This window comes from Anomaloglossus baeobatrachus, chromosome 5 (assembly GCF_048569485.1).
Source record: "Anomaloglossus baeobatrachus isolate aAnoBae1 chromosome 5, aAnoBae1.hap1, whole genome shotgun sequence".
Taxonomy (NCBI): domain Eukaryota; kingdom Metazoa; phylum Chordata; class Amphibia; order Anura; family Aromobatidae; genus Anomaloglossus; species Anomaloglossus baeobatrachus.
This window is the reverse complement of record NC_134357.1, coordinates 149140318-149717033: the sequence shown is the minus strand read 5'-3', so window position 1 is coordinate 149717033 and position 576716 is coordinate 149140318. Positions and strand designations below refer to the sequence as shown.

General features: G+C 44.3%; 2 protein-coding genes across 3 annotated transcripts; both read left to right on the top strand.

Moving 5' to 3' along the window:
- The first annotated feature begins 105205 nt into the window (after positions 1–105205).
- On the top strand, positions 105206–389276 carry UNC5B (unc-5 netrin receptor B). Of its 2 annotated transcripts, XM_075348973.1 has the most exons (17): positions 105206–105609; positions 316843–317064; positions 318333–318476; positions 318741–318844; positions 320941–321121; positions 327715–327882; positions 328012–328176; positions 329285–329317; positions 344645–344839; positions 358623–358994; positions 360639–360726; positions 363741–363909; positions 365418–365651; positions 371870–372019; positions 376148–376312; positions 385342–385520; positions 387346–389276. In XM_075348973.1, the coding sequence occupies exons 1-17, from the start codon at positions 105528–105530 to the stop codon at positions 387509–387511; spliced, it is 2817 nt and encodes a 938-aa protein (XP_075205088.1). In that variant the 5' UTR covers positions 105206–105527; the 3' UTR covers positions 387512–389276. The 2 variants fall into 2 exon arrangements, with proteins under 2 accessions (XP_075205088.1, XP_075205089.1); XM_075348974.1 differs by lacking the exon at positions 329285–329317.
- Positions 389277–512119: 122843 nt separating this feature from the next.
- On the top strand, positions 512120–576025 carry SLC29A3 (solute carrier family 29 member 3). The gene is made up of 6 exons (XM_075348972.1): positions 512120–512403; positions 513377–513660; positions 535771–535853; positions 538972–539198; positions 554167–554329; positions 570514–576025. Coding segments are annotated over exons 1-6 (1392 nt in total). The 5' UTR covers positions 512120–512402; the 3' UTR covers positions 571148–576025.
- Positions 576026–576716: the final 691 nt, after the last annotated feature.

The following is a 576716-nucleotide window of genomic DNA, read 5'->3' as shown; positions in this document are numbered from 1 at the left end:
TGTAGGCACTGTATATAGAAAAAATCCAAAATCTTGCAAATATCACACTAGCCACAAACCCTAAAACTAGATTACCAATCCACAGAACAATGATGTGTTTACCAAAAGAGTAAATCATAAATTCTACAAAGCAGAAAACCACACTTCAATGAAAAAAATAAAATATAGTATACATTAAATAATTTAAGACACATACTTCATCATATGTGATAAAGAAATTATATACCCAAGTTCCAAGGCAATAATATGCAGATAAGATGGTATATAGGGGGAAGAGTATACTAATAATTAAGATCACATCTGAAAAAGAGTATGTTCACATTGGCCATTAAACTAACAAAACCTAAGATATAAATAAAATTAGCATATACCAGGCTATAAATAATTAAGTAAAAACCAAAAAGACATGTAAATGAACATAGAGTACTAATAAATAGGGTAGAGTACTGTAAACGTCCGGATCCTCGCGGTTTCAAAGATTTCCGGGTGCATGGTCCGGATCCGACACTGACGAAAATAATTGAAAAATAATGAAAAACAGATAAACCAGCGTTTCATACTTACCGAGACTTGGTGTCATGGCAGCACACTGCTTCCGGGTCGTGCATTTGTGGCACCCCTGAGGCTTCAGTCGCCACAGGGTACATCACCTGATTTTAGCTGCTGTGCCCATCCCGGATTCCTGGGTGATCAGTGCCGGTTCCACACCAAACACCTGCAGATACCTAATTATTAGCTCACACAGTAGATAAGGGCTGGGGCAGGTCCCTTTAATGCATTGCGACCAGTAATCTGGTTATGGTACTTAATCCCCATGCACTGTATCTGGAACCATCTAGGGGGAGGATCTTAGTGGGTGAGCAGTCTGAGGTAAAATGGGTGGAGCTAAATTTGAAAGTTGACAGTTGACCGTTGACAGAGTCAGTCAGAGGGGGACTTCGGTCCAGGGAGGAGCTCATCTAGTGACTTCGGTGAGACAAAAGGAGTATGGTCGCTGGGAGAGTACGGTGTCAGTACTCACGGGACCGAGCACAGGCAGGGTGCAGAGACCTAATACAGGAAGACGCTTTAGGCTCACCTGTTAAATCTGCCAGGTGAGGGAATCATCAAAGTTCCTCACCGACTTCAGAGTCCGAGGCACAGCAGCAAAGAGGGAACCTGGGAACTGGGACAGAGGTCCAATCCATTGAGAGGTTCAAGCTGAATGCCATACGGGCCAGGACTGTAAGACCAGGAGGGGACCCCAAAACGCTTCAGGCCATAGGGACCCACCAATTAAAGAAGACTGCATGGAGTAAAAGCCCATCAAGTTACAACTGGCACTGGGATCCGAGAAGTTCGGGATCGCCTGGAGCCCATCTTGGTGGAGAACGGCACCCTGCGGGCATAAAAGACAATCTGTGAGTAAACATCTTGGACCGCAGCCCTTGTGTCGTCTAGTTCTACCCGTGCCCTGTCAGCCCTGGAGGATACTGCAAGTAGGACTACAACTCCCAGCCATCTTGCTCCTGCCGCTGAAATCCACTCGGTCCCTACGACAGACTTTCCTAACGGTTTCCCCGGGGTTACCCGCTCCACCTGTGGGGAGCAGAAACACCTCAGCTGCCACAACACCAGCCCAGGGGCCGGGAGTCCCATCCAGCAGACTTGTTTTTTTTTATTTTTGGGCCAAGGGATGTAAATTTGGTGATTATTACATTTTTACACCAGATTCCGGCACCCAATCTACACCTCCTGGTAAAAAAGAAATTGGTGCTGAAGTTGGGTGCAGATGATTTCAGCACCAAATATGAACCTCCTGGCACAAAACCACAGCAAAATTCGCGGCAAAGACAGCGGTAAAAAAATGCGTAAAAAAACCCGCAGATTTTTGCCAGGAGGTGTAGATTGGATGCAGGAATATGGTGTAAACATTTCAGCATCAAATTTGCATCCCTTGGCCCAAAAATGTAAAAAAAATATTTTGTTTTTGCCAGGAGTTGGAAATTTGGTGCTCTAATTTGGTGCAGACGATTTCAGCACCAAATGTGCACCTCCTGGCAAAAAAACCACGGCAAATATCATGGCAAAAACAGCGGCAAAAAGAACGCGGCAAAAAAATGTGTCAAAAAACGTGTTTTTTTGCCATGAGGTGTAGATTGGATGCAAGAATGTGGTGCAAAAAGTTCAGCATCAACTTTGCATCCCTTGGCCTAAAAATGAAAAAAAAATATTTTATTTTTGCCAGGGGGTGGAAATTTGGTGCTGAAATTTGGTGCAGATGATTTCAGCATCAAATGTGCACCTTCTGGCAAAAAAAAAAGCGTCAAAAAACCGTGGTGTTTTTGCCAGGAAGTGTAGATTGAGTGCAGGAATATGGTGTGAAAATTTCAGCACCAAATCTGCATCTCTTGGCCAAAAATCTGTGATTTTCTGCTAGGAGATGCAGGTCTGTGAACTTAGTGTCCTCCACCTGAGGTCAGGTTGCCTGTGAACACAGGTGAAGGACCGTGAGAACCTCCAGCTGTGACCGCAAATGACCTGAGCGATGTCACCGCTCATTGCGCAGCTCATTCATTTTCTGTATGTGTTTCTAGGTACATGCACACTCATGCTCAGAGAGCGCAGGCTGTGACGGCTGATGTCATGTCAGACTTGTACAAGTCTGACAGCTCATCACCGGCACAGCCACACACTTCTGACAGGAATGTGCATGTGTTTCTGAAAAACATGCACGTTCACCATACTGACCCGCAGACACTTGCACTGCTTTTCCCGCCCACCGGCCATCCTGCCGCCTGTGATTGGTTGCAGTCAGCTGACATGCTGACACTCAGGGTGGGGGCACGTCTAGCTGCAACCAATTACACGCGCCGGTGGGTGGCCAAGACAATGAATATTGAATTGTCGGCTCTGGAAGGGAAAAGCGTGACCCGGAAGAGTTAGCTGTCATGGCACAGCCTTGGGTGAGTACACAGCATGCGCTCCTACCCCCCTATCCCTTCAAAAAACGTTTTTAATCTCTGGATTCTGGTCCACATTGACTTTTATAGGCACCAGAACCCGGAGAGGATCCGGATTTTTGTTCTAAATCCGGCAGGGATCCACCGATCCCGGATTTTAGTGGATCCGATCAGCCGAACTAGTAAACACTATTTTTGAACAAAAAAGAGTAAAGCCATCCTACCGCGACAAGTTGTATCCCAATGCAGATGGTCCTGCATTCTCTAATACTAAAACCTCACCATGTGTCAGAACAGATCTAAATGTGAGTAAGGGCAAAGAGTGATCTGGTTACGACTATGGACATCCAACCATGAGAAGCTATATAAATGAAATGCCCAGCTCACAGAAAGGGGGCCATCTGTTATTTGTATTGAGTACAAGCCACTACTGCAAATCTAAAAAATGAGCCAGAGTATAAGCTGGTATACATGCAAAGCATAAGAGCATGTTCACACTGGCAATTAAACAAAAAAAAATAAGCTAAAGATAAAATGAACATATACCCAGCTGTAAATAAATAAGTAAAAAGCAATAGTACATTTAAATAAAGATAGGGCATATATAAACACTGTTTTTGATCAAAAAAATGTAAACCATCCCACTGTGACAAGGTGTATCTGTCATCTGGGGTCTATAGCATGTTAAGTTAATACCATGATAAATAATTACCCAAAATCAATATAACATCACTGCACCCCAATGCATGTTTCACATACTGTTTCCTCAAGGAACACACAGGAAGCAGTTTGCGAAACGTGCATCGGGGCATCGGTGTCAGGTTGTTTTCATGTAGTTATCATGGTATTCATTTGATATGCTATGGATCATGGTTTTAAATCTTCTAAAATCATCTTTAGATATATTATGCATATGCACTTTAACCCTTTCACCCTCAGGGGATTTTCTGTTTTTCGCTTTCGTTTTCTCCTCCCCTTCTTCCAAGAGCTATAACTTTTTTATATTTCAGGCAATTTAGCCATATGAGAGCTTGTTTTTGCAGGATGAATTGTACTCTTTAACAACACCATTTATTCTGCCCCATATTGTACTGGAAAATGGGGGGAAAATCTAAGTGCGGTGAAATTGCAAAACAGTGCAATTGCACAATTGGTTTTTATTGTTTTTTATTTACCATGTTCCCTATTTGGTAAATACCAAGCATGTATAGTTTTACCTTTATCTAAATGATGAAAAAAATTTAGAAGTTTCCAAAAAAAAATATCGCTTTTGTCATACTTTTCTGAGATCCATAACGTTCTAATTTTTCAGGATCTGGGGCTCAGTGATAGCTTGTTTTTGGCATCTTGAGCTGTTGTTTTTAATTATATCATTTTTGAGTAGATGCAATGTTTTGATCGCTTGTTATTGCATTTTCATCCAAAAAAAGCAAAATTTTGGCGTTTGGAATCTTTTTCTCGCTACGCTGTGTACCAATCAGATTAATTGATGTTATATTTGGTAGATCTGGCATTTCTGAATGTGGTGATGCGAAATATGTGTATACAGTATATTTTTTTTAATCATTGTTTTATTTTTAAGGGGGCAAAAAAGGGTAATTTGAACTTTTACTTTTTTAATTTTTTTTTAGATTTTTTTAAAACTCTTTTTTTTACTTTATTTTATTTGTTTTACTCTTTACTTTATGGCTACTTTGTCTGATCACTTCTGCTAATTAGGGCGATGCTTCAGCATTGCTCTGATCAGCAGAAATGCTGTGTTCTTATGAGTGCCGATTGCTTTGTCAGCATTCACAGGAAGTGAGTAGAAGCCTAATATTATTGTTTTTGGCCAGTGTAAAAATTGCAAGTTTTCTTATTTTTTTTCATATTTGAAACATGAAAACTTAATTAAACAATAGTCATTTTTCAAATTTTCAAACATTCAATTCAAAGATAATCGGTCAGTAGGATAAATCCTCTAAATTCTCTTAATATGGGCATGTAGATCATTGGAAGCTCAATAAAGTGATACCTTGATATCTGAGATCTGATGTCTTATTCCAGAGAAATCCATGCGTTTCTTATATGTAAATCAGCTGTTCCAAGCTATGAGCCAGACGCTAATCTCCATGAGATAGTGCCTCCTGAGCGGATTTTTAATAGAAGTGAGTGTTACCCCATAAGCCTTGTAACTAACACAGAACAGTAGAAATTAACTTTGTTTTCTTACAAACACATTTGCTGCTGCTCCCACAGCTCTGCTGCATTGCAACAATATTGCAACACTGTCTGCCTGTGAGATGGAGGCTGAAGCTAATAGGAACCTGCTATGGATGGTGTTTCTGTTGGTTTGGCCATTGTCGGTTATGTAGAGGTTAAGATTATTTCTCATGATGTTTCTGGGCTCCCTCTAGTGGGCAGTGCTGGAAGTGAGTCAGGTTCTGAACTTGTCAGTGAGACAGGTGCGGGGCCTGACTCTAATCCCAGTGGGCTAATCATGTCTAGCTGTCAGAGTTCCGGGATTTCCAGTTTTCTTCTGAAGGATCTTGCCCTTTGTTAACATGGAGTTTTCTGTTCTGTTGCCCTACTTCCTGTTCATCTGTTTAAAAGCCCGCCCCTAAGCTTAGTCTAGTTGCCTGAGTATACTGCTTCCTGTGTACTCCTGCCCTGCTGCTCTCATCTCCTGATTGCTGTTTGGATCCGGTTGAAACACCTGACACCAGCTCTGGACTTCACCTCTCATCCAACTGTGCTCGGACTCTGTCTGCCGTCTCTGGTCGGCACTTCTGCCCGGTCCCTTCCGTTCATATCCACCCTAGGACTCACATCACGTACGGACAGTTTTTGGACTATATCTGTTGCCCTTTTTGTGTCCCGGCTGCTGTACATTTGGGCCTTCTGGGGTGATTGCCGGACAGCCCCTGTATAGGGGTTCGCTTCTGGCGGTCTCCCTGGGGGAGTCCAGTGCGCGGCCCCGGGAATTCCCCTTTGCTCTGAACCCGGCAGGTATTTACTGTGTTTATGTTCCAATGTGTATATTCTGTTCTGTGTACATATTGCGGTTACATATTACTGTGTATATTTTGTTCTGTTTACATATTGCGGTTACATATTATTGTGTATATTCTGTTTTGTGCACATATTGCGGTTACATATTATAAAACGTCTTTTGCACCAAGAACTCGTCTCTGGTTGTCATTGCCCTAACGCAATCGAAATCCTCAGTACATACAATAGTATTACATTATACTCAGGCCAATAAGAGGATTTTGCTGGGGCAATGACTGAGACACGAGTAGATCAGCTTTTCTCCATGATTAACTCCTTGCAGCAGGAGATGGAGGCGGTGCAAACTAAGCTTAGAGAAGTGGAGGTACAGCTGGGCCATGATCACCAGGTACTGGGTCCGGCTATTCAGGATTTGGAAACCAGAGTGGAGGCTCAGGAAGCCGCCCCCACTACGTCCGTATCAGCTGCCGGTATGCCTAGGTTACCCCCATTTCGTTTCAGTGGTGATCGAAGTCAGTTCCGTGGGTTTGTTAACCAGTGTATACTTGATGTACATGCTGATTATTACTGGTCTGACCAGTCAAAAGTGTTATGTATAATCATGTTGTTAACCTCACGAGCACTGGCTTGGGCTAATCCTATGATAGAGAATCGTGATATCCGTTTAAATAACTTGGATGACTTTTTAACAGCAATGGCGCAAATGTTTGATGATCCTAATCGCCGTGCTACCGCTGAATCAGCTCTGCTTTCCTTACGTCAGGGAAAGCGGTCTGTCGTTGAATACGCCACTGAGTTCAAAAGGTTAGTGGTAGACACCGACTGGGGAAATAATGCGCTATTATCAGTGTTCAGAAAGGGTTTGTCCAGTACCATCAAGGACGGGTTAGCTCGTGCCGAATCTCCACGGGATTTTGAACTGTTTCTCCAACACTGTGTGCGTATCGATACCCACTTGACGGAACGCCGACAGGAAAAATGGACAGCTGTAAACCGGGTAACCAACTTTCCGTTTCCTTATAGAGAGCCCGCTCACAAGACGCCACGGGAGGCCGAGGACGTTCCTATGCAAGTGGACTCTCTACAAAAGTGAGAGACAAACGAACGTCGTGAACACCGGCTCCGTGAGCGTTTGTGTTTCTATTGTGGTAAATCGGACCATTTTCTGATTGACTGCCCAAAACGTCCAAATCGCCCGAGTAAGGTACTGGCAGCAATAGCAGAGTGTGACAACACGGACGCAGAGTCCGATATCTCTGAGGCAAGTTTACACCTGGATGCGGTATTTCCCTCGACATTGATGTCAACTTCACCTAAGGACCCAGAAGGGAAATACACCCATTGCTTGCTTCCCATTCAGATACGGTGGGACAGTTAATTCCTACATCTGCTATGATAGACTCTGGGGCAGGGGGAAATTTCATGGACTCTTCTTTTGCCAGGAAACACGGTATCCAGACTCAACAAAGATCCTCACCAGTTACCATGGAGATGGTAGACGGTTCTCCATTAGTTTCCGGACCAGTTGATCGGGAGACCGTACCCCTTGAATGTGTGATGAAACCAGGTCAGCAGGAGACCCTTGTTTTCATGTTGATTTCTTCTCCCCATTTTCCGATAATTTTAGGAATTCCTTGGCTGCGGTCTACAAATCCAGTCATCGATTGGGAGACTAAAGAAATATCCTTCCCACCCCAGAGTGGTGCGACCATTAGTCCAACTGTACCGGTTCCAGTAACACCGAATGCGGAGGGCACTGTACAGGTACCTGTTCTACCCCCGGTTTATAATGACTTCGCTGATATATGCGACAAAAGAAAAGCAGATCGGCTTCCCCCGCATAGACCGTATGATTGTCCCATAGACTTACTCCCAGGGCCAGAGATCCCGTTTGGTCATGTCTACCCGTTGGCGGCACCTGAGTTACAAGCACTAAAAGATTACATCGATGAAAACCTAGCCAAGGGATTTATTCGACCTTCTACCTCACCAGCAGGGGCACCCATCTTTTTCGTGAAAAAGAAAGAGGGGACTCTGAGACCTTGTATCGACTACCGGGAACTAAATAAGATAACCATCCGGAACCGGTATCCGTTACCGTTGATTCCCGAACTATTGGAGAGAGTACAACAGGCCAAAATATTTACTAAATTGGATCTCTGTGGGGCATATAATCTACTCCGCATACGTCCCGGGGGCGAGTGGAAAACAGCGTTCAGATGTCGGTATGGACATTATGAGTATCTAGTGATGCCTTTTGGACTTTGTAACGCCCCAGCGGCTTTCCAACACCTAGTCAACGATATTTTTAGGGATATAATGGACCAGTTCATGGTGATTTACCTGGATGATATCTTGATCTTTTCTGATTCCCTACAGGAACACCAGGAGCACGTCAAGACAGTACTTACCCGTCTGAGGGATAACCACCTGTATATTAAACTGGAGAAGTGCGAATTCCATTGCTCAAAGATACAATTTTTAGGATATGTCATCTCTCATCAGGGACTGAACATGCAGTCTGGCAAGATACGGGCAATTCTAGACTGGCCAGAACCGGGAAACATCAAGGAGGTACAAAGCTTTGTCGGTTTTGCTAACTTTTACAGACGCTTTATCCGTAACTTTTCAGAGATCGTCCGTCCTATCACTCTGTTAACCAAAAAAGGGCAGAAGTTTGTGTGGTCCGCCCAGGCCCAGGAAGCTTTCAATCGTCTCAAGGTTTGTTTTACCTCAGCACCAATACTAATACACCCGAATCCCGCACTCCCTTTTATTGTGGAAGTCGATGCTTCCGATTATGCATTAGGGGCTATCCTTTCACAAAGGACTGGGGACAAGAGTCTCTTGCACCCGTGTGCTTTCTTTTCTCGCTGGTTGTCCCCTGCAGAAAAGAACTATGACATTGCGGACAAGGAATTGTTGGCGATTATTTCTGCTTTTAAGGAATGGAGACACCACTTACAGGGAGCAGCTCAACAAGTGATAGTTCTCACAGACCATCGTAACCTAGAATTCCTTAAATCTGCCAGGTGCCTGTCTCCACGGCAAGCCCGTTGGAGCCTATTCCTTAACCAGTTTAATTTTATCGTTACATACCGTCCAGGGTCACGTAATGGGAAAGCCGATGCCTTGTCCCGATTGCACGCCATGGACTCCGTGCCTGGAACCCCGTCTCAGACCGTTTTATCAGATGCCAATTTTGTTGGAGTAATCCGGGACCAGGACTTGTGGAAGGACATCAAGCTGGCCTATGATGGTGACGTATTTCTTGCTGTCCCCCCGAATGATGTAACTCTTGTTCTTCGGAATGGTGTGTGGTTGAGAGAGCGACGTATTTATGTCCCGGAGGCTGTAAGACTTCGGGTTCTCAAGTTGGTCCATGACTCCGTGTTGGCAGGTCATAGGGGGGTACAGAAGATGCAGGAATTTCTGAGTCGTTTTTCTGGTGGCCTACCTGTTTAAAGGATGTGAAAGACTATGTCCACTCATGTGTGGTTTGTGCCCAGTGCAAGGTCCCTCGTGTGGCTCTTACGGGACTCCTTCAACCATTACCCGTACCATCTCGCCCTTGGGGATCCATCTCAATGGATTTTATTGTGGAGTTGCCCATCTCAGGCGGTAACAATACCATTTTGATGGTGGTGGATCGGTTGACAAAGGCTGCTCACTTTATTCCATGTACCGGTCTTCCCTCAGCCGCAGAGACAGTGGATTTGGTTATCCAGAATATATTTCGATTGCATGGGGTACCGGATGAGATCGTCTCTGACCGGGGCGTGCAGTTCACGTCTAAGTTCTGGAAAGGGTTTTGTTCGGCACTCCATATTGATGTCTGTTTGTCTTCTGCATACCATCCCCAGACAAATGGGCAAACCGAACGAACTAATCAAACCCTGGAGCAGTACCTACGATGTTATGTCAGCCATCTGCAGGACGATTGGTTGCAGCTGCTTCCTTTGGCGGAGTTCTCGTAAAACAACACTCAGAGCACCTCCACTAAGGTAACGCCCTTTTTCGCTAACTTGGGTTACCATCCGAATATTTTGCCTAGGTCACCGGTGGCGGTTTCTGTGCCAGTGGTGGAGGACAGATTGACGGAGCTATGACGGAATCTGGAGGTTTTAAAGGACTCTTTGGCTTCGGCTCAGGAGCGTTACAAGAAGTCGGCAGACACTCACCGGAAACAGGCACCCATGTATAAGGTAGGGGACTCGGTGTGGTTATCCACCAAAAATCTGAAATTAGGTGTTCCTTCGCAGAAGCTGGGGCAGAAATTCATTGGTCCGTTTAAGATCACCGGGATAGTGAGCTCTGTGACCTGTCGGCTGAGGTTGCCGCACAATTTAAAGGTACACCCGGTCTTTCACGTTTCTCTGCTAAAACCAGTTTCCCCTAATACGTTTCATGGTCGTATCGTGCCTCCTCCTCCTCCGGTGATGGTTGATGGCCAGGAGAAGTTCGTGGTTGAGGACATTATTGACTCCCGGCTCCATCGGCATCGGCTTCAGTATCTGGTACGTTGGCAGGGGTACTCCCCCGAGGACGATTCCTGGGAACCTGTGGGTAACATCCGAGCACCCCGGAAGGTTGCTCAGTTTCATCGGAGGTACCCGGACAAGCCTGGCCCTGATCCATCCTGAGGCCGTTTCTGGGGGGGGAGTACTGTCAGAGTGCCGGGATTTCCAGCTTTCTTTTGAAGGATCTTGCCCTTTGTTAACATGGAGTTTTCTGTTCTGTTGCCCTACTTCCTGTTCATCTGTTTAAAAGCCCTCCCCTAAGCTTTGTCTAGTTGCCTGAGTATACTGCTTCCTGTGTACTCCTGCCCTGCTGCTCTCATCTCCTGATTGCTGTTTGGATCCGGTTGAAACACCTGACACCAGCTCTGGACTTCACCTCTCATCCAACTGTGCTCGGACTCTGTCTGCCGTCTCTGGTCGGCACTTCTGCCCGGTCCCTTCCGTTCATATCCACCCTAGGACTCACATCACGTACGGACAGTTTTTGGACTATATCTGTTGCCCTTTTTGTGTCCCGGCTGCTGTACATTTGGGCCTTCTGGGGTGATTGCCGGACAGCCCCTGTATAGGGGTTCGCTTCTGGCGGTCTCCCTGGGGGAGTCCAGTGCGCGGCCCCGGGAATTCCCCTTTGCTCTGAACCCGGCAGGTATTTACTGTGTTTATGTTCCACTGTGTATATTCTGTTCTGTGTACATATTGCGGTTACATATTACTGTGTATATTTTGTTCTGTTTACATATTGCGGTTACATATTATTGTGTATATTCTGTTCTGTGCACATATTGCGGTTACATATTATAAAACGTCTTTTGCACCAAGAACTCGTCTCTGGTTGTCATTGCCCTAACGCAATCAAAATCCTCAGTACATACAATAGTATTACACTAGCCCTTGGTGTATAAAGGAAAAAATTCTGCCTCAAGCTGATGCCAGTTTCCTGTGTTAGTTTTTCTACAGTGAACATGGCTTGAACACCAGGTCATCCAGTTATTTTGACTGTATGTCTTCGACCCACCAGACACTTCTCCAGTGTGCTCCAGCTTGTCTTTTTTTCTTGGAGATCTCCAGTGTATTTGCTACAGTTTGTCTGCTTCTGTGGATTCAATTTTTGGCTTTTTTCCTAGTCATCCTGATCTCGCCTTTTTGAGCCTTAGATAAATATTTTGTTTTCTACCTGTGACTGAACAGTTTTCATGCATTTTTCTCTTATGTGCAATGTTTATTTTTATTCTGTCAATTTTTTTTTAAGTGCTATGAAGACTGTTCATTCACTTCACAGTGAAAAATGCATAGTGGAGATTTTTCTCTCTGTCTGAGCATGGTACTGCGTTTTTTGGTCATATATGGGTTTGTGCTCCATTGGGTTCCCACTGAAGAACTTTAACAAAAAGACCTTGCTGAGAATCCAGTGAAGACCTTTCTCCATCATTTTTGCATGTTAACTTTGTTGCACTTAGTATATAGTTTATTAGACCACATCAATGGACTGCTCACTATTAGTTATGTTGGGCATTTTATATGTTTCTGCCTACGGCAGTTGATACTTCGCCAATTTTTGAGACAACCTCTTTTGGATGCTAATCCTGCCCATTGCCCTGCACAAGAGTTCCCTGATGTGGAAGGAGGAGGATCATGTGGTTCTAAGGGAATTTTTGATCATCAGGAGTTGGCAGATATTAGGGTTTTTCTGGCTGCACCCAGGGATCTATCCTATCCTTTGTGTCTTAGATAGCAGGGCCTCTCTTTGCTCAAGTCTGTTCCTAACCAACTGTGTATTGTTTATTTTTTATATCATCATCAATATATGTTGGGGGCTTTAACTATCCCTTTGGGGCTGCTCTGAGGCAAATTAGGATTCCTTTCTTCATCTTTGAGGCTAGCTAGGTAGAGTAGGCACAACCCACCGCTATTTCTAGTTGTGTTTAAATAGTCAGGGAGTTGCTGCCACTTAGTTACCAACCACTCTTGTGCTGTTTTTTCTGGGTTTTCCATTTTTTTCCTCCTTGACTTTTTGGGGTAGGGGATCTTAGTCCTTGGGTTGCCACTATCTCTGGATAAGGGATGATGTTTCCCATTGAATGAGATATTTATGGGAATATTAGCAGTCTCCTGACCATACCAGGAACCTGCAGATGTGTCAGTTATAATCACACACAGTCATGCAATGAGATCAGGAGAGCAGAGAGCAGCCAGTTGCTGTCACCCTGGTAATTCCCCCTTCTATTTGATATAAGCCAAGGGGCAGATTCTCATGCAGATAAGTGTCCAGCCCAATACCTGGAACAGCTCATTTACATATAAGAAAAATGTGGATTTCTTTGGAATAAGACATCAAATTGCACATAACAAGGTATCCTTTTATTCAGCTTTCTATGAGCTGTGTGCCCATATAGATGGCTTAAATGGTTGAACCTACTGACAGATTCCCTTTAAGTATCAAAACAAGCTAGGCCCATCAAACACAGTGGTGTAGCATACAATGCAATTCTATATATTGGTGTTCTTCTTACTATTAGTCAAGAGGCAAATTAATTTTTTTCTGTTCACACATAAAGACAGCTCTATAGTAAAAGCGAGTCCATTAAAAATGGTGTTATATGCCTGATGTGGAAGGACTTGAATAGTGTTTGCATCAGGTTATGAATAGAGATGAGCGATCCTACCAAGGATCGGATCAGTTCCAGATCGTTTAATCCGCCTGAGTTCCCTGATTGGATCGGTGATCCTAGCCGATCCGATTTGTCGATCCTAGTCGAACCCATTAAATTCTTGAGATGGCTGTGATGGGAGGGAGAGGATAGTTTTTACAATCGAACCATTTACCGATCCTTGGCAAGATCGTTGACTTTTTTGGTAAATGTTCGGATGTCCAATCCGGACAAAAATCATACGATTTTAACATTTTCGGAGCTTTGCTGATCATGATTGCTCATCTCTAGTTATGAACCAACCCCATGAAACACCTTTGGGTAGCAAGGTAGACCGAGGAAGGAAGGAAGGGAGGAAGGTAAGGAAGGAAGGGAAGGAAGGGAAGGAAGGAAGGGAGGCTTCCCTCCCTTCCTTCCTTCCCTTCCTTCCCTTCCTTCCTTCCCTTCCTCCTTTCCTTCCTTGGTAGGAAAGGAAAGGAAGGAAGGGAAGGAAGGGAGGAAGGAAGGAAGGGAGGGAAGGAAGGAAAGGAAGGAAGGGAAGGAAGAGAGGGAAGGAAGGAAAGGAAGGAAGGGAAGGAAGGGAGGGAGGGAAGGAAGGAAAGGAAGGGAGGGAAGGAAGGAAAGGAAGGAAGGGAGGGAAGGAAGAGAGGGCAGGAGGAAGGAAAGGAAGGGAGGGAAGGAAGGGAAGGAAGGAAGGAATGGAAGGAGGGAGGGACGGAGGGAGGGAGGGAGGGAGGGAGGGAAGGAAGGAAGGGAGGGAGGGAGGGAAGGAAGGAAGGTCATACTAACCACCTAGACACTAGCCTATCTTGGCTAATATGAGATTACTTTCTTTCCTTCTTGGGATCAGCTAATTTACATACTGAACAAGTAATTCTTCGCTATATAATTTTGACTAAAATACACAAAGTTCTTCAAAAATGAGAACAGTAAAAAGTATTGTAGGGCAACTTAAAATTAAAAAATAAATATTGTGAATAAAATTAATAACACAAAAATTGTTCGCCAAACTCTCTCACTCTACACCCCCAGAAGCTCTGGCTCTTATTAGGCTCCACTCCAGCATATTTCATGCTTCATCTGGATGAACGTGATCACTTTAGTTTAACAATGGCTGTAAAAGTGACAAACATATCATTACTAAAGTCATTGATTGGCTGCAGAGGTTATATGTGCTTACAGATAAAGCAGGAGACACAGAGACTGGTGGGGGACCCAGGAAGCATCGGAATATGTGCACTAAGGAAAAATAGAGTAATAATAATAATAATAATAATAATAAATAAAATAAGTAATACAAATAAAAATATTGAACATTTTTCTAAATACCTTTTAGATAGCAAAAAGGTATGACTTATCTACTTCACTATGTCCGGATTTTAAGATGGCAACTATCATCAATTACAACCTGTCCTAGATTTCAGAGGATATGTAGTAGGACAGGTTGCATGAAGCTTGAAGCAGGGGTCACATCACAGCAGTGTATGGTCAGGCACATTCCACTATTCAGTAAACTTAACAGGACACTGTACGGTGTGGTCTAAAGGAGAAGATAAACACTTTTTTTTAGCTGACAGAGAATGAACATCCATCTCAGTCAGCCTGACAGTTTTAGTGCGTCTGTCTTGTGCTTCACGTAGTCTGCCCTATGGTATATCCTGACAGTTGCCATGTTTAAGATCCTGACAGAGTGCAGTAAATAAAGAATATCGTTTTGCTAAATAAAGGTGCATCTTATTTATTTTTTATTTTATCACATTTCTTTGAGAACCTCTTTATGCATGATTCACCTCAACTCCATTTATTGTCTATGCAATCTATTTCCATTCAAGATAGGGTTCTGCAATTTTGGGAATATCAGTGATCTACTTAGTCCCAGTTCTTTGACCTCCAGAGATCAAAAACGTATCCCCTATTCTACAGAAAGGTTATAGCTTTCAATTCCTGAAATACTCTTTTAAATATACAGTATGTACATATTACATAAAAAAGTCGCTAAACTTTAAGTTGAAAAAATTATTTTCTTTAAAAAAATATTTTGCAACAGTTAATGGGGGTTTTTTTGTTTGTTTTTTTTTTTTCAAAAAATTCCATGAAAATGCAGCAGCTTTAATACTGTAAAAAAATGTATCCATTTAAAATTTGACTTGTTCACTGGAGAATGAAATTTGTATCAGCTCCAATGTTTTTGCTAATAAAATTGCTTTTGTATTGCACAAATTATCGATATTGTTTAGTTCTATTGTCTTGGATATTTGAATATAAAATGTTAGGAAACAAAGGCATAAAGTCACATTGGTTTCAGCTACAATATTTTTTCTCTTCTATGTGCATTTTACACATAAGCTCGCCTTGTACAGGCAGAATTGGGATATTATGTTTAAACCTGATCTTTATTTCATGCTGCATTTTGATTTTCGCTTTGCTAAACACATATTTCCAATTGTAATGTTTCTAGTTGTAATTTTTCATGCAACACTTGAGATTGAGTTTAAAAAAATAAATTTTCAGTTTTTGAACTCTGAGATCATAATTTTGTCTGCAGTCTGGTGACAAGAAAAAAAACAAGGGGAGAATGGAGGATACAAGTTTTGTGGTCAATGGGTGTCCCAGGAGTGCGACTCACACAGATCTGACCGTTATCACCTCTCCATGGGATTGAAGATTATTTCTGTAGATTCAAGAACATCTTCATCACAGAATAAACTGAAAAGGTATAACGTGGTTTTCCAACCTCAGAAAACCCCTGTCCCGTGGCGGAGTGTATTTAAAAGAAAAATCTGTAATTTACTCACCCTCTCTGTGTCCAAGCATTGAGTTGTCACCACTTCTCCCAGTATTTGTTATTGTCTGCAGCACTAATGTTAAAGGTGACTTTACACACTGCAACATCGCAAACTACATCGCTGTAACGTCACCGGTTTTGTGACGTAATAGCGACCTCCCCAGTGACATTGCAGTGTGTGAAACACATCAGCGACCTGGTCCCTGCTGTGAAGTTGCTGATCGCTACAAATCATTCAGGACCATTCTTTGGTCCTTTGTTTCCCGCTGTGCAGCATGATCGCTAGAAAGTTTCAGTGTGTAAAGGGGACTTTACAGTGACTTTGCTAGCGACTTCCCATTCAAAAAGCTGCTTTACAACGTCCCCAATGACTAGCTAGGTCGTTCTGCAGGTCCGGATCGCTGTTGCGTCGTTGGCCAGGTTTGCCTGTTTGACAGCTCACCAGCAACTCACCAGAGACTTTGTAGCGATCCCGGCCAGGTTGGGATCGCTGGTGGGATCGCTGAAAGTCTCAGTGTGTAAAGGGGCCTTATGTCAACAGCGCTGCAACCAATTAGCTTCAGTGATGTTGCTGTGATGTTAGTATTCTCAGAAGTCCATGATCATCATCAACATGGAGAACAAGACATAAACAGTATTCAGCAGTGGCCACTACACTATATACAGAGCTGCACTACTTTACTCCATATATTGCTTACATCTGTCTGCAGTCAGAGCAGCTGATTAATGGTGGTGTCATGAATTGAACTCCTACTGATCTCAAACTGAAGATGATGTTCCGCCCCTGGTAGACCTCTGATGTCACGGTGGTAGGGTGGGTCCGAGCGGCGATGTGGCCATACTGGGCACGAGTGACAGGCTTTTGTAATGGGGGGGGGTAAAAATAATATTAAAAAGGGGGAAGAGAAAATAAAATAAATAAATAAATAAAGACCTTTTGATGCCAGTATGGAAGTTTTGCTTTGTTATGGCTGGGCACTGCTGGAGGTCCCCAGGAGTTACGTGGTGATGCGCAGTGCCAGAGGGTTGTCCTCTCGCCCCTCCAGCTAGGGCTGGTTCCTGGGGTTGTTGAGGTAGGGAATGAGCAGCAGAGAATAATTCAGCCAGAGACAGGACAGGGAGCTTTTTCCTTTTTACTGGAGCCCTGCAGAACTTTTCTCACAGCATACAATGATGGTGGTTCTTCCTGCCCTGATGAGAGTTGACTTCTCTGCTGTGTGGTGATAGTGTACTCTTCCTCTAATACAATTTCTCTACCTGGGAATAGGTATCTTGGTATCCTGGGATTTTCAAGACAAGACCAATCTGGATTTTTAATCCCTTCTGGCGAGCAGGTGACTGGAATCCTGAAGGACAACTCACTATCTGTAACGCCTGCCTGGATCCACAGACTTAGACGGTCTGTAATGGCCAGGCTAGAGGGAAGCTACTCCCCAAGCAAGACCCCCAGAACCCTGAAACCCTTGAACCCCTATACAGGGATTTGGAATTACACAGGGCCCTGGAGATCACTACCTGTGGAAGGCTGCAGTCCGAGAAAATAGTCGTCAGGCAGGGTCAAACCAGTAATTGGTTGGCAGGCAAGGACGTAATCAGAAAACAAGCAGTGGTCAAATCCGGATCGGGCAGCGAGGTACATAAACAGCAGGCAGGAGAGGTAGTCAGGAAACAAGCAGAGATCAGCACACAGGAATCACTATACCAATAACATCGAAACCAGGAATAGAACTATCTCTGGCAGTGGTCAGATGACAGGAGGGGGAATAAGAATGGTGTAGTGTCTTCCCATTGGCTGCAGGTGAATGATAGCAACTTCAGCTGGAAGACACATGCCACCTATAGTCAGCCAGTGGTACTGCAGGTTCAAGGGAAACCCAGCCTAGTAGATGAGCGTAGCCTGCGCTCAGCAGAGCCACAGGCACTGACTCCTCTCCCATCACCAGCACTATCTATGGCGGGAACACAGCATCACCTGGTGATCGGAGCAGAAGTCACAGGAGCGGACTCCAGTGGGGAAATGACACTATCTCTTCTAGAAGTTTCAAGACTCAAATGTGCCACTGAGTTCCCAGGAAATTCACTGCTCTTGATAAGAAGGCTAATAGAAGTCTCTCAGTTTGCCACTGACCTTGAAAGTCCTGGTAGCCTAGGGACTGATGCCCTGCCAATGTGTAGCTGGCCCTTCAAGAGGTTTTATCAGTTACCTCAGGCAAGGACCTTCTCCATATTACACTCCTCACTTTACCCTAGCTGCTAGTGACTGAATTTACCTCAGAACTAAGCTTGTCCCCTATCTCCTTCTAGGGCTCACATTCAAGAGTTGGTTTTATCTCAAGTTAACAGCCCCAGTAAGGGAGTGTGGGCAAATGTGTATTTTGTAGTGAACAGCAGAGAAAGCCACATCTCATTAAAGGTGACAATGCATGCCATACAGATTGAAACACAAATGTAGACACTATTTGTTGCAACTAGGCACAGGGTGCCACAGTGGCATATCCTATAGATGTCATTAAATTGAAATCCCAGACAACCCCAATGAAAAAAGAATATGTTTTTTTTATATATGGGAGGATTTTGTGCCCAAAATGAGTGTCGGTCAACTATACAGCCTGTTTAGTTCCATTTACATGGAGCAATCATTACTACTGTCCAAGAAACAACCATTAATGGGATCATTCATTCACATACAATTTCATCACTGTCAGCAATACACTGTTGTTTAGATGTTTCATGGGCTACCAAGAAAATAGGGAAAACTATTTCAGAATCACTGGAAAATGTAGAAGCATTCCAGAGTTATTATTATCACATAAAGTGATATACTGCATGTCAGATTTGGAAAATAGACCTATGTCATTAAGACCAAAAGTGGGTCAGTTTTTAAGGGGTTAAGTTGAAATTACACATGGAGGTAAAATCAGACAATACCTAGCAGAGTCAGTGTCACAGATATGACGTGGCAACTAGTGACGGGCGAACCCAAACTGTAAAGTTCGGGGTCCGTACCAAACACAGGGTGTTTGTGCACACGATCCTGTGCACGAGCTTTCCTGGGAAGCTCCTGTTACAGTTTGGGTACAGTTCGGCTCAAGGGGCTGTAAAAACAAGCACATTATTCAAAAACATTATGATTATACTTACCGGTCCCATGACACATCCTGCAGACCCGCTCAACTGCTGTCTCCCGGTCACTTCTGCTTCCGGGTCCGATCATTAACTTCCGGGGGTATTCACTGCCCTGCTGTCACTCGGCAGTCTTCGACTGTTTTCGGCTGTGTTCGCGGTGACATCAGGGCTTACCTAAATCCATGGCTCATGGACTTGATTGAACTTGACTGGCACTGTGCGAGTCTCGCATTGGTATCACCCGACATGGTGGACATTCTCCTAACAGGAGGGGGTTGGCTGCATGTATTTCCATGAAGCTGAGGCACTCCTGTCAGGAGAGTGTGTGCTGTGCAGGGGTGATGCAATGCAAGACTTTCATGAGTCATACCCCAGTGGAATTATACCCTCAGTGTCAGCCTGCTTCTCGCTCTGTAGAGACACTTGTCTGTACAGAGTAATGAAGCAGAGCTGACATTGCTCTCCCTGCTTCTCGCTCTGTAGAGACACTTTTCTGTACAGTGCGATGAAGCAGAGCTGACATTGCTCTACCTGTGGACTACATTGGACTAAGGATTTTTTTTATAATAAAGATAGAGTCACTAAATGTTGTTTTTGTTTTATTTCTAATAAAAAAACAATTCTATGTGTTGTGGTTTTTTTTTTACTGTTTACTAGAAATTCATGGTGGCCATGTCTAATTTGGCATGAGACTATGAATTTCGAGCTTAGTACCAGCTGAGAATACAAAGCTGGTATTAACCCCTTTATTACCCGGCATGCGACCACCATCAAGGCCGCTGGACTAGCCAGGAAAAGCACCTGGAAATGGCATTAAGAAATAATGTGTCACTTCCAGGGGCGATTGCGGGCTGCGGCTTTTAGCGTGTGGGGCCCAGAACGCTTGGGCCTTACCACGCTGAGAATCCCAGCCACCAGCTGCCTGGTTTTACCTGACTGGCGATCAAAATATTGCAGGAGATCACGCATTTTTTTAAATTATTTTTATAAATAATTTAAAAAAAAAAAATGAATGGGCTTCCTGTATTTTGATTGCCAGCTGAAGTAAAGCCAGGCAGATGGGAGTGGCAACCCATAGCCATGAGCTTTATCTGCGCTGAGAATCAAAAATACTGCGGAGCGCTACGTCATTTTTTTAAATTATTTATTTATTTTTACAGTTATTTTAACAGTAAAATAAAACAACAACACAGAGAAAATATATTTTATTAGAAAAAAAACAGAAGCCATTTAGGACTCCATCTTTATTACTCAAAAAAAAAAACTCCGACATAGTCCAAAGGCAGGCGAGCATCTTTAGCTCTGCTACATTTGTGCGAGAAGACAAACACAGGTGTGCTCACACAGACTCACCTAAGAGCTGTCAGAGACTTCATCAGAGAGCATAGCTGAGGCCAGTCAGCTGTGCTCCCGGGTAACCACCAGTGACTACAGGACCTTCCATAGCCATGTGACCAGTCTGTAACCCACGAGGTAATACAGCATTCACACCAGACTGGTAACATGCCTATGACGTCATGGAAGGTCATGTAGTCAGTGGTTGTTGCCCGAGGGCACAGCAATGATCGGACCCAGAAGCAGAAGCGGCCAGGAGACAGAGTCTGCAGGACGCATTGCGGGACTTTTACGAATAACGACAATGTTTATTATTAACTATATTCCTTATTTTACAGCCCCCCCCGCCACATCACATAACTGTAAAGTCCAAGTTCGGGGTTCGGACGCAAGTTTGCCTTATCTCCGACCCTGCACACGAACTTTACAAAATGTTTGGGGGAGTGTTATGGGGGAACCTCCTGATATAGCAATAGGTGAAGATAAACTAATGCCAGTGGTCATGGTCCACAGATGGCAGAACTGCAGCTAGTGGCACAAGGCCCTACTGAAATCTAACAGTAACCCGATAATTAAGGTACTCTATGTTACAGGTCACACAGAGGTACCAAAAGATGTAAAGACTCTGTTCCATCACAGAGTACCTGTGCATGCAGTAACCATGTTCTAATTGCAGTAGGTATACTGAACTCTATTAACTGACAGTCAGATAAGAAAATAATACTATATTAAATGAACAAATCTCTGTTAACTCACAGAGTCTATATGGTGCTTACACTTCTGTTCCTTCACAGAAGGTAATATATATGTAGCATACACAGTATGTATAGGGGCGGACAAGCAGAACACTAGCCATATCCTGCTAGCAGAGGCTCAGGGTACATGCAGTGGTGAGTGTACAGGGTACTGCTCCTATATCGGCTTGCTATATGGTGCAGACGATTAGCCATCGGTCACAAAGCCGCCCAAGCCCGATATCGCTGGAGCCTAGCTTCGCCTGCTACTGACCCTAACTATGGCAACTCCTTACCCTAACCTGCTTCCTGTCCCTCAATCAGTCCGGTAGGACTTCGCCACATGTAGCCAGCCCCTTTGGCCAATGAGAGCCCTACACGTCATTGATTATGTCATGGCGGCCAATAAGAATGTGCCACATCACTGATAATGTCACTGACCAATAGAAATGTGCCACATCACCGAGGATGTTGTCGCGGGCGGGGAGGAGGGTGTCAGCACACTACGCTCACCCCTTCTGCTCGGGTCCGGCGGTCGCTGCTCAGTGGTGGCTCGAGCTGTGGGCCGGATCCCGGGGGTTCTCGAGCGGCACTCCTCGCCCGTGAGTGAAAGGGGGGTGATGGGTATGGGGATAGTTTATTGTCCGTGACGCCACCCACGGTTGTGGTGATTTCACCACCGCTGCTCTATAGGCCCGGGGACGATGGTGTGTAGCAGCGAGATGTTGCGTTGCCCCTCCGTGGGTAGGGGTTGGTGATCCCGGGGCCCGGTGATGGTGAGGGAGGTGCAGGGCCTGGTGGGCGCAGGGACGCGGGGGCAGCGCTGTGCCTTGCGGCACTGTGGTACTCACTCAGCCTGAGACGTTGACACAGTTTTACGGTAAACCACACGGCTGGAAAGACGGTTCCCACGGACGGCTGCACTTGCTCTCCCAGTAGGTGACGGTGATGTCTCTCTGACCTGCACCTGATGTTTCTAAGTTGGTAGCGATGGGTCCCCACCGGTAACCCGCTCCCCGGCTTCAAGCTGGACCGGAGGAGCTCTACTTTGCCCGCAGACGCTGGCCCTGAGGAACTGGTGCCTTGGTGGTGGCGGTGTTCCTCTTTAATGGTTGGACTATTGCCTTCAATCGGGACTTGGTTGTTGGGGGATCTACGTCCCCTTCACTGACGGATTCAGCAAATTATGGCGACTCCTAGCCTTGCCGGGGTCCGAGAGGCCCCTGCCCTGGTGCTGACTGTCCTTTGCACACTGCTCCAGACCGCCGGGTCACTACCCGTCCGCGGTCCTTCCAGGAACTCCCGAACAGTCACCCCTCTGGACAGTCACCGTCGTTGCTGACCTTGCTGACCCGGTCCTACATACAGCTGGACCAACTTCAGGCTTCTCACTCTTTTTTTTTCCTGTCACCACTCTTGCTTTCCTCCTTTACCACTTCACTTCCTTCTACTTTCACTTCCTTAACTCAACTCATGTTTACTCCTTCACTTCCCTAACTGATCTTCACTCAAGCCCTGCCTGGGCTAAACTCTTCCACTCCTTCCACTTCCTCCTCCAAACTCTATCTGCCTGGTACTTCCTGCCTCCAGAGCTGTGAACTCCTCGGTGGGCGGAACCAACCGCCTGGCCCACCCCCTGGTGTGAACATCAGTCTCTGGAGGAAGGCAACAAGGATTTCTGGTTAGCTTTGGTGTTCCTAACTGGGATGTAGGGTGTGGTGGTGTGATGACCTGTGACCCCTGGCTTGCCCAGGGCGTCACAATGTCACGGTGGCCAATGTGAACATACCAGATCACCGATGATGTCACCATGGCCAATAGGAACGTGCCATATCACTGACATGCTCAGATAGTGGCAAAAGATCCATAGGTATCCTGCACATGCTCAGTAGGCTCTTTTTGACACTTATTGTCAGAATGCCAAAAAGCCCTGGTCAGCATCCGTAGCTCAGAAGACCGGACTGAGCGACTTTGGGTACGGGGAGAAACTAAACCAGAAGACAAACGAGGAGTCCCCGGTTTGCGAGAGCGAGGATCTTGATCCCAAAGATCGGGGGGTTCGCCAATCACTAGTGGTAACTAGGAGTAAGGGCACCTAGACTGGCCCTCAGACTAGGGGCTCTAAACTGTCTCTTATTCTAGAGGTATTCTTGATGGTAGCCAGGTCTGGGCCACCAAGCTAGCCATAGCTCCTGAGCAGCCTTGGTCTAACACCCCCGGGGAGGGTTGGCTGAGAAGTAAAGAAGCCCACAAATACCGACAGACAGGGAAAAACAAAAGGCAAAGAGGAAAACTCACTGCAAGCACACAAGGGGAAAAGACAATACATGTTCAGGGAGACATAAAGTACAGGGAGGAAATTAACAAACAACAAGAATATTTCCAAAGTTCACCACTAGTATACAACAGTACACCAACAACTGATTCACCATGCACAAAGACCAGTAACGTTAGAGCAAAACTAGAGCTATCTTCAGCATGTGAGGCTAGGTTCCACCATTTTTTATATGGCAGAGGTGGCTGTGATAGGATGTCATCAGCAACCTGTGACCCCAGCAGCATTTCATCAGCCAGCAAGAATTAACTTCTGATAAACCGAAAACCAGAGAGCACTGAACAGTTGACGTCTGACTCTGGCTAAGCAACTAAGAAGCATCAGGTTGCCTGCCAGACTCTGCAATGTGAACAGAGTCTGGAGTCGCTATGACAGTCAGGCAAGCTGGATCAAAAATAGAAAATTCACAGTAGAGCAAATATAAAAAAATTCACAGGAATTCACCACCGGGTTAATAACTAAGCAATGAAAGTAAAAGATTGGTTCCTCTTCAAGATCACTGAAAGCTGATGGGACTTGCCATGACTAGGTCTCTTTTTTGCAGATCTTGGGATCTAACCAGCAGTGACACATGGTATCCTGGTGCTCTGTTGAAAAATCCTCAAGCAACTATTTCAACCAAAAAATAAAGAAATGACATGTAAAGAGGTAAGATTGGAAAAAAGTTAAGCCACAGTTGTCCTGCCTTGCATGAAGGACACTTCTCTACTGTAATTGTCATGGAATAATGAATGATATGCGCATTGTGTGTGTGCAAAAAAATATAGATTCCATACAAAAGTCTGACCCTGAAACGCTGGACAGTCCTCCAAAATTTAGGATAGTTGGCAGATATCCTTTAATAAACCGCTTTTCTAGTTGATTACTAATTCCAATATCTTTGCAAAACAAATTTTCTGGCTCATTTCAATAATCATGTCCCAGGCTAAACAAATGCGATCTTGAGTGAAACCAAAACCAGCATTAACAGTTAAGTCTTTTAAATCTGGATTAATGTCTCTAAACTTGGCTTTCATATTCTGATATTTTACCTCAATTCATAATTACCCAAGCTAAATTGTCCTCCTGGTTATAATATATATATATATATATATATATATATATATATATATATATATATATATATATATATATATATATATATATATATATAAAAATATATATATATATATATATATGTATATATGTATATGCATATATATATATATATATATATTTTTTTTTATATATATATACTGTATATGTGTATGTAGATATACAGTATATACACAAGCATAACCTACAGCTCTGGGCCATTAGGTATAGTATGTTTGTATGCACCCATTGTCAGCTAAGAGCCATTTATAACACTGGTGTCGCAGCCATTTCTGAAAACACCGCTGCTCTGGTCTGCTGCACTAATACCTCAATTTCTGGTAGGTGCCAGCAGATTGTGGAAGTTTAGCTTCAAGATTTCTGAGACTAGTCATCTCTTTCAATACCAACTTGTATTTTGACAATCCTAATGCCTTCTGATTTTTTCCCTGATGCCACTTCTCGGTATTGACCCAGCATAACAACTCCTCTTGCCTCTGGTTTGCTCCTGTTGAAGCCAGACTGGCAGGCAGTACTGGCCGTACTATCAGGGCTTAAGAGGCCGCAGCGCGGCCGGCGTTTAACCCCATTCCTGCCAGTCTGAGCTCTAATGAAAAGGGGGCATTTGTGTCTTTGATTCAGCACGACACACTCTTTCTGACACAGGAATTGACACACCAGGGAGTTCTTCTTTGCAACTTCAACTTTACTGTTATCAGTGTACTTCACCCTCCATCCAACACCAATATAACTTTCTTCACTATCAACAGACTGGTTAACCAGGGTTCCGGATTTGGTCCCACAGGAGTTCTCTACAACTTTCATGTTGTCCATTACAGATACCACAGTTTTGACAAACAGGGCACCAACATTGGTCCCACAGGGGTTCTTCACAGTTACAGCATTCTCGGTTACACAGTCTAATTCGGTGGCCGGCCACTTCCCTGGCACCTGTGTACCTTTGAGCACCACTAGGCCCCTCATCCCCATGACAGACATCACTCTAGCACTGACCAAGTCATTGCAGCTCCTAAGCCCTAGCATCCCACCAACATGGACTTGCATGATGCCTGGAAGGGAATTACAGCGTACTCTTCATTGGCTTTGCTCTGGCCGGGACCAGACGTACCCTTCTCTAGAGGGCACAACCAACCATTAGTCACCAGGGGGGTTCTTTGTGTTTCCGCAGCAGTGGAACGGTCGCCTTCCTTACCGGCCAGACGAAACCCACAGCGGGGGTCGAGGTTCAGACAATCCTACAGCAACAGGATCCCTTATTCTGCCTTTAGGGCCCGCTAATTCTCTGAGGTCAGAGCCTCCACTACACACCAACCAGAGATGTGTCTATGTGTCTATGTTCTCTTCTCGGTGACTCTCCTCTCATTTCCTGTCAGCCTAGGCTTTTTACTAACTAAGTACCTCCCCGCCATTAGATCTCCCCAGCCTGAGAGCACTAAAGGAAGTAGCTTAACCCATGTGACCATCTAGTGGCCTCACACAGAATATACCATAAACCACATCTACAGTAGACACAATACATCGACGTTAAACAGTACATTTACAGACAAGGGTTTTGCAGGTCTGGGGTGGCCGAGTCTTACACCCGCTTATACTCCTCCAGCCAGGCACCTTCTATGGAAGCAATCCAGTGGATCTCATTGTAAAACCAGGGATTAAAGAGTGAAGGCCAGGGTTCCTCTGGAATCTGAAAGATGGAGTGGCGTGTGCCATGTCTTTCTGAGGAAGCCTTTTGACCCTAATTATCAAGCCAATTTTGACCATAATGACCAGGCCAAATTATGGAAATCTGACCAGTGTCAATTTGTGTAGTAACAACTCTGAAACGCTTCAGCAAATCCCCATGATTTGAACTTATTTTTTGTAACATATTGTACTTAATGTTAGTGGTAAAATTAGATTTTTTTTTACATTTATTTCTGAATATATCGGAAGTTTGGTAAAAATTTAGAAAATGTAGCAATTTTGAAACTTTTAGTTTTTATATCCTTAGACAAGTTAGTCACGCTGTACAAATGTACAAAATAATTAATAAATGAAGCTTCCGATACGTGTAATTTACATCTGCATCATTTTTCACACGTCATTATATTTTGTTACGAGGTTAGAAGCACTAAAGTGAACCTGTCAGGTTCTGACGCTGTACATTTAATAGCATGTTGGCATGCTCACAAGGGCATGCTTCCATGCTAAGTGTGCCAACTAGCCATGGGAACTAACGCCCCTGCGACTAGTCGCAGGCCTCATTAGCATATCATACCGGATCTTTGGAACTACTTTTTTTAAAGATCCCTTTATGTATGCTACTATAGGCTGGGACTGTTAGGCAGGAATCACTAATATACACCCAGAACTGCCCATGGTTCTGGGTGCATATTGCACCTGACAGGTTCCCTTTAAAGGTTTAGGAGCAATTTCTAATTTTTTAAAGACATTTACAAAACCTGTTTCTTTAGGGACTTAAATAGATATAAATGGACTTTAAGGGGCCTATATATTGGAAACTGCCCAAAAGTGATAAAATTTTAAAAACCCCACCTTTTATATACTTCAAAACTACTGTCAAGATATTTTTTTAACCTTTGAGGTGCTACACTAAATTTTATGCAAGGTGGAATGAAAAAAAAAATCCCCTAAAATGTTGTTTTAGCACCAATATATTTGCTTTAACAAGGGATAGCATGAGAAATTGGAGCTCACAGTTCATCACCCAGTTTCTTCTGAGTGCGCTGATACCCCACATCCGGTCAGAAACTTTTATTTGGAGAACTGCCAGGGTTTGGAACAGATGGAGCACTATTTGAATTATGGAACAAGAAATTGGGTGGAATACACCATGTTCCAAATTATTATGCAAATGAAATTTTTCACTGATTTTCCTAAATGGTCCGTGCAAATGACAGTCATCTAATAAAAGTCATCACCTGTTAGAGTATACATCGAATTTTATTGAAGAAACCTCCCAATAATAACAGTATAATCTTCAAAATTAAAAAAACCCTCAAAATGCACTGTTCCAAATTATTAGGCACAGTAGAGTTTCTAAATATTTTATATGTTTTAAAGAACTGAAAATGCTCATTTGTGGAATTTGCAGCATTAGGAGGTCACATTCACTGAAATAAAAAGTTATTTAAATCCAAAACAACCTAACAGGCCAAGTTACATGTTAACATAAGCACCCTTCTTTGATATCACCTTCACAACTCTTGCATCCATTGAATTTGTGTGTTTTTGGAGAGTTTCTGCTTTAATTTCTTTGCATGATGTCAGAATAGCCTCCCAGAGCTGTTGTTTTGATGTGAACTGCCTCCCACCCTCATAGATCTTTTGCTTCATGATACACCACCAAAGGTTCTCTATAGGGTTGAGGTCAGGGAAGATGGTGGCAACACCATGAGTTTATCTCCTTTTATGCCCATAACAGCCAATGACAAAGAGGTATTCTTTGCAGCATGAGATTGTACATTGTCATGCATGAAGATGATTTTGCTTCTGAAGGCATGTTTCTGCTTTTTGTACCATGGAAGAACGTTGTCAGAAACTCTATATACTTTGCAGAGGTCATGTACACACCTTCAGGAACCCTAAAGGTGCCTACCAGATGTATCCCCATGATTCTGGCCCAAAACATGACTCCTCCACCTTCTTGCTGACATTGCAGCCTTGTTGGGACATGGTGGCCATCCACCAACCATCCAATATTCCATCCATTTGGACCATTCAGGGTTGCTCGACACTCAGCAGTAAACAAGACTGTTTGAAATTTAGTTTTCATGTATGTCTGGGCCCACTGCAACCTTTTCTGCTTGTGATCACTGGTTAGGGGTGGCTGAATAGTAGGTTTATGCACCACAGCAAGCCTTTGAAGGATCCTACACCTTGAGGTTCGAGGGACTCCATAGGCACCAGCAGCTTCAAATATCTATTTGCTCTTTTGTAATGTTTTTTTTGCAGCTGCTCTCTTAATCCGATGAACTTGCCTAGCAGAAACCTTCCTCATTCTGCCTTTATCAGCACAAACATATTTGTGCTCAGAATCAGCCACAAATCTTTTCATAGTACGATGATCACGCTTACATTTTCGTGAAATATTTAATGTTTTCATCCCTTGTCCAATGCATTGCACTATTTGATGCTTTTCGGCAGCAGATTCTTTTTCTTTCCCATGTTACTTGAAAACTGTGGCCTGCTTAATATTGTGAACATCCAGTTTTCCTTTTATTTGGCTCACCTGGCAAACTAATTATCACAGGTATCTGAGATTGATTTCAGTGAGCCAAAGAACCCTGAGACACAATGCCATCAATGAGTTTCATTGAAAAAAAATAAATAAATAATAATCGCTATGACACTTAACACTAGAACTACTGGACTTGTGACACCTATATAGAAATACATGGTGAAAAGTAGTCAAAATGACTACCTCAGTAGTTCTAGTGTTAAATCCAATTTGCATAATAATTTGGAACATGGTGTAGATTGTGGGCACAATGTTGCATTTGAAGGGTTCCTAACAAGTAGAAACCCCCCAAACGTGAAACCATTTTGGAAACTACTCCTAGCAATTATTTTATCTGGGGGTACAAAGAGCATTTTGAAGGAGAGGCACAACACCGAATTTGATAACATTAGGCAATCATATTGAAAATTTTCTTTTTTTTCTTGCTTTAGCCCCAAATTTTTTACTTTTGCAAGCGGAAGCATGAAAACGTTGACCCTACAGTTTATTACCCATTTCCTTATGAGCATGGCGATACTCCACAAGAAGACAAAAAAATTCTGTTTGGACAAATGGCAGGGATCGGAAGGGAAAAAGTAGCATTTGGTATTTGCAATGTATGTTTTTATGGCATAGATTGCAGGCACTATTTCACATTTGCAGAGCCTCTGACCTACTAAAGCAGCAGAAACCCCCACAAATGACCCCATTTTGGATACTAGACCCATCAAGGAATTTATCTATAGGGGTGTTGAGCATGTTGAATCCGTAGATGCTTCACAGAACTTTTTTAAATGTGGATGTGAAAATGAAAATTACGTTTTTTTCTGCTAAGATATTATTTTAGCCCAAAATTTGTAATTTTCACAAATAGATAGTAGGAGAAAGTAGAAGGCTCCATTAGCTGAGCCCGTGAGATGCCAGATCAGCAGAAATCCCCACAAGTGATCCCATATTGAAAACATCACTGCTTAAGGAATTCATCTAGGTGAATAATGAGTATTTTGAACCCACAGGTGCCTCACAGAGTTTTTCAAAATTGGGAAATATAAGTTTAGTCCTAAAAATGTAATTTTTTCATAGCTGCAAGTTTGTCAGTTACAAAACGGTTAAAAAGTGAAACTGGATCACAAAATGTATTGCACAATTTATGCCGAATGCGGTAATGCCCTATATATTTTCAAAAACAACTGTTTTTTTCCACGCGGCAGGGCTGAGAAAAGGAGCACTATTTAACTATTGTAGCACAGATTTTGCTATAATAGTTTGCGAGCAACATTTGCAGAGGCCCTAAGGTGAAGAAACAGCAGAAAAAAACAAAAGTGACCCCCATTGTTGAAACTGGAATTTTCAATAAATGTATCTACAGATGCAATGACTTTTTTGTAACATTCACACTGTAATTTTTTTATGGCAAATTGCAAATACACCAGCCTTGTGCTCATACATTGTGCCCCCATATACTGTAGCAACAGTTTTTTTCTTGCATTCAGTGTGAGGCTGGGATCACAGTCTTGTGTTCACAAAGTAAAAACAGTAAAAATGCTATTTTAGGATAAATGTTGTTTTGTTGTCACATTCTGAGAGCTGTAAGTTTTATTTTTTTACAGAAAAAAGCTGTATGAGGGCATATTTTTTGCGTGACAAGTTGCAGTTTTTTTTGTTACCATTTTGGGGTATATAAGATTTTTTGTTCAAATCAAAGTTTATTGAAGTTATTAAAGACAAGGTATCAAGGGACAATTATCCAAGAATTAATCATTACAACCATACCATAAGGAAAAAAAAATTACATATAATATTTTTTTATCGCTTTTGCTGTAAAAGTGAGCAATAAAAGTGATTTGACTGATTTATTCTTCGGAGTCAGTATGATAATAGTGATAACAGATTTATACATTTTTTTTATGCTTTGCTATTTTTACACACTAAAAACTACATTTTCCCAAAATGAATATGTTTTTGTATTGCAATATTTTGGGAGTTGTAACCTTTTAATTTTTTTTTTAATGAGCCATATAAGGGTTTGTTTTTTGCAGGACAGTTTGGCTTTTTTATTCATACCATTTTTTTACATATGACTTTTTCAATGACTGCCATTTTAGTGCATATTGTCGGTAGTTAAGGGGGTTAAGCCTGTGGCGTCTGACAAATGTAACAATCGGCATCTTCTTATGATATAATTTTCATCCCTTAAACTGTGACTGGTTTGGGTTTCCCTTATACTGATGACCCTGAGCTATTGAGTACCAATTTAATACTGGTGTCTTCTATGGTGTTTGGGTCCTGTCACTCAGTAGGACACATCTGTGACTGCCATCTTTGTAACCTATATACTAATACCGTCCCCCCCTTCTCGGTTAGAGTACTGGTGTCTTCTTAGTTTGACTTTGGATCACCCCAACTACCAGGACTCAGATGTGATTGCTCTAGTACTCCTATATCCCATATACCTATTGACTCAAACTACCAAGTTCAAATCTTAAAGGGAACTTATCACCTAGAAAAATGTGCTCTACCTGCTAGATATAGGGTTAATATGCAGGTAAATAGTGTTACAATGCTAGTAATTTCATCTGGGAGCCACTGGTTTTCATTTATGGCGGCATGGAGTAGATACAATCACTATACTGTGAGCGGTGGCTGTAAGCACTCCCCAGAACATTGACTGACAGCTGGCTTTGCAGCATGTAAGTCCAGAGTGAGATGTCAATAAAAGTGTTGAGGCGTGCCTATAGGTTCTACTCACAGTATAGAGAATGGTGCTATGAGTGGAGCCAATCTGTGCAACCCTCCGTGACTGAGAGCCAATGGCTCCCAGGAGGAAACCCCAGGTGACAGGTTCTCTTAATACATATGACATATTTATGTTGCATATGGGTCACCTCAGACACTAGAACCAATGTGTATCTGCTACCTTTGTGTTTTCTAAACCCATTTCCTCAGCTACTAGGTCCCAATTATATAATCCGTCTTCTTATGGTGTCTTTGGGCCACTAAGTCACCATAACACAAGTATGACTGCTACCTCTGCCCACCCACCCCCACATACCTATGTCTGTGTATAGAAATGTACCGCCCCGCACTCGGCCGCAGCCGAGCCGCTCGGATCCGGGCTCGTTGGTGGGTGGCTTGAGCGCCTCCGGACCCGGGGTCACTTCGCACTGAAAGGGGATGCTGGCGCTTTCGGTGGGGGGTTAGGTAGGTGCACAGCCGGAGCCGTGCTTGAGTTCGTGACGCCACCCATGGGTAGACACCACCGCTGCAGTTACGGGGCACCTGGGGGAGATGGCAGTGCAGCCAGATGTTAACCCCTCCGTGGGCAGGGATGATGGCCCCCGGGACCCGTTGGGGATAGCTGGGCGGTGCAGGGTGATGTGCGCGGCCGGAGGGCACTGTTGTACTCACTGTTATGTCTCTGGTAAACCAAGTTGATGGTGGTCAGTGCCCGCAGCCGGCTGCGGTTGGGTCCCCCACCCGGATGGTGGTCTCTGCCTTTCTCCTGCACCGTGTTGTGTAGATGTAGACGGCCTGCGCTTCAGCGACGGGAGTCCGCTCCCCGGCTTTGTGTATGTCGAGAGAGCCCATTTGCCTGCAGACGCTGGCCCATGGGATCTCTCTGCCTGTGCGGTGGCTTTCTATCCCCCTCGGTGGGCTGTTGTCTTCAGTCGGAACTTGGGTGGGAAAGGACCTGTATCCAGACCGTAGTCAGCTAATTAACTCAGCCCAGTGGATTCTGGACCTCGTTTCATGGTCTGGGTACCCCCCTGTGTGCTCAGGTTTCCGAGTCGGTTCCCCGGGTCGGTACCGGCGGGCCACTACCCTTTCCCGGTCCACTACGGTTCCACCGAGCCGGATACCCGGCTCCTGCAGGCTGAGGCCACCGCTTGCCTCCTAGCCAAGGTGTTTGGGCTATGACCCTCACACCTGTCAGACTGTCACCGGCCTGTCTCACAGGCCTCACCTCCTCCACTCCTCAACTCTACAACTCAACTCCACTCAACTCAACTCTACAACTGAACTACTGTGTTTCCTGCCTCAAGCTCACAGAACTCCTCAGTGGGCGTGGCCAACTGCCTGGCTCTACCCCCTGGTGTGTTCATCAAGCACTATGGGAGGTGACTAGGGTTTTTGTGGTTGGCTGATGACTCCTTTTTAGGGGACCGGTGTTGTGTAGGGCACTAACTGTTACTACCTGGCTAGTCCAAGGCGTCACAGAAATATCTTCATATAATCATAGACACCTGACATTTTTATACATCCATTAGCCATAACATTTAAACCAGCTCCCTTATATTGTTGAAGTGCCCCTTGTTGGTACGAAATTACCGCTGATCCTGGAACTCTACAAGACATCTAAGGGTATGTGCGCACCTTAGCATTTTTTGTGGCATCAAAAATGCTGCGTTTCTGGCCGCTAAAAACACACAAAAACGCATAGTGGTACTGGACCTACTACCCTACAGGTATGGGGTTAATTTGCAGGTTAAAAGCATTGTGATGCCATGTGGCTGCCGCACTGCATGCCCCATTGCAAAGAGGAAATTGACTTTATTTCTCCTTGCCGCCTCAAGCTGTCAGTCATAGAAGCCGGTTTTAATCACTGCTCTTTGTATAGTGAGTGGCCGCTGTAACCGCATTCCAGCACTGACTGACAGACAGGTTTGCACTGGTGCAATGCTGTGCCAGCTGCCAGTCAGTGCCAGCGGTGCGGTTACTGCTGCCAGTCACTATGCACAGAGAGGTGACTGAAACCATGGCCGCCATGCCTCTGTGACTGAAAGCCCAGGCTGACAGGAGTTATAAAGTTAACAACTTCCTGACAGCGGGGCTTTCAGTGTGGTGGCTGCACAGCGTCAGAACCCTATTAACCTGCAAATTAACCCCTGCAGATTAATGTAATAGTTTATACATGACAGGTTCCCTTTACGTTTCAGAGCAGACTGTATACTTACTGCCCAGTATATCCCACTCCTGTTATTCAGCTTATCATTCAGGGTTGATCAGTGTGTATAATGATAGATAGAGCGAGAGATAGATAAACACATATTTTATTTGTTAGAGTAGCACATGTCATATTAATACTTTTTGTTCCTGACGCATGCAGTGGATGCTTAAGCTGCACTAAGCGAAGGATCAGCACAAAAAACTCTTATAAGACAACACAGCAACAGATGTGACAATGGCTCATACAGTGGTGAACCAAGCAGATTAAGTGGGTGATTTGTATAACATTACAAGCCTGGTGAGATATTACAAGAACATATCTATTTTTCATGATCGTGGCCAAAAAAACTGGAGCTGTTCTCTGGGTGATATGTGATCGGAAATTGATGAAACATTAATGCACATAATGAATATTTCAGGAGAGGTCACATGAAAAATCCCGTACCCTCATTTATTCTGGGCTAATGCTGAGTTGCCTTTCAGGATGGATACAAAGCTTTAGAAATATTGTGTCCAATATATGACCCCTAGGATTATCACACAGCGGAGAGCTCCCATTTCCCTCTAAAAATATGTTTACTGTGATCTGCAATAACAAGTAAGCCTTGCTCTCCGAGGGAAAAAAACAGCAAGACTTACAAAACATGCATTACATTATGTGGCTGATGGTTAGACCCTTGTCCTGCCAAACAGGATTTACAGCAAGCAATATAGTATAAAAAAATAACTGTGTGTACAATGGCGTGAAGTGCAGCTGTGAGACAGAATGCGTCCCAGCTCCCATACTGTACTGTTGTCACCATTTTTAGGCAAAATGTCATTTTATAATACACATCAGTGACTATGTAACAGCATTTAAAGGGGTTGTCCAGAATTAGAAAAACATGGTAGATTTCTTACAAAAACAGTGCCCCAGTTGTACACAGGTTGTATGCGGTACTGCACCTCAGTTACCATGTCACACACTATGTAAATTCATAGTGCCTTTATTTAAAGAACAAACCTAAATCATCTGCATAAATAACGTGACTGCACTTTCCATAACTGATTCAAATGACGTCAATTGCATTAAAGGGAACTTGTCACATGATCATGCTGCCCAAATGACAGGCAGCATTAATCCGAGCCTGGCCGCATGACTGAAGGCAGTCTCAGAAACACACTGACATTTCATAGAAAATATAGTTTGAAGATTCTTCAGAGACAAGACTAGTGGAGCGCCGCTCCTGGCTGGATTCGCCCAGCACCACTCTAAATGATTGACTGTTTTTTCCTGTGTTTGAAGCAATGGCCAGGGTCCACTGCAGCGCAGAGTAAGTTATGGCACAAGAAGAAACTACAGGTAAACAGGGTTTATTTACAGGCAGGGACATGCAACTGCAGCAAGGCAGCGGACAGGGGGTATGAGGAATTATACTGGTCACAAACAAGTAAACTGCTTAGCAAAACAAAGTGAGAACAGTGCAAAACATCAAAAGTACACTTAGCTATACTATACTATAGTCTGACTGGCCACAACTACTGGACCCATGCGGCTACCGCGCTCTAATGGCTGTGGCCTACACTACACCCTACCCAAGCTGCACGAATGTGCAGACTCATGGTACCATCATGAGAAACCGTCCCTCTCCAGGGACAGCAATGTTCATTGGCATGCATGTCTCCAGGCAAAGCAATGGGAACTTCTCTTCTGGCATGGGGCGGCGGGGCTCCTCTGGGCAATGTCTTCTCTTTTTATGTGTCCTGGCCTGGCTAAAGTCTGAGTTCTCTTATGGTCTGACTCGTGGAAGTCTTGCAGCTGGTACCATATATCTTCCCACTCCATGCTTATCAGATTCTCCTCAGGCACAGTCCCACAAGAACTAACCATGTCCAAGGCACAGCCACTCCTAAACCCCTTCAGTCCGGTGTCTCTCCTCACAGACTCTTTGCCACACTTTCTCTGCTGGGTTAAACCACACACAGTCCTGAGGAGGTGAGGCGTCAGCAACTCCAACACACACCGGGAACAGGGGGCACTGTTCCCTTAGTTACCAAAAGTATCCAATTCTGTACTTGCCAGCACCTGCATATTACTCTTCCTGCCACTAACAAACCCTCTATCTATTCCTATGTATGTAACTGTAATACATTTATAACACACCATAGCTTACACTTTGAAGTAGTCTAAAACACTCAATATGCGATACATTTTAATACAACACCTAGTTGGAGTGGTGGTATCCTGACCACCTCCTATACATGCACATATGATGTGGACAGACCTGTCAATCAGTTGTTTTGGTGCTGGGAAAAGATAACCAAGGGAGGTGCCGTCTCTGTTTATGGTCTCATCTTTGGCTAATGTCCCTGGTCGGATCTTTAAACCAGGGGCATAACTGTACCGCCCCGCGGCCTTGGCTGCAACCGCCGAGCCGCTCGGATCCGTGCTCGCACTGCGGGCGGTGGCTCGAGCCTCTCACGGACCCGGGGGTCATGTCGCTCTGCAAGGGGGTTTGGCGCTACGCGCGGGGGAATGCGGGTGTTTGGTTTTGGGATGATTGTTCGTGATGCCACCCATGGGTTGTGGTGATGGTGGACACCACCGCTGCGGTGACGGTACGGGGACATCCAGGAGCGTTGTAGTGGTGCAGCTAGGTGTTGACCCCTCCGTGGGTAGGGGATGTTGGTCCCAGGGCCCAGTAGCGCGAGGGTCGGGGTGCAGGGTGCAGGGTTGCAGTGTGGCGCGGTGCCGGATGGCATTGGTGTACTCACGATTAAACCACACAGAGTCACCGGTAAAGCAAACGGAGGGATGGACGGGGCCCGCAGCTGGCTGCAGCTTCCTAGTCGGGTTGGCAATGTCCGCCTTTCTCCTGCACCTGTGTTTGTAGTGTGACCACTGTGCCTGGGCACTGGCAGTCCGCTCCCCGGCATGTATGTGTCGTAGGAGCCCCTTTTGCCCGCAGGCGCTCTGGCCCCTGGCGGTGGCTACTATCCGGATGGGTTGGGCTGTTGCCTTCAATCGGGACTTTGGTGGGAATGAACCCCTGAGGTCCAGACCGCAAGCAGTTAATTCGACTATGGTGGTGGCATATAGCCTAGTTCGGGGTCTGAGTACCCTGCCTAGTGCTCCGGTATCCTGTTGGTTCCCCGGTTCGGTTCCGGCGGGCCACTACCCTGTCCCGATCCCTTACGGTTCCACCGGTCGTATTCCCGGTCTCCTGCAGGCAGCCACTGCCGTCTGCCTGCCTGACAGATCTGGGGTCCTAGGCTCCAGCCCAGGCCCCAAGCAGAACTGTACTCCACTACTCTCCACTCCACTGTACTGAACTGAATTGTTTTCTGTGTTCCTGCCTCAGGCCAGCAGACTCCTCGGGGGGCATGTCTTTCTGCCTGACTCCGCCCACCTGGTGTGCCTGTCTGACTCTGAGGGAGGCAATCAGGTCTTTGTGGTTGACTGGTAGTACCTTTCTAGTGTGGGGGTGTAGGTGGTGAGTGTTATGACCTGTGACCCCTGAGTTCCAGGGCATCACATAACTACCGCGGTCGCAGCATAAAGCTCCTTTCTGTGAGAGGAGCTGTGCTGTTCTGCCGCAGACCATGCGGCGCGGCTGCTGCTATATGACCCGGTCGCCGCCGCTGACACCGGGCCCCCTGCCCGTATATGTGAATGGCCCTGTCGGGCGCATGCGTCCAGATCACGCTTTGCAGAGTGGGGGAGGGGCGGTCCGGACGGATGCCCCGACGGGACCTGTGGACGTAGAGAAAAACGCAATGTGAAAGGAGCCTTATACATTTGACCATTTAAAACCTTTTCGGAAAATCCATTCCGCTTATGCAAATTCTTCTCAGAGTAATATGTGATACAACTGCTGTCATTATCCCAGCATTTTGTTAAATTGCGTTTTCTCTTTTGTTGACATCAGATACAAAGGATGACGGCAAGCAATTAGAGCTTTATCTTGATCTATATGTTTTCTATGGAGAGGAGATAAATCAGAACATGTGGCAGTTTGGAGAATATTTACATCAAACATCCTAATTGTAGGCATAAGTCAGCATTCATAATAAATTCAGATAAAATACAGATAAAACTGAATCATTATATATTTTCTATAGCATTTAGTGCCATATAAAAAGGATGAGAATTCACTGCTAGACATAAGATCAATAGGTTAAAAGCATTTTAATGCTAAAATGCAAATACGTCACTTATGAGCATAATATAGATAAATACATATCTAGAACTCGACTGCATCTGGCCAGTGTAAAGTGAAGGACACATCTTGTACCTTCACCTGCCTTAGTCTCTCTTTTACCTAAAATCATAGGTTTGACTAAACCGATCTTTTCTCTGTGCTTTCAAATATTAAACTAAGCCACCCACAGGATGAACTTTCACAGCCGTCTCTGTGTTACTAGAGTCTTGTGACAGGATCTGGGACAGAGACTCTCTTTGCCATCTGAGGCTCCACACATTAAATGTATTCCCTTTGCATTGGTGCTGAAAGGGTTAATGTCAGTTTTGCTTTCCAGCACCTTCTGACTTCTGGCCTCAGGTGCTTCCAGGTGGTGACCACTCTCTTCCCCTATATATGGTTACATCTCCAAGTAGAGGGTGCCGGTTACTCTGAATCCATTCTGTAGCTAGGAATGGAGGTGGAAGGAGCTGCTGAAGCCCTTGCTGCTGTGAAGCGGTGTAGGCTTCAGTCCTGGTGATTGACTGCAGCCGTGAAGTTGGGCTTTATTCTTTTGTTTTTTCCCCTGTCTGTCATACTATCCCTTCATGTTGTATTAGTGCAGCGGTGGAACTAGTGATTTTTACCTGCCAGCTCACTAGCCAGGGATATTACAGGATCTCTCAGGGTTTCAGGTATCCTGCTCAGCAACAGGTGCGGAGTTAGAGACTGGCTAGGAGTTAAAGGTGCAGCTGCAGGTGAGTGCAGGAGGTGTCCCATCATCCCTCTCCCTAGCACCAGGGCTCACTGTTAAGTGTCCCCGGTGTATCCCTTGATTGTTGGGGTAAATCCCTTGTTTGTCGTGTGTCTTGCCCCACGCCGGACCTTCCCCAAGTCCGTGCGTGACATGAACATTTTACTCCTTTTAACCACTTCATTGTTTCCGAACCCTGAAGTAGTTTAAAGTAACAAAAGACTGAATATGTGCACAGCAATGTCATTGTTTCATTACTGAGTTTCATGTTACGTCAAAAGCTCCCAAAGCAAGTCTGAGAGCCAGAATGAGGTTCTCATAGACTTTCATTGAAGAGTGTCCTCTAGCTTGCTTTGATGGAACAATACGGCAGGTCACAATAAACGCGATAGAAGGATGTTGACAGTTGTATGTGAATAAAAGATGAGACCCAGGGAACTCAGATTAGAAGCAACACTCCAGAGGTAAAATTTAAAAAATGCTAGAGTGGTGCTTTAAGCTGCTTTATGCACTTCTGATCACTGCTATAAGCCAGAGTTAAGAACGTCAAAAGCATCTCCTGCTTTGGAGGGCATATATTGACAAGGACATTGTAGTATAGTGTAGTGTAGTATTTGGTGATCCCCTGACCAAAAATAGTGGGGGGGTTTATGCTAAATGGATCTCCTTTAAATATGATCAAAGCCCTGCCCACCCACTGACAAAACTCACCCACTTGCAATGGGACAATTAAAATGTAGAGTGGGATGAGTTTTGCTCAGGTGGGTGGGGTTTCATCCCCAGAACACCAGAATTTTATGCCCAGTGAGAGATATTGAGAGAATTTAGTGGCTCTCACTGGGGTGTCGGCACACATACAGCAGGGAGCTGGCTCTTTGTGTCCCATTTCTTTTAAGTTGTTGCTTTTGATGATACTTCTACATACAATTCCAGTATTTCACTTTTTTGGTCAAACTTTTTAAAGCTAGGCCACCAGCCACATAATGACTTGACATTACTTCTGAATAATGATGAATGGATGTAAATGATGATAAGTATGCAGTACACAGTATTTATAGTTGTACTGTATACTTGTTGTGATTCACATGTATTCCTGACATGTACACTAACTTGCTTTTATCACTTTATCATTTTATGGCCACAAGATACCATCTTTTTATACATTTTTTTATTTAAATTTTCACTCTCCACACACATACACTTTCAAAAACATTTATTTTGTTGCTTTCATCACACTTTGATTATTTTTAAAATTATCTTTATTTTTTCCATTATTACACTGTATACACTACAGATTGTCATGGATATTTATACATATACAGTATATATATATATGTATAGTGGGTACGGAAAGTATTCAGACCCTCTTTAAATTTTTCACTCTTTGTTTCATTGCAGCCATTTGGTAAATTCAAAAAAAGTTCATTTTTTTATCATTGATGTACACTCTGCACCTCATCTTGACAGAAAAAAACAGCAATGTAGAAATTTTTGCAAATTTATTAAGAAAAACTGAAATATCACATGGTCATTAGTATTCAGACCCGTTGCTCAGTATTGAGTAGAAGCACCCTTTTGAGCTAGTACAGCCATGAATCTTCTTGGGAATGATGCAACAAGTTTTTCACACCTGGATTTGGGGATCCTCTGCCATTGTTCCTTGTAGATCCTCTCCAGTTTTGTTAGGTTGGATGGTGAACGTTGGTGGACAGCCATTTTCAGGTCTCTCTAGAGATGCTCAATTGGGTATAGGTCAGTGCTGTGGCTGGGCCAGTCAAGAATGGTCACTGAGGTGTTCTGAAGCCACGCCTTTGTTATTTTAGCTGAGTGCTTAGGGTCATTGTTTTGTTGGAAGGTGAAACTTCGGCCAAGTCTGAGGTTCACAGCACTCTGGAAGAGGTTTTCTATCAGGATATTTCTGTACTTGGCCGCATTCATCTTTCCTTCAATTGCAACTAGTTGTCCTGTCCCTGCAGCTGAAAAACACCCCCATAGCATGATGCTGCCATCGCCATGTTTCACTGTTGGGATTGTATTGAGCAGGTGATGAGCAGTGCCTGCTTTTTTCCACACATACCGCTTAGAATTATCACCAAAAAATTCTATCTTCGTATCATCAGACCAGAGAATCTTATTTCTCATAGTCTGGAAGTTTTCATGTGTTTTTTTGCAAACTCTATGTGGGCTTTCATATGTCTAGCACTGAAGAGAGGCTTCCATAAAGGCCCGTTTAGTGGAGCGCTGCAGTGAAAGTTGATTTTGTGGAACTTTTTCCCATCTCCCTACTGCATCTCTGGAGCTCAGCCACAGTGATCTTGGGGTTCTTCTTTACCTCTCTCACTAAGGCTCTTCTCTCACAATGGCTCAATTTGGCTGGATGGCCAGGTCTAGGAAGAGTTCTGGTGGTCCCAAACTTCTTTCATTTAAGGATTATGGAGGCTACTGTGCTCTTAGGAATATTGAATACCGCACACATTCTTTTGTAACCTTGGCCAGATCTGTGCTTAACCACAATTGTCTCTGAGCTCCTTTGTCCTCATGATTCTCATTTGGTCTGACATGCACTGTGAGATGTGAAGTCTTATATAGACAGGTGTGTGCCTTTCCAAATCAAATCTTATCAGTTTAATTAAATACAGCTGGACTCTAATGAAAGAGTAGAACCATCTCAAGGAGGATCACAAGGAAATGGACAGCATGTGATTTACATATGAGTGTCTGAGCAAAGGGTCTGAATACTTATGACGATGTGATATTTCAGTTTTTCTTGTTTAATAAAGTTGCAAAAATTTCTACATTTCTGGGTTTTTTTCTGTTAAGATGGGGTGCAGAGTGTACATTAATGAGAAAAAAATGAACTTTTTTGAATTTACCAAATGGCTGCAATGAACTAAAGAGGGAAAAACTTAAAGGGGTCTGAATACTTTCTGTACCCTGTGTATGTATATATATATATATATAGATATATAGATATATACATATATATATATACATACAAATACACACATGTTGTCTTCACACTTATCATGTTTATTGGTTTTATTTTTTTTCATAGCTGTCATGTTGGTCTTATGTATCTTGTTGCTCTTTTGTGTCATCGCTCACCTTTTTCAGTGGAGGACAACCTGCGTTTTACTTTTTTGTGGAGTGCACCAATGTGTCACTCTCGTATCAATTGCATCTATATGTTCCTTCTGTATACTGCCCAGCTCTCATCTCCTCTGCTGTGTAGCACATTTGCATTCCAAGAGGCTATTCTGGGCCGCCATGTCATGCAGGGTGCACTCTGTCCTATGTTCTTGTTTGTGGAGTGCAATTGCTTTCCACTGCGGTATTCAAATATGTGGATGTGTGTGGATTTTATATAGGTCACTTCCATTTTTTTGTGGGTGGAACACAAATGCGTTTCACCGTTCCTTATGATGTCTGACATGCATTTCCAATTTTTCACATTTGGCGTGGTTCTACTCCTTCCAACACTTGAATGCACATGTCATTGTATTTATAGGCTGGTTGTCTGTCCATCATGCTTTGCATCCTTTGAACTAACCAATCATCTGAACTAACCAATCATCTGTTCTTTATGGTTAAATTACATTTAGCCTAATTAATTGTTATGCAAATAATTAGCTTCCTGTCTCCTATACTATTTAAACTCCTGCTCATATTGCTATTTCTATCGCCCTTGGAGGAAGCCACAGCAATACACACGCCAGGCACAGCAAGGCATACACTACAGTTCAAATCTTTAAGGTCACTTAGATATTTCCTTATTTTTGAAAAAAAAGCACTTTTTTTCAATGAAGCTAATATTAAATTAAAATGAAATACACTCCATACATTGTTAATTTGGTAAATGAATATTCTAGCTGCAAACGTCTGGTTTTTAATGCAATATGTACCGTATTTTTTGCTTTATAAGACGCACTTTTGTTCCCCCAAAATTTGGAAGAAAGTAGGGGGTGCGTCTTATAATCCGAATATACGGGGGGGGTGTATATATATATACATATACACACAGACACTACAGAGTCCAGGGGAGGTGGTGGCAGCTCTTGAGTGGTGCTGGGGGCAGGTGACAGCTGTGAGCGGCAGCGTTTGATCTCCTGCTCCCGCTCATATAATATGCACAGCCGCTGTCCATCACCATGGTGCTGAAAGCGCACTACGGCTATATCTGACTGCGCCCTCCTTTGATCGCACATGCCCCCCCTGTGTTAGCTATGGCCCCCATACTGCTGCCCATAGTAAAATAAAACACTTTACTCACCTCCTCCAGCGCTGATCTCCGGTCTCCTGCTGCTGTGATCATGCAAGCAGAGATGATATCACTCTGCCGTGCCGATCCCATGACCGGCAGCAAGAACCAGGAAATGCAGGCAGGAGGCCGGAGCTCAACCCCGAGGAGGGAGTCACGAGACAGGACAGTGCTGGAGAAGGTAAGGAAAGAGTTTATTTTACTAAAAGCAGCAGCATGTGTGCAGTCACAGGGGGGGCCGTGTGTGCAGCCACGGGGGGGGCCATGTGTGCAGCCACAGGGGGGGCCATGTGTGCAGCCACGGGGGGGCATGTGTGCAGCAGCACAGGGGGGGCCGTGTGTGCAGCCACAGGGGGGGGGCCATGTGTGCAGCCACAGGGGGGGCCGTGTGTGCAGCTACAGGGGGCCGTGTGTGCAGCCACAGGGGGGGCCGTGTGTGCAGCCACAGGGGGGGGGCCGTGTGTGCAGCCACAGGGGGGGGCGTGTGTGCAGCCACAGGGGGGGCCGAGTGTGCAGCCACAGGGGGGGGGCCGTGTGTGCAGCCACAGGGGGGGCCGTGTGTGCAGCCACAGGGGGGGGGCTGTGTGTGCAGCCACAGGGGGGCAATGTGTGCAGCCACAGGGGGGCCATGTGTGCAGCCACAGGGGGGGCCATGTGTGCAGCCACAGGGGGGGGCCATGTGTGCAGCCACAGGGGGGGGCCGTGTGTGCAGCCACAGGGGGGCCATGTGTGCAGCAACAGGGGGGCCGTGTGTGCAGCCACAGGGGGGGGCCGTGTGTGCAGCCACAGGGGGGCCAATTGTGCAGCCACAGGGGGGGCCATGTGTGCAGCCACGGGGCGGGGCCGTGTGTGCAGCCACAGGGGGGCCGTGTGTGCAGCCACAGGGGGGCCGTGTGTGCAGCCACAGGGGGAGCCATGTGTGCAGCCACAGGGGGGGCCGTGTGTGCAGCCACAGGGGGGGGGCGTGTGTGCAGCCACAGGGGGGCCATGTGTGCAGCCACAGGGGGGGCCATGTGTGCAGCCACAGGGGGGGCCATGTGTGCAGCCACAGGGGGGGGCCATGTGTGCAGCCACAGGGGGGGCCGTGTGTGCAGCCACAGGGGGGGGCCGTGTGTGCAGCCACAAGGGGGGGCATGTGTGCAGCCACAGGGGGGAGCCGTGTGTGCAGCCACAGGGGGAGCCGTGTGTGCAGCCACAGGGGGGGGCCGTGTGTGCAGCCACAGGGGGGGGGCGTGTGTGCAGCCACAGAGGGGACCATGTGTGCAGCCACAGTGGGCCGTGTGCCAGTCATAGGGGCATAGGGGACATGTGACACCACTGGGGGACGTGTGCCAGCACAAGGGGGCTATGTTCAATATAAGGTGGCCATATCCAGATTAAGGGGGTTAATTTTAGGAAGGGGGGCTATGAGGGACATATACCCTATATGATTTGTTAGACGGACACTGGCATTATAAGACGGACCCAATTTATTAAAAAATTCTCTATTCCTTCACCAAATTTGGGGGTGCGTCTTATAATCAGGTGCGTCTTATAAAGCGAAAAATACGGTACATAGGTGTATAGAGGCCCATTTCCAACAACCACCACTCCAGTGCTCTAATGGTACATTGTGTTTGCTGTGTTAAAAGGCTAATGGATGTTTAGAAATCCCTTGAAAACCCTTGTGCAAGTATGTTAGCACAGCTGAAAACAGTTTTGCTGATTAGATGAGCTATAAAACTGACCTTCTTTTGAGCTAGTTGAGAATCTGGAGCATTACATTTGTTGGTTCCATTAAACTCTCAAAATGGCCTGAAAAAGAGAACTTTCATGTGAAACTCGACAGTCTATTCTTGTCCTTAGAAATTAAGGAAATGCCATGCGAGAAATTGCCAAGAAACGGAAGATTTCCTAAAACGGTGTGTACTACTCCCTTCAGAAGAGAGAACAAACTGGCTCTAACCAGAGTAGAAAGAGAAGTGGGAGGCCACGCTGCACAACTGAGCAACAAGACAAGTACATTAGAGTCTCTAGTTTGAGAAATCAACACCTCACAGGTCCTCAACTGGCCGCTTCATTAAATAGTACCTGCTAAACGTCAGTGTCAATGTCTACAGTGAAGAGGCGACTTCAGGATGTTGGCCTTCAGGGCAGATTGGCAAGAAAAAGCCATATTAGAGACTAGCTAATGAAAGGAAAAGATTAAAATGCAGAAAAGAACACAGACATTTGACAGAGGAAGATTGGAAAAAAGTGTTATGGACAGAGAAATCGAAGTTTGAGGTGTTTGGATCACACAGAAGAACATTTGTGAGATGCAGAACAACTGAAAAGATGCTGGAAGAGTGCCTGACGCCATCTGTCAAGCATGGTGGAGGTAATGTGATGGTCTGGGTTTGCTTTGGTGCTGGTAAAGGGGGAGATTTGTACAATGTAAAAAGGATTTTGAATAAGGAAGGCTATCACTCCAATTTGCAATGCCATGCCATACCCTATGGACAGCACTTGATTGGAGCCAATTTCACCCTACAACAGAACAATGACCCAAAGCACACCTCCAAATTATGCATGAACTATAGAGGGAAGAAGCAGGCAGCTGGTATTCTATCTGTAATAGAGTGGCCAGCCCAGTCACCAGATCTCAACTCTATTGAGCTGTTGTGGGAGCAGCTTGACCGTATGGTACGCAAAAAGTGCCCATCAAGCCAATCCAACTTGTGTTAGGGGCTTCTGGAAGCAAAGGGTGAAATATCTCCAGATGACCTCATCAAATTAACAGCTAGAATTCCAAAGGTCTGCAAAGCTAAAATTGCTGCAAAGGAGCATTCTGTGAATAAAGCAAAGTTTGAAGGAGAAAATTATTAATTCAAGTAAAAATCATTATTTCTAACCTAGTCAATGTCTGGACTATATTTTCTATTCGTTATGCAATTAATTTGATAAAAAAAATAGGATTTTTCATGGAAAAGACAAAATTGTCTGGGTGACCCCAAACGCTTGAACGGTAGTGTATATGAAGCCACACATTATTAGATGTTATATGTCATGGTAGCATAATTTGTATTTATATTTTTTCATTCTATTTACAGATTCCGTATTGATGTCTGAAATTTTAGGTTACATATGTGGAAACATGGGGGTCAGTGGCTGCTCTCGTCCGCTGATCCGGCCGCCTTTAGAAAGACAGCATGGCCCAGGGCTCATCCCAACTGAATGCCCAACCTCTTTAATCGTGGAAGGAACACTACCAGACAACACAGGATGAGGGAATCACAATATTAAGATTTTATTGGATCCCCAAACAATTAATGGCATATGGGACATAACCAGCAAAACCACAGAATGTAACCGGCAACAGTTTCTCACCCTTCCGCTGGCTCACCAGGGATTAGAATGTCCGTGCCTCAGAGCTTCCAGGGCTACTTACTCCAAACCAGCAGCACCCCGCTTTCGGCGGGCACCCACTGAGAATGGAATAATGTCAGATTTAGGAAGCTGGCTGAGGGCCGCAAAGCCTGTAGTCAGGTGACGGGATTGTCCCAAGCTGGATTCCTTCCTTAGGTCGTCCTTGATATCTCAGCCGAATCCTTGCGTTTATTCATATGGGACATAACCAGCAAAACCACAGAATGTAACCGGCAACAGTGTCTCACCCTTCCGCTGGCTCACCAGGGATTAGAATGTCCGTGCCTCAGAGCTTCCAGGGCTACTTACTCCAAACCAGCAGCACCCCGCTTTTGGCGGGCACCCACTGAGAATGGAATAATGTCAGATTTAGGAAGCTGGCTGAGGGCCGCAAAGCCTGTAGTCAGGTGACGGGATTGTCCCAAGCTGGATTCCTTCCTTAGGTCGTCCTTGATATCTCAGCCGAATCCTTGCGTTCGATGCTGAAGTCTGCTGTAGTATTATAATCCAGGTTCGGTTATGGCTTGCAAATCGGATCAGCAGATCCTAGATTGGTATGATGTAGCAAGAGTCTAGCCGGGCAATAGACAGTCCTCCTTCTTATACTCCTGAGCTCTCCATTCAGACCATTGGGGTCTTCACGATTGGTCGATAAGACTGGGCTCTTATTGGCTAGATTTCAAGCCATATACAAAATATCCCTAGTAGTAAGGGTCTCTAGCAGAGACGAGTAATACAATGAGAGGTTTGCATAATTGATTTGTCTGGGAATCTGACCTTTACTGGCCAATGCAATTACATGAGTCGACAAGAACTTTAACACTAGACTCCTAAGAGACTTGTAGAAACAATAAGGGGCTTAAACCCCATTTATAAACATCTATCTATATATCATCGTGTCTGGCTGAATTTTAAGAAACTTAACCCATGACTGACTGACAGAGTCCATGTGGCCACAACATAAATAACTGGTTTTGACTTATAAAAAAATCACCAAAATACTCAATGTGTGCATGTAGCTTTAAAGTCAGCATAAAATCATGTTTGGACTTCTCTTCCAGTTCCAGAATTCGCCTGCTCTGAGATTTCTCTAACTGTGCAGAAACATACAGTCCTTGAAAAAGTAGTCATGTCCTGTGAACTAGTCTACATTATACTCACAAACTTAAATATTTTTTATTGATAATTTATATGTCTACACTAAGTAGAAAGTATTTATGAAGTATAAAGGAAATGATACATGGCTTTTTAAGTATATTAAAACTATAAATCTCGAAATTGTTATGTGTATATGTATTCAGCTCCTCTGATTCAGTACATTGCAGGAAAACATTTGCTGCAATTACTGCTGCAAGTTTTTTGTGGTATGCCTCTACCAGCTTTCCATAGCTAGACGCTGACATTTTTGTCCATTATTCTTTGCAAAATAGCTCTAGTTTTGCCACAGATTCTCAATAGGATTTAGGTCTGCACTTTGCTTGGGCCATTCACATACATGAATATGCAATTCATTGTATCTCTGGCAGTATGTGAATGGTCTTAGTCCTGCTGGAAGCTGTAGCTAAGGCCCGTTTCACACGTCAGTGAAAAACAGTGACGTTTTTCACTGGCGTGTAAAACACGCACATGTCCCTGCGTGTGCCGTGATTCACGGGTTGTCAACATGTAAATGTTGTTGATGTAAATGTTGTTGATGTAAACATCCCGCCCACCTTCTCCCTTCCGCATATCCTACGGGAGTCGCTGTGACGCCGGTAGGAGATGTTCCTCGCTCCTGCGGCTTCACACACAGCGATGTGTGCTGCTGCTGGAGCGAGGAACAACATCGGACCATCGCGTCAGCATAATTATGGATTAGGCCGACGCTACACCGATGATATGATTACGACGCTTTTGCGCTCGTTAATCATATCATCTAAGCTTTACACACTACGATGTCGCCTGCGATGTCGGATGTGCGTCACTTTCAATTTGACCCCACCGACATCGCACCTGCAATGTCGTAGTGTGCAAAGTACCCCTTAGTTTGCACCATTTACTAGTTTATGTACTGTGTGCCAGAAGTTTCCACCTAAATTAATAAATTTTAACCTCTTTTCGAACATTTAGATAACTATTGCTTGGTAATGAGATATGGCCTTGTGTGGAGAGTATGGTTTAGTGTGAAAGGGGTATGACTTAAAATGTGACACTGCTATAAAATTGTTTAAAATTTAGTGTTGATCTTTGGAGTAAGTAAAACACCTAATAGGTGCAGTAAATTTATACTAGACAGTTTAAGGCCTATTTCACACGTCCGTGAAAAACACAGACGTTTTTCACTGACGAGTTAAAAATGCATATGTCCCTCCGTGTGCCATGATTCCCGTCACACGTGGGTTGTCCATGTACAATCCGTAATCCGTGATTGCACATGGAGATAAACTCACCTGTCCACCCTCTTGCTGTCCGTAGTGCTGAACTCTTCGGCTCTGCTGTGTTTCCGTCCCCGCTGCAGCTACCTCCGAGTCAGCTGTGCCTGCATACATGAATATGCATGACAGAAATTACCCAGGCAGGAAGCAGCAGCCAGCAGAGGCCGGAGACAAGCAGCGCTGGAGAAGCTGAGTTAAAAATGCTTTTTATTTTCAATGTCCATGTTTTTCTGGTACGTATTTCACGGATCACACCATAGTGTGGTCTGTGGGACATCAGTGAGGGCAGAAAAAAATGAACATGTCTCCGTGTGGAGCACACAGACACGCATGTACGCCGCACGGAGACACAGTCAGTGAAAAATCACTGATGTATGCGCAGACTCATTGATTTTAACGGGTCTGCGTATGTCAGTGATTCTGGTACTTATAAACACTAGTACATACGTACCAGAATCACTGACATGTGAAAGGGGCCTAAGGGTGTGTTCACATGTGGCGTTTTTGCTGCATAGTTTAAGCAGTTAATTTGGTATGGAAAATAAGCATTTTATAGTTCCAGCACAATCAATGAGATTTCTGAAATCTCATGAACCCACTTGTTTTTTATTCTGCATTTATTTTAAGTCCTGCTGAGTTTTTTGGGGTGTTTTTGCACCTTTTCATTCATTAAGATATTTTTACACTAGCTAGTTAAAGTTTACACTGTAAAATGAGACAGAATTAATAAATCTATCTCCCTGATTTTAATATGAAAAAGGCTTTGCTAGCTCCTGTCTGAGCCACTTAGCCACATGCATGCTGAGCAATGTAGTTTGATAATGACGTAAAGAGAGGAAATCGTCAAAACTTTAACTTCTCCTTTCACAGATGTTAATACAGCATGCAGCTGAGTGCATAAAATCCTGAGTATATTAATGTTAACGTAATCAGTAGTGATGAGTGAGCTCTACCATGCTCGGGTGCTCGGTCTTCATAATGAGAAGTCAGAACCTCGGACGAGCTCAACACTTGTACTGAGTACAATGGAAGTCAATGGGGAACACGGGTATTTTTTCAAGAAATCTTTAGGATAAAATGCTTGCGTTGCTCATTGGCTTCCATTATACTCGGTAGACAAGTTGAGCCTGTACAAGCATCCGACAGCTTGTTACAAGCACCCGAGCATGGGAGGGTGCGTTCATCACTAGTTACGAGTACCGAGCAATCGAGCATGGTAGTGCTCACACATCACTAATTATGAGCACTGAGCACTTGAGCATTGGAGTGCTTCGTCTTCAATGGCTACTGTACCGCCCCGGGGCTCGGCCGGCTGCCGAGCCGCTCGGATCCGTGCTCGTCGGTGGGTGGCTCGAGCTTCTCTGAAAAGGGGGGTCACCACCTGGCGCTATGCGCGGAGGTGGGGTGGTTTCTGGATTTAAGAGTTCATGACGCCACTCACAGGGCTGTGGTGAATGGATGGATACCACCGCTGTCATTGACTAGGCTCCCGGGGATGGTGTTATGCAGCTTGGTGTTAACCCCTCCGTGGGTAGGGGGTGAGGGTTGGTGGTTTCCGCCTTTCTCATGCACCTTTTTGTGTAGATTTAACTGCCTATGCTTCAGCGACGGCAGTCTGCTCCCCAGCTTGATGTGTGCTGAGGAACCCCTTTTGCCTGCAGACGCTGGCCCTTTGGATCTCTATGCCTTGGCAGTGGCTCACTATCCCTCTGAGAGGGCTGTTGTCTTCAGTCAGCCCTTGGATGGGAAGGGACCTCAAGTCCAGACCCCAATCAGCTAATTCGACTCGGTCCAGTGGCTTCTGGGCCTCGTATTGGGTCTGAGTACCCCTCCTAGTGCTCCGGTTTCCAATCGGTTCCCCAGTTCAGTACCGGCAGGCCACCACCCGTCCCCGGTCCTTACGGTTCCACCAGCTGTAATACCAGCACCGTCTGCCTCCTGGCCACAGGGTGTCCGGGCAATGACCATGACCCCTGACAGACGTTTTCTCCTCTTCTGTTACTCTCCCTACTCCTCTCCTTCCTCTCCCTGTCACTGTCCTGTTTCATCTCTCCGTGTTTTCCCGCCTCAGGCCATCCAAACTCCTCGGTGGGCGTGGCCAACCACCTGGCTCCGCCCACCTGGTGTGTACATCAGAACCTGAGAGTGGTGACTCAGGGTTTTAAGTTGGCTGCTTACTCATAGTGCATAGTTACATAGTTACATAGTTACATAGTGCATAGTTCCTGGTAGTGCTCACTCATCACTAGTTACGAGAAACGAGCACCTGAGCATGGTATAGCTCCCTCATCACCATCTACAAGTACTGAGCACTCGAGCATGGTAGTGCTCGCTCATCACTCGTTATTAGTACCAAGCACCTCAGCATGGTAGTGCTCACTCATCACTAGTTACGAGAAACGAGCATCTGAGCATGGTAGAGCTCTCTCATCACTAGTACTGAACACCTGAGAATGGGAGTGCTCGCACATTACTAGTTACGAGTACCAAGCACCTGAGCATGGTAGTGCTTGCTCATCATTAGTTACGAGTAACAAGCACCCGCGCATGGTAGTACTTGTTCATTACCAGTTATGAGTACTGAGCACCTGAGCATAACAGTGCACACTCATCACTAGTTATGAGTATGAGCACCCGAGTATGTTTGTGCTCGCTCATCACTAGTAATGAGTATGAGCACCCAAGCATAGTAGTGCTCTCTCATCACTAGTTACAAGTATGAGCACCTGAGCATGGTAGTGCTCGCTCATCACTAGTTATGAGTATGAGCATCCAAACATGGTAGAGCTCACTCATAACTAGTTACAAGTAATGAGCACCCAAGCAGGGTAGTGCTCGTTTATCACTAGTTACAAGTATGAGCACCCGAGCATGATAGTGCAAGCTCATCACTAGTTATGAGTAGCGAGCACCTGAGCATGGTAGTGCTCATTCATCACTTTTAACAAGAACTGAGTACCTGAGCATGGGAGTACTCGCTCATTACTAGTTACGAGTACCCAGCAACCAAGTATAATAGTACTCGCTAATCATTAGTTACAAGTACTAAGCACCTGAGTATGGTAGTGCTCGCTCAGAACAAGTTACAAGTACCGAGCACCTGAGCATGGTAGTGCTCGCTCATCACTAGTTACAAGTACCGAGCACCCAAGCATGGTAGTGCTCGCTCATCACTATTTATGGATACCGAGCACCTGAGCATGGTAGTGCAAGCTCATCGATAGTTATGAATAGCAAGCACCTGAGCATGGTAGTGTTCACTCATCACTTTTAACAAGAACTGAGTACCTGAGCATGGGAGTACTCGCTCATTACTAGTTACAAGCAATGACCACCCAAGTATGGTAGTGCTCACTCATCACTAGTTACGAGTACCCAGCACCTGAGTATGGTAGTGCTCGCTCATCACTAGTTACAAGTACCAAGCACCTGATTATGATAGTACTCACTCATCACTAGTTACAAGTACCGAGCATTCAAGTATGGTAGTACTCACTCATCACTAGTTACAAGTACAGCGCACCCAAGCATAGTAGTGCTCGCTCATCACTAGTTACGGGTACTGAGCACCTGAGCTTGGTATTGTTGGCTCATCACTAGTCTCTATGATGAGTTTATGTAGAAACCTATGACACATACACTAAAGTTTTAGTTGTCCAGACAACTGGATATGTGAAGTAATCAGGAATATTAGTAATGGAAATAATGACTGCACAACCTGCATTACATGTGAACAATTGAAGCCTCTATACTAGGATTACGTAGCTCAAGACACATGTCCATACTAAATCATGTCCTAGTCTTAGTTTCTGTGTATACCTAAAAGCACATTTCCCATAACTCTGCATAGCTCATCTCCTACACACATCTTTGTATCGGAAACCTTGAACAATACTCCTGTAATAAAACTTGAGGTTCAAAGAAGCGCTCACAAGCTGCAACAGCATTTGTCAAGTCCAATTCTGTAGTGAGCGTTTAAAGCCTTTGAAGTGGCTCCACCTTGCCATTCCCAGCATTATGAGACTAAATGAATGAAACTGCCTATGTTCTTCTCTATCATCATCTCCCGGCAGCAGTCATAGATGAAACAGACTGGGATATAAACAGCGTATTGTTCTAACATTAAACTATTACACTGGGTGTATATTTGCTTGTGTCTTAGGATCCATCCAGGTTCTTACTTAGTTTAATGGCTAGACAGAAGGTCAACTTAAAACCAATAATAATTTCATGAGACATTGGCTTCATTTGTATTTACCTTCGTGGTAATATGGGGCTGCTGTGTACTCAACGTATAGGGCTGAAGACCTTTATCATAAAGGGTGTTTGTGTAGCATAAATACAGTTTAGGTTTCATTCTAAAAAATCAGATACCGCCTATGAAAATATTTCCTGCATTAAAACAAACTGTCAGTTTAAAAGTGTATATATAACAGATTATTGTCCATGAATTATTGATTCTTATTGTACTCTGTGGGTCATAAATTATTGAGGAAATGTATCAAGTGAAACACGAGAGATCTAAGATTTCTTTTGCCTTTTCTATATGTAGAGATGGATTTTTTTCCCCCCTATTACAGACATACTACAAATATAAGCTGCCAAAAAGAAGAGTCTCATTCACACATCCAATTTTATGCTGTATGTGAAAAAACAGGACCAGATAGGATGAGATTTTCATCAGCGTTTGGTCAGAGTTTAGTTTAAATTTTTCAAAGTTTTACAGGTATTTTTATTTGCTAAAAAAAAACACATGAAGGGTTTGTTTTTTATCTCCTAGCAAACCGTCTGTGAAAAACAAGACAGCACTAGGAGGTATCTCAGTCTCCATCAGTGCGTTGCGTAAACGCATAAACTTGAATGTTAGATTTCAATTCAGATCAAAATAGATATGTCTCAGTTTTGGGTGTTTTTTTGTAGACACTCAGATTTGAGAAAACCCCTATGTGAAAAACTTGGATGTCGGAATGAGCTCTAAGGAGTTTGCCTAATAACTTTCTTTTAATTGATAAGAATTCACACTTTATAGGTACCGATGTTTAGTATTCTGATAGGATTAATACTTATATATTACCATCAGATGGAAATAATGAGGATTGAGGACTAGTGACACCACTGATATAAAAAATGGTCTGCAAGAGGAGGGATACTGTAAAGCAGCCGTCCCCAACCTGTGGGTCGTGGGCCCATGATGTGTGGCTCACGGCTGTCTTCTAGTTTGGGGCATTAGCACCAGGTCTAGCAAACAGCTATGAAGAGCACGTCTCCCGATGTGGACTTTTGTGAGTACCCACATATAGAAGAGCATATCACAAAGGGGAGCATGGTAGGAACCCCTGGATCTTGGTATACTGCCTTGATGTGAGTTCTGTGGGAAAGCTTTGGCTGTCATATACCAGTAATGGGGGCTCTGCGTGTCACTACTGTGAGAGGGGCGGGAGCTGGATGTGGCTGGATGTGGCTCACAACCCCCTCTCAGAACTGACTGTGGCTCCTGACCATCTTTCAGATCTAAATGTGGTTCTCAAAGTCAGAAAGGTTGGTGACCCCTGCTTTAAAGTATATCTCTAACTTTTATCATGATGACATTTTTAGGGCCAAAATATTGTCCTAAATGATATCAGAGTAAGCCTCACTAGCAGTCACAATTTGGTTTTCAAATCTACTGTATAGCCCCTGCATAGATATACATAGCCAAATATTGGGGAAAAAAAACAAACATGGCTGTCTTCAGCCACCACTAGATGGAGCCTTCACTGCCTTGTGTAGTGTGTATATACTGTACATAGAATATACTATCAGGGTCTCATTGCAATAATCAGGACTAGAGCAAGTACTGATGCCCCTCCATTTAAACCCTTAGATGCAGATTATTTCAATGGCAAACCAAACAGTTTATTAGGCCCTCCATTTGGATTCTATCATTTATTTTGCAACTAAAATCTTACAAAAGGTAATATATAATAATACGTTTAAATGATAATGCATGGTCAAACCTGCTGGCAGATTCCCTTTAAATGTACTTTAAAGTTATTTTTCATAATAAGCTGGTAAGCTGTTGTGTGTATACATGAGTGATAGCACTATTCCCGGCCATCATATGACTTATAGCTTGCATTTTCTCCTGTATTGCCTTCTGCAGACTTTATCTCATTATTTGCCATTTACACTAAGGCGGGCTTTACAAGTTGCGACATTGGTAATGATTTATCGTCGGGGTCACGTCGTTAGGGACGTACATCCGGTGCCGTTACCGACATTGCAGCGTGTAAACCCTAGGAGCGACGATCACCGATCGCAAAAACGTCAAAAATCGTTGATCGGTGACACTTCGCTCCTTTTCAGAATATCATTGCTGCTGCCGGTACGATGTTGTTCCTCGTTCCTGCAGCAACATACATCGCTACATGTGACACCGCAGGAACGACGAACATCTCCTTACCTCCATCCCGCCAGCAATGCGGAAGGAAGAAGGTGGGCAGAATGCTATGTCCCGCTCATCTCCGCCCCACCGCTTCTATTGGCCCTATTCAACGCACCTCCCCCTTGAAGGAGGGATTGTTCGGTGGTCACAGCGATGTCGCCGACCAGGTATGTGCGTGCGAAGCTGCCGTAGCGATAATGTTCGCTACGGCAGCAAGCACCAGATATTGCATGTGTGACGGGGGCGGGTGCTATCGTGCTCGACATCGCTAGCAATTGCTAGCGATGTTGCAGCATGTAAAGCCTGCCTAAGTTAGTTGGAGCATACATTGTTTTTCTTTTTCATAATTAGAATTTATTAAAGTAAAATTAAAAACTTGAGACATTCTCTTTAACTGGCCAAGGCAACAAAGTATAAACAACAGGCAAAGGAACGGGAGGATTAGTAATTTTAAGAAGATGAGTTGTTAAAGCACTATTCCAGGGTTTTTGTTTTTTTTACAGTGCTGGAGTGTTTCTTTAAATGTAAACCCCTGTTCTACTTACATTCCGGTAGCTATACCTTTTAGTGCCACCGCTCCGTTCACACGGCATCATCTTGTGAAAGTAACTTCTGACTGTTCTCAGTGCAACTCTATGAGGACCAGTATAAGGCCAGAACAATGCTCTCACAGAGTTGTATTGAGTTGTGATTTCTGGTATGCTCCATGAAACACTGAAGCTAACAGCAGGTCCCAAATCGTCGGAGACCGAGCAGAGTGACGGTGATAGAAGATGAAGTCACCGGATGGTGACTATCAGACCGGGAGCAGGAGACTTACATTTAAAGCACCAAGAAAGCGGTGCAATAAAAAAAAGCAATGGAGTTGTGCTTTAATGAAAAAAAATATCTACAGCTATCTTAACCTCTTCACGACACATGACGCACTGGATACATCATGGATGATGTGAGGTTAAGCCGTGCCGCGATCCACGCACATGTCAGCTGATTTGAACAGTTGACATGTGTGCCTGCCAGGCGCGAGTGGAATTGCGCTCCACCCATGCCTATTAACCCCTTACATCTCGCTGTCAAAATCTGACAGTGAGATGTAACAGTGTGCTGCAGTAAACATTAAGTTACCCAGCCCCATCAGAAGTCACGTGACATGATCATGTGACTTCTGGTGGTTGCTATGGTAGCACAGGGTTATGTGATGACTCCTGTAGCTATCATGAGTCACTTTCTCTCATTTCTCTCGCCAGTAGAGCACCGGGTGTGAGATGAGAGCTGCTTTTCTCCAGATCTCAGCTGTGTAGCTGTGATCTGGAAAAATGGAAGAGCGATCAGACTGTTGATCCTTATAGCCCCCTAGGGGACCTAGTAAAATAAAAAAAAAGTTAAAACAAATAAAAAAGCCCTTAACCACCTAAACTCAGGAGCATCACCTTCACCACCTAACAATGATACTTGACATGGTGACTTCAAGCACGATTTGTTTGACGCAATGTCTGAAATTTTACGGTTATTCATTGGTATGTTTATATTGAAGGCAGGAAGCCTTGCTGTTGGGATGGGGGGTATAATGGGGTGTTGATGGGGAGGGTGAGAGGAACCTCTGCGTGTGTATCTCCAAAGGTGCCCTTTTGTGGGGGTCTCTACTCACTGACTGGGATGGGTGGAGCACCTCAATGAGACAAGATTAGGCTTTGAAAAAATTCCCAAGGCAGGTATTGGGTAATGGCTAACCAAACAAACTTAGGAGTGTCCATACTGCAGGAGCTGATATGGTGTTCTTGGAATGTGAACGGGCTCAATTCACCAGTTAAAAGGAGAAAAGTTCTTAACTATCTGAATCGCTCAAATTTTCACATCATATTTTTGCAGGAGACACATTGGCTAAAAGGTAACCACCCTTCTCTTCTGAGTAGGAAGTACATCATTTGTGCTGAGGCATCCTTTACTAAGAAACAGAGAGGGGTCGCCATTCTCATCAATAAGAACATCAATCATGAAGTATTAGATGTGATGGAGGACCCTTCTGGGAGAGTACTCTTGGTCAAAATTAACATTGAAGGTACGGTTTATGGATTAGCTAACATATATGCACCTAACACTCCTGACACAAGATTAGACTCCGAACTCCTAGAAAACATAGCAGGGTGGAGCACTTATAATCTGATAGTGGGAGGTGATTTTAACGAGGCTTATGACCCAGTCCTGGATAGATCGAACCCTCAAAAACCACATCTGGCCACACATAAGGGAGGTATAAAATTATTAATGGACCATCTGGGCTTGGTTGACGTCTGGCAGTTACAGCATCCAACTGATAAAGACTATTCACACTACTTTCATGTTCATAATTCTCATGCGAGATTAGATTATTGGCTGGTGGGTTCATCAGTGTTACCATCACTTATGTCCTCGAACATCCTAGACATTTATCTATCAGACCATGCACCAGTCACATTCAAATCCAGTTTGGGTGGGGCAGTAATTAGAGAGCGGAAATGGAGATTCCCATTGTATCTTTATCAGTCAGAGGACTTTAAGAAGTCTTTACAGACCTTCTGGGACACATACAAAATAGACAACCAGGAACATAACGAGGATGTTCATCTATTCTGGTCAGCCTCTAAAGCAGTGGTAAGGGGGCAAATACTTGGATATGTTAGCTACAGAAAGAAAAAGCTAATGAAGCGTACTCTAGAAGCCCAGAAACATTTAACCCAGACATACAAGGCATTTAAACTTTCTAATACACCCGCGGCAAAACAAAAATTCCTAGAAGCCAAAGAGGCTGCAGACACGTTGGCTCACGAAGCAGCACTGAACAATATTGATTACTTGAAACACAAATACTTTAAATGGGGCAACAAACCTGGAAGACTTTTGGCTTCCATGACAAAACCATTCAAACAGGCCACTAGAATCGAAAAGATTAAAAAAAGGGACAGGACAATCACATCCAGAGACGATGAGATAACAGAGGAGTTTAGGGCCTTTTTTGGGTCACTTTACTCAGCTGAGACTGGAAATACTACTGATGGGGCTGGTTTTCTTCGGCCTGAGGTAACTCCACCCCTGTCTGAGGAACAGAAAGCCATACTGGATGCACCCCTTGGTACGGCGGAGGTTATGCAAACTATTAACACACTCAAGGTCGCTAAAGCACCAGGACCTGACGGGTTTAGCAACAAGTATTATTAATTGTTAGGACCCTCTGTAGGACCGCATCTATGTGCAGTGTTCAATGAAACAGTGAGGGGTAAGAAGCTTCCAGACTGTTTCAATGAAGCGTGTATTATTGTCCTGCCCAAGCCGGGTAAAGATCCCTTACAAGTTGAAGGGTATAGGCCAATTTCTTTACTCAACTCAGACTTTAAAATCTTCACTAAAATATTAGCTAATAGATTACAACAAATTATCCCGGATTTGATATTGCCTTGCCAGACTGGGTTTATTCATGGAAAGTCGATTACCTATAATATTAGGACGGCAATAGGAGCTATCTCATACAGCAGACGGCACCGACACACCAAGAACATCATTGTAGGATTAGATGTGGACAAGGCCTTCAATAGGGTCTCCTGGGGCTATCTGTATGGCCTTCTTGATAGACGAAAATTTGAACCCTGGTTTGGCGAGGTAATCCAAATGATTTACAAGGACCCAAGATCTTATCTGTCCATAAACAATGCACCATCTAATCTTTTAATATACAGAGGGGAACGCATCTGGGATGCCCACTTTCACCGTTATTATTTAACCTGGCATTAGATCCACTTCTACGAACATTACAAAATTTGCCAGAGTTCCAGGGAGTGAAGGTTGGACATTCTATGATCAAAATGTTGGCCTTTGCAGATGATGTATTGGTATTTATAGCCAACCCTGCTCAACCAATCATGGCAATAATGAATACACTAAACAGATTTGGGGAAATCTCAGTCTTTAAAGTTAACTACAACAAATCTGAGGCATTGGCGATATTTAGATCTGGTAAAATTAGTGATGCCTCATTTCCATGTCCATGGTGTTCGGAGTCTATTAGGTACCTGGGCAGCCAACTTCCAGCCAACCCGTCACTGATGTATAAATTAAACTATAGGCCTTGTATAGCCTCCTTGCTTCAGCTCCTGCAGTCATGGGACAGATTTAAAATATCTTTCTCGGGCCGGTGTCATCTCCTAAAAATGATAGCGTTTCCTAAATTGATGTATCTCTTCCAATCTCTTCCATTGCTGCTAACCAACTCTGATATAAAGATGCTAAATACAAGATACAGGAAATTTATCTGGGGACATGTGGGGTGTTCCAGGATAAGCCTCTCTAAACTTACCCTTCCAAGACAGGATAGGGGAATTAATCGTCTAGATATTTGTAGATATAATCTTGCAGAAAACATCAGATACGTCTTGGATTGAGTGCGAGGCTCCTCCCATTTTGCCAATGTCTAACTGGAAGGACAGATATACCCAGACTTATCTTTGATGACCTTGTTACACCTGAGAGGAGATGAGCTTCCAGGCGACATCACAGAGCATCCCACACTTTGAGCTACAATAAAAACATGGAGGAGGGTAAGAAAGATTTGCGGTGCTAGCTGCTATGTAACACCATTTCAGACATTTAGGGGGAACCCACACTTTCTAGAAGGCAGGCCCACAGTGGAGTATGAGATTCTGGCCACGCAAAAATGTCAGATGGTGGTGGATATGCTGGATTCCGGCTTTTCTTTACTAACTTTTGAGGAATCGACACGCCGCTTTCCAGCATTCCTTCAAGCTCGTAGCTTGGCACTAAAAAATATTGCTCAAGGAGCAGGAGTAGGGCCAAGTAGAAAATTGAACACTTTTATCTGTAACGCTAGGACGCAGGCCACCTCCACTAGCCAGATATACTCGTTGCTACGTCCTCACTGGAATTGGGAGAGGGAGAAGGCAGGCCCGGCGAAATGGAAAACAGAGTTCCCGGAATATGAGATAGCAGATATACTGGGAGCTACCCTGTCTCTAGTAAAATTAGTGCCATATGCTAGTTACACAGACATGGCTTTACGGGTCTTTCATAGGGCGTACATATCACCTCTGGTTCGGTCCAGGATGTCATCTACAATATACGCTTGCGCTAAGTGTGGTCTGGCAAAAGCTACACTATACCATCAGTTTTGGGAATGCTCGCAAATTTTGGAACTGTGGAAACAAGTACATCTGAGAATTCAAAGCACATACAAGATTAAATTCCAGTTAACCCCTCAATGGGCCATATTTAATATCCTAGAGGAGACTCAGCAAAGTATCCCCAGGGGAACAAAGGAGGCACTTTCTATTTGGGCAGCGGCCACTATGAAAAGCATTTTACACCAATGGATAAACTGGAATCCCCCAACTATGGCATTGGTTGACACAAAAATCAAATTTCTGTTGAAAATGGAGAGATTGGAGATGCTGACAAACAAGGAAAAATTGACCAGGAAATTTTTTGAAATATGGAGTCCATACATTCAGACACTCCCCATAGACACTAAAAATAGTCTTAGATCACAATTTGAAAATACCTCATGGTACCTGCGGGAAGTCATTGGAGGGCACAACCCAATACCATAAAGATCTAGGTTTGGAGATAGGACACGCAGAGGTGGGGTGGGAGGAGGTCGGGAGGGGGGTTGGGATTCGAGGAGATGCATTATCTGTAATTTTGCAGTTTAACATAATCATAATGTATTGTATTATATGATTATTGATTATCTGTTTTTGTTATTAAAAACTAATAAAAAGAAGGTTAAAAAAAAAAAAAAGTTCAAATCACCCTTTGTTTGACCCATTGAAAATTAAAGGCTTAAAAAAATAAAAATATACATATATTTGGTATTGCTGCATTCAGAAACGCCCGATCTATCAAAATAGAAAATCAATTAATCTGATCAGTAAACAGTAAACAGTGTAGTGGCAAAAAAATTACAAATGTTGAAATTATGTTTTTTGGTCATCACAAATTTTGTGCAAAATGCAATAATAGGCGATCAAAACATAGAATCTGTGAAAAAATGGTACCATTAAAAACGTCAGCTCGAGACACCAAAAATAAGCTGTCAATGAGCCATAGCTCCAGAAAAATAAGAACGCTATGGGTTTCAAAAAATGGCGCAAAAAGTGCGACTTTGTTTGGGACAATCTTGTGAAGTTTTTTAACCCCTTAGATAAAAGTAAATCTATACATGTTTGGTGTCTACAAACTCGTACCGACCTGAGCCACCAGTTTTACCATATAGTGAGAACAGTGAATAAAATATCCCAAAATTATTGTGCGATCGGACTTTTTTTTGCAGTTTTTCTTCACTTGATTTTTTTGCTGTTTTCCAGTACACTGTATGGTAAAATTATGGTTTCATTTAAAAGTACAACTGGTTCCGCAAAAAAACAAGCCCTTATATGGCAAAATTGATGGAAAAATAAAAAAGTTACGGCTCTTGGAAGAAGGGGAGCAAAGAAAAACAAAAGATGGAAAAACGGAAAATTGCCCGGGGGTGAATGGGTTAAAGAAAACAGTGCGTCAGTCATTGAGATGGCTTATCATTTTATTACAATGCTACATTTGAGTCCTGCTCTACAAATCACTACATGACAATGTATCCAAGCAAATAATGAAGATGTATGTAAACAATCTGTTATATTTCATAGGCTCCACAAAAAGAAACCTGCATGTGTGGCATGTTTCGTTTTGCCATCCGTGTGTGCCCTCCGTGTGACATGTATCGTAAAAAAATGCATGACACTGAAATTAATTACTAACCCAGTAATATAAAAAAGACACACACACAACAAAAAATACTTTAATAAAATAAAGAATTCTCGAAACTTTCCTTTGTTCCCCACTTAATCAAAAAATAAAAAAAATAAAATCCACGCAGGTCCACCGTAGTCCAGGGAACCCACGGTAGTCTACCAAATCCGTCTTAGTCCATAAATGGAAACCTGGAAAAAAACCACAAACATACAAACACAGAGAAATAAAGCAAGATACTTAGGGGCACTTTGCACGCTGCGACATCGCAGGCCGATGCTGCGATGCCGAGCGCGATAGTCCCCGCCCCCGTCGCAGCTGCGATATCCTTGTGATAACTGCCGTAGCGAACATTATCGCTACGGCAGATTCACATGGCCTTACCTGTCCTGCGACCGTCGCTCTGGCCGGCGACCCGCCTCCTTATTAAGGGGGCGGGTCGTATGGCGTCACTGCGACGTCACACGGCAGGCGGCCAATAGGAGCGGAGGGGCGGAGATGAGCATAAACATCCCGCCCACCTCCTTTCTTCCGCATATCCTACGGAAGCCGCAGTGACGCCGGTAGGAGATGTTTCTTGCTCCTGCGGCTTCACACACAGCGATGTGTGCTGCCGCAGGAACGAGGAACAACATCGGACCGTCGCGTCAGCGTAATCATGGATTACGCCGATGCTGCACCGATGATACGATTACGACGCTTTTGCGCTCGTTAATCGTATCATCGAGCCCTTACACACTACGTTGTCGCATGCGATGCCGGAAGTACGTCATTTTGAATTTGACCCCACCGACATCGCACCTGCGATGTCGTAGTGTGCAAAGCCCGCCTTAAGGCCCTGTCACACACAGAGATAAATCTGCGGTAGATCTGTGGTTGCAGTGAAATTGTGGACAATCAGTGCCAGGTTTGTGGCTGTGTACAAATGGAACAATATGTCCATGATTTCACTGCAACCACAGATCTGCCAAAGATTTATCTCTGTGTGTGACGGGGCCTTTACTCTCATTCACCACCACTTTATTAAAAAAAAAAAAAACAAAGTCCATGAACAAAGGCTATGGAGCATCACTCTTACAATCCATATACTTTCTTTACAAGCACTTCTGGGTCAGGCTGTGCGAGACCTGGACAAATAACATCAGTAATGTTACCCTTCTTTACAGTCGCCGAGTCATGAACAGCGCAGCGTGATCCGGAATGTCTGAATAGTGATAACGTCATTGATGGCATCGCTCTTCAGAGGCATTGCATCTCAAGAAGTGCAGCATAACCCAGAAGGGCCTGTTAGCAAAGTCTATGGAGTCTCAGATTGATGTTCCATAGACTTTTTTTGTCGGAATTGCTTGACTACATTGGACCTGCATGGGAATTTCTTCTTTTTTTTTTTTTTGTAAATGGTGAATGAGGATAAGTGTTTTGTTTTATTTCTCTGTGTTTGTAGTTTTGTGGGCTTTTTTCAGGTTTTATTTTTGTAATAAAGTGGGGAACAAACTAAAATTTCAGGGAATGTTTATAGTAATAAAGGATTAGTGTGTGTATAGTTTTTTTTATTACTGGGTTAGTAATGGGGGTATCTGATAGACACCACTCCATTACTAACACCAGGGCTTGATGACAGCTGTATTTTGACACTACACAGATGACATCAACTCAAAAAACCTTAACCCAATTGCCAACACACCAGGGCATCAGGAAGAGCATAGGCAAATCATCAGAAATGGAGCATCTTGTGATGCTCCATTTCTGGAGTGGCTGCGAGCTGGCACTTTTAGGCTGGGAAGGGCCCAATAACCATGAACCTTCCAAACCTGATAATATCAGCTCCATCTGTCTGCTTTAACTTGACAGATTATTAAAAATGAGTCTTTTTTTCATTTATTTGGTTAATATCTGTACAATTTATCTTTTTATTAGCTATACATCTATCATCTATCTATGTACATATCTACCATCTCTGCACATCTTTAACACTTAAAAATCAGTAATTCTTTGAAAGCATTTAATTTTGGTCTGTACATGAATGTGACACAGATGGCATTTACGTGCTGTATGTGTTTGTCACGAACCCAATGAATTGCATGGGTACGTGTGATCTGTGCTAATGGGAAAAAACAGATATGTCTCTGTGTGGATCACAGAGAGACTCGTGTGCTTGACATGAACACATTGTCCACATGAATACATGGAGGTGTGGAGATTAATCTATATTTTAATGGCTGTACATGTGTATGTGTCACTGGACTCCACAAGTACCTGAAACACGTACGTGAGAAGAGGGCTTTTGGAAGCTTTATTTTCTCAGGAGTTAAATCATACCCATTTCCTCTTGATGGATCAATGAACTCTCATATAAATTGTGAGACTATTTAAAGGATAATGACTGTGTCCCTTCTGATTGATCAGCAAGACACCAAATCATTTGAAAGATAAACTGAAGCATTTTTTTTCTTTAATAAATATTGATCTACTATTACAATATGTAACATGTTGAACGTGGCAATATTTCTCCAGATCCTCTTATATCATGCTACTTTCTTCCTACATAACTTTTTTGTGGGGTGAAGTTTTATTTGAAGCCATAGAACAGATGTTTACTTGTAGATTTTGATTTCTCTGATTGCTTGTGCTCAAAATGCAAACGTGACAATATTAGAGTTAGGGCCGCTTTACACGCTACGACATCGCTAAAGTGATGTCGTTGGGGTCACAGAATTTGTGACGCACATCCAGCCGCGTTAGCGATGTCGTTGTGTGTGACACCTATGAGCGATTTTGAATCGTTGCAAAAACGTTCAAAATCGCTAATCGGTGACATGGGGGTCCATTCCCAATTATCGTTGCAGCTGCAGGTACGATGTTGTTCGTCGTTCCTGTGGCAGCACACATCGATATGTGTGACACCGCAGGAACGAGGAACCTCACCTTACCTGCGTCCTCGGGCAATGAGGAAGGAAGGAGGTGGGCGGGATGTTACGTCCCGCTCATCTCCGCCCCTCCGCTTCTATTGGCCGGATGCTTAATGACGTCACGGTGACGTTGCGGTGACACCGAACGCACCTCCCCCTTGAGGGAGGGATTGTTCAGCAGTCACAGCGACGTCGCTGAACAGATATGTGCGTGTGACGCTGCCGTAGCGATAATGTTCGCTACGGCAGCGATCATCACATATCGGCCGTACGACGGGGGCGGGTGCTATCGCGCTCGACATCGCCAGCAAAGACTAGCAATGTTGTAGCGTGTAAAGTGGCCCTTACTGTGATTGCACTATTTATGTGGCTTCTCAGCAGACATTATAACTGGGAGACTCATGGCACTTTTCATTAAGTCAATTTTCTGGCACTAGTAATGGTTCAACTATAAGATCATTATGATAGTACTATTAATATGGACACTTTCTGGTGTGTTTTTGGGAAATACAGCTCGCATTGTTCACTACTTCTGGATTGCCCATGGACTTTATTAGTCTAGGCAGTCCACACTGATGTAATGTAAGCAGTCAGCACAAGACTATTCAGCTGTTGTTAAAGTGAAGCTGGCATTTCTTTTTGTGGTAAAGGGTAACAGGCTGTCTGACACAGCCAGACTCCCCACAGAGATGATTAACATTGTTTATTACCATGTTTACCTTCTCAATCTCTGTATAAACTGCACTGAAACAACACTTGTGAGGAAGCACTGTCAGTGTTTCCTCCTCCAGACCCTGCAGTCATGAGATCATTGAATGTCGGCTCTGCTATGCAGGAAGCTAAAATCCCCAGGTAGCTGAAATTAATTTACCAGATACAACCAAAGAGCAAATAAGCAATAAAAAAAATATTACTTTTGTTATAATACCCCTCCAAAAGTATTTTAAAACCTTATAGCTAGGGGCACAGTGTTTAAAATAAATGAAGAAATAAATAAGTTAAATAGTAAGCATAAAATAGCAAAAGACATAAATAAGAAAAAAACACTGCCACTCTAAATTGCTGTTTCTAAAATGTATACACTGACAAGCAAAAGGGTAACTATGTTCTGAACTTTTGAAGTTCAGGTCCATCTTTCGTCATCCACTATAGTTGTGAGTGTGAGAATACGTTAATTTTACAGACAATCATCTGGACTATCTTATACATAAATTTGACTTGCAAATATTTAGCATATGATTACTTATAAAGATTCTTGTCATGTCACTGCATTGTTACTATTTTGCTCCTAAAAATCTAAGTTTTAATTTTTTTTATTTTGTTAGTATTTTGTAAATCCACCTTAGGTTTTTAACACTGCCTGAATACTTCTGGACATACTGAGGATCAGATTCAAGCATGTTTCAACCTAATTCCTGTCCCAGGTTTCTTCTACATGGTCCCAATGTTGGTGCATACTGGTCAACTCACAAGTATTCAATTGGGTTGAGGTTTGAGGACTGTGGAGGCCAATTGAGCACCTCTACTTCATTGTCATTGAATCATTTTGTGGCGCACCTGAGGCTTCAGTCGCCACAGAGTATTGTATCTGTTTTAATTTGTAATTCTCTCCCGGTGAGAAAAGGTTAATCACTCGTTTGTTTCACTTACACAAATCCTGAGTTCATAACTTACATAAACACTTAGATAGTGAGCCAGTCACCACACAGAGGAAACCAGGCTGTGACAGGAAACACTGCTGAGTTATTCCTGAGGTGGGGGCTGCTCTCAGTGAGTAGAAAGACAAACAGTTTCAGTTCTGAGTCAGTACAGCGCAGACAGAGAAAAGAGCAGACAGCCTTGAGAGAGCAGTGTTTAACAGGCTGGCCCTGGGACGGGAGATAAGTGCAGGTAGTCCCAGGGCCAGGGGCCACAACACCGCACTGGGTCTACAGGAATGAGACTGAAAGAGGCCAAGAGACAGAGGCAGCCGGTGGAGATGTTGGGATAAGAGGAGATGGTAGCTGAGGTCGAGCCTATCCGTTCCCACAATGCCAGCGCATACGGGGTGCAGGACCCTCGGTTGGGGACACCTTCACGGACTCCAACAAATCTGCAGGGGATGGGGATTTCATGTCTCATCATCCATTACCCACTTTCCCGAAGCACAGTGACATGTAGGATCCGGGGTCAGGGCTACGGTCGGACCCCATGGCGAGGACCAGCGTAATCTGCATATGGGATGGGACATTTAACACCGACAGCGGGGTCCCCAAATTGCTTCAGGCTACGGAGAACCATGTGTCAGCACAAGGAGGAAGATCTCACACATTTCCACAGACACCGGTGATTGCCTCTGATTTACCCCGGACCAGCTGGAGTCCATCCATGGCGGTGGAGAATGGCACCTCCGGGGCACCTTAAGAACTGTGCGTAAACGGAACTTTGAACTGCAGTCCCCTGTGTCCTCCTTCTCATTGCCGGTGCTGCCGCCCCGCGCTTCGGCACCATCACCGTCCCCATTGTCCTCATCTTCCGTGGGGCTCGCTCCACCTGTGGGGAGCTTTACTATCTGTGATGCGTTAATATCAGCCCCGGAGGAGAGCAAGATCTCGCAGTGACCGCTAATTACTGGCCGCACATCATGGGTGGTGCTGCAAAGCATTCCCTATTCCCATCCAACACCTCCCCTGGAAGAGAAAAAGTCGCAGGAAGGGTCAGCGGCGGAGGAGGCTGAGAACCCAGTCATCGCTGCAACCGGTGATACACTTCACAGGGACCCTTCGCACTCCTTCTATCCCCCTCAACATCTTGCACCGGTTTGTCATTTACATGTAGCCGACAGGGCCACGGAGCCGGGTCAGGCCAGTCAAAGCAACTCCACAAAACTGCTGGCCCAGTGATGAGTAACCCCTTAGGCCCCATGGGGCGCTACAATTTCATCATCAATTTTGACATATGCTTTGGGTTGTTGTCCTGCTGGAACATTATGTTGTCCTTTTCATATCCATAGTACTCAAGTGTACGAAGTAACTCATCTTGTAGTATACTCCATATAACTCAAGATTGAGACTGCCATTGGTCTTGCTCAACTAGCCAACGCCTTCGGCTGTGAAACAACCCCATATCATCAGGCTTCCTCCACTGAACGTGACAGTTCATTCAATTTTTTGATCCATTGGCCTCCTTTCCCTTTGTTGTTTCCAGATTCATTTGCACCCATCAGAGCCTAGTCTATTGAATGCTTTCTCATCGCTCCAAATCATCTGTTTCCAATCTTCTACTTTCCTTTTTTCATATTTCTTTGCAAACTTGAGATGATGCTTCTTATGATAATAATGAAGTTGTGTCTTCACTTTTGTTTTGGACTGTTCCAGACCTGTGCAACCATACTTGCATAGATGTCTGCGATCTCACTATTACGACGCGTACTAGCCATCGCCACTGCTGTGTTTGTTGAGCCAGAACTGTTAGACCTTGTGATGAGCCGACTTGTTGAAGTCCACCTCTTGTCTTTTGAATGCATAGAAGAACTCAGTTTAATACTGTTCCGACTGTCATGTCACTCATATGATGCAGTTTGGCAATTTTCTTGACTGAGAGACCACTATCGATGAGCTGGATGATGCTGTTTCTCTTTTCTTGGGAAATCTTCAGGGCTGCTCCTCAATTCGAACCAGTGACCTTTTGCTTGGTAATAAACCTAATAACACACTGAGATATTAGGAAATGTAATAATAGGTTTTAATTTGTAGTATACAGGAAGTTGGTTTTTTTACATTAATAGGAGCAAAAGAATAACAATGCAGTGACAAGACAAGAATCTGCATAACTTATACAGTATGTAATGATGGGCGAACCCGAACTATAAGATTAGGGATCCATGCCAGATACCTAGTATCTGTGCACTGACACCAGACACGGAGTTCTCAGTGAACACCGTGTAACTATCCAGATCCAACCATCTGGATTATTTAAAAAAAATAAAAGGAACAATAAAGAAAATAGGGAATAAAGCAGGAGCGTTATACTTACTGAGTATCCTGTGTTGCTTTAACACTACTTCCAGGGCCACTCATTACCTTCATACATATTCACTCCTTCCCCTGCCCACTGGCAGTTCCAGTGTCTGTGATTGGTTGCATTCAGACTGCGCCCTACCCTAACTGCTTGGAATCACACATGCTGTCTGCCTGTCTATAGTGGTGTAAAAATAAATAAATAAAATTGGTGTAGGGTCCCCCCATATTGTGATATGCACCACAGATAAAGCATACGGCTACAGGCTGCAGCCCCTAGTTGTGTGCTTATCTTGGCTTTGTATCAAAATAAGAGGGACCCCATGAGTAGTGATGGGCGCACTCAGACTGTAAGAGTCCGGATTTGCACAGTATCAAACTTACCTGAGTGCCGGACTCGGGCCCGGGATTCTGGGTGTTGATCCGGCACTCAGGAAATTAAAAACAAAGGAAAAATACAGAAAACAAGAATGAAGCAAGTGTTTCTTACTTACTGAGGCTCCGTTGTGGCCATACACTGCTCCCGTGGCCTCTCCTTCACTTCCTGGGCTGCTAATTAGGCTAATCCATATGCACTGCTTTCCCTGCCCACCGGCCGTCCTGGCATCTGTGATTGATTGCAGTCAAAAGAAAAAGGTTTTGGTACCGTGTTAGCCAGTTGAAAAATGATTGATTGCTCTCAGTGAGAGAAACAAAATTTAAATTTTGTAGTTGTGACACCTTTTAATGGCTAACTAAAATAAAATATGATCATGTTATAAAGTAAGCTTTCGAGACATCTCAGGTCTCTTCCTCAGGCATGGTATGACAAAATATCTGAAGAAACACAAATATATGCACAAACAGAGCAGAGCGATGCATAGTAAAAGGACATTTAAATAAGCAAACACTGAGCTTAGAAAGTGAAGCCTATAGCCGTATGCTTTATCTGTGCTGGGTATCATAATATGGGCGGATCCTATGCCAAATTTTGCATTGATTTATTTATTCTTACACCACAATAGAGGCGCACACAGCGTGTGTGATTCCAAGCAGTCAGACACACTGTCACACAGGGTGGGGGCACAGGCTGACTACAACCAATTACAGAAGCCGGGACTGCTGATGGGCTGAAGAAGCAGTGCATATGCATGAGGATAATGAGTGGCCCCAGAAGTAGAGTTACAGCCGTGCGGAGACTGGTAAGTATAACGCTCCTACTTTTTTCCTATTTCATTTCTGTTTCCTTTATTTTTTTTTTTCGATTACCCCGATACCCAGATACGGATAGTTACCAGGGGTTCCCTGAGAATTCCGGGCCCGAGGTCAGTGCACAAGTTCTCGGGATCCCGTGTGGATTTGAACTGTTACAGTCAGCTCGACCATCACTACCAATAATATATCAACCCCTGGTTTTTAAATGTGGATATTTCAGCCAAAAAAGTCAAATAGATCCATGTGAACATACCCTTAACAATTATCCCACATAATTGGAAATATTTAACTGGTTGACAGTATAAGTTAAAAAAACATATTGCGAATCACAGTGAAAAAAGAAAAAAATAATAATAAATACATTATATATATATATATATATATATATATATATATATATATATAATGTAGATTTTAGTAAACTGTGTTTTGTATTAGGGGTATCTCAATTTCCACAGTTTTTCTTGTCAGTGTAGAAAAAGGAATGTCTTTACTGTCAAGCATTTCTACAGTCACCAAACATGATAAAAATTATAGCCATTTCTTCAACAATACAGACACATGAAAGCCGGCTTACCAAGCGATGAGAGAAAATACTTAAAAAGAAAACATCTCACATTCACCTTGCCTGAACCTAGGGGAGATTCCCTGTCTGTCCTTCTCTATTGTGCTTTTGCTATGTATATGCCCATACTTCTATACAAATGTTTTTATTAAACACCCGGAGGTTACTACCCAATCTAACTGATCTGGAGAGATTGTCACATTGTATTATGTAACGAAACAACTATTAATGTAGCCCTAGAATATTTCTTCCCGAATGTATGATCTTTCTAAACAGGGGAGGTTATCCTTTACAGGTGCTGTATCTGTGCCACCAATTATTCTGAAGATATATTTAATCTAAACTGCAGCGAAGGTCAGTAATAAAAATGTTTAAACAAATATATATGCTTTCTGCACATTGTCATTTAACTCTTTGGGATGCATTATGTGCACATTGTAATATTGAATAGAGAGAAAGATGGTGCAATTGATTGCTAGTGTTTTTTCTCACTCCTCCAGAGCTGCACTCACAGTAAGGCTGGAAACACATCTATGCGAGTAATATCGGTCCGACTGGGCTGAAAAAAACTCGGCTGATTTTAGTTCACGTTAGGTCCGAGTGCAACGCAAGTGCGATGCTTTTTCTGAATAAATTAATGATTTTACTAGCGTGTGTAATGCGTATTTTTTACTATGTCATCTGCCATTCAGCTCTGCTACATGGCCGCTGACAGCAGACACAGACAGCCATGTAGCAGAGCTGAATGGCAGATGACAGCAGACACAGACAGAGCAGCACGATCAGAATGAAGTCGGGTTAACTTCACCCGACTTCATTGTCATGCCGCAACTCTGTCTGTGTCGCGTCCTGATTAGCGGTCACCTGTGAAGAACTCACCGGTGACCGCTAATCCCCTGAGTGACTGAAGTTAGCAGCCCTCTCTCGTCGCTTCCAGCTCTGCTACATGAAGGTGACCGGAGCTGCAGAAAGCAGGGAATACGAGATTGTTTAATGAGCGGCCGGCTTTTTCAAAATAGTAAAAGCCGCCGGAGCAGTGTGAACGCCGTGCAGCGCCGGGGATCGGGGATCGGGGATGGGTGAGTATGAGAGAGGGCTGCTAACTTCAGTCACTCAGGGGATTAGCGGTCACCGGTGAGCCCTTCACAGGTCACCGCTAATCAGGACGCGGCACAGACAGAGCCACAGCATGACAATGAAGTCGGGTGAAGTTCCACCCGAGTTCATTCTGATTGTGCGGCTCTGTCTGTGTCTGCTGTCATCTGCCATTCAGCTCTGTCTGTGTCTGCTGTCAGCGGCCATGTAGCAGAGCTGAATGGCAGATGACTTGGTAAAAAATACGCATTACACACACATTACACACGTACTACACACGCTAGTAAAATCATTAATTTATTCAGAAAAAGCATCGCACTTGCGTTGCACTCGGACCTAACGTGAACTAAAATTAGCCGAGTTTTTTTCAGCCCAGTCGGACCGATTTTACTCGCATAGATGTGTTTCCAGCCTTACACTGCTCATGCTGCTTCTGAAGCGTAGTGTATGGTCACAAACATGCACAAATGCATTGTATCACTATGGGAAACATTATTACAGCTGGTCTCTATCCACTAGCTCAGAAACAACTGATAATCAGAGAAGAAAACTAGTGAAAATGCAGGATACAAGTCATATAATAGCCTGAATAGTGTTCTTTCTTATGTATACACAGAAGAAAAGTCTCCTGAAATAAGTTATGCTTTAAAGGGTAGCAGCAGGGTATGCTATGTTCACACATCGTGTTTTATCAATGTTTTTCTGCACGAAAACCTGCTGTCTTGGCAGAAAAAAAGTTGCTTCCAAAAAGCAGGTTTTGATGTGTTTTTGCTACCTTGTTTTTGCTTTTTTTTTTCTTTTGGCTGCGTTTTTGGTTTGTCACTTGTCTACAGTGCATGGTTAATACATTTATTTTTGTTCACCACAAAAGCAGCAAAAATGCAGTGGTTGTATTTTTGCATTTTTATTTTTTACTTTCTCATTCCTTTCAATGGTAACAAAAAAAACATTGCAAATACACCGAAATAGTTGACAGGCTGCTTCTTTCAAAAATGCAGTTTTCCATTTCAGACAGGAAAAAAAAGCAATTACGTGCATGAGATTTCTGAATCTCATCGGTTTTGCTAGTACTGTAAAAAGCAGCTTTTTATTTGCATAAAACTCATGAAAAAAATGCAGCAGAAACGCAACATGTGAACATAGCATAAGGCTTTTGTTATTGCACCGCTGGAGTGGAGCTTTATGGGCGCTTTTCCACTCTCAAGTTCCAGGTGCGAGTGCGATCCGATAAAAATCGGATTGCACTCGCACCAGTGTTAATCAATGAGACAGTTTCCTCTGTCCTGTTTTTTTCTCCACACGAATCGGGCTCTCGGTACAATCACAGCATGCTGCGTTTTGCACCGAGTCTCGGCTCACGTGTGTGTAAAATCACACTACACTCACATGTTATGTGACTGCAGTATGGTGCACGCAGAGACAGACAACAGAGGAGATGGGAGAAAGTGCTCCCTCCATCCTCTCCGCTCCTGTGATGCGATCCCAAGATCACATCACAGTCACATGACCCTCGGCTGATACCGCAGCAGAGGGTCATTAGCATATCGCTTCCGATGCTCCTGCATCGGAAGCGATATGCAAGTGGAAAAGTGCCCTAATTATAAGTCTCCTGCCTTCAATCTCATACTCACTTTCCGGTGTCATCTATTATCAGCACTGCTCCAATCAGTCTCCGGGGAGTTATGACCTGCCAGCAGCTCTAGTGTATGATGGACCACTCCGGAGATCAAAACTCAATATAAGTCTATGAGAGCCTCATTCTGGGGCTCACAGACTTGTATTGGGAGCATGTGACATAACTTCTAACTTCTAGTCAGAAGGTACAGTCACAATATCGCACAGCAGGACTGGAGTGGAGTAGATAAAAGGTGATGCTAGAAGTTGAGTGTATGACAGGGGGCAGGAGACTTACTTTTAAAATGCCACTAGAGTGCTGAAAAAATAAAAACACTGGAGTGGTGTTTTCAGTTAACTATTTAATGCACACTATTTTACAGTACCTTATTCCACAGTGCTTGTTTGTTATAGTAATCTAGAATAACAACTAAATGGGAGATTGTGTAGCTCAAAGTCAGGTGCTCAGTTGTCAGAGAAAGCCGTACATCCCCAAAAAACGTATTTTACATCGTCTGCCTTTTCAATGACAGCACATACATTGCCCAAATGGCTAGCACAAATGTTATAGAAGTTTTCTATTGCAATGGCTTCTTATTACTATGTTTAAAGCCTACAAACAGGGCCACCAACAGGACATTACAACCATGACAAGTGTATGGGGCCTGGTGAAGAGGGGGGCCCGGCCGGGCCTGGGGTTATTACCTAGCTTTATTAAGTCTCAGGCCAGGCCCCCCTCTTCACCAGGCCCCAGTCACAGCCACAGCAGAGTTGCGGCGGTGTCGCTTCAGCCACTACACTGGCTAATTTGCATCACATGCAAATTAGCCATGTGCTGCTGGCAAGGTTAGTGGGGCAGAGCAGGGCGCCAACACATGCAGCAGCATGATGAGGTCATCACTCTGCAACCTCATCACACTGCTGCAGGTAACAGAGACATGGAGGTGGCAAGGACGTGGCAGCCAGCGGGGACAGGTAAGTGCTTTGGTTAGCTGAAGACAGGAGTAGGATGATTGACATCGAAGGGCACACATCCAGCTGAAATGCATCATGGCTCAGAGAGGACACGATGTGGGAGCTGGGGAGTATGAGTAAAAAGTTCTTTTTTCTATTTGTGGTGTACAAATATACCAGGAAGAGCCCAGGAAGGGGACATATATACCAGGAGGATGACATACAGTATATACAAGGAAGGAGACAGAAATAAGGATGGGGACATATATACCAGAATGTGCAAAGGAGGGGGATATACATACCAGGAAGGACCCAGGATGAGACATATATACCAGGATGGGGACATATCAGGATGAGGGACATATATACCATGAGAGGCCCAGGATGGGGACATATATACCAGGAGCAGGACATACATGCTAGGAAGAGGACAAATAAACCAGGATGGGGACATATATACCAGGATGGGCCCAGGAGGGGGACATATATACAAGGAGGGAGACATATATACCAGGAGGATTTTATATAGAGAGGCAGTGTGTGTGTTCATGAGGGATAGTATACAGAGTGGCAGTGTGTGTGAGGTGATATACAGAGGAGCAATGTATGTGGGGCGATATGCAGAGGGGCAGTGTATGTGGGAGGATATATATAAAGAGGAGCAGCTTGTGTGGGGTGATAGTATACAGAGGGGCAGCATATGTGAGGGATATTATATGGAAGGGCAGAGTGTGTGTGTGTGTGTGTGGGGGGGGGATGTTATACAGAGGAACACTGTATGTGGGGGGATATACAGAGGAGCAGTGTGTGGGATGAATATTATACAGAGGAGCAGTGTGTGTGGGGGATATTATACAGAGGAGCAGTGTGTGTGGGGGGATATTATACAAAGGAGCAGTGGGTGGGGGGGAATATACAGAGGAGCAGCGTGTGTGGCGTGAATATTAAACAGAGGAGCAGTGTGTGTGGGGGATATTATACAGAGGAGCAATGTGTGTGTGGGAGGTATTATACAGAGGAGCACTGTATAGGAGGATATTATAGGGAGGAGCACTGTGTGGGGTGGATATTATACAGAGGAGCACTGTGTGTGGCGTGGACATTATACAAAGAAGCAGTGTGTGGGATGAATATTATACAGAGGAGCAGTGTGTATGGGGGATATTATACAGAGGAGCAGTGTGTGTGTGGGGATATTATACAAAGGAGCACTGGGTGGGGGAGTATACAGAGGAGCAGCATGTGTGGCGTGGAAATTATCCAGAGAAGCAGTGTGTGGGAGATATTATACAGAGGAGAAGTGTGTGGGGGGATATTATACAGAGGAGCACAGTATAGGAGGATATTATAGAGAGGAGCACTGTGTGGGGTGGATATTATACAGAGGAGCACTGTGTGTGGTGTGGACATTATACAGAGAAGCAGTGTGTGGGAGATATTATACAGAGGAGCAGTGTGTGGGGATATTATACAGAGGAGCAGTGTGTGGGGATATTATACAGAGGAGCACTGTGTGGGGTGGATATTATACAGAGGAGCACTGTGTGTGGCGTGGGTATTATACAGAAGAGCAGTGTGGGGGGATATTTTACAGAGGAGCAGTGTGTGTTGGGATAATATACAGAGTAGCAGAGTGTGTGGGGGATATTATACAGAGGAGTACTGTGTGTGTCAGGATATTATACAGAGTGGCAGTGTGTGGGGTTATAATATACAGAAGAGCACTGTGTGGGGGGATATTATACAGAGGAGCACTATATGGGAGGATATTATAGAGAGCATCACTGTGTGGGGTGGATATTATACAGAGGAGCACTGTGTGTGGGGTGGATATTATACAGAGGAGCACTGTGTGTGTGGGGATATTATAATATTATACAGAGTAGCAGGATGGGGGGATATACAGAGAAGCAGTGTGTGTAGGGGCGATATACAGAGGAGCAGTGTGTGTAGGGAGGATATTATACGGCTGCATGCTGTCATTGACTGCAGCGGTCAGGTGACTGTGAGACACACATCATCAATAATATCAGATGACGGACTGCTCAAGTCACCTGGCAAGAGTCACAGGCCTGAGCTGTCCAGCAGATGGTGGAACAGTAAGATCATTGCTTCCTGTGTGAACCATGGAGCAATCTGCACAAAGAAAGAGCCGGTAGGTGGATTTCCATGGGTGTACACAGACAGAACTGTTTGTAGGCCCTCTGCACTCAAATAGATAATTATAATTAACCCCTTTATATGTGTGTGACAGATGCTTGCTGCTTTGGAGGTGGATATAGGTCCCCTTACCACCTGGGCCTCTGTGCGACTGCTAAGGTTGCACCAATGGTATGTCAGTCCCTCAATATTTTCATATCTAGTCACCTAGGCAAAGTCTTATATTTCCTGGACAACTTCCTCAACGAACGTAAGACAACCTTAACCTCATCACGACACATGACGTACTGGGTATGTCATGGATCGTGTGAGGTTAATCCTCAACGCCTGCCGCAGGCAGCCAGCAGCGATCACTGCACATGTCAGCTGATTTGAACAGCTGACATGTGCGGCTATCAGGCACAAGTGGATTCGCTACCCACTCGTGCCTTTTAACCCCTTACAGCTTGCTGTAAAAATGTCACAGCGCAATGTAACAGCACGCCGCGGTAACCATTCACTTACTTAGCTCCATCGGAAGTCACGTGATGTGATCACATTAATCTGATGGTTGCCATAGTAGCTCAGGGTCATGTGATTACTCCTGTAGCTACCATGAGTCACTTCCTCTTACAGCCAGAAGTGGGTCATGTGTGAGAGGAGAGCTGCTTTTGTGCAGATCAGAGCGATGCTGCTCTGATCTACACAAAGGAATAAGCGAACAGACTGCTGATCCTTATAGTCCTCTATGGGGCCTAATAAAATAAATAAAAAAGTTAGAAAAAGTCTTAAAAAATTTAAAAAAAAAATAAAAGTAAAAGTTCAAATCACCCCCCATTCGCCCAATTAAAAATTAAAGGGTTAAAAAAATAAAAAATAAACACATATTTGGTATCGCCGTGTTCACAAATGCCCGATCTATCAAAACATAAAATCAATTAATCTGATTGGTAAGCGACGTAGCGGCTAAAAAATTCCAAACGCCAAAATTACGTTTTTTGGTTGCCGTAAATTTTGTGCAAAATGCGATAACAGGCGATCAAAATGGCGCTTCTGCGCAAAAACGGTACCATTAAAAACGTCAGCTCAAGACACAAAAAATAAGCTGTCGCTGAGCCATAGATCCTGAAAAATGAAAACGCTACAGATCACGGAAAATGGCGCAAAAGCTGACACATTTCAGATATTTTTTAACCCCTTAGATAATAGTAACCTGTACATGTTTGGTATCTACAAACTTGTACGGACCTGAGGCATCATACTGACACATCAGTTTTACCATATAGGGAACACTGTGAATAAAATATCTCGAAAACAATCATGCAACCGAACTTTTTTTGCAATTTTTTTACACTTGGAATTTTTTACCGTTTTCCAGTACACGATACAGTAGAACTTATGGTTTCATTTAAAAGTAGAACGTGTCCTGCAAAAAATAAGCCTTCATATGGCAAAATTGAGGGAAAAATAAAAAAGTTACGGTTCTTGGAAGAAGGGGAGCGAAAAAAAACACTGAAAAAAAACGGAAAATCACCCGGGGGTGAAGGAGTTAAGGAGTGGACCCAGACACCATAATCATATGCCAGATATCATGAACTGTGCGACATTTTGGGGTCAGTAGTGACAGAAGTCCTATGCCCGGGGGATGCATCTGCAGTGTAAATGTAAAAATTTCAAGAAACGTGTAACACAGGACACAGCAGGTTAAAGCACACTGTGCAGGCGTTGGTGAGCATCTTCCTGGCAGCAGGGGGTTAACCAGGCAGGACCCGAGCACTGGGCACTGGGGCAGCGGCAGGCTCTGTGCTTGGCCGGAGATTGCAGAATACTGCTCAGCAGCGCCCTCTAGTGTACAGCCAGGGAGCACAGCGGCGCTGACAGACAGGGATGTACCGTGCAATCACCGAGGCTGCGCTGCTAACCGCAGTGTAAATGCTGAGGCTGGAGCTGCATTGTGTGGAGAGCGGCAGTGTGCTCCCCTGTGAGCTCAGGCTGGGTGCTCAGCTCTGCACCCCCTGCTCCCTCCCAGGCGCCAGTCCTATCACTGTGTCTTGTAGTAAAACAATAAAAGGGACAGGACTGCGATGTCTGATAAGCTGCACCTAATGTTTACAGCCCCAGCCATAACCCAGAGAAGGCAGCAGACTGGCCAGACTGGGAGCACAAAGAGGACCCTGATGGCTGCCACTGGCCCTTTCTTCCCATCCTTCTCTCTTTACCTTTCATGTTCCCACTGGCAGACAAAAAAGGGAAAAAGAACACTTTTCTTGTGAATAATCCCACTTATCTGACTGCCGGCTTCTGTTACACCCATCAGACATGTCACAACTTTATAGTCAGCGCTGAACTGCTGGATATGTGCAGCCTGGCGGGTCACTGAGGTGTCCTGGGGCTCCAAAAAGGGACATTGCGGAGTATTTACACCTAGAAACTCCGAAAAGGGGCATTACAGAGTGTTTACACCTAGAGACTCCGAAAAGGGACATTACGGAGTATTTAGAGGCTCCGAAAAGGGGCATTAAGGAGTATTTACACCTAGAGACTCTGAAAAGGGGCATTACAGAGTATTTACACCGAGAGACTCCGAAAGGGACATTACGGAGTATTTAGAGGCTCCGAAAAGGGGCATTAAGGAGTATTTACACCTACAGACTCCGAAAAGGGGCATTACGGAGTATTTACACCTAGAGACTCCAAAAAGGGGCATTACGGAGTATTTACACCGAGAGACTCCGAAAGGGACATTACGGAGTATTTAGAGGCTCCAAAAGGGGGCATTAAGGAGTATTTGCACCGAGAGACTCTGAAAAGGGGCATTACGGAGTATTTACACCGAGAGACTCCGAAAGGGACATTACGGAGTATTTACACCGAGAGACTCCGAAAGGGACATTACGGAGTATTTAGAGGCTCCGAAAAGGGGCATTAAGGAGTATTTACACCTAGAGACTCCGAAAAGGGGCATTGCGGAGTATTGACATCTAGAGACTCCAGAAAGGGACATTAAGGAGTATTTACACCTAGAGACTCCAAAAAAGGGACATTAAGGAGTATTTCCACCTAGGGGCTCTGAAAAGGGGCATTAAGGAGTATTTACACCTAGAGACTCCTAAAGAGGCATTAAGGAGTATTTACACCTAGAGACTCTGAAAATAGACATTAAGGACTATGTACACCTAGAGGCTCCGAAAACAGACATTAAGGAGTATTTACACCTAGAGGCTTCGACAGGGGCATTAAGGAGTATTTACACCTAGAGGCTCCAAAAAAGGGACATTAAGGAGTATTTACACCTAGAGGCTCCAAAAAAGGGACATTAAGGAGTATTTACACCTAGAGACTCCAAAAATGGGACATTAAGGAGTATTTCCACCTAGAGACTCCAAAGAAGGGACATTAAGGAGTATTTCCACCTAGAGACTCCAAAGAAGGGACATTAAGGAGTATTTACACCTAGAGACTCCGAAAAGGGACATTAAGGAGTATTTACAGCTAGAGGCTCCGAAAGGGAAATTAAGGAGTATTTACACCTAGGGGCTCCGAAAAGGGACATTAAGGACTATTTACACCTAGAGACTCTGAAAAGAGGCATTAAGGAGTATTTACACCTAAAGGCTCCAAAAGGGTCATTAAGGAGCATTTATACCTAGAGACTTCAAAATAGGGACATTAAGGAGTATTTACACCTAGAGACTCCGAAAAAGGGACATTAAGGAGTATTTACACATAGAGGCTCTAAATGGGGCATTAAGGAGAATATACACCTAGATACTCTGAAAAGGGGCATTAAGGAGTATTTACACCTAGAGACTCCAAAAAGAGACATTAAGGAGTATTTACACCTAGAGGCTCTAAAAGGGGCATTAAGGAGAATATACACCTAGAGACTCTGAAAAAGGGCATTAAGGAGTATTTACACCTAGAGGCTTCAAAAGGGGCATTAAGGAGTATTTACAGCTAGAGGCTCCGAAAGGCACGTTAAGGAGAATTTACACCTAGGGGCTCAGAAAAGGAGCATTAAGGATTATTTACACCTAGAGCAGTGGCGTACCGTCAATAGAGGCAGACCACGCCCCTTCTTACGGGGCCCTTGAGCTGGAGAGGGGCCCATGACGGCTGTCCGCGGTGTGTGCATTTTCACTTTCATGTATCATGCCCCTGGGGCCGTCACCAAGCAGCTGATTAATGCCGCCGAGTGCCGACACTATTTGTATAGCTGCAGGCTGGCCAACGCAGAGATGCAGACTCACCCACACTGCACGTAGTGCGGGGCCTGTGCTGAAGAGGAGGGATTGGCCAAGCAGCTTCTTCCAGTCAGAGAGCAGTGAGAGATGCCAGGAGGAGAAGAGCCAAACAATAGAGGGGGCAGAGCTTGTTCAGTACAGCCGCGGGATAATGAAATGATGAAGAGGAAAGCAGTGATGGAATGGAGGAGAAGTAGAGAGCACAGAAAAGAGAGAAAAGCGAACAGAGAGCAGAAAAAACAGTGAGCAGCGGAGAACAGAAGGAATAGAAAGAAAAAACAGAGGACAGGATCTGAACTCAGCCAGGAGGACTGACAGGAAGTGCAGCAGAGAGGCCAGAGCCACTATCATCACCTCTCACATCACAGGAGCAGGTGAGTATTATAATGTACAAATGTCTGCCTGTAACACTACAGAGAGAAACTGCCATGTGCTGTGCCATCACTGTGTGTGTGTGTGTGCGTGTGTGTGTGTGTGTGTGTGTGTGTGTGTGTTGCCCCTGTGCTGTGTCATCACTGTGTGTGTGTGTGTGTGCATGTGTGTGTGTGTGCATGTGTGTGTGTGTGTGTGTGTGCGCGTGTGTGTGTTGCCCCTGTGCTGTGTCATCACTGTGTGTGTGTGTGTGCGTGTGTGTGTATGTGTGTGTGTGCGTGTGTGTTGCCCCTGTGCTGTGCCATCACTGTGTCTGTTTGTTTTGCCCATGTGCAGTGCCATCACTGTGTGTGTGTTGCGCTTGTGCTAAGCCATCACTATGTGTGTATTATCCCTGTACTTTGCAGAGTTTTACTATAGATCCTAAAGGCTACTTTACACACTGCGATATCGGTCCCGATATCGCTAGTGAGGGTACCCGCCCCCATCTGTTGCGCGACACGGGCAAATCGCTGCCCGTGCCGCACAACAGCCGTCACACATACATACCTGTCCGGCGACGTCGCTGTGACGGGCGAACCGCCTCCTTTCTAAGGGGGCGGTCCGTGCGGCGTCACAGCGACGTCACTGAACCGCCGCCCAATAGCAGCGGAGGGGCGGAGCTGAGCGGGACGTAACATCCCGCCCACCTCCTTCCTTCCTCATAGCGGCCGGTAGGCAGGTAAGGGGAGCTTCCTCGTTCCTGCTGTGTCACACGGAGCGATGTGTGCTGCCGCAGGAACGAGGAACAACCTCGTTACTGCTGCAGTAACGAGATTTGAGAATGGACCCCCATGTCGCCGATTAGCGATTTTGCACGTTTTTGCAACGATGCAAAATCGCTTATCGGTGTCACACGCAACGGCATCGCTAATGCGGCCGGATGTGCGTCACGAATTCCGTGACCCCAACGACTCCGCATTAGCGATGTCGTAGCGTGTAAAGCCCGCTTAAGGCTATGAAGAGGGTCATAATCATTACCATTAAATGGGGGAGACAGATGTGAAAATTTATATTGAGTGTAGTGAGGGGCATGAAGAAGAACATCCTTACTTTAGGCCAAATTCACATATTGCAGATTTTTTGGGGATTTGCGGTGTGAACCCACTGGTCTTGGTGCAGTGGACTTTGCTCAGTAACAGGACAGTGGTTATAGTTAGACTCTATGTGGTGATATTTGGTCATGGTGTGGCGGCATTATTTTGCACTGTATTATTGGCCTTGGTATGGTGGGTGTTGTTTAGTAACACTTTATAGTAGTATGTATTATTTCTGACTATAAGCCGCCCCCAGTAACGTGTATGTCACCCTCAGTAACATGTGCCGGCCCCCATTAACATGTATGATGATTATTATGTTTAATGTTTTATTGTAATTTTTTTTTTTTTTAATCGGGGGGGGGGGGGGGGGGGGCCCATTCAGACTTTTGCTATGGGGCCCCTTGATTTCTATGTACGCCCCCGACCTAGAGGCTCCAAGAGAAGCATTAAGGAGTATTTACACCTAGAGGCTCCGAAAAGACGCATTAAGGAGTATTTGCACCTAGAGACTCCGAAAAGGGACTATTTACACCTAAGCTTACAGCTGTTAAAGAAAGCCTTATGTCATTGTTCTTTTTCCATTTTACCAGTACACCGTTGTAAGGATACGTTCACTTATTGAATTTTTGCATTTTTTTTTACTTGCGTTTTTCATCCATTTATTTTAATAAGTGAAAAGTACTAAAAAAAAATGCCGTCTCTTGGCAAAAACGTAGACGTATAATACAGAAATACAGGGTGTGCGTATTTCAGAAATCTCATCAGTTATGCTGGAACTATGAAATGCTACATATTTTAGACACCAAATATGCAGCAAAAACGCCAGGTGTGAACACACCCTAAGGCCCGTTTCACACGTCAGTGAAAAACACAGACGTTTTTCACTGGCGTGTAAAACACGCACATGTCCCTGCGTGTGCTGAAAATCTCGGCACACGTGGGTTGTCTAAGTGCAATCCGGGCTCCGTTGTCCGTGGCCCGTGATTGCACTTAGAAATCAACTCACCTGTGCCCGCTCCCGCTGTCCATGGTGCTGATCGCTCCCGCGGTGCAGCATCCGGCTGGTGCTCACCCCCGCAGCAGCTGCTTCCGGGTCGGCTGTGTCGTGCATCATTAATATGTGCGACAGTAATCAGCCGGCTTAGAAGTAGCAGGGAGGACGGGCTGCAGAGGACATCGCTGGACGCCGGGTGAGTAAAAATGTTTATTATTTTAAATGCACGTTTTTTTCTGGCACGTGTTTCACGGACCACACCACTGCGTGGTCCGTGGAACATCAGTGATGCCAGAAAAAAATGGACATGTCTCCGTGCGGCAATCACGGACACGCGGGTACGCCGCACAGAGACACGTGCAGTGAAAAATCACTGACGTGTGAGCAGACCCATTCATTATAATGGGTCTGCGTATGTCAGTGATTCTGGTACGTTTAAAAAAAAAGCATAAACGTACCAGAATCACTGACGTGTGAAAGGGGCCTAAGGCTTTGTGCGCACGTTGAGTAATTTCATGCATTTACGTGGGTCTAGCACTGCAGCGTAATCGCATGCGTCCTGTGTCTCCAGCACAATCTATGAAGATTTGTGCATAATCCGTGAGCACAATGCTTTTTTGAACGCAGCATTTTGAGAGTCAAAAATTTGACAAAATCACTGCGCTCAAAAATGCAGTATGTCACTTATTCCATGTGTGACGCCCTGGCAAAACCAGGTTGTCACAGAGACTGCACAAATCTTCCAGGTGCAGGACTCCATCCTCCTTGGCATTCCAACACATCCCACACACAGGTACAACACCAGCCACAAAGCCTAGTCACACCCCCCAGTACAATAGGGACACACCAGTGGACGGGGTCAGGCAGATGGTGACGCCCACCTAGGGGTTCTGAGTTATCAGGGGAGGGAACAACTGAGAACAGTGCTGACAGAGGAAGTGAGAGGAGTGAAGTGGTAGTCGGGGGTTGTAGCTCCCGGACTACCGGACTACCTGAGCTGACTAGGTGGCAGACGGCAGAGCAGGGCCACAGGCGACGGAGATCCAGTTGCAGGAGACCTTAAGTGGACCGGGGCAGGGTTGTAGGCCGCTGGTGCCGACAGCGGGAATCCGTTCCGGAGGCCGTGCTCAGTCGGGGTGCCTGGACCCTAGGGCGAGGACAGCTTCAAGCCCCTTGTCAATTAGCCAGCAGGGGACAAGATTCCACGTCTTGTCCCACCAGAGAGCCCAGATAGAGCGAGACGGAAGCCCAATGCGGGGGATAGGGCATCTGCAAGTGCCTGCAAAAATCCCAAGGGTCAGTTCTCGCGGGCCACAGCTCCCACAGCAAAGACACCGGGAGCGGACTTTTCCCGTTTTATGCGGACTAGTCAACACACAAGACAAAACACTGAAGTGCAGGAGGAAGGGCCCCTGTACTGTCAGCCGGTTTGTGGGACCCAAGCACACCCCTCCGGAGGCTACCGGTATCCGGCACTTGGTTTACTACATGGACTTTGTGTGGTTTATTCAACAACAGGGAGTACACCGCTGTCATCTGGTCCAGCTTGCAGATGGCGCCCCAGCAATGCACAGCACCTACACCTGGGTCCCGGGACAACACCTCCCCTACCCGTGGAGGGGATACCATCCTGCTGCCCTGCTCCATCAGCCCCGGGTGCCCTCATACCAAGTCAGCGGCGGTGTCATCAACCCTCACCGCAACCCATGGGTGGCGTCACTGACAAACTCTTCCCCTATAAATACCCCCTTTATATTGTTGTGGGTGAGGGCTCCTGTGCGAGCCCCAGATCTGGCTGCCACTCGAGCCACAGCCACGATCCCGTATCTGAGTGCCTCGAAGAGCTCCCAACTGGCCGTGGCCTGCGCCCCCACCTGCGACACGTGCGCTTTGCATGCTGCTCCCACTCTGTTTATGGGAGAGGCATAATCCATAGCGCATGTAATCGGCATCTATTCTGCAGACATACTGCATCCATTACGCAGTGTTTCTGCAGCGATTTGAAGTGCACATATACTGCCAAATCGCTGCACAATTTGCAGCATGGACACGACGCAACGTGCGCACATAGCCTAAAGGTTTCATCAGGTTTCTTCAAGTCAGAAAAAAAAAATCACAATAAATGTGTGTGCAGGACGTCTAGCCTTCTTGGATTTTACTTTATTGGGCCAGTAAAGACGAGCCTAGTTTTCTTCTGAGTGTTGCCCTGCACATTAGGCTACATATTCTGCAATTAGTAGCCCTACCATGTAATTTTTAAAGCCAGTGATGTTTTTTTTTTCCAAAAACGCTGCAAGTTCTGGTTATTAGTGTATTAGCGAGTATGCTTGTCACTACTCGGTACTCGCACGAGTATCACTGTACTCGGGCTACTCGGCGGGGACCGAGTAATCTCGCGATACTCGTGCTGTACTCGTGGTCTTCATCCCTGCATGTTGGCGCTCTTTTGAGAGCCAGCTCTCATGCAGGGATTGGCTGGCAGACCACTGCAATGCCACAGCCCTGTTACTTGTGGAATTGCAGTGATTGGCCGGCCCGCACAGCGTGACCGAGCCTTTATACCGGCGGGCGTGCTGTGCTCTGCACACAGCCATCCAGACAGTCAGTGCAGGGAGAGTGTTGCTGCTTCAGGGAAAGGTTTGCAGCCCTTTATAGTTATTTCCGTAGCAGGGCTGCAAACAGTGTGACCAGAAGTCCTTCTCAGGACTATTCTAGTTGTATACAGGCAGGCAGGGTATAGCCAGGTCGGAGTACAGGAGCAGAGTTCTTCTCAGGACTATTGTTGCTGTATACAGGCAGGGCAGGCAGGGTATAGCCAGGTCGGAATACAGGCTAGTGACCAGAAGAGTCCTTCTCAGGACTATTATAGCTGTATACAGGCAGGCAGGCAGGGTATATAGCCATTCCTAGTGGTGACTGTATACCAGCCTTCATCATATCTGGGGCTGGTGTACACAGTCTAAAACAGTCCTGATAGTGTCAGACTTCTCAGTAATTGTCGCTCCTAAAACGCTGTTAGGTTCTTAGTGCGTCCGTGCGTGCATTTAAAACCCGCACGTGTGTGCCTGTCGGTGGCAGCGTACAGGTGCACTTGTGTGCGTTTTGCACAAACTAGTATATAACGCACAAGTCTAGTGAATAATACACGTCAGTCAGCAGTGGCTGATAGTGTCAAACTTCTCAGTAATTGTTGCTCCTAAAAACCTGTTAGGTTCTTATTGCGTCCGTGCTTGCATTTAAAAACCGCACGTGTGTGCCTGTCGGTGGCAGCGTACAGGTGCACTTGTGTGCGTTTTTCACAAACTAGTATATAACGCACAAGTCTAGTGAATAATACACGTCAGTCAGCAGTGTCTGATAGTGTCAGACTTCTCAGTAATTGTCGCTCCTAAAAACCTGTTAGGTTCTTATTGCGTCCGTGCTTGCATTTAAAAACCGCACGTGTGTGCCTGTCGGTGGCAGCGTACAGGTGCACGTTTTGCACAAACTATTATATAACGCACAAGTCTAGTGAATAATACATGTCAGCAGTGTCTGATAGTGTCAAACTTCTCAGTAATTGTCGCTCCTAAAAACCAATTAGGTTCTTATTGCGTCCGTGCTTGCATTTAAAAACCGCACGTGTGTGCCTGTCGGTGGCAGCGTACAGGTGCACGTTTTGCACAAACTAGTAGATCACACACAAGTCTAGTGAATAATACATGTCAGTCAGCAGTGTCTGATAGTGTCAAACTTCTCAGTAATTGTCGCTCCTAAAACCTGTTAGGTTCTTATTGCGTCCGTGCTTGCATTTAAAAACCGCACGTGTGTGCCTGTCGGTGGCAGCGTACAGGTGCACTTGTGTGCGTTTTTCACAAACTAGTATATAACGCACAAGTCTAGTGAATAATACACGTCAGCAGTGTCTGATAGTGTCAAACTTCTCAGTAATTGTCGCTCCTAAAAACCTGTTAGGTTCTTATTGCGTCCGTGCTTGCATTTAAAAACCGCACGTGTGTGGCTGTCGGTGGCAGTGTACAGGTGCACTTGTGTACGTTTTTCACAAACTAGTATATAACGCACAAGTCTAGTGAATAATACACATCAGCAGTGTCTGATAGTGTGAAACTTCTCAGTAATTGTCGCTCCTAAAAACCTGTTAGGTTCTTATTGCGTCCGTGCTTGCATTTAAAAACCGCACGTGTGTGCCTGTCGGTGGCAGCGTCAGGCTCCACATTGTCCCTGGATAGAGACGTGCATGAGGGCCTGTAAACCTGAAGTGCCCATTGTAAGGAAGTGGGTCTATTGTAGTATAGCCCTTTGGCAGGGCAGCCAAAAATTTGGAGGCTCCACATTGTCCCTGGATAGAGATGTGCATGAGGGCCTGTAAACCTGAAGTGCCCATTGTAAGGAAGTGGGTCTATTGTAGTATAGCCCTTTGGCAGGGCAGCCAAAAATTGGGAGGCTCCACATTGTCCCTGGATAGAGATGTGCATGAGGGCCTCAAAAAATTGTTCCCATTGCAAAGGAACGGGTCTCCTGTCGTTGTAATGCCCATTCTAAAAGAATGGGCGAAAAAATTTACCACTGTGGGTATACCTGAAACAACGGCCTAACTATTGTAACGGTCATCATGGTGGCGCATGAGGAGAAGGAGGAGCAGTCCAGCGATTAGCCAAAGTCCAGAAGTGTGTACCCATGGGTGAGTGGAGGTACATGGCAAATTCCCGTTACAAACTTTAAATTCCGCTCTCATTTGCTGGTGGTGTGGTGAAGTCTGGCCCAATCCAACCCTTGTTCATCTTGATCAGAGTCAGCCTGTCAGCATTTTCAGTTGACAGGCGGGTGCATTTATCTGTAATGATTCCACCTGCGGCACTAAAAACACGCTCTGACAAAACGCTAGCGGTAGGGCAGGCCAGGACTTCCAAGGCGTAGAAAGCCAATTCATGCCACTTGTCCAGCTTGGATACCCAATAATTGTAAGGCACAGAGGAATGTCGGAGTACAGTTGTTCGATCTGCAAGGTACTCCTTGAGCATCTGGGCAAACTTAGGATTTCTTGTGGCACTACCCCGCACCTCAGGGGCTGTGGTATGTGAGGGGCTGAGAAAACTGTCCCACATCTTAAAGACTGTTCCCCTACCTCTGGCAGATTGGACTTGTGCCCCTCTCGGCTGTACGCCTTGGTTGTCCACTGATTCCTGACCTATGCCGCTAGCGTTTTGTGAGGGGAATGCTTTGTCTACTTCCGTGACTATGTCCTTCTGGAACTGCTGCATTTTGCCTGACCTCTCCGCCTCGGGAATAAGAGACATAAAGTTCTGCTTTTAGCGTCGGTCTAACAGTGTTACCAACCAGTAATGATTGTCGGCCAAGATGTTCTTAACGCGAGGGTCACGAGACAGGCAGCTTACCATAAAGTCAGCCATGTGCGCCACACTCTTAACAGTGATCACTTCAGTATCCTGACCAACACGATGACTGAACATGCTGTCCTCCTCCTCCTCCTCCTCCTCATCATCTACCCTGTCCTCTGGCCAGCCACGCTGAACCGAGGATATGACTGCATGTCATATCCTCAATTTGGCCGGAGAGTTGCTCCATGTCTTCATCCTCCTCCTCATCATAGTCATCCACTGCACGTTGTGATGAGACGAGGCTGGGCTGTGTGTTATCACCCACACCCACTACTGTTTCTTGCTCCAACTCATCGCGCTCCGCCTGCAACGCATCATGTTTGTTTTTGAGCAGAGACCATTTTAGAAGGCAGAGAAGCGGTATGGTGACGCTAATAATGTCGTCATCGCCGCTCACCATCTTGGTGGAGTCCTCAAAGTTTTGGCGGATGGTACATAGGTCGGACATCCATCTCCACTCCTCAGGTGTTATGTGTGGAGTTTAACCCATTTCCCGACGGCTTAGGTGATGCAGGTACTCAACAACTGCCCTCTTCTGCTCACATATCCTGACCAACATGTGCAGAGTTGAATTCCAATGTGTGGGGACATCACACACCAGTCTGTGAGTCGGAAGATGCAAATGGCGCTGAAAGCCGGCAAGGCCGGCTGAAGCAGTAGGGGACTTTCGAAAATGTGCAGACAGGTGGCGAACTGTTACTAGCAGATCAGACAGCTCTGGGTATGACTTTAGAAACCGCTGAACCACAAGGTTGAGCACATGGGCCACGCATGGAACATGTGTCAGCTGGCCTCGCCTCAAAGCCGCCACCAGGTTCCGGCCATTGTCACACACGACCTTTCCTGGCTTTAGGTTCAGAGGTGTGAGCCAGTGATCTGCCTGCTGTTTCAGAGCTGTCGACACCTCTTCTGCATTGTGGGGTTTGTCACCTATGTAGATTAGCTTCAGCACAGCCTGTTGCCGCTTCGCCGAGGCAGTGCTGCAGTGCTTCCAGCTTGGGACTGGTGTGGAGGGTAAAGTGGATGAGGATGCGCAGGAGGAGGAGGAGGAGGCTGAGGAGCATGACATTCCGGAGCTGTAGAGTGTGGGTGAAACCCTGACTGAGGTAGGGCCTGCAAACCTTGGTGTGGGAAGGACGTGTTCTGTCCCTCGCTCAGACTGGGTCCCAGCTTCCACAATATTAACCCAGTGTGCCGTCAACGAGATGTAGCAGCCTTGCCCACAAGCACTTGTTTACGTGTCTGTGGTTAGGTGGACTTTGGCTGAAACAGCGTTGTTCAGGGCACGTGTGATGTTTTGTGACACGTGGTTATGCAATGCGGGGACGGCACACCGGGAGAAATAGTGGCGGCTGGGGACCGAGTAACGTGGGACAGCTGCTGCCATCAGGTCGTGGAATGCTTCTGTCTCCACCAGCCTAAAAGGCAACATTTCCAGCGCAAGCAGTCGCGAAATGTTAGCATTTAGAAGTGTGGCATGTGGGGCGTTGGCAGTGTATTTGCGCCTGCGTTCAAAGGTTTGCTGAATGGATAACTGAACGCTGCACTGGGACAAGGACGTGCTTGATGATGGTGTTATTTCTGCGTGGGAAACTGCAGGTGCAGGGCCGGAGGAGGCTTGTTCACGGGCAGCATGGACAGGGGATTGGCTCGCATGCACAACAAGCGAAGACGTAGCAGTGACATCAGCAAGCACTGCTTCTCGACTCTGTTGTACATCCCACAAAGTCGGGTGCTTGGCTGACATGTGCCTGATCATTTTGCAATGCTGTGCTGATGTGTATTCACTAGACTTGTGTGTTATATCCAAGTTTGTGCAAAACGCACACAAGTGCACCTGAACGCTGCCACCAACAGGCACACACGTGCGGTTTTTAAATGCAAGCACGGACGCACACATCGGAGTGCCACACAATGTTTTCACGTAAAATCTTTCATGTAATCTCCAAAAGTAACATACACCAGCTCAATCTCACTATTGGGTATGTGCCCTTAACATTTCCGCCATGAAAATTCATTTTGGTGTCATTTTTGAAGGTTTTCTGGTGAGTCCGTAAAAATGGCGTAAAACGCAGACAAAATTGTTCACAGCTGTGACTTTTGAGTGATAAATGCTTCAAGGGGTCTTCCCCATGCTGTTGCCATGTCATTTGAGCACTCTTCTGAGACTTTTGTGACATTTTTAGGGTTTCTCCATGCTGCCGGGGGGTCATTTCATAAAAATACTCGGGTCTCCCATAGGATAACATTGGGCTCGGTGCTCGGGCCGAGTACACGAGTATCTTGGGATGCTCGGCCCGAGCCTCGAGCACCCGAGCTTTTTAGTACTCGCTCATCACTACTGGTTATGGATTTTTTTTCTGTTTATCCCATTTTCTATGGTTGACATTGGTAAATGGGATTTTCAATTTTCTTTTTTATTCAATAAGCCTGCCCACTGTAAAAAGAAAAATAATAATAATAATGGAAAGGGACTTAATCGTTTGCACAAACTGACCGTCAGCACTAAGCGACTGTCAATCTTTTTTTTTTGTGATCGGTAGTCTTTTAATGGCCAGTTTACAGAGACAGACCTCTTATACCAATCATAACACAAGTAGTCAGACATTGTTCTTGGCAGCACTAGTCCTATTTATGCCCTAATCCAAGAATAATGATGAACTTTTGTGTAAGACAAAGTAATTTTGCCTGATGGACAAGTGTTTTTCTCGCTCAGTGGGTGATCCACAGCCACTGTAGACTGAAAGATTATCAGGAAATCAGCCACAACCATGATAAACTACAATGCAGTGTGAATGGTGCCTTACCCACCCACCACATTTCCAGTGCTGCTTCTCCTTTGCAGCCGTAAAGGGCCATTTACACGCTGCGACATCGCTAATGATATATCGTCGGGGTCACGGTGTTAGTTACGCACATCCGGCGTCGTTAGCGATATCTCAGCGTGTGACAAGCTGGAGTGACCTTAATCGATCGCAAAAGAGACAAAAAACGTTGGTAAATGAGAGGTCGTTCATTTACCAAAAATCGTTGTCTGGAAGTAGCGATGTTGTTGGTCGTTCCTGCGGCAGCACACATTTCTGTGTGTGACACCGCAGGAGCAACGAACATCTCCTTACCTGCGTCCACCGGCAATGAGGAAGGAAGGAGGTGGGCGGCATGTTCCGGCTGCTCATCTCTGACCCCTCCTCTGCTATTGGACGCCTGCCGTGTGACGTTGCTGTGACGCCGCACAAACCACCCCCTTAGAAAGGAGGCGGTTCACCGGCAACAGCGACATCGCAGGGAAGGTAAGTCCGTGTGACGGGGGTTAGCAATGTTTGCAGTAAATCCTCACATTACGCCTAGCATGTGCTATCAGAATCGTCTCGTGGCGGCATCGGGATCGAGCGGTCTTGAGACCACAAGTATGCATTTGTATATTCCTGGCTACAATCCGACTAGATGTACGTGTAGTTGGAATTATTATTATTATTTATTATAGCGCCATCAATTCCATGGCACTTTACATGTGAAAGGGGTATACATAATAGGGACAAGTACAATAACCATAAACAATACAAGGCACAGACTGGTACAGGAGGATAGAGGTCCCTGCCCGTGAAGGCTCACAGTCTACAAGGGATAGGTGAGGATACAGTAGGTGAGGGTAGAGCTGATTGTGCGGCGCTGTATCAGACTGAGGGTTACGGCAGGTTGTAGGCTTGTCGAAAAGGTGGGTTTTCAGGTTCCTTTTGAAGCTTGTCAAGGTAGGCGAGAGTCTGATGTGTTGTGGCAGTGCATTCCAGAGTATGAGGGAGGCACGGGAAAAATCTTGGATGCGATGGTAGGAAGAAGAGATGAGAGGGGAGTAGAGAAGGAGATCTTGGGAGGATCGAAGATTAAGTGCAGGTAAGTACCGGGAGACTAGGTCAGAGATGTAGGGAGGAGACAGGTTGTGGATGGCTTTGTAGGTCATGGTTAGGGTTTTGAACTGGAGTCGTTGGGCAATGGGAAGCTAGTGAAGGGATTGGCAGAGAGGAGAGGTCAGGAAGTAGAAGGGGGACAGGTAGATTAGCCGGGCAGCATAGTTTAGAATAGATTGTAGGGGTGCAAGACTGTTAGAAGGGAGGCCACAGAGCAGGAGGTTGCAATGTGGCCAATACTATAAATAATGCAGACATGCAGTCACATGACCCCCCAGTCTCACTGCTGGTACCCGAGAATACTGACACTGCGCACTGTGAGGAATCACCAATCTACAGTCAAATAGAGTGACTGCAGACTTTCACGCCAAACCTGGAAAACCTCTTCGAGAATCCTTTAGAAAAGTGTGTCCATATGTCCATATTTAGAGCCCAGTGCCCCTAAAGCCAACACTGGGTTTATATATGAAGCTGAACATATTCTTCCTTGCCAGTTGAGTAGTTCACCTTTGGGGTGGACAGTAGTGTTGCGAGTGGGCGCTTTATACATATTGTAATCAATACATCAAGGATTGGCCATAGTGGAGACTTATAACCACGCCTGCTTATTCACAGAAACATAGAGTAATCTCCAGTCCTTCCTATTCCTTCAAAAATCAAAAGTATACATGGTTTGGAGAAGACAACCATGTGTTTGGACAGCCATTGTTCAGACAAACACCAGAGGAAAAGTAATAGCAGTAGGACAACATGTCACGTTGTCGCGGGCGGAGGAGGGGACGCCGTGCTCTCCCCACTGCTCGGGTCCGGCTGCCGCTGCGGCTGCTGCGGACTGCTGCTGCTCGGTGGCTCGAGCGGTGGGCCGGATCCCGGGGACTCTAGCGGCACTCCTCGCCCGTGAGTGAAAGGGGATTGGGTTTTGGGATAGTTTATTGTCCGTGACGCCACCCACGGTTGTGGTGATTAAGTGGACACCACCGCTGCTCTGTTTGGGGAGCCCGGGAGTGATGGTACGGAGCAGCCAGTTATTAATTTGCCCCTCCCTGTTAGGGGTCTTGGTGCTCCCGGGGCCCAGTGATGGGGTTGGTATGGTGGACAGGCGGGTATGGGGCCTGTGGAGGTGCAGGGGCGCAGGGGCAGCGCTGTGCCGCACGGCACGGAGGTACTCACTCAGCCAGTAAACACGACACAGTTCTCGGTAAACAAACGGCTGGTTGGACGGGTCCCTCGGACGGTTACGGTGCTGCGGTTCCCTGCAGTTAGCGGTGACGGACTCTTCCCTGCACCAATGTAAAGTCTCTTGGTAGCGATGGGTCCCCACCGGTTACCCACTCTTCGGCTTCAATCTGGGCCGAAGGAGCCCTACTTTGCCCGCAGGCGCTGGCACTGGGAAACTGGTGCCCTGGCGGTGTCTCCCCTTCACGGTCGGGCTGTTGCCTTCAATCGGGACTTGGTTGTTAGGAGACAGAGGTCCCCTTCACTGATGGATTTGGCAAATTATGGCGACTCCTAGCCTTGCCGGGATCCGAAAGGCCCCTGCCCTGGTGCTGACTGTTCTTCGTATACTGCTCCAGTACCGCCGGGTCACCACCCGTCCGCGGTCCTTCCAGCAACCTCCAAACAGTCCCCCTGCAGACTATCACCGCCGTCTGCTGACCTTGCTGTCTCAGTCCGGGGCACACACCCGGACCAACTTCAGGCTTTCTTAACTCTTTCTTTTCTGTCGCCACTCTTACTGTCCTCCTTTACCACTTCACTGTTTACTCCTTCACTTCCCTAGCTTGACTCCACTCTAGCCCTCAGCTAGACTTCAACTCCTCTCACTTCCTCCTCCAAACTCTATCTGTCTGGTTCTTCCCGCCTCCAGGGCTGTGAACTCCTTGGTGGGCGGAGCCAACCGCTTGGCCCACCCCCCTGGTGTGGACATCAGCCCCTGGAGGAAGGCAACAAGGATTTTGGGTTAGCTTGGTGTACCTGCAGGGAATGTGGGGTGCATGTGATGTTGTGACCTGTGACCCCTGGGTTGTCCAGGGCGTCACAACTTCATACTGGAATCTCTTCATATGAAACCCCCGTGTCAGTGGTGTAAAGAGAGGATAAACTGACGAGTGTGGTGAATTGAAATTGGCTACCAACAGCCAATGGACAGCCATTCGGACCGGATTCAATACACCATGATCAGTGGGGCGTGGTTCAAGGTGTGGCAATTATCAGTCACACGAGGCTCACCAACAGCCGCCTGAGGATCCAAAAATTGCTATTAGTTGCATTGATATGAATACGCGGATAGTGGGGCCAAAAGTCATTGATGAAAATGTCAACACAGCACTTTATTTTTCCATTATCCTGCACAATTCACATGAGGGAATCAGGTTTTTCATGTGTGTGCGACATATTACCGGCGAAACCTGAGGTGAGGAGGCCATTATCATCTCCAAAGCAAGAGGAATTGTGCATTATGATGAACTCTTGGGCTACAAAGGGATCACATATTGGGACCCTTTCCTTCTGTGGCCGCCAGTGATATAAATATATATATATATATATATATATATATATATATATATATCCACTTGTACATGATCAGTTGGACTTCTTTTCTAGGTCAAGCATTGAGGAATCTGGATGGGACTTTTAGTTAATCTACTTCAGACATTGCGTTATCTGTAGATCTCCAGTAAATTTGTGGCAGACACAGGTCCAGGCAAACAGAGCCAGCAGTCACTTCCCCGCCACAAGCATGCAGCCCCCTGCAGCCCCCTGCTACTTCACTAGACATCCATTTACTTTCCTTAAAATACACAGCTTGTAAAGAGGAGATTGCCTAGAAGAAAGCACTCCGCTCCCTTTCAAGCTAAACGCCACCAGTAATGTGCAGAAGTGGATGGATCAGTCACTTATAGCAGAGTCCCAGAAGCTGTAATGTATATAGATACAGCTCAGTCAATTAGAAGCTGTTAGGGACATGGTGACATAAAAACTACTAAGTACAAAGGCTGGAGAGGCATCAGGTTGAACGCCAACATAAAGCAGGTATTGATTCCTGGCATTAGTCTGTATGGCGGTGGCAGTTATGAGTATAATTTACAAATCAATACCAGTCATGCACTTAGCAGTATATATGTTTTTTTCTTCTCGGTGACAATGTGACACATGTCATTAAAGGGACAGTAAATCATCTGCCTTTAGGGGATGAAGATTTTGGGCGGTTGGTAATTGAGGGGCGATATTAATAGTTTGATCAAAAGTATGAGTTTTTATTTAAAGCGTAAATTCATGCATCGGGTGACATAGAACAGCGGGTGATATTACTACATCATGTCTTAAGAAATTCAAAAATATTAATATAACAAGTGCATCAAGGAATGACAACTGAGATTTCCATGGTGTGAACCATTCAAGCAGAAAACTGTGTCTATCAAGTAGCAAAAAGGCATTTTTGTATAAAAGCCATCTACTTAGCTTCTATGACAGTGCAAGACTGAAAAGGAATCTATCACCAGATTTTTACAGTACCATCTGAGAGCATCGTGATGTAGGGGCAGAGACCCTGATTCCAGTGTTGTGTCACTTACTAGGCTGCTTGCTGTAGATTTGATAAAATCATTGACTTATTGATGTAGCTCTAGCAGTTCTTTGAATGCTGAGCTCTGTATAACCCAGCCCACACCACTGACTGGCAGCTTCCTGTGTACACTGTGCATAGACTGAAAGTAGCCAATTAGTAGTGGGGGAGGGATTATGCAGAGCTCCTGATTATGGAGGACTACATGACAACAGGTGCACTAGTCTTAATGATAAGCTACTACTGATAAAATAGGGATTTTATCAAAACTGCAACAAGCATCCCAGTTAGTGACACATCGCTGGAATCAGGATCTTTACCGCTATATTATGCTGCTCTCAGATCAGCTGGCAAAAACAATAGAACAGAATCAGCTGAATGTCTAATTTGCAGAGGTGAGGAAAAGGGGTCGTCCATGTTGCATTTGGATTTCTTTTTTGTCCCCATTGCAAACACATGCACTCTCAGCAGAGCGTATATTTGTGTATGGGAAAGAACAGCTGTCAGCTAAATTAGCATATTGAATGTGCATGGACACCTTATGGCTGGGGCTACACTGCGACTTTGGCCACAGCACAGGTTACGCGGCCAAACATCACTATGTGTAGCAGCTACATTGCAGCGTAATACAAGTCAAAGGGGTCACATTTGATCCCTGGGATAATGCAATAATCTAACTGCAGCATTTTTTGCTGATTTACTTGTTGTTGTACCCTAAGGGGCACTTTGCACACTACGACATCGCAAGCCGATGCTGCAATGCTGAGCGCGATAGTCCCCGCCCCCGTCGCAGCTGCGATATCATGGTGATTGCTGCCGTAGCGAACATTATCGCTACGGCAGCTTCACATGCACTCACCTGCCCTGCGAAGTCGCTCTGGCCGGCGACCCGCCTCCTCATTAAGGGGGCGGGTCGTGCGGCGTCATAGCGACGTCACACTGCAGGCGACCAATAGAAGCGGAGGGGTGGAGATGAGCGGGACGTAAACATCCCGCCCACCTCCTTCCTTCCGCATAGCCGGCGTGAGCCGCAGGATGCAGGTAGGAGATGTTCCTCGCTCCTGCGGCTTTTGCGCCCGTTAATCGTAACATCATGTCAACCCCATTCACTTGTTCAGCTGCAATGTGACAGCTACACATAGTGATCTTTGGCAACATAACCTGTGCTGCGACCAAAGTCACCATGTAGTGCAGGTCTTAAGCCTGCTTTACACGGTACGATCTATCGTGCAATTTCACGATCGATCGTACCTGCCCCTGTCGTTTGTGCGTCACGGGCAATTAGTTGCCCGTGGTGCACAAAGTTGTTAACACCCGTCACACGCACATACCTGCTGTGCGACGTCGCTATGGGCGGTGAACATCCTATTCCTGAAGGGGGAGGGACGTTCGGCGTCACAAGGACGTCACCCAGCGGCTGGCGAATAGAAGCGGAGGGGCGGAGATGAGCGGGACGTAAACATCCCGCCCACTTCCTTCCTTCCGCATAGCCGGCGGGTGCCGCGGGACGGAGGTAAGCTGCTGTTCATCGTTCCTGGGGTGTCACACGGAGCGGCGTGTGCTATCCCGGGAATGATGAGCAACCGGCGCCATTTTAATTAAACGAGATTATGAAACCGAGCGACGAGTACACAACTAACGATTTGTGAGCGATACTGCGTCGCTCGAAGGTGTCACACAGCCCGACATCGCAAGCGATGCCGCATGTGCGTCACAAAAACCGTGACCCCGACAATCTATCGCACGATAGAACGTCTCGTGTAAAGCACCCTTTAGGCCTAGCACACACGACGAGTAATACGGAGCGAGTGGAATGCGATAAAAAAATTGCATTCACTCAGACCAATATTTCTATTTGGGGCAGCTCCCATGAGCGATTATTTTCTCAGCCCTAATCTGACCAAGAAAACAGAGAGAGCAGTGCGAGTCTCGCATCAGCCAGCAACGGAGGAGATAGGGAGATAAATCCCTCCCTCCCCTCCGCAGCGCTGGCCCTCCCCTCCACAACTGTGGACTGATTGCACGATCGAACCACAGTCACATGACACTTGGCTCCCGCTGTGCTGCGAGCGTGAGCCAAGTGTGATGTGAGGACTCACACAAATCTCCATGTGGCCTCAGCCTTAGGGGGGCTTTACAAGTTGCGACATCACTACCGATATATCGTCGTTAGTGACGCACATCCGGCGCCGGTAGCGACATCGCAATGTGTAAATCCTAGGTGCGACGATGAATGAGCAGGAGCGTACAATATAGCTGATCTGTATAGCGTCGGTCATTTTTTACATAATGTCGGTTCGACCGCAGGTACGATGTTGTTTGTCGTTCCTGCAGCTCCACACATCGCTGTGTGTAAACCCGCAGGAGCGACAAACATCTCCTTACCTGCGTCCTGACGGCAATGCGGAAGGGAGAAGGTGGGCGGGATGTTATGTCCCGCTCATCTTCGCCCCTCCTCTTCTATTGACTGGCCGATTAGTGACATCGCGGTGACGTCGCTGTGACGCCAAACGCACCTCCCCCTTGAAGGAGGGATTGTTCGGCAGTCACAGCGACATCGCCAAGCAGGTATGTGCGTGTGAAGCTGCCGTAGCGATAATGTTTGCTACGGCAGCAATCACCACATATCGCATGTGCAACGGGGGGTGGGTGCTATCGCGCTTGACATCGCTAGCAATTGCTAGCGATGTTGCAACGTGTAAAGCCTGCCTAAGTCTGACCATAGAAGTACAAATGATGATACCATGCGGCCAATCATGCCATGGCACTTAGTAACAGCTATGATATTTCGTAGGTGAAATACCGTGGGAATATTACTGAATGAGTGAGCACTACCGTACTTGGGTGCTCGGTACCCGTAATGAGCAGTCGGATGCTCGGACGGGCTCGGCTTGTGTACCAAGAATAATGGTAGTTAATGGGGAGCTTGAACATTTTTCCAGGAACTCTTCTTGAAAACAGCTTGCGTTCCACATTGACATCATTATACTCGGGTTCTTAAGTCGCGCCCATCCGTTATGAGCACCGAGCTCCCGAGCATGGTGGTATTCGCTCATCACTAGTAGCTAGGTTTGCACCTCTCCCTGAGACATCAGCAGACAAGCAGACCGCCTCCTAAGCTTGCCATGTGTATACTGTATACTTGCCTGAATAGATAAGCTGTGGAAATCCCTTAGTGGGTGTCTGTAATACGTGAGGACAGAGAAAACACAGAGAGCGATCAGTGCGGCTGTGACTGACGCTTGCATAGTAGTTGCAGTGAACTCTCCCTACAGACTGCTGTCCTCTGAGAGCCTCACTGAGCGCAGCACTGTGTGATCAGCAATTAACCCTGTACACACTGTGTTTGCAGGAAAACATTGGAGACAGGATCACATAATGCAGTGTAAACCTGTTTGTCTCCTGAGTTTTCTACAAATACTTTGAGGATGTCTACTGATAGCATAAAAAGATGTTTTCCTATGGGTGAAAAAAGTTACCCCATCTAATATGACAACTATATATCACAGCTCTTGGATATTAAAGGGGCTGTCCATTGTTTGGCTGAAGCCGTCACGTGGCACAACAATGTCACATGACCCATTGAGAATAGTGCACCGGCATAGCTGCGGCAGGGAATTATGGGTTGTTTTTATTATCTATGGGGCACTGATATGTGGTTAAGCAGGTGTTTCCCATTGGTGGATAACCTCTTCAATCTTCCGAAAAAATGTTCAAGTTCCCCATTGACTTCCATTATACTTTATAATCGAGAACCCGAGCGTCGAGCAGCTCGCTCATCCCTACTCTCAGTACATGTAGTGGGGAATCGGCTGTAAAGGATGAATTACACGATAACTTCAGGCATCTTTACCTAAGGGAACGTGTACACATTTCCCATTAATGACGCCCAACTGGTTATATGTAAGCCTATCGGCAGTCATTTCACTGGCGATTTAGACAAGTGAGTGCCTTCTGTGCCCACAAAACAATTGTTAACACAAACCTTCTGTGTGCATGGAACATGACTGATCTTGGCGGCACTTGTCCTGTGTCCTCCGCAGGAGGTGCTGCCAAGGATGATGGTTTTGAAGCTTGCTTAAAATATATTCATCAGGTGATTTGTAGTTGTTCCCTTCTGAAGAACTCTCATTCCACATGATCAGCCATTGTAGATTTACCCTTAAGGCCTCCTTCACACATTCGTGGCTCCGGTACGTGTGAAATTCGTTTTCACACGTACTGGATACACGAACAAACATAAACCCATTAAAATCAATGGGTTTTCACAAGGCCCGTGTTTTCACAAGGCCCATGTGTCCACAAGGCCCATGTGTCCACAAGGCCCATGTGTCTACAAGGCCCATGTGTCTACAAGGCCCTTGTGTCCACGTGGAACACAAGCATGTCTGTGTGCTCCACACAGCAACATGTCTGTTTTTCTCCCGCAGCCCAGATGTCACACAGACCGCACACTGATGTGATCCATGTGACACGTACCAGAGAAAACACATCACTTAAAAATAAAGAACTATTATACTTACCATCTCCTGTGCTGCTGTCTCTGCCTCTGTTGCTCATTATGCTCATGCATATTCACTGCACTCAGCACGGACCCAGAAGTTACAGCAGTACCACAGACAGCAGCGGTGTAGACAGGTAAGTAAACCAGCTTATGCTGTCTGTGTGCTATCCAGATGTTACACGGATAGCACAGGGACATCACATGTAGAATACACGCACACACATACATAACTTCATCCCAGACTGAGCAAAACGTTCATGTTTTGTATGGATGTGTGAAGGAGGCCTAAGGTTCATTTAGACAGCATTTTTTTGTATGAGTGCTACTCACGTTTTTCAAGGACAGCACTCATACCTACAATACTCTATGGGGTAGTTTGAGTTTTTTACTCAAACAAAGATGTCTTACCAAAAGCACTGACACTTGCCTTACGCCGGAGTCACACTTGTGATTGACTTGTGCGTGACTCACATCGCATCACCTGGCACAGCCTGATGATCTCCGGATAGGAGCGTCTCAACTGTGTAAAAATACATGCATCCGTCCCGCACCTGTCAGATGAGTGTGCGGCCGTGCCGGGTGATGCGATGTGAGATTCGCGCAAGTCATACGCAAGTGTGACTCTGGCCTACTATTGATCCGAGTCTTGACAATCTCGCCTATGCGGGTCTATGGATCAGGCAAGACTTGGAGGCCATGCATCTGCTGTCCGGTTTTCACGGATGGTTTGATAGGAGAAAGTTGAGAATCCTACATCCATTTTTTTTTTTCATTTGAGAAAAACTGATAAAACCCCAATGAAATTCTGATAGTAAGAACTGATCCACTGACCAAACTCTGATGACACTATGAGAAACTCTAAAGAAACTCAGGCCTGAATGAAGAATAGCAAGCTAGAACTTCTGTATAGACCGACACAGGCTGAGCAGTAGGAGAAAATGGAAGGATGAATCTAGGTAACAGTTCAGATGTACATTATTTACCACTCAGGATCATACTGCTTGATGTAATATTAAAAAAAGATCTGCAGTAAGATGCTCCTTCCTAACCATAAATTCTGACCGTCACCCCTGCTTGTCACTTCATTTAAAACAATATCTTAAAGAATTCTTAATTTTATCAATTTCTGGGAAAGCTGGGTGACAACTAATATGGCTGCAGGACCACCCAGCTTTTCTGCAAGACTGAATGACAAATGTCATGTTTTTCACGGCTGGATCAATAAATAAATAAATTCTGAAGCTTCTCCTATACAATACTTTGCAATGTTCAATATGCCATCTGTGACCTGTGTTTTTCACAGACCCATAGACTTGTATCGTTCGTTTTCATCCGTTATACTGGAAAACATTGGACAGGTCTGCATGTGTTTTGCGCAGACACACGGTCCAAGAAAAAACACGTACATTTGAATAGCACCAAGGATTATAATGGGTACACGTGGTATCCGTGAAAAAAAATGGATATCACATGGAAGCATGGACGTCTGAGGCCTACATGGATGACAGAGGAAGAAGACTTGTTCACCCGGGGAGACATTGCATTTTAGATCTGGGTTCTGACCTTCTTCATCCAGAAAAAAAAGGAGGATTTTTCATCCCTATCATCACCTGAATGTCTGTTTTTACATTCCTATCACATCTGCTTTCTTGGATGAAAATCAGACTTTTTTTCTCATGCTCGTCTGAACCCAGCTTTACATACAGATGAGATTAATACAAGATGTAATAATGACCACGTGAGGGGCCACCCCACTGACTTACATGGGTCCATGTGTAATAATGACCACACGCAGGACCACCCCACTGACTTACATGGGTCCATGTGTAATAATGACCACACGCAGGACCACCCCACTGACTTACATGGGTCCATGTGTAATAATGACCACGCACAGGACCACCCCACTGACTTACATGGGTCCATGTGTAATAATGACCACACGCAGGACCACCCCACTGACTTACATGGGTCCATGTGTAATAATGACCATGTGAGGGGCCACCCTGGTCATTTAACTGCATGAGAGGGCACACACAAGCTAGGGACCCCAACGTAGAGAAATACTTTGGCGTAGTGTTGGGGCTCTTCTGCATTGATCAATTCAGTAGCTAAATTTCTCTTTATTCATATATTCATGGCAGTAATGCAGATTCCATTTTTCACATTTCATTCGTACATATAGCTATTGAATTTTTCATGTCAGTATTCACACAGCAGTTTCTGCTATTCCATGTATTCCCCTTACATAGTCACTGGTGTGCATACCTTATCTCCCCATAGTGATGTTTTTTAGGTTTTTGCACCCAGTTCAGACATAGAATGGAGTTCCAAACGTTATTTCTTATTCATTATTACACATGGACCTATGTAACTCTGTGGGGTGGCACCTCACGTGGTCATTATTACACATGGACCTATTTAAGTCAGTGGGGTGGCCCCTTACATTGTCAATATTACACATGGGCCCATGTATATCAGTGGGGTGGCCCTCACGTGGTCATTATTACACATGGACCTATGTAACTCAGAGGGGTCCTCCCTCACATGGTTCTCAATTACACATTGACCTATGTAAGACAGTTGGGTGGCCCCGCACGTGGTCATTATTACACAAGGACCTATGTAAGTTAGTCAGATGGTCCATCACATTGTCATTATTACACATGGACTTATGTAAGTCAGTGGTGTGGTCCCTCATGTGGTCATTATTACACATTGACCTATGTAAGACAGTTGGGTGGCCCCGCACGTGGTCATTATTACACAAGGACCTATGTAAGTTAGTCAGATGGTCCCTCACATTGTCATTATTACACAAGGACTTATGTAAGTCAGTGGGGTGGTCCCTCATGTGGTCATTATTACACATGGACCTATGTAAGTCAGTGGGATGGTCCCTCACATTGTCATTATTACACATGGACCTATGTAAGTCAGTGGGATGGTCCCTCATGTGGTCATTATTACACATGGACCTATGTAAGTCAGTGGGATGGTCCCTCATGTAGTCATTATTACACATGGGCCCATATAAGTCAGTGGGATGGTCCCTCACATTGTCATTATTACACATGGACCTATGTAAGTCAGTGGGATGGTCCCTCACATGGTCACTATTACACATGGGCCCATATAAGTCAGTGGGATGGTCCCTACATTGTCATTATTACACATGGACCTATGTAAGTCAGTGGGATGGTCCCTCACATTGTCATTATTACACATGGACCTATGTAAGTCAGTGGGGTGGTCCTGGTTTCGGCACATGAATCACTTTACAGATGCCTTATTAAATGCATTTTCATGTAATCACATCCATTTTACTTGAGTTGCTATTCTCAGTGAATTTTCCACATAAACAAACACAGTGGAAAAAAGGACATCTTTTATGTTACTTGGAAACAATGACCTTAGGGTACAATAAGGGTTGGTGGGTCAATATAGTGACTAAGGGCACAGCTCACCTCCAGTAGGTACTTCGCTGGGCACTTTAGGAATGGCTAGAACAGGGCGACACTAAAAGTGGTGGGCACCAGAAGTGTATACAACAGTGAAAAGTTCCAACCCTGAGCACTGGCAGCAAATGAGAGCAGACAGGTGTGTGTGAGGGTTGTCTCCGGAGAGGTGTGTTAGGTAGTGCATCCTTAGACATCCATCCCTCCACCGTCCATCCATCCTCCACCATCCATCCCTCCACCATCCATCCCTCCACCATCCATCCATCCTCCACCATCCATCCATCCTCCACCATCCATCCATCCTCCACCATCCATCCCTCCATCATCCATCCCTCAGTCCTCAAGCATCTATCTCTCCAACATCTATCCCTTCACTATCCATCCCTTCACCAAGCATCTCTCCACCATCTATCCCTCCATCATCCATCCCTCCATTCCTCCCTCCATCTTCCACCATCCATCCCTACATTGTCCACCATCCAACCCTCCCTCCATCTTCCACCATGCATGCCTCCATCCAGCCCTTCACTATCCATTCTTCCATTGTCCACCATCCATCTCTCCAACATCTATCCCTTCACAATCCATCTCTCCACCATCTATCCATCCACCATCGATCTGACATAATCCATCCCTCCATCACCATCCATCCCTCCACCATCCATCCCTCCATATTCCACTATCCATCCCTCCATCATCCATCCCTCCCTCCATCTTCCACCATCCATCCCTTCATCCTCCACCATCCATCCCACAATCTTCCACCCATCCATCATCCATTCCTCAATCCTTCTATCTTCCACCATCCAACCCTCCATCCTTGACCATTCATCTCTCCAACATCTATCACTTCACTATCCTCCTCTCCACCATGAATCTCTCCACCAACCATTTCTCCACCAGCGATCTGTCCATCATCAATCCCTCCATCCTCCACCATCTATCCCTCCATCCTCTACCATCCATCCCTCCACCATCCATCCCTCCATCATCTATCCCTCCATCCCTCTTTCATCAATCCTCCTAAATCCATCCATTCCTTCATCCATCCCACACTCCATCCTCCTGCCTCATTTCCCTGTCCATCCCTCCACCATCCATCCCTCCACCATCCATCCTTCTATCATCCACCCTCCGCGATCCATCCTCCACCATCCATCCCACCCTCCACCATCCATCCCACCCTCCATCCTCCTGCCTCATTCCCCCGGTCCATCCTCCTGCCTCACTCCTCCTGTCATTCCTCCATCCTCACTCCCCCTGTCCTGCCTCCATCCTCCTTCTCTCCTGCCTCCTTCCCTCCTGCCTCACTCCCCCTGTGGTGGCCCCACCTCCGCTCCGAGCTGCCGTCTGTCAGTCGCCGCCTCGGCCGTCGCTCTCCCCCCCTGCAGGGTCCCTGGTGCTAGTGCTGTGCTCGCAGGACACCTTGGCATTGTGGCAGTAGCAGGGGAGATGCGCACATGCCGTGCTAGCTGCACCTCTGCCGGACACTGACCGGCACCGGGGAACTTTCTCGTCACATGCCCGGTTCCTCTCCGCACTTTCCCGGCCGCTTGGAAACTACTTGGCAGTGGATTTGTACGTAAAGTAGCGGACTGTGCCTGCACCCATTGCCCGCACCCCTGCCAGCCGGGGAGGGGGCAGAGCACTGGTCCTGTGTGCGGGGAGACTCCCTGGAGTGTGGCCGAGGAGCAATGCCTTCAGCCCGGATCTCCAGCGCTCCCGTCCTGGCGCTGGCTCTGCTTCTCAGCGGCAACTTTGGCTCATCGTTGGCAGGTAAGGAGGGGTGTATTCTGGGCAGCGGGCACGGCGGGCACCCCCATAGTCCGGGGCACTCCTGTACCCGGGATAACCCTGTCCTCTGTGCAGCTGATGCCCGGATTCTCAGCTCTTTGCAGTTTGACAAACACTTGGCTCCACGTGTAGTGAGGATCAATACGGGGCTGATTATTCCTGGACGGATTCATGGGGTTAATGGCATCGGACTGACGTGCCCTTTATCCTCATCACCTTCACTGCCCCAAGACAAATAGATAAGGTGGCCAAAGCTTCGTGCATTACAAACGCCTCAGAGATAACTGTGTCCTTGGTTTTACCTGGGGCTGCTGATAACTTTTATCCTCTACTCTCCCTCTGGTCATATACATGAGATCATTATCTGCAGATCCAGGTAAGATCGGGCGATCTGCTGACAATCTGATGGCTGTGGTGGTCATAAACATAGGATGTTTGCAAAATAATGGCAAGTTCCCAATCAGCATCAATATGAGGAGGACAAGCCATTGTGTCCTGACGAGTGCAGTATATATTGGGGATATCAGGTATATAGATGTGTGCTTGTCTTCTAATAATGCGACCCAACATCATGGTCTGCCGCCCAACCTCATCATCTGCCGCCCAACCTCATTATCTGCCGCCCCACATCATCGTCTGCCGCCCAACATCATCGTCTGCTGCCCCACATCATCATCTGCCACCCAACATCATCGTCTGCCGCCCCACATCATCGTCTGCCGCCCCACATCATCGTCTGCTGCCCCACATCATCGTCTGCTGCCCCACATCATCGTCTGCTGCCCCACATCATCGTCTGCTGCCCCACATCATCGTCTGCCGCCCCACATCATCGTCTGCCACCCAACATCATCGTCTGCTGCCACACATCATCGTCTGCCACCCAACATCATCGTCTGCCGCCCCACATCATTGTCTGCCACCCAACATCATCGTCTGCCGCCCCACATCATTGTCTGCCACCCAACATCATCGTCTGCCGCCCCACATCATCGTCTGCTGCCCCACATCATCGTCTGCTGCCCCACATCATCGTCTGCTGCCCCACATCATCGTCTGCTGCCACACATCATCGTCTGCTGCCCCACATCATCGTCTGCCGCCCCACATCATCGTCTGCCACCCAACATCATCGTCTGCCGCCCCATATCATCGTCTGCCACCCAACATCATCGTCTGCCGCCCCACATCATCATCTGCCACCCAACATCATCGTCTGCCGCCCCATATCATCGTCTGCCACCCAACATCATCGTCTGCCGCCCCACATCATCGTCTGCCGCCCCACATCATCGTCTGCCACCCATCATCATCGTCTGCCACCCAACATTTAGCAAGTCTTCTCTATTGTGTCTAATTACTATGTAGACACCAGACCCTAATGTTATGTCCTAATGGGCCAAGGGAGGAAAAAAGTTCAGGAGTGCGGATTTATTTCGTTTATTTACTTGGAGATTAGCAGTCAGTAGCAGAGATGTTGCCTGATAAGCTTCATTGGGACACCCAACAGAAATGTGGGAAAACAAGGGTTAAATGTCACCATTATTCCTATACACTGGTGGATATAGACAGGAAGGGGCCTCTGTGCAAGAACAGTATACGGAGCTTCATTCTAGTTCAATAGCTCATCATACTGCAAATTCCACCTGTTTCGGAGGTAGGAATGGCCCCCCTTACCTGCCAAGGCCACTGTGCACCAATGATATGTCCGTCCCTGATCATATAGCACCAGCATATACTGCAGCTCTGTGTAGACTCGTCTCTAGAGTGTCTTGTGCAGGACATGAGACTATAGGAACCGTTCCATAAGTCACGCTGAAGGTGCTCATTTCTAGTATATCTGTTTTTTTAGATGCGAACCAGTTTTCATAGATTTACAAACTCTTCTCTGCAGAGGCTCTAATTAGACTTCATTTAGTATGTCTGGATGGATAAAGTTGCTATGTGGTGGGAAAACAGTAATTGAACTAATTATGCCATTTGCCCTTTCCATTGCTGGTTCCTGCAGTGCTATGTACTGCCTAGTCATGTGGAAAGAAGAGATGATGGAGGTCCCACTGTGGAGCTGCTGGGGACATCAGATCGGGCAGGGGGACATTAGGCTATGCTGAGGGATGTCAGGCCGAGCTAAGGGATGTCGGGCCGTACTGGGGAACGTCGGGCAGTGGTGGGGGTTTGTTGGGCTGAGCTGGGGGACGTCGTACAGGTTGGGGGATGTCAGGTTGAGCTGAGGGATGTCGGGACGGGCTGGGGGACGTTAGGCCAACCTGAGGGATGTCGGGCTGGGTTGTGGAACGTCGGTCAGTGCTGGGGGTTTGTTGGGCTGAGCTGTTGGACGTCATACTGGTTGGGGGATGTCAGGTTGAGCTGAGGGATGTCGAGACGCAGGGCTGTGGAGTCGGAGTCGTGGAGTCGGAGTCGGAGCTCATTTTGGTGGAGTCGGAGTCGGAGTCGGTATAAAATGCACCGACTCCGACTCCTAAAATATATAATAAATTGGGGACAGGAGTGCAATGCAGAATGTGCTGAATATTTTACTAAATAATAACATTTAGTATAATGCTTATATTTAAGTGAAAAATGTATTGTAGTACAATGTGAACATCAGACATTTAATTGTTTTTATGATACAATAATCAAGATATTTGGATAGAACATAAAATATATTTATTGGAATACAACTTTAGAACACAAAAAACTGTAATAAATTGTAAATATGTAATACACTATGTAATATACAGTAGATTACATATATATCTTGTGTGTGTATATACACTGTATATACATATACATATATATATATATATATATATATATATATATATATATATACAGTGTATATACACACACAAGATATATATGTAATCTACTGTATATTACATAGTGTATTACATATTTACAATTTATTACAGTTTTTTGTGTTCTAAAGTTGTATTCCAATAAATATATTTTATGTTCTATCCAAATATCTTGATTATTGTATCATAAAAATTATTAAATGTCTGATGTTCACATACACATATTCATGTACTACAATAAATTTTTCACCTAACTATAAGCAATATATGTAGGAGTCGGAGTCGGAGCCGGAGTCGGAGTCGGAGCCGGAGTCGGAGTCGGTGCAAGAGAATTTGAGGAGTCGGAGTCGGAGTCGAAGGTTTGGCTTACCGACTCCACAGCCCTGTCGAGACGGGCTGGGGGACGTTAGGCCAACCTGAGGGATGTCGGGCTGGGCTGTGGAAAGTCGGGCCGTGCTAAGGGATGTTGGGGTGTGCTGGGGGACATCATGCTGGGGTGGGGTTCTTTGCAACAAGCTGAGGTACTTCGGGATAGGCTGGGGGACGTCGGGACAGGCTGGGGGACGTCAGGCCGAGCTGAGGGATGTCGGGCAGAGCTGGGGAACGTCAGGCCATGTTGGGGGATGTTGGGCTGGGCTGGGGACCTGCGAGCTGAGCTGGGGGACTTCAGGACGGGCTGTGGAATATCAGGACGGGCTGGGGGACAGGCTGAGGGACGTCGAACTGGGCTGGAGATGTCAGACCGAGCTGGGAAACATCCGACCGGGCTGGGGGACTTCAGGACGGGCTGGGGGACTTCAGGACGGGCTGGGGGACATCGGGACGGGGTGGGGAACATCGGGCTGGGGGCTGTGAGACCGGGCTGGGGGACATTGGGACGGGCTGGGGGACATCTGGCCAGGTTCTCCACTGGGCTCCACACATGTCCCTTTCCTGTGGGGTATCGTCATGACATAGCTACACTTGCACTCTATGTGAGCTTGGCTCCCTATTACAAGTGCTTACTCTGCTGTTGTCCCTTTACAGCTTTTTATCCAACATATTCTATAGGCGGAACACACGTTCAGTCGTCTGTGAAATGATGTAGCAGAGCTGAGCCTGTCATTAACTCATTAGGGCTGCCTGCTTTAGGACATTGTGATGACGCTTATGATAATGCAGGAGGCTTACCTCGAGACCTAAGGGAGATGTCTAACACATCATGAAAACAATTTTATCTCTGCTGCACCTTACAATTAACCTCACTACATCTGATCCTGTAGGTACGCTATAATTAGGGTAGCCATACAAATAGTGCTGCACGTTGATTCAATAGTGACTTCAGCACTTTAGCATAAACCATATTTTTAGTTTCTGCCACCCTTATAAAAAATGGCCAAAGTTGTGGGCACTGTAGTTTGCCCCCACAACGCTTTATGTTGCTAGATTGGGTGAGGCCTTATCTAGACCTAAGGAATAGTGTCCAAGGATCAGGTGTGGAGGCTTGGCAGTACTCCTCTCACTTTCCATGGAACAGGGACCGAGGACTCTATCCCTAACCAGGGTCCATGGAAAGTGCTAAGGATGAGAATATCCTTTACTAACCTAGTCTTTTGCATGCCAATGTATTTGAAGGCCAGTTTATACAATCTCTGCTTCGGAAGAAAACAGAACAAAGCCTACTTTGTGCATGCAAATTTAGCCGTTTGCATAAAATGCAAATAAGAAAAGGTCCCACGTGAAGTTATTGTCCGCATATAGTTACTGTTGAGTGTGGAACGCGTTGGGCTTCTGCTCCGGTAATCCTGCAGCATTTTCATAAGCTTATGGAAATGTCTGCAAGTCTCAACAATGTAAATCTCTGAAAAGACTTGAAAAGCGTCTCATTTCTAAGTTTTATAGCAGTCTGGGGAGTTCTGGCCCTGCGTGATTCCCTCAATAATAATAGATAATGGTTCTAAGTACTAAGTGCTTCTGTGTTGTTTTCTTACTTTGCCCTTTGAGCTGCAAAATGGTGTAAAGATTCCTAATAGAAAAATGATTACACCGAGGTTTTAATGGTAAAGAATAATGTAATTTAAAGGTCATGTAGTGTGGCATGGCTGTCAGTTACAGCTCCGTGTATTAGGGTTCATTAATGAAAGCAGCGTGATCATACAGAGCCGGGTCCGGTGCCCGTCACATTTCACTGGGAACTGTCATCTCTCTCTGTCTGTAGTTACTGTTGTTTATTATTTATTAATAATTTATATAATATTTACATTGCAACTTCAGGGATGTGGATACATAGTTGGATATATACATGGAGTTTATTTCAGGGCATAGTGGGGCGGCCCGTGCCCCATTAGGGCCAGTTTGACCCTCCTCTTCTTCATAAAGGGTCACACTCTCTACGGGGCCACACATGTTATAGCGCCATGGCGGAAAAGGGATGTACATAGTAAAAACAAGGACAATAATCATGGACAATGCAAGGCACAGACTGGTACAGGAGGAGAGAGGACCCTGCCCGCGAGGGCTCACAGTCTACAGGCATCTTTATTGCTCCAGCTTAGCTCCAACACTGCTTTCCAAGGATCCTGAATGGCAAAGCTGTCTAAGGTCAAATTCACATGTCCTTGTTTGTAGCAGACAGCACACGGATGTAACACGGATGTCATCTCAGTGCTTTGTACAATAATAGACCCATTCGTAGAGATGGTCTGTGAATTGGGCTAATATTGGGCAGGTTTTCTCTTCTTTTTTTTTTTTTTTAATCTCCAATAACTCCGCAAAAGAAAAGGACAAATGGAAACCTATATAGAACAAGAAAAGGACATGAAAAGCTATATAGGACTAGAAAAGGACACATGATAAGCTATATAGGACAAGAAAAGGACATGAAAAGCTATATAAGAGACAAAAAGAGAAACTTTCAGCTCACCCATTCCATGTGCTCGGATATCCTTCTGCTGCTCGGGCTGCAGGTGCTGTTACCTGTGTATAATGAAGAGGGAAGAGTTCTGCCCAGCGCAAGAAGGAGAGATACGTCAGTAAATTTCCAGGTGCTTTATTCTGCTTGGTTTCCAATAAAAACGGTCATATAAACATATGAGCAGTCAAGACATAGTCCTCCATGGATAATGACACAACAGCGACGCGTTTCGGCTACAGGAGTGTAGCCTTTGTCAAGACACTTGACAAAGGCTACACTCCTGTAGCCGAAACGCGTCGCTGTTGTGTCATTATCCATGGAGGACTATGTCTTGACTGCTCATATGTTTATATGACCGTTTTTATTGGAAACCAAGCAGAATAAAGCACCTGGAAATTTACTGACGTATCTCTCCTTCTTGCGCTGGGCAGAACTCTTCCCTCTTCATGAAAAGCTATATAGGACAAGAAAAGGACACATGAAAAGCTATATAGGACAAGAAAAGGACACATGAAAAGCTATATAGCTATAAGCTATAATGTGTTCATTGTAATGATAAAAGCGCAATTATAAGAAACCTAGAGGTGTGAATTAGGCCTGATATTCTCCTACAACACAGGGCCAGGAGGCATCATACTGAAAATTAGGCAGGCTTGTCATTCCAGAGTCTGGGAGACGTGTGATAGTAGATAAAAATATTTTTTATTTGTATAGCGCCAACATATTCCGCAGCACTTTACAATTCAGAGGGGATATATACAGACAATGTCAGACATTACAGAGTGACACAATTGGACAGGTACCAAGAGGAGTGAGGGCCCTGCTCGGAAGCTTACAATCTATGACCGCGTCAGAGCCCAGTGAACCTTCTCCTACCTGCCGAGGTCCATGGCTCCAATTCTGATTAGTGGACCTCAAAGTCATGTAAGCGTTGTGCCGTAACTGCGACGTCACTAGGCCTACAAATCACAAAAGGCAATGGTAATTCAGGCCAATAGAAGGCAGTTTGCTAGGCTACCGATGCAGAAGCCGGACTAGGGTCTCGTTAATGTGTTTGATCATCTCCTTGAAAGAGTTGTAATGTAAGAACAGCTCACAGATACACCTAAGGACATACTGTTGTGAATTCCCAGCATAGGAAACGACCAAACGCAAAGATGGTTTATATTATAGTGATTTTATTTCCATATTTTACTGGAATGGGTATTTATCAGAAGGAAGGTCCAGCACTGATCTGCTTGGCTGTGGTTGGAAATTTTCATCTACCCACACATATAATACGCTGAACTGGAAGGGTTTGGGATAAAGACTCGTGACAAACGTAGGTGTCAGTAATCGCGTAGAATAGTCGCATGGTATTAATAAATGAATGACTAGTGGCAGATCTCTTGCTGTAACTGCCCGGTAATGTACTGAGTCAATGTCGGTAAGTTTGAGCAGAAATGACGAGGGACAGGTACTGTGTTGTGTACCGGAGATTAGCAGTGACAAATGGATGTGGCAGTGATTGAAATCTCCCAAATGCAGGGGACTGTTTACTTTAGTTGGTAATCTCTACAGGCAGAGATGGCTGTCACACCCTGAACATGACAAGCCCGATAATAAGGTTGTTTCCTTCGCCTCCTCAGTCTGAGTAATAATGGCAACACAGCTTGGACCTAGTGTGGGCTGACTGGGGCTTTACACTGGGCGGATCCAGTTATATACGGAGAAGCCTAGTTTTACAGCTTAATACTATGATAACAACTTGTTTGTGAATTGGGCTTACATATTGGTTGTAGTGGTGTTCACGTAACAATATGTATGGTCCTCAACTTGCTCTCTATTGATGTATTTTTTTGGGGGGGGATTCTTTCAGTTTCTGCCACTGAAACTCCCCAAATTCTAGACATCTCTTTTAAATTGTATCTAAACTCTTAAAAGCTAGGGGTATGGACCAGGTCTACTATAGGTTTTGGTACCTCTGATTTGTAGTCTAAAGTTTTCTTATGTTATATGCCTGCCCGTTCACGTACATGCCTTCTTTACTGTATTCTTCTTGCCTCCAATTTCATAGACATAAAAGGTTTTTCTGTCAGATACCATATGAATCAGAAAAATAAAATAGCTTGCCATATGTGATTAGCTCTGCACGTATGACACTCGTCGGACCCCCTACAGAAACACTCACAGGCCATATGGCTCAGTGCTAGGGAACTGTGGAGCCTCTATACACAGCCATAAAAGATGCCCCAGGCCAGTTTCACACGAGCCTATCCTGGCTCAGGTTTAGAGCCAAAGATGAGATCAGAAAAGCATTTGCCAAAACATATAGAAAATAATGTGTGAGACACAAGTAGTATATGTTCACATGACACCAGTTTTATTCCAATAGATAAAAGTGTGACAACTCTTCTGGGAAAAGGTGCCATTGTTAGTAGATTGACGTGAACTGAAATTCAGCAGTTGTAACTGCTCTGGGTTGTGTTCATGTATATATATATATATATATATATATATATATATATATATATATATATATATATATATAAAAAATGTGCTAGGGCTTATTTTGGGGGTAGGTCTTATTTTTGAGGACAACCACAGCTAAGTTAAACCCCAAAAGAAGACAGACATTCCTCAGGAGAATTGCACTTGCCAAACCCCAAGTATCTGCGTCACTGTCAGGATCTCAATCGTTCCGCAGAGGTCGCTCCCCCTGCTGGCTGGAAACAGTATCACTCACCCAGAGTTAGTGAGAGCAGTGATACTGCAACAGGATGAGTGTGTGTGTGCCGCCCCCGTGCCAGCAGCCGGGCTGCTCGGATCCGGGTTTTCAGTGGCTCATGGGTCTCCGGACCCGGGTGTCATGCGGCCACTCAAATGAAGGAGGTTATTTACAAGGGATATTATAAACTTAGTGACGCCACCCGTGGTATGTGGTAATTAGGAGTACCATCACTGCAGTTGGGAGTACCCGGGGATGATGGAATGGGGCAGCTAGGTGTTGTGACCCTCCACGGGTAGGCTCGGTGATGGTAGGGGAGTGCCGTTGGATGCAAGGGGGTCACTGCGGTTTTCACTCAGTCCATTAAGCTGACACCGACAACTGGTCAAACAAGTCTTTGGACACCGCTGCCGCTGAGGGGAGCTTAGTTCGAGTCCCGTCCCCAATGGTGCTGCCTGGTGATCCGTGACCTGCCTCCCAGCAATAAGTTTACTTCTTTGGTGGTCCCGGTAGTGTGAAACTTGCCGTGTCCCGCACCCCACTATGCGAAGTGTGGGAGCTTGCTCTCAGGGCTCACGCTTGGGATTTTCTGGACTGTTTTGGTTGGAAAGTTCTATCCTCCTCATTGTGCTAATGCCCCAATTTTGGAGCGGGTGGAGAGCGAAACTTGAACGCTCTGTTCTCCTCAGGTAAATTATTGGGTTGCCTGAAGCCACTCCCCGACCTAGGGTCTACGTACCCCGTCGTGCCTTGGTCCCAGCCTGATGATGGTGCAAGGCCACCGGCTGTCCTCCTTGAAAAATCCATGCCCCTTGCCACGATCCCCTGCGACCGGGGGTCCAGATCCTCTAGGCCCAGACCACCATCTGCCACCTAGATTGCTTCCCAGGAGCCCTGCTCCTGACCTCCTCTCTTTCACTTCTCAGGCTCAGCTCTCTCCTCTTGACATGCCTGACCTCTCCTTTTCAACCCCCCCCCCCCCAGGTGGGCGACTCTATTCCACTCAAGCCATCCATTGGTGTGTTTGGTGGGTGGGGAGCAGGGTGTATCTAGGATTTGATTAGCTGATGTAGGCAACACCATATAGTTAGGGACCCTAAACCAAAAAGGAGGTGGATACTGCACGGGAGGGCAGATTGTGCAATACCCTGTAACGACCCGATAGTCCAGGGGCATCACATGTGCGTGTGTGAGAGAGAGCCGAATAATACTGCGATCGGATGTATGTGTGTATGAGAGCGGAATTTTACTGAAATCGGATGTGTGTGTGTGTGTGTGAGCTGAGTGATACTGCGTTTAGATATGTGTGTGTATGTGTGTGAGAGTGGAGGGATACTGGGACCCGATGTGTGTGTGAGAGAGAGTTCGGATATGTGTGTGTGAGAGAGTGGAGGGTTACTGTGTTCGGATATGTGTGTGTATGTGTGAGAGTGGAGGGATATTGTGTTCTGATGTGTGTGTGTGTGTGTGAGTGGAGGGATACTGGGACCCAATGTGTGTTTGTGTGTGAGAGCAAAGGGATACTGGACTCGATCTGTGTGTGTGTGTGTGTGTGTGTGAAAGAGAGAGAGAGGAGGGGTATTGGGACCCAATATGTGTATGTGTGTGTGTAAGCAAGGGGATACTGGACTCGATCTGTGTGTGTGTGTGTGTGTGTGAGAAAGAGAGAGTGGAGGGATATTGAAACCCAATGTGTGTGTGAAAGCAGAGGGATACTGGACTCGATCTGTGTGTGTGTGTGTGTGTGTGGTGTGTGTGAGGAAAAGAGAGTGGAGGGATATTGGGACCCAATATGTGTATGTGTGTGAAAGTAGAGGGATACTGGACCCAATCTGTGTGAGAGAGAGAGAGTGTTGGGATACTGGACCCAATGTATGTGTGAGCGGAACAGCGAGGGACCTGACAGCAACGCAGATCACTATGGGAGAGCCCATCCACATTCTGGATTTGCCAGTTCTTCAGGGTCTGGTGGGTGTGATTTTTATGACGGGGGGCTGTCTGCTTCCTTTTGGGGCTGTCTTCTCTCTCTTGGGGCTGTCTTCTTTCTTTTGGGGGTGTCTGATGTGTTTAATGAAGCATCCTCCTGTATTTTTTAACTTTTTTAGCTTCCCGGACACTTCAATATTGAACCGCAACTTGGGCTTAGTTTTGGAGTATTCCAAAGTGGCTGAAAATTCCTGTCATGGCTTATTTTCGGAGTAGATCTTATTCTTGGTGGAAACACGAGCTATATAGACACATACTGTATATTGCTAGCTAAGCCTGCAATTTGGGGCTGCGGTACCACACACAGGACGAGGAGTTGCACTGTTTCTGAAAGAATGTGTTTCTGATCTTATTATACATGTTCTAACACAAAACATTTACCACTAAGCCATTGTTCAGGAAATATATTGTTCCTGCAAGCATCTGCCTTACTTGTTTAGTATAAGCAGACATCATCATACATACAGACATACATATATGGGTGACTGTTCCAATTTGGATTGATAGTTTTCTTACCACTCATTACCATTCACATTCAGTCACTGCCCTATATCAAACTAGAGACGTCTTAAATGACCCCCAACTGTTTTTTCTTCTTTTGCGGAAAACAGACAATCCTTGTCCTGTTTAACAGTGCGCCTAAATCTCCCTTATGTGGCTGCACCCCTGTGAGATACTTTGGTTACACTAAGAATCAAATCAAGTTTTATGGAGAAATCTGGCTGCAAGAGATGAAGATTACTCATACTGAGAACAAAGATACATTCATGAGAATATAATAAGGTTGGAGCCCAATAAAAAAATATATAGCAGCAGCATAGGCTGGCCTGTGGAACTGTTGAATGGGGTGAAGCTTTCTTGCATTGTTATTTAGGAGCTATATTTTCTTTTATTATGGCTTGCTTGTATTTTTTGCCTGGGAGAATATTTATTTTTCCCTTTCCTGTACAATTGGTTGCTTTGTTTTCTTGTATATAGGTTTTATATTAAAACACCAAATACAATTTTGTTTTCTACCTACAGTTAGGTCTGGAAATATTTGGACAGTGACTGAATCTTTGATTTGGAATCTGCATGTCGCTATTTTTTATTTAAAATGAAACACTGAGCTGCCATTGACGTGCAGACTTTCAGGTTTAATTAAAGGGGTTGAACAAAAATATACTGTGAAACGTTTAGGAATTACAACCACTTTCTACAAATCCTCCTCGTTTCAGGGGCTCAAAAGTTATTCGACAAATTAGCCTTATCTAATATATAAAGCTGAATGTGTTTGTGCATGTGTGTGTGTGTGTGTGTGTGTGTGTGTGTATGTCCGGGATTGGCATCTGCACTGTCGCAGCTACAGCCACAAATTTTTGCACACTCACACTTCTGGACCCCGAGAGTGTCATAGGCTATGTTTTGAGGGGAAATTTTAACCCCACGCTTTACAGTTATTCACCAAAAAACCTGCCTCCATTAAAGCGAATGGAGCTGGGAGCCACAGTGCAGCCAGAACTTCAGAAGAATGCGCAGCCACGCCCTTAAATGGAATGTTGGAGTGTCATAACACAGCCAGGGAAAAAGACAGACACAGACAGGGAAAAAGGCAGACACAGACAGGGTAAGAAACAGGCACAGACAGGGTAAGAGACAGACACAGAGAGACAGACTGACAGGGAAAGAGAGGGAAAGAGAGAGACAGGTTAAGAGACAGACACAGACAGGTAAAGAGACAGACACAGACAAAGAGACATACAGAGGGAAACAGACAGACAGGGAAAGCGAGGGAAAGAGACAGACAGGGTAAGAGACAGACAAAGACAGGTAAAGAGACAGACACGGAAAAAGACAGAGGGAAAGAGGGAAAGAGACAGACAGGGAAAGAGAGGGAAAGAGACAGACAGGGAATGAGGGAATGAGAGGGAAAGAGACAGACAGGGAAAGAGACAGACAGGGAAAGTGACAGCGATAGATAGACAGGGAAATAGATAGACAGACAGGGAAAGAGATTGAGACAGACGGAGAAAGACAGAGACAGTCAGAGACAGACAGGGAAAGAGACAGACAGACAAAGAGATAGAGAGAGAGACAGAGAGATCTATACAGAGGGGGAGACAGACATTATAATTACATTTATATATATTTGTTTTGTGGTTTTTGTGTGCAGAATATATTTTTGTTAATACATTCTATTTTTTTAACAGCAGTTATTAACCCGGACGAAGCTGGGAAGTACAGCTAGGCATAAATAAAATGTTCATTTTTAATTCTTCATAGAGAATCCTTTGCAGACAATGACTGACTGAAGTTTGGAAGCCATGGATGTCACCAAACGCTGGGTTTCCTCCTTTGTCATGCTTTGCTGGCCTTTACTGCAGTGAATTGAGTTCTTGCTTGGGTGTGTTCTTTTCTGCCTTAAGTTTCTTACCTTAAAGCAGCTTGATGGAGTTGAGATCTGGTGATTGACTCCGCCTTTACAGAATAATCCAATTCTTTGCCTCGAAAAACTTCTGTGTTGCTTTTGCAGTATGTTTTGGGTCATTGTCCATCTGTACTCTGAAGCGCCGTCCAATCAACGTTTCTGCATTTGGTGAAATCTGAGCGGAAAGTAAATCCCTGACCCAGTGCCATTGGAAGCCATTCATGCCCGGCCATCACACTGTCTCCACCATGTTTTACAGAGGATGTGGTGTGCTTTGGATCATGAGCTGTTCCAAGCCTTCTCCATACTTTTTTCTTCTCATCATTCTCGTAGAGGTTAATCTTAGTTTCATCTGTCCATAGAATGCTTTTCCAGAACTAAGCAGCTTCTTTATATGTTATTTTTTGGCAAAGTCTAATCTGGCTTTTCTATTTTTAAGGCTGATTAATGGTTTGCACCTTGTGGTGAACCCTCTGTATTTGCTCTAATGAAGTCTTCTCTTTATCATAGTCTTAGATACTGAAACACCTACTTTCTGGAGTATGGTCTTCTTTTGGGTAGATGTTGTGAAGGAGTTTTCTTCACTATGAAAAGATTTCTGTGTTCATACACTACTGTTGTATTCCATGAACGCCCTGGACTTTTTGTGTTCCGAAGCTCACCAGATTTTTTTTTGTTTTTTTGGGAGGCAGAATACGAGGGGCTGCTGTTAAGTCTTTGGCTTTACCCAGAAAGAAACGAGATATGATGATGAAACTTTACATTTATTCCACATACTCTGCACTGATGTCAACACATTTCTTACATCGGTATTCCAAGTTTTAGAAGCCTAGCAAAAAGGATTTCAGTTGTGCCTCAAACCAGGCATCCGTAGCAGCCATGTCAACAGAAATGGTGTGAAATTTGGTAACCTTGAGGTGTTTCTTCAGGTTTGGAAATAGATGATAGTCGGAGGGAGCTAGATATGGTGAATAAGGTGGGTGATCAACCAGCTGGAAGCCTAGTTCTGCCAGTTTTGCGGTGGTTGCTTGTTCAGTGTGAGCGGAGGCATTGTTTTGCAGGAACAAGATTCCTTTGGACAGCTTGTCGCACCTTTTGGCCTTCAGAGCTGCCTTCAATTGGTCCAAAAGTTCAATGTAATATCTTGCATTGATGGTGGAACCCATTTGAAGGTAGTTGACTAGCAACACACCCTCCTTATCCCAGAAAACAGACGCCATCACCTTAGTGGCTGATTTTTGCACCCTGAACTTCTTTGGACAAGGAGAACCACTGTGCCTCCACTATTTTGACTGCTCTTTGTTTTCAGGGTCATACAAATAAATCCAGTTCTCATCCAGAGTGACCAGTCGATCCAGGAAGTTCTTATCTGGAAACCCTGACAAATGGACCAGGAAGTTTTCATTTGCGTGCTTCTCTGATCTGTTGTCAAACATTTGGGGACCCTCTTTGCAGATAGCTTCCTCATGTCCAAATGTTCATAGATAATGACACAAACACAATCACGGGAAATCCCCATGATGCCTGCTATTGCTTTAGCTGAAATTTGTCGATTTTCCAGTATGAGGTGTTACACAGCATCAATGATCTCCGGAACAACAACCACTCTCGGTCGTCTAGGACGTTTCTCATCATTGCTGCTAAAGTGGCCCGTTTTATATTTGGCAACCCAGTTCTTAACTGTGGAATATGAAGGGCATTAATCCCCCAATGTCTGCAACATAGCACCGCGAAACAATTATTCCTGGCTCACCGCGTTATATATCAGGTGCTCAGAAAAAATAGTAAGCCTAATAGAAAATAATTCTGGCACACTTGGAGAATATATGAAGAAAAAAGAATCTTGGAATGCTTAAATGGTTTTATTTTGTGCATAAGTCAAAAAATGATGATAATTCATCCATCCAACATTTCGACCGTTAGAAAGTCTTTATCAAGGACAAATTTATCTATTATAACAAAAACATACGCACCATTAGTGCATGAAAATATATAAATCAACATAGCATGATCATGGCATTGGTTACAACAACAATCTCTGATAACATGATGATAGCACATAATAAAACAAAGACATACATATGCTTATATAATCCATGTGTTGAAAAAATAAAAATAAAAAAGCCTAACAAAAGAAACCAGGCTCATGAAAAGTACACTTATCATTTGGTAAATGAGGGCAGTAGTGACCCACCTATATGAACAACTGTGTGGTGTATGTTCAATAATATGAAGACATCACAATGCAGTCAAAAAATGGACAAAGGTGTAATCCTATGTAGGAGACAAAAATCAAATGAATATCGTATACATAACATACACACATACAAATCAGAAGAGTTTCATTCTTCTGCAATACCTATCTACAGGTGTGTCTTTCTCCACTTATACCTTATGCATTGACGTAAGTTGATGATCAATAGTAGTGACCTTTTTCCAGAGGGAAATGGGATATAGACAATTCTAAATGCAAGTAGATATAAACATGCACATCAGAACAATACATGGATTATTCTAACTTCATGATTAGAGTGAAATAATGTGTCCTGAAGGAGAATAGTCTACCTGAAAAACTGTTTCGCTGTCACAGGTAGATACCTGGGAGCATGAGAAAAAGTTTCGTATTTCCTTCACTGATGGTTTCTCAGTTGCCTCAGAAGAAAAGGAATGTTCTGAGCAAAAGAGTCACACATACTTGCATTAACGCATAAAGCAGGGAAAAAAGACATATATAGTGACTTCTGTGTATTATATAACAGATGGTAAGAAGGCAAAAAACTACCTGAAAAATGCAGGAATGGTATACTGTTACTCACACTGAGGAATTCACAATGGCCTCAGGGTAACATAAGTGCTATGGACAAAATATATGAACATCAGATATTACAGGCGGGATAGGAAAACCAGTATAAGGTACATGTGGTAGGATAAATAATGTATCAGTGTTACCTTGATATTATTCCAAAAAGGTAAACATGTATGGGATCACACAATGAAAAGGACTCCTTGTGAGGTTCTCAAAGAGACCCTATGGAAAATGTATGATTTTAATGTTAAGTAGTATGTGTGACACAAATGGTGGACTGATATAGACACATACCTGAGGTATTAAAGGTATTGGATACAAGGAAGGGCTAGTGAGCCATATATGATATCACGTATCTAAATGGAAATATAGACAGAAATGAGTAAACTGTTCCATCATGTTAGTGGCTCAAGGGGATAAGTACACATACCTTGCGTTGGTGATACAGGGTGTGGGCCCCAGGGAGAAGTGCACAGTGCGGTGGTGGCGTGTCCTTATGTAGTGGGAGCAATGCAGCGTCCACCATCCTGCTTCCTGGATGGTGGAACGCAGTGTGGGCCGGTGGAGCGCACGCCGCGCATGCGCAGTGCGGCGCGCCGCACCGCGCATGCGCCCGGAGCGCAGCATCAGCCCAATGGGAGGAGGTGCATCAGAGGAGGTGTGTGGGTGCCTGGAGGTCAGGGATTGGCCCGTGAATCGCACAGTGAGCGCGCACAGCGCCACCAAGTGGCCCAGCACGCGCGCCCAGCACGGAACACGGGCCAAAGTGAATGATAGAGAGGTGAACCGGCCAATGATCTGCGCCCAGCACATACACAGCGCCCGTTCATTGGAACTGCGCGCAAGCAGGGCACAGGACACAAGAGGAATAACATGCAAGGTGTAACACTTAAGAATAAGATTATATGTGATCCTAATATGAAGGATCGCAGTGAGAAGGCATGTGGATTGCACATGGCAAGCGCGCAGTGTCGCGCCATTTGCACTAACGCACGAGCCAGGTGCAGAGCACATGCCAGCAAAAACGTACCAATGACTACAATATACAGAGTGCACTACAACAGAGAATACTGGTGATGGTCCCTTAAAGATGAGCGTGGCTGTGATGTTGACATACATTGGTGCAAGAACGGTGAAGGGATCAAGTAGGAGGTGGAGCCTGGAACAAAGAAAAAACAATTTAGGAAGAATTCCATGTCACTATGTGTACTATAATGATAATATCACTTATCCTTATCACTGCGCGCTTGCCATGTGCAATCCACATGCCTTCTCACTGCGATCCTTCATATTAGGATCACATATAATCTTATTCTTAAGTGTTACACCTTGCATGTTATTCCTCTTGTGTCCTGTGCCCTGCTTGCGCGCAGTTCCAATGAACAGGCGCTGTGTATGTGCTGGGCGCAGATCATTGGCCGGTTCACCTCTCTATCATTCACTTTGGCCCGTGTTCCGTGCTGGGCGCGCGTGCTGGGCCACTTGGTGGCGCTGTGCGCGCTCACTGTGCGATTCACGGGCCAATCCCTGACCTCCAGGCACCCACACACCTCCTCTGATGCACCTCCTCCCATTGGGCTGATGCTGCGCTCCGGGCGCATGCGCGGTGCGGCGCGCCGCACTGCGCATGCGCGGCGCGCGCTCCACCGGCCCACACTGCGTTCCACCATCCAGGAAGCAGGATGGTGGACGCTGCATTGCTCCCACTACATAAGGACACGCCACCACCGCACTGTGCACTTCTCCCTGGGGCCCACACCCTGTATCACCAACGCAAGGTATGTGTACTTATCCCCTTGAGCCACTAACATGATGGAACAGTTTACTCATTTCTGTCTATATTTCCATTTAGATACGTGATATCATATATGGCTCACTAGCCCTTCCTTGTATCCAATACCTTTAATACCTCAGGTATGTGTCTATATCAGTCCACCATTTGTGTCACACATACTACTTAACATTAAAATCATACATTTTCCATAGGGTCTCTTTGAGAACCTCACAAGGAGTCCTTTTCATTGTATGATCCCATACATGTTTACCTTTTTGGAATAATATCAAGGTAACACTGATACATTATTTATCCTACCACATGTACCTTATACTGGTTTTCCTATCCCGCCTGTAATATCTGATGTTCATATATTTTGTCCATAGCACTTATGTTACCCTGAGGCCAGTGTGAATTCCTCAGTGTGAGTAACAGTATACCATTCCTGCATTTTTCAGGTAGTTTTTTGCCTTCTTACCATCTGTTATATAATACACAGAAGTCACTATATATGTCTTTTTTCCCTGCTTTATGCGTTAATGCAAGTATGTGTGACTCTTTTGCTCAGAACATTCCTTTTCTTCTGAGGCAACTGAGAAACCATCAGTGAAGGAAATACGAAACTTTTTCTCATGCTCCCAGGTATCTACCTGTGACAGCGAAACAGTTTTTCAGGTAGACTATTCTCCTTCAGGACACATTATTTCACTCTAATCATGAAGTTAGAATAATCCATGTATTGTATTGATCGCTACCGAAATCGCTGCTACAGCACGCTTTTTGTGACGCAGCAGTGACCTCATTAGCGATCTCGCTGTGTGTGACACTGAGCAGCGATCTGGCCCCTGCTGCGAGATCGTTGCTCGTTACACACAGCCCTGGTTCGTTTTCTTCAAAGGCGCTCTCCCGCTGTGACACACAGATCGCTGTGTGTGACAGCGAGAGAGCGACGAAATGAAGCGAGCAGGGAGCAGGAGCCGGCATCTGGCAGCTGTGGTAAGCTGTAACCAGGGTAAACATCGGTGGTTACCCGATATTTACCTTAGTTACCAGCCTCCGCAGCTCTCACGCTGCCTGTGCTGCCGGCTCTGGCTCTCTGCACATGTAGCTGCAGTACACATCGGGTTAATTAACCCGATGTGTACTGTAGCTAGGAGAGCAAGGACCAGCGCTAAGCAGTGTGCGCGGCTCCCTGCTCTCGCGGTTATGATCGCTGCTTCGGCTGCTGTGTTTGACAGCTAAGCAGCGATCATAACAGCGACTTACAAGGTCGCTGTTACGTCACAGAAAATGGTGACGTAACAGCGACCTCGTTGTCGCTGTCGCTTAGTGTGAACCAGCCCTTACCCAGATAATACCCTGGCAGATCTGCTTATTCTTGGTTTTCCTATAATTTGATAAATGTATTATTCAATCTCACTGTTTCCATTGCTCCATTAATTCTGTCCTCACTTTGATTGTTCAGCACATCAGTAAATGATTGAAATAAGTTTACTGCACTTAGTGACACATAGATAATGCAAGAACACATTCGTTAATGCAGAATCTTCTGCATAATTTAAATATAATTCTCCAACAAATTTCATTTTTAGTAATAGTACATTGATTTCACACCTCCGGTGTCTCAAGCTGTTAAAGGATTGTTTTCGATGGCCTTTGGTGACAGCAGCATTTGGAGGCTCTGGAAGACTAATTTATGTAGTGGATTGTTCTAATGTAATAATAGATTATAGAACAGAATAAATCAGTGTGGCCGGTGTATACTTTCCTTCTACACAATTACTGGCACTTTGAAGAACTGATGGTATTTATATATTGTACATTTTTATTTGTCCGTGCAAAAATGGTGATTATATCCTACTTATGTAAATACTTTGAAAACTAAAAACTGTGAGAAGGAAGATATGGTGTAATACCACAAAGTGAACACTGCCATTTCTGCCTGTTCTTAGGGCATAGAATTCAAGGTTGCTAATGAAGTGCTAATATATGCGCAAACATTTTTTGACAAAGTGACGCGTAAAAACGGATACAGCCCGTCTGCTAAAAATTGTCCTCACTGTTAAGATGTAGCTCACAGCAGAAACTAATGTATGTGATAGATGAAGAATGATAATTTAAAAAGAAACCATATAGGAGATGTATCATTTTATATATATATATATATATATATATATATATATATATATATACACACAATATAGGAGATTTATCCATTTTATATATATATATATCTATATATATATATATATATATATGTATACAATATAGGAGATGTATCCATTTAAGATATCCACTGTATACATATATATGTGTGGTGTGTGTATATATACGTATGTATATATATATATATATACACGTGTATGTATATATATATATATATATTATTTATTGATAGAGCACCATTAATTCCATGGTGCTGTACATGAGAAGGGGGTTACATACAGAATACATACACAAGTTACAGTAGACAGACTAGTACAGAGGGAAGGGGGCCCTACCCTTGCGGGCTTACATTCTATAGGATTTTGGGGAGGAGACAGTAGGTGGGGTGTAGATTGGTCGGGCAGCAGCTCCTCTCGGTGGTCGGGCGGCAGCTCCACTCGGTGGTCGGGCGGCGGCTCCGCTCGGTGGTCGGGCGGCGGCTCCGCTCGGTGGTCGGGCGGCGGCTCCGCTCGGTGGTCGGGCGGCGGCTCCGCTCGGTGGTCGGGCGGCGGCTCCGCACGATAGTGAAGCAGTGAGGTCATTGTAGATTATAGGCTTTTCTGAACAGATGGGTTTTCAGGTTCCGTTTGCAGCTTTCAAGGGTAGCAAATAGCCTGACGTGTTGAGGCAGCGAGTTCCAGAAGACTGGGGATGCTCGGGAGAAATCTTGGAGTCGGTTGCGTGAGGAGCGAATGAGAGAGGAGGAGAGAAGGAGATCTTGGGAGGACCGGAGGGGACGTGTTGGAGTGTAGTGGGAGATTAGTTCGGAGATATACGTAGGAGACAGATTATGCACAGCTTTGTAGGTCAGTGTTAGTAGTTTGAATTGGATGCAGTGGAAGATTGGGAGCCAGTGAAGGGACTTACAGAGAGGAGAAGCGGGGTGGTATTGAGGAGAGAGGTGGATCAGACGGGCAGCAGAATTAAGGATGGACTGGAGAGGGGTGAGCATGGGAGGCCACAGGGAGGATGTTACAGTAATCGAGGCGGGAGATTATGAGGGCATGCACTAGCATTTTTGTGGATTGCGAGTTAAGGAAAGGACGGATTCTGGAAATATTTTTGAGTTGAAGACGGCAGGAGGTGGTGAGGTATTGGATGTGTGGTATGAAGGATAAGGCAGAGTCAAAAGTCACTCCGAGGCGGCGAACTTTGGGTACTGGCGAGAGCCTGGTGTTATTTATTGTAATAGATAGATCAGGTGGGGAGTGTAGGTGAGATGGAGGAAAGATGATCAGTTCAGTTTTGGCCACACTGAGCTTTAGGAAGCGAGAGGAGAAAAAGGAGGCTATAGCAGATAGACACTTAGGGATTCTGGACAGCAGAGATGTGACATCTGGGCCAGAGAGGTAGATCTGAGTATCATCGGCATATAGGTGGTACTGGAAGCCATGGGACTTTGAGTTGTCCCAGGCCAAATGTGTAGATAGAAAAAAGTAAGGGGTCACATGACAGAGCCTTGAGGGATGCGAACAGAGAGATGGCGGGATGAAGAGGTTTTGTGGGAGTGGGAGACACTAAAAGTGCCGTTGGAAAGGTATGAAGAGATCCAAGAGAGGGCGAGATCTCTAACACCAAGGGAAGAGAGGATCTGTAATAGGAGGGAGTGGTCGACAGTATCGAAGGCTGAGGACAGGTCTAGAAGTAGGATTATGGAGAAGTGCTTGTTAGCTTTGGCAGTAAGTAAGTCATTTGTGATTTTAGTTAGGGCAGTTTTGGTAGAATGATGAGGACGGAAGCCGGGCTGTAGGTTGTCAAAGAGAGAGTTAGATGAGAGGTGGGAGGAAAGTTCAGCATGGACGTGCTGTTCCAGGAGTTTTGAGGTGAATGGGAGTAGTGATATGAGGCGGTAGTTGTTAGTAGAGATTGGGTCGAGGGAAGGTTTCTTTAGGATAGGTGTGACTGTTGCATGTTTAAAGGCAGAGGAGAAGGTACCAGTCGTTAAAGATAGGTTGAAAAGATGGGTTAAGGCTGGAATAAGGATAGTGGCGAGGTTGAGGAGGAGGTGGGATGGGATGGGGTCAAGTGCGCAGGTGGTGAGGTGCACTTTTGAGAGAAGACGTGCAAGCTCTTCTTCAGTGATGGTGGGGAGGAAGTTTATGGGGGAGGGGCAGTGGTCTGTTATGTGAAGGGGTTGTAGTGACTGAGCAGAGAAGACTTGCCTTACAGATGTTGGCTACTGCTTGAAAATTCATTTCTGCAACAAATCGGCCACATATGAATATACCATTATTATCTAATATTAGACATCCCCTTTAAATAGCCTTTAAATAGTGTTAAAGTCAGTGTGTGCTAATTTCTTAATTGGTTTCTGTTTCAGGCTAAGTTTTCCCATCAGGGCCATCAGGATCTACCACTGATCAGGTTTGCTGAGTCTGTGGCTAGATTTAGTAATCAAGTAATATTCCACATGCCCTTATAATAAGATGATAACCACATTCTCACAACACACTCATATCCGAGTATATACGAGACTGGGGATTTTATAATTCTCATGTCTGATGTAGATGAATAATAGCCATACAATAATTCTGTAGCACACCAGTCGCAGGTTAAATTGATGATTTGCTAATGTTACATTAGGGAAAATTAATGCCGGTTTATGCAGAACTCATCTTGGCAATGTTGCTTTGCAAGCCATGGATGACATACCTGCTTTCTAGAAACTTCTATGTAGCCTCATGTGGGCTGTAAAAATGGTTCTGTCTTTCTGATATAACCTACTTTTCTACTCTATACATTATGTTGTTTCAGTTAGATCAGAAATTAACCTAGGTGATATATTTAGCTGCAATAAATAAAAAGATATTTCAAAGTGATTAAAATTATTCTTCAAAGGGAATCTGTCATTTCAATCAATCCCATTCTTTTTTATAATTGCTATCTGTTGCTGCATTCTACAGTAATTAGTATTTTCTTTCATATGCAAATGAGGCATTGAGTGCTCTGGGTGTGACAGGGCACTTAAAGAGGTCGCCCACTACTTTTACATTGATGGTCTATCTTTAGGATACGTCATCAATCTCCATCGACTGGGGTCCGACACCCAACACCAATGATGATCAGCTGTTCTTGGTGTTGGTGGTAGCAGGCGTCTGGAAATGCTCATTTCCGGAGCTGCCCCATCTTCTAATAGCGGCGGCAGCCAGGTACTGAACATCCAACCACCTATAGATTTGAATAGGAGGTGGATAGATGTCCACTACCCGGCCTCAGCCAATATCAGTTGACATAGCAGTTACAGAACTGAGCATTTCCAGCCTCCCACTGCTGCCACCTCTGCCCTTGCCCCTCTGCCTACCTCTGGTGTCTGTATGTGCCTTTTTTTTCAAGTTCACTCCGGTGGCAACGCAGGCAGAGGTTGTGCAGTTTCATCCCCCGGCAGCCTTCAGTAAGCTGGCGCCGCTGGTGACGCATGCACAGATTCCTCCTCCAATGCTATTTTACTGAAGACTGCTAGGGGATGAATCTGCTCAAGCATCACTCATGGTGGGATGGTGCAGCAACAACTTTAAAAAAGAGGCACATACAGAAACTAGTGTTAGGCGAAGGGTCAGGTCAGAACCGAAGATCTTTGCCACAATCCTGCCCCAATGCTCTGAAAATGTATTGCACCCAAAATTCATATCTGGATTAAAAAACAACCAGGATGTGTATTTGTTCACTAAAGGTATTTATTGAATCTGTGTAACAGTGCCAATATGGCCGTGCAATTACTTTAACATACTAAACCATGATGACCGGTTCTCTTTAACAAATTTCTGTCACCCAAAATGTCCCCACCCATCACCAGCCTCTTTAGCTTGATTGATAGCTCACTGTCTGATTTCCTTGCCTAGCGCCTGATGTCACACAGGCAGTGAGTTTACAATCAAGTTAAAGAGACTGGTGCTGATTGGGGCGGTAGAAACTTGTTAGGTGCCCTGTCACACCCAGAGCACTTAACACATCATTTATATTACAATTTTAATGCTACAACAGATTAAAGATATAAAGTGTTGATGTCTCACAGCTCCCTCTCCAACATTTACCTCTGCTACTCTGTGATTTTTTATTTCATCCTCTACACACTAAAAATGTTTAAAAATGTCTGCTCAGCCAATCACTGGCTGAGGTGGGTCATCACTGCAACCATTGATTGGCTGAGAAGAATGTCCAGAAGAGACCAGCGATGACCAAGGGAGCATTGTAATTTGATTTTTCTTTATGGATCACTGAGAGCAAGTACCATTTCTTTTATAACTTTTTACTCCTCTACTAGTCTACCTTCTTACCATAGGAGAATCAATAAAATTGTTTCCATGTCTGAGGAACCCTACTCTCAATTCTAAAATGCTGTAAAGAAGCTTATTTTAGTAGTGAGTTAGGTAGTCTGTGTCCTCACCAATATTTGTTCATTGCCTACTCATATGCCGAGCATCTGCGAGATGGATATATATTGGCTGAACATACCATGAAGCATTGTAGCAGCTCTTGACTAGATTACCTAAATTTGAGGGTAGCCTTATTTCAGTAGACACAAATCATATTATTCAGCTACAAATACACAACTACAAGTATGATCTCGGCACAACTAGACCCTCTCGTTACTGAGATCAGAAGTACTCTGTTCTGTAAGGGAGATTCAAGTTATTAAAACTACAGGAAGACATCTTACAGTGTACTCTACATTTACAGGATGTCCGAATCTCCTAGAACTGTCAACTTCTGACCTGGAGAAACAAATATTAAAGGGAGGTCAGGCAGGAAAATCGATAAAATCTTAATACAATTTCCTAAGAATTTGGTAGCATTTATATAAAGATGTGAAAAAGTTGAATGACATTAGGGTTACCTTTTAGAAGACTCGCGTATTATCTGGAGACACGGCAAATTTCTTTGTCACTTTGTTGCAAAATAACATTCAGAATCTACTAATGATTTCAGCCTTGGTCAAGAGGAAGAGGTAAAGAAAGAAAATTGCAGCATGCTGCAAGTGGATGCGTAAATCGAACAAAACTCACTTATTCAAGTGTATGGGTGCGAGAAAAAAAAAAAATGCTCCACGGATAATGCTGGTAGCATCTGTTTTGTATGGATACATTACCCTTCTGTAGCATAGAACACTGTAAATGGTCCTGTAAGTGATTGTAGACCGTGGGAACACTGGAGATGAGCAGTTCAATTTGCACTCCCCTGGTCTGGCATCCATACCAGTCCTCTGTGGGTGCTGGAATTCACTTCTGCACTCTGCATCCTAGGTGCCTATGGTGCTTACTAGACCTACTGATGGCATTACGCCGGTGACTTTGCATTGCAGATATGTGAATCCTCACATAGCCTTGCTTGATACAAGTGTATTCCATGAGCCTCGAATGACTAGTCTGAATGTTTCCAGAAGCATGCATGTCGCATTCTTGAGACTGGCATCGGAAAATCCTCACTATGCACGCTGTGCGCAATGTGAGGATTCACAAATCACTATGTGACTGCAGACTTGTGAATTCTCACATCGTCTCTCTTGATACAAGTGTATTCCACGAGCCCCTCACGACTAGTCAGTATGTGGCCAGGGTCATACATATCACATTCTTGCCACTGGCACAGGAGAATCCTCACTTTGCACACTGCATGCAGTGTAAGGATTCACAAGTCACTATGCAACTTTAGACTTGTGAATCCTCACATCGTCTCGCTTCATACAAGAGTATTCCATGAGAATGTGTCCAGGAGCATGCATATCGCATTCTTACCACTGGCACCGGAAAATCCCCACTGCGTACGCTGCGTGTAATGTGAGGATTCACAAGTCACTTTGTAACTGCAGACTTGTGAATCCACACATCATTTTGCTTGATATTGGTACAAGTGGACGACTAGTCGGAATGTGTCCAGGAGCAAGGATATTGCATTCTTGCCACTGGCACAGGAGAATCCTTGCTGTGCATGCGGCGCGAAGTGTGAGGATTCACAAGTCTGTATGTGACTGCAGACTTTTGTGATAACCCTGGGCAGCCCCTTTAAAACATTTTTTTTTTTTTACATGACTTTCTGCTTGAATTCTACATGAAAATCCATGTGTAAGCCATCCCCAAAAAATCACATCCCGTTCTTTTAAGTTATAAATTTGCATTGCTGTTATACGGTCATTTTTAATCATTGCTTCAGTAAGTGACTTATCTATGTGGACAGGACACCGAGGCCGGTTACTGTGGCAGTTCATAGAGCTATTCCGCATCAGAAATCCAAGGGTCAGCCTTGTATTCCTGCTGCTAGTATACAGCAGCTTTTCTTTTCAACAGAAAAAAACCATATCCTTACAGTTGCTTGGGTTAGTTCGGTCATAATGAAAAAAAATGGGGTTCTTGATGATTGCAGCATCAATTCTTTTTCTTGTAGAGAATTACTTTGGAAAAGTCATTCTTTGTTACTTCTCCACGCGGAGTGTTCTCCTTTATGTTCTGCAGCCAGGCCATAATAGTTTCCAGACTGTAAAGCTCGTTCTTGTACTAGTAAGTAGAGATTTATAATCCATCAAAGACATGAATTTAGTGGTGTCAGTGAGCCAGTAAGCTTCCTTTACTACATCATCACATTTCCACAGCTAAGGTTGGCATGCCATGCTCTGTACAGCTCAGCAATAACTATAAAATGTGCATCTTTTGCCAGACTGCAGGCATCGCCCAGTCAAACCAAGTACACGTGTCCTCATCATCCAGACCTTGGTTCCTGGTTCCCAATGCCTTACTGTTCTGGTTGTAGAGAACACATATGGTCAGTTCCATACTTTGCATTTTTTTTTACTTCTTCTGAATATCTTCTATATGTTTATTTGTGGCCCAAACTGTGCCCTATAAAAGCAAGGTTGTGTATGCATCATTGTTCCAGGAATTTTGCACAAAAACAGAAATGGTTACAACAGACTGTGTCATTAAAATGGGCTCCTCTGAGACACAAGGTTTTCTCTGTGCCTTTTATAACGTAATGATATGGTAATGCAGTAAGTATATGGATCGTGCTTCCAGCGGTTCTGAGGGTGTACCTGGGGGGCTAGCAATACTGGGCATGATCCAGCATCTTACTCAACTCAATCATTTCTGCTCACACCAAGCTAAATCATGTATGAATTCATTGTTTTAATGATGTCTTAAAATTAACCCTGGTGGTAACAGAATGTTTGTTTTAGTAGATAAAATAACCCATGTTGAAGCACAACTGAGCCTATATTTTATCCAGCGAGCTTCTATTTTAGGACCTCATCTGGAATACTTTCTCCAGTTCAGATCACCACATTTCAAAAAAGACGTCAACAAACTGCAGCAAGTTCAGGGAACAGCAACAAGAATGATGACCGGTCTGCAAACCATATCCTATGAGGAACGGTTGCAGGATTTGGGAATGTTTAGCTTGCAAATAAGAAGACTTAAGAGGAGACTTAATAACTGTCTGCAAATATCCCAAGGGCTGTCACACTGTTGATGGATCAGCACTGTTCTCATTTGCACAAGGAAAGGCTAGAAGCAATGCGATGAAACTTAATGGGAGGAGACACAGATTAGTTATTAGAAAAAAACTTTTCGACAATGACGGTGATCAACGAGTGGAGCAAGCTCACATAAGAGGTAGTGAGTTTCCCTTCAATGAAAGGGACTTGGCAGATATCTGTCTGAGGTGATTTAGTGACTCCTGCTTCGAGCAGGAGGTTGGACCAGATGACCCAGGTGGTCCCTTCCAACTCTTACCATTCTATGAGTCTAAGAAAACCACCTATGGTCACAACCCTCCAATACAGTAAGAATTGACAACTGCAATTCCCTGAGAAACATGTTGGATTTTATTTTTGGATAGTGGGTTTATTACAGTCATATCTGTTGACACAGATTAGTTCTTAGAAAAACCTTTCGACAGTGACGGTGATCAACCAGTGGAGCAAACTCTCACATGAGGTAGTGAGTTTCCCTTCAATGGAAGTCTTCAAAAAGAGACTGGACAGATATCTATCTGGGATGATTTAATAACTTCTGCTTTGAGCAGGGGGTTGGACCAGATGACCCAAGAGGTCCCTGTTAACTCTTACCATTCTATGATTCTAAGAAAACCACCCATGGCCATAACCCCCCATTACAATAAGAATTGACAACTGCAATTTCCTGAGAAATGTGTTGGATGTTCTGTTTGGATGGTGGACTTACTGCAGTTGTATCTGTTGAGATCAAGTATAATGTAGAAAACCATTACTCATTTATACAAATCTGCTGATCAGTTTCAAAAATGATGAAGTACACCAAGAGTATAACTTGGATCAATGGTTAGCGTCTTATTTTTTACCAGCGCTAAATTCCTGGGTTTAATTACACCAAGGACAACACCTGTACAAAGTTTATATGTTCTTCCGAAGTTAACGTGGATTTCCTCCAGGCACTCCGACATCCCCCAGAACTTCAAAGATATGGCAAAAGTTTATTTGTATTCCTAGAAAATAGATTTGAGTTTATGTCTAATATGGGGCAATCAGTTTGTAGGTTGCAAATAAGACCAATTTGAATAGTGGAAAGCTCCATGTAGCGCTGCCGAACCTGTTGGCGCTACATAAGTAACAGTGACATAAACATCAGGAAATTAAAGCAAGTTTATTTCTCTTATTTTTTTGTATGAGGAATGTACTTTATTAGGTGTTTTTGCATGTCTTTTATAACATACCAGTCGCTAAAGCGCTTTGTCATCGATCTGGTAACATACTGAGTATTATTCCATATAGCCGTCTTCGCTGTATCCTCCAGAAACAGATGTAGTGTGACTCTCAGAAGTATACGTTGACTCCCTTTAAACTGCTGCAAACCACCCTGTTTTGCTGCTTTGAGGTTGTGCGCAGCATTGCTAAGCAACGGGTGGCAGGGTGCAGCGTGATGAAGTGTTTTATGAGGTGGCAGAACACTGCACCATGATTAGATCTATCGTTAGTCCCGGTGACCTAACCTGATGTAATCCCATTTTATTCCTCTCCCCGCAGGAGAGACCCACTAGAGATTTTTTTTTCTTAAAAACACAACAGGTTTCACACATATGACATTAAATGCCTTAGATGGAGTACTTGCCGTAGTATATATATTGCTCAGAGGCGGCTAAATCCGATCATAGTTCTGCAGGGACACAAGGTTGTCCTTTATTTTGACATCACATTGCCTGTGTCGATGTGGTGATAGATGCTTTATGGCAGGATCCATGTTGATAACTGTCCCTTATGGCGTAAATTTCCTTTATTTTTTTCTCTCTGACTTTGTACGTGCTGACATGACTTTGAGACTTAGTCACCTTGAGTATATGGATTTATCGTAGGGACTATTTTTACTGCTGACTCAATTGCAGTACCTTGGAAAAAATCAGAGACATGACACAAAAATGTAACCAGACTTCTTATTGAATTGCAGACAGAAACCTGGAGTCGTACGTCAGACTGATATAGCTATACCAGAAGAATACCAAGTTTCAGAAGGACCATTGACATTCACTGTCCATAGAAATACACGCTGGGGCTCAGCAAGACTGGAAATCTCAGTTTTAGATTTATACATGTTTTCTAGAATTGTGAAATTGTAGAAATTAAATCCATGAATTAAAGTTATCCTCCATGTCTGTAATTCATGGCATAGTACATATGGACTTATTTTGTTAAAACCCCCCCCCAGCTTTGTCCACTCTAGTCTCCGTGTTAAAAAGATACTCAAGCCTAGTTTCCTAGTTGGAAAGCTGCGCCTTGCTTTTATGTGTAGTCATACCAGTCTTGCAAAAGTTAGAATTTTTTAAAGGGGTTTCCTTGTTCACAATATGGCTGTATCTGATTGATGGCGTCCAATACTCATCCGTGTCTACTCTGACCAGCTGTTTGAAGTACTTAGCCAAGTGATGTTGCTGTTTCATTATTTACGTTGGTCCGTCTACAATAGGGGTCCCGCATTAGTGCCAGGTCTTGCAAACAGCTATGAACGGCAGGTCTCCAGATGGTGATATTTGTGAGTAACCCCACACAGAAGAGCAGATCTGAATGGAGGTAGGACCCCCGGATATTGGTATACTGTCTTGGTGTGGTAATTTCAGTGCAAAAAGTTTGACTGTCATTATACTGGTAATGGGGGCTCTGGGTGTCACTACTGTGAGTGGCATGAGCTAAATGTAGCTGGCGACCCTCTCTCAGAGCTGAATGTGCCTCTCAACATCAGAAAGGTCGAGGACCACTGGTCTTCAGTGTCTCTTCTGAGTATTGTCCCATTCATTTGATGGAGCCATATAAATAACTTCTTTGCATTAATAGGTGAGGATTGGACCAACAATGACACTAAGAATAGACCATCAGCCGTATGATCCCTGGAAAACTCCATAGGGGGGAGCAGTCATCAGAGTATGACCTACTGTTTAAAGGGAACCTGTCACGTACAATATGCGTTCTGACCTATCAGCAGACACATGTGTGCCCTAATTACACCTCGCTACCCATCCCTGTGTTGTAAAATTATGTAATATGAAAGTAATAAAAAACATTTTATTACTTACATGTTTCCTATGTAAATAGCAGAGCTCATTGCCCTGTGGGCGTCACATCACCCTGTGGGCGTTTGCATACTTTCCATGGTATCATACCCCTGTGGGCGTGATACCATGGATTTACATGAGCGACCTCCCCTGTTGCTCCTTCAGATCCCGCGTGTGCGCACTTACCATTCTCGCAGCCTTTTCCAGGTGCTTGTTGTCATTTTCAGACGCGTTCAGAGTGCATGATCAGAAGAGTCTGATCAAGCGCAGAGCGCGTCTGAAAACGACGAGTGAACACCCGGGAAAGGTTGCGGGAATGGTAAGTGCAAACACACGCCGGATCTGAAGGAGCGATGGGGGAGGTCGCTCATGTGAATCCATGGTATCACGCCCACAGGGGCGTGATACCATGGAAAGTATTCAAACGCCCACAGGGTGATGCGACGCCCATGGGGCGACGAGCTCTGCTATTTACATAGGATATATGTAAGTAATAAAACGTTTTTATTGCTTTCATATTTTACAATTTTACAACACAGGGATGGGTAGGGAGGTGTAATTAGGGCACACATGCGTTTGCTGATCGTCAGAACGAATATTGTACGTGACAGGTTCCCTTTAAATTATTTTTTTTTGTGTTCTATGTATCTTTACAAAAAAAAAATGGGTGATGTATTTTTTTCAGATATTGAATCTGTATTGAAAAAAAAAAAATCAAATTAATAATCTTACAGTTTTCACTCTTGCCACTGGGGCTATTTTAGACTCTTTCAGAAAGAGTTTTCAACAGACTTGTGACTTCATCAGAGTCAGGATTCTTTTCTATCTTTTAACAGCCTTCAGCTTGATCTTGAGCAATGGCAATTATACTGTATAGGTGAACACTCTATAGGAAGATCGATCTTGTGCAGCCTAGATAGGTCCACCAGGGTCTTCTTCGGCGTTATTTTGATAGTATCAAGCCATTGGGTTGCTGATTTCCTTCTTCACCTTGTTCCTTCTATTCTTCCAATCTTGATGTCCTTCTCCAGTGATTACGCTCTTCATATGATGTGTTCAAAATAGGTAAGTCGTAGTTTGGTGATCCTGGCTTGGAGTGACATATCTGGCTTGTTTTGTCAGGATTACAATAACAGAATCACATTAGGTGATGTCACTGCTCCCCGTCCTTTCACAACGACCTTTGCACACGTTATTTGCTTCAATACAAGAGATTGTGCCTTAATCTATTGCTGCTAATGTACATGTAGATTTCCTGATACAACCGGAAGTTTCAGTCTTGAATAACCGCAGTGGTCAGTGTGAAAATTGCAAGATTTTCTAAATTTCTTTAGTTTGTATACAGATTGTGATATAAGAAAAAACATTGCCAAAAAAGCACAAAATTTGATTTAACCCCTTAACGACCCTTGACGTACTGGTGACGTCACGTCATGGTGACATGGTGCTAAACGACCTATGACGTACCCAGTACGTCATGGCGAAATCTTGGCCCCGGAGCCCCCGTGAGTGCGATTGGTGTAATCAAATAGTAGATTCGGGAAGGAGGGGACCTCTGCCTGACCTTAGGAGGGGTGGTGCCTCCTCCCCGAACCTTCAGAGGCTGTGATTGGCTGATTAACGCCGCTCAGCCAATTACAGTCACTGTAATGTTCCAGCCATTGAAAATGGCTGGAACATTGAAATCCAGCCCTGATCAGAGCAGCTGTAGCTCTGATCATTGGCTGGAGCTGGGTGATCGGTGCTTCACCCGCCCCCAGCTCTGATTGGAGAGACCGGTCTTGTGACCGATCTCTCCAATCACAGTGGATTTGGTGCCGGTGACCTGTGTCCGTCCCTGAAAGCTGAGGAGAGCGGTCGCCCATTGATAAGTTATAGCCCCTTGATCCACCACTGTCCCCGCCCCGCCACTGTCCTCAATCGCCCCGCTGCTGCCCCCGATCACCCCGCCGCTGTCCCCGATCGCCACCGCCAGCCACGCCGCTCTACCCGATCACCCCGTCGCTGTCCCCGATCGCCACCGCCAGCCACGCCGCTGTCCCCACTACTGTCACCGCCGCTGTCCCCGCCACCGCCAACCACGTCGCTGTACCCGATCACCCCGCCGCTGTCCCCGCCACCGCCAGCCACGCCGCTGTCCCCGCCATGCCCGCCACTGTCCACGCCGCCACCGCCAGCCACGCCGCTGTCCCCGCCACACCCACCACTGTCCACACCGCCGCTGTCCCCGCCGCCGTCGCACCCACCTTTTTCAGCCGCCGCTGCCCCCGAATCGGCCGCCACTGTTCCCGATCGGTCGCCGCCTCCTCCATCGGCTGCCCCTTCTCCATCCGCCACTACACCTCCCCCCTCCTCCATGTGCTTCCCCCCCCCTCCTCCATGTGCTGCCTCCCACCCTCCTCCATGTGCTGCCTCCCCACCTCCTCCATGTGCTGCCTCCCCCCTCCATGTGCTGCAAGCTGCCCCCCTCCCTGTGCTGCCTCCCCCCCCTCCTCCATGTGCTGCCCCCCCTCCCCTCCTCCATGTGCTGCCTCCCCCCCTCCATGTGCTGCCTCCCCCCCTCCTCCATGTGCTGCCTCCCCCCCTCCTCCATGTGCTGCCTCCCCGCCCTCCTCTATGTGCTGCCTCCCCCCCCTCCTCCATGTGCTGCTCCCCCCCCCTCCATGTGCTGCCTCCCCTGCTGCCTCCTCCCCTCATGTGCCATCGCTCTCTCCCATCAGTCTCTGCCCCTTCCCCGATCTGCTGCCTGCTCTCTCCCATCCTCTTCATCTACTGCCCCCTCTCACCCTCCTCAATCTGTTGCCTCCTTCATCTGCTGCCTCTTCTGTCTGCTGTGATCCTGCTGCTTAGATCCATCCTGTAAGGTAGCTATTCCCAATCTCACCCCCCCATCCTCCGTCGCTCCTCCATCCGCCGGCGCCATTTCCCATCCTCCATCCGCTGCGCCATTTCCCATCCTCTGCCGCTCCTCCATTCGCTGCGCCCTTTCCCATCCTCTGCCGCTCCTTCATTCGCTGCGCCCTTTCCCATCCTCTGCCGCTCCTCCATCCGCTGCGCCCTTTCCCATCCTCTGCCGCTCCTTCATCCGCTGCGCCCTTTCCCATCCTCTGCTGCTCCTCCATCCACTGCGCCATTTTCCATCCTCCATCCACCGCTCCTCTATTCGCTGTGCCCTTTCCCATCCTCTGCCGCTCCTCCATCCGCTGCGCCCTTTGCCATCCTCTGACGCTCCTCCATCCACTGCGCCCTTTCCCATCTTCCATCCGCTGCGCCCTTTCTCATCTGCCGCCCCTCCATCCACCGCGCCCTCTCGCATCGCATTATCCAGCGCAGTTGCTCGCTTCCAGACTGGAGCGGATGATGCGATGCGAGACTCGTGCATTGCTCTCACGTTTGGCACTGGTCTTAGTGGCAGGCGCTCATATTTTTGTTATTCATTTTTTTTTTTTTTTTTTTTACTGACGTCCGTATTTTTTATTTCGCCAAACTAATTTTTTTGTATAATGGGGGGGGTCTAGTTTCCAAAATGGGGTCACATGTGGGGGAGCTCCATTGTTTAGGCACCTCAGGGGGGTCTCCAAATGCAACATGGTGTCCGCTCATAATTCCAACCAATTTTGCTGTGAAATGGCGCTCCTTCTCTTCTGAGCCCCGCCGTGCGCCCAAACAATTGATTTCCACCACATGTGAGTTATCTGTGTACTCAGGAGAAATTGCACAATACGTTTTATGATGCATTTTTTCCTGATACCCTTGTGTAAAAAAAGCTACCTGGTTGAAAAAACAATTTTGTGGTAAAAAAAAATATATATATATATTTTCACGGCTGAACATTACAAACGTTTGTGAAGCCTCCAGGGGTTCAAAGTGCTCACTAAACTGCTAGATAAATTCCATGAGGGCTCTAGTTTCCAAAATGGGGTCACTTGTGGTGGAGCTCCATTGTTTAGGCACCTCATTAATAATTCCAACCAATTTTGCTGTGAAATGGCGCTCCTTCTCTTCTGAGCCCTGCCGTGCGCCCAAACAATTGATTTCCACCACATATGAGGTATCGTCGTACTCAGGAGAAATTGCACAATACGTTTTACATTATACATTTTTATATTATACATTTTTTCCTGATACCCTTGTGAAAAAAAAGATACCTGTTTTGAAAAAACAATTTTGTGGTAAAAAAAAAAATATATATATTTTCACGGCTGAACATTACAAACTTTTGTGAAGCCTCCAGGGGTTCAAAGTGCTCACTAATCAGCTAGATAAATTCCATGAGAGCTCTAGTTCTAGTTTCTAGTTTTTTTTTTGTTCTTTTCACGGCTCAACGTTATAAACGTCTGTGAAGCCCCCAGGGGTTCAAAGTGCACATCAAACATCTAGAAAAATTATTTGAGGGTTCTAGTTTCCAAAATGGGGTCACTTATGGGGGAGCTCCATTGTTTAGGCACCTCAGGGGCTCTTCAAACCCGATATGGCGTCCGCTAATGAGAGCAGCTAATTTTGCACTCAAAAATTCAAATGGCGCTCCTTGCCTTCCGAGTCCTGCCGTGTGCCCAAACATTTGATTTCCACCACATATGAGGTATCTGCGTACTCAGGAGAAAATGGACAATACATTTTATGGTGCATTTTTGCCTGATACCCTTGTGATAAAAAAAGCTACCTGGTTGAAGCAACAGTTTTGTGGTAAAAATTTTTTTTGCTCTTTTTACGGCTCAACATTATAAACGTCTGCGAAGCCCCCAGGGGTTCAACGTGCACATCAAACATCTAGAAAAATTATTTGAGGGCTCTAGTTTCCAAAATAGGGTCACTTATGGGGGACCTCCATTGTTTAGGCACCTCAGGGGGTCTTCAAACCCGACATGGCGTCCGCTAATGAGTGCAGCTAATTTTGCACTCAAAAATTGAAATGGCGCTCCTTGCCTTCCGAGCCCTGCCGTGTGCCCAAACATTTGATTTTTACCACATATGAGGTATCTGCGTACTCAGGAGAAAATGGACAATACATTTTATGGTGCATTTTTTCCTGATACCCTTGTGATATAAAAAGCTACCTGGTTGAAGCAACAGTTTTGTGGTAAAAAAAATTTTTTTTCTTTTCACGGCTCAACGTTATAAACGTCTGTGAAGCCCCCAGGGGTTCAAAGTGCACATCAAACATCTAGAAAAATTATTTGAGGGCTCTAGTTTCCAACATGGGGTCACTTATGGGGGAGCTCCATTGTTTAGGCACCTCAGGGAGCTTCAAACCCGACATGGTGTCCGCTAATGAGTGCAGCTAATTTTGCACTCAAAAATTCAAATGGCGCTCCTTGCCTTCCGAGCCCTGTCATGTGCTCAAACATTTGATTTCCACCACATATGAGGTATCTGCGTACTCAGGAGAAAATGCACGATACATTTTATGATGCATTTTTCCTGATACCCTTGTGAAAATGCTAAATTTTATGGCTAAAGTAATATTTTTGTGTAAAAAAAAAAAAGTAAAATTTTAATTTTTCCTTCTACATTGCTTTGGTTGCTGTGAAGCTCCTAAAGGGTTAATAAACTTCTTGGATGTGGTTTTGAGCAGTGAGGGGTGCAGATTTTAGAATGGGGACAGTTTTGGGTATTCTCTGTCGCCTAGGTTTCTTAAATCACTCCAAATGTGATGTGGTACCTAAAAAATTTTTTTTTGTAAATTTTGTTGGAAAAATGAGAAATTGCTGATGAACTTTGAACCCTTGTAACTTCCTAACGGAATTTTTTTTTTTTTTTTCAAAAATTGCGCTGGTGTAAAGTAGACATGTGGGAAATGTTATTTAGTAACTATTTTGTGTGACATATCTCTCAGATTTATGGGCATAAAATTTTGAAAATTGCAAAATTTTCAAATTTTTTGCCAAATTTCCGAAATTTTCACAAATAAACGCTAAACATATCGGCCTAAATTTACCACTGACATGAAGTACAATATGTCACGAAAAAACAAGGTCAGAATCGCCAGGATCCGTTGAAGCGTTCCAGAGTTATAACCTGTCAAAGTGACACTGGTCAGAATTGCAAAAAATGGCCGGGTCTTTAAGGTGAAAACAGGCTGGGGGCCGAAGGGGTTAAACAATAGGTAATTTTATGATGACACATTCTATTTAAAATTGCATTGCCTGTCACTGTAAGGGTATGTGCGCACTAGGCGTTTTTTTCACGCTGCGTTTTTATGTGCGTTTTTGTCTAAAAAAACGCACCCGCGGCTAAAAAACGCGGCAAAAACGCATGCGTTTTTGCCGCGATTTGGTGCGTTTTTTGCTGCGTTTTTGCTCACTGCGTTTTTAATCAGTGCACAATGCCATTAAAGATTGTTGATGAAAAAAAAAAAAAAGGTCTGATGTCATTTCCTTCTTCAAAATGTTCATTGTATGCAGGAGAGCAGACAGCTGCAGAACTAGTGTATGCAGGAGAGCAGACAGCAGCTGCAGAACTACAAGTCTCAGCATCCTCCATTCACTAGTGTATGCAGGAGAGCAGACAGCAGCTGCAGAACTACAAGTCTCAGCATCCTCCATTCACTAGTGTATGCAGGAGAGCAGACAGCAGCTGCAGAACTACAAGTCTCAGCATCCTCCATTCACTAGTGTATGCAGGAGAGCAGACAGCAGGTGCAGGACTACAAGGCTCAGCATCCTCCATCCAGGACTGTATGCAGTTTTTTACCCAAAAAGAAAAAAAAAATGACATGGGCTTCGCCATATTTTTGTATGCTAGCCGGGTACAGCAGGCAGGTACGGGCTGCCCCCAACCCCCAGCTGCCTATTTGTACCCGGCTGGGAACCAAAAATATAGAGAAGCCCTTTTTTTTTAATTATTTCATGAAATAATTAAAAAAAAAAAATGACGTGGGCTTCGCCTAATTTTTGAGTCCAGCCGGGTACAACTAGGCAGCTGGGGATTGGAATCCACAGTGCAGGGTACCCATGCTTTCTGGGCACCCCCACTGCGAATTGCAGTCCGCAGCCACCCCAGAAAATGGCGCTTTCATAGAAGCGCCATCTTCTGGCGCTGTATCCAACTCTTCTAGCTGCCCTGGTGACGGGTGGCTAGCTAGGTAATAATGGAGTTAGGGCTAGCTGTATATTATCAGCTAGCCCTAAGCCCTAAATTCATGGTGTCACGCCAATATTAGACATGGCCACCATGAATTTCTAGTAATGATAAAAAAAAACACAACACACAGAAAAATATTTTTATTAGAAATAAAACACAACACAATTAGTGACTCCATCTTTATTGAAATAAACCCCCCTCCGCAGTAATCCTGGGTTAGGGTCCCACGCCGTCCAATCCGGATCCAATATCATCTGATCGGTTTGCTGGAAGGCAAAGCGATCAGATGATGTGTCAGGATCAAGTGCCTGAATCCCATCACACATCAGCTGATTGTATAAAAGCCGATTATACAATCAGCTGATGCATCAGTAGAAAAAAAAAAAAAAAAAATACATACTCACTTATGTGCTGTGGTGATTACCGGCAGCTCCTGGAGCGATCGATTGGACAGGAGTCTGATCCTATACGATCGCTGCCGGAGCTGCCGGTAATCAGCTGATGAAGTCCCCTGACGGCAGGATCAGCTGATAGCCGGCCGGGCGCGAAAAAGCCGGCAAGACTACGATCAGCTGATGCGTCAGGTGACTGCATCAGGTGATCCACCGCCAGGTCCTGCAAGCAAGGTCCTGCCCCGGGGAGACTGCACACAGCCAGAGCGGCGGGACCGGGAGGAGCTGGGAGCGGGCATGGCACCGGGACCCTGCGGACAGGTGAGTATATGACATTTTTTTTTTTCTACTGTTCACTTTGTTTTTCGCCGCTGCCTCCACCTCCCGCCCAGACATGGCGCCGCACGGAGCTGACATGCACAGGACGGGAGGTGGACGCAGCGGTGACGGTACCGGGAGGATTCATGCTTCTGTGTTTACCAACAGAAGGAATCCTCTTCCTGTACACGTCACTGTGGTGCCCACCCCTTGCGTTTATAGCTGCGTTTTTAGTCATAGAAACGCGGCTATATGCGTTATTCATTGCGTTTTTAACATCTCATTGAATTCAATGAGTGAAAAACGCAGTGGAAAACGCAGAAATAATTGACATGCTGCGTTTTTGTGGTCACCACAAAAACGCAGCTAAAAAAAAAACGCTGTGTGAGGACAGCACTTCTGAAAACCCATTGACATTGCTGGGGAAGCAATGTCACTGCGTTTTCAGCACAAAAACGCGGTAAAAAACGCCGCTAAAAACGCGGCAAAAACGCCTAGTGCGCACAAGGCCTAATAAGTACAGTGGTGTCTATGCTTACGATAATCTCTCTAAGGCCTTGTGCGCACTAGGCGTTTTTGCCGCGTTTTTAGCGGCGTTTTTTACCGCGTTTTTGTGCTGAAAACGCAGTGACATTGCTTCCCCAGCAATGTCAATGGGTTTTCAGAAGTGCTGTCCTCACACAGCGTTTTTTTTTAGCTGCGTTTTTGTGGTGACCACAAAAACGCAGCATGTCAATTATTTCTGCGTTTTCCACTGCGTTTTTCACTCATTGAATTCAATGAGATGTTAAAAACGCAATGAATAACGCATATAGCCGCGTTTCTATGACTAAAAACGCAGCTATAAACGCAAGGGGTGGGCACTACAGTGACGTGTACAGGAAGAGGATTCCTTCTGTTGGTAAACACAGAAGCATGAATCCTCCCGGTACCGTCACCGCCGCGTCCACCTCCCGTCCTGTGCATGTCAGCTCCGTGCGGCGCCATGTCTGGGCGGGAGGTGGAGGCAGCGGCGAAAAACAGAGTGAACAGTAGAAAAAAAAAAATGTCATATACTCACCTGTCCGCAGGGTCCCGGTGCCATGCCCGCTCCCAGCTCCTCCCGGTCCCGCCGCTCTGGCTGTGTGCAGTCTCCCCGGGGCAGGACCTTGCTTGCAGGACCTGGCGGTGGATCACCTGATGCAGTCACCTGACGCATCAGCTGATCGTAGTCTCGCCGGCTTTTTCGCGCCCGGCCGGCTATCAGCTGATCCTGCCGTCAGGGGACTTCATCAGCTGATTACCGGCAGCTCCGGCAGCGATCGTATAGGATCAGACTCCTGTCCAATCGATCGCTCCAGGAGCTGCCGGTAATCAGCACAGCACATAAGTGAGTATTTTTTTTTTTTTTTTCTACTGATGCATCAGCTGATTGTATAATCGGCTTTTATACAATCAGCTGATGTGTGATGGGATTCAGGCACTTGATCCTGACACATCATCTGATCGCTTTGGCTTGCAGCAAACCGATCAGATGATATTGCATCCGGATTGGACGGCGCAGGACCCTGACCCAGGATTACTGCGGAGGGGGGTTTATTTCAATAAAGATGGAGTCACTAATTGTGTTGTGTTTTATTTCTAATAAAAATATTTTTCTCTGTGTTGTGTTTTTTTTTATCATTACTAGAAATTCATGGTGGCCATGTCTAATATTGGCGTGACACCATGAATTTCGGGCTTAGGGCTAGCTGATAATATACAGCTAGCCCTAACTCCATTATTACCTAGCTAGCCACCCGTCACCAGGGCAGCTAGAAGAGTTGGATACAGCGCCAGAAGATGGCGCTTCTATGAAAGCGCCATTTTCTGGGGTGGCTGCGGACTGCAATTCGCAGTGGGGGTGCCCAGAAAGCATGGGTACCCTGCACTGTGGATTCCAATCCCCAGCTGCCTAGTTGTACCCGGCTGGACTCAAAAGAAGGGAATTTTGTTACTTACCGTAAATTCCTTTTCTTCTAGCTCTTATTGGGAGACCCAGACGATTGGGGTATAGCTACTGCCTCCGGAGGCCACACAAAGCACTACACTAAAAAGTGCAAGGCCCCTCCCCTTCTGGCTATACCCCCCCGTGGTATCACGGGTTCTCCAGTTTTAGTGCCAAAGCAAGAAGGAGGAAAGCCAATAACTGGTTTAAACAAATTAACTCCGAGTAACATCGGAGAACTGAAAAACCGTTCAACATGAACAACATGTGTACCCGCAAACAACAAAAAACATCCCGAAGGACAACAGGGCGGGTGCTGGGTCTCCCAATAAGAGCTAGAAGAAAAGGAATTTACGGTAAGTAACAAAATTCCCTTCTTCTTCAGCGCTCTATTGGGAGACCCAGACGATTGGGACGTCCAAAAGCTGTCCCTGGGTGGGGAAAGAAATACCTCATGTTAGGGCTGCAAAACAGCCCTCCCCTACGGGGGTGTCACTGCCGCCTGCAGGACTCTTCTACCTAAGCTGGCATCCGCCGAAGCATAGGTATGCACCTGATAATGCTTGGTGAAAGTGTGCAGACTGGACCAGGTAGCTGCCTGGTACACTTGTTGAGCCGAAGCCTGGTGTCGTAATGCCCAGGACGCACCCACGGCTCTGGTTGAGTGGGCTTTTAGCCCTGAAGGAACCGGAAGCCCCGCAGAACGGTAGGCCTCTAGAATTGGTTCTTTGATCCATCGAGCCAGGGTGGCTTTAGAAGCCTGCAACCCCTTGCGCGGACCAGCGACAAGGACAAAAAGTGCATCGGAACGGCGCATGGGCGCCGTGCGGGAAATGTAGAGTCTGAGTGCTCTCACCAGATCTAACAAACGTAAGTCCTTTTCATACCGGTGAACCGGATGAGGACAAAAGGAAGGCAAGGATATATCCTGATTAAGATGAAATGAGGATACGACCTTAGGGAGAAACTCCGGAATGGGGCGCAGCACTACCTTGTCCTGGTGGAACACCAGGAAGGGAGCCTTGGATGACAGAGCTGCCAGCTCAGACACTCGCCGAAGCGATGTGATCGCAACGAGAAACGCCACCTTCTGTGACAGGCGAGAAAGGAAACTTCCTTCAGAGGCTCGAAAGGCGGCTTCTGGAGAGCAACTAATACCCTGTTGAGATCCCATGGATCTAACGGCCGCTTGTACGGGGGTACGATATGACAGACCCCCTGTAGGAACGTGCGCACCTTAGAAAGACGTGCTAGACGCTTCTGAAAAAACACGGATAGTGCCGAGACTTCCCCCTCAAGGAAGCCGAGCGACAAGCCCTTTTCTAACCCCGATTGCAGGAAGGAAAGAAAAGTAGGCAATGCAAATGGCCAGGGAGACACTCCCTGAGCCGAGCACCAAGTTAAGAAAATCTTCCACGTTCTGTGGTAGATCTTAGCAGAGGTGGACTTCCTAGCCTGTTTCATGGTGGCAACGACCCCTTGGGATAATCCTGAAGACGCTAGGATCCAGGACTCAATGGCCACACAGTCAGGTTCAGGGCCGCAGAATTCCGATGGAAAAACGGCCCTTGGGACAGTAAGTCTGGCCAGCCTGGTAGTGACCACGGTCGGCCGACCGTGAGATGCCACAGATCCGGGTACCACGATCTCCTCGGCCAGTCTGGGGCGACGAGTATGACGCGGCTGCAATCGGATCTGATTTTTTGCGCAGTACTCTGGGCAAGAGTTCCAGAGGTGGAAACACATATGTGAGCCGGAACTGCGACCAATCTTGCACTAAGGCGTCTGCCGCCAGAGCTCTGTGATCACGCGATCGTGCCATAAATGCCGGGACCTTGTTGTTGTGCCGAGACGCCATTAGGTCGACGTCCGGCACCCCCCAGCGGCGACAGATTTCCTGAAACACGTCCGGGTGAAGGGACCATTCCCCTGCGTCCATACCCTGGCGACTGAGGAAGTCTGCTTCCCAGTTTTCTACGCCCGGGATGTGAACTGCGGATATGGTGGATGCTGTGTCCTCCACCCACATGAGGATTCGCCGGACTTCCTGGAAGGCTTGCCGACTGCGCGTCCCTCCTTGGTGGTTGATGTATGCCACCGCTGTGGAGTTGTCCGACTGGATTCGGATCTGCTCTCTTTCTAGCCACTGCTGGAAAGCTAGTAGGGTAAGATACCCTGCCCCGATTTCCAGAACATTGATCTGAAGGGTGGACTCCTGCTGAGTCCACGTCCCCTGAGCCCTGTGGCGGAGACAAACTGCTCCCCACCCTGACAGACTCGTATCTGTCGTGACCACTGCCCAGGATGGGGGTAGGAAGGATCTTCACTGTGACAATGAGGTGGGAATAAGCCACCATTGCAGAGAGTCCTTGGCCGTCTGGGAAAGGGAGACTTTCCTGTCCAGGGAGGTTGACTGCCCGTCCCATTGGCGGAGAATGTCCCCTTGCAGTTGGCGCAGATGAAACTGCGCAAAGGGAACTGCCTCCATGGCTGCCACCATCTTCCCTAGGAAGTGCATGAGGCGCCTTAAGGGGTGCGACTGGCCTTGAAGGAGAGACTGCACCTCTGTTTGCAGTGAACGCTGCTTGTTCAGCGGAAGCTTCACTATCGCTGATAGAGTGTGAACTCCATGCCGAGATACGTTAGTGATTGAGTCGGTGACCGATTTGACCTTGCCAAATTGATGATCCACCCGAAAGTCTGGAGAGTCTCCAGCGTAACATTCAGGCTGCGTTGTCATGCCTCGAGGGAGGGTGCTTTGACGAGTAGATCGTCCAAGTAAGGGATCACCGGGTGTCCCTGAGAGTGCAAGACTGCTACCACTGCTGCCATGACCTTGGTGAACACCCGTGGGGCTGTCGCCAGACCGAATGGCAGAGCTACGAACTGAAGATGGTCGTCTCCTATCACAAAACGTAGAAAACGTTGGTGCTCCGTAGCAATTGGCACGTGGAGATAGGCATCTTTGATGTCTGTTGAGGCAAGGAAGTCTCCTCGAGACATTGAGGTAATGACGGATCGGAGGGATTCCATCCGGAACCGCCTGGCGTTCGCATGCTTATTGAGCAGTTTTAGGTCCAGAACAGGACGGAAGGAGCCGTCCTTTTTTGGAGCCACAAAGAGATTGGAGTACAAACCCTCGCCCTCGTTCCTGAGGGGGGACAGGGATCACCACTCCTTCTGCTCTTAGAGCGTCCACCGCCTGCAGCAGGGCATCTGCTCGGTGGGGAGGTGGGGCCGTTCTGAAGAATGGAGTCGGAGGACGAGAACAGAACACTGTCCTGTGCACGTGAGCACAATGTCCGTCACCCACCGGTCTGTGACCTGTGGCAGCTAAATGTCGCCAAAGGCGGGGGAGTCTGCCATCAACCGCGGATGCGGAGAGAGAGAGAGAGCTGAGAGTCATGAGGAGACCGCCTTGGTAGCGGTTCCTCCGGCTGCCTTCCTTGGGCGTGATTGAGCCCGGCCGGAATCTGAGCCCGTCTGAGGTTTTGTAGCCCTTTTGCACGAGGACAATTGGGACCTGCCCGAGCTTGGGAAGGACCGAAACCTCGACTGTACTTTTAGGACAGCATTAATAGGGTAAGTCGCAGTGCAGACATTGCGGAGTTACGGACGCCTCTGCGGTACAGATGTACATGTGCTCAAGGCCAGCTGCGCAAGAACAGCTGAAAAGGTTAGGTTGCCTATACGGCTGTGAATGCCGGAGCAACCGACACGCCGATAGCCTCCTAGACAGATTTCAACCAGAGTCCATCTGTCTGTGAATGGCATCTTTAAGTGAAGCCCCATCTCCAGTGCAACTATGGCTCTAGACGCAAGCCTGGAGATTGGAGAATCCACCTTTGGACCCTGGGTCCAGCGCTTGACCACGTCAGGGGAAAAGGGATAACGTGTATCTTAAAAAACGTTTGGAGAAGACGCTTATCTGGTAAGCGTGGTGTTTCTGGACTGCTTCTCTGAAGTCAGCGTGGCCAGAAAAATACTCAATATCCGTTTGAGATACTGAAAAGGGACTTCTCCTGCTGTGAAGCTGACTCCTCCACTGGGGGAGCTGAGGGAGAAAGATCCAACCTTCCATTGATGGACGCTATAGGATCATTCCGTATGGCGTTACCATCCGGTGTATCCGGATTGATAGCGATGTCAGGATCAAAGTCCTGGAGAGCCGCCTTATCATACAGAGAGTCCTCCTGGGACCCCCCCGTTCCAAATGAGGTTGGTCAGGAAGATTGCCCATGGCCTGTCTGGACTGCAAGTCTCTATCTTATGACAATATATCTGTCGAAACTGCAACTCCGTCCCTGTCCTTGGACAGGGATGACAGGTGGTTTCTTTGGCCACGACTAGTAGAGACCCCGGCAGACGAAGTGCTAGAGACCCCGGCAGACGAAGTGCTACAGGGGAGCATGCACACAATGGGACGGTGTCATGAACAGCATCCCATGTAGTAAAAACAGCACTGAAAATCTGTGTTGCTTTTTTGCCGCTGCCGACTAGCCATCTAGACGTATATAGCCAAGATTGGTGACCGTACAGTGCAATGTATAGCATACAAGCATAAAGTACAAATGAACACTGCAGCACAAGCAATACAAGCAGCATAGAAGCCTGTGCCCTGGCACCTCTGCTCTTCTGCTGCTGTAGACTAGTCATCTAGGGGAATATAGCCCAGAAGAGTGACCATACAGTGCAATGTATAGCATACAAGCACAAGTACAAATGCACACTGCAGCCCATGCAATACAAGCAGCATAGAAAAAAACCTGTGCCCCAGCACCCTTGGTTTTCTGCTGCTGTAGTCTAGCCATTCCAGGAGAATATAGCTAAGACTAGCGACTGTACAGTGCAGTGTATAGCATACAAGCATAAACACAAATGAACACTTCAGTACGTGCAATACAAGCAGCCTAGAAAGCCTGTGCCTTAGCACACCTGCTTTCCTGCTGCTGATGTGTCGCTCTCCAAGCGGGCATATAGCGACCTATGCAGTTAAAATACACATGTACACACTGCAGTATATCTTGGGGTCAGCACTATGTGTGCCGCTTACCGCCCGCCTATAAGCGGGTGTATGGTCGCCACCGTCCTGCCTGGTTGCCGAAAGTCCGAGCTCGGACTGCAGTAATGGCTGCCGGCGTCTTCCCCAGCTCGTGTGAGGAGGGGCGGGCCGTGGGCGTGCCCCAAGCCAGAGCGGGAATCCGGCGTCCGACAGTGTGCAGTGAGAGGGCTGGAGCATGTAAAAAGGCTCCAGCCCTCGGCGCTGCTGATTGCTCAGCGCCTGTCCCCTTCCCTGAGTGACAGGGAGGGGGCGGGAACGAAGCGGCACTAGGCCGCAGAAGCCGGGGACTGGATTTATAAGCGCCGTCGCCGTAAAAGCGCGGTCGGCGCCCAGTCCCCGGCGAACTACAAGTCCCAGCCGCGCCGCCGCTCCCGGAGCGTCCGGCGTGGTAGTTCCCAATACACAAAGTCACTCAGCAAAGCTGCAGTGACTGTAACCCTTTACTGTCCCCGGCGCACTAGCACACCCAGCAAGTCTGGAGTGTGCTGTGCCTGTGTGTACGGGGACACAGAGTACCTGTAATGGTGCAGGGCCATGTCCCTGAACGGTACTCCAGCTCCGTATCCAGCAGGTTCAAATGGGTCTGTGGATGGAGCCCGGCGTCAGAGCTTTGAGGCCGGCAGGATCCCACTTCCTCAGAGCCCCTCAGGGGGATGTGGAAGGAAAGCAGCATGTGGGCTCCAGCCTCCGTACCAGCAATAGGTACCTCAACCTTACAACACCATCAACGGGTGAGAAGGGAGCATGCTGGGGGCCCTATATGGGCCCTCTTTTCTTCCATCCGAAATAGTCAGCAGCTACTGCTGACTAAAATCTGTGGAGCTATGCATGGATGTCTGACCTCCTTCGCACAAAGCTTGAAAACTGGAGAACCCGTGATACCACGGGGGGGTATAGCCAGAAGGGGAGGGGCCTTGCACTTTTTAGTGTAGTGCTTTGTGTGGCCTCCGGAGGCAGTAGCTATACCCCAATCGTCTGGGTCTCCCAATAGAGCGCTGAAGAAATTAGGCGAAGCCCACGTCATTTTTTTTTTTTAATTATTTCATGAAATAATTAAAAAAAAAGGGCTTCTCTATATTTTTGGTTCCCAGCCGGGTACAAATAGGCAGCTGGGGGTTGGGGGCAGCCCGTACCTGCCTGCTGTACCCGGCTAGCATACAAAAATATGGCGAAGCCCATGTCATTTTTTTTTTCTTTTTGGGCAAAAAACTGCATACAGTCCTGGATGGAGGATGCTGAGCCTTGTAGTTCTGCAGCTGCTGTCTGCTCTCCTGCATACACTAGTGAATGGAGGATGCTGAGACTTGTAGTTCTGCAGCTGCTGTCTGCTCTCCTCCATACACTAGTGAATGGAGGATGCTGAGACTTGTAGTTCTGCAGCTGCTGTCTGCTCTCCTCCATACACTAGTGAATGGAGGATGCTGAGACTTGTAGTTCTGCAGCTGCTGTCTGCTCTCCTGCTTACACTAGTGAATGGAGGATGCTGAGACTTGTAGTTCTGCAGCTGCTGTCTGCTCTCCTGCATACACTAGTGAATGGAGGATGCTGAGACTTGTAGTTCTGCAGCTGCTGTCTGCTCTCCTGCATACACTAGTTCTGCAGCTGTCTGCTCTCCTGCATACAATGAACATTTTGAAGAAGGAAATGACATCAGACCTTTTTTTTTTTTTTTTTCATCAACAATCTTTAATGGCATTGTGCACTGATTAAAAACGCAGTGAGCAAAAACGTAGCAAAAAACGCACCAAATCGCGTTTTTTAGCCGCGGGTGCGTTTTTTAGACAAAAACGCACATAAAAACGCAGCGTTAAAAAAAACGCCTAGTGCGCACATAAGGCAGAGCGTTGATAAATCTGATAAGAAAGTTTGTTCCAACATCCCAAATTCATCCTGAATTTAGTAATCTAGTGCTCCGGTCATTTCTGCTTCCTTCTAATTTACATTCCCAATTCACAAGAGGCCTGGGCTGTTCTGTATAACATGAACTACTGGGCATAAAACATGTACAACCCTCAGGAGAGTAGCTCCACATGCCTTGAAGACCACTTTGAAGAAAAGTATCACTTTATGGTTGGCCTTTTTATAGGGAGTATCTGCGATTTGCGTGAAGCAACAGCTTCTAAGACTTGTTACAATGCAGAATACAACCATGATGAGTTGATTACAGCATATGTTAAAGCTGTAAAGTCATGGGACCCCGCTGTTCTTCATCCCGCACATCCTCCCTCTTACTGCGGTGGTAAAAGTGAGTGAAAACATTTGTTGTAAATCACAATGGCCTCCTTCTCCACTATCTTATGTGGTCTTGGGCCCCTTGCCTCCTCTTTCTAGACTTGTCCTTTGTTCTCTACTCCTTCCACTTCATTTTATTAACCCTGGGGTCTGTAGAAGCTCATACACGATGCAGCTAACAAGGGAGACCCTATTACCATCTCTTTAGCTATGTGGATGTAATGCACTTATGCCATTGAAAAGAAAGTTGCTGGTGTTCTTGCCCTTTGTCTTTCGCACAGCAGGCCTCCTTTATTCTTTGGGACTTTGTTTTTGTTTGTTGCTATGTTTCATTTGTTTCTCATTTTTTAGATTTTTAGGCTGATCATTTTTTTTGCATTATTATCTATTTAATTTATTTTTAGAAAAAGTAAATTAATGACTCAATATACCATCTAAAGTAATTATATAGCTGTATTGTGTTATTTACATTATTTTAGGAAGCTTTGTACAATAATTAGTGTAAGAACTATTTTGGGGATTTCATAGCTATAGATACCAACGTCTGATACCTGTCAGTAAGCGGAGCACATACTATATGTCAGCTATTTGGTTGATGTTACCATTCATCCCTTGTCTTTGTAAGTATTATCTTTCATTCCTTCAATATCTGCCTACATGTTTAAGGTGGAACAGTTTGCAGAGGCCATTGTGAACTGCCCCCTGATGTGTTAAATCAAACAAAAGCCTGGGACTAGAGACTGGTCAAAGGGGAGACCTCCTGCCCCGCTGTGCTGACCCTGCACTGGTGTGGAAGAAAAGAGCAAATGATTCAGAGAACAAACTGCCACTCCTGCTTGTAATTATTTTAAGGGAGTGTCTTCGCAAGTGACTAGAAGATAGTAGAAGACTGCTACAAGAAATTATTAACAATATCTTTGTATAGATATTTGCAATTAAAGGGCTTCTCCAGTGAAATTAAAGAGAACTTGCCAGTAGGATTTAGCACTATAAAGTAAATCCATGGCCACAAAGGCGCTGCGATGCTGAGTAAATGGATACCTGCCATGAAGAAATCCGATCTTTGATTGCTGAATAATCGTCACCTAAAGTTTCATGATGACATCATCCATGCATGGCTTGTGCTTTGGGGCGGAACTTATGGGTAGGGTCTTCTTCTCCGCACCTCCGCCTGCATCCTCGGTTTCATTTATAGGTCCATTGATTATTCAGTGATCTGTCTCCTTTTTGAGATTCTGCGTCGCCGACATGTTTGCGGTGGGCAGTGCATGTGCACTGTTATTCTGCCAATGTTCTGCAGGCGTTCAATAAAAAGGCACCGATGCAGTGCATACACAGACCCAGATTTCAGCTCAGTGACCTCTTAAGCTGAATACGCGATCTGTACTTGCACTGCCACTGCACCATTTTATTGAAGACCGTGTGATTCTACAGACTAAAATGGTGCCGGAGCATGTTTAGACCCAGATTTCGGCTTAGTGGAGAGGTCATTGAGCTAAAATCTCAGTCTCCACGTGCTCCACATCCGACACCATTTTATTGAAGACCCGCATATTCCCCTCAGAATTACACTGCGCATGCGCTTCCCACCGCCATCATAACATGGGGGACGTCCCTGAGTAATCAGTGACCTTTAGAAGAAACAGAAGAGGCAGCCGGAGAAAAATATTCTACTCCCCATGTCCCGCACGGATGACGATATGAAAACTTTAGAGGAAGCTGATTCAGCAATCAAAGATAAGATTTCTTCACTACAGGCTATTTCATCACAGCTCCATTATGGCCATGTATTTACTTTATAGTGCTAAATCTTGCTGACAGGTTCTCTTTAATTTTTTACCTATGCACAGGATTGGTGGGAGTTTAACCCCTGGGACCTGTAGTAATTGGTAGATTGGGAGACTTTTATCTCCTTATTTATTATTAGACTTGAGTAGCAGTGCTCATTCCCGACCGTTGCGCCATTCATTGCCTATGGAGTTTCCGAGCGCTGCTCTCGACTTTTTCAGCAATCCTTTAGAGAATGAATGAAGTGGTGGTCGGGCATACACACTGCTGCTCCAATCTAACACAGATAAGTGCCCTGTCTGGGATAAAAATTCCCCCTGCAGTCGGACCTCCACCAACCAATAAGTTATCACCGATATCCTGTTCTCACTGGAGAACCCTGACCCTTACAAAAATGACAGCAAAGTTGGACAAAACTGGAGAGTTTAATAATAATGACTAACCATTTAATATGTATGGGGCTTCCTACCTCCAACAGCTGATGTCTGTAAAGAATGATCAGACGTGTTGAATTGTACATGTCCAATCCTTTTCATTTCTTTGGATATTGAAGGTATATGAGAACTTTCAATTATGATATGGCTATAAACATAATTGGCATCAAGGGCTCTCTATGTGGCACTAACAAGTAAATGACACAATATGCCATTTACTGACATAATTAAGCAATATTTGCTGCAATTCATAATACGGAACACGGATAACAAATCAGAGGAACAAGTTGTCCCCAATGTAGCGAAAGTATCTGGCATTCTTAATTTTCTCTGTAATATCTTCCATAAAATGGAAAGTCGAATGTGCACAGAATGATTCATTTTAGGTGTAGGCAGGAAAAGTGCTTTTATAATTTAAGCCCTACTTCTGGAGAAAACTATTATTTCTTCTTCTAGGAAAAAAAAACATGTTAAATGTTTAAAAGCTCTTACCTTCTCATCACACTGGATTATTATTCTTTTGCATGGACTAGTAGCTTAGCGTAGTTAGTTCACATCGATGAGCAATAAGATTTGCAGGAACCTGCTACAGCAGCCAGGTTAGTAGTCCATGGCCAACGGACCAGAGCCCTGTGAACTTCCACCGATCTACCGGCATCCCCAGCGCCTCTGATTAGTAGGTCCCGACGCGATGTAGCTGCTGGGACGGGGTCCTGTGAATGTTTATGTCTGGCGCGATGTGGCTGCTGGGACGGGGTCCTGTGAATGTTTATGCCTGGCGTGATGTGGCTTCTTGGACGGGGTCCTGTGTATCTTTATGCCTGGCGCGATGTGGCTGCTGGGACGGGGTCCTGTGTATCTTTATGCCTGGTGCGATGTGGCTGCTGGGACAGGGTCCTGTGTATCTTTATGCCTGGCGCTATGTGGCTGCTGGGACGGGGTCCTGTGTATCTTTATGCCTGCCGTGATGTGGCTGCTGGGACAGGGTCCTGTGTATCTTTATGCCTGGCGCTATGTGGCTGCTGGGACGGGGTCCTGTGAATGTTTATGTCTGGCGCGATGTGGCTGCTGGGACGGGGTCCTGTGTATCTTTATGCCTGGTGCGATGTGGCTGCTGGGACGGGGTCCTGTGTATCTTTATGCCTGGTGCGATGTGGCTGCTGGGACGGGGTCCTGTGAATCTTTATGCCTGACGCTATGTGGCTGCTGGGACTGGGTCCTGTGAATGTTTATGCCTGGCGCTATGTGACTGCTGGGATGGGGTCCTGTGAATGTTTATGTCTGGCGCGATGTGGCTGCTGGGACTGGGTCCTGTGAATGTTTATGCCTGGCGCTATGTGACTGCTGGGACGGGGTCCTGTGTATCTTTATGCCTGGCGCGATGTGGCTGCTGGGACGGGGTCCTGTGTATCTTAATGCCTGGTGACATGTGGCTGCTGAAGCGTGGTCCTGTGTATCTTTATGCCTGGCGCCATGTGGCTGCTGGGACGGGGTCCTGTGAATCTTTATGCCTGGCGCAATGTGGCTGCTGGGACTGGGTCCTGTGAATGTTTATGCCTGGCGCGATGTGGCTGCTGGGACGGGGTCCTGTGAATCTTTATGCCTAGCGTGATGTGGCTGCTGGGACGGGGTCCTGTGAACGTTTATGCCTGGCGTGATGTGGCTGCTGGGACGGGGTCCTGTGTATCTTTATGCCTGGCGCAATGTGACTGCTGGGATGGGGTCCTGTGAATCTTTATGCCTGGCGTGATGTGGCTGCTGGGACGGGGTCCTGTGTATCTTTATGCCTGGCGCAATGTGGCTGCTGGGACGGGGTCCTGTGTATCTTTATGCCTGGTGCGATGTGGCTGCTGGGACGGGGTCCTGTGTATCCTTATGCCTGGCGCGATGTGGCTGCTGGGACGGGGTCCTGTGTATCTTTATGCCTGGCGCGATGTGGCTGCTGGGACGGGGTCCTGTGTATCCTTATGCCTGGCGCGATGTGGCTGCTGGGACGGGGTCCTGTGTATCTTTATGCCTGGCGCGATGTGGCTGCTGGGACGGGGTCCTGTGTATCTTTATGCCTGGCGTGATGTGGCTGCTGGGACGGGGTCCTGTGTATCTTTATGCCTGGCGCGATGTGGCTGCTGGGACGGGGTCCTGTGTATCTTTATGCCTGGCGCGATGTGGCTGCTGGGACGGGGTCCTGTGTATCCTTATGCCTGGCGCGATGTGGCTGCTGGGACGGGGTCCTGTGTATCTTTATGCCTGGCGCGATGTGGCTGCTGGGACGGGGTCCTGTGTATCTTTATGCCTGGCGTGATGTGGCTGCTGGGATGGGGTCCTGTGTATCTTTATGCCTGGCATGATGTGGCTGCTGGGATGGGGTTCTGTGTATCTTTATTCCTGGCGCAATGTGGCTACGGGGACGGGGTCCTCTGAATCTTTATGCCTGGCGCGATGGGGCTGCTGGGACGGGGTCCTGTGAATCTTTATGCCTGGCGTGATGTGACTGCTGGGACGGGGTCCTGCAAATTTTCATGCTCCTCTATTACTTTTTGGAGCGTTGTGTATCTTTTTAGTAAAAGGACATTATTTTAAAGCAGAGCGAAGGGTTATGTTTTGGCTTTTGCTTTACCGTGGTTTTTTGTTGTCTTCTAAAGATTGTGTTTATTTCATAATCCTTAGTAGTTTACGCCTTCAGTAAATAGAGATCGGAGTGTCAAAGTTATGTTCTCAGCAGTTCTAACAGTTGTTGATAGCATGTAAATGTGTTGGTTTTCCTCTTGAGTACTATGCAGTAAAGGGTACTTTACACGCTGCGACATCGCTAGCGATCTCATTAGCGATGTGAAATTCTAGATCGCAAGTGCGATCTTTTGAGATCGCACATGCGTAAAATGATCTATGTGCGATCTCGAAAGATCGCACTTGCTATCTAGAATTTCACATCGCTAATGAGATCGCTAGTGATGTCGCAGCGTGTAAAGTACCCTTTAGTATTGTGGCAGCATTTTTCATCAACATTTAAAGGGAGTGTTCACAAGGATTGTTCACTGGGGTATGCTCATTATATCAGTATACAAATATTAAAATGTTGCAAATCATATAAAAAATTACAAAAAATCTCATGCTCCTTAATGATGCAAAACCGTTTGATAAACTTCTCAAGTCAAATATTTCAAAGCTTTTCCACAATTCAGACAACCTCTTCTTAAGTGCTGTAGTCCCCAGTGTAGATGTCGCTGTTGGGTGTGGTGGCCGATGGGCAGCTTTGCTCACACTTCCATAGGATGTTCGTTTTTCGTCTCAGAGAAGTGTGAATGCTACAGCCCATTAGCTGCCACTGACTGGATGTTGCGCCCACATGGCCTAACAATGTCACATGAGCAGTGAGCGATCTGTAGCCGACATTGCTGAAATGGCCCTGATGCTTGAGGTTATTGTAAGTTTTGTATTTTTTTCTGTTTTGCACAGTGACCTACAGTATGTAAGTTTAGTCTGTCACCAGGATTTCAGCTCCCAAAGTATTTACCATATTTTTCGTTTTATAAGACACACCCCAAAGTTAGAAATAACAAAGGTTAAAAAAAAAAGGGGGTCCTTTTTATAATCTGGTAGTGTACTACCAGAGGGGGGGCAGCAGCGGTGATGGAGCAGGGTCACAGGAGGCTGGGGCGGTGCTGGAGTAGGGTGATTCTGCAAGCGCTGCTGTTGGCGCTGTGCTGGCAGTCTGGCGGGTGTCACAGATGCTCTGTCGGCAGTACTAGCTTGAAAGAAATGGCGACCGTAGTCAGTGCATGCGCAGATTGAGCTCTCAAAGCAATGACAAGCTGAGATCTCATCTGTGCACGTGCCACCTCTGGGCGCCATTTGCCTTAAGTCCGCTGCTGGGAGATCAATGGCCGGAGGCGGCGCGTGCGCAAATAAGATCTTGAGCCGAGAGCTCCATTTGTGCATGTGTCGACTCTGGGCGCCATTATTTGAAGCCCTCATCGCCATCAGAGCATCTCACCCGCCACACCACCCTGCTTCACACATCCCCCCACCGCAGCCAGCACATCCCCCCACCTCAGCCAGCACAGCACCCACTGCAGCCAGCACATCCCCCCACTGCAGCCAGCACATCCCCCCACCGCAGCCAGCACATCCCCCCCACCGCAGCCAGCACAGCACCCACTGCAGCCAGCACAGCCCCTGCCCTGCAGCCAGCACAGCGCCTATTCTCCACCTCTTATTAAACTTCATTCGCATTCGCATTATAAGACACACCCCTCATGTTTCTCCCACATTTTTGGGAGGAAGAGTGCGTCTTATAAACCAAAAAATATGGTATATGCTCATGTAGCTTTTTCAAAGACAAGAGCAACAATACCATTATATGGATAGTCCGTTCCTCCATGTTTATGAAATCAGTGTTTGTAGTGATATGCAAAAGAGGCAGAAGGACTAATTATGGATCTGAAACCTCTGTCACTCCAGCTCTATTCCACACCCTGCGCTGCCTCCTTCTGATTAACTGACTATGTTTTGTGACTTTAGGAAAAGGAGCCGTCAGCCAGCTGCAGCACTCATACTTCCCTTGGTTGCAACCAGGACAGTAGATATACAGTATGTGAGCAAAGCAGCCCATTAGCAACTAATAGAGATGAGCGGAACCGTGGAAGTTCGAGTTCTGCGGGTTCAGCTGGACTATAGATAAAGGTCTGTTCTGGATCCGGACTTGAACCGAACAGCATTGGAAGTCACTGATTGGGCAGTTCTGGTCTCCGCACACATACAGCCAGCCATAAACAAAGCACTTCTGGGGGAGGAAGGGTGGGGTTTTCACATTTTTTCTGTGCACACTACATCCAATAACGCTGTCGTTACCCCCAATGCGAGCCATTCAAACACTGCAAGTGGCTTGTACTGGGCTGAGCTCGGAGTGTACCCAAGCACACCTCTGCTTGCTTGTTAGCATACGTAAAGCACCCAAACTCCAAACTCGAACACTGATTTTTTTGTAAAGTCCGTGTTTGGTATGAACCCCAAAATTTACAGTTCGGGTCTACTCATCTCTAGCAACTAGCCCCAGCACGTATATGGCTGCACAATGGTGCTGGTGCAGGAGGTGAGCTTTTTTTTTTTAACTTTGAAGTTTGTCAGACTGTTTACAATTATTAAGGAACATAAGATTTTCTGTCATTTTTGGTGTGAACGGCAACATTTTAGTATTTGTCTGTCAGTACAATGACTAACGCAGTAAAAATGACATGAAAAGCAGAAATTACTTGACATTCAGGACCATCCCTATAAGATGCTAATGCCTAAAGCATAACTTTGGTGTACCCTTTGATCCAAACATTTTATACTGCACTCCCTTCAAAAATTCATATTAAAAGTAGTTTACTTGTACTTTTGGTCTTTTTTTGAGAAAGCATCTGTAATTTTAGTACATTAAAACTAATAGTTATATTTTGATGTGTTTGAGCCCATCAATCAGTCTTGTCATGTTAATAAACTTAAGGAAATATTTTGCCTCAAGCTGTGTTCCTACTTTGTGACATAAAGCTATTAACATCAAAGGCATTTCTCTGGTCTCTTCCCTGCTAAGCATATGATGAACACCCCGGTAGCGTGCAGGAGATGATCAGCGGGATTTAGGCCGTAGCTTACTGTGAGATGGTGACCACGGTAGTTTTTAAAAAGCTCTTCTAGCCCCCACCCAGGCTTTCTTTGTTACTTGGAGTACACATGCAGAGCTAGTAAGTTGAGAAGAGGACAGATGAATTGTTAGACCGAGAGAACCATGAAGAATCACATTTTTGGAAGTTTAATGGGTTTTAGACCCATCTGCCTTCAGGGATAATGCTCCCTGTAAAGACCACCAAATGAGACATTTCTGAGTCTGTAGCCATGTAAATAATCTAAGTTTTAAAAGAAAACAATAAGAAAATGTGAACAATATGAAACCGAGACTGGAAATACAGAATATGCATTCAGCGGACTTATGTAATGCTGTCAGAAATGAGCTGAATTGCCAATTTATTTATTTTTTTATGCCTAATGTGAACATTCAGGAAAGCCTCAGGGTATTTGGGCTGCTGTCAGCGCAGTACACACGCTATGCAGTCTGTAGAGGAGCCGTGGTATAAGATGACTCCGGTCTATTTATATTTTGTTTTCACTTTGTTCAATGTATGCATAAGGCAAGCATCCATAGGACCCTGTGAGCTGTGTCCTTTTGGCATACGCTGGGTTAACCATCGGCAAACTTCTTTTTAACTGTCTAGAAAAGTGTAGTTTGCATTGCTTTCCTATACAGAGAGCAAAATGGTGAGAAAATAAGTTATACTTGTGACGTACAGATATCTTCTACAGGAGTCAATGACCAACAAATGCCCTTGTTTGCCAACATGGCCTACGTAGGAAGTAGAGTTGGTGAGATTCGCATGACCTAGTCCATTGGCCATGTTAGTCATCTTTGGCAACCGGGCGAGAGAGATCTGGCTCCTCCTAGATTATCCGACATTGCAGTGTGATGCTGACATGTCGTTGCTCCAGGCAAAAGAAAGGGCTGCAGATACCATCATGTATGGTGCAATTCTCAGGTCTCCCATCCAGTAGCCACACAGATTACTTATGACGGCTGATGGTCCTGTGAATTGATTCAAACCAACTCTAGTAGGAACCTTCTATCCAAGGTACGGTATATGTCATCGGGGAATTTGAAAAGATCATAACTTCATATTTGCTCCAATTTTTTTAAGGAGTTTTGGAAAGAAAGATCCTTTGAATGTATCTGTTTAGTGTTTAGGATGATGTCTGCCCCTATAAAACAAAACATATGGCTTCCAAAGCCTGGGGGTGCTTATCTTTATGATTAGGCTTGGATTCCTGCTCACCTAATGCGCTGATAAAGACATGATACCACTTCTTGACACAGACTTCATATTACTCCTTTTTTTTTAGCTTACTAGTTGTCATCATTTCATAAAAATTTTAAAGAAAATTTAAACTTCTGGCATTTTTTTAATTCCCTACAGATTGCTGTGGGTCTGGGTCCTGAGACTCCTCCGATTGCACAAAATACCACTGAGAATCATACAGCTCAAAAGGCAGAAGCGTGCCGCTTGTATTCGGGTGCGTGCACAGTTCGGGGTACAGATTCTATACAACGTCTATGACTTTCTAATTAATCCATACTCTGTGCACAAAAAGATGCCGCCAACCCTTGGTAACTGTTCTACAGCAGTTCTTTGGGCTGTCTAAAATGTCCAGTTTTTGACCACCTTTAAAAAGTTTTCTCTAACTGATTACTAGATATCATTGAGTTATTGCATTCATGTTATTCTATTAAAGGGGTTGTCCCCTTTTAGAAAAGTTTTCCTAATATGTACAAACCATATTTTTTAAGATCACTGTTGAAGCCTTTTAGATTTGTGTGATACCATCTGACGTATGTAGCCTGCATAGCAATATTGGTCATACTATGGGTTATAGCACCTCTTTATGGTGTGTCTACAGCCACTAGGGTGTTGTTCTTTGCTTAATAGTGTAAATGGAAATGTTCTGCACGTTGAGGCTGGATGAGTGGAACTGCACATTTAGCCTGTTAGTTTAGCTCAAATACTACTGTGAGCCCTGCACTCTTCTGCCAGAACCCTTTACAAGGCGACTATGAGGCTAATGGCCTTAGAACAAAGCGGCCATCTGTTGTTCTCGCTAGAAGTTATATAATCCCATTCAGAGCACAAACAAAACAATGTTCTAATAGTGTTATGGCTGAGGAATAAACCCACGTGAGCAGTGCTGTGGTACAGGAGACGGCTTCATCTCTACACATCTGGATATGAATTATTTATGCAGATAAACTCTGCTGTGTAATATCTCCGTCTGAGCTTTGCAGGGAGGAAATTAGAAAAACCCTATAGTGCGTTACTCAAAGTGGCAGGCAGTCTTCACATTAGCGATGCAGGAGTCAGAACTTTTTTTATTTCTGCTTTAGGTTCTCGACAGCGAGCCTTTTAATAGAGCACAGACACTGTTTGGCTACTACGTAAGGTGCTTACTATAATTCCAGCTTAGCAGAGGGTCAGCACGAGCACTTTGCTCAAAAGAGCAAGCCGCAAATAATAAGTTGCTCGGGTTAAGAGACTGAACAGCAGCAGCAGCATCCACCTTATATATGGTAGGTTTTTTCTACTATGTTTTAGGCTCCACTAATGGGGGCGTAAAGAAAGTGGGATGATTGGGTCCAACCCAAACGATGCTTAATTTCTCTGGTGACACTACCAGATCACAATGATTGTCATTCCCACTGAGAACATCTGCAGGGAGTTTGTATGTTCTCCCGGTGTTTTTGTGAGTTTCTTCCAGGTTCTCCGGTTCCTCACACACTCCAAAGACATACTGATTGAGACCTTAGACTGTGGGGACAGTAATGATAATGTCTGGGAAGTACTGTAGAATTAATGTCACTATATAAGCGAGTAAAATAAGTACATAGGACATTACTATGATGTATATTGGCGCTATGTAAGCAATGAGAATGAATAAGTAAAAATGTCAGCTTTAGATTGACATGTGACTCTACCACTGTAGAGTCCGGGTTTGTTCAGGTCTGTAAGGGACACCATAGACAGGTAGATCAGTAGACATCATGGTTACAAATAAATGAGAAAAGACAGTAAGGGGGATTAGAGACATCAATTTCCATCTCCACCTTTCACAGCCCCGTTCTATTATTTGGGGGTTGTCGTATAAAATTGTTAGTTCTTGATGCCGATGAAGCCGTGCTCGGATGAATCCTGTTACTAGCATATGATTATAGGGACTCTGTCATCAGTTATACCAGAAATCAGACGGGTGTAGATATAAAAAAAACACACCTCTAAAATAGTGCAGTAAAATGTTATGGGGGCTGTCCCGATCTTCTCAGGAGTCAAGTATAGATGAAAAGAGTAAAAAAAAGGACAATAGGTGCCCGAACATTAAGAAATAAAAAAGTGAAACAAATATAGAAATGTCCCCAATGATAAAAACAATAACTCTTTATTGTAACCTATTTTCTTCACCAGACCTTACAAAACATTCTGATATCCATTGATTTAAATACCATAAATGTCATGGTGCAAATTCCATCCCTGGTACGCATCCCCTCATAGTACTGCCCTCCGTTACTAACATGTATAGATTAAAAAATCCCCCAAACTATAAATATACAATTCTCAATAGATTACATTACCATAAAATATTGTCTGAAACTGTATGTGTTTAGCAGCTCAAATATACACGTCTGATTAAACCCATTTGTAAAGACATAAGTAAGATAGAAACAACTCTTTACCTATTATCGTCTCATATTAGTTATATAAGGGTAAATCTTCTTTTTACCATTGATCAAATTGGGTTGGGTACGATCAGCTCATATTAAAAGTTCTACAGATGACATGAGGAAGCAAAAAGGTTGAATGCAAGCTCTCACAGTGGGATGCCTAGCATCTAAATGGCAAAATGGCCCCACCGTGTATGCATGGTGCATTAAAGGATTATTCTCCAAAAATCATTATCCCCATCCATCAAATAGGGGATAAATTGTTAATTTGCTGGATGTCCGACTACTGGGCCCCCTAGTGATCCCAGAAATGTGGTATTAGAAGCCAAAGAAAATGGGTTTGCAGCCCCATCCTGAATGGATAAAGGGTATGCCTGTGTGCCCTCCATTCACTGTCTGTGGAAGTAGCCGGGGTGTGCCCTCTGTTCATGGTCTGTGGGAGTAGCCGGGTTGTGCCCTCCATTCATGGTTTGTGGGAGTAGCCGGGGTATGACCTCCAATCATTGTCTGTGAGAGTAGCCAGGGTGTGCTCTCTGTTCATGGTCTGTGGAAGTAGCCGGGGTGTTCCCTCCTTTCATGGTCTGTGGAAGTAGTCGGGGTGTGCCCCCCATTCATGGTCTGTGGAAGTAGCCGGGGTGTTCCCTCCGTTCATGGTCTGTGGGAGTAGCCTGGGTGTGCCCTCCGTTCATGGTCTGTGGGAGTAGCCGGGGTGTTCCCTCCTTTCATGGTCTGTGGGAGTAGCCAGGGTGTGACCTCCATTCATGGTCTATGGGAGTAGCCGGGGTATGACCTCCAATCGTTGTCTGTGGGAATAGCCGGGGTGTGCCCTCTGTTCATGGTCTGTGGAAGTAGCCGGGGTGTTCTCTCCTTCCATGGTATGTGGAAGTAGCTAGGGTGTTACCTCCATTCATGGTCTGTGGGACTAGCCACGGTGTGCCCTCCATTCATGGTCTGTGGGAGTAGCTGGGTGAACTTGGCAGCCCCATAGAAGCAGTCCGTTCAGGACGTGGATAGAGGATAATTTTTGTTACCTTCTAGCCTCACCCTATTTAATCAGTCCAAGGGGCCTTCATGAAGGAATATTGAAGTGTCCCAGGAGTTGTTTTTCAACATGACAATGCCAGGCCACAAGTTGTTCATGGTAATGTGAGAAGTCTGCTACCATGGCCTACAGCCTCTCCAGACTTGTCTCCCATCGAGTACATCTGGCACGTTATTGGTCGGTTATTACACAGAGAGCTGCCAGCAGTAGATCTTGGATGATTTGCAGCTGATCTTGATGATTAATGTCCCCTAGTGCATGCAGCATGGCAGAACATTCTTCAGACAATCATGAATAACCTCAGTTATAACATACCAAGGCATATAAATGTGAGGATTTCTGTATATAGAGCTTATACTCAATACTGAATAAATTGAGATTTTTAAAAAATGTAGTTTCCATTTTACCATCATTTGCCTTTTAATATGTCTATACATCCTGTGATTTCCGTAAGTCCACCTCTTTTCCTTCTTAGTGTAGTAATTTCACTGTTGAGCGTGTTTTATGAAGTTTTTTCCCCCTAAAAATTAAGACAAAATCTTATACTAATTGCAGATTATCCACATTGCCTTAGAGATGTAAATTATTTTATATCTACCCTTAATTGTAATAGATCATGTTGTAGATGGTTCATAATGAGTTTCTTCTGCCCATTTATTCTCTAGTGGCTGGTGAATCTCAATCTTATTTGATAATGTAAATCATTCTAATGCATATATGATATGATAATTTTTGCTGGCTAATTATATTAATAGTTTTTAATAAAGTAGTGACACATCATGCTTGAATGTTGCTGGTGGCATTGTTCATACTTAAGCTTAGTTAATAAGCCTTGTCATCCAGTCTTGTCATCTGGTCTCTGTCACTCCCTTTACTCAACAAACCCCAAACACAAGCCTATTTTTTCAGGCTGCACAATTTTACTTGGGTACTTAAAAAAAACCTTTTAGTTTGTCTGAGTAGACATCTAAGGTGTTCTTCTGGATTTAAGTTGTGCATAGCCTTTGCAAGTTTTCCAGACATTGTACTTGGAAAATATAACCATCACCATCACTGTCGCTTTAGTTGACTATGCTGGTTTGTATTTTTTTTTGTATGTTGTATATACTGTAAAACTTTAAGACTTTCTAGTAACACCGGAGGCCAGAGTGGCTGTACGCACCTTTGGGCCACAAGCAGCACACGAATCCGCTGGAATAGGGTCACAGAGGATCAGGGAGCCAAATAGGCAGAAGTCCCTATAGAGGTCTGCGACCCCTGGCTCAGGGCACTGTGTGTGGAGGCGCAGGAACGGCGGGAGAGAGTCAGCACAGACGAGATGACCAGGAAAGGTAAACGAAGGCGAACTGGTACTGGTCTCAGTTTTACTCGGTATCGGCGAATGCCCATCACTGGGGATCCCAGCATACCGTGGGTGGACTAAGCTGGCTGTCAACCTGGAACCGGTACAGTGAGTAAAAGAATGTTATTGCAAAGCCACAATGTCGTCTCCATTCCTCCTGCATCACAACCTGCCCTCATAGACTTTTCATATTTCCAACGGTTGCCCCGGGGTCCCGCTCCACCTGTGGGGAGCAAGAACACCTCAGCTGCGCCTTCATCACCTGCCCCAGGAAACACACAGTGCAGTGGCGGCACACAGAGAAGCATAACCGCAGGTGGCGTCACAAACTTTATTTCATTGTAAATACAACTCCCATCATCTTTCCCTTTATTATTTAAAATACTCCACCAGGGTCATGGAGCCAGACCCCGCCACCGCTGACATCCCCGGACTAGTCCGGCCCAGCCCTGGAGTGGGCGTGTCACATATGTATGTATGTATTTGTGTGTATTCATATCCGTTAAAGGAATCCGCACTGTCACATTTACAAATTACAAACACACATTTTTGCACATCAACCTCATTTGACTCAGGGAATGTCACAGACTATGTTTTGAGGGGAAATTTTAACCCGCGCTTTACAGTTATTCGCAAAACAAAACCGCTTACTTACTGTTTGGATGTATTAGGTAATATATTGGCTGTTTTGATAGCCTAGATATTCATCAGGTGGCCTAAAGCAACCAATCACAACTTTGATTCTATTTTTCTGTAGGTCATTATTAGGAGCTCTGTTTGGTTGCTATGGGCAATGAAGGACATTGTTAATATAAGACAGCTCATGTGTCAGTTTATAGGATTTCGGTAGTGAGAGGGTGAGAGAGAGGGAGTGGGAGAGGGTGAGAGAGAGGGAGTGGGAGAGGGTGAGAGAGAGGGAGTGGGAGAGGGTGAGGGAGAGAGTGAGAGAGAGGGAGTGGGAGAGGGTGAGAGAGAGAGAATGGGAGAGGGTGAGAGAGAGGGAGTGGGAGAGGGTGAGAGAGAGGGAGTGGGAGAGGGTGAGAGAGAGGGAGTGGGAGAGGGTGAGAGAGAGGGAGTGGGAGAGGGTGAGGGAGAGAGTGAGAGAGAGGGAGTGGGAGAGGGTGAGAGAGAGGGAATGGGAGAGGGTGAGAGAGAGGGAGTGGGAGAGGGTGAGAGAGAGGGAGTGGGAGAGGGTGAGAGAGAGGGAGTGGGAGAGGGTGAGAGAGAGGGAGTGGGAGAGGGTGAGAGAGGGGGAGTGGGAGAGGGTGAGAGAGAGGGAGTGGGAGAGGGTGAGAGAGAGGGAGTGGGAGAGGGTGAGGGAGAGAGTGGGACAGAGGGAGAGTGGGAGAGAGACATAGAAAGAGACTTAGTTACTATCCCAGGCAACGCCAGGTACTACAGATAGGTATTTATATAGCACCAACCTCAGCGTTAACATAGAACACTAGATCACTAATAATATTTTGTGTGTATTAATTGTTTTGTGGTATCAATACTGGATAGATAAATGTCATTTTTTTAGCACATATGATCATTTGTTTTAGTGTCTACTGTTAAATGTGAGAAAAAAAACTTATGTTACTCTAAGCTTCCATAGGAGTTTCAGAACTCATTGGGGCTTCTTTACACACATTTTTTATTCTCAGCTTTTTTTTTTTTTTTAAAGAAATTTTTCATTTTTTTTGTTGTGTATTTTATTTGGATACACTACAATTTTTAAATTTCGCTTTTAGGAAAAATCTCGCAACATACCCAGTGTAAACCATTTTTCTATTGTCCACAGCACATTTTATACTGCACACAACACAAAAACAGCTTCAAAAATGCCATGAGAATCATGGCTACGTCACAGAAACCCGGTGTGGTTGGTCGTCTGCTTAGTCCTGTGCAGAGCTTTAGCCAAAAGGAACACTTATGCTTCACCAAGTTCAGCTCTTAAGTAAAATTTCTCCTAGGTAACTTGAGCTAAGTGTTAATTACTGATACAATGAAAGCTTTGCCTGCTGCTCGCTCCTGAGAACAGAACTTGTGGAGCCCAAGGCTATACGTCAATTTACGCTTTCTTCTACATTTTTTTCCAACTAAATCTTTCCTTTTTTTCCAGTGTATACTGGTACACTTCCAAACCACAGACTGAATTAGTTTAAAGATCACTTTAAGAATTGTATTTTCATGACCGTTTGATTCTCTAAGTTGATCTCCATTGATCCCAAATGAGTTTGAGACCTTCAATACTGGTATATGGTTCCAGGTTTTCAATACTAAGTTTTCTGGGGGGTTTTTCATCTCTTGAATTACTCATATAATTTTTGTATGGAATTCACCAAATTCTAAATGTAAAAATGTACTTTATAGAGGAAACATTTTATGCCTTTTAGACTCAAAATATGTTTGTTTTTTTATCTATGTTTTTAAATAAGTAAATTCAAAGAAATTGACCCTAAAATATATTGTCCACTACTTTTACATTAATGGCCTATCTTTAAGATAGGTCATTAATGTCTGATCAGCTTAGGTCCGATACCCAGTATCCCCGCCAATCAGCTGTTTTTGATGCCGGTAGCCGGTGGCCGTAAATGCTCAGTTCTGTAGCTGTCTCATTATTATTATTATTATTATTATTTATTATTATAGCGCCATTTATTCCATGGCGCTTTAGAAGTGAAAGAGGGTATACGTACAACAATCATTAACAGTACAAGACAGACTGGTATAGGAGGAGAGAGGACCCTGCCCGCGAGGGCTCACAGTCTACATCTGCTTATAGTGGCTGTGGCCGGGAAATGGTCGTCCACCCCCTATTAATATCAATGTGAGGCGGATGTGCAGTATCCGGCCACAGCCACTATCAGCAGATGGGGCAGCTCCGGAACTGAGCATTTCCAGATGCATGCTGCCGCTGGCACTGAGAACAACTGATCGGCGGGGGTGCCGCGTGTCGTACCCCAGTCAATCAAACATTGATGATCTATACTAAAGATAGGCCATCAGAGTACAAGTATAACCTCTTCAAAGTCAACTTTGTCCATTTACCCCATGTCCATAACAAAAAGAAGTCAGTCCCTTCCTCTGTGACCTGAAAAGAAGAAAAAAAGTCCCTTCCTCTGTGATCTGAAAAGAAGAGTCACCATGCCCAACTGTTTCATCTATATGGCTGGAACACAATAATATATTTTCCCAGTTTGGCAACTTGAACTTACTCTCAGACAAAATCATCTCCCTTTTAAAGGGGAATGCTTCTGTTGAGAGAACACATTGTACATTAAAGACCAAATTAATATCTTATTCTAAACAGCAGATTAAGTGTTTGGGGCTCCAGGCTTTACTGTTCTTGAGCCCGTTATTAAAGGTGTTGGTCAGGTTTGGTATGAAAGTATGTCGTCACTCTATGTGATTGCAGATGTCTAAATCCTCACATTGCATGCTGTCAGGATTCCCTGGTACTGCATGACTGCAATAATACAATTTGCAGGTCATGTGCAGAATAGAATAGACATATGCTCAGCCCCATTCAACTTACTTGTATTCATGTCTAGTCTGAATGTGGCCGTAAGTGCGCAAATTATGTGAGTGCCTGCTCTCGCCTCTGGCACCAAAGAATCCTGACAGTGTGCAGCGCTTGTGGTAGGAATATTCAGAAGTCTGCATTCATTTACCTAGGATGAGTGCAGTCTTTCATCCTAAACCTGGACAACCCTTGTAACCACTGAAGCCATGATATGTTAATAAATGGCAATTGTGGAGTTCCTAACACTTTTATTTATGTGCTAGTGACTCTGAACCACTATAGCTATGGCGTTCTTGAAATAGCTGTCATGCATAAATGGTCAGTCCTACCCTGTTATACTTGATGGTGAGATGTTATCATTCAATTAATCTAAACTTATCTGTAGTTGGTTGAACTGTAGACCATGACAAGGACCATATTGTAACCTAAACCTCTTAATAAAACTAAAAATTTCAGTGAGATACCCACCTCTTGTGACCTTGGAATTAAATAGTTTTTTGAGAAATGGGCACATTTTTAAGTCCCTTAAGATTCTTTTTCCGTTCGATAAAGCCGTCCCTCAGGTATTCTTTTAGAATTTGTGAAAGTACAAGGATGCTCTTTTTCTCTCTCGCGAAGGCCTTGGTTAGGGCAGCCTTGAATGTGATTACGCTGATGGCATAGGACTGCAAAGACTGATAACACTTCCTGCGGGATATTGTAGAGAAATTGAATAACCACATGACTATGCCTTATACGCAGAATGATAGACATCCTACACACATTTTTTTCTTAACTTATTTATGTACTCTTAGTCAATGAGCTCATCCATGCAAACCTCATTTAATCAGCTTCTTCCACTTGAAAAGTTTTACTGTGTTTTCCCTGCCTGCAGAATCTCAAAATGCAGCTGTTCCAGAGGACTGCCGCTAGTCTTAGCCATACAGGTTGGATGGGGAAAGCACTCAGCAATTTAACTGTGCCTGTGGTATTTTAATACTTCTCCTGATCTCAGCCTTAGTTTATGTATTTCTACATTACAGGTCAAAAGACTGGCAGCAAAAAAGCACATTAGCAAATGTTTGAGTGGTTTTTCTGTTTATTTTGCTGATTACTTGTGGATGTCATATTATACCTCTCTAATGGAGCCTGAGTCAAACAGTTGCTTGCTGTGAGATAATCATGCAGCCCTTTAAGGGAGGTCAAAAAATAAACACAAAAATATGTTGAGTGGTATATAAAGAGTGGAGCTTTTTGTTTAAAGAAAGGCAAGGTAATTGGATTGGTGGCGGACAAGGGGCTGCTCAATGTCATGAAGTCGTTTGTAAGCTAGACTTTCATACTGCATAAACATTAGACATGATGACTGTCAACATGCAGGGAAATGGGCCACAAAAAGGACTATAAGTTGTTGTAAGAGGATTGTGCTGTTGAGCTACCATTAGATATCAGGCAACAGTACTATTAACTTGTACGTTAAAGATAAAAGCAAGAAACTGCTTGGTTTTAAGACTTGTAGACCTGTCACCTCTTGAGACATGTTTATTTTAGTAAGTACTAATATGCCACATAAAATAATAATTTTTATAGAATTCTACATTTTCCTAGAACTTTCATAGTCCCACTGAGAATATAGAAAATAATTGATGTTTGGATGTTACCATTTGGAGTTGTCCCCCTAGCCTAGACAGTCTGGTTCTCAGTCCAAGAAATTATTTTTATTATAGTAAAGGGCCACATACATCTTAGATGAAAGTAGTCAAGCCTCCCGATTTTGTCAAGACTGGATGACCATTTGTTGGCTCCTGACTCTCCCCCAACAATAATTTCAGGGGCGAGAAGGATCAGGCAATTGAAATTTCAATACCCGATCCTTTTGTTTTCTGGGGAGATAAGCCACTTCTAGATGTATCTGACAACGACTTTCTTTAAGGCTGCTTTCACACATCCGTTTTTTCCTGTGCGGCACAATCCGGTGCTTTGCAGAAAAACCGCAACCGTTTTTTTTGCCGCCGGTTGCGGGTTTTTGCACAGACTTACATTAGTGCAGTATTGTGCCGCATGGGCTTCCGTTCCGTCCAGTTTTTGCCGCATGCGGTAGATTTGGCCGATGCGGCGGCCGGAGGGAACGTTGCCTGGCACGTTTTTTTGTCCGGCAAAAACCGCATTGCGCCGCGTCTGGCCGATGCAACGCGATTTGCAATGCATGCCTATGGACGCCGCATGCGGCAAACACCGCATCCGGCTGCCGCATGCGTTTTTTTCCACTGCGCATGCTCAGTAGCCTGCCGCAAGCGGCAAAAAAACGGACGGGCCGCATGTTAAAAACTTATGCAAAGGATGCGGTTTTGTTGCCGCATCCGTTGCATAGGTTTTAGAGCCGGATTGGCCGGCTCTGCTAAAACCGAATGTGTGAAAGCAGCCTAACCTTCCCATGGAGGAGGATGTATGAATGCTTGCCCGTGCTGTGTACTCTTGTGTATGAAGGAATCAGAAGACAGATTGTTGCCTGAGGAAAGAACGTCTGACCAACAGCTATGTTATATATAGCTAGCTTTAGAGCAAGATAGTTGTAATTACAGATCTTTCAACCATCACTGAGACAAAGCTTCTATTTAGACAACTGTGGTACATATAACATGTACACATGCACAGTCTAAAGTAAATCATAATGAATAATTCTAATCAAGGCACTCAATCAATGACAGATTGTCATCTTCTGGAAAGAAGCCAACCAAATTTTGAAGCTAGAGTTGGCTAGTCTATGATTATGTGAACAATTTTTCTGAGAAAGAAAGTTTCAAGAAAGATTATTCGTCCTTTTCATCATTGAGCATGTATGGCCAGATTAAGGTAGTTTTACATTCAGCATACACTCTATGTGTATAACTGCAGGCCTAACAATCATTCACCAAACATCATTTATTCAACCATCATCATACTTCTATCTAATGTGTATGGCCAATATTAGTAAGGGAAGGCCTGGAGTGTTGCTCTAAAAATATACATGTATTAATATAGTGTAACCTGGATGAATTATATACTGATCCTTAGCTAAACCACCCGGTATAGGCTCTCCAAGTGTTTGCTAATGAAACTGTTTTGTAATAGGGTGCGTTATCAAGCTGTTTTGTTTTTTTTTTTATAAATTACACATTGTTTTTTTACACACTTTCTGCTCCGTGACAAGGGAACTTAATCTTGCTAAAAAGTGGTGGGTGAATGTGAGCCACTTTGTTGCAAAGAATGTGCCAAAGTTTGGTGCAAAATTTTGGCACAAAATAGACCAATTGATAGTTTAAAGATGAACAACATTTATCAAACAGCAGAAACCACTATGATAATTTATAATTTTCTAGTCTAAACCCCCTTATACACATTACATGACTATAGCCTGAAGGACTTTTCAGCTGATCGTTTGGTGGATAGCCACCTTGGCCACCTCTGCTATACATAGGGGTGCTTCTTTGGCCAGCTGCTCTTGTGTATGCTATGGGTAAACTGCCCACCGACATCTCTGCTGGAAAACAAAGTGATCAGAAATCCGAAATCAGACATGCCTGATCAACACCTCTCCTGACAATCACTATACACTTTGGAATGTTGGCCAAACCCGTCTTTCGGTGGATGACAATGGCCCACATTGGTCTACTGGGTATGGAAGGCTTTAGTTTTCATGATGAATGACATATAGACATAATATTTTTTCATCAATGACTGTCCATTTTGCTGTTGAGCAGTGTCCTTGTGATGTATTAGGTGCCAGTAGGCCGGTTTTCACTTTTTAGAGGTCTGAGAGTTACAATATAATAATGGTACAGCTAAATAACTGTCCTGCAGAGCTAGCAGTACGAATGTCTGTGTTTAAAGCTAACGCCACCCTGTCATCCAAATTTCCAATTTTAGAAGCAACTTTTATTTTCTCAGTTCAGAATGATTTTAACCTTGTGTTCCAGAAGAAAGCATGTACTTGTGGCTCCTGCCTCTCCTCCCCCGTCGTGCCTTTCCATTTCTCTTTGTTTATTGTGAGTTCTTTCTCTCAAAATGTTGTGCTTCTTGCTTTGATTCAACATTCCTCCTGACAGGCAGATAAGAATCCACGTCTGGCGCCTGGGACTCAGAGCTGCTACCTGATTATCAGCAGACACCCTGTTATGAGCGCCTCAGGCTATTCTAGGAGGAAGGTACTGTGCACGCTGATGGCCAGCTCCCATACTGAAATCATCTCCTTGATCTGACCAGTCTGGCTCTGCTCTGCCTCAAAAACGTATATCTTACAATGTATCCCGGAAAGTGCTGCACTGAAAACTTAAACCATAATTCTACTTTTACAAGTAGCTGATCTTTGCAATTTCTTAAACTTTTTGGATAGTTCTAGAAACTTCACCTGAGATGTATTAATCCCTTTAAAAATAAAGTTGTAAAGCAGCTATTACACTGTACGGAGAGGCTGCGTATATAAAGCACGATAGAATCACATACGTAAAAAAATATCACTATACAATCCTTTTTTAAATTATTTTTGCTTTCCTTTTTCAATCCATATGATTTATTATTATTATTATTATTATTATTATTATGCCATTTATTCCATGGAGCGTTACATGTGAATTTACTTAAGTTTCATATTTCTGTTCGGAAAATATATTACTGGGCGCACTACTTGGAATTGAGATACCAGTAAACTAAAATTGTAAAAACATTTACTTTTCTAACTTTACAGAAGATTTCTAGTAGATGAAGATGTTTTTTTACTAAGCTCGGGGAAACCCTTTTCATAAAACAATGTTTCTTTGGTGTGAATTGGCTGGTAGATGTCTATCATTAGCTCAGCTATATGGAAAAATAGAGTTCAGTACACTTTTCAGTATAACTAAAAAAAAAAAAAAACCAGGAGTTGGCATGCAACTGTCTAGGTATGCGGTAACATACGTCAGGAGCATATGTTCATAGTTTGCACAGTGTAATCCACAAATGTGGTGTGAAACTAGCCAAATTCATTCAGGTAATTTTACCTCTTACGCTTAAAATGCATTAACAAGGCAGCTTTCATAGCTAATCAAGAAAGTTAAGCTGGCCATACGTATTACACACTATCGTTACTGACCGCTATGTCTCCTCACTCCACCATACACAGGAACACTCAGACCACACTCTCAAACATCATGAATGCCAACAGCTCGATCCTCGGGATGCCCCCAATCACTTTACATATTTAGCTAATCCTGCCAAAATTGGGAGGTGGACTCATCCTATGTTTATGTGGCCTTTAGAGTCCAGTCCTAAGAAGAATTACATCTCTTCATTATTATAAATAATGTATTAGGGCTGAAAGAGCTTATTACAAGATTCCCGAAGATTTTATTGTTTTGTTGTGCCGTCTTTCTGTTTGCACAGCTGAGTGCATTGTGAAAAACAGCTCTGTAAAGGTGGTAATCAGGGTTGCCACCTTGACTTTATATTTTTTTATAGACTGTTTATCAAAAAAATCACAGACAATATTTTTTTTACGAAAACTAAAACCAAGTTAGCTCACCAGTCCAGTGACCAGTCAGAAGACGTAAAGGGAATCTGTCAGCAGATTTTTGGTATGTAACCTGAAACCAGCATGCTGCAAGGGTTAACACAGAAAATTCAAGGCTGCCTATCTTCTCTCAGTCCGATCTGTTGTTATGTTTTTTTAAGCAGCAGAACACTTATAGCAGGACTGAAAAGTCATGCACACGAGTCCGGCATGCCCCATCCTCTGACACCTCACTGTCAATATCCAAGCTCTATTGATAGCCTGGTGTGGGTGACAAAGCTTTCTCAGCTCTGCTGTGTTGCTAAACCTAAAAATTGTGATTGTGTACCCAGTAATCTAAGTGATACATCATTAGATACAGGATCTCTTTGCCTACGGTATGCTACTCTCAGGTGAGGTAGAAAAACCTGCTGACTGATTCCTCTTAAAGGTAGAACAGCATATATTCCTTAGGAAACCAGGACTTTTCATATCCATAAAAAATCAGATTTATTAATCCATCTTAAAATCCAAATAGAAAAATGAATAAATATGCTCAGTGGTACAGAGCAAGGCATAGAGGGAACTACAAAAGCTACATGTTTCTGACCTCCGAGGTCCTTAGGCACTGCTTGAAGGCCTGTTGAGGTTAGAAACATAAAACAAAGGAGAGTGAACTCTCAATTCCAGCTCACCAGTTAGATGGAAGTCCGGTCAGATAGTGCACGGAAAAAAATCTTGGCCATGACACTAGGAAAAATGAAAAAAGTCCAGCACGACGTCCAAAATATAAAACTTGTTCTTCTTTATTAATACATGTTAAAAAGCTTAAAAACCTGGATGAGGGAGGCGTTTCGGAGTATGCTTCCTCATTCACAGTCTGTGGATAAGAAAGCATATTCTGAAACGCGTCCCTCGTCCAGGACTGAATATGGAAGCATATTCCAAAACGTGTCCCTCTTCCAGGACTGTGAATAAGGAAGCATATTCCGAAACGCATCCCTCTTCCAGGACTGTGAATAAGGAAGCATATTCCAAAACACGTCCTTCTTCCAGGATTTTAACCTTTTTAACATGTATTAATAAAGAAGAACAAGTTTTCTATTTTGGATGTCGTGCTGAGGTTAGAAACATGTAGCTTTTCTAGTTCCCTCAATCCCTTGCTGTTTACCAGTATGCATATTCATATGTTTCTATTTGGATTTTAACATGGATTAATAGACCTAGTTTTTTATGGATATGACAAGTACTGGTGTCCTTTGGAATATATGCAGTTCAATAGCTTTTTATGGACACCCCATAATAAATCATTATGATAATAAGTGAGACATGGCTACAGCCCATAATTCTGATATGAAGACATTAGCGGCATTCACAGTCAATTATAAAATGATGAAAATTACAGTCAAAATAATCTGAATAAGTTTCTTCAGATTGAAAAAAATCACGGATGTCTTCATTTTTGTTAAGGACAGGGTAAAAAAAGTGTCCTATTTTCATGGACTGTCCTGGAATTTCTGGATGGTTGTCAACCCTGGGGGTAACCCTTTTGGTCAGAATTATAATTGTACAGGTCTGTGACAAGGGGGTTAATGTGAGGTTGAGCAAGACCATGGATAGTTACAGGACCCATCTGGTCCCTCTGGCCTGTATTATAAGTGATACATCATAATTGAGGATCTGGTTACAGGTTATGTACTGGGGCTGTGGAGCTTCAAATTACATCTGTGCTGTTCGACTATAACATGTCAAAATCTACTACTAATAGGAATGAAGATGATGATAGCACAAACTAGAGTCCTTTTTTACAAGGCCAGTTCTGCTATTTGGAGCAGAAGTTCTTGAGGCTAGCTCAGCGTTTATTTGTGATGAGTAAGGGACACCGCTCTTTGGATGCCTCCATAAGACCAAGTAGCCATGAAGCAATCAGCTTTCTTTATGCTACCCTCCTTAAAGTTTTTCATTGGGGATGAAAATCTGATAAATATTTAATGTATTCCTTGGGTATGCATTAAAATAAAAACGAAATAGGATTGCTTTTTATGTCTTCCTGATGCTCTTGTATCCAAGCTGAAGCTGAAGTGGAAGGTGCAAGAAAACATGGGCCCAGCTCCATGGCTGTCTGCCTCCATCTCTTCCCTTTCAGATCGTAAATATAAAGCCATTAGCTTCAAAATGCAAAGGGCATAAATCCGTCGGAATGCTTCCAGGATAGGTCGTAAAAAACAATGTCTATTAGCGGACATTTCAACTCTCTGCCTAACCGCCGGGGTGCTGGGATTTGGATACTAAGATTCTTGTAATTGAAAGAAAATGCACATTAACTGAGCAATGCAACAGAGTCTATCAGCAAAAGCTGATGGCTGATGTGAGAAAAAATAACTTGGATCTGTGAGCAAAACACCTCACAATGGTATTTATTTTTTACATATAGGCTTTTGTCCCGTATTAATTTATGTTGGAGATTCATCTACCTTTCTTAAACAGATTGTCGAGGATTTTTTTCTTTTTTTCTTACTACGGGCATAAAACCTGACAGGCAGGTAATTACTAACTACCTGCCTGTTCTAGGCAGCGCCGGCTCGGAGCCATCACCGACTGCTCCTTCCTGCGATTCAACTGCTCCATCTCAACAGAGCAGCTCGTCTTCTTCAAGGCTGCTCTGTCAAAGGGGCATGAATTTTAACATCATGTTTAATATCAACTGGCGGTAGTGGGGAGCCAGCTGTCAGTCAGCATAACAATAGCCGTCAAATCCGTCAACAAAGAAGCTCTTCTTCTGGGCTGTTGTTGAAGGGGCATGACTTCCAACATCATGCTGAATGTCAGCCAGCTTCCTGCAGTTAGGTAACGGGGAGACAGCTGTCAATCAGCATGACGATGGCCGTCACACCCGTCAACAGAGAAGCTCTTCTTTTTAGGGGCTGTTTTGTTGAAGGAGCATGACTTCCAAAAATATACTGAATGTCAGCTGGCTTCCCACAGTTAGGTAGCCAGCTGTCAATCAGAATGACAATGGCCGTCAAAGCCGTCAACAGAGAAGCTCTTCTTCGGGGCTGTTTTGTCGAAGGGGCATGACTTCCAACATAATGCTGAATGTGAGCCAGCTTCCTGCAGTTAGGTAGTGGGAGCAACCTGTCAATCAGCATTACGATAGCAATCACACCCATCAACAGAGCAGAGCAGAAGAGAAGATGCTGCCCTTTCAATGTTATGTCAACGGAAGCTGATTGTTATTTTGGGACCTAATATTCAGGCTGATTTGTATGTACACACAATGTTCATTATTATGATTGCTCTCTGCATGTTATCAGCAGCACATCACCTGTTTACACCATTTGCTGCCCAAAAGTTTAAACAGGCTTAAAAATTATCACACCTGATGACCCCCATATCGGTGTTTACTGGCCTATGTAGATTTAGTCAGCAACAAGCACTGATACAAACACTTCTTCCTCTGTTTTTGGCTTGTCTAAATGGGCCTTTACTGATGACACGCTGATGTCACATGTATTTTTATATCAATAAATTTAGCAATTGTCAGATTTCTTTTGTTAGCTCTTTTTTTTCTTTTACAAAAACTGTATGTTACTTACCTACGCTTCCTGCTATTGTCTTGTTTTATTAGTGATGTACTTGTTTTGTTTAGGAAAATTTTGGATATTTAGGAAAATCACATACGTAGTTAAATAGTCAAAAAACAGCCCATATACACAAAACAATTACATTGAAAGTCCTGATACAGTTTTTAGACTCATATTATTGTCAGTTACCCCTTGCTTGAAATACAATGAATTAAAAATAAAACATACAGCGTCAGCATGGGGTGCGCTATAAAAAGATATATCTCAAATATTGAAGCGGTAGATGACTTTTAGCATTATCACATTTGGATGTATATTTGCAGAGACGTAATAAGTGCTAACAATAAAGTGCATGTAAATTATAAAGTGAATTACTTTATGGAGAACATGATCATTTCCTGAATCTGGCGGGAGTTGACTCTGGGAAGAAGGAGAGACTATTCCTTTAATGTAAAGTAATTGTTCCGACATTCAGTGAAGGTGAATGAATTCAAACGGCTTTGGTGGTTAGGCACAAGGGAGCCCTTACAGTTAGGAAGAAAATATAAAAGTCAGTCTCCAAGTTTTGTATTAGATTCTGAGAACGGCCAAAGTAAATGAGTCCACTGAACCATGGTTTTGCCGTCTCTGTAGCAAAACTGATCACGATTGCAAGGAAAATCTTCCTAGTATACGAGAACTGTCGAAGAATCTAGATCATTCCATAGAAAATGCTATGATCTCAACATTAGGGAGCGGTATAATTTTGCTATGTTTATGTGCATATATGTATTTTTAATTACACAGCTGTCCATTTGCTAATTGAATGTATCCTGGCCATAAGGAAGTCTCCAACATTTGAGTAGTGTGCCCTATAATCGTTTGTTAGAATAACCTTTGTGAGGTAGGACATGGGCAGGAAATTCCTAAATTAGATTAGCTATGTTCTAATTGATGTTGGAAAGTTATATGAGCTCTTCTGACAGAGTTATGGCCAAGCCGGGAGGATCTCGCTGTTAATGGGATCCTGATTTTGGTGGTAGATGAGGGTGATGTTTATAGTTCTTCTAGGTAATTAGACACAGTGGTCATTTTCCATTTGATACGGCAAGGAAAAAACATCAAGGACAAGGCAGCCAGCTCCTCGTCACCTCATTAAGTTAACTACAAATAGCCTTATGTCTTGAAACCTCTCAGGCAGAAGAGCAGGAAAGGCAAATCTGAATCAGGTACAGGTGTGGTTCCTAGCCAATTTCACTGAAACAGAAAAATGTGGTTTATGGTGGGTAACAGGTCGCAGATCCAAGGCCAAGCATAAATCAGTTTAAAGAAGTGTAGAGGCTTGAAAACGTTATGGATGAAAGGTCTTTTTTGTAGAAGCAGGGGCTTATTTTTTTTTTTTTAACATCAGTTAGTTCATGTTAGATATCCATTGTGTCCCCAGAAAACAAATGATAGAGCATGTTGAAATTTAGTATGCCTGATCCTTCTGTGCTCCAACATCTGACATCGGGGACTGTTAGGCTGCAGTTGTAGATGTTAGATCCCTGGTAGTTAATATAATGTGCGTGAGTACCTTTTTAATAATCACTGTATATCCAAATGTTTTGTATTTTTGTGATTTACTTTATTATTGGCCTATTGATTAGCAATGTTGCTTTGCAGAGGTCCTGCGTTCAAATCCCGCAAAGGACAACATCTGCAAGCAGTTTAGATTGTGAGACTTAATGGTCTTGCATCAAGCAAATGATTTTCCATTGCTGAAGCCTTGATGTCACATATGGGCAGGCTGAGAAGCTCTCAGTGCATGTACACTGTTTGAATCAAACATTGGGTGAGAGCAACTTTCCATCAGAATCTTGAGCTTAAGATCAGTGTGATAAATTACAAAAATAGGTTCTCAAAAAAAACCAATACTTCGGGATTACCACTTTCAGATACTTTTTTTTTTAGAAACAAATATTAAAAGGGTCAATATTCTGCCCCAGGTGCAGACTGTTAAAATATATTAAACCGTGCTGTTCTCACCTTCGCAGGATCCATTGACGAGTCTCCACTTACGGTGTAGTGCATTGGCTGTGATGCTGGCTCCACGGCAGTCAAACAGTGAGCTCAATGGCTCTGACCATATAGATGGAACGCCTCCTTCAGAGCCACTGAGCTCATTGATTGGCTGTCAAGTGACACCAGCACTGGACACAGGTAGGTTGAGTAGAGCGCGGTTTGTTATGTTTTAATATACTGCATCTGGGTCACAACATTGTGGGATGTATTTATTTACTTTTACTCACTTATAATCATAATTCTTAACACTTTCGAGACAATATCATCTCTATTTAGGATCACAATCTATATTTCCTAGTAGTAGATGCTGGAGAGACAAAAAGGCACAATATAGGGTCTTATTCCAGTGGAAAGGGATAGAAAGTAAAGGGCATTGCTCACCTGCAATAGTTGTACATGTCACAACTACTATGAAAGGTATATAGCTGTGTGATGACTGCTGCAGACCCCTTGTAAACACAAAATGGATAAAGCAGGAAAAGAAAGGGGTTAAATCTGCACTGACATATATAATAACGAAGGATCCAGGAACGATCAGTATCATGATTTTATTGTTCTACGCATTTCGGAGTCTTGCTTCTTCTTTAGGACAAAATAGATGTACATTAGTGATTTTCGTCCTGGAGAAGGAGCAAGACTCTGAAACGCGTAGAACAATAACATCACGATACTGATCGTTCCTGGATCCTTCTTTATTATACATGGCAGCGTGGATTTAACCCCTTTAGTCTCCTGCTTTATTAATTTTGAATATATATTTCCTATCAGTATGTCTTTGGACTGTAGAAAGAAACCAGACACCCTGGAGGAAACCCATGTACACAGGTGGAGAACATACAAACTCCTTGCAGATGTTCTCCTTGGTGGGATTTGAACCCAGGACCCCAGCGCTGCAAAAGAGTGCTAAGCATTGAGTCACCGTGCTGCCCCTACTGGTGACATTCTGTAATCACAACATCATGAAATGCTTATCTTCTTTGTTTTATTGTTCAGCTGTATGCTGGCTTGTTATTCCATTTCTATAGTTCAGGAGAATTCCTCAACATCGTAATGGTTTACAGAAGATCTCTCCACATATGACATTAGATATTACAGGCTTGAGCTTTTATTCGCATCAGTGTAAGATTTACAGCGTAACATCAGGAGTTGGATTAATAAATGTGAACAGTGATTTGCTGGTTTCATCACCGCAGTCACAGGTGCAGCTTGTCCTATGGAGGCCACTTTATTGCGCACGGTTTTATGTTAGTAGCTCGCTCCTCTTGCTTCATGGAAATAAAAGAGCATTAACTGCAGGAGATGTCAGAGCCGGAGCTTTCTTCTCTGAAGCTTAAGCTGTGCCCTGCTGGAGCTGCTGTCTCAACAAAACTCTTTTACAGCTGTGCTGATCCTCTGCTGTTCTTTTTTTAGGGTGCTTTATTGTCCCGGTATGCTAAACTCTTGATCTAAAGTATGAGAACATATCTTTTTATTCCTAATTGCTACCATTTATCTTACACTTTATACAACTATTACAGTATGTGTTTCTAACTTGTGGAGAGGCAATGGTTGTAAGAAGGCTCTGTTATCTCTAGGATGTTTGCGTCTTTCAAAAATATTTAAAGGGGTTCTCTATTAAAAGGTATTTGCCACCAGATTTATGCTGTCTAATCTGAGAGCAGCATAATGTAGAGGCAGAGACGCTGATTCCAGCAATGTGTCACTTACTGGGCTGCTTGTAGTTTTGATAAAAACACTGTTTTATCAGAAGGATATTATCACTAGAGGACTAGAACTCCTGCTACTAAATAGTCCACCTAAGGCCTAAGACACACGGCATGAAAATCGGAGCAAGTGGAATGCGATCAAACATCGCATTCCACTCGGACCAATATTAGCCTATGTGCAAGCACCCATGAGCAGCATGCTGTGGGTGTAATGCAATCCTTGTTTTTCTCACACCCATTCAATTCTATGGGGCGAGAGAAAAATCGCACTGCACTCGCGGTACGCCAGTGCAGAGCGAGAATGGCAATAGCCGGCAAAGGAGGAGATAGGGAGTTAAATCCCTTCTCTGCAGCACTGGCCCTCCCCTCCTCAGTGCCGGCACGACCCTCCTCAGTACCGACCCGACCCTCCTCAGTACCGGCCCGCCCCCGCAGCTGTGGTCCGATCGCACGATCGGACCTCTGTCGCAGTGACACTCGCATGATGTGCTGCCAGCGTGAGCCGAGTGTCATGCGAGTATCACAGTAGTCCCCCGTGTGGCCTCGGCCTAATTCATGTGCTCTGTATAACCCCCCCCTCCACTAATTTTAAGCTTTCGACTTATGCACAGTACTGTATATATCGGAAGCTGTCAATCCATTGTAAGGGCAGAGTTATACACAGCTCAACATTCAGAAAACTAGTAGATTTGCAGCAGATAAAAATGTGGTTTTATCAAAACTATAAGCAGTCCAGTAAGTGACACATCGCTGGAATCAGGATCTCTGCCTCTACATTATGCTGCTATCAGATGGAGTAGAAAAATCCTAGTGACAGATTCCCCTTAATATTACAATTCATCATAATACATATAAAATCGTCAGCACATCTATATCATTGATATTGTAGATGTGATAGAGAAAAAATATAAAATCCATAAAGATATTTTCATGTCCACATTGAACTTATGGGATTATTTATAACTGAGGAACAAAGAAACTAATTAAAATGGGAAGTAGAGAGATTACACTTCTATCTTCATTGAAGTAGGGCCTCCTGATGTGGACAGGTAATTAAAACTAGTATATCTGCTGTAAACAGGCAAAAATCCTGGGGTCTGTATCTGCAGAGCTGGCAAAGCATCAAACTTGTCATCTCTGAAGTTAAATCTGCTGAGCTTCAAAAGATTGTCCCAGACTTTTTGAGGCCAGTGGTCAGTCATGAATATTGGGGTTTGTATCGATTCAATATTTATGGGAGACACTTTTTTTTGCATTGTTATTCCAAGAGGAAAAACATGCATCTTTTTTATAATTGTGAGGCTTGCCTATTAGCTTCAAATTAAGATTGGTTATATATTGGTTATATGAAATCCATGCTGTTTCACCTCTAGAAAGGTAAAATCGGGACAAGAATTATTACCATGATATCTTTCGCCTGGGATCTTCATGGGTGAAGGTATCTTGGAAGTTGTGGATCTCATAAAATTCTCAAGGGCCGAGCACATCCCACAAACAGCCCCCACATAAGGTGACCATTGGAAGATATGTGGGAGTGATGATTTTTTAATAACTACAGATGTCTAAATTGGCTCCTAGTTCAATGCCAGGAAGATACATTGCTGTGTAGGATTGTTCCATGTTTCATTGGAGTTCTTCCCTCCATAAATCTGAGCCATTTTCTTGACACAGGTTTAGTAATTTTCTTTTGTTATTTCTTTTTTATATTATGTAATTGTATATACTGTATTGTTTTGTTCCCTTTGTAACATCTTTCGTATATTTTGATAAACTGCCTAATTTTCGGGTGTCCAATCGTCCTGCATAAGCGATTGGTGGTGGCAGCTTGTAGTTTTTCTTGGCTTATTGTGGAGCTTGACGGTGACAATACTGAGGTATATGTTTGATGCCATGGAATAGGTTCTATATACAGTACATTCACTGTGAATTCCCCAGTATATGGCCTTTATATGGAAACAGCCGCAGCCTCGTCCATTAACTGTCGGCAAATTGTGTAATTGTCCTGACAATTGGGGGCGGCAGAGTGTTGTTTTGTGACAAATTAGACATGTCACAGTTGTGACTAACAATTGGCTTTCCTGGCTATGTGACTAGTGTGACATGACAACACGCTTTCCAAAATAACAAAATCAGGGTTATGGGGACTGACGCACTGCAGCACAGGAGTTATTGGAAGAGTAAGAATATTCTGATAGAAAGAAATTCTTTTTTTATCCTTTTGGATATGTGTCCATTATTGAGGCCTTTGCAATCTATCATGAAACAATGAGCATTTTACACAGTAGAAGCCAAAAATTACTATATCAGACATTTTAACTTTTAGCTGCAAAAGCCGAATATTATGTTCAATAAGATTTATAGAATGACTTGCTTTGTTTCGGCCCAATTTATTTGCCAAGGTACAGAGGACCAGCACAAAAAGTGTGCCATGAGAAATAGAGTACTGGGATCTCGTATTGGACTATTCTTGGCCTTCTGTGTTTTTTGACCAAACTGACAGATAAGGCCTGTAATGATCTTTTGATAAAGCATGGGTCACCAAGATTGGTCATCTATGTCCTGTTCAGCCACCAGTCCCCTACGGAAATGTTTTTGTGCTGAGATTGCTTTGCTCGCTAATCATTGTGTGTATTGGTTTAATAATTCTGGGTGTCCTGAAAACATTGTCCCACTTATAATTGGTTTCTTGTGTAGTGTTTGATTGAACGCGCATTCCGCAAAGAGCTAGTGGATTTGTAGGCCACTGAGATAATGTCACCTCCTATATTTCAGCTGCCCCCTGGGCGGTGAGGGAATGGCATAGTGTATGAATGCTGCATTCTGCCTTCTTCCACAGCTTTCTTTTGTTCTAGAAAAGAATGTTCAATTTAGTTTTTTGTCTGTGTAGTTAGCGAGAAGTTGAAGTCGGTGTTCTCTGAAGCCTGAATATCCCCATGGGGGGCACTTGGAGATTAATCTACTTCCTTTAGAATTAACAGACAATTCAAATCACCTGTCAACCCAGAAATCTGCTCCTGTGAATTAAGGTTTCAGAAGTAGGGTAAGGAAGCCTGCTTGGACGCGGGGAAGCTGATGAATCGTCTTGCGAGCCATGCTGTCAGGGACTCCACAGTGACAACCTGTGCAATTTGACTGTACTGCATTATTGCTGGGAGTCTGCACTGCAATGTTCCCCTATAGAGCCATTTATAATTAGTTTATATTCTCTATGCTTCAAAAACTGTATTACGCTAAGCACACCTAAGGGTAACATTTCATCGCTGAAGTATGAGCTAATATCATGTGAAAAGCAAAACAGTGAGAAGATATAGAAAATTGCAAAGGGAAAAAAGATTTTCCATTTTTAAAAACCTGAAATGCAATAGTCAGTGGGATAGTTCTACTGCCCATCAGATCTGAAAACAATGAGGGACAATGCACCACAATTGCTTCTTAACACATGATTTAATGATTGAGGGTCATCTTGTGACTTTGCCTTAATTAAGTCATGTATACACTTTTTCTGGCCTACTTATATAGAAGCTGCAATCAGAAAATAACGCATTGTTTAAATCAGGTTTTTGTGTTGCATATATGTTTATTTATTTTTTATTAATTTTGCTATTTTATTTTTTCAAATAAAATTAGTAATGTTGCAATTTTCACATTTTCCACTGGGACTTTCATAGACTCTTAAGTTCTTATTAGTTGAGAAAATCCACACATATACTACAAAAAGTTAGGGATATTTGGCTTTCGGGTGAAATTTCAGGATGATCCCAAAATGCTCCCTAACCTTTTCAGGTGAACATAATGATACCTTCTCTAAACGTTTGAATGCATATGTCCAATTGTTCAATGTTTCATTACTTTTTGCACACCTTGCTGTTCTCTAACAAGGAACTTAATGGTAAAATTCACAACATGTTCAATCGCTGAATCACCCAATAAACTTCGGAGTTCAATTAGAATTGGTATTTAAACATTCCTCCTCATCATGCTGTTCACATTTTGACATCATTAGACCAAGAAGACAACTAACAATTGTTCGACAGTACCTCACCATTGCAAGGCTTCAAGCAGGATGTTCTCAGACAGAAATGTCCACTGAGCTTAGAGTGTCATCAGCAGGTTGCAACAGTAATACAGAGAGACTGAAAGAGTCTCAAGTATAAAAGTGGACGTCCTTTGGCCACATCCCACACTGATGACCAATTTATTATGAACCTTTCGAACTGGATGATGAATACCACTGTCAGAATGACCCATTAATAACTATTTTAGGTCATTAATATCCCCATATAAATTTCTTCAAATAGTATCGATCACCCTGAAGAAGGAGGCATGGGAGACGGGCAGCAGCTTGCTAATCTGGCAAGGAACATGTAGCTATCTTAAAGGGTGTCATATAGAAATCCTTTATTAAATTGCAATTGAAAACCTCTGTTCTATTTGGCCAGCTATATATTTCTGACCAGTAGTTTATGTAGGGAAAATGGAGTATTGATGTAGTATTAAATAAAATAAAGCCATGAAAATAACCATAACTGTGTAATACTGGGATGGGCTTTGGCAGCCCAATTCAGAGACAATTTATGCGGAGTATTTAATTAGAACATTAATTAGGGAATTGATGTCGGAGGTGATTGGAACCAAATAATCTTTTTAATAATTTTTGTGATACAAACATAATACATTTCTTGTAATAGTATGAAAGTAAATTGTGTAATGCTGTCCGTATTCACAGTTTCCGGGAATAGAAAATGTTTATTCTTCTATGGAGCAATAGAGATGGTCGGCTCTGCTGTTTTGCCTTCAGGGAGGACACCCTATGAAACCTTTCTAGATAATGAAAGGTCGTCATATAAAGGCAGCTCCCGTTGTCGCTTTTATTTTTCCTCTGACAGCGTTGTAAATTTTTGTGGATTTTTATTGGGTATTAAAGCCATCATGAAGTTCCATTTTTCATAGCTACTCATTAAGACTGCAGGTCAAAGGAGAACAAGACATAAAGCTGAACCTGGCCATTACTGTTGCCTTTTGAAGTTCTTCCTTCTTCATCGGTGAATCTCTTGTCTTTACTTAGACTGCTTTCAAGAGGATCACTTTTCCTCCTCAAGAGGCTTCCTTGTAATATACACCCGACTTTCAGCAGCAAGATGTTTTGTCTATTAAGTGCTCCCTCCTCGCACAGGAGCTGATATCCTGCTCTAACATTTACCTCCATATGTGTGGAATTAGCAACCGAACGGCCCAGATCCAGATGTTTGATGGTCTGAGAATAGGTTTATTAATGTGGCTGGGGATGCATTGAGATCTAGGTGATTGTTAATAATGGCGATCAGATGTTTACGGTTAAACCCTGGTGTCTTCAGAAAACATAAAAGCAGGAGGTATTATGAAGGTAAAATGAAGTGTTAGGCTTCACTGGTTTAAAATATGTTGGCATCTTGAGCTAGAGATGTTATAATATGTTGCCTCTTTATCATAGCTGCAAAGAATTGTAAAGTAGTGTATAAAATGTGAAGTATAAATATGTTGGTCATCCTACTCCCAATTTATAACATTTTGCTTAGAGCCGTAAATAATTATTTTTAGAGGGTTATTCGCACGATGATAAATGGTTAAAATCTATCACCAGTGACTTTACTTCAAGGCAAGGAGTACAAGTTGTTTGCTGTAGCGCTTGTAAGTGCTGCTCCGAAGCTGGATTGCCAGACCCTGCCAGCTTCAATGCCCTGCGCTCCTCTGATGCTGCAGAGACAGACCCTACATACAGCACAGGAGAGTACCCAGTTTAGGCCATGTCACCGGTCCGGACTGGCCATCAGTCAGGAACTCTTGAGGTTCAGTGATGAGAATAACCCTTTAAAGCGGTATTCCAGCTATAAATGTTTTAACTCCCATCAGGATGCTGAAGTTAAAAATGATCAAAGTGGCTACACTTACTCTCTTCTGCTCCAGTTACAATTCGCGATTATACAGATGTGATTCGTATTGAATTGATGATGCCATACAACTTTGTAATTCACTTTTTTCTCTATCTCGTTCCGTGTTCAAGATAAAAATGCTAACTCCGTTGTTTTCCACCAGGTGGCGCTATAGGTGGTTTCATTGCGTAGTGCATGGCTACTTTACTATACCTAGACAACACTTCTATGCCTATAGCTGCCGCCGTTCTCAAGTTAATGGCAGTGGACAGGATATGGGTGGACACACTGTATACAGGCAGCAGCAATGGCGTCTCAACTTGACCTCCACAGCCAATCAATGGACTTATCAGTAGGGCCAATGTAGACAGCACAAGACAGTAATCACTGATTGGCTGCAGTGGTCATTTGTACTGTAGTTGTGACATTCTTGGAATCAATCACTAGGAGCAGCTGCAGAGAGCTAAACCAGCTGATTATATTATTTTTAACTACACAAAACTGATGGCAGTTATTTCACTTATATATCACCATTCCATTCCGTAGCACTTTCCATCTTCCCTCATCACAGCTCACAATCTAAATTCCTTATCAGGAAGAGGAGAAAACGAGCAATACCATATGGTAAAATATAAAAAAAGTCTTACTTAATTGAAATTCCATTAAAGGAGTCAAAGGATCCAAAGTTTAATGACAACTGACTCGTTTCTGACTATAGCAGGACTATCAGTATGTCTTTGGAGTGTGGGAGGAAACCTGACAAGCCGGAGGAAACCCACCCAAACGTGGGAAGAACATACAAACCCCTGCAAATGTTGTGTTTGGTAGGATTTGGACCCAGGACCCCAGTGCTACAAGACTGCAGTGCTAACCACTGAGCCACCATGTGGAAAACCCATTTCATTAAAGAGTAATTCAACAAAAAAAGTTAGAAAATGTATGTAACTGCTCGTGTTTTTAGAATATTTGTATTTTTTTTATAAAGTGAAACTTTTCTAAAGATTGCTTTTTTTTTAGAAGACTTGTATATATCTCTTTGTGACATTGTTGGTGCATAGTCTTCATCACTAATTCGTATGCTTGAGGCAGTAGAGTTTCTATCCATTTGGAGTTTGTCTAAAGATCTGTCTTTATGTGGTCTAGCTAAATTTAATAAGGTGTCATTTTTGGATTATGTGTTTATTGATCGCACAGCTCATAAGGGATTACATGGCTGCTACTCATACAGCACCTCCTCAGTAGGTTAATCCCTTCCTTGCAAATGCCCCCGTCAATGAGTGGAGAGCAAGACAAGATTCTTTTCCTCTAATGGAATCCAGACTAAACCTATAAGAGAGTGATGGGTGCATCTAAGCTGGAATGTCGTATTAGTGGTATTAGTCGGAGATAACAGACCTGTAGAGTTTGGTCAGTGTGTAACACGATGGAAATACTGATTCTCCGTAAGGAGGCCAGCTTAGTATGGAGACTTACAGGCAGTGCTCGGACAGGGCTGCCGTAATTTGCATGGTCAGTGTGTATATAGTGTACAGATCCACACCAGTGACATTGTGATGGCACCTTTAGGCTGCAGTTAAATTGATGAAAAGCTGAAGCGAGCCCATGTTGCGTGATGATAACGTTTACTTTCCATTAGACGCACCATTTAAAGGGAATATAAATGTTCCTTTGCTCAAGTAAATACACTGTTATTTTTTTTCTGTAGTAAATATGATTTCCAATCTCCTGCCTGCTGCCCACGGTAAGAAAGCACCGAGATACCGGCTCTCTAGTTTATTCACAACGGCAAACATCAATGCATTCTAATGCGGCCTGAGCCATCAGATAGATTATGACATAATAAGCCCTGCGCCGTTTAGGTGGAAGGAACCCATGAATGTTAAGTGTTTTCCTCTCGAGATAAGTGAATCCTTGTGTCAGCACATATATAATCGCTGGCTGGTTGAGGTATTTAAAGTTGTAATTAGTTAGAAAAACTCTGGCGTGTAGGCAGGATAATCTGGTGCTTGGGACAGGACCACCGCTTGGCAATACATTCTCTTATTTTCTCCTATCACCATTAATTTAAAGTTGCCTTGGCTTCTTTTGTGGGGCCAATAAGACATTACCAGTATACAGTGTGTCCACCCATATCCTGTCACCGCCATTAACTTGAGAACGGCGGTAGCTATAGGCATAGAAGTGGTGTATAGGTATAGTAAAGTATCCATGTGCTACGCAATGAATCCACCTACAGCACCACCTGGTGGAAAACAACGGAGTTAGCATTTTTATCTCGAAAACAGAATGAGATAGAGAAAAAAAGTGAATTATAAAGTTGTAGGGCATCATCAATTCAATACGAATCGACACCTTGCATACAGAAATGCTATGATTAGAACGTGTAAAACTCACAAGGCTGCGGACATGAAGCAATACCTCATGGAGACCTTCCTACAAGTCATTGGGAATGGTGGCTGCATGGAGTGGCCTCCACGCTCACCTGACCTGATCCCATTGGACTTCTTTCTGTGAGGTCACATCAAACAGCAGGTGTATGCAACCCCTCCACCAACATTGCAGGACCTATGACAACGTATCACAGATGCTTGTGCAAACGTGTCACCTACCATATTGGACAATGTGCAGCAAGATACAGTATGCTGTCCAGAGTCCAGATGTGCATTGCTGCTGACGGTGGCCACTTTGAGCATCAAAGTTAAATGAGCGCCATATGCGTGACCAACATTCAATGTTTTGGGGGGGGGGTCATGGGTTTCATATCATAGCATTTCTGTATACAAGGTGTCGATTCATATTGAATTGATGATACCCTACAATTTGTTAATTCACTTTTTTTCTCTACCTCATTCCGTTTTCGAGATAAAAATGCTAACTCTGTTGTTTTTCACCAAGTGGCGCTATAGGTGGTTTCATTGCGTAGCGCATGGCTACTTTACTATACCTAGACACCACTTCTATTCCTATAGCTGCTGCCGTTCTCAAGTTAATGGCGGTGGACAGAATATGGGTGGACATACTGTATGTTCCTTACATTACCGCAAACAACAATCTCGGTCATAACCATTATACACTGTAATGGTAGTTGAGAAACTGCTTGCTGTTAATTCGGCTAATAAGGCGGTTCACATAAAATGCCTTATTGGATGGGGATCGTCTGGTAAATTATAAATGGAGGATTTCAACGTGTTGTAACACAAGTTTAATGTCATAAGCTGAATATTTTATTATTAGGTGCATAATTTTACTATTAGCCATGTACCAATGGGTATTACCTGAATATTTCAGAAGCAGTTTGAAGGCTCTTCTATCTGGGTCGACCCGCAGCTCTTATGGCTTACAGGTGAACTGTTAGATTTTAATGTGCAGTGTTATTATTTCGACTCAATCAAATGCATAACCTTTATTACTAGAGTTCATTACCTGCATAAGGTGATGCGGGTGTATATACAGCATAACCTTGGTAGTTATTGCTAATAACAACAATAATATAATTATCCATATTTTCACCGACCCATTGTCTACAAAAAAAAGTAGCTTGACATGTACAACTTAAATCTGTGCTGCAGATCAAATTTACCAATGAAAGTAATGCTGTGAAAAAAAAAATGTCATCCTAGTTCTGTCCATATTTTACTATTTTATTTTTGTTGTTTTGTTCTTCTTTTGGGGTAAGATTTCTCCTTGTGAAGCGTGACATGCCAAGTCTATCATGCCAGTATTAGGAGACTAAAACACCTTGCATCCTCTTCTGGGACATGTAATATGCAAAATGTCGAGAAGACCTGAACTCCAGTGCCATTTATTGGAAGTAGCAATCCTAAAAGTCAATACAAACCCTTTAACGAGCCTTGGCATATAGCTTGGAATATATACCGTAAGCCAAACCAGAATATTAATTTCAGCCACTGTGTTTCGGGGTATTGTTCCTCATCAGTGCAAGTTATGAGATCTGATTTGGCTAGGTGAGAGGCTAAAGGCCGCTTTACACGCAGCGACATCGTTACCGATATCACTAGCGCGCGTTCCCGCCCCCATCGGTTGTGTGTCACGGGCAAATCGCTGCCCGTGGCACACAACATCGCCTGGACCCGTCACACTACTTACCTGCCTAGCGACGTCGCTGTGACCGGCGAACCGCCTCCTTTCTAAGGGGGTGGTTCGTTCAGCGTCACAGCGACGTCAGTAAGCGGCTGCCCAATAGAAGAGGAGGGGCGGAGATGAGCGGCTGTAACATCCCGCCCACCTCCTTCCTTCCTCATTGCCGGCGGCCGCAGGTAAGGTAAGGTTCCTCGTTTCTGCAGTGTCACACATAGCAATGTGTGCTGCCGCAGGAACGACAAACAACATCGTACCTGCAGCAGCAATGATAATTGGGAATGGGTTTTTTGAACGTTTTTGCACCGATTCAAAATCGCTCATAGGTGTCACACGCAACGACATCAGTAACGCGGCCGGATGTGCATCACAAGTTCCGTGACCCCAGCGTGTAAAGCGGCCTTAAGACTGGGATCTAAGAGGCAAGGCTCTTTAAAGGGTCGATATTGACTTTTAGGATTGCTACTTACTTCAAGTAAGTGGCAATAAAGTTCAAATCCTTTTCCTCTCTGATGAGGCAATTTGCATATTCAATTTCCCAGAGGAGCATGCAAGGTGCTTAAGTCTCCTCATACTGGCATGCCAGACCTGGCGTGTCACTCTTCACAAGAAAAAAATTTACCCCTTAGATCCAAGTCTTAAGCGGGCTTTACACGCTACGATATCGTTAATGAATTATCGTCGGGGTCACAGTGTTTGTGACGCACATCCGGCTTCATTAACGATATCGCAGTGTGTGACACTTATGAGCGACCTTAAACGATCGCAAAAGCGGTCAAAATTGTTTGCCGCATAGAGGTCGTCCTGAATCAAAAAATCGTTTTCTGCTTATTAGGGATGTTGTTCGTCGTTCCTGCGGCAGCACACATCGCTATTTGTGACACCGCAGGAGCAACGAACATCTCCTTACCTGCATCCACCGGCAATACGGAAGGAAGGAAGTGGGTGGGATGTTACGTCCCGCTCATCTCCGCCACTCCGCTTCTATTGGACGCCTGCCGTGTGACGCCGCAGGAACCGCCCCCTTAGAAAGGAGGCGGTTCGCCGGCCAGAGCGACGTCTCAGGGCAGGTAAGTCCGTGTGATGGGGTTAAGCGAGGTTGTGCGGCACGGGCATCGATTTGCCCATGTCGCACAACCGACGGGGGCAGGTACGATCGCTTGCGATCTCGCTAGCGAGATCGCAGCGTGTAAAGCCTGCTTTAGTCTCTCACCCCAATCAGATCACATACTTTACATTGGTGAGGGCAATATCCCAAAACACGGCGTCCACAAATTGAGATTCTTTTTTGGCTTATATATCCTAAGTCATAAGACAAGTCTCGTTAAACGGTCAATATTGATTTTTAGAATTGCTACTTCCAATAGGTGGTGCTCGAGTTCAAGTCTTCTTCCTCTCTGAAGAGGCAATTTACATATTTTTATTCTTCATACATGGAAAACATGCGACAAGGATTGTAAAAGCTGACAGAAACACTAAAAGTGAATCCAGCACACTGCGAAAAAATATAAAGAATAGGTTGTTTTCCACATATGAGAAAAAAAAATGTGGAACTGACCTAAGTCACAAATATTCCTTCCTAACTGGGGAACCCGCCCTGTCATTCATCCAGAGGCGCTCGCATAGGAACAGCAGAAGCAGTAATCGTTCTGCTCTTTAGCTCTGCATTATTTTAATATTTGGGAGAAGAGCGCCTTACTTTGGTAATTAAACTAGTAAATTTCCTAGGCAACTGGTGCGAGATTACTCAGCTCCTTATTAATAGAGCGAACGATATAATATTTTGATTTATGACTTGCAACTAAACAATGGAAGATTATATTATTCCAAAGGGATCAGTAATAGAGGAGTAATAAATTTCAAAGAAAACTCCCCGCTCCCACCCCACGCATATTCTGTGTAAAATATCTAAAATTACAATGATTGGCAAACGTAAAATGTGTTATGGTTTCCTACCATACATACTGTACAATTATCATTAATTTTATTCTATGTATTCTCGATGGGGAAGTGAGGGGTTAATAAACAATAGACATTAACATATGTACGCAAGCTCCTTTTTTAAAAGTTTAAAATTCACATGAAAAAGGTGTATAGTTTGAACTGCATGATCAGAGGTTTAACTTGAGACTCTTGGGGTCTTGGGTGGGTCACGTTTCCTTTTGGAGAGCATCATGTGGCTTAAGGAGCCATGTAATGCTCCTCTGGGAATTTCAATATGCAGATATGCTCTTCACAGAGGAAGAGGACTCAAACTTTGGAGCCATCTATTGGGGGAAACCATCATAAAAGTCATTATCAACCATTTAAAGGGAATCTGTCAGCAGGTTTTTGCTGCCTCATCTGAGAGCGGCATTATATAGGTATAGAGATCCTGAATCCAACAATACATTACATAGATTACTGGGTGCAGCCGGTCTGAGATCATCATAATTTTTAGATTTAACATGTAGCAGAGCTCAGAGAGCTGTCCTCGCCCACACCAGGCTCTGAATAGAGATTGTACATTGACAGTGAAGGGTCAATCAGAGGAGGGGGCATGCCGAACTGTGTGCATGTGACATTGTAGTCAGAGCAATGATAAGCAGCAGGACTTAAACAAGTATAGCAAATAAACAACAGATGGAACCTTGAAAAGACAGGCATCCCTGAATTCTCTGTGTTAACCCTTGCCGCATGCTGTCTTCAGCTTACATAGCAAAAACCTGCTGACAGATTGCCGTTAATGAGCTTTGCCACGTGACTTAGGATAAAAAGTCAAAACAAAAACTCAGTTTGCAGAGGTGTTTCTGGGTATTTGTTCTCATTAGTGCAAAGCTAGAGGTCTGATTTGCTTAGATGAGAGTCTTCTTATATAGGATCTAGGTAATATGGCAAGGCTCTTTAAAGGGTCAATAATGACTTCTAGGATTGCTTCCTCCCAATAGGTGACACTAGAATACCAGTTCTCTTGCTCTCATAATAATTAACATATTTATATTTCCAGAGAAGTGTTGCCTGGATTATAAGTCTCCTTATTTCGGCTTGGCACTCTCCACAAAGAGAAACATTCCCCTTTAGAACCCGTCAGAAGTTTCTCACCAAGCCAATCAGACTTTGTGTTTTGCATTGATGAGGTGTAAACAGCCAAAATATGTGTCTGCAAATTGAGTTTCTGGATTGGTTTCTTATCGTAAGCAATGAGGCAGGCTCGTCATAGGGTTGATATTGACTTTTAGGATTATCAGCCCCAATAGGTGACACCAGAGTCATCTTCGAAAAGGATGGCAACTGTTACCTCTGTACTTGTTAAAGCAAGGATAGCAACTGTTACCTCTGTACTTGTTAAAGCAAGGATAGCAGCTGTTACCTCTGTACTTGTTAAAGCAAGGATAGCAGCTGTTACCTCTGTACTTGTTAAAGCAAGGATAGCTGCTGTTACCTTTGTACTTGTTAAAGCAAGGATAGCAACTGTTACCTCTGTACTTGTTAAAGCAAGGATAGCAACTGTTACCTCTGTACTTGTTAAAGCAAGGATAGCAACTGTTACCTCTGTACTTGTTAAAGCAAGGATAGCAGCTGTTACCTCTGTACTTGTTAAAGCAAGGATAGCAGCTTTTACCTCTGTACTTGTTAAAGCAAGGATAGCAACTGTTACCTCTGTACTTGTTAAAGCAAGGATAGCTGCTGTTACCTTTGTACTTGTTAAAGCAAGGATAGCAACTGTTACCTCTGTACTTGTTAAAGCAAGGATAGCAACTGTTACCTCTGTACTTGTTAAAGCAAGGATAGCAGCTGTTACCTCTGTACTTGTTAAAGCAAGGATAGCAGCTTTTACCTCTGTACTTGTTAAAGCAAGGATAGCAGCTGTTACCTCTGTACTTGTTAAAGCAAGGATAGCAGCTGTTACCTCTGTACATGTTAAAGCAAGGATAGCAGCTGTTACCTCTGTACTTGTTAAAGCAAGGATAGCAACTGTTACCTCTGTACTTGTTAAAGCAAGGATAGCAGCTTTTACCTCTGTACTTGTTAAAGCAAGGATAGCAGCTGTTACCTCTGTACTTGTTAAAGCAAGGATAGCAGCTGTTACCTCTCTACATGTTAAAGCAAGGATAGCAGCTGTTACCTCTGTACTTGTTAAAGCAAGGATAGCAACTGTTACCTCTGTACTTGTTAAAGCAAGCATAGAAACTGTTACCTCTGTACTTGTTAAAGCAAGGATAGCAACTGTTACCTCTGTACTTGTTAAAGCAAGGATAGCAGCTGTTACCTCTGTACTTGTTAAAGCAAGGATAGCAGCTGTTACCTCTGTACTTGTTAAAGCAAGGATAGCAGCTGTTACCTCTGTACTTGTTAAAGCAAGGATAGCAGCTGTTACCTCTGTACTTGTTAAAGCAAGGATAGCAACTGTTACCTCTGTACTTGTTAAAGCAAGGATAGCAACTGTTACCTCTGTACTTGTTAAAGCTTATTACTTGGAGGTAATACTAAAGCCTGTATGCACATTTGAGCCTAAAGCTAGGCTTACACAGTGTCATGTGTCGCAGCAACACATTACAACATAGGATGTAATGATTTCCTATGGTGTCATGTTGTGACTTGTAACACACTGAGTCTGTGATACAGAGTTGCAAATGTTTCCAAATGCATTGGATTTCTGTCTCTAGTCACAAGATGCACGGGACACAAAGGCTTCAATACAAGTCGCATGGGAGATGCAATTTGTGTGCGACTTATCTGTAGCTTGGCTTTTATTTATCAGAGCCCAGAGTTGCTGCCATGCAATACATGTCACTTTGTAGACCTAGCCTTACTCTACCTATACCTGGCAATTCAGACTTGACTGTTGTTCAACTTCAGTCTAGTCAGGAAGGTCCTAAAAGTGGAGATCCACTTTGCCCTTCAGCTGTTTCTTCACAGTGGAGAGCATCTTTATCTGCTGTTGTGGTTGCTGAACATGTATGAAAACTTGTGAACGATCATGAGATCACTATCTCTTTAGTTCTATTTTTGACCCTATCACTTTTTGTTTGGTTTCTAAAAGATGAAAGAGGTTTTCTCAAGAACTGAAGAAGTTCTAATTGTTTAGTGTAGAACTTATTGACTAGATTTCCGGCCGACTTGTTGCCTCTGCCTGGAAAGTTATCTAGCAAGGAAAGTGGGGCACTAGCAGGCTCTATTCTTTACAGCGTGCTCACACTGCTCTAAACCCGGAAGGATCACTGTATCTGACCAGGGAAGCGAACTATGATGCTGGCCAAACTGTCTCCCCTCATGAGCACACCTCTCCTGGCAAAACAGGAAGCTGCGGGCTGGAAGTGGTGCGTCCCTGACTATGGTAATTTGAAAAAACTCCTCTAATGCACTTCATCATAACATATTATTAAATTGAATATGCAGATTTGTAAATGATCCTTGTAGGGGTTTGCCATTGTTGGAAAAATAATTATAGACAACCCTTTTAAATGGTCTCGGTGGTTTGAAGAAGGGTTAAAAATTTAAAAGAACTCCAATAAATAGGGATTTTATGTAATTTATCAAGTGTGGGAGGGACTTCTATTAAAGGGAACCTGTCACCAGTTTTTTGCCCTATAAGCTACGGCCACCAGCACTGGGCTTTTATATACAGCACTCTAACACGCTGTGTATAAGAGCCCAGACCACTGGGTATAACATAAAAAACACTTTATAATACTCACCTAGAAGGTCGCTCCAGTGCAGACTGGTTGGATGGGTGGTGCCGTTCTCCGGGACTGGCGCCTCCTCTTTTAGCCATCTTGGTCTTCCATATTCTGAAGCCGCTAGGCATGACGCGTCTACGTCATACACACACGCCGGCATTGAGGTCCTGCATAGGCACACTACAATACTTTGATCTGCCTTGAGCAGGGCAGATCAAAGTGTGCCTGTGCAGGACCTCAATGCCAGCTCGTGTGTATGACGTAGACGCGTCATGCCCCGCGGCTTCAGAGTAGATGGTGGTGGCCACAGCTTATAGGGCAAAAAACTGGTGACAGGTTCCCTTTAAGAATGAATGTATGTAGATAGAGTGGTTACAGACCATGGAGGAGGTTTGGTCTCCATTCTCTATCTGGTCCTTTCATTGTAACTTTGCTCATTACTGTAAGGCTTTTTCTGTGAATCAATAATTGTTACTTTTTACCATTTATGTTCCATCTCAACAAAGTTTCCACATACCATGGAAAAAGTAGACAACTTGTACACTGTCGAGCCAGTCATGGTGCTCTTACAGAAGCCCTCATGTTCAGATGACCCATCCATAACATTGTAAATTCAGTTCTGCTCTGGTCATTCACTCTTTTGCATTGCGACCATCTCTTCATAATTGCTTCTTTAATAATTGAAGAATCTAGGGCCAAAGGACGTTGTGTATCCATTAATTTACATTAGAAATTTATACAGCTGGCTAAATGGACATGCAATTATATTAACAGCCCCCTTTGGAATTGAGACATCCACATAACCATGACATGTTCCTGGAATATTCTAATTTTCCTTTATATTTTACAATCTAAATGTTCCAGACTGAACTGTATACTTCCAACTTCTTTGTAGATTAAACCTACATTATCGCCAGTCCAGTGGAAAATCCATTTATTAGTGCAGCATGGTATGGCAGCATGGCGTGTGTGTGAAGTAGCAGTTCATGTAGACGCCATTGGATAGATTGGTGTCTAACTCCCACTAAGGCATTCCCTTATTGTACTGCCTTCAGTAATGTCATGGTCAGACCCAAATATTTAACCCTTTCACAAGTTGGTAGCAAGTGTATGGCAAGGGCTCATGGGATGAGCCCACCCGATACTCAGCGGATATTGGCTGTGGGTTAGATCCAGGACCTTCCCCTATCAATCGTGGGTGGAGCAGATCCCTGCCAATGATTGTCAACCTATTAAATTAGGTTGACAAACTCTGACAGCGGGATTTAACATGCACCGACATGGGGCCGCTACATTTTAAGTTCCCGCTACATTTTAAGTTCCCATCAGTGCACCCGTGATCATGGGTCACCAATAGGTTGTTATGACAGCAGGGGGTCTCCTGAAGACCTCCGTACTTGTCATAGCAGCAGACCTTAGAAACCTTCCTGTAGCCGGGCTTCAAAGGAGACTGTAATTTTGACTATATGCAGCAATGCTATATCATTATAGCACAAGTGATTAGACGATCGCAGCTTCAAGTACCCTAAAGGGACTATTAAAAATAGTGAAAAGTAAAAAAAAAATATTTAAAAATGATTAAACAAATTTAAAAAAAACAAAAGTTCAAATCACCCCCCTTTTGCCTTATTACAAATAATGATAATAAAAACACACACGTGGTATCACCATGTTCAGAGAGGTCCCATTTATCAAAATATATAATTAATCATTTTAATCATTAAACATTGTAAACAAAAAATATTTTGTTTGGACACTGCATTACCATAGTCCTCCATGTATTATAATTAGTGCTTTTTTTGTAAATATAATCAGTGCTTTTTTTGTAAAAAAATATTTGCTGGTAGCTGGAGGGGGTCAGGCGCCACCAGCCGACATTGAGGAGCAAGGGGGGGGAGGGGGAATGGTGCCGGTGCCAGTGGAGAGAGTGGACGAGCATGTGAGCACAAGTATGGGATTTGTACACTTCTGGCCACATTCTGGTTTGATGTGTCCAGCCTCAGTCAATTCATTTTCATTGAGCATGTCTGTTCAGCACGTGACCACATGTATGTAAATCGCATACTTGCAGCTTCATAACCTCCCACTCTCACCGCCGGCACCAGAGAATCCTGACAGCGTGCAGAGTGCGCACTGTGAGAATTCAGAAGGCTGCAGTCACAGAGTGACACACAGAGTGACTGCAGACTCATCAAAAATTTGGACAACCCCTTTAATGCTGCTAACAACATAAATAAAAACATAGTAACCCTTAACCCCTTAGTGACGGAGCTAATTTTCACCTTAATGACCAGACCAAATTTTGCAATTCTGACCAGTGTCACTTCATGAGGATATAACTCTGGAACGCTTCAACGGATCCCGGTGATTCTGAGATTGTTTTTTCGTCACATATTGGACTTCATGTTAGTACCAAATTTAGGACAATATTTTTTGCGTTTATTTCTGAAAAAATTGAATATTGGCAAAAATTTTGAAAATTTAGCAATTTTCAACATTTGAATTTTTATACCGTTAAACCAGAGATTTCTGTGACACAAAATAGTTAATAAATAACATTTCCCACATGTCTACTTTACATCAGCACAATTTTGGAAACAAAATTTTTTTTTGTTAGGAAGTTAGAGGGGTTCAAAGTTTATCAGCGATTTCTCATTTTTACATCAAAATTTACAAAACCATTTTTTTAGGGACCACATCACATTTGAAGTGACTTCAATAGGCCTAGATGACAGAAAATACCCAAAAGTGATGCCATTCTAAAAACTGCACCCTCCAAAGTACTCAAAACCACATTCAAGAAGTTTATTAACCCTTCAAGTGCTTCACATGAACAAAAGCAATGTAGAATGAAAAAAAGCAAAAATTAAATTTTACCTAAAAATGTTGCTCTAACCCAAATTTATTCACTTTTAGAAGAAATAACACAACAAAATGGACCCCAAAACTTGTTCCCCACTTTCTTATGAGCGCGCTGATACCCCACATGTGGTCAGAAACCTCTGTTTGGACAAATGGGAGGGCTCGGAACAGAAGGAGCAATATTTGAATTTTGGAAAGCAAATTTGGCTGAAATAGATGCGGGCACCATGTTGCATTTACAGGTCCGCTAAGGTACCTAAACAGAAGAAACCCCTCACAAGTGACACCATTTTGGAAACTAGACCCCTCAAGGCTTCTATCTAGGGGTATAGTGAGCATTTTAGATCCACAGGTACTTCACAGATTTTGTTAACGTTACGTTGTCATATTGAAAATTTTAATAATTTTCTCAAAAATGTTGCTTTAGCATCAATTTTCTCACATTTTCAAGAGGTAATTCCAAAAATTTGACCTCAAGGTTTGTTAACCACTTTTTTATGAGCGCGGTGATACCTCACATGTGGTCTGAAACCTTTGTTTGGACAAATGGGAGGGCTTGGAACGAAAGGAGCAATATTTGAATTTTGGAAAGGAAATTTGGCTGAAAAAGATTGCAGGCACCATGTCACATTTGGAGGACCCCTAAGGTACCTAAACAGCAGAAACCCCGCACAAGTGACCCCATTTTGGAAACTAGGCCCCTCAAGGAATTTATCTAGATGTTTGGTGAGTACCCTGAACCCCCAGGTGCTTCACAGAATTTTATAACGTTGAGCCATGAAAAAAAAAAATAAAATTTTACCACAAAATTGTTATTTCAACCAGGTAGCTTTTTTTTTTTACAAGAGTAAAAGGAAAGAATTCAGCATAACATTTATTGTGCAATTTCTCCTGAGTTTGGCGATACCTTATATGTGGTGGAAATCAACTGTTTGGGCGCATGGCAGGGCTCGGAAGGGAAGGAGTGCCATTTGACTGCAAAATTGGCTGGAATCAATAGCGGACGCCAGGTTGCATTTGGAGAGCCCCTGAGGTGCCTAAACAGTGGCGGTCCCCCACAAGTGACTCCATTCTGGAAACAAGACATCTCAAGGCTTTTTATAGGTGTATAGTGAGCAGTTTGAATCCACGAGTACTTCACAGAATTTGATAAGCTTAGGTTGCCATATTGAAAATTTTCATTTTTTTCACAAAAATGTTGCTTCAGCATCAAATTTCTTACTTTTTCAAGAGAGAACAACAAACCGTGGACCCAACAGGTTGTTATCCAATGTCTTATGAGCACAGGGATACCCCACATGTGGCCAAAAACCTCTGTTTGGATAAATGGGAGGGCTTGGAATGGAAGGAGCACCATTTGAATTCTGGAGAAGTTGAAATAAATTGCGGGCACCATGTCACATTTGCAGGGCCCCTTGGGTACCTATACAGCAGAAACCCCCCACAAGTGACCCCATTTTGGAAACTGGATTTTATTCAGGAGTATAGTAAGCTTTTTGAATCCACAGGTTCTTCACAAAAATGTTGCTTTAGCAACAAATGTCTCACTTTTAGGCTATGTGGCCATGATCCAGCGACACGGCGTCTAGTACACAGTGTCAGCCTCCTGCAGAGATGTGAGTGTTGTCCACGGGAGAACGCAGCTGCCCATGCCCACAATTTGGGTTCAGGCCGCTGTGGAGCTCTATGCTACCTGCAGAGAACACTCTTGTCTCTGCAGCATAAATTGACATGCTGAGGCTCGGGAAGCTGCACCACAGGTCAGTGTATGCTGCGGAGAAAAGAAGCACATTGGGCAAGCACATTGGGCATGGGATTTCTAAAAATCCTTCCACTGTGCTTCTACTGCACAATGCAGCGTTATGGACACAGGGAAAACACTCTGCGCCCAAAACGCTGCAAATCCCGATTGTGGGTGCACAGCCTAAAATGCTACAATGGATGAATGGATAGATGTCAAACATATATAACGTCCCACCCCCTGCATATTCTAAGCTGGCGCCCTTTAGTGCCTTTCATGTGGCACTAAAGGGTGCCTAGCCTTGTATTTAGCCCCCCAAAAAATTAATAATTAAAATAAACGACGTGGGGTCCCCCCTATTTTTGATAGCCAGCTAGGGTAAAGCAGACAGCTGTAGCCTGCAAACCACAGCTGACAGCTTCACCTTGTCTGGTGATCAATTTGGAGGGCTCCCCAGGCGTTTTTTTAAAAAAACAAACAAAAACGTGGGGTCCCCCCAAATTAGATCACCAGCCAAGGTGAAGCGGACAGCTGGGGTCTGGTATTCTCAGGGTGGGAAGAGCCATGGTTATTGGACTCTTCCCAGCCTAAAAATAGCAGGCCGCAGCCGCCCCAGAAGTGGCGCATCCATTAGATGCGCCAATCCTGGCGCTTCGCCCGAGCTCATCCCGCGCCCTGGTGCGGTGGCAGACGGGGTAATATATGGGGTTGATACCAGCTGTAATGTCACCTGGCATCAAGCCCTGGGGTTAGTGATGTCACGGCATCTGAACAGATACCCGACATTACTAACCCAGTCAGTAATAGAAAAAAATAAAGACAAAAAAAAATTTATTTGAAAAAACACTCCCCAATTTATTGAAAATAAAGAAATTCCGGTCGCTGTAATCCATTTTGGAGGTCCCACGCCGACTCTGGATCTTCTAGAATATGGGGGGCACGTTCAGGGAACGTATACCCCATTTTCTGGAAGAGCAAGCTCTCCATGAGCAGTGTGGGTGCAGTAATCTGAGAATACTGTACTCACACTGCCCCGGTCCAACTTAGGGCAGAGTAACCTGCAGTAACCTCATTCCAGAATATGAGGGGCACGCTCACAGAACGTACCCCCCATTTTCTGGAACAGCAGCCTCTCCATGTGAGGAGTGTGGCTGCAGATTACTGCACTCACTCTCCCCCGATCCACAGTGGAGCAGCCTGTGCAGCAGCGACGTCAGCGTCCCTGCTTGCAGGGATCCAGCTGACAGCCGCTGTCTGCGCATGCGCCGCCAGCATTCAAGAAGAAGGCGGCGTGATCGCAGGACGGATCACCAGACAGGTAACGTAAGACCGGGGGCTGGGGGGGGGGGGGCTGACGGGAGGTGACCTAGCGGGACCTGGGGACACCTTTCTGTCGCATGTGACGTGTCACATGCGGCAGAAAGAGAAGAATGAATGCGGCCGCGCGCTGCGCGCCGCCATCTTCCACGCTCCGGAGGGGAGAGGGGGGGTGGTTCTGGAGAACCGGAGGGGGCTCCGGTGACCAGAGGGCTCCGGTGGACCGGAGGAGGGCTCAGGGGGAGGACATTTCCCTTCGATCTGAAATGTTTGATCATTTCAGATCGGAGGGAAATGAATGCAGAGCCGGCGCCGGCGGCAGTTTTCTGTGCGCTTTGGCGCCATTTTGACTGCTCCGGAGGGGGGGTAGGTGTGGGGGGGGGCTCTCCGGTACCGTGGGCTTTGGGGGCACTAGGGGTTTAGATTTCTTTCTCATCTGACATGTTTGATCATGTCAGATGAAAAAGAAATCAGTTTTACCGGCCATTTCTTTTTTTTTTATGTGACCGTCGGTATACGGTGTATACCGGCGATCACATTATCGGGTTCCAAAAAAAACACCCCGATTCATAATCTGGGGGGTCTCAGCTACCCCTGGTAGCTGAAACCCCCGAGATTTTCGGTCGCTGGGGGGCGCTACAGGGTTTCTTCGGGCCGCCGCTTTAAAGCGGCGGAACAGAATAAGTACCCTGTTTTGCCGCCACTTTAAGTCGTACGGCCGTCGTTATGAGGTTAACTCGTCAGACGGCACAAGACTTTATTAAACAGATTGTCCACTACTTTAACATTAATAACCTTTCCTTTGGATAGGTCACCAATGTCTGACTGGTCGGGGTCCGGCACCTGGCAACCGCGCCAATTCCCTACTCTAGGAGTCGGTGGTGGCAGGTGGCCGGAAGTGCTCAGTTCTGGATCTGCTCAGTCTTCTGATAGTGGCAGCAGTCTCCTATTAAAATCAGTGAGATGGATGTGCAGTACCTGGCTGCGGACACCATCAGAGGACGGAGCAGATCCAGAAATAAGCATTTCCGGCCACCTGCACCATAGTCAGCTGATCAGTGGGGGTCCCATTGCGCTCACATCAGAAGCAATGCGCAAGTGGGACCAAGGCCTAATGATAAGACATAGTCAGTATCACACATAAATATTTACATTCAGGTACCTTATAGATGATTTTGTCTCTAGTCACTTCTTTCTATTCTTCACCTTGTCCTGACGCCATGATGACTTTTCACATTCACATCTCATCTCTGGAGATTTCCATCTTCTCCGGTCTTCTGTAACACATACCGACACGATGCCCCTAAAAGTAGCAGAATGATTAAAATACTTCTGCTTAAAAATATCTGCCCTACGCAGTGCCCCAGAATAAATAATGGCCCCTCACAGTATTCTCTGCACAAAATATGACCCACATTGTCCCTCTTATGGTACATGGCCTACATATTTCCTCTTTCCAAACTGAGTCTACTGTTTACAGTGTCCTTTACATTGTGTCCCCTTATACTGCCCAATCTTTATACTGTGCCCTCATCACACTCCCCCTCCTTGCTATAACCTCACACTGTCCTCTCATTCTGCCCCCTCTCCATACCACCCCCTCCACTACCCAGTCTTTATTCTGTGCCCCTCACATTCTTCTCATCCCTTACTGTCTCCTCACTACCTCCTGTGTGTCCATATACTTTTCCCCTCACTCCCCATCCTGCCTACTTGCTCCTCATACCATGTCACTCTTTATTCTGTGTCCTCAAAATTTCTTTCCAGTTCGCTCCACATCCTCTCTGTCCCCATGCATGAAACCTCATCCTCTCTGTCCTTATGTATCACCCCTCATCCTCTCTATCCCCATGCATCACCACTCAACCTCTCTGTCCCCATGCATCACCCCTCATCCTCTCTGTCCCCATGCATCACCTCTCAACCTCTCTGTCCCCATGCATCACCCCATATCCTCTCTGTCCCCATGCATCACCCCTCATCCTCTCTGTCCCCATGCATCACCCCTCATACTCTCCCCATGTATGAAACCTCATCCTCTCTCTCCCCATGCATGAAACCTCATCCTCTCTCTCCCCATACTGTGTTCAAAGCTACTTCCCCCTCCCCATCCTCTCTTCCCACCATACTCTGTCCACAGATAGTTCCCTCCCCCACCCATACTGTGTATATACATATTGCCCCCTCTCCACCCTCTGTTCCCTCCCCCACCCTCTCTCCCCAATACTGTTTAATAAATACTCCCCTCTTACCCCATAATGTTCCTCTTCCATGCCTTCAGCTCCACAGTGGAGCACTTATCAGCGTTTCTCTGCCACCTCCCCCCTGCGGCCCTGACTTCCAGGTCAGCAGTGTGATCAGCTGACCTGATCACATGAAAGCCGTCGCTCTGACCCGAAAGTCAGCGCCAGGGATGACCGCTTCTATTGTCCTCGCGTCTGACAGATACAAGGACAATTGAGCAGAGAATAACCGTCTCCCACCCTGGCAGACTTCCACACCGCCGCATTGGGCAGCCCGACAGCGCCCTGCCAGCTCCCTCTAGAGACGCCTCTGGCTCGTGCCTCAGCTCCACATGGCTAATTTGTATAGTTTACAAATTAGCCATGTGGACAGAGCCAGAGGCGCTCTTCAGATTTTCCGGTACGCCGTACCAGCGCGTACCGCCGCAGAAAAAGCACTGATTATAATTCACCCCACAGTCCTCCATATATTATACTGCACCCCATAGTCCTCAATGCATTCTAATTCACCCCACAGTTCCCCATATATTATAATTCAGCCCCTATAGTCCTCCATATATTATAATGCAATAATGCAGCCTGCATAATGCACTCCATAGTTCTTCATATTGTATTGTGCAACCCACATACCATTTAATGCACTCCATAAGCTTCCATGTATTATAATGCAGCCCCATAGTCCTGAATGCATTATAATGCAGCCCCATAGTATTCCATGTTTTAAAATGCAGCCCCATAGTCCTTCATATTATATATTATGCAGCCCCCATATCATTTAGTGCACCCCATAGGCCTTCATGTTTTATAATGCACTCCTAAAGTATGTATAAGGTGTCTTTCATATTGTATTATGCAGCCCCAATACCGTTTATTGCACCCCCATAGGTCTCTGGCCACTGTGTACACTCTGATTATAAAAAATAAACAAATCCACCGGGGCAGACAGTGAGAGCAAAGGGCCCCTGTGGAAGAATTGACCATGCACCTTCCTCCCGAACCCCTCCCACCCCCCGCCTCCTTTTTCCATTTTAAGTTTTATTATGCTCATCATCTTGCACTGGGAAAAAATAATAAAATCAGAGTTACTCTCTGCTACTGGTCCATCTATATTTACAGGCTGCGTTAATAATGTCACATTTGACCACTAGCTAATCACAGGGCTCCGCAGCTGATGCCATCTACGTTGGCGTGATATCTGAGCTCAGTAATTGGCTCCAGCAGTCACGTGTTTTAGTCATGACATCACGGCTGCAAACATAGACCAGAGCAGTAGCAAAGAGAAATTGCTGGTCCTGAGGATGAGTGACCCTGAATTTATTGTCTTTCCCTGGCAAAAGACTAAGGGCATTAAAAAAATTACAACAGTAATATATATAACAATATATATACTGTATACTGCTCAAAAAAATAAAGGGAACACTTAAACAACAAAATGGTATTTTAGTGCTCCCTTTATTTTTTTGAGCAGTATATACAGTACAGACTAAAAGTTTGGACACACCTTCTCATTCAAATAGTTTTCTTTATTTTCATGACTCTGAAAATTGTAGATTCACATTGATGACATCAAAGCTATGAATGAAAAAATGTGGAATGAAATACTTTAAAAAAGTGTGAAACAACTGAAAATATGTCTTATATTCTAGGTTCTTCAAAGTAGCCACCTTTTATGTTGATTACTGCTTTGCACACTCTTGGCATTCTCTTGATGAGCTTCAAGAGGTAGTCACCGGAAATGGTTTTCCAACAGTCTTGAAGGAGTTCCCAGAGATGCTTAGCACTTGTTGGCCCTTTTGCCTTCACTCTGCGGTCCAGCTCACCCCAAACCATCTCGATTGGGTTCAGGTCTGGTGACTTTGGAGGCCAGGTCATCTGGCATAGCACCCCATCACTCTCCTTCTTAGTCAAATAGCCCTTACACAGCCTGGAGGTGTGTTTGGGGTCATTATCCTGTTGAAAAATAAATGATGGTCCAACTAAACGCAAACAAGATGAAATAGCACGCCGCTGGAAGATGCTGTGGTAGGCATGCTGGTTCTGTATGCCTTCAATTTTTAATAAATTCCCAACAGTGTCACCAGCAAAGCACCCCCACACTATCACACCTCCTCCATGCTTCACGGTGGGAACCAGGCATGTATCCGTTCACCTTTTCTACAAAGATACGGTGGTTGGATCCAAAGATCTCAAATTTGGACTCATCAGACCAAAGCACAGATTTCCACTGGTCTAATGTCCATGCCTTGTGTTCTTTAGCCCAAACAAGTCTCTTCTACTTGTTGCCTGTCCTTAGCAGTGGTTTCCTAGCAGCTGTTTTACCATGAAGGCCTGCGGCACAAAGTCTCCTCTTAATAGTTGTCCTAGAGATGAGATATATATATATATATATATATATATATATATATATATATAAAACACACACACAGTCACATACATACATACTATTTATGCACAGAAGTACATATACTATATTCACACACACATACTGCCTACTGCCGTATATACAGTGCCTACAAGTAGTATTCAACCCCCTGCAGATTTAGCAGGTTTGATAAGATGCAAATAAGTTAGAGCCTGCAAACTTCAAACAAGAGCAGGGTTTATTAACAGATGCATAAATCTTACAAACCAACAAGTTATGTTGCTCAGTTAAATTTTAATACATTTTCAACATAAAAGTGTGGGCCAATTATTATTCAACCCCTAGGTTTACTATTTTGTGGAATAACCCTTGTTTGCAATTACAGCTAATAATCATCTTTTATAAGACCTGATCAGGCCGGCACAGGTCTCTGGAGTTATCTTGGCCCACTCCTCCATGCAGATCTTCTCCAAGTTATCTAGGTTCAAGGTCAGGAGACTGACTAGGCCACTGCAACACCTTGATTTTTTCCCTCTTGAAACAGGCCTTGGTTTTCTTGGCTGTGTGCTTTGGGTCGTTGTCTTGTTGGAAGATGAAATTTACGACCCATCTTAAGATCCTTGATGGAGGAGCGGAGGTTCTTGGCCAAAATGTCCAGGTAGGCCGTGCTATCCATCTTCCCATGGATGCGGACCAGATGGTTAGGCCCCTTGGCTGAGAAACAGCCCCACAGCATGATGCTGTCACCACCATGCTTGACTGTAGGGATGGTATTCTTGGAGTCGTATGCAGTGCCATCCAGTCTCCAAACGTCACGTGTGTGGTTGGCACCAAAGATCTCGATCTTGGTCTCATCAGACCAGAGAACCTTGAACCAGTCTGTCTCAGAGTCCTCCAAGTGATCATGAGCAAACTGTAGACGAGCCTTGACATGACGCTTTGAAAGTAAAGGTACCTTACGGGCTCGTCTGGAATGGAGACCATTGCGGTGGAGTACGTTACTTATGGTATTGACTGAAACCAATGTCCCCACTGCCATGAGATCTTCCCGGAGCTCCTTCCTTGTTGTCCTTGGGTTAGCCTTGATTCTTCGGACAAGCCTGGCCTAGGCACGGGTGGAAACTTTCAAAGGCTGTCCAGGCCGTGGAAGGCTAACAGTAGTTCCAAAAGCCTTCCACTTCCGGATGATGCTCCCAACAGTGGAGACAGGTAGGCCCAACTCCTTGGAAAGGGTTTTGTACTCCTTGCCAGCCTTGTGACCCTCCACGATCTTGTCTCTGATGGCCTTGGAATGCTCCTTTGTCTTTCCCATGTTGACCAAGTATGAGTGCTGTTCACAAGTTTGGGGAGGGTCTTAATTAGTCAGAAAAGGCTGGAAAAAGAGATAATTAATCCAAACATGTGAAGCTCATTGTTCTTTGTGCCTGAAATACTTCTTAATACTTTAGGGGAACCAAACAGAATTCTTGTGGTTTGAGGGGTTGAATAATAAATGACCCTCTGAATAAACTTTTCACAATTTAAAAAAAAAAAAAAAATAACATTCTTTTTTGCTGCAGTGCATTTCACACTTCCAGGCTGATCTACAGTCCAAATGTCACAATGCCAAGTTAATTCCGAATGTGTAAACCTGCTAAATCTGCAGGGGGTTGAATACTACTTGTAGGCACTGTATACCCACAGGCACATATACCCACAAGCACATATACTAATACACAGGCAGATATACACATACTATTAATGCCCTGAGATACGTACTATATATACACCCAGGAACATATACCGTACACACAAGCACATATACTATGTATACACATAGGTACATACATACTATTTATACACAGAGATACATATACTATATGCACACATTCACATACACACATTATATATACATTTGCATACACATATACTATATATACACAAACACATGTGCAGTTATATACAGTACAAGCAACATAGGTATGCATGTAAAAACAGACAGATCCAATAAGTATATCCTCACCTTTCAGTTTCTTCACCAGTTGCTGACAAGCAGTGGAGTTAGGCCTGCTCTTCCTCTCCCACTGTGGATGTGGAGCTGTGCGGCCTCGATCTTCCTGCTGCCCCTCAGCTCTGCTCTCTACTCCTGCAGAAATCAGCTATACACACCAGTTTAAGAATCAGCTGGGCCCTGTTACAGTCGCAATCTCTGAGACCGCGGTTGTTACTCCCCTGGTTTTGTTTCCACCCCGACCCAGGAGCTGTGTATGATCAAACCATGTCCGTGTATGGTCAGGCCCGGCCATTACACAGTACATAGCAGGGACACATAAATGCGATTATCTCAGCACAGGAACATTTGTTTTTAACACATCCAGTTGTGAAACTTCTTCTTATTCCAAGATTTATTGATTAAAATGAACTTTATTTGTGGAAAACCCCTTTAAAGGTCAGTACCACTGTGGTGTTCTGTAGACTATAATGCAGCCATCATGTGCATGAACCCATACTTGTGGTATCACATGAAGACGCATAAGGTATTATTGCAGTCATCAACCTAGAAACTATTTAGTTGCTAATGTGTTACAACTATGCTACAAAATCAGCGCAGCTTACCCTATATTACTGATATTAAATGACACGAAATTTCGCTTCATCTACTTTTTATTAGTACGGCACTTTGGCCAGTAGCCATAATGCGAGCTTGCACCAGTACGCCCATTAATACGTGCCCTGGCTCACCTGTGGGAAGTTGATAGCTGATAATAGAGCCAGCAAAATTGATTTTTAGAGTCTCTTTACTGCGTTTTCTGTCTTCCAGTACAGAAGCTCTTTTATAATTCTCAGCGCAGTATCTATTCATTTATCAACAGTATCAATGAACTGTATGAATTCTATTCACAGATCTGTCTTAATCTGTCAAAATATCTATTTATAGTGGTAGAAGTCTGCCGAGAGACTGCAGATTCTGTCTTCATGCAGCCTATTTGCAGATGGGAAAGTATATAAGTAATGGGATGTGTGTGTGTTCAATGTCTACGGTATATAATCTAGAAATAAATATACTATATAATCTGTATATCAAAACATGAAATATCCCATATATTCAAAATATATGTGTATGTATATACATAGCTGTGAAAGGGATGCTATACAACACATATGTCAAACTCTGGTCCATGGGCCAAATCTGGCCCACCGACTGATTTTATTTGGCCCACTTTGCCAGGCGCCCATTATTCTTTATGGAGGACTATGTTGGGGCCATTATTCTGTATAGAGGGCTATATGGGGCCCATTATTCTGTATAGAGGGGGATATGGGGCCCATTGTTCTGTCTAGAGGGCTATGTGGGGCCCATTATTCTGTATGGAGGGCTATGTGGGGCCCATTATTCTGTATGGAGGGCTATGTGGGGCCCATTATTCTGTATGGAGGGCTATGTGGGGCCCATTATTCTGTATGGAGCCCATTATTCTTTATGGAGGACTATGTTGGGGCCATTATTCTGTATGGAGGGCTATATGGGGCCCATTATTCTGTATAGAGGGGTATATGGGGCCCATTGTTCTGTATAGAGGGCTATGTAGAGCCCATTATTCTGTATGGAGGGCTATGTGGGGCCCATTATTCTGTATAGAGGGCAATATGGGGACCATTGTTTTGCATAGAGGACTATATGGAGCCCATTATTCTATATGGTGGGCTCTGTGGGGCCCATTATTCAGCATGAAGGGCTATGTGGGGCTAATTATTCTCTGTGGAGGACCATATGAGACACATTATTCCATAACGAGGACTATGTGAGGCCCATTATTTGGTATGAAGGGCTATGTGGGGCCCACTATTATGTATGTAGGACTATGTTGGGTCCATTATTCTGTATGTAGGACCATGTATGGCCCATGATTAGGTTGGCCCGTGACTTTGTCCAAGTTTTTAACTTTGGCCCTCTGTGCATTTGAGTTGATATCCCTGCTTTACAAGAAGTATGTTTTTTGTTGTTTTATTTAGATTTTTCTGTATTTTACGTAACTGTCACTATAATTAAGATTTTGAATTATAATATTTTTAAATATTTAAGATCAGACTGATTTAAGTTACTGATATCAGGAGGGAAATGCGGAGAAATAAATATGTACAATGTCTGATGCCTTCAATGGCCTGAAGCACACAATAACATAATTGGGTTCTGTTTATACAAGTTCTGTAGTTAATTAAGTTTTTGGATGTGTTTTATGATAACAAAAAAGGAGATAAAATAATCCAGTACAAGATCCATTCATTTGAGTAGGAACGGAAATGTAATAAAGAGTCTTCTTTTGAATGCAATCCTTTTTTATAAGCCAGATCAAAAATGTAGTTTGTACAGTACAACTTTTTCCCCCCAAAATGGATAGCAACTGGTTCCGTTTATTTTTTTTAATTCAAAGTCTACTGGAAATAGTCTGGTATTTGAATTTTTTGACAAATCATTTTTTTTTGTGCTGGGCATGCCAAGAACACCAGTTGTGTTTAGAGGTGTCGGCTACTAAAAATGAATCTGTGATAATCGAAACAGAGACGAATACAACGACATGTGAAAGAGTGTTACCTGTGGCGTATAATCCTACATAGGCTGCTAATATTGTGGCAGTGCCTGTTTTTTCGGCTATGCCTTTTGTTACGTTGAGTAGGATCTGAGCTGCAGTTCTCAGCACAACTAATACACAATGAATGGAGATATTTTGTGATCACTTTTTTCACCCAACTGTTGCCAGAAATGGAAACAGCTGATTGGTCTTGATGCTGGACCCTACCGATCGGATATTCATCACCTGTCCTGAGGATAGTTCATCAATGTCTTGAGGCTGAAGAAATCCTTTTAACATTGACTCTGTGAAGAATGGACAAATTTGCTTTTGTAGTCAGAACTAGATAAATCAGGACGGACAAGCAATCTAAAAAGTGATTGAATGATAAAAAAACCCCATACTGTTACATTTCTAATGTTAACAACTTGAAATGTTGTTGATCAATGCTTATTTTTCCAAATTTAGCTTCACAGGATCCTTAGATATGAATATAGAATTTTCACAATCTCATTTGTCACCTAGTCACAGAATAGATGATACGTTTTATTTATAGAACATTGGTTCTCAAGTCTAAACGTTCCTCCTTGTCAGTTATATTGTGGAGCCATATTAAGATAGTCCTAAAGTTGGCTGTAAAGTCATCATTTTTTATGAGGACAATCAGGTTGTTAAGGATTAAGGCCCAGTCACACACGACTTACCAGTGATCCCGAAAACGATGCGACCTGATAGGGATCGCAGGTAAGTCGCTGAGAGGTCGCTGGTGAGATGTCACACAGTCAGATCTTACCAGCGATGCAGGAAGAATACAGGTTGCAGTAGCGACCTGTATAACGATCTCCGCAGTCACTGGGACCCTGTCACACAGTGTCAAACACAGCGATGGGTCCTGCCCAGCAGGACATCGCCTTTGAAGAACATGGCCTGGACCATTCTGCAACGACTAGCGATCTCACAGCAGGGGCCTGATCGCTGGTAGATGTCACACATAACGAGATCGCTAACGGGATCGCTACTGCGTCACAGAAACCGTGACTCAGCTGCGATCTCGCTAGCGATCTCGTTATGTGTGACGGTACCTTTAAGGGCCATGTCTGTGGAAAAGACTTTCATATACATAACACTAAAGTCAGCCGAACACCCTGATATCAGGTGGATCAGTGGAATATCAGTGGAATATCTTATACTTAAGAGGTTGTGCCCTCTACCCCTAATGGTGGGAGGTCTGTAAAATTTCAGTGTACTTATTCTTTTGTCTTAGAGGAGACTAGCTGCTGTCTGAGATGTCACAACTGTCTCATGAATGCTCATCTGAGCTGGGTGTTTGGGGAGAAACATCTTTCCAGGGGCAGGAAACATGGCACCCATTATTAGAATATATCTCCATGTCTTTTACTATACAAGGCCTTCATAATTCAAAAACGAAAAGTGTAATCCCTAATTTCTCAGCAAGCATAAGGCTATCTCCTTATAGGAATTATGACTGAGTCACCGGTTTGTTAATGCCCAGAAGATCAGAATATGAATCATTTCTATCGGTAATCTGGATTATTTTTACAGGGAAATTCTATGTTTTTAAGCAATTTACAGGAACCCTGTCTGATTTTGTATTGGTTGTGGTTTGTGTGAAGCGACTTGCGATCATAAGGAGCTAACACTGGGATATCAGCCAGGCTACCCTCTCTGCAAAGTCAGGGCTGTCACTTCACAAAGTCTCTTCATGATTTAATAGCGCTTTAATAGCTTTCCCATTAAGCACTGGATGATATTTTTCCTCATAAATAAGTACATTTAAAAGTGTTTTCCGTATTTGCAAACTCCACAAAGAACAGTGAGGTAAGTGACTTGATGGATTTTCATAATTAAAGCTAGACTTCCATTGGAGAGATGTTTTCGCTATGATCACAACTGAGTTAGTGAATTTGACAGCACTGACATAAGTCATCTAGCCTGTCACGTACGCGACCTGAGGAAGAGAACCCCAAGCTTACTGACCAAAGTTGTCAACTTTGGCAAATCCTTTACAGGGTTAAAGGGAACCTGTCACCACTTTTTTGGTTATAAGCTGCGGCCACCACCACCGGGCTCTTATATACAGCATTCTAACATGCTGTATGTAAGAGCCCAGGCCACTGTGACAACATAAAAACACTTTATAATACTTACCTAACGGTTACACGGTTGGCCATATGGGCGTCTCCGTTCTCCGGTGCCGATGCCGCCTCTTTGGGTCATCTTTGTTCTCCTTCTCTAGCCGCGGTGCATGATGCGTCCAACGTCAATCACACTCGTCGGCATTCAGGTCCTGTGCAGGTACACTTTGATCTGCTCTGAGCAGGGCAGATCAAAGTATTGTAGTGCGCCTGCGCAGAACCGGCGAGTGTGTATGATGTTGATGCGTCATGCACACAGGCTTCAGAAGGAGGACGAAGATGGTTGAAAGAGGCGGCGCCGGCATCGGAGAATGGAGCCGCCCATATGGCTAACCGCGTGACCGCTAGGTAAGTATTATAAAGAGTTTTTTATGTTCTCACAGTGGCCTGGGCTCTTATATGCAGCATATTAGAATGCTGTATATAAGAGCCCGGTGGTAGTGGCCGCAGCTTATACGCCAAAAAAGTGGTGACAGGTTCCCTTTAAACATTAGCCAAGAGTCGGGTAAAAATGGGAAGCTTTTTTCAATGTAATGGCTTATTTATTAAGGCATGACTAGAAATTAAGGAACAAATTGATTCTCAGGACTTTGGTTCAGTGGCCACATCAGTCACGTGGCCGTTCAACTGGAGGCATGTGAACCACCTCCTATATTAGAATCCACGGCTCCTATGTCTTGTAGGATCAATGCTGCATCATCGTTGTGGCATGACATGCGCATGATATCATGCCAGGACTACTAATTGGAATAGTCATTGTGGATTCTGGCAGGTAAGAGGTGATTTGCAGGGTTTTGGTCCAGTGGCCACACTACTAGTTCATGGCTCTAGACCAGATTCCTCCAAATGGATTCCCCCATTTCTAGTAAATATAGTCATACACCTTATTATCAGACTCTATATTAGATCCTGATATTAACAGCTTCCCAACAAAGGACATACGGTACATGAACACCATCTATTTTAGGCATGTGTAAGGCGCGGGCTCAGGACCTGAACCCTCAGCTTAAACAGTGTTTGTCAGCTGTGTTATTTAGCCAGGCCCCTGCTTTTAACAGCAGTAACCAGAGCTAGCTATGATTGCTGCTCTTTAGGGCTTGCGCACACATTTGGCCACATTTTTGGTCCAACTGAATGCAGTTCGATTTTCATGCACTGACAGAATGTAGAAGATTGAGACATTTTTTTTCTCTATCTTCTCCTTATCCTAGAGAATCAGATCACACTATGCTCACACTTTAATAAGAGTTTGATCAGTGTGACTTGCATAATCAACCCGATTCTCTCAGAGTAGAGAATACATTTGACGTCTGCACCTAGCTTCAACCATCAGCATTTAAGTAATTGTGATTCATCAGTTGCCAAAGTTAAAATTCAAAAATGTTTTCTAAGGATATAAAAATTAAAAATTTGAATAGCCACCTTTAAAAAACAAAACATTTTTGGTATTACTTCTTTCATATGTCTGATACATGAAAATATGAGATAAACACATATAATAAATTGCGTGAAAAGTACTGAAATGTAAAAAAAAATTTGTTCAATGAACCTCTCCCTAAAATGCAATAAAAAAAATCACACAAAGATTGTATACATGCCAAAGTGGTGTAAATTAAAATTAATATTTACTATTAAAAATAATCTTTCTTATAGGTCCAAAAGCGAAGAAAAGAAAGTTACAGAAAATTTCAGAAAATAGCGACACAAATCAAATTATTTTGACAAAGTTTACAATTTTTTATAGCCACTATAAAATGTAAGAAAAAAAAAATTGCAACTTTGGTATTGTCATAATTGTGCTCCCTTGAAGAAGCATGTTGCCAGGTCGTTTTTACTGCACAATGAACGCACTAAAGAAGGAAATTCCTAAAAAACAATGACAGAATTGCATTATTTTCACCATTCCACCCAATTTGAAATTTTGTTTCCATTTTTGAGTTTATTACATGGTATAATGAATGTCATTCAAAACTATAACTCGTTCCACAGAAAACTCCAAGCTCTTGTATAAAGATATCGGAAAGTAAAAACAAGTGCTAAAGTAGAGGGGTCAATACAAAACCCCAGTCCACTAATATATTCAGCCCTTCTATCAGGTATAGACCCCTTAATTATGACTTCAGTGTACAAACCATAACTGACCAGTGTAAAGGCAGCCTATAATGTGATGTAACGTTATTAATCTACAGATAATCTGCAGGGTAATAGCGTTCTTAACCTAACTGGCACCTACAATTAGAGCTCTGCTGCTGGGAGGAAATTCATTTTTATTCCTCCCAGCAGCATTCGGCCTCCAGTAATAGGGGTTGCACCAGTGTGGCAATCATTGCTGAGTGTATGCTGAGTGGCGACTGTAACCGTGCCCCCAACACTGACTGACAACCGGCTCAACATTAGAGCCGGCTCAACATTAGAGCTGGCTGTCATTCTTGTTCAGGCGCGTGGTTACAGCCACCACTCACTATACACTGAGCAATGACTAAACCCATGTCGGTCCATCCCCTACGACTGAAAGCTAAATGCTGCTGGGAGGAATAAAAGTTAATTTCCTTCTGACAGCGGGACCCTAAGTGCGGGCGCCAGGCAGGTTCAGCATGCTATTACCCTGCAGATAAACTCCAAACCCTGGAGGTTAATAGTATTTTTTCACATCACGGGTTGCCTTTAAGGTTTAAGGAGTGAAAAGGTGACTCCGAGTAAAACTAGATGTGTTAAAAGGTATGTTCACTAGAGCGCACATTTGACATGTTTGTAACAGTTTAGTCTATAAATGTCAAATTAATGAGTGAATAATCTAATTTGACATAGCACGCTATCCAGTTGCGGAGACTGGATCCCCCGTACCAGGCTTCATCTGATCTGTATGTATGTAGGTATTCTGTAGAAGCAAAGCTCCAAAAATAAGAAATCTGATTGAGAACATGGTTTATATTTTTCTTTCTGAATGGCATGAAATGCCTGAATATGTAACTGGTAAAATATGGGGTTAAGTACAGGTTCATGTATCTTTATTATGAAGCTATAATAGACTATTGTCCATAGAGACTGTAGAGGGGCACACAAGCCCCTATTCCGCCATAGAAAGCCATAGGCACATCCGGTATTGTATGTGACGCTTTAACACTTCCTGATAAAGTCAATCGCCATGTTCCGGCCAGGTAGATGACTGCAGTGTGCCGGGACAGTGTTCTGGCTCATGTGAGGTGTTCCAAGTCATGGACCTCCTACTATGATATCCATATGACCCAATAACAATTGAGCATGAGTTCTCTTCATGAGGCCTTTATAAAGTTGTACTGACAAGGTGAACAAATTGTTCTGTGATAATGTGTACATGCTATATAATAAGCAATTAATAAGAAAAAAGTGGAGCAGTGTTCTTGATGATGATAATTGCATCAGGTTGCAGGTCCCATATGCGAATGGACTTTTCTAATATATTTCTCTTATAATTGGATTTTTAGACTCTGTTGCTGATCTAGATCTCCAGATGCTTTTGTGATTTGCTTGGGGTTTTCCAAGTCTCAGCTGCTGGAGTTTTCACTATTTGTTTGTGTCTGTGCCGATGTTATGAGCAGATTAGAGAAGTAATCTCAATATTCAAATCTTTATCATCAAAGGCAAGCAAACGCCAAATAGATAACCTGGATTTGTGCTGAGGATTTGTTGCTGGATGTGGCCTTACACTAATAGATTTCTAAGTAGAGTTGTGAATGCGCATGAAGGCTTTATTTTCCTGTGTAGTTTACCATTTTGGGGAGGATTTTCCACTTTGCTACAAATTTGATTCTATATTCACGCTCTATCATTGTTCTAGTCTTAAATGGTTACTGACGTTTCAACAAACTTTGCATTAATTAACAATACAGGTGAATATAAGATCCTTTGTATTATATCTTGGCAGAGAAATTGTCGTCTTTCCCTACTTATGAGCCATTTGTTCTTCTGCCCCTTCCTCCTAAACTCACCAGAGGGGAGAGTGGAGGAGGACTGAGGAACACTCAGCAGAGTGAAAGGCCCGGCAGATATAGACAGATCATGCTACAGGATGTAGTAAAATGATTTTAGTTCATTGCTGGATTCACAGCTACACAGCTCAGTACTGCAGTATAAGGACTAAGACACACGGCATGAAAATCGGTTGAGTGGAGTGTGATAAAACATCGCATTCCACTCGGACCAAATTAGCCTGTGTGTCAGCATATATGAGTGATTATTTTCCCAGCCCTAATCGGACCGAGAAAACAATCACAGCTGCGATTGTAATGCGAGACTCTTTCTCTTGCACCCATTCAAGTGTATGGGGCGAGAGAAAAATCGCACTGCACTCGCGGTACACCGGTGTACTGCGAGTACAGTGCGAGAAAGGCAATTGCCAGCTACGGAGGATCGAAGGAGATAAATCCCTCCCTCCCCTCCTCAGTGCCGGCCCGCCCCCCGCAGCTGACGTCCGCCCGCACGGTCGGACCTCAGTCGCAGGGACACTCGCATGACACTCGTCTCTGCTGTAATGCCAGCGTGAGCCGAGTGTCATGCGAGGGGATCGCAGTAATACCCGTGTGGCCCCAGCCTAATGTCTAATATATAATGTCTGATCCTTTCTGTCTGTGTGCCATAGAGAAAGAAGAGGACAAACATCTCTGTGTGTGCTGTGTATAGGAGACATCATAGAAACCAGTCTCCACCCACCAGCTTAGAGAGAGTTGAAAATTAGAAATAGAGCCTGGAAAGTGAAAAACATTTACAAGTCATATAACGATAAGTAGTAGCAATATTCCACATGTACATAAAGTTTCCTCAAACAACAATTTCACAATACATATGATATATAGTTATATAACTGCTTCTTTATATGCATGTCACAAAAAGTAACTAAATTAATGTTTCAGACATTGGATTTTTTTCTTGTCACAATGCCATACGCAAGGATATATCTTATGTAGATCAACCATGGTGTGCTTTTATAGTGTTTACTCCAAATGTCGCAGTGCCAGAGATGTAACACAAGTAGTGATGAGTGAGCACTACCATACTCCAGTGCTCGGTACTTGTTAAAAAAAGTCAACTGCTCGAATGGTCAGGACTCAAGCACCGAGTATAATAGAAGTCATTGAGGAACTCAAGCATTTTTCCAGACGATTTCCTGGAAAAACGTTCGAGTCCCCCATTGACTTCCATTATACTCGGATGCTCGAGTCACGCCTATCCGAGCATCCAACTGCTCTTAAGTACCGAGCACTCGAGCATGGTAGTGCTCACTCATCACTAATGACGAGCACACACGCAAACATGTGAGGCCGGAGTTACACTTGCGTGTAACTCACTCGAGAATCTAGACACATGAATTGGCATGGCCTGCCGCTCTCCTTACTGTATGGAAATACCTAAAGTTGCACATTCCTGTCCGGAGAGTGGCAGCCCGTGCAGGGTGATGCGACTAGGTTCTCGCGCGTGACTCTGGCCTTAATGGAGGGATTTTATGAGTTCCGCTAGTAAATTCAGCCTCCGCCCACCCATTCTGACTGACAGGTGCAATTTGTACTGAGCTGTGTGACATCTCAGCAGGAAGGATGCCAGTCAGGTTAAATTGTTATAAAGAATTTTACAACCATTCTGCCTTAAGGTACCGTCACACTAAGCAACATCGCTAGCAACATCGCTGCTGAGGCACGATTTTTGTGACGTAACAGCGATGTTGCTAGCGATGTTGTTGTTTGTGACATCCAGCAACAACCTGGCCCCTGCTGTGAGGTCGCCGGTTGTTGCTGAATGTCCTGGACCATTTTTTAGTTGTTGCTCTCCCGCTGTGAAGCGCACATCGCTGTGTGTGTCAGCGAGAGAGCAACAACTGAATGTGCAGTGAGCAGGGAGCCGGCTTCTGCGGACGCTGCTAACCAATGTAAATATCAGGTAACCAAGGAGCCTTTCCTTGGTTAGCCGATATTTACCTTCGTTACCAGCGTCTACCGTTCTCACGCGGCGAGTGCCAGCTCCCTGCTCCCTGCACACATAGCCAGACTACACATCGGGTAATTAACCCGATGTGTACTCTGGCTAGGAGTGCATGGAGCCAGCGCTAAGCGGTGTGCGCTGGTAACCAAGGTAAATATCGGGTTGGTTACCCGATATTTACCTTAGTTACCAAGCGCAGCATCGCTTCCACGCGTTGCTGCTGGCTGGGGGGCTGATCACTGGTTGCTGGTGAGATCTGCCTGTTTGACAGCTCACCAGCAACCCGTGTAGCGACGCTCCAGCGATCCCTGCCAGGTCAGGTTGCTGGTGGGATCGCTGGAGCGTCGCTTAGTGTGACGGTACCTTTAGTTTCCCAAGTAAATACTCCATTCTTATCATGTCTAAAATGGAAATTTAGTAATGTATGCAGTTTGTACTTTATGTACAACTTTATATAGTTACATATTTACATAGTAGTTACATAGTTACTTAGGTTGAAAAAAGACCTAGGTCCATCTAGTTCAACCTTCCTCCACCAGTTCTACATTTGGTCACTAAGTCATTTGATATAATGTAATTACCGGTATTTATATGTATTGTTTTTGAAGCTCTAAATTAGGATTGTATTTCATTTTCTATTGTTTGTAATGTTTTAGATCTATTTCACTAAAAGAAAAATCTACAAAATAGTATTTAGTGATGGAAATGTACTTTAATCAGCCATGTCAAACATTTGCATGGTAAATTTGAATCCAGAACTTGAGCTTTCCAGATGAATGTGTCTGTAAGCTTCCAATCTACATAACACAAGGCTGATTTGTATACGGCCTGTGTATAAAACAAGAAGGTATCATGTTACCTGACGTTCCCAGTAAAGGTGTTCACGTCTCCTGAATTATTACGGCAAATAACTTGTTTAATTGGAATTGTTAGCCTAGTCATAGAACATGGTTTCTTCAAGAACCATATATTTAGCAGGGATGGACGGCCATGAACAAGGTTTCCAGTGGCTGGTTCCTCATCCAAAGCGACCTGGAGTGTGCACAAAAAAATATTTAAATGAGACTGATGAAGTAATCAGCAACGAGTCTCAAATTATTCCCTAATCATCAGATGCAAAATATTTAATGCTGCCTGATGACTCCAGGAACATGTTTATGGCGCAGAATGACAGAATGACCTCTAGTCATGTCCTCTCCATGCTCCAGGAAAGCGAGTCTATGTACTGGGGATAGAGAGAGCTCCTGGAAGTGGACAGGAATGTCATTTTCAATACTCGGTGATATTGAGTTGTAACACGTGTTGCCTGATATAGATTTACTATCACTTAATATCATTTTGACCTTCTATTTTTTGTCTTTCTTGCAGGTAAGTGACCTTTCTCATTAATTCCTTATGGTTGATTTATTGAGAATCGGACAGTTGGAAAGAATTGGAGCTTTTCATGTGTGAAATGTACCCTCCTAAAGGCACACAAAGGTAGAAATCATGATTTTGTCATGGATCAGCAGTCCAGTTCTGTTTTTATTCCCTAGCTGTTCTCTGTGGGTAAGCATTCTCTTCTTCTTCTTCTTCTTCTGTGAGTATATATCTACAATGCATGTTGTGTCTGTATTCTATTATATTGCATTGTTTTAGTATATAACAGCGGAGCTGCCGCCCCACCACCGTGCGGAGCTGCCGCCCCACCACCGTGCGGAGCTGCCGCCCCACCACCGTGCGGAGCTGCCGCCCCACCACCGTGCGGAGCTGCCGCCCCACCACCGTGCGGAGCTGCCGCCCCACCTACACCCCACCTACTGTCTCCTCCCCAAAATCCTTTAGGATGTAAGCCCGCAAGGGCAGGGCCCTCTTCCCTCTGTACCAGTCTGTCTATTGTAACTTGTATATGTATTCTGTATGTAACCCCCTCTTGTACAGCACCATGGAATCAATGGTGCTCTATAAATAAACAATAATAATAATAATAATAATAATATGTATATATATATATAGTACATTTTGTATACTCGTCATTGGCTACATTAGGCTGAAAGTTGAGACCATGTGTCAACATAGATATTTGATCATTTTATCTGAATCCCTGTTATTGTGGAAGGACTCGGGGACAATAAGACCTCCATTGAACAGAATTTATCAAGACACCTTTAACCCCCAACCTTTTCTATAAGGGTACCTTCACACTTTAGCAATGCAGCAGCGATCCGACCAGCGATCTGACCTGGTCAGGATCGCTGCTGCATCGCTACATGGTCGCTGGTGAGCTGTCAAACAGGCAGATCTCACCAGCGACCAGTGACCAGCCCCCAGCCAGCAGCGACGTGCAAGCGACACTGCGCTTGCACGGAGCCGGCGTCTGGAAGCTGCAGACACTGGTAACTAAGGTAAACATCGGGTATGGTTACCCGATGTTTACCTTAGTTACCAGGTCACACCGCTTAACTTAGCGTGTGCAGGGAGCAGTAGCCGGCACTGGCAGCGTGAGAGCTGCGGAGGCTGGTAACGAAGGTAAATATCGGGTAACCACCTTGGTTACCCGATGTTTACCTTAGTTACAGCTTACCGCAGGCTGTCAGACGCCGGCTCCTGCTCCCTGCACATTCAGGATTGTTGCTCTCTCGCTGTCACACACAGCGATGTGTGCTTATCAGCGGGAGAGCAACAATAAAAAACGAACCAGGGCTGTGTGTAACGAGCAGCGATCTCACAGCAGGGGCCAGATCGCTGCTCAGTGTCACACACAGCGAGATCGCTAATGAGGTCACAAAAAACGTGAGTCAGCAGCGATCTCAGTAGCGATCTCGCTGTGTGTGAAGTACCCCTAAGGCCTTGCAGACTCCCAAAGTGAAGATCCTGTTCAACCAAATTTTTTTTATCAGGAGATAAGTGGCACTAGAGAGACCTAGCAAACCGACTGGTGGCATCAAATGATTACAATCGCTGGTCATTTAACCTCTAATTAGTTTCATAGGTCCATTGGAACCTAAGTGAGTATGTTTTCATCATATTTCCACAAGTTTGGAAGGTAGGTAACCGTCCATTTTGGTAGCTTTCTAGCTTGGGCCCCCTTCCCTCCTCAGTACATCATGAGACACTGTATCGACTACACGTGCCATAGTAACCCGATACCACAAATGTAGGTATTTTGTCAGAACTAACTGAAGGTTAATGAGCCTGTTTACACATATAGACCGCTCTTCAGATGCACACTCAAAGGGAAACTATCAGCAGGTCTTACTTCCACAAACCAAACATCATTGTATTAGGTCGCTGTAATCCTGCATCAGTCCATTGCTTAGTTTGTGTACTTCTTTGTGTTCCAAAGTAATCCTGTATTCAATTTTTATGTTAATGAGCCGCAAGTACAGCGTACTTGCTTTTGTACTTACAGTTTTCCGTCCTCTTTCCAATTTTCAACACCTGTCGTGTCCTTTCCCCTTGATTGACAGGTCACTCTTATCATGACACGTCACTCTTATCATGACCTGCCTCTCTGCTGAAGTCTTGTGCAGGCACCACCGCTCCCTCTGCCTTTCAACTTCTCAGGAGGACCAGCACATGCAGAAATTTATAGTACTGATCTACTCCAGGAGTGACGGCGCCAGCGCAAGATATCCTGCAGCAAGGCATGCCACTCAGACAAGAGTGACCAGTCAATCAGGAAGAAAATGGTGTCAGTGGGCAGGGAAAATAGAAAGAGAATGGAGTGTGTTAAGGGTATGAACAAGCGCCCTGCACTTGTATCTCAGTATGAAAATTGAATAGAGGATTTCTTTCAAACACAAAGAAATATTACTAAAATGGGTGTATGGATTGACTCAGGATTACAGCGACAACTAATATAGTTGTGTTTGCTTTGTGGTAGTAAAGCCTGCTGACAGGTTCTGTTTAATGATCAGTAAGAGATTGCTCAGTGCACATCAGCTGCTATTGTTTTGTCACAATGAATTTGGGATAGTGTGGAAGCGGGGCCTTTAAGCTGTCCCTCAAGCTAGCGGACCCTATGCTATCCCTAATCTCAGGGATACTCCTAATGGTGGCGATGCCTGTGTCTCCTCCTTGGCCCTGCTCCTGACCAGTCCTGATCTGATTCCCCCTTCCCCCAGAGGGGAGGACGGGACAGGAGTGTGTAGAAACTGACAGATAAAGACAGATAAACTTTGTCACACAACACGCACACACAAAGGTAAAGATAAAAAGAGATTCATGAGAAAAAACAAGAGCAGGAAGGAAGTATAAAACAACAGAGGTAAACTCCCCAACAACCCCAAGCAATAAGCACAACTTAAGCACAACTTTCACCAGAGAGTCTGGGACACCACACCTCACAGACCAACATAGAATCAGTTATAGTTGGCATGGGTAGAAAAATTCCACCAGGATAAATAGGAGGGGAGCAGATGTGATAGGTCTCCTCATAAAATGTGATTAAAAAAGCAAGGAAAATAGCAGAGATTAACTGTTGCTAGCCTGCCTAGGAATCAGCACACAGCAGTTGACGTCCAAGTCTGCCTGTGTTGAACCCAGATACCAAAGTAACAATCGGACGGAGTGTCAGAATCTGCAGTCTGAACAGAGACCAATGCTACCATGATAGTCGACAACTTTGTGCAAAACTCCGTGTGACATGTTTTCACAGGATGATATGCTGCCGAGAATGATGATCTTTTGTGCAGGACAAAAGATCATTTCACACAGCTATCATGCAATCGGTAGTTTGTTTAGACTGCAAGATCATCGTGAAATAAGTGCACCCATGAATGCTCATTAACCATGATCTTTCAGGGTAAATGGACCCTTATTCTTTTCCAGTTATTAATATTGAGGAAAGAGGATTCATCACTGGTACTCTAGCTAAGCAATTGTTTGACTACCACATACCCTATTCTATCTTTAGTTAATAGTAGTCTGTTTTATAAACTTTTACAGTCCACAGATTGGACAATGAGCTATAAAGCAAAACAAGTGCAAATAGTAAACTCCACTCTCCTATATCTGTATATGTATGCTTATATACACTTTAGCGCACTCAGAGTGCGGTTGTATTTGTATGCATGTACTCCTCAACCTGTACGCGGATTTCATTTTGCTAGGAGGTGCTTGTCAGTTTAGGTTTTTTTGCCTTCACCTAAATTCTCCTTGTTGCCATATATTTCATGTGTTTTACATTGGCTGGTAGTTGCACTTTAATAAAAGTTGCTTCTGGAGCCCTAGCACCATGGAGACTGCTCCCAGTAATTCACGGGCTTTTGCTTTGCTCTCTTCATCAAATACTGTAAGCTGTAGCGACATGAGATTTATGGGCCAGCCATATTATTATCATTACTGATGCTGATTATAAGTCATCGAGGCGGGAGCTGCTGTGTGCATTTCTCATTCTGCCTCGCTCTCAGGAGTGCGATCTTGTACAAATATACACGTAGATCTGCCTATGCCCTAGAGGCACATATGGTGCGCAAAAGTGTTTTTCCTTGCTGATGAAGAGGCAGCCTGGAAGGAGAATGGTCCCTGGTGCTTTGTCGTTCCATTCCAGTAAGGAACTCCACACGATCCACATTGCAGCCTGCTAGACTGTGCTTTTTAACACTCCCCGCAATGCTTTACGACAGACTAATGGCTGAGCCCCTCCTAAGAGCTGTGTGAGCTGCTGGCAGTGATTTGTTAACTATTTTAGTCTCTAAGGCACAGGCAATATATAGCGAAAGCCGAGTTACAGGTGTCTGTAAGGTGTCGCGCTGACAACCAGTGAATAGCTGCTATTCTGTGTTCCCTCATATTTAGTGTTTAGAAAACACACACGTCGTAAGCGTTATCCTACAATTTAAGAATAAATTGCTTATTGACAACCTGCAAATTGCTGTTACCGGCATACCAGGTTACCTTGCTAATTTTTTATTGTTCGAAATGCATTAAAGGGCTAGATTTCAGAAATTCACAGAATTACCTTTCCACTGAACAACGCCAATAATGAGTTAAATTTACCACAACGCATAAAGTCATCAGTGGGGTCCGACCTCTGGAACCTGCATCAATCGGTAAAATGGGGAATCTTTATCCCGGACAGGGCATTTTTATCCCCATGACGATGGAGCGGCAATTTTCAGGTCTCAACACCAATTATTATCTTTGGGGATGCTGAAAAATACAAGGGCAGCACTCAGTAGTACCATAGGGATTTAATGGAGCGGCAGTCAGTAATGCACACGGCTGCTCCCTTCTAACAGGGATAAAATGCCTAATTCTGATGGGTACAAGTCCTAGCAGTTGAACCCCACCAAACTATGCTCTGTGCATAGGTGATTACTTCTTTTTACTGACCATCCCCTTTAATAGCAAAACAGGGTCTTCGATTATTCTGAGACCAAGAACTAAAGGAGAATTTTCACTGTACGATAATCGTTAAGGCGCATTATTGACAATGCTTGTTGCACAATTATTTTGCCGTGTTAAGAGGCTGCTAATTTACCATTTTGTTTGTTCATTGGGTAAAATTATCTTTTGTGCAGCACAAAAGATCATCACTCTCAGCGGTGTAAACAGGACTCCCGCTGACGAGAACCATGGCAGTCAATGTGCACTGAACAATGTAGTATAGATCCCTCAGTTTACACCCTTTGCTTTAGTCTGCCTGTGTAAACATAGTTCAAACGACCGCCAATTGGGAAAAGTTACCGATTTGCAGTCCACTTGGCCTGTGTAAACAGATCCAAACTTGGAGGTTAAAGTGATGGTCTAGATCAGAGGTCCCCAACCTTTCTGACCTTGTGAGACAAATTTAGATTTTAAAGAAGGTCGGTATCCACATTCATCTCTTGGAGAAGGTCGCAAGCCACATCCAGCTCCTGCCCCTTCATAGTAGTGACATCCAGAGCCCCATTATCAGTATAATAACAGCCAAAGCTTTTACAGAGAAGTCACCCCGAGACAGTATACCAAGTTCCTGGGGTTCCTACCATACCCCCTTTCCGATCTCTCTATGTGGGGCTACTCACAGATGTCTCCATATGGAGACCTGCTCTTTGCTAATGCACCAAATTGGAAGACAGACGAGAGCCACACATCATGGGCCCACAAACCACATGTGACTCCTGAGCTACAGGTTGGGGACTCCTGGTCTTATTTACTGGTGATCTGCAAATTATAGTTTTTTTTATGTACACTAATTACTAAAATGAGGTGTAAAACTGAACTGATCGAAAAATACATAACTATAGTGTGAGCAGGATTACTTTTATTGCTCGGTTACATCCACAATGTAAGAATAACTGAAATAAAATAGCCATTTTCTTGTATATCACTCTTCATATCACCGCTGAACACCTGCTATTGCCCTCGAGAAATAATATCCCTTATGTATTAAGTTAAAAATCTCAAGCTTGTTTTCCTAAGAAATTCAATTCCCTTCAGGTACAATATTTTTCACTTTTCATCCACTTAACAATTCCAAGCACTTAAACGCATTTTAAACTATTATTTCTCGCTTGTGCGGGGCTGTTACTTCTGTGTGCTGCAGGAGCGGCTGTTGGATATGGAGGCACCGAGACACCAAGGCCAAACATGGGCCTGAAATGACTGCAGATCAAGGTGATTAGCAGCCGTTTAAGGGCCCTTTCAGTCACCAGGACAAATGGGCATTTTGCTTGTTCCTGGAGTGATTTTTGGACTTTTTAAACAGGCCGATATTTGAGAAAGGAGCACTCCCAAGAACGCTTGATTCCAAATTAATATTTCTGCTCTAATGCATCTGATGTTAAAGGGAACCTGTCATCAGTTTTTTCACTATTAAACTAAAAGTATCACCTTCTGCAGCTCCTGGGCTGCATTCTATGAATGTACACCTTTTTCCTGACTAAACTTGTAGACCCCTGAAATGACTTTATAAGATCTGACTGCCAGGTATGCTAATTACCTTATCTAGTCAGATGGGCATGATAATTTTCTCCTACATTTCCTCCCTCTGGCCACTTTTGCTGTCCTCCTTTCCTGATTGACAAGGATGGCATCGCCGGTGTCATCGATGCTGCTCGGCCAAATCTCGCGCAGGCGCAGTTAGCTCTGCCACATCGCGGGCCGAGCAGGAAACATAGTTGTCCTCTCGTGCGCCGGTGAGGTATTTGTGCAGGCGCGAGATTATGGTCAGGTACAGTGATGAGGCTGGTGAGCTCATGCACAGCGCTGACCATAATCTCGCTCCTGTGCAAATACCTTACCGGCGTGCGCGAGGACTACTATGTTTTCTGCTTGGCCCGCGATGTGGCAGAGCTAACTGTGCCTCCGTGAGATTTGGCCGAGCAGCATGGATGACGACGGTGGCGCCATCCTTGTCAATCAGGAAAGGAGGACGGCGGACGTGGCCAGAGGGAGGAAAAGTAGCAGAAAATTATCACGCCCATCTGACTAGATAAGGTAATTAGCATACCTGGCGGTCAGATTTTATAAAGTTATTTCAGGGGTCTACAAGTTTAGTCAGGAACAAGGTGTACATTCATAGAATGCAGCCCAGGAGCTGCAGAAGGTGATACTTTTAGTTTAATAGTGAAAAAAACTGATGACAGGTTCCCTTTAACCCTTGTCTGGTATCATGGAGTCAATGTGACCCCACGCAGATTGGTACAACTAGTGATATTTTTTTTCTTGGTACCAGACAAGGGTTAAATAATAAAAACGTCAAATTATTTTTCTTTTTTTTTTTATATTGTGAAGGTGACATCGAATTTTTATCACTTGCTAATGGCCTAGCTGTCTGAGGTTCGTACTATTGTCTGAAACTATCAATAGCAGGAAGTAGCAGTATTGTAAATGTAATTGTGTGAATAAAGTCTTTTTGTGTTTGGAGCTGATATTGATCAAGATTTATTTTTCATTACATTTATTCAAATTGTTATCCATACAATGGTATTCTAATGTATTTATATCAAAGTATATTAATGATGGTTTGATTAAGGGAACTAAAGAAAAGAAAAATAAAATCGAGAATAACTCCACTTAATCTAGCTCTGTATTTTACATTCCAAATAATAATTCAAAAAGTGCAGTGCTGTGGAAATATTTTAGGCAGGTAAGCTTTAAAAAAAGTGTTAACAGTTTATTTTTATCAATTAACAATATAGAAAATGAATAAACAAAAAGATAAATCTAAGTGACCTGAATATTTGGTGTAACCAGCCTTTGCCTTTACAACATTAAACCATCAGGTCTTCTACTTACACTTTATTTACAGTTTTTGAAGGAACTTGAAAGGGAGGTTATTCTAAACATCTTGGAGTACTAACCACAGATCTTCTGTGGATGTAGGCTTCTACAAATCCTTTTGTCTCTTCATGTAATCCCGCAAAGACTTGTTGAGATCAGGGATCTGTGCAGCCATATCATCACTTCTAGGACTCCTGGTTCTTCTTTATGCTGAAGACAGTTCCTAAAGTCATTGGCCCCAATCCATCAAGACTGGTGTTGTACACACTGGTCTTGAAGAGGATGTGTGCTGGAATCAGATACTGTTCATGAATCAGGAGCATGGGATGAGTGCCCTATGCCTCTGTTTGTGCCTTACCACATATCCTACTCCAATCCTCTGGAATAAGATTTGTGGCACAGCCAACGCCGATGCACATCAATATTAATAGTGACCTCATTTCTTAGAAATACAAGCAGATACTTATCCATCATACAATGCATCAGGGAGGTGTTTGATTGGCTCCAAATTTATTTTCCAGCAGAACAATGAACCCAAACATACAACCAATAAACATTAAGGGGATCCTGTCAAGTGTAAAAATGCCATTAAACCTGCAGATATGGGGTTAATCTTTAGGGTAATAGCATTCTAACCAGTCCAATGCCTGCATATTAAACCCCGTTGCTTGAGGGAAAAGAACATTAATCCTCCTGGCAACTTTTCAGTTTGAGTCCTGGGGCGCACTGGCACGGGTTCAGTCACCTCTCTGTGTATTTAGTGCGGTGGCTGTAACGACGCCCCCCGAACTGACTGACAGCTGGTTTTAATGCATTTCGGCTGTCAGTCAGTGCAGGGGCGTGGTTACAGACGCTATTCTCTATACACAGAGCGGTAACAGAACCAGCCATGACTGAAACCAGAACGCTGCTGGGAGGATTAAAATTGTTTTCCCCCTGGCAGCGTGGTTCAGTGGGCAGGTTCAGAATGCTATTAACCTGCAGATTAGCCCCATATCTGCAGATTAATAACATTTTTCCCTGGGGCAGTTTCCCTTTAAGAATTACCTTCAACATAGAGACTGGCAAATGCCTTAAACCTTTCTATATGTAATGATCCTTGGAATCAAATCATCATTTTGCAGTTTATAGATGGATATGATGGACACGATTCTAATACAATAATGCTTTCTTGCTTAGTGATTGCAAAGAGCTTTTTTGGTTTGCATTTCTATACAAGAAACTTTTTTTTATTTATTTTTTACTTTTATTGTCAAAATACTCCTTCATGTAACGTATTGCAACAATACTCCAAGCTTTAAGTTTCACATTAGCAGATTTAGATAATGATTTTTTTTAAAAAAAATAGTCGGTAAAATCAGCAGAAAGAATAATTTTTACAGGGAACCCGTCAGGTCAATATGCACCCAAAACCACGAGCAGTTATGGCTGCATATTAGTTATTCCTGCCTAACCGTCCCTCTATACACTAGCATAGTTAAGGAGATCTTTAGAAAAAATATTTCTAAAGATTCTTTATAAGATGCTAATGAGCGAGGGGACTAGTTGTATGGGCGTTAGTTTCCTTGGCTAGTTGGGCCCCTTAGCATGTTAGCACCCCCCTGTGGACGTACTAACAGGATAATGAATGCGCAGCGTCACTGGCATGGTCTCTCTCCCCTTTCTGCCCCACTGCTGGTTTTCAGCTAAGTGCGCACAATTAGAATGTCCCCGGACTTCCGGCCATGCACACTACACCACTTTGAAACTGGGACGTGTACACCTGGCTTTGTAGTGTGCAAGACTGGAAGTCCGGGACTTCTGATCATGTGCATTGACCCAAAATCCAGCACTAAGAGCGGTGAGATCGATCATGCCTCTGACAGTGCACATTCATTAGCATGTTAGTATAACCACAGGGGCGTGCTTGCATGCTAAGTGGGCCGACTAGCCAAGAGAAGTAACACTATTGCGAATAGTCCCTGGCCTCATTTGCATATTATAAAGGAACTTTAGAAATACTTTTCTTAAAGATCTCTTTATCTATGCTACTAGATAAAAGGATGGTTAGGCAGGGATTAGCAATATGCACCCAGAACTGCTCGTGGTCCTGAGTGCATATTACACCTGACAGGTTCCCTTTAAGCATCTGTGCAGATTTAATGTCTTAATATCTTAACATAAGCAATGGTAAATGTTTATTCATAGTGTCCCACTATCACCGTCATTATGACATTTACTGTGGGACCCGCCGGTGACTGTAAAGAATTATTGTGGGTTATGTTGTTTCTCTACTTCCTTTCCCATGAGCCTAAAATAACTTCCCATTGCCTGATATAATGGTCACAATAGTCCAGATCACTTCCAATTTCTGGAGGACAGTGTAATGGCCTGTATGTATGGAAAGCATCTGGCCACCCTATACCTTACACTACACGGACGTCTTGCTCTAATTGTACAGTATATACTTTCTACAGAATTAATAATCTAAGTGCCCTAAAGACAAAAAGCTGTCCGTTTACAACTCTGCCACCCCCTCCATAAACAATTCATGGAAACTCCCAGAGGAAGCAGACAATCGCTTAGCGCAGTCTGTTGAGAAAATAGAGGGGCGAGTTAATAACTAATAAAAATAAGGGGGAGGATACGAGTCTGGAGCCTGGATACAATTAATGGAAAAGCAGTGAAAGGTTTTTATTTTGTAAACTCTTCTCGGAGTCTGATTGTTCTCTTTCCGCCAGTTATCTACCGATCCTCTGATTTCCCATAGACTAACATTACGTGTAGACTGAGGGCTTTCAGCAGGTGTAGGGACCGAGGGTTACAGTACAGTACGGCTGCCGTCAGGATGTGACTAAATTTCCTAACAAAATAATTAAATTGTATTTACACTTCTGTTTCCTGATACATTTCATTGCGGTAATGTAGACAATGTATCACACTGCCATTGTCTATAGCTACTTGTTTTGTTTTTGTTTTTTTGCTTTGCTATGAGTTTCTCTTCTGCTATTTCACAATGTTTTATTGTATACAATTTACCGGAAGAAGCCCTCAGTTCTATTCTCTCAGCAATTCTGATTTAGGGCTTGTTCACACCTTGTATTTTTGCCGCTTTTTTCCCTGCTAATTTTTTGGCCCAAAAAAACACAGTGGTTTACTCTACCAGCAAAGAAAATGAGTGACCTGAAATCTCATGCGTTTGCTGCTTATTTTTTCCTGGAAGATGTTAAGCAGTTTTCAGATCTGCAGAGTATAAATTCTTTGAGCATTTTTGCAGCTTTTTTCACACACACACACACACACACACACACACACACACACACACACACACACACACACATACTCCTACACACACACACACACACACACATGCTCCTACACACACACACACACACACACACACATACTCCTACACACACACACACACACATACTCCTACACACACACACACACACACATACTCCTACACACACACACACACACACACATACACACACATACACACACATACACACACACACACACACACATACACACACATACACACACATACACACACACATACACGTACACACACACATACTCTCACATACACACAGACATACTCACACACACACACACACTCACACACACACAATATGTACACACACACACACACACACACATACTCTCACACACACACACTCATACACACACACACACACATACACACACACACACACACTCACACACACACAATATATACACACACACACACACACACACACACACACACACAGACACACACACATACTCTCACACACACACACTCACATAAAAGGGGGAAAAAATGCATAAAAAGTATGCATTTTACGCAGCATTTTCCTGCATGTATTTGGTGCAGAAATGTCTTAATACCCTTATTGTGGAAAAATATAACTGTCAGGAAAAAATGTACTCTGCACATAAACCAAACTGAAGGGCTATATACAAATTAAAAGTGATATTTCTACCATATACCGGATAATAATAGTATAGTGCCACCACCAAAGCTCATGTATGCAGTGTTTGGCCCATTTACGGTACTTTAGAGGGAAGATATTTAGTAATGGTTTCTTTCACAAAGCAATACCTGTAGCAGCTGATAAAGGACCAAGAGTTTGAGGAGACCACTCAGCACCAAGACCATTGTATCTTTTTCTTGTATAAGGGTTTGCTCACCTTTGCATATAAAAAAATCACTCCAATTTTCAGTCGCAAAAGTGTGACAAGTGAAATCCATTTGGTATTCCGTATGTAATGTGAATGCTATGATATAATCTTACAGCACGGGATCACAAATGTCTCTTTCTTTGAGGGAGAACTTTTTTCAAAAAACAGGCAAGGAAATTTTTACCTCACAAAAAGAGTCGGTTGTGATCCCGTGCTCTGCTATGTTTACTCTCTTTTGTGTCCTCCCTCTCTCAGGAAATGTGGTATGATCAGACCATGTCCCTGTGTCTCTTTACGGTCAGACACGGCCATTACACAGTACATAGCAGGGTCACATATATAAGATTATCTCAGCACAGGAACGTTTTTTTGAAACACATCCTATTATGGTAATTATTATTATTCCAAGATCTGTTCATTAAAATGTACTTTAAAATGAACTTTGTTCATGGGAAGACCCTTTTAAGGCCGTGTGCGCACACTGCGTTTTTTGCTGCGGATTTGTCGCTGTTTTTGCTGCAGAAAAGGTGCGGTTTTTGTTCATAAACTTTCTGCAGTCCTTCCCCAGAAAAATCTATGGGAAAAACAAAATGCTGTGCGCACACTCCTTTATTTTTTCCTATAGAGTTTCCTGCAGAATTTCTGCAGCTTTAATGCAGCAAAAAAAAATAGCATGTCAATTCTTTGCTGCACGTACCTGCATTTTTTGCCATAGATAATGGTAAAAAAAACGCAGGGACCATCCTGCCGAAAAACCGCGGTAAAATTGCAGGTGTGTTTTTTACCACGTGTTTTTCGGCGGGTGCAGGAATTCTGCATGAGGGTGCGGATTTTTCTTAAGAGAATCAAATTTCCCAGTGTGCCTAGACCCTAAGTGCTTGAAGTAAATATATAGAGACTGGTAGTCCAAAAGACAGATTCGGAAAGTCAGCCTCTACATATGTACTGTACACCATGATTGGGAACTGTGAGTCTCTTGAACGATCATTTGAGGGATTATTTTCATTCTCATGGCTACATGGAGTGTGGATGGAAACAGTTTTAGTTTCAAACACTGATTTTTTTTATTTATTCATTTTTTCTTTTTAAATATGTAAGATAAACTCCTACATCCGTTTTTAAAGTAACATGCATGTCTTAAAGATAAGCTAGTTTACTGTCTGCTTTAAAGCATTCCAGGATCAGAACAGAAACCGCTATTGTAAACATGACGGTTTTACTTCGAGATAATATCTCCAAAGTTCACTGTCAGTTCTAATAGAAGAAAACTCTGGGGATGGGGCACAAAGGCCTCTTGAAAGCAGAATGTTTCATAACAGGATCTACTTCCAGGGCAGCTGTAGGAGACTGGACAAAGCTCCAATGTTCCATGAATAAAGATCATTCAGATGTATCGTAATTTACATTGTGGGCTATTTCAACAACGTAAAGAAGAAAGCACTAAAGAAATTACCTCTTGTAAACCTTAAGAAGTCACCGTGTACGAGATCAATGTACTATATGTAGTTGACATAGATGTGGAGTGCCTACTGCCCTATACACTGCTGTATGGTGCCCCAATAAACATGAAATGCTAGAGCCCACCATCTACCCCGACTCTAGGCTGTCGATCCAATCAGTTGGTTATTCCTAGGGCAAGACCGGGCTGGCAGAGCATTCTGTTGAAAGGAGCAATAGATCTGTTATGCTTTGTACTATTACATCAAAACATGGTATCTAATGATGAGCGAGCACTACGACGCTCAGGTGTTCAGTACTCATAACGAGCAGTTGATGCTCAGATGGGCGTGACTTGAGTACCGAGTATAATGGAAATCAATGGGGTGGAAGATTTCCCAGAAAAATGCTCGAGATCCCCCATTGACTTCTAATATACTCGGGACTTCCGTTTTTGCGCCCATCCGAGCGTCCGACTGCTCTTAACGAGTACTGAGCACCCGAGCATGGTAGTGCTCACTCATCACTAATTGTCTCCCATTTTTGCCCATACACAGAAAAGTAGTCTAAAATTAAAGATTTTTGACCATTTTGGTTAACTGTCATGAAGGCCAATGATAGACTTGTTTGCCAAAAATGTGATGTTATTGTATTGGAGTTTTTTCTCTGCCATTATCTGCCACAGCTACAGGTGCACGGCCAAACATGACCAATCATTTTCCACTTTGTGCAGGTGTTCTCACTTTGTTTTGTTCTTTTTTTCTATAGCATGAGCCGAGTGTCATGCCACTGTGATCCGATCCTGAAATGGGATCACAGCTGCAGAGGAGAGGGAGGGATTAATCTCCCTATCTCCTCCATAACCAGCTGATGCGATTATTGCACTGCACTCTGGTGTCATGCAGTGCTATGTTTCTATCGCACCCATAGACTTGTGTGGTTGCGAGTGAATACAAATCGTATTCCACCCACAGCATGCTGCGACTGTTTTCTCGATCTGATTAGGGCTGAGAAAATAATCGCAGATGGGAATGGCCCTGTAGAGTAACATGGGTTTGAGTAGAATGTGATTTTTTTATCGCATTCCACTCTGGCCGTTTTACTTGCTGTGTGTGCTAGACCTTAGGCGGGCTTTGCACACTACGACATCGCAGGTGCGATGTCGGTGGGGTCAAATTGAAAGTGACGCACATCCGGCATCGCATGCGACATCGTAGTGTGTAAAGCCTAGATGATACGATTAACGAGCGCAAAATCGTCGTAATCGTATCATCGGTGCAGCGTCGGCATAATCCATAATTATGCTGACGCAACGGTACGATGTTGCTCCTCGCTCCTGCGGCAGCACACATCGCTGTGTGTGAAGTCGCAGGAGCGATGAACATCTCCTACCGGCGTCACCGCGGCTTCCGTAGGATATGCGGAAGGAAGGAGGTGGGCAGGATGTTTACATCCTGCTCATCTCCGCCCCTCCGCCGCTATTGGCCGCCTGCCGTGTGACGTCGCTATGACGCCGCACGACCCGCCCCCTTAGGAAGGAGGCGGGTCGCTGGCCAGAGCGACGGTCGCAGGGCAGGTGAGTGCATTTGAAGCTGGCGTAGCGATAATTTTCGCTACGCCAGCTATCACAAGATATCGTACCTGCGACGGGGGCGGGGACTATCACGTGCGACATCGCTGCATCGGCTTGCGATGTCGCAACATGCAAAGCCCGCCTAAGTCTTTCATGCTGGTCTTTGGATCTATCATACAGAAGATTGACTGACCTCATTCTGTCCTGTCATGATCCTAAATGGTTGGCTTTATACTTTTTAAGTTTTTTGAATGATTTTGATAGTGCTGAGGTTGTATTATATTTGAGATTGCACTTTTATTGCTGTATCAGATAAAGAACTGCATGAAAGCAATGTCTATGAAAACTAGAATTTGCAATGAATGTTATGTTTATTTTTTTAATTTCATTTTCATTATTGAATTATCTGTGTGAGATTGCAGCAGTGCTTTGTTAACTTGTTAAGACACCCATCTTTCTTTACAGATATTCTGCCATATTGCAGAAATGTTTAAATGCCTAAGCTCTGAGAGTCGTTTTTAAGTCTCCAGTCATTCTTGCTATCGAATCTTCCTTCTTTGCTGATTGATTAAACCAGGGTAAATTATGTACAAATGAACAGTAAACCTTTTCCAGACTTGATTTGTAGGACGCTACTGATAGCTGCAGAATGAGTGGTGACCTAGCATAGTTTGTGACAGAGACAGCCGTTCCCTGTGAACATTGTATTGTGGCCAATGCAATAATGGGTAATGACTTAGGAATCTAAAGCGAAGATGGAAATCAAAGGGCTACTACTCCGCAGACTTAATCAATACAAGTAGTAATACTTGATATATCACATGTAAGGCGACAGTCAGTCCAACAGTGAGGTTGTGCGTTGTCAACTTGATCATAGATGTATACTGAATTGTTTTGTATCTAAGGTAATAACTAGGGATGATCGAATACCTCAAATATTCGGCTTCGCAAATATCCGATGAATAGGTCGCTGCTATGCGAATATTTGATGCGCAATGTAAGTCTATGGGAAGCCCAAATAGTTCCGAATAGTTGTTATTCGGGTTTCCCATAGACTTAAATTTCGCGTTGAATATTCGCGAATAGTCGAATAGCGGCGACCTATTCGTTCAATATTCGCGAAGTTGAATATTTGAGGTATTCGATCATCCCTAGTAATAACCCATGTCCGATCTATAGACTGCAATGAAAAGTCAACCATGTACTTGGGACTGAGACTCCCCCTTTATGGCCAGGTAAAAGGGAACCTGCAGCCGTGCAGGAAAAAGTAGGATCAGGGCGGAGATGGACTACTCTAGTCTCTGAGTATGGTCCCCAGCCGGATCTTAAGTGTAGCTTTTCAGAGAGAAATATACCGGGCAGCTATTTTGCAGGAAGGCTCTGATTCATGCTACCGAAAACAGCTTTGCCTCCATCAAGACATAAGCTGCAGATGACTTCTTGGATATCCATTGGTATCTTGTCCACCATTGAAAGCCCCTACAATCGGCACATAACTAGGAGGCCATGAAGCAATGGAAGAAGGTGACCTGGTGTCAAAAATCACATTTTCTTTTACATCAGGTGGATTCCTTGGCACATGTGCATCATTTACTTGGGGAAGAGATGCCAACTTAATTCACTTGATAAGAAGGCAAGTTGAGGCAGTGTGTGATACTTTAGGATCTTCTGTGAAACTTTGGGGGCTTGCATTTATGCCAGTGTAACCTATGTAAACATTGTTGGAGACCAAGTATACCACTTCATGGCACTAGTATTTACTAACTTCAGTGGCCTCTTTAAGTAGGAAGCTGCTAAACTACTGTAAAGAACTAATTTTACCCGTTAGCGCAAATAGACGTACCTGTAGATCTGCGCTGGGGTCCACAGTTGTGGAGGGTGCTAAGACGCTTATATCACGAAGCACGTGGACAATACCATGAAGAGGTCTTCATGATGGATTGTTCAACCAGACCTTTACCCGTAATTATGCTTTGGGGTGGCATGTACTGTAGCCAGACTCCTCTAGTCTTCATTGAAGGTACACTTACAGGTACACTTAACAGCTTGGCATTGCATTGATTGGGTGGAGGAACTACTGGTACGGCAATTTCTCCCAAGTGTCCCCGGAGCCATTTTTCAAAATGACAATGCCAAGCCACATTTTGTTCATGCTACTGTGAGCAGCCTGTGTGGCCTAAAGGAGCTACCATGGCTTGCAGCATTACTGGACATCTCCCATCCAGCATTTGTGGGACATCATTGACCAGCAGCGGATCTTCATGATTTGCTCAAGTGCATTCACTGTGGCAGAACATAACTCAGACAACCATTAATAACGTCATTGAAAGCAGCCAAGGCTGTAAGTTCGAGGATTTCTGCATCTGGCGCTCAAACCCAATACTAAAAAAAAGAGATGTTTTGAAAATTTTGTTCCCCTATTTCCTCATTTGCATATCAGTAACATCTCTATCCATCCTATGATTTCCATAATTATACGACTTTTCCTTCTTGGTGTTGCAATTTCCTAGTTGCAGAGTGCACTGTATATTCATATCCTCATTGTATTGATAAAGAACATTACCACATAATTCTATCAGTCATTTTTCATTTCCAAGCTATCGAGAATGAAATATGAATGTTAATATGACATAGAAAAGTATTTGCCTTGGCCTAAAAGGTAGAGAAAACTGAGCTGAGTTACAGTTAATAGCAGAACTGCCACAAAAAGGTTAAGATGTTACTTTGCCATTAAATCTGTCCTTTTGCTCTAATTTGCATGTTACTGTGATCCAATGATGTTTCTGTCACTTAAGTCTCTGTGGGGAGACTGACTCTGACATTTAACTTTAACAATGTATTTAATTAAAAAAGTAATTAATATAAAAAGTTTAAGCCTCATCTCCATAGATTGGCACACATTTACTTTGTATAGTGATGCCACTTTATTTTTGCACCTGTTTGTGAAACCTTCAAAGAGTATTACAATTAAAGAGTTTTTTGTTTTCAGAGGATCTGTCATCATCTTTCTGCATTTAGTGGAATCCTAAATTTTAGGATAATTATTGTCACCATTAGATATAAGTGGATTGATCCACTGAGGATAAAGTTGAGTCACCTGAAATTCGTGGTTCCATGCAAATTTGTGATTCCATGCAAATTCTGCAGTGAGCTAATAATTTTGGGTTGCTGCGCGGGATTCCCCATAATGGCCTGCAGTAATGACAGTGGTAGTCAGTACCTGGGCCATTTTAGATCAGCGGTTCCTGGGGCGTACTGTGTACAGCAGTCGTTACGCTATTTCTAGAGTCACTGGGTAAGTCTCTCCTATAGAGCAAAAGTTCTTATGATAAGCTGGGTTCCTTCCTTCCTTCTTTCCTTCCTTCCTCTCTTCCTCTCTTTTTTTCTTTCTTTCTCCAGGTTCCTCTCTCTCGCTCTCTGTCTCCAGGTTCCTCTCTCTCGCTCTCTGTCTCCAGGTTCCTCTCTCTCGCTCTCTGCCTCCAGGTTCCTCTCTCTCGCTCTCTGCCTCCATGTTCCTCTCTCTCGCTCTCTGCCTCCAGGTTCCTCTCTCTTGCTCTCTGCCTCCAGGTTCCTCTCTCTCGCTCTTCCTCCAGGCTCCTCTATCTCGCTCTCTGCCTCCATGTTCCTCCCTCTCGCTCTCTGCCTCCAGGTTCCTCTCTCTCGCTCTCTGCCTCCAGGTTCCTCTCTCTCGCTCTGCCTCCAGGTTTCTCTTTCTCGCTCTCTGCCTCCAGGTTTCCTCTCTCTCATTCTCTTCTTCCAGGTTCCTCTCTATCGCTCTATGCCTCCAGGTTCCTCTCTCTTTATCTCTTGTAGAGTGTAAGCTCATTATGCGCTCTCTGTCTCCAGGCTCCACTCTCTGTCTCTATCTCCAGGGTCCTCTCTCACTCTCTGTCTCAGTTTCTAGGTTCCCCTCTCTCAGTCTCCTATAGAGTGTAAGTTATCAGGTAGAGTGTAAGCCCTTATGATCAGTAGTTTACCATCTCTAGTCACTGGGTAAGTCTTTCTTTCTTTCTTTCTTTCTTTCTCTTTCTTTCATTCTATCGCTCTCTGTCTCCAGGGCCCTCGCTCTCTGTCTCTGCCTCCAGGTTCCTCTCTTTATCTCATGTAGCGTTTAAGCCCATATGATCAGTGGGATTCTCTCTTGCGTGCTGTCTGTCTCCAGGCTCCACTCTCTGTCTCTTTCTCCAGGATCCTCTCTCTCTCTCTCTCTATATCTCTGACTCTAGGTTCCTCTCTCTGTGTCTCCTATAGAATGTAAGTTCTCAGGTAGAGTGTAAGCCCTTATTAGTGCAATTCTCTCTCGTGCTCTTTCTGTCTCTAGAGTCCTCTCTCTTCTGTGCTCTTCATGATCTTTTTTCTCTCTTTTTTTCTCACTTGTGTAGTGTGTAAGCTCTCTTATAGAGTGTAAGCTCTAATGGTCAATGGGGTTTTCTCTTTCTCTCCTATAAAGTGTTAAGATTTTTTTGACCAACAGGGTCCTCTCTCTCCTATAGAGTGTAAGCTCTTTTGGTCAGTGGAGTTCTCTCTTTCTCTCTCCTCTCTTCCCCACATCTATTTTCCCAGTAATCACAAGCCTTCTAGTATTGAGATTCATACTAATTTATTCGGCACTGACCAATTATTTGGAGAAAATATGGCAAACCCGGCAAATTTAAATTTCAGAAGATCCGCTCACCTCTAGTTACCAAGGGAAGTCAAAATTCAACTGGATAGCTTATTTCTGACCAATTCATATATTTGATTTTGGATAAGACGTTCCAGAATTGTGTGATTTCTCACTGTTTGAAGAATCATTACTAAATGTTAATAAGGGAAAAGACTGGGATTTCTGTTCTGTGTATCCCAACCTTATGGCACCACATGAAAATTAGAGAAGTTATGTAATCATATATTGCCTTACAGTAGTAATTAGCGGCATTGTACCCATACGATCAGACTTGGCTCCAGCAAACACTATTGAATTTGCCAATTTCCTAGTAATAACTATACAGTTTCAGTAATTTTATATATGTATATATATATATATATATATATATATATATATATATATATATGCATTTTAGTTGGTTGTTGCTTGTGTTTGTTATAAGGTCGCACACAAACAAATATTAGTTTCTCAGGCCTTCATTGTAATCACAGGATGGTTACATTTCTGCACACAAGCACGGACGCAGGACGCAGTATGGCAAATCCAATGTCGGCCTGTCACTCCGGCTACTGACAGCTTCTACTTTTAATATACAATTTCTCAAATGTTTCAGAAAACATATTTTCGGTTATTTTGTTTTTTCCATCCTGCTTTTCTAAGCCATTGTAACACGTACATTTTGAAGAGCTTTATCCCCCCCATGTAAAGAGAAGAAGAACCTTGACGTAAAGAGAAAAAGAACCTTGACGTAAAGAGAAGAAGAACCTTGACGTAAAGAGAAAAAGAACCTTGACGTAAAGAGAAAAAGAACCTTGACGTAAAGAGAAAAAGAACCTTGACGTAAAGAGAAGAAGAACCTTGACGTAAAGAGAAAAAGAACCTTGACGGAAAGAGAAGAAGAACCTTGACGTTGAAGTCCCGAAATGAAATTTATTAGCTGCTTGGTTTCTAGAGCCCAATAAAGACCCCTGTGGAAGCTTAGTATAACATGAGTAAAGGGTTAAAGTTAGAAATGCTTCATACTTGGAAGGGCCTATACAGATAGTGGGTACGGTGCCAGCATCCTGCACAGTCTGTGTATTGTTTGTATATCCTTTTTTTTGGGTTACACGTGGGAGGTCTATTTTGAGAATTACTGTAAACCTGAGAAAATAACAGGCCCCTTATCTGCGGCGACCCCTCCTACCACTGTCTGTATTGGTAATGTGTACTTTAGGTCTTTTCCTCTGTCTGGATCTCTCTTTAATAAGGTGTACAGTAGAAGAGGCCGACATACAGCAGCCCTTTAATTTTGCTTCGAGAAGGCGCCTGCTTGTTTTAAAGTTTGTAATTACTTTTTGGCTTGCAGCACCCTCTCATTACCAGTGACTGGAAAGAATGCTGCGTCTTCCAAAAGTGTAATTACAGAGGGCGGGTATTTGTGGTGAGGTGAGATGGGACGGATAGCTGTATGTTTTGTAGGCTGGCGTGTGTTTTATGCAGTCAGAAATGTGGTTTGCGGGCTTCATGTTCTCATGCAATCATACAATATACCCTTTACTGTTGGAAAAGGAGCGTTCACAAGTAACCAACGGCCGTAAATCAAATAACTGAGGGTAACGAATGTATGGGAATCTGTGCTTGAAACGGCTCCGTCGTTTTAGCTGCATTGGCAGGGAACGGGTTAAAAAGAACATATTCTGCATTATGTGTTCTCAAGCATGCCACGAATCTTTAGATGTCATTGTTGGATGAAATGCTCATTGTGGAGGTATTTGTCATTTTTGCACGCATGCTTGTCCATCTTTAAGTCTCATTTTAAGCTTGAGAACCAGTTCTTCGGCACAGATTGACTGACACATGTGAAGTAGCAGCCGGGCCTCTGGCTTTACACACTGCAGAGCCTAATGAATCCCATTACAGGTGACGACAGAGAGAAACATTTAAAATGATGGAGCATGTCGAATTTGTGTTGTGACATGGCTCTTTGCTAAACCGTCAGCGTAATTCTCCCTGGGGCGAGAAGTATGTCTGGTTACAAAAGTGCACTATAAATATTAGATGTTTATAGTCAGACCTGATATAATGTGCTGGAGAGAATTTCGGGAACACAACCTACTTGGACAGAATGGATGTTGTACTATATGGGGTTGGCAAGGCTTTGCTGACCGTCTCAGCTACTGCAGACTGTTACGGCAGCATCATAAGCACGAACCTGGTGGTTTGGGGATCAGGTCACCTATATCCACAAAATGCAATTGAAGATGAAACTGGCTGTTACAAGTCACAAAACTGTCTTTAGTATCTTTTCATACATGTGAATTATGACTCAATGGCCCCTTTGATGTGTGTAGATGAGAGTCTCATCATTTCTAGGTCTTACATGCAGATCGGTCCCCAATTAAAGGGGGATATCTGTGACTTTCATATTTTTTTTATGGGGCTAAGAATTCACAGGCTAGTAGTTGCTAATTATTATTAGTTGCCTGGTATACCCGCCAATGATATCTGCTGGCTCAAATGATCACGGACCTCACCTACCAGCGATTCGGCAGCTTCTGTTGATGTTACGTTGACAGAGCAGCTTCTTCTCTTCCTCTCTGCTCAGTTGACGGGGAGTCTCTGCCGATAATATGCTGATTGACAACCGGCTTCCCGTTGCCTAAAGGTACCGTCACAGATAACGAGATAAGCTGAGCAGCAGCACTCAATGTCAAGCAGCAGCTGCAAAAGCAAACAAGATTCTAGGGTGTATAAAAAGAGAGATTAGATCCCGTGATCCCAATGTATTGTTACCCCTCTATAAATCACTTGTAAGGCCACATCTGGAATATGGGAACCAGTTTTGGGCTCCACATTTTAAAAAGGACATTCAGAAGTTAGAGTCAGTTCAAAGGCAGGCAACTAGACTACTACAAGGAATGGAGGCCTCCCATATGATGACAGGTTGAAAAAGTTAGATATGTTTAGCTTAGAAAAAAGACGTCTCAGAGGAGATCTCATTTATATGTATAAATACATGTGTGGTCAATATAAAGGACTGGCACATGACTTATTTCTTCCGAAGACAATACTAAGGACCAGGGGGCATTCACTGCAAGTGGAAGAAAAGCGATTCCGACAGCTAAATAGGAAAGGGTTCTTTACAGTTAGAGCAGTCAGACTGTGGAATGCCGACCACAAGAGGTAGTAATGGCAGATACTATAACAGCTTTCAAAAAAGGGCTGGATGATTTCCTCAGTACACACAACATTGTTGGTTATAAATGACTTTGTGACCAAATGTAGAACTGGTGGAGGAAGGTTGAACTGGATGGACCTAGGTCTTTTTTCAACCTTAGTAACTATGTAACTATGTAACTATTGCTAGCGAGATCGTTGCTGAGTCACGGTTTTTGTGACACAGTAGCGATCCCGTTAGCGATCTCGTTATGTGTGACACCTACCAGCGATCAGACCCCTGCTGTGAGATCACTAGTCGTTGCAGAATGGTCCAGGCCATTTTCTTCAAAGGCGATGTCCTGCTGGGCAAGACACATCGCTGTGTTTGACACTGTGTGACAGGGTCACAGTGACTGCTGAGATCGTTATGCAGGTCGCTACTGCGACCTGTATCGTTCCTGCATCGTTGGTAAGGTCTGACTGTGTGACATCTCACCAGCGACCTCCCAGCGACTTACCAGCGATCCGTATCAGGTCGCATTGTTTTTAGGATCGCTGGTAAGTCATTGTGTGTGACTGGGCCTTAACTGTAGGGAGCTGGGACTGACACCCTGTCTACAGCAGACCAGAAAAAGGAAAGCTGCTCTGTTGACCTGAGGTCAAACAAAGCAAGAAATTCGTTGGCTGAAGTAGTCGGAGGCCGATCTGAGCCGGCAGAGATCCATGGAAGTTCTTTGCCCGATAAGAAAAAAAATAAAGTCCCAGTTAACTGCTTTAAACACCAGCTTTAGTAAGCAGACGGTGTAACATGGTATTCACTGGTTTGTATCTCTACATTTCCATATTTTCTTCTAGCGCATTAGTTTATTATCTTATTTGCATTGATTACATTCTATCTTTTACACTGGACTATAGCATTTATTGATCACTGGCATTCATATAGGATTGAGGTCAGCTTGCTATCATGGGTGTAGACAGTCACATTAACACACGCCTCTGTATTTTATCTCTGTAGGTTAAATATCCTACATACCATCACCCAGCCATCCCCGGATGAAGCTTCTTAAGCAAAACGCACATTGGGTGCTGTATTTGCTGCCCCCCTGCTCTTCTACCGCAGTCACCTTACTGTGTAACTGTGATAACACTTGTTTATGTGCTTCTATAAGGGATGCTACAATCTTTTTGCTAGTGTTATCAGCTTTCTTGGAAGATTAGTGTGGGAACCCACATTGGAGGAGTTGGTCAGTGACTTATATACTTTGGATTTGTGGGGGGGTGGCGTTGCACTTGTGGTTGTATAAAGCCATCTTGTGGTTGTCATTGAAATTGCAGAAAGTTCATTTCTATCCAGGTGTTTTCCCATTTCATTTATCTAATAATAATAATAATTTTTATCTCTATACCGCTAACATATTCCGCAGCACTTTACAATTCAGAGGAGAGATATGCAGACAATGTCACACATTACAGGGTAACACAATTCATCAGATACCAAGAGGAGTGAAGGCCTGATCACAAGCTTACAATCTATCCATTTGTCGGTATTCTTGTAATCTTGTGTTGTTATACTTACATCGTCTGTTTATTTTGTTTCTAGATGTGTTACTAAAATTGTGGTTGCACTCCTTTCTTTTTTTTTTATTTTTTTTTATTTTTGCTTTTACGCCAAACATATCATTTGGCATTGTGCCCAAAAAGTTCGATTTTTAGTTTCATCTGACCAGAGCACCTTCTTCCACATGTTTGGTGTGTCTCCCAGGTGGCATGTGGCAAACTTTAAACTACACTTTTTATGGATATCTTTGAGAAATGGCTTTCTCCTTGCCACTCTTCCATAAAGGTCAGATTTGTGCAGTGTACGACTGATTGTTATCCTATGGGTAGACTCTCCTACCTCAGCTGTAGATCTCTGCAGTTCATCCAGAGTGATCATGGGCCTCTTGGCTGCATCTCTGATCAGTCTTCTCCTTGTTTGAGATGAAAGTTTGGATGGATGGCTGGGTCTTGGTAGATTTGCAGTGGTATGATACTCCTTCCATTTCAATATGATCGCTTGCACAGTTCTTCTTGGGATGTTTAAAGTTTTGGAAATCTTTTTGCAACCAAATCCGGCTTTAAACGTCTCCACAACAGTATCACGGACCTGCCTGTTGTGTTCCTTGGTGATGATGCTATCTGTGCTTTACACAGGACACTGAGACTATCACAGAGCAGGTGTATTTATACGGAGACTAGATTACACACAGGTGGATTATATTTATCATTATCAGTCATTTAGGACAACATTGGATCATTTAGAGATCCTCAATGAACTTCTGGAGTGAGTTTGCTGCACTGAAAGTAACGAATAATATTGCACGCCCCACTTTTCAGGTATTTATTTTTTACAAAAATTTAAAATTAGCAATAAATTTCGTTCAACCTCACAATTGTGTCCCACTTATTGTCGATTGTTCACCATAACATTAAAATTTGAAGCCTGAAATGAGGGAAAAGGTTGAAAAATTCAACGGGGCCAAATACTTTCGTAAGGCACTGTATATATATATCCCATGAACTTTTTACATTTTTTTTCACATTATACCCAGAAGCTTAAATGTATTTTGTTGTAATTTTATGTGATATTCCAACAATAAGTAGCAAGAGCTTGTAAGGCCACATCTGGAATATGGGATCCAGTTTTGGGCTCCACATTTTAAAAAGGACAGTCAGAAGTTAGAGTCAGTTCAAAGGCGGGCAACTAGACTACTACAAGGAATGGAGGCCTCCCATACGATGACAGGTTGAAAAAGTTAGATACGTTTAGCTTAGAAAAAAGACATCTCAGAGGAGATCTCATTTATATGTATAAATACATGTGTGGTCAATATAAAGGACTGGCACATGACTTATTTCTTCCAAATACAATACTAAGGACCAGGGGGCACTCACTGCGAGTGGAAGAAAAGCGATTCCGACAGCTAAATAGGAAAGGGTTCTTTACAGTTAGAGCAGTCAGACTGTGGAATGCCGACCACAAGAGGTAGTAATGGCAGATACTATAACAGCTTTCAAAAAAAGGGCTGGATGATTTCCTCAGTACACAAAACATTGTTGGTTAGAAATGACTTAGTGACTAAATGTAGAACTGGTGGAGGAAGGTTGAACTAGATGGACCTAGGTCTTTTTTTCAACCTAAGTAACTATGTAACTAAGAATTTATAAAATGTAAAAAAAAATGATACTTAGTTTTCTAAATATTTTAAAAAACGTAAATATGAAAATTGTCACTTGCATTTGTATTCAGCCCCCTGTAGTCTGATACCCCTAAATAAAATCCAATTGCCTCCAGAAGTCATCTAATTAGTAAATTGATCCTACTTGTGTGTAATTTAGAAAACCCAAGATAAGAATAATTTGAACGTATACCCTGCTATAACCAAATAAAAGCATAGTGCATATAAATAAATATAGGGTACTTAGTACACACTATTTTTGATCAAAAAAGCGTAAAGCCATTACACCGCGACAAGGTGTACCCAAATCAGGACAGTACCTACACTCTTTAATATTAAAACCTCACCATGTGTCAACAGACATCAATCTGAATAAGGGCAGAAAATGGCTGGGTCCCGACAGTAGCCACACAGCCATGGTATGCAATGGATGTATTGCTCAGCCCATTTGAATAGGGGGCCACACCCTATTTGTACTGAGTACAAATTTTGTTTTTTTTTCTGTGTGTAATTTAGTCTCAGTATAACTAGAGCTGTTCTGTGAAGGCCTCAGAAATTTGTTCATGAAAATGAAGGAACACACCAGACAGGGCAGGGTTAAAGTTGGGAAATATAAAACAGGGTTAGGTTACAAAAACAATTAGCCCAAGCTCGGTTCAGCTCATGGATCTGGTCAATCCAGAATCCAAAAAGGGAAGAAGTATGGCACAACGGTAATCCTACCGAGCCATGGCCGTCCAACTAAACTAACATCACAAGCAAGGAAACCACAATTTAGAGAAGCATCCAGGAGGCCCATGGACATTCTGCAGAGATCCACAGCTTAGGTGAAAGAGCCTGTCCACAGGAGAACTATAAGTTGTATGCTCCACAAATCTGAACATCAACTTCGGAACTGGAGGAAAACAGGTTTAGCGCCGCGCTTGAAGACCACGGACATCAGTGTTGAACACACAATTCTTTTATTTCATTTCATTCCTACGCGTTTCGGAGACCACAACTGCCTCCTTCTTCAGGGAAAAGAAGCTTCTAAACTCAATAATGAGTGATTGGCAAATGATCAGTTATTGAGGATAACTCATTTATATCTCACATACTGAAGAACGCTCAGAAAACACCAAGAATAATATATTGAGAACTTTCACCTCTGACCGTAGAGTTCACTACATTGCTTGATCATGCGCCTATTGGCATTGCTTGGTAAAGAAGAAAAACAGAAGTTAGGAATTGGAAATTGTTCAAGTTTCCTTCTATTCATCTCTTAATGTAAATGGTTTCAGACAAAACACAGAGACAGTGATTAAATACAGTGCGAGCAGACTACCAGACAGATTGACATTGCATTTAGCTGCGTGATCTATGGCATACATCACATGGCCTTCCACACAATGCGTTCACCTTCCAACCTTTTCAGAAGGATGGTGTTCACAAACTCACGGCAGTCTCCTTTATTATTCCATTGTGTGCTTTGTTGTACACTTTGGTTGTGAAATGCATATGGGAAACTCAATCCTTCCTGTATCCACACGGCACCGCTCCAGTCATATTGTGGTAAGACCGTGGAAGTGAGAAGGAGCTCATTTTACTTGCTAATACATTCTGTAGTCATACTGAGCATGCCAGCTGGCTGGATGAATAGTGCTGGAACTTGTCACATCTGCTAGAGGCCATGATGTCATGAATGTGACTACAGTACTACCTTTTTTTAAACAGGAACCTTTGTTCACAGGAGGAAGTTTTTGTAAAGGTGTGCACGTAATTTTTGGCCTTTTCTGTACATTAATTTTGTATCATTTACATTGAACAGCAGCCTAATCCCCAAGGGGTAAACATATGGTTTCATGCTAAGTCTGACAGGTTGTCCATTGAAGTGGAATGTATCCTTCCGAGAACACATATTGCATCTGTGATAGTAAGAGATACTTTAATTTTATATATATATATATATATATATATATATATATATATATATATATATATATTATTTTTTTTTTTTTTAAAAAAATAAGCTTGGCACTCCTGTGTTATACTTGGTATTTGAAGTTCAAAAAATATACTGTATACACTAGTCACAAAAGTTTGGGATATTTGGCTTTCAGGTGAAATTTATGGAGAAAGTAAAAAGTTCACGCTACAGTGATATTTTATCCAGAAAGTAGGGCATTAAAGTAGAAACATGCAATGGTGATGTCCACATGTCAAACAATTTATTGAAATAAACGCCAACAACAGTGATGGATATGCACTCCCCAAAATATCAATGACTCAATAACTTGTCATATGGCTTTGAGCATCAATTATAGCTCATGCTGTTGACAAGTCCAGTTATTGTCTGCTGAGGCATGGCATCCCACTTTTCTTGAAGGGCGGCCCTCAGGTCATTGAGGTTCTGGGGTATAGAGTTACAAACCTCTAAACATCAACTCAGCTGATCCCATAGGTTTTGTAGAGGAGTCAGGTCTGGAGAACGTGCAGGACACTCCATTTAAGATACCCCAGTGTCCATCTGCTGCGCTCTAATGATGAGACCTCGATGAGCTGGAACGTTATTGTCCATGACGATTAAATTAGGCCTGTGTTATTTATTCAGAGGCACAATGACAGGATTAATGATTGTTTTCAAGTAGTAGGGGCTTGTCACTGTACCATTCACAAAGTGTAGGGCAGTTCTATATTGACTAGATACACCTGCCCACACTGTAACATGATCACCACAAAAGGCTCGTCTGGTGACAACAGTAGCTGATGCATAGCGCTCAAATTGGTGGCTATCAGGTACCCTTTCAGGTCATCCAGCATGCAAACAATGTTGAAACGGTTTCAAATGGTCTGACGTAACACTTGGGTGCTTCTCACCTCCCATAAATGTGCCTAGAGTTGTGTGGCATTTATCATCTGGTTCCAAAGGGCATTGTTCACAATGAAGTGGTTATTGGTGTGGGCTTTGGCCAAAGGACGTCCACTTCTATGCCTTTCTGTGACTCTTTCAGTCTCTTTGTATCTCTGTTGCAACCTGCTAATGACAAATTGTGCCCCTCTAAGTTCAGTGGCCACTTCTGTCTTAGAATATCCTACTTGAAGCCTTGTAGTGTCAAGGTACTGTTCATTAAATAGGTGTCGTCTTGGCATCATAATGTCAAAATGTGAACAGCTTGATAAGGAGGACTGTTAAATTACTAATTTTAATTGACCCCTGAAATTTATTGGGCAATTCATAGATTAATCACCTATTGTGAATTTTGCCACTAAGCTCCTTGTTAGAGAACAGAAAGTAGTGTAAAAAGTACAAAAACATTGAACAGTTTGACACGTGCATCCAAAAGTTTAGATACGGTCACATTAAGTTCACCTGAAAAGGTTAGAGTAGATCTTAGGTACATCCTGAAATTTCACCTGACAGCCAAAAAATCGCTAATTTTTTGTGAGTAGTGTATATTAGGTTTATTTGATCTGGAAAGGGTAACCTATTTCGGGAAAAAACAAAGAACCTCTTTCCCACCTTGTGTATTTCTTTAAAATGGAAAAAAAACGTATGTTTTGTCATGGTTCGCCTCCCCGTCCACAATGCTAGGGGGCGGAGCCTACTCCCGGGCCTCACTTCCGGAGCCTGGATGCCTTAAAAGCTGACATTTCCAGTGAACCAGCACTGGCTATAAGCTTAGCACTGCTTTGCCTGTGATTGCTGGTCCTGTAAGTGTTATCCTGATTCGTCTGTGCCTGTGCCCCCGTGCCCTGTCTGTGTTCTGTCCCCTGGTCGTCCCTCCTGTACTTTGTCTCCGCTCCTACTTCCCCACTCGGTTGCTTCCTCCGGTACTGACCTTGGCCTGACTTTGACTCCGCTTCTGCTCTTTCCTCTTGTCCTCCTTCTGCCCGTACTGTGTTTGACCCAGCCTGCCTGACTATTCCTCGCACGCCCCGCAGATCTGCTTCTAAGCTGTGCTGTGAGGCAGTGTACGAGAACACTGTGTATCTACTTCCTGGTTCTCGTTGCTCTGTGTAGTGTCTTCTGCTGCAGAGCTCCGGCTCCCCCTGGTGGTAGCTTAACATGTTTGAAGCAAAGGCAAATGACAACAAATTATTAGTTAGACATTGCAGCACAACAAAAATGACTGTATTTGCTTATACTGGGCTTGTGTGGTAGCTGTTTGCACAGAGTTACGTGAATGGGCCCGTTTACGCTGACCAATAATTGTGAGTTAGCATTCCTAGTCATCCGCCAAAAGAGCAGAGAGCTCATTCACTGGGTGAAACGATTTTTAGACAAGCCTAAATCGTTGTTCTTAGCAGCACATCGTCGTGTCCTCAGGGCATGTGCTGCCAAGTCCGTGATGTCCTTTGCGATCATTATCAGTGCTCGTCCATTGTGCAAGGAAGGACAATCAGCCTCTCTGAATAGGACACAAAATTACTGCAGATTGCCTTGTATGGTGCCAATCAGACGTCGTTTAAAGGGGTATTTCCATCTCTAAGATCCTATGCCAATGCATAGTAGGTGTAATATTAGCAAATACCTCCAATTAGAAAGGTAGTATAGTTCTCCTGATATAGCCATGTCTCTTACCTCATGTGCAGGGCATTGCAGCTTAGGTATCCATGGGTATAGCCACTTATATAGTGATCGTTAGTTGCTCATGGTTGTAACCATGAATACTTAAGCGGCAATGCCCTGCACATGAGGTAAAAGACATGAGTACATCAGAAGAACTATACTATATGTCTAATTTTAGGTAATTGCTAATATTATTATACCGACTACATATTGGGAGAGGATCTTGGAGATGGGAATAACCCTTTAACGGCAGCAGTAAGCCCATGTACACAGAGCACAAGTCTTCTGCTTTTTTAAAACATAGAGGACTTGTCTTTTGTCAAGGAAAATAGAATCAGACATGTCTGATCCTTCTTTGTTACTTGCAAGATAAATGTCCCCTTGGATGACACTTATCCTGTAATTGGCCATCTTAAATCCTATTGGCCTATTTCTGGCCGTAAACATTAGATATCTCTCAGCAGATCCTGATGCTCTATGGGGACCATGTCTTATCCTAATGTTTCCTTCCAGGTGAGTGGTGTAGGTGTGTCTGCAGGGGGAATCAGATTTTTCTGTGATTCTACTGAACTATAATGATCTCAAGACTATAGCCAATTTGCCGACTAATAAGCGTTGTGACAGTGATCAATAGTTAAATAGTAAGTACACTTTTATTTTTTCATAAATCAATCTTTGTAACATATTGTATTAGTTTAAAAAATATCCTCTTTCCCCCATTTACCAGTCACATTTTTAGTTTTCTGCACAGATCATTCACTCTCAAAACTGCTGAGATCTGTCTACAAATCTGTCTGCAGTCAGGGATCAAATTACACCTTCTACTATAAAAGTCTACTGAGATGGGAGGGGTGAGAAGATGGTGGAAACAAAAGCAGAGTGGCACCAGGAGAAGCTGCTGAGGCTTCTAGTGTAGGGGAATACTGCTAAAACATACATGATACAATTCATATAGTGGCCAGAAATAGTGTTATTTCTCATGTTCACGTTCATGATGGCTTATTGTGTAAAGTCACTGGAAAGTGCAGCTACTACGTATTGTGACTTTTGTGATATTTACAAGCCAAATTACATTTACTTGGAAGATCAGTAAACCTGTAAAAGCTTATCGAAAATTTTTGGTGGTTCTCTTTCTGTTATATTATAAACGTGCAGTTTTTATGGATTGTATATTTTCAGACTTAGGTGAGAGATCTACTTGTAGTTGTAGAGTCACCGCCTAAATTGTAGCATTGTGACTACTAATTTGCCCTCTCAACAGGGTTGCCAACTGTCCAGAAAGCTCTGGATAGCCCGCAAAGATAGGACACTTTTTTTCCCTTGTCCGCAATTTTTTTATGTATTCATGATTTTTTTTAAAGCTGGGGAGACTTTTACCGTATTTTTCGGACCATAAGACGCACTTTTTTTCCCCCAAATGTTGGGGGAAAGTTGGGGGTGCGTCTTATGGTCTGACTATAGGGCTGCGGCTGGGAATGAGGGTGCTGCAGGTCATCGGGGGCACGAGCAGGCAGCAGCAGCGCCTGCTCGTGACCACGTGTGCCCGCTCATTACATATGCACGCCCATCCTCCCGCCCATCTCTCAGCGCTGAAGCCGGCGCTGACAGGTGGGCGGGAGGACGAGCGGGGACGAGCGGATAGTAAAGAGCCGGCCGCATGATCACCCCTGGCAATTACAGCCTGGAGTGATCATGTGCGGCTGTATTCACTGCCCCCCGCGCGTCATTACCAGCGCGGGGTGCAGTGAATCAGTGCACTCACCCGTCCCCGTGTGTGGAGCCGGCCCCCTGCAGCATCGCGTCTTCCTGTCTGTGCCGGTCACCTGATCTGTGCTAAGCCGGTCAGCTGATCGGCACAGACAGGAAGATATCGCGATGCAGCAGGGGAACGGCTCCACACACACAGATCAGCGTGCAGAGAGGAAGATGTGATCGGTGCTGCAGGGAGTGAGGAAAAGGTGAGTATAAACGTTTATTTTTTTCTCTGTGCTATAGGATACAGGCCATATACCAGGATGGTATATGAGCACGATGGGGGCATATAGCAGGATGGGAGTACCGTATATGAGCAGGAGGGATGGGGGGGGGGTATGTGAACAGGCTGGATGGGGGTTTATAGCAGGATCATATACAAGGCAGGAGGATCATTACCAGGATGGGGTACCTTAGTAGAGAATTTGGGGACATTACCCCCATAACAGTGTCAGCAGCAGATCCTCGCCCCATAACAGTGTGTCATGACCACATTTTTTGCTTAAAGTTTTATTTTCCCATTTTCCTCCTCTAAAACCAGGGTGCGTCTTATAGTCCGGTGCGTCTTATAGTCCGAAAAATACGGTACATATTTTTAATGGCTGTATTTATTACACAGTTCACAGTGAATGCAGCTTACTGCAGATATAGATCTAATATATAAAGCTGAGTGTATGTATGTATGTAAGTCTGTCCGCTAAAGGAATCCGCACCGTCACATTTACAATTACTAAATTTTGCACAGCTGTGTCATTTGACTCAGGGAACATCATAGACTATGTATTGGGGGGAAATTTTAACCCCACACACACACAGACAGACCCACACACAAAAAGAGATACCTGCATACACATAGAAAGAGACACCTACACAGAAAGAAAGAGACACACAGAAAAAGATACACAGAAACAGACACACACAAAAAGAGACACACACACACACTGAGAAAGACATGCACAAAAAGAGACACACACACACACACACTGAGAGAGACACACAAAAAGAGACAGACAGACAAAAAGAGACACACACAAACACAGAAAGAGACACACCGAAAGAAACACACAAAAAGAGACATACATAAAAAGAGACATGCACAGAAGAGACACACAGACAGAAAGATGTAAAGACAGAAAGATACATACATACAGAAAGAGACACACAGAAAGACACACAGAGAAACACACAGAGACACACACAAAGAGACACACACACACCCACACACCGAAAGAGACACACACATCAAAAGAGACGCACACAAAGAGACACACACAGAGACAGTAAGAGACACACACAGAAACTGTTTGGATGTTTGAGGTAATATGTTAGCTGTTTTCACAGTTACCCTGGATATTTATGAGGTGGCCTATAACAATCAATCACAGCTTTGCTTCTATTTTGCTACAGGTCATTAATAGGAGCTCTGATTGGTTGCTTTAGGCAACCAAGAACATTCTTAGTATAATGTGTGTTATATTATGTGTTATATTATATGATATTATATATATGTTATATTATGTGTTAATATGAGTTCAGTGGAGAGAGGGACAGAGAGAGACGGACAGACAAAGGGAGAGCCAGACAGAGAGAGGGAGACAGAGAGAGGGAGACAGAGAGAGAGACAGACGCACAGATACAGACAGAGAGATAGAGATAGACAGAAAGAGAGAGAGACAGACAGAGAGGGAATGAGATAGATAGAGAGAGGAAGAGATACAGAGAGACGCTTAGTTACTATCCCAACCAACGTCGGGTCCTACAACTAATCACTTATAATATTAACAATTTATTATCGTCATCTAATGTGTCCCAAAAAAAGCTGTCTGTGATTTTCTGACAAGGTGTTGTAAAAAAAAACTTCTAGTTGCCAACCCTGCGTGTGAAGACCTGCCTACTTCTGTATATTCACTTATGAGCCTCGAATGAATGTAGTGTTGGATAACTGCACAGTACCGCAGTAAGCTGATTGACAACTCCTATAGGATCTGTAATGGAAGTTGCTTGTGGATGACTAACAGTATGGCCAAGACACAGCTTTAGGCCCCCTTCACACGTACGTGCCTCCGGTACGTGTTTGGCAGTTTTCTTATGTACCGGAGACACGTACACACGTTAACCTAGGTATTCCTATGGTATTGGACATCCGTAAGTATTTGCGCACGGAACATGTGTCTGTTCCGTACTTACGTGTGTCCATGTGTTTCTCACGCCAACATGTCCGTTTTCTCTCCGGCATCACGGGTGTCACATGGAACGCAAACGTGTCACACATAACACACACGGACTACACGGATGTGTTCCGTGTGACACGCACCGGAGAGAAGACGTGTCTGTGAGAAAAAAAAAACAAAACATTACTCACCTTCTCCAGCCCTCCTGTCTCTGCCGCTGCTGTCACTTGCTGCCGACCGCCGCTGATTATGCTCAGTGAATATTTACTTCACTGCGGCCGGAAGCAGCAGCGGGGAGTCTACAGGACCGGAGACCGAAGATCAGCACTACGGACAGCAATGCCAGGGACAGGTGAGTAGAGAGTTTCCGTTCTCCATGTGTTATCACGGATAACACACGGAGAACACACGTGAGCTATAAACACGGCTCACGGAGGGCAAAACGCACCTTTGACACGTCCGTGAAACACGTGCGTGGTTTTTAATGGATGTGTGAAAGAGGCCTTACAGATGCTATTAGTTTATGATGACTGAAGTATTTATATACAGTGGATTTTTTTTTAAGGTGGAAATATGACATTTCCTCTAATGCAGAGAAAGTAATATTCTACTTTTCACAGATAACCCATAGGGGGAATTGCTTATCTTCTGCCTTAATGCCTTATGCTGCATGGTATATATTGCAAAAGTGAATACATCCAGTTATTTAATGAGGATTCTACGTTACATCAGCAGCCTGCACACCGTCCGCTGAAGGAAGCGATCACTCTCAAGGGAAGCCGGTGACTAGAAGAGCTAGCTCCCATAATCTCTATTGCTGTATTTCACTGGCTCTTTGCAGCTTGCATCAGCTTTTTTTTTCTTTTGCACCCTCATGTCATCAGCGCACTGAAGATTTCCTTTTTCTAACACTTAACTTTTTGGAGTAAAGAAATCCTGTTCATATAATTTCATCAGTATGTCAGAGAAAGAAATGTGTGCACGTCTTCAGATAGGTTGTGTGTGACTCATGGATGAACTGTTTTGGCCCTTATCAATCATGGTAGCCATGAAGGTTGGCATGGGTTAATACAAGTTATTCCATCAGGTCCTGCACCTAAACTAACTTAAATGAGTTCTATATGAGCTGTCACTCTGTCAAAGTGGTCAATGTGCCATGTGTGTATACGGAGATATATATTTCTACAGTAAACACAATTCTAAAAATATTTTTTCCTTTGAGACTAGACGGGAAATCCAGAACACTCTAACCTTTGGCCTTACGTCCTGTGCAGAATCTTAACAGTGCCTTGGCTGTTTACTTTGACACTGGAATGAGCATAACTTCTATGCGTTATAGGTGCTTTTACACAATCCGTCTTAACGACCACTGATCAGTGGCGATTGTTTAGTAATTTTTTTAAAGGGGTTGTCCAACTGTTGTTCGAGGATCATGTGAAATTGTGAAGTCACAGGAGCATCTTGTCCAATTTGCATCGGCTCTCTTCTCCCCACCTTTGGACCAAATGAGCAATCAACAGGACGTGAGTTAGGGCTGCAATGTCACTTTCCTGTTGATTAACTAATTTGACTTAAAGACGGGGAAATAGAAGCTGACAGTGATTGTATGTAAGGCTCTCATGACTTCACAACTCTACATAAGCCCCTGGCACCGCGAGCCTGGACACCGCTAGAATGGGAAGTGAATACATTGTCATTTATTTTAACTGGGGGAAACCAAGTGGAATCAGAAAGGGTTGTCCTAGTAGTGGACAACCCCTTTAAGCAAGCTGACCCTGCTTCAGATGCACAGTGAGAAATCTGTAATAGATGATTCTGTGCACTTAAGGGGGCTTTACACGCTGCGACATCGCTAATGCGAACTCGTTGGGGTCACGGAATTGGTGACGCACATCCGGCCGGATTAGCGATGCCGTTGCGTGTGACACCTATGAGCGATTTTGCATCGTTGCAAAAACGTGCAAAATCGTTCATCGGTGACATGGGGGTCCAGTCTCAATTATCGTTACTGCAGCAGTAACGAAGTTGTTCCTCGTTCGTGCGGCAGCACACATCGCTCCGTATGACGCCGCAGGAACGAGGAAGCTCTCCTTACCTGCCTCCCGGCTGCAAAGCGAAGGAAGGAGGTGGGTGGGATGTTATGTCCCGCTCATCTCCGCCTCTCCGCTTCTATTGGGCGGAGGTTCAGTGACGCTGCTGTGACGTCGCTGTGACGCTAAACGAACCGCCCCCTTAGAAAGGAGGCGGTTCGCCGGTCACAGTGACGTCGCCGGGCAGGTAAGTACGTGTGACGGGTCTGGGCGATGTTGTGCGGCACGGGCAGCGATTTGCCCATGTCGCACAACAGATGGGGGCGGGTACCGACGCTAGCGATATCGGTACCGATATCGCAGCGTGTAAAGCGGCCTTAAGCCTGCCATTGCCACTGGGAAGTACGGGTTTACACAGGACAATGTGCTATTGAGAACTATGATCTTTTGTGCCAGAGAAAGATCATTGCACCCAACAACCGAGCACGTTATTCATTCTTCAGGTGATTGGCAGTCTGTTTAGATTGCAACATTATTGTGAAATGTTAATGCCTAGGAATATTCCTTCACGATAATCTTGCAACTAGAAATGAGTGGATCGATTCGTGGGACTGCAGCCCAGCGTCCAGTTGAGTGGTATTTGACGGCTAGATGGGAGACCCGCGAATTTCTTACCTTCTGGCATCCCTGGGGCAGAATTTGATTTGTCAGGGCTGGCGTAACGTCATCTGTGCAATGTGATGCACAGAAGACTTCGTGCTAGGCTTGGCTAATCAAACGTTGTTTCAGGAATGCCGGAAGGTAAGAGATTCGTAGGTCTCCTATCTAGCTCCTATCTAGCTGTCAGGTGCCTGGACCACAATCTCGCAAATCGATCCGCTTATGTCTACTTTCAGTATAAATATGTCCATGTCCATTGAAACTCCACGGAATGTATTATTTTTGGTTGTCCTCGTACAAAGCAAAATAGGGTTTCCAATGATATCCTGATGCTGTATTGGGAAATAGTTTCTTATGTTCTCCACTATACGTAATGAATATTTTACCTATTGGGAACCTTTCATTTAGCTGCGCTGACTGTGCATTGCTGGAGTCTTACTCTTATGTCAGGAATATCAGATGTTCACCATGTTGAAGAACGCCAGAAGATGACACCCTGCCTTGTGCTTGTGACAGATCTTTCTGAAGGCATTCTGCTGCTTGAAAGGTCTACTCTCTCTGAATACCCTAAGGGCCTGTTTTGTATCTTAACATTTTCCTTTACATCTCTCCTTTTGTCGACGGGTGACAGGCAGCATCTGTTGTCACATCAATGTCTTCAGTACTATCCAGTGACAGAGGGATCAGCAGCAGTGGCAGAGGAACTTTACACCCAATATATAATTCAGGAGGAGTAAAGAGGCCAGCACCTGGTTGCTAATAGCAGAATGGCCATGGGCTTAGGCCGGAAGCAATACTACAGTGCGAAGGAGAGAGCATCACCTTATAAATCTACAACAGTCTTATGTGTTACACTTCGTTTAGCGGCTACTTGTTCATATTAATGGCTTTTATATATATTTTATCTTTAATATGTGGCATTTATCCCCGAAGGCTTTAAAAAAAAAATACTTCAATATCCATGAAAAGCTGAGACAGCAATCCCGGCCTCACCGAAAAGCAGCTGACATTGGCACAAGTGTTCCAAGTAAGATCCTTGTAGTCAATGAAAATACAACCAAGACTTTATTAATTCCCAAATGCGGCCATGTGTTTCATTACAGTTACTGTCACATTATTCGGCTATAGCCATTTTTTAAATAAGGATTGAGATTTAAATTCTGTGGTTGCACCGTTGGCTGCCTAATCATTACTGCTCTAACACATTTTAGGGCATAAGTGCGGATATTCTGCTGTGTATAATTCCAGTAAAGAGGTTGTTGACAACTGTGAATATTAAGGAATTGCTTTTTTGATCTGCATAATAATTGCTCCTAACCCTAAAGGAACATTCAGAGAAGTAGACACCCTTGTGCATATTTATTAATACAGACGAAGCATTTGTGAAACACATGTTGAGTGTGTTTGCGGGGCGAGCCGTTCCAGCATTGCTGCTACTAATGCCGGTACGCTTTCTGACCTCCTTCCAGGAGATTATCATTTCTGTGGCATTCCAACTCAAATCAATTTATTCTATGCATACCTAATTTTATACATATTGGTTTTTGTCTATATTCATCCCTTATTTCTCTTTTAATTACTGTGATTAGTGCCATTTTTACTATGGGACTTTCTCTGTTGGGTCGCCCTCCAATGCGTCTTTGTGTTTGATGTGTTGGATATCATTCTGCTTTTTAACTTATTCTTAAAATAAGCTATATCTAACTTATTTAAAATTCTTTTTTGATTCTTGCACGTTTTGTATTTTTTTTTTCTGTACACCACTCTTCCAATAAGTTATGCAGCTGTTAATAAACCAGGAGCGCCCGATTCCCGCACAATGCCAGTCTTGAGAAATCCCGGCGTTAGACAAGATTTGTTATTGTGGTTCATCTTGTTTAAAAAGTTTACATATACATGATGTATTAATTGGCTTACTTTGTGCCACCAATATGTGAAAATTTGGGAACATTTTTTGGCTTACAATGTCACACTACATTTTATTACATGACACCCCATTCCAACCATGTCTAGCAAAAAGAAGGATTTCGATTGTGCCTCAAACCAGGCATCCGTAGCAGCCATGGCATCAGAAATGGTGTGAAATTTGGTACCCCTGAGGTGTTTCTTCAGGTTTGGAAACAGATGACAGTCGGAGGGAGCTAGATCTAGTGAATAAGGTGGGTGGTCAACTAGCTGGAAGCCCAGCTCTGCCAGTTTTGCCATGGTTGCTTGTGAAGTGTCAGCGGAGGCGTTGTCTTGCAGGAACAAGATTGCTTTGGACAGCTTGCCGCACCTTTTGGCCTTCAGAGCTTCTTTCAATTGGTCCAAACGTTCAATGTAATATCTTGCATTGATGGTGGAACTCTTTTGTAATACACTAGCAGCACACCCTCCTTATCCCAGAACACCTTAGTGGCTGATTTTTGCATCCTGAACTTCCTTGGATGAGAGGAATCACTGTGCCTCCACTCTTTTGATTGCTGCTTATTTTTAGGATCATACAAATAAATCCAGGTCTCATCCATAGAGATCAGGCGATCCAGGAAGTCTGGAAATGCTGACAAATGGACCAGGAAGTTTTCACTCGCATGCTTCTCTGGTCTGTTATCAGACATTTGGGGACCCACTTTGCAGATCTCTTCCTCATGTCCAAATGTTCATGGATAATGACACAAACATGTTCACAGGAAATCCGAAATTCGTTGATTCTCCAGTATGAGGTTGTGCAAAGCAGCGACGATCTCCGGAACAACAACCACTCTTGGTCGTCCAGGACGTTCCTCATCATTGGTTCTGAAATGGCCCATTTTAAATTTGGCAGGACAGTTCTTAACTGTGGAATATGAAGGGCATTGATCCCCCAATGTCTGCGACATATCACCATGAACATCCTTTGCGGACAAGAATTTTATCACTCTTCTCCTCTTAGTTGTTTTGAATGTCGCATTAGACTGCCATTTTATTTTCTTGCGTGCGTAGAACACTGTTGCCATAAGTCACAAACACAAAATTTTCAAAACATATATTAGACATATAAGGCTTTCATGTGACGTAACATCCGTTACCATAGAAACAAAAAAATATCACAAAGCCATAGACTTATCAGCAGCCCCATGTAAAGCTTTCCCATGGGGTTATGTCTACAACAGCACTTGTAGAGCACACCATGAAGAGATATCACACTCCACAACCTCATGCTCTGTACTAAGTATGTCACAGTGTATCACTTCTTTGGCTGTTGATCCATGTAAAAATATCTTTTACACGACTTGATCGCATCTTTACATAGAAATGAAATTTGTCTGTTGGTAGCACGTTGCCTATTCTAAACAGAGATATGCTGCCATTAATAAAGGAACTGTATGCCAACAAATAATCACACTAATAGTTGATCACATATACAGTGCCAATGAATATGGAGTTAAACTCAGATCAGCTTGGTACATTGTTGAATAACGTTCATTTCTGCCAGAAAATTTGCCTATGTAAAATGAACCTTTATTATCCCTACTATTGAGGTTTTTGTTACATTTTTATTTGTTTTTTTTAATTCAAGCACAAATTTGAGTAACATATAAGAATATGGTCATATGCTGTGCACCAGCTTAATTTTGAACACTTGTCATGATATTGCTAAAGGGTTATTCCCATCTTCGTAGATGGATCTTGTCAGATAGAACTTGTAAAAGCAAGCACTTTTGCAATTTAAAGGGAACCTGTCACCAGAATTTTCGCTATTAAACTAAAAGAATCCCCTTCTGCAGCTCATGTTCTGCATTCTAGAAAGGTTCATCTTGCTACTGGCCTCCCTTTCAGACCTAAATAACAACGTTATAAAATATTACCTTTTGCTATGGTAATGAGGTTTGCTGGCCCGGTGGGCGGGCTGTATTTCGTCCGTTATCCCCCCTCCTGCCGCTGTTCGCTGTCTTCCAGTGTTCATTTACATAGATGAGGCCACCGCCCTCATGTTCCGCAGTGCTCCTGAAGTCTCGTGCATGCGCAGTGGCACTATCGCGGGACTGAGCATTGTTTTCAAATCGCGAGCGCCGGTGATGTTATTGCGCAGGCGCGAGATTATGGGCGGGTACTTGGATGACGATGGTCATGAATGTGAATGTCATCACCAGCGTCATCCAAATAACACTGGGGGACAGCGAACAGCGGCAGGAGGGGGGATAACGGATGAAATACAGCCCGCCCACCGGGCCAGCAAACCTCATTACCATAGCAATGGGTAATATTTTATAAAGTTGTTATTTAGGTCTGAAAGGGGGCCCAGTAGCAAGATGAACCTTTCTAGAATGCAGAACATGAGATGCAGAAGGGGATTCTTTTAGTTTAATAGCGAAAATTCTGGTGACAGGTTCCCTTTAAGATTTGCAGTTGTTCTACTTGCCTAGGAGACCAACTGTTGCTGCTGTCTTGCTTGAAAGTGCTGCACTGAAGCTTCAAAACAGTGCTTACAAGCTTGATAGAAAAACGCTTGTAAGCACTGTGCATGTTCTGCAGTCTAGAAAAGGGTTATTATTTTATGAAAAAAATAATCTCTTTAATAGTAAGCTGTAAAATTGTTTGCATTTACAAGTATAATCTGACAATATCTACATAAGAAGATGGAAATAACTCTTTAAAGGGAATCTGTCAGCAGGTTTTTACTACCTTACCTGAGAGCAGCATGAAGTAGGCAAGGAGATTCTGAATCCAACGATCTATCACTTAGATTACTGGATGCAGCCATTCAGACACAATAGCATTTTTAGCTTTAGTCATGTAGTAGACGCCACAGATATGTCCCCACCCACACCAGGCTCTCTATAGAGATTGTACATTGACTGAAAGGTGTCAATCAGAGGAGGGGACATGACGGACAACATGGCATGAACCAGCTAGCCACAGGAATAATAAGGGTCCAGCTGCTAAAACAAACAGCACAGGAAACATAGCAAAGAAACAAAAGATCTGGATTGTGACAGCACAGGCATGCTGAACGTTTTGTGTTACCCCTTACAGCATGCTGGCTTCAGCTTACATAGCAAAAACCTGGTGACAATTTCCCTTTAAGATGATTATAAGAAGCCTGAAATATGTTAATAAACATTGTTCACTCAGACACCTAAGAGTTAAAAATGTATAAAATGCTAATAGTAAATAGCGGACACGAGCCTTAGATAGGCTAACTAATAAAAACAACATGAAGTATAATTAAAAAATAGAAAAAGCTTAGAATATTGAAAAGACCAGTACAATGTAGGCACTCAGTTGATTGTAATCTTCCTCTGGCTAAATTCGCCAAGCTATGTTGATCCCCAGGTAAGCAAAAACCTGCATGAGAGTCAATAAACTCCAGAGCTGAAACCATATTTAATTACCTGGAAATGTTTACAAAGTTAAAAAAAAGAAAAACTTCGCAGCACTGCTGATAAGTACGGGAACTTGCCAGAGCTGTTCTGCCTCTAAGGAACGGCTCAGAAATGAGTTACAAAGTTTTAATGAAACTATTCTGGCAACGGAACAAAGCCATAAATGTGATGATCTGTAACCTCGCTTTCCAATAATGTGCGCTCTTGTTTTTCATAGATAACAGTTATTCCCAGTAGCCAGCCCCAAACTAAGCAGCTGCTTCAGTGTAACAATATTACAGGGATGGACACATACAGTACAGACCAAAAGTTTGGACACACCTTCTCATTCAAAGAGTTTTCTTTATTTTCATGACTCTGAAAATTGTAGATTCACATTGAAGGCATCAAAACTGTGAATTAACACACGAGAAATGAAATACTTAACAAAAAAGTGTGAAACAACTGAAAATATGTCTTATATTCTATCTAGGTTCTTCAAAGTAGCCACCTTTTACTTTGATTACTGCTTTGCACACTCTTGGCATTCTCTTGATGAGTTTCAAGAGGTAGTCACCGGAAATGGTTTTCCAACAGTCTTGTAGGAGTTCCCAGAGATGCTTAGCACTTGTTGGCCCTTTTGCCTTCACTCTGCGGTCCAGCTCACCCCAAACCATCTTGATTGGGTTCAGGTCTGATGACTGTGGAGGCCAGGTCATCTGGCGTAGCACCCCATCACTCTCCTTCTTAGTCAAATAGTCCTTGCACAGCCTGGAGGTGTGTTTGGGGTCATTGTCCTGTTGAAAAATAAATGATGATCCAACTAAACGCAAACTGGATGGAATGGCATGCCGCTGCAAGATGCTGTGGTAGCCATGCTGGTTCAGTATGCATTCAATTTTGAATAAATTCCCAAAAGTGTCACCAGCAAACCACCCCCACACCATCACACCTCCTCCTCCATGCTTCACCAGGCATGTAGAGTCCATCCGTTCACCTTTTCTGCGTCGCACAAAGACACGGTTGTTGGATCCAAAGATCTCAAATTTGGACTCATTAGACCAAAGCACAGATTTCCAGTGGTCTAATGTCCATTCCTTGTGTTTTTTATCCCAAACAAGTCTCTTCTGCTTGTTGCCTGGCCTTAGCAGTGGTTTCCTAGCAGCTATTTTACCATGAAGGCCTGCTGCACAAAGTCTCCTCTTAACAGTTGCTCTAGAGATGTGTCTGCTCCTAGACTCTGTGTGGCATTGACCTGGTCTCTAATCTGAGCTGCTGCTAACCTGCGATTTCTGAGGCTGGTGACTCGGATAAACTTATCCTCCGCAGTAGAGGTTACTCTTGGTCTTCCTTTCCTTTCCTTTGGGGCAGTCCTCATGTGAGCCAGTTTCTTTGTAGCATTTGATGGCTTTTACCACTGCACTTGGGGACACTTTCAAAGTTTTCCCAATTTTTCGGACTGACTGACCTTCATTTCTTAAAGTAATTATGGCTACTCGTTTTTCTTTACTTAGCTGCTTTTTTCTTGCCATAATACAAATTCTAACAGTCTATTCAGTAGGACTATCAGCTGTGTATCCACCAGTCTTCTGCACAACACAACTGATGGTCTCAACCTCATTTATAAGACAAGAAATCCCACTTATTAAACCTGACAGGGCACACCTGTGAAGTGAAAACCATTTCCGGTGACTACCTCTTGAAGCTCATCAAGAGAATGCCAAGAGTGTGCAAAGCAGTAATCAAAGCAAAAGGTGGCTACTTTGAAGTACCTAGAATATAAGACATATTTTCAGTTGTTTCACACTTTTTTTGTTAAGTATTTCATTCCACATGTGTTAATTCATAGTTTTGATGCCTTCAATGTGAATCTACAATTTTCAGAGTCATGAAAATAAAGAAAACTCTTTGAATGAGAAGGTGTGTCCAAACGTTTGGTCTGTACTGTATGTTAAAGGGGTATTGTGGTTATAGCAAGTGATCGGCTATCCTGGAATAGCTGTTATAAAAAAAGCCCTTGGTTAGAAAATATCACATGATGATCAATCTGAATGATAGAGCCTGATCGTTTGTATCTCTCCGATATTTCAGAAATGTAGCATTCAGAAAACCTGCAAAAATAGTACATTTCCAAATATTGAATAAATAATCATTTATTGGTACACGGTACAAAAAAGTTAAAATCGAAGGAAACTCCATAACCAGCAGGAGGAATTGGGAAATAGACAATGATAATATGGTGAATATTAAATTTAGAATTGTAATTAATAGTTAGTGATTCCAAAAATGATGGAAATATATAGTATGATTATAATACTGCATTATTAAAGGGAATGTGTCACTGGGTTTTCACTGCCTCATCTGAGAACAACATAATGGAGGAAAAGTGACCCTGATTCCAGCGATGTGTCACTTAGTTGACTGGGTGCAGCAGTTGTGACACAATCAGAGTTCTTAGATGTAGCATAAAGCAGAGCTGATAAAGCTGCTCCCGCCCACACCAGGCTCTCCGTATACATTGTCTATTAACAGCGAGTTGCTTTATAAGACGGGGCATGGTCGAACGACTTGGCACGATGCAGTTATTCCTAGCAATGATAATGTCCTAGTGATAAAACCTTCACTGTATGGAAACACACAGCCTAATAAGTGACACATCCCTGAATTCAGTGTTTTAACCATCATGCTATCCTCATATTACATAGCAAAATCCTGCTGACAGATTTCCTTTAACTATTAATTACTATTCACCATATTTTGTATGTTCTCTGTCTTTTTGGGTACTTTTAACCCATCATGTTATCACTTCTGGTGCATTATTTGTTTTCTTAATTAGGTTGTTACAACTTATTTTATATGCCTATATATTTATTTCTAGCACCAAATATGTGAGCTGTATCTCTTGTACATTCCTGCTTGCAGTAGAATCCATCAGCTAATTTCTGCTGGGACTTATAGTTCTTGCCTAGTAAAGCAGCTGCATTTCACTACCATTAGTAACTAGTCGTCCTTTCTGATTTTCTCATCCCTCTGCTGCTTTCACAGGTTTCATCACATATGGGTTGTAGACACGTACATGAAAATGATACAGGGCAGCGTTCCAGCAAATGCCACAGGCAAACAAGACAGCAGCAACTAATGGTTGTCACATGATGCCGCTTCCCTAATGTTTCATTCCGGCTTTGACACAAACAGGAAGTTGCTAATGACAGAATGGTTTTGTTTACATTGTGCATCTGAAAACCCAAAGGATGAGTCAAAGGAAGTTCATCGTCTATGTCCATGCCTTTCTGTGATCCTCTTTTATATACTGTGCACATTGATTGGCGTTTGTCCCGTGTCTGTAATTCCTCAGCAGCGTGTTGCACTGTTCCTACACCCACTTTGAGATCCTGTATCTTAGAGCATCTTCAGAGCTCTGCTGCTGCTCCGGTCCCTGGAGATGTCCTCAGAAGGGTGGAGACCATATAATCCAGAGAGCCGAGAAGGAGGCATCTATAGCTCCGGAGCTAAATCCTGCAGGAGTTCCCCGGAGTAATAATAATAATAATGTCCTTAAAGCTGCCGCACACAATAACACGCTGACGCTGAGAACTTGGCCTGCTTTACCTCTGAAACCATCGAATGTTTACCTAATATAAATAGTTTCGTAATGTATCCATACTAGAACAATGCTTCTTTATTCATTTCCATAGGAGGATTCCTACACAATTATAGGCTAGGATAATAAAAAAAATCTATTATTGTAGGCGGAGGCAGAAGCTCATTCCACCCTGAGCTTGCTAGTTTGTGAATTTACCAACCACTAAACTGCCTGTGCTAAAACAGCCAGGGGTATGAGGCAGCACCACAAATGGGGCATGGAAATCTGCATTTATAGTGCTATTGAGGAGACGTCCCCATGCACTAATGGCTGCTACTATTGCCTGTCACATGGGGTGACCAAAACTAAATCATAAAATATAACTCTTTTTTTCAATTATCTAAACACCATTAGTAACACCACCAGCTTACCCAATAGATAGCCCTGGACACAAATCTAAGGCTAGGTTCACACTTCCGTTGTTTTGCATCAATCACAAGCGTTGCTTGACGCTTATGACTGATGCGTTGTACAACGGATGACAATAATTGTAGTTAGAAAGCGGATTCCGTTGAGAGCGACAGAACGATCAGCTGATCGTTCACAATAGCCGGCCGCCGGCTTTTGAGAGCGATCAGGTGATCTCCCGGCGGCCGGCTATTGTGAACAATCAGCTGATTATTCTAATTAGCCGGCCGCCGGGAGATCAGCTGATCGCTCTCAAAAGCCGGCCGCCGGGAGATCAGCTGATCACTCTTAAATGCCAGCGGCTGGGAGATCAACTGATCGCTCACAGCAGCCAGCCGCCTGGTGATCAGCTGATCGCTCACAGAAGCCGGCCGCCGGGGGATCACCTGATCGCTCATAGCAGCCAGCCGCCGGGGTGATCAGTTAATCGCTAACAGAAGGCAGCTGACGGGCGATCAGCTGATCGTTCGGCCGCCGAAAGAGAGCATGCGCAGCGAAATCCTAAGGATTCCGCTGCTCAAAAAACATTACACTGCGTTCCTGTCGCCCGACGGTCAGTCGTTCCACGACTGATCAATCGGGCGGAGGATGCAATGCAAGTGCATTCGCCACAATCCGCCGCTCATATAAGTCTATGGGAAACAACGGAATCCGCCAAACGGATTGCGTTGTTTATCAGAGCGGCGGATTGTGACTGATGCAAAATAACGGAAATGTGAACCTAGCCTAAGCCATGTTCCAAAGAGGATCAATAGAAACTCAAATGGGATTGCAAAGGTTGGATGTGCAAAATTATAGAAAAAATTCCTAAAAATACAATTTTTTATTTATATTCAGTATTAAAAGGGAAAATTCCCAACATTTATATCAATATTAAAAAAATAGAAATCAGATATCCAAGGGTACAAGGGAGGGGCCTGGCCCTTATAGCGCCCTAAGCTCGCCCCTTCCTTGTCCTGGAGGTTGGCACCCTACAACATGCGCAGTAGGCGCCCCCCGCTCAACGTAGACTGTCCCTATAGGCCCTAATCAGACCCTAACAGATAGAAGGTGACAGTCTACAGGATAATTACAGAGCTGAACCAACAAATGCAATATAAATAATACCAATATATTATTCCCAATATAATTCAATTGGGAAATAATAGGGTACAATAACCCAAGAAAAACCACCTAGTTGGATATAAGCAGCTCCTATCAGAAACTGTAGGTAAAGATAAGCAAACCTGAACAGTAAAGTTCAGTGTTCATAGTGAACATGGTCGTTAAAAAAAAATCTGTTTTCGAGTTTGGAGTTTGGTTACTTTACGTATGCAAACCATTGGATTGCGGATTGGGGTGTTTGGGTACGCTCGGTGCTCGGCCAAGTGCAAGCTGCTTGCAGTCTCTGAGTGGCTCTCACTGGTGGTAACAACAGTTTTATCGGATGTAGAGTATACAAAATAAAAAAAAAAAAACAAACAAACCCTGCCCTCCTTCCTCCGGAAATGCTCTGACTATGGCTGGCTGCATGTGGGCGGAGACCTGAACTGCCCAATCAGTGACTTCCATTGGGATTCGCTCCTCCCTAATTGTCTAATTGTGGGCTGTGTGGTCTAGCTTCTCTTCCTGATTCTCTGAATGTCCCAATGCTAAGTGGAGAAAACCTGGAACAGGAGTTAGTCAGCAGGCGATTACAAATAAGCAAATCCCATATGAATGATCACAGGATAACCACTGAAAGCGGTGGAATCCTAACAGTAAGTATATTACACACTGCTAGGATTCAGCATGATACAGTTACAGTCATATGAAAAAGTTTGGGCACCCCTATTAATGTTAACCTTTTTTTTTATAACAATTTGGGTTTTTGCAACGGCTATTTCAGTTTGATATATCTAATAAATGATGGACTCAGTAATATTTCTGAATTGAAATGAGGTTTATTGTACTAACAGAAAATGTGCAATCTCCATTTAAACTAAATTTGACAAGTGCACAAGTATGGGCACCCTTATCAATTTCTTGATTTGAACACTCCTAACTACTTTTTACTGACTTACTGAAGCATTAAATTGGTTTTGTAACCTCATTGAGCTTTGAACTTCATAAGCAGGTCTATCCAATCATGAGAAAAGGTATTTAAGGTGGCCACTTGCAAGTTGTTCTCCTATTTGAATCTTCTATGAAGAGTGGCATCATGGGCTCCTCAAAACAACTCCCAAATGATCTGAAAACAAATATTATTCAACATAGTTGTTCAGGGGAAGGATACAAAAGGTTGTCTCAGAGATTTAAGGAAATGGAAGAACACAGGTACAAGCTCAGAAGTGGCAGGCCAAGAAAAGCACTTGCTACCCACAGTAAAATTTGGTGGAGGTTCCATCATGCTTTGGGGCTGTGTGGCAAATGTTGGCACCGGGAATCTTGTTAATGTTGAGGGTCGCATGGATTAAACTCAGTATCAGCATATTCTTGACAATAATGTGCAAGAATCAGTAACGAAGTTGAAGTTACGCAGGGGATGGATATTTCAGCAAGACGATCCAAAACACCGCTCCAAATCTACTCAGGCATTCATGCAGAGGAACAATTACAATGTTCTGGAGTGGCCATCCCAGTCCCCAGACCTGAATATCATTGAAAATCTGTGGGATGATTTGAAGCGTGCTGTCCATGCTCGGCGACCATCAAACTTAACTGAACTGGAATTGTTTTGTAAACAGGAATGGTCAAAAATACCTTCATCCAGGATCCAGGAACTCATTAAAAGCTACAGAAAGCGACTAGAGGCTGTGATTTTTTCAAAAGGAGGATCTACAAAATATTAACGTCACTTTTATGTTGAGGTGCCCATACTTATGCACCTGTCAAATTTAGTTTAAATGCAGATTGCACATTTTCTGTTAGTACAATAAACCTCATTTCAATCCAGAAGTATTATTCAGTCCATCAGTTATTAGACATATGAAACTGAAATAGCTGTTGCAAAAACCCAAATTGTTATAAAGAAAAAAGGTTAACATTAATAGGGGTGCCCAAACGTTTTCATATGACTGTAGATACAGCCACTGCCTAAATTTCTATCTGCCCTAAACACCACTTTAAAGGGAACCAACCAGCAGGATTTTCATGTATAAAGTAAAGCCAGTGCTATACTGGAGCTAGGATGCTGAATGTAAGCATACCTTCTGTTCTGAGATTGGATGTTTTATTTCACAAATATTTGCAAGTAAAGTTCCAGCAATGCACTGCTGTTTGACAAGTGCAACAGGAAGGATATACTGTATGTGGGTCAAGTCTTGCTATCTATTCCCGCCCCTGTCTGTGTGCCTGCGCCGGAATTAAAAGGGTTCGGTAAGCAGAGAGCAGATGGGCTGTGACAGCGGTGAAACACTGCTCACAGATCAGTGATTCTGGAAGAATGCAGCCGGCTGCACGGATGTGACGTGTGCGGCACTTGACGGTGACATCACAGGCACTATTGCCAACACAAGGTATTTGAGAGAAATATTGTTTCTCAATATAATATCGAACTAGACAATAAAAAATATGGGTGAACCACCCCTTTAACATTTATGACGGTGACAGGGAAAGGAAGGCCAGGCAGACAGACAGAGGCGGGAATATATAGCCAGACGTGACCCATATCTGCAGGTTAATAGCAGTTTTCCACTTGACGGGTTCCCTTTAAGGAGGTCCAGTTGGAAGAGAGTCTTTCTGTCAAAACCTCCAGGAGAAATGTTTCAACTCTCTCTGTACTGTCACCTATTGGTGACTATCCTGTAGGGGCTGCCGGAGTATTGGATCCATATGCGATGCTGCCTTATTCATATATAATATATAGTAATTAGGATGGGCCTACAAACACTTATCATACGTCTAAAGCCCTGTATGTTTACAGATTCATGTTCAACAATATTCTAAGACTTCCTCATACAAGTGAATACATATGTACACAGATGTTGTGACACCTGTGCTTCGTAGACAGCGCTTCTCATCTTTACCAATATTATGCAATATCGACATTCAAGAATGTGCAAATACACAGTAGTGTCTGACGACACCTGTTTTCTATCCAATCTTCATTTTTGGGATATTGATGAAAGAAGGTTGTTTGTAGAATGATAGGAAAATAACTATGGAACCATGGACCGAGAGTAGCACAGTTTTACTTGTGTAAAACATGTATTTTGTGCCAAAGCAATGTTTTCACTATGAGGCATTGGTGAATGGGTGTTAGGATTGATGATGCTGGGTAGAGTCTTTATTTGTTTAGGGTGTGTAAGAACTTGGTGAAACAATAATGCACATTATATACGATTTCATCCCAATCTGTGTACTTTAGAAACACCCATCCCAGGATCCACTATCAAAGCAATGAAAATCCAGGCAGCTTTGTACGTTCCCATGTTCTGAGGTTGGAATGGGAAGCTGTGTTCGCTCTAAGAAAATCATTTGTCAGGATATGTAAAATACATAGTTGGACGTCTTGTACCTGTCTGATGCTCCTCTCACGGGATTAGGGGGATGAGATTAAACCGGTTCAATGTTATGCTGCCAAATTCTTTATGACCCCTCTATGATGACCATACAGTACACACTAGATAGCTGTTGGCCAATCATTTAGACAACAACTATTTCTCCTGACTTCCCCCTATATACCTGACTTGACCAAGCATACCTGTGTTCTCTATGAGAGATCTGCGGCATGAATCTTGCAATCACTTATCTCTGTGCCAAAGATTGGGTATTGAAATTCACCAGGCCGAATACTTTTCTTCCCTGACATCATCTGACTGAAAATAGTTGAGAGACCCCCGTACACATTAAGATATGGAATATAGTGGTCTCAACCTACTTTTATCTAAGGTCTATAGGGGCATAACGGCCTCAAGCACATTACCATATTAATGATCCATAATCTGAGAGTCCATGATTGAGACCACATTCTCTGATAGCTGATTCAGTGAGAAAAAACTATGACATGCTCTATGACATGCTCTATCACTATTCTTTGAATATGTCAACAATATAAGATCAGTGGTGGTCCAACACCAAGCACCCCTTCCCCCATCAATTAGATATTTTGACTTTAATTCATAATCTTAATTCTAGTTCACTGTTTAGGATGAACTAGACAAGAACTTTCAATAGTTCAGTTGGGGTCCGGCACTCACTGATCAGCTATTACTAGCTCCAGCGGTGAACAGCTATAGACATTGAATGGAACCAAGCAGTACAGCTCCATTTAATGTGTGGTAACCACTGCTGGGTATTGCTGAACAGCTTATTCTAATTAATAGCAGCTGATCTCCATTTAGTAGCAACAGCAGCAACAAAATGAATAGAGCTGACCTGTTCTGCTCCATTTGATGGCTCCATCCAGCCAATCCTAGCAATTGCTGAAGGGTAGGGTTCTGTCATGCCTTGGATTTGAGCCAGATTTCTCTTGTGTTGCCCATTTTCCTCTCCACTGAGCCATAGTCAGGTTCAGTTGCTATCATGATTCTGAACACTTTGTCTCTGTGTGGACACTTTGTGTATTCATTGCCTTTTTGCCAACAAGTGTTTCCTATGCTCTAAGTTAGCCTTCCCTATCACCCAGCGGGTGTAACTATTTAAAGCTTCCCCGAGTGTTGGTTTCTTAAGGAGGTACATGGAACCATTGATGTCCACTTAGGAAGCAAAGTTCTGAGTGGTCATGTGAGTCATCCAGTTAGAGTTGTTTCAGCCTGCGCCAGGGCCTTTTCGAGACTACGTAGCTTAGTCCTCTAGACTGTACAAGAATCGGGCGGGTCATGTTTAGTAGTTTTAAGTAAGACCTTTTACATTATCTACCACGTGGGCACTTTAGTGAGCATAACAGGTTCCTGGTGTTGAACCTTACTGATTTGATATTGATGACATATCTCAGGAATAGATTATCAATATTTTATGCCCAGACAACCTCTTTAAACTTGTGGACAAAGTGAGTCTTCATAGAGATAGTAAAAGATTGTTATTTTCCTTCTTATACTGAGTACAATATCCAATTAGCCCATATGGATTGCATATATGTCATATAAACATTCTGAAGCATATAATCCAATGTCGATGGTTTCAGCCTAACTGTCCCTCACATTTGTTGATAGGGATAAAACAACACAAAACACAACGAAATGTCTGTGACTGGCTGATAATTGTTTCTCATCATTCCTCAACACATTCTCCCTTACAAACAACATATTGGAGCTGTCTCGAGGATTTTACTCTCGCTGCTCTTCTGCAGTTCTACAGTCTTAAAATCCTAAGCTTAGATTAAAGCGGCAGATAGATTTTGCAGGTCACGTCCTTTTGAGTCCAACAATTGTTAGAAATGTAATGAATTGTTTTAGAACCTAGAAAGATGACATTTACAAGATGAATTCCAGGAAATTAATGAGAAGTTATGATGTATCTTTACGGCTTCATTTGAGTAATGCATTCTATTTGTTAGGGCCCAGTAAGCAGCAGAGACCTTATGTAACCCAGACAAGTATTTTCAATAAATCTGTGCTTTTAGGCAGATTTTTGCAGTGTTTCAGAAGGACTTTTAAAATATAGACATAACATGTGGGGGGATTATTACTATCCATTTAAAAAAATAATAAGACTACATAGAGCATCTATTCTGGAAGCTCAGATGTGGCTTGTGTCCCATTGTAATGGTAGCGAGGACACCTCAAAGGAAATTTTGCAAGTTATTAATCCCTATCTGCAATTGATGACATGCTTTATTTTCTAGAAGCATCTTTTATGGTTATGAACGGGGAGGATTGTGTGTGTTATTTTTGTTAACATAGTTTATACCACCTACATCATTCCATTTAGTAGAATGATTTTACTTTAAGCAACAGCTCTAGATATTTCTGACATATGGTTAATGTTGAACGGGGATCTCGCTCATGGGCTATTTTTCTCCATCACTTTCAACCACTTTACACGTAATTATCACTGAAAGAATCATTAAGCAGTCATTATTCTGAGGTTGTCTACCTTGATGTGTTTCGTTGGCAGTAAACATCTGCAGAAAGGCCACTGGAGAGCAGATGTTTCCCGTAATCCGGGATTCAGACAAGAGCAGATTATAGTGTTCAATTTTTATACATTGCCAGGGTTTCTGCTTTTCCAGCGACAACCAAAGTATTTATCTGCACCTTTTAACATCAAGGCAGATTAATACTTTCCGTGACCCTAATGCATTATGGAGTGTCACATATAGTTATGTTTCAAAAGCTACATGTGTATATATAGAATAGCTTTGTGGACCTAAATCATGCATGGATTTTAGTCTACATGTATAAAGTAAACACATTATTCAACTAAAGTCAACGGTTGAGAGTTGCTGATCGTTCTTCGGCCCAAATTAGTGGACACGAGTACTTTTTGGAAACGTGCATGGTCTGGCAGATCCATAAAAAAAGATCTTTGTGTGGAAGATCTTATAAAGTGTTATTAAAGTCCATTGCCATGTCTTCAACTTTAAACATATATTAGGACAGATGTATGGAAGCTGTGGTCTTCAAAAATTGGAAAGCAAAGACCACCACCAGCAAATATAATGGAAAATGTTCAGTTCCACTTTAGTTAATCCAAAACACAGCAGACATTCGGCCTCCCTAAGGTCAGGACTAATAATGTTTCAATGGCTAAAAGCATATGACTGAAGGAAGTGTAAACTGGTAAACCACATGCCTCACAAACCTCACCATACACTGCGTTCTTGGCTCGTTCATAGGAAGAGGATTGTTGTATGCCGCTGACCGACACTGCTTATCTCCCCAGAGAACCAAAGGATCAAGTATTAAACTTCACATGCCCAACATGATCCTCTACACTTGGGGCAGTACAGTCTAGTCTGATTGTCTCAATCACTCAAATGTCTTAGATTTTTGCTTTTGCAAAGTACATTTATCTCTTTGCATGCATTTCATCAATTCTCTGTCTCTGAAAAAATACATTTCAATAGTTGGCATACCAAGGGTACTGAGTAGTTCAGGACTGTACACTAAAAGTGCTGGTCCATCTTATGGAATATGTGAGGCAATATTCACACTAACATGTTTAGTTTCCCTAAGGGTTCAGTATTTTTTTATATTTGAGCTGGCACATTATTCTTGTCATTGAATATACAGGAACCCTGATGGAGACTTGGAGCATCCTATTATTTGCCATAGGTGTCTATTTGACAACATGTTTTACTCCTCTAATAGTGATGTATAACCATGGATTTCTCAAATATCTTTGTTTTTTCCTTGTGCAAAGTGGATTTATATCTTTCAATTTTATCAATTCTCTGTCTCTGATATAATAAATTTGGACAGTTAGCATAACATGAGTACTGAGCAGTTCAGGACTGTACAGCAAAAGTGCTGGTCCATTTTATGGAATATGTCAGGCAATATTCACACTACCAGGTTTAGTTTCCCTTTAAAGGTTCTAGCATTTATTTTTTTTATGAGGTGCCACTTTACCACTTTATTCTTAACATTGAAAATGCAGAGACCCTGATGGAGACTTGGGGCACCCTATTGTTTGCCATAGGTGTCTATTTCACAACTTGTTTTATTCCTCGAAAAGTGATGTATAACCATTGATTCCTCAATGGTCAGTGTTTTTTTCCTTTAGCAAAGTCCATTTGTCTCTTTGCATGCATTTCATCAATTCTTTCGCTCTGAAATAATACATTTGGACAGTTGGCATACCAAGGGTACTGAGCAGTTCAGGACTGTACACCAAAAATGCCGGTCCATTTCATGGAATATTTAAGGCAATATTCATATCAACAGGTTTAGTTTTCCTTTAAGGGTTCCAGTATTTTTTTGTTTGAGCTACCACTTTATTCTTGACATTGAAAATACAGAGACCCTGATGGAGACTTGGAGCACCCTATTGTTTGCAATAGGTGTCTATTTCACAACTTGTTTTATTCCTCGAAAAGTGATGTATAACCATTGATTCCTCAATGGTCAGTGTTTTTTTCCTTTAGCAAAGTCCATTTGTCTCTTTGCATGCATTTCATCAATTCTTTCGCTCTGAAATAATACATTTGGACAGTTGGCATACCAAGGGTACTGAGCAGTTCAGGACTGTACACCAAAAATGCTGGTCCATTTCATGGAATATTTAAGGCAATATTCATACTAACAGGCTTAGTTTTCCTTTAAAGGTTCTAGCATTTTTTTTATTTATGAGGTACCACTTTATTCTTGACATCGAAAATACAGAGACCCTGATAGAGACTTGGAGCACCCTATTGTTTGCCTTAGGTGTCTATTTCCCAACATATTTTATCCCTTGAATAGGGATATATAACCATGAGCATTTCTATTCTTTTAATCTATAGCGTAATGTAGTCTTGGATAATCCAACTGACTCTGCATCTAGATCGGTCATCATAATAGCTGCATGCCAGTTTCAAGTATAAAAATAAAAGTTTAGACTTCCGGCTCCTGCGCTGATCATGTAGGACACAGGACGCCTGAGCTCTGTCATTCCCTGCAGCTCTGACATATATACCGGACATCCCACCAGCCTCCCCCGCTCCATACCACCGGTGAGTGAAGTTGCTGAATGCAGGGATGTTCATGGGGAGCCGTGGAGATAATCACTTGAAACAGCGCGGTGAACTTCGCTCTCCCCCTCCCTCTCAAGATCTGGCAGCGTGATAAAGATGGCGCCGGAGTCTGCCCTGCACTAACATCAGATCTGTACACAGAGAGCAGGACACAGCTTACCTTGCACTCACTCCCCCAGCACTAAACAGTTAACCGGCAGCAGAATAATAAATCTCCTGGAGTCCTGATAAGATATCAGCTGCAAACAACGCTACTGACAAGTTCTGCAAAGAGCAGAGTTAAAACGCCGGGAATCCCTGGGCCCTTCCCCCATCTTGTCCAGACCTGTGCTTAACAAGCAGGTGCTGAATCTCTAGGCATACAGAATCAGTGCAAAGCTCTGGAGAAAGTGAAAGAAGCTGAAGGAGGGAAGTTTAAACATACATCCCTGCAAAGTTTCAGGACAGTGAGAATTCATATAACTCTGGCAGGGGGGAGAAAGGGGTGAAAGTAAGAATAAACAAAAGGGGGAGCAGAATCAAGATTTGTCTGACAACCCACACTAAATCAGTGTCAAAACTTGCGTCCCTTCATTCACTATTTGATGGAAAGATACCTGCTGCGCAGCAGCTCCAAAACACAAAATCCTCATACATCCAGCGTACAGTGTGAAAAAAAGATTGTGACTGCCCATACAGAATTAAGTGTCCCTCGGTCACCTGAGAATACTCATCAGATGGAGATGGAGGATTCCACGGGGACCCCGGATGTATTCAAAACAGTGGAGGGTATGGATTATAAGCGTCTGGCTGATGAAGTCGCCAATCGTTTGCTACCTGACATCTCCGCTACAATTAAAGCATCAATAGCAAAAGCTCTCAGTGCCATACAGAACCAACTTGATGAGACGGTGGAACAGGTTGCGGCTATGGAAACCAAAATGTCGACGTTAGAGGAGGACTTCAGCTCTGACCACACTACAGTCATGCGTCTGGCCAAGGAGAATCTGATCCTGAGGGACCGTGTGGACGATCTGGAGAACCGCTCCAGAAGAAGCAATTTGCGCATTGTCGGCCTGCCTGAAACATACCCGGTTGGTGAGCTACGTACATTGTGTGAATCCACTATTCCTACAACCCTGGGAGTAGCAGGAAGGAGAAAAGTGGAAAGGGTGCACCGCATTGGTCCGCCAAGGAGAGGTGATGAGAGTGAACATAACAGACGCCCAAGACAAGTCATAATGAAATACTTGGACTTCTCCGATAAACAGGAAATATTACAGGCATACAAGAAATTGAAACATCCCTTGGAGGTGAAAGGCTCGCGCATCTTGCTCTTCGAGGATTTTTCTGCGGAGGTCACACGGCAGCGGAGGGCATTCTCATACATATGCTCTGCCTTATTTAAGAGAAATATACGCTTCCAGTTAAAGTACCCGGCAACGTTGATTATCAGACATCAGGATGGATCCTACAATTCTTTCTCAAGTCCAAAGGAGGCAGAGGCCTTTATTGAGCGGATCAACAGTCCTCGTGACCTCAGGAATTCTCCAGGACAAGGGCGCAACGACTCACCGAACCAGAGAGTGACCAAAGGGAGCTCTGTGAAGCTCGCTACAGCTTCCCCGAAGGACCGGAGACAACAAAACAAGGAACTTAAGGGAACCTGAGACAAATAGACAAATGTCGGATGTATGAAGTTCAAGGTGGGACACCTGTTTTTGATTTAGGCTGGAGAAGCCGCAGTGGAAAAAGTTCAAGAAATCTGAGGCGGAGGAAAGGAAAGAGAACCTTTTTTTTTTTTTTTTTTTTTTTTTTTTTCTTCCTTCTCTCTTTCTTTGTAGGTGGGACACTCCTTTATATTGGTGAAATGCTATACAAGTATAAGGTTGACTGAGCTTGGAAGATGATCAGAAAAAAGTGAAGTCTGAGTATTATGGTATAGTTGGGGGGGGGAGGGGAGGGAGCTGTTTGAAATGTTTGGTGATTTTGGATTCAAGTGAAGTAGCAGAGATTTTACACAGAGTTATTATTATTACTACTACTCTCGTTATTGCAAGTGAGCACTATGTTCAATTGTCTAATTGGTTGAATTTTTTTTTGGCAAAGGAGGGCAGCAAAAACATGGTAAACGAAAGGCAGGATTTCCATTTATTACATGCACTTTATGAGAATAGTCACCTGGAATGTTAAGGGGTTACGTTCCCCCCAAAAAAGAATTAAGATATTACGCCACCTTAATCGCCTCAAACCGGACATTGCGCTCCTTCAGGAAACTCATCTGGAAGGTTCAGACATGCAGAGGATGGGGAAATTGTGGGTTGGAGGAGTCTATGGGTCATCTTCAGTTAAAAGGAAAGCAGGGGTTATTACATTAGTAAGTAGGAGATTACAACATCAAGTCCTGGAAACATATGCGGACACGGAAGGTAGGGTTCAGATGGTCTCAGTGGAGATACCTGGAGGAATTTATAAAATCTTTAATATTTATGCCCCGAACGAAAACAACAAATCATTCTTTCAACGACTTGAGGCCAAAATTTTAGAACATGCCCATTTTAATCTAATAATTGGGGGGGATTTCAACTCGGTGGTATCTGTGCTAGAGGACAGGAAAAATGCTAAAGGCCCCCCAAATGTACCGCGCGGCCATGATAAAGTTATGCGTCCTCTGTTAAATGCCACGGCCTTATGGGATGCGTGGAGACTACTGCACCCTCAGGATAGGGAATTTACGCACTATTCACATGCTAATAGCTCCTGGTCTCGCATTGACTACTTCCTTATTTCAGGGAACCTGGTGCGTGCGCTCCACTCAGCTACTATCCAGGATTTGGTGATTTCTGACCATGCCCCGGTGGTGCTAGACCTAGCAAATATCTATCCCAGAGGAACGGACTATCTGTGGCGATATCCTTCCTTCCTTAAAGATAACGAAGATTTTTCCTTGAAATTAAAGGGATGGTGGACGGAATTTATGGTACATAATGATCAACATAAAGACACACCTATGTTATTATGGGATACGGCGAAGGCAGTATTACGGGGCAGAACGATAGCACATGTTTCCTATTTGAAGAAAAAGGCTCATCTTAAATTTACTGAAACCTCCCATAAATTGAGGGAAGCATATACTTCTTTTCAAAAGCATCCTGATAGGGACCATAGAGATAGATGGGTAATAGCCCAAAGAGCTTTTAATGAGTGGGCGGAAAAACGGGAACAAATGGCTAGGTCAATGCAAGAAGCTACATTACATCGCTTTGGAAATAAAGCAGGGAAAATACTGGCCAACTTAGCGAAAAATAGGACTATAACTCAGGGACCCATGCAAATAAAAAAATCAAAAGGGGGAGATACACAAAAACCCTAAGACAATAATTGAGACTTTAGGCACGTATTATAGAAACCTTTATTCGTCGGAAAAGGGAGACAAATTTCCTGATAATAATCTTTTATCTAAAGTGACACTACCTCGACTCACAGAAGAGCATCGCACTTTTCTGAATGCTAAAATTACGGGGGAAGAAGTATTGGGGACAATCAACTCCATGCATAATTATAAAGCCCCTGGCCCTGACGGATTTACGGGAGAATTCTATAAAACAGTAAAGGAAGAGATCTTACCTACATTACTAGAGCTGTATAATAGCATACTAGACGGTAATGCGTCTTTCCAAAATAATAACCGGGCATATATAAAATTGATCCCTAAACAGGGGAAGGACCCGAAGGATCCGGGTTCGTATAGGCCCATATCACTTATCAACCTAGATATGAAGATAATGTCAAAGATTATGGCGAATCGTCTAGCTATAATTCTTCCCCAACTGATTTCCCCAGCACAGGCCGGTTTCATTCAGAAAAGATCAGGGACACTAAATATTAGAAAAGTTCTTCTTGTCCTGGATAGGGTTAACCTTCGGCCTCTGAAAGGAGAATCTCCCGCTTTGCTTACAATAGATGCCGAGAAAGCCTTTGACAATATTGAGTGGTCATGGCTTTATAGAGTTCTAGATGAAATGCGTTTTTCGGGGTCATTTTATACCTACATTAGAGAAATTTACACAAATCCGAAGGCTCAAGTTTACATTCCAGGATATCTGTCAGCCCCTTTTCCGTTACTGAAAGGAACCAGACAGGGTTGCCCCCTTTCCCCATTACTTTTTAATCTGGCTCTGGAACCATTGGTACGATTGTTATCTACACATAGCACCTTCCAGGGTATTTCTGTAAATAATAGACAAATTCAGTCAGCTTTTTTTGCAGATGACATTTTGCTTTTCCTTTCGAATCCAGCTCAGCAGGTCCCCGAGATTTTACAAATTTTGCGAGAGTTTGGAGCGTATTCAGGCTTCAAGATTAATGCGTCAAAGTGCGAGCTCCTATACCTGGGAGGGACAAATGTTCAAACACGGGAGCAGAACCCTTTTGAAGGAATTACAGTGGCTAAGTCATATATCACATACCTGGGAGTTAAAATAGGTAAGGTTCCGGCAACCCTTTATAGTCTAAACTATCCACCCCTTCTGAGCCAAATAGAGCAAGATCTTAAAAGATGGCACGACCTTCCATTGAACATAATTGGTAGAGTCCACCTAATTAAGATGATGTCGATATCAAAATTAATGTATCATCTTCAAACACTTCCCCTGCTTCTCAAGCATAAAGATATTGTCCAGCTAAATAGAGCTTTTTCACACTTCATTTGGAGGGGGAAACGCCCTCGTATAGGGCTTAAGAAGTTGATGGCATCTAAGGTTCATGGAGGTCTGAGTTTGCCGAACATTCGGGGTTACAATATAGCCTTTTTGACTAGATATATACTGGATTGGATTAAAGGCTCTAGGCATTATTCAGCGTTGGAGCTTGAGAGAGACTATGCACAACCTTGGGATCTGGTGGCATTGCTTCATACTAGGCAGGCTAATCTCCCAGTGAAAATCAAGCACTCTTCCTTATTTAAAGACACGATTGCAGCGTGGAAGGCGTTGAGGAAAAACTACAAACTTCCCCATAAAATATCCAAATACTTGCCTATATGGGGGAATCCAGAGTTTGTGCAGGGGACAAGCAATAAGCTGTTTGAAGAGTGGAAGGTGAGGGGTATAAGGACTGTTGCTCATCTCTTGCACACCTCAGAACCTAGATGGTTGAGTAGAGATGAAATTATAGCGCAGTATGGCCTGGGGCCTAACCAAGTAATCCAATATGACCAAGTGAGATATAGTATTATGACTCAGTTGCATGATGTGACCCAGGAGGTAGTATTTAACTCTTTTGATTGTCTGGTAAAGAACTCAATAACTTCATCATCTATCTCTTTTCTTTATGGAGCCATGCGTGATCTATTAATAGGACAGCACCCGGAAGGTTTATTTAAATCTTGGGAGAAACAATTTGAGGACCCGTCTATGGGGGTAAAAATTAGGGGAGGGTGGAATGCTCTTCGTAAATCAATTTTAAATGAGAATTGGCGAGAAACCCAATTTAGAATTATGCACAAGGCAATTTATGGTTTTAATCTCCCTCCATCAGCAACAAAGCCAGACAGGATTACGTATTGCCCTAAGTGTAAGAGTAGTGGAACTGATCTCCTTCACGGGTTGTGGTCCTGCCCCCATTTGAGTCCATTATGGTCACAGATCAAAAGTTGTATACAAAAGGTGTGGGGTCTTGAAGTTCGGCTCTCACCTGGGTTCGCTATTTTTCACCATTGGGAGGAGGGGAACGATACCAAAGGGAAGATGACTAACCCACCCAGACTTATACATGTGATACTTCTGGCAGCCAAGAGAGCGATACTAAAAAATTGGTTGGAGTCTAGGGTCCCCGCGATTGAAGAGATCTTGGGTCAGCTCATGCATCTTCTTGAAATAGAAGGATTGGATGCAGAAAGGAGGGCGGATAGAATACGACAGCACTTTAACAAATGGAAGAAATTCATACTGGCCTATTGTACTTGGGAGGAGATAGTCAGGATTATGTCACCTTTCAAAGACACAGTCTGGTATCATACTGAAAAATTGAAGGATACATTGGATGGCTTGGAGGTGGGGGAGGAAAGGCTGAAAGCTGACTAAAAGGAGAGGGGGAAATAACCGATTTGAGTGGGACTTCTTTATTATATGTCATTACCATGTTCACAAGGGTTCAATGGGGGGAATGATAAGAATGATGGGTTAAGGGGTCGCTGCTTTCCTTTGCTTTATCTTGCCATGTTACGGTTATTGATTTTAAAAATTGGTATGGAATTTGGGATGATCAAATATGACAATGTAATGTTGAATTTACAATGCTGAATTCGCTTATGCCAGTGTTATGTTATTGAAAAATTTGAATAAAAATATGGTTAAAAAAAAAAAAAAAATAAAAGTTTAGAAAATTTAATAAAGAAAAAAAGTTGAGAATTGCTTAAGCACTGCATTTTTACTATCAGTGAAATTAAATCTGTAAATGTGGATGGTTTTGCACAGCCCCAAGTCACACGGCTTCCAGAGCTCCAATTTGTTTGAAGAGCTCACTTCAGCTCCATTGTCTGATCTCAGACAGAAGAATTGTTTTGTTGCCCCTACAGCAAAAAAAGGTTTAAAAAGGAGTTCCTCCTAGTTTAGCTTGTGCATAACTTTCACAGTTAATGATCAGGACCTGCCCTATCTCTACCTTTCTACTACCTTATTTCCCAGCGGCACTAATCTGATTGTTATAAAACACACACACACAGAACGCTGCTTTTAATGGGATTGTTCCTTATAATGATGGATTATGTTTAAATCTGCAATAAGAAACTGCAACTCAGAGAGGATTGTTTTCATATTAATGTTCTCATTTAAGTGTATGCTGTGCAGGGAATACAAGTTGCTGCTTTATAGAAAACCAGCATAATAATGAACTGCTTGGTTAGAAGTATGGGTTCAGTAATATAAGTAATGGTCTTATAATTGAACAGACTTTCAACCTGGTTTCCAAGACGTGAAGCCTAGGGAGACGTAAGATCTTATAAGAATGCACCTCTTTCTTTTACTGCCTACAGAAATGCGTATGAATGAGATATGTACAGTAGTAGATTCAATATTAGTGCATCTCCTGTACACCGCAACGCGCAAAAGAGAGGTCCTCAGCTGAATTGCTTCATTGTCTTCCCGTCAAGTCTACAGAACTTCCATGAACCCCCTTATTGTGCCAATTGGACTCACATAACTCCCAACTTTGAAGGGCAAGAAATAGGAATAGATATTCCGATACATATACTGCAGCAAATTTCTTACAGCTAAGCCATACCCCTAACCCTGCCCAGTCCTTTAGGACAATAGAAAAGTACGATCTTGCACCATCGGGGAATACCTTGTCAGGTGCTGCAGAGAAAGGAATATGGTCGAATACTATATGTAGAGCTGGCAAAGGGTGCACGCTAGTAATCAGAAGAAAGTCCGATAATAAATACAGGAGTAGAGGAAGAAAGAGGCACTAACCAACACTTTGCATTAAAATCCACTTTATTGAGAATGGTGTGCTAAGAACATGCGGGAGAGAAGCCGGGTTTAGGCACTCCAGGGGACGATGGCCATTTTACTACATCTGTAGAAGCGCATATAGCCTGAAATGGCCGTCGTCCCCTGGAGTGCCTGCACCCGGGTTCTCTCATGCATGTTCTTAGCGTACTGCTCTCAAAAAAGTGGACTTTTATGCAAAGTGTTGGTTAGTGCCGCTTTTTTCCTCGACTCCTGGGTTAATTACCAGCCCAGTCCTTTGTGTGTGCTACTCAGATATATTGCCGCTAATGAAGCCCCTTAGTTCACCAACACAGTTTAATTCGCAGTATGACTTCTTTCCACACCATTTGATGCCCTGCATACATTGCTGCCCCCACATTACCACTACCACACCGTAAGATGTCCCAAAGTGCCTTTTCTACACAGTCCCAGCAGTGTATCCCCCATAAAATTATGCTCCTACAGTAACTTCCACAAAGTATATTAACCAGTTTTCCCCCCACAGTATGATGCCCCATAGTGCTCCCTTTCTCCCACAGTATGCTTCCACTTAACTCTACCTTAATGGCAAATAAAGAAACAATCACATTGCCCTGTTCCCACAATGATAGGAACAGATCTCCGCTCTGTGATGTGTATGGTTGTCTAACCAGGCACAATGTAGTGATGTCATTGAACCTCCCGTGCAGAGCCTTAGAGAGCTAATGCTCCTCCCCTTCATCATTATGTTCAGCTACGTCATCCCCTGAAAACGCAAACACAGCTGATTGCATGACATGCCACTGCCCTATGAGGACAGCTCCGCAAATCCGGCGATGTTTGGCAGGCATGGATTCAGCATCATTGCTTATATCACAAGCAGAAGCAAGCCATGGTGGCAGTATACACAGATGCTACATTTGATACATGATAAATTAATTACTTGGACTGGATTTTGTGAACATTGGGGGAGATAATCTAACATTTTCTAATGTGTAGACAGTGTACACTTAGACTATGTACAATGTCTGAAGTTATCAGTTGGCTTACATTGTGCCAGAAATTTGTGGCAAAAGTTTGGTGAAATTTTGGTGCATAGTGTTGCATGTCCCATGGAGCAAGGCACCGTTGTCAGAAAAACCTCAGAAAGTGTCTAAAACACATAATTGTTTGACAAAATTTTTTTTGTAAATTGCAAAAGATCTTTGGTGCACTTAATAAGTTTTCCCCTTTTCTCCCATATTTTAGACACGCGAGCCGATATACACTTTCTCCAGACATAAGTATAACATATGGAAAGCATGGATAAGATTTGTTTGTCTACTATACTGTAACCACACTAGATTATGTTTCATCTTCTTTGTGTTCCAGTTTTATATCTTCATGCTCCATAAAACATGCCACTTAACCAGAAGTCTGTGTAACTTTTGTCATTTCTTCCTGTGAATTCTATAACCTGGCATTATTTAAAACCAGCGCCATCAATCCTGCTGTTCACAATGAACTTCTGCATAAAAGAAGAGGTCTTCCTATAAATTGCTTTTCCCTTTCTCCCCACTGGGAATATCAGCTGAGTGGAGACAATACGAGTTAGTTCCCATGCAGTGGGTGGGCCTGTCTGGCATGGATTTGGAAAGTGTTGGGACCGGTATGAAAGGATGTTTTGATTGCTTATGATAAATGTGCCCAGCGTGGTTGCCTTCCCCTGCTAGTTTTGAGCCATTGCCTCTGCTTACCCAGCAGCCTCCACTTCTTATCCCTTGGCACAACATACATTGTACCAGTCACTTGGAACAGTAGAAAAAGCTGCATGAATCTTCTATTCTGTTTACTTGTTCGTATTTGTATTTTATTTGTTCACCCCATGATCCCTCCTTATTCATCCTCTCTATGGATGAGACTACAGCCAAGAAACGACTAGTAGCAAAGAAGCCCTTCACTTCTAATCTGTCCATTAATGGACTATTCAGCTTCCTTAATAAAGAGGTCATTCAATGTGTTTGGTCATTCAATATGTTCATCTTCAGTAATTTACTCCTTTTTAATTGAAGACTTGTCCACTCTCCCGACATTTCCATATTACCCAGTACTTGTGTTCTCCATAAAATAATAGTTCTAGAGCTTCTTAACCTAGAACTCTGCATAGTGACATTTCTATGTTATTATGCTAGAATATTAATAAATATTAGGAGTGTAAAGCTGAAGAGGAGACAGACTGGTGTGGGTCTTAGGGGTACTTTGCACACTACGACATCGCAGGTGCGATGTCGGTTGGGTCATGTCGAAAGTGACGCACTTCCTGCGTCGCTCTCGACATCGTAGTGTGTAAATTCTAGATGATACGTTTAACGAGCGCAAATGCGTCGTAATCGTATCATCGGTGTAGCGTCGGCGAATTCCATAATTACGCTGACGCGACGGTCCGATGTTGTTCCTCGCTCCTGCGGCAGCACACATCGCTGTGTGTGAAGTCGCAGGAGCGAGGAACATCTCCTACCTGCGTCACCGCAGCTCCCGTCGGCTATGCGGAAGGAAGGAGGTGGGCGGGCTGTTTACATCCTATTGGCCGCCTGCTGCGTGACGTCGCAGTGACGCCGCACGACCCGCCCCTTAATAAGGAGGCGGGTCGCCGGCCAGAGCGACGTCGCACAGCAGGTTAGTGCATGTGAAGCAGCCGTAGCGATATTATTCACTACGGCAGCTATCACAATGATATCGCAGCTGCGACGGGGGCGGGGACTATCGCTTGGCATCGCAGCATCGGCTTGCGATAACGTAGTGTGCAAAGTACCCCTTAGTGTTTATGTATATATAGATACATAGCTAGAGATACACACATATACGTTCATGTGTTACACACAGGGTTTGGAGAGTTATGTTGATGTTCCAGAATGCAATATGATTATATTTGAATAAATGTTGATTTTTTTTTTGTTCAAGATTAAATGTGGATTGTTGTTCATAGGAAAAAAAATAAGACAGTCCCTGAAAATAAGCCCTAGCCCGTCTTTCGAAACAAAAATAATATAAAACTCTCTCTTATTTTTGGGGAAACACGTTACTTGTTGAGCCGCTGTAACTGGCAATTCCGGCAGATATCAGCGTATCTCCCCACCAAGTATCATATTGGGCTGAGTGAAGGACTACCCAACCCCTATAGTTGTTGCTGCAAACAGTAGATCCCTAAACCTGTATCTAAGAGGTATTAATGAGACATAAGTTCTCTATAACAAAAGTGACTAACATGGGAGCTCTCGGTTGTAGTACAGTAGACCATGAGTTTAGGTTTAGGTCCTTTACATTTTATTCAAGCATTCCTCTAGTGCTCCTTTAAGGAGATGTAGTTAACTCCTTCCTTTAGATTAGGAAATATTTTCATTAGGCTCTAATATATAGGGCCATGTTATTACAATAGCATAAATGCTTGTGTACCGCCCCGTGCTCGGCCACAGCCGAGCCGCTCAGATCCGGACTCCTTTCTGGTGGGTGGCTCGAGCTCCTCTCAGACCCAGGGGGGTCACGTCGCTCTGAAAGGGGTTTGGCGCTACGCGAGGGGTGGTGTTCGGTGGAGAGGTCCACGGCCGGGGCCGCGGCTGTGTGGGGATTAAGTTCGTGACGCCACCCACGGGTTGTGGTGAATGGATGGACACCACCGCTGCCGTTGACTAGGCTCCCGGGGACGGTGTTGCGCAGCTTGGTGTGACCTCTCCGTGGGTAGGGGGATGATTGTCCCGGGGGCCCGAGGGAGGTGCTGAGGCGGGGGAATGGATGTGCGCTTGCGTGTCCGTACAGTGCGGCGCGGTGCGCGGTCCGAAGGCACTGCTGTACTCACTATTACAAACATGCTGGAGTCTCTGGTAAACCAAACAATATGGTGGACGGTGCCCGCAGCCGGCTGCGCTTTTCCCATCTTCAGGTTGGTGGTTTCCGCCTTTCTCCTGCACCTCACTTTTGGTAGAAATGATGACTCCTATGCCTGAGCAATGGTAGTCCGCTGCCCAGCCTTGTGTGTGTGCTGGTAGAGCCCGTTTGCTCGCAGACGCTGGCCCGTGAGTTCTCAATGCCTGGGCGGTGGCTTTCTATCCCTATGGTTGGGCTGTTGTCTTCAGTGGGGTCTTAGGTGGGAAAGGACCTAAAGTCCAGTCCTCAATCAGTGGATTCGACTCGGTCCAGTGGTTTCTGGGCCTCGTACTGGGTTCTGAGTACCCCTCCTGGTGCTACGGTTTCCAATCGGTTCCCCGGTTCGGTACCGGCGGGCCACTACCCGGTCCTGGTCCCTTACGGTTCCACCGGCTGTAATCCCAGCTCCTGCAGGCGGCCACCACAGTCTGCCTCCTTGCCAGAGGTGACTGGGCTCTGACCCAGACACCTGGTTTTAGACTGTGGCAGACCTGGACACAGGTCTGCACTTGAACTCCACTTCACTGTCAAGACCAATCTAAGTCTGCTCCCCACGGGGAACTGCTCTGTATTTTCTGCCTCAGGGCCTGTGAACTCCTCGGTGGGCATGGCCAACTGCCTGGCTCCACCCACTGGTGTGAACATCAAACCCTGAGGGAGGTGACAAGGTTTTGTAGGTTGGCTGCTGTCACCTTATTAAGGGGGGAGGTGTTTGTGAAAGGCCCTACCTGTGACTACCTGGCTAGTCCTGGGCATCACATTCCCCCTTGGTTTAATGCAGACCGTCCGCGGGCTGCCCGTCCACCATCGGTTTATTTTTGTTGCTTTTAACTGAAAGAAATAAAACACATTTACAAGCATAATAAACTTTGTACAATTCAAGCATATTTTTAAATCTTCCCTTACGGGAGGCACATTCTTCAACCATTGCAAACATAAAACATTTTTATTAATAACGGGAACGGGACCGGGTCCTTCTTTTTGCCCACCCAAACAAACCTAGCCTTGATGCTGCCCCTAAGAAACGGGCAGCACCTCTTTTCCCCAGTCCAGGAACGGGCCCAGGTTGTGTTTTACGGGACGGGTACAGAGTTCCACACTCGGCTGTCTTTCAGGGGCCCCACGTCCAGGGGACCCCCGGATCTGGAGGATCGCGACCGGTTGCATTGGTGATGGGGCCTCGGCCATCACTTTCCCGCAGGCCCATCCTCCAATCCACCTCTCCGGAGGTTGTGAAACGGGCTAGGCCGGTCCAGGAATTATTTACAAGCCCAAAAGTTTTTGGGTGGCCTGCAAGTTCTGAGCCGTCTCCTTTTTTTTTTTTTTTTTTTTAAATGGGGCAAATTAACATACGGGCAGTATGGTCCCAATGGGGACTTTTCAACTTGGTAGCCGGGATCCGCTACCTTTACTCATCATATTCATATTCTTCTTCCACCATGACTTCAGAGCTGTACGGTGGGGGAGGGGACTGGGGTCGCCTGGGAACCCTGCGGCTCTCCCTCCTCTTCACATCAAGGGCGAACCAGCCCTTCTCCCCGCAATGCCAGGTGTACGTGATCAGCTCACCGGGTACTAGGTCATGGTCCGGGTGACCCACTGGAAGGTGGGGGCAGACATCTCTCCTGGAGACAAAGATCTCGGGCTCCAGGCCGGGCTCTAAAATGAACCCCCATCCACGGCGGAGGTCAAACTGACGTACTTGGCCTTCGTACTTCGGGCCCCGCACCCGATAGGTGTCGCTGCGGAGGCTCTCCTTAATGGTCCGGGCCAGCACCTCCGCCTTCTGCCTCTCATGGGCCGCAATCTCCCGGCCCAGCGGGTTTTGCTGCCGCTCCCAGTACGGAGCGTCTTCTTGCTCCCTCTGCGCAGGGGTTGGGCCCAGCCGGAGTTCCCCTGTGTCGGCTACGAGCGGCACCTTCTGTGCTGGGGAATCCCTCTGTGTCGTGGCCTGCTGTGCTGCCTTGCAGCGACAACCCCGCGACGCCTCAGCCGAGGCCTGGGATCTGGGAACAGCCAGCTCTACGCGCCGGGCCTCCTTCTGGCAGGGATTCACCTCCATCTTGGTCAGGCGGACTGCCGGGGCCTTGGGCAGCTGGGGCGCGGTCACTTCCGGGACCGGCGGGACCACATCGAGCGGGCATCTTTCGGGAACTAAGCTCCCTGGGAAGCGGGATTGGTGCAGACCGAACAAGCAGCCGTCCGCATGCTGCCTCCACAGGCGGATCCTCATAGGCTTCTGGGACGGGATCCGACACTGGCGACGAGGGTGGGGACCTGGGCGGAGAGGCAGCGGCAACCGCTACGGGTGGTGAGGGAGGCAGTATGGAGGGCAGGAGCAGACCGGGTTCCTCAGACGCAGTGGCCGGTCCCTTCAGGACACAGGGGCGTGGGTCGCATACCCTTTCTTCCAAAACTGCCACTACTTCACGCGCCCGCACGGCGGCGGCTATCCTCTCCATTTCGGCCATCCCTTGCTCCATGAGGAAGCGCACCTGTGCTTGGAGATGGCAGCACATCAGGGTCGTCCGGGCTTCCACCCACGCCGCTGTTCCAGGCAGGGCTCCGGGAATTCTGGCTTGCCTGACGGGGCGGACATGGTGCACTGTCGGGATCCAGGAACCAGATGGGTGGCAGAGTCCTGGAGTCCCTGCCCTTTATTCCTTCGGTCACATGGGTCAGGGTCTTCACCCGCCCCCCCTGGTCTTTTCAGGGCACTCTGCTTTCTTTCTGCACCGCTCTGTTCTCAGGGGGCGGGACTTCACTTTAGCGCCCTTTTCCATGGAGAAGACGGCTTGGGCGGGAAACCTCGCGCCACAGGACAGTGACAAGATGGCAGATTCTGAAATATTTCAACGGGACACCGCTGACGATAACTTCAAGGCGCACTTCCACCGGTAAGTGGATGGGTTCAATCCTGTTCGTGACGCCAGAAGAAGCGGATGTGTACCGCCCCGCACTCGGCCACAGCCGAGCCGCTCGGATCCGGGCTCGTTTCTGGTGGGTGGCTCGAGCTCCTCCCGGACCCAGGGGTGTCACATCGCTCTGAAAGGGGTTTGGCGCTACGCGAGAGGTGGTGTTCGGTGGAGAGGTCCACGGCCGGGGCCGCGGCTGTTTAGGGATTAAGTTCGTGAATGGATGGACACCACCGCTGCCGTGTACTAGGCTCCCGGGGATGGTGTTGCGCAGCTTGGTGTTGACCCCTCCGTGGGTAGGAGGATGATGGTCCTGGGGGCCCGAGGGAGGTGCTGAGGCGGGGGAATGGATGCGGGCTGTCATTTCGGTACGATGCGGCGCGGTGCGCGGCCCGAAGGCACTGCTGTACTCACTATTACAGACATGCTGGAGTCTCTGGTAAACCAAGCAAGATGGTGGACGGTGCCCACAGGAGGCTGCGCTTTTCCCATCTTCAGGTTGGTGGTTTCCGCCTTTCTCCTGCACCTCACTTCTGGTAGAAATCATGACTCCTATGCCTGAGCACTGGTAGTCCGCTCCCCAGCCTTGTGTGTGTGCCAGTAGAGCCCGTTTGCCCGCAGACGCTGGCCCGTGGGATCTCGATGCCTGGGCGGTGGTTTTTTATCCCTATGGTTGGGCTGTTGTCTTCAGTTGGGTCTTAGGTGGGAAAGGACCTAAAGTCCAGTCCTCAATCAGTAGATTCGACTTGGTCCAGTGGTTTTTTGGCCTCATACTGGGTTCTGAGTACCCCTCCTGGTGCTCCGTTTTCCAATCGGTTCCCTGGTTCGGTACCGACGGGTCACTACCCGGTCCCGGTCCCTTACGGTTCCACCGGCTGTAATCCCAGCTCTTGCAAGCGGCCACCACCGTCTGCCTCCTTGCCAAAGGTGACTGGGCTCCGACCCAGACACCTGGTGTTAGACTGTGGCAGACCTGGACACAGGTCTGCACTTGAACTCCACTCCACTTCACTGTCAAGACCAATCTAACTCTGCTCCCCACATGGAACTGCTCTGTTTTTCCTACCTCAGGGCCTGTGAACTCCTTGGTCGGCATGGCCAACCGCCTGGCTCCGCCCCCTGGTGTGAACATCAAATTCTGAGGGAGGTGACAAGGTTTTGTAGGTTGGCTGCTGACACCTCATTAGGGGGGGGGGGGTGTTTGTGTAAGGGCCTACCTGTGACTACCTGGCTCTTGTACATGACGCTGGCACATTGACCATTCCTGCCGGTGATGCAACTACTCGACCTCAACAAACCAGCTCTGAAATACATGAAAAAAAGTTGACTGCACCAAAAATTCACTAAATAATGTAAAAATGCGTCTAAACACAGCAAAAATTCAATAATCAGAACAGCGTATTTTGGTGCAGACACCTGCAGAAAAATAAAGGGAACATGGCCTTAGGGGTACTTTACACGCTGCGACATCGCTACCGATATATCATCGGGGTCACGTCGTTAGTGACGCACATCCGGCGCCGGTAGCGACATCGCAGCGTGTAACACTAATGAGCGACGATCAACTATCGCAAAATCTTTCCAAAACTGTGATCGTTGACACGTCGTTCATTTCCTTAATATTGCTGCTGCCACCGGTAAGATGTTGTTCGCCGTTCCTGCGGCATCACAGATCGCTATGTGTGACACCGCGGGAGCGACGAACATCTCATTACCTGTGTCCACAGGCAATGCCGAAGGAAGGAGGTGAGTGGGATGTTACGGTCCGCTCATCTCCGCCCCTCCGCTTCTATTGGCCAGCCGCTTAGTGACGTCGCAGTGACGTCGCTATGACACCAAGCGCACCTCCCCCTTGAGGGAGGGATTGTTCGACGGTCACAGCGACGTCGCTGACCACGTATGCACCAAATGTCGCACGAGCGACGGGGGTGGGAACTATCGTGCTTGACATCGCTAGCTATAGCTAGTGATTTCGTAGCGTGTAAAGCACCCTTTTTGCTTTGCAGAATTGCACCGACCCGCCGCTTTCCCAAAGTATCGGGAGTTAAAATAGGTTTAATTTTGGTCATATTTTGGTGTCCTGGTAGGAGAATTACTCTTTAGAGAATACCAGTGAACATTTTGCCTTACACATTTCTATAATTTCCCACGGGATCAATAAAGTGTATCGTATCGTACATATTGTGATCAGGGGTAGCAAAGAAACAACCGTTTGGTTTTTATGCTATATGCACTATTCTGCAATCATACCATGCCAGTGATGAATTTGGGTCCTAAAAAGGAACGATTCTTTTAGCAGAAATTGCAAGCTGGCATAAGGAGATTTATAGACTATGCAATGCTCCTCTGAGAATTTAAATATGCGAACAGCTTCTTCAGAAAGAAGAGGACTTGATCTCTGCCCCATCTATTGGATGTAGCAATCCTCTAAGTCAATATTAACCCTTTAACAAGCCTTTGCATACGACTTAAGATAAGAAGCAAAACCAGAAATTCCATTACGCCGGCTTGGCCCTCTCCACAAAATGTAGTTTTTCATCCTCAGTCATGTAGCAAGGCTTGTTGCAAGGTCGATATTAACTTTTACTTTAGCTACATCCAATCGGTGGTGACACATTGATCACAATTGATCACGCATCTATTAATGGTGCATTTGATATCAGGTTGTCCTGGCTTTATAGGCTCCCATTGCTTGGTTTGTGGTCATATTGGGTTACTGTGCCTGTACAAGGGGCACTCTTCCAGGCATGGATTATATTTTTGTGTTACTATAGTTTAGCGGTCGTGAACCTAAACTAACAGAAAGTAATCTGACTTTTCTTGTCTTAGAGGTATGTCATTTATTTATACTATAATGAGACATAAGGGATAGAGAAGCCTTGTGTCTGCCATGGGCCAGGATAGAGGCTGATTAGATTTACGGCAGTGAACGTCGGAGAGCATAGGTTAATGGCACTCATTTACTCCTTCACCAGCCAGAGGGACATACAAGGCTTGTGAGCTAGCTGTTGGTGACGCTAACAAAGATTGCTAGCAGTTATTTCTTATATCTTTTGTCCCTCTTCTTTAAACATAAATGAAAAATAATAAAGGCTTTCTTGTTTTCTTGGTAGGAGAATAATACTCAAGCAGATCAACTGCTCAAGTGTAGATACCAGATAATATAACAGTGAAACAGAATATGGCTTCTTATGACCCTTTGCATGACCTAACATGATTGTGCGTTCAAGAAGCAATGTGCTAAAAGGGATGGCCACTCTCTAAATGAATGTCATATACCTTAGGATTCAATGATACATAATTTATCATTACACATTGTACATCCCCTTCCTGATATGTAATTTCACCTGTGAGATGGGGGGACCATGTACACAATGGAAATATAGTGATGGACTTTATGGTCACAGTAACTGTTGTGTCTTTAGCATCCTTTGCCGGGGCTGGCATATATGAGAAATCAATTACTTGTATATAGTAATTAATGCTGGTCTTCAATCTTTTGTGACATTGAACACATACATATGTTGAGCTCATGTTCATTCATCTACATGTCATATATAAATATTGTTGTGTCCTAACATCAAGGACAAATCGGTGCGAACACAGTTCGCAACACAAGGACTGGTCGCAGTTCTCCCAACTTGAATGTGACAGCTTCATATATGTCTATGAGGCTGTGGTGCTTAATTGGGAGAGCCATGGCCAGTCCATTCATTGCGGTCATCAGCCATTTTGCACAGATGTTTGAAACCGTCCTAAAACCTGCCCCTTGTTCGTGCCACCAAAACACAAGTAAACCATTGAAGTATGGACTTCACAAGACCTCTAAAAGTGAAGAGTCCTAAGATTTTATAATTTACATACATGCTGCACCATCACCGCTTCATTTATTGTCTATAGGACTGTCAGAGATATGTGGATAGGTTTCCTCTTCTAATATATCTCTTCTCCACGTAAACCTGGCTGCCAACTTTATGTAAAAGAAATTGTGTTTTCTAAGACCTGGCCATCTTCCATCATGCAGTTCTGATCATTATATACCCATTGTAGGCACTTTCAGAAGTAGACAAGGTCCACGGTAACTTTGATTGATTTTCAGCTCTACAACCCCATATGCAGTTATTTGTGATGCCTGGGTCTTCTGATACTTTTTTTCTATAGACCGTAAGTTTTTCAGCAGTTGTCATTACAGCAACTTTTTTGTGTAATCATACTAGTTGGCCTACCTTCATTTCCCACATTAGTAAGCCATGTCACCAGTTTACAATTTTGCGTCCTTTTGACTGGAGCACCCCACAAGTGTAGCCTTTCTTGGAGATGCTCTGATGCGGTTGTCTAGCAATCTAAAGTTAGACCTTGGTAAAGTCCATCATGTTCTTATAAGTGGCTCATTTTTCCCATTTGCAACATATCAATTTTAATAACTGACTGTTCCCTTGCGGCCCTAATATACTTCATGCCATGACAGGTGCCAGTATAACGATCTAATGACGTTACACACACTGGTTCTGGTGTGTCTGCTTGTTTTGCTGGCTATGTACTATGGCATATAGGAAGGCTTTATGGGTTTTCTATGAGTAATTTGTTGTCAATGGGAACATGAGTAATTTTGCGTGAAGGGTCATATCTACACTCAGTGGCAACAAATTGCAGTGCCTTCCGGCTGAAAAAGAGATTACAAAATAATTATTGTTAAAAATAAGATTTTGCAGGAGAAAGAAGTTTAATAATTTACCCGGGGCGGATGTCACAACAAGGTTCAACATAGTGATATATCTGTGTCTATCTATATAAGCAGCTGTAATCGGCTGAGATTGCTGTCAGCTCTAGCCTAAACAGCACTGACATTAAGCTGGAAAATGCAGGACGGAGCGAGAGATACAGAGCCAGGTGTGACTGAACAATGAGGAGAATCACTCTCACCGGGCTGTCTGGTGTCACAGGTCACACAATCTCATTAATGGGACATTGGGTCACAAAGGATCCTGGGAAATATGTCTACTTTTCATTTTTAGATTAAAATAGAGCACCTCAGCTAATGAAGGTGGAAGAGAAGCCTTTCACAAACTTAATGTCCCCTACACTAAATGAGAGTTAATATTGGATAATTCGACCTAAATTTTTCTTAGTAGAGGTCTCGCTGTGGGAATGTTGTCGATGTTTGTAAACATAAATGCTTTTTTATTAGTGGTTTTACGTCCTAGTTTTATAACCTTGGACATATCTTAGGTCTGCAAAGTCTCCATTTAGTGTCTACTGAAGAAAATGATAGATTTCGTACCTGAAAGAACACGTGTGAACAAAGCTTAAATCTTTGGGCGCTAGCCATCAGCTGCCCCAAATAAACAACTTGTCTCTTTTTTCCTCTGGTCTGCCCTAAAGGAAAGTATGGCTATTACCCAGTCTTAAGGTACCGTCTCACTAAACGACGTACCAGCGATTCCGGCCACGATATGTCCTGGTCAGGATCGCTAATGCGTCGCTACATGGTCGCTGGTGAGCTGTCAATCAGGCAGATCTCACCAGCGACCAGTGACCAGCCTGCAGTGACTCGTGGAAATGATGCTGCGCTTGGTAAGCAAGGTAAATATTGGGTAACTAAGCAAAGTGCTTTGCTTGGTTACCCGATATTTACCCTGGTTAACAGCGCACACCGCTTAGTGCTGGCTCCCTGCACTCGTAGCCAGGGTACACATCGGGTTACTAAGCAAAGCGCTTTGTTTAGTTACCCGTTGTGTACTCTGGCTACGTGTGCAGGGAGCAGGGAGCCAGCACTGGCAGCCTGAGAGCGGTGTACACTAGTAACCAAGATAAATATCGGGTAACCAAGCAAATCGCTTCGCTTGGTTACCCGATGTGTACCTTGGTTACCAGCGTCCGCAGCTTCCAGACGCCGGCTCCCTGCTCCCTGCACATTCAGATCGTTGCTCTCTCGCTGTCAAACACAGCGATGTGTGCTTCACAGCGGGAGAGCAATTTGCAAAAAATAAACCAGCACTGTGTGCAACGATTAGCGATTTCACAGCAGGGGCCAGGTCGCTGCTTAGTGTCACACACAGCGAGATCGCTGATGAGGTCACTGGTACGTCACAAAAACCGTGACTCAGCAGCGATCTCGCTAGCGATCTTGCTATGTGAGAAGTACCCCTTAGGGTTGGATTAGATTATGATCTGTTTGACGTTTCAAGTAGTAGGCTGTATTCAATATATGTAGACATGCAACAGCATTCTGTGGTGGAGAAATAGATAGACTGCATTTAGCCATAATATATAAATTCAGGCACTTTTTTTTATGAGTTTGACACTGTCTGATAACAACTCAAGGCCCGTCTCACATGACTAACACTCACTGGCTTAGCATTGACCAGGATGTCTGGATCAGCCATAGGTCTCCTCACACAAACGTAACAGCCTCATAAGCAAGCTGTTGAGTTTGTCTCAGGAAACTTGAGGTCTATACTTGGACCATGAATGTTGAACATGGGAAGCTAGCCTTACTAGAGTGTTTTGTGGCTATAGGTTATGGAAATGTGAATCTGGTCCTTCCTAAACCTAATATCGTATGTAGCCATTGAGATTAGAGTTGGTGAGAATTGATTTGCAGGACCCAGACCATTTCCCACGTCAATTATCTGTGGCTGCTGGGCAGGAGCTCTGAGAACCTTCTACTACTTCCCAGCATCCATGACTCTCCTTTTGATTAGTTGGCCTGGCGCGATGTCTCCATTGTGGCATCATGGACATGTCACATCTTGCCAGGTCAGCTAATCCAAGCAAAGATCTTTCAAGGAGTCAGTCACAGATACTAAAGTGGCTACTGGACTGGGTCCTGCAAATCAATTCGCACCAACCCTGTTGAGATTTGAATCCTGTAACCCAATAAATTGTAGTGGAACAAAGCAACATGAATTTTTGTAGTAGAAACAGTTAACCTGGTACAACGTGCTATGATACTTCTTTTACATTTGTGTTCCATTTTGGTTGATTCATATCAATCAATGCAGCAATGCCTAGCAAAGACCTCAAATGGTTGATACAAAGATCAATAAATGATGTTGGGAACACAAACTAGATCTAATACTCTATACCCTTACTGATTACTTTTTCTATATGTTCTGTTCAAGATCTTACCAATGCTGAGAATAAAATGCTATGGTCATCTGCATTATTTAGTTGATATATAAAAACAATGAGATTCTGTAACAAGGGAAGGGTACATTGGCATGTGTCCTCCTTGTGATGTCGTGTCCTTTAAGATAAGATATTGAGGTTGAGGTACGGAGTCACTTTTGGAAATAACATAGACACCTAAAAGGTCTGTCTATGGGCGCACAAAGGTTTGTGATGGTCTTTATCCTGTGTAATATAGTCTAGCCCTAATGTGCCATAGGACATTTTTCTTGTGAGATGGAGCCGAGTTGTCTTCAGCTAAATGTAGCTGCTGCAGCTACTTCACCTTGACACTAATTTAGTAGAACATTCGTCCTCGGCCATATGCCAAGGGAAAATAATTATGGGCCTTTTTCAAACTAAGCTAGTCTGTCACTTTATGTAGAAGAAAAATAAAAATCCATAGTGGGAAGAATCGTAAAGCTCACACACTTTTATCTAAACAGTTCTGTCTTGTCAAGCAAAGTTAGGTGTAATTCAAGGAGGTCGATTTTTTTCTTGTATTTATTTATGGAAAGAGCAAAGAAGATGAAAAATGACTTGTTCATTTGGAAAGCAGGTCTTATTTATCAATTGTGTTGATCGAATAGTTTTCTGCACCTTAACGGTTTATCAAGCAATGGGTTCTCTATTACACTTGGTGTTACGGGGGGCTGCCTGATAATAACCGAAAGGAGTATCAGACAGTCAGGGTCCACCGTGCAAAGACTTTGCTGCAGACTATGGCAGAGTGCAATACCTCTGTTAACTCACAGAAGGATATAATAAGTAAGTAAATATAATAAGTAAGTAAAGCAATTCCTCCCTTACTTGGAGGGTGTGTGGAATGATCTCTGTTAATAATCACAGAGACAAAGGCAATGTGTGCGAAATGGCACCTACCTAGGTCCGCTCTTCTAGTGGTGCAAAAGAGACGAACAGCAGCATAAGCCGCACAAAGCTCCTACCTGCGTTCGCTCCACTAGTGTGCGAGGACACGAACCACTAGATATGGCACCTGCCTAGGTCCGCTCTTCTAGTGGTGCAAAAGAGACGAACAGCAGCGTAAGCCGCACAAAGCTCCTACCTCTGTTCGCTCCCCTAGTGTGCGAGGATACGAACAACTGCCAGACGCAGTATAAGGAACGTTACCCTAGCGGCAACGTCCACCTACGAGTAGAATCACAAGGCCCAGCCAGACCATGTGCCTCAGGCACCTGCCTATGTCCGCTCCCCTAAGAGGTAAGGATACGGACAGCAGCCGAAGCTGTAAGGTATAAGAACGCTACCCTGCCGGTAGCGCTCACCTAGCATAGACAGAGGAATGCCTAGAGGAATGCGCACAGAGCGTCTACTCATATGCATGAACCAAGAGGACTGAGCACCATGCGGCGTGTGTCAGGGTCTTATATAGACTCTGTGCCTCATCCAAGATGGAGGACACCAGAGCCAATCCGCTGCCAGAATGACAGGAGTGACGTCATGCTGGCCTATCACCGAGCAAGACGTCACAAGCACATGACCAGCGACCAATCGGCATAGAAGGTGTCAGAGACATGTGACCTCGTGTCAGCGATGATGTCACCCGCACATGTGCAATGGCTCCAAGATTGGACTTAGTCTCCGGCGCTCGCACATGTGCAGTAGCAAGAAATCTGGACTTAGTCTCCAGCGCTCGCACATGTGCAGTAGCAAGAAATCTGGACATAGTCTCCAGCGCTCGCACATGTGCAGTAGCAAGAAATCTGGACTTAGTCTCCAGCGCTCGCACATGTGCAGTAGCAAGAAATCTGGACATAGTCTCCAGTGCTCGCAGCAACCGTAACACTTGGAGCTAATTATAGCACTATATCAAAATATTAGAACACCCTGTCCCTACTGCGGTGTTTAGACCAAACATGATATTATTTACTAGAACAAGACCTCATGCACACAAGGATATTTGCGATCCATTTCACGTGGGTATGCATTTTACCAGGGCTGTGCTTACTGCCATATTGTTCATCTGATGCCACATATACGCTTGTACAGTGCATCTGGGAGTTCCTGTCACACAGATTTTTACAAACTTCTTTGACTGTCATGGTGGCGTCAGGATCTGATCAGACTACGGGTTTTGACGCTCCACTCGATAGCTTCTCTAGTGTCTGTGATCAACGCAAGCAGACTCAGATGTCGATCTGCAGAGTGGTAGTTCATATTCAGGCGAGCAAGAGGTAATCTCTGCAAGTCTGCTTGTTTGTCTGCTTTGATCACATGTTGTGGGAGAGCCAAGTAACTCTGCTCCCCTCCTATATATGCTGGCTAGATACTTCTATCTATGCCAGGTATAGTTTATCTTAGCTGGTCTGAAAAAATGTTGTGATCTAAACTATCTGGTGATTGTGGTACCTGTTGGTGAATGTGGTTGTGAAGTTAACCCTTGTTGCCTTTTGTTGCTACCTTCTTGCTCTTGCTTTTCTCCTGAGTATTTCATTGTCTATTCCTGCGTGTGTGCAGTGTGTCGGTGTTTTGGTTTTCCCTCATCTGTCTTTTTCTGTGTTTCCATCTCACTCCTGCCCCTTCCTTCCCTGGTGAGAGGGGGAAACAGACTAGTTCTGGTCTGGAGAATAGCAAGGCATGGGACTAAGGCATCTTCACCATCAGTAGCAAGCCTGAGGTTAAATATAGCTTAGGGTCCCTTAGCGTGAGGAACAGCATAGGATCCCCTGTCCCTCACTATCCCACAGTCACTTCGTGACAGTTTCCTTTGCATACCTAAAATCTGGGATGATAAAACTAGAGTTCAAACAGGCTACCTTTGTGCTTTTTTGCAGTGCTCTCTGTCTTTTCAGATGGGCAAAGAAACATAAATTACATGTCTCTACCTGTCTAAAATGACGAACATCATCCATAAATAGATAACTTTATTATCTCATTTTTTTTGTCGTTGCTGTCTATGGCTCCATTGGTGTTTGAATTCTGTTTTTGGGGACACTGTGTGAATGCATGGTGATCAGGGCCTTAGACTGAGAGCCTTTACATAAATCTACCTCCAAGGTACAGCAGAACTGAATGACTTAGTTCTGTATTGTGCAGCAATGTGCAAGAATAATATGGAAAGATTGTTTTTCAACTTTTTTTTTTTACAAAAACATTTTTATGTTTTCCATAAAAATTAACATGTCATACACACACAACGATTTTCAGCAGAACTCTATATGTAATTTATGAGCCAATGGTTCACATTGTATAAAGGTGGCTCTCTTGTGTAGTTCAGCTGGTGTTCCTACAGAAACATAGATTAGTATAGAGTTTGTGGACCAGTTTTTCTATTTATAATCTTTCAGGTTTTCCTGAATACGGCACATTTGATTTAATAGAAAGGAAGAATAGATTATGTACGGCTCTGTCATCAGGAATTACATCTGAGGCTTTCTTACATAAAAAGTTCTCTTTTTATTTGTGTTATGTTTGATACATCGCGTTTCGGTCTTGTACTGAGTGTTTCTTCAATCAATCATGCACAATTTAATAACAAATAGCGGAAAAAGAGTACCCATGCTAAACTCTCCTGGGGTCAGAGTGCAAACGTTGCCGTAATTGAAAAAATAAAACAATAAAAGTGACTTATTGACGTTTCATAAGTCTTAAAATAATATGAAATTATATAGTAATATATATTGCTGTATTTAGGAGTACATTTAATCTCAATGTACGGTGATAGATGGAAGGAACGGGTTTTGAGACGTATAGCCCACTTGAGATCAAGGGTGGATAGATGGACAATAGTCAAAAAATAGCAATAGTATCATTAATTGGGAAAATGTATAAATGAAGTGGAGACAGAGGACCATAATACTATGGAGGATGTTCCATTGGGTAGACTGGTGGATGCTAAGAAAATAATGGGCATTGCTCTATTGGGTATCTTGTATTAGAAGCCACATATAGTATTAATTCTCTGTCGGTACGAATATTAGTTAGAGAAAACATCATCAAGGAGTTTTTTATATTAATGGTGATAAGTTATAAAAGTAAACCTGTGTCATATTAGTCCCGGCAGAAGAAAAAATCTGTCCGATTGTGAAAGGATGTCTACTGTAGGCGTTTCTTAGTTATCAAGAAAAAAAATGCTGTATATAGAAATCACAAAAGCATCTGTCGTTAGATCAGCACTTGGCTGAGCAGGTGCGTGCCCTACCGGACACCTTCATCTTGATGGGGCTTAGTGTCCACATATCCTCATGTCACTGAAGAAACGTTAAATACATTGATGGCAAGGGAACAAACGGCAATATTTAGCGAAAGAGTACACCTTAACTGTGCTTATAAGAGCACAAATCCTCCGGTAGTCTTATCATTATAATATTGAAATCCTGTTAGGCAAAGTGAATGGATGGATGAAACTCGAAACTCTTGAAGTTTAAAGTATATTAGAAGCATCAGCAGTTCGGGCAAAATTGCTAAAAAACCAATATAGTGAAGAAAGTGTGAAAGAAGCCGCCGAAACGCTCCAAGGCTTTCTACAAAGTTAAATGGAGTCTACAGCTAAATAATATCTTTTGTAAATGTTGGCCCATGTGGCGCTCATTGCTCTTTTGGGACAACCAAAATATATAAAAAACATACCAAATTAGGAAATGTACGAGGGTCTGTTCTGTTTTATGACATAAAATGTACTAAGGGAATTCTAAAAGTAGTGAACGCAGCCTTATGTGGTCAGTGTCAGACATTATAATGGAGACCGTGTAGGAGGTGGCCTAGTAGAGTCACCCAAGAATACAAGTCCAAAAAATATAACAAGAGCAGTTATTGTAAGGCTGGGGCCACACGGGCACTACTGCGATCCACTTGCATGAGACTCGGCTCGTGCTGGCAGTACAGCAGAGCCGAGTGTCATGCCTGTGTCCTTGCAACTGAGGTCCGTTCGTGCGAGCAGACCTCAGCTGCGGGGGGCGGGCCGGCACTCAGGAGGGGAGGGAGGGATTTCTCTCCCTCTCTACTGCGTAGCCGGCTATTGCCATTCTCGCACTGCACTGGCAGTACACCGGTGTACCGCGAGTGCAGTGCGATTTTTCTCTCGCCCCATTCACTTGAATGGGTGCGAGAGAAAGAGACTCAGCTTACAATCGCAGCATGGTGCGATTGTTTTCTCAGTCCGATTAGGGCTGAGAAAATAATCGCCCATGTGTGCTGACACACAGGCTAGAATTGGTCCGAGGGGAATGCGATGTTTTATTGCACTCCACTCGCACTGTTTTTCTCGCCGTGTGGCTTAGCCCTAAAGGTGACTGTAGACTCAAAAGTAATTCTCTCAGTATTGCCGATAAGTGATGGGAGAATTTGGAAGTCAAAGAGAGATAATGGCTTAAGTCAGATGTTTCATTTTTTTCTTAACCTTCAGATCCAACCACAAAATCTGGATGTGCATAGCCGGCATACCATGGTAAGCTTAGACAAACAATAATGAGTGTAAGCTAAGCGGTGAAGGACACAAATATTGCCAGTTTGGACTGAATTCAGAGGCCAGTTAAGCGCTGTTTTGTATCTTCTATAGCCTGTAAGCAGATTTATAGCTTGAGATCTTTTCAAGTGCAGATAAGCAGATTTTTAGTTTAGTATAGAGATGTTTTCATAAATTTGCTGTTTTGCAGCTTCCTCCTTCTACTAACAGATGGAATTAATTAAAGACAAATAGAACGGAAGTACAGATAAAACACGAAGTACACGGTGCATGCTGACCCCACTAGTGCTTTATTAAGGGGCTCCATGCTTATTTGTCAACCGGTCAGCTTTGTATCAAGTAATATAGAGTCATGCGTTAGTCAATAGGATTCTACTAAGTGTAACTAATAATGGATTTCAAATTGCTAAATGATTAACCCCTCCACCCCAGATGATTTTCTGTTTTTCGTTTCTTCTTCCAAGGGCCATAACTTTTTTATTTTTCCATCAATATAGCCATATGAGGGCTTGTTTTTTTGTGGAACGAGTTGTACTTTTGAAATCTCAATTCATTCTGCCACATGTACTGGAAAAAGGGAAAAAAATTCCAAGTGCAGTGAAATTAAAAAAAAAGTACATTTGCACAATTGTTTATTTTTTTTATTTATTATTTATTATGTTCACTATAAGGTAAAACTGACCTTGGATTATAATTCCCTAGGTCAGTACGAGTTCGTAGATACAAACATGAATATTCTTACTTTTATCTAGGTGGTGAAAACAAAAACAAGTTTGGAAAAAAATTAATTGCGCTTTTGTCACCATTTTCTGAGACCCATAATGTTCTCATTTTTTGGGATCTGGGGCTCAGTGATTGCTTATTTTGTGCATCTTGAGCTGGTGTTTTTACTTATATAATTTTTATATAGATGGGATGTTTTGATCCCTTGTTATTATATTTTAATGCAATGCTGCCACAACCCAAAAAAACGTAACTTTGACATTTGTAATTTTTTTTCTCACTATGCCATGTAGTGATCAGATTATTTGATTTTACATTTTGATCGAGCATTTCTGAACACTACAATACCAAATATGTGTATTTTTATTTTATTATTTTATTTTTAATGGGGCAAAAGGGGGGTGATCTGAACTTTTAGGTTTTTTTATTTTTTTCATATTTTTTAAAACTTCTTTTACATTTTTTTATTTATTTTACTAGTCCCCCTAGGGGACTTTATCACTTCACAGTACGATCACTTATTTCTGCCGGGATTCACAGGAAACATGTCATGGCAGCGACAGGGGTCATCATCTGAACCGTGTTGCTGTGGCAACCCATTAGTGCCCTGTCATCACATCATGGCCACCGATGTTGGTGGGTAAGAGCGCGATCCCGCCAGAGTGCATTAGATTGCACTGTTAGGGGCACTTTGCACACTACGACAGCGCAGGTGCGATGTCGGAGGGGTCAAGTCGAAAGTGACACACTTCTGGCGTCACACTCGACATCGTAGTGTGTAAATCCTAGCTGATACGATTAACGAGCGCAAAATCGTCGTAATCGTGTCATCGGTGTAGTGTCTGGGAATTCCATAATTACATGACTGCGACAGGTACGATGTTGTTCCTCGTTCCTGCGGCAGCACACATCGCTGTGTGTGAAGCCGCAGGAGCGAGAAACATCTCCTACCTGCGTCCTGCAGCTCACGCTGGCTATGCGGAATGACAGAGGTGGGCGGGATGTTTACGTCCCGCTCATCTCCGCCCCTCCGCTTTTATTGGCCGCCTGCTGTGTGACGTCGCTATGACGCCACACGACCCGCCCCCTTAATAAGGAGGCGGGTCGCCGGCCAGATCGACGTCGCAAGGCAGGTGAGTCCATGTGAAGCTGCCGTAGCGATAATGTTCGCTACAGCTGCTATCACAAGATATCGCTTGAGGCAGGAATTAGCAATATGCACCCAGAACTGCTTGTGGTTCTGGGTGCATATTGGACCTGACAGGTTCCCTTTAAAGAAGTGGTTCACTGCTCTACAATAGTGACCACATCTCTGTAAAACTGAAAGTGAACAAGGCTTTATCTAAATACCTTGTTTAGCCAATTCTTGCCTCTGACCAGTGCTATTATGGTTCGCTCATCACCATGAAGTGACCCCCGGGCTCCGTGACCTCTGAGATTCAGTGATGTCACGTCAACTTCCTATTGACCCAACATCACCGGGGCCGGCCACCGTCTTCCTGAGGGACTGGGCTGTGAGCGGAGTTTCGGCGTTCAGCAGGTGAACAAACACACACTTTGAGATAAGAGATGCAGGGCTGTAATCTGAATGTTAACCCTTACAGCATGCCGTCTTCAGATTATATGGCAAAAACCTGCTGACATATTACCATTTAACATGTAATAGGTTTCTACTGGTCACAGGTGGATGCCAGTCTTTGCAGGCCAGGTCTTGTCATTGTATTGTATAGATTCTGGTTGCTCTAAAATGTTTACTGAACATCAGAAATATTGAGCAACCAACCTTTGGCCCATGTGTAGAAAAAAAATTTGAAGAAATCTTTGATGCTAACAGATTAATATCATTGTCAGTTCAGTATAAAACTTTCAATACACTCTTTTTATTATTATTATTATTATTATTATTATTTTGCAGCTAAGTCATATAAATTGGCTAGTTAAACACTATTTATAGCAGGCACTCACATAATAGTCAAAATGAGATAAGAAATAACCTAGGTTAGGAAGGAATAATGATGGGTTAAATAGAACATTTTTGTAAAAGCCCTTCCATTAACCCCCCCCCTTAAACTTGTGTTTACTGTATGTGTATGTAGTGTATGTGGCAATATACTCACCTATCGCCACCATCTCCAGTATCCAGCACTGCTCTGCTCCTCTTCTCAGTGACATCATTGCTGTTCAGACTCTCTGACTCATCCTTGCTCTATGTGTGAGCCAGAAGTCTGTTTTACAATCTAAAGGCCCCACTACACGCAACGATGTATCTAACGATATATCGCCGGGGTCACAGATTCCGTGACGCATATCCGGCATCGTTAGCGACGTCGTTGCGTGTGACACCAACGAGCGTCCGTTAACGATGGAAAATACTCACCAAATTGTCCATCGTTGACACGTCGTTTATTTTCAAAAAATCGTTGATTGTTGAGGACGCAGGTTGTTCGTCGTTCCCGAGGCAGCACACATCGCTACGTGTGATACCTCAGGAACGATGAACTACAGCTTACCTGCGGCCGCCGGCAATGAGGAAGGAAGGAGGTGGGCGGGATGTTACGGACACTCATCTCCACCCCTCCGCTTCTATTGGGCGTCCACTTAGTGACGCCGCTGTCACGCCGCACGAACCGCCCCCTTAGAAAGGAGGCGCTTTGCCGGCCACAGCGACGTCGCTAGGAAGGTAAGTCTGTGTGACGGCTCCTAACGATATTGTGTGCCACGGGCAGCGATTTGCCTGTGACGCACAAACGACGGGGGCGGGTACGCTCGCTAGCGATATCGCTGCGTGTAAAGCCGCTTTAATTCTATGGAGCATTATTCTGATGGTCCAAATAATCTTCCATTGTAAAAGCCACTTCTGGATTCCCACAGCTCGCAGTGTTACAAGTGGAGTCTGAAGCCGGTGATATCACTGAGAAGAGGAGCAGAATGGCGCTGGACCTCGGAGAAGATGATGATAGGTGACTATAAACACACGACATCACTGAGAAGAGGAGCAGAACACCGCTGGACCTCGGAGAAGATGATGATAGATGACGATATAAACACACAACATCACTGAGAAGAGGAGCAGAACGGCGATGGACCTGGGAGAAGATGATAATAGGTGACTAAATAAACACACACACTACAGTACATACACATACACACAAATTTAAAGAAAAAAAAACTTCATGGGAGGCATCTTTAATGTTATTAACTAATTGTTGTATCTTTAGCACCAAATATAATTCACTGAGTTGTACAGAATAGATTTTTGCCCTTACTTTCAACGCAAACATACCCATTAATGTCAATTTTAGATGAAAATAATTAAGCTATCAGTACATTTTGGGGGCCTGGGAGGAAAGTGAGTACCTGTAGGGACGACATGCTGGTAAGAACATACCAACTTGTTGAACTTGTTGCAACTGTTGTCCTTGTTTGGATTCAGACTTTGCATGGGAAAAATCATAACTGAAGAATTGCCGTGCTTACTAATCAAACTGCACTATAAATATAAAAAGTCCCGTAGTTTGAGTAGAATTCTTTTTGTGATTAATGGTAAGAGAAGTAAAAATGACAATATAATGGTTTTGATTGTGTGTGTTTAGTGTTGTGACTTGAAAACCAATGTTTAAATAAACCCGACCGCGTCTCCAAGGCATGCAGCCCCTACTTAGGACCTTAAATAGATTTTCAGATGCATTGCTGCCATCTGTTTAGCAGTCCCTGTGTGTTCAAATCAGGGAAACAAATTATCTCTGTATGAGAGGAAAATGTACTTAAATGGCCATTGGATAACTAGCGCTTATTCATTGCGTAGCCCCCGGCTAAAGCACAAGTACAGGAAGCAGTAGAAAAAAAAATACAAAAAAATAAGTGTGTCTGCCAATTCTGCCATGTATTAAGCTGTGTACATGTACTAAATGTATAATACCGAATAGTCAATGAAATTATTTTTAATTTAATGGGTGGTCATTAGAGATGAGCAGACTCTTGGAAATTCGGTTTGACGGATTCGTCCAGACTTTAGATAAAGTTCGGTTTGGGACCTGAACTGAACCCCAATGGAAGTCACTGATTATGCAGTTCAGGTCTCCGACCACATGCAGCCAGCCATAAACAGATCACTTCCGGGGGCGAGTGGGCAGTGTTTTACCATTTCTTTTGGTGCACACTACATCTGATCATGCTCTTGTTGCCCCAGTGCGAGCCGATCAAACACTGCAATCTGCTCACACTGGGCTGAGCACCGAGTGTACCCGAGCATAGCAACGCGCATGTGTTCTCCGAACTCAAACCTTCTGTTTGTAAAATCTGTGTTTGGCCCGAACACCGAGCCTTGGATTCGCTCATCTCTAGTGGTCATCTTTCCTGCCATCCTCACCAGACTATAACTTGCACCCACAACGCGTATGATATGGCATGAGGTGGATAACCAGCCTCAATCTTTGCAAATATTATGGGCAACGTTTTCTACTTCTCTGCGAGAATGCATCTAGTAGCTCCTCAATACAAATGATGTTAGTGTTTCACCTATGTTTCAGTACATTAGATTCACTTTATAAATAATGTAACATTCATGGAATACATAATGGCCTCTGATTTATTTTCTGACAGCAATAAAATGTACAGTCTAATTTCACTGGCCTTAAAGAGGGGGAAAAACATTTTCCACAAACATTTACAGAGATGTGGTTCATAATTTGTTGCAATTTCTTGCCAACTTCCAACTTGGCACACTTGTCGGCAGATTTTTCTACTGGTTTTCCACAGTTTTTCCCGCTTATTGGTAACCCACATAGCTGAAAGTGCCCGGCCACGGGATGTCATTCATTTTCGACTTTGAATCAACTACCCTTAAGCCAAAGCAGCGGGATAGCGCTTTGTTTTCTAATTACCTTGGGACCCCGTACAATTGGGAGATTGCTGAGAAAATTATAGTCCTTGTAATGAAGTCAGGATGAGATTTCTGTGCCAGTCAATGGTACAAGATAGGGTGACATCAAGTGAAGGGAAGACACAGATAGATGAAGAAATTAGCCTGGAGTTTAATTCATCGTTTCCAAAAGAGCAGTTAATGGATTATGACAAATGTCCTGCCGCTTTCTCTTAGTGCCGTGTTAAAACTGGAAATGAAAAGTCAATTTTCCCTAAATGGATTTTAAACGAGGCAGCAAGCCTCCCTGCACTCATCCTTTTGCTATTTTGTGTTTATTACTTTGTTTTTTTTTATTAGAACCTCATACACAAGTATTACTTTTATTTTCGATTTTATGTTATTTGGATTTCTTTTATTGCTTTATTGTTTCTTTTATTGTTTTCCCAATTTTCTCATTCAAAGTATTGAAAATTAAGGTCTACTTTATGTATGGGCACCTTTTTCTAATAAATATGAGTAATATTATTTTATGTAAACATTAAAGATTAAAGTGACCCTAATTTAGGATCTAGAGGCCAAAAAAAATGTTTTTGTGTTAATTTTATGTTTTGTCTATTTTTGTTTTAATATCGCAGTCTGTATTAAAAATGACATTTTCCTGCAATTTTCACACTGGTTGATGGGACTTTTTGTATACCCTAACTTTGAGTTTCTTTAGGAAACAATACATGTACATAGCCACAATGAAGAGACTCTGACCCTATCTTTTGTATTCAAACATCTAATGAGTGTGTGCAAAGTGATGGATGCATCCTGTTTTATCAGCTGTGTATAGAGGTATTATCTGTCATTGTAATCCTCTTCTGATAATATGGCAAAAAGATCATACCTGTGGCTTAGGCTATGTGCGCACGTGTGCGCTCTGCACCGCACCGAAAATGTGCGCTTCAGAGCGCAGCTGAAAAGCTGCGTTCTGAAGCGCATAGTGTCGGCAGATTCGTGCGCTCTGCATGCTGCCTCTCCCTATAGACAGCATGCAGAACGCACGAAAGAAGTGACATGTCACTTCTTAGAACGCAGCGATTCGGCAAGCAGCCGAATCGCTGCGTTCTAACATGCCACGTGCGCACGGCTCCTGCACAATCTCCATAGATTGTGCAGGGGACGCAGGACGCATGCAGTTACGCTGCGGTGCAGAACGCAGCATAACTGCATGTAATACGCACACGTGCGCACATACCCTTATATTGTAATCACTCACATATGCAAATTCTCCTGATCTGGTCTAAAAGGGCGTTGACTTCACAGTCTCTACTCATGCCTCCAGGTCGTGATTGGCAGTGATTGTCATTCTCCAACCGGCAGTCAAGAAGATGATGTGGGCCATTTTAAGTATTCATGCAACCCCCTGGACAGACTCATTGAAGCTGCATTGACTCAAGATCATTTCTCCCTGGGAATGCCCATAAACCTGATCATTCAGCTCATCCAGTCTTACTGGGGCTGTCCATGGAAAAGTGAAGTCTCATGATGCATCTAGCTTTAGTGTGTCTGTCCAGGGGCAAGTGAAATCAAATATTTCTAACTTTGTCTTCTTAGGCGATTGCATGTGGGAGAATGTCAATCACAACCTGGGGGCATAATTAGAGCAAGACTAGACTGCAAAATCCACACCCTGTTGGATTAGTTAAGAAGAATATGCATATGTGAGTGATGACAATAGAAATAACAGCATGGTACATCAAGGGCATGATTGTATTGTTGGATAAATCATTATGGGGGCAGTTTATAGACCTGGAGGACCTGCCTTTAAGAGCTAGCATCACAGCCAGATCACCTCATGTGACTATGGTGCTGGAAACTAAAATTCTTTCCAAACATATTCCTCAGGAGAGCCAAAGAGAATCCCCAAAAGTAAAAATAGGCTTGGCCTCCTCAGAAAAGTTGTATCATTTGATTAGCTTAATATCACCCCACAACTAGAGATGAGCAGAATCGTTCGTTCAGCGGGTTCAACCAGATTTAGGTAAAGTTTGGTTTGGGACCTGAACTTGACCAGAGCCCCAATGGAAGTCACTAATTGGGCAGTTGGGATCTCTGCCCACATACAGCCAGCCATAAATAGATCACTCCTGGGGCAGGTGGGCGGCGTTTTTCCATTTTTTTTTTGTTTGGTGAACACTACATCTGATCAGATCACGCTGTTGTTTCCCCCAGTTCGAGCCGTTAAAAAGCTGTAAGTGGCTTGCACTGGGCTGAGCACCGAGAATACCCGAGAACATCAATGCTTGCTCAAGTGAAGTTCATATGTAAAGCACCCAAACCCGAGCTCAGCTTTTTCATAAAAGTCCTGACACCAAACCTCGGGTTCTCTCATCTCTACTTACAACACAAGATTTGTTTGAAAATTTTGAATAGTTTGAAAATTCTTTTGTATTGTTCATGCAATAAAGCTGTAACTGTAAACTTATAAGCCTTCCCCTACCAAGGCCTGCAGGGAGACGCTCCTCATTTATCACACTTGGCTGCTATTTTAATTGAAAGAGTTTTCCACTTGAAGTGACATATCCTTAGGATAGGACATCAGTGTTCGAAAGGTTGCCTTTGTAAGTGTACCATCCACCATGCCAATGCATCTCTTTATGCCACATGTCTTAAAGATTTTGGATCTAAAACTTATATGGCACAGAATGGTGTTTGACTAGAGAATCCATAGTGGCGTTTGATATTGGTTTTCTAGTTGTACGTAGTAACTAACTTGGACTATTTTTACTATTTATGAGTTCAAATAATTTTTCTGTACTTGTGCCTCAGTTGGTATCTATACATCATACATTTTCTGCAGTGTTTGAAAACAATTCATTTCTTGAATTTCTAAGCAATAAAGATTCAATTTAAAGTCAATTTTAAATGAGTTGCATCTGATATTACAACCCCCACTCCAAGTAGTGCTGATAGAAAGAAAGAAACTTTTTTTCTTTTTTTACTAATCTCCCATAACCTCTTCAGATGGGTTGTGCAGTCCTAGGGAAATTTCTGGAAAGCAATGCAGCTTGCTGAATCCTAACAATATACATAGGATTCGGCAGCTGCTGAGGTTGTCAAATTGACCAGAAGTATTCAACTTGCCGATTAGACTTGCAGTTACATGCTGATTACATTCTCATCTGTTTCTCTCAATGGAGTGTTGAAGTGGATGAGAATCTAGTAGGCTCCCCCGCCCCTCCCGTATGGTACGTTACATGACCGACCGGTGTTAAGCTCCGTACTGCAGCAGAGAGCAGGGGTCATGGTATGGTTATGGCCGCCGGCTCCATGTTCTTCCTACCTGCCAGCCCTCTGATACTTGCTTCTATCAAGTCTTAGTACAGGGGGCGTGGCAGGAACATGGCCACTGGCTCGATGCTCTTCCTACCTGCCAGCCCCGATACTTGCTTCTATCAAGTCTTAGAACAGGGGGTGCCAACTCCATGCTGTTCCTACCTGCCAGCTCCCTGATACTTCTATCAATGCTTAGAAAAGGGGGCATGGCGGAAATGTGGCCGTTGGCTCCATGCACTTCCTACCTGCCAGCCCCCTGATATTTGCTTCTATCACATCTTAGAACAGGAGGCGTGGCGGGAATGTGGCTGCTGGCTCCATGTTCTTACCATCTGCCAGCCTTGATACTTACTTCTATCAAGTCTTAGTACAGGAGCCGCTGGCTCCATGGTCTTTTTACCTGCCAGCCCTTAGATACTTGATTCTATCAAGTCTTAGAACAGAGGGCATGGCAGGAATTTGGCTGCCGGGTCCATGCTCTTCCTACCTGTTAGCCCCCTGATACTTACCTATATCCAGTTTTGAAACAGGGTGCAAGGTAGGGTTGTGACAGGTAGGAAGAGCCTGGAGGCGGCGGCCAAGCACCTGGTATGCTCCCCCTGTTCTCTGCTGTAGCACGCAGCTTTACATTGGTCTGTGACATATCGTCCCAAATGGGAGGCGTGAGGGGTGAGGAGCAGTTATTTTTTTGCAATTATTTTATTGATTTACAAGTGATCTAAAGATACTAGAACTGCAGTGGCCAGCTTCATAGTGTGAGGGCAGGGGCAGTACAAAAATCCACGCAATACCCAAATATTTTTTTTGTGTTAAATGTATATGAAGTTATCCTGCAATGCTCACACTGGCCAATGGGGCTTTTTTATACCCTAACTTCCACTTGCTTCAGGAAACAACACATGTGCATAGCCAAAAATGAAGAGACTCTGACCCTATCTCATGTATTCAAACATCTACTGTGGGCAAAACATGAGTGTGGGCAAAGTGATTGATGGATCCTGTGTTATCAGCTGTGTATATAGGTTTTACCTGTCATTGCAATCCTCCCCACTTAATATGGAGCCTGCTGAAAACTGTTCCTCGAAAATTTTTATTGTTGTTTTTTATGTGTGTAATTTATCTTGTCAAATAAACCCTATTTTTTATGGGTTTGCTTGATTTGTACTCCTCATTTAAAGCACACTCGTGCGTTTTTTTTTTTTTTTGTTTTATTTTCTTGCTTTTATTTCACCCCTGGAGTGGTACTGTAAATCTAAGTCCCCTGCCTCCTGTCTTATACTCACCCTCCGGCATCTTCATCTGTTTTCAGTGTCGTTTCAGTCGGTCTTCAGTGATTTGTGACCTGCTAGCAGCTCCAATATTTCATGGAGTGCGCCAGAGGTCACAACTTAATACAACTCTATGAGAGCCTCGTTCTTGCTATCATAGACTTATATTGAGAGCTTGCAATGTAACTTCTGACTTCCGGACAGTCAGAATTTAAAAGCACAACATGGCAACGTGGGACTGGAGCGATCCTGAATAAAGGTGAACATAATAGGGAGAGTAAAAGACCTGGAGCAGGGGACTTGGGTTTAAAGCATCACTCCAGCGGTGAAAAAAAAAAACTAATGCTGGAGTAGTGCTTTAACAAAGCCACTGTGTAAAGCCTCAACTCTTTATAGAATGTTAAAAATATTGGCTTCTTTTACATGTATCCCATGAATTTCTTTTTCTAATTCATATTTTTTCTTCCTTTCAGGAATTGAATATAGTGATGTACTTCCAGACTCTTTCCCGTCAGCGCCTGCAGAATCTTTACCACATTTTCTCTTGGAACCAGAAGATGCCTACATAGTAAAGAACAAGCCAGTAGAACTTATCTGCAAAGCAAACCCAGCCATACAGATCTACTTCAAGTGCAATGGAGAGTGGGTGAACCAGAATGACCATATTACTAAAGAAAGAGTTGATGAGTTAACAGGTACTAATAAGCAGCTGTTTATTTTGACATGCAAAGTTTCATATGCTTCCAAGAGGTCTAAAGGGTAACATTTCTTGTAGGAAGTCTCATATGCAACACAATGTTTCCCTGTGAATCTCCACGGGAGGATTGCATGGCTTATAAGTCTCTACCGAATTGACACTCTCCACAAGGAGAAACTTTACTCCTTAAAACTCCTGTTAGAGGTCACTTACTTAGCCAAATGGGTTCTACTGCTTTAGGCCCCCTTCACACATTCGTATCTCCGGTACGTATTTGGTTAATTTCCTCACGTACCGGAGACACGGGCACACGGAGACCCATTAAAATCAATGGGTCTGCGCACACATCCGTGTTTTGCCATGGACCGTGTCCGTGTGAAGCATACGTGTGCCCGTGTGCTCCACACGTAGACATGTCCGTTTTTCTCCGGCATCATGGGTGTCACACGGACCACACGGATGTGATCCGTGTGACACGCACCGGAGAAAACACACGTGCCTGTGAAATAAAAAGATTTTCTATACTCACCTTCTCCAGCCCTGCTGTCTGTGCCGCTGCTGTCAGTTGCTTCCGACCCCCAATCATTATGCTCATGAATGTTCACTCCACTGTGGGCCGGAAGCAGCAGCAGCAGGGAGTCGGCAGAGCGGGCGACCGCAGATCAGCACCACGGAGTGCAACGCCAGGGATAGGTAAGCAGAAAGTTCCTATTCTCCGTGTGTTATCACGGATAGCACACGGAGAAGACACGTGTGCCATAAACACAGCATACGGAGGGCAATACGCACCTTTGACACGTCCGTGAAAAATGTGCATGATTTTCACGGACATGTGAAGGGGGCCTTACAATGATGAGGGGCAAATACCCGAATCACATATGGAGTGTCTGGTTTGTCTTCTTATCTTAAGCTATAAGCAAGGGTGTTTTAAAGCTCAATATTGGGTTTTAGGATTGCTACTTCAGTTCCAATCTTCTTCCTTTCTAAAGAGGCTATTTGCATATATTCCAGCTGACAGAAAAATTCAGACGTACAATCAAATTTTGCCCTATTACGTTAAAGTTGTTTTTCTTGGAATTTTAAAATTTGCATAGGAGTCGGCAATAATCTAAAGTAAAGTAATAAGTATTAGTTTACTATAATTTACCTGTTTATTTGAACTTTTGAGATATTGGGACACTTCATACAGTGCAATGAAGTGTTCTTCGAATAATGTTTTCTTTTTCGGCCAAGCTATTTATATATAATTGCTTTTCTAATCACCAGGACTTGTAGTACGGGAGGTCCAGATTGAGGTTTCCAGACAGCAGGTAGAAGAACTGTTTGGTTTGGAGGATTACTGGTGCCAATGCGTTGCATGGAGTTCCGCAGGCACTACTAAGAGCCGTAGAGCCTATGTCAGGATAGCCTGTAAGTTTCCTCCATATACTGATTTCTATAAATATCAGTGACTTACCCTACAATACAGGTGTTCTGCAGATCTCTAGACAATATCACCATCTTGTGGAGCTACGTAAAAGTGCATTTTATTAGTACCTTCTATCTTGTTAGTGCTACTGATGATTTACAGAAATGCATATTGGGATCGCTTCTTAATGTAAAATTTATATTTTTATTCCCATGTTTGTTATTGTTTTGTTAATAAATGTGCATTTTTTATGTTTCTGGTGTAAGATCTAAGGAAGAATTTTGACCAAGAACCTCTAGGTAAAGAAGTACCATTGGAACAAGAGGTGTTACTTCAGTGTCGTCCCCCTGAGGGTATCCCACCAGCTGAGGCAAGTCTAGGTTTGGATTATATCCTGCAGTTTTGTACGATTTTAAGAAATTATAACACACGGAATTGCTTTTTGTAAATTAAACTTTATCTCAGTCAGTGTTCTCGACTAAAGATGAGCGAACCTGAAAAGTAAAGTACAGGGTTCATACCTAATACAAACTTTACAAAAATAACAGTGTTCGGGTTCGGATTTCGGGTGCTTTACGTATACTATCCACTTGCTCAAGCATCGCTGTGCTTGGGTACGCTCGGTACTCGGCCCAGAGTGAGCCGCTTGCAGTGTTTGAACAGCTCGCACTTGGGGTAACAAGTTGTCGGAAGTAGTGTGCACCAAACAAAAAAAAATGGAAAAAGACCACCCTCCCTCAGAAGTGATCTGTTTATGACTGGCTGCATGTGGGTGGAGACCCGAACTGCCCAATCAGTGACTTACATTGGGGACCAGGTCCATAACTGAACTTTATCTAAAGTGCGGCTGAACCCATCAAACCCAATTTCACTGGTTCCGCTCATCTCTGTTTCTGACCTTTAGGATTGGAAACCATTCCTTAATTTTTGGATTGGATTTACTGCAAAATCATGCGCTTATATCCTAGGTACATCATGGAATCAGGTAAAAGGGGCAGATATTGTTGGCTTATCGTTAGGATAGATCATCAATATCTGATTGGTGGAAGTCCAACACCTGGCACCGCCACAGATTAACTGTTATAAGCTCATATACTGCACAGCGCAGCTCCATTCAATGTGTATTGGCCATATTTCACCTCTGTTCATTTTGTTTCCACCACTGGAGCCTATATCAGCTGAGCGTGTCAGACCCCCACTGATCTGATAATGATGATGTATCCTAGGGAAAAGTCATCAATATCTTGTGACCTGACAACCAATTTAGATCCGAAAATCTAAGAATGGTGGTGTTTTTAAATCTACTGGCAGATAATTTGCTCATAGGTAAGACTGATTATCTCCTAAAGGAAAAACATGTTCAGCTGTCGAACTAAAACAGCCATACCAGAAACAGTCATGACAGCTTCAGTATCCAGCAGGGGCTAACTCCTACAAAGCTTTAGCGGGTAGATTTCAGTAAAGAGAAGGAGGGAGACAAATTAGTCCCATCCTCGCGGATGCATTAGTGGTGTGATGGATGCATCCACATTAAGGGAGCCAGGTTTTACTTTTTAGCAGATTTGTTTATATGGAGGCTCATATTTGTTAATGTGACAGCTAATAACACACTTAACCTCCACACCTGTTCTTTTCCCAATATTTGACAAACTTTGGCTGTGACACCAGACCTTTTCTGTTTAGTTATGAAGATAGTTATAGATATTCTTCTACCATTAGGTGTATTATTAGTAAAGATCTGGATATATACTGAATAAGTACAACAGCGCTTTGTGATACCCCCTGTACCGTATCTTACAGGCCATACACCATCCTGTTTTTGGCCTAATATAAGTAATAATTTCTGTACAAACTAGAAAGAGTGAACCATGGATGTCTAGTAGACATTGATGTCTTTCTAGACATCATCAAAAGTGTCTTCTTTTTGGGTCCCTCCTCCCAAAATGGAAGCCATGCAAGTAGATTCAGCCCATCTATGTATTTGACTATTTTCACATGGTGGGGTTTTTTTCTGTGAAAAAATCTGATGTGTTTTTGCAGAGGAATTAATGACAGAAATCCAAATACGATTCTTAGATGATGGAATCTGCGTGAAATTCCACCATGTAAACAAGATCGTAAAGGGAACCTGGCATGTTGAAAATGGAATCTGATCTTTTTCCATTAGTGAATAGATAGCAGTCAGCCCAGGGATATCCATCTCTGTGGCAGCTTTATGTTTTTACTGTTATTTCTCCCATCATCATGTTTAGCCTCTAATCAGAGGTGCTTCTGGAGCGGATTAATGTGGATGGCTTGGTGAAATGTAACCTATTCAGGCATTTGCTTTAATCTTCTTGCTATTCTGGTTCAAAGAAGACTAATTGTTGTTGATCCTGAGGTCAGAAAGTTGTTCATTTTTTAATTATATGCTCTTTGGATGTCGCTGTCGCCTATCTTCTCACCCCTCCCCTTCTCGTTCTCTAGGTGGAGTGGTTAAAAAATGAAGACATTATTGACCCTACGCAAGACACTAATTTCCTCATAACAATTGACCACAACCTCATAATTAAGCAAGCCCGGCTTTCAGATACTGCCAACTACACCTGTGTTGCTAAGAATATTGTTGCTAAGCGGCGGAGTACCACGGCAACTGTCATAGTTTATGGTATGTACTGGGAAGCATCCCATTGCTTCATTTAGCAGTAATGTTATTGTGGTTGTGTACATTAAGGATTACTACTTCTACCTGTAGGAATTATTTTTTTGGTCCTTCAGATTTTGCTTAGTGATTGAAATGACAATGTTATTCTAAAGTTTTATTAACATTTACCCCCATCCTACGGAGATTAAGAAGCACAGGGTAAGGTAAGATGTATATAGTGTACACATTTACCCCCATCCTACAGCGTATGTGAAGCACAGGGGGAGGTAAGATGTATATAGTGTACACATTCACCCCCATACTATGGAGTACATCAAGCACATGAGGAGGTGAGATGTATATAGTGTACACATTCACCCCCATACTATGGAGTATATCAAGCACATGGGGAGGTGAGATGTATATAGTGTACACATTTACCCCTATCCTACGGAGTATAGGAAGCACAGGGGGAGGTAAGATGTATATAGTGTACACATTTACCCCCATACTATGGAGTATATGAAGCACAGGGGGAGGTGAGATGTATATAGTGTACACATTTACCCCCATACTATGTAGTATATCAAGCACAGGGGGAGGTGAGATGTATATAGTGTACACATTTACCCCCATACTATGTAGTATATCAAGCACATGGGGAGGTGAGATGTATATAGTGTACACATTTTAACAAGGAACGTACTTGAAAGGTAAAACATCCTGAAGGCATCAACTGATAATACAACATTGGGAAGAGGTTTCCAATGATGACACATTATCTTTGATACTGGTAGAAAACTGAAAAACTAATGTCACTTGCAGTAATCTTAGATATTAGAGTTAGACCACCATTCACAGTCCGATGTCTACTAGGCCTCATTTCTATTTTTCCTTCCCTCCATCATGGTACAGATACATAAACATGAAAGTAAAACTGATCCACATGGGGCCGTTCACAATCACCCAGCATATCACGTGTTTTGAAGAATTTGCTCTAGAACTGATCAAAGAACCATGGTAGCCCAATGCTGACTGCTATCAACAATATACAATTGTATTATTTGTCCTTATATCCTAGCCTTAGTTACATAGGGACCGCACCTAATACATATATAAACCACTAGGAAAACGTGGATGGTGCATTTCCTTAATATCAATCTTTATTAAACACAATATTAAAATATAACATATATATTTGTAAACAAAGGTCACTATATTTACACTGGACAAACATTATACCAACAATTTAGGTCTATTGCTGCACAGACAAAATTTCACCTCGTTTAAACAAAATAACTCCTCATGTAATCTTATAGGAACTATTGTTAATTAATATTAGTACATATTTAAATATGGGCTATGCTGCACTCACAGTTATCCTCGTGACTAACACATGATCTGTCTATAATTAACCAGTCCCATATCCCTCACCCTTTCTGGATATTTATATACCATAAAAGGCAATCTGATTAAGGGTTATTTGGTGATATACAGTATTTAACGTGCAGCAATTACTGACCTGACAAAATTCTTTACTTGGCTTGGCTGTCGTTTGTCCCGACGCGCGTTTCCCACTTCTTCAGGGGACAAAGGACAGCCAAGCCAAGTAAAGACTTTTGTCAGGTACATATGTATGTTATATTTTAATATTGTGTTTAATAAAGATTGATATTAAGGAAATGCACCATCCCAAGTTTTCCTAGTGGTTTATATATAAACAATATACAATACTACTTATCTAAAAATAAAATGACACGGAACACTAATATTGGATAAATAGGCTGCAATGTTTATTAAAGGCTACTCAATTAAACATATATTAAGACCATAAATATAATTAAAACATAAAAAGAAGTGTATAATATTTAAAAGGTCAAGTCCACCCTGTATTAGCGAGACAACTATGCCCAGCTTAACAAACACTGCGACAATGATAATTATTGACAATATTAAAATGGGGGGGGGGGCTGCTGCTTTTTGTGTTCTTCTTTGAGCTGTGCAAAACCACCCAAAGCAGGGCCTTTTATCTGAAGATTCTTCCCGCCATAAAACTTAGCAACCAATCAAATTGACGCGACCTTTCCCGCTGAAATAGAGAACAGATCAACACATAACTGATATTCAGACGAGCAACTATAAGTGCCTACTAAAATGGGGTGTCAGGACCAAAAAACATTACAGGGAGATACCAAGAGGACAAAACGGGAAGGAGAAATGGAATAATTATTAGGGATGATCGAATACTTCGATTATTCGGCTTTGCAAATGTTTTCCGAATACCTCACCGCTATTCGACTATTCTCGAATATTCGATACACAATGTAAGTCTATGGGAAACCCGAATAACAACTATTCGGTACAATTCGGGTGTCCCATAGACTTACATTGCGCATCGAATAGCGGCGAGGTATTCGGAAAATATTCGCAAAGCTGAATATTTGAGGTATTCGATCATCCCTAATAATTATATATTTATCTTGTCAATTGTTACCATTTTATAGAACAATTCTAAATCAATTAATTTAAATTAAATATGTCAAGCATGAGCAACCATGGGTTCCCCCAAGCAGTGACGCTTTGGGCCTTCTTCATTACATGCAGACATTTTTTATACTGGCTAGATAGAACCCAATCTGGAAATTTACATCTATTTTGTCCGGCTCAGGCATTAGCTAACTGTCCAGACACAACTGATGTATGAAAGAACTACATTCTCGTCATTCTTAGGATCGATGGTGGTATCAGAAGTTGTCCCCCCACCAATCATAAAGAAAAAGTGCTGGCATATCCTTGAAATATCCTATCACATTGTGTAAAATTGGAAAGTATGCGAGGGAACCAGAAAGGGAATTCTAATGATAAGGCTGATATAAAATATTGGTGTAATAGTGAGCAGCTTTATATAGGATTATCAGTAGGCTTGACATTTTTAGCAGATTCATTTTCAGTATTACCGGGGTTTATGTCTTAATAAATATCTGTAAATGTCTGACACAAAAATATACCTTGTCTGTAATCTTGAAAACTGCAGTCAGTTTCATTTTATATAACAATTACCCAAAACAACCTGCCATGGTCGGCTATTTCCTCAGCAGATAAGTGTCTGCAGCGCTTCAGGTGAATTTGCTAGAAGGAAAAACATTGACTGCACTTATTTCTGGACCATATAGTAACTTTTAACTTTTATTTTACTGATCTTAAAACCAGTATACATATATTTATTATAAATACATGCAAGCAACACTATGACCATTTCTGAAGCCACATGTCGAAAATAATACTAATTTTAGAATAGGAATATATGAAGATGTTTGTTGTTTCACATATAGGAGCTGATGGCTGACAATATGTTCCAACACACTATGGTTATGAAAAATCATTTGTTAGTGGTGCATTAATTTCCAAAAATGCTCTGTAAATTCTGACTGTTCCTACAGATGTAAGAAGGTAGTTCTCATACAAAGAGCCAGATTCATCAAAGTGTTTTTGCCAGGTTGCTGGCGTAAAACACTTCAGAAACGTGAAATTGAACAAAAACTGACTTTTGCCGTTTTTACACTAGACCCAGCCAGTAAGAGGGCAGAGCATGGACGGGGTACGGCAAATCTTACCTGGTTAATTTCTTTAAAAGTTATGCCTAACGAGGTTGCCCACTACTTTAACATTGATGGTCTGTCCTTAGCATAGGTCATCAATATCTGATCGGCCGGGGTCTGACACCTGGCACCCCCGCCAATCAGCTGTTCGCTGTGCCAGCGGTGGCCGAAATGCTCAGTTCCGGAGATGCCCCATCCTCTGATAGCGGCTGCAGCTGGGTACTGCACATCCAGCCCCCATTCAAATCAACAGGAGGTGGGTGTGCAGTTCTTTGCCGCAGTCACTATCAGAAGACGGAGCAGCTAAAAAACCTAAGCATTTCTATCCACCAGCTATCTCAGCCGGCAACAAGAACAGGTGATTGATGGGGTTACTGAATGTTGGACTCTGGCCGATCAGACATTGATGACCTCTCCTAAGGATAGGCCAGCAATGTTTAAGTAGTGGCCTGGCAAGGTGCACACAGGCACAAGCCAGTGATAAAATACATACAATTAATTAGGTGGCATGCACCTCTTAAAGATAGACACATCTTAAGGGCCATTTACATGCTGCGACATCGCTAACGATATATCATCGAGGTCACGGTGTTTGTGACGCACATCCGGCACCGTTAGCGACATCGCTACCAAAAATCATTGTCTCATACGTAGCGAGGTTGTTCCTCATTCCTGCGATATCACGGAGCGACGATCACCTCCTTACCTCCGTCCACCGGCAATGAGGAAGGAAGGAGGTGGGCGGCATGTTCCGGACGCTCATCTGCGCCCCCTCCTCTGCTACTGGACGGCCGTTTTGTAACGTCGCTGTGACGCCGAACGCACCTCCCCCTTGAAGGAGGGATTGTTCGATGTCTCCAGTCGACGTCGCAGAACAGGTATGTGCGTGTGACACTGCCATAGCGATAATGTTCGCAACGGTAGCGATCACCACATATCGCACCAACGACGGGGGCGGGTGCTAATGCTTGCGACATCGCTAGCAATCGCTAGCGATGTCACAGTGTGTAAAGCACCCTTTACTCTTTCATGCCCATCATTAAGACTGGTGTACAAAATGCCAGGCCCAAAGTCTTGAAATTTATATTGTCACATGAATGCACATATGAATTGAAGGATCATTAGACATAGAAAATGCTCTAATTTAAAATACTAATATCCCAGGACACCCTCTTCTAGTGCCTTATATCCTTTTAGTTCTATTTTGTCTTTTATTGCAATTAAAACTGAGAAAAAAAATAAAAAAAATATATATTTTCTGTTACATCTCAGGAGTTTAGCCAACTCTTTCCACCAGCTCCACCACAATGTCCTGTGTGTGGCTGTAAGACTACTGGCTGCAGCAGAAGCTTCCCTGCTATACCATGTAGGACAAAAGATTACCGTCATAGCCCATCAACCAAAAATGGAACTGATCAGTAGGAAATTAACCACTTTGTTCTCTGCAAGATTTCTAAAAGACTGGCTTTTTCAGGATCATACAGAAAATGCTATAGAGTCAGACTAAAGATTCTTTTACATCAGTCAACCTACGATACTAAACGACTGCTGATCAGCAACTTGTTTGCTGATCGGTGGTAATTTAAAAGCCTTTTTACACAGGCAGACCACTCTAATGATACGCACATAATAATCTGGCATAACAAGTTCAATGTGCATTGGCTGCTATCGATCCCTGCTGGGCAAGTTCTGTTTACACAGGGCGATACGCTACTGCAGACAATGAACCATTTTGCAGTACAAAAGAACATTTCATCTGATGAAGGAGCATCAAATGAATGCCAGCCTGTTTACACTACAAGATTATTGTGCAGTGATGGTTCCTTGGAACACTCATTCACGATAATCTTTTATTATAAATGCACATTAAAGAGGTTGTCCCCTACATTTACATTGATGACCTATCCTCATGATAGGTCATTAATGTCTGATCTGCTGGGGTCCAACACTCTGCACTCCTGCCGATCAGCTGTTCTCGGTCCCGGGGGTGGCAATAGGCGGCCGGAAGTACTCAGTTCCAGAGCTGCTGCATATTCAGATAATGACCGCAGCACTGCATATATGCCCCCTATTGATCTGAATAGGAGGCAAATGTGCAATACCTGACCTTGGCCATCAGAAGACAGCTCTGGAACTGAGCACTTCCGGTCGCCTACTGCTGCTGCCGGGATTGAGAACAGCTGATCAGCGGGGGTGCGGGTTGTTGGACCCCGGCCGATCAGACATTGATGACCTATCCTGAGGATAGGCTATCAATGTAAAAGTAGTGGAGGGGTTATGTTTGGTTGCTCAATAAAGCATATAAATAAGCTTTTTATGACAACTTCTCCCATAATTGAGCTAAGTAGATGGGCAATTTGAATTGGGCAGAAATGTCATTGTGCCCCTTACATTTCCCTTGTATCTGTCATCACATGTAGAAATGATCATTTTACACTGATGTTTGCACCAAGTTTTGGGTGCAGTCTCAGGTTTTAGAGAATAAATGTGAAAAACACAACAGTAATAGTGAAATTAATCAGAAGAATACATGAGACAAGGTTGAAATGAATGGCGTTCATTAGGGACAAGATGCATACTTCTTTATCCAAGGAAATCATAATAATTTGACTGATGGCTAATGTTTCCGCACAGAAAAGCTTGCAATTCAAGTAGCAGATGTCTGCGGAAAGAGAACTAAAGACCACTTTGCATCTCTCTGAGTAGTAAATTAATTACATCTGCTTATAATTAAATAACCATAGCACCTGTTATTAGGCTTTGTGTGCCAGCTTTGCCCAGCCAACAGTGGGTGGCAGAGATTTTTCTAGACTGGACCTTGGCTTACCAGATGGTTATAAATATTTTCAAGTCATTAGTTAAGACAACTATTATTTTTCTCTGCTGAGATCTCCTCTGCGTGTTATCAGAGTTGATACGTTTCATAAGCCATCAGTCTACTCTGTGGCTCGCTCTTTTGAGAAAATGGATTTACAAATGGCTCCTGTTAAAGTTCTATTTTTTTTTCTGTTGTTTTAGTTAACGGGGGCTGGTCATCCTGGTCAGAATGGTCTCCATGCAACAACCCCTGTGGACGAGGTATACAAAAGAGGACAAGAATGTGTACAAATCCAACCCCTTTAAATGGCGGAGCTTTTTGCGATGGGCAACCATTCCAGAAATTGGCTTGCACCACTATGTGCCCAGGTATTTCAGGTCCAAGTAATCGTGACGCGGCAATACACATTCATTAATATAAAATTCATGCAAAGTATACATTAATTTTTGCGGAAATAATTGTACTATTGATATATATTGCTATGCCATGGTTTGCAGTTGACGGAGGATGGACTGAGTGGAGCAAGTGGTCCGCCTGCAGCACTGAATGCACTCATTGGAGAAGCAGAGAATGTAATGCGCCTTCTCCCAAGAATGGGGGTAAAGACTGCAGTGGAATGCTGCTGGACTCCAAAAACTGCACGGATGGCATGTGTATGCAGAGTAAGTGTTCTACAAATAATATTCATGCATTTAATTTGGTTACTATATGCTCAATATTTTGTAAATTGTCAAATTTCAGTCCTATAAATAGTCATAGGACCCGTTCAGCAAATTAAGACTATTTATAATATGTTTATATAATGTCTTGAAGTCTTTTAAAGGGACCTGTCAGGTCCCCTATGCCCTCCATCCCAGCAGCATTCATATCTGTATGTCCATATTCTATCCCTATCAAGCCTTGTATAATGCTATTCACTAATATGAATGTTTAAATAAAAAACACTTATAAACTTTGCTGTTCCTATACTAATTAGGGCCTTGACTAGTCGCAGGGGCCTTTTTTCCATGTTATTACCTGTGGGCGTGATAACATGATTTCCACAAGCTGATACTGCCAGCTAATGGAAATCTTACGCATGCGCGCGGCTCATTTCAGCATCGTCAGTGTGCGTTAGAATGGAGCGTGGGCACTTTCCAGCTTCATTAGGAGCTCTGCGCATGACCGGAAGTTCAGAAGACAGCTCATGTAGACGTCTTCTGAACTTTCACTCATGCGCAGTGCTCCTAACAGAAGCAGCCAAAATGAGCCGCGCACATGCACAAGTTTTCCAGGACCTTACGGTGACGCCAGCTTGTGGAAGTCATGTTATCACACCCACAAGGCCGTGAAAATGAGAAAAGAGGGCCGACTAGTCTGGGGAAATAAAGCCCCTGCGACTAGTCAAGGCTCTAATTAGCATAGAAACAGCGAGGTTCATAAGTAATTTTCTTTAACATTGATATGAGTGAATAGCATTATACAGGGCTGGTTAGGGAGGGAATTTGGACATACAGGGATCAATGTGGCTGAGTTGGAGGGCATAGAAGACCTAAAGGTAGTATGAATCCTCTTTTGCTACCGTATCATCTGGTAACATAGTAACATAAGACATAATAGGATGTTGGCTTAGTTTTTGCCTCATTTCATATTCTAATCAGTCAGGATCTTTTATATACCCATCATTGTTTACATTGTATTGCAATTGTCTCATTTCTCATTGTCTCCCATTGTAATTGCGCCATCTTTTACCACCAACACTAATTTCATTTTGGTTTTTGTTCCTAACAGACAAGAGGGTGTTAGGTGAGCCAAAAAGTCATTGTAAGTTTCATTTCATCACTTTTATTTTTGCTCATCCAGTTTGTTTTGCTTTGCCTATTTTGCATGATTGATCACTTTGGCTTCATTGAATCCGCCACATTTGGGGGTCATGTGATTTTACGCTTTCCTCTGTTCGGGACATCTGTCACAACACAAGTGGAAGCAGTGATTTTGTTCTGAAACACAATATTCATCACATTGCACTCTACAAGGTTCTAGGGACTAGAGGAACAAATGTAGTATGATAATACGAGCCATCCAAATATTGTATTCTGAATAGCTGATGCCTTGTCATGCAGTCCCAGCTTAGGTTTCCAGCAGTCCTCTGTAAAACTACCCATCACACAGGAGATCGTGATGAGTGGCAGCAAATGACACTCATTTCAATTCACTTCCCAGACATTAGCTCTAGTGACCAGCTGCCGTCTCTGAAATGTTGCGTATAAAACCTGCCGCATCTGCAGCCCGAAAAAGAATAAAGCCACATATCCTTCATGTTCTTACTCCTGCAGAACAATTTTTTTTGTCAGCAGCCATTCTGGTGCCGCATACACATTTTATTTTGCTTTGTATAATAGACACCCTGGTAATGTCAGTTAGCCCAAATAGGCAGGCGCCCAGAGGGGTCGCATATAGTGATGGCCAATAGAATAACAAACACATGAAAAAAACTAAACAAACATAAAGGAAATAGTGCTGTTTGTGGGCAAAGGACAGTGGTCCAATTGGCAAAAAAAACACAACATACAAAATAATACCTAAAAAAACAATCAAAGTACAATGCACTCCATTTGCTGACAATGGTCAGTCATACAGATATACGCAATGTAATCAATTTTAGGCATTAAAAAAGGAATGGTCTCACCCAATCCCTTTTGATGGAGGGACACGCAGTCTCTAGATCCTGAGTAGTGGATATGTCCGCCATGTACTGGCCCTACCACCTACCAGATATAAAATAACAAAAGACTGCTGCCCCAGACTTCCGTCCTGACAAGGACGGACCACAACTAGGTCTCAAGCTGGACCCCTATGCTGACCCTGATGACATCCCGGCGTCCCGACGCGTTTCGTCACTAAGACTCCTCAGGGGACATGATAGTCTTCAGTCAGGTCCTTGCTGCCAGCCCTCACCAAACCATAGTGTCAAAGGTTCTGGCGTGGTCGAGAATGGGGTCATTTAAACCTGTGAGTGATGTCATTGCTCCAATCAGAAGCTACATTCCACCTGATGCTTAATTAATCAAAATCAAGTGGATATCCTCATATGGGTATGGATTAAACCTGTGCAGAACACACCCATAACCGGGTGTATAACTGCAGCAGGTGCAGAATCAGGAGTCCTCCCCACATCCCCTCCAATCATATGTTTACTTACATCCTGCCGGGAGGCACATCGCATGTGCGCCGGCATCATGGGGGAGGGGGACCTCCTCACAGAACAGGTGTTACATTCACATCGGACCCGGGACGCACATCCAGTATGCACCAGTATCAGAGGGGAGGAACTTCCTCTCTGCTCGGATGCGAGTCCACTTCCGGCCGGGGACGCACATCCCGTGTGCGCCAGTAACAGGGCGGGACTTCCTCTCTCCTCGGATGATGATGCACATCCGGCCGGGGACGCACATCTCGTGTGCGCCCTTCTCAGGGGGGAGGGACTTCCTGTGGGCCGTGATCACATGATCGGGAGATTCCCGCATCACTTCCGGTCCCCGATGTCAATCATTACACCACACGGAGCAGCTCCCATATGCATAGATAGTAGGGGAGGTACTCCCATTGTAAATGAACACGTCATCGGCGGTGGGCGTCAAGGCTGCACCACATATTCCCACCCACTCCGAGGCCCAGTATGGAGATAAGAGGACCGCCCCCTCTCCATGGGGATACGGTCCAATCGACGTATATATGCCATACCATGCATAGCCTTCCACCCCCATGAACATCAGCAATAGGGGGCAGAATATTGAACAGGGGCATATAGCAAATAGGCCTCATCGAAATAAATCACCATAATTCATGTGGGCGTGTTTAGGGGGTTTCTCAGACACCTGAATACCTTAACCATAAAGGTTACACTGACTAAATCCAATCCAATAGGAAATTCAAATCCACAAGGTGCTGTTATATTATCACATATGCATGCAACTGAATTGACAGGTGCATACATAATACTTGTGACAATTATTGATGAATTATAGGGAAGGCAAGAATGGATTTCTTGCCCTAATTGCCCGAAAGATATAAAAAGGTGTGAAAGGATTAAAGTGGCAGCGAAAAACTCTCCATAGGAAACTAAATAAAGCTGTTGAATAGTAGCTGCTCATTTAGGCCTTTGGGGGAGAGGGTTTCTAATTGGAAGATCCATTTTGTCTCCCTTTGCAGGATGAATCTATCCCAATCCCCCCCTCTCTTTGGTCTCAGGACTTTGTCAATTCCAGTAAACCTCAGGACACTGGCATCTCCGCCATGTTTTTCAATGACGTGTCTAGCCACCGCCGTGTCCCTACGATGTTCAACATCACCAAGGTGCTCGCCAATCCTCCGTCTGAATTCACGGATGGTTTTACCAATATATTCAAGACCACAGATGCAATCAATTTTGTAAATAACCCCCTGTGTACGGCAGTTGATAAAGTGCCGAATAACAAACTCTCTCAGGTTTACATTGCTTCTGAATGTTTTGGTAGTTTGTATCACCGGGCACGCAATACAACCTGAGCACTTGAAACATCCCTTAACTCCTCTTGTCAGCCAATTCTCCTCGACTGACCGTGAAAAATGACTATGGACCAGCCGGTCCGAGAGGGATTTACCCCTCTTATATGTAATTTGTGGTCTAGTCGGTAGAATCGGACACAGATCCTTGTCCATTTGCAGGATGGCCCAGTGTTTACCTAATATCCGGCGTACATTATCCGCCCCGTTGTTAAAGGTAGTTATGAATCTGGTTATGCCATACTGAGTCTCCTCCATTTTTTTAGGGACCAGAAGTTCAGTTCTAGGCCTTTCCCTTGCCATATTATAGGCTCTTTTAATGATTGTATTTGGGTATCCCCTCTCCTGGAACTTAACGCCCAGGTCATTCGCCTGTGTGTGGAAATCACCGTCTCTGGAACAATTTCTTTTAACACGAAGAAACTGTCCCTTCGGTATACCCCTTTTTAGATGTTGTGGGTGGCTACTGTCCCAACGGAGGAGGGAATTAGAGGCTGTTGGTTTGTAATAAGTGCATGTCTGCAAATTCCCCATTAGGTCTTTCTGAATGAGAACATCCAAAAAGGGGAGGGAACCTCCCTCCTCAAAAGCTGATGTAAACCTTAGACCAATAGTGTTCCTATCCAGACCCGCCACATAGTCAGACAACTCTTCCCTGGCGCCATTCCAGACCACCAGGATGTCGTCTATGTAGCGGGCCCAGATCTCAAAATATGATGTTACTTCCTCCGTTTCAGATGTAAAGATCATAGTCTCCTCCCACCAGCCCAGGAGCAAGTTGGCATAGGATGGGGCACAAGGGCTCCCCATCGCGGTGCCCCTGAGCTGGTGGTAGAAACGGCCATCAAAAAGGAAGACGTTTTTGGTCAAGCAAAAATCAAGGAGTCTCAACACAAAATCATTATGTTGCTGATACTGAGTCCCCCTAGTCGAGAGAAAGTATCTCACCGCCTCCATCCCTTTGTCATGTGGGATGGAGGAGTAGAGAGCCTCGACATCAATGCTGGCGAGAGTAGCACAAGGTCGAACACTAATACCCTCTAATTTACGTAGAAGGTCAGGTGTATCCTGGACATGAGACTGCAGGGCCAGGACGAAAGGTCTCAAGATTTTATCAAGATATATTCCACAATTCTGTGTGAGACTGTTAATCCCCGAGACAATCGGTCTCCCTCTCAGGGGATTCAATCCCTTGTGGATTTTGGGGAGACAGTAGAAGGTAGCCACCACAGGATTTTTTTGGAGCAAGAATTCGTATTCCGTTTTATCAATAACTCCTACCGACAGACCCTCATCCAAAATCCCTCTCAGCTCTTCCATATAGGTCCTAGTGGGGTTCCCTGGTAGAGTCTCATACGTATCCTTGTCGCTCAGTAGCCCCAAACAGAGATCAACATATTTGTCCTTATCCATGACGACCACATTGCCACCCTTATCCGAGGGTTTGATGACAATGTGGTCGTCACTCTCCAAATTTTTCAAAGCCTCAATCTCCAAGCTATAAAGATTGTACCTGGAGTAAGAGCCTGTCACTGAAAGACTCTTAAGCTCATCCGTCACTAACCGCTCAAATATATCAATTGCCGATAAATCCCCAGCGGTAGGCGGCATCTTTGAACTCTTGTTTTTAAGATTTGTAAAGGGGCCAAGACCCCTCAAGTTAGGGTCTACTTCCTCCAAACTGCTCAGGAGCCTTACATCTGGAAGCAAATCAGATGGGATGTCAAGATCTTGACAGACCCTGGCATCCTGCTTAAGAAAGTGCTTCCTCCACCTTAGTTTCCTGAGAAACAGACTGAGGTCTTTAATGGATTCGAAGTGATCAAAATTGGAGGTTGGCACAAATGATAATCCCTTTTTCAATAAACCAATTTCTATTGGGCTGAGTATCTTATGGGACAAATTGATGATCTCTATATTTGGTGTCATTTCCCTCTGTGGAACTGCCGGTTCCTCAGAAAATGGGGCTCAAAGGATTGGGTGGGGGAGGTGAAGTCCACCCTTTCCCCAGGTTTAAAGCCACCCCTGCCTCTCCCTCTGCCCTTGTTTTTGTTTTTCCTGGACTTCCTGAAGTTTTCAGTATCGGAGGTTTCAGTGTCCGTAGAAGATGGCACTGTGTGAGGGATATCTGGGCCTGGTTGATTATTAAGGACCTGATACGCTCGGTTGTCTTTAAAGTCCAGAATATCCCTATTATACTGTTTGTGTTTTCGTTCCTTAAGATGGTACTGGAACCTTTCCAAACTATCCTGTAATTTCTTTTCTTTACTGGTAAAGTCCGGCTCACCAGAATATTTCTTAGTGACTTCAATAGATTCCCTGAGTTTGGCGTTCAGCTGTGAGAGAGTGGCCCTCTCCTCCTCCAGCATAATCTGCATCAATCTCAGGGAGCTATTAGTGGCCTCTCTCTCCCAATTGGCCACAAAGGAAGCACTCTTATACCGTGGCCCAACTGATAGATGAATTCTCAGTCCCCTTGGGACTATTCCAGCCTTAATGTAACTCTCCAGGGACTGGACTTCCCACCAAGAGGCAATCTGGTCCCTGTATACCTGAGTTAATTCATCAAAGGCCGCCCCATAAGATGGTACATATTTTTTCTGTGTGAACTCTTTATCAGAAAAGACGTTTCTGGCCTCAGCCAACCATTCCTCAGTATTTAGACCAGTGGAGAGAAACCCTGCCATCACCATGTAGTAAAATAGCAATCCAAATATAGATGGGGTACAATCTCAGCATATAAAATAACCTTTATTCCTAAACTTGTAGGAGCAACAAAATTCACTCCAAGACACACAAGTTAGGTACTGAAAGCCATCACTATGAGAGGTGAGTAAACACCCTGGTAATGTCAGTTAGCCCAAATAGGCAGGCGCCCAGAGGGGTCGCATATAGTGATGGCCAATAGAATAACAAACACATGAAAAAAACTAAACAAACATAAAGGAAATAGTGCTGTTTGTGGGCAAAGGACAGTGGTCCAATTGGCAAAAAAAACACAACATACAAAATAATACCTAAAAAAACAATCAAAGTACAATGCACTCCATTTGCTGACAATGGTCAGTCATACAGATATACGCAATGTAATCAATTTTAGGCATTAAAAAAGGAATGGTCTCACCCAATCCCTTTTGATGGAGGGACACGCAGTCTCTAGATCCTGAGTAGTGGATATGTCCGCCATGTACTGGCCCTACCACCTACCAGATATAAAATAACAAAAGACTGCTGCCCCAGACTTCCGTCCTGACAAGGACGGACCACAACTAGGTCTCAAGCTGGACCCCTATGCTGACCCTGATGACATCCCGGCGTCCCGACGCGTTTCGTCACTAAGACTCCTCAGGGGACATGATAGTCTTCAGTCAGGTCCTTGCTGCCAGCCCTCACCAAACCATAGTGTCAAAGGTTCTGGCGTGGTCGAGAATGGGGTCATTTAAACCTGTGAGTGATGTCATTGCTCCAATCAGAAGCTACATTCCACCTGATGCTTAATTAATCAAAATCAAGTGGATATCCTCATATGTATTCGGCACTTTATCAACTGCCGTACACAGGGGGTTATTTACAAAATTGATTGCATCTGTGGTCTTGAATATATTGGTAAAACCATCCGTGAATTCAGACGGAGGATTGGCGAGCACCTTGGTGATGTTGAACATCGTAGGGACACGGCGGTGGCTAGACACGTCATTGAAAAACATGGCGGAGATGCCAGTGTCCTGAGGTTTACTGGAATTGACAAAGTCCTGAGACCAAAGAGAGGGGGGGATTGGGATAGATTCATCCTGCAAAGGGAGACAAAATGGATCTTCCAATTAGAAACCCTCTCCCCCAAAGGCCTAAATGAGCAGCTACTATTCAACAGCTTTATTTAGTTTCCTATGGAGAGTTTTTCGCTGCCACTTTAATCCTTTCACACCTTTTTATATCTTTCGGGCAATTAGGGCAAGAAATCCATTCTTGCCTTCCCTATAATTCATCAATAATTGTCACAAGTATTATGTATGCACCTGTCAATTCAGTTGCATGCATATGTGATAATATAACAGCACCTTGTGGATTTGAATTTCCTATTGGATTGGATTTAGTCAGTGTAACCTTTATGGTTAAGGTATTCAGGTGTCTGAGAAACCCCCTAAACACGCCCACATGAATTATGGTGATTTATTTCGATGAGGCCTATTTGCTATATGCCCCTGTTCAATATTCTGCCCCCTATTGCTGATGTTCATGGGGGTGGAAGGCTATGCATGGTATGGCATATATACGTCGATTGGACCGTATCCCCATGGAGAGGGGGCGGTCCTCTTATCTCCATACTGGGCCTCGGAGTGGGTGGGAATATGTGGTGCAGCCTTGACGCCCACCGCCGATGACGTGTTCATTTACAATGGGAGTACCTCCCCTACTATCTATGCATATGGGAGCTGCTCCGTGTGGTGTAATGATTGACATCGGGGACCGGAAGTGATGCGGGAATCTCCCGATCATGTGATCACGGCCCACAGGAAGTCCCTCCCCCCTGAGAAGGGCGCACACGAGATGTGCGTCCCCGGCCGGATGTGCATCATCATCCGAGGAGAGAGGAAGTCCCGCCCTGTTACTGGCGCACACGGGATGTGCGTCCCCGGCCGGAAGTGGACTCGCATCCGAGCAGAGAGGAAGTTCCTCCCCTCTGATACTGGTGCATACTGGATGTGCGTCCCGGGTCCGATGTGAATGTAACACCTGTTCTGTGAGGAGGTCCCCCTCCCCCATGATGCCGGCGCACATGCGATGTGCCTCCCGGCAGGATGTAAGTAAACATATGATTGGAGGGGATGTGGGGAGGACTCCTGATTCTGCACCTGCTGCAGTTATACACCCGGTTATGGGTGTGTTCTGCACAGGTTTAATCCATACCCATATGAGGATATCCACTTGATTTTGATTAATTAAGCATCAGGTGGAATGTAGCTTCTGATTGGAGCAATGACATCACTCACAGGTTTAAATGACCCCATTCTCGACCACGCCAGAACCTTTGACACTATGGTTTGGTGAGGGCTGGCAGCAAGGACCTGACTGAAGACTATCATGTCCCCTGAGGAGTCTTAGTGACGAAACGCGTCGGGACGCCGGGATGTCATCAGGGTCAGCATAGGGGTCCAGCTTGAGACCTAGTTGTGGTCCGTCCTTGTCAGGACGGAAGTCTGGGGCAGCAGTCTTTTGTTATTTTATATCTGGTAGGTGGTAGGGCCAGTACATGGCGGACATATCCACTACTCAGGATCTAGAGACTGCGTGTCCCTCCATCAAAAGGGATTGGGTGAGACCATTCCTTTTTTAATGCCTAAAATTGATTACATTGCGTATATCTGTATGACTGACCATTGTCAGCAAATGGAGTGCATTGTACTTTGATTGTTTTTTTAGGTATTATTTTGTATGTTGTGTTTTTTTTGCCAATTGGACCACTGTCCTTTGCCCACAAACAGCACTATTTCCTTTATGTTTGTTTAGTTTTTTTCATGTGTTTGTTATTCTATTGGCCATCACTATATGCGACCCCTCTGGGCGCCTGCCTATTTGGGCTAACTGACATTACCAGGGTGTTTACTCACCTCTCATAGTGATGGCTTTCAGTACCTAACTTGTGTGTCTTGGAGTGAATTTTGTTGCTCCTACAAGTTTAGGAATAAAGGTTATTTTATATGCTGAGATTGTACCCCATCTATATTTGGATTGCTATTTTACTATTGTATAATAGACAGTAAAATATCGAGTCCATTGAGCACAAATAAACATTCTTTACCCTGTAATAAGGGAAAGCTTTCATGTTGACCATCCGGCTCTGTATACAGGCATCATACAGGAGAAAGAGCTACAATATGATATTATGTGTCCAGTGGGCGGTCCTGCTTATTGATTGACAGCTCTCTGTACACACACTCCACCAATTGGACTTGTATGCGTAGAGTTAAGGGTGCTTTACACGCTGCGACATCGCTAGGAATGTCGTGTGCGATAGCACCTGCCCCCGTCGTTCGTGCGACATTTGGTGATTGCTGCCGTAGCGAACATTATCATTACGGCAGCGTCACACGCACATACCTTTTCAGCGACGTCGCTGTGACCGCCAAACAGTTCCTCCTTCAAGGGGGAGGTGCGTTCGGCGTCATAGCGACATCACTGCGGCGTCACTAAGCGGCCGCCCAATAGCAGAGGAGGGGCGGAGATGACAGGCCGCAACATGCCGCCCACCTCCTTCCTTCCTCATTTCCAGGGGAAACAGGTAAGGAGATGTTCGTCGTTCATGCGGTGTCACACATAGCGATGTGTGATGCCGCAAGAACGATGAACAACATCGTACCTGCAGCAGCGACGATATTATGAAAAGTAGCGACGTGTCAATGATCAACGATTTTTGACGCTTTTGCGATCATTGATCGTCGCTCCTTGGTATCACACGCTGCGATGTCGCTACCGGCGCCGGATGTGCGTCACTAACGATGTGAACCCAACGATATATCGTTAGCGATGTCACAGGCGTGTAAAGCACCCTTTAGTCACCATTAAAATCAATAAATTATTATTATTTATTAATTTAATACTTTACAAGCAAAAAGGGTTATACACAATAAAAACAAGTAGAATAATCATACATTATACATGACAGACTGGTAAAGGAGCAGAGAGGACCTCACAGTCTACAATGGCAACTATTACGTTTTTTCCCAACAACACTATGTCAGTTTGATCACTATACAAACAAAAGAATACAGCAGCACTCTGTGAGCGCGAAGATGTATGTAGGCATTGAATATATGAAATTTGGACTGCATTTCTGCACTTTAGAATATATTGTATTTTGCAGACTATAAGACACACTCGATTATAAGACACACCCCAGATTTACAGGAAGAAAATAGGAAAAAATATTTTTTAATACTAAAAAGGGGATCCATTTTAAAATCCAAGTCTGTCTTGTACTCTGCTTATAGCTTACTGGGGGGCGTGGTGGAGCAAGTTCGCAGTTGAAAGAAGGCAGTTGCAGCATGCCATATTGCAGGCCTGAGGCTGGGAGGACGGTATGTTGCAATGGTGTGATAGAGACCCAATTGATCTCAAGTCAGTGGACATGATGGGCTTCAGAATAATGGGTGCAGATGCAGAACATGGGTAGATTGAGATCTTAGAGAGCCGAGATCTCAATCCGCAATGCTTTCGCAGCCATTTTCCTGAAGTCCATTGCGTTGGAAGCGGCGCATGCGAAGATTGATATTTCGCTCTCTGAGCTCTCAATCTGCACGTGCGCTGCATCCGCAGCCATTATCTTGTAGTTCATCACATCCACTGACCAAAGATTAATGGAGCCCGTATTGTGCAGCTGCAACACCCCCTCCTCCCAGCCTCGGCCTGCAGCATGCCATGCCGCCATCTGCTTTTATCAGCTGTGAAATTGCTCCACCGCGCTCCCCAGTAAGCTATATCCGAATTATAAGATGCACCCCCATTTTCCCCCAATTTTGGGGGGGAAGTGCTTCTTATAATCCAAAAAATACGGTACTTATAAAATGAAGGTACTTGACCCACAAATTGGCCAATTCATGAGAGCGCAGGCATACCTTTCTTTAATGAGACCCTAAACCTAATATTTATCAAAAATGCCTCTCTCAGGGTACAAGCCTACAAATGTAAAGAGCAGGTAGGATTCAGCACTAATTAAAAACAGCCTTAGAGCTCCTTCAGTCGTCTGAGTACATTGGTCCGATGATGAACCGCCAGGCACCAAGTGGCTTCGGGTCTTCCAAGCTGAACTCAGCAGCATCATATAGACCGATGAAACTGCTGAGTAATATGGGTTGGGAGAGCCGCTGCCACTCAGTGCATTGCCGTCCATCATCAGACCGATGTACTCAGATGTCTGATTGGGCCCTAAGGCTGTTGGGAGAAGTGCTCCACCAAGTAAAAAGGCAGTTACCACCTACATTAGTATACTACAATTTTTTTTACTCATTTATATTATTCACTTATATAGGGCCAATAATTCCATAGCGCTTTGCAGATGTGATCATCACTGTCCCTATTGGGGCTCACAATCTAAAATTACACCTTATACTGTCAGTGATCAGACTATATCAGTGTGATCACTGACAGATTTACATTAATGAGTACTAATGATCAAAATCTATAAATACAGTGGAACCTTGGATTAAGAGTATAATTGGTTCCGGGAGTGCGCTTTTAAACCAAGTTACTCTTATATCAAAGCAAATTTTCCCATAGGAAATAATTGAAACGCAGACAATTCATTCTACAACCCAAAAATATTTACTGCATTTATACAAATTTATTACAGTAATCTAAAATAATGTACTGTATTCATATAAAATTATTACAGTACACTAATACAAAATACTGTGCAGTAAAACACATAAAACAGATTAAACTGCAGGAGACCTTAAAAGAGAATTAGTGTGCAGGAGGTATAGTACAAGCAATGTGCTATACTGGTGGGCAGAAAGAAAGTACAATACTGTGTCCACAAATGCAAACTAATAGACATGCTTTATAGTATATACTGTACTGTACGACGGTATACTGTGTACAGTATACAGTACATCTGTACAGAAAATTACCTCCAGAGCGGGTCAGAGCTGAATCAGAAGTGTGTACGGTGAGTATTTGCTCTTATTGCAAAGCATTGCTCTTAAGCCTGCTTTACATGTTACGATTTCGCATACGATATCGTATGCGATCGTAACCGCCCCCATCGTATGTGCGGACGTTCAATTTGTTGAATGTGCCGCACAAACGATTAACCCTCGTCACACGTACTTACCCGTCCATACGACCTCGATGTGGGCGGCGAACGTCTACTTCCTGGAGTGGGAGGGACATTCGGCGTCACATCGACGTCACGCGGCAGCCGGCCAATAGAAGCGGAGAGGCGGTGATGAGCGGGACGTAAACATCCCGCCAACCTCCTTCCTTCTGCATTGCTGGCCGGGAGCCGCAGGACGCAGGTAAGATCTGTTAATCGTTCCCGGGGTGTCACCCACTGCGATGTGTGCTACCCCGGGTACGATGAACAATCTGAGGTTCAATTTTTAGGAATTGAACGACGTGCATGCGATGAACGTTTTAACGTTCAATCGCAATCGCACGTAGCTGTCACACACTACAATCTACCGAAATGACCCCGCCGACACATCGTAAGATATATTGTAGCTTGTAAAGCGGGCTTTAAACCAAGTTATACATTTTTGAAAAGCTTTACTTGTCTTGCAAAACGCTCTCAAACCAAGTTACTCTTAATCCAAGGTTCCACTGTATATTGAATTTACTGAGAAAAGCAGCCATTTCTATTATTGGAAAGGGGCAAGTGTAATTTAAATCACATTATCCTTTTGCACTTTAAGTATTTTTAATGAACATAACGCACCTTGCATGTTGAGTATGGCAACATCGGGGGGGTATAAAACTAGTTACTGCATTGCCAAGATGATGTAAACTGCCTGTCATCTTTCTCGTCGTACACAGTTTATTACAAACATTATATGAAATTGCTGTATAAACAGGGTCTGCGGAGGAACAATTAATTAAAAGTACTTCATAAAATATTTAAATCACTTGTATAAATTATTTAAAACAATTATACATTGCTCTAGGATAGTGAGGTTTGGAAATAGTACAATAAACATTTCTACAATAAAAATTCACCTGCATTGCCGATAGATTACAACTCTTTGCCTCTTTGCTGCCATTTCAATCTAGTGAGTGAGTGAAACATTCAGCAATGTGTCTCACTGAAGGAAACAAGGCATGAGTCAGATTATAGGCTGATAAAATCTACTGAAGGAACAAATGTCCTTGAAACATTTTCTGGAAGGAGGTTCAGTATGTCTAAAAGACAGTGGGTGTTTGTTGGAAATGCGGTAAACTGAGAATATTCTGAAAGACACTATATTATGACTTCATACAATACTGAAGGAAAAAAAAGTATTTGCCCCCTTCACAGTTTCTTCTATTTTTTTTTTACATATTTGGAACACTTGAATGTATCAGATCATCAAACTACTTTTAATATTACACAAAAGAAACCCAATAAATACAAAATACAATGTGAGACAAGCTAGAAGGTCTCAAAAAGAAACACCTCATGCTGCGATTGAAAGAGTTTCAATTATAGATGCAAAGCAGACATTGAAATCAGTGTGGAAAGGGTTAAAAAGGCATTGCTAGAGTCTGACCACTTGTATGTTGGGGTCTCTATACCTGCATCTTGAGCCCTTCACCTACAGTATCTCCCCTGATGAATCCTGGCGGAGGAAACGCGTCGGGAGGTTCCATGGTGATGAATCTTTAGGGCCAATTTAATCAGGGTCAGTTTGGGACGGTCCTTGTAAGGGCTGGAGCTAATGGGGCTTGAGGGTTCAGCTAGTTCCTGCCAGGGAGAGAGCTCCTGCCCGGCCATGGACAGCCACCCGATTCATCTATCCTGATGACCCCCTTCTAACTACTGACCTGCACCTACAACTGGGTGAGACCATTCTATTTCTCTATTTATAATTGCATGATGTATAAATGAGCCGGTCATTATAAGCAAGAGGCAATAATTATACCTATATGTTTACTGCCGTGATTATACTCTGAATTAAATCCAAGAAACACCACTGTGATCTTGGATGGATTTTGGTTATGGTTGGTAATTGGTATTTACATGTATGAAAAGCTTGTTTTTTGGGGGATTTAGTAACCCCATACTATATATTACACTGGTGAGTCCTATTGGGGGGCTTGGTTCCCACTGGAATATATCCTCCCATGACCCTAACCTGACTAATAGGATTATAGGTTGTTGCCCCATTTATCCGGCTCATAGTAGTCATCACTTTACAGTGTCTATGAATCTTGGACACTGATTTGGCGTCGAAGCCCCTCAATGTCCATCTGGTGATTATGGTCTATCATTGACGGACACCACCGGGGGGGCTCCAACGCTATCTTTGTTGGTCCTCTTGGACATGAGTATTGTTTCATTTTTTTGCACAAAAAATTAATTTATAAATTGCAGCACTACGCAATTTTTTTAATAATTCTAATAAAAGTTATGTATTATTCCCTTTCTCACTGCTGATATCTATCTTAATTTTGAGAGGTAATTTGGGAACGGCTTCTCATCACCTGTTTCTATAGTGCTGGTATTTGCTTAATATTTTGGCTCCGGCGTGTTACACTAAGAGCCACTATCCACAAATGGAGAAAACATGGAACACTGGTGAATCTTTCTAGAAGTGGTGGCCTACCAAAATGTCTCCAAGAAGTGGTGGGCCTACCAAAATGTCTTCCAAGAAGTGCTGGGCCATCCAAAATTTCTTCCAATAAGTGGTGGGGCCTACAAGAATTTCTCCAAGAAGTGGTGGGCCTACCAAAATGTCTCCAAGATGTGGTGGGCCTACCAAAATGTCTCCAAAAATGGTGTGCATATCAAAATTTCTCCCAAGAGAGTACTGAGTACTCATCCAGAAGATCACAAAAGAATCCAGATGAATGTTTAACTAACTGGAGGCCTCAATTGCCCTGATTAATGGATTATTGTCAAGATGTATGAATTAGATATCAAAAGGAAGTCAGAGTTGCAGCTGGCCGTTCACTTCCTTTTGATGTATGATAGGTCTGAAGGCGGGAAGCGTGAAGCCATAACTGATTGAGCACAGAGCTTGTATGATGTGATACCCAGAAGTGCAAATGCCGACACCGCTAGAATGATGCCGGCACCGGATATGAGTATGTGTTATATTAACTGGGGAAAACATAGGGATTGAGAAGGGGCTGTCCCGGGTTGTTGTCAACCCCTTTAATGACTGAATAGAAACAAAACTATTGTTAAGGAGTAAACGAGTCAAGGTTCTGGCAGAACCTTAGACAAGGCAGATCATGCTTGAAAACCCTTTAATGCAGCCAAATTAAAGAAGTCTACAAAGAATAATCTTTTCTATATGAGTAATATAGATTTTGAACAAATATGTATCTTCAGTAAATAAATATATTAATTAATAAATAAAATTGTGTTGTCTTTATAGTGTATTACAATTAGTTGGATGATCTGAAACAATTAAATGTGATAAATTAGCAAAAATAGAAGAAATTGGACACTTTTTCATTGCCCTGTATATGTAATATGCAGTTAATAGATAAGAAGTCTCATCTCAACAACCTCTTTCCATTTGCTTGGTAAAATGAGCTGTCGCCAGGACTCTCATATTAAGGATGTTGGCTGTGAATCCCTTTTAACTTTAATATTGTTCATTGAGTTGTCTAAAAACAAGAATAAAAAGAGACGACTGATTAAACATATAAATAACTACTTTGGATTTCATTGGGTTAATGGTCAGTAGAAAATTGTATATTTTACTTTATTGTCTGAACACCTAAGGTTATTCAGGAGATAGTGATAATCCTATAAACGTCTGACCATTGGTAGACAACCCCTTTAACTCCAAAACATACGTTAAGTTCTCAGTTTGTTGTACCACAAATGTTAAAATATCAGTACTCATTCTCTGCATCTAACATGTTAAGAGATTCTTAGCAATGTCTTCTTTTCTTTGATAGTGTTGGACTCAACAGGAGATGTTGCTCTCTATGCTGGTCTGGTGGTTGCCATTTTCATCTTCATTATTATCCTCATGGTTGTCGGCATTGTTGTGTACAGACGCAACTGCCGTGATTTTGACACAGACATCACAGACTCCTCGGCTGCTCTTACAGGAGGCTTCCATCCTGTGAACTTCAAGACTTCTAGGCACGGTATGGCTAATATACTTGACCCCATTACCCAACAACTACTGTGAATGCTCATTAACTGTCATATTCTGAGGTGCTGGCAGATGGGCTTAATAACAAAACAGATGAAGCTTATAAATGCAATATTCCATGCAGGGAATTGTAATTACTGACTGTATGTTTCTGTAATTACTCTCTGAACCACCATGAGGCACTCTGTTTAAAATATATATATATATATATAATATAATATACACACACACAGTATATCACATAAGTATTTACACATTTTTGTAAATATTTTGTTATATCTTTTCATGGGACAACACTGAAGGTATAACACTGATACAATGGGTCATTGTACAGCTTGTATAACAGTGTACATTTGGTGTGTCCTCTAAATAACTCAACACACAACCATTAATGTGTAAACCGCTGGAAACAAAAGTGAGTACACCCTAAGTGAAAATGGCCAAATAAACCCCAATTAACCATTTTTCCTCCCTGGTGTCATGAAACTTATTAGTGTTACAAGGTCTAAGGTGTAAATGGAGAGTAGGTGTGTTATATTTGGTGTTATCCTTCTCACACTTTCTCATACTGGTCACTGGAATTCCATCATAGCACCTCATGGCAAAGAAATCTCTGAGTATCTGAAAAAAAGAATAGTGGCTCTAAATAAAGATGGCCTAGGCTATAAGAAAATTGCCACCGCCCTGAAACTGAGCTACAACTCGGTGGCCAAGTCCATACAGCGGTTTAACAAAACAGGTTCCACTTTGAACAGGCCTCGCCATGGTCGTCCAAACGAGTTGAGTGCACGTGCTCAGCATCATAACCAAAATAGATGTAGAACTTTTGCAAGCATTGCTGTAGAGGTTACAAGGGTTGGGAGTCCACCTGTCAGTCCTCAAACCAAATGCTGCACGCTGCATCAAATTGGTCTGCATGGCTATCATCCCAGGAGGAAGCCTCTTCTAAAGATAATGCAGAAGAAAGCCCACAGGCAGTTAGCTGAAAACAAACACACAAAGGACATGGATTGCTGGAACCATGTCCTGAAGTTTGATAAGACCAAGATAATCTTATTTAGTCCAGATGGTGTCAAGCGTGTATGGCGGCAACCAGGTGGCGTGTACAAAGACAACCGTGTCTTGCTTACAGTCGAACATGGTGGTGGAAGTGTCATGGTTTGGTACTGCATGAGTGCTGCTGGCTGTGGGGAACTACAGTTCATTGAGAGAATCATGGATACCAACATATACTGTGACATACTGAAGCAGGGCATGATCCTCCTCCCTTTGTAAACTTGGCCGCAATGCAATATTCTGATATGCTAATGATCCCAAACACACCTCCAAGATGACCACTGCCTTGCTAAAGAAGCTGAGAGTAAAGGTGCTGGACTGGCTAAGCATGTCTCCAGATCTAAACCCTAGTGAGCATTTGTGGAGCATCTTCAAACGAAAGGTGGTGGAGTGCAAGGTCTGTAATGCCCCCCAGTACCATGATGTTGTCGTGGAGGATTCCAGTGGCTCTGGTGAAGCTCTAGTGAACTTCCTGCCCAAGAGAGTAATGGCAATGCTTGAAAATAACATTGACCACGCAACATATTGATATTTTGGGCACAATTTGGCCATTTTCACTTAGGGGTGTACTCTTTTTTGTCACCAGCAGTTTAGACATTAATGGCTGTGTGTTGAGATATTTAGCGAGCACACCAAATTTACACTGTTATACAAACTACACACTGATTACATTAAAAGATATTAAAGAAAAATATTTACAAAAATGTGAGGGTGTGCTTACTTTTGTGATGCACTATATATATATATATATATATATATATATATATATATATATATATACCATATTTTTCGCTTTATAAGACGCACCTGATTATAAGACGCACCCCCAAATTTGGGGAAGGAATAGAGAATTTTTTAATAAATGGGGTCCGTCTTATAATGCCAGTGTCCGTCTAACAAATCATATAGGGTATATGTCCCTAATAGCCCCCCCATCCTAAAATTAGCCCCTTAATCTGGATATGGCCACCTTATATTGAATATAGCCCCCTTGTGCTGGCACACGTCCCCCAGTGATGCCACATGTCCCCTATGGCTGGCACAAATCCTCTATGGCTGGCACACGTCCTCTATGGCTGGCACACGGCCCCCTGTGGTTGGCACACAGCCCCTTGTGGCTGGCACACGGCCCACTGTGGCTGGCACACGGCCCACTGTGGATGCACATGGCCCCCTGTGGAGTCACATGGCCCCTTGTGGATGCACACGGCCCCCTGTGGATGTACACGGCCCACTGTGGCTGCACACGGCCCACTGTGGCTGCACACGGCCCACTGTGGCTGCACATGGCCCCCTGTGGCTGGCACACGGCCCACTATTGCTGCACACGGCCCCCTGTGGCTGGCACACGGCCCACTATTGCTGCACACGGCCCAATGTGGATGGCACACAGCACCCTGTGTTAGATATCGCCCCCATGCTGCTGCTTTTAGTAAAATAAACTTTTCTTCGGCGCTCCATTGGGAGACCCAGACGATTGGGTGTATAGCTACTGCCTCCGGAGGCCACACAAAGCATTACACTAAAAAGTGTAAGGCCCCTCCCCTTCTGGCTATACACCCCCAGTGGGATCACTGGCTCACCAGTTTTCTGCTTTGTGCGAAGGAGGTCAGACATCCACGCATAGCTCCACTGTTTAGTCAGCAGTAGCTGCTGACTATGTCGGATGGAAGAAAAGAGGGCCCATATAGGGCCCCCAGCATGCTCCCTTCTTACCCCACTTGTGGTCTGTAAGGTTGAGGTACCCATTGCGGGTACGGAGGCTGGAGCCCACATGCTGCTTTCCTTCCCCATCCCCCTGAGGGGCTCTGTGGAAGTGGGATCTTACCGGCCCCCAAGCCCTGAGGCCGGGCTCCATCCACAGACCCAGTGAACCTGATGGATACGGAGCTGTGTACCGTTCAGGGACAAGGCCCTGCAACTTTCAGGTACTCTGTGTCCCCGTACAGGCGGGCACGCACACACCAGACTTGCTGGGTGTGTTAGTGCGCCGGGGACAGTAGCGCTGTACGCTGGGGTTTGCGTCACAGCAGCTTAGCTGTGTGACTTCATGTGCTGGGAACTACCGCGCCGGCCACTCTCGGAGCGGCGGCGCGGCTGGGACTTGTAGTGCGCCGGGGACTTAGCGCCGACCGCACTTTTACGGCGGTGGCGCTTATAAATTTAGTCCCCGGCTTTTGCGGCCTAGCTCCGCTTCGTTCCCGCCCCCTCCCTGTCAGTCAGGGAAGGGGAGAGACGCTGTACGATTACTCAGCGCCGAGGGCTGGAGCCTTATTTACATGCTCCAGCCCTCTCACTAGGCACAGTGGGACGCAGGTTTCCCGCTTTTGGTCTGGCACGCCCAGGGCCCGCCCCCCCCCCTCCACAGGACGCCGGCAGCCATTCCTGCATGCAGTCTGGCTGGAGGACGGACACAGGCTCTGGGAGACCCAGACTAGGGATTTCTGGCGACCACACACCCGCGTTTAGCGGGCGGTAAGCAGCACATTAGTGCTGGCCCCACTAGTGCCACAGTGTGTATTGGTGTACTTTTCCTGTACCAGATATATATATATATATACTGCACTGTAAGGTCGCTTCTTGGCTGTATACCCTATATTGCTCTGGGAAGACAACAACATGTCATCCACAAAACGCAAGGGTGCCAAGGCACGGGCTGTATACACTGCTTGTACAGCATGTGGGGCTAATCTACCAGCAGGCTCCAACGACTCTCATTGTGTGCAATGTTCAGTCCCAGTGGCACTTCGTCAGCCAGAGCCTATGGTGGTGGTAGCCCAGGCAGAGACGCCTGTGAACCCTGCCCCGGTGACGGGGACAGAATTTGCAGTCTTTGCTGATAAAATGTCTGTGACTATGACAAAAATCCTGGAGACCTTGCAGTCCAGGCCAGTTGCTCAGACCATGGACACTGCTGTGCCTATGTTCCCCGGTCCCCCTCAGTTGGAACTAATCCGTACTTCAAGGGGGTCCCAGGCATCACAGGCTGAGGACTCTGACTCCGATGACAGTCCCAGGCCGCCTAAGCGAGCTCGCTGGGAGAGGCCCTCCACGTCATCACGCGGGTCAGGGTCTCAGCGAGAAGGGTCTCTATATGATGAGACAGAGGTGGGTGATCAGGAGTCTAGTCCTGACACCGCACTCAATTTGGATACGCCAGATGGTGACGCCATGGTAAATGACCTTATAGCGGCCATCAATAGGCTGTTGGATATTTCTCCCCCAGCCCCTTCAGCAGAGGAGGCAGCTGCCCAGCAGGAGAAATTCCATTTCCTGTATCCCAAGCGTAAATTGAGCACTTTTCTGGACCACTCTGACTTCAGAGCATCAATCCAGAAACACAATACTTATCCGGACAAGCGTTTTTCCAAACGCCTTAAGGATACACGTTATCCCTTTCCCCCTGACGTGGTCAAACGCTGGACCCAGTGTCCAAAAGTGGACCCTCCAATATCCAGGCTTGCAGCTAGATCCATAGTTGCAGTGGAGGATGGGGCTTCACTTAAAGATGCCAATGACAGACAGATGGACCTTTGGTTGAAATCTGTCTATGAAGCTATTGGCGCGTCGTTTGCTCCAGCATTCGCGGCCGTGTGGGCGCTCCAAGCTATTTCAGCTGGTTTGGCACAGGTGGACTCTTTCATACGTCCAGCAGTGCCACAAGTGGCGTCCTTAACTACGCAAATGTCTGCGTTTGCGACCTACGCTATTAATGCGGTACTGGAATCTACGAGCCGTACCGCAATGGCATCCGCCAACTCTGTAGTTTTGCGCAGAGCCTTGTGGTTAAAAGAATGGAAAGCAGATTCTGCTTCTAAGAAATGTTTAACCAGCTTGCCATTATCTGGAGACAGACTGTTTGGTGAGCAATTGGCGGAAATCATTAAACAATCCAAAGGTAAGGACTCTTCCTTACCCCAGCCCAGATCAAGCAAACCTCAACAGAGGAAGTGGCAGTCAAAGTTTCGGTCCTTTCGAGGCTCGGGCAAGCCCCAATTCTCCTCGTCCAAAGGGACTCAGAAAGAGCAAAGGAGCTCTGATTCCTGGCGGACTCACTCACGCCCCAAGAAAGCAACCGGAGGTACCGCTTCCAAGGCGGCTGCCTCATGACTTTCGGCCGCCTCCCTCCGCATCCTCGGTCGGTGGCAGGCTCTCCCGCTTTTGCGACATTTGGTTGCCACAGGTCAAAGACCGGTGGGTAACAGACATTTTGTCTCACGGGTACAGGATAGAGTTCAGTTCTCGTCCTCCGCCTCGGTTCTTCAGAACTTCCGCACATCCCGACCGAGCAGATGCCCTTATGCAGGCGGTGAATTCTCTAAGAGCAGAAGGAGTGGTGGTCCCTGTTCCTCTTCAGGAACAAGGACAAGGTTTTTACTCCAACCTCTTTGTGGTGCCAAAAAAGGACGGCTCATTCCGTCCTGTTCTGGACCTAAAACTGCTCAACAAGCATGTGATCGCCAGGCGGTTCCGGATGGAATCCCTCCGCTCAGTCATTGCCTCAATGTCTCAAGGAGATTTCCTAGCATCAATAGACATCAAAGATGCTTATCTCCACGTGCTGATTGCTACAGAGCACCAACGCTTTCTACGCTTCGTGATAGGAGACGACCATCTTCAGTTCGTAGCTCTGCCATTTGGTCTGGCGACAGCCCCACGGGTGTTCACCAAGGTCATGGCGGCAGTGGTAGCAGTCTTGCACTCTCAGGGCCACTCTGTGATCCCTTACTTGGACGATCTCCTTGTCAAGGCACCCTCTCAGGAGGCATGCCAACACAGCCTGAATGTTGCACTGGAGACTCTCCAGACGTTCGGGTGGATCATCAACTTCTCAAAGTCAAATCTGTCACCGACCCAATCACTAACATATCTTGGCATGGAGTTTCATACTCTCTCAGCGATAGTGAAGCTTCCGCTGGACAAGCAGAGGTCACTACAGACTGGGGTGCAGGCTCTCCTTCAAAGTCAGTCGCACTCCTTAAGACTGCCTCATGCACTTCCTCGGGAAGATGGTGGCGGCAATGGAGGCGGTTCCGTTTGCGCAGTTTCATCTGCGCCCACTTCAATGGGACATTCTCCGCCAATGGGACGGGAAGTCAACATCCCTGGACAGGAAAGTCTCCCTTTCCCAGACGGCCAAAGACTCTCTGCAGTGGTGGCTTCTTCCCACCTCATTATCACAGGGAAGATCCTTCCTTCCACCGTCCTGGGCGGTGGTCACGACAGACGCGAGTCTGTCAGGGTGGGGAGCAGTTTTTCTCCACCACAGGGCTCAGGGTACGTGGACTCAGCAGGAGTCCACCCTTCAGATCAATGTTCTGGAGATCAGAGCAGTGTATCTTGCCCTACTAGCCTTCCAGCAGTGGCTGGAAGGAAGGCAGATCCGAATTCAGTCGGACAACTCCACAGCGGTGGCATACATCAACCACCAAGGGGGGACTCGCAGTCGGCAAGCCTTCCAGGAAGTCCGGCGGATTCTGATGTGGGTGGAAGCCACGGCCTCCACCATATCCGCAGTTCACATCCCCGGCGTAGAAAACTGGGAAGCAGACTTCCTCAGTCGCCAGGGCATGGACGCAGGGGAATGGTCCCTTCACCCGGACGTGTTTCAGGAAATCTGTCGCCGCTGGGGAAGGCCGGACGTCGACCTAATGGCGTCCCGGCACAACAACAAGGTCCCAACCTTCATGGCACGGTCTCGTGATCACAGAGCTCTGGCGGCAGACGCCTTGGTGCAAGATTGGTCGCAGTTCCGGCTCCCTTATGTGTTTCCACCTCTGGCACTCTTGCCCAGAGTGCTACGCAAGATCAGATCCGACTGCAGCCGCGTCATACTCGTCGCCCCAGACTGGCCAAGGAGGTCGTGGTATCCGGATCTGTGGCATCTCACGGTGGGCCAACCGTGGGCATTACCAGACCGTCCAGACTTACTGTCCCAAGGGCCGTTTTTCCATCGGAATTCTGCGGCCCTGAACCTGACTGTGTGGCCATTGAGTCCTGGATCCTAGCGTCTTCAGGATTATCCCAAGGGGTCGTTGACACCATGAGACAGGCTAGGAAGCCCACGTCCGCTAAGATCTACCACAGAACGTGGAGGATATTCTTATCCTGGTGCTCTGCTCAGGGAGTGTCTCCCTGGCCATTTGCCTTGCCTACCTTTCTTTCTTTCCTGCAATCTGGGTTAGAAAAAGGTTTGTCGCTCGGCTCCCTTAAAGGGCAAGTCTCGGCGCTATCCGTCTTTTTTCAGAAGCGTCTAGCACGACTCTCTAAGGTGCGCACGTTCCTGCAGGGGGTTTGTCATATCGTACCCTAGTACAAGCGACCGTTAGATCCATGGGATCTGAACAGGGTGCTAGTTGCCCTCCAGAAGCCGCCCTTCGAGCCTCTGAGGGAGGTCTCACTTTCTAGACTATCACAGAAAGTGGCTTTTCTGGTAGCGATCACATCTCTTCGGAGAGTGTCTGAGCTAGCAGCGCTGTCATCCAAGGCTCCCTTCCTGGTCTTCCACCAGGACAAGGTAGTGCTGCGCCCCATTCAGGAGTTTCTCCCGAAGGTGGTATCCTCTTTTCATCTTAATCAGGATATCTCTTTGCCTTCTTTTTGTCCTCATGCAGTTCATCGGTATGAGAAGGATTTACATTTGTTAGATCTGGTGCGAGCACTCAGAATCTACATTTCCCGCACGGCGCCCCTGCGCCGTTCGGAGGCACTCTTTGTCCTTGTCGCTGGGAAGCGCAAGGGGTCGCAGGCTTCTAAGGCCACCCTGGCTCGATGGATCAAAGAACCAATTCTTGAGGCCTACCGTTCTGCTGGGCTTCCGGTTCCATCAGGGCTGAAGGCCCATTCTACAAGAGCCGTGGGTGCGTCCTGGGCATTGCGTCACCAGGCTACGGCTCAACAGGTGTGCCAGGCAGCTACCTGGTCGAGTCTGCACACTTTCACCAAACACTATCAGGTGCATACCTATGCTTCGGCGGACGCCAGCCTAGGTAGAAGAGTCCTGCAGGCGGCAGTTGCCTCCCCGTAGGGGAGGGCTGTCTTCGCAGCTCTAATATGAGGTATTCTTTACCCACCCAGGGACAGCTTTTGGACGTCCCAATCGTCTGGGTCTCCCAATGGAGCGCCGAAGAAGAAGGGAATTTTGTTACTTACCGTAAATTCCTTTTCTTCTAGCTCCTATTGGGAGACCCAGCACCCGCCCTGTTGTCCTTCGGGATTTTTGGTTGTTTTCGGGTACACATGTTGTTCATGTTGAATGGTTTTTAGTTCTCCGATGTTATTTCGGAGTGAATTTGTTTAAACCAGTTATTGGCTTTCCTCCTTCTTGCTTTTGCACTAAAACTGGTGAGCCAGTGATCCCACTGGGGGTGTATAGCCAGAAGGGGAGGGGCCTTACACTTTTTAGTGTAATGCTTTGTGTGGCCTCCGGAGGCAGTAGCTATACACCCAATCGTCTGGGTCTCCCAATAGGAGCTAGAAGAAAAGGAATTTACGGTAAGTAACAAAATTCCCTTCTTTCCTTACCTTCTCCAGCACTGTCCTGTCTCGTGACTCCCTCCTTGGGGTTGAGCTCCGGCCTCCTGCCTGCATTTCCTGGTTCTCGGCTGGTCATATGATCGGCACAGCAGAGTGATATCATCTCTGCATGCATGATCACAGCAGCAGGAGGGAGACCGGGAGATCAGCGCTTGAGGAGGTGAGTAAAGAGTGTTTTATTTTACTATGACACAGGGGGGGGGGGCATTTGCGATCAAAGGAGGGCGCAGGCAGATATAATATACGCCGCTGCCCCAGCCCATCGCCGCGGTGCGGTTTCAGCACCACGGTGATGGACAGCGGCAGTGCATATTATATGAGCGGGAGCAGGATATCAAAAGCTGTGTGTGTATATATATATATATAATTTTTTTTAGTATATTGTGCACATTATCTATATATACACTCCGCACCTTTGAAATTGCAACACCAAGAAAGAAAAGTGTTGGAATTCTGGAAATCACAGGATGAATAGACATGATAATTAAATGCAAATGATGAAAAATGGAAATACAATCTTCAAATCATCTCAATTTATTCAGTATAGAGTATGAGCTCCTTTTGCAGAAATCTCTACACGTACACACCTTGGCTGATATCATTGAGTTTTTTCATTGTTGAGGCATGTTCTGTTATGGTGAATACACTTGAGTAAATCATAAATATCCACTCCTGGCAATGACCACTGCAATTGCTGACAAATAACAATTCCCAGATGGGCACGATGGCAGACAAGTATTGACATGCTGCAGGCCATGGTAGTACATTTAGGCCACGCAGGCTGCTCACATTGTATGAGCAATACTTTGAAGAAATGACAGTACCACTTGTTCCACGATCAAATCAACTCAACGTCGAGCTGTTAGGCTATGTTCACACGTTGCGTTTTTTCCCGCGGAAATGCTGCGTTTTGAACTGCAGCGTAACTGCATGCGTTCAGCTTCCCCAGCAAAGTCTATGAGAAAGCCGAAAAATCAATGCACACACTGCGTTTCTAAACGCAGCATTTTGGATGCCCAAACTCGCTGAAGAAAAAAAAGCAGCATGTCACTTCTTTTGTGCGTTGTAGCTGCGTTCTCCACCCATTGAAATCAATGATTTGGGTCAGAACGCAACCAAAATGCACTTGGACTGCATTTTTGTTGAGTTCCGCATGCTTTAGACGCAAGTCTTTTCAGTCTCTCTCTGTCAATGTTGGTCAATCTCTGTCTGTGGATGTCGGTCAATCTCCCTCTGTCTGTTGGTCGGTCGGTCTCTTTCTCTGTCAGTTGGTCGCTCTGTCTGTCTCTCTCTCTCTCTCTCTGTCGGTCGGTCTCTCTATCTGTCTGTCACTCTCTCTGTTTGTCGGCTGCACGGCGTTCACACTGCTCCGGCGGCTTTTCCTCTTTTGAAAATGCCGGCCGCTCATTATTCAATCTCGAATTCCTTGCTTTCCCCGCCCACCGGCGCCTATGATTGGTTGCAGTCAGACACGCCCCCACGCTGAATGACAGCTGTCTCACTGCAACCAATCACAGCCGCAGGTGAGCGGGACCATATCGTGCAGTAAAATAAATAAATAAGTAATTTAAAAAAAAACGACGTGTGGTCCCCCCCAATTTTGATACCAGCCAAGATAAAGCCACATGGCTGAAGGCTGGTATTCTCAGGATGGGGAGCGCCACGTTATGGGGAGACCCCCAGCCTAACAATATCAGCCAGGAGCCGCCCGGAATTGCCGCATCCATTACATGCGACAGTCCCGGGACTTTACCCGGCTCATCCCGAATTGCCCTGGTGCAGTGGCAATCGGGGTAATAAGGGGTTAATGGCAGAAGTCTATAGCTGCCACTAAGTCCTAGGTTAATCATGACAGGTGTCTCCCCGAGATACCTTCCATAATTAACCTGTAAGTGAAAGTAAATAAACACATACACCCGAAAAAATCATTTATTTGGAATAAAAGACAAAAAAATACCCTCTTTCACCACTTTATTAAAATCCCCAAGTACCCCTCCAGGTCTGGCGTAATCCAGAGGTCCCGCGACGCATCCAGCTCTGCTACATGAAGCTGGCAGGAGCGGCGGTAGTAATACACTGCCGCCCCTGTGAGCTCCACGCAGCAACTGAAGTGAATCGCGCTGTCAGCGGAAACGTCACTGAGGTAATGCCGGTGTGTGTGCGGTGATGATGAGGTATGGGATGTCGGCGGTAATGTCGGGATATGTGCGGGGATGTCGGCGGTAATGTCAGGTTGTGTGCGGGAATGTCGGGTCGTGTGCGGGGATGTCGGGTCGTGTGCGGGGATGTCGGCGGTAATGTCAGGATGTGTGCGGGGATGTCGGGATGTGTGCGGGGATGTGGGCGGTAATGTCGGGATGTGGGCGGTAATGTCGGGTTGTGTGCGAGGATGTCGGCGGTAATGTCAGGATGTGTGCGGGGATGTCGGCGGTAATGTCAGGATGTGTGTGGGGATGTCGGGATGTGTGCGGGGATGTCGGCGGTAATGTCGGGATGTGGGCGGTAATGTCGGGTTGTGTGTGAGGATGTCGGCGGTAATGTCAGGATGTGTGCAGGGATGTTGGCGGTAATGTCAGGATATGTGCGGGGATGTCGGCGGTAATGTCTGGATGTGGGCGGTAATGTTGGGTTGTGTGCGGGGATGTCGGCGGTAATGTCGGGATATGTGCGGGGAAGTCGGCGGTAATGTTGGGTTGTGTGCGGGGATGTCGGCGGTAATGTCGGGATATGTGCGGGGAAGTCGGCGGTAATGTCGGGATGTGTGCGGGGAAGTCGGCGGTAATGTCAGGATGTGTGCGGGAATGTTGGGTTGTGTGCAGGGATGTCGGCGGTAATGTCGGGATGTGGGCGGTAATGTCGAGATGTGGGCAGGGATGTCGGCGGTTATGTCAGGACGTGTGCGGGGATGACGGCGGTAATGTCAGGATGTATGCCGGAATGTCAGGATGTGTGCAGGGATGTGTGCGGGAATGTCGGGTTGTGTGCGGGGATGTCGGCGGTAATGTCAGGATGTGTGCGGGAATGTCGGGTTGTGTGCGGGGATGTCGGGATGTGTGCGGGAATGTCGGGTTGTATGCGGGGATGTCGGGTTGTGTGCGGGGATGTCGGCGGTAATGTCAGGATGTGTGCGGGAATGTCGGGTTGTGTGCGGGGATGTCGGCGGTAATGTCAGGATGTGTGCGGGAATGTCGGGATGTGTGCGGGCATGTCAGCGGTAATGTCAGGATTTGGGTGGTAATGTCGGGATGTTGGCGGTAATGTCGGGATGTGGGCGGGGATGTCGGCGGTAATGTCGGGATGTGGGTGGTAATGACGGGACGTGTTCAGGGATGTCGGGACGTGTGCGGGGATGTCGGGATGTGGGCGGGGATGTCGGGATGTGTGCGGGCATGTCAGCGGTAATGTCAGGATTTGGGTGGTAATGTCGGGATGTGGGCGGGGATGTCGGCGGTAATGTCGGGATGTGGGTGGTAATGACGGGACGTGTTCAGGGATGTCGGGATGTGGGCGGGGATGTCGGGATGTGGGCGGGGATGTCGGGACGTGTGCGGGGATGTCGGAATGTGTGCGGGGATGTCGGGACATTGCGGGGATGTCGGGACGTGTGCGGGGATGTGTGCGGGGATGTCGGCGGTAATGTCGGGTTGTGTGCGGGGATGTCGGGACATTGCGGGGATGTCGGGACGTGTGCGGGGATTTGTGCGGGGATGTCGGCGGTAATGTCGGGTTGTGTGCGGGGATGTCGGCGGTAATGTCGGGATGTGTGCGGGGATGTCGGTGGTAATGTCGGGACGTGTGCAGGGATGTCGGGATGTGTGCGGGGATGTGTGCGGGAATGTCGGGATGTGTGCGGGGATGTCGGGATGTGTGCGGTAATGTCGGGATATGTGCGGGGATGTCGGGATGTGTGTGGTGAAGATGATAATCGGGACGCCACACACAGACAGAGCTGCTGTATGACAATAAAGTCAGGTACAGTTCACCCGAGTTCATTCTCATCGCGCGACTCTGTCTGTGTGTGCTGTCAGCGGGCATGTAGCAGAGCTGAATTTCCGGGGGAACGCACTGTCAAAACTGCATCCAAAAAGCATGGAAAAAGCATCCAAAATGCATGCATTGTGGATACATTTTATTTTATAAACGCAGTGTCCAGTCTGCCAGAGGGTGCGTTCTTTTCCGCACTGCAGAGAACGCAACGTGCGCACATAGCCTTAGTGTGCATGAAATGAAGACTAGAGGAGTCCAGCTACCATATACTATGTTACATCATTCTATAATCCTTGGAGCAGGACCAGTGTGAAGTTCTTTCATGAAGACCTTCTTCATGGCATTACTTATGTCTTCTCCTAGACAAATTTCCAACAATCTTTGCATCCAAAACAAAAGCAGGACATCACTGATCAGTAATTGCAATGGAAGCTCCCAAAAGTGGATATTGATTTATTGCATCCTGTGCAGATGCGCAGAAAAACATTCCTCGGACAGCCATTAATAACTTCACATGTAGCGGCCAAGTGATGCAAATGCGGGAATTTCTGTGTCTAGCACTCATACTCGATAATTAATATATCGAGATATTTGGAACATTTTGTTTCCATTTTTTTCTTGCACATCATTAACATTTCTATCCATCCCGTGATTTTTCAAATTTCCACAACTTTTCCTTCCTGGTGTTGCAATTTCAGTGTTGCGGAATCGATATATTCAAGCATTTATATATGCGTTTGCTGGTATGTCGATGGCTAATCAAGTAGTAAGCACAAACTATATTGGCCCCATTATATTAAATGTAAGACTGCTAGTATTATAGTATTGACTCTTTTAAGATTTTACTAGGTGTTTGTAAAACTCACATACATCTGTGGGGTTATCAAGTATTTTATGGTATCATATAGCATGTCTAGACTTCATGGATGCATCCTGCTTGTCTCCTTGGTTAAAGAGTCCAAAAATAATAAAAGCCTATTATACCTATACAGATTGAGAGCTATAAAAGTCATAATGTAGGCAAAAAATAATGTGACCTATTTTACTCAGCTTAATCATCATATTGTATGTATTATTACTAGATTAAGCAAATATATAGATCGAAGAGCTTTTATTATTAAATATTGTGTAGAGAAGAGCAAATGCAAGTGTGATACTTACACTAAAAATTGTTGTAATTCTGATTTTCTTCGTAGACAACTCCCATTTATTACACCCATCAATGCAGCCAGATTTAACTGCCAACGCTGGTATATATCGAGGCCATATGTACGCATTACAAGACTCTGCCGACAAAATTCCCATGACCAACTCTCCCTTGTTAGATCCACTACCAAATCTAAAGATTAAAGTCTTTAATTCTTCCCCGGTGGGGACCTCTCCTGGGATACACGATGACTTGCTGGGCCCTAAACTCATCGGGACATACCCCACAGATACCAACATCATCAACGCAAGGAATAAAACTATAAGTAGCCAGCATCTCCTGACATTGCCACGAGACTCTAGTAACAGTGTGACTGGGACATTTGGAAGCCTTGGGGGTAGACTGACTTTCCCAAACACAGGTAGGTTGGCATTTTCAGCCATATACTGTGTAAACCAATTGTTTGCTTGGCGCTATGAATGTTTATTACAGTTACGTGGTTGATTCGGCTGAAAACCCAGAAGGTCGCGGGAATTATGAATAATTATGTTTGTAGTGTATGCCATTATGATGCATATCGTGCCGAGCACCTGTTTAAAATAAATTGCTTCCTAACAGGCACCTGTCATGATAATTTCAGCCGAATCCGGGAAGTTTTTCTTCTTGTTTACGTATGTGCCATTACTGTCTTTACAAGCTGTAGAAATGTCAGCATATTGGCATTAGTATAAATTGAACTTCAACATAATTGGCACCAAAAAGAATTTGTGATGAATAAAATGTTCAATTACCGCTCTTAATAGTGGCACGTTCATAACCCATATTGTTAGATGATGTGTATTTTTAGTCTCTACCAGTCCTAAGAGCACATGGCGTATAGTACTATTACCGTTAGGATAAATTTACACAGTAGTATAAGAAAATAGTCTGATTTTCATCCAGAAAAAGTGCACAGTTGTCATCTGTATGGTGGTCTGTTTTTCACATTGTTAGGTATTAACATTTACAAGACCATTTATAGTTTCCTATGACAATGCATCCATAAAACTGACTGTTGCACGATTGATCTGTATGGGATTTGTTTTTTTTTATTTTTCACACCCATAGACTTGAATAGATGAGACTCAACCGGCATGCAAAAGAGAATAGTGTATGCTGCGATTCAGTTCATAAAAAAAATACCCTTCTGAACGAACAGCCCTATAAATTAACATTGGGCCTAGTGTCGTCTGTGACATCTCAGCTTTTTTCACAGACAACGCGCAAACTGCAAATATGGTAACATGAAGTTAGCCTTAGGCCTTTTTCACACATCTGTGTCTCCGGTACGTATGATGTCTGTTTTCACATGTACCGGAGATACAGACACACATAGACCCATTAAAATCAATGGGTCTGCACACACGTCCGTGTTTTGACCTGGACCGTGTGGAGCACACGTGATATGTCCATCTTCTGCCGGCAGCACAGATGTCACATGGATCGCACACTGATGTGATCTGTGTGAGACATACCGGAGAAAACACGTCACATAAAAATATAGCATTTTTATACTTACCTGTCTCCGGCTCTGCTGTCTCAGCCTCTGCTGTTATTTCCGGGCCCGTTCATTATGCCTATGCATATTCACTGCACTCAGCACGGACCTAGAAGTAACACCAGCGCTGGAGACAGCAGCGCCGAGGATGGGTAAGTATACCATCTCATGCTGTCTGTGTCTGGATGTCACACAAATAGCACAGGGACAGCACATGGAACACACACATGGACACACACATATGCACCTTCACCTCAGACCATGCAAAACGTGAGTGTTTTTCACAGACGTGTGAAGGAGGCTTTAGTCTGTAGGGTATGGTGTGTGGCTGGATTTGTTGATGTCTTAAGATATTTCTGTGCGTTATAACTAATCGTATCCCGTATCTATGCTAAAGATTTGCATCCATATTATGAAATCCAAGTACTTGAATGGCATCAATGTAAATATTTATAAATTGCCCCTTTTATAGCGCATTTTATAATCTCCTTATGGATATTTTGTATAAATGCATTTCTTGTTTGACAGGAGTGAGCCTGCTGATTCCACATGGAGCTATTCCACAGGGAAAATACTATGAAATGTATTTAATGATTAATAAGAGAGAGAACACAGTGTAAGTAATTTCCTTTACTTTTTAAAATCCATTCCGCCACATATAAATAAATGGACCTAACATCCAATGATATCGCTGCGCACATTTCCATGGTTTTCTACGACGGATATTTCTTGCTCTGTAGAAAGTTAAATAAAAAAACATTAAAGGGAATCTGTCAGCAGGTTTTTGCTATGTAAGCTGAAGCCAGGTTTGCTGCAAGGGTTAAAACAGAGGATTCAGGGATACCTGTCTTGTAAGGGTCCTATCTGTTGTTTATTTGCTATGGGTGTTTAAAAGGAACAAAACATCAGGATTTTGGTATATAAGGTGCAGCCAGTGCAGTACTGGCACTATCAGGCACAGGCTGTACATACCATTAGTGGGCAGCTCGGGTGTTTAGGCTGTGAAATCCATGTTTATGAAGTTTGAAAATTCATCCACTTTTTCATTGACGTGTGCACCTCTCCAGATAATATCCAGGCGGGTTATGCACATGATTCCCGCCCCCCCCCGTCCCCCCCTGTTCCTCCCTCTCTCTGGCTGTATGTAAAGTTCTAATCTTCAGATACACGGCGTCAGAGTTGGCACCTGGGCATAGCGCTTATCTCCGGCACCATGTTTTTGAAGCCCGCATACAGTGTTTAGTGTCTGAGAGGGCAGCGCATGTGCCCTCGCTTCTTCATATCTCGTTGTGACCACGCGCGCTCCCGTGGTCACAACAGGACTGGAGCACAGCTGATCTTACCGATTAGCTGCAGCAGACGTCTGCTACGATATCGTCTGCTGCAGCTAATCGGCAAGATCAGCTGTTCTCCAGTCCTGTTGTGACACCATGCACGCTCCCGCTGTCACAACGAGATATGAAGAAGCGAGGGCGCATGCGCCACCCTCTCAGACACCAAACACTGTATGCGGGCTTCAAAAACATGGCGTCGGAGATAAGCGCTATGCGCAGGCGCCAACTCCGACGCCGTGTAACTGAAGATTAGAAATTTACATACAGCCAGAGAGAGGGAGGAACAGGGGGGGGACGGGGGCGGGAATCATGTGCATAACCCGCCCGGATATTACCTGGAGAGGTGCACACGTCAATCAAAAAGTGGATGAATTTTCAAACTTCATAAACATGGATTTCACAGCCTAAACATCTGAGCTGCCCACTAATGGTATGAACAGCCTGTGCCTGATAGTGCCAGTACTGCACTGGCTGCACGTTATATACCAAAATCCTGATGTTTGGTTCCCTTTAAACAACAAGACCCCTATCATTGCTGGAAGTCCAGCATGACTCCTCCTCTGATTGACGCGTCACTGTCAATGTACAATCTCTATTGAGAGCCTGGTGTGGGTGACAGTTCACATGGCTAAATCTAAAAATTCTGACTGTTAGAATGGCTGCACCTAAGTTTATCTAAGTGATACATCATTGGATTTAGAATCTCTTTGCTTTGCCTACATCATGCTCTTCTCAGATGAGGTAGCAAAAAACGAGCTGACAGATTCCCTTTACTTTTAGGCTATGTGCCCACTCTGCGGAAAATGCGCGGAATTTGCTGCGTATTTTTCGCGGAAATTCCGCAGATTTTTCAAAAATCTGCAGCACAGCTACTCCCCAGCCATTTCTATGGCATTTGGGAACTGCTGTGCCCACGCTGTGGATTTTTCCGCAGCGGAAATAATGCGGATTTCCCTGCGGAAAAATCAGTAGTCAATTATTCCTGCAGATTTCTCCGCAGAGTACCATATACTTACCTGCCATAACAGACACCCAAGTCACTTTCTCCGTCCGGTGTACAGCAGCGCGGTGGATCCAGGTACAGGAAGGAAGAGGTGGGTGGGGCCTGCACGAGCTCCGGTCATGTGACAGCCGGAGCTAGTTCAGGCCCGCCCACATTCTCCTGCAGACGCTGACAGAGTGACCCGGCCGCCGGAAAGCGAGGTGCTGCGTGATGGAGGTAAGTATGAACTCCCGATCACTGCAGCACTTGTTCTGCATTGAGGATGCAGTGCCAAAGCCATAGTACTATATCCTCAATGCAGAATGCCCGCACCATATCCGCAGGACATTCCGCAATACAACCGCAGCATGTAAACAGACAAAGTTGTGCTACGGTTTTCAGGGAGCTCCTGCGGAATGTCCTGCGGATATATCCGCAGGACATTGTCCCCGTGGGCACATAGCCTTAGGAGTCTCTTAATATTTAGAGCCAAGTATTCCTAATTAAGCCATATCACAGCTGACAGAGTAAATGTTGTCATTGATCCCCAGCCTTACAACTCACTTTCTTGTCCTGCAAATAACTAGTCTAGTCATATTACGTCACATTGTTTAAAGTGGTAGAGAAGTCTGCTGGCCGCGGCCAAATAACCACTGGCTGACATTTCCCAGAAAGACATGTATTCTAAGAGGAGTACAATTATATCCATTGGTTTGTGCGTATTACATTAATGATGTAACTGTTCCAAAATGGTCTCTTGTGCATCAAGTTAAAGTGATCTTTTATGTGGTTGAATCTATTGTATGTAACTGTTATAGTGTATATAAATGCAGTAAAGATGATGGATTGGTTTTTAGAGGGGTTATTTCATTCTGATACCCCCCCCCTTCACCACCACCGTCATTGATTATGTAGCCAGCCAACAAACCTCTGCCTCCCTTTAAGTTGCCGTGGCCATGATACATGAATTCATCTTTGTATTTAGCTTCAATTCGTTTTGGCAAGATTCTACAGTACTTAAAATGGTTGTCCACTACTAAACAACCACAGTTAGTTAATTCTGGACCTCACATAAAATAAAAACAATGGCTACTCACCTGTTCCCGGAGAGTGATGTGTCACTGGCAGGCTGCAGACAATCTGTTTCTCACTGGGAACATCGGCACTGACAACACTGCAACCACTCCACTGCAGAAGCTGAGTATCCATTGTTTTTATTACAATTAATTAAGCTTGGGATGTCCAGTAGTAGAAAACCTCTTTAATACAAAAGGTTAAAAAAAAGTCTGATCACTGGTTATTCTTTATTTGTAGTCTACCTTCGGAAGGGACACAAACTGTTTTAAGCCCTATAGTGACTTGCGGGCCCACGGGACTTCTGTTGTGCAGACCTGTCATTCTGACCATCCCTCATTGTGCAGATACAGCCACATCAGACTGGATTTTACAGCTGAAGACTCAGTCTCACCAAGCAAACTGGGAGGTAGGAATGTCTCAGCAGTGCTAGGAGCGGTGTGCGGGGACAGTGGTCCATACTGGGCATCTGCAGGGGTCTATCATCTGTATTACATGTTTCTAAAAGAAGCCTTCCCTTTAAGTTTTGATTGATTAAATGTGTGTTTATATGGATGTAGTGTGAGTGTATTAATATACTCACCTACCACTGTTCTCGTCATACTCCTCCTCTTACTGATGACGTCACCCCCTCTGCAGACTATGTGCTACGCCCTGCATGACCCAGATGTGGCTCATACAATTAAAGCCCATGGAGCATCAGAACAAGGCCCATAGGCTTGCATTGTAAAACTGACTTCCGGCTCACACATAGAGCAAGGAGTTAGCCGGACAGTCACAATTGTGGTGACATCAGTCAGAAGAGGAGAAGAATGGCGCTGGGCAGGGAGCAGCGGGAGGTGAGTATATTAATACAAAAAAATTTACATACACATACACACAGGAATAAAAAACTTAATGGGAGGGCTTCTTTATTTTAAATGGTTGCTAATGCATATTCAGTAGGGTTTTTTAAAAGGGGTGTCTAACCTCCAAATGCATTTTTTCTGCATTGTTGGTTTCAAAATAATAAACAGAGGCATCCTTGGATTCAGTGCAAGACACTCCAGAGGTCTCTGCCACCTCCAGAAGTGATGTCCTCTATGTTTGGGAGTAACGGGACTGCTGCAGCCAATCATAGGCCAGGTGATATGAAGAGAGCATCAACAGTTGTTTTCCTCATGACAAACTTATGGTCACCTGACCGCTGCGGCCAATCCTTCTAGCTTCTGCACAATGCAGACATCATTTTTAGCTCCAGAGCAGACCTCCAGACCATCCTGCATTCAGTATGCTTCTGGTCCTTAATATAAAACCACCAATGTGTAAAAAAGTATATTTTATTTTTTGGACAACCCCTTTAAGCTCTAATAAGCCATTTAGCTGTTATTACTCTGTACTTGATCATTTGGCCTCTGTTCACGGTCTCAGATCTCTGGCTCTCCAGCCGTATACCCAACCCAGCTGGAGAGCTGCAGACTGGAAGCGCCTACTACAGACTACTACATAGGAAGACTCCTTAGATGAATTCTCAACTAATGAACATTTCTGAGAGATCACTGCCGGCTTCGCACTCTGTGAATTTAGTCCATGTTGAGTCTTGTAGCTGAATTGATTTATCTAGCCTTTAACCTTCTACCAATTGTATTGTAATCCTCCGTGTGAAACTGCATCTATAAGAGCACTTTCATATTCTGCACGTGCTTATTTAACAAGCCTAGTGTAATCTGACTTCCTTTTTCAATAATTTGCGGGTACTAACGCAGAGAGCTGTGATCTGTAATTATAACCATGGCGCTTACACTACTGCCATAGGATTCCTGTATTGTTGCATCATATAGCACTCTCTAGTGGTACATTTTGAAAACTGCAGTGGAAAGAAGAATATTTTTTCCTGTAATGCTGTACACATAAGTAACATATGAATGTTCTTTTCAGGAGGTCGTGACATTAAATGAAGAGACGCTCAACACTCCATGTTACTGTCAGCTTGAAAACCAGTCTTGTCACATTTTACTAGACCAGTTGGGGACCTACGCTTTTGTAGGAGAATCATATTCCAGATCTGCCATAAAAAGGCTCCAGCTGGCAATATTTGCACCGATTCTCTCCACATCTCTTGAATACAATCTCAAGGTCTACTGCTTAGAAGACACGCCAGATGCATTAAAGGTAACTTTTACTGCTTTGCCCCAAATTTCATTCTTTAACACATTTGACTATGAATATTTCTTTTAAATGCAGGTAGACATTTAGCTGCCTGATTCTAAATACCTATTATTTACACATTCAGTTTTTTTTCTGAACTCAGTTCTTTAAAATTTGCTAAGTGTGGTTACTTTCTCATGAATCACGTATACTGGCAAGCAAAAGGGTAACAATGTTTTTATTTTTTTCATTTTCAGGGTCCATATCTCACCTTCCACTACATCTTTGAATGTGAGATGACCTGCATATTATTGACAATCATCTAGGCTATCTCATACATAAATTTGACTTGTAACTATTTAGCATAAAATTAATTATGCTGATTCTTGTCATTTCACTGCATTATTACCGTTTTGCTCTTGGTGCTGGAAAAATCTTTTTCCTCCTGTATACTGCAAATCACCACATATTCTCACATTCCCTAATAGCTGAGTGTGTTTGATTCCCAAGCGAAATGTCACTGGTTCAAATTGAGGAGCAGCCATGAAGAAGATTTCCCAAGAAAAGAGAAAAAGCATCATCAATAGTCTCTTGGTCAAGAAAATTGACAAACTGCATCGTGTGAGCGCCCTGACAGTTGGAAGAATATGAAATGAAGTCCGTCTATCCTTTCAAAGACAAGAGGTGGACGTCCAGGTAGAATCTTGGCATCAACAAGTTGAGTCATCACGAGGTCTATCAGCTCTGACAGTGGAGGTGTCTCGTATGCTTCATAATAGTGAGACCAAAGACATCCATGCAAGCACAATGCAACGCACTTTACACAAGTCTGGAATGGTGGCCCGAGAAAAGGTGAAGAAGCCTTAACTTTAATATGATTCTAAAAAGCATCAGCTCGAGTTTGCAAAGAAGTACAAAACATGAACAGTAGAAGATTGTAAACGGGTGATTTGGAGCGATGAGATAAAAGTCAATAGACTCTGATGGGTGCAAATGGATCTGGAAGAAACAAGAGAAAAAGTGTCTTAACAGATCAAGAAATTAAAGGAACTGTCAAGTTTGGTGGAGGAAGCCTGATGATATGGGGTTATTTCACAGCCAAAGACGATGGCTACTTGACCAGGGTCGATGGTGGTCTCAATACTGAGCTGTATATGAGTATCCTACAACATGAGTTACTTCATATACTATGGGTATGAAAAGGACAAAATAGTATTCCAGCAGGACAACCACCTGAAGCATATGTCAAGATTGGCAAAGATATGGCTCAGTGACAATGAAGTAGAAGTGCTAGATTGCCCTCCCCAGTCTCCAGACCTCAACCCATTCAAACACTTGTAGGTTGAGGTGAAGAAAAAGCTGTATACATACCCAAATGAATCGACCAGTAGGCACTAACATTGGGAACGTGTAGAAGTGACCTGGGATCACACTTCGATCTCCACATGCTTGATTCTGATTAAGAGCATGCCCAGAGAGATTCAGGAAGTGTTGAAAGCCAAAGATGGATTTAAAAATTACTAACAAAATAATAAAAATTAAAATTTAGGATTTTAGGGGCAAAACAGTAACTGTGCAGTGACGTTATGCAGATTCTTGTCATGTGCTAAATAGTTGCACATCAAATTATGTATGAGAAAGCCAAGATGATTGTCTAGAAAATGATGGTAGTCTCAGGTTCAGACCTGTAGTGGATGGTGAGATATGGAGAATGAAAGTCAAAAGTTCAAAACATTGTTTTCTTTATGCTCGTTAGTGTAGCTCTAGAGAAGCAGATTCCATTTCATAGGCTTTGCTACCTTCCCTTTAGTGTAGTGAATGTGTTTGGGACATGATTTTGTGAGACTTCCTAAGGTATATATTATACAGGTTCTCCTCCTTCGTCACAGACTACGCAGTTCTCCATCCCACACGGTGGCTGCTGATGGAGGCATGTGACCAGACCTGACCACCAGCCTCCTCCAGTGAGAAAACTCTTCACATCTGAAAGCTGTTTTACAATTGGACGAGGCTGGTGAACAGGTGTGGTCACATGCTTCTACACCAGCAGATATTGTGTGGGCAGAGAGCTGTGCAGTCTGTCCAGAAGGCGGCAACATAGGAGGAGACTCTGTAATATTGATATGTTACATATTAGCAAGCGCCACAAAATCATGCCCCGGCATATTTATCTAAATATTGTTAAAACAGCTGAACCCTTTAAAGAGTTTATCTGCTTTGTTACTCTTTTTAAACGTCCCTTGCCACAAAAATGATCATGTTCTTAGACTGCTTAGACCTCAGCTGTAACGTGTGGAGACCCGACAGAATGTGTTTATTTCACCACATGGAACATGAAGAATTACATCAGTCCCAAAGAAATCAATGGGCAGCCTGTGTAGTTCACAGACCTGCTGTGCCTACCACAGCGAGAGAAGCCCTTTGCCGGTAACTCCTGGTTAGCGAAATCCCCTAAAATCCTTTGTGTAGTCAAGAGCCGTATTGATTCAGCATCCGGGTAATTGAATTCATAGCTGCACAGTTTATTTAAAGGAATTGTCTCGTAAATACATCTTCTGTCCATACGGCCTATGAGCCTGAACCAAGAGCTGCATAAGTGCAGTTCCAGCTCACCTCACAAGCCATACATTACATGCTTAGACAACCAGCGTGTAATACACTATATCACCTTTAGTGGGAGCTGCAGGCTAAATAACCAGATCCAGCCAATTGCCAAGGGATGCAGAAGACGGCCTCCAACAATGAGCTGCTGCTGCATCAGTTTATTTCCAAAAAGAAGTTCTCTCGCATTGACTTATTTCTTAAATGGATATTGTCAGTTCTTGTGAATACAAGCAATTTTGCAATGTACTGTTTTTGAAAATGTTCAGCCGTTCTTGAGATATTAACACTTTTCTTTTTATTTATCATTTTTACAGCTTGTTGCCTTGGAGACCGACCATCACTGCTAGACAGCAGAACATGATCAGTGCTTCCAAGCTAGGCAGCAGCGATGGTCGGTCTCCCGAGGCAACGGAGCCGGAAAGAAAATCAAAATGTTAATATCTCAAGAACAGCTACAAATATTAATAAGCAGTAAATTGCAAAAGTGCTTGTTTTGGCAAGCACTATCTGACAATATCCGTCTATGAAATGAGAATAAACCTTTAACTTGAAGAACAAGGTGACGAACAACATTAAAGATCAATCAAAATGTAACTTTTCATTTCTGCGGAAAGTACAAATGTTTAATGGCTTAATGGGGAATGAGTAAGAAAATTAATAGGTGACATTAGCTGAAGTCAGCCCTGGTTAATAATGTAAAGCGTTTATGTTTTCATAGCCTTTGGACTAAACTCAGGTAACCTCAAAAATGGGTTATTAACTGTATAAATCAGTCCCCGGAATGGGCTAATACTGGGAGGATAATTAGCAGACCTTTTATAAATGCTAAGCTCAAATACTATTTTCAGTAGTAAAAAGAGCACAGTAATTAAAACCTTCCTTATTTTACCATTTTAAAAATTCAAATGACTGGTATTAAGGCAACATATAGATGTCTAACCTTGTAGCTTCTCGGTAATTAATGTTCTCCGCTGCCTTCCTTACTGTTTAAAGGGCAAAAAAGTAATTACTTTTACTACTTCTCAAGTTTTGCATACAAGCAAGTGAATTTCTTCCTAATGACCTAATTATCTCAATAGATAATTTAAGCAAACAAACTAACGAAGAGATTACTTGAATAAATAAGTAAAAGTCGTCTGGCGTTGTCTGTTCTTTACTTATTCTAGGACATCTCTGCAGAGCGCGCTACTTCTAAGGGTTTCTAATTAAGAGCATGATTAATAATATTCCGCAGTTCTTGTTTTAAGGGAATAAACTGTTTTTTTTCAAACTTATTAATATTTCTTAAGGAAATGCTATTTAATTATTCCGATTATGTCATGTATTTTGATGTGAAGTGGAGCTTTGTATTTACCTTGATTATTTCTTTAGAACTAATATTTCATGCTCCGCTCTCACGTTGTAATATCAGAGGGCAGCAAATAAAAAGGTGGTCTTCAAGTCGGACAATCCCTTCATGTTTCAATTAATAAAAATACAAAGTCTAAGTGGAATATTTCTCTTTGCATGTATCAAAATAATTGTGTCTGTAGTCAGCTTAATAAGTAGTTTCACAGCCTGCAGATGCACTCCACATGAGAAGTTACCTGTTTGGCTGAATGGCAACCTGAGGAAGGGTTTTAAAGGGAACCTGTCAGATGCAATGTGTACCCAGAACCACGAGCAGTTCTGGGTGTATATTGCTAATCCCTGCCTAACAGTCCCTGTATACACTAGCATAGATAAAGAGATCTTTAGAAAAAGTATTTCTAAAGATCCTTTATAGTATGCTAATGAGCACAGGGACTAGTCCCAAGGGCATTAGTTCCTGCACTCATTCCACCCTCTTAGCATATTAGCACATGCTATTCAATGCCCATTGCCCAGTATCATCATCAGCAGTTACGTGCGTACCTGTGTCCATTGCACTGCCTCAGACGCCGAGCAAGGGTCAGTTCTCATGGATCAGAATGCCCCGCACTTCTGGTCATGTGCAGTAGACCTCTCTGAAGCCTAGAGGTGTACACCCAACTTCATAGTGCACATGACCAGAAGTGCAGGGCATTCTGATCCATGAGAACTGACCCTACGCTCGGCGTCTGAGGCAGTGCAATGGACACAGGTAAGCACGTCACTGCTGATGATGACACTGGGCGATGGGCATTGAATAGCATGTTAGCATGCTAAGAGGGCGGAATGAGCTCAGGAGCTAATGCCCTTGGGACTAGTCCCGGACCTCATTAGCATATCATAAGTGATCTTTACAAATATGTTTTCTAAAGATCTCTTTATCTATGCTACTAGATGCAGGGACAGTTAGACAGCGATTAGCAATATGGACCCAGAACTGGGTGCATATTGCACCTGACAGATTCCCTTTAAGCCTGAACCCCAATGAAAATGCCATGATAAATTCATCAGTACCCTGCTATGATTTTTAAATCATGCGCATTTTAATAAAATAGTCTCTTGTAATTAATGAGGAGTGCCAACCCCATACATGGTTACTTTTTTTATCTTTTATTCCTGGTATTGCTTTACTTGAATTGGTTGCACTTCTGTATGAGGCACAGCCACAAATACATGTAGAGCGGCTCCTTATTTCTGCTGATTGTTGAAGGTCAGACCTTCAATGTTCATCCATTCATCACCAATCCAAAAAGGCAGTCATCATTTAAAGGGAATTTTCACAAGATTTTTGCTACCCAATATGAGAGAAGCATGATGTAGAGGCAGAATCCCTGATTCCAGCAATGTGCATCTTATTAGGATATTTACTATAGTTTTGATAAAATCACTGTTTTCTCTGCTGTAGATCTACAGGAACTCTGAATGCTGAGCCCTGTATAACTCCACGCCCAGCACTGATTAGCAGCTTTCTATGTACACTGTGAACAGGCAGAAAGCTGTGCTCATTTATATGAAGGATTACTAGTTCTGTAGTGATAAATGCCTGCTGATAAATCAGTGATTTTATCAAAACTACAGTAAACAATCCAGTATGTGACACATCACTAGTATCAGGGTCTCTGCCCCTACATTATGCTGCTCTCAGATTAGATCCTGACTAGTGATGAGCGAGCACTCCCATGCTCAGGTGCTCGGTACTCATAATGAGCAGTCAGACACTCAGACGGGCTCTACCCATGTATCGGGTATAATGGAAGACAATGGGGAACTTGGCTCATCACTAATTCTGACAGATTCCCTTTAAGGATCCTATTCACTTTAGGACTTGTAGATTTTATTTACGTTGGAAAATTTGTTGGACTCATTATTTTGTGGCTTTTTCCAACTGAAAAACCCTGGACAACCTTTTTAAGTAGCTTAGAAATAACAGCAGATACCTTTGGGACCACAGGGAATTATCAGTAAAGGACTTTGTATTATGCTTGTTTTGTTTTCAACCGTGAAACAAGGACAAATGAAGTAGACATTTGCCCAAAGTATGGATGGTGAATTATCCATATTTCCTGTATCTGTTGACTTTCTATAAACCGAAAAATTCATAAACAATTATTACTAAAATCTAAGATAAAATAGCACAGACCAGATTGGACATCTTACTATTCTTCTACTGTCACCATTAATATTCATGGTGTATTGTACATTGTGTTGAATTTAGTGTGGCATTGAATCTTTTCCTTCTCGATGTCTAGGAGGTTTTAGAGCTGGAGAAGACCTTAGGAGGATATCTAGTAGAGGAACCAAAGCCACTGATGTTCAAAGACAGTTATCACAACCTGCGTTTATCTATTCATGATATTCCTCACTCACTGTGGAGAAGCAAATTACTAGCAAAATTTCAGGTATGTGGATGTATAGGTATGCATAGTGGTTCAAATCTGTTAACACATGGCAGCCCTTAACCTCTTCATGACTTTGTGATTTTCCGTTATCATTTTTTCCTCCGTTTTCTCCAAGAGCTCTAACTTTTTTATTTTTTCGCCCACATAGCCATATCAGGGCTTATTTTTTGGCAGGACGAGCTGTACAGTACCTTTCAATTACAGAATTCCAAGTTCAATGAAATCGGAAAACACTTCATTCCACTTTTTTTTTTTTTTAGTTACCGTATTTTTCGCTTTATAAGACGCACCGGAATATAAGACGCACCCCAAACTTAGACATAAAAAAGGTAAAAAAAAGAAAAATGGGGTCCGTCTTATACTCCGGTGTTCTCTTACCGGAGGGGGGCAGCAGTGGTGGTGAAGCGGGGTCACAGGAGGCACAGGTTGTGCTGGCAGGCGCGGCAGGTCAGTGGCAGCGGGGTCCGTGGTTGCAGGTGCCGTGGTTGCAGGCGCGGTGGCGTCCGCGGTGGCAGGATCCGTGGGGTCCGTGGTGGCGGCAGCAGCCGTGGCGTGTGAGCCGTGCAGCAGGCCGGTGCAGTGAGTGTCCGCGGTCCCGGTTCAGTGGTGGCAGCGGCGGCGGCAACTGCTCAGTGGTGGCAGCGGCAGGGACTGCTCAGTGGTGGCAGCGGCAGGGACTGCTCAGTGGTGGCGTGTGTCCGCGGTCCCGGTTCAGTGGTGGCAGCGGCGGCGGCGGCTCAGTGGTGGGAGCGGCGGCAACTGCTCAGTGGTGGCAGCGGCAGGGACTGCTCAGTGGTGGCGTGTGTCCGCGGTCCCGGTTCAGTGGTGGCAGCGGCGGCTCAGTAGTGGGAGCGGCGGCGACGGCTCAGTGGTGGAGTGTGTCCGCGGTCCCGATTCAAGTAATGGCGCCCGGAGCGACGCATGCGCAGATGGAGCTCTCATCCAAGGGCTCCATCTGCGCACGCGCTGACTCCCGGAGCAGCGCGTGCGCAGATGGAGCTCTCATCCAAGAGCTCCACCGGCGCCATCATTTGAAAGTGGGACCGCGGACAACTGGTAAGCTGCACAGCCGCCCGCCCCGCATGCACAGAGTGGCAGCCAGCAGGCTGCCCGCCCACCCCGCGTACAAGCCGCCGGGTACCTGTGCTTGCGTGCGGTGGCAGCCGGGTACCCATGGCTGTGTGCGGGCGGCAGATGGGTGACTGTGTGAGGGCGGCAGCCGAGTACCTGCACGGGCACCCGACTGCCGCTCGCACACAGCACCCGGCTGCCGCCCGCACACAGCCATGGGTACCCGTCTGCCACCGCATGCAAGCACAGGTACCTGGCTGCCGACCCCACACAGCACCCGCTGCCGCCCGTACACAGCCACGGGTACCCGGCTGCCGCTGCATGCAAGTACAGGTACCCGGGCGCTTGCATGCAGCCACAGGCACCCGCCCGATCGCCTCAGACAGGACCCCCCCCCCCCCCCGCTACCGCTTTATAAGACGCACCCCCCATTTTCCTCCCAAAATTTGGGGAGGAAAAGTGCGTCTTATAAAGCGAAAAATACGGTAGCTTTTTCACTATATGGTAAAACTCACTGGACATTATTATTCTTTAGATCAGTACGAGTACACAGATACCAAACGTATGTTTTCTTTGTTTTTTTTATTTAAGTGGAGAAAAAAAATAGTAAAAATTTGTCAGGAAAAAAATTTGTGCTTGTGTCGCCACTTTCCGCCTCTGTAATGTTTTTAGTTTTTGGGACATGTGACTGTGTGAGGCCTTTTTTTTGTGTGCTGAGCTTACGTTTTGACTGATACCATTTTTGGTAAATACGATGTTGTGATCACCTCTTATTGCATTTTATTGTAACGTTGCGGCTGCTGAACAAACATAATTCTGGCAATTTGATTTTTTTTCCTCATTACACTGTTAACCAATTGGAATAATTTATTTTATATTTTAATAGAGACTTTTACAAATACAACGACACCAAATATGTGCATTCATTTTTTTATTGTTTTATTTTCTTTATATTGGTGCTGACTTCAGTTACCTTTTTAATACTATGAAGTTTTTTTCTGAATGTGAACACAGCTCCGCCCCTTTCGGCCATGTTTTTTCCATCTCCTATATAAGACAGTCCTTGGTTACCCCTCTCCAGTCACAGGAGTTTTTAATTGCAATGAGATGACACACAGTTAGGGTCACAGAGCTAGGGACCCCAATATAGAGATATACCTTGACGAGGTTTTGGGGCTCGGTTACATTGATCAATGCGATTGCTAAATATCTCTTTTTTTCCTAATAGTCTTGGCAGGTATGCAATTCATTATTCATGTCTTCACCTTTCATTTAGCACATTGCATTTTCCATTGCATTTATCATCATGCTTGTAACATTATACTATTATTAAATTGTTGATGTGCAGCCTTCATCTTTAGTGACCAAATATGTGCATTCATTTTTTTATTGTTTTATTTTTAATGGGGCAAAAAGGGGGTGATTTGAACTTTTGTGTTTTTTAATATTTATTTATTTTATTTATTTTTTTAAATGTCCTCAGTTTTTATTTTCCTGTTCTGAAACGTAGAATAAAAATCACTTTTGATCTTCAATGAACCATTGAAGTTTTGTTCCTGGATGGCAATGCGGTGTTAACCCTTTCATTTCCATAACTGATCCAATTAATAGATCTTGAAATGTTAATAGGTTTCACAGTTGGATGTGTTGAAAATAATGTTCCTGTGCTGAGATAATCTTATAAATGTGCCCTTGTGTAATGTCTGACATATAGTGAACAATAGGATAAAGAGTTGCACACCAGTCACAATGTATAGGGGAATAATGATAAGCAAAACTGCTATGGGAATACTAGACTGAAAAATACAATGGACTATCTGAAATAAGTGAAAAACATGAAAATGGTATCTGCATAACTGCTATGAAAAATAGGAATGAGAGATATTTAGCCATTGTATTGATCAATGCAAAGGAGCCCCAAAACCAAACGCCAAGGTAATATCTATTTTTGGGGTCCCTAACCTATGTGTAACCTCACCTGCAGTTAAAAACTTGCTTTGTATGGGAAGCAAGGGACCAAGCTATATATGTGTGAAATAAGAGACATGGCTATGGGTGGGGCAGGGTTCTCAGACAAAAAGTGCATACTAACTAAAGAATGTATGTCTGGAACACCAATGGTGTGAACAGGGTGCAAGACTCAAATATATACAACTAAGCAATAGGTTATTGGTAATTGATGTTCCAGACATACATTCTTTAGTTAGTATGCACTTTTTGTCTGAGAACCCTGCCCCACCCATAGCCATGTGTCTTATTTCACACATATATAGCTTGGTCCCTTGCTTCCCATACAGAGCAAGTTTTTAACTGCAGGTGAGGTTACACATAGATTAGAGACCCCAAAAATAGAGATTACCTTGGCGTTTGGTTTTGGGGCTCCTTTGCATTGATCAATACAATGGCTAAATATCTCTCATTCCTATTTTTCATAGCAGTTATGCAGACACCATTTTCATGTTTTTCACTTATTTCAGATAGTCCATTGTATTTTTCAGTCTAGTATTCCTATAGCAGTTATGCTTTTCATTATTCCCCTATACATTGTGACTAGTGTGCAACTCTTTATCCTATTTTTTAATTGTATATTTTTGAGTCTTGCACCCTGTTCACACCATTGGTGTTCCAGACATACATTCTTTAGTGACCATATAGTGATGCTGCAGCTGATGGTCACACATACACAGGTTTTGACCTAAGGAGGAAGTGTAAGTGAGTATACTGATAACACAGCAAGGATACTCAGTTGCTTGTTTGTGTGGGGTAGCACATTCCCCTGCCTGTTTGTTTTATCACAGGAGCGAATGTTCCTGTCATGTCACCAGACCTGTGAGCTCATCATAAATCAAGTGAGTGATGTATGAGCTGTATTAGCTCTTATATCACTGGTTTGATTAAAGATGCGCTCACAGGGCTGGTGATATGGCACACATTGACCAGACGTTAGAAAAAATGCATTTATGTCTATATAAAAAAATGTTGACTACTGTACATCTGCTTGCAATATTCACCTGGCAGGAATCTACCATATAGATCTAATAGATTTTCTTATTTTAGGAGATACCTTTTTATCATATTTGGAGTGGAAGTCAGCGGTCGTTGCATTGTACGTTCACTCTGGAAAGGTACAGTTTGGCTTCTACAGAGCTGACATGCAAAATTTGTGTCAGGCAGGTGGAAGGAGAAGGACAAATATTCCAGTTGCATACTAACCTGGAAGAGGTGAGAAAATGTCACTGCTGTCTGATAATGATTTCTTAGATTATTTTCCTGAGTACAAGAATCCACTTGAGATGTCACCATGTATAAGATACCAAACTATAAGTGGACTAGGAGGTTAGAATAGATAAGTCTGGGGTGTAACTGGGCAGAGGGGTTGGTCATGATCCCCTGGTGTGGGTGTCAACAAGCACCTCTCTATGGTAGAAGTATTTGGATAAAGCTGGATCAGTGAAATGATTGATTTGGAAAAGAAGGCCTTGCTATAACTCTACAGGCACAATAGGGAGGGTTACTAAATTATGTCCTAATTATCTAAATTTAGACAGTATAAAAGTGATACAAACAGGCTGAAAGTGCTCCAAACTTATGTTCGAAGAACATATTATGTGATAAATTTGGTGCAAATATGGTGTATCTGGCTACACAATAGACAAAAGGTCTCTTTACACGCTACGACATCGCTCAAGCGATCTCGTTGGGGTCACGGAATTCGTGAATCATATCCGGTCGCTTTAGCGATGTCGTTGCATGTGACACCTATGAGCGATTTTGCATCCTTGCAAAATCGCTAATTGGTGACATGCCCCCCTATTCCCAATTATCGTTGCTGCTGCGTGTACGATGTAGTTCGTCGTTCTTGCGGCAGCACACATCGCTATGTGTGACACCGCAGGAATGAGGAACCTCACCTTACCTGCGGCTGCCGGCAATGCGGAAGAAAGGAGGTGGGCGGGCGCCCCTCCGCTTCTATTGGGCGCCCGCTTAGTGACGTCGCTGTGACGCCGAACGAACTGTCCCCTTAGAAAGGAGGCGGTTCGCCGGTCACAACGACGTCGTTAGGCAGGTAAGTAGTGTGACGGGTCTGAGCAATGTTGTGCGCCACGGGCAGTGATTTGCCCGTGTTGCACAACCGATGGGGGCGGGTACGCACGCTAGCGATATCGGTAACAATATTGCAGCGTGTAAAGCGGCCTTTAGTCTTCTTTCTAATGCCACTGCTTGTTCTGCATACCTTATACCAGCTCAAAAAAATGCTCCATGTTGATAAACATTTTGTGCATTTTATTAATCTTCTCTGTCATGCTCCATTTTCTAGACATTTTTCCAATCTTATCAAGTAGGCTGCAATAAGTGTTTAAAAAGGACCTGTCTTGAGGTCAAAAATGACCACTGTTTGCTCTTATTTTATTCTGACTGCTCCCCTGCGTATTGTTATTTTTTTATTTTTTTTTGTTTTTTTAAACCTGGCATATGGTACCAGAGATATGGACCTTTTCATTTAACTTTTATGGTCATTACCAAGAACGGTGCTCACAGGATTCTCTTTCGGGTGTTTTTACGATTTAAAAGGAGTCCCCCCCCCCCCCCCAAAAAAAAAACACCTTTTAAATGGACTGTGAAGTGTTGTGGGGGGCTTGGCCCCTATAAAATTATACTAGCACTGTGTATCTGTTACTAGTACAGTGCTTGAGAAGCTAATTATTAATTCATATGCAAATTAGGAGGCTTTGGTGTACCCTTGTGTTGCCAACAGTTTGGTGCACTGTTATCTCTCCTTATTTGCATATTGAGTCCCTCCCCCCACTTCTGATAGACAACGCTCACTTCCCAGATTGAGCAATGTCTGAATGCTGCCAGCTACGTCCCCTCCAACACTCTATAGCTCATTTAAAATACAATTTGGGGGTGACGGACTTCCCTTAGCAAACCATATACTCTACTATTTGGTACAATTATTATCAATTCAGGCATATTTTACTTATTAAATCTCCTTTAAAATTTTAAAAGCAACCTGACTCCATGAAAATGCAGTGTAATCTGCGGGCAAGATGTTATAGAGCAGGAGGAGCTGAGAACACTGATATATATCTGTGTGAGAATATATTCAATATACCCTGAGATTTTCATCATTTAAATCTTTGCTCTTTCTGAAATTAGAGGTCCAGTGAGCGGTCCTATCAGTGACTGACAGCTGTCTGTGAAAGGACCAACCACTGGAGTTAAAATTCCAGAAAGAACAGAGGCTTAAAGGGGTATTCCTATCTCCGAGATCCTATTCTAATATATAGTAGGTGTCATAACCATGGAAACCTAAGGTTCTGCAATGCCCTGAACATGAGGTACAGTAAGTGACAGAGTGAATCAGAAGAACTGTACTATATTTCTATGTGGAGGTTTGGCTAATATTTAGAGCTGATCAAACGCCCAAAAAACCGGGGCTGGCTTAAAAATAAGTCCGATCCGCTCCGGAATCCGGTGCCCATATAAGTCAATGGAGACCGAAATCCGGAGATTAAAAACATTTGTGGAGGGAATGGGGGGTAGGAGCGCGCGAGGTGTACTCACTGACATGGCGGTACACTTCTTCCGGGTCATGTTTTTCTCTTCCGGAGCCGACAATTCAATATTCATTGTTTTGCCCACCCACCGGCGCGTGTCATTGGTTGCAGTTAGACACGCCTCCACCCTGAGTGGCAGCAAGTCAGCTGACTGCAACCAATCACAGGCGGCAGGACGGCCGGTGGGCAGGGAAAGCAGTGTATCCGTCGCAAGTGTGACTCCGTTTTTTTTTTGTTTTGTTTTTATTTAAATAAATAATTAAAAAAAAAACGACGTGCGGTCCCCCCTAATTTTCATCCCCAGCCATGATAATTCAAGCTGGGGGCTGGTATTTCAACCCGCAGCCGCCCGGTATTGCCGCATCTATTAGATGTGGCACTCCCGGTACATTACCGGCTCTTCCCGGAGGCGTGATGCGGTGCCAGTCAGGGTAATATTCTTGTGATCGCACGGGCGTCTGTGAGGTACCCGCATCACAAACCTGTAAATGAATGTAAATAAACACATACAGAGCAAAAATCCTTTATTTGGAAGAAATTACAAACGCGCCCTCGTTCACCACTTTATTACCCAACACCCTGCAAGCTCCGGCGTAATCCACACGTCCCACGGAGACACATCCGGCTCTGCTACATATCACACAGCTAGCAGCCGTAAAGCATGGCTGCCAGTTCTGAGTGTAAACACTGACTGAGCAGAGGCTGTGACAGGCTGGGCTGTGATATTCTCTTCTACGGAGCTCCAGCCCCTCCCCTCCTCAGTGTCGGCTGGCACCCCGCAGCAGAGGTCCGCTCTCACTGACCTCTAGCAGGGACACTCGCATGACACTCGGCTCTGCTGTACTGCCAGCGTGAGCCGTGTGTCATGCGAGGGAATCGCACCGGTGCACACGGAGACAGACAGCGGAGGAGATGGGGAGAAAGTGCTCCCTCTATCTTCTCCGTTCCTATGATGCGATTGCAAGATCGCATCACAGTCGCATGATCCTCGGCTGACACCCGCAGAAGAGGGTCATTTGCATATCACTTCCGATGCTGTCGCATCGGAAGCGGTACTCAAGTGTACAAGAGCCCTCAGAAGTGTGCGGGTGATAATATGTCAGACTCGTGCGGGTCTGACATGGCATCACCCGTCACAGCCTGCCACTGTCTGAACATGAGCGTGCATGTACCTAGAAACACATGCACGCTCCTGTCAGATGTGTGTGCGGCTGTGCTGCGATGTCAGACTTGTGGGAGTCCCTCGCAAGTGTGACTGCTGCCTAAGATAAACCGCATGCATTTTTTTTAATTTAAATAAATAATTTAAAAAAAAAAAAACAACGTGCGGTCCCCCCCAATTTTCATCCCCAGCCATGATAACGCCGGCTGGGGGCTGGTATATTTTCAGCCCGCAGCCGCCCAGTATTGCCGCATCTATTAGATGTGACAATTACGGTGCGATATCTTCTCATCTTGATTGCCCTAGTGCGGTGGCAATCAAGGTAATAGCAGGTGTTAATAACAGCGCACGGCTGCTACTAAACCCTAGGTTTGTGATCGCACGGGCGTCTGTGAGATACCCGCATCACAAACCTGTCAATTACAGTAAATAAACAAGACACAGAGAAATCCTTTATTTGGAATAAAGTACAAACGCAGCCTCCTCCTTCACCACTTTATTACCCCAACACCCTGCAGCTCCGGCGTAATCCACACGAGATCCAGCAAAGACACATCCAGCTCTGCTACATGTCAGAGCGAGCAGCCATAGAGCATGACTGCCCGCTCTGAGTGCAGCGTAGTACTGAGCCGCGATAAGTGATGACTGCACGGCAAAGCTGTCACAGGCTGGGGGGGGGGGCGCGTCAGCCAGGAACCAATCACAGATGAGAGGATGGCCTGAGGACGGGGAAAACACGGAAAGCTGTGTGTATGTGATGGACAGTACAGGAAGTGAAAGAGCAACCCGGAAGCAGTGTGCCGCCATGACACACAGTCTTGGGAAGTATGAAATGCTTATTTATTTCTGATTTTGTTTATTTTTATTAATTGCCGAATTCGGATCGTGCAGCCGGAATCCTGCGCCCGGGTGCGGCACAGATACAGCGCTGAAACCGTGCAGATCCGGACTTTTACAGTCCGGGTCCGCTCAGCACTACTAATAATATTATTATTATTATTATTATTATTAATCATATTATTATTATACCTACCTCCATATTGGGATAACATCTTGGAGATGGGAATACCGCTTTAAATCATGAAATCACAGATTATAGTGAATATCTCACAAAACTATATATTAATCTGCTCATCTCCCCCTGTTCTATAAGATGGTGCCTGCAAATCAGTCTACAGTTTCATGCTGTCCGGTTCCATTTAAGAGATTTTTATATCACCAAGAAACGCCTAATTACAATAGATGTCTGCATACTCTTAAGAGCCATAGCACATGGTGTTTATGTGAAAATTAATTGGAAAACTTGCAATAATTACATTGTTTTCGTGAAATAATTAATTGATACCATGGTCAATAAGACAACCTGGGCATTTATACAGACCGCATAGAGCAGGGGTGCCACTCATAAGAGGGTCAGTTTGGGTAAAGCTGAAGGAAAGTTTGTCGTCAAGTCCATAAGTGAACAGTAAGCGAGGTTCCACTATAAACCTAAATTACTGTATGATTTGGGCTAAATGGGGCATCGGACAAAAGACATAACCGAGGTCTGATAAGGTATAAATGGTGAATAAGAGCACATAAGACCATTCTACACATGAACACTGTTTCTACTCAATAAGTGAATGCTCTTGACAAACATACAGTGCTTTTATATATATATTTCTTTGTGGTAATATTGCAGTACCATTATGAGCTTACCTGCGGTTCACATTCAGAGTTACTGGGATTAGAAATATTCTTTTATAGAGAAAGAGTTCATTATTTACTCTCCGACAAATACAGCAAGCGTATAGGCCAATAGCAATAACCATAAATAAGCTGCATCCAGAAATGCGTGTTTTGGTATTTTTATTCTGTTTTATTCATTTATGTGCTTATTTACTTGGATTATATGCTTAGCTATGAACTGTGTTCCTTTAGGGTAATTTGATCCATAAGTTTTTAATGTCTTTTTGAATATAGTGATTTGTAGAAAGCATTAATTATTCAGGTTTAGATTAGTGTTGTAAAGTTTCGGAATGACTAGTAATTATGTAGTGAATGTGGAGTGCCTGTCATTAAACCGAGCACACTGCAGTCTAAGGGAATGGCGTTTTGGAATAAATACTGTAATACAACTTATTATTGAATATTGGAACTTTATACTTACCATTATTTTGGTTTGTAGAAAACTTCATTCAAAATCTATTCTTAAAGACGGAGCATCAGTGAACTCAGTCATTTTTATTCTGAATAGAACTATCATATCTCACAATAGACCACATTTACTTGTTTGTGTAACCCTAGAGGTGGGGTGGAGGGTTGTTTTTGTGATTAACACATACTGAAAAAGGTTTTTATCACCTGTGAAGTGTATCAAATATTTTGGTTAATTTTGCTCGGAGGCTTATTTCTGACTTTAGCTGGCACAGATCTGTCTTCAGTCTCTTGTCTATGCTGCTGACCACCAGAATGATCAGAAACGATCCTGGTGTGCCCAAGAATGCCTGGTACCTTTAAAAATCACATAGCCCTCTTTCCCCAGTAGTAATTACAGGCCCCTTTGAAAAAAAGGTATTGACATGTATATGGTGACGTTGGAGAGGATGATCTCATTCTCCAGTGCCACCATGAACATTCTCATTCGGCTGTGTCAGTCTTCTATACAACTGATTTAAGAAAGTCACGCATGTGCTGCCTTCTCTTCACTGACATTGACATCTGACATGCTTCCTCCTTGAGATGGATGTGGGTTGCAGCAGGGACCCACATCTATCAGACAGCCATAGCATATACCATAAATATTCAAGATGGAAATAATCCTATATGCTGCATGGTGAAGGGAAGATTAAGAGTAGTATAAATTAGATACTGAGATAAGTCATATAAAGTAGATATTGATTCAAAACCATATAGTCTTCACTACTTATTATAAAATCAATTTTATTAAATCAATCACAAACATACATAAATACTAAATTAAAAAATAGAGAGGAAGTAAAGAGACAATCTCCCTATCCTGTTTCCTTCCTATACTACGGGGGTCGGCATCCTAGGTCAATGACGCCCCCGTTCAACAACGACTAAGTCCCTATGTTGGGCCCTCCCTATAACAGATATAGTGCACCCCTTCTGGTAGATTGAATTCCCAGAGTATTATCACCAAGGTGGATAGGTAGTGCACAGTCCGGGGTGGTTTAATTATAGCTAGTAGTATAGCATTACATTTTTGGGGTGGGGCTTAGAGGTCGTCTGTGATTTGTCAAATCTGTCAGTGTGCTCAGAAAGATAGTTGTAAAGCACAGTTTAAATAGATGTGCTGTTCAGGAAAGTATTCAGGAGTGCCCACAGTTACAAAAATGCCCAAATGCATTTTTGTAACTGTGGGCACTCCTGTTTAGGATGTGTGTGTCTCAAATATGTCCTCAAATTGAGCACACTGGTTATGTGCTGAATACTTTCCTGAACAGCACATCTATTTAAACTGTGCTTTACAACTATCTTTCTGAGCACACTGACAGATTTGACAAATCACAGATGACCCCTAAGCCCCACCCCAAAAATTTAATGTTATACTACTAGCTATAATTAAACCACCCCGGACTGTGCACTACCTATCCACCGTGGTGATAATACTCTGATAATTCAATCTACCAGAAGGGGTGCACTATATCTGTTATAGGGAGGGCCCAACATAGGGACTTAGTCGTCGTTGAACGGGGGCGTCATTGACCTAGGACGCCGACCCCCGTAGTATAGGAATGAAACAGGATAGGGAGATTGTCTCTTTACTTCCTCTCTATTTTTTAATTTAGTATTTATGTATGTTTGTGATTGATTTAATAAAATTGATTTTATAATAAGTAGTGAAGACTATATGGTTTTGGAAGATTAAGAGTAGCCAAGGTCCTGGGCAGTTTAGAAGGCCTGGGCCCCCCACCCCCAATGTATCATGTGGCAGGTCACATGATCCCCTTGATGTTATAGGTCACATTATTATCCACCAGGTGCACATCTGCAGACATAAAATGAGAAACACAGCGGCAGTGTTTCTCATCTTATATCTGCAGGGATGCACTTCTGCCTGAATCATGTAGTTAATTACCTGATCTAGCATATGATCTATCAATTGGATTGTGTGACATGTGAGATGATACATTGGGGTTAGGGAGGGGTGCACGCCGTGCAAATATTTATACAGTGCTATACATAACATAGCGCTATACATAATAAAGCAGAGCTGATAAATTAATTTTTCCAAGGGCCACCTGAAAGTTGTGGAGGCTAAAACTAAAGGGTGCTTTACACGCTGCGACATCGCTAACGATATATCGTCGGGGTCACGTTGTTAGTCACGCACATCTGGCGCCGTTAGCGACATTGCACCGTGTGACACCAAGGAGCAACGATCAACGATCGCAAAAGCGTCAAAAATCATTCATCGTTGACACGTCGCTCCTTTTCATAATATTGTTGGTGATGCATGCCGCTGGTAGTTCGTCGTTCCTGTGGCATCACACATCGCTATGTGTGACGCCGCAGGAAAGACGAACATCTCTTTACCTACGTCCACCGGCAATGAGGAAGGAAGGAGGTGGGCGGCATGTTTCGGCCGCTCATCTCCGCCCCTCCTCTGCTATTGGGCGGCCGCTTAGTGACGCCGCTGTGACGTCGCTATGACGCCGAACGCACCTCCCCCTTGAAGGAGGGATTTTTTGGCGGTCACAGCGACGTCGCTGAAAAGGTATGTGCGTGTGATGCTGCCGTAGCGATACTGTTTGCTACAGCAGCGATCACCAAATGTCGCATGAACGACGGGGGGCGGGTGCTATCGCTCGCGACATCGCTAGCAATCGCTAGCGATGTTGCAGCGTGTAAAGCACCCTTTAGGCTAAAATGAATTCTTCTCTTTATTAATATTAACATATTAATTATAATTATTTAGTTTTAATACTAATATTAATTGTATCACTTAATATTAAGCATAATTAAGTATTTTGACACCCCCCTTATAAAAGTATGAACCTACATACAGCATCCCCTATATATAGAATGAGCCACTTAGCCTCCTATGCAGCGTGAGCCTCCACATAGCCTCCTATTCAGCAGGAGCCCCCACATAGGCTCTTATATACAGAAAGAGCCCCCTCATAGCCTTATATATCCTTATATACAGCATGTGCACCCATATAGCCTTCTATAGCCTTCTATATACAGCATGGCCCCTCACATAGTCTCCTACATACAGCAGGAGTCCCCATATAGCCTCCTATATATTGCCCCCTATAAACATTATAAGCTCAACATAGCCCCTATATACAGTATGAGCCCCAGACCTGCGCCAGAGGAACGTGAGTGAGGTGAGTATGTGTTGCCACATTAAACATTATAATTAGATCAATCTGGCCATAGGCCCCTCCAAAGCTACGGGACCGGGCGTTAGCTCAGATCGCCCTCATAATAATGTACATGTGAGCATTGTAATAAACAACTAAAAAGTTTTACAAGATTGTATATTTATTGCTGGTTCTATGTTTGTATTTTGACAGAATGCCAAATCATTTGATCCCTTTTTTTCACATCCTGGAAGTAACGTAACAACCCAGCTTGGACCATATGCCTTTAAAATCCCAATGTCAATTAGACAAAAAATCTGCAACAGTTTGGATGCTCCAAACTCTAGGGGAAATGACTGGAGACTCTTGGCACAAAAACTCAGCATGGATCGGTAAGTCACCAATTCTTTTAAGTTTTAAAGGGTTGTCCAACCATTACAGATATATTGTATCGATCATTAGACATAAGCCTTGTGTACCATTTATACCAAGTGTGATTCCATTTAGTAACATAGTTTCTTGCTGCATGGTATTTAAATTGTAAAGTAATGTGCACACCCACCATTCATCTTATGAGCTGACTACCGGTGGACATGTATGTTTAGTCACTCTGCTCATAGCCAGTAGAAATAGCAAATAGCTTGCTGTCCTGCTTGTCAGTGAAGGAGCAAAGCATGTGCAGTAGCATGGCAATATGGGTAAGAAGACGTCTTCTGCACATGAAGTAAGAGGACACCATCTTGTCGGCCCTGTTGGATGACTAATATGTGTGAAACAAGAAGGAATCCTATAGCAAATTGGGGTATACCAAATGTGGTAAAGGCATGGAGGGATAAAGTTTGTGAAGCTTTATTCATAAAACTGCATTCTGTCAAAATGTAATGAAGACTAGTTTTCTAACTTTATGCTACTACTGTAGCTGTAATGCTTATAATGACACTCCTGGTATTTGGGAGCTAGAGGAGCATTCCACAGATAGATGAACGATAAGGAATTAAACACTACTTGAAGTAGCTGGCAGGACATGCTCATTGTTTTGGCTAAAGGCCCCGTCACACTAAGCAACATCGCTAGCAACATCGCTGCTAACGAACAACTTTTGTGACGTTGCTAGCGATGTTGCTGTGTGTGACATCCAGCAACAACCTGGCCCCTGCTGTGAGGTCGTTGGTTGTTGCTGAATGTCCTGGGCCATTTTTTAGTTGTTGCTGTCCCGCTGTGAAGCGCACATCGCTGTGTGTGACAGCGAGACAGCAACAACTAAATGTGCAGGCAGCAGGAGCCGGCTTCTGCGGAGGCTGGTAACCACAGTAAACATCGGGTAACCAAGAAGCCCTGTCCTTGGTTACCCGATATTTACCTTTGTTACCAGCCTCCGCCGCTCTCACTGTCAGTGCCGGCTCCTGCTCTGTGCACATGTAGCTGCAGGACACATCGGGTTAATTAACCCGATGTGTGCTGTAGCTAGGAGAGCAGGGAGCCAGCGCTAAGCAGTGTGCGCTGCTCCCTGCTCTGTGCAGCTGCACCCTGTACTCTATACCCTATATATGTACCCTGTGCAGCTGCACCCGGTGTGCGCTGCTCCCTGCTCTGTGCACATTTAGCTGCAGCACACATCGGGTAATTAACCCGATGTGTGCTGTAACTAGGAGAGCAGGGAGCCAGCGCTCAGTGTGCGCTGCTCCCTGCTCTCTGCACGTGTAGCTGCGTGCGCTGGTAACCAAGGTAAATATCGGGTTGGTTACCCGATATTTACCTTAGTTACCAAGCGCAGCATCTTCCACGCGGTGCTGGGGGCTGGTCACTGGTTGCTGGTGAGCTCACCAGCAACTCGTGTAGCGACGCTCCAGCGATCCCTGCCAGGTCAGGTTGCTGGTGGGATCGCTGGAGCGTCGCAGTGTGACATCTCACCAGCAACCTCCTAGCAACTTACCAGCGATCCCTATCGTTGTTGGGATCGCTGGTAAGTTGTTTAGTGTGACTGGACCTTAACACTGGAGGTCGTTTTACCAATAGTGGCAAAGTGAAGAAATGCAGATGTCTATAACTACTTCTTTTCTGATTCCTACAATCCTTTGAGTTAGATGATAGTCTGGCTTGTGGACTGAAACATCACACATGTTCTGTTCTGGATTGCCCTTGATATGTTTTATCTTTACACCACTACTAGGAACATTTATAAATGGTCATGTCATGTGCTTTTTTTTTTCTCCCCAGGTATCTAAACTATTTTGCCACCAAAGCCAGTCCAACAGGAGTTATTCTGGACTTATGGGAAGCCTTACACCTAGATGATGGTGATCTCAACACTCTTGCCAGTGCCTTGGAAGAAATGGGCAAGAGTGAGATGATGCTTGTCATGGCAACAGAGGGTGATTGCTGATGACCTCTTACGTGATTGACTTGCATCGGTGAATTTGTTGACGATGTTATTACTGGTTAACAGCCGAGAGGTCTTTGGTCAAAAAACAAGAGACGTTTTCTTTCCTTGTTTATGATGGAAGACTCAGCAGCAGTGTCCGGAGAGATTGAATACTCTTATGGTCTAATCACAACCAGCCTTATAAATCCTTACATACTGTTTACAAGCCATCCAAGTGTCTAACAAAATACCTTCACATGCCACTCCACATAACGTCAGACACAAGGAAAGCATCTTCGTTACCATAACAACTGCTGGCAGACATCTTTCATGTTACCTTTCTACACATTAAAGACTTTGTAGTTTTAAGCTCTTTCATTTCCTCCATCTTTAAACATGATATGTATTTCTTGAAAGATTATGTACAATCTGATCAAACTGCTTCTATCCTGTCCAAGCTTGGAACAGCCTTACTACCGAGGCAAAAAGGTTTCTTAGGAAACGCAAGTTTATTTATTATCCAGATCTTTGGATGAGTCTTTGTTTTATATGTTAATATGTAAGATTTCTGAGTGTATGCACCCGCGGGTATGACTGAGGCTGGCGCACCATCTTGCTCTGGTAGAAGTTTCTAACTTGTAGACAAAATATATTTCAATGGCTTGTATCAACCTATGGGGCCTACTCTCAGTATGATATTGTTCAATATGTCATTGGGAAATATTCTACATCCACTTCTTGTTATTTTTTGTTGACCTATTATTTTAGGTACATGATTAGAAACCCCATACAGCTCAGGGAAAATATGAGGCCACCAGAGAAAATGAATCCAGTTCCTATTTAATTGATGGTGTTTAAAACAGATACAGAGCAGTGGTTGCATATCAGATGCCGTGGCCCAAGGCTGCCACTTAGAAATGTTACTTTTGTTTTTCAGTCATATTAAATTTCCTTTAAATTATGAAAATCAGTCTGTTCCAGGTTGTGGCCTTTATTGGCCAACCTTCTGACCATCAGTTTCCAAGTATTCCGATCTATGTTTGGTTTCCTAAAGTAATGATTGATAAATTGCTCGTTTTATTAAAGAGTAGAGCACTGATAGAATTGGATGTACAACTTCGCACATTTCCAGGCCATAATATACCACTGAATCTGTTTCTATTTAAAAAATCTAGCTACATTAATAATAGAAACATTTATGGCCAGCAATAGTATCTATGTCCATCCCTCAAGCTCAGGAAGTGAATGTACGCTTCTTTTTTCTTTCTGTGCATGTTTAATGGCAAATCTTCAACCCTGTCATAATACGAAGTAGGAAAAAAAAATCTTTGTACATGAGTGCATCCTATTCTAAACCTAGGGAAAACTTATTATTAAAAGCTTGTCCAAAAATGAGAAAAAAATTATTTGTTTTTTAAGAACACCGTCATTATTTTATCTCGGTCCCTTTGTCTTTCTTAATGATGAGCTGCAATTTACAGCACACCCCATGGACAAGAGCAATGCTGGTTTGTTTTGTTTGTTTTTTTTTTCAATCTTGGACAAGTCTTTTAATAAAACAGATTCCTAGGAGCAACAACGAGCTTTTTTTTTTTTCTTTTAATTATGGAATTCAATATACCCTTTATTTTCTTCTGTGTATTTCTCCTTGGTTTCATTTTTTTTAACTTACATACCTATGTCATTATTGGATTTGAAATCTATTTTTCAAGTAGCAAATGCTCATTTATGTACCACTACAAAATGTAAAGAGAATTGGATTAAAAGTGTTATTTTTATACTTCAATTTGGATTTCTCATTCACCTTGTACTCTCTTTTCATCCTGTACTTCTTAGTCCTAAACATGGTTCATCAGTTGTAAAATGGAGGTAACCAGTAGCATAATATATCATATTCTCTTAAAAAATGTTATTTCTTTTTTACCCCACTGCTCATTACACTAAAGCCATACTGTATGCGGTAAACCATTTATCACTGGATGGATTTTGAAGTACATTGGCAAGTCATTGAATTTTGGTCACCACTGAGCCTATATGCATCATCGGCCCCATTATGCCGAATCAATAGATTTAATTTTCATAAGATTTGTGAAACTGTAAACTGCAAATGTCTAGTCATAAACCAGTTCTACAGAGTCATGCCTTATTACCAATATGGATAATTGCCAGCAACTAAGAGACTTTGGGAAGCCAATGTTCTTGTACTAGTGTTATAAGAAGCATCTGATGTGTTCCTAGTATCCCTTATTCTCTGTCACGGTCTATGCATTTTAGTGGTTAAAAGGATAATGTAAAGAGAAATAACTTTAATCTGTAATTAATTGCACCTGATGGGATGTCAGTATAGATTGTATAAAAGTGTTGACCGATAAAAGTGGCATAGCATTTGGGGGCAACAGGGGTGGTTGTCCTGAGAGCGAAATTATATGGAGGGCAATCCATGTGAATCACCGCTACAGGTTCTTATGCAAAGCGCAGCAGTAAATATTAGTTTGTCATTGGCTGCTACAGTATACATAGGTACCGACTGAGCTGACAACGCTCTCAGTATGATGATGTTAGCTTTGTCATCCCCGTTGCTGCTTATGTGGAGTGTAGCAGCTTATAAAGAGTTACAAACTTGACTTTTTATTTTTTTCTGGACAGCTTTTCAAAAAATCACCGACACATTGGAAAACCATATCAAATCATTATTAGGGATGATCGAATACCTCATATATTCGGCTTCGCCGCTATTCGACTATTCGCAAATATTCGATGTGCAATGTAAGTCTATGGTAAACCCGAATAACAAATATTCGGAACTATTCGGGCTTTCCATATACTTACATTGCGCATCGAATATTCACATAGCGGCGACCTATTCGTCGGAAATTCGCAAAGCCGAATATTTGAGGTATTCAATCATCCCTAATCATTATAAGTGATACATGTCTACATCCCTTAATTCTGATTTGAAGACATCAGCTGCATTCACTATAAATTGATGAAAACTACAGTCAAAATAATAAACTAGGACAAAAATGTGCCCTATTTTTACAGACTGCCCTGGAATTTCTGGATGGTTGGCAACCCAGAACTTATAACAAACTCATCTCAACTGTTTCGCGCTTCAAAACCAGTATTAGGGTATGTGCGCACACTGCAGTTTTGGCGGAAAATGCACTTCTGGCAGAAAAACGCACATCTGGCCAAAAAACGCATCCAAAAGGCATTTCGGTGCGTTCGTGCCACGTTTTGGTTTGTTTTTGCCCGTGCGTTTTCTTAACATTGTCAATCGCAAAACACAGAAAAGAAGTGACATGCTGCTTCTTTTTTCTGCAACCAAAACTGCATGCAAAAGAGAAGCAGTGTGCGCACAACTTTTTGAGTGTCTTATAAACTTTGCTGGGGAAGGTCATACATGCAGTTTAGGACCACAAACTGCACCCAAAGCTGCACAAAAAACAAGAAAAAACGCAGCAAAAAAAAAAAAAGCAGTTTGCGCACAAGGCCTTAAGGCCGCTTTACACGCTGCAATCTTGCTAGCGAGATCGCTAGCGTGCTCACCCGCTTCTATGCAGTTGTGCGTCACGGGCAAATCGCTGGCCGTGATGCACAAAATCGCACGGACCCGTCACACTACTTACCTGCCTAGCGACGTCGCTGTGACCGGCGAACCGCCTCCTTTCTAAGGGGGCGGATCGTTTGGCGTCACAGCAACGTCACTAAGCGGACACCCAATCGAAGCGGAGGGGCGGAGATGAGCGAGACGTAACATCCCGCCCACCTCCTTCCTTCCTCATTGCCGGTGGCCACAGGTAAGGAGATCTTCGTCGTTCCTGCGGTGTCACACATAGCGATGTGTGGTGCCACAGGAACGACTAACAACATCGTACCTGCAGCAGCAACGATAATTGGGAATAGGGAAGCATGTCAACGATTAGCGATTTTGCACCTGTTTGCGACGATTTTCGATCGCACGTAGGTTTCACACGCAGCGACATCGCTAAAGAGGCTGGATGTGCGTCACGAATTCTGTGACCCCAACAACATTGCTTTAGCAATGTTGCAGCGTGTAAAGCGGCCTTTAGAAATTAAAAATGCTGCGCTGCATTCTCCCAAAGCTCCCCACTTCCCTTTCACTTGTAATTTTGTGTGAGTACAGACAGAAAACAAAGTAGGAACAAATCATGTTTTCTATGTACTTTTTCTAACTCTAGTGTTATGGAAAGGATTAGGACTTGATTTAGTGTTAGGTTTTGGGTTACAAATGGTGTTAGGGTTATCATAAGGCTAGAATAATAAAAGCAATTACATAAATAAAAAAATATGTACAAATATGGCAATGTATAACTTATTATTTTTTAAAATTGGTTGAATTAGGTTTAGAGCTAGGTTAATAAAAAAAAAAAAAATCCCTGCCCCGTGTGCTCGTGACCCACACTATGCCACTGACGATTGTCAAAAAGTGGAAGATTTCAGATAACAGAAATCTGTGACATCAGAGTTATTTAAAATATGCAGCTATTATTGGTGCCCCAATAGGTTATCTTTCTACTGTCTTCTTTTTAGATTTAAAGTTATCACCTTGTTTCAAACAAGTGTAGGTTTTCTGACTTTCTCAACTATAAATTGCAGGATGAAAGGTATAAGTACTTGTCAGTCGGCATTTTCCAGTCTCCTTCCAGATCATGAAGATTTAAAAAGAACAATTTTTCATATTATATGTGTTTACTCAAAGTTTGTAGAATTTATCCAGCCACTGGAAATGAAGCAAAAACCAGAATGCAGCAAAATAAGTAATATTCACATTACTGATCCTATTTCAGTGCTGGGTCCTCTGTCCGTCCCTATTCTTACTGCTTGGTCTAAACAGGCATGGGACTGTTTCAGTCAATCGCTGTTAGCAGCAGGTAAGCAATGAATGACTGCTGCAGCTAGGATTGGCTGCAGTGTTCCATGCCTGATTGGAGTGAACAGGAAATTAAGCAACTGTAAATCGCTATGGAATTAATAACACTATCAAAGTGAATATATATATATTCTTTTTTTTCCAGAAATTTTCTGTGGCTGAACAACTCTTTTACAGTTCAGTCGCCTAGTGTAAAATCTGTTTTAGCTAGTACTATATACTCGTGTGAGTCTAGCAATACAGAATAAACGCCAAAAAAAGTTGAAATCCAGTCTATTTTGCTTTGCTTGGGCCTGAGTTCTGGCGTTCCATAGCATCCAGTGGTACAATGATCCAATTAAAGAGGTTGTACAGTATTATTGTGCATCTATCATCAGATTTAAAACTGTATACATTAGTATATACATCAATCTCATTACTTAGAGCTGATGAGACTGAGATATCTTAGACCTGACAAGGCTAAAAGATGATGGACTCCTTATATTAAAATGAGCATTTTAGGAGTCCATATATATAGAGCGAAAGAGCTCATGAGTCCAAGTGTATGTAATCTTTTCCCGCCCAGCCTGACAGCTGCAGCTTATTCTGAGCAGAGTGAGATCTTTGCAGAAAAGCAGAACACTGAGGAGTTGTAAACTAAGTGGGCAGAGAAATGTCCAAAAAATATTGCAAAATCATAACATGAATTATGAAACCTCGATGGGTCTTATATCTATTGAAATAACGTATGCAGTTTGTAATGGGAAATCTGTTAACAGATATGCTTTCAGAAAAACAGAACTTGCATAGGTTTAGGTATTGCAGCTCACCTCTAGTGAAGTAAAGCGGGCTTTACACGCTACGACATCGCTAATGCGGAGTCGTTGGGGTCACGGAATTCGTGACGCACATCCGGCCGCATTAGCGATGCCGTTGCGTGTGACATCGATTAGCGATTTTGCATCGTTGCAAAACAGTGAAAAATCGCTAATCGGCGACACGGGGGTCCATTCCCAATTATCGTTACTTCAGCAGTAACAAGGTTGTTCCTCGTTCCTGCGGCATCACACATCGCTGCGTGTGACGCCGCAGGAGCGAGGAACGTCTCCCTACCTGCCTCCCGGCCGCTATGCGGAAGGAAGGAGGTGGGCGGGATGTTACGTCCCGCTCATCTCCGCCCCTCCGCTGCGATTGGGCGGCGGTTCAGTGACGTCGCTGTGACGCCGCACGGACCGCCCCCTTAGAAAGGAGGCGGTTCGCCGGTCACAGCGACGTCGCCGGACAGGTAAGTATGTGTGACGGCTCTGGGCGATGTTGTGCGGCACGGGCAGCGATGTGCCCGTGTCGCGCAACAGATGGGGGCGGGTACGCACACTAGCGATATCGGGACCGATATCGCAGTGTGTAAAGTAGCCTTTAGTGGGGCTGAGCTGCAACATTTTGACAATTGTAGGTTTTTGGAAGCCAATTTTTCTTGAACCTTACACTTTAACACCTTGGTCTCAAAAACATCAATGTAAAAAACAAGGTGTTGCTGAATATAAAATACATATTATCATTACTAAACTGATGGTAGAAAGCAGTTTTAAGCAAGAAGGTTTAAAAGGGGTAAATTTATAATACAATTTAATTTGCACTGTCATGGCTCATGTAATTTAATGCCTCCAAGCGACTGTGAGCATGTTACCTTGGCATATACTGTACTGTATTTCAGAATCTTAATGATTTATATAGAAATATTGTAAGCAGTATTATAATCCTTGTAGTGATCTTTACATATAGCCAGATTTAATCACTTTTGTACTATTTTTTGTAGCGAAGCATAATTGCAAATTATACTACACGAAATTAGTGTATTGTCATTTACAAAAGAACAATATAGTAGACCGTTCCCATATTTTTACGGCACTAGACAATGGAGAGTGATTTATCAATCCCGCATGTTGATGGTTAATAATGATCGCTTGGACAGGATTTTCTAGTATCGGGTAACATTTGTAAGTTGGAAAATAAATGCACATGCCACATCCATGCCAGCTGCAGAGGGAACCATAGTGGCAGTACTGAAAGAGAAAGTGGATTTAACAGAGAATATTTGGTCTTCATTATATAATGTCATTCTACCGCCCAACTATTTTTGGTGGGGGGAAGGTGGCCTATCCTCATAATCCTTTTAATGGATGTATCACCTTTAATATCTTTTAATAATTAAAACCAGATTTTTTTTATAGTGGGTTTTTTTTTTCTGATTGTACATCATTATTCTATTTTCCGTACATGATTATAGGTGCAGCCATTTTTACTATGCTTCTGGTAGAATTGCTTTAAAGCCGCCAAATTGGCCATACACATCAAAAATTGGGATCTGACTCATTGACATTTATAGGTATTAACTTACATTGTATTGTCTGTGATAATGATAAATAATTAGTGAAAAGTGATCTCTGCAGAAGAGGAAGTGTTGGCTTAGAGGAGTTGTCCACTATTCACGCAAGACCTTCTTAGAGTGTTTTCCCCCATTAAAATAAAAATACTTATACTCACCTCCGATGCCGGCACCGTTTGAGCGGTATTGGCACACACTCTTCCAGGGTTCACATGATGTTGTTACGTCATGACATCCCTGTGCCCAATCGGCGGTGGCTTCCCTCTTTCCACCTATGGACATATCACACATCAATAGAAAGTGAGCTGCCAGCTTATCATGTTCGATTTGTCCTAAGGTAGGTAGAGGAAAGCCAGCGCTGTTTGGTACAGGATTCACATGACCTACAACATCACGGCGGAAGAGCAAGCGCCAACACCACTGTCATTGCACTGGCATCGAAGGTAAGTATAAGTGTTTTTATTTCAACAGAGGCAAACACTCTGAATGAGAAGGGGTTGCCAAGTTGCAGATAGCCCCTTTAACATTCATCTTAGGGTCCAGAGTGAAATGAAGAGAGCAAGATTTAGTAATATTTATAAACAGTATATATATATCCTTTGCCTTCAAAGCAGCATCAAAGCCTTCCCCTTCCATGCAGATTTTGAAGGAACTCCATAGCTTTTTCTAAATATCTTGGATAATTAAACACAGATCCTCTGTGAATGTAGGCTTGTGCAATATCTCCCTGATAGTATTCCATGATGGATAGGTATATGCCTGTCTTGGTTAAATTCCTAAATTCATTTGCTGAAATGCACACTTTTGAATAACCTCCATCGCACTGCATTGGTGCCTGCAGACACTCATCATTTTGCCGATACCCAGCCCCTTTAGAAAACTATTGGAATTCTGTAACAGCCAAATATTTCACATTCTTACCCACCAGACCACAGTACCTGCTGCCATTTTTCTGCACCTCATGTCATATGGTTTTGTGCATAGCTGAGTCACACAGTCTTGTTTTCATATCAAAGGACTAGTTTTTGGTCACATTTATTCCATGAAGACTGAATAGTAGTTGGGTGTAGTTGACTCCTACTTATTGCAGTCAGTTGTGAGCTTATAGCACTGATAGACATCTTCCAATTTCAAAGGAAAGTAAGCATAATGTGTCTTTTATCTGCCTCACTAAAGGTAACTTCACACATAGCGAGATCGCTGCTGGGTCACAGATTCTGTGACGCAACAACGACCTCACCAGCGATCTCGCTACGTTTGACACATAGCAGCGACCAGGCCCCTGCTGTGAGATCGCTGGTCTTGTTGGAACAGCCTGGACCATTTTTTGATCGTCGAGGTCCTTCTGGGCAGGATGCATCGGTGTGTTTGAGCCCTTACCAACGACCTCATTGACCACTCAGAGCTCAGAAACATACAGCCACGTAGGTGTGCAACGACCACCGAGATCTTTATACAGGTCGCTACAGTGGCTGTATCGTTGCTGTGTCATTGGGAAGATCTGACTGTTTGACATCTCACCAGCGACCACATAGCAAGTTACCAGCTATCCTTATCAGGTCGCATCGGTTTTGGGATCGCTGGAAAGTTGTCAAATATGACGGGGGCTGTAGTTTACTTGGCCGAACACTGATTCAAAGATCCTCAAGATTGCCCATTTCTTGGGGTGAGAAAATACAGGCAGAGATTTATCCATCATGCAATACCATTGTGAGAAATCTTATTGGCTGCAAATTTATTCTGCATCAGGAAAAAGACCCCAAGCGTACAGCCAATGTCATTAAGAACTATCTTTGGTGTAAAGATGAACAAGACATCTTGGAACTGATGATATGGATCCCACAGATACCTGATCCCAATATTGAATCTGTGTGAGATTACATGACAAGACAAGGATTTCCACCAGCCTACATCAACAGAAAATCTGTGGTTAGTTCTCCAAGATTTTTTTGAACAACCTCCCTTCTGAGTTCCTTCACAAACTCTGTTCTAGTGTATCTACAAGAATTGATGCTTTGATGCTATTTAGAAGAAAAAGGATAGTCACACTACATATTGATTTGATTTAGAGTTCTTTTTTGTGCATTCACTGCATTTTGTGATCTGATAATAATAAACTATTGCTACTTCTATTTTTAAAAGCATTCTTACTTTGCAGCTTTTTTTACACCTGCCTAAAACTTTTCCATAGTTACTGTATATATTAAAAGATAAAACAAAATCACCAAAAAATATATATTTAACCTAAAAATGTAGTTTAAACAATAAGTCATTTTCTGATTGAATTTTAATACGATTTTTACAAGTAGACATGTTATTGTGCACAGTATGCAGTAAATTTGTAAGCTGCAAGTAGCTAAACTTGTATTTTTTAGCTCTATGCAACTGATTTGGAGCTCTGAATTACCCAATTCCAGGAAAGTTGAGATGCTGTTTAAAATGTGAAGAGAACAAGAATGAAATGATTTGGAAATATTTTCTAGTTATATTGTATTCACAGAAGAAAATGGAAAACAGATGAGAAAGTTAACACAGGTTTCCAATTATTTTGTAAACATTAACAAACTTAGAAATTGATTTTAGCAACACATCTTATAAAAGTTGCTACCGGGTTAAGACAAGGTTGGAAAAATAATTGATAGTAATGAATAAAGAGCTCGACGGTCAATTGCAACGAAGTCATATGACCGTGTATTAACAAAAAAATGTAGAGGGGCAGAGTCTATTCGAAGAAAGGTGGTCAGAAGTTCACCAATCTGTAAACTGTTGTGTCTAAAAATTGTGGAAAAATTTGGGAAAAATGTTCCTCAACATTCAGTTTACCCAAAAATTGTTTCTGAAGCTCATTTTTTTAGGCAGTTTTACCTGAACAAGAATAAACTGGCATATCTTAATCTCTTTTACCTATCTCTAACAAGTCCAAGCTTAATGCTGCGCAACCAGTGAGTGCACTCATTTATTACATTCTTTTTGAAAAACCAATGGCTGTTTTTGGAAAAAAAGTAATAGTTTCTTATCTCTCAGGGGATATTTTTGTTTTTTTCTTTGTGTATGCCTCATAGTACACACAATGATTTCAGGTAGACTGTTTCACTCAGGTATGTTGGTTGTAACTTCCTTTTTGCTGTTTTCATTCCTTTTTTTTTTTACTTTTCTGGTATTTTTTTGCATTTTGTTTAATTTGCTAAATTTGAAATGTGTTAATAAACAAATTTCAATGGTAAAGATAACTTCAGAACTTCTCGCTATGTCTACTTTTCTTTGTGCCAGTACACTACAAATATAGTGATAATTCAATGATTTGATTTAGCATCTGATGATCAAAGCTGGCCATCGTTATAGACCACACATACTAGAGTATGTAGCACAGTTAAAGCCTCTATACACATTAGACTAAAGTCTTCTGAACCCACCAATATTGTTGGTTTAGGCTAATAATTTAATGTGTATGGGAGCATTATCCAACTGATCGTTGGGAGAGAGGGTGATCGATCGCACATGTCTGAATTTGACTTCTGATCTTATTGTTCTCCTTAAGACAAGCCACTGGCCGATGAGTCAGCCATAGGAATTGTCATAGAGAACAGAGTAGCGCTCTTCTGAGTGAGCAAGTCTGTATATAGGAGAGATGACTGAGACGGCTGTTAGCTGAATGGTAGGCCGACAGACAACTAATGTGTATGAACAGACTTAGTCCATATTTTTAACTAGCTATTCAGATTGCAGTATCTACATTACAGTCACTATAATACTATACAACACAATCCAATACATGATGATCATTGATTTTCCAAATTTATTGCCAAAGTTAATTAATGCACAATTCATTGCATTTTTTTCCTAGAAAAAAGCAGAATAAATTGTATCATTTTCTAATACAGTCACTTTCGTCCACACAATGTTTGTGGCTTTAATTTCAATATGGTGGTGAAATGCTCCAACATAACTTAAGAGAAACCGGTCAACATCATATTATAGAAGCTTGAAAAAAGTTGAGCAAATGTATAAATTGGTTTATGCAGAAATATTCTATATTGCTTGATTAATGTTATTTATATTCTGCTCATTCTCTACTTAGAAGTTCAGTTGTCGGTATTAATTGGTGAATTACAGCTATCTCTGGTTTATTGAATGACATGGCCAACTGAACTCTTGAAGCCCGATTGAGCAGGGATTTTAACAAATAAATTTCAGGTTACCCTGAATATTTTACCATAATCTGCTCCATAACATGATGCCAGTAGATGAGCCAGCATGCTCATGGTGACAAGTTCCCATTAAGTATTACAGAAAAAAACACTCTAAATAATTGATGCTGCTAGATTCTTAGGAAGCAGAGTATCCCTAGGTAACCTTAACTACATTGGTTTGTCACAAAAAAAATCAATCTTTTTTTTTCCGTTTTTTTTGGATGTTATTTTCTTTGCAAAATAAAATGTCTCCACTGGAGTCACAAAGTTTGTCAAGTTCATATAGTGTTGTCAGAGGCCTTGGTACCACAGTGCCTAGACATTTTATTACAATTTAAAAGTATCAACATAGATTTCAATTTCTTATGGGCATTTCATTGTTAAGATCTACAGTGAACTTACTGCTGTTCAGGTATTATATGAGTAGACCAGTCGGAACTGAAGTCTGACACTTTGTATGATTTCATCAAAATGTGTGAGAGTGTCACATTAGTAAGCCCAATGGTGTATTTCCATTGATAAATGGCTGCTTTCATTGGTATTTTCTCAGTACACTGAAAAGACAAAATCTATATTGTTCTCCATATAATTAAAAAGTTATTTTCCTACTGTAAAATGTGGTATAAGGGCCTAAGATACTAAAATATTAAACTTTTTAATATACTCAGTCTTACAAATTTTGCTACAATTCTCTGCCACCTATCTCCTCTGTAAAGCTATTTCACCATAGTGACCTCCTATTATGTCACCATAGAAGCCAATTGCTGAACACCATAGTGATTCATATTACCCTATAGAACTGTCTAAAATATTCAACTTTGAAGGATGTGTATAAAATAGAGCAGACACCGCTAGTGTTGTCAGTCAAGACACACAGGCTACGCGGTGGGTCTCAACTTAACTAATACCTTGGTATGTCTAAAAGGTGTAGAAAATTAGATAAAATCTCACCTAAATTTTTTAAAGTCTGTAGAAATATTTTATCGATGGCCTATCATTGGCCTTCCAATAGGCAATCAAATCAATAAGGGTCTGACTTCCAAAATCCCCACTGACTAGCTGATTGAAAAGGCCATAACACTTCTACGAGTGATTTGTCCCGTTATGATTAACAAAGCACAGCTCCATACTTTTTGGACCGACTAAGGTATTGCAACCTATTATTACTTGGTATTATTTAAAGGGAATCTTTCAGTAGGTTTTTTCTACCTCATCTGAATGCAGCATGATGTAGGCAAAGAGATCCTGAATCCAGTGATGTATTACTTAGATGACTGGGTGCAACTGCCCTACGTGTGACATTGTAGTCTGAGCAGTGAGAAGTCCTGATGTGTTCTGCTGCTTAAACAAAAATAGTAAATAAATTTCAACTTACATAGCAAAAACCCGCTGACAGATTCCCTTTTTGTGAATCTACTACAAGATGTACAATATTAGCAATTAATATGAAAGTCACAGAAGGTAGACCTTACAAACATTGCATATGAGCTCTAAATTTTCATCTGATACGTTTTTCTTTAAAAATAGGTTTGTGTGTCTGGAAAAACACAGATCCTACTTGATTATCCTCATTAATGTATGAATACAGTGTTGGAAATAAAAAAAAATAATTTAGTTTGTTTGTTGTGATATAAAAAAAAATCTTGAACCTCTATTTTGTAAAATTCATAATATTCCTGTGGAAATACAAAAATTAAAATCCTTATGGGCATTCCTGTGGTAATGTTTTTCACAAATGTTTTAATATTGTAAAGATTACTGTAATGCTTCTAGGGGAAATCAGACCTGTACCTACTATGGCACTCTCAGTATAAAATTGCTGCCGGACACACCCCTGAGGTTCAACAAAGCTATCATATAGTCATCTCCATGGGTCCTGTGTGTTCATGGGTGTGAAACTAAACCTTTCTAAAACAAATACAAAATTTAGAACCAAATTCAATTTTTCTCTTTCTTCAGGGAAAAATGATATTTGAAGCCCAGAGTGCAACTTAATTATATCACATATACCACATAGAATGGTGACTTATTGGAATTCCCTAGGCTTTAGGTGATCAAATCACCCTAGCCAAGACTGCTCACAAAATTTACATGTGTCTCTTAACTTGTAATGTATCCATTTGGCAGTAAGTAAAATGAAAAACAAAAAATTAAAGCTTTGAAATTAGCTTGTTCATGTGCTTTACATAGCCTGCTAAAGGTATATACAAGCTTCTATGATATAATATGTTAATAAGACCAGCTGGGACTCTGTATATTGCTTTTTAATGTTGTTCTTTGTGTTAATAACTTTAACATTACTTAATCAGTGTTTGGGGTGGATTTTAGGATCTCAAAATAGCCACCATAAAACGTTCATGACTCAAGGAAATATAAATAGTTATATTAGCCATATTGCAACATCAAAAGACAAAATAGATGGCAAAGCGACAAAAAATGGTACATGGAAAGGAGACTTAGGGTATTTCATCTTTTCAACTTTTTGATTTCCAACCGTGCAGTCATGCATTATTTTGTTCTAACCTGTATGCCAAATTTTTGCCTTAAAAAAATCCTAACAGCTTTTTTGCCACATTTCCTGTTATTTGTCTATTACTATAGATATGGAGGGGTATATATATATATATATATATATGTAAAATACCGCGCACTCATGATTTGCTTTGATATCCAAAACCTTTAACACATTTCTGTCAATTCTGTAAACTTTAAGATGTACATAAAGTTTAGTATTCCAATTGTAAAAAAATAATTTTTATGCAATAAATTATATTTCCTAGTCTATTAAAAATGAAAAGTCTTGGTATTTTTATTAAAACAGATACACGTGTAAAATTTACTTTCTTCGGCGCTCTATTGGGAGACCCAGACGATTGGGTGTATAGCACTGCCTCTGGAGGCCACACAAAGCAATTACACTAAAAAGTGTAAGGCCCCTCCCCTTCTGGCTATACACCCCCAGTGGGATCACTGGCTCACCAGTTTTCGGCTTTGTGCGAAGGAGGTCAGACATCCACGCATAGCTCCACTGTTTGTAGTCAGCAGTAGCTGCTGGCTCTATCGGATGGAAGAAAAGAGGGCCCATATAGGGCCCCCAGCATGCTCCCTTCTCACCCGCGGTTGGTGCTTGTAAGGTTGAGGTACCTATTGCTGGTACAGAGGCTGGAGCCCACATGCTGTTTTCCTTCCACATCCCCTGGAGGGCTCTGTGGAAGTGGGATCTTGCCGGCCCCCAAGCCCTGGGGCCGGGCTCCATCCACAGACCCATAGAACCTGCTGGATTGGGAGCGGGAGTGCCGTTCAGGGACAAGACCCTGCAACTTTCAGGTACTCTGTGTCCCCGGCAGGCACGGACACTCTCAGGGCTTGCTGAGCGTTGTAGTGCGCCGGGGACAGTGGCGCTGTACGCTGGGGGTTAGGTCACTGCAGCTTTGCTGAGTGACGTTGTGTGTTGGGAACTACTGCGCCGACCGCTCCTGGAGCGGCGGCGCAGCTGCGACTTGTGGTGCGCCGGGGGCTTTGCGCCGACCGCGCTTTTACGGCGGCGGCGCTTTTAACTTTAGCCCCCGGCTTCTGCGGCCTAGCGCCGCTTCGTTCCCGCCCCCACCCTGTCAATCAGGGTAGGGGAGAGACGCTGATCAATGGCAGCGCCGAGGGCTGGAGCCTTATTTACATGCTCCAGCCCTCTCACTAGGCACAAGGGGAAGCAGACTTCCCGCTCTTCGTCGGTGTACGCCCAGGGCCCGCCCCCCCTCTCCACAAGGACGCCGGCAGCCATTACACATGCGATCTGGCTGGGGAGAGGCAGCAGGCTCTGGGAGACCCAGACTAGAGGGATTTCTGGCGACCACACACCGCTCCTAAGCGGGCGGTAAGCTGCACAGTAGTGCTGGCCCCACTAGTGCCTCAGTGATATATTAGTGTACTTTTTTCTTGGTACCATATATATATATATAGTTGCACTGTAAGGTCGCTTCTTGGCTGGACACCCTGTACTGCTCTGAGGAGGCAGCAACATGTCATCCGCAAAACGCAAGGCTGCCAAGGCACGGGCTGTGTACACTGTTTGTACTGCATGTGGGGCTGATCTACCGGCAGGCTCCAATGATCCACATTGTGTGCAATGTTCAGTCCCAGTGGCACTTCGTCAGCCAGAGCCTATGGTGGTGGTAGCCCAGGCAGAGACGCCTGTGAACCCTGCCCCGGTGACGGGGACAGACTTTGCAGTGTTTGCTGATAAAATGTCTGAGGCTATGACAAAAATCCTGGAGACCTTGCAGGCCAGGCCAGTTCCTCAGACCATGGACACTGCTGTGGCTATGCTCTCTGGTCCCCCTCAGTTGGAACTAGTCCGTACTTCAAGGGGGTCTCAAGCATCACAAGCTGAAGTCTCTGACTCAGATGACAGTCCCAGGCAGCCTAAGCGAGCTCGCTGGGAAAGACCCTCGACGTCATCACACTGCTCAGGGTCTCAGCGAGAAGAATCTCTCTGTGATGAGACTGAGGACGGTGATCAGGATTCTAATCCTGAGGCCCCTCTCAATCTGGATGCCCCTGATGGTGACGCCATGGTTAATGACCTTATATCGGCGATTAATAGGCTGTTGGATATTTCTCCCCCAGCCCCTTCTGCAGAGGAGGCAGCTGCACAGCAGGAGAAGTTCCATTTCCTGTATCCCAAGCGTAAATTAAGTGCTTTTTTGGACCACTCTGACTTCAGAGAATCAATCCAGAAGCACGACGCTCATCCAGACAAGCGTTTCTCTAAGCGTTCTAAGGATACCCGTTATCCTTTTCCCGCTGAAGTGGCCAAACGCTGGACCCAGTGCCCAAAGGTGGATCCCCCAATTTCCAAGCTTGCGGCTAGATCCATAGTCGCAGTAGAGGATGGCGCTTCACTTAAAGATGCCAACGACAGACAGATGGACCTTTGGTTGAAATCTGTCTATGAAGCTATCGGCGCGTCCTTTGCTCCAGCATTCGCGGCCGTGTGGGCACTACAAGCTATTTCAGCTGGTTTAGCACAGGTGGATGCTATCATGCATCCAGCAGTGCCGCAGGTGGCGTCCCTAACCTCGCAAATGTCTGCGTTTGCGACCTATGCTATCAATGCTGTCCTAGAATCTACGAGCCGTACCTCTATGGCGGCCGCCAATTCTGTGGTTTTGCGCAGAGCCTTATGGTTAAAGGACTGGAAAGCAGATGCTGGTTCCAAAAAATGCTTAACCAGCTTGCCATTATCTAGGGACAGACTGTTTGGTGAGCCATTGGCTGAAATCATAAAACAGTCCAAGGGTAAGGACTCTTCCTTGCCACAGCCCAGAGCAAGTAAACCTCAACAGAAAAAGTGGCAGTCGAGGTTTCGGTCCTTTCGAGGCTCGGGCAAGCCCCAATTCTCCTCGTCCAAAGGGACTCAGAAAGGACAAGGGAGCTCAGATTCCTGGCGGGCTCACTCACGCCCCAGGAAAGCAAATGGAGGAACCGCTTCCAAGGCGGCTACCTCATGACTTTCGGCCTCCTCCCTCCGCATCCTCGGTCGGTGGCAGGCTCTCCCGCTTTTGCGACATTTGGCTGTCACAGGTCAAAGACCGGTGGGTAACAGACATTTTGTCTCGCGGGTACAGAATCGAGTTCAGTTCTCAGCCTCCACTTCGGTTCTTCAGAACCTCCCCACACCCCAACCGAGCAGATGCCCTGCTGCAGGCGGTGGACTCTCTAAGAGCAGAAGGAGTCGTGATCCCTGTTCCCCCTCTGGAACGGGGGCGAGGATTTTACTCCAATCTCTTTGTGGTTCCAAAAAAGGACGGCTCCTTCCGTCCTGTTCTGGACCTAAAACTGCTCAACAAGCATGTGAACGCCAGGCGGTTCCGGATGGAATCCCTCCGCTCAGTCATTGCCTCAATGTCCCAAGGAGATTTCCTAGCATCAATAGACATCAAAGATGCTTATCTCCACGTGCCGATTGCTACGGAGCACCAACGCTTTCTGCGCTTCGTGATAGGAGACGAACATCTTCAGTTCGTGGCTCTGCCATTTGGTCTGGCGACAGCCCCCCGGGTGTTCACCAAGATCATGGCAGCAGTGGTAGCAGTCTTGCACTCTCACGGACACTCTGTGATCCCTTACTTGGACGATCTACTGGTCAAGGCACCCTCTCAGGAGGCATGCCAACTCAGCCTGAATTTTGCACTGGAGACTCTCCAGGCGTTCGGGTGGATCATCAACTTCCCAAAGTCAAATCTGTCACCGACCCAATCACTAACGTATCTTGGCATGGAGTTTCATACTCTCTCAGCGATAGTGAAGCTTCCGCTGAGCAAGCAGCGGTCACTACAGACAGGGGTGCAGGCTCTCCTTCAAGGTCAGTCGCACTCCTTAAGACGCCTCATGCACTTCCTCGGGAAGATGGTGGCGGCAATAGAGGCGGTTCCGTTTGCGCAGTTTCATCTGCGTCCACTTCAATGGGACATTCTCCGCCAATGGGACGGGAAGTCGACATCCCTGGACAGGAAAGTCTCCCTTTCCCAGACGGCCAAGGACTCTCTGCAGTGGTGGCTCCTTTCCACCTCGTTATCACAGGGAAGATCCTTCCTACCACCGTCCTGGGCGGTGGTCACGACAGACGCGAGTCTGTCAGGGTGGGGAGCAGTGTTTCTCCACCACAGGGCTCAGGGTACGTGGACTCAGCAGGAGTCCAGCCTTCAGATCAATGTTCTGGAAATCAGAGCAGTGTTTCTTGCCCTACTAGCCTTCCAGCAGTGGCTGGAAGGGAAGCAGATCCGAATTCAATCGGACAACTCCACAGCGGTGGCATACATCAATCACCAAGGAGGGACTCGCAGTCGGCAAGCCTTCCAGGAAGTCCGGCGCATTATGATGTGGGTGGAAGCCACGGCCTCCACCATATCCGCAGTTCACATCCCCGGCGTAGAAAACTGGGAAGCAGACTTCCTCAGTCGCCAGGGCATGGACGCAGGGGAATGGTCCCTTCACCCGGACGTGTTTCAGGAAATCTGTCACCGATGGGGAAGGCCGGACGTCGATCTAATGGCGTCCCGGCACAACAACAAGGTCCCAACATTCATGGCACGGTCTCGCGATCAAAGAGCGCTGGCGGCAGACGCCCTAGTGCAAGATTGGTCGCAGTTCCGGCTCCCTTATGTGTTTCCACCTCTGGCACTCTTGCCCAGAGTGCTACGCAAGATCAGATCCGACTGCAGCCGCGTCATACTCGTCGCTCCAGACTGGCCGAGGAGGGCGTGGTATCCGGATCTGTGGCATCTCACGGTCGGCCAACCGTGGGCACTACCAGACCGACCAGACTTACTGTCCCAAGGGCCGTTTTTCCATCGGAATTCTGCGGCCCTCAACCTGACTGCGTGGCCATTGAGTCCTGGATCCTAGCGTCTTCAGGCTTATCCCAAGGGGTCGTTGCCACCATGAGACAGGCTAGGAAGCCCACGTCTGCTAAGATCTACCACAGAACGTGGAGGATATTCTTATCCTGGTGCTCTGCTCAGAGAGTGTCTCCCTGGCCATTTGCATTACCTACCCTTCTTTCTTTCCTCCAATCTGGGTTAGAAAAAGGTTTGTCGCTCGGCTCCCTTAAAGGGCAAGTCTCGGCGCTATCCGTCTTTTTTCAGAAGCGTCTAGCACGACTTCCTAAGGTGCGCACGTTCCTACAGGGGGTTTGCCATATAGTTCCCCCGTACAAGCGGCCGTTAGATCCATGGGATCTGAACAGGGTACTAGTTGCCCTCCAGAAGCCGCCCTTCGAGCCTCTGAAGGAGGTTTCACTTTCTAGACTATCACAGAAAGTGGCTTTTCTGGTAGCGATCACATCTCTTCGGAGAGTGTCTGAGCTAGCAGCGTTGTCTTCCAAGGCTCCCTTCCTGGTCTTCCACCAGGACAAGGTAGTGCTGCGCCCCATTCAGGAGTTTCTCCCGAAGGTGGTATCCTCTTTTCATCTTAATCAGGATATCTTTTTGCCTTCGTTTTGTCCTCATGCAGTTCATCGGTATGAGAAGGATTTACATTTGTTAGATCTGGTGAGAGCACTCAGAATCTACATTTCCCGCACAGCGCCCCTGCGCCGTTCGGATGCACTCTTTGTCCTTGTCGCTGGTAAGCGCAAGGGGTCGCAGGCTTCTAAGGCCACCCTGGCTCGATGGATCAAAGAACCAATTCTTGAAGCCTACCGTTCTGCGGGGCTTCAGGTTCCATCAGGGCTAAAGGCCCATTCTACCAGAGCCGTGGGTGCGTCCTGGGCATTGCGACACCAGGCTACGGCTCAACAGGTGTGCCAGGCAGCTACCTGGTCGAGTCTGCACACTTTCACCAAACATTATCAGGTGCATACCTATGCTTCGGCGGACGCCAGCCTAGGTAGAAGAGTCCTGCAGGCGGCAGTTGCCTCCCCGTAGGGGAGGGCTGTCTTGCAGCTCTAACATGAGGTATTTCTTTACCCACCCTGGGACAGCTTTTGGACGTCCCAATCGTCTGGGTCTCCCAATAGAGCGCCGAAGAAGAAGGGAATTTTGTTACTTACCGTAAATTCCTTTTCTTCTAGCTCTTATTGGGAGACCCAGCACCCGCCCTGTTGTCCTTCGGGATTTTTGGTTTGTTTGCGGGTACACATGTTGTTCATGTTGAACGGTTTTCAGTTCTCCGATGTTACTCGGAGTGAATTTGTTTAAACCAGTTATTGGCTTTCCTCCTTCTTGCTTTTGCACTAAAACTGGTGAGCCAGTGATCCCACTGGGGGTGTATAGCCAGAAGGGGAGGGGCCTTACACTTTTTAGTGTAATTGCTTTGTGTGGCCTCCGGAGGCAGTGCTATACACCCAATCGTCTGGGTCTCCCAATAAGAGCTAGAAGAAAAGGAATTTACGGTAAGTAACAAAATTCCCTTCTCTGGACATTGCAGATCCATTGAATATATGAAACAGTATAATGTTGAAATAATAATCTTTTCATACCAAAGCCTGTTTTTATCTTCATGACCAGGCCATTTTTTTTCAATTCTGACCAGTGTTACTTTATGAGGTTATAACTCTGGAACCAGTGATTCTAAGACTGTTTTTTCGTGACATAATGTATTTCATGTTAGTGGTAAATATTGATTCATATTATTTACATTTATTTTTGTAAAAATGAAAAAAAATTACGAAAAATGTAAAGTTTGCAATTTTTGAACTTCAAATTTTTCTGACACTAAAGCAGATACTTATATCACACAAGATCAGTAATAAATAACATTTACCACATGTCTACTTTACACCAGTACCATTTTTGAACTTTTTTGTTATGAAGTTAGGAGGGTTAAGTTTATCAGCATATTCTTTTTTTCCAACAACATTTACAGAACCAATTTTTTTTAGGGACCACATCACATTTGAACAGACTTTGAGAGGTCAATGTGATAGAAAATACCCAAACGTGACACCATTTTAAAAACTGCACCCCTCACACTGCTCCAAACCACATCCAAGAAGTTTATTTACCCTTTAGCTGCTTCACAGGAACTAAAGCAATGTGGAAGGAAAAAAATGAACCTTACTTTATCCAACAAAAATATGGCTTTAGCCTCAAATTTTTAATTTTCACAAATGTAACAGAAGAAAATGCACCTGTTCGATTTGTTGTGCAATTTCTCCTGAGTACGCCGATACACAGAATTCTATTATTATGGCGCACGGCAGGGCTCGAAAGAGAAGGAGCGCCATTTTACTTTTGGATTGCAAATTTGTCTGGAATCGATAGCAGACGCCATGTTCCATTTGCAGAGCCTCTGAAATGCCTAAACAGTGTAAATCTCCAACAAGTCATCCCATTTCAGTAACTACACCCCACAAGTTTTTCATTTTTACAAGGTTAATTGGAGAAAATAAACCATATATTTTGTTGTGCAATTTATCCTGAGTACAACAATACCCCATATGTGGTTGATAATTACTTTGGAAGCACAATACAAAACTCTTAAGAGAAGTTGCGCCATATTGGAGTTCAGATTTTGTTGGAATGTCACATTGGCAGTGCCCTTGAGGTAACAGAACAGCAGAGCCCCCATAAGTCATGACATTTTACAAACTACAACCCTCAGTGAATTCATCTAGGAGTGCAGTGAGCAAAGTAACACCACACATGCTTCACAGAATTTTGTACCATTGGGCAGTGAAGAAAAAAATAGTTGTGTTTTCTTTACTAAAATGTTGTTTTGAAATTTTAAAAGGGCTAATAGGAAAAATAGGACTACCTAGTTTGTTGTGCAATTTATTCCCCATACATCAGTACCTCATATTTGGTCAGATGCTACTTTTCCAGCACAGTTCAAAGCTCAAAAGGGAAGGATCACCACATTATAGCGCAGATTTTGCTGTTATAGTTTGTGGGTGCCATGTCACATTCACATATTCCCTGAGGTGCCAAAACAGCAGGACCCCCATAAGTGACCCCCATTTTACAAACTACACCGCTCAATGAATTCATCTAGGAGTGTAGTAATTATACTGACACCACTGATATGTCAGAGAATTTTATACAGTTGGGCGGTAAAGAAAAAATAATTACATTTTTACAACAAAAATTTTGTTTTGGCCCCAGATTTCACATTTTTCTATTGAGAAATTGGTAAAAGTGGCACCAAAATTTGTCACACAATTTCTGCTAAATGTGGCAATACCCAACGTGGTAGTACAGTACCGCCTTACCACATGGTGAGGCTCGGGAGGTAAGGAGCGCTATTCAACTCTTGAAACAGATTTTTCTAGAATAGACTTCAAATTCCACATACAGAACCCCTACGTGCTAGAAAAGCCCTTCAAAGATTTATTCACATCACCAAGCATTAATTAGCAGTTGATTATTCTCAAATTGTAGCTTCAAAAATTATGTTTTTCCACTGTTCCAATATTACACCATTGTGACATCAAAAGATCATTTTTTTCTTGAAGTGGATGACTCTTCCAGAACTCTGGGACTTGTTCTCTCACAACCGTCTCTAGAAACCATCCCTAAGTTTTCTTTTCCAAACAATTCTCTCCTGCAGAGTGCATTTAATACTGTAAACGTCTAGCCATAAAATTAGCTTTAGAGGACTGGCAACATCTTCTTGGATAAGCTAGAATTTTTGATCAATTTAACAACTCTTGAGATGCACCCCTTTTTGTATTTGGACCCCCAACATATTCTTACATGTATCACTACTTCAATCTAAAGCTTCACCAAAAGTAACATCCCTCGTCCCTAAAGCACTTTTTCTTAGGCACATTTTTCATTCTTCTCTGGTCAGCCTTGAGTTAAGTGAAAAATTGAACGCCTCTCTGCTTCTAATGGTGGTGGACGTGGAGAAAGGATGCATAGATGATATGATGGACAGTAAGTTGCCAACTTGACTTTTTATTTTTTATGGAGAGCATATAAAAAAATCACACAGACAATACTTTTTACAGACACATTGGAGAACCATGAAAATCATTATGATTATAAGTGATTCATATCCTGTGATCCTACTTACACATCTTTTTTGACATGCACAAAACTGCGGTCATCAACAGTTTTGTTCACCTTTGAAAAGATGGACACCGCTGAACAGAGGACAAATGGAGTACAAAATAATTCTGTTGCCTCATTATAGTGAATGGATCCATCAGGGGTTACATCTGAATCACATATTTCAGAAATGTAGATGGAAACCCTGATGTAAGTTCTCAGCATAGATGTTCTGTACCCAAAACGCCACCAAATAATATTCAACTCAACTCACAAAAACACAAGTCCCTATTTAGGTCCATCACCTGTTAAAAGAAATATAGGGGGCTTCCATGTTACGGATAACACAAAGGCTCTGGAAAAATGCTATGGCAACCCCCGTCAAAAAAGAAATCCAGCAAAAATTGTGCTCACAAATCCAAATGCTCCCCTCCCTGCTGAGCCCCACAATGTGCCTAAACCACTGTATGCGCCCACATGTTTGGCATTATTTTAGTGAGGAGAGCCAACTGAATTTACAGGGTGCAGGTTTCCAGAAGCACCAGCTAGGCACAATGTACGGGCACTACAATGTACTGGGTATGATGGCTTAATTTTAATTCTGCAACGTGCACTGCATTTGACACCGCGGGCCAGACATATGGCTGCTATTGTTTGTTAAATCAAGACCAGATAACCATTGCCTCTTCCCAGACTGATCAGTGCTTTATTGTCTGTAAATGTGTATTGCCTCAGCCCCTTTGACTCCATAGTTTAGAGAAAAAGTATGCAGTCAGATTGAACTTGCGACCAATGGGAGAGCAGTCAACTCTAACCAATCCTGTAGGGCACAATACCCTGAATTGAGAACGGAGAGCTATAAAAGAGCCTTGCTTCTGTCACCAGTATTAATATTATTCTACATGCCCCTAGCTGAGGAACTTCAGCTCCAAATGGGGAATCACAGAACTGTACCAACAGAAGGATTCTATATCAGCTCACTCGAGGAGCGGTGGTTCCATCTGATAAAACACAGAACTTCTTCCTAAGCATGCCGCTGTCTCTTCTCAGTGGGTGCATGAAAAAAACAGGGTGCTGCTGGACTGGGATACTTGGCCCTGGAAGCCCTAAAGTCACACAGACTCTAATCCCTAGAGAGCCAGCAGAAGGGAGAGACTCTGTTGCTTATACCATCTTGTGTTCTTGCTGGGAATGTACTATATGGTTTTGCCTGTTTGTGAACCAATAATGTCTTAACAATATGTGGTTCACTCCCCTGTGTTATCTGACCCGTGTTTTGCCCATGGGAAAAGAGATGCCCAGTGTTCAGGGGTATGAGCCCTGGTCCAAGCAGTCTTTATTAAGACAGACCAGCCAGGGGACAAGAGCACCCACTGACTCTTATGTCTATACACTGGAGTTTAAACAACATTTTAGTGGTAAAAATGTAATTATTTTTTGTTCATCGGCCAATAGTATAAAATTTTGTGACAGCTGTGGTGTCAATATGCTCATTGCAACTTTAGATTAAATCATTGAGGGGTGCAGTTTGTAAAATTGGGTCACTTGTGGGGTTTCTGCGGTTCTGGCATTTCAGGGGATCTGCCAATATGACATGGCACCTGCAAACCATTCCAACTAAATCTGAACTCAAATATAGCACTCCTTCCCCTTTACACTTTGCACTGTGTCTCAAAGGAAAGTAGTTTTCTACAACATGTGAGGTATTGTATAATCCATTTTGTGCTCTTACCCTTATGAAAATGAAAAATATGGGGATAAAGCAACATTTTTGTGGTTAAAAATGTATTCTTTTCATTCTTACGGCTCGTTACAAAATTCTGTGAAACACCTGGATGTTCAAGGTGCTCACCAAACATCCAGGTAAATTCCTTGGGAGTCTAGTTTCCAAAGTTTGGTCACTTGTGGGGGAGTTCCACTGTTTAGGCACCTCAGGGGCTATCCAAACACAACATAGCATCCACTAAAGATTCCAGCAAAATTTGTAGTAAAAAATTCAAATTGCTCTCCTTTCCTTCCACGCCCTGCCTTCTGCCCAAATAGTTGATTTCCACCACATAGGGAAGATCAGCGTACTCAGGAGAAATTGAACAGCAAATTATATTGTGCACTTTCTCCTGCTACCCTTGTAAAATGAAAGAGTTGAGGTTAAAGCAATATTTTTGTGGTTAAAAAAATGTATTCTTTTATTTTCATGGCTCAAAGTTGCAAAATTCTGTGAAGCATCTTGGGGTTCAAGGTGATCATAAAACATCTAGAAAAGTTCCTTGAGTGGTCTAGTTTCCAAAATTGGGTCACTTGTGGGGCTCCCCCTGTTTAGGCACATCAGGGGCTCTCCAATTGCGACATGGCATCCGTTAACAATTCTAGCTAATTTTGCCTTTAAAAAGTCAAATGGTGCTTCGCTTCTGAGACGTGTGTGCCCAACCAGTAGATTTCCACCACATATGTGGTATCGGTGTACTCAGGAGAAATTGCACAACAAATTGTATGCAGCATCTTCTCTTGATACCCTTGTGAAAATACAAAATTTGGGGCTAAAGTAACATTTTTGTGGGAGAAAGGAAATTTTTCATTTTTTGCTTCCTCATTGGTTTAGTTCCTATGAAGCATCTAAAGGTTTAATAAACTTCTTTGATGTGGGTTTTGAGCAGTTTGAGGGGTGAAGTCTTAAAAATCGTGTCACTTTTGAATATTTTCTGTCACCTAGGCCTCTCAAAGTCACTTCAAATGTGATGTGGTCCCTAAAAAAATGATTTTGTAAATTGTGTTGGAAAAATGAGAAATTAATCATAAACTTATAATCCTTCTAACTTCCTAAGAAAAAAAATATGCTTCAAAAATTGTGGTGATGTAAAGTAGACATGTGGGAAATGTTATTAACTATTTAGTGTGACATAACTCTCAGATTCATTGATATAAACCTTCAGTTTGAAAATTGCTAAATTTACAATATTTTAACAAACACAAAAAGTATCATCTTAAGTTTACTCCTATGATGAAGTACAATATGTCACAAAAAAAAACCTCAGAATCACCATGATCCTTTGAAACATTCCAGAGTTATAACCTGTCAAAGTGACACTGGTCAGAATTGAAAAAAATGGTCCGGTGATGAAGGTGAAAACTATGCTTAGCCGTAAAGGGGTTGAAGCGCACCAATCACCAGAAATTTCCTATATAACCTAAAGCCAGTGTTATACTGGCACTATTATGCTGATTCTATATATGCCGTTAGTTGCCAGCTAAAATGTATAGTTTTTGAAACACAATCAAATAAATCTTGTAAAATGAACAGTTTTTTGATTGACAGAAGCTACAGCAGCTAATAGCTGGGGAGGGGTTTAAGTCCAGGACCACACGGGGAGTACTGCGATCCTCACATGACACTCGGTTCACGCTGGCAGCACAGCAGGAGCCAAGTGTCATGCGAGTGTCATTGCGACTGAGGTCCGATCATGCGATCGGACCACAGCTGCGGGGGGCGGGCTGGCACTGAGGAGGAGCGGGCCAGCACTGAGGAGGGGAGGGCCGGTGAAATGCATTTCAAATTGCTCTTATTATTTTGGATCAAGTCCTGTACTTTGGATTTTAATTTTGGAATACAGAAATTGATTTTATGCATTTGGAAGCTGGAGATTTTTTCTATTTCAAGTTAATTATATTATGATTGTCATGATTATACTTGTACTTACTGGCTCTCCCAGCCTCTGATCTCGGTAACGTTTCCTGACGTCGGCTCTGCTTCTCCTGTTGGGCTTTTGACGTGACTTCTCGGCTCTTGACCCTTTTTGCTTCCAACTGTTTATGGCTTGCTCACTGCCCTCTGTATCGACGTGACATCACAGTTTAAACTTAGGCTTGCTGACTACTCTTTCTGGTGCTTGCGCCCTCTTGTGAACTTTTTTCTAACTGCTCTTTGGAGTTCCATCTCCATTCAGCTTCTGTGCCCCTTGATGGAAGCCTGACAATGATGTAAGGTAGAGGAACTTCACATCATATACATCATGTACATCATTTCAAAGACTTCAAATCTAATATAGAAAGCTGAGTGTGTGTGTGTGTGTGTGTGTGTGTCCGCTAAAGGAATTTGCACCATTACATTTACAATCAACAAAAAGGGATAATTAGCATTGTCAGCTCAAGACGTAAAAAATAAGCCATCATTGAGCCCCAGATCTCGAAAAATAAGAACGCTATAGGTCTGGGAATATGGCGACAAAAGCACTATTCTGTTTTTTTTTTAAAGTTTATTATCACCACCTAGGTAAAAGTAAAACTAGACATATTTGGTATCAACAAACTCATACTGACTTGGGGAATCATATTGCTAGGTCAGTTTTACCATATAAGGAACATGGTAAATAACAGAGACATAGAGAGAGACACACACAGAGGCACAAACACACAGACAGACACAAATAAACAAATAAACAGAGACACACAGAGACAAAGACACACAGAGATAGACACACAAATACACTGACAGAGAGACACACACAGAGACCCACACACAGAGACACACAGACAGATACTCAGAGAGACAGACACTTATATAGAGAGACAGAGACACACACACAGGGACAGAGACTGACATAGAGACAGAGACACACAGAAACAGAGACACACACAGAGACAAAAGACACAGAGGCACAGACACACAGAGACATGCAGAGACAGACACATAGAGACACACAGAGACAGATACACACAGAGACAAACACAAAGAAACAAACAGAGACAGACACAGAGACACAGAGAGACAGATACAGACACACAGAGACAGGTACACAGACAGAGACACATAGAGACAGAGACACATAGAGAGAGGCACACACACAGAGACACAGAGCCAGAGACACACAGAGACAGACATAGACATACAGAGACAGACACAAAGACACACGCATAGAGACACACACAGACACCTAGAGATAGACACAAAGACAGACACAGATACACAGAGACACACACAGACAAAGACACACAGAGACAGACAGAGACACACAGAAACAAACACACATAGACACAGAGACAGAGGCACACAGACACACAAAGAGAGAGAGAGGCAGACAGAGAGGGAAACAGACAGAGAGGGAGACAGAAAGGGAGACAGACAGACAGAGGGAGACAGTCAGAGACAGAGGGAGAGTGAGAGAGTGGGAGACAGACAGACAGAGAGGGAGAGTGAGAGAGACAGTTAATATTCATGGCAACACCGGGTACTACAGCTAGTAAGTATATATTATCTGGACTATATGGTCACATTACACCTATGACTAAGGGGGACTGCAACCGAAATGTGTAAGTTGCCTGTCTCGGATTTTTAAAGGTATTTTTTCTAATGAATTCATTTTTACATGCCTGAATAATTTGTCATTTTTAATTATGCTAGTGCTGTATCACACAGTACTTCATTTTTTGAATCCTGTGACAATTCGTGGACACCAGCCATAAAGATCCATGTACCCACATTGAAACAAATGGACATTCTTTATGAATAATGTTGAGCTGATATACAGTATCCATTTATTTCCCTATTTGAGAAGTATATAACTGCGGCTTATGTAGCTATACAAACTTTAGCGTGTTCTCCCACTCTGGGTACTGTCTAATGATAGAGCAGTCTAGCTTGAAACACAAGAAACTTCCTTAGATACAGGCATGCACGTTGAGTTTTTAAAGCACAAAACGGTTCAGGAAAATGCCAGTGGTGTTTTTTTTTGAAGAGTCTTCTTTGGTGTCTCTTTTGGTCATTTCTGGAGGTGTCGCCTTTTATTTGCATCTGTATAAATAAACTAGGGAGTGGTTTCTAAACGCAAGCCACATTGTGAATGGTCATGAAAATTCTTTAGCTGCTTCACAGCTTTCAAAGCCTGAAGCAGTTAAAAGGAGCTCAAAAAGAGCATATACTCAGTAGGCTGTTTCGACATTGCAGTACATATAATTATTTTTAGCATTTTTTAGCACTTTTTCAGGTGGATTTCAGGTGGAATCAGCCTGAAAATGATGTGCACATACCCTTAAAGCAGAGGTTTCCTAAAGCTTACATATAGTTGACAAGTATATATTAAAAGGATGGATGCTACTTTCAGGTTGTCATTACCATGCAGCTACTAATAGCCACAAAGTAGTAAACATCCAGAAAATAGTGGCAGCCTCTTAGCTGTGCATACATTATAATTTTTTCCATATAGCAGAATCATCCACTGACAGCAAAAGGGAAACATGACTCACTTTTTAGGTACATGATGCACTCACAATCAAACGTTAAACACATGAGGAAAATACAACACTCACTCATTATTCACAAGATGAACACATCACACATATTTGATACATGACAAAAAAATTGCACATTATACAGTACATGACACATGTTATCAACTCATTAGACAAAATTCACACACAAGGCACTCATGCATTAGACAAATATCGAACATATGTCACTCAAACAGTTCTTGCCTTCTTTGCAGCTTACACACTACCATCTGCAATTTTGCCAAATACCTGGTCAAGGCCTGGCCTCTTTACAGCTATCCATGTCTCCTACCCTTGTTTTAAAGAAAAGCTAAAAAAAACAAAAAAAAAACTTGTTAGGCTCACCTGGCAAGCTGGATCCTCCAAGCCCAAAGTCTAGGTGGGCACACAAGAAACAGGCGTTGGTGCAGCAAACAGATGAGACACACAGGGCATAGATAGCTGAGGGACTGGAAACTGGCACGTGGACAGGAGACTGTTAGCAAATGTACTGGAAGCCGCAAGCACACATATAGCTGACGTATTTGAAGCTGAAGGCAGACAGGTAGCTAAGGTATTGGAAGCTTGAAGCAGACAGGTAGCTGAAGTACTGGGAGATGCAGGCAGACAGCTTAAGTACTACAAGCCACAGGTAGACAGGTAGCTGAGGTAATGGAAACCACAGGCAGACAGGTAGCTGAGGTAATGGAAGCCACAGGCAGACAGGTAGCTGAGGTAATGGAAGCCACAGGCAGACAGGTAGCTGAGGTAATGGAAGCCACAGGCAGACAGGTAGCTGAGGTAATGGAAGCCACAGGCAGACAGGTAGCTGAGGTAATGGAAGCCACAGGCAGACATGTAGCTGAGGTAATGGAAGCCACAGGCAGACAGGTAGCTGAGGTAATGGAAGCCACAGGCAGACATGTAGCTGAGGTAATGGAAGCCACAGGCAGACAGGTACCTGAGATACTGGGAGTTACAGATAGACAGGTCTTAGGAACGCTAACATCTTAATACCGAGACACAAGTTTGTATCTTCCTGGGCCTTATAAAGGCCCAGGCAGATGACCACATTAGATGACACCGGGATATCTGCAAAGCTCGACATGGAGCGAAACAGAGTTTAGTGAATGCGAATGAGAAAAGCAAAGTGTGGACCCAGTAGGTGCTCAACAGTACCTCTCCTTCTTAGGGCACCTCCTAGATGAATTCATAATGGAACAAAGTGGATGTTTAGCTTGAAATTTTCTGAGCAACAGTGGAGCATTAAGTCCTTCTTTCACATACATCTCTCTTCAGGAACGTATCTCTTCCAGTCATTAAGTAAAGGAGATTACCGCAAACCTTCTAACAGTCCAAACTTTGGTTGATCTGATACTCTAAGTTAAAATCAGAAAAAAGGGCAGGGGCACTATTCACCATATGAGAGAACCTATTGAGGATAAGAGGATAGGGATGAGAGGATCTATGGATGTTTGGGTTCACAGGATTCGGCCGGACTTTGGATAAAAATTTGGACTGGGACCCGGACTTGACACTTAACCAAACCACATAAAAACAATTGGAACTCAAACTTTTGTGCTGTAACATGATCAGCAAAAGGACAAGGGGTCTGCAAAAGGAAGCAAAATGGGGGTAAGAGCGGGACAATTGCCCTGCAAACAAATGTAAATAGAGAATTAATGAAAAAAAATGATGTGAGGTCCCCCTCTGCTTTCTGCTTTACTCTGGCTCGTTATCAAAAATAGAGGGGACCCCACCCCGTTTTTTTTAAATAATTTAATTAAATAATGTATTACAAAAATGGCATGGGGCCCCCCATGTTTTTAAAAACCAGCCAAGGTAAAACAGACATCTGGGACAGGTATTATCAGGCTGGGAAGGCTCATGGTTAATTGACCCTTCCCAGCCTAAAAATAGCAGTCCGCAGCCACTCCAGAAATGACTCATCCAGTAGATACACCAATTCTGGTGCATTGCCCTGCTTTTCCCAATTGCCCTGGTGTGGTTGTAATCAGGGTTGTATTTTTGGGGTTGATGTCAGCTGTGAATTGACAGCTGGTATCAAGCCTAGGATTTAGTAATGGATAGGCATCTATTAGACACCCCCATTAATAAATCGGTATGTGTACAGTTAAAAAACACACACAGGAAAAAAAATAGTTTATTTGAATAAAAACTCCGCCATACTCCCTCATTCACTAATTTAGAAATCCTCAGAGTTCTGATGTAATCCAATGATGTAATGTCCTACGACATCCATCGAATCCTATTGAGCCTTGTTTTGAGAATAAGGCTCCATAAGAATTTGCGGTCAGCAGCAGGCACAAATTTCTCACGTTCGTGAGAAATTCTGTACTTGCCGCTGACCATTTACAGTTATAAATGATTTAGTGACAAAATGTAGAACTGGTGGAGGAAGGGTGAATTAGATGGACCTAGGTCTTTTTTCAACCTATGTAACAATGTAACTATTTCAGAACATGGAATTATGTTCAAATGGTGCTGATGTATGCAGAAATCTCTTATCTCTTAAATGCATATACAGTTAGGTCCAGAAATATTTGGACAGTGACACAATTTTCGCGAGTTGGGCTCTGCATGCCACCACATTGGATTTGAAATGAAACCTCTACAACAGAATTCAAGTGCAGATTGTAACGTTTAATTTGAAGGTTTGAACAAAAATATCTGATAGAAATTGTAGGAATTGTACACATTTCTTTACAAACACTCCACATTTTAGGAGGTCAAAAGTAATTGGACAAATAAACCAAACCCAAACAAAATATTTTTATTTTCAATATTTTGTTGCGAATCCTTTGGAGGCAATCACTGCCTTGAGTCTGGAACCCATGGACATCACCAAACGCTGGGTTTCCTCCTTCTTAATGCTTTGCCAGGCCTTTACAGCCGCAGCCTTCAGGTCTTGCTTGTTTGTGGGTCTTTCCGTCTTAAGTCTGGATTTGAGCAAGTGAAATGCATGCTCAATTGGGTTAAGATCTGATGATTGACTTGGCCATTGCAGAATGTTCCACTTTTTTGCACTCATGAACTCCTGGGTAGCTTTGGCTGTATGCTTGGGGTCATTGTCCATCTGTACTATGAAGCGCCGTCCGATCAACTTTGCGGCATTTGGCTGAATCTGGGCTGAAAGTATATCCCGGTACACTTCAGAATTCATCCGGCTACTCTTGTCTGCTGTTATGTCATCAATAAACACAAGTGACCCAGTGCCATTGAAAGCCATGCATGCCCATGCCATCACGTTGCCTACACCATGTTTTACAGAGGATGTGGTGTGCCTTGGATCATGTGCCGTTCCCTTTCTTCTCCAAACTTTTTTCTTCCCATCATTCTGGTACAGGTTGATCTTTGTCTCATCTGTCCATAGAATACTTTTCCAGAACTGAGCTGGCTTCATGAGGTGTTTTTCAGCAAATTTAACTCTGGCCTGTCTATTTTTGGAATTGATGAATGGTTTGCATCTAGATGTGAACCCTTTGTATTTACTTTCATGGAGTCTTCTCTTTACTGTTGACTTAGAGACAGATACACCTACTTCACTGACAGTCTTCTGGACTTCAGTTGATGTTGTGAACGGGTTCTTCTTCACCAAAGAAAGTATGCGGCGATCATCCACCACTGTTGTCATCCGTGGACGCCCAGGCCTTTTTGAGTTCCCAAGCTCACCAGTCAATTTCTTTTTTCTCAGAATGTACCCGACTGTTGATTTTGCTACTCCAAGCATGTCTGCTATCTCTCTGATGGATTTTTTCTTTTTTTCAGCCTCAGGATGTTCTGCTTCACCTCAATTGAGAGTTCCTTAGACCGCATGTTGTCTGGTCACAGCAACAGCTTCCAAATGCAAAACCACACACCTGTAATCAACCCCAGTCCTTTTAACTACTTCATTGATTACAGGTTAACGAGGGAGATGCCTTCAGAGTTAATTGCAGCCCTTAGAGTCCCTTGTCCAATTACTTTTGGTCCCTTTAAAAAGAGGAGGCTATGCAATACAGAGCTATGATTCCTAAACCCTTTCTCCGATTTGGATGTGAAAACCCTCATATTGCAGCTGGGAGTGTGCAATTTCAGCCCATATTATATATATAATTGTATTTCTGAATATGTTTTTGCAAACAGCTAAAATAACAAAACTTGTGTCACTGTCCAAATATTTCTGGACCTAACTGTATGTGTTGCCATGCAGATGTGTGGAAGTCCACATTTAGGGGTACTTTGCACACTGCAACATCGCTAGCCGATTGTAGCGATGCCGAGCTTGATAGTCCCGCCCCCGTCACAGATGCGATCTCTTGTGATAGCTGCCGTAGCGAACATTATCGCTACGGCAGCTTCACACGCAATTACATGCCCTGCGACACGGCAAGCGGCCAATAGAAGCCGAGGGGCGGACATGAGCGGGATGTAAACATCCCGCCCACCTCCTTCCTTCCTCCTTGCAGGCGGGATGCAGGTAAGGAGATGTTCCTCACTCCTGCGGTTTTATACACAGCGATGTGTGCTGCCGCAGGAACGAGGAACAATATCGTACCTGTCACTGCAGCGAAATTATGAAAATGACGACACTACACAGATCACCGATTTTCAATGCTTTTGCGATCGTTTATCGGTGCATCTAGGCTTTACACGTTGCGACGTTGTTAGTGGCGCCGGATGTGCGTTACGTTCGATTTAACCCCGACGAGATCGCAGTAGTGATGTCGCAACGTGCAAAGTAACCCTTAGAGTACAGCTATAAAATATCTATTTGAAAACAGCAATAGGTCGAGCTTTATATGTGATTTTGAATATCTGATATATCAATAAGATAAGATTTTGTGTGCAATATAAGCCAAATATCTGCCCTAAATCTGCAGTGTAAACTAATCATTAACTAGATCCATAAAAATATATGTTTGTTGTTAAAACAAGGGGCAGAGTAAAAGATAAAATTCTATGGTCTATTATCAGTCTCGGGCTGGGGCCACACGGGGATTACTGCGAGTGCTCATATTACACTTTGCTCACGCTTGCAGCACAGTGGGAGCTGAATGTCATGTGACTGTGGTCCGATCCTGCGATCAGACCACAACTGCGGAGGGTAGGGCCAGCACTGCAGAGTGGAGGGCCGGCGCTGTGGAGGGAAGGGAGGGATTTATCTCCCTATCTCCTCTGTTGTCGGCTGATGCAAGAAACGCATTGCCCTCCACTGTAATGCAAGTGCAATTAAATGTTTCTCTCGCACCCATAGACTTGTGTGGGTGCGAGTGAAACAGGATCGCATTCCACCTGCCGCATGCTGCAATTGGTTTCTCGGTCTGATTAGGGCTGAGAAATAAATCGTTCATGGGAACTGCTCCACAGAGTAATATTGGTCAGAGTAGAATGTGATTTTTTTATCGCATTCCACTCGCTACGTATTACTTGCCTTGTGGGCTAGCCCTTAGCACCATTATAAAAAAAAACAATTCACAAAAAAGGACAAAAAATGTAAAAAAAAAAACAATCAGTAAAAAATATAGCTTTCTTTAGTAACGCCAGATCACAGTGCCAAAGCATTACAGGATGCAACACACCAAAATTTACCTAGCCAACACTAAAGGCCTGGCTGCATCCTGCATATAAATGGGAAAATGTACAATAAAAAGATGAAAAAGATATATAAAATTCATCAGCTATTGGTTGTTATTGTGGCCTAAATACACATGCTACCAACCTCCATGAAAAAGGGGAAGGGGGCAACATGGGTGCAAAATACTCATGAATCAACCACTCACAACCTATCATTCACAAGTGGCTGCCCAGTATTATAAATGCACATGAATAAGGCTTGTATAGGTCGCCATTCACACAGGTAGGTGCAATGCACAGTGTCTGGCTTACAGCCTATTGATGACACCCATAGTATTAGATCAGTCGGGCTGCCCATCACTATATAACTGTATCCCACAGATCAAACACCCCAGTTTACCCAGCCAACACTAAAGGGTTTCACATGCACCCTGCAAAAAATGGAAGAATATGCAAGAAAAAGATGAAAGTTTGCCAAAATACACAGGGTCACAACCCACGTCAACGGTCCTCATCATCTCACGAGTCCCAATTAGAGATGAGTGAACCGGTCCCGGTTCGGCTCGAGGTCGGTTCGTCGAACGGAGGTCCCGTTCGAGTTCGGTTCGACGAACGTTCGACGAACCGAACTCGAACCGCATAGGAAACAATGGCAGGCAATCACAAACACATAAAAACACCTAGAAAACACCCTCAAAGGTGTCCAAAAGGTGACAAACAACTCACAACACAACACAAACACATGGGAAAGTGACAAGGACATATACTCATGTGAAAATAAAAGAGCAGGACAAGGAAAAAGAGGAGGACACACAGATATAGGCATGGCACGCCCTTCTAAAATCATGTAAAACACCGCAAGGTGACTCCAAGCGGAGTCTCCCTTTTTTCCAAAAATTGGGCCACACACACACCCACCCATTCAATGGCAGCAGTTGTGCCCCAGTTGTACACTTTACAGCTAGATTTGCATCAAGCACATTCAAAAATACGCCATAATTAGAGTTGAGCGCGGTTCGCGGTTCTATGTTCTCCAGTTCTAGGCTCGAGTGATTTTGGGGCCTGTTCAAATCGAACTAGAACTCGAGCTTTTTGCAAAAGCTCGATAGTTCTAGAAACGTTCGAGAACGGTTCTAGCAGCAAAAAAACAGCTAATTCCTAGCTGGCTTTCCGCGGTAATAGTGTAAGTCACTCTGTGACTCACACTATTATGACATTTCAGTGTATAGTGTGCGTGAACAGCGCCTTCAGATCACTGCTGTTTGTATAATGGCGATCGCCATTTTTTTTTTTTCTTTCCTTGTCTTCCTTCCCTAAGCGCGCGTGTCTTGTGGGGCGGGCCAGCATGTCAGCCAATCCCAGACACACACACAGCTAAGTGGACTTTTAGCCAGAGAAGCAACGGCATGTGTGATAGGATGTCCATGTCACATGTCCCTGCATTATAAAACCGGACATTTTCCTCCAGGACGCCATTATCTCTTCTGCGTCCTTGGTGTCAGACATCACTGTCGCAGCTCCGTCCTGAGTCCTATCGCTGATACAGCTGTATGCGCTCCATACACAGCGCTGGACAGCATAGGGATAGCACTTTCCATCAGTCCTTTTAAGGGCTCGTACCGGCAGGGTCAGAGCCATAGGTGACAGGTCCTGAAAACAGAGACAGCGTCTGTGTAGCAAAGGTCAGGGATTTCGTCGCTGCATTTCCCCATTAGGAGGGAATAGAAAGGCAGGCTTCCTTTCCTCTACCCAGAGCCCCACAATCCTGGCACTGTACCCTCCTGTCCTCTGCACACTCCAACTCATTATAACTAAGCCATTATACTAGCAAACACTCAGTGTACCTAGTGGCATCCTAAACGTGGCTATTGGACTTTGCTATAGTCCCACTAGTGCAAAGACATTTGCAGCACCTCTACCTGCATTGCACACTCCAACTCATTATAACTAAGCCATTATACTAGCAAACACTCAGTGTACCTAGTGGCATCCTAAACGTGGCTATTGGACTTTGCTATAGTCCCACTAGTGCAAAGACATTTGCAGCACCTCTGCCTACATTGCACACTCCAACTCATTATAACTAAGCCATTATACTAGCAAACACTCAGTGTACCTAGTGGCATCCTAAACGTGGCTATTGGACTTTGCTATAGTCCCACTAGTGCAAAGACATTTGCAGCACCTCTGCCTGCATTGCACACTCCAACTCATTATAACTAAGCCATTATACTAGCAAACACTCAGTGTACCTAGTGGCATCCTAAACGTGGCTATTGGACTGTTGTCTAGTCACACTAGTGCAAAGACATTTGCAGCACCTCTACCTGCATTGCACACTCCAACTCATTATAACTAAGCCATTATACTAGCAAACACTCAGTGTACCTAGTGGCATCCTAAACGTGGCTATTGGACTTTGCTATAGTCCCACTAGTGCAAAGACATTTGCAGCACCTCTGCCTGCATTGCACACTCCAACTCATTATAACTAAGCCATTATACTAGCAAACACTCAGTGTACCTAGTGGCATCCTAAACGTGGCTATTGGACTGTTGTCTAGTCACACAAGTGCAAAGACATTTGCAGCACCTCTACCTGCATTGCACACTCCAACTCATTATAACTAAGCCATTATACTAGCAAACACTCAGTGTACCTAGTGGGATCCTAAACGTGTCTATTGGACTTTGCTATAGTCCCACTAGTGCAAAGACATTTGCAGCACCTCTGCCTGCATTGCACACTCCAACTCATTATAATTAAGCCATTATACTAGCAAACACTCAGTGTACCTAGTGGCATCCTAAACGTGGCTATTGGACTGTTGTCTAGTCACACTAGTGCAAAGACATTTGCAGCACCTCTACCTGCATTGCACACTCCAACTCATTATAACTAAGCCATTATACTAGCAAACACTCAGTGTACCTAGTGGCATCCTAAATGTGGCTATTGGACTGTTGTCTAGTCACACTAGTGCAAAGACATTTGCAGCACCTCTACCTGCATTGCACACTCCAACTCATTATAACTAAGCCATTATACTAGCAAACACTCAGTGTACCTAGTGGCATCCTAAACGTGGCTATTGGACTTTGCTATAGTCCCACTAGTGCAAAGACATTTGCAGCACCTCTACCTGCATTGCACACTCCAACTCATTATAACTAAGCCATTATACTAGCAAACACTCAGTGTACCTAGTGGCATCCTAAACGTGGCTATTGGACTTTGCTATAGTCCCACTAGTGCAAAGACATTTGCAGCACCTCTGCCTACATTGCACACTCCAACTCATTATAACTAAGCCATTATACTAGCAAACACTCAGTGTACCTAGTGGCATCCTAAACGTGGCTATTGGACTTTGCTATAGTCCCACTAGTGCAAAGACATTTGCAGCACCTCTGCCTGCATTGCACACTCCAACTCATTATAACTAAGCCATTATACTAGCAAACACTCAGTGTACCTAGTGGCATCCTAAACGTGGCTATTGGACTGTTGTCTAGTCACACTAGTGCAAAGACATTTGCAGCACCTCTACCTGCATTGCACACTCCAACTCATTATAACTAAGCCATTATACTAGCAAACACTCAGTGTACCTAGTGGCATCCTAAACGTGGCTATTGGACTTTGCTATAGTCCCACTAGTGCAAAGACATTTGCAGCACCTCTGCCTGCATTGCACACTCCAACTCATTATAACTAAGCCATTATACTAGCAAACACTCAGTGTACCTAGTGGCATCCTAAACGTGGCTATTGGACTGTTGTCTAGTCACACAAGTGCAAAGACATTTGCAGCACCTCTACCTGCATTGCACACTCCAACTCATTATAACTAAGCCATTATACTAGCAAACACTCAGTGTACCTAGTGGGATCCTAAACGTGGCTATTGGACTTTGCTATAGTCCCACTAGTGCAAAGACATTTGCAGCACCTCTGCCTGCATTGCACACTCCAACTCATTATAATTAAGCCATTATACTAGCAAACACTCAGTGTACCTAGTGGCATCCTAAACGTGGCTATTGGACTGTTGTCTAGTCACACTAGTGCAAAGACATTTGCAGCACCTCTACCTGCATTGCACACTCCAACTCATTATAACTAAGCCATTATACTAGCAAACACTCAGTGTACCTAGTGGCATCCTAAATGTGGCTATTGGACTGTTGTCTAGTCACACTAGTGCAAAGACATTTGCAGCACCTCTACCTGCATTGCACACTCCAACTCATTATAACTAAGCCATTATACTAGCAAACACTCAGTGTACCTAGTGGCATCCTAAACGTGGCTATTGGACTTTGCTATAGTCCCACTAGTGCAAAGACATTTGCAGCACCTCTGCCTGCATTGCACACTCCAACTCATTATAACTAAGCCATTATACTAGCAAACACTCAGTGTACCTAGTGGCATCCTAAACGTGGCTATTGGACTGTTGTCTAGTCACACTAGTGCAAAGACATTTGCAGCACCTCTACCTGCATTGCACACTCCAACTCATTATAACTAAGCCATTATACTAGCAAACACTCAGTGTACCTAGTGGCATCCTAAACGTGGCTATTGGACTTTGCTATAGTCCCACTAGTGCAAAGACATTTGCAGCACCTCTACCTGCATTGCACACTCCAACTCATTATAACTAAGCCATTATACTAGCAAACACTCAGTGTACCTAGTGGCATCCTAAACGTGGCTATTGGACTGTTGTCTAGTCACACTAGTGCAAAGACATTTGCAGCACCTCTACCTGCATTGCACACTCCAACTCATTATAACTAAGCCATTATACTAGCAAACACTCAGTGTACCTAGTGGCATCCTAAACGTGACTATTGGACTTTGCTATAGTCCCACTAGTGCAAAGACATTTGCAGCACCTCTGCCTGCATTGCACACTCCAACTCATTATAACTAAGCCATTATACTAGCAAACACTCAGTGTACCTAGTGGCATCCTAAACGTGGCTATTGGACTGTTGTCTAGTCACACTAGTGCAAAGACATTTGGAGCACCTCTACCTGCATTGCACACTCCAACTCATTATAACTAAGCCATTATACTAGCAAACACTCAGTGTACCTAGTGGCATCCTAAACGTGGCTATTGGACTTTGCTATAGTCCCACTAGTGCAAAGGCATTTGCAGCACCTCTGCCTGCATTGCACACTCCAACTCATTATAACTAAGCCATTATACTAGCAAACACTCAGTGTACCTAGGGGCATCCTAAACGTGGCTATTGGACTTTGCTATAGTCCCACTAGTGCAAAGACATTTGCAGCACCTCTACCTGCATTGCACACTCCAACTCATTATAACTAAGCCATTATACTAGCAAACACTCAGTGTACCTAGTGGCATCCTAAACGTGGCTATTGGACTTTGCTATAGTCCCACTAGTGCAAAGACATTTGCAGCACCTCTGCCTGCATTGCACACTCCAACTCATTATAACTAAGCCATTATACTAGCAAACACTCAGTGTACCTAGTGGCATCCTAAACGTGGCTATTGGACTGTTGTCTAGTCACACTAGTGCAAAGACATTTGCAGCACCTCTACCTGCATTGCACACTCCAACTCATTATAACTAAGCCATTATACTAGCAATTTGTGCTGCCAGTTTAAGGGCCGTAGTTGCATTGTCAGGGATATTTATTCTTTATTATTCTGCTGTTAATAAAGCTAGACCACCACTGCAATCTACACCACCTCTCAATTTTTACTACCACATTTTCAGTCCACAATCATGTCGCAATCAACATGAGTGGCAAAATGACAGATGCTAGTGGAAAGGGGAAGAGGCGTGGTGGAAAAGGCAAAAAAGGTTTTGTCCGTGGGGAAGGTGGCAAAGCTCCATTATCATCTGCTGAAGATAGACCATCTACCAGCAAAAGTAAGATGTCTACTACTTACCGTGGACAATCCAATGTGCTCCCTTTTTTACGGACACGAACAACAGGAACAAAGGTAGATGATGGCGAAAAAAGGAAAATGCTTGAATGGATCTCAAGTGGTCCAACAAGTGCCCTCTCAGCCACTTCAAGTACCGCATCCAAAAAACACCAGTCCTCTGAGTTGTCATCCCAATCAAACTTGCTTTCTCCCAGCTCTGAAGTCTCCATCAGCCCTGCACAGTATGGTGGAACTGAGATGGCTAAGTCTGCAGAGCTGTTCAGTCACACTATAGCCTGGGCATCAGAGGTCTGCTCCCAAGCTACAGTGAGTACAGAACAGGAAATGGTCTGCAGTGATGCCCAGAACCTTTGTGACTCTGATTCAGGCCGTAAGGACCAAGTTTCTGAGCATAATGTTGACCCTTTGTCACAAACTGTAACACCTGTGGTTATAGACAATGAGGAACATACTGATGAAGATGAGACGCAGATACCCGATTGGGATGACAACTTAAATATTCGGTCAGGGCAAGAAGAGGCTCGGTCTGAGGGGGAGGGGAGTGCAAACACAACAATTGATGATGAAGTTCTAGATCCCACCTACTGTCAACTGTGAGGTAGCGCGGTCGGCTGCGCAGCAGAAGACACGGGATCCAGGCATTAAGTTTCACAGCACACGGTGTTTAATGTCCAAACAAAAATCCACAGCAATATACATGTCTCTCCAGCAGAGACTCAGGGAGTTGTGATCACTCCCTCACACCCGGCACACCTGCCCCTCGTTCCTGTTTCCCTTTAACCCTTCCTTCAGCCTGTAGGGAAACAGCATTAACCCTAGAGTGGATTTACTTTCTATCATGGAGTGAGCACAACCGGGGCGAGACATACTGGCCGTCATAGATAACCCCGGTCACAGTCTCACACAACCCACAGTCAGGCACTCGAGGAGGTAAACAGAGGTGGTGGAGGAGGATGCAACTGATGACGAAGTTACCTTGCGCCTTCCTGGACACAGTCGGAGTACTGGTAGCACGTCTACAACTGCATCCTCAGCCACCACTCTGCCTCTGAGCATTATTCGGGGTGGATCAACAGGTCGCATGGCCTCTAAGCCTTGCCTAGCCTGGTCCTTTTTTGACATAGAAAAAGATCGCCCAAATTATGTGATCTGTAAAATTTGTCATGGTTCTCTTAGTAGAGGTCAAAACCTCAGCAGTTTGACAACTTCTTCCATGAATCGTCACATGAATAAATATCATATGGCCCGGTGGGAAGCTCACCGTGCTGCAATGCGGCCTAGCGGAGCGAACCATCCACCGCCTGCCCCTTCCAGTGCATCCGTGCGCTCTTCATCTTCTAGGACTGTGGGGACAGCTGTCACACCTGTTTTTCCACGCACAACTTCCACCACTGTAACCGCAACAGGCAGTTTGCTTGGTAGGTCGTCAGTTGGTTTGGAAGGGGAAACGAGTGAGTGTGTACAGCTCTCTCAGACATCGATAGCACCAACGTTGGATGAAGGCAACATCATGTCTCCGCCTGCACTTTCCTCACAAACCTGCATTTTTCCAGGGACACCCTACTCAACACCGTCTACACACAGCAGCCAGATCTCTGTCCCTCAGATGTGGTCAAATAAAAGGCCATTTCCTGCGACCCATGACAAAGCTAAGAGGTTGACTCTATCCCTTTGTAAGCTGTTGGCTACCGAAATGCTGCCTTTCCGCCTAGTGGACACACAGGATTTTAGAGACCTTATGTCTGTCGCTGTGCCCCAGTACCAGATGCCTAGTCGCCACTACTTCTCTAAGAAAGGTGTGCCCGCGCTACACCAGCATGTCGCACACAACATCACCGCTTCCTTGAGAAACTCTGTGTGTTAACGGGTGCATTTCACCACCGATACTTGGACCAGTAAGCATGGACAGGGACGTTACATGTCGCTGACTGGGCACTGGGTAACTATGGTGATAGATGGTGAAGGGTCTGCTGCACAAGTCTTGCCGTCCCCACGACCTGTGTGTTAATCCTCTGTCTGTCCAAGTTCCGCCACTGCTTCTGCATCCTCCACCTCATCTGGCTCCTCCACCTCCGCCCCAAGCCTGCCTGGTCAGGCCACCAGCGTTCTCACTGCGCAGTAGGAATCACGCACCCCTCATTACTATGCTGCCAGCAGAGCGCAACGGCATCAGGCGGTCTTTAGCTTGACATGTCTTGGGAATAAGAGTCACACAGCTGAGGAGTTGTGGTCAGCTCTGCGGTCCGAGTTTAATAAATGGTTGTCTCCACTCAACCTGCAGCCTGGTAAGGCCGTGTGCGACAATGCTGCAAACCTGGGTGCGGCCCTTCGCCTGGGCAAGGTGACACACGTACCTTGTATGGCTCACGTGTTGAACCTTGTCGTCCAGCAATTTTTAACACACTATCCCGGCCTAGATGGCCTTCTGAACAGGGCACAAAAACTGTCTGCTCACTTCCGCCGTTCAAGCGCCGCAGCTGAGCGACTTGCATCGCTCCAGAAGTCTTTCGGCCTGCCGGTTCATCGCCTGAAATGCGATGTGGCGATACGCTGGAATTCAACTCTCCACATGTTACAGCGACTGTGGCAGCACCGCCGAGCCCTGGTGCAATACGTCATGACGTATAGCCTGGGCGAACGAGATGCAGAGGTGGGGCAGATCACCCTGATGGAGTGGTCTCAGATCAAGGACCTATGCACCCTTCTGCACAGTATCGACATGGCGACGAATATGTTTAGCGCTGACAATGCCATTATCAGCATGACGATTCCAGTCATTTACATGCTGGAGCACACGCTAAACACTATTCGGAGTCAGGGGGTGGGACAACAGGAAGGGGATGAACTACAGGAGGATTCATATGCGCAAGACACAACAACATCACCAAGGTCCAGACGTTCATCATCATCAAGGCACCAGGCATGGGACCATGGGGGACAGGGATCAACAAGGGCGCATGGTAGCAGGCGAGATGTTGAGGAAGGTGCAGGAGAACATGAAGAAATGGAGGACGAACTGTCCATGGACATGGAAGACTCAGCAGATGAGGGAGACCTTGGTCAAATTTCAGTTGAAAGAGGTTGGGGGGAGATGTCAGAGGAAGAAAGAACGCTTAGCACCTCTATGCCACAAACACAGCGTGGACTTGGTCCGCATGGCTGCGCAAGACACATGAGTGCCTTCTTGTTGCACTACCTCCAACATGACCCTCGAATTGTCAAAATTAGAAGTGATGATGACTACTGGCTTGCCACACTATTAGATCCCCGGTACAAGTCCAAATCTTGTGACATAATTCCAGCCATAGAAAGGGACGCACGTATGCAGGAGTATCAGCAGAAGCTGTTACTCGATCTTAGCTCGGCTTTTCCACCAAACAACCGTGCAGGTGCAGGGAGTGAATCTCCCAGTTGTAACTTGACAAACATGGGACGGTCTCGTCATCTTCAACAGTCTACCCGTACCAGTAGGACCGTATCTGGTGCTGGTAACAGCAATTTTATGGAATCTTTTTATAATTTTTTTAGACCCTCCTTTGCAAGGCCACCAGAGACAACAAGTCTGACACATAGTCAACGGCTGGAGAGGATGATACAGGAGTATCTCCAAATGAACATCGATGCCATGACTTTGCAAATGGAGCCTTGCTCCTTTTGGGCTTCAAATCTAGAAAAATGGCAAGAGCTATCCAGTTACGCCTTGGAGATTTTGTCGTGTCCAGATTAGAGATGAGCGAACCGGTCCCGGTTCGGCTCGAGGCCGGTTCGCCGAACGGGGGTCCCGTTCGAGTTCGGTTCGTCGAACGTTCGACGAACCGAACTCGAACGTATAGGCTATAATGGGAGGCAATCACAAACACATAAAAATGCATTATAAATGTACACAAACAGTTAATAAACATTGCCATAACACTTACCGGTCCTCGCGATCCCTTCTGCACTCTGTCTCCTGCCGCTATTCCATCCGATGATCGCTGAATCCTCCCGGTGACCTGCACTGCCAGCAGAGAAGCAGGACCTATCGTGACGTCAAAATAGCCATGTGACCAGTCACGTGGCTATTATCTCATTGGCTACAGACTGGTCACATGACTATGACACGTCATGTAGGACCTGCGAGTGCATCTCTCCGGTACACGGTGCACATATGTGTATCGCCGTGTACCGGCGACATGCTCTAGCACACGGTCGACTCCCCGTTCCGTTAGGGACCGGCTGACACAGCCGGTCATTAACGGAGATCACCGTTGCCATAGCAACGCAGTTAGCGGTGACGTCACCGCTAACCGCGGCTCCGGGAGCACCGTTGCTATGGTAACGCGTCTGTCAGCGTTACCGCTAGCAGCCAGCAGTGATCACTCACGGAGTGAAGGCTGCACGCTGCTTCCCGATTGTAGTGAGCATTGTAGTTAGGATGGAGGTTCCCCAGCCCCAAGTGATGCCCCTCACTACAATCGTCACTACTACTACACTAGAAAGAAAGAAGACAGAAGAGCAGGATCGTGGAGGGCTGACAGGGGTAATAAAGATGGAGTCTCTAATGTGTCTGTGTATTTATTTCTATTAAAGTATTTTTTCTCTGTGTGGTGTCTTTTTTTAACCCTTTATTGGAGATTCTTAATGGCCGGGTCAAACGTGCCTGACATTAAGAATCTCTGGCTTAATACTGGCTGGTAAAACAAAGCCAGTATTAACTCATGATTACCCAACAAACCACCCGGCTCCAGGGCTGTTGGAAGAGTTGGATACAGCGCCAGATGATGGCGCTTCTATGAGAGCGCCATTTTCTGGGACGGCTGCGGACTGAAATCCGCAGCAGAGGCGCCCACAAACCTCGGGCTAACCTGTGCTGCGGATTCCAATCCCCAGCTGCCTAGTTGTACCCGGCTGGACACAAAAATAGGGCGAAGCCCACGTCATTTGTTTTTTAATTATTTCATGAAATAAGTGAAATAATTAAAAAAAACGGGCTTCCCTATATTTTTGGTTCCCAGCCGGGTACAAATAGGCAACTGGGGGTTGGAGGCAGCCCGTGGCTGCCAGCTGTACCTGGCTAGCATACAAAAATATGGCGAAGCCCACGTCATTTTTTTGGTGGGCAAAAAACTTCTGCATACAGTCCTGGATGGAGTATGCTGAGCCTTGTAGTTCTGCAGCTGCTGTCTGCTCTTCTCCATACAGACAGACAGCAGCTGCAGAACTACAAGGCTCAGCATACTCCATCCAGGACTGTATGCAGAAGTTTTTTGCCCCCTGAAAAAATTATGTGGCTTCGCCATATTTTTGTATGCTAGCCAGGTACAGCAGGCAGGTACGGCTGCCCCCAACCCCCAGTTGCCTATTTGTACCCGGCTGGGAACCAAAAATAAAGGGAAGCCCTTTTTTTATTATTTCATGAATTTCATGAAATAATTAGAAAACAAATGACGTAGGCTTTGCCCCATTTTTGTGTCCAGCCAGGTACAACTAGGCAGCTGGGATTGGAATCCGCACCACCGGTTGGCCTGAGCTTTCTGGGCCCCACTGCTGCGAATTGCAGTCTGCAGCCACCTCAGAAAATGGCATTTTCATAGAAGCGCCATCTTCTGGCGCTGTATCCAACTCTTCCAGCACCTGCCTGCTATACCTGGCTAGCATACAAAAATATGGCGAAGCTCACGTCCTTTTTTTGTAGCTTTTTGGCAAAAAAAAAAAAAAATGCTTCCCTGGATTTTCCATTGCCAGTGAAGGTAACACCAAGCAGTGGGGGTTAGCAGCCAGTAGCTGCTTGGATTACCCTTAGCTAGCAATACAAAAAATGCAGTGGGAGCTAACATATATTTTTTTTAATTATTTATTTAAATAACTAAAAATAAAATGGGCTTCCCTGTATTTTGATTGCTGGACATCACAGTGCTGTAAAAATAAATCTTTAAAAAAATGACGTAGCGCTCCGCGGTATTTTTGATTCTCAGCGCAGATAAAGCAGACAGCTATGGGTTGCCACCCCCATCTGCCTGCCGTTACCTTGGTTGGCAATCAAAATACAGGGAAGCCCATTAATTTTTTCTATTTAAAAAATAGTTAAAAAAAAAAAATTACGTTGGGTCCCCCCATTTTTGATAGCCAGCTAGGGTAAAGCAGACGGCTGTAGCCTGAAAACCACAGCTGGCAGCTTTACCGTGGTTGGGGATCCAATGTGGAGGTCCCCTCAGGCTCTTTTTTATAATTATTTTATAAATATTAATAATTACACAATAAAAGTAGGGGACCCCCCAAATTGGATCACCAGCCAAGGTAAAGCGGACAGCTGTGGTCTGGTATTCTCAGGGTGGGAAGGTCCATAGTTATTGGGCCTTCACAGCCTAAAAATAGCAGGCCGCAGGCACCCCAGACGTGGCGCATCCACTAGATGCGCCAATCCTGGCGCTTCACCCCAGCTCATCCCGTGCCCTGGTGCAGTGGCAAACGGGGTAATAAATCGGGTTGATACTAGCTGTAAAGTCACCTGAGATCAAGCCCAGCAGTTTGTGATGTCATGGCGTCTATTAGATACCCAACATCATAAACTGTCAGTACTAACAAAAACAAAAAATCGACAAAAGAAATTTATTTGAAAAAACAGTCCCCAAAACATTTCCTCTTTCACCAATTTATTGTAAGAAAAAAAATAAAGGGGTCCCACGACGACTCTGGACCGTCTAGAATATGGGGGGGAGACACTCAGGGAACGTATCCCCCATTTTCTAGGAGTGCGGACCCTTCATGTGAGGAGTGTGGGTGCAATGAATCTGCACTCACTCTCCCCGGGTCCACAGCAGCAGAGTCCATGTCGTAATGGTTGCTACCAAAGCTGCAATGCCCTGCTCATGAGGTACGGGCATGCCTAATCAGGAGAACTACTGTAGAGGAAGCTCTGCTCACTGGTATATAGGTGCTCAGAGGTAATAATAGATAAAATTAGTGAGTAACCTCGGCACTCTATATCTCCCAGACTAAGTCAGTAAGTCACAACGGATAGTAATGCAAAATCACTCTTTATTGGTCCGTATTAAGAAAATTTTTTTTTCATAAGCATATATGTTTTTGTCCAAAACAAGTTACAAATGACGTTTCGGCCTGAGCCTTCGTCAGATTGGACTTATCTGCATGTAATCATGAAAAATGACAATAATCAGTATCACATAAGAGTGAGAGAACAATAACATAAACTCGAACAATGTAGAGGTACAATTGGGATGCAGCAAAAAAATTGCAACACAGCAAGAAATGAAACACATGATACAAATGTCATAATACAGTACAAGGACAATATAGTAATGACAAATATGGGGTCAGAGTAGACTTAGACAGCTCTGGTACGAAAGAGATGTCAATCATAAAGTAACATGTGCAGTAGGTGTAGAGCTACACTATGCATGGCAGAGCTAATGGGTAGACCGACCATAGAAAAAGTAGAGAAAAAGTGGAGAATAAGTGGAACATAAGAGGAGAAAAAGTGGAGAAAAAGTGGAGTAAAAAGTGGAGAAAAAGTGGAGAAAAAGTGGAGAAAAAGTGGAGAAAAAGTGGAGATTAAGAGGAGAAAAAGTGGAGAAAAAAGTGGAGAAAAAGTGGAGAAAAAGTGGAGCATAAGTGGAGAAAAAGTGGAGAAAAAGTGGAGAAAAAGTGGAGCATAAGAGGAGAAAAAGTGGAGAAAAAAGTGGAGAAAAAGTGGAGAAAAAGTGGAGCATAAGAGGAGAAAAAGTGGAGAAAAAGTGGAGAAAAAGTGGAGCATAAGAGGAGAAAAAGTGGAGAAAAAGTGGAGAAAAAGTGGAGCATAAGAGGAGAAAAAGTGGAGATTAAGAGGAGAAAAAGTGGAGAAAAAGTGGAGCATAAGAGGAGAAAAAGTGGAGAAAAAGTGGAGAAAAAGTGGAGAAAAAGTGGAGAAAAAGTGGAGCATAAGAGGAGAAAAAGTGGAGATTAAGAGGAGAAAAAGTGGAGAAAAAGTGGAGAAAAAGTGGAGAAAAAGTGGAGCATAAGAGGAGAAAAAGTGGAGAAAAAAGTGGAGAAAAAGTGGAGAAAAAGTGGAGAAAAAGTGGAGATTAAGAGGAGAAAAAGTGGAGCATAAGAGGAGAAAAAGTGGAGAAAAAAGTGGAGAAAAAGTGGAGAAAGTGGAGAAAAAAATGGAGAAAAAGTGGAGAAAAAGTAGAGAAAAAGTGGAGAATAAGAGGAGAAAAAGTGGAGAAAAAGTGGAGAAAAAGTGGAGAATAAGAGGAGAAAAAGTGGAGAATAAGTGGAGAAAAAAATGGAGAAAAAGTGGAGAAAAAGTGGAGAAAAAGTGGAGCATAAGAGGAGAAAAAGTGGAGAAAAAGTGGAGAAAAAGTGGAGAAAAAGTGGAGCATAAGAGGAGAAAAAGTGGAGAAAAAGTGGAGAAAAAGTGGAGAAAAAGTGGAGCATAAGAGGAGAAAAAGTGGAGAAAAAGTGGAGAAAAAGTGGAGCATAAGAGGAGAAAAAGTGGAGAAAAAGTGGAGAAAAAGTGGAGCATAAGAGGAGAAAAAGTGGAGAAAAAAGTGGACAAAAAGTGGAGAAAAAGTGGAGAAAAAGTGGAGAAAAAGTGGAGATTAAGAGGAGAAAAAGTGGAGAAAAAGTGGAGAAAAAGTGGAGCATAAGAGGAGAAAAAGTGGAGAAAAAAGTGGAGAAAACGTGGAGAAAACGTGGAGAAAAAGTGGAGAAAAAGTGGAGCATAAGAGGAGAAAAAGTGGAGAAAAAGTGGAGAAAAAAGTGGAGAAAAAGTGGAGAAAAAGTGGAGAAAAAGTGGAGAAAAAGTGGAGAAAAAGTGGAGATTAAGAGGAGAAAAAGTGGAGCATAAGAGGAGAAAAAGTGGGGGAAAAAGTGGAGAAAAAGTGGAGAAAGTGGAGAAAAAAATGGAGAAAAAGTGGAGAAAAAGTGGAGAAAAAGTGGAGAATAAGAGGAGAAAAAGTGGAGAAAAAGTGGAGAAAAAGTGGAGAATAAGAGGAGAAAAAGTGGAGAATAAGTGGAGAAAAAAATGGAGAAAAAGTGGAGAAAAAGTGGAGAAAAAGTGGAGCATAAGAGGAGAAAAAGTGGAGAAAAAGTGGAGAAAAAGTGGAAAAAAAGTGGAGCATAAGAGGAGAAAAAGTGGAGAAAAAAGTGGAGAAAAAGTGGAGAAAAAGTGAAGCATAAGAGGAGAAAAAGTGGAGAAAAAGTGGAGAAAAAGTGGAGCATAAGAGGAGAAAAAGTGGAGAAAAAGTGGAGAAAAAGTGGAGAAAAAGTGGAGCATAAGAGGAGAAAAAGTGGAGAAAAAGTGGAGAAAAAAGTGGAGAAAAAGTGGAGAAAAAGTGGAGAAAAAGTGGAGAAAAAGTGGAGATTAAGAGGAGAAAAAGTGGAGAAAAAGTGGAGAAAAAGTGGAGCATAAGAGGAGAAAAAGTGGAGAAAAAAGTGGAGAAAACGTGGAGAAAACGTGGAGAAAAAGTGGAGAAAAAGTGGAGAAAAAATGGAGCATAAGAGGAGAAAAAGTGGAGAAAAAAGTGGAGAAAACGTGGAGAAAAAGTGGAGAAAAAGTGGAGAAAAAGTGGAGCATAAGAGGAGAAAAAGTGGAGATTAAGAGGAGAAAAAGTGGAGAAAAAGTGGAGAAAAAGTGGAGAAAAAGTGGAGAAAAAGTGGAGAAAAAGTGGAGCATAAGAGGAGAAAAAGTGGAGAAAAAAGTGGAGAAAAAGTGGAGAAAAAGTGGAGAAAAAGTGGAGATTAAGAGGAGAAAAAGTGGAGCATAAGAGGAGAAAAAGTGGAGAAAAAAGTGGAGAAAAAGTGGAGAAAGTGGAGAAAAAAATGGAGAAAAAGTGGAGAAAAAGTGGAGAAAAAGTGGAGAATAAGAGGAGAAAAAGTGGAGAAAAAGTGGAGAAAAAGTGGAGAATAAGAGGAGAAAAAGTGGAGAATAAGTGGAGAAAAAAATGGAGAAAAAGTGGAGAAAAAGTGGAGAGAAAGTGGAGAAAAAAATGGAGAAAAAGTGGAACACCCTTTGGTACCTTTCATGTGGCACTAAGGGGTGCTTAGCTTTGTATTTAGCCAAAAAAAATGAAAAAAAAATGACATAGGGTTCCCCCTAGTTTTGTAGCCAGCTAGGGTAAAGCAGACGGCTGCAGCCTGCAGACCACAGCTGGCAACCTCACCTTGGCTGGTAATCCAAAACTGAGGGCACCCCACGCTGTTATTTTAAATTAAATAAATAATTAAAAAAAAAAACACGTAGGGGTCCCCCAAAATTGGATCACCAGCCAAGGTAAAGCAGACAGCTGGGGCCTGATATTCTCAGACTAGGGAGGTCCATGGTTATTGGAATCTCCCCAGCCTAAAAATAGCAGGCCGCAGCCGCCCCAGAAGTGGCGCATCCATTAGATGCGCCAATCCTGGTGCTTCGCCCCAGCTCATCCCGCGCCCTAGTGCGGTGGCAAACGGGGTAATATTTGGGGTTAATACCAGATGTGTAATGTCACCTGGCATCAAGCCCTGGGGTTGGTGAGGTCAGGCGTCTATCAGATACCCGACATCACCAACCCAGTCAGTAATAAAAAAAAAATACACGACAAACACATTTTTATTTGAAAAAACACTCCCCAAAACATTCCCTCTTTAACCAATTTATTAGATTGAAAAACAAATCCAGGTCTGGTGTAATCCAAGGGGTTGCCATGACGATGCACACTGTCCCAGTCAATGAAGAGCAGGATGTTCCCCATTGGCTGGGAGAGCAGTGCAGTGACCTGAGCTAACATCAATGGGTCAGCCCAGGTCACTGCAGGGGGGTGACAAGTGCTGCTGTCAGTGAGGTACATTACCTGCGCTGATCTCCAGCACACTGACAGCCCCTGTCACTGAGGTCAATGACCGGCGCCTTCACATCAAGTATCGCGAGAGGTCCGTGACGTCACCGCCAGTGTCAGTCTCGGGTCGGAAGCGATAGGTGATGTGACAAGCGGCGGCCATGGAGGACAGTGACAGCGCTGAGGTCGGGATGGCGGGACTTCATCACCGCAGGTAAGCCGAGCGAGCGAGCGAGCGAGCGAGCGGGCGGGCGGGCGGGGGGGGGGGGGTGTGGATGTGTGTGTGTTTGTGTATGTGTATGTATGTGTACATGCTGCTGGCAGGAGGGGGTGGAGCGAGCTGAGCGGGAAAGTGTGGGCTTCCTGCACGTAACTAAGATAAACATCGGGTTACTAACCAAAGCGCTTTGCTTGGATACCCGATGTTTATCTTGGTTACCAGCTTGTGGCAGGCTGCCAGCGATGGCTCCTGCTCACTGTAGCTGTAAAAAGCCCTGCTTTTTGCTGCTAGAACCGTTCTCGAACGTATCTAGAACTATCGAGCTTTTAGCAAAAAGCTCGAGTTCTAGTTCGATCTCGAACAGCCCAAAAATCACTCGAGCCTAGAACTGGAGAACCACGAACCACGAACCGCGCTCAACTCTAGTCCAGATGCCAGCGTTGTCTCTGAACGTGTCTTCAGTGCTGCTGGGTGTGTGCTGACAGATAAGCGCACGCGTCTGTCCAGTGACAATGTGGACAGACTGACGTTCATCAAAATGAACAAGTCATGGATCGAGAAGGAATTTACTACCCCTGTGTCATCCTGGGGAAAGTAAATGCTTGTGGATTTGGAATGTGCTTGATGCAAATCTAGCTGTGAAGTGTACAACTAGGGCACAACTGCTGCCACTGAATGGGTGGGTGTGTGTGGGGCCCAATTTTTGGAAAAAAGGGGGACTCCGCTTGGAGTAACCCTTGCTTGCTGTGTTTTTTAAAAATGATCCAAGATGAACAGAGCTGGGGTCAGGAAAGACTTTGCTACCTACCCCGGTGTCATCCTGGGGACGGATAAGAATGGCGTATTTTTGAATGTGCTTGATGCAAATCTAGCTGTGAATTGTACAACTGGGGCACAACTGCTGCCACTGAAGGGGTGGGTGTGTGTGGGGCCCAATTTTTGGAAAGAAGGGAGACTCCGCTTGGAGTAACCCTTGCTTGCTGTGTTTTTTAAAAATGATCCAAGATGAACAGAGCTGGGGTCAGGAAAGACTTTGCTACCTACCCCGGTGTCATCCTGGGGACGGATAAGAATGGCGTATTTTTGAATGTGCTTGATGCAAATCTAGCTGTGAATTGTACAACTGGGGCACAACTGCTGCCACTGAAGGGGTGGGTGTGTGTGGGGCCCAATTTTGGGAAAAAAGGGAGACTCCGCTTGGAGTAACCCTTGCTTGCTGTGTTTTTAAAAGAAGCCAAGATGAACAGAGCTGGGATCAGGAAAGACTTTGCTACCTACCCTGGTGTCATCCTGGGGACGGTTAATTAGGCCGTATTTTTGAATGTGCTTGATGCAAATCTAGCTGTGAATTGTACAACTGGGGCACAACTGCTGCCACTGAAGGGGTGGGTGTGTGTGGGGCCCAATTTTTGGAAAAAAGGGAGACTCCGCTTGGAGTAACCCTTGCTTGCTGTGTTTTTAAAAGAAGCCAAGATGAACAGAGCTGGGATCAGGAAAGACTTTGCTACCTACCCCGGTGTCATCCTGGGGACGGATAAGAATGGCGTATTTTTGAATGTGCTTGATGCAAATCTAGCTGTGAATTGTACAACTGGGGCACAACTGCTGCCACTGAAGGGGTGGGTGTGTGTGGGGCCCAATTTTTGGAAAAAAAGGAGACTCCGCTTGGAGTAACCCTTGCTTGCTGTGTTTTTTAAAAATGATCCAAGATGAACAGAGCTGGGGTCAGGAAAGACTTTGCTACCTACCCCGGTGTCATCCTGGGGACGGATAAGAATGGCGTATTTTTGAATGTGCTTGATGCAAATCAAAACATCATGTTTGCAACTAGGGCACAAGTGCTGCCACTGATGGGGTGTCTGTGTGGCCCAATTTTTGGAAAAAAGGGAGACTCCGCTTGGAGTAACCCTTGCTTGCTGTGTTTTTTAAAAATGATCCAAGATGAACAGAGCTGGGGTCAGGAAATACTTTGCTTCCTACCCCGGTGTCATCCTGGGGACGGATAAGAATGGCGTATTTTTGAATGTGCTTGATGCAAATCTAGCTGTGAATTGTACAACTGGGGCACAACTGCTGCCACTAAAGGGGTGGGTGTGTGTGGGGCCCAATTTTTGGAAAGAAGGGAGACTCCACTTGGAGTAACCCTTGCTTGCTGTGTGTTTAAAAGAAGCCAAGATGAACAGAGCTGGGATCAGGAAAGACTTTGCTACCTACCCCGGTGTCATCCTGGGGACGGTTAATTAGGCCGTATTTTTGAATGTGCTTGATGCAAATCTAGCTGTGAATTGTACAACTGGGGCACAACTGCTGCCACTGAACGGGTGGGTGTGTGTTGGGCCCAATTTTTGGAAAAAAGGGAGACTCCGCTTGGAGTAACCCTTGCTTGCTGTGTTTTTTAAAAATGATCCAAGATGAACAGAGCTGGGGTCAGGAAAGACTTTGCTACCTACCCCGGTGTCATCCTGGGGACGGATAAGAATGGCGTATTTTTGAATGTGCTTGATGCAAATCTAGCTGTGAATTGTACAACTGGGGCACAACTGCTGCCACTGAAGGGGTGGGTGTGTGTGGGGCCCAATTTTGGGAAAAAAGGGAGACTCCGCTTGGAGTAACCCTTGCTTGCTGTGTTTTTAAAAGAAGCCAAGATGAACAGAGCTGGGATCAGGAAAGACTTTGCTACCTACCCTGGTGTCATCCTGGGGACGGTTAATTAGGCCGTATTTTTGAATGTGCTTGATGCAAATCTAGCTGTGAATTGTACAACTGGGGCACAACTGCTGCCACTGAAGGGGTGGGTGTGTGTGGGGCCCAATTTTTGGAAAAAAGGGAGACTCCGCTTGGAGTAACCCTTGCTTGCTATGTTTTTAAAAGAAGCCAAGATGAACAGAGCTGGGATCAGGAAAGACTTTGCTACCTACCCCGGTGTCATCCTGGGGACGGATAAGAATGGCGTATTTTTGAATGTGCTTGATGCAAATCTAGCTGTGAATTGTACAACTGGGGCACAACTGCTGCCACTGAAGGGGTGGGTGTGTGTGGGGCCCAATTTTTGGAAAAAAGGGAGACTCCGCTTGGAGTAACCCTTGCTTGCTATGTTTTTAAAAGAAGCCAAGATGAACAGAGCTGGGATCAGGAAAGACTTTGCTACCTACCCCGGTGTCATCCTGGGGACGGATAAGAATGGCGTATTTTTGAATGTGCTTGATGCAAATCTAGCTGTGAATTGTACAACTGGGGCACAACTGCTGCCACTGAAGGGGAGGGTGTGTGTGGGGCCCAATTTTTGGAAAAAAAGGAGACTCCGCTTGGAGTAACCCTTGCTTGCTGTGTTTTTTAAAAATGATCCAAGATGAACAGAGCTGGGGTCAGGAAAGACTTTGCTACCTACCCCGGTGTAATCCTGGGGGCGGATAAGAATGGCGTATTTTTGAATGTGCTTGATGCAAATCTAGCTGTGAATTGTACAACTGGGGCACAACTGCTGCCACTGAAGGGGTGGGTGTGTGTGGGGCCCAATTTTTGGAAAAAAGGGAGACTCCGCTTGGAGTAACCCTTGCTTGCTGTGTGTTTAAAAGAAGCCAAGATGAACAGAGCTGGGATCAGGAAAGACTTTGCTACCTACCCTGGTGTCATCCTGGGGACGGTTAATTAGGCCGTATTTTTGAATGTGCTTGATGCAAATCTAGCTGTGAATTGTACAACTGGGGCACAACTGCTGCCACTGAAGGGGTGGGTGTGTGTTGGGCCCAATTTTTGGAAAAAAGGGAGACTCCGCTTGGAGTAACCCTTGCTTGCTGTGTTTTTTAAAAATGATCCAAGATGAACAGAGCTGGGGTCAGGAAAGACTTTGCTACCTACCCCGGTGTCATCCTGGGGACGGATAAGAATGGCGTATTTTTGAATGTGCTTGATGCAAATCTAGCTGTGAATTGTACAACTGGGGCACAACTGCTGCCACTGAAGGGGTGGGTGTGTGTGGGGCCCAATTTTTGGAAAAAAAGGAGACTCCGCTTGGAGTAACCCTTGCTTGCTGTGTTTTTTAAAAATGATCCAAGATGAACAGAGCTGGGATCAGGAAAGACTTTGCTACCTACCCCGGTGTCATCCTGGGGACGGATAAGAATGGCGTATTTTTGAATGTGCTTGATGCAAATCTAGCTGTGAATTGTACAACTGGGGCACAACTGCTGCCACTGAAGGGGTGGGTGTGTGTGGGGCCCAATTTTTGGAAAAAAGGGAGACTCCGCTTGGAGTAACCCTTGCTTGCTGTGTTTTTAAAAGAAGCCAAGATGAACAGAGCTGGGATCAGGAAAGACTTTGCTACCTACCCTGGTGTCATCCTGGGGACGGTTAATTAGGCCGTATTTTTGAATGTGCTTGATGCAAATCTAGCTGTGAATTGTACAACTGGGGCACAACTGCTGCCACTGAAGGGGTGGGTGTGTGTGGGGCCCAATTTTTGGAAAAAAGGGAGACTCCGCTTGGAGTAACCCTTGCTTGCTGTGTTTTTAAAAGAAGCCAAGATGAACAGAGCTGGGATCAGGAAAGACTTTGCTACCTACCCTGGTGTCATCCTGGGGACGGTTAATTAGGCCGTATTTTTGAATGTGCTTGATGCAAATCTAGCTGTGAAGTGTACAACTGGGGCACAACTGCTGCCACTGAAGGGGTGGGTGTGTGTGGGGCCCCATTTTTGGAAAAAAGGGAGACTCCGCTTGGAGTAACCCTTGCTTGCTGTGTTTTTTAAAAATGATCCAAGATGAACAGAGCTGGGGTCAGGAAAGACTTTGCTACCTACCCCGGTGTCATCCTGGGGACGGATAAGAATGGCGTATTTTTGAATGTGCTTGATGCAAATCTAGCTGTGAATTCTACAACTGGGGCACAACTGCTGCCACTGAAGGGGAGGGTGTGTGTGGGGCCCAATTTTTGGAAAAAAAGGAGACTCCGCTTGGAGTAACCCTTGCTTGCTGTGTTTTTTAAAAATGATCCAAGATGAACAGAGCTGGGGTCAGGAAAGACTTTGCTACCTACCCCGGTGTCATTCTGGGGACGGATAAGAATGGCGTATTTTTGAATGTGCTTGATGCAAATCTAGCTGTGAATTGTACAACTGGGGCACAACTGCTGCCACTGAAGGGGTGGGTGTGTGTGGGGCCCAATTTTTGGAAAGAAGGGAGACTCCGCTTGGAGTAACCCTTGCTTGCTGTGTGTTTAAAAGAAGCCAAGATGAACAGAGCTGGGATCAGGAAAGACTTTGCTACCTACCCCGGTGTCATCCTGGGGACGGATAATTAGGCCGTATTTTTGAATGTGCTTGATGCAAATCTAGCTGTGAATTGTACAACTGGGGCACAACTGCTGCCACTGAACGGGTGGGTGTGTGTTGGGCCCAATTTTTGGAAAAAAGGGAGACTCCGCTTGGAGTAACCCTTGCTTGCTGTGTTTTTTAAAAATGATCCAAGATGAACAGAGCTGGGGTCAGGAAAGACTTTGCTACCTACCCCGGTGTCATCCTGGGGACGGATAAGAATGGCGTATTTTTGAATGTGCTTGATGCAAATCTAGCTGTGAATTGTACAACTGGGGCACAACTGCTGCCACTGAAGGGGTGGGTGTGTGTGGGGCCCAATTTTGGGAAAAAAGGGAGACTCCGCTTGGAGTAACCCTTGCTTGCTGTGTTTTTAAAAGAAGCCAAGATGAACAGAGCTGGGATCAGGAAAGACTTTGCTACCTACCCCGGTGTCATCCTGGGGACGGATAAGAATGGCGTATTTTTGAATGTGCTTGATGCAAATCTAGCTGTGAATTGTACAACTGGGGCACAACTGCTGCCACTGAAGGGGTGGGTGTGTGTGGGGCCCAATTTTTGGAAAAAAGGGAGACTCCGCTTGGAGTAACCCTTGCTTGCTATGTTTTTAAAAGAAGCCAAGATGAACAGAGCTGGGATCAGGAAAGACTTTGCTACCTACCCCGGTGTCATCCTGGGGACGGATAAGAATGGCGTATTTTTGAATGTGCTTGATGCAAATCTAGCTGTGAATTGTACAACTGGGGCACAACTGCTGCCACTGAAGGGGTGGGTGTGTGTGGGGCCCAATTTTTGGAAAAAAAGGAGACTCCGCTTGGAGTAACCCTTGCTTGCTGTGTTTTTAAAAGAAGCCAAGATGAACAGAGCTGGGATCAGGAAAGACTTTGCTACCTACCCTGGTGTCATCCTGGGGACGGTTAATTAGGCCGTATTTTGGAATGTGCTTGATGCAAATCTAGCTGTGAATTGTACAACTGGGGCACAACTGCTGCCACTGAAGGGGTGGGTGTGTGTGGGGCCCAATTTGTGGAAAAAAGGAAGACTCCGCTTGGAGTAACCCTTGCTTGCTGTGTTTTTTAAAAATGATCCAAGATGAACAGAGCTGGGGTCAGGAAAGACTTTGCTACCTACCCCGGTGTCATCCTGGGGACGGATAAGAATGGCGTATTTTTGAATGTGCTTGATGCAAATCTAGCTGTGAATTGTACAACTGGGGCACAACTGCTGCCACTGAAGGGGTGGGTGTGTGTGGGGCCCAATTTTTGGAAAAAAGGGAGACTCCGCTTGGAGTAACCCTTGCTTGCTGTGTTTTTAAAAGAAGCCAAGATGAACAGAGCTGGGATCAGGAAAGACTTTGCTACCTACCCTGGTGTCATCCTGGGGACGGTTAATTACGCCGTATTTTTGAATGTGCTTGATGCAAATCTAGCTGTGAAGTGTACAACTAGGGCACAAGTGCTGCCACTGAATGGGTGGGTGTGTGTGGGGCCCAATTTTTGGAAAAAAAGTTAGACTCCGCTTGGAGTAACCCTTGCTTGCTGTGTTTTTTAAAAATGATCCAAGATGAACAGAGCTGGGGTCAGGAAAGACTTTGCTACCTACCCCGGTGTCATCCTGGGGACGGATAAGAATGGCGTATTTTTGAATGTGCTTGATGCAAATCTAGCTGTGAATTGTACAACTGGGGCACAACTGCTGCCACTGAAGGGGAGGGTGTGTGTGGGGCCCAATTTTTGGAAAAAAAAGGAGACTCCGCTTGGAGTAACCCTTGCTTGCTGTGTTTTTAAAAGAAGCCAAGATGAACAGAGCTGGGATCAGGAAAGACTTTGCTACCTACCCTGGTGTCATCCTGGGGACGGTTAATTAGGCCGTATTTTTGAATGTGCTTGATGCAAATCTAGCTGTGAATTGTACAACTGGGGCACAACTGCTGCCACTGAAGGGGTGGGTGTGTGTGGGGCCCAATTTTTGGAAAAAAGGGAGACTCCGCTTGGAGTAACCCTTGCTTGCTGTGTTTTTAAAAGACGCCAAGATGAACAGAGCTGGGATCAGGAAAGACTTTGCTACCTACCCCGGTGTCATCCTGGGGACGGATAAGAATGGCGTATTTTTGAATGTGCTTGATGCAAATCTAGCTGTGAATTGTACAACTGGGGCACAACTGCTGCCACTGAAAGGGTGGGTGTGTGTGGGGCCCAATTTTTGGAAAAAAAGGAGACTCTGCTTGGAGTAACCCTTGCTTGCTGTGTTTTTTTAAAAATGATCCAAGATGAACAGAGCTCAGGTCAGGAAATACTTTGCTACCTACGCCGGTGTCATCCTGGGGACGGATAAGAATGGCGTATTTTTGAATGTGCTTGATGCAAATCTAGCTGTGAATTGTACAACTGGGGCACAACTGCTGCCACTGAAGGGGTGGATGTGTGTGGGGCCCAATTTTTGGAAAAAAGGGAGACTCCGCTTGGAGTAACCCTTGCTTGCTGTGTTTTTAAAAGAAGCCAAGATGAACAGAGCTGGGATCAGGAAAGACTTTGCTACCTACCCTGGTGTCATCCTGGGGACGGTTAATTAGGCCGTATTTTTGAATGTGCTTGATGCAAATCTAGCTGTGAAGTGTACAACTAGGGCACAACTGCTGCCACTGAATGGGTGGGTGTGTGTGGGGCCCAATTTTTGGAAAAAAGGGAGACTCCGCTTGGAGTAACCCTTGCTTGCTGTGTTTTTAAAAGAAGCCAAGATGAACAGAGCTGGGATCAGGAAAGACTTTGCTACCTACCCTGGTGTCATCTTGGGGACGGTTAATTAGGCCGTATTTTTGAATGTGCTTGATGCAAATCTAGCTGTGAATTGTACAACTGGGGCACAACTGCTGCCACTGAAGGGGTGGGTGTGTGTGGGGCCCAATTTTTGGAAAAAAGGGAGACTCCGGTTGGAGTAACCCTTGCTTGCTGTGTTTTTAAAAGAAGCCAAGATGAACAGAGCTGGGATCAGGAAAGACTTTGCTACCTACCCCGGTGTCATCCTGGGGACGGATAAGAGTGGCGTATTTTTGAATGTGCTTGATGCAAAGCTAGCTGTGAATTGTACAACTGGGGCACAACTGCTGCCACTGAAGGGGAGGGTGTGTGTGGGGCCCAATTTTTGGAAAAAAAGGAGACTCCGCTTGGAGTAACCCTTGCTTGCTGTGTTTTTTAAAAATGATCCAAGATGAACAGAGCTGGGGTCAGGAAAGACTTTGCTACCTACCCCGGTGTCATCCTGGGGACGGATAAGAATGGCGTATTTTTGAATGTGCTTGATGCAAATCTAGCTGTGAATTGTACAACTGGGGCACAACTGCTGCCACTGAAGGGGTGGGTGTGTGTGGGGCCCAATTTTTGGAAAAAAGGGAGACTCCGCTTGGAGTAACCCTTGCTTGCTGTGTGTTTAAAAGAAGCCAAGATGAACAGAGCTGGGATCAGGAAAGACTTTGCTACCTACCCTGGTGTCATCCTGGGGACGGTTAATTAGGCCGTATTTTTGAATGTGCTTGATGCAAATCTAGCTGTGAAGTGTACAACTGGGGCACAACTGCTGCCACTGAAGGGGTGGGTGTGTGTGGGGCCCCATTTTTGGAAAAAAGGGAGACTCCGCTTGGAGTAACCCTTGCTTGCTGTGTTTTTTAAAAATGATCCAAGATGAACAGAGCTGGGGTCAGGAAAGACTTTGCTACCTACCCCGGTGTCATCCTGGGGACGGATAAGAATGGCGTATTTTTGAATGTGCTTGATGCAAATCTAGCTGTGAATTGTACAACTGGGGCACAACTGCTGCCACTGAAGGGGAGGGTGTGTGTGGGGCCCAATTTTTGGAAAAAAAGGAGACTCCGCTTGGAGTAACCCTTGCTTGCTGTGTTTTTTAAAAATGATCCAAGATGAACAGAGCTGGGGTCAGGAAAGACTTTGCTACCTACCCCGGTGTCATCCTGGGGACGGATAAGAATGGCGTATTTTTGAATGTGCTTGATGCAAATCTAGCTGTGAATTGTACAACTGGGGCACAACTGCTGCCACTGAAGGGGTGGGTGTGTGTGGGGCCCAATTTTTGGAAAGAAGGGAGACTCCGCTTGGAGTAACCCTTGCTTGCTGTGTTTTTTAAAAATGATCCAAGATGAACAGAGCTGGGGTCAGGAAATACTTTGCTACCTACCCCGGTGTCATCCTGGGGACGGATAAGAATGGCGTATTTTTGAATGTGCTTGATGCAAATCTAGCTGTGAATTGTACAACTGGGGCACAACTGCTGCCACTGAAGGGGTGGGTGTGTGTGGGGCCCAATTTTTGGAAAGAAGGGAGACTCCGCTTGGAGTAACCCTTGCTTGCTGTGTGTTTAAAAGAAGCCAAGATGAACAGAGCTGGGATCAGGAAAGACTTTGCTACCTACCCCGGTGTCATCCTGGGGACGGTTAATTAGGCCGTATTTTTGAATGTGCTTGATGCAAATCTAGCTGTGAATTGTACAACTGGGGCACAACTGCTGCCACTGAACGGGTGGGTGTGTGTTGGGCCCAATTTTTGGAAAAAAGGGAGACTCCGCTTGGAGTAACCCTTGCTTGCTGTGTTTTTTAAAAATGATCCAAGATGAACAGAGCTGGGGTCAGGAAAGACTTTGCTACCTACCCCGGTGTCATCCTGGGGACGGATAAGAATGGCGTATTTTTGAATGTGCTTGATGCAAATCTAGCTGTGAATTGTACAACTGGGGCACAACTGCTGCCACTGAAGGGGTGGGTGTGTGTGGGGCCCAATTTTGGGAAAAAAGGGAGACTCCGCTTGGAGTAACCCTTGCTTGCTGTGTTTTTAAAAGAAGCCAAGATGAACAGAGCTGGGATCAGGAAAGACTTTGCTACCTACCCTGGTGTCATCCTGGGGACGGTTAATTAGGCCGTATTTTTGAATGTGCTTGATGCAAATCTAGCTGAGAATTGTACAACTGGGGCACAACTGCTGCCACTGAAGGGGTGGGTGTGTGTGGGGCCCAATTTTTGGAAAAAAGGGAGACTCCGCTTGGAGTAACCCTTGCTTGCTGTGTTTTTAAAAGAAGCCAAGATGAACAGAGCTGGGATCAGGAAAGACTTTGCTACCTACCCCGGTGTCATCCTGGGGACGGATAAGAATGGCGTATTTTTGAATGTGCTTGATGCAAATCTAGCTGTGAATTGTACAACTGGGGCACAACTGCTGCCACTGAAGGGGTGGGTGTGTGTGGGGCCCAATTTTTGGAAAAAAAGGAGACTCCGCTTGGAGTAACCCTTGCTTGCTGTGTTTTTTAAAAATGATCCAAGATGAACAGAGCTGGGGTCAGGAAAGACTTTGCTACCTACCCCGGTGTCATCCTGGGGACGGATAAGAATGGCGTATTTTTGAATGTGCTTGATGCAAATCTAGCTGTGAATTGTACAACTGGGGCACAACTGCTGCCACTGAAGGGGTGGGTGTGTGTGGGGCCCAATTTTTGGAAAAAAGGGAGACTCCGCTTGGAGTAACCCTTGCTTGCTGTGTGTTTAAAAGAAGCCAAGATGAACAGAGCTGGGATCAGGAAAGACTTTGCTACCTACCCTGGTGTCATCCTGGGGACGGTTAATTAGGCCGTATTTTTGAATGTGCTTGATGCAAATCTAGCTGTGAATTGTACAACTGGGGCACAACTGCTGCCACTGAAGGGGTGGGTGTGTGTGGGGCCCAATTTTTGGAAAAAAGGGAGACTCCGCTTGGAGTAACCCTTGCTTGCTGTGTTTTTTAAAAATGATCCAAGATGAACAGAGCTGGGGTCAGGAAAGACTTTGCTACCTACCCCGGTGTCATCCTGGGGACGGATAAGAATGGCGTATTTTTGAATGTGCTTGATGCAAATCTAGCTGTGAATTGTACAACTGGGGCACAACTGCTGCCACTGAAGGGGTGGGTGTGTGTGGGGCCCAATTTTGGGAAAAAAGGGAGACTCCGCTTGGAGTAACCCTTGCTTGCTGTGTTTTTTAAAAATGATCCAAGATGAACAGAGCTGGGGTCAGGAAATACTTTGCTACCTACGCCGGTGTCATCCTGGGGACGGATAAGAATGGCGTATTTTTGAATGTGCTTGATGCAAATCTAGCTGTGAATTGTACAACTGGGGCACAACTGCTGCCACTGAAGGGGTGGGTGTGTGTGGGGCCCAATTTTTGGAAAAAAGGGAGACTCCGCTTGGAGTAACCCTTGCTTGCTGTGTTTTTAAAAGAAGCCAAGATGAACAGAGCTGGGATCAGGAAAGACTTTGCTACCTACCCTGGTGTCATCCTGGGGACGGTTAATTAGGCCGTATTTTTGAATGTGCTTGATGCAAATCTAGCTGTGAAGTGTACAACTGGGGCACAACTGCTGCCACTGAAGGGGTGGGTGTGTGTGGGGCCCCATTTTTGGAAAAAAGGGAGACTCCGCTTGGAGTAACCCTTGCTTGCTGTGTTTTTTAAAAATGATCCAAGATGAACAGAGCTGGGGTCAGGAAAGACTTTGCTACCTACCCCGGTGTCATCCTGGGGACGGATAAGAATGGCGTATTTTTGAATGTGCTTGATGCAAATCTAGCTGTGAATTGTACAACTGGGGCACAACTGCTGCCACTGAAGGGGTGGGTGTGTGTGGGGCCCAATTTTGGGAAAAAAGGGAGACTCCGCTTGGAGTAACCCTTGCTTGCTGTGTTTTTAAAAGAAGCCAAGATGAACAGAGCTGGGATCAGGAAAGACTTTGCTACCTACCCTGGTGTCATCCTGGGGACGGTTAATTAGGCCGTATTTTTGAATGTGCTTGATGCAAATCTAGCTGTGAATTGTACAACTGGGGCACAACTGCTGCCACTGAAGGGGTGGGTGTGTGTGGGGCCCAATTTTTGGAAAAAAGGGAGACTCCGCTTGGAGTAACCCTTGCTTGCTGTGTTTTTAAAAGAAGCCAAGATGAACAGAGCTGGGATCAGGAAAGACTTTGCTACCTACCCCGGTGTCATCCTGGGGACGGATAAGAATGGCGTATTTTTGAATGTGCTTGATGCAAATCTAGCTGTGAATTGTACAACTGGGGCACAACTGCTGCCACTGAAGGGGTGGGTGTGTGTGGGGCCCAATTTTTGGAAAAAAAGGAGACTCCGCTTGGAGTAACCCTTGCTTGCTGTGTTTTTTAAAAATGATCCAAGATGAACAGAGCTGGGGTCAGGAAAGACTTTGCTACCTACCCCGGTGTCATCCTGGGGACGGATAAGAATGGCGTATTTTTGAATGTGCTTGATGCAAATCAAAACATCATGTTTGCAACTAGGGCACAAGTGCTGCCACTGATGGGGTGTCTGTGTGGCCCAATTTTTGGAAAAAAGGGAGACTCTGCTTGGAGTAACCCTTGCTTGCTGTGTTTTTTAAAAATGATCCAAGATGAACAGAGCTGGGGTCAGGAAATACTTTGCTACCTACCCCGGTGTCATCCTGGGGACGGATAAGAATGGCGTATTTTTGAATGTGCTTGATGCAAATCTAGCTGTGAATTGTACAACTGGGGCACAACTGCTGCCACTGAAGGGGTGGGTGTGTGTGGGGCCCAATTTTTGGAAAGAAGGGAGACTCCGCTTGGAGTAACCCTTGCTTGCTGTGTTTTTTAAAAATGATCCAAGATGAACAGAGCTGGGGTCAGGAAAGACTTTGCTACCTACCCCGGTGTCATCCTGGGGACGGATAAGAATGGCGTATTTTTAAATGTGCTTGATGCAAATCAAAACATCATGTTTGCAACTAGGGCACAAGTGCTGCCACTGATGGGGTGTCTGTGTGGCCCAATTTTTGGAAAAAAGGGAGACTCCGCTTGGAGTAACCCTTGCTTGCTGTGTTTTTTAAAAATGATCCAAGATGAACAGAGCTGGGGTCAGGAAAGACTTTGCTACCTACCCCGGTGTCATCCTGGGGACGGATAAGAATGGCGTATTTTTGAATGTGCTTGATGCAAATCTAGCTGTGAATTGTACAACTGGGGCACAACTGCTGCCACTGAAGGGGTGGGTGTGTGTGGGGCCCAATTTTTGGAAAAAAGGGAGACTCCGCTTGGAGTAACCCTTGCTTGCTGTGTTTTTAAAAGAAGCCAAGATGAACAGAGCTGGGATCAGGAAAGACTTTGCTACCTACCCTGGTGTCATCCTGGCGACGGTTAATTAGGCCGTATTTTTGAATGTGCTTGATGCAAATCTAGCTGTGAATTGTACAACTGGGGCACAACTGCTGCCACTGAAGGGGTGGGTGTGTGTGGGGCCCAATTTTTGGAAAAAAGGGAGACTCCGCTTGGAGTAACCCTTGCTTGCTGTGTTTTTTAAAAATGATCCAAGATGAACAGAGCTGGGGTCAGGAAAGACTTTGCTACCTACCCCGGTGTCATCCTGGGGACGGATAAGAATGGCGTATTTTTGAATGTGCTTGATGCAAATCAAAACATCATGTTTGCAACTAGGGCACAAGTGCTGCCACTGATGGGGGTGTCTGTGTGGCCCAATTTTTAGAAAAAAGGGAGACTCCGCTTGGAGTAACCCTTGCTTGCTGTGTTTTTAAAAGAAGCCAAGATGAACAGAGCTGGGATCAGGAAAGACTTTGCTACCTACCCTGGTGTCATCCTGGGGACGGTTAATTACGCCGTATTTTTGAATGTGCTTGATGCAAATCTAGCTGTGAAGTGTACAACTAGGGCACAAGTGCTGCCACTGAATGGGTGGGTGTGTGTGGGGCCCAATTTTTGGAAAAAAAGTTAGACTCCGCTTGGAGTAACCCTTGCTTGCTGTGTTTTTTAAAAATGATCCAAGATGAACAGAGCTGGGGTCAGGAAAGACTTTGCTACCTACCCCGGTGTCATCCTGGGGACGGATAAGAATGGCGTATTTTTGAATGTGCTTGATGCAAATCTAGCTGTGAATTGTACAACTGGGGCACAACTGCTGCCACTGAAGGGGTGGGTGTGTGTGGGGCCCAATTTTTGGAAAGAAGGGAGACTCCGCTTGGAGTAACCCTTGCTTGCTATGTTTTTAAAAGAAGCCAAGATGAACAGAGCTGGGATCAGGAAAGACTTTGCTACCTACCCCGGTGTCATCCTGGGGACGGATAAGAATGGCGTATTTTTGAATGTGCTTGATGCAAATCTAGCTGTGAATTGTACAACTGGGGCACAACTGCTGCCACTGAAGGGGAGGGTGTGTGTGGGGCCCAATTTTTGGAAAAAAAGGAGACTCCGCTTGGAGTAACCCTTGCTTGCTGTGTTTTTTAAAAATGATCCAAGATGAACAGAGCTGGGGTCAGGAAAGACTTTGCTACCTACCCCGGTGTCATCCTGGGGACGGATAAGAATGGCGTATTTTTGAATGTGCTTGATGCAAATCTAGCTGTGAATTGTACAACTGGGGCACAACTGCTGCCACTGAAGGGGAGGGTGTGTGTGGGGCCCAATTTTTGGAAAAAAAGGAGACTCCGCTTGGAGTAACCCTTGCTTGCTGTGTTTTTTAAAAATGATCCAAGATGAACAGAGCTGGGGTCAGGAAAGACTTTGCTACCTACCCCGGTGTCATTCTGGGGACGGATAAGAATGGCGTATTTTTGAATGTGCTTGATGCAAATCTAGCTGTGAATTGTACAACTGGGGCACAACTGCTGCCACTGAAGGGGTGGGTGTGTGTGGGGCCCAATTTTTGGAAAGAAGGGAGACTCCGCTTGGAGTAACCCTTGCTTGCTGTGTGTTTAAAAGAAGCCAAGATGAACAGAGCTGGGATCAGGAAAGACTTTGCTACCTACCCCGGTGTCATCCTGGGGACGGTTAATTAGGCCGTATTTTTGAATGTGCTTGATGCAAATCTAGCTGTGAATTGTACAACTGGGGCACAACTGCTGCCACTGAACGGGTGGGTGTGTGTTGGGCCCAATTTTTGGAAAAAAGGGAGACTCCGCTTGGAGTAACCCTTGCTTGCTGTGTTTTTTAAAAATGATCCAAGATGAACAGAGCTGGGGTCAGGAAAGACTTTGCTACCTACCCCGGAGTCATCCTGGGGACGGATAAGAATGGCGTATTTTTGAATGTGCTTGATGCAAATCTAGCTGTGAATTGTACAACTGGGGCACAACTGCTGCCACTGAAGGGGTGGGTGTTTGTGGGGCCCAATTTTGGGAAAAAAGGGAGACTCCGCTTGGAGTAACCCTTGCTTGCTGTGTTTTTAAAAGAAGCCAAGATGAACAGAGCTGGGATCAGTAAAGACTTTGCTACCTACCCTGGTGTCATCCTGGGGACGGTTAATTAGGCCGTATTTTTGAATGTGCTTGATGCAAATCTAGCTGTGAATTGTACAACTGGGGCACAACTGCTGCCACTGAAGGGGTGGGTGTGTGTGGGGCCCAATTTTTGGAAAAAAGGGAGACTCCGCTTGGAGTAACCCTTGCTTGCTGTGTTTTTAAAAGAAGCCAAGATGAACAGAGCTGGGGTCAGGAAAGACTTTGCTACCTACCCCGGTGTCATCCTGGGGACGGATAAGAATGGCGTATTTTTGAATGTGCTTGATGCAAATCTAGCTGTGAATTGTACAACTGGGGCACAACTGCTGCCACTGAAGGGGTGGGTGTGTGTGGGGCCCAATTTTTGGAAAAAAAGGAGACTCCGCTTGGAGTAACCCTTGCTTGCTGTGTTTTTTAAAAATGATCCAAGATGAACAGAGCTGGGGTCAGGAAAGACTTTGCTACCTACCCCGGTGTCATCCTGGGGACGGATAAGAATGGCGTATTTTTGAATGTGCTTGATGCAAATCAAAACATCATGTTTGCAACTAGGGCACAAGTGCTGCCACTGATGGGGTGTCTGTGTGGCCCAATTTTTGGAAAAAAGGGAGACTCCACTTGGAGTAACCCTTGCTTGCTGTGTTTTTAAAAGAAGCCAAGATGAACAGAGCTGGGATCAGGAAAGACTTTGCTACCTACCCTGGTGTCATCCTGGGGACGGTTAATTAGGCCGTATTTTGGAATGTGCTTGATGCAAATCTAGCTGTGAATTGTACAACTGGGGCACAACTGCTGCCACTGAAGGGGTGGGTGTGTGTGGGGCCCAATTTTTGGAAAAAAGGGAGACTCCGCTTGGAGTAACCCTTGCTTGCTGTGTTTTTTAAAAATGATCCAAGATGAACAGAGCTGGGGGTCAGGAAAGACTTTGCTACCTACCCCGGTGTCATCCTGGGGACGGATAAGAATGGCGTATTTTTGAATGTGCTTAATGCAAATCAAAACATCATGTTTGCAACTAGGGCACAAGTGCTGCCACTGATGGGGGTGTCTGTGTGGCCCAATTTTTAGAAAAAAGGGAGACTCCGCTTGGAGTAACCCTTGCTTGCTGTGTTTTTAAAAGAAGCCAAGATGAACAGAGCTGGGATCAGGAAAGACTTTGCTACCTACCCTGGTGTCATCCTGGGGACGGTTAATTACGCCGTATTTTTGAATGTGCTTGATGCAAATCTAGCTGTGAAGTGTACAACTAGGGCACAAGTGCTGCCACTGAATGGGTGGGTGTGTGTGGGGCCCAATTTTTGGAAAAAAAGTTAGACTCCGCTTGGAGTAACCCTTGCTTGCTGTGTTTTTTAAAAATGATCCAAGATGAACAGAGCTGGGGTCAGGAAAGACTTTGCTACCTACCCCGGTGTCATCCTGGGGACGGATAAGAATGGCGTATTTTTGAATGTGCTTGATGCAAATCTAGCTGTGAATTGTACAACTGGGGCACAACTGCTGCCACTGAAGGGGAGGGTGTGTGTGGGGCCCAATTTTTGGAAAAAAAGGAGACTCCGCTTGGAGTAACCTTTGCTTGCTGTGTTTTTTAAAAATGATCCAAGATGAACAGAGCTGGGGTCAGGAAAGACTTTGCTACCTACCCCGGTGTCATCCTGGGGGCGGATAAGAATGGCGTATTTTTGAATGTGCTTGATGCAAATCTAGCTGTGAATTGTACAACTGGGGCACAACTGCTGCCACTGAAGGGGTGGGTGTGTGTGGGGCCCAATTTTTGGAAAAAAGGGAGACTCCGCTTGGAGTAACCCTTGCTTGCTGTGTGTTTAAAAGAAGCCAAGATGAACAGAGCTGGGATCAGGAAAGACTTTGCTACCTACCCTGGTGTCATCCTGGGGACGGTTAATTAGGCCGTATTTTTGAATGTGCTTGATGCAAATCTAGCTGTGAATTGTACAACTGGGGCACAACTGCTGCCACTGAAGGGGTGGGTGTGTGTGGGGCCCAATTTGTGGAAAAAAGGAAGACTCCGCTTGGAGTAACCCTTGCTTGCTGTGTTTTTTAAAAATGATCCAAGATGAACAGAGCTGGGGTCAGGAAAGACTTTGCTACCTACCCCGGTGTCATCCTGGGGACGGATAAGAATGGCGTATTTTTGAATGTGCTTGATGCAAATCTAGCTGTGAATTGTACAACTGGGGCACAACTGCTGCCACTGAAGGGGTGGGTGTGTGTGGGGCCCAATTTTTGGAAAAAAGGGAGACTCCGCTTGGAGTAACCCTTGCTTGCTGTGTTTTTTAAAAATGATCCAAGATGAACAGAGTTGGGGTCAGGAAAGACTTTGCTACCTACCCCGGTGTCATCCTGGGGACGGATAAGAATGGCGTATTTTTGAATGTGCTTGATGCAAATCAAAACATCATGTTTGCAACTAGGGCACAAGTGCTGCCACTGATGGGGGTGTCTGTGTGGCCCAATTTTTGGAAAAAAGGGAGACTCCGCTTGGAGTAACCCTTGCTTGCTGTGTTTTTAAAAGAAGCCAAGATGAACAGAGCTGGGATCAGGAAAGACTTTGCTACCTACCCTGGTGTCATCCTGGGGACGGTTAATTAGGCCGTATTTTGGAATGTGCTTGATGCAAATCTAGCTGTGAATTGTACAACTGGGGCACAACTGCTGCCACTGAAGGGGTGGGTGTGTGTGGGGCCCAATTTTTGGAAAAAAGGGAGACTCCGCTTGGAGTAACCCTTGCTTGCTGTGTTTTTTAAAAATGATCCAAGATGAACAGAGCTGAGGTCAGGAAAGACTTTGCTACCTACCCCGGTGTCATCCTGGGGACGGATAAGAATGGCGTATTTTTGAATGTGCTTGATGCAAATCTAGCTGTAAATTGTACAACTGGGGCACAACTGCTGCCACTGAAGGGGTGGGTGTGTGTGGGGCCCAATTTTTGGAAAAAAGGGAGACTCCGCTTGGAGTAACCCTTGCTTGCTGTGTTTTTAAAAGAAGCCAAGATGAACAGAGCTGGGATCAGGAAAGACTTTGCTACCTACCCTGGTGTCATCCTGGGGACGGTTAATTAGGCCGTATTTTTGAATGTGCTTGATGCAAATCTAGCTGTGAATTGTACAACTGGGGCACAACTGCTGCCACTGAAGGGGTGGGTGTGTGTGGGGCCCAATTTTTGGAAAAAAGGGAGACTCCGCTTGGAGTAACCCTTGCTTGCTGTGTTTTTTAAAAATGATCCAAGATGAACTGAGCTGGGGTCAGGAAAGACTTTGCTACCTACCACGGTGTCATCCTGGGGACGGATAAGAATGGCGTATTTTTGAATGTGCTTGATGCAAATCTAGCTGTGAATTGTACAACTGGGGCACAACTGCTGCCACTGAAGGGGTGGGTGTGTGTGGGGCCCAATTTTGGGAAAAAAGGGAGACTCCGCTAGGAGTCACCTTGCGGTGTTTTACATGATTTTAGAAGGGCGTGCCATGCCTATATCTGTGTGTCCTCCTCTTTTTCCTTGTCCAGCTGTTTTGTTTTCGCATGAGTATATGTCCTTGTCACTTTCCCATGTGTTTGTGTTGTGTTGTGAGTTGTTTGTCACCTTTTGGACACCTTTGAGGGTGTTTTCTAGGTGTTTTTATGTGTTTGTGATTGCCTGCCATTGTTTCCTATGCAGTTCGAGTTCGGTTCGTCGAACGTTCGACGAGCCGAACTCGAACGGGACCTCCGTTCGGCGAACCGACCTCGAGCCGAACCGGGACCGGTTCGCTCATCTCTAGCCATAATTAACCGTCCCCAGCATGACACCGGGGTAGGTAGATAAAGTCTTTGCTGAACCATGACTTGTTCATCTTGGCTCCTTTTAAAAAACACAGCAAGCAAGGGTTACTCCAAGTGGAGTCTCCCTTTTTTCCAAAAATTGGGCCACACAGACACCCCATCAGTGGCAGCAGTTGTGCCCCAGTTGTACACTTCACAGCTAGATTTGCATCAAGCACATTCAAAAATACGCCATAATTAACCGTCCCCAGCATGACACCGGGGTAGGTAGATAAAGTCTTTGCTGAACCATGACTTGTTCATCTTGGCTCCTTTTAAAAAAACACAGCAATCAAGGGTTACTCCAAGCGGAGTCTCCCTTTTTTTTCCAAAAATTGGGCCACACACACACCCATCCCTTCAGTGGCAGCAGTTGTGCCCCAGTTGTACACTTCACAGCTAGATTTGCATCAAGCACATTCAAAAATACGCCATAATTAACCGTCCCCAGGATGACACCGGGGTAGGTAGCAAAGTCTTTCCTGATCCCAGCTCTGTTCATCTTGGATCATTTTAAAAAAACACAGCAATCAAGGGTTACTCCAAGCGGAGTCTCCCATTTTTTCCAAAAATTGGGCCACACACACACCCACCCATTCAGTGGCAGCAGTTGTGCCCCAGTTGTACACTTCACAGCTAGATTTGCATCAAGCACATTCAAAAATACGCCATAATTAACCGACCCCAGCATGACACCGGGGTAGGTAGATAAAGTCTTTGCTGAACCATGACTTGTTCATCTTGGCTCCTTTTAAAAAACACAGCAAGCAAGGGTTACTCCAAGTGGAGTCTCCCTTTTTTCCAAAAATTGGGCCACACACACACCCCATCAGTGGCAGCACTTGTGCCCTAGTTGCAAACAGGATGTTTTGATTTGCATCAAGCACATTCCAAATCCACAAGCATTTACTCTCCCATGGATGATCCTTGTGGATCCATGACTTGTTCATTTTGATGAACGTCAGTCTGTCCACATTGTCATTGGACAGACGTGTGCGCTTATCTGTCAGCACACACCCAGCAGCAGTGAAGACACGTTCAGAGACAACGCTAGCAGCTGGACACGACAAAATCTCCAAGGCGTAAGTGGAGAGCTCTGGCCATTTTTCAAGATTTGAAGCCCAATATGAGCAAGTCTCCATTTGCAAAGTCATTGCATCGATGTTCATTTGGAGATACTCCTGTATCATCCTTTCCAGCCGTTGACTATGTGTCAGACTTGTTGTCTCTGGTGGCCTTGCAAAGGACGGTCTAAAAAAATTATGAAAAGATTCCATAAAATTGCTGTTACCAGCACCAGATACGGTGCTACTGGTACGGGTAGACTGTTGAAGATGACGAGACCGTCCCATGTTTGTCAAGTTACAACTGGGAGATCCACTCCCTGCACCTGCATGGTTGTTTGGTGGAAAAGCCGAGCTAAGATCGAGTAACCGCTTCTGCTGATACTCCTGCATACGTGCGTCCCTTTCTATGGCTCGAATTATGTCACAAAATGTGGACTTGTACCGGGGATCCAATAGTGTGGCAAGCCAGTAGTCATCATCACTTCTAATTTTGACAATACGAGGGTCATGTTGGAGGTAGTGCAGCAAGAAGGCGCTCATGTGTCTTGCGCGGCCATGCGGACAAAGTCCACGCTGTGTTTGTGGCATAGAGGTGCTAACCGTTCTTTCTTCCTCTGACATCTCCCCCCAACCTCTTTCAACTGAAATTTGACCAAGGTCTCCCTCATCCGCTGAGTCTTCCATGTCCATGGACAGTTCGTCCTCCATTTCTTCATGTTCTCCTGCACCTTACTCAACATCTCGCCTGCTACCATGCGCCCTTGTTGATCCCTGTCCCCCATGGTCCCATGCCTGCCGCCTTGGTGATGATGAACGTCTGGACCTTGGTGATGTTGTTGTGTCTTGCGCATATGAATCCTCCTGTAGTTCCTCCCCTTCCTGTTGTCCCACCCTCTGACTCCGAATAGTGTTTAGCGTGTGCTCCAGCATGTAAATGACTGGAATTGTCATGCTGATAATGGCATTGTCAGCGGTAAACATATTCGTCGCCATGTCGAAACTCTGCAGAAGGGTGCATAGGTCCTTGATCTGAGACCACTCCATCAGGGTGATCTGCCCCACCTCTGCATCTCGTTGGCCCAGGCTATACGTCATGACGTATTGCTCCAGGGTTCGACAGTGCTGACACAGTCGCTGTAACATGTGGAGAGTCGAATTCCAGCGTGTCGGCACATCGCATTTCAGGCGATGAACCAGCAGGCCGAAAGACTTCTGGAGCGATGCAAGTCGCTCAGCTGCGGCGGTTGAACGGTGGAAGTGAGCAGACATTTTTCGTGCCTTGGTCAGAAGGCCATCTAGGCCGGGATAGTGTGTTAAGAATTGCTGGACAACAAGGTTCAACACGTGAGCCATACAAGGCACGTGTGTCACCTTGCCCAGGCGAAGGGCCGCACCCAGGTTTGCAGCATTGTCGCACACGGCCTTACCAGGCTGCAGGTTGAGTGGAGACAACCATTTATTAAACTCGGACCGCAGAGCTGACCACAACTCTTCAGCTGTGTGACTCCTATTCCCAAGACATGTCAAGCTTAAGACCGCCTGATGCCGTTGCGCTCTGCTGCCAGCATAGTAATGAGGGGTGCGTGATTCCTTCTGCGCAGTGAGAACGCTGGTGGCCTGACCAGGCAGGCTTGGGGCGGAAGTGGAGGACACAGATGAGGTGGAGGAGGCAGAAGCAGTGGCGGAATTTGGACAGACAGAGGATTGACACACAAGTCGTGGGGACGGCAAGACTTGTGCAGCAGACCCTTCACCATCTATCACCATAGTTACCCAGTGCCCAGTCAGCGACATGTAATGTCCCTGTCCATGCTTACTGGTCCAAGTATCGGTGGTGAAATGCACCCGTTGACACACAGAGTTTCTCAAGGAAGCGGTGATGTTGTGTGCGACATGCTGGTGTAGCGTGGGCACACCTTTCTTAGAGAAGTAGTGGCGACTGGGCATCTGGTACTGGGGCACAGTGACAGACATAAGGTCTCTAAAATCCTGTGTGTCCACCAGGCGGAAAGGCAGCATTTCGGTAGCCAAGAGCTTACAGAGGGATAAAGTGAACCTCTTAGCTTTGTCATGGGTCGCAGTAAATGGCCTTTTATTTGTCCACATCTGAGGGACAGAGATCTGGCTGCTGTGTGTAGACGGTGTTGAGTAGGGTGTCCCTGGAAAAATGCAGCTTTGTGAGGAAAGTGCAGGCGGAGACATGATGTTGCCTTCATCCAACGTTGGTGCTATTGATGTCTGAGAGAGCTGTACACACGCACTTGTTTCCCCTTCCAAACCAACTGACGACCTACCAAGCAAACTGCCTGTTGCGGTTACAGTGGTGGAAGTTGTGCGTGGAAAACCAGGTGTGACAGCTGTCCCCACAGTCCTAGAAGATGAAGAGCGCGCGGATGCACTGGAAGAGGCCGGCGGTGGATGGTTTGCTGCGCTAGGCCGCATTGCAGCACGGTGAGCTTCCCACCGGGACATATGATATTTATTCATGTGACGATTCATGGAAGAAGTTGTCAAACTGCTGAGGTTTTGACCTCTACTAAGAGAACCATGACAAATTTTACAGATCACATAATTTGGGCGATCTTTTGCTATGTCAAAAAAGGACCAGGCTAGGCAAGGCTTAGAGGGCATGCGACTTGTTGATCCACCCCGACTAGTGCTCAGAGGCAGAGTGGTGGCTGAGGATGCAGTTGTAGACATGCTACCAGTACTCCGACTCTGTCTAGGAAGGCGCAAGGTAACTTCGTCATCAGTTGCATCCTCCTCCACCACCTCTGTTGACCTCCTCAAGTGCCTGACTGTGGGTTGACAGTAGGTGGGATCTAGAACTTCCTCATCAATTGTTGTGTTTGCACTCCCCTCACCCTCAGACCGAGCCTCTTCTTGCCCTGACCGAATATTTAAGTTGTCATCCCAATCGGGTATCTGCGTCTTATCGTCATCAGTATGTTCCTCATTGTCTATAACAACAGGTGTTACAGTTGGTGAAAAAGGGTAAACATTATGCTCAGAAACTTGGTCCTCACGGCCTGAATCAGAGTCACAAAGGTTCTGGGCATCACTGCAGACCATTTGCTGTTCTGTACTCACTGTAGCTTGGGAGCAGACCTCTGATTCCCAGGCTATAGTGTGACTGAACAGCTCTGCAGACTCAGCCATCTCAGTTCCACCATACTGTGCAGGGCGGATGGAGACTTCAGAGCTGGGAGAAAGCAAGTTTGATTGGGATGACAACTCAGAGGACTGGTGTTTTTTGGATGCGGTAGTTGAGGTGGCGGAGAGGGCACTTGTTGGACCACTTGAGATCCATTCAAGCATTTTCCTTTTTTGGCCATTATCTACCTTTGTTCCAGTTGTCCGTGTCCGTAAAAAAGGGAGCACATCAGATTGTCCACGGTAAGTAGTAGACATCTTACTTTTCCTGGAAGATGGTCTATCTTCAGCAGATGTTAATGGAGCTTTGCCACCTTCACCACGGACAAACCCTTTTTTTTCCTTTTCCAACACGCCTCTTACCCTTTCCACCAGCATCTGTCATTTTGCCACTCATTTTGATTGCGACAAGATTGTGCACTTAAAATATGGTAGTAAAAATTGAGAGGTGGTGTAGATTGCAGCGGTGGTCTATCTTTATTAACAGCAGAATAAACAACAATAATTATCACTGACAATGCAACTACGGCCCTTAAACTGGCAGCAATGTTTGCTAGTATAATGGCTTAGCTACAATGAGTTTGAGTGTGCAATGCAGGCAGATGTGCTGCAAATATCTTTGCACCAGTGGGACTATACAGAAGTCCAATAGCCACGTTTGGGATGCCACTAGGTACACTCAGTGTTTGCTAGTATAATGGCTTAGCTACAATGAGTTTGAGTGTGCAATGCAGGCAGACGTGCTGCAAATATCTTTGCACTAGTGGGACTATACAGAAGTCCAATAGCCACGTTTAGGATGCCACTAGGTACACTCAGTGTTTGCTAGTATATTGGCTTAGCTACAATGAGTTTGAGTGTGCAATGGAGGCAGACGTGCTGCAAATATCTTTGCACTAGTGGGACTATACAGAAGTCCAATAGCCACGTTTAGGATGACACTAGGTACACTCAGTGTTTGCTAGTATAATGGCTTAGTAACAATGAGTTGGAGTGTGCAATGCAGACAGAGGTGCTGCAAATATCTTTGCATTAGTGGGACTATATAGAAGTCCAATAGCCACGTTTAGGATGACACTAGGTACACTCAGTGTTTGCTAGTATAATGGCTTAGCTACAATGAGTTTGAGTGTGCAATGCAGGCAGACGTGCTGCAAATATCTTTGCAGTAGTGGGACTATACAGAAGTCCAATAGCCACGTTTAGGATGCCACTAGGTACACTCAGTGTTTGCTAGTATAATGGCTTAGTAACAATGAGTTGGAGTGTGCAATGCAGGCAGAGGTGCTGCAAATATCTTTGCACTAGTGGGACTATACAGAAGTCCAATAGCCACGTTTAGGATGCCACTAGGTACACTCAGTGTTTGCTAGTATAATGGCTTAGCTACAATGAGTTTGAGTGTGCAATGCAGGCAGACGTGCTGCAAATATCTTTGCACTAGTGGGACTATACAGAAGTCCAATAGCCACGTTTAGGATGCCACTAGGTACACTCAGTGTTTGCTAGTATAATGGCTTAGCTACAATGAGTTTGAGTGTGCAATGCAGTCAGAGGTGCTGCAAATATCTTTGCACTAGTGGGACTATACAGAATTCCAATAGCCACGTTTAGGATGCCACTAGGTACACTCAGTGTTTGCTAGTATAATGGCTTAGCTACAATGAGTTTGAGTGTGCAATGCAGGCAGACGTGCTGCAAATATCTTTGCACTAGTGGGACTATACAGAAGTCCAATACCCACGTTTAGGATGCCACTAGGTACACTCAGTGTTTGCTAGTATAATGGCTTAGCTACAATAAGTTGGAGTGTGCAATGCAGACAGAGGTGCTGCAAATATCTTTGCACTAGTGGGACTATACAGAAGTCCAATAGCCACGTTTAGGATGACACTAGGTACACTCAGTGTTTGCTAGTATAATGGCTTAGCTACAATGAGTTTGAGTGTGCAATGCAGGCAGACGTGCTGCAAATATCTTTGCAGTAGTGGGACTATACAGAAGTCCAATAGCCACGTTTAGGATGCCACTAGGTACACTCAGTGTTTGCTAGTATAATGGCTTAGTAACAATGAGTTGGAGTGTGCAATGCAGGCAGAGGTGCTGCAAATATCTTTGCACTAGTGGGACTATACAGAAGTCCAATAGCCACGTTTAGGATGCCACTAGGTACACTCAGTGTTTGCTAGTATAATGGCTTAGCTACAATGAGTTTGAGTGTGCAATGCAGGCAGACGTGCTGCAAATATCTTTGCACTAGTGGGACTATACAGAAGTCCAATAGCCACGTTTAGGATACCACTAGGTACACTCAGTGTTTGCTAGTATAATGGCTTAGCTACAATGAGTTTGAGTGTGCAATGCAGTCAGAGGTGCTGCAAATATCTTTGCACTAGTGGGACTATACAGAAGTCCAATAGCCACGTTTAGGATGCCACTAGGTACACTCAGTGTTTGCTAGTATAATGGCTTAGCTACAATGAGTTTGAGTGTGCAATGCAGGCAGACGTGCTGCAAATATCTTTGCACGAGTGGGACTATACAGAAGTCCAATACCCACGTTTAGGATGCCACTAGGTACACTCAGTGTTTGCTAGTATAATGGCTTAGTAACAATGAGTTGGAGTGTGCAATGCAGGCAGAGGTGCTGCAAATATCTGTGCACTACTGGGACTATACAGAAGTCCAATAGCCACGTTTAGGATGCCACTAGGTACACTCAGTGTTTGCTAGTATAATGGCTTAGTAGCAATGAGTTGGAGTGTGCAAAGGACAGGAGGGTACAGTGGCAGGGTTGTGGGTCTCTGGGTAGAGGAATGGAAGCCTGCCTTTCTATCCCTCCTAATGGGGAAATGCAGCGAGGAAATCCCTGACCTTAGCTACACAGACGCTGTCATCTTGTGTAGCTGTTAAACTCTGTTTTCAGGACCTGTCACGTATGGCTCTGACCCTGCCGGTATGAGCCTTTAAAAGGACTGATAGAAAGTGCTATCCCTAAGCTGTCCAGCGCTGTGTATGGAGCGCATACAGCAGTATCGGCAATAGGACTCAGGACGGAGCTGCGCCAGTGATGTCTGACACCAAGGACGCAGAAGGCAGATAATGGCGTGCTGGAGGAAAATGTCCGTTTTTATAATGCAGGGACATGTGACATGGACATCCTATCACATGCCGTTGCTTCTCTGGCTAAAAGTGCACTTAGCTGTGTGTGTGTCTGGGATGTCTGGGATTGGTTGACATGCTGGCCCTCCCCACTACACGCGCGCGCTTAGGGAAGGAAGACAAGGAAAAAAAAAATGGCGATCGCCATTATCCAAACAGCAGTGATCTGAATGTGCTGTTCCCGCACACTATACACTGAAATGTCATAATAGTGTGAGTAGATCAAAGTGGAGAAGGAGAAGGGGTTAAACCCGCGCAATCCGCCAGATAAATTCAGAGGAGATGTTGATAATTCAGAACATTCTTTTATTCCATGGGTCTACGCGTTTCAAGGTCTGTGACCTCTTCATCAGGACCAGTAAATCAACACTACATGTACATACAAATGAAGCTCTTTTATACCTGTGGTAACCACAAAGTACCGCCTCCCGGCACTTTGAAAAAAGTCAGAAGGGAAAGAAAAAAAAAAAAATAAAATAAAAATCTGCATGCATGATACAGCATTTTTCACAGATATCATATACTTTGTAGAATGCTATTATACTGGTCATAAAAACAATTTATATGAGAAATACACATTCATAAAATGGAAAATTATAAAATAAAAAGAAAAGGAAAGAAAAAAATGTCAAAAATCAGGACACGAACTCCAAGAAAGTTGCCCATAAGGTAACCTTCGATTTTTGTGGTGTACGCCACCAGTAGTTCTCAAAAATCTGTGTATCCCTAAAGTTATGTTCACAAGGTTGTGATATATGCGTACAATTAAATAAAACATATGTTTAATAAATATATTAAAAACATTTCAATATAGAAAAAATGATAAAGGAAAAAGATGAAATAAAATGATAATAAAAATGCATAATTTGCTGTGAACTTTTTTATATAAAATAAAAATTCTTTCACCCAGGAGTACAAAGTGATGTGTATATAAATATATGTGAATAAAAATTATAATATAATGTGTGCTATATTCTTTGTTTGTCTGTTAAAGAGGATGTGATATTTACTTTTTCTTTTTCAAAGAGGATCATAGTATCAACGAGCTTAAGGTTATTAGCGGGCATAAGCGTGGGAAAAAAATATATATATGTATGCGCATGCTCTTGACCCTACCATGAGGACACATAGTACAGCGGTACGGAGTAGATGCCAGAAACTGGGACCGTGGGAATAAAATCTAAGGCACCTGGGCCAGGGATATACCTGGTTCTAGGTGGCTGTGTATGCAGTTATTTAAATTCTTAAGAGCAACATATAAATTAATAGATATAAAAACATAATATAAACAGTTATTTCTCTAAAAAATATATATATATATACATAGAGCCTATAAAAAGGGGACAATAATAAAAGGAGAATGAATAAAAACTCCCAAATGGCACAACATATCAGTAAAACAGGTCAGTTACTTCATTAAGTCCAGTTGGTTTCAATGTATCCAATCTATAAATCCAAAAAGTCTCTTTTTTTATTTAAAACCTCTATTCTATTAGGAGTATCAATAGGGATTTGTTCAATTGGTGTTATAATGATGTCTGGAGTTTTATATGACCGTTTTAATGAAAAGATCTACCCCAAAAAACTTTTAACCCGTGCTTTTAAAGAAACCAAGATCCTGAGACAGGAGGATTTGATTATAACCTCCAATAAAATGTCTCCTCGTGATGGACCCTCTGATTTTAGCTATAATTTTATTACCACTTTTAGTCATGATAATGCGTTAATTAAGAAGACCCTTAATAAACAGTGGGAGATCCTTTTGGGTGATCCTGTGCTTAAGAAGATTCTTCCATCCCATCCAGGCATCACCTACAGGAGAGCCCCGACTATTAGGAATATTGTGGCACCCAGGAGGTTGAGAGTTCCTATTAATTCTAAAGAAGAGGAACGCTCTATTGGGGTCTCAAAATGCTACAGCAAAAATTGTCTATGCTGTACATCCATTGCACACAAAAGAAAGACTTTTGGTACAGCTGAGGAACCAGATAAATATACGATCAAGGGACATCTCACATGCCATTCTGATTTTGTGGTGTATCTCATTGATTGTGCATGCGGTAAAAAATATGTATGAAGGACTAGACAGCCCCTACATAACAGATTAAATTCCCATAGACATAACATCAAGAAAGGGTTCCTCTTACATGGATTGTCCCGACATTGCACTTTGGTACATGGAAAAAAGGCAGACATCATTATAACACCAATTGAACAAATCCCTATTGATACTCCTAATAGAATAGAGGTTTTAAATAAAAAAGAGACTTTTTGGATTTACAGATTGGATACATTGAAACCAACTGGACTTAATGAAGTAACTGACCTGTTTTACTGACCTGTTGTGCCATTTGGGAGTTTTTATTCATTCTCCTTTTATTATTGTCCCCTTTTTATAGGCTCTATGTATATATATATATTTTTTAGAGAAATAACTGTTTATATTATGTTTTTATATCTATTAATTTATATGTTGCTCTTCAGCATTTAAATAACTGCATACACAGCCACCTTGAACCAGGTATATCCCTGGCCCAGGCGCCTTAGATTTTATTCCCACGGTCCCAGTTTCTGGCATCTACTCTGTACCGCTGTACTATGTGTCCTCATGGTAGGGTCAAGAGCATGCGCACACATATATATATTTTTTTCCCACGCTTATGCCCGCTAATAACCTTAAGCTCGTTGATACTATGATCCTCTTTGAAAAAGAAAAAGTAAATATCACATCCTCTTTAACACACAAACAAAGAATATAGCACACATTATATTATAAATTTTTATTCACATATATTTATATACACATCACTTTGTACTCCTGGGTGAAAGAATTTTTATTTTATATAAAAAGTTCACAGCAAATTATGCATTTTTATTATCATTTTATTTCATCTTTTTCCTTTATCATTTTTTCTATATTGAAATGTTTTTAATATATTTATTAAACATATGTTTTATTTAATTGTACGCATATATCACAACCTTGTGAACATAACTTTAGGGATACACAGATTTTTGACAACTACTGGTGGCGTACACCACAAAAATCGAAGGTTACCTTATGGGCAACTTTCTTGGAGTTCGTGTCCTGATTTTTGACATTTTTTTCTTTCCTTTTCTTTTTATTTTATAATTTTCCATTTTATGAATGTGTATTTCTCATATAAATTGTTTTTATGACCAGTATAATAGCATTCTACAAAGTATATGATATCTGTGAAAAATGCTGTATCATGCATGCAGATTTTTATTTATTTTTTTTTTTTTTTCCCTTCTGACTTTTTTCAAAGTGCCGGGAGGCGGTACTTTGTGGTTACCACAGGTATAAAAGAGCTTCATTTGTATGTACATGTAGTGTTGATTTACTGGTCCTGAAGAAGAGGTCACAGACCTTGAAACGCGTAGACCCATGGAATAAAAGAATGTTCTGAATTATCAACATCTCCTCTGAATTTATCTGGCGGATTGCGCGGGTTTAACCCCTTCTCCTTCTCCACTTTGATCTGCAAACACGTGGGGCCGCTGCAGCCGCCATTATCTGATGCTATCTATGGTGGTTGTGACCTCTCACAACCTGAATCGGTGAGTGTATTGTGATATATGCTAAACCGTATGTGTAATCTGGTAAAACCCTATCAGCGCTTCTCTTTTCTAGTTTCTATAATAGTGTGAGTCACAGAGTGACTTACACTATTACAGCGGAAAGCCAGCTAGGAATTAGCTGTTTTTTTTGCTGCTAGAACCGTTCTGGAACGTATCTAGAACTATCGAGCTTTTGCAAAAAGCTCGAGTTCTAGTTCGATCTAGAACAGCCCCCAAAATCACTCGAGCCTCGAACTGGAGAACCACGAACCGCGAACTGCGCTGAACTCTAGTCTCAATACTAAATTCAAAAACAATAACAGAGAAAAAGAAAATTTCACAAACCATCACAGAAAAAAGGCCACCTTCCTTATCCACATCAGAGCAGAGTACCAAAGCACTACAAGATGCAGCAGAGCCCATGATAAAGGCGGACAATAAGGAATAACGTTTGGAACACCATTCTAAGTCTGAACTGGGTGCAAAAACCTAAAAAAACATCACTATGGGGAGATAAGGTATGCAACACCAGTGACTATGTAAGGGGAATACATGAAATAGCAGAAACTGCTGTGTGAATACTGACTTGAAAAATCCAATAGCTACATGGATTTTTCAAGTCAGTATTCACACAGCAGTTTCTGCTATTTCATGTATTCCCCTTACATAGTCACTGGTGTTGCATACCTTATCTCCCCATAGTGATTTTTTTTAGGTTTTTGCACCCAGTTCAGACTTAGAATGGTGTTCCAAACGTTATTCCTTATTGTTAGTAGTTTTTCGTTTGTGAACCCTCCCCACACACCTATTGCCAATCCATATCATACGCATATATAGCCTGGGTCTCAGCTTCCCATACACGGTAAGTTTTTTAACTGCATGAGAGGACACACACAAGTTAGGGACCCCAACGTAGAGAAATACTTTGGCGTAGTGTTGGGGCTCTATTGCATTGATCAATTCAGTAGCTAAATTTCTCTTTATTCATATGTTCATGGCAGTAATGCAGATTCCATTTTTCACATTTTCACTCTTACATGTAGCTATTGGATTTTTCAAGTCAGTATTCACACAGCAGTTTCTGCTATTTCATGTATTCCCCTTACATAGTCACTGGTGTTGCATACCTTATCTCCCCATCATGATAAAGGCGGAGGCAGCACAGTGCAAAATCCTATTGAAACAACCACTCATAAACCTAAAGGCTACTTTACACACTGCGATATCGGTCCCGATATCGCTAGTGTGCGTACCCGCCCGCATCTGTTGCGCGACACGGGCATATCGCTGCCTGTGCCGCACAACATCACCCAGAGCCGTCACACATACTTACCTGTCCGGCGACGTCGCTGTGACCGGCGAACCGCCTCCTTTCTAAGGGGGCGGTCCGTGCGGCGTCACAGCGACGTCACTGAAACGTCACTGAACCGCCGCCCAATCGCAGCGGAGGGGCGGAGATGAACGGGACGTAACATCCCGCCCACCTCCTTCCTTCCGCATAGCGGCCGGGAGGCAGGTAGGGAGAGCTTCCTCGCTCCTGCGGCGTCACACGCAGCGATGTGTGATGCCGCAGGAACGACGAACAACCTCGTTACTGCTGAAGTAACGATAATTGGGAATGGACCCCCGTGTCGCCGATTAGCGATTTTGCACTGTTTTGCAACGATGCAAAATCGCTAATCGATGTCACACGCAACGGCATCGCTAATGCGGCCGGATGTGCGTCACGAATTCCGTGACCCCAACGACTCCGCATTAGCGATGTCGTAGCGTGTAAAGCCCGCTTTAGAGTTCATTGAGTGCATTGCTACTGTGAGCTGGCATTGATAAGGAAGACTGCCTTTTATTTTTTAGCTGTTTCTTATCACTGTTCCACTAGATGGCAGCATTGTTCCATGAATTTATATAATGCCTTTCCATTTCCTTTATCATCTTTTAAAACAGAAATTGATAGCCATTCCAAGGATATCAAAACAGCAAATTCTACTGCTATGCTATGGACATCAGTATTGCTATATCCAGTATAACTATAAGAAATTCAGCTGCACCTCAAGATTCCTGAACCTCAACATGCTGCAGGTTAATATTCTAAGCACGGATATGTTTTTATATCAGAACTTCAGTTGTTAATGTGAATTTGTACTTACAGAATATCGATAAAACGTTATTCCCCTGTTAGCTACAGGATAAGTGATAATTTTCTGATTGCTGGGCATCCATCTAATGGAACCTCCACCTATCCTATAAACTATTGACTGCGGAATCTAAGGGGTCTTTTAGAACATGGTAGAAGTTCTCTTCAATCCTGGCAGTTGCAGCTGCTGCGATCATGAAGACTTACATGTATATCAGTCTGAGACAAGCACATGTAGCAGATGATGGTATATTTTATGCCAAAAGGTTTAAGGAGGTGTCTCTTGAAGGCAACTCCTTTTCAAAAAGACGTCTGTGGGTGGTGACACAGTGTCTTGAAAAAACCACTACCGCTGCCACCAAAATGTCAGGAACAGCACTCCCACTGCCACAAATTTGTTACATTCACTAATGGCTCATGACAAGAGATGAGCAAACCCGAACATGAGCCTGGACGCCAAACCCCATATAAGTCTATGGGGACCGAAAAGCAGTGTGACAGCTGCTCGGGGGCTCAGAAAGTATAGTTCTCCTGTTTTAGTCCCTATTTTGGTTTCTTTTAACTTTTTTTAATCTTTATCCAGGTAGTTGAACTTGACCAGTAACACTGACTTCCCTGAGACTAGGTGTCCAGCACGGAACCCAAACTTTATAGTTTGGATTCTCCCATAATTACTCATGACATATGTGCCTTGAATATTACTGTAAAAGGGTATTTTTCCACACTCACCTATTGCATAGGCTGACAATGAGCTAAATACACCCCACAGCCAATGCTCACATCCACACCACACTTTTTGCAGCCACCACTCGCAGTTTGATAGTCCAGTAAGACACCTTCACTGTGTCACGCAGTAACACCCACACCATCCAGCTTTCCAATGCACCTGGAAGTTACACAGGGTAACACATCTGAGCTATACACCATGTTCCAAATTATTATGCAAATTATATTTTTCTCTGATTTTCTTAAATGGTTGGTGCAAATGACAGTCGGTCTAATAAAACTCATCACCCGTTAGAGTATACATCGAATTTTATTGAAGAAACCTCTCAATAATAACAGTATAATCTTCAAAATTAAAAAATACCTCAAAATGCTATGTTCCAAATTATTAGGCACAGTAGAGTTTCTAAACATTTTATGTTTAAAAGAAATGAAAATGCTCATTTGTGGAATTTGCAGCATTAGGAGGTCACATTCACTGAAGTAAAAAGCTATTTAAATCCAAAACATCCTAACAGGCCAAGTTACATGTTAACATAGGAACCCTTCTTTGATATCACCTTCACAGTTCTTGCATCCATTGAACTTTTGAGTTTTTGTAGAGTTTCTGCTTGAATTTCTTTGCTTTGATGTCAGAATAGCCTCCCAGAGCTGCTGTTTTGATGTGAACTACCTCCCACCCTCATAGATCTTTTGCTTGATGATACTCCAAAGGTTCTCTATAGGGTTGAGGTCAGGGGAAGATGATGGCCCCAACATGAATTTATATACTTTTAAGCCCATAGCAGCCAATGACACAGAGGTATTCTTTGCAGCATGAGATGGTGCGTTGTCATGCATGAAGATGATTTTGCTTGTGAAGGCACGTTTCTGCTTTTTGTACCATGGAAGAAAGTTGTCAGTCAGAAACTCTACATACTTAGCAGAGGTCATTTTAACACCTCAAAGAACCCTAAAGGGGCCTACCACATGTCTCCCCATGATTCCGGCCCGAAGGAGAGAGAAGCTGTGGAAAGATTGGGCGCAAATAGGGTCTTACCCGGTAAACAGATGGGGGTGAATGCTAACAAAAACACTCACCTTCTCAGGTTGTGCCAGTCACAACCCCTTATTGAGCATGGATATAACGTGGAAAGCAGTGGTCCCGCAGCGATGAGCCAATATTAAAAGTAGGAGGAAAGCAGGTTTAAATTCCGAGCCAAACCACAGGAGTCCAGAAGATGTTAGTAAATTCCTTTTTATTTTCTCAGGTTTACGCGTTTCAGGGACAAATCCGTCCCCTTCCTCAGGACAAGGTACAGAGAATACTATAGCAAAAGAGGGGCCGCAGGCTCCTATATATATATGTCAAAAAGAAGCCACGTAATCACTTATTACGTCATCCTCCTCATGACTCATAGGCACGTGAAGTGATCGATAAAGTTGTGAGCACTGACAAGAAAGGAAAAAGTAAAAAAAAAAAACAAAAAAAAAACGGGGAAAAAAAGGGGTGGAAGGGGAATTTGGAAAGAGAAAAAAACGCTGGAAGAATGTGAGCAGAGAGAAAAAAAGGGAGAAGCTCGGATCATTCTATTAGGAAATGGTCATTAGAGAAAAGTCAATAGTAGTTATTAGAATGAAAAATATGTTAATAATAAAAATGAAAATAAAAATATGTATGCTGAAAAATGAAAAAAAAAAATTTTTGAAAAAGAAAAAAGAAAAATAAGATAAAAATAAAAAAGAACTGAAAAACTGAAAACTATATCTCTGTAATTATTTATATTGCTATATTTATATAGAGGAATGAGAAGAATGAGGTGAGACCGGATATAAATGTATCCGTGACAATGTGCAATTAAATGCAAAAGTTTATTGTAAAAGAGATTTTAGTTTCACGATATATGTATGACTAGTACTTGAGATCTTCACAGGACAATGTGAGTGCATTGTGAAAGGTGGTTACCAAGAAATCTACAGTAAAAGAAAGTTCGGAACAGGAGCGGAGAAAGCCTGCATTGAAGGTTACTAAGGGTTGACAGCGTGGGAAAAAACTAAATACGCTTGCGCAGAAAGGTGATATGAGGTTATAGCTGTGTGAAGGAAAGGGGTGAGAAGCGCCTGCGCAAAAGGTGACTTAAGTTTAACACCGTGGGAAAAATATTGACAAAAATATGTACATTTAGGTCCAGAAATATTTGGACAGTGACACAAGTTTTGTTATTTTAGCTGTTTACAAAAACATGTTCAGAAATACAATTATATATATAATATGGGCTGAAAGTGCACACTCCCAGCTGCAATATGAGAGTTTTCACATCCAAATCGGAGAAAGGGTTTAGGAATCATAGCTCTGTAATGCATAGCCTCCTCTTTTTCAAGGGACCAAAAGTAATTGGACAAGGGACTCTAAGGGCTGCAATTAACTCTGAAGGTGTCTCCCTCGTTAACCTGTAATCAATGAAGTAGTTAAAAGGTCTGGGGTTGATTACAGGTGTGTGGTTTTGCATTTGGAAGCTGTTGCTGTGACCAGACAACATGCGGTCTAAGGAACTCTCAATTGAGGTGAAGCAGAACATCCTGAGGCTGAAAAAAAAGAAAAAATCCATCAGAGAGATAGCAGACGTGCTTGGAGTAGCAAAATCAACAGTCGGGTACATTCTGAGAAAAAAGGAATTGACTAGTGAGCTTGGGAACTCAAAAAGGCCTAGGCGTCCACGGATGACAACAGTGGTGGATGATCGCCGCATACTTTCTTTGGTGAAGAAGAACCCGTTCACAACATCAACTGAAGTCCAGAACACTCTCAGTGAAGTAGGTGTATCTGTCTCTAAGTCAACAGTAAAGAGAAGACTCCATGAAAGTAAATACAAAGGGTTCACATCTAGATGCAAACCATTCACCAATTCCAAAAATAGACAGGCCAGAGTTAAATTTGCTGAAAAACACCTCATGAAGCCAGCTCAGTTCTGGAAAAGTATTCTATGGACAGATAAGACAAAGATCAACCTGTACCAGAATGATGGGAAGAAAAAAGTTTGGATAAGAAAGGGAACGGCACATGATCCAAGGCACATCACATCCTCTGTAAAACATGGTGGAGGCAACGTGATGGCATGGGCATGCATGGCTTTCAATGGCACTGGGTCACTTGTGTTTATTGATGACATAACAGCAGACAAGAGTAGCCGGATGAATTCTGAAGTGTACCGGGATATACTTTCAGCCCAGATTCAGCCAAAGGCCGCAAAGTTGATCGGATGGCGCTTCATAGTACAGATGGACAATGACCCCAAGCATACAGCCAAAGCTACCCAGGAGTTCATGAGTGCAAAAAAGTGGAACATTCTGCAATGGCCAAGTCAATCACCAGATCTTAACCCAATTGAGCATGCATTTCACTTGCTCAAATCCAAACTTAAGACAGAAAAACCCACAAACAAGCAAGACCTGAAGGCTGCAGCTGTAAAGGCCTGGCAAAGCATTAAGAAGGATCAAACCCAGCGTTTGGTGATGTCCATGGGTTCCAGACTTAAGGCAGTGATTGCCTCCAAAGGATTCGCAACAAAATATTGAAAATAAAAATATTTTGTTTGGGTTTGGTTTATTTGTCCAATTACTTTTGACCTCCTAAAATGTGGCGTGTTTGTAAAGAAATGTGTACAATTCCTACAATTTCTATCAGATATTTTTGTTCAAACCTTCAAATTAAACGTTACAATCTGCACTTGAATTCTGTTGTAGAGATTTAATTTCAAATCCAATGTGGTGGCATGCAGAGCCCAACTCGCGAAAATTGTGTCACTGTCCAAATATTTCTGGACCTAACTGTATATATATATAATAAATTAAAATATTCTTCTCGTTCCTCTATATAAATATAGAAATATAAATTATGACAGAGACATAGTTTTCAGTTTTTCAGCTCTTTTTTATTTTTATCTTATTTTTCTTTTTTCAAAAAACATTTTTTTTTCATTTTTCAGCATACATATTTTTATTTTCATTTTTATTATTAACATATTTTTCATTCTAATAACTACTTTTGACTTTTCCCTAATGACCATTTCCTAATAGAATGATCCGAGCTTCTCCCTTTTTTTCTCTCTGCTCACATTCTTCCAGTGTTTTTTTCTCTTTCCAAATTCCCCTCCCCTCCCTTTTTTTCCCCCTCTTTTTTGCTTTTTTTCCCCTTTTCTTTCTTTTTCTTTTTTTTCCTTTCTTGTCAGTGCTCACAACTTTATCGATCACTTCACGTGCCTATGAGTCACGAGGAGGATGACGTAATAAGTGATTACGTGGCTTCTTTTTGACATATATATAGGAGCCTGCGGCCCCTCTTTTGCTATAGTATTCTCTGTACCTTGTCCTGAGGAAGGGGACGGATATGTCCCTGAAACACGTAGATCTGAGAAAATAAAAAGGGATTTGCTAACATCTTCTGGACGCCTGTGGTTTGGCGCGGAATTTAAACCTGCTTTCCTCCTACTTTTAATATTGACATGATTCTGGCCCAAAACATGACTCCAACACCTCCTTGCTGACGCTGCAGCCTTGTTGGGACATGGTGGCCATCCACCAACCATTCACTACTCCATCCATCTGGCCCATCCAGGGTTGCTCGACACTCATCAGTAAAGAAGACTTTGAAAATTAGTCTTCATGTATGTCTGTGCCCACTTCTGCCATTTCTGCTTGTGAGCACTGGTTAGGGGTGCCGAATAGTAGGTTTATGCACCACAGCAAGCCTTTGAAGGATCCTACACCTTGAGGGTCGAGGGACTCCAGAGGCACCAGCAGCTTCAAATATCTGTTTGCTGGTTTGTAATAGCTTTTTAGCTGCTGCCTTCTTAATCCGATGAACTTGCCTGGCAGAAACCTTCCTCATTCTGCCTTTATCAGCACAAACACATATGTGCTCTGAATCAGCCACAAATCTCTTCACAGTACGATGATCACGCTTAAGTTTTCGTGAAATATCTAATGTTTTCATCCCTTGTTCAAGGCATTGCACTATTTGATGCTTTTCGGCAGCAGAGAGATCTTTTTTCTTTCCCATGTTACTTGAAAACTGTTGCCTGCTTAATATTGTGGAACATCCAGTTTTCCATTTATTGGGATCACTTGGCAAAATAATTATCACAGGTATCTGAGATTGATTTCAGTGATCCAAAGAACCCTGAGACACAATACTATCAATAAGTTTCATTGAAAAAAAAATAATCACTATGACACTTAAATCCAATTTGCATAATAATTTGGAACATGGTGTACTTGCTGCCTTCAGAATTCGTGGGTATATTTACAGCAGCAAGGAACAAATGTAATAACATTTACTATTTCTTCATACAGTGTTTAAAATGCTTACAAAAAATTAAAGACATTATTCACTAGTTTTACATTGATTGTCATTCCTTAGGATAGTAATACAGATAATAAGCTGCACACTAACCATATAAAAATATAAACATGAAAAATGTCAAAGCATTACTGCTATAGAGATACTAGGAACAATGAAAAATACATTTAGCTATCTGGAAAAAATGAATATATGAAAATGGTATTACAAAACTGCTATGAATATTTGAAAGCAGTAGAGATATTTAGCAAATATATTGATCAATGCAAATGAGCCCGAATACCAATAATAAGGTAATCTCTAATTTTTCGGCAACCTAACTAATGCCTCCATGTGCTATTAAAATCCTTAGGATAGGTCATCAATGTCTGATCAGCTGGAGTCTGATAACCCGCACCCTTGTTGATCAGCTGTTCTCTGTGCCGCTAGCAGGCAGAAATGATCAGTTCCGGAGCTGCCGGTCGTGGCCGGGTACTGCACATCTGCCTGCTATTCAAATCAAAAGGAGGCAAATGTGCAGTAACTGGCCGCGACCGCTTTCAGAAGTCGGGGAATCTTCGGAACTGAGCATTTCCCCACTGCCTGCTACCACTGCCAGCACCGAAAACAGCTGAACGGCAGGGGTGTAGAGTGTTGAACCCCAGCCAATCAGACATTTCTAACCTATCCTAAGCATAGGCCATGAATGTAAAAGTAGTGGAGAACCACTTTATGTAATAAAAAGACATACAGGTGAAAAGCAGAATAATATAAAAGGGATAAAATTCAGATAAGTGATGATGAGGGAGCACTAAAATGCTGTCGCTCGTTACTCGAATCAAGCAGCTCGGACTGCTGGAGTGCTTGACTTGAGTAACGAGTACAATGAAAGTCAAAGGGAAACTTGAGTATTTTTCTGGAAAACCCTATCAGTAGTGCTAGGGAGCGGGAAAATAGCTGAAATGGAATGGAAACAGCATGGGGAAGTTTCCTGGATACATCTCTAACTCCTAGGTCGCTGCTGAAAACAATATTGCTAGAGTATTACTCCACTTTAACTGAGTGACAATAAAATATACAAAACCAAAAATAAAATGGATTTTACAGGAAAAATGTTATTAAATTTTCTTTCTTGTATAATGATTTGTATATCTGGGAAAAAAAAAACAAACAAAAAAAAGTTTCTTTCACCCTTTAAGCTATGTTCACTTTTGCTGTTTTGCACTTTCTCATTACTTTCAATGGTACAAAAACCATTCACTGGTAAATGTAATTTTAACATTTTACTATCACATTTGGGCATATGGTGTGATATGGTCAGACACATGCTGTTTAATTTATCCATTAGGGACTCTGAATCAATCAAAGCCTATGCGGACAATGCAAGAACTACCAAAAATTAGAAGGAAAATGGACTCCACTACACCCCATATTAGATTTAAAGATGGCCTCATACACATTCTCATAAAGGCTAAAAATTAGAAGGAGAGAATGGCAATACATCCTGGAAGACACATAGAGGAGGGACTCTGACAACATTTTGGGCAAATTTAAAATCATTGTGACTCCTACTCCGGTAAACCCTATGCACTCACTGCAAGGCCTATTTAAACTTACACATATTTTGTATTGCCATGTTCAGAATTGCTCGATTTATCAAAATATAAAATCAATTAATCTGATCAGTAAAGGGGTTAGCGAGAAATAAAATCAAAACACCAGAATTGTGTTTTTTTGATCGCCGCAACATTGCATTGAAATGCAATAACAGGCGATCAAAACATCACATCTAGTCATCTACCCAAAAATAGTATCTTTAAAAATGTCAGCTCAAGATGCAAAAATAAGCCAACACTGAGCCCTTGATCCCAAAAAATTAAAATGCTATGGGTCTCGGAAAATGGTGACAAAAGCGCAATTCCTTTTCTATTATAAAATTCAGAATGTTTTCACGACTTAGATGAAAAACTATACATGTTTGGTATCTATGAACTCATACTCACCTGGGGAATCATGCTGCCAGGTCAATTTTACTATACAGTAAAAATGGTAAATAAAAAACCTCAAAAGATAATTGTACAATTTCACTGCACTTGGATTTTTTTTCACTTTTTCCAGTGCAATATGGGGAGAATTTTAAAACGATTCTGACTCCTATCTTGGTAAAGATTATGCATTCAGTGTAAGGCCGAGCTTAAATTCCAGGGAGGGATTGCAATATACACAGCAAAAGATGTAGAAGAGGGCTTTGACAACATGTTAAGGTAATTTTTTAAATAGATTCTGACTCCTACCCTGGTGAAGTCTTTGCACTCAGTGCAAGACCTAGCTTCAATTTGAAGGATACACAGCAAAAGATGTAGAGGAGGGACTCTGACAACATTTTGGGGCGATTTTTAAACGATTGTGACTCCTACCTTGGTAAAACCTACGAACTTAGTGCAAGACCTTTTTGTAAATTCGAAGAAGTTATTGCAATACACACAGCAAGAGACAAAGAAGAAGGACATTGACAACATTTTGGGGCAATAATAAAAAGATTTTAACTACTACACTTAGTAAAGACTATACACTACTGGCAAGGAATGCCAAAAGTTAGAAGGACGGACTCCAGTACACCGTGGAAGAGACATAGATGAGCACCTGAGAAAACCTTTTTGTCCCATTTGGAAGTAGGAGGACTCTATGACTGGTAAAGCTAATGACCATGTGTAATACCTGCCAAAAATTAGAAGAAGGCACTCCGATACTTCCTGGAAGACGCATAGAGAAGGGCCTCAGAAAACATTTTTTTTTTACCATGTGGAAGGAGTTAAACTTCTAGACTGGTAAAGTCAATGCACTAGATGCAAGGGTTTAAAAACATTTATCACTAGGGGGTATACATACACATATGTAAGAAAATATTTGAGGTAGGCCTCCAAAATATATGTAGCATCATACACACCCTGGGAAAATTAAGACTGAGGGTCACATCATGACCCTGTTGACATGGTGGTGGGGGAGTTGGACACAAAACAGAAAAAAACAAAAACTGTATACCCTTGTTTGGGTGGGAACTGGGCATGGGAATACAGCAGGAAAAAAAGGAACAGTAGAATTGCCTTTATGTTCGGCTGCTGTCATCTGCTGAGGTTGTGAAGTTTGGGTTAATCTAGACTTAGTTGATTTTGATAAGAGTCAGCCTGTCAGCATTTTCAGTTGATAAGCAGATGCACTCATCAGTTATTATGCCTCTGGTGGTCCTATAAACCCATTCAAACAAAACACTAGTGGCAGGGCTGGCCAGCACCTCCAAGGCATAGAGGAACAGTTCATGCCACATGTCCACCTTGGATACCCAATAGTTGTACACCACAGAGGAATCACCAAGGACACTGGTATAGTCGGCTAGGTGCTCCTTCACCATCTTCATTAACTTTTCTCTCCTTGTCAGAGTACCCCGCAAATCAGGACCTGGGCACTGGAAGCGTCTAGTGAAACTATCCCAGTCCTTTGATGGTGTTGTCCTGCTTTTGTTGGACCTGGTGTGTGCCTCTTTCCTCTACACATTGTCAGATGGGAATTTTGTGACTAATTTTTCAACTTTTGCATTCTGGCATTGCACCATTTTAGTAGCCCTCTCCACCACAGGAAAGAGAGATGGAAAGTTCCTATGTATGGGTCAAGAGGGATGAACAACCAGTAATTGGTGATGGCCAAAATGCAGTCACAGGAAAGGTAGTGAGACATGTGTGCCAGACTGCCAACAGTCAAGAATTCCCTATCCTGACCAGAGGGACAAGTGACGACTCTCCTTCTCCTCCTCCTCCTTCCTCTTTTCCTCCTGCTTTTCCTCTTTAGGCTATTCTATGCTGAACAGACAAGAAGCTTGTGTAGGTAGTACCTTCTGTAGCACAGGCAAATATTTCCTGTTCCTCTTCCTCCTCATTATCACTTAATCTGTGCTGAGATGATGAGATCAGGCTGGACATTATGACCCTGTGTATTTTCTTCCTCCATCTCCACCTAGTCAGCATGCAAAGCTTCCTCTTTAATTGTGAGCATGAAACAAATTGTGAGCATGAAACATTAAAGTAGACCCCGAAATGGGATGGTTAACATGATTATGGCATCATTGGCACTCACCAGGAAACTGTTCCTCAGAGCACCCACATGCTTCAAATTCCCCTGCCAAGGGATAGATGTTCCTAAATCTGTCGCTTTTTTTACAGAAAGTGTGGAAGACAAGAAAACGGTGATTTGCAATTAGTTTCATACCAAGATCAGCAGGGGACCTGACCACTTCCAACCGAACCACAACCAGCATGCTTAGTAACTGTTATGTTCACCAATGCAAGCAGGCAGTGGACCCACTGGGCCACAGCACACAGAAAACCCAAAGGAGCTTAACTAAAGAACTACACCAGGTTTTCACCAATGGTGAGGGGGTTGCACTGCAGGTGTGAGACCAGGTGCCACTTGAGAAGACTGGTGCTATGACAGCTGGTTACTGATATAGTTGATGCAACTGCAGCCTGTATAGCAAATTTCACCAAAAGAGTACGATACAGCCAGTATAGCAAACTTGACCAATATGGTACAATACAGCAGCCGCTGGAATAGCAAACTGGCTGATAGTGTATGATGTAACAGCGGCCGGTATAACAGACATGACCAATAGGGCATGATGCAACAGCGGCCGGTATAGCAGACAGGATATGATGCAACAGTGGCAGATACCTCAGGTGCTGGAATAGTACAGAACAGCAGCAGCATCAAGGAACCTGACAGCTAGCAATGTTAGGAACATGTTGCCCAGGCACCTACCTTAAGGAAAGGGAGCCTTGAATACCTGATGCCTCTCAGCAATAGGCTGAGTGGTACTTGAGGAATAGGGTTTACTGGTCCTTTAAGAAAAAGGGTGTGTCTGCACCCATGTCATAAGGACACTTCCAGGAGGCCTGTGTGGTGTACCCAGGCCCCGGGAGACAGCAGCAAGGATCGGGAATGGAGCAGCGTGCCATAGCCTCCCTGGAAGTGGCAGAACAATGCGGGCTTGCTGGTATGTGAATTACACTACTGCTACCACATGTTGGGGCAGAGTGTGGTGTTGGGAAAAGGTCCTTCAGTGCACGGGGACAGTGGTGCTAAATCAGGTTGACATTAGTGATGGTGCTGAGATCCTGTTAGCAGGTAGTGCTGGGTTATGTGGGCTTAGGATGCTCTGGCCGGAAGAGGAAAGGTATCCTCCCACCAGCCCAGGTAAAGGTTAGCGTATGTGGGAGCACAAGGGCTCCTCATTGATGTACCCCTGAGCTCAAGAGGCACACAATTCACAGCACACAATAAATTCATCATTACCCTCCTTAATGTCATTCTTAAACATCTTTATGTTTGATGGCAGGTGCTTCCACCAGCTCAGGGGTACAGCGATGGGGAGCCCTTGTAGTAGCTGAGACCCTGGAGATTACAATCTGGGTCGGTTTTTCCAGTCCCCAGGCACATGATCGCCATTATAAACCGTATGACAGTGACCATATGAAAGTTAATGCAGCACTGGTAAAAAAATGATTCATCTTCCATCTGGCATGATCAAACATGTTAGATGGGAAATAAATGTCCTCCCCAGTGTGGCCAAAGTCTCCTTCCCCCGGTCCCCATCCCCCGTCCAATGATCTAAAACGATCTAAAATGGCCGCTGCGCTTGTGGTATGCCCATCACATTCATCCTCTTCCTCTGAATTTTGTGTCAGATGACAGAAATGTACTCCCAGGTCACCCCCTGTCAGGCTGTACCCCCCCTCTGGTCTCCTCCGGTCCATCTTCAGTCTCCCATTACCTCCTGCAGCAGTGGTCCCCCACGACCTCTCCTTCTCCTTGTCTTCAGATGGAATGCTGGCTGCGTGCACATAGCGTCTCTCAGCCATACCTCTGCACACTGTGACACTGAGCTTACTGCAGCTCACACTGCTCTAGGTTGGACCGGGGCAGTGTGAGTGCAGTATTCTCAGGTCATTGCACCCGCACTATTCACATGCAGTGCCTGCACTTCCAGAAAATGGGGAATATGTTCCCAGAGCATGACCCCCATATCCTTGAACACAGATTCATTGTGAGACCTCCAAACTGGATTACAGTAAAGCTGATTTTTTTTCTTTTCAATAAATTGATGAAAAAGGGAATGTGTTGAGGAGTATTTTTTCAAATAAAAAAAAAATTGTCATCTATTTTTCTTTTATTACTGACTGGGTTAGTGATGTCCGGTAGCGTAGCTGGTAGACGCCTTGATATCACAACCCAGGGCTTGATGCAAGGTGACATTACAGCTGGTATCAACCAAATATATCACCCCATTTGCCTCTGCACCAGGGCAATGAGATGAGCCAGGCCAAAGGGTCAGGATTGATCTAATGGATGCGCCACTTCTGGGGTGGCTGCGGCCTGCTATTTTTATGCTGGGAGGGGCCAAATAACCATTGCTCTTCCCACAAAGAGAAAAACAGACACAGCTGTCCACTTTACCTTAGCTGGTAATCCAAGTTGTAGGAAAACTACAGGTGTTTTGTCTAAAGAAGTAACATTCTGACTAAATCTTCTATTTTTTTACTCAAATATTGTAACGTCCTGGAGGTGGATCCACAGGACTGTGCACCGGACTCCCCCTGAGAGGTAACCCGGAGCTAACACCTATACAGGGACTGTCCGATCACCCCACCAGAGGGCCTAGATGCACGGTAGCCAGAACACTAGGGGTACGGAGTACAGGTCCTTCAGAAGTCTGCACAGGAGATGACTATTAGTCCAACGGGAACCGTAGGCAGGACGGGTGACTGGAACCGGGTACAGGTGCCAAGTAGTAACAGCAGACGGAATCCGGATCCAGCGGGACGTGCAGGCTGAAGTATCCAGGTGAAATCCAGGATCGGTGACGGGTTCAGGCTGACGGAAGATGGCGGGATCCACAGCAGACAGTCACCGGGACACTTCCTGGGAAATCGGGAGGCTGGACACAGTCAGGACGGCAGACGGGCTCTGCGGAAGAGACAGGATTAATCTGGGTACAAGGCACAGAGGGACCTGAACACCTAGCTATAGGAACATGTTGAACAGGCACCGCCCACATGGAAAAGGAAGTCTTAAATACCCTGTACCTGTAATCAGCCATATCCTGTTCCTGGGACGCTGGCCCTTTAAGAAGAGGTGAGTGAGCGCGCCCGTGCCCTAATGCGCATGTGCGAGGCCCGAGTGCTGGAGACCAGTGCAGGAAGCAGAGAGGAAGGAGAAGTAGATGCAGGGGAGCCAGGCAGAGAGTCCTGGGTCGCAGCGGAACGCGGTGGCTGGCAGACGGGAGGCACGGAGGACGCACAGAAAGGGGTAGTGAGAGGGGCAACCGAGGGCAGGAGGACCGGGGACTGAAGCGGTGAGTGACAGGCGACGCCGTGATCCGGGGAGCATGACAGTACCCCCTCCCTCACGCCCCCCTCCCCGCAACTGGGACAAGAAGTCGCGTAGTAGAGGAGCAGCAATGTTCTCCCGGGGTTCCCAGGACCGGTCTTCGGGACCGTATCCCTCCCGATCAACAAGAAAGAACTGTTTACCCCGCACTCTCTTCACTATCTCTATCACTACCTCGCCACTATGTCTCTTACTGCATACACATTGTCGTCAGCAATGGGTGGCGGAGGAGTACCGTTGTCAGAGGAGTAGGGACCAAGGAAGACTGGCTTGAGCAAGGACATGTGGAAGGAATTAGGGATCTGCATCGTGGTTGGGAGCCGCCGAGGTTTGTATGAGACCTCGCTGATCCTGTTGATGACCTTGAAAGGACCGATGCACCGCAGACCCAACTTGTAAGAAGGCACCTTCAACTGGATGTATTTGAAGTAAAGCCACACCAAATCCCCAGGAGAGAAGCGAGGAGGATCAAGGCGTCTCTTGTCCGCATGTTTCTTTATCTTGGCGGAAGCACGTTCAAAGGAGGTTTTAACAGTACTCCACATTTTAGAAAAGTCTCTGGACAGGACATCTGCAGCGGGAAAATCAGAAGTAGAGTATACTGGTAATGGGACGGAAGGCTGAAGACCGTAGACAATATGGAAGGGAGAGCTGGAGGAGGACTCACTGACGTGATGATTATAGGAGAATTCAGCCCAAGGAAGTAGCGTGGACCAGTTGTCATGATGGACGTTGACGAAGTGTCGAAGGAAGGAAGTCAGAACCTGGTTGACAAGTTCAACTTGGCCATTAGACTGGGGATGGTAGGCCGAGGAAAAGTCCAGAGACACGCCCAGATGTTTACAGAGCGCCCTCCAGAAGTATGAGGTGAACTGAGTTCCCCTGTCGGACACTATATGCAAGGGAAAGCCGTGCAGCCGGAAGATATGCTGAATGAAGGCATCGGCGAGTTCCGGGGCAGAGGGTAGGCCAAGCATGGGGACGAAATGAGCCATTTTGGAGAATCGGTCCACCACGACCAAAATGACCGTATATCCAGAAGATAAAGGTAAGTACGTGATAAAATCCATGGCAATGTGCTGCCATGGAATGGAGGGAATTAGCAGAGGCAGGAGACGGCCATAGGGCAGATGTTTGGGCGTCTTGTTGCGGGCACAGGATGGACAAGCGGAGACAAAGGAGACGACATCCTTACCGAGAGACGGCCACCAATAGTGATGGACAATAGCGCTCCACATTTTCTTCTGACCGGCGTGTCCAGCCACTTTCGAAGAATGCCCCCATTGAAGGACCTTTAGTCTGTCGGTCTCCGTGAGGAAGGTCTTCCCAGGGGGTATCTATGCCAGGGTGAAGGAGGCCACCGGGATGACCTTACTAGGACAGCTTGGGAACGTCACTTCCGGGGACGCCGTGTATGGGCGGCGTTCGGCGCCATCTTTTGAAATACAAGCTGTACCCCGTAAGTCCGGTTAGTATGGTGACTACAAGCTGTTGATCACTTGGCAGATTGCGGCCGGTGGTCCTTGCCCTATAAGGGTGCCCCTGGTGAACCCCGGTGGGACTCTTGATCGGGGAGAAACGCGTCGGGCCTTGGTTTGGGACGTCAATCAGGACGATGGGTCATTGGACCTCCGCTTAGACTTCTAAAGGAAGCTAAGTATCACTATAATAATGATGAGAACGTTCAATAACTAATGTGATTACTAGGACCATGTTTTGTATATCCTCATTGGTTGCTCCAATTTGATTTACCTTCCATGAAGTGTCTGCATATTATCTTCTGTGAAGCATTTTTCTCCTTATTACCCTCTTGATGCTATATACTATTTGGGCATATTGTACTGACTGCAGACAGTTCTCGTGACAAGACGGGCCCCAACGAGTAATCTCTCCAGAGCGCCAACTGATGACAGGTTCATGTACTCGTAACCAGGGTAGACCCAGCAGGAGTGAGTGAGCCAGTTTCGGGAGGACATATAGAGCAATCTTTTCGATATGCAAAGCACCAATACGGAGTTCCACGGGTTTGGTAATAAACAACACGGATTCGGATAGGGGTTTCCCATCCACGGAAGCGATCACAAGGGGTTTTGAAAGCGGGATGACAGGTATCCGGTATTTGTCCACCGTAGACTCTTGGATGAAATTGCCCGCTGCCCCCGAATCAAGGTACGCCTCTGCCGTGAACCGGGTCTCCTCCATCGTCACTTGGACAGTCAGTGTAACCGGGTCTGAGAGGGTTCCTGTACCTAGGGTGGCCTTTTCTACCAACCCTAGGCTTTGGAGTTTCCCGGCTTCTTGGGGCAGGAATGAAGCAGGTGTGTACCGCTTCCACAGTAAAAGAACAGACCCTTGACGTGCCGCTCTGCTCGGCGTTGCTCGGCTTGTCCCAGAGGATCTATTTGCATAGGTTTGGGAGTAGAGTTGCCCGGTGGCACTGACTGAGGAACGGTGGACCAATGTAGGAGGAACATCACGACCGGCCAACTCGTCCTTGATGCGACCGGTGAGACCTTCCCAGAAGGCTGCTGTCAATGCCTCGTTGTTTCATCCTAACTCAGAGGCAAGCGTACGGAAATGGATGGCGTACTGGCCAACCGTTAGGTTTCCTTGGCATAGCCGGAGGAGCTAAGAGGCGGCCGTGTGGGTGCGTCCCGGTTCATCAAAGGTGTTACGGAAGGCCTCAAGGAATCCACGGATGTCAGTAGTCACCGGATCTTCCTTCTCCCACAAGGGATTTATCCAGGCCAATGTTTCACCCTCCAGATGGGACATCAGAAAGGCCACCTTTGCTTGATCAGAAACAAAGAGGTGTGGAAACAACTTGAAATGCAGCGAGCATTGATTTAGAAAACCTCTACAGGTCTTGGGGTCCCCGGCGTATCGGGGCGGAGAAGCTAAGCGCAGTCTCAAGGTTGAAGAGGAAGCCACTACGGAAGCCGCTACAGTGTTCTGATACGACAGGGATGTGGCTGTTGCTTGGAGATTGTTCAGACGGGTGTCCACTGACATAAAGGCCAGCATGCGAGATTGGGTCTCGCGCTGTCGTACCAGTTCTTGTTGTAATCCGGCCAGCTGGGACGCTTGTGCTCCAGTGGAATCCATGGCCTGTTCAAACTGTAACGTCCTGGAGGTGGATCCACGGGACCGTGCACCAGACTCCCCCAGAGAGGTAACCCGGAGCTAACCCCTATACAGGGACTGTCCGATCACCCCACCAGAGGGCCTAGATGCACGGTAGCCAGAACAATAGGAGTACGGAGTACAGGTCCTTCAGAAGTCTGCACGGGAGATGACTATTAGTCCAACGGGAACCGTACGCGGGACGGGTGACTGGAACCGTGTACAGGTGCCGAGTAGTAACAGCAGACGGGGTCCGGATCCAGCGGGACGTGCAGGCTGAAGTATCCAGGTGAAATCCAGGATCGGTGACGGGTTCAGGCTGACAGAAGATGGTGGGATCCACAGCAGACAGTCACCGGGACACTTCCTGGGAAATCGGGAGGCTGGACACAGTTGGGACGGCAGACGGGCTCTGCGGAAGAGACAGGATTAATCTGGGTACAAGCCACAGAGGGACCTGAACACCTAGCTATAGGAACACGTTGAACAGGCACCGCCCACATTGAAAAGGAAGCCTTAAATACCCTGTACCTGTAATCAGCCATATCCTGTTCCCGGGACGCTGGCCCTTCAAGAAGAGGTGAGTGAGCGCGCCAGCGCCCTAATGCACATGTGTGAGGCTCGAGTGCTGGAGACCAGTGCAGGAAGCAGAGAGGAAGGAGAAGTAGATGCAGTGGAGCCAGGCAGAGAGTCCTGGGTCGCAGCGGAACGCCGTGGCCGGCAGACGGGAGGCACGGAGGACGCACAGGAGGGGGAGTGAGAGGGGCAGCTGCGAGCAGGAGGACCGGAGCGGTTAGTGACAGGCAGCGCCGGGATCCGGGGAGCGTGACAAATATTGTGCCCTGTTTTTTTATCTAATATATAAAGCTGAATGTGTGTCTGTGTGTGTATGTATGTATGTATGTGTGTGTGTATGTATGTGTGTGTGTATGTCCGGGATTGGCATCTGCACCGTCGCAGCTACAACCACAAAATTTTGCACTCACACGTCTGGACCCCGAGACGTCATAGGCTATGTTTTGAGGGGAAATTTTAACTTCGCGCTTTACAATTATTCGCCAAAAAACCTGCCTCCATTAAAGCGAATGGAGCTGGGAGCCATAGTGCAGCCAGAACATCAGACGAATGAGCAGCCACGCCCTTATATGGAATGTAGGCGTGTCACAATGCAGTCAGGGAAAGAGACAGACACAGACAGGGAAAGAGGCAGACACAGACAGGGTAAGAAACAGACTCAGACAGGGTAAGAGACAGACACAAAGAGACAGACTGACAGGGAAAGAGACAGACACAGACAAAGAGACAGACACATCGAAAGAGACAGAGGGAAAGAGGGAAAGAGACAGACAGGGAAAGAGAGGGAAAGAGACAGACAGGGAAAGAGAGGGAAAGAGACAGACAGGGAAAGAGACAGACAGGGAAAGTGACAGAGATAGATAGACAGACAGGGAAAGAGATAGATAGACAGACAGGGAAAGAGATTGAGATAAAATGAAAAACAAGGAGCGCATGTGTAGGGTCACAATGTACCTGACGAAGATATTGGACTATATCGAAACGCGTTGTGGTTTATGTGATTTAATAAAAGACATTGAACTTTTACTTCCACGTGGCCTCCATAGCGCTCCATTAGACCGTGTTTCTTTCATTCCTAGGGAAAGAGATTGAGACAGACGGAGAAAGAGACAGAGACAGTCAGAGATAGACAGGGAAAGAGACAGACAGACAAAGAGATAGAGAGAGAGACAGAGAGATATATACAGTGGGGGAGACAGACATAGAATGGGAGAGAAACAGAGAGACAGTTACTATCCCAGGCGTTAAAACATTCTATTTATACATTCTATCCCGGGAATGTTAATACATTCTAATTTCTTATCAACAGTTATTAACCCGGGCGAAGCCGGGTAGTACAGCTAGTCAGCTATATTTCTAGCTTTATTTATACTGTCTTGACTAAAACTTCTGTTTACAAGATGGCTATCAAAGATTTTACATTCTTGGAGATAACCATGGTCCAAGGTACAACATGTGAGCACTCATATGTACTCTCCCAAAAGAATGTTATTGACAATATACTTTGGATGGCAACTGTGGGCATGTATTAAAGAATTGCCAGAAATGGGTTTTCTAAACAATTTGCATTCCACTGTACCCTGTTCTACATTGTCAATCTTTTGCATGTCTAGGAACAAAGTAGACTGTTTTTGAACATTTGATGAAAAAAACAAATTGAATGCATTATCTTTGATGTAAGTGAAAAACTCATTGCCCTACCATACTAGGAGTAGGTCATCAATGAAGGGCCCATATAAAAAAATAGTCTCATGACCTGGGCAGTGAAATACTTTGTCCCTTTTTGCTGTGTTACTTAATGAACCAGTACCATCATTACTGCATGAATAATAGAACCAATATCAATACATGAATACTATTAATGTATTACCAGAACCACAGTTGGAACATGAATATAATAGCAGTATCATCATGAATACATGCATAAATCACTAGAATCATCATCAGTACACAACCACATCACCTGAACCACCATAAGTACTTGAGAACCAAACTTAGTACAGCAATTAACTGTAATATTAGGTCAGCACCATATACATTTGTATCGCATGCCACTATAACTCCCAGGAGATCCTTAACAATGGTAATGAGATACTGGTTGATGTTACGAGCCTTCATCAGACTCTGAACATACAAGAATAACAATACTTATGGGACGCAGGCAGTATCACAAATAAATATTTACATCCCCTTTTATTTATTTTAAAGGCACTGTGTAGAGATATGTTGAAGAAGACCAGAGAAGAGGGAAGTCTGCAGAGAAGAGCTGTGGATGTGAAAAATCTTCATAGCATCTGAACAAGATGAAAATGAAAAGAAAGAGAACGACTCAATCAGAGAAGGCAGATAAGGTGTCACGCCAGATTGGTTAAGAGTCACTTAAATCTGTGTCAAATATTGTTTGTATTGTTATTGTACTTTCTATGTTTCTTTGTTATAATGCATTGTTATTTCTAACTACACTACTTACAAGGTTGTCCACTACTCAGACAACTCCTTCTCAATAAGTATGTTTTCTCCTTTCAAAATATTATTTCCTATACTCCGCTGCAGTGCCGGGGAATCATACTAATTGAGAAGTGTGTCCGAATAGTGGACAATCCTTTTATAGGTTTACTCCAGCAATTTAATATTGATGACCTACCATTAAAATAGGTAATAAACATCATCGGTGAGGGTGTAACACCCAGGATTCCTTCTGATCAACTGTTCAGTGTCAGAGGTGGACAGATATTAGCAGATGTGGAGCTGAACAGTACAGCTCTGTCAGTTGTCTAGTATCCAATGCTCAGTACTGCAGATCCTATTTGAATAGGGTAACTCTGCAGTACCTGTCAGTGGTCATCACGCCATTAATGGAGTTGTGCTGTTCAGCTCCGCGTCTGCTAAAATCCATTTGCTGCTTCCACTTACACAGCTGATCAGATTGGATGCAGTGTGTTGGACACCCACTGATTTGACATTTCTGACCTATCCTATATCCTCTACATAAAAGTAGTTGAACAAAGGGTTTGGAAAGGGAATTAGAAGAAAAATGGCTATTTTATTCCAACAATCACCAATTCTATCTTTTGTATTTGGTATTGAAGCTTAGCTCCACTAAAGTGAGAGGGACTAAAATGCAATACCACACACAACTGGAGGACTGGTGTGCCATTGTATATGAAAGAAAGCAGCTACATGTTCAACCTGCTTATATATGCTATAAAATATGCCTTCACATAATGTAATGTTACTGAAATTTCTCCTTTAAAATACAGGGTCATTCCAAGGCTGTTATGCAACTGCCTCACTTCTCATCAGACTCAATGATCCAATCATTTATCATGGTTAGTGGAGGAAAACTTTCATTCCAAGGGTCCCTGATCCAAAACATTCTGGTTCATATTAGGCTGTAGACCAGAACAGGTGTGCCCAACCAGAATAACATTTACTTGAAAATATTTCTCATGATAAGAGTTAATATATTAAAGAAAAAAAGGTCAGTGAGTTTATAAGTTCATAGGTTTGTTAAGATTTTAAGTTTCTTGCGCAATGAAAGGTTAGAGCAATAGCAGTGCACTGTACGGAAGGAATGCAGAAATGTGTGAACCCTTCTTACTTACCTAACAATAAAAATGAAATACGATGTAAAATTATAGTTTTGTGGTTGATCACCAATACAGTATATTCACTTTCTAATACAAAATCAGCCAATTATGCGGTAGAAAAAGTAACAAAGTATGCATACTTCAGATCGCTCAACAGAATAGGAAAGAAACATGAGCTGTGAGACATTAACCATAGATTGACTGTGGTGTAAGTAAATGGCATTTGGAACACCACACCAGGCTTCATTTCTAGCAAAGCAAAGCTAAAGATATTTTAAATGGAACCTGTCATTAGGTTTTTCCCATATAAACTATGGCCACCACCAGTAAGCCCTTATATATAGCATTCTAGAATACTGTATCTAAGTGCCACATAAAAAACAGCTTTTATTATACTCACCTGGGGCGGTCCAGTCCAATGGGCATTACTGGTCCTAATCCAGCGCCTTCTCTGCTTGTGATTGCTGTCCTCTTTCTCTGCTTTGTGTGGATGATGCATCCCACGTCATCCACACAGAGTCCTCCACTGTGCTCCTACACACACGCACTTCTCTTTGCCTTGCCAAGGGCAGTGCAAAGTATTGTAGTGCGCATGCGTAGGCGTTCATTGACCTTTCCTTGCGCACGTGCACTGCAATAGTTTGATCTGTAGGGCAGAGAGAATTGCACTTGAGAAGAAGTGGACTCTGTGTGGATGAAGTAGGATCCTTCACCTACACGGAGCAGGGAAGGAGAACAGCAACACAGGAAGAGAGGAGGTAGCACCGGATCAAGATAGTGACGCCCATTGGACTGGACCGCCCTGCAGGTGAGTATAATCATAGGTCTCTTTTATGTTAAACAGATCGGCTTTGGGATTTTATTTTAGAATTTTAGTATTTTAGAATGCTGTATATAAGGGCTTACTGGTGGTGGCTGCAATATACAGTATATGTGGAAAACCTGGTGACAGGTTCCCTTTAAACATTGGCCAAGCAACACTTGTCAGTAAAATTGGAAATGTTACTTGCATCCGGATGGTTCAAGATAAACCACATTAACTCCTTAACGACCCTTGACGTACTGGGTACGTCATGGTGACATGGTGCTAAACGACCCATGACGTACCCAGTACGTCATGGCAAAATCGCGGTCCCGGAGCCCCGGGGAGTCCAATTTGTTTAATTAAACAGTAGATTCGGGAAGGAGGGGACCTCTGCCTGACCTCAGGAGGGGTGGTGCCTCCTCCCCGAACCTACAGAGGCTGTGATTGGCTGACGAACGCCGCTCAGCCAATTACAGTCACTGTAATGTTCCAGCCATTGAAAATGGCTGGAACATTGAAATCCAGCCCTGATCAGTGCTGCTGTAGCACTGGCCATTGGCTGGAGCTGGGTGATCGGTGCTTCACCCGCCCCCAGCTCAGATTGGAGAGACCGGTCTTGTGACCGATCTCTCCAAGGTGACCTGTGTCCGTCCCTGAGGGTGCCCATCGGTAAGTTGCTGCCCCCACCGCCCGCCCCTGTCCCCGATCGCCCTGCCAGCCCCGCCGCTGTCTCCTATCGCCCCGCCCGCCACCGTCTCCGATCGCCCCGCCAGCCCCGCTGCTGTCTCCGATCGCCCCGCCTGCCACCGCGAGCCCTGCCGCTGTCTCCGATCGCCCCGCCCGCCAGCCCCAGCCCCGCCGCTGTCTCCGATCGCCCCGCCCACCACTGCCAGCCCCGCCGCAGCCCCGATCGCCACCGCCAGCCCCGCCGCTGTCTCCGATCGCCCCGCCCGCCACCGCCAGCCTCGTCGCTGTCTCCTATCACCCCGCCCGCCCCGCCGCTGTCTCCGATCGCCCCGCCCGCCAGCCCCAGCCCTGCCGCTGTCTCCGATCACCCCGCCCACCACCGCCAGCCCCGCCGCGGCTCCGATCGCCACCGCCAGCCCCGCCGCTGTCTCCGATCACCCCGCCGCTGCTCCCGATCCACCGCTGTCCCCGATCGCCCCGCCCGCCACTGTCCCCGCTGCCATGTTCGCCACTGTCCCCGCCGCCACGCTCGCCACTGTCCCCGCCGCACCCACCTTTTTCAGCCGCTGCTGCCCTCGAATCGGCCCTCACTGTTCCCGATCAGCCGCCGCCGCTGCCTCCTTCATCGGCTGCCCCTTCTCCATCGCCACTACACCTCCTCCCCCTCCATGTGCTGCAAGCCACCCTCCCCCCACATGTGCTGCAAGCCACCCTCCCCTCCATGTTCTGGGGGCCACCTTCCCCCTCCATGTTCTGGGGGCCCCCCTCCCCCCGGGGCCCCCCTCCTCCATGTGCCATCTCTCTCTCCCATCAGACTCTGCCCCCCTCCCCGATCTGCTGCCTGCTCTCTCCCATCCTCTTCATCTACTGCCCCCTCTCACACTCCTCAATCTGTTGCCTCTTTCATCTGCTGCCTCTTCTGTCTGCTGTGATCCTGCTGCCTAGATCCATCCTGTAAGGTAGGTATCCCCATCTCACCTCCCTCCGCCCTATCCTCCGCCTCTCCTCCATCCGCTTCGCCATTTCCCATCATCCATCCACTGCGCCCTTTCCCATCCTCTATCCGCTGCGTCATTTCCCATCATCCGCTGCGCCCTTTCCCATCCTCTGCCACTCCTCCATCCGCTGCGCCCTTTCCCATCTTCCATCCGCTGCGCCCTTTCTCATCTTCCATCCGCTGCGCCCTTTCTCATCTGCCGCCCCGCCCTCTCGCATCGCATTATCCAGCGCAGTTGCTCGCTTCCAGACTGGAGTGAATGATGCGATGCAAGACTCGTGCATTGCTCTCACGTTTGGCACTGGTCTTAGTGGCAGGCGCTCATATTTTTTTTTTTATTCTTTTTTTTTTTTTACTGATGTCTGTATTTTTTATTTCGCCAAACTAATTTTTTTGTATGGGGGGGGTCTAGTTTCCAAAATGGGATCACATGTGGGGGAGCTCCATTGTGTAGGCACCTCAGGGGGTCTCCAAATGCAACATGGCGTCTGCTAATAATTCCAATCAATTTTACTGTGAAATGGCGCTCCTTCTCTTCTGAGCCCCGCCGTACGCCCAAACAATTGATTTCCACCACATATGAGGTACCTGTGTACTCAGGAGAAATTGCACAATACATTTTATGGTGCATTTTTTCCTGATACCCTTGTGAAAAAAAAGCTACCTGTTTGAAAAAACAATTTTGTGGTAAAAAAAAGAATAAAATATTTTCACGGCTGAACATTACAAACGTTTGTGAAGCCTCCAGGGGTTCAAAGTGCTCACTAAACAGCTAGATAAATTCCATGAGGGGTCTAGTTTCCAAAATGGGGTCAATTGTGGGGGAGCTCCATTGTTTAGGCACTTCAGGGGGGTCTCCAAACGCAACATGGCGTCCGCTAATAATTCCAACCAATTTTGCTGTGAAATGGCGCTCCTTGCCTTCCGAGTCCTGCCGTGTGCCCAAACATTTGATTTCCACCACATATGAGGTATCTGCGTACTCAGGAGAAAATGCACAATACATTTTATGGTGCATTTTTTCCCGATACCCTTGTGATAAAAAAAAGCTACCTGGTTGAAGCAACAGTTTTGTGGTAAAACATTTTTTTTTTCTTTTCACGGCTCAACGTTATAAACTTCTGTGAAGCCCCCAGGGGTTCAAAGTGCACATCAAACATCTAGAAAAAATATTTGAGGGCTCTAGTTTCCAAAATGGGGTCACTTATGGGGGAGCTCCATTGTTTAGGCACCTCAGGGAGTCTTCAAACCCGACATGGCGTCCGCTAATGAGTGCAGCTAATTTTGCACTCAAAAATTCAAATGGCGCTCCTTGCCTTCCGAGTCCCGCCGTGTGCCCAAACATTTGATTTCCACCACATATGAGATATCTGCGTACTCAGGAGAAAATGCACGACACATTTTATGATGCATTTTTCCTGATACCCTTGTGAAAATACTAATTTTTAGTATTAGTAGTAACATTTTTGTGTTAAAAAAGTAAAATTTTCATTTTTTCTTCTACATTGCTTTGGTTGCTGTGAAGCTCCTAAAGGGTTAATAAACTTCTTGGATGTGGTTTTGAGCAGAGTGAGGGGTGCAGATTTTAGAATGGGGTCACTTTGGGGTATTTTCTGTCGCCTAGGTTTCTCAAATGACTCGAAATGTGATGTGGTACCTAAAAAATTTTTTTTTGTATATTTTATTGGAAAAATGAGAAATTGCTGATGAACTTTGAACCCTTCTAACTTCCTAACGGAAATTTTTTTTGTTTCAAAAATTGCGCTGGTGTAAAGCAGACAAGTGGGAAATGTTATTTAGTAACTATTTTGTGTGACATATCTCTCAGATTTATGGGCATAAAATTTCAAATTTTGAAAATTGCAAAATTTTCAAAATTTTCGCCAAATTTCCGAAATTTTCACAAATAAACGCAAAACATATCGGCCTAAATTTACCACTGACATGAAGTGCAATATGTCACGAAAAAACAATGTCAGAATCGCCAGGATCCGTTGAAGTGTTCCAGAGTTATAACCTGTCAAAGTGACACTGGTCAGAATTGCAAAAAATGGCCTAGTCTTTAAGGTGAAAACAGGCTGGGGGCTGAAGGGGTTAACCCTTACACCCATCCTGCCTTTGACAATTTTCTAGCTGCAAATAATGCTGAGAATATTTTCTTGTACGGATGCCTTTAAACCCATAATAACTGAGTGATTTTATTTTTTTCCTGCTTTTTTTCCTCCCCTTTTTACAGGTGGCATAGGTTTATGATTTTCCATCAATATAGCAACACCAAATATATGTATTTTTTATACATTCATTTTGATCTGATAAAAGCGGTGTGTTTCAAACTTTTATACATTTTTGCAGATTTTTTTAAACATTTTAATTTATTTTATGTGAACCTTGAATCTGTAATATTTTGATCGCTTGTAGAATATAGTAAACAGAAGAAATGACAATCTACTATGAAGATCTCATATGTGTGTACAAAGATTGGATTGATGTAGGCCACTTTAAGTAGGTCCCTGACTACCATTGATTGCAATGGACGCCAGAATAGTCGAGTCATGAAATAGTTCCATTTACATGCTGCTCTCAGGGATTAACATTTGCATATAGATGGTTAAACAGCATTGATCAAAGCTAGTTTTAGTCGATGTTAGTAGATGCAGGTGCTGGTTGTATAACACAGACAGCAACCACTGTGTATGGAGCAGGCTCGGCTCCTAAGCCCTCTCCATACAACTAGACCTGATGTGCAATGTACATAGATATCACATGTTAAGAAAGGGTTAACAACAACAAATGATCATTGTTTGTACTGAAATGTTGATTTTTTTTTTTTATTGTCATCCATTGAATCCATTAACGTGTCAATGAATTTAGTTCATTCTTACACAATTATCAAAAAGGAAAGTATGAGACATCTTGAGCAGAAGAGTTATTGAATGAATATCTCATGGTTGGGGCCTAAGGGGAAAACTTTGCTCCTTGGGGAGACCTGACAAACCAGTCTGGCTGCCAGTGAGGGGTCTTATAGCTGCAATGCTCCTCTGGGAAATATTCAGATTGTCTCTCCAGGGAGGAAGGAGACAAACTCTAGCGCCACCTATTGGAAGTAGCAATCCTAAAAGTCAAAAGTGGCCCTTTAATGAGCCTTTTCCTATGATTTAGGATTTATACCAGATCAGAACCCCAATTTGCAGACCTGGTGTTTCGGGGTGATTGCCCCTCGTCAGTGTAAAGTATGGGATCAGATCTGGGTTAAAAAAAGCCACAGTGGGTTTCTGCAAATTGGTCAGGTCATATGAAAAGGCACATTAAAGGGCCACTTTTGGCTTTTCGGATCGCTACTTCCAATAGGTGGCGCTAGTGTTTGTCTCTTTCCTTCCTGAAGAGACCATCTGAATATCTTATGGTTAAAATTGTAAGCAAGAGGAATCCAGCTCACCACAATGATCCGGCAATCTGGAGCAAGGAATCATCTCTGCCAAGACGTGTCACGTGCAAAAGGAGGATATTCCAGCATCAGAGGTTTGTAGTATTCTTTAGTAGATTAAAAATCAGTCACGACTAAGGCTGCTGTGTCATCCGAAACGCGTAGAAAGCTATATACTACAGGCACTGGCTATGTATCTCACTAATTTTTAATCTGATAAAGAAGAGTGCAAACCTGTGAATCCTACTTTTGCACATTCACAGATGGTGCATGTGCTGCAAATAGTTTCTGTAACACTTAAGCAAGTATCTGCAGGAAAGTCCGAAGCAGCAGATCCACCCAAAGTCATTCGATCTTGATGCACATTTCCCTGTGGACAGGCAGAATAGGGAAAATTAGAAGATACCTCCACTGATTCATCTGATTAAAGAAAGGCATCTCTGCTAGTCTTGGACCAGAGGAATAAACGGGATCTCCTGACCTAGAAGTGTCTGCAGCTGTCACATGGAAAAGAATATCACCGCAAAAGACCGGGTTGTGCCAAGACTGGTGTAGAAGCCTTTTTTATAATTATTCAGTGGACCACCAACAAATGCCATATATTTCCTTTTTTGCAGCCTTAGGCGGGCTTTGCACACTACGACATCGCAGGCCGGTGCTGCGATGCCGAGTGCGATAGTGCCCGCCCCCGTCGCAGCAGCGATATGTGGTGATAGCTGGCGTAGCGAAAGTTATCGCTACGCCAGCTTCACACACACTCACCTGCCGTGCGACGTCCCTGTGGCCGGCGACCCGCCTCCTTGTTAAGGGGGCGGGTCGTGCGGCGTCACTGCGACGTCACACGGCAGGCGGCCAATCAGAGCGGAGGGGCGGAGATGAGCAGGATGTAAACATCCTGCCCACCTCCTTCCTTCCGCATATCCTACGGAAGCCGCAGTGAGGCCGGTAGGAGACGTTCCTCGCTCCTGCGACTTCACACACAGCGATGTGTGCGGCCGCAGGAGCGAGGAACAACATCGGACCATTGCGTCAGCGTAATTATGAATTACGCCGACGCTGTACCGATGATACGATTACGACGCTTTTGCGCTCGTTAATCGTATCATCCAGCCTTTACACACTGCGATGTCGCATGCGATGCCGGAAGTGCGTCATTTTCAATTTGACCCCACCGACATCGCACCTGCGATGTCGCAGTGTGCAAAGTGCCCCTTAAGCCACCCTATTCAAGGCTATAAAGAAAATCTACAATAATAAAAAACCAAAAAATACAGAGGTATTTATTGTATTCTAAAATAGCATCCAAACCTTGTAGAAGCCATCAACATTGTGCCCAGCTTGAGGCAATCTATTCCACAGATTAATAGCTCTTATGATAAAGAAGCCTTGTCTTCTCTGGAGATTGAACCTTTCTTTTACCAGAAAGAGGGAGTGATTTGCGCTGAATTAATTAAGAGCAAAAAGAGAACAGGTTTCACCATCTCACTGATCACGTATATTCTCTGGGTTGCAATTCCGGATCCCTGCACGAAATTAGGAGAGTGACCAAACACAACGGCAAATTTAAAGCAGAAAGGATTCCAGAGGAGAAACGAACTTCCAAAAGTCTACAAAACTTGACTTTTATATCTTGCATAAAAATAAAATAAAGAAATCAACATTGACATGTAGAGGGAGAAACAGATAAAGGGACATCGCGTTTCGGTTTGAAATCTTCATCATGGTAAGACCATAATGAAGCACTGTATATTATGGAGCACAGTATGGTGGAGCACGGTATATTATGGAGCACAGTATTGTGGAGCACGGTATATTATGGAGCACAGTATTGTGGAGCACGGTATATTATGGGGCATAGCGTTGTGGAGCACTCTATATTATGGGGCACAGTATTGTGGAATATGGTATATTATGGGGCACAGTATTGTGGAGCACTGTAAATTATGGGGCACAGTATTGTGGAGCACGGTATATTATGGGGAAGAGTATTGAAGAGCACGGTATATTATGGGGCATGGTATTGTAGAACACGATATATTATGGGGCATGGTATTGTGGAGCGCTCACCTCAGAGTAGAACCACAAGGCCCAGTCAGACCATGTGCAGCAAGCACCTGCCTATGTCCGCTCCACTAAGGTGCGAGGATACAGACCACAGCATAAGCTGCAAGGTACAAGAGTGTTACCCTACCAATAACGCTCACCTAGATAGAATAGGTGCCGCAAGGGACATGCACAGAGCGTCTACTCCTATGCAGGAACCAAGAGGACTGAGCGCCGAGCAGCGTGCATCAGGGTCTTATATAGACTCTGTGCCTCATCCAAGATGGAGGACACCAGAGCCAAACCGCTGCCAGAACGACAGCAATGACGTCACGCTGGCCTATCACCGAGTAAGGCATCACAAGCACATGACCAGCGACCAATCGGTTTAGAAGGTGTCAGAGACATGTGACCTCATGTCACAAGCACATGACCAGCGGCCAATCAGCTTAGAAGGTGTCAGAGACATGTGACCTCGTGTCAGTTATGATGTCACTCGCACATGTGCAATGGCTCCAAGATAGGACTTAAGGGGGCTTCACACGGTAGCGATATCGCTAGCAATTTGCAGCGATAGCGACCGTGTAAGTACCCGCCCCCGTTGCGCATGCGATTGTTTGTGATCGCTGCCGTAGCAAACATTATCGCTACGCAGCGTCACACATACTTACCTAGTCGTCGTCGTCGCTGTGACTGCCGAACAATCCCTCCTTCAAGGGGGAGGGACGTTCGGCATCACAGCGACGTCACCGCAACGTCACACAGCAGCCGGCCAATCAAAGCGGAGGGGCGGAGCTGAGCGTGATGTAAACATCCCGCCCACCTCTTCCTTCCGCATTGGGGCCAGCGGCAGGTAAGGAGACGTTCCTCGCTCATGCGGTGTCACACATAGAGATGTGTGCTGCCGCATGAGCGATGAATCACAACGCTAAACAACCCTTACCGATTTTTGAGTTTGGGACGACATCTCCATGGTGAACGATTTTCACCATTTTTGAGGTCGCCTAAGGTCGCTGGTAAGTGTTACACGCTGCGATATTGTTAATGACGCCGGATGTGCGTCACTAACAATGTGACCCCGACGATCAAACATTAACGATATTGTAGCGTGTAAAGCCCCCTTTAGTCTCCAGCGCTCGCACATGTGCAGTAGCAAGAAATCCGAACATAGTCTCCAGTGCCACAGCAAAGGGAAAGGAGACACGCAGATACCCAGAACGGGAACCGTAACAGGAGTACTGTATATTATGGGGCACAGTATTGTGGAGCACTGTATATTATGGGGCACAGTATTGTGGAGCACTGTATATTATGGGGCACAGTATTGTGGAGCACTGTATATTATGGGGCACAGTATTGTGGAGCACTGTATATTATGGGGCACAGTATTGCAGAGTACTGTAAATTATGGGTCACATTATTGTGGACAACAGTATATTATGGGGCACGGTATTGTGAAACATGGTATATTAGGGGGCACAGCATTGTAAAGCACTATATATTATGGGGCACAGTATTGTGCAGCACGGTATATTATGGGGCATAGTATTGTGGAGGATGGTATTATGGAACACTGTGCCAGCTATAGCTGTTGACACTTTAGACATATTAGGATCACTTTGCAGTCCCCAACAAAATGGCTCTGCACTGTGATCCTAAATTTGATCCTCCCTTATCCTTTTGGAAACACCCAGAAGGGGAGGGGGAGGTGGCATCACACACATAAGAGCAGACTCTGCCCACTTTTACTGCAATTGTAAACCATGCTAGTTGTACACTTGGTTTTCAGCAGCTGCTCCCCCTAGTGTTTAAAAGTGGAATATATCAAACGTTTAAATTATTTTTTCATATTTTGCTCCATTAAAATCAAATAATAATATTTAAACAAAACATTAAAATATAATTTAGATTTTTTTCAGTTATTAAATTTTTTTGGGGTAGAGATGGCACCTTTCCTTTAACTTTCTGTTCAGCACCAACCACAGCCTGTCAGACACTGTTCAGAGCAGTGACTATTTTCCTTCACTGGAAATCACCCATTTAGGAAGAGCTCATGAAATTTCAATAAGGTTTAAGTGAGGCAGAGGCCATTATTCTTTTATCCTTAAGACCCTTACTGGTAGCCAAGCACTTGACATCTTGATGCATGTGATGGAGCATTATCCTATGTAAAAATAATAGCTTCCTTGAAAGATGCAGACTTTTTCCTGTACCACTGCTTGAAGAATGTGTCTTCTACAAACTGGCAGTGGGTGTTGGAATTGATTACGAAACCTGAAAAGGTCTAATTAGCTCAATTTTAGCACCAGTGCATAGCAGTACCCCGCCTCCACCTTGCTGGCATTTGAGTTGAAGTGGAAGTCTGTGTCCATTACTGATCCAACCATGAGCCAATCTATCTGGTCCTTCAAGAGTCACTCTCATCTTGTCAGTCCACAATACATTTGAAACATCTGTCTTCAAATAATTATTTGCCCAGTCTTGACATTTCCCTTTCTGTGTCTTCTTCAGTAGTGTTTGGTTTCGGCCTTCCTTACCTTGGCCATGTCTCTGAGCACTCAGCACTTTGAACTTTGGTCCTCAGGAGGTTGCAATTCTGGACTATTAATGGGTTCATGGTCACTTCACATTTGATTCTTCTCAAATATTTGGCAGTTAAGTTTTTCTCAACACATTTTTTGAGACACTTAACTATTTGCAGCAAAACTTTTGATGGTTCTGTGATCATGCCCCGATATCTTAGCAATTTCAAGAGTGCAGCGCCACTCTGTAAGACATACAGTGGAGACCAAAATTAGAGAGCAAGACACAATTCTCTAAATGTTAAGGACATTGTGTAGTCCTATGTGATTATATCCTAAGATGAGTAAACTAGCAGTACTTTAAGCTTATTTAATAAATTATTTTTTTTCAAAAGTACATACTTTCCTACAGGTACTCCTGTTTCCTCCCACACTCCAAAGACATACTGATATGGAATTTAGATTGTGAGCCCCTACGAGAACAGTGCCGATCATGTCTATAAAGCGCTGTGAAATATGATGCGGTGTGGTTGGGGAGGGTTCACAAACGAAAAACTACTAACAAATAAGGAATAACGTTTGGAACACCATTCTAAGTCCGAACTGGGTGCAAAAACCTAAAAAAACCCTCCCCAACCACACCTATTGCCAATCCATATCATACGCATAAATAGCCTGGGTCTCAGCTTCCCATACACGGTAAGTTTTTTAACTGCATGAGAGGACACACACAAGCTAGGGACCCCAACGTAGAGAAATACTTTGGCGTAGTGTTGGGGCTCTATTGCATTGATCAATTCAGTAGCTACATTTCTCTTGATTCATATGTTCATGGCAGTAATGCAGATTCCATTTTTCACATTTTCACTCTTACATATAGCTATTGGATTTTTCAAGTCAGTATTCACACAGCAGTTTCTGCTATTTCATGTATTCCCCTTACATAGTCACTGGTGTGCATACCTTATCTCCCCATAGTGATGTTTTTTTAGGTTTTTGCACCCAGTTCGGACTTAGAATGGTGTTCCAAACGTTATTCCTTATTTGTTAGTGGGTTTTTTGAGGACTTAGTGGTCCATGCAGTACTTGTGGGTGATGGATTGACTCCGGGCACCCCGACACGCTACATAAAATACCTGGTCCTGGCTGGGTGTGTGGACCTTCGCCGTGTGGGCTGGGAACCCAATATAAGCCACATATTGCCACTGGTGTCAGCTGGGGAAGACCGAATGCTGACTCACACTCACAAAAACAACAGTTCACTTCATACCCCAATTTTTTACTCAGCTGGTGAGTCCCAGTGTCACCCAGCCCAGGATTACACCACACACAGTGATTGTTACCTCTCCTTCCTGCAATCCCATGTCCAATCTCCTTGGGGGTCCCATGATGACCGAAGTAAAGCTTTACACTCCTGACAGTCTAGTGGGAAACTGCTTGGCTGGTTGGCTACATTCACACGCCAGGTTTGGTTAACCCGATACCTTGACAGTTGAGGACATGGGCACTAGAGTCCTGCACTAGTAGAAGTCACCCTGTACCTGAATGGTTTAAGAGGTCTGATGGCTGGGGTTCCGTCCTCCAGCTCCTATTGTCTGGGGTCACTCTAAGGATCAGTCTCTAGCTACAACGCTGTTCACATCTTGTGTCTACGGCCTTTCTTGAGATTCATGCTATCTAGCCTTTTGTCTCCTTTCCTCTGTTCCCACAAACCACCCACTGTATTTGTGATGTGTGGGTTGCTAATGATCCGACTGACAGGAGCCAGCACTTCAGTGAGAGCCTCTAAATTGTCTTAATGGCTCTCACTGGACATAAAAGTCCGGTGTTTACAAAAGCCCACCCACTTGAACAAAACTATGCCCACTCAACAATTTAATTGATCCATTGTAAGTGAGCGGGGTTTAGCCTCGGGAGGGTGGGGTTTCGGCGGCGCTAATATAATCTTAAATATCTGTTCACTTGGGGTGAACACATATTTAGTAGAGATCCATTTATGATTCGAAAGAGCCGGCTCTTTTTGGTGAGTGGAGCCAAGGGAACCTGATCATCAAAAAGAGCCAGACTGCCCAGCACTACACTGTATGCAACCTTCCTCACCAGCTAACTATACCTGTCACTTTTGCTCACTAGGTCTTCACTGACTCTTCTAGAATGAACTCTCCCTTTCACTTGACCATTCCACTGGTAGGCTAGTCCCAATACTTAATTGTCTCTGTCCCAGTGGTCTGTTAAGGCCACGTCTCACTAAGCGACATCGCTTTTTGTGACGCAACAGCGATCTTGCTAGCGATGTCGCTGTGTGTGACATCCAGCAACGACCTGACCCCTGCTGTGAGGTCGCCGGTCGTTGCTGAATGTCCTGGACCACTTTTTGGTTGTTGCTCTCCCGCTGTGAAGCACACATCACTGTGTTTGACAGCGAGAGAGCAACGATCTTAATGTGCAGGGAGCAGGCTTCTGCGGACGCTGGTAACCAAGGTACACATCGGGTATCAAGCAAAGGCTTTGCTTGGTTACCCGATATTTACCTTGGTACCAGCGTCCGCAGCTTCTAGAAGCCGGCTCCCTGCACACGTAGCCAAGGTACACATCGGGTAACTATAAGCAAAGCGTTTTGCTTAGTAACCCGATGTGTACTATGGTTACCAAGCACAGCGTCGTTACACGGGTCGCTGGTGGCTGATCTCTGATCGCTGTGGAGATCTGCCTGTTTGACAGCTCACCAGCGACCATGTAGCGATGCTCCGATTCCTGCCAGGTCAGATCGCTGGTGGGATCGCTGGAACGTCGCTTAGTGTGACGGTACCTTTACTGGGCAGAGATAAAACTTCACATAGTTCTAACAATACCTTACCAACACTACAATGCATTACACCTTACATTATCACTAGTGATGAGCGTACTTGCACGAATAGTACGGTATTCGGGTTATTCGTTATATTGTGAGTTTTTGTGTACTCATCTCACTATATTGGTTCTACCCAGCAGGTTTGGCACCTGATTTGCAGCCACTAAACATGCTGGGCTTTTTAACCAATCACAGTAATGCCGCAGCCATCTTGGTTGTGGCATTACTGTGATTGGCTGGCCGCACAGCATCATAGAATCTATACAAGACTTCTGCCGCCATTTTGCGCACATTGTATCCAGAGCCAGCGTTGTATCACTATAAGGACAAAGCGAGCAGCTGCTAGGGAGAGTGTTTAGGCCTCTTAACAACACAAAACCCCTTTTCAGGGATACCTCTGCAGTGTAGTGTAGTGAGGGACAGGTTTTCGAGCAGGGACAGAGTTTAAAGGAGTGTGTCACTACTTCCATAGTACCAGAATACAATAGCTCTTTTTAAGAGCTCAAACCACTGAAGAAGGTCACAGTACAGGGAGGAAGATACTGTGGATTAGGTAGGGAATTGGGACCTGTTTCCACAATATTTAGCGGTTCACAGTCTGACTTGTGCCATCCGTCCACATCAGCCACATGAATACATTACTAGTGGGCTTGCCATATACAAATCAGTACTACTAGCATTTTGTGCTACCTTATACACTAAATGCACTGGTCTTGTTTCCTCATTATTTAGGGGTTCATAGCCTGGCTTGTGGCATCCACATCAGCCACATGAATACGTTGCTACTTGCTAGTGGGCTTGCTAAATACAAATCAGTACTACTAGCATTTTGAGCTGCATAATACACTAAACACACCTCTCCTTAAACTTCTTGGAGGTGCTGGCCTGCCCAGCTGCTAGTGTGATGTCAGAGCATGTTTTGAGCTGGGCCAGAGGTGGCCCAGTAACATACGTTTGCCAGGGACTACTCTTACTTATACATTTGGGCGGTCCCTCCCTCATTGAGACTCAGATAGTGGAATACATATTCCATAGCAGTATACAATGCTCCCACTGTCCTGGTTTGTTCACCACTGCATAATGTGCATTCAGCTTATAAAAATTAGCCCAATGGGCTTGAGTCAGGGTTGACACAGGAAGGCTTTATATGGGTAGGGGTGGACGTTAACAGCAGTAGTCAAAATCAACATTTTGGGGGAATTTAGTTTGGCTTAGGGGTGCTTCACACACAGCGAGCTCGCTGCCGAGATCGCTGCTGAGTCACGCTTTTTGTGACGCAGCAGTGACCTCATTAGCGATCTCGCTGTGTGTAACACTGAGCAGCGATCTGGCCCCTGCTGCGAGATCGCTGCTCGTTACACACAGCCCTGGTTCGTTTTCTTCAAAGGCGCTCTCCCACTGTGACACACAGATCGCTGTGTGTGACAGCGAAAGAGCGACAAATGAAGCGAGCAGAGAGCAGGAGCCGGCATCTGGCAGCTGCGGTAAGCTGTATCCAAGATAAACATCGGGTAACCAAGGTGGTTACCCGATATTTACCTTAGTTACCAGCCTCCGCAGCTCTCACGCTGCCTGTGCTGCCGGCTCCGGCTCTCTGCACATGTAGCTGCATTACACATCGGGTTAATTAACCCGATGTGTACTGTAGCTAGGAGAGCAAAGCTAAGCGGTGTGCGCTGGTAACTAATGTAAACATCGGGTAACCATACCCGATGTTTACCTTAGTTACCAGTGTCCGCAGCTTCCAGATGTCGGCTCCGTGCAAGCGCAGCGTCGCTTGCACGTTGATGCTGGCTGGGGGCTGGTCACTGGTGAGATCTGCCTGTTTGACAGCTCACCAGCGACCATGTAGTGATGCAGCAGCGATCCTGACCAGGTCAGATCGCTGGTCGGATCGCTGCTGCATCGCTAAAGTGTGAAGGCACCCTTACTCTCATCTGGAGGGATTACAAACTGTGGAGAAATCCAGTTGAATTTAATCAGAGTAAGTCTGTCTGCATTTTCTGTGGAGAGGCATGTGCGCCTATCAGTGATGATTGCCCCAGCAGAACTGAAAACATGCTCTGACATCACACTAGCAGCCGGGCAGGCCAGCACCTCCGAGGCGTATAAGGAGAGGTTGGGCAAAGTGTTCAGCTTGGACACCCAATAATTAAAGGGAACTGAAGCATCAGAAAGGTCATTTAAGTACCCCTTGACCATGTTATGCAACTTCTCCCTACTTGGGATTGACAGGCACAGATGGCCCTTGCTGATGTGGTGGTTTATTGAAAATAGCCCAGTTTGCGCACATTTTACCCCCACCTATGTTGGTACTGGTGTTGGCGTCTCTCCCCATTAATCCTTGGTGTTGAATAGAGACGGTAACTCTGCCACCAGCGTTGTCTGAGGGTGATGTTTTCATCAACTGATCTACAACGACCTTCTTAAAGGATTCCATTGTGCAACCCTTTGGTGACTCCAAAAGGAGAGAAGGGAATTTCTCCTTGTACCGTGGGTACAGAAAGGTGGTCAATCAGTATAGATTGCAGGATAAAGTGTGTATCACATGAGGGTCTTGCCACAGACACTTACATATGAACTGTGCCATGTGGGCCAAGCTGCAAACAGGCAAAGGTTCTGTGTCCCCACCAGGACTCCTCACTCTGACTCACCTTCGTCCTCACCCCTTCCATGATGGACAGACATGAAGCTGGGGTTGAGAGTCCCCTGTATAGCATTGGGAGTTTCCTCGGTGGTACAGAAAAACAAGCCCTCTCCCTCCTCATCATCACCCATTTTTGCCTCGCTGCCACTAGGTTACACCCATTGTTGCAAACTACCAGACCAGGTTGGAGGTGCAGCGGGGAGAGCCACTGATCGGTCTGTTCTATTATACCTTGCCACAGCTCTGCTGCAGTGTGTGGTTTGTGACCTGAACAGATCAGCTTCAGCAGAGCATGTTGCCGCTTTGCCGATGTGCTGCTGCACAGCTCCCAGCTTGGCAGTGATGGGGAGGGTAAATCAGCAGAGGATGAAGAGCAGGAGGAGGTGAGACAGGAAATGGCATATGATGACGAGGAAACCCTGATAGAAGATGGGCCCGCTATTGTTGGTGTGGGTAGGATGTGTGATGTTCCAGTTTGTCCCAGCCTCCACCAAATTCACCCAGTGTGCCGTGACAGATATGTGTCATCCCTGTACACAACAACTTGCCCACATGTCTGTTTTTAGGTGGACCTTCCCGGTCACGCCGTTGGTCAGAGCATGGTTAAGATTGTTTACCATATGCCTGTGTAACACAAGGACGGCACACAGCAGGCAAAATAGTAGCGGCTGGGAACACTTTCGTGGAGCAGCCACAGCCAAGAGGTCACAGAAACACTCTGGTCCCACAAGCTTAAACAACATCTCCACAGCTATCAATTTGGCAATGTGCGAGTTTAGGTTTTGTGCCTGTGGGTGAATGGCTGGGTATTTACACTTACTTCCAAGCTCTCAGGCACAGACAACTGGACGCTTTGCTGGGACAAGGTATTGGATATGGTTGATGTTTGCTGTGTCTGTGCAATCGCAGCTTGTGGGCAGGATGTATGAGCGCCTGCTTCCTGGACAGCAGAATGTGAAGGATGTAGCGACATGGCCGTGGTTTGACCCCCAGACACAAATTTGGTACCCATGTGTTCTGCCCACCTACTGTTAAGCCAGTTAACCCCTCAAAAACATCTGTTACTTATTCAAATCTTTGAAAATTGGTGATTTGCCCATTTTGATTCCATTTCTGATGCCCAGAACCTGTTGGGGCCAGGCTGGAGTGACATGAATTTGTTGTGGGGCATTACTAGCTATGTATTTATGGTGAGATATCAGTGGCCCAAAGTCATTTAACCCTTTAGAAACACCTGTTACTTGTTCAAATCTGTGAAAATTGGTGATTTTCCCACTTTGATGCCAGTTCTGATGCCCAGAACCCATTTGGGCCAGGCTGAAGTAGCATGAATTGGATGTGGGGCATCACTAGGTATGTAATTGTTGTGTGAGATCAGTGGCCCAAAACCATTTAACCCTTTCAATTACATACCTTAGTGCCAACTTTGATGCCCATTTTTGTGACAGTCTTATAATTCTTTAGGTGTTTTTCAGTGTATTCACAACAGGGCACATAGCTGCATGGTATTATATACAGGGCACATGGCTGCATGGTATTATATACAGGGCACACATGGCTGCATGGTATTATATACAGGGCACATGGCTGCATGGTATTATATACAGGGCACATGGCTGCATGGTATTATATACAGGGCACATAACTGCATGGTATTATATACAGGGCACATGGCTGTCTGGTATTATATATAGGGCACATGGCTGTCTGGTATTATATACAGGACACATGGCTGCATGGTATTATATACAGGGCACATGGCTGTCTGGTATTATATACAGGGCACATGGCTGTCTGGTATTATATACAGGGCACATGGCTGCATGGTATTATATACAGGGCACATGACTGCCTAGTATTATATACAGGGCACATGGCTGCATGGTATTATATACAGGGCACATGACTGCATGGTATTATATACGGGGCACATGGCTGTCTGGTATTATATACAGGGCACATGGCTGTCTGGTATTATATACAGGGCACATGGCTGCATGGTATTATATACAGGGCACATGGCTGCATGGTATTATATACAGGGCACATGCCTGCCTAGTATTATATACAAGGCACATGGCTGCATGGTATTATATACAGGGCACATAGCTGTCTGGTATTATATACAGGGCACATGGCTGTCTGGTATTATATACAGGGCACATGGCTGCATGGTATTATATACAGGGCACATGACTGCCTAGTATTATATACAGGGCACATGGCTGCATGGTATTATATACAGGGCACATGACTGCATGGTATTATATACAGGGCACATGACTGCATGGTATTATATACAGGGCACATGACTGCATGGTATTATATACAGGGCACATGGCTGTCTGGTATTATATACAGGGCACATGACTGCATGGTATTATATACAGGGTACATGGCTGTCTGGTATTATATACAGGGCACATGGCTGCATGGTATTATATACAGGGTACATGGCTGTCTGGTATTATATACAGGGCACATGGCTGTCTGGTATTATATACAGGGCACATGACTGCATGGTATTATATACAGGGCACATGGCTGTCTGGTATTATATACAGGGCACATGGCTGTTTGGTATTATATACAGGGCACATGGCTGTCTGGTATTATATACAGGGCACATGGCTGTCTGGTATTATATACAGGGCACATGGCTGTCTGGTATTATATACAGGGCACATGACTGCCTGGTATTATATACAGGGTACATGGCTGTCTGGTATTATATACAGGGCACATGGCTGTCTGGTATTATATACAGGGCACATGACTGCATGGTATTATATACAGGGTACATGGCTGCCTGGTATTATATACAGGGCACATGGCTGCATGGTATTATATACAGGGTACATGGCTGTCTGGTATTATATACAGGGCACATGGCTGTCTGGTATTATATACAGGGCACATGACTGCATGGTATTATATACAGGGTACATGGCTGTCTGGTATTATATACAGGGCACATGGCTGCATGGTATTATATACAGGGTACATGGCTGTCTGGTATTATATACAGGGCACATGGCTGTCTGGTATTATATACAGGGCACATGACTGCATGGTATTATATACAGGGCACATGGCTGTCTGGTATTATATACAGGGCACATGGCTGTCTGGTATTATATACAGGGCACATGGCTGTCTGGTATTATATACAGGGCACATGGCTGCCTGGTATTATATACAGGGTACATGGCTGTCTGGTATTATATACAGGGCACATGGCTGTCTGGTATTATATACAGGGCACATGGCTGTCTGGTATTATATACAGGGCACATGGCTGTCTGGTATTATATACAGGGCACATGGCTGTCTGGTATTATATACAGGGCACATGGCTGTCTGGTATTATATACAGGGCACATGGCTGTCTGGTATTATATACAGGGCACATGGCTGTCTGGTATTATATACAGGGCACATGGCTGCATGTTATTATATACTTGGGATGTTTAATTTTTGTTGAGAAACCTGTAAAAAACAGAAAGTAAATAATAGCCGAATAAGAAACCAGCTTCAGCCCTGTAGCCTGCAGCCACATAGGGCACCTGCACTGCTCCTCACCACCCCACAGTAATCTGCGGGCCTCCTCACAGTGCTGCACCTCCCGGTGTTATACCGCCCTGGGCCCGGCTCTGTGACACCAGGAGATGTGAGAGCAATGAATAACGCGGCCCGGTGAACTATAGGGCGGATTGCCGGCAGGTGCAGGAGGGAAGACACCGGCGGTGTACGAGAAGTCCCGACCTCAGAGCCACGGTACAGCCGCTTCCTGTGGGTGCCTCTGCTCTGGGGGCCGCACCAGCCGCTTCTCCCCGCCCAGCCTGAGAGGAAAACAGGAAGGAGGAGGCGATGTGAGGCCGGTACACGAGCACCGAGCACCGAGACTGCCGGCCCCGGATATATGAGTCCTCCTAACGAGTAAGTATGGAGGAGCCGGCTCATCAGCGCAGACTGTGTGTAGTGTATCTGTGCTGTCTATGATGAGTGTGCAGTGTCTGTGTGATGTATATGATGTGTGTGTGCAGTGTTGTCTGATGTGTGTGCAGTGTATGTGTGATGTCTGATGTGTGTGCAGTGTATGTGTGATGTCTATGATGTGTGTGCAGTGTATGTGCGATGTGTGCGTAGTGTATGTGTGATGTATGTGCACAGTGTATGTGTGATGTCTGATGTGTGTGCAGTGTATGTGTGATGTCTATGATGTGTGCGTAGTGTATGTGTGATGTCTGATGTGTGTGCAGTGTATGTGTGATGTCTGATGTGTGTGCAGTGTATGTGTGATGTCTATGATGTGTGCGTAGTGTATGTGTGATGTGTGTGCAGTGTATGTGTGATGTATGTGCGCAGTGTATGTGTGATGTGTGTGCAGTGTATGTGTGATGTATGTGCGCAGTGTATGTGCGATGTGTGTGCAGTGTATGTGTGATGTATGTGCGCAGGGTATGTGCGATGTGTGTGCAGTGTATGTGCGATGTGCTGTATGTGCGCAGTGTATGTGTGATATGTGCGCAGTGTATGTGCGATGTGCGCAGTGTATGTGCGATGTGCTCTATGTGCGCAGTGTATGTGCGATGTGTGCGCAGTGTATGTGTGATGTGTGCAGTGTATGTGCGATGTGTGCGCAGTGTATGTGCGATGTGTGCAGTGTATGTGTGATGTGTGATTTGGGAGACCCGCAGACAGTCTGTGTGTTGAGGTCTGTGCCCGGACTGTGTTGCTCGGACCTCTGCCCTTACTGAGTGCAGTGTGGCCGGGGCCCGTCCTTCAGGAGCCGTGAGCCCGTGTCGCGCACTGTACATACACGGGCGGCTTCTCCTCGCTTGTTACCTAATGGTCGTTAGTGGCGTTCTGTTATTGGCAGTGATAATCACATTGCGCTGTCATTTTCCAGTGTCCGGGAACCCTACAGGCAGCTCAGACTCTCTTTATGGGTCTCCGGATGGCCGATGTTCAGAGGAAGAAGACCCCCTCATAGGGGAGCACCAGATCAACAACTGCTATGCTCAGAAGCCTGTGGACCATTATAATGGGACGTACATTATATTCTTTATATTGGGAGTGGGCTCCTCACTCCCCTGGAATTTTATTTGCACAGCAAAACACTATTGGATCTACAAGCTGAGGAACTGTTCAGACCTCCCCATCATAGAGAGTCCTGATGTCTCAGACCTGGGGGTGAGTATCACTTAGTATTTCTGGCATGGCGCCTGCGTTAGTCTACATCACACTACAAAAGTGACCTGATAATGTGCCCATAGGCTTGGCTCAGTGCTGGGGTTCAGCCAAAGGAGCCTGAATTTACCCTATTTCTCAGCCCTTTTTATACCAGCTTTGTTGTGTATGGGGAGAGAGGAGTAAGCTGCTGACAGACACCGGGAGAAGACTAGGATCCTTGTATTTTTCTGATCCTTTCCACCGGAATCTGTCGGGGGAGCGTTAGCCGCCCTCATATACTGTGCATTAGACGATCCCGCCTAAGTTGCAGCTTTGATGACTTTCTATAATGTTTGGGCTTCTTCATGTTTGTCTGGCGACAAGCCGGTGACTGGCTCCACTACCAACCAGTGGAAATGTGAGTGGGATACTGGCCTGTAATACAGTGGATAAACTAAAATCTAGAGAAAATGTGAAATGAAATGTTCTTGTGATGGTAATTATTTTTTTGAGCCTGATTCTTCAAGGTCGGTGTGATTCATGTCAGTCTTCATGAACGGTTGTGCTGGAATCAGGCGCTCCTGATCCATGGAGGCGCCCTCTTCGTGGATCAGTGGCGCCAGATAAGTGTACACCTCTGTCGGCCCCTCGTAACAAAGCTTAATCCAGTCTCTGATGGGCTAAATGGCAAGTCCTGCTACGTTTGGTGCCACCCTGCGCCACATTCAAGCCCGTACTCTGCTGTGCCGTGTGCCTAAAGACGTAAGGAGCCCACACCATTGCAGGGTTTTTAACTTTTAACTTTTGCACAGCAGCAGACTCTCCCCCTCATGGTTGCCTCAGTCTTAGGGCTCTTCTCCACTTGTGCTTACAAATTCACAGCGACACTCGGCTACAAATGTGAGTCGAGTGTCCTGTGTGTGATCTGCGTACGGTATGTGTTTTTTTTCCTCACATAGCATCCGTATGACATGCGAGCGTCATGCGAGTGCTATGTGAGTGTTTGTGCATTCCGCGTCAGACTGGCTACCGGAGGAATCTCCAGTAATACCAGTCCTGGCCGCGATCTGTCACCTGAGCTCCAGACATCAGCCCGGTCTGTCCACAGCTGTGCTGAACTGAACAGCAATCGCCGGGGAATCAATCACTCGGCGCTCGCTGTTCAGGCTGCACTCTGGAGCTCAGGTGACAGCTCCGGAGTTCAGTGCAGGTAACCGCGGCCAGGCCTGGTATTACTGGAGATTCCTCCGGTAGCCAGTCTGACGCGGTATGCAAGTGTCAAGGATCCGTGAGACATGCGTATGCCATCTGTATGACATGCGCATGCCACCCGGATTCTGATTTTTTTCTCGCTCCCATATGATTGCATGGGGGTGCGAGAGCTGAGACTCGATGAAATCTCAGCATGCTACGATTTCACCAAGAGCACGAGACGTGCCGCAAAACATTTAGCAAGAGGACACGGCCTCATTGATTAACACTGGTGCGAGTGCGATCCGATTTTCTATCTGATCGCACTCGCACATAGAAATCGCAAGTGGAGGAGAGCCCTTAAAGGGATTGTCCAGCAAAATAAAATGTTCTTTAGTTGTTGTTAAGGAGTACTTAGTCCCCTTAAGCAGCTAATTTTCTTTTTTTTTCCTACCCTTTTCAGAAACGCCATGACTTTTTATTTTTCCTTCGACATAGGGCTGTTTTTAGTGGGACGAGTTGTGAAAGATATGGGTCACTTTACCATATATATCCCCGAAACGCCAGGATTGATATCGATCGCAACATTTACAAGGTTGGGAGATGGAGTGTGCTCCCTCTCTCGTCCCATCTGCACCCCCACAATGTCATTGCAAGGGCCCGTTCATTGCCATGGCAACCCGAAGGTGTGAGGATGACATCTGGGTCAGCCTTTTAGACCATGCCAGCAGCATAGTCTGAGAGGCTTCTGTCAGTTTCTCACTGACAGGTATAATGTATTGCAATGCAGGTGCAATGCAATACATTATACCAGTAATCAAACTAAAAAAAATAATGTCCCATAAGTAAAAAAGTTAAAAATAAAATAAAAAAATAAATAAAAATGAAAAGCATACCAATAAATATGTAAATTTATGTAGAAACAAAAAATATACAAAACAAAACTACACACATTTGATATCTCCACGTCTGGAACCCGAATTATACAACTGTCACACTGGTCAATCCCTTCAGTGGACACGAAAAAAAACAAAACAATAAAAAATGTAACAAAAACTATGGCTTTTCTTCATATAGCTGACATAAAAGGGGAGTAAAACACGATCAGACTGTCATATGTAAATAAAAATGGTATCGCTGAAAACTATCTGCCGTACAGCTCCGGCAGCAAAAAACTAAAAAAGCTATAGCTCGCAGATTATGGGCGGGTACGAGCATGGCGCTGGTGAGGTCATGCACAGTGCCTACCTCACCAGCGCCTGCTCGTACCCGCCCATAATCTCGCGCCTGCGCATTTAGCTCACCGGCGCAAGCGAGGGCAGCTGTTTTTTGCTCTGGCCGCAATATGGCAGAGCGAATTGCCCCTGCGCGAGCAGACCTAACTGCACAGGCACGAGATTTGAAAATGCGACGAGGAGGATGACGGAGGGCGTGATCCCATCAATCAAGGAAGGAGGACGGCGATCAGCGGCAGGAGGGGGGAAAGGAGCAGAAAATGAGCCCACCCATCTGGCCAACCAAGGTAATTAGCATACCTAAGGGCCATGTTGTATAAAGTTATTTTTGGGGTCTAGAAGGGGAGTCAGGGCCAAGGTGCACCTTTATAGAATGCAGCCCAGGAGCTGCAGAAGGTGATACTTTTAGTTTAATAGGGAAAAATCTGGTGACAGGTTCCCTATAATTGTGCAGAGAGATCTTCAGTCTGCGCAGCAGCAGCAAAACGTTCATCTGAAATAAAGCGCTGACAGCTGTGGCCCCTGCATCGTCTGCAATTGTTACCGGGTCCACGTGCCTGCGGGCCACAAGATGCAACCTAAGGGGCCGCATGTGACCCGCAGTCTGCGTGTTTGAGATCCCTGAATTAGACAATAAAAAAGGCTTATTAGGAAGAGTAGTAGCATACCGTAGCAATAGATACTTGGTGGTGATTTGGGGACTTGGGCAAGCAGCAGGTACACTTTGAGTCAACAATAGATTGGATCCTTGTTTCCCAGCATTTCACAAGTCTCATACGTGACACCTTGCTGAGATGGAGACCTCGTCCATGGCGTGCAGGAATCTCAGAAGAGTGGCATATGTAGCTTGTATAATCATTAGAAGGAAAACGGGGAGGGAAACAAATCAGGCACCGTTGTCTTTAAAAATCTTGAAGTTTATTAGGTCACGTTAAAAAAAATGTTAATGGATCAACAAAATCTCTCCATATGCCTTTCCACGCCTTACGCGTTTCAGAGAAAAAACTCCTTAATCATAGGCAAATACAAAGAAATGAAGTGTATAGTGGCTTTATACTATACACTCCATTTCCTTGTATTTGCCTATGATTAAGGAGTTTTTTCTCTGAAACGCGTAAGGCGTGGAAAGGCATATGGAGAGATTTGTTTCCCTCCCTGTTTTCCTTCTAATGATTATGTCAGCTGTGGATGCCAACCACTGATACCGTGCACCGGCCCAAATGGAACTCTATGCAGAGCAGTGGTGAGCTGGAACTTGTTTCTTGTTACTTTTATATGTAGCCTGTAGACCATACTGAGAAGCTGGATGCACCTACACCAGCACTTTTCTTTGCACTGAATATGTCACATCTCTGACACTGTTCACAGTGGTTTTCTCTTCTAGCTCACCCACAGACTGTGACCTGATGCTGGTGGATTTAGCAACATCAGTTATCACAAGGTCACCCATTGAATTGGAATTCACACGGACCCGCAAACTAACCTGCCGAAAATGCAAACTGGTGTAGACAGGCCATTAGGACACATGACCAGGGTCAGAATCTTTTGTGTCCTTCCAGCATGTTGTCTGCAATTTCTCTGATTGCAGCCCATGTATTGCTGATTCAAGTGAAATGATTTGCTCATTATTTGTCACAAGACAGCTGTTAAACATTATAGTGAAAGTTTAACATTCGATTCCAACATCCTCAAACTTTCCCTGACAGGAGGCTGGAAATTCTCTTGGTCTCGATCTCTAAATTGGACGCGCGCCCTGTGGCACACAGTGCCACTCCTTGTGCCCCAGCTCTGTGGAATCAGTGGCCATGACTCTTGGCGAACTGCAAGGTTGTATTGTAGCAGGTTTGAAGACATCACCACGTCTAATGGGCTATGAAGATGCTACAACTTGTAGTCCCACAGTTTCAGACGGAGAAAGCTATTTCATTGCTAATACACTCAGATATTGTGACTTGTACGTCCATGGCTGGATGAAGTGTTCATCAAACGCATTTCGGTGTATACTCTCTTTCCCCAATGTCGTATAGTTTGTAGATAGCTGCATACGATCACTTATCATCTGGAGTTTGAACAGGAGTGAGGGCTCCTTCATTCTCCCGATAGGTTGTAGTCCAAAAAAGTGCAGCCACCACTAATCATACTGCCATAACAGTGATAATATTGTAGGAGGGGGTCTATTCGCTCCCACTTCTATGCAGTGTTTCCCCTATTGTACAGTGTTGTGATATAAATGTACTTAATGTTGAATGTATATTAGTGCGGCTGCGGTGATGTAGCACAGCCGGAGCAGCGCAGCAGTCGGCGCCATGTAGTGGCCGATAGGTTGTAGTGTTTTATTGAATATCAAGTTTATTGCTAATGTGCGTTTCAGAGTAATGTGTAATGTATGGATATAATATGTGTTGGCCCAGGCAGGATGCAGTTTGGGAAGTCATGTAAGGTGTATATATAGGAGTAACAAGTATTAATCTACAAGAATGTTAAGTAGAATATACTATAGAGAAAGTTATAGATAGGAACCAACCACAATAATAATAATACAGTATGTTTTAGGTTAACATTTAGTGTAATGTGGGGATCAAGAGTGCAGGAGGGGGTGTAAGTGGTAGATAGTTGTTATTACAGCAGGAGCCGGAGGCCTAGAGTTTATACAGTTGGTAATCTAGGAGACTGAGAGACAGGAAGGAGCAGAGGATTGGTTAGGCAGACAGGCCAGAAAGTGAGGGGAGTTCTGTACAGTGGCCCAGGAGTACAAACGGGGCCTTATAGCTTGGGCCTGTCCAGGAACTGGGAGTAAACCTCCCTTGTTTCCAGACTTGAGGATCGGGCTGCAGAGCAACCCAGGATCGGTAGGACGTCAGGACAGAGCAGTGTCGGCGGATCCTTGTACTGGTCAGGATCTAGACAGCTGTCCTGGGTCATGTTTAGGACACGGTTGCCGCAAAGACAAGTATCTGGGAAATATTACAGAGTAGTGTTGGCTTCTGGAGGTCTAATACCCAGAGCAAGGGCTAGAACAAGTGTACCTCCAGGAAACAGCGGCAGCAGAACGTTAAAGGCCATGTCTGTCCTGATGAAGCCGTGCCAAGAATAAAGCTGTTCATGTGATTGTTTTATAAGATAGAATTTGTCATGTGTAGCCCTGTTACGTCTCCGACGGGGACCGGTAGTGGAGTGGTGACGGTGACTCCATGGTTTAAGTAAGTGCTACTGTGGCGCCCCTGACCCAGTCAGGCACCACTGAGTACTGCACCCATGCTGGGACAGTACTTCCAGGTAATCCAGAATGAGGTGTCTACGCACAGACACATAGCAACCAGGTCTCCCACACCTTTAGAGGGGACCCTTGGGTAGTCCAGAGAGGGCTAGCCTTCAATTCTTTTCAAGAGGTGTAGCGGAGGGGCTGGGAGCTAAAGTGCAGAGGCTGTCAGGAAAGGAGTGGAGCGAGACAGTCTGGTAGTGGTGAGCGGCGGTTGCTAAGGGATACGTGCGCTCACACTAGTCAGAACCTGCGTGGTGTAGTGACAGTTGGCCGGGAGAACGGTTATCGAGTCAGTCAGTCAGAGAGGATGGGGGCTTCCGGTGACTAGGAACGTACGGGGAACAGGTCCCTAGAGTAGACTCAAATTTAACTATCTGCTAAACCTGCCGGTGAGGGGAACTACAGGTACCTCACCAACCACACATAGTCTGAGCCTCAGCAGCAACGCAGGGACCCATAAGGAGACAGAGCCAGAAGCCATCTCACCTGGTCCACGCTGCCGGAAAACGGTCCAAAAAGGGAGAAAAGGCAGTAGCGACTCCCCGGATAGACCCCCACGGTACTTCAGATCAGGGGGTTATCCGAACACAGAAGTGCCCTCAGACAGGCCTTAAGGAGCCCCTGGTCCTACCTGGTTCATCGCAGCAACGCTCGGGTCAGCTCACAGAAACATCTATGTGAGTAAAAACCGGTTAAATGACTTTTGGATTCTGCCTGAATTATTCTGAGACCTGCTACCTTACACACCCGAGCCCCTGGGGCCAGCCTCGCTCACGGGAGGCCACACCATCCGACTGCAGACCCCATCAGCCCCAGACGCTCGTTAAATTTGCAATGGCGGTCACCCATATCCCTGACCGCAAGCCATGAGTGGCGTCACGACACATATATACAAAACCGACATACCTGTTGCCATATACAGAAGAAGACCCGGAGGCGTCCCTGAAGCTGGATCGGTATCCCTTGGGCGACACACTACACACCTTGGCCGAGGCAGGTCACAGACACATAGCTTTAATAGAGCAGGGGTGTGGAGGACTCTCGGCCTGAAGGTCACCCCCCTCTATAAGAATACCCCTTTCAGTTTATTGTTATCTTTAGGATGGGGGTAATGTGATAGTGTGGGCCTCGTATCACATAGCGCTGGGCTGTGCACTCCTGGTCCATGCGCCTGCGTGTAGTGGTGTCCTGATTCCCTCACTCCTCTATACGAATACTGAGTACTGAATCTTGTCATTTATTATTGGTATTTCTGGAGTACAGTGCTGATCGTGGCAGACATTCAAGAAAATCCCAGAGATTATCACACAGTTGGATCAGAGAGGTGAGAAATCTATATAAGAGATCGCCACAAACTTACATCAAAAGGGTGAGAAACCTACACTTTCAGGCAGAAGAACATTTAATGACATGTATATAAAAAGAAGGGATGAGCAGAATGGGGATTCACTGGCCTAATTTATCCCTTGAAAGGTGCCATGAACAGGAGAGCAGCGGCAGGAATTGGTTTATAAGGCACATATTTTGCTATCTATATAGTTACAATAAACCTGTTTTGGAGTGTGCTAGGCATATACTAAGCTGTAATGTCTTGCCACTCCTCACCATAAAGGAGGAAAGGTGTGTGTCTCCCATTCTGGAGCTCTATGGGGGTCTCAGCAGTCAAGCACAAACAAGCTAACAATTATCACTTATATGGGGATCATCATCTATAACACAATCTAAGGGCATTGCCATTTTTGAGTGAATTGTGAAATATTGGCCCTGATTTTTCCCACCAGTCTTAATTAGGGTGTGTGTTGGAGTCAGACGCTCCTGATTTTTTAAGAGGCGCACAACTCTTAATTAAACAGGAACATGTCACAAGTGGCGCAAACCTCTGTGTGCCTTGCAACAAACCTTACTTCAGTCAGTGACTAGAGGAAGATTTCTGGTGTAAGGTGAACCGCCACTCATGATGAGTTAGACAAGCGTCTCATTGTGGTAGAGCAGGGTGAGAATGGCAAACGTCTCACAATGTCTGCAGCTCTGCATTGCACAAACAAATTGCAAATGTTCAGCTTGATTTACACCAGAATTTTGGGGAACCAGGGTATAACGCTGACATTTAGTTATTCGTTATCTCTAGTTAAACTGAACTTGCCATGAGGAACATCTGCCGGCTAGCACAGTCAGTAGTTTCTGTGCTGTGACCGCTGTGTTGGCTTCCTGCTTACCAGGGAGACGTGCACTCGTACTGCATTGACAGTTCGGACCAGCGGCATCGTTGTGCTGCTGACCTGAACTGTGGGCTCTCTGAAAGTGCAAGCAGAGGCAGCTAGAAGACCGCCACTGCTGACAGACTGCAGAGATTTTAAAAATTCATCCATTATTGAGAACAGAGAGGATCCTTCCTTGAAACAAATGATCATTAGGGGCAGGAGATAGAAGCAGGGTGAGTTATCACAGTATCGGAAGCAGACTGCTGCAGCGGCCACTGAAGATGCTATATGCATGGGGCAGAATATGCGGTCACTTCTCCTTTACCGCTACTGAATGTCACGGGTTGTTAGAGGAAACACAGGGAAGCCTATGCTGGCCCTAAGGCTGGGGCCCCTGCACTCAGCCTAACACCTGGAGGTACCCTTAAAGGTAGGGTGTTCCGGGCCTCCAACCTAGGCTCTATCTCCTATCCTTGTCCTTGATTATAAGACCCCTCCTCCACAACCCACCACCCGGGGGGACAAGAACCGAAGTCAACCACTCCACTAACAAATATAGACAAGACAGGGGTAACTACTACAAGAACAACTATTCGTACACACGGCAACCACACACAAAGGAGCCACTAAGAGTGCACGAGGGGAAACAACATAAAAGGGGGGAATAAAACAATTGGAGAACATCCATTCCGTTCAACCAGCACACCTAGAAGTGCTGCACCAACAAACAACGTTGCAGCCCACAATGCAAGTATCAGAGAGGGTTTCTACAGCCCCTTCCTCCTCCTGGCTAAGCTACCAAATGAATGAAATTACCGGCACCCTCTAGTGGAAGTTGAGGGTATATATAGGACCTGGGTGTGGTTCCAACCGGAAACACCTGACCAGGAGTAAGGAGCTATTGGAAGGAAACCTTGCATTAACCCTCTCCTCCACAAAAGAAAGGGAATCCTTTTATTAAGCTGAGTCCCACAAAACAAAGTGAGACTCGGACTCAGAACTAATCACCAAAACTTGCAACCGAGGAAAGTCAGTGACACTGAACCATGACATTATCAAGGGAACGGAGGTCACAGAAGCCGTGGTAACTGTGCTACCTATCATGGTGTCCTTTTTCGGGGGAGGGGGGTGTTAATATGCACAGAAGTGACTACAAGGCCATCCTCCTGTGACGTCCCATTTCACACTCCCCTCAAGCGAAGTGTCAATGGAATTAACGTATAAAATATCTATAGGGATTAATTTTATAGGGAGAATGGTAGGGCATCTTATTTTATAAAAGATGCAAATTACAAAAGAAGTTAGGGCTTAAAGATAGATATTTATGTGGCGCATTCAAGCTTTTTGATAGCCTCTTTAATATTCTTGTATATAGATGTACAGTTTGTTCAGAACAGCTACAGTGAACCATATAAAGTGTAACCTTGAGAAATCTATCTTCTCAAGACTAACTGTTCCAACTGTACGTAGGGATGGGAACGCTCCGGTAGAGCAAAACTAGGACCATTTGTATTTTCCACAAGAGCAGTCCAGATCTCAACCACTGGGACTGAACGTGCTGCAGGAAAATGAAGGGCTACATAAACATATATACAGTGAATGCACAATTCTAATTGCGTTTTGTCTAGAAGTGTGAGTTAATATAACCGTCCACTCTACAATTACAGTTACTCTTCCCCTGACCAAAGAAACAGGTAGTGCCGAGGCAAATACGCACACGGCTATACCTAACCCTGCAGAGCAAGAACTGTTCTTTGTAGCCACTTTCATAAATGACACATAGAAGGGTCCCTTATGGTGACTTGAGTTTTGTCTACTCAGCAAAATATCTCTAATGTAATCACAAATGGGAAATGGAACAATATGGCCCCTTTTACACTGTATTAAAAGCTTGCACGATCAAATAGGTTCACACACAATCACTTAATGAGAACTATAGTTTACTTCAATATATACAAAGCATACATAAATATAAATACAACATAGTGTCTTGAAAAACCATTCACACCCTGTGATTTTTTTTTTCACATTACACCCACAAACTTTAGTGTATGTTATGTGATAAGGCAACAAATTATTAATTTGAAAATTGTGATGTGCATATGTGTTCAGCCCCATGTAGTCTGATTCTTCTAAATAAAGTCCTGAGTGACCAATTGCCTCCAACAGTCACCTAATTAGTAAATAGAGTCCTCCTGTGTAATTTATTCCCAATATAATTACAACTAGTCTGTGTAGGCCTCAGAAGTTTGTTTGAGAACATTAGGTATCAAATAGCATCTTGAAAACCAAGGAACACACCAGACAGGTCAGGGATAAAGTTGTGGAGAAGAGTAAAGCAGGGTTAGGTTATACAAAAAAAGCCAGAGCTCCAAACATCCCACGGAGCACTGTTCAATCCATCATCCAAAAATGGAAGGAGTGTGGCATAACTGCAAACGTTATCAACGAAGGAGAGCACTAATTAGAGAAACAGCCAAGAGGTCCATGGTCACTCTGGAGAAGCTGCAGAGATCCACACCTTAGGTAGGAGAATCTGTCCACAGGACAACTATTAGTCGTATGCTCAACAAATGTAGCCTTTATGGAAAAGTGTCAAAAAGAAAGCTATTTTTGAAAGCAAGCCATAGGAAGTCCCGTTTGTAGTTTACAAAAAGTCATGTAGAGGACACAGCTAGCATATGGGAGAATGTGTTCTGGTCAGATGAAACCATAATAGAACTCTTTGGGCTAATGGCAAAATGCTATGTGTAGCTGAAAACTAACACTGCACATCACCCTGACAGCACCATCCCCATCATTAAGCATGGTGGTAGAAGTATCATGCTGTGGGGATACTATTTTTCAGCAGGGAGAGGGAACCTGGTCAGAGTTGATGGCAAGATGGATGGAGCTAAATGAAGAGTAATACTGGAGGAAAACCTGTTAGAGGCTGTAAAAGATTTGAGACTGGGGTGAAGCTTCCAGCATGACAAGGACCCTAAACATACTGCCAGAGCTTCAAATGGATGGTTTCGATCAAAGCATATTTATGTGTGTGAATGGCCCAGTCACAGTCCAGACCTAACTCCCATTAAAAATCTGTGACGAGACTTGAAAGTTGCTGTTCACAGACGCCTCCATCCAATCTCATCATCCATCCTCTACATGTGCAAAGCTGGTACAGACATAACCCAAAAGACTTCTAGCAGTAATGTCAACAAAAGGTGGTCCCTCAAAGTACTGACTCGGGGGCTGAATGCAAATGCAATGTCACAATTTTCAGATTTTTCTTTTTAAGTAGTTTTTTAAACCATGTATCCCTTTCATTTACACTTCATAAACACTTGCTACTTAGTGTTGTTTATTACATAAAATCCCAATAAAATACATTTAAGTTTGTGGATGTAACATGGAAAAGTTTTATGAATACTTTTTTAAGGCACTGCGTATAAAGAGTATATCAAAATACAAACTGGTACATTTAGCTTCCATGATCTTAGGGGACCAGACGCTGTATACCAACACCCAGAGGCCCCATGAGAGTCCTGGACACTTACATGATGGGTCATCAATATGGTTTCCCCTGAGAAACCCTTTAGACCCCATACAGACATCCGTGTTTCGGGTACATGTGACATCCATTTAACATGGATGCCTCACGTACCCATGTTATTCTATGGTGTTACTGACACGGCCGTGTTTTCACATGGACCGTGTGACCCCTCGTTGCTCCGCACGCACACACGTAGACATGTCCGTTTTTTCTCTGGCAACACGGGTGTCACACGGACTGCACACTGATGTGATCAGCGTGACACGTACCGGTGAAAACACGGGTCTTTGAAATAAAGAGATTTTCTATATTCACCTGTATCCAGCGCTTTTTTCTTCGACTCTGCTGCTTCCCGCTTCTGACCCTTGCTTATTATATTCATTGATTTTTCACTGCACTGAAGAGGACAGCATCGCCGGTGACAGGTGAGTATCCAGCAAGCAGTGTGTGTGCAGTGACATCCAGGAGGTCATTGGAGTTTCCAATGAGCTCTCATAAACCCATGAAGTCACCATGGTGACACCTGCTGTAAGCGCGGGTGTTGTAGGGGTGTCATCAGGATGTCATCAAAGTTCATTGGGAACTCCAATGACCTCCTGGACGTCACTGCACACACACTGCTTGCTGGATACCTGTCACCGGCAATGCTGTCTCTGGCGCTGTCCCTGCAATGCTCGGGCTTCCAGGTCCAAGGTGCAGTGAATAATCAATCAATATAATGAGCAGTGGTCAGAAGCAGGAGACATCAGAGCCGAAGAAATCAGCGCTGGGATGGATACAGGTGGATATAGAAAATCTCTTTATTTCAAAAACTCGTGTTTTCTCCGGTACGTGTCACACTGATGTCACATGTATACAAACACAAGTGTCACACATGTGACATACGCGTGACACACGTTTGACACACATATGACCATACCGATGCCTATGGCTTGTACATGATTAAACACGGACGTCTGAAAGGAGCCATAAAGAAACTCTGTGAACAGGTTTTTGCTACCTCATCTGAGAGCATTATAATATAGACAAAGAGATCCTGAATCCAACAATATATTACTTAGATTATTGGCTGCAGCCGTTCTTGCACGCTCTCAATTTTTAGGTTTAGTTATGTAGGTGTGCCCAGTGAGCTGTCCCCTCCACACCAGGCTCTCAATAGAGATTGTATATTGACAGTGAGGTGTCAATCACAGCAGGGGGCATATGGTACTTCTCTGCAACTGAGGTTCTAGTCCTGTAACGATAAGGGTCCTGCTGCTGAAACAAACATAGCAAATAAACAAAAGAGTGGACTGTGACAAAACAGGCATGCCTGAATTTCCTGTGTTAACCCTTGCAGCATGCTGGCTTCAGCTTACATAGCAAAAATCTGCTGACAGATTCCCTTTAAAGAGGTTGAACAGAATTTGAAAAACATGTCTCCTTTTTCCAAAAACAGCAACACACCTCTCTATACAGTCATATGAAAAAGTTTGGGCACCCCTATTAATGTTAACCTTTTTTCTTTATAACAATTTGGGTTTTTGCAACAGCTATTTCAGTTTCATATATCTAATAACTGATGGACTCAGTAATATTTCTGGATTGAAATGAGGTTTATTGTACTAACAGAAAATGTGCAATCCAAATTTAAACAATATTTGACTGGTGCAAAAGTATGGGCACCCTTATCAATTTCTTGATTTGAACACTCCTAACTACTTTTTACTGACTTACTAAAGCACTACATTGGTTTTGTAAACTCATTGAGCTTTAAACTTCATAGGCAGGTGTATCCAATCATAAGAAAAGGTATTTAAGATGGCCACTTGCAAGTTGTTCTCCTATTTGAATCTCCTATGAAGAGTGGCATCATGGGCTCCTCAAAACAACTCTCAAATGATCTGAAAACAAAGATTATTCAACATAGTTGTTCAGGGGAAGGATGCAAAAAGTTCTCTCAGAGATTTAAACTGTCAGTTTCCACTGTGAGGAACATAATACGGAAATGGAAGAACACAGGTACAGTTCTTGTTAAGCCCAGAAGTGGCAGGCCAAGAAAAATATCAGAAAGACAGAGAAGAATGGTGAGAACAGTCAAGGACAATCCACAGACCACCTCCAAAGACCTGCAGCATCATCTTGCTGCAGATGGTGTCAATGTGCATCGGTCAACAATACAGCGCACTTTGCACAAGGAGAAACTGTATGAGAGAGTGATGCGAAAGAAGCCATTTCTGCAAGCACGCCACAAACAGAGTCGCCTGAGGTATGCAAAAGCACATTTGGACAAGCCAGTTACATTTTGGAAGAAGGTCCTGTGGACTGATGAAACAAAGATTGAGTTGTTTGGTCATACAAAAAGGCGTTATGCTTGGAGGCAAAAAAACTCAGCATTTCAAGAAAAGAACTTCCTACCGACCGTAAAATTTGGTGGAGGTTCCATCATGCTTTGGGGCTGTGTGGCCAATGCCGGAACCGGGAATCTTGTTAAAGTTGAGGGTCGCATGGATTCAACTCAGTATCAGCAGATTCTTGACAATAATGTGCAAGAATCAGTGACGAAGTTGAAGTTACACAGGGGATGGATATTTCGGCAAGACAATGATCCAAAACACTACTCCAAATCTACTCAGGCATTCATGCAGAGGAACAATTACAATGTTCTGGAATGGCCATCCCAGTCCCCAGACCTGAATATCATTGAACATCTGTGGGATGATTTGAAGCGTGCTGTCCATGCTCGGCGACCATCAAACTTAACTGAGCTGGAATTGTTTTGTAAACAGGAATGGTCAAATATACCTTCATCCAGGATCCTGGATCTCATTAAAAGCTACAGGAAGCGACTAGAGGCTGTTATTTTTGCAAAAGGAGGATCTACAAAATATTAATGTCACTTTTATGTTGAGGTGCCCATACTTTTGCACCGGTCAAATTTTGTTTAAATGCGGATTGCACATTTTCTGTTAGTACAATAAACCTCATTTAAATCCAGAAATATTACTGAGTCCATCAGTTATTAGATATATGAAACTGAAATAGCTGTTGCAAAAACCCAAATTGTTATAAAGAAAAAAGGTTAACATTAATAGGGGTGCCCAAACTTTTTCATATGACTGTAGATTGAGATTGACATTGCCATTCAGCCCCACTCACTTCCATAGAGGCCAATGTATGCAGCAAGGGTATGGAACTGTTTTTGCATAAAGCAGTTAGGTTTTTCCTAATCCTGGACTACACTTTTCTTCAGCGCTCTATTGGGAGACCCAGACGATTGGGTATAGCTACTGCCCTCTGGAGGCCACACAAAGCACTACATTAAAAGTGCAAGGCCCCTCCCCCTCTGGCTATACCCCCCCGTGGTATCACGGGTTCTCCAGTTTTAGCTTTGTGTGCGAAGGAGGTCAGACATTCCATGCATAGCTCCACAGATTTTAGTCAGCAGTAGCTGCTGACGGTTTCGGATGGAAGAAAAGAGGACACATATAGTGTCCCCAGCATGCTCCCTTCTCACCCCTGGATGGTGTTGTAAGGTTGAGGTACCTATTGCTGGTACAGGGCTGGAGCCTGACATGCTGTTTTCCTTCCACATCCCCTGGTAGGGCTCTGTGGAAGTGGGATCCTGCCGGCCTCTCAGCTCTGATGCCGGGCTCCATCCACAGACCCATTAGAACCTGATGGATTCGGAGCAGGAGTACGATCAGGGACAGGGCCCTGCATCTTACAGGTACTCTGTGTCCCCGGCAGGCACAGACACACTCCGGGCTGGCTGGGTGTTGTAGTGCGCCGGGGACCGCAATGTTGGAGTTAGTGTCCCTACAGATTACTGGGGGATGTTTTGTGTATGGGAACGCAGCGCCGACCCCCTCTGGACCGGGCGGCGCTGCTGTGACTTGTGGTGCGCCGGGGATCCGCCGTCCGCGCTTTTACGGCGGCGGCGGTTATAACTTTAGTCCCCGGCTTTTTGGGCCTAGGACGCCGGCAGCTCCGTTTCGTTCCCGCCCCCACCCTGTCATTCAGGGTAGGGGAGAGACGCTGTTCGCAAGCAGCGACGAGGGCTGGAGCCTGATTTACATGCTCCAGCCCTCACACTATGCACAGAGGGAAGCTGGCTTCCCGCTCTTGGCCAGGAACGCCCAGGGCCCGCCCCCCTTCCTCTCTCGAGACGCCGGCAGCCATTACATGCATGCCTGGCTGGAGGAAGGACGCAAGGCTCTGGGAGACCTGGACTAGGGGCTATCTGGCGACCACACACCCGCTTTTTAAGCGGGCGGTAAGCGATTTTTCTGTGCTGGTCCCTCTAGTGCCTCACTGTGTGTCAGTGTACTGGATACAGTTATATAGATATTGTATTTCTTGCACTGTGAGGTGCGCTTCTGGCTGCATATCCCAGATCGCTCTGTGGAAGCAGCAACATGTCATCCTCAAAACGCAAGGCGGCCAAGGCAAAAAGGGCTGTGTATACTGCGTGTGCTGCATGTGGGGCTAATCTACCAGCAGGCTCTGATGACCCCCATTGTGTGCAATGCTCCGACCCGGTGCTGCTTCGCCAGCCGGAGTCAGGAGAGGTAGCGACCCAGGCTGAGACGCTTGTAAGTTCTGCCCCGGTGACAGGGACGGACTTTGCAGTTTTTGCAGATAATATGTCTGTATCTATGGCAAAAATCCTTGAGACCTTGCAATCTATGCATGGGGCTCAGTCTCTGGGCACGGCGAGGCCTCTGTCCTCAGGTCCCCCTTACTTGGAATGTATCCAGCCCACAGGGGGGTCCCCGGCTTCACAGGCCGAGGATTATGACTCAGATGATGGCCCCAGCCACCCTAAGCGAGCTCGCTGGGAAAGACCCTCGACGTCTTCACACTGCTCAGGGTCTCAGCGCAATCAGTCTCCCTGTGATGTGTCTGATGAGAGTGATCAGGAATCCACTCCTGGAACCCCTCTCAACCTGGATACCCCGGATGGGGATGCCATGGTAGACGACCTTATCTCAGCCATCAATAGGCTGTTGGATATTTCTCCCCCAGCCCCTTCAGCAGAAGAGGCGGCTGCGGAGCAGGAAAAGTTTCGTTTCCTTTATCCCAAGCGTAAATTGAGTGCTTTGTTAGATCACTCTGACTTCAGAGAATCAATCCAGAAGCACGACGCTCACCCGGAAAGGCGTTTCTCTAAACGATCTAAAGATACGCGTTTCCCTTTCCCCCCTGAGGTGGTCAAGCGCTGGACACAGTGTCCAAAGGTGGACCCCCCGATTTCCAAACTTGCAGCTAGATCCATAGTTGCAGTGGAGGATGGCGCTTCACTTAAAGATGCCAATGACAGACAGATGGACCTTTGGTTAAAATCTGTCTATGAAGCTATAGGCGCGTCGTTTGCTCCGGCATTCGCAGCCGTCTGGGCACTCCAGGCTATTTCAGCTGGCTTAGCAAAAGTGGATGCTATCATGCATCCAGCAGTGCCGCAAGTGGCGCACCTTACCACGCAGATGTCGGCGTTTGCGTCTTACGCTATCAATGCGGTCCTAGAATCTACCAGTCGCACCTCAATGGCGTCCGCCAATTCGGTAGTTTTGCGCAGAGCCTTGTGGTTAAAGGACTGGAAAGCGGATGCTGGTTCCAAAAAATGTTTAACCAGTTTGCCTTTGTCTAGAGAGAGACTGTTTGGCGAGCCATTGGCTGACATCATTAAGCAGTCCAAGGGTAAAGACTCCTCTTTACCACAACCCAGAACACCCAAACCTCAGCAGAAAAAGTGGCAGCAGAGGTTTCAGTCCTTTCGAGGTTCGGGCAAGACACCATTTACCTCGTCCAAAGGGACTCAGAGGACGCAAAGAAACTCAGATTCGTGGCGGACTCACACACGCCCCAAGAAAGCAAATGGAGGTACCGCTTCCAAAGCGGCTACCTCATGACTTCCAGCCCCCCCCCTCCGCATCGCCGGTCGGGGGCAGGCTCTCCCGCTTTTCCGGCATTTGGATGTCACAGGTCAAAGACCGGTGGGTGACGGACATTTTGTCTCGCGGGTACAGAATCGAGTTCAATTCTCGTCCTCCAGCTCGGTTCTTCAGAACCTCCCCACGGCCAGACCGAGCAGATGCTCTGCTGCAGGCGGTGGATTCCCTAAAAGCGGAAGGAGTGGTTATCCCAGTCCCTCCTCAGGAACAAGGGCAAGGGTTTTACTCCAATCTCTTTGTGGTTCCAAAAAAGGACGGCTCGTTCCGTCCTGTTCTGGACCTAAAACGGCTCAACAAGCATGTGCACGCCAGGAGGTTCCGGATGGAAACCCTCCGCTCTGTCATTGCCTCAATGTCCAGAGGAGACTTCCTTGCCTCAATAGACATCAGAGATGCTTATCTCCACGTGCCAATTGCTACAGAACATCAACGTTTTCTACGTTTTGTGATAGGAGACGACCATTTTCAGTTCGTAGCTCTTCCATTTGGTCTGGCGACAGCCCCACGGGTCTTCACCAAGGTCATGGCGGCGGTGGTAGCAGTCTTGCACTCTCAGGGACACTCGGTGATCCCTTACCTAGACGATTTATTGGTCAAAGCTCCCTCTCAGGAGGCATGCCAACTCAGCCTGAATGCTACGCTGGAGACTCTACAGTCTTTCGGATGGATCATCAACTTTCCAAAGTCGATCCTATCACCGACTCAGTCACTAACGTATCTTGGCATGGAGTTTCATACTCTAGCAGCGATAGTGAAGCTTCCGCTGGACAAGCAGCGGTCACTACAGACAGGGGTGCAATCTCTCCTGCAGGGCCAGTTGCATCCCTTGCGGCGCCTCATGCATTTCCTAGGGAAGATGGTGGCAGCCATGGAAGCAGTTCCCTTTGCGCAGTTTCATCTGCGCCCACTTCAATGGGACATTCTCCGCCACTGGGACGGGAAGTCAACGTCCCTGGACAGGAAAGTCTCGCTTTCCCAGACGGCCAAAGACTCTCTACAATGGTGGCTCCTTCCCACATCATTGTCTCAGGGAAGATCCTTACTGCCCCCATCCTGGGCAGTAGTCACGACAGATGCGAGTCTGTCAGGGTGGGGAGCAGTATTTCTCCACCACAGGGCTCAGGGGACGTGGACTCCGCAGGAGTCCACCCTTCAGATCAATGTTCTGGAGATCAGAGCAGTGTATCTTGCTCTACTGGCCTTCCAACAGTGGCTGGAAGGAAAGCAGATCCGAATCCAATCGGACAACTCCACAGCGGTGGCATACATCAACCACCAAGGAGGGACGCGCAGTCGGCAAGCCTTCCAAGAAGTCCGGCGCATTCTAATGTGGGTGGAGGACAGAGCATCCACCATATCCGCGGTTCACATCCCAGGCGTAGAAAACTGGGAAGCAGACTTCCTCAGTCGCCAGGGCATGGACGCAGGGGAATGGTCCCTTCACCCGGACGTGTTTCAGGAAATCTGTCGCCGCTGGGGAGTGCCGGACGTCGACCTAATGGCGTCCCGGCACAACAACAAGGTCCCGGCATTCATGGCGAGGTCGCGCGATCAAAGAGCTCTGGCGGCAGACGCCTTGGTTCAAGATTGGTCGCAGTTTCAGCTCCCATACGTGTTTCCACCTCTGGCGCTCTTGCCCAGAGTGCTACGCAAGATCAGATCCGAGTGCAGCCGCGTCATACTCGTCGCTCCAGACTGGCCGAGGAGGTCGTGGTATCCGGATCTGTGGCATCTCACGATCGGTCGACCGTGGTCACTGCCAGACCGACCAGACTTACTGTCCCAAGGGCCGTTTTTCCATCAGAATTCTGCGGCCCTGAACCTGACTGTGTGGCCATTGAGTCCTGGATCCTAGCATCTGCTGGATTATCTCAGGGAGTCATTGCCACAATGAGACAAGCTAGAAAGTCGAATTCGGCTAAGATCTACCACAGAACGTGGAAGATTTTCTTGTCCTGGTGCTCTGCTCAGGGAGTGTCTCCCTGGCCATTTGCATTGCCCAAGTTTCTTTCCTTCCTGCAATCGGGGTTAGAAAAGGGCTTGTCGCTCAGCTCCCTTAAAGGGCAAGTTTCGGCACTATCCGTGTTTTTTCAGAAGCGTCTAGCACGTCTTCCTAAGGTGCGCACGTTCCTGCAGGGGGTCTGTCATATTGTGCCCCCGTACAAGCGACCGTTAGATCCATGGGATCTGAACAGGGTACTAGTTGCTCTCCAGAAGCCGCCCTTCGAGCCTCTGAAGGAAGTTTCCTTTTCTCGGCTGTCGCAGAAAGTGGCGTTTCTTGTTGCAATCACATCGCTTCGGCGAGTGTCTGAGCTGGCAGCTCTGTCATCTAAGGCTCCCTTTCTGGTGTTCCACCAGGACAAGGTTGTGCTGCGCCCCATTCCGGAGTTTCTCCCTAAGGTCGTATCCTCTTTTCATCTTAATCAGGATATTTCCTTGCCTTCTTTTTGCCCTCATCCGGTTCACCGGTATGAAAAGGCCTTACGTTTGCTAGATCTGGTGAGAGCACTCAGAATCTACATTTCCCGCACGGCGCCCATACGCCGTGCCGATGCACTTTTCGTCCTTGTCGCTGGTCCGCGCAAGGGGTTGCAGGCTTCTAAAGCCACCCTGGCTCGATGGATCAAAGAACCAATTCTAGAGGCCTACCGTTCTGCGGGGCTTCCGGTTCCTTCAGGGCTAAAAGCCCACTCCACCAGAGCCGTGGGTGCGTCCTGGGCATTACGTCACCAGGCTTCGGCTCAACAGGTGTGCCAGGCAGCTACCTGGTCCAGTCTGCACACTTTCACCAAGCATTATCAGGTGCATACCTATGCTTCGGCGGATGCCAGCTTAGGTAGAAGAGTCCTGCAGGCGGCAGTGACACCCCCGTAGGGGAGGGCTGTTTTGCAGCTCTAACATGAGGTATTTATTTACCCACCCAGGGACAGCTTTTGGACGTCCCAATCGTCTGGGTCTCCCAATAGAGCGCTGAAGAAGAAGGGAATTTTGTTACTTACCGTAAATTCCTTTTCTTCTAGCTCTTATTGGGAGACCCAGCACCCGCCCTGTTGTCCTTCGGGATGTTTTTTGTTGTTTGCGGGTACACATGTTGTTCATGTTGAACGGTTTTTCAGTTCTCCGATGTTATTCGGAGTTAATTTGTTTAAACCAGTTATTGGCTTCCTCCTTCTTGCTTTGGCACTAAAACTGGAGAACCCGTGATACCACGGGGGGGTATAGCCAGAGGGGGAGGGGCCTTGCACTTTTAATGTAGTGCTTTGTGTGGCCTCCAGAGGGCAGTAGCTATACCCAATCGTCTGGGTCTCCCAATAAGAGCTAGAAGAAAAGGAATTTACGGTAAGTAACAAAATTCCCTTCTTTTTCACCAGGACAAAAGTGTCCGGTTTTTGCTTGTTTTCTTCCCACTCTTCTTTTTACTACCCTGTTTGTTTTTTTGCTTGAGATATGGGCCTTTTTGCTAATTTTTATGCTAAGTACCATGGTAGTGCTGCTTTCAGGGTTCTCCACCGGTAATGTGCAGTTAGGCTTCTCTGTATTATTGTCCTAGGGGTAAAGAGCGTAAACATAAGAACTAAATAAAAAGGCTGAGATCTCTGGAACAGTATAGCTGATTTGAGTAACCACAAAAAAAACAAACAGAATAAATAGGGGAACAGCAGAACAAAATAAGAGCAAAAGCTGGCGGTCACTTTAGACCTGGTGACCGGGCCTCTTTGGGTCACCACACAGCTTACATTTGGTTTTCTTCTATGATTTGTGAAGATTGTATTTGAAATGATGAATTATATTTTCCTAAGATGTGTAAAGTCCTTCTCCTCTATGACATTATATTGGATATCTGCCTCCATTATGTGGACCAGATTTATATATAGACTTAGGGGTACTTTGCACGCTGCGACATCGCAGGCCGATGCTGCAATGCCGAGCGCGATAGTCCCCGCCCCCGTCGCAGCAGCGATATCCTTGTGATAGCTGCCGTAGCGAACATTATCGCTACAGCAGCTTCACATGAACTCACCTGTCCTGCGACCGTCGCTCTGGCCGGCGACCCGCCTCCTTGTTAAGGGGGCGGGTCGTGCGGCGTCACTGCGACGTCACACGGCAGGCGGCCAATAGGAGCGGAGGGTCGGAGATGAGCAGGATGTAAACATCCCGCCCACCTCCTTCCTTCCGCATATCCTACGGAAGCCACAGTGACGCCGGTAGGAGATGTTCCTCGCTCCTGCGGCTTCACACACAGCGATGTGCGCTGCCACAGGAGCGAGGAACAACATCGGACTGTCGCGTCAGTGTAATTATGGATTACGCCGACGCTGCACCGATGATACGATTACGACGATTTTGCGCTCGTTAATCGTATCATCGAGCCTTTACACACTACGATGTTTCATGCGATGCCGGAAGTGCGTCATTTTCAATTTGACCCCACCGACATCGCACCTGCGATGTCGTAGTGTGCAAAGCCCACCTTAGGCCGCGCTCACATCAGTGATATTTTGCCGCAAAACCGGATCCGTCACAAATACATTTCAGTTCCATTTATTTCCAATGGAATTGCGGCAAGATGCGGTGACGTGCAGTTGCATGCGTCATACACAACCACATGTAACCGCATCTTGCTGCGATTCCATTGGAAATTAATGGAACGTGACGGATCCGGTTTTGCGGCAAAATACCTCTGATGTGAGCCCGGCCTTACTAAAACAAATTGCTGACTGCAGCTGAGTAATGGCCACGTCTTATATAAGATTTCTTACCCTTTATCTTCCAGGACTACTTTGAAAGTTACTTTTCCATTGCCTCAGCAATACCGTCGGTGCCATGCCTTATACTGAATTTCTACCTTGTAAACAGGTAAGGTCTATGTGAGCAAAATCTGTCACTTCAATACTTTCCTGCTATAAAATGTCTGACCGGTAAGGTTCTGATCAGTTATCCTTCCCATTTTTTTGATGCATCCAGAACAAGCAAATGTAACAGATAAATGGAGTTGGCGTCTTGTGATTTCCTGACTCAAATGGAAGCAGAGGGGCCACATTGATTTCAATTTTTACATTGGTTTCCGTTTGTATATTTTTAGACCTGAGAAAAGTAAAACAAAAAACACAATCCGGACGGATCCCATATACACCAGTGTCCGATTACAAAGCAAAATAGAAAGCATAGGTGCATCCCGGTACGCGGTCACCATCTGTCCCAGAGGGGCTGTAGTGTGGAGCCGGTGGTTGGTCAGTAAAGCATTTCTAGCTCAGCGTAAAGAAAATAAGTGAGATGTTTATCACAAAATTATAAAGTAGAAGGAAAGTGTAATCTTGTTTTATTTATGTGCTTTATTTCCCTCCTTTACCTTATTGGTAAGTACCCCATCTTCCTTCCAGCGTCTGATCAGCCGGTATCGGTGCTCTCAGACATCTAATTATCTCACACTGATGGTAGATGTGGCATTGCACTTAGACCTAGGTCTATATTCCCTGAGCTGAGGTTATTAACATCCAGCTGCTGTCACAGGAACAAACAGCTTAAAATAGGCATCTAACCCAGAAGTGGATGCAGGCGGCTTAAAAATAACACTTAGTAACAATGTGATTGCAGCAAAGCACAGAATCAAGGTTTGGCCTAAAGTTTTCCCTTCACCCAGGAATATAAACAAGAAATAAGTGCATTTATTTACTAGCCATAATTGGCTGTCATTAAAATGATGGAGGTGTCATTGTGCACTGAGGCACTGACTCACTGGAAAGGTATGAAAATTACCATTTAACTCTTCACTTCGTGGAAGGGCTTAGCTAGAAGAATTAATCTCTCCTAACAGTTGAGACACGAAAACAATGGATGAAGTGAAGATGTCACGTGTATGTCCATCTTTGACATGTGAAGGCTCTTTAAAGGGGTTGTCCTCTACTTGGACAACCACTTCTCATTCCCCTTGTTCGCCCAAGTAAAATTAAGTAAGCCTATACTCACCTCCAATGCGGCCGTGGTTCCAGCGATGTCTAAAGCCGTGTTCCCGAGGTCCATGTGACATTGTTATGACACGTAGGCTCTGCGACCAATCAGCTTCCGGTATCTGTCTCCCCGCCTTCGGACATTTAAGCAGGATGTGAGCGTTGCACTGACGTTCTGCTGAAATGTCTGAAGGTGACGGAGAAGGAAGCCAGTGCTGATTGGTCGCAGATCCCATGTGTCATAACAATGTCATGTGGGCCCCGGGAACACAACTTTAGACGTTGCTGGAATCGCGGTCGCACCAGAGGAGAGTTAGGCTTAGTTATTTTTACTGGGGAGAACAAGGGGAATGAGAAGGGGTTGTCCAAGTAGTGGACAACCCCTTTAAGGCTACGTTCCCACTATCAGGATCAGGATATCAGGATTATTTGAGTATTTGATGCTGCGTTTTTGTCGCTGCTTTTTATCGTGTTTTTGATGCGTTTTTTGTTTTTTGGTTGGTGTGTCATTGTTTAAATAAAGCAATTTTGTTTTTGAAACTTCCTGGTATTGACATCATTAGGTGCGAATTACATGTGTTTTTGGTGCAGTCCCGCCTCATAAACCCACCAAAAACGCATGTGTATCTTTTACCTGCGGATTTTCCGCATCTAATGCATGTCTATTGGGAAAATCCATACAGAAAACTGAGCATTCATGGAGGTGAGGTTGACATGCTGCACTGTAGAGAAATGCACCGCAGGTCAGTTTACGCAGCATAAAAAAGAAATACAGTGGATATGAAATTTCTAATAATCCCATCTACTTTGCCTATACTGTAAACACTTTTTGCAGCGCAGCAAACATACATCACGTCTAGAACATGAGTAACACTGATCATGGGAATGTATGCAAAAGGAGATTTTCTATAATCAGGCAAATATTGCCAAGGGGTGATGGCAGGGTGGATGGGAGAAAATAATAAAAGACCAAGAACACTTGCTAAAATTGTCCATTGCTGCACTGCCACTTGACTGGTGTTGGCACTAGTACTCCTGTGGCTCGCGTGACTTTTTATCACACAATCCCTGCGGCCTATCAGCGGTTACTTCACTATCTCTTCTTTTGGATGTAATTGCCACCCGGAGGTAAGAGCTGCAGCTGCTCTCTATCTTCCACTGGGTGTCTGATTTATCCGAAGGTTGAGACAGTGAAGCCACCAATTATTGGTCTCAATGATTGTGTGACACAACAATGCCACGTGACCCTCGAGCGAGCCAGAGCTGACACCCCTGGATCTGCGCTGACACTAGAGGAGAGTATAGGTGTTATTATTTTGCTTGAGACAAACAGTGATAGAAAAGGGGTTGTCTGAGATGTGAAGTATTAAAGGGATTGTCAAGTGAAGATAACTTATCATCTATCCACAGGGATTAGCTTGCCTCCAGAAGGAAATTCTCATCTATCCTATATTCACTGAAAAACCACTCTAACTTACAGGATGGGCGTAGATGCAGAGACCAATTTCCTTCTGGATGCAAACTATCTACAGCTATCCTGTAAGTCAAAGTGGTTTTTCAGTGAAAATAGGATAGGTGATAACTGAGAGATCGGTGAAGGTCCTACTGTTGGGACCCGCACCAGTCTGCAGAACGGAGCACCTTAATACAATTTAGAGCGGAGCAGAAGTGCACATGTTTGACTGCCACTCATGTGCTCCATTCTGCCAATTGGTGCAGGTCCCATTGGTCAGACTCCTACCGATCTATAAGTTATCACCTAATCACCTATCCCGCTTTTACTGGAAATCCTGTTAACTTACAGGATAGCTATAGACAGACTATTTTCCTTCTGGAGGTAAGCTGATATCCACACTTTTTTCAAAAAGCTCTGTGTGATATTCCCAAATGCTTCCTGTAGTCCTAGAAGAGCCGGTTCAGGTTCCCATCTATGACATTGAGCTGAACTTTGGGGTGGGTACACATGTATGTGTAAAAGCTTTTGCTTTTACAACCCATTAAATATATTTGTCCCCTTTGTCTTTCAGGATTTCATCCCAGGCCAGAGTCCTGTCGTCATTAGTTGTCATGCTGCTCATCTTTATATTCATCACGGTGATGGTAAAAGTAGATACTTCATTCTGGACTAAGGAGTTCTTTGCTCTGATGTTGATATGTGTTGCCATTCTCAGTGGGGCATCAAACATCCTCACGGCCAGCGTTTTTGGAGTAACTGGACGTTTCCCGATGAAACACTCCCAGTCGTTAATATCAGGTAAATATATTTTTACAGAGAGTGAAATCTTTTGGAGAAGACCACCCAAAAATGCATTATAAAGTAGTCTCCCAAGGGGGTCGTCTGCTCAGTGATGATAACCAGTAACCATAATCTACATCAGAACTAAAAATTGTCTGAACTGAATCTGATCTGAACAAAAAAGGTTTTGATTTACAAAAAATCAAAGGGGCTGTCCATTACTTGGCAATCGCGTTTCTGTGATTGCAATGAGCACAGTAAAATAAGGTAAGGTAGATCCTACAAGGACACCAGTGAAGACCCAAAGAATCATATATAGGTAGCAAAATTCAATTTTATCAATAAATACAGCTGGACAGCCAAAGATTAAAAAAAACAGCGCCAAGATAGAAAACTAATAAAAAAATATGGAGGTGGTGGAACTTGGCATGTACAGAATGTAATGTGTATTGGACACGGCGTGGTAATAAGCAAAGTGAATGCAAATATTGTACCAATACTTTATGAGTAGTACAAATAATGGGTGGAGTGGTATAAACAGGTGGGACACAGCAGGCACACTGATAAGTGCTATAGACTGCAATAAATAATGTGTACAAGATAAAATAACAGTGTCCTCAGTTCAAAAAAAATGTATAAAATGCAGACCATAGGAGTGTAAAGAGAATTTGAATAAAACATTTGCATGAACTCAATCATTAAAGGTACTGAGCAGAGGTCTCCATGCCCAGATAGTTGCTGTGTAATCTCCTCCTCCAACGCACGTTTCGCTGATGCTTCCTGCAGTGCGATGGGAGACACATAGTACTGCTCCTGGAACTGTGTCCCCCATCGATCTTGTAACATGTTCTACAGCACATGAGATCTGCAACCTTCACAGGCTCCTGCGCAAGAGGAAATTTTGCTTTTTGTTTTGTTTTACACCGCATTCAGTCAGTATTTAAAAGGGGTTGTCCACTAATCGACAACCCTTTGTGGTGGTAAAAGTACAAACCTATGAACCAGTCTTTCCTGCACTTGCAGAGCTCTAAGTCTGATTAGCCAGAGACGTTTGGTGAAAAGCTAGCTAATTTTTAACCCTTCATTCAGAAACTCAATATCTGGGAAATGCAGATATTTACCCCTCCTCACAGGACAATTTTTGCAGGTACAATTTCATTTTTTTCCTTTGCCATCATCATAGCCATGTGTGGCTTATTATTTGTATACTGTAGCATTGAATCACTCCTCTCACGTTATCATTACCATTCAGTTGATGATTAATTTTTTGCCGTGTGGGCTGTTGTTTTTATATACCGTGGAACCTCGGTTTACGAGTAACTTAATGTGCGAATATTTCGCTATACAAGCAAAGCTTGCTGTAAATTTGTAACTCTGTTTACGAGCAAGCTTTACCGTACAAGCAAATACTCATCGCACACACTTCCGGTTCCTTATTTTCACTGTGCTCTGACCCGCACTTGCAGTCCGCACAAACACGCACACACACACACACACACACATATTATGCTCACCTTACCTTCCGTTCCCTCGCCGGCCTTCTCGTTCTTCTAGTCCGTCGGTACAGTATGCGTATCCGGTAACCATCGCGACAATGGAGGAACTTCCGTTGTCAGCGCTTCTCAAAGGCAGCGCAATGACCAATCAGAGGCCAGTGGCTCATGCGTATGGTGTTGACACTGAGAGCGGAAGCTCCTGCATCGTCGCGATGGTTATTGTGTGTGTTTGTGCATGAGTGGAATAGACCAATAGGGCAACAGGATGGGACATTGCACAAGTTGTGGAACAAATTGTCTGAGTTTCAATTATTTCCTATGGGAAATTTTGCTTTGCTAGACTAACTAAGTAACTTGGATTACAAGAACACCCCCAGAATGGATTGTTCTCGTAAACCAAGGTTCCACTGTATACCATTCTGGGTACATAGTACTTTTTGAATGTCCATGAGATATATATATATATAGTATATATATATATATATATATATATATATATATATATATATATATATATAGGATGAGAGCGCCCACCTAGGGGTCCTGAGGTGTCAGGGGCGGGAACACGTCAGTTATTGTTTAGTTTTTAGTTGGAGTCAGTTGAGTAGAGAGCATGTAGTGAAGTGCTAGCAAAGTACAGTTGAAGTGTGGAGTTCAAGTCTGACAGCAGTGGAGTCAGGGGTAGGGGCCCTTGGACTACTGGCTAGGTGGCAGACAGTGAACAGGGCCACAGGCGACGGAGATCCGGTCACGGGAAACCTTAAGTGGACCGGGTGCCTGCCGGTGCCGACAGCGGGAATCCAGTCCAGAGGCCGTGCACAGACGGGGTGCCTGGACCCTAGGACGAGGAAGGTTGCATGTCCCTTGTTAATCAACCAGCAGAGGACGAGGTTTCAGGCCTTGTTCTCCAGAAGCCCAGAGAGTGAAACGGAAGCCCAACACGGGGGATAGGGTGTCCGTCAGAACCCACAGAAATCCCAAGGGTCAGATTTCACGGGCCACATTTCCCAACATACACAGTATCGGGAGTGCACTTCCCCGTTCCATACGGAGTTGTCCCAGAGAAGACAGAAACACAGAGTGCAGGAGGAAGGGGCCCCTGTTTACTACACCCGGGTGTGGGACCCGAATACACCCACCAAAGGCGGCCGGTCACTGGCAACTTGGTTTACCACTGGACTTGTGTGTGATTACTGAACTGTGAGTACACCATTGATCCCCGGTCCAATCCTGCGCGCCACCTCCAACAGCCATCACTCCAGTGTTCCGGCCCTGGGCCCCGAGACTACACCTCCCTTACCCGTGGAGGGGATCCCATCTAGCTTCCCCGTTCCACCAGCCCCGGGCGCCCCATCACCAGGCAGCGGAGGTGTCACCATCCCTCACTGCAACCCACGGGTGGCGTCACAGACAAAAAAAATCCCCTGTAAATATCCCCTTTACGACGGTTGTGAGGACAGATGGCCGTGCGAGCCCGGGTCTGGTCACCACTCGAGCCGCAGCAGCAACCTGGATCCGAGCAGCATATATATATGCAATCTTATATTGAAACATCTTTCAATCACTGATAGGACCGGCCTACTGGACCAAAAATACTAGTGAGCAGAGGATTAAATCACAGGCTATACTGAATTTTTTATCACAAAGCTATATATCAGCTTGCTTCACTCCCCCTGCTCTATACTAGAGTGCTGCAGTTTAAATGGGGATGCCCACCATATATAACTAGGTATAATTGCAAAATGCTTGTAAAAATAAGCATCCTTGCAATTTGCCTCTTATTAAAAATCTTCTCTGTTAACAAGAATAGTGGAATTCTTCATATTCTGGTGTACTGCTGATCACCTAGTTACCGGCCACTCTACAATCTGTCAGAGGTGTCAGTTTCCTAGACAATGCTGCTCTGTAGATGGACAGATCACCTTTTGTCTTATTTTGTTCACATTTTCCTTTTAATTAACCTGCAAGCATTCTGGATTTCAGACAGATGCTTTCTCTAAATGTTTCGCTATATGACACCTAGGCCACTAGCCGCCTTGGCACGTTGTGGGTAGTGACTCTTAGGGGTACTTTGCACACTATGACATCGCAAGCCAATGCTTGCGATGCCAAGCACGATAGTCCCCGCCCCTGTCGCAGCTGCGATATCTTGTGATCGCTGCCGTAGCGAACATTATCGCTACGCCAGCTTCACATGGACTTACCTGCCCTGCGACGTCGCTCTGGCCGGCGACCCGCCTCCTTCCTAAGGGGACGGGTCGTGCAACGTCACAGCGACGCCACACGGCAGGCGGCCAATAGAAGCGGAGGGGCGGAGATGAGCGGGGCGTAAACATCCCACCCACCTCCGTCCTTCCGCATAGCTGGCGTGAGCCGCGGTGACACAGGTAAGCTGATGTTCCTTGCTCCTGCGTCTCCACACAAAACGATGTGTGCTGCCGCAGGGGAACGAGGAACAACATCGTACCGTCGCGGCTGCGCAATGATGAAAATGTCGGACCCTACACCGATGATATGATAATGACGCTTTTGCGCTCGTTAATCGTATCATAAAGGATTTACACACTACGATATCGACAGCGACGCCGGATGTGCGTCACTTTCGATTTGACCCCACCGACATCGCAGCTGCGATGTCGTAGTGTGCAAAGTGCCCCTTAGTTTTGGCTTTTGTGCATTTTTTGGGTGTTCAGCAAAGAATTATTGTGAGGAACCGAAATGTGTAAAGAAACCTAGATAAACACGTGTCCCTGTATTAAGCAATATAGCCAGTGCCCACATCCCCACATCTTTGTCACAGCCTTGTATTAACCCTGTCAGTCGCCGCTGAGTATTACTAAGGGACACGAGACATTGCTGAGATTTCATCTTTTGGGCACGGACCTTTTAGCTTGAATCTTATTAAGACCATAACTTCAGCCTGACTCTAGTTACAGCCGTATAATAGTATTTTGTTGTTTGATGCAGTGCTGGTGGCGTTTCTCCTGACCTTTTGTTGCCTGTGCAATTTTATTGCGATGTTCAGCCTTCCTTAAAGCACAGCTCTGGTGCAGTATTCTAGTAATTAACATTAAAAGGTTGTCCAAGATATTTTAAAAATGACCAGAGAACAGGGGATGTCTTAAAATAACTTCCATTCACCAGGTAAATCCGCCTCTGCTCCAGCACCGCCGGTCTTTGTCAGGTGTAATACAGTGCAGATATTATGACTGCCCTCAGATAAGCACTGCAGCCAATCAATGTCCTTTGGTAGCATGGCTGGCACATGACTGCTGCAGCCAGTCACTGCCTGGCTATGCTCCTGAAGAGAACTAATATGGACCCCCCCCCACCACCAGGGAAGAAAGTGGCAGAAGTGAGAGGGAAACAAAGATAAAGACAGACAAAAAACCAAAACTGACACACTACATACACACAGAAATAGACAATGAGAGACTTAGGAGAAAAGGAAGAGCAGGAAGATAGCAAAAAAAAGGTAGCAAGGGTTTACTCAACAGCCACACTCAGCAACAAGTACCACAATCATTAGATAGTCTGGATCATAACACCTTACCAGACAAGCTAAGATATACTATAGCTGGCATAGAAGGAAGGAACTAGCCACTGTATATTGGAGAGGAGCAGATGTGATTGGCTCCCCCACAACATGTGATCAAAGGAGACTAGCAAGCAGACTAGCAGTGATTAACTCTTGCTAGCCTGCCTATGAATTACCACTCTGCAGGTTGATGCCTGAGTCTCCCTGTGTTGACCACAGACACTAGCTAAGTTATTGGGCGGTGTGTCAGAATCCGTAGTCTAAACAGGTCCCGACACAGCCATAACAGTCGGTGAAGTTTGCAAAAATCTTTCCGTCTGGGTGTTCAGAAAGTCATCACTGCAGGAAAATACCAAAGATGGGCAGGACCACCAGAGATGTGGGGGATTTTCCTTGTATGGATAGGATCTTGTTTTCAGATTTTTTTGCTAAAGTTTGGAAAACCCAGTTCATTTAGTTTGGCTAATTGTATTTTTATTTGGCTCCTAAGTAATGTGTTAGTCTTTGTACGCACTAGAAAATGGACTTTTCTTAAGAAAAATCCGCACCATCTGGCAGAATACCGCACCCGCGGCAAAAAACGTGGTAAAACCGTACTTGCGTTTTTGACGCGATTTGATGTGTTTTTGCCGCGGTTTTGCCGGTTTTATCGATGGCAAAAACCGCAGGGACCTGCAAAAAAGAAGTGACTTGCTCATTAGTTCCGCAGCGGAAAATCCGCCGGTAAATCCGCAGGTATAAAAAAACGCAGTGTGCGCACACAGCATTTTTTTTATACCCATAGGTTTTGCTGGGGATTGACTGCAGAAATGTTAGAGACATTTTCTGTAGCAAATCCACGGTAAAGACGCGGTAAATCCGCAGCGTGTGCAAATAGCCCAAGTCTGGAGCCTGGGATGAAAGGGTGGTGATGCGTGTCATGGTATAGTCCGGTAGGTCCACACTAGTGGACTGGCACGGAGTCATGGCAGGGGTGGGCCAGCCCTCGCCATGTCTGTCCTTTATCTCATCTATGTGCTTTTGTGATGACATCCACTTTTCAGGGCTCAGCTTCATTTGCATGTTTGATAAGTTAGCAATCCATTTCTATGAATGATGAGTCCCCTGCAGGATGTTACATGGTGTTGTTTTCTTCTATGCTTCCTTTTCCACTCTACATTTGTCAAGTTAACAGACACTTATGTTATTTATTATTTGTAAATGTCTCCCTTAGGAAAGAAATGGGACGTTTTAATGCATTTGCTTTAGATTTTTGGCACGCTTCATATTTGCCCCATGTCGTGAATATTTATATTTATTTTTTTAATGACTACAAAAAAGAAATTCCCTGGAAAAGAGAACCATTTCTGTGCTGACAGCCATATAAATATCTATGATCCATGTGTGTCTGGTGGTCTTTCCCTGCATATAATAAAATGTATTTGATACCTGCCTTAGTAAGATACATAAAGGTATGGCATGTGTGAAATATCCCTGACTGAGTGTACCTGGTCCATCCACATTGTCACACGCCATTGTGATGATAACCTGGAGTGAGGGGAGGTGTGCAGACTGCTCTGCAGTCATCTGTGCCATGGGAATAGCTTAATAAATGTAACTACTTGAGTTGAGCGATGTTCGAGGTTCGCCAATTTCATGTTTGAGTGATTTTGGGGGGTGATTGAACTCGAACTCGAGCTTTTTGCTAAAAGCTCGACAGTTCTAGAACGGTTCGATCAACATAAACGTGGCTTTTCGAAGTAAGGCTATGTGCACATGTTGCTATCTGCATGCGTCCTGTGTCCCCAGCACAATCCCTCTCCCTTTCCTACTCACCGATCACGTGCACCTCACTCCACGTCTGTCACAAATCTGCGGTGTATTTTCCTCTTTAGAAAATGGCTGCCGCTTCATTAGTCAATTAGCTATTCCGTTCTTTCCCTGCCCACTGGCACCTATAATTGGTTGCAGTCAGACACGTTCCCAAGCTGAGTGACAGCTGTCTCACTGCAACCAATCACATCCGCCGGCGGGCGGGTCTATATCGTGCAGTAAAATAAATAATAATAATAAAAAAAAATGCGGTTCCCCCATATTTGATACCAGTCAGGTTAAAGCCGCACGACTGGAGGCTGGTATTGTCAGGATGGGGAGCACCACGGTATGGGGAGCCCTTCAGCCTAACAATATCACCCAGCAGCCGGACAGAATAGCCGCATCCATTAGATGTGACAGTCCCGGGGGACTCTACCCAGCTCATCCCGAATTGCCCTGGTGCAGTGGCAATTGGGGTAATAACGGGGTTGATTATGCCAGGCGTCTCCCCGAGACACCTTCTATGATTAACCTGAAAGTGAAAGTAAATAAACACACTGCGAAATTTTTTTTATTTGGAATAAAAGGCAAAAAAACACCCTGTTTCACCTCTTTATTAATGATCAAATACCCCTCCAGGTCTGACGTAATCCACACGACACTGTCAGCTCTGCTCCCTGAAGATGTAGCAGCACCGTAGAACACCATCTCGCTGTATCAGGTCCACGTAGCAATGAAGTGAATCGCGCTGTCAGCAGAGACTTCAGTCAGCACTGCAGATTTCAAGATTACAAAATCTGCCCATCTTTATCACTAGAGGCAATATCTCAGTGGATAGAGAGCTCCCCTATGAAGCATTAGGTTGCGAGTTCTAGTCCCGGTGAAAACATTTTTATTTTTTTTTATTTGTTATTTTTAATTATATCGTGCAGTAAAATAAATAAATAAATAAAAAAAAAAATGCGGTTTCCCCCATATTTGATATCAGCCAGGATAAAGCCGCACGGCTGGAGGCTGGTCAGGATGGGGAGTACCACGGTATGGGGAGCCCACCACCCTAACAATATCACCCAGCAGCCACCCGGAATAGCCGCATCCATTAGATGCGACAGTCCCGGAACTCTACCCAGCTCATCCCGAATTGCCCTGATGCGGTGGCAATCGGGGTAATAATGAGTTTAATCATGTGTCCCCGAGACACCTTTCATGATTAAACTGAAAGTGAAAGTAAAGAAAAACACCGCGAAAAATCCTTTATTTGGAATAAAAGACAAAAAACCACCCTGTTTCTCCCCTTTATTAATCCTCAAATACACCTCCAGGTGCTACGTAATCCACACGACACTGTCAGCTCTGCTACAGAACACGAGTGCTCTGTATCAGCTCCACGTAGCAATCAAGTGAATCGTTCAGCAATGCAGAAGTCAAGATTATCAAATCTGCCTATCTTTATCTTTAGAAGTAGTAGCTGGGTGGATAGAGCGCTCGTATAAGAAGTATTAGGTTGCAAGTTCTAGCCCCGGTAACGAATGTTTTATTTATTTAATTTTAATTTTAAATTATATTTATAATATATTTATAATATATATATATATATAATTATAATTTAATTATGCACTGAGGGGAGGAGCCAGACTTCAGCTGTGAGCTCTTTCTCTCTCTCCTTTCTCTCTCACCTTTCTCTCTCTCCTTTCTCTCTCCTTTCTATATCTCCTTTCTCTCTCCTTTCTTTCTCTCCTTTCTCTCTCTCCCTCCGTTCTCTCTCTCCTTTCTCTCTCCTTTCTCTCTCTCCTTTCTCTCTCTCTCCTTTCTTTCTCTCTGTCTCTTTCTCACTCTCCTTTCTCTCTCTCTCCTTTCTTTCTCTCTCCTTTCTCTCTCTCTCCTTTCTCTATCCTTTCTCTCTCTCCTTTCTCTCTCTCCTTTCTTTCTCTCTCCTTTCTCTCTCTCTCTCCTTTCTCTCTCTCCTTTCTTTCTCTCCTTTCTCTCTCTCTCCTTTCTCTCTCCTTTCTCTCTCCTTTCTTTCTCTCCTTTCTCTCTTTCCTTTCTCTCTCTCCTTTCTCTCTCTCCTTTCTCTCTCTCCTTTCTCTCTCTCCTTTCTCTCTCTCTCTCCTTTCTCTCTCTCCTTTCTCTCCTTTCTTTCTCTCTCTCTTTCTCTCTCTCTCCTTTCTCTCTCTCCTTTCTTTTTCTCTCTCCTTTCTTTTTCTCTCTCTTTCTCTCCCTCTCTTTCTCTCCTTTCTCTCTCTTTTCTCTCTCTTTCTCTCTCTACTTTCTTTCTCTCCTTTCTCTCTTCTTTCTCTCTCTTCTTTCTCTCTCTTCTTTCTCTCTCTCTTTCTCTCTCTTCTTTCTCTCTTCTCTTTCGCTCTTCTTTTTCTCTCTTTCTTCTTCTCTCTTCTTTTTCTCTTCTTTCTCACTCTTCTTTCTTGCTCTCTTCTTTCTCTCTTCTTTCTCTCTCTCTCCTTTCTCTCTCTCTCCTTTCTCTCTCTCCTTTCTTTTTCTCTTTCTCTCTCCTTTCTCTCTCTCTCTCCTTTCTCTCTCTCCTTTCTTTCTCTCCTTTCTTTCTCTCCTTTCTCTCTCTCTCTCCTTTCTCTCTCTCCTTTGTCTCTCTCCTTTCTTTCTCTCTCTCTTTCTCTCTCTCTCTCCTTTCTTTTTGTGTCTCTTTCTCTTTCTCTCCTTTCTCTCTCTCCTTTATTTCTCTCCTTTCTCTCTCTACTTTCTTTCTCTCCTTTCTCGCTCTTCTTTCTCTCTTCTTTCTCTCTCTCTTCTTTCTCTCTTTCTCTCTCTTCTTTCTCTCTTTCTCTCTCTTCTTTCTCTCTTTCTATCTTCTTTCTCTCTTTCTCTCTTCTTTCTCTCATTCTCTCTCTCTTCTTTCTCACTCTCTTCATTCTCTCTATCTTTCTCAGACCTGGCGATGATCAGCTGATGCGGTCACCTGACGGAATCAGCTGACACTATAAGTCAAGCGGTGAGGCCGGCTTTTTACCGCCCGGCCGGCTAAACTATCAGCTGATGCCGTCGGACAGGAGTCTGCACTGAAGTGTGTGGTTTGTTTTATCTTGCCGCAATTCCATTTAACTGTTGTTCTACGTATACCCTCTTTCACTTGTAAAGCGCCATGGAATAAATGGCGCTATAATAATAAATAATAATAATAATAACTGTACTGCATTCCTGACGGATCTGGCATTGCGGCAGAATACCGCTGATGTGCGCGCAGCCTTATCAAACGTGCGATGTCGGCGGGTCAAATCGAAAGTGACGCACATCCGGCGTCACTTTCGACATCGTAGTGTGTAAATCGTAGATGATACGATTAATGAGCGCAAAAGCGTTGTTATCGTATCATCGGTGTATTCTCCGACATTTTCATAATGCCTGTGCAGCGACAGGTACGTTGTTGTTCCTCATTCCTGCGGCAGCACACATCGCTGTGTGTGAAGCCGCAGGAGCGAGGAACATCTCCTTACCTGCCGCCGGCGGCTATACAGAAGGAAGAAGGAGGGCGGGATGTTTACATCCTGCTCATCTCCGCCCCTCCGCTTTGATTGGCCGCCTGCCGTGTGACGTCGCTCTGAGGTTGTACGACCCGCCCCCTTAGGAAAGAGACGGGACGCCGGCCAGAGCGACGTCGCACGCCAGGTGAGTGCATGTGAAGCTGCCGTAGCGATAATGTTCGCTACGGCAGCAATGACAAGATATCACTGCTGCGATGGGGGCGGGGACTATCGCGTGCGACATCGCAGCATCGGCTTGCGATGTCACAACGTGCAAAGCCCGCCTTAGGCCTGTTTCAGACGTCAGTGATTCTGGTACGTTTGTGCTTTTTTCATATGTACCAGAATCACTGACATATTATAATGAATGGGTCTGCGCACACATGAGTGATTTTTCACTGACTGTGTCTCGGTGCGGTGTACACACGTGTCCATGATTGCTGTACAGAGACATGTTAGTTTTTTTCTGGCATCACTGATGTCCCACGGACAACGCAGTGGTCTGATCCGTGAAACACGTACCAGAAAAACATGGACATTTAAAATAATAAACATTTTCAACTCACCTTCCCAGCGACGCTCTCTGCTCTCTGCAGCTTCCTGGCTGGCTCATGAATATTCATGAATGCAGCCAGAGCCGACCCGGAAGTAGCTGCAGAGAGTGGTGGCCGGATGCTACAGAGCTGGAGACTTCAGCACCATGGAGAGTAGGAACGGGACAGGTGAGCATACGTCCATGTGCAATCACTGATAACGGATCACGGATTGCACATGGACAGCCCGCATGTGCCGTGAATCACGGAACACGGAGGGACATGTGTGTGTTTTACACATCAGTGAAGAACGTCTGTGTTTTTCACTGACGTGTGAAAGGGGCCTTAGGCCCCTTTCACACGTCAGTGATTCTGGTACGTTTGTGCTTTTTTTTAAACGTACCAGAATCACTGACATACGCAGACCCATTCTAATGAATGGGTCTGTTCACACGTCAGTGATTTTTCACTGAGCGTGTCTCCGTGCAGCGTACCCGCGTGTCCGTGATTGCTGCACGGAGACATGTCCATTTTTTTCTGGCATCACTGATGTTCCACGGACCACGCAGTGGTGTGGTCCGTGAAACACGTGCCAGAAAAAAACGTGCTTTTAAAATAATAAACATTTTAACTCACCCGGCGTCCAGCGATGTCCTCTGCAGCCCGTTCTCCCTGTTCCTTCTGTGCCGGCTGATTACTGTCGCGCATATTCATTATGCGCGACACAGCCGACCCGGAAGCAGCTGCTGCAGGGGTCACCGCCGGCCGGATGCTGCGTCGCGGGAGGATTCAGCACCATGGAGAGCGGGAGCGGGCGCAGGTGAGTGAATCTCTAAGTGCAATCACGGGCCACGGAGAACGGAGCCCGGATTGCACTTAGACAACCCACGTGTGCCGTGATTTTCGGCACACGCAGTGACATGTGCGTGTTTTACACGCCAGTGAAAAATGTCTGTGTTTTTCACTGACGTGTGAAACGGGCCTTAGCCTGAGAAAAATATGGAGAACATGTGGATTCCATCATTGTCTCATTCAACTACTGTCCATTATTCATTTATACATTTTGGTGGCATTTTTATTTTGCAAACAGATGCCACTCTCATTGTAAGAATGTTCAAGGAGACCAAAAATCGATTTTATTTTATTTGTTTTGCCAAACATAGAGTCATGCAATTCTCCGATAAACTTTGTGTTGGGCTCAAAGCACAAAGAGCTGAAGACATTTTAGCAAAATCTCAGCTGAATAAAGTATTTTGCCTGTACTGGTCACAAGTAGAAACAAGAAGGTTCTCATTTACTGGAAGCAAACCAAAATCACAAAAACCATGAGGAAATGATACACAAAGTATACTAAAAAGTTATTCAAGGGATTGTCCAGGCATGGGTATTAATAACTGATCCACCAGAAGTGTGATCTATAGCACCTTGGTGGGGTCAACTGTGATTTGCCATAGCCGTGGCCGTATGTAAAGATTTTGGGCCAGATTCAAAGCTTTAACACCAGAATTCTGTTGTAAAAGGTTTGAAAAGTTGAAGTTGCATCTAAGTTTTGCGACTTTTGCCAATTTTCCCCAGCTCTAACTGAGTTAACAGGATTTGGGACGCCACCACTTGTTAAATTCAAGACAAGCTGTGGTGTTTCTATCTCCAGAAATCTTAGTCATGGACTGCAGTGAGATTTCTGGCGTTGCGCACAGAGGCGCACACCACACATCAGACGCTCCATAAGCGTGCACCTGACTCCATGAATAAGGAGCGTCTGAGACCAGCACGCCACCTCATCAACACAGTTGTGAACAATGTTGGTTTTGAAGAATCGAGCTCTTTGAATGGGGCTGCTGGCTGTTACCAGCTAACGCAGTACAGCTTCTATGCAAAATCCAAACCTGCTGTTTTTTTGGTTACAAGCACTCAGGCGGGGCAGACATTTCAGTGTGAGTCGCTATTCTTTGTTGACACCGTGCAGCGGAGACGTCACATGACTTTTGCATGTAATCACTAGGTGTAGGCACACTCGGGGATTGGCGGCAGAGTTCACTTGAATTGTTATCATGTTGTCATTGCTGCAAGTTATCAATAGAGGAACAGTGGAGAAAAGGCATTGATGGACCTGCAAAGGGTGAGGAACTCTGCTTTTATTATTTTTCCATAGCACAAGTATATGAGCATACAAAAAATCCTTTTCAGAACAATAGTGTTCGTACAGAGTTTAAACCTCTTTACAAACTGAACAAGGCTTCTTACCAGCACTTACATTTTATTAGATTATCATTTCTGCAGCTTAACAGATTAATGCACAAGAAAAGAAATCAAAGTTCACAGAATAACACTGTTTTCTTTGATTGCCCAGTACTCCAAGCGCTGGAATAAGAGACGGCAACACTAATGTTTATTGTGTTCTCTAGAATGAGCCGCAGCGATAAAGAAAATCTCTGGATTTTCCATTTCCACTGCGCAAAAGTACTTACCACAAAAAAGTAACAGATGACATGAATAATGCATATTGTATCATCTGCCAAGTCTGGGCCTGAAAGGAACTCTTAATCTAAAAGCACATATACAAATTAGATTAAAGTCATCCAAACCCGCTGATTCTGGGAAGATCTGCCTATAAACTAAGTCTGCGTTCACATGCTATGGCTGCAGTACGTTTTTTGGGCTACGATCACACTAAAATTTTATAATTTTGGCCTCAATTTTTGAAGGTGTCAGCAAAACGGTGCATTTTGTATACAGTTGTTCCACAAAAAACAAACAAATTGCGAATGCAAAGTGTAAATGCAACCTTATGTACGTGAGGAACTCCTGGATGGCGGTAAGGAACGGGTGGTGTGGCTCCTGGATGGAGGTAAGAAATGGGTAGTGTGAATTCGGACACCTAATCCTGTGTTGTCCAGGCAAATATGCCACTTCCAGAGGACTCTGTCCCCAGCTTACTCTGCTTTACTTAATGGTAACATGTGAATGATCATTGTGTATGGGAAAGTCGTCAGAGATAGCGGTCAGTTAAACAAGTGTTCTGCTGATAACTATCTAAGACCGAATTCAGACGTCCATGAAGAATCTGATAGCTAAACTGGTCTCACATCTCCCACCCAAACTCTACAGCTTCATATATGCCTATATGACTCAATAGTTGAGGTCAAGAGACCCTTGGCCGGAACAGACATCACGGTTCATACATAGACATCAAGATTCGGCCTAAGATCTATAGGCACTTCTACTCTTATTATATCTTTATGACTTTTGCCAGTAAAGGATTAAAACAGTCTTACAGAAATCTCACCAAGAGAAGATGTATTTATTTATGTTGGTCTTTTCTTTTTATTTGGGGCATGGCTACAGAGGTGGTGTCTGTAGACTGAAGACTGAGCTGAGGTTTCTGGTAAAGAAAGCTACTCCTCATCTCAAGCAGCCTGTGCTTTGTTGCTTATCCTACCCTTGTTATTTGGTTACTGGTTGAAAAAAAAATTGTAGATAGCTATAAAGGGCCGTCTTTTTATATTTTTCATACTCCAAAGGCCAGATTCATCAAGACCAGCGTTTTTCATGCCAGTCTGGATGATGGGGTGTGCTGGAGTCAGAGGCATCTGATTCATTAAGAGCAGAGGTCTTCCATAAATCTTACTCCAGCTAGGGGCAAAGAAAAGATTTGTGGTGCAGGGTATGCCTCAGTTCGTCCTGAATTAAGCATGTTGGCATTGCCACTTCCAAGTTCCACCTATTTTTTAAGAGCTGGTTGAAACTGATATACAAAAACTCCCCAAAACTCAAAATGTTTACGCTACCTCTCATTGCGCAAACATTCTGTGACTTTTCAAAAGCTGTATGGATGTGTGAGTACATTATAGGAGACGCTCCTCATTAAAGCTGCCAAAGAGAAACCCAACATAACAAACTGCTGGTTTTAGAGACACAAAGGAGCTTTTGGTGACAGCCAAACTCTGTTCATAATAGGGCATCTACACCTCAGACCCCCACCGGGTTATAGAAGGGTGTGAAGACTTCTCACAGGTGTTTAGCTCTTGGTCACATGACAATATGTGGGACATGTAATCACATATAAGTGTAAGCTCATAATTAATATAGAGATGTCATAATTTTCATACAATGCATTTTTCCCCTTATTTTCAGGCCAAGCGATGGGCGGTACACTGAGTGCAGTGGCCGCAATTTTGGACCTGTCGATTGCCTCCAATGTTACAGATAGTGCGCTGGCTTATTTCCTGACTGCCGATGTCTTCCTTCTCATTTGCATCTTTTTGTATCTGATTCTTCCCAGGATTAAGTATTCCAGGTAAGATTTTTATGCTGAGACCAGATCAATTCTTAATAAGTTTTAGAGGAAGCTGGATCAGTAGACAGATCTCTCTGATCTTTACACTGTGCTCAATAGCTGACCTCCGCTAGGTCGACAGTGTCTTGTCTAATTGGTACATCTACTTGTCTGGCCTGATCCACAGATATTAGAATTGTAGGTTATTAGTGGACAGAACTTTCTACGACCTGTACTGGTCATGCCTCTGGACTAGATAGCCTTGATCCATGGGTACAGGGCAGCTCACCTTTTTCTATACTTGTGGGTGTAACTTGTGAAATTGGATGCTGGGGTATTATATTTGTTTCTAATAAAGCAGTGTTTTATATCTCAATCCGCAAATAACCAGTGACAGGTGGTGAATTCAGAAGGGCCATTCTGCCTCCAGTTCAGGAATCAGTGATTTGTTCCAGTAAAGCCATTCTCATAAAATAATAACCAGAATCTATGAGTGGGGATGCACGAATCCAACAGGTTTTTTCTGTCTTTTAATCAGATTCCTGATGCTCCATTGATTAGGATTCTAAGGGGTACTTCTCACATAACGAGATCGCTAGCGAGATCGCTGCGGAGTCACAGGTTTTGTGACGTAATAGGGGTCTCACCTGCGGTCTCGTTATGTGTGACACTAAGCAGCAACCTGGCCCCTGCTGTGAAATCGCTGATCGTTACACACTGTTCTGGTTTATTTTCTTCAAAGCCGATGTCCTGCTGGGCAGGACGCATCGCTGTGTTTGACACCTACCAACAACCTCCTATACAGGTCACTCATCGTTATACAGGTCGCCGATCGTTACTGCGTCGCTTGTAAGGTCTGACTGTGTGACATCTCACCAGCGACCTCCCTGGGACTTACCAGCGATCCTTATCAGGTCACATCATTTTCGGGATCGCTGGTAAGTCGCTAAATGTGATGGGGGCTTAAGTGAGATTTATCTCCAGTGAAGGTCACGTATAGAGGAACAACAAAACTAATTGTATTACCTGAGGGATGGAGGTTCTTCAGGGTTGCAGGTTCATTACCCTTCCTAGTGTCTTAGTTAGCAGGTGATATTGCCCAAGTAGCACGTAGAGGGCAGTACAATACATATAGTACTGGTAAGGCTAAGTTCACACATATATAGTACTCTCCACGGAGCAACCTCATTGGAGTTTTCATTGTAATCCCCTAGGACACCAGACAAAGCCATTCACTAATATGACGCCAACATTGTCACTTTGGGCATTGCTGGCCAATTGCTTGCAGACCACATTTTTCTACATGTCTGAAAAAGACAAACACTGGTAGAGTGGAGGGAAGACATTGTCCCCAGTGGCTCAATCAGCCTTATAACAGGGAATGGCTTCTGTCTGAAATTAGTATTTTGGGGATTATGACAGAAACCCAGATACGGTGCCCAACAGAGAGCACTGTACTTTTTGTGAATCTACAGATAGATGGCCATATAGTACAGGGGGTGCAGTGCGTGTAGATGAAGAGGACAATACAACACATATAGTACAGTTCCCCATGGTGTGTGTATAATAAATATATGTACATATAGTATGTCTCAAAAGTGAGTACACCCCTCACATTTTTGTAAATATTTTATTTCTTCTCGTGGCACAATACTGAAGATATGACTTTTTGATATAATCTATAGTAGTCAATGTCCAGCTTGTATAATAATGTAAATTTGTTGTGCCCTCTAAATAACTCATCACACAGCCATTAATGTCAAAATCGCTGGCAAGGAACGTACACCCCTAAGTGAAAATGGCCAAATGGTGCGCAAAGTATTAATATTTTGTGTGGCCACCATTATTTTCAAGTGCTGCCTTAACTATCTTGGACGTGGAGTTCACTAGAGCTTCACAGGTTTCCACTGGATTCCTCTTCCATCCTCCATGATGATATCACAGAACTGGTGGATGTTAGAGACTTTGTGCACCTCCACCTTCTGCTTGCGGATGCCTCACAGATGCTCAATAGGGTTTAGGTCTGGAGACATGCTTGGTAAGTCCAGCAACTTTTACCCTCAGTTTCTATAGCAAGGCAGTGGTCATTTTGGATTCATGTTTGGCGTTATCATGTTGGAATACTGCCCTGCTGCCCAATTTCAAAAGAAAGAGAATCATGCTCTACTTCAGTATGTCACAGTACATGTTGGCATTCGTGGTTCCCTCAATGACCTATAGCCTTCCATGGCCAGCAGCATTCATGGAGCCCCAAACCATGACACTCCCACCACCATACAGAAACAACACATTTGTCTTTGTACTCCACACCTGGTTGCCGCCACATACGATTGACACCATCTGAACCCAATAAGTTTATGTTGATCACATCAGGCCACAGGACATGGTTCCAGTAATCCATGTCCTTAGTCTTCTTATCATCAGCAAACAGTTTGCAGGCTTTCTTGTGCATCATCTTTAGAAGAGGCCTCCTTTAAGAATGACCAATTTGATGCAGCGTGTGGCATATGGTCTGAGCACTGACAGGCTGACCTATCCACCCCTTTAAATTCTGCAGCAATGCTGGCAGCACTCATATGGCTATTTTGAAAAGACAACCTCTGTATATGATGCTGAGCATGTGCACTCAACTTCTTTGGTCAACCATGGCGAGGCTTATTCTGAGTGGAATCTGTCTTGTTAATCCACCATGCTGCAGCTCAGTTTCAGGTTGTTGGCAATCTTCTTATAGCCTAGACTATCTTTATGTAGAGCCACAATTCTTTTTTCAGATTCTCAGAGAATTCTTTGCCATGAGCTGCCAAGTTGAACTTCCAGTGTCCAGTATGAGAGAGTGTGTGAGCGATATCACCAAATTTAGCACATCAGCACCCCATTCAGAGATCTTGTAACACTAATGAGTCACATGACACAGTGGTGGGAAAATAGCTAATTGGATGCAATTTGTCCATTTTCACTTAGGGGTGTACTCACTTTTGTTGCCAGCAGTTTAGACATTAATGGCTGTGTGTTGAGTTACTTAGAAGGCACATCAAATTTACACACTTATACAAGCTGTACACTGACCACTGTATATTGAATCAAAGTGTCATATCTGCAGTGTTGTCCCATGAAAAGATATAATAGAATAGTTACAAAAATGTGAGGGGTGTACTCACTTTAGTGACAAACTGTATATATAGTACTTGTTGTACAGGTAGACAACAGTTCAGCAGGAGTAGTATGGATAAAAGGTAGTGTATGATATGTTGTTTATTTGGATAGCAGTGCAGTACTCGTAGGACAGGTAGATTGCAGTACGGTACATTAAGAAGCATATTTGAGCAGCTGTATACAGTATGTGGCAGCAATATGATACCTATAGTGTTGGTAGAGAGGTGTGTAGTGTATGCAGTACAGGAAGTACAGTACATGTAGAGCGGTATGAATCATAGGTAGATGGCAGTACAGTACATGTAGAGCGGTATTTATTATAGGTAGATGGCAGTACAGTACATGTAGAGTGGTATGAATCATAGGTAGATGGCAGTACAGTACATGTGTAGTGGTATCTATGATAGGTGGATGGCAGAAAAGTACATGTAGAGCAGTATCTATCATAGGTAGATGGCAGTATAGTACATGTATAGCGGTATCTATCATAGGTAGATGGCTGTATAGTACATGTGTAGTGGTATTTATCTTCGGTATATGGCAGTACAGTACATGTATAGCGGTATTTATCTTCGGTAGATGGCAGTACAGTACATGTATAGCGGTATTTATCTTCGGAAGATGGCAGTACAGTACATGTATAGCGGTATTTATCTTCGGAAGATGGCAGTACAGTACATGTATAGCGGTATTTATCTTAGGTAGATGGCAGCGGTATTTATCTTCGGTAGATGGCAGTACAGTACATGTATAGCGGTATTTATCATAGGTAGATGGCAGTATGATAGAGGGTAGTACAGTATGTGTATATGTGGTAATGATGGACTGTTGGTTGTATGTGAGGTGCAGCTGGGGACATAGTTTTGACAGAAGTGATTATATGCAGCAAAGCACTTCCCACGGTTTCCTCAATCTGTGGTGTAGCCTGATCAGTGCTAGTCATGTGTGGTGTGACCATGAGTAATGGATAGGAGTAAACATGACGTCTGTCACTTGAATCGCCGGCACGTTATGTGATCCCTTCATTCGGTTCTGGTGACTGTGACCTCAACACATCTTAAGTTGTTAGCAACCCATCCCAGCATTTCTCAGGTAATGAAATTTACTGCCACCATGTCAGCATCTCCTAGAGACCGGTAGCCATGCTAGCCAGGGGCATGCAGCCGGCACAAAGCAGGCATCGTAATGTATTTAATATCCAGTAACCTCACGTCCTTCTTCTTATAGCCCTGCTTTCTGCTAGGGTTATAATGGGAGGTTAGGTGATCTGTGCGGGTCCGGTCACCCATGACATGCACAGGACACATGGCCGGACGATACTATTCTAGCGTCAGACACATATATATGTGTGCGGTGTTTTATACTGATACGTATTAAACCAAAGCTAGTGTTCCCTGTATGCTAGGACATGTCAGAGTTCCCCTTCACTTTATCTGTTGTTAAGTTTAGATCCTTTAGCCAGGCGACTCGAGACTAGATTTCTACATTTAGAGTTATAAAAACAATCTCCAAACCGCAGGGTGAAACTGTAGAGTTTCGGCCTGAGGTTACTTTTGCCACAGTTTGATCATGCTTGTTCCATGAGAAACCGAAAGAGAAGTAGAAGTGTCAGCGAGAAGCGGAGCGACAGATGAGTAAGGAGAGTTTCTCAATCTGTGGCATCTGAGCCATTTCCTTACTACAGACCAGCGTGACTAAGAAGAAACTCTGCACAGAGCAGGAGACACATGGCGCTGTCACTGTGCTGCCTGCGATCTCACATTCTGAACATCTTTTATTGTTTTATAACTAACAGGTTCCCAAATATTGTCTTCTGCTGTCATATTGCTCCGGGTCCCTGGACCCTCATCTTCTAAGAAAACATTTCCCATGATTCTGCTGCTGAATTCAGTGGCAAGCATAAAGATGGTTTAGCTGTTGTGTACAGATCTAGATCAGGCTGAAAACATGATTACATAAAATATCTCCCCTGTAGCTTAGCTGCCATCAGGATCGGCTCTCCGCATCAAAGGGTACATTTTGCCCAAATTTTTGCAGTGGTTTTCACCAGTTTTCAACTTGGAGTTGTACAAAAATGTTGCCACTTTTGGCATTTTTATGAGGCTGATGGACAGGTGTGATCCCCGCCATTGAGTAAAGGTGGCACTGAAGAGATCATGATCCACTGGTATGTTCAGGGACAGCGGCTAGCACGGCCTGGTTCTGCCAGGACATTAAAGCCTGAAAAGCACACTATGACCTAATAGATTTTCAGTATACTGTAGGTGATTTTCTTGATCAGCTGACTGTTAGGCCATGTGCACACGGGAGAATGTACCTGCGGACGTTTCTGCAGGTATTTCCGCAGGTTCACGCAGCTACTCTCCAGAATCTGCAGCTATCCATTGCTGTGCTATTTCTGCGGAATTGTTGCAGTAAACCTGCGGAAACAGTATGGATTTTGTGCGGAATTCCTGCAGATTTCCCGCCCTGTATCTCCATAGTGGAAAGGCAGGAAATACGCAGGACAATCACCAGGAATAATTGACATGCAGTTACGTGCGGCTGCGGGAAATTCGCAGCATTTTCCGCAGCCGCAAATACCTCAGCATTGGATACAGCACTCCCCAAATCCCATAGGATAACATGGGGAGTGTCTGTACTTGCGTGAACCCGCGGATTTATCTGAAAAATCTAGAAAATCCGTGGGTTTTCCGCAGCAAAATCCATAGTTACTTTCTTCCATGGGCACATGGCCTTATAGCTTCTGGGCGTGATTGCACCTATTAGGTGACTTCAAGGGGCTACTCCTAATCTCTAGTACTGATGGTGTCAACAAAGGTTTTTATGACCTTTGTTGATAAATCACTGAATAGACCACAGATCTCAGCAAGGGAGCAGCTTGTATAAAAAGCTAAGGAATATCAAGACCTATGGTGGCTCGTTCTCTGTGTATCAGGCCTTATGGCGGCTCGCTGTCTGTGTATCAGGCCTTATGGCGGCTCGCTGTCTGTGTATCAGGCCTTATGGCGGCTCGCTGTCTGTGTATCAGGCCTTATGGCGGCTCGCTGTCTGTGTATCAGGCCTTATGGCGGCTCGCTGTCTGTGTATCAGGCCTTATGGCGGCTCGCTGTCTGTGTATCAGACCTTATGGCGGCTCGCTGTCTGTGTATCAGGCCTTATGGCGGCTCGCTGTCTGTGTATCAGGCCTTATGGCGGCTCGCTGTATGTGTATCAGGTCTTATGGCGGCTCGCTGTCTGTGTATCAGGCCTTATGGCGGCTCGCTGTCTGTGTATCAGGCCTTATGGCGGCTCGCTGTATGTGTATCAGGCCTTATGGCGGCTCGCTGTCTGTGTATCAGGCCTTATGGCGGCTCGCTGTCTGTGTATCAGGCCTTATGGCAGCTCGCTGTCTGTGTATCAGGCCTTATGGCAGCTCGCTGTATGTGTATCAGGCCTTATGGCGGCTCGCTGTATGTGTATCAGGCCTTATGGCGGCTCGCTGTCTGTGTATCAGGCCTTATGGCGGCTTGCTGTCTGTGTATCAGGCCTTATGGTGGCTCGCTGTCTGTAAGGTGCCAGACAGTAATGAAATCGTTTCTGGTGGCAGGTTTTTCTTATGTCACAGTTATGGATTGTGTCTTTACGGGATCCCTGTTTAGAAGCAGATCATGGATGATCTCATTGATTCATTAGGTTTTTGTTATATATGTATATAAGCTACAGTAAAGCAGTAGAATTTTTGCAGTATGTGTATAGTATGTATAACTGTTGGTGTATGGAGCCCTATAGATGTGACTAATGTGTATGCTGGGAGGATTCGTAGTGTTCACTGTAAGCTTTCATCACACATGATGTGAACAAGGCTTTATCTATCATTAGTATGGAGAAAAGGAAGAGAGCTATTGTAGTTCTCTCTGTTGTCAGTAGGTGGCGCTGGGTTGCTTCTCTTCTATCAGAGTGTGGCGTATGATGAAATGTAAAAGAAGCTGCGGTGTTAGGTGAGGTTCACACTTGGTGTCTCAGTACCTTACCACATAATTATGGCTTGTTTAGCCCATTTGCAGCAAAGCTGCATGCCAGCCAGGGTGATTGTGGCATACACTGTAATGCCCATACCCATGTACTTGCTACCAGGCAGATCCTCCAGCACTCTGGCTCTAACATACACAAACCTTTCTGAAGCGGGCACTTTTTTGCTTTTGTGTTTTTTGTTTCTTCTTCCAACAGCCATAACTTTTTTTATTTTTCGATAGACGCACAAGGATATTTTTGCAGGGTAGGGGTTTTGAATGACACCATTCATTCTACCATCCAATGTACTGATAAACTGGAAAAAATATCCAAGTGGGATGAAATAATTAAAAAAAAAGCAATTACACCATGTTTTTTAGATTTTGTTTGTAAGATGTTCATTGTATGGTAAAAATGAGCCATGCACACTATTCTCCAGGTCAGTGCGATTGCAGTAATACAAAGCTTTCATAATTTTTGGTTTTGTTTTGGGTTTTTTTCATTTAAGTGATAAAAAAAATTTCAGAAGTTTGTTAAAAAAAAGGCTTATGTTTTCATTTTCGGAGACTGAAAATGTTTTTTATTTTTCTGTGGATGGAGCGGTGTGACAACTTTTTTGCATGCAGAGCGGATGCTTTCATGGGTACCATTTTGAGTCCTAGGCAATCTTGTGGGTCCTTTTTACTGTATTTTTTTTCAAGTTTTTTTTTTCTTTATGGTGTGTATTCACGCTATCAGGATTCTCTGGTGTCGTCGGCAAGAGCAGGAGGTCACGGGACTGCTATTATGCTATTTTGCATACAGTGGGTATGGAAAGTATTCAGACCCCTTTACATTTTTCAGTCTTTGTTTCATTGCAGACATTTGGTAAATTCAAAAAAGTTATTTTTTTTTCTCATTAATGTACACTCTGCACCGCATCTTGTCAGAAAAAAACACAAATGTAGAAATGTCTGCAAATTTATTAAACAAAAAAACCTGAAATATCACATGGTCATAAGTATTCACACCCTTTCCTCAGACACTAATATTTAAGTCACATGCTGTTCATTTCCTTATAATCCTCCTTGAGATGGATCTACTCCTTCATTGGAGTTCAGCTGTGTTTAATTAAACTGATAGGACTTGATTTGGAAAGGCACACCCCTGTCTATATAAGACCTCACAGCTCACAGTGCATACCAGACCAAATGAGTATCATGAGGTCAAAGGAACTGCCAAAGGAGCTCAGAGACAGAATTGTGGAAAGCCACAGATCTGGCCAAGGTTACAAAATAATTTCTGCAGTACTCGCAGTACTGAAGGTTCCTAAGAGCACAGTGGACACCATAAACCTTAAATGGAAGAAGTTTGGGACCACCAGAACTCTTCCTAGACCTGGCAATTCAGCCAAACTGAGCAATTGTGGGAGAAGAGCCTTGGTGAAAGAAGTAAAGATGAACCCCAAGATCACTGTGGCTGAACTCCAGAGATGCAGTAGGGAGATGGGAGAAAGTTTTGCAAAGTCAACTATCACTACAGCCCTCCGCCAGTCGCACCTTTATGGAAGAGTTTCCCGACAGACGCCTCTCCTTAGTGCAAGAGATATGAAAGCCCACATAGAGTTTGCAAAACAAAACACATGAAGGACTCCCAGACTATGAGAAATAAGATTCCCTGGTCTGATGAGACAAAGATAGAACATTTTGATGATAATTCTAAGCGGTATGTGTGGAGAAAATCAGGCACTGCTCATCACCTGCCCAGTACAATCCCAACAGTGAAACATGGTGGTGGCAGCATCTTGCTATGGGGGTATTTTTCAGCTGCAGGAACAGGACAACTGGTTGCAATTAAAGGAAAGATGAATGCAGCCAAGTACAGAGATATCCTGGAAGAAAACCTCTTCCAGAGTGCTGTGTGAACCTCAGACTTGAGAACTCGACAAACAAAAACCTGGTTTAACACAGTTAATCTGAATTAGCTGAAAATTAACTAGTTTTTAATCCAAAGGTTTCTGAATTGCAAGGTTTTTTTTCAACTACATATTCCAAAAATGGAAATCTTTCAGTTTTTACACTGACCACTGGGGCTTTTTAAGACAGTAAATTCCTGTTGTTTCAGGAAACAACATATGTACCGTATTTTTCGCTTTATAAGACGCACTTTTGTTCCCCCGAATTTTGGGGGAAAGTAGGGGGTGCGTCTTATAAGCCGAATATACGGGCGGGGGTGTGTGTATATATATATATATATATATATATATATATATATATATATATATATATACATACATACTGCAGGGTCCGCTCTGGAGCGCTGCTGGGGGCAGGTAAACGCTGTGGGCAGCAGCGTTAGATCCCCTGCTCCCGCTCATATAATATGCACAGCCGCTGACCATCACCTTGGTGCTGAAATCGCACCGCAGTGACGGGCTGGGGGAGCGGTTCATATTATATGAACCTGCGCCCCCCTGTGATCGCACATGCCCCCCCTGTGTTAGATATGGCCCCCATGCTGCTGGTCATCTTAAAATAAAAAAGCTTTACTTACCCCCTCCAGCGTTTCTCCCCGGTGTCCCTGCTTCCACTGTGATCAGGCAGGCACGCAGAGATGATCTCACTCTGCTGTGCTGATCACATGACCGGCACCGAAAACCAGGAAGTGGAGGAACAGAAGCACGGAGGGAGACAGGAGGGAGATCAGCGCTGGAGGAGGTAAGGAAAGAGTGTTTTATTTTACTATGGGCAGCAGCATGGGGGCGGTATCTAACACAGGGGAACGTGTTCAATCCATAGTGAGCCATAGGCAGCACAGGGGAATGTATGCAATCTATAGGGGGCCATAGGCAGCACAAGGGAATGTGTGCAATCCATAGGGGGCCATAGGCAGCACAGGGGAACATATGCAATCCATAGTGGGCCATAGGCAGCACAGAGGAACGTGTGCAATCCATAGGGGGCCATAGGCAGCACAGGGGAACGTATGCAATCCATAGGGGGCCATAGGCAGCACAAGGGGATGTGTGCAGTCCATAGGGGGCCATAGGCAGCACAGGGGAACGTATGCAATCCATAGGGGGCCATAGGCAGCACAAGGGGATGTGTGCAGTCCATAGGGGGCCATAGGCAGCACAGGGGAACGTGTGCAATCCATAGGGGGCCATAGGCAGCACAGAGGAACGTGTGCAATCCATAGGGGGCCATAGGCAGCACAGGGGAATGTGTGCAATCCATAGGGGGCCATAGGCAGCACAGGGGAACGTGTGCAATCCATAGGGGGCCATAGGCAGCACAGCGGAATGTGTGCAATCCATAGGGGGCCATATGCAGCACAGGGGAACGTGTGCAATCCATAGGGGCCATAGGCAGCACAGAGGGATGTGTGCAATCTATAGGGGGCCATAGACAGCACAGGGAACGTGTGCAATCCATAGGGGGTGATAGGTAGCACAGGGGAACGTGTGCCAGCAAAAGGGGGCTCTATTCAATATAAGGGGGCCATATCCAGATTAAGGGGGCTAATTTTAGGATGGGGGGCTATGAGGGTCATATACCCTATATGATTTGTTAGACGGACACTGGCATTATAAGATGGACCCCATTTAACATTAGGAAAAAAAAAATCTCTTTTCCTTCACCAAATTTGGGGGTGCGTTTTATAATCAGGTGCGTCTTATAAAGCGAAAAACACGGTACATAGCTACAATGATCAGACTCCAACCCGATCTTTTTTATTGAAGCATTGAATGAGCTTGTGCAAAGGTCATTGTGCAGGGAGGGGCATTACTGTCAGTTGTCACATTACATAAAAAAGAAACATTGTTCCAGATCACCTTCCAGGAATTAAATATCCAAAATAGTTCATGCCACGTGATGGTCTAGTAGATGGATTCAAGGCAATTATGTATTATCTGTCATTCTAACCCTGTCTCTGATGATAATGAGACTTGCTGAAAATTCTTACTGAATATACAGGATGTATAGCTCTGATTCATATTTACATTGTGTTTAAGTCACTTCTTTTTTTGTCTGGTGGTATACATTGCGCTATGGTCTTCAAAGTTGCGCATGTGTTCATGAATTTTGCACAAAGTAAAAAATGTTCTTTTGTCTTTAGCCTCTTTTTAGCGCAAAAGTCACATGTTTTACAAAATCTAAAAAAAAACAGAAGCACATAAAATTCTGGTTTACAAAAAAAAAAATCACTTCAGTTGGGGGGTGAGCTGGGGTACACTGGCACAAACAGTTTGCGGTTTTTTGTTGTTTTTTTAAATGAATTTGAAGTAATCTATCTAAAACATCTGGCAAAGCCACATTGATGTTAAATCCAAAAAGTTAACTAATCAGATTCCTTAATGAATTTGTCGCAAATCAAAACGTCAGAATTAAAAGTGAGAATTATTCATGCCTAAAAACTGGCAAAAACACCTTGAAGAAGAGGAGTCTAAACTGCATGAGTGGGCACTGTGAAAAGTGCAAGATTCCTTTTTTTTTTTTTTAATAGAGATCTAGATATGACAAAATACACATAAAACCCTAATTTACTCCCAGATATATGACATAACTGTACATCATGATCGGCAAGGCGTTCCCGCAGATTGACATAGTTACATAACACTGACCCAATCGTTGTCATGGCCGACAGAGGTCAAATAATGACCTCCTGGTCTGCCAGCTACAGTGGCCTGTGTGGCGTTCTGCCAGAGTCACACTAACAACTCTAATGCATTACAATGCACGTGCATTGCAGTGTATTAGAGAAGTGATCAGAGAAGTAAAAGTTGAAGTCCTATTGGACTAAAGCGGGCTTTACAAACTGCAATATCGGACCCGATATCGCTAGTGTGGGTACCCGCCCCCATCTGTTGCGCGACACGGGCAAATCGCTGCCCGTGCCGCACAACATCGCCCAGACCCGTCACACACACTTACCTGCCCGGCGACGTCGCTGTGACCGGCGAACCGCCTCCTTTCTAAGGGGGCGGTCCGTGCGGCGTCACAGCGACGTCACCGAGCGGCCGCCCAATAGCAGCGGAGGGGCGTAGCTGAGCGGGACGTAACATCCCGCCCACCTCATTCCTGCGGTGTCACCCTGAGCGATGTGTGCTGCCGCAGGAACGAGGAACAACCTCGTTACTGCAGCAGTAACGATTTTTGAGAATGGACCCCCATGTCACCGATGAGCGATTTTGCACGTTTTTGCAACGATGCAAAATCGCTCATCGGTGTCACAGGCAACGGCATCGCTAATGCGGCCGGATGTGCGTCACCAATTCCGTGACCCCAACGAGTTCGCATTAGCGATGTTGTAGCATGTAAAGCCCCCTTTAGTATCAAAAAAAGGTAATTTTTTTTAATAAACTCATGTATGTAAGAAAAACAGAAAATAAATTGCCCAAAAAAATTACGACAAAAAATACGCACTTTTAAGTAAAAAACAAAATTAAACAAAAGAAATACAATATTGGTTTAGCCATTTCCGGAGCACTCTGGTCTATGAAGCTGTTACATTATTTGATCTCTTCAGTGGACACTGTAAAACAACAATAAACATAGCAAAAACTGCAAAAACTGTTTTTCATCACATCACCAAAAAAGTGGAATAAAATGCAATCAAAAGGTCGCATGTAAATAGAAGTGGCTTCCCTGAACACATCATCTTGTGCCGCAAAAATAAAGCCCTTATTTAGCTCCGTCAACAGAAAAATAAAAAAGTTGTAGTTAGAATAAAGCGATGCAAGAACAATTTTATCTTGCGCTCTATGCTGAGCACTTAAGCACTTACATTGCAGTTTATGTTTAAATCTCTGATATACGTGATTCACACAATCCCCCATGGAACATTCCCTATTTTGGGTCAGTTGGAAACATTTTGTTTCTGTCTGGCATATGATCTGGCGGTATCTGTCCTTTTAGGCATGCACAAAAGCGCGATTGTCCACAGTTTTGTGCACCTCTGTAAAGTCTGACAGTGCTTAACAGAGAGAGGATAGAGTCCAGAGTAACTTCAGCTGCCCCAATAATGAATGGATCCATCAGGAGTATTATTTGAATCAGAATTTTAAAATGAACACCCCATGTAAGTGCTCTGCTTAGAGCTGAGCTGATCTAAAATATTAAGGACCCCAAAATGCTACCAATTAAAATTTCAACTCATCCCACAAAATCAAGTTCTCTCTCAGGTCCTTCTTCTCTTTTAACAGAAATATAGGGGGGGGTTCACATTACTGATATTACAAAAGCTCTGGAAAAGAGCCATGACCCATCCCCCCCTTTCCAAATCAAATGCAGTGACATGAGCGCTTCCAAATCCATATGCCCCTCTCTTCTAAGCCCCACAATGTGCCCATATCACAATTAGTGTCCACTTGTTTGGCATTACTATAGCAAGGATCCAGAAGCACAATCTAGGCAAAATATCATGGACACTACACTGTATCAGGCACTACAGTTGCATATTTGCATATTCACGCTGCACCTTCAACTGCGTATGTGCTTCTGGAAATCGCCCACGGAGTCAAAATCGTCACTACACCCATAGATGAATTTCTAGAGAGGTGTAATTTACAATAAGGGGTCACTTGAGGGGCATTATGCTTTTCTGGCACTTGGAGGCTCTGTAAATGAAGCTCACAAACTAATCTAGGAAAATCTGCGCCCCAAATGTCAAATGGCGCTCCTTCCCTCCGAGGCCTGCAAGTGGCCAAACAGTACTATATGGGATATTGCAAGTTCAGTAGACATTATTGGGCCTTTATGTATTGCCCTTCGTGATAATGTAAAATCTGGAGCTAAAACAATGTAATTATTTCTTCAACTCTACCCACAAATGTTCAATTGGACTGAGGTCTGACCTCATTGTCACTGAACGAATTTTTTGCCAATGTCGACATATGTCAGGTTGTTTGTTGTCCTGCTGGAATACTATATCTTCCTTTTCATACCCATAGTACTCAAGTGTATAAAGTAATTTATCTTGTAGCTCAGCACTGAGACCACTATAGATCCTGGTCAAGTATCCAATGGTTTTGCCTGTGAAACCACCCATATCATCAGGATTCCTCTATTCCTCTGTTCTTTTAATTTCTTGATCTGTTAGCCCCTTTTTCGCTTATTTCTTCCAGAACCATTTGCACCCATCAGAACCTAGTCTATTGACTTTTGTCTTAACACTCTTCTTATGACAGTATTAAAGTTGAGGCTTCTTTACCTTTTTTCGGGCCACCATTCCAGACTTATGTAACGTGGGTCGCACAGTGCATGCATGGGAGTCTTTTGATCTCACTATTACAAAACATACGAGCCACCTTCACTGCCGTGTTTGTCACGCCAGAACTAATAGACCTTGTGATGACACGACTTATTGACTCCGATATTTTGCTTGGACGTCCATCTCTTGGCCTTTGAATGGATGGACGAACTTCATTTCGTATTCTTCCAACTATCATGGCACTCACATGATGCAGATTGTCAATTTTCTTGGCTGGGAGACCTCTAGCGATGAGGTGAATGATGCTGTTTCTCTTTGCTTGGGAAATTTTCAGGGCTGCTTTTCTATTCGAACCAGTGACCTTTCCCTTGGGAATCAACCTTAATAACACACTGATTTATTGGAGAATATGACAATAGGTTGTAATTTGTAGTATACAGGATGAAAAAGATTTTTCATACACCAGAAGCAAAACAGTAACAATGCAGTGACATGATAAGAATATCCATAACTAATCATATGCTATATTGTTAGAAGTCAAATTTATGTATGAGATAGATTACTATCATTTTGTAGACAATTATCTTAGCTAACGTTCAAAGATGTAGTGGATGGTGAAACATAGAGCCTAATAGTTCAAAACATTGTTACTCTTTTGCTCATCAGTGCAAAATTCTGTGTCACACCTGTGGTTTCATCATGCTCACTGCACCACTAGATGTATTCACTGAGCGATTTAGTTTTTAAAACCGGGTCACCTATGGGAGAGTTCTCCTGTTCTAGCACATCAGAGACTCTGCCAATGTGATAAGACACCCTCAAACCATTCCAGAAAAATCTGCTCTCCAGTAGGCTTTGGTTGGAAGGGGGATAAACAATGTAATTTTCAATTACTCTGGTTGAAGCTGTTAACTTTCCCTTACTCCATCACTGTGATGACTTCTTCCAGTCCAGGGAACCTCTCACCTCCAAAAATGCTATTTATCAGTTAAAAATAGTGGTAATCTGCAGATAAATCTCGTTTAAAGGGAACCTGTCAGAGAGTCCTCTGCCTGACCCTTCCTGCTGGGAATCAGGGGAGTGACTGGAGTGGAGCTGCAAGGATGAACTACTCAGTGCTTCCTCTGCGGTGCCTGCTGCCAGTTTTGTGGTTTTTATGATTGGTGGAACAGCATGCAGAAGCTGATGTTCCACCAGTTGGCGCTCACTTGACTGTGCACTTCATCGAGAAGAGGGTGCTTATTTTTAAACTTCCTCCTTTTTGCTGTACAGCCCAAGTGTCCCCTCTCCTTCGCATCTCTCCTCAGCTAGACATCTGTTTCACTGCAAAATACCGCAGTGGGGAAGTAGCTGTGGCAGAGCTGTGACGCACTATCCTAGGCACTGGACCTCCAGTGCCTAGTGGAAAATAAGGCTCAAGTGGTATGCATGCTCGACTTAATAACCCCAAGAAAAGGTTTCTGTAGAACCCGGTCTTCAATGCAGTAGAGTTGAGCATTCTGGGCCTAAGCTCCATTCATTATCTTTGTAACTGCTTGGAAAAGCCTAATGCTGTACTTGGCTATTTCAGACAGCTCTATTAACAAAGAACACAGTAGAGTCCGAAAATGCACACCTCCGCTCCATTCAAGACTGCATTGCAAACCTTCATTTTCAGACCCCCAGCGATCAGAAAGCTATCTTCTATCCCATCAATAGGGATAATTTATTTTTTGGGGAATAACCCTTTAGACCTTAGCTGGATCAAGAACTAAGTATGTTTACATGCAAGCATGATTTAAAAGAAAAAAGAGGGATGCTTTTTGGAAGACTGTTTCTGCGGTTTATTCATACAGAATAATAATTACTGTTTTCTGTTTTCTTTTAAGCTATTACTTGAATATAAATGAAGAAAGACCAAATGTTTCTGAAGCTGACGGTCCTGAGGAAAGAGTCGACACCTCTTCAACAAAGACAAACTCTCCACCGATACTTCCAATCCTGAAGAAGGTCAAAATGCTGGCTGCTTGCTTGTTTTACACCTTTTTCATTAGTATCATCATTTTTCCAACAATATCTGCAGGCATTGAGTCTGTTGAGAAATATTCAGGCAGTATATGGACCAATAAGTATTTCACACCTTTGACATGTTTCCTCACATATAACTTTGCTGACTGGAGTGGACGGCAGATCACTACATGGATTCAGATCCCAGGGCCTAACAGCAAGGTCCTGCCAGCACTGGTTTTCCTCCGTACCCTTTTCATTCCACTATTTATGTTCTGTAATTACCAGCCCAGGAAACATATATACCAAGTCTTCTTCCGGAATGATGTCTATCCTGTCATCTTTATCACTTTTTTGGGATTTAGTAATGGTTATTTGGGGACGCTATCCATGGTGTATGGTCCTAAAATAGTCTCCAAGGAATACAGCGAGGGCACTGCAATTGTAATGTCTTTCTTCCTAGGATTGGGGTTAGCGGTAGGATCTGCTTTCTCCTCACTCGTTCACTTGATTTGATGTATAAAGAACACGGACTAGAATTTTATTGTATTATTAATTTTTATCCAGAGACTTTATAATGAAACAAAATGAGTTAAATATGCTTAGAAAAATAACTTTTAATGGTTTTAAGTATTCAGTTGTTTCTATGTAACTAAAGATCTAGTGATGTAAGCCTTGATTTTTGACATATTTTACTTTAAAGTGGATCTATTATTATACTGCTCTGTTAAAGGGGGATTCTCAGGTTGTCTCTTGAGGAGTTCAGAGCTATGCAGTCTCCATACTTCCTGGTTGTTTGGGGGTGGGAGCTCCTCCTTGAGAGACAGTTCTGATTAGGAGCTCCATTCTGCTACTACACATTAAGGATCTCAGTGCTTCTTAACACTATATTTCTATATATAAATAACAATTCTTTTGACCAAGAACATGACTCAGGTAAGAGACAGCCATAATTAAGAGACCTGCTCTGGAAGTTGCCAACTCTGTGGTACCTGGACTTGTGATTTTACAAGACTGATATCATCAGGAGTTAATAGAGAAGGAGTGGGAGGTGAGCAGCTAAGTTCTGTATATAAATCAGTGACTTGGCGGGGATGCAAGGAGTGAATTCACTTGGAATGTACAAACAGAGCACACTCGGCCAAGCTCTGGTGGCTAAGCTTCTTGGAAACAAACTGTACGATATGTAAGATAAAAGCTCTCACAGCAGGAGAAAGACAGCAGATAGCAAATGCCAGTCAACTGCAAACATGCTTATTTCATGCTGTCTAAAGCAATTTAATAATATGAGAATATCCCTTTAAGTGGCAGCATAGCATGGAGAAATGTTCTACTTTCTTCGCCTAAATAGTCCAAAATTATTCTGGCCTATAGGAACTATCAATGTTTAGAACCTACTTGTGCACCACAGCCAGAAGTGCCGTGTATATCCATTCTATCAGTGATTGAAAGGCTGCCATATATCACTGTATATACTATACCTTGTTAATCACTGCTTGTGGGAGAGTCTTACATTTTTCATAGCTCATATAGCCCCATATTTTTTGTGCCATAAATGCAAATAGAAGAGCAGACCTGTTACCATACCAACTATTTTGGAGGGTAGAATTACTTGATGACTTATGTTCTTTATATTGTCAATTTCAATGGTGCTACAATATTTTTTGCATATAGTTACACCTCATCTGATAAAATGTTTAATTTTAAATATAGCAATAAAGGGGTTACCCACTACTATGATATCCATAACCCATCCTTCGGAAAGGTCTTCTCTATCCGATCTGTAGGGGGCAACACTTTTACTGATCAGTTGTTACCAGCTGATGTGGGGGGGGGGGCAAATGTAAAGCGTGTACAGGTACACCACAGCTTCCACCGAGTACTGCAGATCTGTTCCTATCAATATAATAATAGTGGACAACACCTTTAATTTATTAATATGTACAGAAAAGTAACAGTAAATATACTGGATTTATTTGAGATAAGTGTTATCAGTACCTCTACTCTTGGTATTGTTGGGACTGGTTGTTTTATGCCAGGTAGTTGGTCTATTCTTCATTTTTGTTTTTTATTGGGGAGAGTAAAAACAAATTTGTGATGTTTTTATAAAATTAGCATTACAGTGTATTTTACTAGATATGCATTTATTTTATAGTTAGTCTGCAGCCTTTATAAATCTTTTGTGAAAGTTGTTAAGAGGTTAGCAGTAGTTGAATGGGGTGATTATGTTGCAGCGGTATTTTGTGATCATGTCTATATCACATGAAAATGTTGTGGATATTTGAGCTTAGAGAGTGCCTTTCACTAATCTGAGGCTTGCCTTTTCATTTAATAAAACAATGGGGATTCACAGATTGGTGATGTATGTAAATATTATTTATCAATAAAACTGCCCAGAAGTGCTCGTACTGTCCCCCCAAAAGGGCCTGTTTCTAGCAGTTGGGCCTGCGTGGCATCCCACAACCCTCTGCCACTGCTCTTGCTGTGATAGAGCGAGATCTCACGCTTTTCACTATCCCAATGCTCCAAGGTATATTACCAACCTGTTACCGACTGTAAAGATGTTACCATTTGATAACAGATTAGTAAAGTTAATGGCAGCACTGAATTAATGGAAAGAGTTAAATCTCGCTCTATCACTAGAGCAATCGCAGAGGGTTGTAGGATCACGCTCTTGATACCTGTATCCCTCAACCTGGAATTTTAGGCTTGAATTTGCTAGAATGTCGTGCCCTTTTGGGGGACATTAAGAGCACTTCTGAGTGATTTTGTAACTAGATTATGTTAAGATAAATCACCTGATCATCTGATACTGTCCACTTTTTTATTAAATAAAAATGGTGGCTCCAGAATGGTGGTAGGTGGTCTTTATGGTCCAGATATAATGTGTGTTTCGATACAGACATCATTCCTAGCTTATTAGAAGTGTTCATCTCTCCTGACGTCTGTTTCCACAATGATGCGGCATACTATCAAATTCTACATTGTTCTTTTCTGCTGTTTTAGTTCCTGGAAGTATAAGAATACATTGACATGTACTGTAAAGATTTTGTCACATACACAGCATCCTGGAATTAAAGGCACTATAAAATGAATTATACAGTCTGTAGCCAGTACTGACAGTATAGGAAATGCCACATTAACTAGGGGACTAATAGCACTTTGATTTGATTCTTGTTTACACTTCCAGGTAAAATAACAGTTCAACATAAGAACACAGATTTGTTTTAAGGTGCCAAAGTCATTGACTTCACACCCTACTTGCAAAATGTAAGAGTAACTCTTATTATGATGCATTCAACCAGCCCACGCGTTTCAGTGTTGACCATCTGCTTGATTTTTCATCTTTACATTGCAGCAACTGGGTATTGTTTAGCCAAACGCGGCATCCTTAAACTTTACCAGCTATTTGGTGAGATGGAACCATTTCAATCATCTGCATTTTGAAAGCTATGGAAATCAAATATACTTTTATGTTTGTTGAGTAATGTCGTGTTCACCTCTCGTATGTTTTTTATATTTGGTGCAGTTTTGTTGTTAGGAAGCCATACTTCAAACTCCTCTATTTTTCCCACGTTCTTGTTCCAATTCAGTAGGACTGGCAGTTTGTTCATCAGTCTTAAAGTCTTAAGGCTACTTTACACACTGCAATATCGGTCCCGATATCGCTAGTGTGGGTACCCTCCCCCATCTGTTGCGCGGCACGGGGAAATCGCTGCCCGTGCTGCACAACATCGCGCAGACCCGTCACACATTCTTACCATGCCCGGCGACGTCGCTGTGACCGGCGAACCGCATCCTTTCTAAGGAACATCCCGCTCACCTCCTACCTTCCTCATAGCGGCCGGGAGGCAGGTAAGGAGAGGTTCCTCGTTCCTGCGGCGTCACACATAGCAATGTGTGCTGCCGCAGGAGCGACGAACTACATCGTTACTGCTGCAGTAACGATAATCGAGAATGGACCCCCATGTCACCGATGAGCGATTTTGCACGTTTTTGCAACGATGCAAAATCGCTCATCAGTGTCACACGCAGCAACATCGCTAATGCGACCGGATGTGCGTCACAAATTCCGTGACCCCAACGACTCCGCATTAGCGATGTCGCAGCGTGTAAAGCCCCCTTTAGGGTGCGTTCACACGAACATATGACTCGCACTATTATCGGATCGCATCACCCGGCGCGGCTGGCTTCTCTCCTGACAGGAGGGGATCTGCTGCATGTATTTCTATGTAGCTGAAACGCTCCTGTCCAGAGAGTGTTCGGCCGTGCCAGGTGATACCTATGCAAGACTCGCCGAGTCACTCGCAAGTGTGACTCCGACCTTAAAGGATCTCTGGAGTAAGATATGCCAAACTAATTTGCTTCTTAATGGATTTGGTGCATCTATCAACTGATGTGCACCTCTGCCACAAATGTTACTCTAGCCAATGGAAGGTATACATTTCTGGAACTTTTCAGGCCACACACTACCCTCTCCCAAACCCGAGCTCCCTCCACTTTCATTAATGGAGAAAGCTGTTCACATAATTGTGGTCTCCGTCTCCAGACTTCTTCAATTTCTGATGTATACTAATAATTAATAACAATAAGAAATAGGGAAGTTAAATTGATGGAACATAATATGTTTTTACGGTTAGAATTTTTAAACTTTCCTTCATTTTTTATAAAAATAACTATGTAACAGGCTTTGCATTTAAAACATCACTTCTACCACACTATCAGATAATATTTAATCCTTTTATTTTGAGACCAGAGTTGGGAGTCAGTATTTTGTTTTTTTAACCAACTCCTTCCAAAACTGTCCAGAGGCCGCCATAAGAAGCTGTTCTGGTTACACAGTAGCATACGTCCAAGCATCACATCAGAGTGGTACGTTGGGGAATACCCCTGATGTATACATCTGACAAGATGGGAACAGAGCCAGATTTGCTTTTCAAAAACTGATTTCAGTTCTCATTTTTGAAGCTGCCTAAAAAATGTCCAATTTGCACTGGTCTGTCTTTCCACTGCTGTCTGTGGGGATTTACTGTATCATGTTGACATCGCTTCTATTGTGTAAAGGAAGCAGCTGCAGCTGTAGCTCTTTGATGTCAGTTGCGATTCTCTTTTTTTTTTTTTTTTACATCGAGTACCCGGCCATATTTGTTTTTGCTGTAATACATGAGGTGCATTATGGTTCATCATAGCTTTGCTGACAGCTTTCATCTCCGAACACTATCTAAATAATTGATCGATATGAGACCAATACAAGCACATGCAAAATAACAGATGTACAGGAATATGTTTACTTTATTTCCTCATATTTGCACGTCTTATGTATACATAATGTATATTGGTGTGGTTATGGTCCAATGTTACAACCTTCTGCAATAAAAATGCTATCTGCTTTTACCTGCCATGTAATGGATGGTCTGAAAATGTTTACAGGTCTGAATGGATGTGTTCACAGGAGGTAAATCAATCCCAAAACTCCAATTTTCCTTAGGCACATTGCATGGAGCAAGTCTTTCTTTTTTTTGTATTCGGACCAAGGTGAGCAGCAGATGCATCAAAGTGCCGGACCCCAGAATTTAATTTCACTGCTCATTGCTGGAATGTGTGTTGAAGAGTAGCAAGTTCTCTTCAGCTTGGTTGGGTCAGATAAAGTATTACTTTAGACAGAAGGTAATTGGATTGTGAAATAGGCTGCGGTGAGATGTGGCAGACGCTCTGGCAGCATTAAAACGATTCAAAAACAGTTTAGATAAGTACGGAACATAGAGATCCCTAACTAGAACTGCTGCCACGGCAGAAGGATGACCTAGTCTTCTGGTGACCTTAAGGGAAACTTGGGATCTGAAATATAAGTTTAGCACAGTTAACATCGCAGATTTTCAGGTTGTGCCGGTGGCTTTTCACCTTCTGAATACTTAACTGGAGGATTTATTAAGGTATTAAGAGCATGTGATATTTTAGGAGCAAATAATGTTCTGTGGAAATGAGTGCTGTATTTCCCGTATGACTAATATGGCGATTTCACTCCCTGCAGAATTTAGCTGTATAATACACAGCGGTGGGTTTTTAACAAATCTAATCCTCATGT

What these genes read in the sequence shown, in the direction of transcription:
- UNC5B (XM_075348973.1), top strand. Translation starts at nt 105,528, where the DNA reads ATGCCTTCAGCCCGGATCTCCAGCGCTCCCGTCCTGGCGCTGGCTCTG. An exon ending in CTCACCAAGCAAACTGGGAG is followed by an intron (nt 363,910 to 365,417) that starts GTAGGAATGTCT and finishes TGTTCTTTTCAG; the next exon opens with GAGGTCGTGACATTAAATGA. An exon ending in ACACGCCAGATGCATTAAAG is followed by an intron (nt 365,652 to 371,869) that starts GTAACTTTTACT and finishes CTCGATGTCTAG; the next exon opens with GAGGTTTTAGAGCTGGAGAA.
- SLC29A3 (XM_075348972.1), top strand. An exon ending in CTGATGTCTCAGACCTGGGG is followed by an intron (nt 513,661 to 535,770) that starts GTGAGTATCACT and finishes TTTATCTTCCAG; the next exon opens with GACTACTTTGAAAGTTACTT. An exon ending in CCCAGGATTAAGTATTCCAG is followed by an intron (nt 554,330 to 570,513) that starts GTAAGATTTTTA and finishes TTTTCTTTTAAG; the next exon opens with CTATTACTTGAATATAAATG.